Below are 571,736 nucleotides of genomic sequence, written 5' to 3'. Positions count from 1 at the left end.
CCTAAGCCATCTAATTCTTCAGCTAATGACTGCTGCTGTTTCTTTCAGATTACCTAATTATTCCCCACCTCTCTCTAGCTGTCTCTTCCTTTGTAGGTTTAAAGTTGGCTAAACACAAAGCAGTGCTGGTTTTACCCAGAGAGGGATTTTCACACTAAGGCAAATCAAAAACCCCACATCAATATCTCTGCATGAAGTAATTTACTTTTCCATTCATTTCCTGTACTCCCTCAGCCCCTTTGGTATTACTGCAGGTCTTTGGTGTTTGAATTAACTCTGCTCCTTCGCACCCGGATTTGTCTTTGGCTCAGGTCCCAAGCACTGGTGATGCTTGAGAGAGGGAATCCATGGACCTAAAGGACAGTTTCTGGCCAAGACCCAGGCAGAAGGGTAGTGTGTGTCCTACCAAAATGGTGAAACAATGTCAGTAGATGGATCAGGGAATAATAAAAGCTGATGCAGTTGATGTGGTCTCTGTCAGTCTCAAGTGACAAGAAAAACAAACAAACAAACAAACAACCCTAACACAATATTTCCAAAACAAAGCAAAAGAGAGAGAAATAATAATAATAAAAATTACAAGAAGACTCTGTCAAAAGCCCTAAAAATACCAGGTTAATGCTTTGCCAGCTACTGTCCACACCTCTTGTTTGTGCTTGTTTGGCATCTCATGGAAAACCCCAGGTGGCTGCATAGCACCTGTGTGAGTGGTGAGTGGTTTCACAGTGCCTTCAGCCTTGCAACCTCAAGCTGCACCTCTCAGCTCTCAGGTTTTGGGCAGAAATTACCACCACCCTGCCTCTCTCAGTCTGGGGCATGGCCTAAGAGCACGGTGACCCGAAATAACCATCCCAAAAGGCAGTGCCACAGGATCCTGACACTGCAGGTGGGCATAACACAGAAAGAAAAGGCTTAACCTTCACCAAGAATCATAGAATGCAATCACAGAATGCCTTGGGGTGCCTATAAAGGTCACCTTGTCCAAGTCCCCTGCAGTGAGCAGGGACATCCCCGACTAGCTCAGGCTGCTCAGAGCTCCATTTGACCTGACCTTGAGTGTTTCCTAAGATGGGACTTCTACCACCTCTCTGGGCAACCTGTGCCAGTGTTTCACCACACCCACAGTAAAAAGTGTCTGCCTTCTGTCTGGTCTAAGTCTCCGCTCTTTTAGTTTAAAGCCATCCCCTCTTGTTCTGTCACAACAGGCCCTGCTAAAAAGGCTCTTCCCATCTTTCTTAGAGGCTTCCTTTAAGAACTTATAAGGCTGCAGTAAGGTCTCCCTGGAGCCTGCTCTCCTCCAAGCTGAACAATCCCAACTCTCTCAGCTTTTCCTCACAGGAGAGGTGTTCCAGCCCTCTGATCAGAAATTTCCTACATGCTTACCTGGCACTTTACCAGCTTTGTGCCTGGAGGCACCCAGGCAACACAGTGCTCCCCTCCTTGCACTCTAGTCCCTGCCAGGAGTCCTTATCATCACCTCCTTGCCAGGGGCCCTCCTGTGATTTCCCTATCTTCAGAAATAAGGTGAGGAGCCAAGCCAGCTCTTGTGCTGGCCTCCAAAGACACCAAAGAGGAGTGTGGCAGGGCAGGAGTGTCTTGTCTTGCCTCTGTGCAGCCAGCCAGCCATGCCATGTTTTCCTTCCATTGAACATCTTTCCAGCAAGGAGAAGAACACACAGAGCATTAATCCAATGCTACTTCCCATCTACACCACTGCCATGCCGAGGAGTGCCATGCCAGATGGTCCTTTTCCCCGGGAACTGTGCCAATGCAGAGTGCAAAGAGAGTTCCTGTCCTCAAGTATGTTAGGCAGCAGCACTGAGATGAAAGGCTGTCAGTCCAGGCAGTGAGGAATCATCTTGGCAAGCCAGCAGGTTGGCTCTTGGCAGTTCCACACACGTTAGACATTTGTAGGCAGTGCAGAGGGAGATCTGCTTGCAGAGGGATTTGAAAGACATTGCTGCTCATGGCTTTTAGGTGGGGCAAAGACAAGTCAGTGGGTGCAATAGCAAAGATCATAGAATCATAGAATTGTTAGAGTTGGAAGGGACCTTAAGGCTTATCTACTTCCAACCCCCCTGCCATGGGCAGGGACACCTCATGCTAGAGCAGGTTGCACACAGCCATATCCAGCCTGGCCTTAAACACCTCCAGGGATGGGGCTTCCACCACCTCCCTGGGCAACCTGTTCCAGTGTCTCAGATGCTCCATGCTTGTTGTCCTTTAGCCAGGACATCTGGGAAACTTCAGATCTTGATACTCGAGACACTGAACTGATGGAGAGCTCTAAAATCAGCGGCGAGTCTTGTAATGAAACTCAGTAGACCAGAAGGAAGAGACTCTAGCAGCACACAATCCAACCCACAACCTGGACCTGTGTTTCTTTGGGTCCAACCACAGCTTCCAGTTTAAACTCTTGGCTGCAGTACCTCACTGCATTTTGTTGGGTCAAAAATTGCCACAACCTTTATGCCAATTCTTACATCCCTTGTGCTCTTAGGAGAGCTGATTTGTTGCATTAATGGAAAGAGTGTCACTTGCCACCAAAATCATGCCCTACAGCAAGAATGAAACAACTCCAGAGGGAGCCTCAGGGCAAAAATATCCAGCCTAATCATTAAATAAATACCCTACAGCTTCCATTCTTTCCCTCCAAAATAATTTCAATGCAGTGATGCCATGGTGCTGTGTTCAAACACAGCTGGCTGTGGATCACTGGAACAGGTTGTCCAGGGAAGTGGTTGAAGCTCCTTCCCTGGAGATACTCAAGATGAGGCTCGATGAGGCCCTGGGCAACCTGATCTAGTTGGGGATGTCCCTGCTGACTGCAGGGAGGTTGGACTGGATGACCTTTGGAGGTCCCTTCCAGCCTGCACCATTCTATGATTCCATGATAGGGACAAACCTATCGGGGCTCAGAGATAACCTTAAGAGTTGGCAAACTCTAGAAGATGTTCTTTCTTACTCGTTGCCTTCAGTTTCCTTTTTCTCTGCCAGGTTGTTTGTGAATGATTACAACAACTTAGTGTGAATGATTACAACCACTTGGAGGCATTCAGTTGTTTCATCAGCATTAAATTCCCCCCAGGGAGAAAGACAGCAGAACTCCAGCAAGGCTTAAGGATGTTGTGTGGGTGACCAGCAGCAGGCTGATCATGTCCCATGTGCACACTCTGACTTAAAATTCTGAAAGGGATTCTGATCAAAGCCTGAATTGTTGGTGCCTCTAAAGCTTGTCATTAACTCCTCACTTTTCATTTCCTGTGAAGTGGGAAAGTGTTGTCCTTTCAAATCTCTCTTGTTTTGTGCCAGAGAGTTCTACTAGACACAAATCTGCTCTGTTGATGTTTGCATTTGCATTCAGTCTGCAAACACCTAAAGCATTCCCCTCCCATGAATATTCCAGCTGTAAAAATTCAGACTCAATTTTTCCATTGCGGGCCAATAATTGCAATAATTTATTCTACCAGGAGAGCTGAAATAGACAGAGTTGAGCAAATATCTCTCTGTTTAGCTACTTGGAGAACTTCTTTAACTGCAAGCAAAACTGGTGAGCAATATTTTAGAGCATTGATTCTAGTGTGAGCTCCTCTCAGGACTGGCCAAAGTGAAATACAGCAGAAGACAGCAGACAGCAGATGGACAAACTATTAGAGACTCCACTTTCCCCTGAAAAGGAACCCAGGAATGCTGTGCTTGTGCTTCACATCTTACCAAAAACCCATGGGATTTGTAGCTAGGGATCAAAACCATGGAACAGTTGTGGCAAGGGACAGAGAGCTGAGCAAGCTTGCAGTGGTACACTACTGGGATCAGACAGGACTTCCAGTGTGGGGCAAGGGCAAGCTGATGGTACCTCCCAGGGCTTGGCTCCCAGGAAAGCACAGGTTGTGCTTCCAAAACCTCTGTGGGTGCTAAAGAAGAGCTCATTCATTGCAGGAGGGATCTTCACACTAACACTGCTGCAAGCATGCAGTCATCAGCTTCACCTTTCTGTGAGCACCACTGTCTGTGCTGTCAGATTTTGGAATCAGCTCTACTGGTGCCTGCAGTTAGGAAGTCCTGACTTGCTGCCACAGCTCAGCTCTGTGCCTGAGCTCTCACTTATAACCTTAGTTCGTGTTAACAACCCATGACTATCAGCAAAAGGTACCAAATACAGAGAGGATCAGAGAGTGGGGGTGGGTTGGAAGGGATCTTAAAGATAGAATCACAGACTGGGGGGGTTGGAAGGGATCTTAAAGATCCTCTAGTCCAACTCCTCTGCCACAGGCAGGGACACTTTCCTCTAGACCAGGTTGCTCAAAGCCCTGTCTAGCCACTTGCAGGGAAAGAACATCCACAATGTCTCTTGGCAGTCATCTTTAGTGCCTCAGCACCCTCACAGTAAAGAATTTCTTCCTAATATCTCATCTAAATCTACCTTTATTTAATTTTAAAACTGTTACTCTTTGTCCCATCACTGCACCCCCTGACAGAGTCCCTCCTCATCTTTCCTGTGTACTCTGGGAGGTCTCTGTAAGGTCTCCCTTGACCATCCTCAGGTATCATCACTCACTCTAATTTGACCAGGTGGATTTTGCCCCAGCTTAGCCAGCTGTCCAAAGCTTTCTGGAAGTCACCTGGAGCACTGGGAGCTGGTGTCCCCTGGCTGGAGCAAAAGTCAGAATGACATGCTGATAACACAGCTGACAAAGCAGAAGTCAATTGCAATTAGTATGCACCAGCAAAGGTGTTTCTAGGAGAGGTAGGAAATGTCAATGCCACTGCACAAGCAACGGCTGCTGCCTTACCTAGGCTACCATCCACATCCCTGGGCACTTTGGAATGTTGAAGAGAATTCAAACCAGCATGAAATGCACCTTACAACAAGTGGAGACATTTGTGGTGGGGATCTGAAAGATCTGGGCTGAAATGGCCTAGAGAAACAAAAACTGGGGAAAATCATCTTAGCTGCTCTCCAGATGGAGTCTGCCCAGCAAGAACAGCCTGGCACAGCTGCCTGCTGTACCAGTGGACAAGGCACTGCTGGGTCCCTTCCAGCCCTGTGTTCAAAGCATTGTGGATCTGGAGGCAGAAATAACGACCTCCTAAGAATGAGAAGATGAATGCTGACACTGAACCACGTTGGAAACTCTTTTCTTCTCCAAAGCTCAATCTTCTGCATGCAAAAGTCAGAGATTCCAAGGATGCTACAAAAGATGCCAGGGGGGAAAGGACTCCCCCGCTCCCCTCTGCCTGCCTGCATGGAGAGAAGCCCCAAGTACAAAATCACAGCAGGATGCATTATGCACATACAGGATGCAGCTTTGCTGGTAAACTTTCTAACATCAAAGGGCAATGTTAACCAGTAGGCTTCAAGCAAGTTGCTCTGACTACCCAGCATTTGTCTTCTAAGGCAAATGACTTAAGAATAAAGAAATGCAAAGTTGTTTTCCAGGGTGGACCAGTTTGTTCCCATTTTTTTTTGCAAACCCTACAGTGAATTCTAGCAGGACAGGGGAAGAACAAACAACAAGAAAAGGGAAACTTCTTCATTACCATTTGCAATGTCACTGTAGCAGAGGATTAAGACTCGTTCCTTGATTAGCAGAGGAGTCCACAGATATCAACTGTTTGCTCCTGATTCTGCCCTAGGTGTGTGCTCAGGGGAGATCTTATTGCCATCCACAGCTGTAGCTGTAGCCAGGTGGGGATTGGTCTCTTCTCCCAGGCACCCAGCACCAGAACAAGAGGACACAGTCTCAAGCTGTGCCAAGGGAGGTTTAGGCTGGATGTTAGGAAGAAATTCTTCCCAGAAAGAGAGATTTGCCATTGGAATGTGCTGCCCAGGCGGGTGGTGGGGTCACCATCCCTGGAAGTGTTTAAAATAAGCCTGAATGAGGCACTTAGTGCCATGGCTTAGTTGATGAGATTGTGCTGGGTGCTAGGTTGGACTAAATGATTTTGAAGGTTTTTTCCAACCTGGTTAATTCTGTGATTCTGTGAGGGCTCCAGACCTGTACACAGCACTCCAGGTGAGGTCTCACCAGAGCAGAGCAAAGTGGCAGAATCAGCTCTCTCCATCTCCTGGCAATGCTGCTTTTGATGAGGCCCAGGACGTGCTTTGCCTTCTGGGCTGCAAGCTCACACTGCCTGCTCATGTCCAGCTTCTCATCCATCAGCACCCCCAAGTCCTTTTCCACAGGGCTGCTTTCTAACACCTCATCCCCCAGTCTGTATTGACATGGCTATGTCATTAATGAGCCAGGGGATAAAGAAAGCTGCAGCAGCAAAAGTACAACTTAAATGGAAGTACTTCAACAACTGATTCATTTAGTGTAGCAGTCTCAACACACCTGATCTTCTTCTGTCAAGGAACTCATTTGTGATGTGAAAACATTTACTTCTCTAACCTGTCCTATGAAAAGACTGCTGGATGGCAGAATTCAGGGAAATAATAATAATAATAATAATAATAATAATAATAATAATAATAATAATGCAATCAGGAGCTGCTGAGTTAGGATTTTGTTTGACCCCCAAAATGCTGTCAAATGAAGTTAATGCCTCCACTCAAAATGAAGGTAATCTCTACTTGTAGCTCTGGTGCTAGCAGGCATTTCTGGATTGAGAGTAAAACGTCACTTACAGTTGGGTGTTAAAGGTTTGGTAAGGAAGTCTAGCATCTGCTCTACCCTACAAACTCATAGGTGCTTACTGGAGTGAGCTCTACACCCAGCCTGTGCTGTACCATGTGTACCTGGCCCCTTCTAATCAGAGCCCCATGCTCAACTCTTCTTTTAATGTGCATTTCCACGTTAAATCTAGAAAGGCAACCACTAACCTGCTGAGTGCAATCATACACCACCTTGTCCCATCCTGCTGCCATGGATCCCAGCAAATGACAGCACAAGGGGCAAAGGGTGGAAGTTGAGGCATAGGAAGTTCCATGGAAACAGGAGGAAGAATTATTTTACTGTGAGGGTGACAGAACCCTGGAAAAGGCTGCCCAGGGAGGTTGTGGAGTCTCCTCTCTGGAGATGCTCAAGACCTGCCTGGATGAGTCCCTGTGTGACCTGGTAAACGTCATCCTGCTTTGGCAGGGGGGTTGGACTGGATGATCTCTGGAGGTCCCTTCCAGCCCCTAACATTCTGTTATTCTGTGATTTTTGGATATGAGCAAACCAAACTTTAGGGAGAAAGCCCTTTACAGGCTCCACCACAAAACCTAGTTCCCCTTTACCCCAGTCCAATGCCTAATCTCAAACACTCCTGTTACTAGAACTGAAAACCAGTTGACAAAGCTGTGTAAGTCATGGTGCTGAGGGACATGGTTTGGTGCTGGGCTGGGCTGGGTTAAGAGGTGGACTCGATTTTACAGAGCTTTGCCAAACAATGATTTGATGATTCTGTGATTTCATGGTAAAACTGGTTTTAAAGATCCTGTCTCCATCTGAGCTAGGGATAGTGTGTGATAGAACCACAGAATCATAGAATCATAGCAGCTCTGTCACATTGCAAGCAGAAGTCTGCCATGTTTCAGCACTAAGATGCTCCTCCTCTCCCCCAGCCCTTCAGGCTAACAGTTGTCTTTCCTTTAGAGGTAACCTCCCCACATGCCCCTGATTTGAAGACATCACCAAGCATCTCTGCAGCCTGGCTGTGGGCTGCTCACCCTGCAGCAAACCTCCCATTGCTTGCCCACTGGCTCTGACATTTACTGCTGGGCTGGCTGGGGAGGGCATTTAGAATCAGAACTGTCAGGGTTGGAAGGGACCTCAAGGAGCATCCAGTTCCAACCCCCCTGCCATGGGCAGGGACACCTCACACCAGAGCAGGTTGCTCACAGCCACATCCAGCCTGGCCTTCAAAACCTCCAGGGATGAGGCTTCCACCACCTCCCTGGGCAACCTGTGCCAGTGTCTCACCACCCTCATGGGGAAGGACTTCTTCCTAACATCCAATCTGAATCTCCCCATTTCTAGTTTTGTTCCATCCCCCCTAGTTCTGTCACTACCTGACACCCTAAAAAGTCCCTCCCCAGCTTTCTTGTAGCCCCCTTCAGATCCTGGAAGGCCACAAAGAGGTCTCCTGGGAGCCTTCTCTTCTCCAGACTGAACAGCCCCAACTCTCTCAGTCTGTCTTCACAGGAGAGGAGCTCCAGCCCTCTGATCACCCTCACGGCCCTTCTCTGGACACCTTCCAGCACAGAGCAGGAGGCACTTCTGGGCTGACTGCTAGGTTTGGACTCAGCACAGCTGCTTCTGAAGGAATGCAAGGATCATGCCTGTGTCTGGGTAAAGGCTGCAAGCTTCAAGGGTTTTCGTGCAGTGCTGTTCACAGGCACTTAGGGAGGCAACAGCATCAGTATTTCCCTGCATCCTCTTGGCATGCTGCCCCTGCTGTAGCCAGCAAGGTCTGACCAGAGTTTGCCCTGTACGTGCTCCAGCTGTCCTCTACCTTTCAGCAATGCCCACATTGCTGCATCTTCCCTTTCCTGAGTCTCTGTGCCAGTTAAAAAGGACATCGGCTGAAAATTCCTGTAAGAGGGAGTGCCTGACTCACCGGTAGGCTGACAAACCTTGGCAGGCTTTTCTCTGGGGGGGAACCGAAATTCCTGGTTTAGTTTCCTGCCAATTGAAATGAATGCCAGCTCTAATTGCCCATGAGTCATTGACCCAGCTCCCTGTCGGTGGCCCCTTGGGTGTATTTGGGCTGTTTGAGCCATTTTGGTTTTCTTTTGTTAAATATCAAACAGCTTTTACATCGTTCAGCCCTGAGAAAGGCTCTGGAAGCCAGCAGCAGTAAGTGGCTGCAATCAAGGCTTAATGCTGACTTCTCTTTTCTGTTTTTTTTTTTTTTTCTAAACATCTGAGCTATTTTTGAGCTGAGCAGAGGGCTGAATGCTATAAAGCCTTCCTCCCTGTGAACACACCACTTATCTGATTACTGAATAGTGTCATAAATTATTCCCCCCCCCCAATCATTTCACACAGCCTGCTGGAGATGCAGCATAGGAAAGGGGCTGTGATTGCAACAGGAAGATTACAGCCACAAGAGTTTACCTACAAGACATTTTCCAAGCCTCTTTTATTTTGCACAAGTTGTTGTGTCTGAGTGGAACATTATTATCCTTACCTTAGTTTCATTATTTATTTTTAAGAGACTCAATAGCCATAGATAGATACTAGGCACAAGCCTCTGCAGATGGCTTGATCTTGTACCTTGTGCTATGACTGGAACTGAGTAGGGCAGAAAGGGAAATCAACTCAATCTGATCAGGCCTCAGCCAAAGTGTGCTCTCATCTTGGGCACAACCTGGGGTAGCTCATCTGGACCCCTCTTGTACTTCCCTGCTTTAATCTCAGACAATCACAGAATCATAACATTATTTCAACTGAAAAGACCTCTAAGATCATCAAATCCAAACACCAACCTAAGACCACCACGGCCATTAAACCATACCCCACAGTACCATGTCCAGTACATGCGTAGGCAGCAATCATAGAATCATGGAATGTTTTAGTTTGGAAGGGACTTTTAAAGGTCACAGAATCACAGAAACATTCAGGTTGGATAAGACCATCAGGATCACCAAGTCCAACCCAGAACCCTACTCTGCAAGGGTCACCCCTAAACCATAGCCCCAAGCACCACTTCCAAACCACCTTTAAACACATCCAGGGTTGGGGACTCCACCACCTCCCTGGGCAGCTCATTCCAATCCCTGACCACTCTTGAAGGGAAAATTTTCATCCTACTGTCCAGTCTAAACTTACCCAGTCGCAGCTTGAGGCCATTCCCTCTTGTTCTATCACTAATTACCTGTCAGAAGAGACCAGCAGCAGCCTCTCTACAACCTCCTTTCAGGTAGTTGTAGAGAGCAATGAGGTCTCCCCTCAGCCTCCTCTTCTCCAAACTAACCATCCCCAGCTCCTTCAGTTGCTCAGATTTATTCTCCAGGCCCTTCCCCAGCTTTGTTGCCCTCCTTTGCACTCAGTCCAGCTCTTCCACATCTCTCCTGTGTTGAGGTGCCAAATCCCCTAGCAGTGAGCAGAGACATCTTCAGCTAGATCAGGTTGCTCAGAGCCTTGTGTAACCTGACCTGGAATGTTTCCAGGGATGAGGCATCTACCACTACCAAGATGAAGATTACACTTGGTGGAATCAGCCAGTATGCTTTGCTCACAAGTGTGCCAATCCTTTGAAGCAAAATTCATCTAGTATCTGTGTCAACCAACTGCCCTTGTCATGAGGAATTCCATCTAGTAAGACAGCAAGCACTTCTTTCCCTTGGTTTCTCCTCCTGTGCTCTTGTAGCCCTCATCAGGGCTGCTCTGATTTTAGTTGCATGGGTTTGGGAGTTATGAGGAAAAGGAATTACAAACAATCTGTGGGGAGAAGGAGACAAAGCTGGGAACTGAAGTGTTCTGTCTCTGGAGGCTTGTAGCTCTTCCTGCTTTCTTGAACACAGGCTTGCTGTTTAGGACAGATTGCCTGCAGAGTACACACAATATGGGATTGATATGGTAGGTGCAAGCTCCTCAGGATATTGCTGGAGTTTTCTCTTGGAAATAGCATTTAAAACAGAAAAAAATCCCCATCAAATTGCTTCAGAAGCTGATTAAATGCAGATTGCACCAGAAAGGTGATGCAGGCTTGATTTTAAGTTTTGGCAGCTCCTGGTCTGTCAAAGTTAGAAAGGACCATCCTTTGCCTAGGCCTGCATATGGAATGATCCCCATTTTGCTCCCTAGAAGCCATACACTGAGATGCATGAGGTGCACCACTCCCAGCTGAGAAGCTGCTCCACAGCAAAGAGGTCCTGCTGGACCCCCAAGTCAGAAGCACTTCAGTGTGCAAGGTGGCACCATGCAGGCTCAGCACGAACCAAGTCTGCAAGGAATCCAACTGTGCTGACCTGCCATGGAGTTAGTGTCCCTTGACCATGGCTATGCAGTTCTGTGCCAGAGCTGCCTGGGTTGGTGTGGCACCCTCTGAACAAAGCAGCCTGAGGGTTCTCTGCACAAAAGGAGACAACGCCCCCAAAGACCCTGCACATGGTGGTACTATCACAAGAGAAGCAGAAGAGCAGCACAGATGTGAGTTTGAAGCTGTCCACCTTAAATCTGATGCAGAAATCATGATTTTTAAACAAGAAGTCACTGAAAGCCTTCAAACAGAGAAAAGGTCAACACCAGTGGAGAAATGGCTCCTCCAATCACTGCATCCATTATCCCCGTGGGATTCCTTTCTGAGACTTTTAGTGGTACTTAGAAACTTTCTCTTGTTCTGTGAGGTGAAAATGCCCTTTGTGTCTCTCTAAGTAATTACTGAGCATCTAAGAGAGCAGAAAAGCCCAGGCAAAAAAAAAAAAAAAAAAAAGCCCCAGGTGCTTGGAAAGTCCAACACTGAAGAGCACTGAAGAGCAAGAAAGAAATCAGATGAGTGCTGCCATTTATTGTTTGAATTATTGTGGGCTAATTCCACTCCATTCCATTAAAGGCCTTGCCTTCTGCTAGCAAGACATAACCTTGCCCATGCCTGTGAGCACCCAGACCAGGCTACAGAGACAGAGTGCAGGAGCATGAGAATAAATCTTATGAGGAGCGACTGAGGGAGCTGGGGATGGTTAGTTTGGAGAAGAGGAGGCTGAGGGAGACCTCATTGCTGTCTACAACTACCTGAAAGGAGATTGTAGAGAGGCTGCTGCTGGTCTCTTCTCCCAGGTAATTAGTGATAGAACAAGAGGGAATGGCCTCAAGCTGCCACTGGGAAGGTTTAGACTGGACATTAGGACAAAAACTTTCCCTTCAAGAGTGGTCAGGGATTGGAATGAGCTGCCCAGGGAGGTGGTGGAGTCCCCAAGCCTGGATGTGTTTAAGGGTCGTTTGGAAGTGGTGCTTGGGGCTATGGTTTAGGGGTGAACCTTGTAGAGTAGGGTTCTGTGTTGGACCTGGTGATACTGAAGGTCTTTTCCAACCTGAATGTTTCTGTGATTCTGTGAAATGTTAGTAGGTACTATGCAAAAAAGCCCAAAATAACAAACAAACAAACTAAAGTATGTTTTGAGTTCAGCTGCTTTCAGGAAAAGTTTAAGTCATAACCAGAAGAACGATCAAAGGATTTAAGTAATATAGGAGGAGAGGCAAAAGCAAATATATTGACCAATTATAATTCACTCTAATCAAAAAATAACTTGGTTGAAGGCAAATGGAGAAAAATCCTCCTAAACCTGATTCTCACAACTGTGTATTTCAGGGAGAGTTGGGGCATTTCTGCTTGCTCCACCAAGGCATAGAGTGTGCCTGCAGCAAGATTTCAGAGCCCTGCTGTCATGTTACAAGATGAGAAGCAGCCAAGAGAATTATGTCAAGCGAATTCCTGTCCATCTAAGTTACAAAGCAAAGCCCACAGCAGTATCTCTTCCATGATGGCAGGATGATCCTGTCTGCCAGAAAGAGACGTCACTGGCAGTGCTTATCTCTCAAAGCAGTTCTAGAGATCAATTTATATTTCAGGCACTATCTTGCAATTAAATTTCTAGGCTTAAACTGCCTGGTTTTCACTCCCTCCTCCCTTCCACTTCTGCGTCCTCCAAGATTAACAAAACCACCTCTGTGCCAGCAAATTAATCACACTGCAACACCAAACCCTTCATTAGAGCTGCAGCACACCACAACTGCCATTAAAAACTCAATATTCCTATTCTTTTTTCTTTTTTACTTTGGTCCTTAATGTTATGGTGCTGTTTGCAGCAGCCTCTCCTCTCAGCATAGCCAACACTGCAATGAATACAGCGAGAAGCCCTGACCCACCCAGGTGTCAGGAGCCTGCAGTGTGTTATGACACCAAAGCCCTTGTCCAGAGGCTTTTTTCCTGCAAATTCTCCTGTGCAATAGCTCATGCAGGATTTGCCAGCACCCTTCTGAAGTGTCCCATCAGCCCATGTTTGCTGCAGAGGATGAGCAGGGATGCACTGCTGGTTTCAGCAGTGACCTTGCCAGTGCCCTCTCACTGTACAGCTGCTCTTTTCTGCCCTTTCCTTCCCCCCCACCACCCGAAGAATTATTCATCTTTTTCCTTCCTCATCCTTTATCTCTGCCCTGCTGAGACCACAGCTGCAATACTCTGTCCAGTTTTGGGCTCCCCAGTTCAAGAGAGACAGAGACTTGCTGGAGAGAGTCCAAGGGAGAGCCAGAAGGATGCTTAGGGGACTTGAGCATCTCCCCTGGGAAGAGAGACTGAGAGCCCTGGGGCTGTTTAGTCTGGAGAAGAGAAGGCTGAGAGGGGATCTGATCAATGTCTATCAATAGCTGAGGAGCCAAGTGGAGGGGGCAAGGCTCTTTTCAGAGATTCACAGTGATAAGCCAAGGAACAATGGGTTCAAACTTGAACATAGAAGATTTCAGCTCAACCTGAGGAGAAGCTGAGGGTGACAGAGCCCTGGAACAGGCTGCCCAGGGGGGTTGTGGAGTCTCCTTCTCTGGAGAGCCTTCCTAAACCCACCTGGATGCATTCCTGTGCAGACTCCCCTAAGTGATCCTGCTCTGGCAGGGGGGTTGGACCTGATGATCTCTGGAGGTCCCTTCCAACTTCTAATGTACTGTGATACTGTGATACCTCTTTGGAGAGAACTGCCTGATTTAGTGTTATGCCAGTGACAAGGTGTGCAGGATCACCTCTGTCCTCTGCTCCAGGGTTCTGTAAAGGACTAGTGGCAAACTTGAGCATGAGAGGGCTGCCCTTCCTACCCTCCTAGTGTGGAGAGTTGATGACTTCAGCTCCTCAGAAGATTTCATGTTTTCATTTTAAATTTATAGAATCATAGAATGGGCTGGGTAGGAAGGGACCCCCAAAGGTTATCCAGTCCAACCCCCTGCAGTCAGCAGGGACATCCTCAACTAGATCAGGTTGCTCAGAGCCTCACCTTGAATATCTCCAGGGATGGGGCATCAACCACCTCCCTGGGCAACCTGTTCCAGTGCTCCACTACCCTCATGGTGCAGAATTTGTTCCTAACATCCAATCTAAATCTGCTCTTCTCTAGTTGAAAGCCACTGCTTCCCTGTTCTGTTGTTAGGGATAGATGGAATCTGGTACTTGTTCTGCAAAGGTGATGCTGGAGAGCAAGAGGCAGCCTGGCCTTTTGTATGAAGGCACCCTGGTGTCTCACAATGAACATCTGGCATCACTCTGGGCAATCAGGATAAAAATATGAACTGTCATAGCTTTGCTTCTCAATATCCCATCAATGCTTATCAATTTCCAAAGGGTTCTGAGGGTCAAGAGGATGGGGCCAGGCTGTTTTCAGTGGTGCCCAACCACAGGACAAGGAGCAATGGGCACAAACTGGAACACAGTAAGTCCTATCCGAATGGGCGGAAAAACTTCTTTGAGGGTGACAGAGCACTGGAGCAGGCTGCCCAGAGAGGTTGTGGAGTCTTCTTCTCTGGAGAGATCCAAAATCTACCTGGACACCATCCTGAACAGCCTGCTGTAGGCAAACCTGCTTTAGCAGGAGGGTTGGAGTAGATGATCTCCAGAGGTGCCTTCCAACCCCTGCCATTCTCTCACTCTGTGCTTCTGAGATCTGACTGCCTCTGTTAAACCAAAAGCTGAGCTCCTTCACCGTGGTGTGGAAACTGAAGTATGTTAGCAAGGTAGCCTGCTCCTAGACATCTCACTTAACATTCAGCAAAGGAACAAAGCCAGAAAGCAGAAATTCAGCCCTTAAACAAAACATGGACCCTGGCCCTCTGAAGGACTGGCCAGATGCCCTGGGAGTCTGCAGGACAAATCAGCAACCTCATCAAGAAATCTCCCCAAACCCTGCAGTTTGCCCAAGTCAGCTCTTGCATTAAACTCTGGAAGGAGCCCTCAGGCACCTCTGACTTGCAACTGAATTATGCATGATTTCAAACATGCAAAATGAACTCTGGCCTCCAAGTCTTGCTGCATTAGGAACCCCTTTACATATTTTCAGTAATAAGGTCTCAACCTGAGGGCAGTAGAGCTTCAAACTTAGCCCCTATAAAAGGCAGAAGGGATGGTGTAGGCTGCAGTCCTGGCTTAATGAAGACAAGCTTTGCTGCAGGACTCTCCACCATGGCCTGCTCTCTTCCCTGACACACAGAAGGCAGATCAAAGGCAGAATAGGAAGTACAGCCCTGGAGAGTCCTCTCTCTCTCCTTACAAGCTGTGGGAAATCATAGGAGTCACCTTTGCCCTAGGAAAAGCATCTGCCATGTCATTCCAAAGCACCTTCTCACCTTCCACCACTCATTACCTGAAGAGGAAGGCAACACAACAGCCAGTGGGGATTGCATTCCTACAGCACAAACATCCTCCACTTCTGCTAGCAAAACAGTTGTGTTAATCTTGTAGCATTCTTGCTCAAACAGTAGAGAATGGCAAATCAGCTCAAGCTTTCAGATGGGAAATGCAGTCTCCAGCACTCAACTGCTCTGATTAAAGATACACCAACAATCCTCACACACACTGCTAGCAACTTCAGCTGCTGAACCAAACATCCTTCCTTACACAGCCCTGGTGACCATATGTGACACTGTATGATGCCAGAGCTCTGTCTAGGAACCACAGTCTCCCCCTCTGAAGTTGTATGATGCCAGAGCTCTGTCTAGGAACCACAGTCCCCCCTTTGAAGTTGTATGATGCCAGAGCTCTGTCTAGGAACCACAGTCCCCCCTCTGAAGTTGTATGATGCCAGAGCTCTGTCTAGGAACCACAGTCCCCCCTTTGAAGTTGTATGATGCCAGAGCTCTGTATAGGAACCACAGTCATTCCCTTGGATTGCTCAGACCATTCCATATCAAAATTTACCCCAAACCACAAGGGCATTTCTTGTCATGTCCATAGGAATAGCAGCATATCTGATTAGATGATCTATTCAGCTCCCTGAGTGCTGTCAGACACTGGGACCTCCAGGGTCCTGCTCTGCTGCCTGTGCGAGCAACTGCAGCTGGAAACCAGAGCAGAACACTGGACACAATATTCCAGGTGTGGCCTCATCAGGGCAGAGTAGAGGGGGAGGAGATCCCCCCTGGATCTGCTGGCCACACTCCTCTGAATGCACCCCAGGACCCCATTGGCCTTCTTGGCCCCCAGGGCACATTGCTGTCCCATGCAGAACTTGCTGCCCACCAGCACTCCCAGGTCCTTCTCCTTGGGGCTGCTCTCCAGCAGATCCCCTCCCAGCCTGTCCTGCTGCAGTTCATTCTTCCTTCCCAGCTGCAGGACTCTGCACTTATCCTTGTTGAACTTCCCAAGGTTACTCTTTGCCCAGTTCTCAGTCTGTGCAAGTCTCACTGAATGGCCTCACAGCCTTCAGGCTTATCAGCCAAGTCTCCCAGTCTGGGATCATTTGTTGGTTTGAAACACCTCTCAAACAGATCATCAAAGCAACAGGGCTTTGTCCTAGCCTTCTCCTCCTCCTTTCTGTGTGGTTGTGCACCTGCGTGTATCTACAGTAAAGAAAATAGAAGCAAATGAGGTGACTGTTGTCTACAGTCCCTGTGCACAAGCATGGATTCCACACCTTCATGGACTGACCTTCTTCAGGCACCTGTACCACACAGAAAGAAGCCCTGGAGCCCAAACACCCTGCTCTTAGCACTGCCAGGTTAGCTAAACCAAGGAGCTAACAGCTGCACACTGCACCTCTTCAAAATGCATAGCCTGCCTTTAAAGCAGCTCTGGCCTATTGTGGGTGGCTGAAAGGTTAGAGCTTTCCTTATTTATTTTCATTGCTTCAAACTTCCCAGATTCCTTTCCACTCTTCCCTGGGGAGCTGCATTTTAAAGCTCTCTCTGTGTGCGGCGGCACTGGGCTCACTCTCCTTCAGCAAGGCAATCACTTCTGTCCTGACCCTGCTCTTCCTGCCTTCTCCCCACCACAATGGATCTCCAGGGCTGCTTTGATGTCTTGCTGTAGACATGGGGAAGCAAAGGCTGGGGCACCACAGCTCGAAACCTGAAGCTCTTTGCTGGCCACGGCAGGGATACCAAATGTTTAGGCTTCCCCAGAGCTCAGTCCCTCACTCCTTGCTCCCCTCCCACCCCCTGCAGGGCAGAAGGGGGTACACTGATTGTACCATGTCCACTGTCCTCTCAGACACTCACCATTCCCTCCTCTCCATGGATTTGGAGAAGCCAGGCTACACTGGTGAAACAAGGAGCACATCCTTCCCTCTCCTCCATGGCCCTGACAAGGTGGCATAGGATCAAGTCATGACCCTGTCTCTAAATCTCCTCTAAACCAGATTCCGTTCAGATTCTTTTACAACCCCAAATTTTCAAGGTGGCTTCTGGCTTTGGGCACTCAATTTAGAGCAGTTTCAAAGGGGCTGATTTTCAGAACAGGCTTAGTAGATACTTCCTTCTCAAAATCCTACTCTTAACAGTGCCTCTCAAGAGGAAAGGTATAAAACCAACCCAACCTGACCACCCTACAAAGAATTCCAACCTTGGTGCCTCTTCTGTCGCCAGCCAAGATGCTCAGAGACACAACAATTTCTGGGAGTCAACAAAGCTACCCCCCCCCCCTCCCAAATGTGCTGCTGCAGAAAACACTGAGTTCAGAGCCCTGGAGGTCAGAAACCAGGTAGCTCAGCTTTGGCAGCAGAAAGCTGTGTCACAAACCAGAGATATCGTAAACATGTTTCCCTCCAATCAGCACGAAATCAGCCTGTAAACTGATGAGCAGGTCTCCAGACACAGCTCCACAGATCAGCTGTGGGGCAGTGCTTTGCTCCTGATCTCTTAGCAGCTATGTAGCTTTCAGCCACGAAATACTGCTGCTCAGCATTCCTTCTTTCCATGAGCAAGGTGATTTGTTTCCTAGTAGGACGCTGTGCTTGCTTGCCTCGGCACTGTCTTCCATGTGTCTCCCAGCCAGGGAACCAATCAAGTGGAAGCTGGTTGAGAAAAAAATCCTGAGCATGAAAGCAGGAATCTATCTGATGATTTGGTGGCACCAAACTGAGTGGGGAAGTGGATGCTTTGGAAGGCAGAGCCAGCCTGCAGGCAGAACTCCATAGGTTCACAGAGTGGGACAACAACAACCACCTTAGGACATTCAGCAAGGACAAGTGTAAGGTCTTGCAACTGGGCAAACAATCCAGAAGTGCAGCATAGGCTGGGAATTACTTTTGTGGAAAGCCTCTCTGTGGAAAGGAACTTGGGAGTCCTGGTAGACAACAAGCTCAGCATGGGTGAAGAGTGTGCTGCAGTGGCAAAGAATGCCAAAGGGATGCTGGGTTGCATCAACAAGGACATCAGCAGCTGAGAGGAAGAAATTATCATTCTACTTTGCTCAGCACTTGGTCCCCACTATACAACATCAAGATGTGGACAGGCTGGAGAGAGTCCAGAGAAGGGCCACAAAGATGATGCAAGGACTGGGCAGTTGCCATGTGGGAGAAGGCTGAGAGAACTGAGTTTGTTCAGCCTTGAGGAAAGAAGGTTTAGGGCTGACTTTATCACCATGTTCTAGTATCTAAAGGGTGGCTACAAAGAAGCTGGAGACTCCCTTTTCACAAGGAGTCACACTGAGAAGGCACACTGGGATGGGTACAGGTCGCTGCTGGGGACATTCCACTTGGACACAAGAAGAAAATTTTTCCCATCAAGGCCAATCAGTCACTGGAATGACTTCCCTGGGGAAGTGGTGGAGTGCCCAGTACTGGACACTTGTAAGATTCAGCTGTACAGTGTGCTGGGCCAGCCTCACAGTCTCACACTATCACAGTCTCACAGTATGGCAGAGGTTGGAAGGGACCTCCAGAGATCATCAGGTCCAACCCCCCTGCCAGAGCAGCATCACTTGGGGCAGTCTGCACAGGAATGCATCCAGGTGGGGTTGGAAAGTCTCCAGAGAAGGAGACTCCACAACCCCCCTGGGCAGCCTGCTCCAGTGCTCTGTCACCCTCACTGTGAAGAAGTTTCTCCTCATGTTGAGGTGAAATCTTCTCTGTTCAAGTTTGAACCCATTGTTCCTTGTCTTATCACTGTGCACCACCCAAAAGAGCCTGGCCCCCTCCTCCTGACACCCACCCCTCAGCTATTGATAGACATTGATCAGATCCCTCTCAGTCTTCTCTTCTCCAGACTAAACAGCCCCAGGGCTCTCAGTCTCTCTTCACATGGGAGATGCTCAAGTCCCCTAAGCATCCTTCTGGCTCTCTGTTGGACTCTCTCCAGCAGGTCTCTGTCTCTCTTGAACTGGGGAGCCCCAAACTGGTCTTGTCTTGACTGCACTTTTGCCACCAAAGGTTGGACCAGATGATCCTTGAGGTCCTTTCCAACCTGCTATTCTATGAAATTTTCACCCAATCAGCAAGTTCTTGTTTATAATTGTACAGTTTTTGGTGACTTCTGGTCTTCATTTGAACCAACCCCTTGACCATGGCACACAGAACATTTTATCAGCATTACCTCCAGGTTATTCTTTCTGCATCCCAAAGGAAGTGCACCTGAGCTTTCAATGTGTTTTAAAGTTCAGCTGAGCTAAAAACAGTCAAGATCAACACTGAGACTGCAGAGAAATCCCTGAAAGCCTTCTTAGGGCTGCAGGTAATATTAAAAGCTGCTCTCCTTGTTTAAACTCTGCTGATGAACATCATTCAGCCTTTTCCCTGAAGGCAGAGCTTTGAGTCTCGTTGGTGTTGAGCACCATGGTACCTGTCTGGTCTGCTTTGTTTATGGAGGAGCCATTGGGGTTGCTGCTGGAAGGAAGAAATCTGCATGAGCAGTTCTGCAGAGGGACATCAACCTGTGCTCTAGTGCTCTAAGCTCTGCACCAGCAAGAAGTACCAGCCCAACCAGTGCCAAACTGGGGATGGTGTGGCTGTGTCAGCATGGCACCAAGCTCAAATGCTCATTTCATGAGGGTTTGACTTTCACAGCCTGTGGTTAGACAACTGCACATCATAGATTTGGAACTCAGCAGGGCCTCTGCCATTATTGTCTCCTATAGTCTCCTTATAACCAAACTGGTGTGGTGAGGAGAGGCTGAGGGAGCTGGGGGTGTTCAGCCTGGAGAAGAGGAGGCTCAGGGGAGACTTCATTGCTGTCTACAACTACCTGAAGGGAGGTTGTAGCCAGGAGGGGATTGGTCTCTTCTCCCAGGCACCCAGCACCAGAACAAGAGGACACAGTCTCAAGCTGTGCCAGGGGAGGTTTAGGCTGGATGTTAGGAAGAAATTCTTCCCAGAAAGAGAGATTGGCCTTTGGAATGGTCTGCCCGGGGAGGTGGTGGAGTCAATGTCCCTGGAAGTGTTTAAAATGAGCCCGGATGAGGCACTCAGTGCCATGGTTTAGTTGATTAGATGGAGTTGGGTGCTAGGTTGGACTAGATGATCTCAAGGGTCTTTTCCAACCTGCTTAATTCTGTGATCCTGTGGTATCAGCTGGATAACTGCAACAGGGGTGGATGGAATTTCGACTGCTCAAAGGGTTGTGACCAACAAAATCCACCTGGCAGGGCTCAGCCTGGATCTGGCCTCACAGACCACATCTGGAGGTGCCACTAGCCCTTCACACTGCCATCTGCAGCAGAGCTCATGGAGAGGTGAAATATGATGCAAGAAGCTGGGCTTTCCCCAGGCAGGCAAAGCTGATGGAGCAAAGGTTACTCCATAGAAGCTTGGGTAAATAGGGGCCTGGCTTCCTGCTCTCCCCTGGGAGAAGGACAGATACATGGGAGGAGGGCCAGAGAGGCTGTGGAGTCTTCTTCTCTGGAGAGATTCAAACCCCACCTGGATGTGAGCCTGCACAACCTGCTCTAGGTGCACCTGCTTTAGCAGAGGGGTTGGACCAAATGATCACAGTCTCACAGTCTCACAGTATGGCAGAGGTTGGAAGGGACCTCCAGAGATCATCAGGTCCAACCCCCCTGCCAGAGCAGCATCACTTAGGGGAGTCTGCACAGGAATGCATCCAGGTGGGGTTGGAAAGTCTCCAGAGAAGGAGACTCCACAACCCCCCTGGGGAGCCTGCTCCAGGGCTCTGTCACCCTCACTGGAAAGAAGTTTCTCCTCATGTTGAGGTGAAATCTTCTCTGTTCAAGTTTGACCCCATTGCTCCTTGGCTTATCACTGTGAGCCACCAAAAAGAGCCTGGCCCCCTCCACTTGACACCCACCCCTCAGAAATTTATCAGATCCCCTCTCAGCCTTCTCTTCTCCAGACTAAACAGCCCCAGGGCTCTCAGTCTCTCTTCACAGGGGAGATGCTCAAGTCCCCTAAGCATCCTCCTGGCTCTCCCTCGGATTCTCTCCAGCAGGTCTCTGTCTCTCTTGAACTGGGGAGCCCCAAACTGGACACAGTATTCCAGGTGTGGTCTCAGCAGGGCAGAGTAGAGAGGCAGAAGAACTTCCCTAGCCCTGCTGGACACCTTTCTTGACGCATCCCAGGATCCCATTGGCTCTCTTGGCCACCAGAGCACATTGTTGTTCCATGCAGAACTTGCTGCCCACCAGCACTCCAAGGTCTTTCTCTGTGGAGCTGCTTCCCAACAGGGCAGTCCCTAACCTGTCCTGGTGCTGTTCTTATTCCTCCCCAGATGTAGGACCCTGCACTTGTCCTTATTAAACTGATCTCCACAGCTTTCTTCAAACCCCCACCATTCCATGAGTCTGTGAGCGGAGGTGCTACAGCACTGCTGCCCATGTCCCTCTCACAGCCCCTGGCAGCCTCCCTGGATCAAGAGACAATTCTCTTCCTTGTCTAGAACAAGTCCACTGCTCCCTGACCCAGCCAAGGAGCCCTGATGCTGGGCAATCTGCAGCAGCACACAGAGATGTCTGTGCCTGCAACTGCAGGGAAGGCTCAAGTCTGCCACTATTTGATGCCCAGCCTGAGGACTCTGTCCTGCACCCTTTCACTTCACAGGGAAAGGCACAAGACTTCTCCTGTCATTTTGAGATGAGCAAAGCTGGTTCAGAGCCTCACAGGATGTGAGTAACCTGCTAGCAAAGACTTTCCTCTGAGGATGTGCAAGTGGACTAACAAACTTTTATGTGTTACCTTATGGCACATCCACTTTTCTCAGGCCAAAAAAAAAAACAACCAAATGAGCACTGACAGCACCCTCAAGTCTGCAACTCATCTCATATCCCATTTCTCATCTGAAAGATTTTGAGGTCACTCAAAATGCTCATTTTTTAATTCCATGGCTACATGGTCTCTCCTCTCCTCTCCTCTCCTCTCCTCTCCTCTCCTCTCCTCTCCTCTCCTCTCCTCTCCTCTCCTCTCCTCTCCTCTCCTCTCCTCTCCTCTCCTCTCCTCTCCTCTCCCCTCCTCTCTTCTCCTCTCCCCACCTGTTCCAATGCAGAGAATCAAGCAGTGGAGCATCCATCCCTCTGTTATTTACTGCTCTCAATTTAAAAGGCTTTTGTGCTGCTTCACAAAAGTTGTCTTTTACAAGCTCTTCCTCTAGCTCAACAGCAATTTGTTTGGCTCATTACTTAGGAGGCTGCTTGCCATGCCAAATAGACTTACTACAAAGCAGGGTTAAAATGCACTCAAAATGATATTGCTCTGTCATTACTAACACTAATATATATTGAGAGGAAATTAGATTACTCTGTTACTACTCACAATAACATCAACCAAGAGCTATGTGTACATAAGCAGCTGGATAAGGCCTACCCAGAGATGCTTTTGTACAGAAATCAGAACCTGGTGTGGAAAAAGACTGTTTTGCATGCAGGAGGAGTGAGTATTGGGCTGGAGATGAAATACACTTTGGGTTTGTAAGCAGAGCTCAGTAATTATCAGACTGAAATACACTTTGGGTTTGCAAGCAGAGCTTAGTAATTATCAGGCTTGCTCCTGGCAAGGCAGGAATACAAATCAATTGATATTTACTGCTGCTTTCCAGGGCATGGCAGCTCCTGCTCAAGGAAAGGAAGGAAGTTGCTTTTTGCATGAAGTGCTACAAATGCAGGCAGCTTCCCCTCAAGTGTGCAGTGGTGCTGCCTGACGCAGAACTCTGCTGAAACCTCCTCGCTTGGTTTTACAACAAACCTATTTTCATTTTCTGTCACCACTTCACTGCTTTGCCTTCTCTTCTCCTCCTCCACTTGTGTCTTCTCTCTCCCTGCCCCCTCCCCCCTTTACCTTCCAGAGCTGCAGCATCTGCAGCACTGCCCACCCCTGAGGTTCTTTCTCCCCAGCAGGCTCTGGAGGAGGTGCTGGGAGCCTGCAGCAAATCCCAAGTGTGCCGCGATTGCGTTGGTGCTGGCGTGCCGAAGCTGGAAGCCCACGGAAAGGTTCAGCAGAGATAAAAAGCTAATGAAATGCTGTGGTAGGAGGAGTAAAAAATAACTCCTGCAGGCACCAGCGATCCTTGGCACGCCAGGAACAGTGAGAAATGCAGCACTGGAGCATCTGTGCCTTCACACATCCCGTGCTGCCAAGCTCCCCACAGAGGAGAAGGTCGCTGCCTGATGTTATCATCACCACCCATGCTGCTGCACCACCTATGGGCTCTGGTGACAAGCAACAGCCTCCTGGTGCTGAGCAGGAAGCCCATCCTTGTCCCAAGCAGCTCACGACTACCTGGTGAGAGGTTATAGCCAGGTGGGGGTCAGTCTCTTCTCCCAAGTCACAAGTGACAGGACAAGAGGAAATGGCCTCAAGTTGTGCCAAGGCAGGTTTAGGTTCTCCTCCCCAGCCTGAACAACCCCAACTCACAGAACCACAGTACATTAGAGGTTGGAAGGGACCTCCAGAGATCATCAGGTCCAACCCCCCTGCCAGAGCAGCATCACTTAAGGGCAGTCTGCACAGGAATGCATCCAGGTGGGGTTGGAAAGTCTCCAGAGAAGGAGACTCCACAGCCCCCCTGGGCAGCCTGTTCCAGTGCTCTGTCACCCTCACTGTGAAGAAGTTTCTCCTCATGTTGAGCTGAAATCTTCTATGCTCAAGCTTGAACCTGTTGTTTCTCATCTTATTATTGTGTACCACTGAAAAGAACCTGGCCCCCTCCACTTGACACCCACCCCTCCGATACTGATAGACCTTGATGAGATCCCTCTCAGCCTTCTCTTCTCCAGACTAAACAGCCCCAGGGCTCTCAGTCTCTCTTCACAGGGGAGATGCTCAAGTCCCCTGACCACGCTCGTGGCTCTCCCTTGGATTCTCTCCAGCAGAGAGAATCAACTCCCTCAGCCTGTCCTCTCAGCAGAGATGTTCCAGGGAGGGCCTCCTCTGGACCTGCTCCAACAGATCCATGTCTTTCCTGTGCTGATGACTCCAGAGCTGGACAGAGAACTGCAGGGGGGGGGTCTCACCAGAGAAGAGCAGAGGGGCAGAATCCCCTTCCTTGACCTGCTGGCCCCCATTCCACAGCCATACAACTGTCATTGGGCACACCTCGGGTGCCTTGCAGTTTGTCACCTTCCCTGCACAGATGATGAAGGTTGATGAATTTTCCTGACTCATTATTCAGCTAAGGCTGTCTGTACCTCCAAAGAAAAACCCCCAATAAACCACAGAAGGGCCTCTTGTCATCTGCTGCAGCACTTTTAAGAGATGACAGCCCCTCTTTAATGGGAGGAAAGCACAACTTTGCATTTATCATCTGCAAGAGTAGTAATAGCAGCTACTGCCCTGGGACCACAACCTCAGGGAGAGGCAATGAAAATCTGAGCAGCCAAATATCACAGGCAAGCTAGAGGGATATGGAAACTGAGGGAAGGAAGGGAGGCTTTTGAAGGAGGTTTTTCTGAAGGGAAGTCACTGCACAATTCTGTACATTACACTGAATTAGGTGAACAGTTTTCACAGCTCCACCTTGTCACACTAATCCCAGGGAAAATATGATCTTAACCTTCCTGAAACTGTAAATCCACAGGTTTTCAAAAGCAGACCTTGAAACAGCAGGAAAATACCTGAGGAGAATAAATTACACATATAGGCAAGACTGGGTTAAAGAGCTTTGGCATGGCAGTAGATGAGGTGCTGAGGGACACACTTTGGTGGTGGACTTGGCAGTGCTGGGTCAAAAGCTGGACTCAATGATCTTAAAAGTCTCTTCCAACCCCAACAACTGTGTAATTCTGTGGCAGTGCATGGCACTGCATTCCATATTCCTAGATTGCAGTTTTGCTTGTCAATCCAGCTTCATTTGTTTTCAGCTGAGCTGGTCTGGCAGTTTTTTGTTGGAAGGAATTTCAACACCCCCCCCAAATGCTTACCCAACCACTGTTTGGATAAGTTCTGTGTGGCTAGGATGGAAAAGTACTGCTAGAAACAGGCTTGCTAGAACTGCTGCTAGGGGTATATAAGCTGGGTGTATTCTCACAGTAAAGGGATTCTGGTCATTCTCTGAGCTCTCCACAGTGTCATCAACTCTTCTTCCTAGATACCTGGGGGGTCCATGCCTTTAATGTGCCCCAGAAGAGCCCCACGCTGGCCTTTCTCAGCAGAATTGGCTTTGGGCTCCCTACCTCATTGCTACAAAACCAGGTGCTGCAGGACCATGAGTTTGTAGCCCCCATACAAAGCCTTCTACAGCCCTGCTACAGCTTCCCCACCCAAACAGAGGGTCTGAGAGATGCTCAGGTGGGCAGGGACATGATGCATGGCAAGATGGGGCATAGGGTGCCACCAGCTGCCCCTCTAAGTTGCAGGTCCCATAGCAGGTCTCTTCCTGGCCAGTATAAATGCAGCAGTGAAGTACCTGCTGTGGGCTACCCCTTTCTGGGGGTCTGCCCCCTGCCTTCAGCTTCAGATCACATGGAGTCAACATCCAAATCCAAGAGCCAGGGCTCTGCCGCAGCCTCATCCTCCCCAACACCCCTCTCTCATTTTTCTCTGAACATCTTGGCAGGCCTCCTGATGCTAATAAGGTAGCACTGGGCACCTGCCCAGCCAGCCACAGCCTCAGTATGAATTCAGATTTCAGCTAACCCATGCAGCATCTCTGGCTGTTTGCAGGGTGGGCAGCTTGCTAGACATACAAAACCTGGGTCTTGAGGACAAAAACAAAGCAGACAACACAGCCCTGCTTGAAGTCCTGCTTGATTTAATCCCTGTGATACCTTCAGCCCTGTGATGCCTCCAGCAGGCAGACATTTTAGATTCTAATCTCTGCCCTAAAAATAAAATCCCAAGAAGTCATCATCATAAACAAAATTAATGTTTTCAGGCAGAAGGCAAAGAGCAACATCTCTTGAAGTCTGCTAGAGAAGACTGAAACAAGTGGATTTTATGATCTTCATCTGTCACTCTGGCAGACTAAGTGATAAAAATGGTTTCATGCCTCTTAACAGCAAAATTGAACCTAGAAACATGTAGAAATAATTTCCTAATCACAGGCAAACCTGGTTTGCAGAAATAAGTTAAAGAGTGACAGTCTAAGTGGATTCAGGAAGTTCCCTGTCTTCCTTTGAACCATTATCAAATAAATGCAGCTTGGTCCCTCTGGAGCTCTAATGCAAATCCCATCAGAATTCAGTTTAGAGAATGCTGAGACACAGGACAAGCTCAAAGTGTTAAATTTATTGATTGCTGTTAAGCAATTACTGAGAGCAGCTCTGTCACGTTGCAAGGAGAAGTCTGCCATGTTTCAGCACTAAGATGCTCCTCCTCTCCCCCAGCCCTTCAGGCTAACAGCTGTCTTTCCTTTAGAGGTAACCTCCCCACATGCCCCTGATTTGAAGACATCACCAAGCATCTCTGCAGCCTGGCTGTGGGCTGCTCACCCTGCAGCAAACCTCCCATTGCTTGCCCACTGGCTCTGACATTTGCTGCTGGGATAGCTGGGGAGGGCATTTAGAATCATAGAACTGTCAGGGTTGGAAGGAACCTCAAGGAGCATCCAGTTCCAACCCCCCTGCCATGGGCAGGGACACCTCACACTACAGCAGGTTGCTCACAGCCACATCCAGCCTGGCCTTCAAAACCTCCAGGGATGAGGCTTCCACCACCTCCTTGGGCAACCTGTGCCAGTGTCTCACCACCCTCATGGGGAAGAACTTCTTCCTAACATCCAATCTGAATCTACCCATTTCTAGTTTTGCTCCATTCCTCCTATCCTATCACTACCTGACACCCAGCTCTCCCCACCTTCTATCCTGGAGAACCATGGAACAGTAGGCAAGGTTTGGAAGAGACCTCTGGAGTTCATTTAGTCCAACCCCAGGAGGCTCTGAGGCAGGACTGAGAGCATGTGAAGAACCAGCTGTAGTATGGTGGGTCTCAAGCCAGGGGACAGGCAGAGTGAAGCCATAAGATGCATCTGACTCCCTTCCTCAGCTAGCACAATTCTGGGATGTGCAACTTCTTCCCTCACTTCTTTTCCACCTGGGATTCAAGGTACCTGTTCCTCAGTTACAGCTGAACTGGAAAACTAAATAAAACCCAAGGCTTGGTCATGCAATAAAGTGCTGCAAAGACTCTGTTTGCTTTAAAATAAATACACAGATAGAAACTGTCCACTTGTGCCTTGCAAACCATAGAATCAGTCAGGGCTGGAATGGACCACAAGGATCAGCCAGTTCCAACCCCCTTGCCATGGGCAGGGACACCTCACACTGGATCAGGCTGGCCAGAGCCTCATCCAGCCTGGCTGCAAACACCTCCAGGGATGGAGCCTCAACCACCTCCCTGGACAACCCATTCCAGGCTCTCACCACTCTCATGGGGAAGAACTTCTTCCTCACATCCAGTCTGAATCTCCCCACTTCCAGCTTTGTTCCATTCCCCCCAGTCCTGTCACTACCTGACAGCCTAAAAAGTCCCTCCCCAGCCGAGGCTTTGAAACAAGAATTGCTTTTTTTTCTACCAAGGAAGGCTGGCAGTGAGCTGATGCTTCAGGCAGGGAGTCCATCAGTTGTAAGCACACCACAATATTCCTTGGACACCCTATTTTTGGTTACTTGTTCCTCTAGAAACCATTCTTTGACTGTATTTTGGGTGAGAATGTAATTATCTTGCTCTATCCACTGGGGGGGATAAAGGGGTTAATTATTTTTCAGGATAGAATTAACAACAAGCAGCATGAAACTAAAACATATTAGCCCCAGCAGGAAACAGGGTTTAATCCTGAATCTTAGGAAACAACCTACCTACCTTAATGCAAAAAAAAGACCCCCAAAAAGCATTAAATGATGCAAACTCTTACACCAGTTACATTTCTTTGGGGTGTTGTTTCATTCAAGCCTCTCTTCTAAACATCCCCCTGCTGATAGGAGAGGAATTTCTAAGCCAGGACTAACTGCAGCTAGCTGTTATTACATCAAAGGGTTCATCCTTCTCCTTCCTCAGTGCTTTTCACCCCAAAAGGCCTGCAGAGGATTTACAATCTGGGGCTGCAGTACAGTCCATAAAGATGCTGTGCTCCATCCATCACTGATGCAGAACCAGCTCAGGGCTTTAACTGCAACACCACGCCAGAGTTGAAGTCCAGAAGCTATTCAAACCCTGTCACTGCTCTTAGGGTGGGCAGAATGCCACTGGAGGGAAACTTTTCTGTTTTCTCCTGTGCTCAAAAAGCAAAGCAAAGCACTGAGAGAGAGCAGTACAAGGGGTCAAGAGCTCAATTAAAAGCTTAAACTGAGAATTGCAGACTTTAAAATCAAGTCGAATCATGTTGAGAGATGCAACCCATAGCAGCTGTGATATTTCTCAGCACTTCTGACTCTTTCCCATTCCCTTCACAGAGAGTGCTACCTGAGCTTGGGGAGGAGGTCAGGACTGGTTGCAAACTGCTTAGGAAGACAACAAAAATTTCCCTGAGCTTGGGGAGGAGGTCAGGACTGGTTGCAGAACGCTTAGGAAGACAACAAAAATTTCCCTGAGCTTGGGGAGGAGGTCAGGACTGGTTGCAAACTGCTTAGGAAGACAACAAAAATTTCCCTGAGCTTGGGGAGGAGGTCAGGACTGGTTGCAGAACACTTAGGAAGACAACAAAAGTTTCCCTGAGCTTGGGGAGGAGGTCAGGACTGGTTGCAGACCGCTGCCTCTGCACCCTGCTTTACTCAGATCACTTCCCTCGCTGGGCTGTTTGTGCTTTTGTGAATCCTCACCAGCACTCCTTGGTGCTTGTGTGGCATTTTTCAGAAGCAGAGCTTGGGAAAACAACCAAGTGCCCTGCCTGTCTCAGCAGAGTCCCTGTGGGACCTGTCAAGCCAAGCAGGACTGTGGAGGGATAAGGGAAGAAAAGCTCTGCTGCCGGAGACCAGAGCAACAGGACTGAGGATGCTAACGTGGAGAAGGTGGTGTCACAACTGCAGGGACCCCAGACAGCTATCAGGATTTCACAGACCTTTGTTGGTATCAACAACCTTTTGATCAGGCTTATAAAGATGCTGTTTCAAATCAGAAAACATAGGTTAAAAGCCAAACCTGTCTGAATCTGGCTTGCATGGACAGTTTTACAGCCAGATCCCATCCAGTGTTCCCCTTCTCCACTTGGATACACACAGAGCATCATGAATCTTTCCCATTTCCCTCACCCAACTGGGAATTGGATCCTGACCATGTGTGCAAAGCTCTACTAGCCCAATGCAAGTGATCTTTGGGCTGGTCAGCCAGGGTTTGTCATTTCCAGACAAGAACTGAGACATTCAGCTGCCTATTCAATGCCTCTCTCTTCCTCTCAAAGGTGTTAAGTACCAATAGTGCAAAGTGAAAACAAAGACCTCCCACAACTCAGACAAACAGATTCAAGGCCACTGAAAAGGGAAAATGTGCATTTGTGCCTGGTTTGCTTACTGCAGGCCAGAGAAAAGCCTTCAGGCTAGTGCTATATTAGTACTCCTCATGTGTTAAAAAAATGAAGGGCATCTTTAGGAGCTGTGAGCCACACTGCAGGCAGACCAGGCTCACAGGACTGACCCTGTCCTGTATCCCAGCCAACACAGGTTCTTGCTGTGCTCTGCCTCTCTCTGGTGTATCAGGATTCTGCCATTTTTATACTCTGGGTATGGTTTCTACTCCATTATGTCAATTTTAAGCCTGAGCATGACTTTGAGAAGTGGTGCCTTGGGCTAATCATCCCTCCATGTAAGCAGCAAAACAGAAGGGATTGGCACAGTGATGGGTTGCTGTCAAAACACCAAGACAGGGATGTGAGTACTTACAGGGACAAAACCTCTGTCCCTTACAGACAGATCTTGAGCATGACCAAAGCACAGTCAGTTTAAATGCTTGGATCAGGGCACAGCTGCAGGCAGCCTGTCCATTCCCAGAGAAAACACGAGGGATAAAGACCCAGCATAGGCTCACACACTGGGGCAGACAGCCTCCACATACCCTGGAGGTTGTTTCCCTCCCTGTACATTGCAGAGGGAGAGAAACTTTTGGTACCATGACAAAAGTGGTGTCACCCCCTGTGTAAGAGGTTGCATGAAGCATGATACCAGCTCCAGTGCTGTTCCTGACTAAGCCACTCCCTGCTCTTTGGCAAGGCAATGATTCCACTTACATCCTTGCCCACTCTGGCTGCAGGCTCAGAATCACAGAATCAGTTAGACTGGAAAAGATCTTTAAGATCATTGAGGCCAGCTGTTAACCCTGAACTGCCAAGTCAACACAGATCCCTCTCCCTCAGCACCACATCCACAGGGCTTGTAAATCCCTCCAGGAATAGTGATTCCACCACTTCTCTGGGCAGCCTGTTCCAGGGCTTGACAACACTTTCAGTAGAGAAGTTTTCCCTAATATTCAACTGAAACCTCCCCAGCACATCCTGAGGATGCTTCCTCCTGTCCTATTGCTTGTCACCAACCCCTGCCTCATTACAACCTTCTTTCATGTGGTTGTAGAGAGCTATGAGATCTTTCCTGAGCCTCCTTCTCTCCAGGCTAAAAAGTCTCAGATCCTCAGCTGCTCCTCCTAAGACCTGTTAGGGAAAGGGCTGTCTTCTCCTCTGCTCTGGTGAGACCCCACCTGGAGTACTGCATCCAGTTCTGGAGCCCCTATTACAACGAAGGATCTGGAGGTGCTGGAAGGTGTCCAGAGAAGGGCCATGAGGATGAGCAGAGGGCTGGAGCTGCTCTGCTATGGAGACAGACTGAGAGAGTTGGGACTGTTCAGTCTGGAGAAGAGAAGGCTCCGAGGTGACCTCCTGTGGCCTTCCAGGATCTGAAGGGGGCTACAAGAAAGCTGGGGAGGGACTTTTTAGGATATCAGGTAGTGACAGGACTGGGGGGAATGGAACAAAAGTAGAAGTGGGGAGATTCAGTTTGGATGTTAGGAAGAAGTTTTACACCATGAGGGTGGTGAGACACTGGCACAGGTTACCCTGGGAGGTGGTGGAAGCCTCCTCATCCCTGGAGGTTTTTAAGGCCAGGCTGGATGTGGCTGTGAGCAACCTGATCTAGTGTGAGGTGTCCCTGCCCATGGCAGGGGAGTTGGAACTGGATGATCCTTGAGGTCCCTCTGACCCTAACAGTTCTATGATTCTATGATTCTATCAGTGCTGTCTGACCTCAGTGTGCCCCAGACCTATGCTGACCTTGGCCTTCTTGCTACAGCCACAGAATCAGCCAGATTGGAAGAGACCTCCAAGATCATCAAGCCCAACTGATCACCCAACCCTAACTATGTGCCAGACCATGGCACTAAGTGCCTCATCCAGGCTTTCCTTAAACATCTCCAGGGACATCACCCCCACCCCCTCCCTGGGCAGCACATTCCAAGGGCAATCTTTCTTGCTGGGAAGAACTTCTTACTCTATTATGTCAATTTTAAGCCTGAACCTGAAGGGGGCTTTGATGGAGCATGGTTTGTTATTTTCACATTGAGACCATCTGCTGAGTGGTGAAGATGGCTCACACAGAACAGTGATCTGGGCTGCAAGGATCTTCCATGAGCATTTGACTTGGACACAGCTCCTGTTCCTGCTGCATCTGCAGTGAAGGCTTTGGGGAGCCTTCATTGATATCTCCTTTGTTCAGCAAGGCCAGGAACACAAATATACTTCAATGAATGCTGACTAGCTCAGGAATTTCTCTGCTGAGCAAATGACTCACTGGGATTTTTTTAGCCCTCAATGCCAAACTGAAATCTAATTAGAAAAGCTTAGAAAGCTTTTAAAAAAAAAAAAAAAAAAAGTTCATTTCACAGCAGAGAAAGACTTCTGGTTGCAAACAAAACGAATTAAAGAGTCTGTTTAGGTTGAACTATCTGTGGAGATGTCATTCATCAATTTATAATGCAGCTTATTCCTCTGCTATTTGCCAGTGACTCTCAAGAGCTTGGATAACAAGATCTGTACTGCCAGGCTCTGATTTTGTTTAAAGTTTGCCTGGTTAGTAAAGGGAACAAGAAGGCTTTGGCTTAGATTTCTAATTGGAGAAACCTTTCTAAGGGGGAATACAATGAGAGTGGTAAAATAATGCAACAGGTTGCCCAGGGATGTGGTTTGAGGCCCCATCCCTGAAGGCATTCAAGATCAGACTTGATGTGGCCCTGGGCAGCCTGTTCTAGTTGGAGGAGACCCTGCTGCCTGCAGTGGGGTTGGACAAGATGACCTTTGGGGAGGATTCCTTCCAACCCAATGCAACCTGTGAATCTGTGAAATTGGTGCTGTTGGATCTAGGAGGATGGAATGGTCACAAAGAGAATTTGCTTCATATTTCTTTCATTTTTCTCTTCTTGAAGAGCTGCATCAATACATTTCTTCAAGTATTTTATCCTCTGCATGCATCCTGAAACAAACAACTTTCTTAGCCCTGTAAGTACTCCATTGACAATGATCTTAGACAATAGTGTACCAAGATGCACGTCTGGCATAGGAGGGGCAGAGCTGACAAGCTGCTGTGTGTGAGGACTGTAGCTGCCTCTGGCTCTTTGCCTGTGCTTCTGCCCTGTTTAGAGCAGCCCACAAAAGCGACCTTGTGGGAGCTAGCCTGACCTCCCTTCCATGGGAGGCACAGCAAAGAGAAATGTAAAGGAGACAACTAAATGAGAACTCCCATTTTGGAGAGAAAGATAGGAATACAAGAAATAGAGTCATAGAATCATAGAATCAACTATGTTGGAAGAGACCTCCAAGATCATCCACTCCAACCCATCACCCAGCCCTAAGCTATCAACCAGACCATGGCACTAAGTGCCTCATCCAGGCTTCTCTTGAGCATCTCCAGGGATGGCAACTCCACCACCTCCCTGGGCAGCACATCCCAATGGGCAATCACCCTCTCTGTGAAGAACTTCCTCCTAACATCCAGCCTAAACCTCCCCTGGCACAGCTTGAGACTGTGTCCTCTTGTTCTGGTCCTGGTAGCCTGGGAGAAGAGACCAAACCCCTCCTGGCTACAACCTCCCTTCAGGGAGTTGTAGACAGCAATGAGGTCACCCCTGAGCCTCCTCTTCTCCAGGCTAAACACCCCCAGCTCCCTCAGCCTCTGCTCACAGGGCTGTGCTCCAGACCCCTCCCCAGCCTTGTTGCCCTTCAGCAGTTGCTGATAAATGGTCAGTGATGGAGCGAAGGCAGAGGGAACAGCCACAGCCTCCATGCTGCTGGCAAGCTTCTGAAACAGCCATGAAGCAAAATACTTAACTGCTTCAGGCCAAAGGGAAACATTTCCATGCTTACACAGGGCACACAGCACAGCTTGGCTGATGCTTCATCAGAAATGATCACAAGAGTAAGAGAAGAGAAACAAGCCCTAAGCAAAGGCAGCTTTCGGAGAAGGGCTTTGGAGCTATCTGAGTTGGGAGGTAGTGGCCTGTGGTACAAGGAGACTCTGACACCTCACCTCATCCCCACTGCAGAGTCAAACTCCAGCAGCAATGTGTGCCATCCACAGGAAGCCCTCCAGATGTATTCCTTGCACTGTATGGTGTCCCTTGGTAAAGATAGAAAGGACATTTTTGACATCTAGAGAGCGAACTGGAGGCAAGGAAAAGGAACAGAGAATTTGGAAGTTTGCTGTTTAAATGAGATTCCTTCTAGCAACATTTATGAGCTAAAAGTCCAGCCTTGTGCTTTGGAAATGTCTTCCTTTTGCTTTAAAGAACACTTTGATCCGTTGCATCAGTGGGTGGCAAGACTGTTATACTTCAGGGAGTCAGACTCTGGCCCCTTGGACTGTTTTGCTCAGGGGGGCTGCAGTTGCTGTGGCTTTTTACACCCTCTGCCTTTATTGACTATTTGCATTGCAGCAATGAGAGACCATGAGAATAAACTGGGGCACACATACCCTGCCTCTGCACATTCTACAACAAAAGAGAAAATGTTTCCTGTCCCTAAGACCTTGGCCTTTCCAAACCTATGCAGAGGGACTCCTGGCAATTGTGTTAAGAGGAGGGAGCCAGGCTCTGCTGGGTGATGCCTAATGACAGGACAAGGGGCAAAGGGTGGAAGTCGAGGCATAACAAGGTCCATGGAAACAGGAGGAAGAATTATTTCACTGTGAGGGTGACAGAACACTGGCACAGGGTGCCCAGGGGGTTTGTGGAGTCTCCCTCTCTGGAGATGTTCAAGACCTGCCTGGATGAGTTCCTGTGTGATCTGCTCTAGGTGATCCTGCTTTGGCAGGGGGATTGGACTAAATGATCTCTCCATGTCCCTTCCAGCCCCTGGCATTCTGTGAAAAGATGAGCCCTGCAGCAGCAGCAGTATCATACAGCTGCTGTAAAACCAGCAAGGCAGCAGCTCAGTAGCTGGCAGGGGCTGGCTGGGGCAGCCATGCCCCAGAGGCAGTCCCCCAGGACAGAGCCCTGCTCAGCTCAGCTCCCCTCTCTGTGCATTGCTTCAGAGGATGCAGAGACCTGCAGTAAGCCTGCAGCTGTAGGACAGGATGCCACTTGTGTCCCCACCCTGTATTTTTGGCCAAGAGTGGAATGTTATCCATTCAGCCCACCACAGGCATCCAGTGGCACAGGGAATTTCTTCCCAGTCCTCTAATCTATTTCAGAGGATAAAACTGCTCCTAAAAGGAGCCAGTTCAGCTGTGATAATGATTCCTGCATGGCTGAGTTTGGTATTTAATAGACATATCACCATCTGTTCTAGCTTTTAAACAATAAAATCCGCCACAACAGAACTAGCAGCTGCAGGGGGAGAAAAAGCAAAAAGGAAGGAACAAAGCAGAGATAGAGGAAGCAAGTGAGAAGGAATACATGCAGCAGACACACAGCAGATGATTGCAGTGGGAACCTTCTCCAGGTAACCTGCAAGAGAGAGCTTATTGCTCCTTTCCTTAAGCTGCACACAGCAGGAATCCTTCGTGGTTTTATGTTTTCAATGTAAAGCAGTGGGGGGAGAGGAAGGAACAGAGCTCTGCCCTGCACTGGTGAATCTTCATCAACATTGATTTCTTCTCATCAAGCAGAGACTCACAGCAAGACTGCCTTGATACTGGAGACATGATAAGGCTGAATGAAGTGGGGAAGGGAGGACCTTTCCCTGTCTTTGTACTAGATTTCAGCCATGGCACAGGGGGAATAGCCACACAGCACTTTTGCTCTTCAAATCTGTGTGTGCTGTGGTCATAGCTTATGATTCTATGATCATCTTTTGTGGGCAGGAGGGGTGACCTGGGCCACTCTTTACTACACCTGGTTACAAGCAAGGAGGCTCTACAACTCCCCGGAAGGAGCTTGGAGTGAGGTGGGGTTCTGTCTCTTCTCACTAGTGTAAGGTGATAGGATGAGAGGAAACGGTCTCAAATTGTGTGTTCAGGTTGGATATTAAAAAAAAAATTCTTTCTTGAAAGAGTGGTCAGCCATTGGAACAGGCTGCCCAGGGAGGTGGTGGAGTCACCATCCCTGGAGGTTTTCATGTGTGGACATGGCACTTCAGGACACAGTGGTGTTAGGCTAACAGTTGAACATGATGATCTTAGAGGTCTCTTTCAACTGAAACAATTCTGTGCTTCTGTGCTGCTGAGACAGGGAGGGCTGCCAGGAGAAAGTGCAGAAGGGCTTTGGAAAGAGAAAATCCTGAAGACAAATGCTGGAGAGCACCAAGTGAGTGAAATTCCAACTGAAACTGGGTGTGAGTTGGACCTGAGGATTATTTCCTGCTAAATCCTGCCTTTTCCACAAGGCATGCCTTTGCCAGCAGTGCAGGGATGTGACTGGAGTCAAGAGGAATACCTGGAGCAGGAGTGACTTACAGGGACAGACAATGCTCCTTCTCTCCAGCTCTTCCTAGACCACTGTGAGCTGAAACAGTAATCTGGCTGCTCTCAGCAATCCTGCTACAGACTGTCCCTAAGTCAAAACAGCTATAGCCTGGACTACAAACTTAGTTGTGTTTGAAAAGGTAAAATTGATTCACAACATTTTTCTGTGGAACATTTTGAAACCAAATAAAAATCAACCAAACAGATGGGGGGGGTGTGTGTGCAGGGGAATCTTTTTGAGTATCTCTAAGAACATGGGGGTACAAAAGTAGTCTGTAAGGACATGCAAGAGAAGAATTAAAATTTTGGATCTAAGCTTATATCATCTTTATACCTTACTGTCAGCACCTTACCCTGTCAAAATGAAGAATAACATCACTAGGGTTAGAAAAGTCAAACTGAGATGAAGGGAACACAGCTGGAATCAGGCTCAGTGTTAAGAAAGCTGAACTGAGATGAAAGGAACACAGCTGGAATCAGGCTCAGTGTTAGGAAAGTTAAACTGAGATGAAAGGAACACAGCTGGAATCAGGGTCAGTGTTAGGAAAGTCAAACTGAGATGAAAGGAACACAGCTGGAATCAGGCTCAGTGTTAGGAAAGTCAAACTGAGATGAAAGGAACACAGCTGGAATCAGGCTCAGTGTTAGGAAAGTTAAACTGAGATGAAAGGAACACAGCTGGAATCAGGGTCAGTGTTAGGAAAGTTAAACTGAGATGAAAGGAACACAGCTGGAATCAGGGTCAGTGTTAGGAAAGTCAAACTGAGATGAAGGGAACACAGCTGGAATCAGGGTCAGTGTTAGGAAAGTCAAACTGAGATGAAAGGAACACAGCTGGAATCAGGGTCAGTGTTAAGAAAGTCAAACTGAGATGAAAGAAACACAGCTGGAATCAGGGTCAGTGTTAGGAAAGTCAAACTGAGATGAAAGGAACACAGCTGGAATCAGGCTCAGTGTTAGGAAAGTCAAACTGAGATGGAATAAACACAGCTGGAATCAGGCTCAGTGTTAGGAAAGTTAAACTGATATTAAAGAAATACATCTGGAATCAGGCTCAGTGTCTTAATGTCTCCCACATTCAATACTCCTATTTAAAACCCCAAAAGCCCCACTGAGAGCTGAAAGCCTTGCTGAAGGCTGCAGAGGAACATCCTGAGGGGAATACTAGCACAAAGGATATCAAGATCTGCTCATGTCTCTATGAGATGATATGAAAGGAACACAGCTGGAATCAGGCTCAGTGTTAGGGAAGTTGAACTGAGATGAAATAAACAGAGCTGGAATCAGGCTCAATGTTAGGAAAGTTGATCATTCTGGCTGGGAAAAAAATGTTTCCTAATGTCCAGCCTCAACCTACCCAGCTGTAGCTTGAGGCCATTCCCTCTTGTTCTATCACTAATTACCTGGAAGAAGAGACCAGCAGCAGCCTCTCTACAATGTCCTTTCAGGTAATTGTAGACAGCCATGAGGTCACCCTTCAGCCTCCTCTTTTTCACACTAACCAGCCCCAGTTCCTTCGATCACTCTCCAGCAGATTTATTCTCCAGGCCCTTCCCAGCTTCCTTGCCCTCCTCTGCCCTGGCTCCAGCACCTCCACATCTCTCTTGGACTGAGGTGCCCAAAACTGGACACAACACTCCAGGTGTGGCCTCCCCAGAGCTCACAAGGGGACAATCCCCTCCCTGCCCCTGCTGGACACAGCATTTCTGATCCCAGCCAGGATGCCTTTGGCTTTCTTGGCCACCTGGGCACACTGCTGGCTCATATCCATGAGCTATGACTGCAGTACACACAGATTTGAAGACCAACAGAGCTGTGTGGCCATTGTCCCTGTGCCAGATGCCTAAATCAGATTCTGATCAGGCAAGTCCAGACATTTCTTTTACTTGCACATCAAACACTTTCTCAGAAGAGGTTGCATTTTTTTCACTGTTCTTATCTTGAAGCTTTTTCAAAGCTCTCTTCATTCAGTATGATTTGGAAACCCAGAAGGGAATCCTTCAGCTGGAATCTGCTTCAATAAGACATACTGGGGGACACTAACTGATAGAGTCAGGGGGAAAGAGCTGAGCAACCAAATTAGTTAGATTACAGTCTCACAGTATATCAGAGGTTGGAAGGGACCTCCAGAGATCATCAGGTCCAACCCCCCTGCCACAGCAGGATCACTTAGGGTACTCTGCACAGGAATGCATCCAGGTGGGGTTGGAAAGTCTCCAGAGAAGGAGACTCCACAACCCCCCTGGGCAGCCTGTTCCAGGGCTCTGTCACCCTCACTGGAAAGAAGTTTCTCCTCATGTTGAGCTCAAATCTTCTCTGTTCAAGTTTGAACCCATTGTTCCTTGTCTTATCACTGTGAACCACCAAAAAGAGCCTGGCCCCCTCCACTTGACACCCACCCCTCAGCTATTGATAGACATTGATCAGATCCCCTCTCAGCCTTCTCTGCTCCAGACTAAACAGCCCCAGGGCTCTCAGTCTCTCTCCACAGGGGAGATGCTCAAGTCCCCTAAGCATCCTCCTGGCTCTCTGTTGGACTCTCCCCAGCAGGTCTCTGTCTCTCTTGAACTGGGGAGCCCAAAACTGGACACAGTATTGCAGGTGTGGTCTCAGCAGGGCAGAGTAGAGAGGTAGAAGGAATTCCCTAGCCCTGCTGGATTCACCTTTCTTGATGCATCCCAGGATCCCACTGATGAGAAAGATCATGTTAAAAATTAACCACAGAATTGACCACAGAATCAACCAAGTTGGAAAAGACCTCCGAGATCATCAAGTCCAACCTATAAGCAAGTTAAGCTTGTGACTACTGGAAAACTACCCTTAAGGATGATAAACTTCAGAAGAATTAGCACCAAGTTAGAACAGCAACATCCAAGGTGGCAAAATCCAAGCTGGCCAGATTTATTTCATTGCCTTAACATAGCTTTTGTAGCTGCAATCCCCTTCCCCTGGGAAGAGCTTGTCTGTGATGGGAGCCAAGTTGAAACTTGGATAGCATAGTGCTGGTTTTGTTTGGACATCTGCTGCTCCTGCTCTTATTTACATGTTACTGGTGAATGTTTGACTTGTTTGCAGCAAACATGATTGTTCTGGAAGGATTGAAGCATATGTGCATGGCTGTGGAACCAAGCAGTGAGGAGCAGGCAGCTTGGTGGCTGCACTTTGAAGCAAGAAGTGAAATCAGCTGTTTCAATTCTGGATCTTGCCCAAAACCTTTGGTCTTAGTGAAATAAATTGTAGCCTTTTCAGGCTTCCCAGAAAATCACAGGATGTTAGGGGCTGGAAGGGACCTTGAGAAATCATCCAGTCCAAGCCCTCTGTCAGAGCAGGATCACCTAGAGTAGATCACACAGGAGCTCAACCAGGCAGGTTTTGAGTATCTTCAGAGAGGGAGACTCCACAACCCTCCTGGTTCCGTGGAACTCCCTGTGCCTCAGCTTCCACCACTGCCCCTTGTGCTGGCACTGGGCATCACCCAGCAGAGCCTGGCTCCAGCCTCTGGGCACTCACCCTGCACATCTCTATAAACAGGAATGAGGTCACCTCTCAGTCTCCTCTTCTCCAAGCTCAAGATCCCCAGCTCCCTCAGGCTCTCCTCACAGGGAAGATGTTCCACTCCCTTAATCATCTTTGTGGCTCTGTGCTGGACTCTTTCAAGCAGTTCCCTGAGGTCCTCCTTGAACTGAGGGGCTCAGAACCAGACACAACGTTCCAGATGTGGCCTCAGCAGGGCAGAGTAGAGAGAGAGGAGAGCCAAAACCTTTGGTCTTAGTGAAATAAATTGCAGCCTTTTCAGGCTCCAAGTATGAAAGAAGAGACAGTGTGTACAAAGCATTTTCCTTTTCTTGCTCCCCTTATGCAGTGTTAACAGGACAAACAGAAGCTTGCTCCCCCTTATGCACAGAGTTGACAGACAGAAGCTGATACTGATTGGCCAAGCTAAAAAAAAATTATGTCAATGGTTGGACTTGATGGTCTTTGAGGTCTTTTCCAGCCAAAACAATTCTATGATGTGCCCCTGAAGGCACTTGCTAGTCTGTCAGATGGGAAAGAAAAGCTGCTGCTGAAGCACATTTTCTTGCCAGGTGTTGTGGAATCATTAATAAAGTCTAGTCCTTAATGCTAAGTAGATTGAGGCAGTACATGTCCTAGAGCTGTGCCCTGGCTTGGGACAGCACTGACAGATGTGTGAAGACTGTGAGTGGTAGAGGTGAGACATCTCTACAGAGCCCCAGCCACTGAGGAGGTCCCACCCCATGCCATGGAGAGCTAGCAGAGCACAGCCAGCATCCCAGCTCAACCCCAGCAGGTGCCAGCATCAGCTCTTCTTTACCACAGCTGGCACCTGCCAGCTGCCTGCCCTCAGAAGCCACCTACAAGGACATGGGGAAGTGATGAGGAAGCATCACTGCTGCTTGAGAAGGGACTGTCCCCTCTCACCCAGGCTCCCATGCCCAGCACACACAACCAGCAGACAACCTGCTGCCTAGCTACTTGGGCTTGACCAGCAGAATCTCCTCCTCTGGAGACTTTCAAGCCCCATCTGGCTGTGTTCCTGTGTGACCTGTGCTGGATTCCATGGTCCTGCTCTGGCAGGGGGCTTGGACTCGATGGTCTTCAAAGGTCCCTTCCAACCCCTCACACCCCGTGAGCCTGTGATCCTATGACAGAGGTAGGTTAACAGTTGGACTCTATCATGATCTTACAGGACTTTTCCAACCTAAATGATGCTGGGATTCTATGCCTGGCTTAGCTAAACCACAAATATCATGGTTAGCCAAATCACAAGGTGTTCCATCTGCCTGGGAATATTCAGAAAGATTGGAAAGGCTAAGAATAACCTCAGGCTCCCTCCCTATCAGTCAGTGAAGGAAGAGGATTTCTTTATGGACCATGTCATGGCAAAATGAGGTGAGTGCCTTCTGCTGGCCATGGTTTCCAGAGATTTTCAAGGCACACCCTTTCCAGCAGTTAAAAAAACCCAAACACCTTTTCACAACCTTACCAAAGAAAAAAGGCAAACAAGGACTACACTTGATACAAAATCTCCACCACACTTCATCATGTGTCAATAAGCAGTAAATGCAGCATCTGCAATGCACGAGGAGTTACATCAATAATGAAAGAGAGATTAAATGCAATGAGCTCAGAAGTCAGTCCCAGTAAACTCTCTGTGGAGACCTGGGGTTGCCTGCAGAAGAGAAGCAATGCAGAAAGAGAGCAGCTTCACCTGGAGTGGGGCTGTTCTGCTCTTAGCTGTGCCATCCCAGCACACAGAAAGCAAACACATCTCTGTCTTGGTTGCTGGCAATCACTCTCATTCAGCTGCCCATACTCTGCCTCAATCTGGTGCTTCTGTCTTGTTGCTGTAAAATTTTCCCCATGACCTTGGTTTGGCTCTCTAATGTCAAGGCAATGGGGTCTGGAGGTCCATCTCTAAGACTCTGATAAATACCTCCCTTGAAACTGGAGCTGAACTCTGCTGCTGTGTGGAAGGGCTAAAGGCTGCCCTAAAATACATTGACTTGCCCTCTGAAGAATCCTCCTCTACTGTCTGGACTCTATCAAAGCCCAGAGAGGCTGAATTAACCTTTTGTAGGTAATCCCACACTAACTGTGTGAGGAGCAGCTGAAGTCTTCCTGTGCCTGCAGAGATGCTGCCAAGTCAATAAGCATCATGTGTCAGCTTGGGAGGACTCTGTGATGAACAGCCCTGCATTAACCTACTGATGGTGGAGACCATGATGCTGCCTGGGAGAGGTTTCATGGAAGTTTAGGCTTCAAATGCTGTTTTACAGATAACATTCAGGGCAGCATTGGTCTCTATAGTTTACACTTGCATTTGGTGGATGTCTACACCTAAGCAATCAGAGAATCATGGAATGGTCCAGGTGGGAAGAGACCTCCAAAGCTCATCCAGTCTGACTTCCCTGCAGTCAGCAGGGACATCCCTAATCAAATTAGGTTGCCCAGGGCCTCACCTTGAATATCTCCATATATGCATCTAAGGATATGCTTTCTGCTCAGCAATGAAAGCAAGAGACTCCAACTCCTAACCTCTGGTACAGCCAAGATGCCTGTCTGGTGGAGAGCTTGAGTCCTCTGAGGTACCTATCTCTCTCCACTGCTTGAACATGTCCAGAGAAGGGCAACAAAGCTGGGGAGAGGTCTGGAGCACAGCCCTGTGAGGAGAGGCTGAGGGAGCTGGGGGTGTTTAGCCTGGAGAAGAGGAGGCTCAGGAGAAACCTTATTGTTCTCTACAACTACCTGAAGGGAGGTTGTAGCCAGGTGGGGGTTGGGCTCTTCTCCCAGGCACCCAGCAGCAGAACAAGAGGACACAGTCTCAAGCTGTGGCAGGGGAGGTTTAGGCTGGATGTTAGAAAGAAATTCTTCCCAGAAAGAGAGATTGGCCATTGGGATGTGCTGCCCAGGGAGGTGGCGGAGTCACTGTCCATGGAGGTGTTTAAAGTAAGCCTGGATGAGGCACTTAGTGCCATACTTTAGTTGATGAGATGGTGTTGGGTGATATGTTGGACTTGATGATCTTGAAGGTCTTTTCCAACCTGGTTAATTCTGTGATTCTGTAACTAGAAATGGAGACAAAGACAACTAATCCAGCATGGGTAGCTAAACTCAGAGGAGGTAAACTATCCATAATGTCCTGCAACTGCCTTCATGACACTAGTCACCTGCTGAATCAAATTGTCTCACCAGAGGGGTGAGTTAACTAATTCCTAGCATGCAGAGGTTGGTTTAGAGCAGTAGGGGGGAAAAAAGCACAACTTCAGTGCCATATGAAGAATGTTTGCCTCATCAATTAGAGAATGTTGGCATTGGAAAGGTAGCTACTTTTTCTGAGCTCTTTGTCAGTGAAGGTCACAGAGCTGAACAAAATCCACAGGTACAGAAGGCTCTCGAGAAGCTGAGATTTCAAGGCATCAGTTTAGCAAGTGGGGGGAAAATTGAGAAGCCAGAGCTTACAGGTTCAATAAAGCCTTGTGTCTGCAGGCAAAAATGAAGGCACTGGAAAGCAAGGAGGAAGGTAATTTGGAGCTAATAAACTCATGATGAAAAACTGCAACGCAGATAAAGAGTGACTCTCCGAGACTAGCTCGGAGATACATCAAAAGGTGACCCTGAACAACATCCCAAATGCTTGTTTGCTCTCCTAAGGCATGATGGCAGGAGAAACAACCAAACCAAAATTAAATCTGTTAACATGGAAAGAGTCTTTAGGAACCTGGGAGGGAAAAAACAGCAACCTGTGAGGAGAAGTAAGAAGTGCAAAGTAAGGCTGATAGGACTGCACAGCCAAGCACAACCAAGAGCTGGTGAGAGGTTTCCTTGATGGGTAGCAGACATCTGCAGATGCATTGAGGTGAGCCTGACACCCTTCCACTTGTTAAGACAGACAAACACCCATCCGAAGACAGTAAGCAGCTGGCTCTTAGTGACTCCTTCTGGAAGAAGACCTTATTGCAGCCTTTCAGTGCTTCAAGGGGGCCTGGAAGAAAGATGGGGACAGACCCTGTTGCACTAGGACAAGGGGTGATGGTTTTAAACTAAAAGAGGGGAGATTCATAGAGGCAAGAAAGACATTTTTCACACTGAGAGCAGCAAAACACTGCCTCAGGTTGCCCAGAGAAGTGGTAGGTGCCCCATCCCTGGAAACATCCAAGGGCAGGTTGCACAGGGCTCTGAGCAATCTGATCTAGTTGATGTCCCTGCTCACTGCAGGAGGGATGGAAAAGATGCTCTTAGAAGTCCCTTCTACCCCAAACCATTCTGTGATGCTATGAAAAGAGTTTTACTTCTCTAATGGTCACAGAAGTTCAGCTGGATAAAACAAAGGCTCTGCAGCAAGTCAAGGGCAAACACTGGTCACAGCCATACCAGAAGAGAGGAGCAGATGCTCTCGAGTCAAGTGCAGCCATCTACCTCCCCCATTCCTGGGAAGGGGACCATGGGAATGCTGGAGGAATGCTGGAGGAATGCTGGAGCTGAAGTCACCTCCTGCAACCCCAGCCAAGCACTGGCAGTAATTGCCCAGTGGAAGGCCCACCCCTGCTCACCTGTGGATTCCCATCATCACTGCCTCATCCACACTCCAGACAAGAGCTGCTCTCTGGGAGGAAGAGTAACCTCTGCTGAGATTGTCAGTGCTCGACCAAGCAGGAGCACAAGAGGAGATGGCATTTCAATCAAGAGCTGTGCCTCCTGCTGGGACACAGGCAGGCAGGGAGCACACAGCCAGGCAGGGAGCACACAGCCAAGCAGGGAGCACACAGCCAGGCAGGGGGGACACAGCCAGGCAGGGAGCACACAGGCAGGCAGGGAGCACACAGCCAAGCAGGGAGCACACAGGCAGGCAGGGAGCACACAGGCAGGCAGGGGGGACACAGGCAGACAGGGGGGACACAGGCAGGCAGGGAGCACACAGGCAGGCAGGGGGGACACAGCCAGGCAGGGAGCACACAGGCAGGCAGGGAGCACACAGGCAAGTAGGGAGCACACAGCCAGGCAGGGGGGACACAGGCAGGCAGGGGGGACACAGGCAGGCAGGGAGCACACAGGCAAGTAGGGAGCACACAGCCAGGCAGGGAGCACACAGCCAGGCAGGGTGGACACAGGCAGGCAGGGAGCACAGAGCCAGGCAGCGGGGACACAGGCAGGCAGGGAGCACACAGCCAGGCAGGGGGGACACAGGCAGGCAGGGAGCACACAGGCAGGCAGGGAGCACACAGGCAGGCAGGGGGGACACAGCCAGGCAGGGAGCACACAGGCAGGCAGGGAGCACACAGCCAAGCAGGGAGCACACAGGCAGGCAGGGAGCACACAGGCAAGTAGGGAGCACACAGCCAGGCAGGGAGCACACAGCCAGGCAGGGGGGACACAGCCAGGCAGGGAGCACACAGCCAGGCAGGGAGCACACAGCCAGGCAGGGGGGACACAGCCAGGCAGGGAGCACACAGCCAGGCAGGGAGCACACAGCCAGGCAGGGAGGACACAGCCAGGCAGGGAGCACACAGCCAGGCAGGGAGCACACAGGCAGGGGACACAGCAGGCAGGGAGCACACAGCCAGGCAGGGAGCACACAGCCAGGCAGGGAGCACACAGGCAGGCAGGGGGGACACAGCCAGGCAGGGAGCACACAGGCAGGCAGGGAGCACACAGCCAAGCAGGGAGCACACAGGCAGGCAGGGGGGACACAGCCAGGCAGGGAGGACACAGGCAGGCAGGGGGGACACAGCCAGGCAGGGAGGACACAGGCAGGCAGGGAGCACACAGCCAAGCAGGGAGCACACAGGCAGGCAGGGGGGACACAGCCAGGCAGGGAGGACACAGGCAGGCAGGGAGCACACAGCCAGGCAGGGAGCACACAGCCAGGCAGCGGGGACACAGCCAGGCAGGGGGGACACAGGCAGGCAGGGAGCACACAGCCAAGCAGGGAGCACACAGGCAGGCAGGGGGGACACAGCCAGGCAGGGAGGACACAGGCAGGCAGGGAGCACACAGGCAGGCAGGGAGCACACAGCCAAGCAGGGAGCACACAGCCAGGCAGGGGGGACACAGGCAGGCAGGGAGCACACAGCCAGGCAGGGGGGACACAGCCAGGCAGGGAGCACACAGGCAGGCAGGGAGCACACAGCCAAGCAGGGAGCACACAGCCAGGCAGGGGGGACACAGGCAGGCAGGGAGCACACAGCCAAGCAGGGAGCACACAGGCAGGCAGGGAGCACACAGGCAAGCAGGGAGCACACAGCCAGGCAGGGGGGACACAGCCAGGCAGGGAGCACACAGGCAGGCAGGGAGCACACAGGCAGGCAGGGAGCACACAGCCAGGCAGGGGGGACACAGCCAGGCAGGGAGCACACAGCCAGGCAGGGAGCACACAGGCAGGCAGGGGGGACACAGCCAGGCAGGGAGCACACAGCCAGGCAGGGGGGACACAGCCAGGCAGGGAGCACACAGCCAGGCAGGGAGCACACAGGCAGGCAGGGGGGACACAGCCAGGCAGGGAGCACACAGCCAGGCAGGGAGCACACAGGCAGGCAGGGAGCACACAGCCAGGCAGGGAGCACACAGCCAAGCAGGGAGCACACAGGCAGGCAGGGAGCACACAGCCAGGCAGGGAGCACACAGCTAGGCAGGGAGCACACAGCCAGGCAGGGGGGACACAGCCAAGCAGGGAGCACACAGCCAGGCAGGGAGCACACAGCCAGGCAGGGAGCACACAGGCAGGGGGACACAGCCAGGCAGGGAGGACACAGGCAGGCAGGGAGCACACAGGCAGGCAGGGAGCACACAGGCAGGCAGGGAGCACACAGGCAGGCAGGGAGCACACAGCCAGGCAGGGAGCACACAGGCAGGCAGGGAGCACACAGCCAGGCAGGGAGCACACAGCCAGGCAGGGGGGACACAGCCAGGCAGGGGGGACACAGCCAAGCAGGGAGCACACAGGCAGGCAGGGAGCACACAGCCAGGCAGGGGGGACACAGCCAAGCAGGGAGCACACAGGCAGGCAGGGAGCACACAGCCAGGCAGGGAGCACACAGCCAGGCAGGGAGCACACAGCCAGGCAGGGAGGACACAGGCAGGCAGGGAGCACACAGGCAGGCAGGGAGCACACAGGCAGGCAGGGAGCACACAGGCAAGCAGGGAGCACACAGCCAAGCAGGGAGCACACAGGCAGGCAGGGAGCACACAGCCAGGCAGGGAGCACACAGCCAGGCAGGGGGGACACAGCCAGGCAGGGGGGACACAGCCAAGCAGGGAGCACACAGGCAGGCAGGGAGCACACAGCCAGGCAGGGGGGACACAGCCAGGCAGGGAGCACACAGGCAGGCAGGGAGCACACAGACAGGCAGGGAGCACACAGCCAGGCAGGGGGGACACAGCCAAGCAGGGAGCACACAGGCAGGCAGGGAGCACACAGGCAGGCAGGGAGCACACAGGCAGGCAGGGAGCACACAGGCAGGCAGGGAGCACACAGCCAGGCAGGGAGCACACAGGCAGGCAGGGAGCACACAGCCAGGCAGGGAGCACACAGCCAGGCAGGGGGACACAGCCAGGCAGGGGGACACAGCCAGCAGGGAGCACACAGGCAGGCAGGGAGCACACAGCCAGGCAGGGGGACACAGCCAGCAGGGAGCACACAGGCAGGCAGGGAGCACACAGGCAGGCAGGGAGCACACAGCCAGGCAGGGAGCACACAGGCAGGCAGGGAGCACACAGGCAAGTAGGGAGCACACAGCCAGGCAGGGAGCACACAGCCAGGCAGGGAGCACACAGCCAGGCAGGGGGACACAGGCAGGCAGGGGGACACAGCCAGGCAGGGAGCACACAGCCAGGCAGGGAGCACACAGCCAGGCAGGGAGCACACAGCCAGGCAGGGAGCACACAGCCAGGCAGGGGGGACACAGGCAGGCAGGGAGCACACAGCCAGGCAGGGAGCACACAGCCAGGCAGGGGGGACACAGCCAGGCAGGGAGCACACAGCCAGGCAGGGAGCACACAGGCAGGCAGGGAGCACACAGCCAGGCAGGGGGGACACAGGCAGGCAGGGAGCACACAGCCAGGCAGGGAGCACACAGCCAGGCAGGGAGCACACAGGCAGGCAGGGAGCACACAGCCAGGCAGGGGGACACAGGCAGGCAGGGAGCACACAGGCAGGCAGGGAGCACACAGCCAGGCAGGGGGACACAGGCAGGCAGGGAGCACACAGGCAGGCAGGGGGACACAGCCAGGCAGGGAGCACACAGCCAGGCAGGGAGCACACAGCCAGGCAGGGGGGACACAGCCAGGCAGGGAGCACACAGGCAGGCAGGGGGGACACAGCCAGGCAGGGAGCACACAGGCAGGCAGGGAGCACACAGCCAAGCAGGGAGCACACAGCCAGGCAGGGAGCACACAGCCAGGCAGGGGGGACACAGCCAGGCAGGGAGCACACAGCCAGGCAGGGGGGACACAGCCAGGCAGGGAGCACACAGGCAGGCAGGGGGGACACAGCCAGGCAGGGAGCACACAGCCAGGCAGGGAGCACACAGCCAAGCAGGGAGCACACAGCCAAGCAGGGAGCACACAGCCAGGCAGGGAGCACACAGCCAGGCAGGGGGGACACAGCCAGGCAGGGAGCACACAGCCAGGCAGGGGGGACACAGCCAGGCAGGGAGCACACAGGCAGGCAGGGGGGACACAGGCAGGCAGGGAGCACACAGCCAGGCAGGGAGCACACAGGCAGGCAGGGGGGACACAGGCAGGCAGGGAGCACACAGGCAGGCAGGGAGCACACAGGCAGGCAGGGAGCACACAGACAGGCAGGGGGGACACAGGCAGGCAGGGGGACACAGGCAGGCAGGGGGGACACAGGCAGGCAGGGAGCACACAGCCAGGCAGGGGGGACACAGGCAGGCAGAGGGCACACAGCCAGGCAGGGAGCACACAGGCAGGCAGGGAGCACACAGGCAGGCAGGGAGCACACAGGCAGGCAGGGAGCACACAGCCAGGCAGGGAGCACACAGCCAGGCAGGGGGGACACAGCCAGGCAGGGAGCACACAGGCAGGCAGGGGGGACACAGCCAGGCAGGGAGCACACAGCCAGGCAGGCATCAGCCTCACCTCTGCCAAGGTTGTGCAGCAAATCTGTCACAGGTGTGGGCTACATGTGGCAGACATCAGATGCAGACCCAAAATTAGGATTTAGGGTTACTTGATCTCCCTTTCCAGAAACTTCTATGTTGTCTGATTTATAAAAACAACGGGTTTTTTTTGTGCCAGAGTAAAAATACTCCTAAGAGAATTTGCAACCCAGAGGCCTCAGTTAGATCTGAACTGTTCAGTGCAATTTTCACTTCACCTGATTTTAATTGCCCAGGGAGGTGGTGGAAGCCTCATCCCTCGAACTTTTTAAGGCCAGGCTGGATGTAGCTGTGAGCAACCTGATGCAGTGTGAGGTGTCCCAGCCCATGGCAGTGGTTTGGAACTAGATGATCTTTGAGATCCCTTCCAACCCTAACAATTCTATGACTCTAATTGTCCATTATCAAATTTTCTTTTTTTTTTTTTTTCCCTAAAGTCATGTGCAGCAAATTTCATCCTCTGAAGAAAGGCAAAGTGGATATGGAACCAAATACCAGAAGTAATCAGTGATTCTGCATGCCTCAAATTTTCAGGTCCCAAAGTCTGAAACACCCTGAAAGGTAACTGAATGATTTTTTGAAAGCCAGATTTCAGTATATCCTTTTTAGGAATCAGATTTCTTCACAGGTTTTGAAAGTAAGAATTGAAAAATCATCTAAAGTCCTTTAAAAACCCCAATTTTAAAATGTCTCTCTGAAGAATGGTCAAAAGATCTCAATTAGCAGCTCTCTGAATCTGCAGTTTCAGCCCAAGCAGACCCCCCCCAAGAGCAAAAGTAACTTTTTGCTTTACGCTCTGCATGGTACCCAAGAGCCTTTGCAGACAGAGGGACTGGTCCTAGGGCTGTAACCCTGCTTGCATGCAGCTGCAGCAAACATGGAGAAGGTTTTCCCATGACTAAACTGCTGACAAACTCTTCCCTCACTGCTGGAAGTGAGGGTTCCCTGATCCCAACTCACAGATTTTTACAGACCACCAGGTGCCAAAATAATGGAGCTTTTGGCTGAAGCCCACAGGCAGCTTTGAGCTGGCAGCAAAGATTAGAGCTGGAATAGTGGGAAAGCAGAGTTACAGCAGCTACTGAAGTTTTCTGAACTGCTTCTAAAAAGCATCCAGGCAGAGATGCAATGCAAGCTGCCTTTGTGCAAGATTTCCTTTCAAGGGAACATGATGCTTCAAGCTTTACAGCACCCTGCAAGCCATTTCCAGCCAAGGGACAGCAGCTTTTATTTCAGAAGAGTCTAGAGGGGAAAAAAAAATAAATGCATTTCTCCTCATCCACTCTATGCATTGCATTTCCCCCACAGTGACTTCAAGAGGGGACATAAAGGCTCCAGCCTGTCCTTCCCTCCCAGAGCTAGAGCTGATCAGAGATAACAGGTTCAAACTAGAAGCTCCTCAACATGAGGAGAAACTTCTTTCCAGTGAGGGTGACAGAGCCCTGGAGCAGGCTGCCCAGGGGGGTTGTGGAGTCTCCTGCTCTGGAGACTTTCCAACCCCACCTGGATGCATTCCTGTGTAGACTACCCTAATTCATAGAATCATAGAATCAGTCAGGGTTGGAAGGGACCACAAGGATCATCCAGTTCCAATCCCCCTGCCGTGAGCAGGGACACCCCACACTAGATGAGGCTGGCCTTAAACACCTCCAGGGATGGAGCCTCAACCACCTCCCTGGACAACCCATTCCAGGCTCTCACCACTCTCATGGGAAGAACTTCTTCCTCACATCCAGCTCTGCCAGGCTGATCCTGCTCTGGCAGGGGGGTTGGATCTGATGATCTCTGGAGGTGCCTTCAACCTCTGATACACTGTGAGACTGTGATAAGGGCACTTACACTGGACTGAAGCAGATCATCTCTGTGTGGCATAAGGTACTCGGAATGCACATGGCACCAAAGATGCTGATTGTCAAGAGTAACCCCAAAGTAATGCTGCCTGAACTGAAATGAGAATGGGAAACAGGGCAGGAGCCAGCCTCTAGATGTGGCCCACGTGTCCCCCTCTGGCATTATTCAAGACCTGCCTGGATGCATCCCTGTGTGATCTGACCTAGGTGATCCTGCTCTGGCAGGGGGCTTGGACTAGATGATCTCTGGAGGTCCCTTCCAGCCCCTAACATTCTGTGCTTCTGTGTCTCATCCAGACCCCAGTGATCTAGGCTCTGCAGCCCAGGAGGATCAGAGTCCCATCAGTGCTTTATGCACAGGTTTAGGAAGGCAGGGTTAGCATAAGCTAAATTCTAGCAGTACACACAGAATCAGAGAATGGTAGGGATTTGAGGGGATCTCATCAAACCCAACCCTGCTACTAAAGCAAGTTCACCCAGAGCAAGCTGCACAGGACCATGTCCAGCTGAGTTTTGAATATCTCCAAAGAAGGAGACTCCACAACCTCTCTGGGCAGCCTGTTCCAGTGCTCTGTCATCCTCACAGGAAAGAAGTTTTGCCTTGTGGTCCCATGCAGAGGGTGCCAAGCTTGTGGAGCTGAGCAGAAGGCCAGGCATTTCAGAGGTATTAACATCACTGAGAGCAGCACAGAGCATTTTTTTCAGGCATTTGTAGCAATCAGCTGCCCCATTAGAAACCCTGCAGGTGGGACTTTTTGTCTTTGATGGTGGCAGCACTTTGCACACTGCAGTCACCACATCTAAATTTCCAAGTCAGGTGTGAAAATCACAGCTGCTTTCTTCCAAAGGCCTACCACAAATCTAGGTCAGGTCATCTGGGCAAGAGGAGAGGTTCAGCTGCAACCCAGAATTAAATAAATGCACAAAATTAACCTTCCAGGCCAAGATTCTAATGAATCAAAATACAATCACAGCAGCAAATTGCCCTAATCTGAGTCATCCAACAAGTCATCCCAGCCTCCAGTTAAAGTTATTGCCTCTCCAGAATCAGCATTGTGTTATTTCACAAATCCAGCAGCCTCAGGTTAGTTCAGCCACTGGTGTTACTTAGCTCCAGGAGCACTGCCAAGATGCTGTGACATTTTGGTGACTCATCACTCCTGACATGATTGATGCCAGCACTGATTTGCTCTTATTTCCTGTCCTTAACCTGAGAGGCTTGGCCCTGGAAGGTACCCTCTGATGCTTGCTATGGAAAACAATCAGCTCCAGGCAGTGCCTCACAATAATTTAAGCTGACATAATTGCCAGCTCACCAGAGTGACACACTCCTGCCAAGGAGCCAGAGTGCCTGCAAAGATCTGCAACAGGTTGCCCAGAGAGGTGGTAAAAGCTTTATCAATGGAAACATTCCAGGTCAGGTTGGATGGAGCTCAGAGCAACCTGATCTAGTTGAAGATGTCCCTGTTTATGCAGGGTGGTTGGACTAGATGACCTTTAAAGGTCCCCTCCAACCCAGACAGTTCTATCCTTCTGTGATCAAGCCTGGCTGCTGGGCTGGACATAATGGAGTTTGTTCTGTGCATGCTTCATCTCATAGATGAGCATTTGGATGTGAGAGCTGACAGGGAGCAGAAGTTACTGAGCCAAGAAGAGCTGATGCTATTTTAAGGTTGGCTTTGGCACATAATGAAGGGAGGATAAAAGAAAATAATCTGGGCTGGAAAAATCCTGAGCTGATTCTTTTCAAAGAACCGAAGAGATAAATGGGAGTCTCACAAAGAAAGGCACAGATGGAGAAATAAGGAAAACTTCTGGAAACACAACTCTGCTGGACTGAAAAGCTGGGTCTTTGAAATGCAAAAGACTTGGTATTTCCATATGTCTAAGAGAAAAAGAAGTCCTCTTTGGAGCTTCCACCTCAACTCAGGGGAGAAGCCTGTAGGAAAGGGCTCCCAGAGGGAAGGAGAACAGAGCATTTGGCCTGATAAAAGCAAGGATGAGGTTTAGAAGCTGAAAAGGTGAAGGGAAATTTGGATGCCATCCAAAATGCAAGTTGAGATGATTAGAGAGATGGTTGAGATCATGTTAAGGAGGCAAAGGCAGCACAGCTGACCTCCATCATGGAGGGCTGTGCAGCACCCCATGGAAGAGGAGCAAACAGTTACTCGTTTAAGAAAGAGAGGAAAAGAGCTCTGAGAACAATCTTGTGATCTAACAGCCTGGCCTCACCAGCATGCAAGCATTAAATGAAGCTGGGAAGAAGAGAGTCATTAAGGAGATAAAAGGGAACAACATTTAGCATATGTTTGCCCAATGACAGTTATGTCAGACTGGAATTTATCTTTCTTTGATGAATAACTTCACTTGCCAGACAAAGGGAAACGTGGTACACTGCATCTGTTGGAACTTCCTTCAACTACCATGGAGGGTTATTAGATGAAGGGAGAAATAATACAGGGATTGTCAAGTGCTTAAAGTGACTGCAACCAGCTGGGCTGAAGAAAAGTTTCACCAGGCCAGAGGAAAATTCTCAGCAGGGTTCATTACAGATCAATGTTTTCAATGTTTGTGCTCATTCATTACGTTGTGCTATCAGCACACCCTCTAGCAAGGTTTCAACGTGGGAACTCCTCGGTAGCAAAGAGGACATGAAGAAAACAAGTCTAAGAAAATGACCAGACAGCTCTGAAGAGAGGAACAAGGGGAATTTAATGAGAAAATGTGGCAGATCTTACACTTCAATGTTGTAGAGAATCAGCTACTTCTCAGCTGGATCCCAGGACAAGTAGGGAAGAAGGAGCTGCTGTAGAATTGCTAACTAAGAGCTTTGTTTGTTCCAGCTGCCAGGCAGGGCTGAGTGGACACACTCCCTGCAAAGAGAAGGGCAATAACCAATGGGCCAGAAGGACAGAGCTGCCCTTTATAGAAGAACTCAGGAGCAGAATCATAGAAGAGAATCAGACAATCATGTAGGTTGGAAGAGACCTTTAAAATCATCAAGTGCAGCCATTAACCCAGCACTGCCAGGTCAGCACCGAACCGTGGCCCTCAGCACCACACTTATGCATCTTTCATATCCCTCCAGGAATGGTGCCTCCCCCACTTGCCTGGGAAGCCTCTTCCAGTGCTGTTCCAAGTGAAGAAGTTTCTCATAGCATCTAACCTAAACCTCCTCTGGCACAAGGCCATTTCCTCTTGACCTGTTGCTTGAGAGAAGACAGCAACCCCCACCTCACTACAAGCTCCTTTCAGGTAGTTCTAGAGAGCACCAAGGTATCCCTAAAGCCTCATTTTCTCCTGATTAAACAAGCTCAGTTCCCTCAGCCTCTCCTCACAGGACTTGTGCTCTAGACCCTGCACCACCCTTGGTGCTCTTCTTTGGATGGACTCCAGTACAAAATGGCCAGGGGTAAATATAGATGGGGAATGAGAGCACTCAGGTTTGGAGGTAGCAACCAAAAGAAATGAGAGAGGCCAAATAATTTGAACTATCCCATTTTCAAATTCCTTTATATGATCTATAAATGTTCTGTGAATCAGCAGTGGGGAGGGTTGCAACCATACACAGCTCACCAGAGATGTCTCCAGCAGACTTCCCCTCTGCCTCCAAGTAGTTGATGTCTTCCTCTAGAAGCACTGTGTCCCCAAACGGCCTGCAGAGCACACTCTAATGAGGATCTAGATTCTCTGAGGGTGGGAATTACTCAGTGTGGTGGCTTGCAACGCTTGAGGCTTAAGCCTGCAGCTGTAGAAGGTCCTGGTTTACAGGCTGGCTAAACCTGTTAGCAGTTGTCCCCACAGCCCTAGGTCAGGGAGGACGTAGGAATGCCTGCACTGTGTGTGGGATCAAAGGTGACCCAGCTCCAAAGTGTGCCTGCTCCAAATAGTGCCCTAGACAGAGTGCAAGAAGAGGGCCAGTTCATGGAAATGCTTTCACACTAATGCTTACACACTTTCCCAGGGAGCAGGGACTGAGGCAGTCTATATAAGAGGTGAAAGATGAGGATGATGAGGCACTGGAAGAGGTTCCTCAATAGAGGCTGTGGATGTACCCTCCCTGAAAGTGTTCAAGTTCAGTTTGGATGTGGGCTTGAGCAACCTGTTCTGGCTGACCCATGGTGTGAGGGTTGGAACTAGATGGCCTTGGAGGTCCCTCCCAGGCCAGACCTTCCTATGATGCTATGACTATCACTTCATAGAGGGTGATAGTATCCTGCCCTGCCTTGTCTATCAGGCAGGCTGAAAAATCCCTTTGAGCACACTCTTTGTGTTACAATAAATGCATCTTGGAGTCACAGGGCACTGTGACTTCCCACATCATTTATTTCTCCTGTCCCCAAAGCTTTTTCTCACAGATGCCTGTAGTAGTAATCAGGGAACCTGCCCTTGACCTGTGCTACTGCATGGGATGTGGTCACCAGACCCCCTCTGTGTTGTATGAACAAGGTGACCTTCCTCACTGCATGCTATCAACCCTGCCTGCACCCTGATTTTACTCTACATGCCAAAGCAGGTCAGAGTTTAGACAGTCCTAAAGATAGAGCTGTGCTGGGGTTGTGTGGCAAGGTTTTGGTAGCAGGGGGATACAGGTGGCTTTTGTGAGAAGCTGACAGAAGCTTCCACTATGTCCAACAGAGCCAATGCCAGCTGGCTCATCCTGACCTGTCCTTATCTTGACAAGCTTTTTGTTGTATTTTCTCTCCTCTGTCCAGTTCATAGGATCAGAGGATGTTAGGGGTTGGAAGGGACCTTCGAAGATCAGCAAGTCCAACCCCCCCTGCCAGAGCAGGACCAGAGAATCCAGCACAGGGCACACAGGAACACAGCCAGATGGGGCTTGAAAGTCTCCAGAGAAGGAGACTCCACAACCTCTCTGGGCAGCCTGTTCCAGTGCTCTGGGAGCCTCACAGTGAAGAAGTTCCTCCTCATGTTGAGGTGGAACCTCCTGTGCTGGAGTTTCCATCCATTGCCCCTTGTCCTGAGGAGGGGAGTGATAGAGCATCTTTGGTGGGCACCTGGCATCCCCCCAGGGCCAAACCCCCAAACACCAGCAAAGTCATCTGGTCATGCATTAAGATCTCACACAGGCAGATGAAGTCATCAGCTCTCAGCAGCACTGACTCTGCTTCTGTTAAGACTGCAGTGGAGCAAACCACTGCAGAGTCTTCCTCAAATGCATCATTCCATTTCTTGGCTGGTAAATGCTGCAATATGCAAATCTGAAGCCTATCCAAGAAATATGCCATTGATCTACCAGGTATTGATATCATCTGTCAGAGCTCTTCTGTAATAAAGGGAATTATTCAAACTGCTGACTTCCCAGACCAGCACACCCTTAGTTTCCTTCACTGCCCTGCCCTGCTCTCTCATTAACTCTGCTCCCTGCAGAAACGTAGATGGGGAATTCTCTAATTTACAACAAAGTGCTGGCAAGCTTGATAGTGACTCCTCTCAGTAGCAGGGATACTAATCATCTTGATTTAGAGCCTATAATGCAGCTTTCCAGTGTGCAGGCATCAGAGGAAAAATCACAGCTGATGGTCCCCAGAAAAGGAAGCCTGCTCCTGCAAGTGGCTCCTTGCCAGCCAACAAAAGAAAGGCAAGGGGAGATCTGCAGTCAAATAAAGCACCAGGGAAACTGCAAGAGTGTTTCAGGCCCATATTCATCATCCACACAGTAAACAGGCTCAGTAAGAGGAATTTCTATGAATTTCAAGCAGGCAGAGAGGTTCAGCAGCGAGTGGCTGGAGCCACAGGGTTCATCCATCACAGCTCCAATGACTCCCTGTTATCCAGGGTGGGTATGGTGTAAGTGCCAGGTGGGCTCACTGCTTGCTCTGTGTCACACCTCTCTCTCTGTGTCACAAAGTTCTGTTTCTCTGGCAGAGGTGACAGCTTCTGGAACTGCTGAAAAAGGGGGGGGGGGGGGGGGGGGGGGGGGCAGGAAACGTGCCCCCAAGACCGAGGCTGAGGTCAGCACCTCCCCTGAGGAGGCTCCCAGAGAGCTGGAAGCAAGCACACCTCTGGAGGGAGCCAAACCCCAAAATCTCTTCTTGCTGGGAAAGTAAAGAAATCAGAAAAGGCATACTCATAGAATCCCTAGAATAGAATGGTTCAGACTGGAAGGGACCCTGAAGATCATCCAGTTCCAACTCCCCTGCCACAGACAGGGACACCTTCCACTAGCCCAGGTTGCTCAAGGTCTCATCCAACCTGGCCTTGAGCCCCTCCTGGGAGGGGGCACCCTCAACTTCCCTAGGCAACCTATTCCAGTGGCTCACCTCCTTCACTGTAAATAATTTCTTCCTAATATGTACTCTAAATCCACCCTCCTCAAGCCTCAAGCCATTGCCCCTTGTCCTATCACAACAAGCCCTTGTAAAGCCTGCAGTCCTCACCATGTCTTTCAAAAGAGGGGGAGGGAGGGATTTTTAACTCTCTCCACCCTGCCTTTCCTCCTTTCTGCACGCAGGAGACATCTCTCCTCATGGTGCTGAGGGACCCTAATACCCTGAAGGGGTTAAATGCAAAGGAATCATAGAATGGTGTGGGCTGGAAGGGACCTCCAGAGCTCATCTGGTTCAACCCCCCTGCAGTCAGCAGGGACATCCTCCACTAGATAAGGTTGCTCAGAGCCTTGTCCAGCCTGACCTTGAATATCTCCAGGGATGGGGCCTCCACTACCTGTTTCAGTGTTCCACCACCCTCATGGTACAGAACTTGTTCCTCACATCCAATCTCAATCTGCTCTTCTCTCATTTCAAGCCATTGTCCCTCGTCCTGTCCCTGCAGGCCTTTGCAAACAGTCCCTCTGCAGCCTTCTTGTAGCCTCCTTCAGGTACTGGCAGGCTGCTATTAGGTCTCCTTGGAGCCTTCTCTTCTCCAGGCTGAACACCCCCAGCTCCCTCAGCCTGTCGTCATAGCAGAGGTGCTCCAGCCCCCTGGTCATTTCTGTGGCCCTAGTTGAAGATGTTTACTGCAGGGCAGGTGGCCCTAGGTGCCCTTGAAACTCCTCTTCCAACCCAAATCATTCTGTGGGTCCCTGATTCATCAGTCTGCACTGGTGCAGGGATCAGATTGTGTCTCCTGGCTCTAATGGGACTTCAGACCTTCTTCAGACCTTCTTCAGATTCATCAATCTGCAGGGATCACTTTGTGTCTCCTGGCTCTAATGGGACTTCAGACCTTCTTCAGACCTTCTTCAGATTCATCAATCTGCAGGGATCACTTTGTGTCTCCTGGCTCTAATGGGACTTCAGACCTTCTTCAGGCTGTGTGCTGGTAATGTATAAACAAGGAAATTGTTCCCCTTTGGAAAAAATAAATAAAATCTACAATTTGAGAGTGCAAATGGCCCTTGTATGAGATACTGCAAGCTGGCAAACCCCTACAACAACAGCAGAATCAAGTTGGTCATGGTGGGAAGGCAGAGGAATCTGTTTTCTTGTTTATTCTCAGGCTGTTGATATATTTTGTAAACTGCAGAGATGAGAAAGATCTCTGGGACTCCCAGGTGTGAAAGATCAGCATTACTGAAAGTAGCTGAAGGAGGGAATGTTCACAAGCTGTATCCTGTCATCATTAAACAAATCCCATTGCTAGACACAAATATTTATGAACAGATCAGTGTAGTTATCTCTTCAAATACACAAAACAGATGCAGAAAATAAATGAATCAATTAAAGGCTTCCTCCCCATCCAAAAAAAAAAAATAATAATAAAGGTAATTGATGAGAAAATGATAACCTGGGATGTAACTGAGGAGTCACACCAGCAGCTTGAGTTTGCAAACAAGCAAGCCCAGCAGTTTGAAGCAGCAAGAATCACCTCTGCTCTTCCCAATGGGCTGTTAGCTTCATTGCCAGTCATGAGCCTCTGACCTGGGAACAGTGTGAACTGCTTCCCTGCTGACCACAGTACAGGATGGGGGGAAGAAAGAAAGGAAAATGCACAACATGCTTGGAGCACTGTTTTGGCACCACAGTGATCACAGAATCACAGAATCACAAAATCAACCAATCACAAAATCAAGCTTGGAAGACACCTCCAAGATCATCAAGTCCAACTGATCACCCAACCCTATCTCATCAACCAGACCATGGCACTAAGTGCCTCATCCAGGCTTTCCTTAAACACCTCCAGGGATGCTGACCCCACCACCTCCCTGGGCAGCACATTCCAATGGCAAATATCTCTTGCTGTGAAGAACTTCTTTCTAAGATCAAGACTAAACTTCCCTCTGCACAGCTTGAGACTGTGTCCTCTTGTTCTGGTGCTGGTTTCCTGGGAGAAGAGCCCAACCCCCACCTGGCTACAACCTCCCTTCAGGTAGTTGTAGACAGCAATGAGGTCTGCCCTGAGCCTCCTCTTCTCCAGGCTGAACACCCCCAGCTCCCTCAGCCTCTCCTCACAGGGCTGTGCTCCAGACCCCTCACCAGCTTTGTTGCCCTTCTCTGGACACATTCCAGCAACTCAGCATCTCTCTTGAACTGATGATGCAAAGGCAGTCCCCAGGACACAAGGGAGCTGTGCCCAGGAAGAGCCTGGCTCACCAGTTCCTAAAGAAATTGCTCCACAGGGAGGGATTCAAAATTAGAGGTAGTTACCATGACCCCCTGGGTCAAACTCAGCAGCCCCTATGCTCCTCACATTGTGATCAGCCTCCAGAGCCCTGATTATGATCAGTGATTATGATCAGTGATTATGATCAGTGCTCACAGTCTTGCTGCTCTTTTGGTTACCATTCCTGGGAGCAGGAGCTTTGCTCCCCTGAAATAAAGACAGTAGTTACAGGACTGGGTCTTCAGCATGGCAGGACAAAGCCTCCATCTATTTAAAGTAAGCTATGGCATTAATTAATCATCCCACAGAGCCCAAGCCAGGCAGCCAACAGTGCAGGGCATGCAGAGAGATTTTGTTTCCTTGCAGAATCCATCATATCCCCTCACACATGATGGGAAGGGCTCAAGCTCCAAACACACAGCAGAGGTTTTAGACAAGGATGGATTTTGCCATTCCAGTCAAACGTGGTTCCCATGGCAACGAGCCCATCACTCCCTACCTGTGGCATCACTTGCTCTCCTCACACAGGCTCTCCAGTGAAAGCAATAAACCTGTTCCACACAAACCCCTCAAGGAAGCACCCTGCTGTGCTGTTGCCTGGCTTCCCACTGAAAACCTCACTCCTTTTGCATCACCACAACCCGAGGACAGAGCTGTACCTCAGTTTGTTGTTCTTTCCCAGGTTAAGGAGAAGTGCAGAGTCCTGCATCTGGGAAGGAATAACAAACTGCACCAGAACAGGTCAGGAGGTGATCTGCTGGAGAGCAACCCTGTGGAGAAGGACCTGGGAGTCCTGGTGGACAAATTCTGCATGGGACAGCAATGTACCCTGGTGGCCACAAGGCCAATGGGATCCTGGGGTGCATTCAGAGGAGTGTGGCCAGCAGATCCAGGGAGGTTCTCCTCCCCCTCTGCTCTGCCCTGCTGAGACCTCACCTGGAATATTGCATCCAGTTCTGAGCTCCCCAGTTCAAGAGGGACAGGGGTCTGCTGGAAAGAGTCCAACACAGGGCTATGAGGACAGTGAAGGGACTGGAGAACTGCCTTCCAATCCAGGGCTGCCAGGATGCTGAAGGGACTGGAGCACAGCCTGATGAGGAAAGGCTGAGAGCCCTGGGGCTGGTTAGTCTGGAGAAGAAAAGACTGAGAGGGGATTTAATAAATGTTTATAAATATCTGAGGGCTGGGGGTCAAGAGGGAGGGGACAGACTCTGCTCACTTGCACCCTGGGATAGGAAAAGGGTCAATGGATAGAAACTCCAGCACAGGAGGTTCCACCTCAACATGAGGAGGAACTTCCTCACTGTGAGGCTCCCAGAGCACTGGAGCAGGCTGCCCAGAGAGGTTGTGGAGTCTCCTTCTCTGGAGACTTTCCAGACCCATCTGGATGTGTTCCTGTGTGACCTGTGCTGGATTCTATGGTCCTGCTGTGGCAGGGGGGTTGGACTGGATGATCTCTGGAGCTCCCTTCCAACCCCTGACATCCTGTGAGCCTGTGAGCCTTGGTTTGCCTTAATTGTGCCACATTAAACCTGGCATTGGTGGGAAGCAAATTTACCTTCAGCATTCACAGCACTTCCTCCTCTCTGTCTAATGCAAATGTGGGAGGTGATTTTCCCCTCTACTGTGCTCTAGTGAGCCCCACACCTGCAGTGCTGTGTCCAGCTCAGCAGCTTTCAGCACAAGAAGAACATGGACCTGTTGGAGCAGGTCCAGGGGAGGCCACAGAAATGATCAGGGGGCTGGAACCCCTCTGCTATGAGGACAGGCTGAGGGAGCTGGGGTCGTTCAGCCTGGAGAAGAGAAGACTCCAGGGAGACCTTCTTGCAGCCTTTCAGGACTTAAAGGGGGTCTCTAGGAAAGGTGGGGACAATCTGTTTAGCAGGGCCTGTGGTGACAGGACAAGGGGTGATGGTTTTAAAGTAAAAGAGGGGAGATTCAGAATAGATAGAATGGAAGAAATTTTTCATACTGAGGGTGGTGAAATACTGGCCCAGGTTTCCCAGAGAGGTGGTGGATGCCCCATGCCTGGAAACATTCCAGATCAGGTTGGATGGGGCTCTGAGCAACCTGATCTGGCTGAAGATGCTGCTGAGAATGTTGGACTAATTGACCTTTATAGTCTTGGGCTGCCTGTGTGAGCAGCATGCAGGATCCAGCCCATATTTCCAGGAGAATTTCCATGAGATTTGCAAGGCAGACCTCTCCATGGCTTTGGAGATCTGAGAGAAGCATGGTGTGCAGAACCCCAACCATCCATCCATGCTATGGGAAGTGAGGTAGCACTGCAAGAAGTGACAAGAGCCTGGGCAGGGGGATCTTGAACCAGAGGATCCTCAAATTGTTCCTCAAAAAGAAGAAGGAGGTGAAGATACTTTTTTGGGTATTTTTTTGGAAGATGATAGGGGAAATCATGGAGAGAGTTACAGCAAAGGAAATGAGACAAGCCTTGGCTTGGGAGAAGGTGTTAAAGCTGAAAAAGCATCAGCTAGGCTGAGGGGAAGAATAAATATTGAAAGCAACAGCAGGAGGAAACAGATCAATTGGAATAGCTGGAACTGAAAAGCTGTGAGCACATCAGAGACATTACAGCACAGAGCCTGCAGAGATGCAACAAAGATTGAGGAGATATTAAGAGATTATTTTTTTTCCTTAAATTTCAAAAATAGAAGTCTCTGAGAGATGCTGGATGTAGGAAAGAAGATGTGAGAAGTCAAATCTGTTCCAGGTCTGGGAGGCAAGGGGAGGAGAGCCAGGAGCAGGGCAAGGGTGTAAGGTGAGCTAAGGCAAAGCTGTGGCAGGAGTAGGCTGCTTTGCTGGGTCTAACAGGCTGGCAGTGCCCACAGCAAGGGGTCTCAACCAGCCCTAATTTATGCTGTCCCACACTAGGGGGAGAGGAGAAGTCAGTGTTGGGGAGCCCCTGAAGCTTAGCATGGTGTAGCTTTAGGGAACACAGCGAGCCCAAGCAAATCCAACCCTGGCAGCCCATCCAGAGTTACTACGCAGGTCTGTAGCTGTTCGTTGTGTGCAGGAGCTGTGTGTGGCTGGCCAGTCTGCTTGTACATGCAGAGAGGTGAGGCAGAACACCATACATGTGGAAACACGGGAAGAGAGGCAAACAGAAGCTTCTCTCCACTTCCTCAGCATGGATCTGCTGAGACACCACAGCTCAGGTGAAAGCTGGAGGGTTCAGTTTGTAACACCATGTTGCCTGAGTATGTTCAAAACTCATTTTAGATGCTTCCAAGCAAGGGTTTTCTTCAGCTCATCTCTTGCTGCTCATCTTTAGGTTCACAGGCTCAGAGGATGTTAGGGGTTGGAAGGGACCTTCGAAGATCAGCAAGTCCAACCCCCCTGCCACAGCAGGACCAGAAAATCCAGCACAGGTCACACAGGAACACAGCCAGATGGGGCTTGAAAGTCTCCAGAGAAGGAGACTGCACAACCTCTCTGGGCAGCCTGTTCCAGTGCTCTGTGACCCTCACAGTGAAGAAGTTCCTCCTCCAGTCCCTTGCTCATCCTGATAGCCCTCCCTTGGACTCTCTCCAGCAGATCCCTGTCCCTCTTGAACTGGGGAGCCCAGAACTGGATGCAATATTCCAGGTGAGGACTCACCAGGGCAGAGTAGAGGGGGAGGAGAACCTCCCTGGATCTGCTGGCCACACTCCTCTTAATGCACCCAGGATCCCATTGGCCTTGTGGCCACCAGGGCACATTGCTGTCCCATGAAGAACCTGGTGTCCACCAGGACTCCCAGGTCCTTCTCCACAGGGCTGCTCTCTAGCAGACCACTTCCTAACCTGTTCTGGTGCAGTTTTCCAGCTGGAAAGCCAGACTTTGGATGTCTCTTACTGCCTACTGTTCTTGTATGGGGTTGTTGCTGCCTGGATTTAAAAACAAGACAGGAGGGAAATAGAAGAAAGCTTGACTTTCAAAAAACCATAACCTACAGGAGGAGTTTTTTGTTTGTTTTTTCCATGCTGCTGCCCAGGTCTGTGAATTCCCACTCAATACCAGGGAACATCTATTTCACAGAGACAGTTGGTACAAGTGTTAGCAAGTGTGAAGCAAACCGAGGGATGGCAGAGGGTAGCCCCTGGAGCATACCAATCAGCTCACTAGGTCAGCAAATGAAGGCAAAACTTGTTTGCTGCTGTTGGCTTGCACTTCAGTCAGCTCATTTCCCTTGGCAGTCCTTCTAGGACATGAGAGAATGATCAGAAGTAAGATGGGAAAGATACTGTGATAGTGACTTAATCTCTTGTACATTATGTCTTCCATCATGCACTGCTTATTTCCTACCTGCTAGCAAAACTGCTTCTTTGTCCCCAAAGTATAGAAACTTCAGGTTCTTGCTATTTTGCTTTCTCTCCTCTTTCCAATTTTCCACTGATTTTCATGGTACTGAAGGCTTTGTATCCTATCTCAGGGTCAGCCCAGAAAAGGCATTAAAAAGGCAGGAGAAAATGATGTTCTGGTTCTAACAGCCAGATGCTTTCATAGGAATAATCATTTACTTTTTAATTATTTTTTTCCCAGTATTCATTTCTAGATCTGCACAGAAGGGCTAATAAATTCTCTGGGAATAACTCTAGGCACCAAGGTGCTCCATATGGAAAGGTTACCTTCTCAATCCCCATCAGAGCACAGTCATCTGCTGACTACTGTCATGGAAACAGCTGTGCAAGACAGAAACCCATTTGCAAGAGTGTTGTCATCAATTTGGTGCAGCCAATGCACAAATAACAGAAGGCTTCTCCCTGCAAATCTGATTGCTGCACTGTCCACAGCAGAAAAAGCTGTGGCATGAATTCTGCTTTTCACTTCACTGCTGAAGCAGGTTGGGATGCAATAGCAATAATGCCCTTGGAATTTCGTACCAGGCCACAGAAAACAACAGTAAGGCCTCTTCCTGATGTCCATTGCCTTATCTTTGCAGAACCAAGAAAGTTTCTTTTATGTTATTAAAACAAAAAGTTTAAAAAAAAATCCATATTTCATGATCACATCCATTAAGATAAAAGGAGGAAAAAAAAATCCAAAACATAGACTTTGCAGCTATTTAGTCTAAGGCTAGAGGGTGGGGATGGATGGCTCTTTTCCTGCAGACATTTTACTACTCTATGAATTAGTCATGATGGGCCAATTATCTTCAAATATGTAAAGCACAGCCTTTTAAGCAGACTAATTTGTGAGTTTGCTTCATGGCCTTTCTGCATCCATTTACCACTTAGCCCTAGATTAAAGGAGTGAGTTTGCCACGTTGCAGCGGTACTGAGGGCGTGAGAGCAGAGGGGTGTGAAAGCAGTGCTGGCCTCTTCCTCTTGCAAGACCCAGGAGCTCTTTTTGCATGTCACAGGTATCATAGAATCACAGAAATATTCTGGTTGGAACAGACCCTCAGGATCACCAAGTCCAACCCAGAACCCTACTCTACAAGGGGCAACCCTAAACCACAGCCCCAAGCACCACATCCAAACCACCTTTAAATACATCCAGGCCTGGGGACTCCACCACCTCCCTGGGCAGCTCATTCCAATCCCTGACCACTCTTGCAAGGAAAAATATGTTTCCTACTATCCAGCCTAAACCTACCCAGTCACAGCTTGAGGCCATTCCCTCTTGTTCTGTCACTAATTACCTGGGGGAAGAGACCAGCAGCAGCCTCTCTACAATCTCCTTTCAGGTAGTTGTAGACAGCCATGAGGTCACCCTCCAGCCTCCTCTTCTCCAAACTAACCCTCCCCAGCTCCTTCAGTTGCTCTTCATCAGATTTCTTCTCCAGGCCCTTCCCAGCTTCCTTGCCCTCCTCTGCCCTGGCTCCAGCACCTCCACATCTCTCTTGGACTGAGGTGCCCAAAACTGGACACAACACTCCAGGTGTGGCCTCCCCAGAGCTCACAAGGGGACAATCCCCTCCCTGCTCCTGCTGGACACAGCATTTCTGATCCCAGCCAGGATGCCTTTGGCTTTCTTGGCCACCTGGGCACACTGCTGGCTCCTATTCAGCTGCTTGTCCATCAGCACCCCCAGGTCCCTTTCTACCAGACAGCTTTCCAGCCACACTGCCCCAAGCCTGTAGCGTTGCTTGGGGTTGTTGTGACCCAAGTGCAGGACCTGGTGCTTGGCCTTGTTGAAGCTCCTCCTGTTAATGTTGGCCATGGATCCAATCTCTGACCCATTGATCAATCTATAGGTAAAGAAAGCTTCAGCACCTTTTCTATAGGCCAGGCTTAAAAAGAACTCCTGTATATGTCTCCTGTAGAATATGTACAGTATGGTTATATATCACATATACAGTATGATTATATATCACACACTGTGTAAACACTGTTTCCTTCATATATGTATCTCCTTATACAGAAAATAAGAAAGAGAGGGTATCATGACAGCAGGGGTATGAAATTTCAGTGTTTTGATCTCCTCCAAAGCCAACCTGGATGTGTTCCTGTGTGACCTGCCCTAGCTGATTCTGCTTTGACATGGGGGTTGGACCCAATGGTCTCTGGAGGTCCCTTCCACCCCCTAAAATTCTGTGGGTCTGTGATTCCCTGGGATGAATCCACTATTAAACAGTAGAATTTGGCCCAAAACGTTACTATCTTGTGGGGATGTTACACAAGTGGTCCAAACCCAAAGTGGGGATGAGCACCAGACCCCCTCCCCTTTCCAAAGGGTGCAGCCCTCCAGCCCAGCACAGGGCTCAGCGAGTCAGGGTGCATGTCAGAAACACACCAGGACCCCAATACTCCTGGGCCTCACCCTTGGCAACTTCACCCTGTCTCCCCCAGTGAGGGAGACCCTCCACACACATACTCAGTCTCAGACTCCCAAGGGGGCTAGCTGTATTTGTGTTGGAGTTGGCAGTTCAATGGCACTACAGGGCATCTCCCCAGCCAGGGCATCTCCCTAACCAGGGCATTTCCCCAACCTCCAGCCTGACCACAACCATTTCAGTTCACCCCCACTTCTGCCACTCCATCTCTGACCTCACCTGCAGGTACCTAACCAATTCCAGCAATGCCCTCTTCTTTTCTTGCTCTCTTTGGTCTACATACTACACATCTATTTTTGTCTGCTGTCATCAGCACTGCCCCCAAAAAAGCAAAGATCACAGTCTCCAGTATTTCTAGCAGGAAGGGGCAGGAAAACTCAGGCTGAGCTGGGCAACCATGACCAATTGCCAGGGAACTCAGCCTCAGCTGATCAAACTCCCTCCAACCCAAACCATTCTCTGATCCACTGTCTGCAGGGATATTTGATATTGCATTTCATAATTAAGAAACAGATTGCCATAAAGGTGCCACAATGTGTCCCCAGACAAATTAATAGATGCCCTCCTTGCTTTTTTTTCCTGAGTCTCCTGGGGCTGGAAACTTTGGACTTAACTGCTGGGAAAAGGCAGCTAACCATCACCTGATGCCAGATGTTCAAGAATTGAGTGGGATTCTCATGGAAGCATTCCCATGGAGGAGGATCAGCTCATAGCTGGGAGTGTGGCATGCTAGAGTCAGCAGCCTCCTCCTGAGACACAGAAATTGAAAGCAGTGGGGCAGAGAGGTGGAGGCTTCTGCTAACTGCAGAACAAAAGAAAGAAAACAAACCAAACCCAAACAACAACAAAAGAACCCACTGCAGGTAAAACCATCACTCCCTCCACACCATGACACAGAAGGAGGCAGCACAGAGTGCTGGTAGGAGAGACCAAAACGATTCTGTCCAACTGGAAGTTGGGAGAGCAGCCAAAAGAAGTGCTTCGTGTTTGCAGAACTTGTTTAACCCCATGAGTTTTCTTATCATTGAAAGCCCTGGGGATCTGCCCACCCCAGGCAGCTAATTAAATGACACAGCATGCTTTGTCAGCTAACAAGAAGCCTCTATCCTTTAGTGGGCCTATGAAAAGCCCCATGAAAGCTTGGCTATCAGAGGCAAGTGCTGTACACACAGCGCTGATGTGGCCACCACATGCTGCTGCGTAGCATCAAGCACACCAGTGCTTCTCTAAAGTGTTTCTAGGAGTTTACAGCTTTTTTTTCCTTTCTTACCCTCCTCCCTTCCTCCTCAGTTTCAGATGTTCCTTATTTTCCACTCAGCTGGCCAGTGGCAGGCACAGATGATACAAGGGGACACTGCCGCTCCATGAGGATTTAGGCATTAAGCAAGAGAATGGAATCATAGAATTGTCAGGGTTGGAAGGGACCTCAAGGATCAACCAGTTCTAACCCCCCTGCCATGGCCAGGGACACCTCACACTAGAGCAGGTTGCTCACAGCCACATCCAGCCTGGCCTTCAGAACCTTCAGGCATGAGGCTTCCACCACCTCCCTGGGCAACCTGTGCCAGTGTCTCACCACCCTCATGGGGAAGAATTTCTTCCAAACATCTAATCTGAATCTACCCATTTCTAGTTTTGTTCCATTCCCCCTAGTCTCATCATTACCTGACACCCTAAAAAGTAAAAGAATAATTCTGCATCTCATCTGCTTGAACCAGAAGAGGTATCCAAGAAATGATGCTCGCCCTGCACCTGCCACTGCTGAGGCTGCACCTCAAATACTGTGTTCAGGTTTGGGACCCTCACTGCAAGAAGGACATTGTCCAAAGCAGGTCACTGAAACTGGTGAAGGGTCTGGAGCACAAGTCTTAACCACATCAGAGGTTCAGTACCTGTCTACTGAGAATAAGGAAATGCCTCAGCAGGTGTGTGCTAGACAGCATATATTTTGAAATATGGGATATTGTCATTATTTCTATTCCCTTCCAAGAACACCACATCAATAGTCAAGCAGCAAACACTCCCTCCATGGTACACTGGAGAAAGAGCCAGAGAGCTTGTTTAAAATTCAACACCTCAGCCAGAAAAAGTGCAGCCAGAGAGAAAAGGCTCTGCATTTCTGCTAACCATCTCAAAAGAAGACAGGAGTCAGACACAGGCCACATCAGAGGTGACAGCGGTGACCCAGAGGGAATTTCAGCACAAGGAAGACATGGACCTGTTGGAGTGGATCCAGAGGAGGCCACAAAAATGATCAGAGGACTGGAACACCTCTGCTGTGAGGACAGGCTGAGAGAGAATGGGCTTTTCAGCCTGGAGAAGAGAAGGATCTAGGGAGACCTTATTGCAGCCTTCCAGGACTTAAAGGAGCTGTAAGAGAGATGGGGACAGACTTTTAGCATGGCCTGCTGCAACAGGAGGAGGGATTTTAATTTTTAAAATTAAAAAAGGGGAGATTCAGGGTAGATGAAAGAAATTTTTATACTGTAGAGGGTGAAACCCTGGCCCAGGTTTCCCAGGAGGTTGGTAGATGTCCCATCCCTGGAAACATTTCAGGTCAGACTGGACTGGGCTCTGAGCAACCTGACCTAGTAGAAGATGTCCCTGCTCACTGCAGGGGGTTAGTCTAGAAGACCTTTAATGGCTCCTTCCAACCCAAACCATTCTATGATTCTATGATCCTTTTGGCAAAGAGAAGGAGAGATACAGAACTCCAGCCCAAACTAAAGACTCAGACTTAGTTTAGATTAAATAGACCCCTCAAGGCCCTGCAGAACAGTCCCCATTAGCTCACAAGCACATGGTGTTTCTCAGTAATCATCAGATTGTTTAGGTGAAGGGACACCTCAGGATATCTCTAGCCCATGCCCTGCTCAAAACAAGGTCCAAGCCAAGTTTGGATTAGATTGGGTGGGATTTTGTCCACTTGGTCTTAATAAATAGAAGCAGGATCCTCTTTCTCTCCTTGCAATTGTGAAAGGATGTTACTGTTGGTTTAGAAGAGAGTCCTGCAGTGACAGCAACAACTACAGACCAGAAAGGAAGCTTATTAAGCCAGAAGTGTGACTGTGTAGTGACACCATCAATGAGCACTTGCTAACAAATTGCAGCAGGAACAGGTCACAGAATCACAGAATCAGCCAGCTTGGAAGAGACCTCCAAGATCATCAAGTCCAACTGATCACCCAACCCTATCTCATCAACCAGACCATGGCACTAAGTGCCTCATCCAGGCTTTTCTTAAACACCTCCAGGGATGCTGACCCCACCCCCTCCCTGGGCAGCACATTCCAAGGGCTAGTCTCTCTTGCTGTGAAGAATTTCTAAGCTCAAGCCTAAACTTCCCCCTGCACAGCTTGAGACTGTGTCCTCTTGTTCTGTTGCTGGTTGCCTTGTTGATGCAGTTAGAGGAAAAAGCAACAACCCAACCCCAAATCCAGCCTGCATTCCACACAGAAGGTGAATATTTTAATCAACACTACCTTGTCTTCCTGAAATAACTTTTCCATCTTTTGCATTTGGATCTTCATCACATGATGAAGCTCTCACTGTGCTGACCTCACTTTACCTGATCTCAAACACACTTGATAGTGGTTTAACAGATTCAGCTCCTGGAATAAAAGTTTCCAATCAAAGCAGCACCCATGGAACCGGGCCCGTGCTTGCGTACTTGATGACACTGGATAAATCAGGCTCAGTTTCACCCTGTTACACCATCACATGAGTCAAGTTTAACAGCAGGGGCTCGGCAATAACACCAGGGCTTAATCTGCTCACCGAACCTCACTATGCTGCTTAGGTGTTAGTCAGGAACACCTAACCCCAGGAACACCTAACCTCAGGCCAACCTAACCCCAGCCTGCTTCTTCTATTGGAAGATCCTGATTTATCCCAGGTGGTATCTCAGTCCAAGAGGATGGAAAAGGCTGCTTGGACACACCTGCTTTCAGTTTTTATTTGAAAGTTTCACCCCATAATAAATAAATCCAGTGTCATTGTGATACTGAAAAGCTCATCAATAGTAGCTCGGTTCTGTTTGTAACACTGGGGTTATCCAACTCAAAAAACAAATCTCCCAGGAGATGATGAATATTTAAGCCTACAGACCCTTCTTTTCACTTGTGTTCTGCTTTTTGAGGCTGTAGCTCCAATTCTACCTGAGAGGGCAGAATATGAAAGATTTCAGGTTTGGAACAACACAGGTGGACAAGAAATCTTAGAACCGTTTTTGGTTGGAAAAGACCTTGAAGACTACCAAGCCCAAACATTAACCTAAGTCCACCACTAACCCACATCCCTCAGCACCACGTCTACACGTGCACAGCACCCTCTGGGGGTGGTAAATCTGCTGAAAGGGAGATGCTCGCTGTGCGAGGAGGCTGCCACAAGAGGGAGGTCCCATTGCACCGCAGCTGGGCTTGCTCCCCTCAGCCGCATGGACCATCAGCATCCCTTCCTTACCCTTACCGTGAGAGCCTGCCAGCCATCCCTCACTCACTCTTCCCCTCTTGGTTCTCAAGCCCGGCTTGAACATGAAGGATGCCATCCCCCCGAAATGCTTTTCTCACAGGGTAAAAGACATTTTTACCTCTGACCTCAGCCAGATCTCAGCTATCTAGGAGGACAGAAGGAGTAAAAGAGGAAGCAGTTCCTGTGGCATGATATGATGCCCCTCAGACAAATTGGTTCTGTTCTGCCTCAGCTCACTCTCATCCTTTGTGAGTTTAAACCCATGATGCTGGGTTTAAACCTACCCAAAAAAAAAAACATTCCAAGCATTTCCTTATCATGGCTTTACATTTCCAACAATGACCATTTGGGTTTGGTTTTTTTCCCCCAATTTAAATCCACTGTGTATAGGGCCTGGAGATAGTTTTAAACAGATTCTAGTTCTGACTTCCAGTCTTCCTCTCACCTCTTCTGACACAGGGAGGGACCTGCACAGGCACCTTCTGACTCTGCAAGTGCTGTATGGGGAGATGCCTCAAAGTCCTGTGCGTGGAATCATAGAAGGTTTCAGGTTGGAAGGAACCTTTCAAGGTCATCTACTCCAAACCTCCTGCAGTCATCAGGGACATCTTCAACTGGAACAGGTTGCTCAAAGCCCTGTCCAGCCTGAAGCCATCTATGAACCTGTGATCCAGCAGAAGCTTTAGGGCTGTTTGGCACAAACCTGTGACTGGCTTAACTTGTCAGAGCCTTGTGGAATTCACTAAAGCTCAAGGGGCTTGTAGCAGCTGAGGGTCTGGCTCAAACAGCTGCAGGCAGAGCTCCTCTGGGAGCTTTGCACATTTTGGGAAGAGGTTAAAAGCATGCAAGACCCTCCTGCCATCACTGGATTGTCAGGTAACTTTATCTCTGCCTATCCATATTAGAAAAATCTTGGGATTCAGAAAAATAGATCCTAGAGCTGAATTCTTTAAAATATTTTTCCCCCCACAAAAGTCCTCTCAGAAAAAGAACAAAAGAGAGGAAAATTCAGCAGCAGCATCCTGTCTGCTTCTGGAGGGGCTGAACATGAGGCAGCAAAAAGAACTCATCTCCAGAGAAGGACATCCTTCTCCTGATCTTCCCATACTGTGCCTTCCATTCCTGGCCTTTCAGGCATCCCCTCCAAAGCTGAGGGGACCGTGCTGGAATTTCTCCTCCAACCCAGATCTAAGCAGGTGTGTAGGGCAGGAATGGAGCCCACCAAAATATTCCTCCCTAAGAAAATGTTCCTCTCCTACTCCAGAATTTGTGAAAAAAAAAAACCAAACCAAAACAAAACAAAACAAACCTGCTCTCCTCTTGGTTTTCCACACACATTCTCCTCTATTTTCTCTTCTTGTCCTTGGAAACTTCACAGCCTTCATTTGTGGACTCCATTAACTCTTCAGAGAGGGAGTAATTGGTTGGAAAAAAAAATGTTATGCAGTGTCCATTCACTACAAAGAGTGTGGAAGATGCAGAGAAGCTTCTGTCTGATGTTAGAAATCTAAATGGTTTTCCCAACATCACTTAACTACACAAAGGGTGCCAGGGCCACAGTGGATGATCAAGAGCCTGCTGCCCTCAAAGCCTGTCAAGGGCAATGATGAGGAGGGAAGACACAGGAGCAACAGCCACCATCTGACTGGCATCATCACAAAACCCCTCCATGCCATGCTTGGAGAGCACTGACAGGCTCAGGTGGATGCAGGGTGGCTCTAACCGTGTGCTTAGCCTGAGATGTGGAGTTGGTGAAGATGGCAGTGAGCTGGCAGATGTGGGCTTGTGCTTTGTCCTAGGCTTGGGGTCTTGATAACTGCAGTGGTTCCCTGAAGGCTGCTGCTCAAGGAGAGCTCTTTCCTCATACAGCTGGGCAATAGAAGCATCATCTTAAAAAAATTAATCCCCTGTGAAGAGAGACTGAGAGCTCTGGGGCTGTTTAGTCTGGAGAAGAGAAGGCTGAGAGGGATCTGATCAATGTCTATCAATAGCTGAGGGGTGGGGGTCAAGTGAGGGGGCCAGGCTCTTTTGGGTGGTTCACAGTGATAAGCCAAGGAACAATGGATACAGACTGGAACACAGAAGATTTGAGCTCAACATGAGGAGAAACTTCTTTCCAGTGAGGGTGACAGAGCCCTGGAACAGGCTCCCCAGGGGGGTTGTGGAGTCTCCTTCTCTGGAGACTTTCCAACCCCACCTGGATGCATTCCTGTGCAGACTGCCCCAAGTGATGCTGCTCTGGCAGGGGGGTTGGACCTGATGATCTCTGGAGGTCCCTTCCAACCTCTCATGTTCTGTGTGCTGTGATACTGTGCTAATACTGCCTTCCACATGCTAAGAAGCAGTGAAGACTGATGGGCTGTGTTCTGTGACTGATCTGACGTCCAGAGCTATTCCTCCAAGCTGACACAGCTCCAGGGGCTGCCAGTGCACATCCTTGCCTGGTTTGGGTTTAATTCTTCCTGACAGGCCACCCAAATTAGCAGCCCTCTGGCTGTAATTGTTCTGCAGCTCAAACATAGGCTAACAGCATGTACAGAGCTCCTTGCACTCCTTCCTGGGAGATTCCCAGCTGTGCCTTGAGGCATGAGGTGAGTGAAAGCCAGAGAGAGAGCAGTGTGAAATAACAACAGGGAAGGAATGAAAAAAGCAATATCTCTGCCTCCCAGGAGCTCATGGAATCATAGAACCACGCTGGTTGCAAGAGAACTTTAAGATCCTCAAGTCCAACCATTAAGCCAGCACTGCCAAGTCCAGCACTAAGCCGTGTGCCTCAGCACCACATCTCCACAGCTTTTAAGCACCTCCAGAACTGGTGACTCCACCACTTCCCTGGTCTGCCTGTCCCAGGACTTCACAACCTTTTGGGTGAAGAAATTTTCCCTAATGTCCAGCCTAAACCTTCCTTGGTGTAACCTGAAGCTGTTTCTTCTTTTCTTACCACTTGTTACTTGGGAGAAGAGACCACACCTGGAGTACTGCATCTACCTCTGGAGCCTTCAACACAGCAGGAAGGACATGGACCTGGTGGAGTGGGTCCAGAGGAGGGCCACAAAAATGATCAGAGGGCTGAAGCACCTCTCCTGTGAAGCTAGGCTGATAGAGTTGGGGGTATTCAGCCTGGAGAGAAGAAAGCACCTCAGAGCAGCCTTCCAGTACCTGGAGAGGACCTACAAGAAAGCTGAGGAGGGACAATTCACAAAAGTATGCAGCCCTAGGGACAAGGGGCAGTGGTTTGAAACTAGAGAAGGGTAGATTGAGATTGGATATTAGGAAGAAGTTCTTCCCTATGAGGGTGATGGAACAAACATTGCAACAGGTTGCCAAGCTGAGGCCCCATCCCTGGAGAACTTCAAGGTCAGGCTCGATGGGGCTCTGAGCAAGCTGATCTAGTTGGGGATGTCCTGCTTAGTGGAGCAGGGTTGGGCTGGATGGAGTCTAGAGGTCGCTTCCAACCCAGTGCATTTTATGATCATTCTATGATTAGGGAATGCTGCTGAGTCCAGGCCTTCTGATCATTTCCATGCTTCTCTGACAGAGGCCACTCCACACCCTTGTACAGACAAACATCACAGCATTGCAGAAGATTGCATGAGGGGGAGGAAGAACTCTGTGGACACAGATGCCCAGGTTAATGTGTAGCCCATGCTGGATTTCCATGGCTTAGTCAGAAACAGTTCTTTTGCAAAGGTAAACTGAGATTTTGGTCAAAAGCCAGGCTGGAACCCAGCTCAGCTGAGTCCAATTTTATGAAAGATCCTGAGAGAGCCTGGAAAACGTGCTTCTGCTGTTTTAAAACCCTGTAGTTTTCTGTACCAGACAGCCCAACAGAAGTGAGTCTGCTGGGAAGGGATCTCACATTTGTAATGCCTGTGTCAGACACAGCACTAAAGTCTGTTCTGGCAATGCACAAGTTTCACACCCCCACCAAAATATCCACAGGCAGGTCAGGTATTAGTGTTATTAGTGAAAAACCTTCTCAAGTAGAGATTACTTATAGATGAGATGAATATTGAACAAATGTAATCCATGGGCTAATTAGCTAAAGCCCTATGTTAATCAGAAAGCAAGAAAGGGAGAAACATTAGCTCATTAAGCATTTAGAAGCATGTTGTATGTGATTCCAGGATTCAGTTACCCCTCTCTCCACAACACAACTGCTTTTTATTTAACACTTGGAGGTGTGTGAGATGTCCAACATCCTCCTATGGTCAAACCCAAAACTGCCAAAGGAGACAGTGCTGGGCACCAACAGGAGGAGAAATAAACTAAACAGTGCAGGAGAGAAGAATGAGAGCTGAAACCCCATGGAGTGTTCATGCTCTGTGTACAAAGCCTGGCATTTACCTAGGCAATAGATGGATTACTGGCTGTGCATTACTTATTCATACCTTGCGTGGCATAACTCAGAGGGAAAAGACTAATCCCCCCCAAGATCCATATTCCTAAGAAATCATAAGCCCTGCAAGACACTTTATCCTCTTAGGAGAAGGAGGCTGAGGAGCTGGGGTGCTTGGTGCTGAAGGACAGCAGCATCTCCCCGCTGCAGGACCACGCAGCTGCTTGCCGGGCAGCCCCAAAAGGAGCTGTTCTGGCAGCTCACACCTCCTCGATGCACACACACAGAGGCACGGAGAGCCACCCAGCGTGACCTGTCCCACAGCACACAAGATGTCTCATGGCTGCACCCAGGCCTGGCAGCCTTGGAGCCTGCAGCAATGCTTTGGCATCTGTGCTTCCCTTCTTTGGTGTCTGTGTTTCCCCTCAAGAAGCAGCTTGGCAGTGCGATGTCCGCAGCTGGACTTGATGATCTTAACTTGACTTTTCCAAACCAAGTGATTCTGTGACTCTACTGCCAGACAGATGGCTGTCAGAAGGACATTTTTCTTACTTCAGATACAGCCTTTTGCAGAACATCCTACCTCAAGCTGTATCTTTCCAATGTTGCATATAAACAACTACAACCTTTTTTCTTCAAACTTCCTTTTTTTGTTTTTTTTGGACCAACACTCTTCAATATCCATGGACTCCAAGCACAGTATCACACAGGCAAAGCCAGCACAGAGATCATAGAATCATAGAATGGCTCAGGTTGGAAGGGACCTCAGAGATCATCCACTCCTATCTCCCCACCAAGAGCAGGGACACCTCTCAACTAGACTCAGCTGCTCAAGGCCTCATCCAACCCGGCACATTTTCTTGGTCTCAGCTTACACAACACCCTTTTTTTGCACTGAACCCCACTCCCCAGGCTCACCTGCCCAACTTGCCTTCTGCATCATACCCTCTGGCACTGCCTGTCCACCTCAACAGCGTTGGTGGCTGTGCCTCTCTCCCCCACGGACACGTGCCACAAGGCACAAAGACAGCAAGGTTTCCCACAGTGGTTCTGAGGCTGCATGCCAGCTGCAGGTGGACCATTTACCTCTGGAGGAAGAGACAGCATCACCTGGGATTCTTCCTTTTTCTTGAGGCTCTAAGAAGGAGCAGCAGACAGAATCATAGAATCGTTTTGCTTGGACTCAATGTGCCAGGACCAAAATTCAGCAAGCAAAAAAGCATCAGAGAGTCTCCCATTCAGGCTGGCACCTACTTTGGTGCAAGAATCACAGGTGGCAGCAGCCTCGAGCTGATCTCCACAACATCCCTCTTTTTTGGGGTTTTTTTGGAAGGGAAGGAGGGGAATTAAGACTCTCCCAGATTTCAGAGGCAGGGTGAAGCTTCAGAGAAGGTTTCCTCTTGGGAGACCATTCAACCCAGAATGCCTGCAGGAGGAACCCTGCACTAGGGACACACCAGCTCTCTGAGAAAGCTACAGCTAGGGCAGAAGCTGTGGGGTTTAGCCTGGAGGTTGCTCAGACAAACCTCTCCTTGGCCCATCAAAAAGCTGCAGGCTGCAGCATGCAACCCAATACTTTGCAGGACTAAAAGACCTTCTGAATGAGGGTCTCACATTAATTAATTAAGCCTCAGAGCACCTAGAAGGAAAATCTATCCTATTTTACCAGCAAGTGCAATGAGCATGTGGAGATCACCCAGCACAGAGGAACAAAGGAAAGAGAGATCTCTGTGTCCTGACTCCTGACTCCTTGCTGCATCTATTAACTCACGAGTCCCTTCCAAAGGACATGGATGGAGGGGAGAAGGTGACCCCACCACCACCAAGGGGCAGGGGCTGTCAGGTTTAATAAAGGTGCAGGAGAATAACTAACAGGGTTACCCAGATTGACACAGGTCAGGGAAGAAAATGGCATTAAGAAAATTGATCCTGCCCAGGCCTGGGGCCGTCTGCCCATGTCAGAACCAGCTGTGACTTATGTCTGCTTCATACGATATCACCAAGCATCCACCCAAGGGCTTTCCTTCATGGTTAAGTAATGAAAGGTAAGGTAATGCCAGCAGTTGCCTTTTTCACAGGGAGAAGGAAACAGGAGGCAAAGCCTTTGGGTGGGCTGAGGCAGAGCCTGGGTCTCCTCTGCCTCTCCCACCCCTTCCTGCCCACATGGCTCACAAGCAAGAGGTCAGTGCCGGCTGGACGTGCCTGCCTGACTACGATGCCAAGGAGACAAGTGGATGGGCACTGGCAGAGAGAGTGACCTGTGCATGATTCGGGTGTGCACACACAGCAGAGCAGCTACAGTGTCTGGGCAAGACAGGAGGCTGCCATGGGGAAGAAGAAGAAATGTGCTTTGCAGGTCATCATGGAAGATGGTTGGTATCATTTCAGTTTGGGGGTTACCCAATGCTGTCTCAGGGCTTTCCAAGCATGTAACTACTAAGAGCATCACTGTAGGACCAGGATAAGATGTATAATCCACAAGGGATGTTCTGCCAGGCTTAGGTGGCATGTAAGGGCTAGCTGTGTAAAGCATCCTGTGTGTAAATGCCAGCAACAAATACTCTTTGTTCGTTGTCTTGCAGCTGGAATAGAGATTGATGGACAAGTGGAAAGTGACGCAGAGAGTGAAGGTAATGTGGAGATTAAAATATGCAGTCTTGTTTGAAATGAAAGAGGTGATGCCTTTTCTCTTTTTTCTCTCTGGTTTGTGACTTCCTCATTTCATGACCTACTTGTAAGCAACCTGATTTCTCCCTTGAGGTTTGACTTATAATGGCAATATGTAAACCACCATGCCTAAGCAGCCTGTCCCCTTCCATCCAGGCTCCTAAAGCAGAAGGCTGTCAGAGCCCACATCCCTTGGCAGCCATCCCTAGAAAACCAGGCACTGCAGTAAAACACAATTCTGTGCAGGGCTGGGACTGCTTTGTACCACACCAAGTCCTCACTTGCCCTCCCTGTAATGCTTGCTCAGACCATAACACACTGGTATCTTCATTAATCACAGCCACAAGAAGATAAGACTAAAAATGGATAGCTGTGAGGAAAACCAGGGAGAGCCAATGACAGGATTAAACCCAGAGTTAACCCTGTGTGCATGGCACAGAAACAGCTGAGTGGTAGGGTTGTGAGACTAAAGAAAGAGAGATACAGAGAGCTAAGAGGTAAGATCACAATGTCACTGGATAGGTGATGTGAATGCAGACACTACTGCAAAAATGATTCACAACTGTGTCTGTGCAACCCATAAAATATGAGAAATTAATTAGCAAATGACTGGGATGGGAGGGGTTTTAATCATAACCACCTTTTCCATACAGGCAAACAAGGCACTAAGGGTAACAAATTAATGTTCCACATTTAACTTAATGCTTGGTAGGCTGCAAGTGAAAACCAGAAGAGCTTTCTGCTCAGAATGAACATATTGCCAAAGAGGGTAGGTGGTCCTAGATCACAAACTGAAATTCAGCTGAGATGGACCATTAGATACTGACTGAAACCTACCCAGTGCATTGCTCCTGAGAAATGAGTCCATAGCTCCTTCTTGTTCCCAATCCTACTAATCTCTTACCAAACCTATTTGTCATTAATTTCTAACTTCTCATCAAAGCAAAAAATCCAAATATCCTAATTCTTTTGGGTTCCATTTTCCTGGCCTTTTTAGGCTGCTCATTTTCCACTCTAGATCCAGTTCCAGCACGATTTTCACTTCCCATTTTCCTCCGAGATGGTAGCAAAATGACAAGCTGGTTTGTTTGTTTGTTTGTTTGTCTGAACACTTTCTTTTCAGCTGCCAGAAATTTTGGAAAGTCTGAAGCCAAAAAAAAAAAAAAAAACAACCACTAAACAAACAAACAAGCCAAACAAAACAAAACAAAACAAAAACCAACCCAAAACAACTCTGGAAAACTTACTACTCATTTTAATCTATTTGGTGGTAAAAGTGATGGGGGGGGCGGGGGAGGGGGCTTATGATTTTTTTCCCCCTATTTCCATAATATTCTGCAATTAAATCAAGCTCCATTCCAGTCCTTCCAACTAGAAGTACCCCTGACTTCTGGACAAAGGAGTTTGTGAAACATACATCAGAGACTGGGTGTTTTTCTTTTTTCTTCTCTGGATGTAGACCTTTCTATATAAAAGAAAACTCAGGGAAACAAAACTCTTTGTTGCCTCAGCTGTACCTTTTCTCTATGTAAACAGAAGCCCTTCATCTCCAGCCTTGAAAAAGAAATTCATTTCAAGGTCAGCACAGCAACAAGCAAACTATAGACTGCACTACTGCCTGCAGTTCCTCTTTTCACTGCTCTGGTGTGTTTCCAGGTTGAGAAGATCCTTGTCTGTGGCTTTCTGCACTTGTAACTAATTTCCAGTTTTCTTACGGCCACATGTAAGTCATTGATGTGCTAAAACAAGTCAGGGTGTCTTAAATGGGAGTTGTGTAACCAAAGAGTTGGAAGTGGGCATAAAGCAAAGCCCACTGAGGTCAACAAGCATCTGCTCATTGATTTGGCTAGAGTTTGCATCAGGTGTCCTGGCTGCCTGCCCTTCTCTCATGAGTCCTTGTTTTGCCAGCATGGGTTTCACAAAGCAGTTGGGTTTTATCCCTTGCAGAAGATGAAGTGAATAAGACACCTAAGAAACGGCCCCCTAGGGAATCCAGGAGAACAAGCAGGATTGAAAGGAAAAAACAAGACAAATACAAAGAAGAAGAAGAAGAGAGCAAAGAGGAAGACAGCTGTAGCCAACAAAATGAAGTTTCTAGGAGAAAAAACTACCAGAGAGAAAACAGAGATGGAAAAAAGGCAGGAGGAGGAGGAAGCCGACAGAGAGGAGACAAAGCTCCGACCAAAGATCAAAAAGAGTCAGAAAACAAAGAAAAGAAAACAAACAAGAAAGGAAAGGAAGGGGAAAACGAAGAGAAGACAGACAGGAAAAACAGGTAATGAAACTGTCCCTGAGTGTGATGCCTTGTGTCAGCCTGGCAGCAGTGACGACGTGCCAGGGGTGCCTGGGTCAGACCTGCAAAACCAAGAGGCTGTGACGGAGTGAGTGCTCCACCAGAAGAGATCCAAAGGTGGAGAGTGACAGGATGAGCTGCCACACAGCCACACTGCTGCCAAGGCCTTCTGCCCTTGTCATTGCTCAGCCAGGATCAGATCTGTGCATGTAGTGAGGTCCTAGTGCCTACAGCTGGGGGTAGCAAAGTTGCCTTCAAGAGGAGAGCTTCGGTGGCTCAGCTCTGGGCATGCTTTTTGCTTGATCTATGGAGACAGTCAGGTTAAAATGCATCTGTCACATTTTCAAGTCCCTTCCTCTTCCAAATCTTGCTTGTCCCAACCCTTTGCTTCTTCCCATATCTCCCATTTCCTTCTGAAGGTGTAAAACCCATTTCTCCAGAGCCAGCTGGATTGCTGGATTGCTCCAGGCAATGCTTCTGTAGCCAAAGCACAGTGCTGGGTGAGTTACAGTGGGGTGCAGCCATCTCTTTGCTATGCACACGCTGGAATCACTCTTAGGTGGGGGGCTGTGAGGCACTGTGCCCACCCCAAGCAAGACCTTCCCTCTAACTCCTGCAAGTTTTTCTCTTTTGTGCCCTTTGTTTTGTGTCCCTCCCAGTACTTCTTCTGACTCCTCCAGCGAGGAGTCACTGTCAGAGGAAGAGCTTGCAATGCTGATGGAGCAAGTGGAGCAAAAGAAAAAACTCATTTCCACCATGAGGAACAAGCCCTGGAGGATGGTGAAGAAGCTTTCAGTCCTCAGGTACCCATCATCCTGGGGGATTGCCTGACTGTCAGATGCTTCCTAGAAACTGCATCTTTGCTGCTCTACTGTGACACTCCAGGCTCAGCACAGGTGATGGGCAGAGCCTGACCAGCCAGTCTGGATTGAAATGATCAGAGTTAAAAAACGTGGAATTTGAGTTTCAGGCTGTGTAACCAAAACCCAGAGGAGGTGCAAATCTGTTCAGCTGATACCCAAGGGCCAGGTCATTCTAGCCTTGTGTTTAAAACCAAATGACTCGCTGCTGTCGGGTTGCTTGTTAAAGCAAACTCTCTGCCCTGGTTTGCTTTATTGGTGCCCATTGTCAGACAGAAATCAGAGCAGCAAAGTGCCCTGTTGATTCACACTCCTGAGACAGAGCTCCATGAAAGAAAAAAAAAAAAACCTGCATTATTTGCAGGGGTTTACTGAGCAAGGATAATCTTACACCCAGCCCACACTGAATGGGGAAACAACTCAGGTGGCTGCAGAGAAGCCTCAGTGCAGGGCAGGGGAATAAAAGCCCACCAGTCAACAGGGGTTTGCCAGGAGGTTGCTCAGAGGTGACTAGGCTGTGAAGGTTGGCACTCACCATGTGTCTGCATTTCTTCCTTTCCCCCTCCCAAAGGCCAAGACCTGCTCCATCTTCCATTCAAATCAGGAGCCTTGAACACTGCCAATTATTTTCTGAGACCTCGGCATAGATCTGTACAGGGCAGCTGCATGAAAGCAGCTTTGCTATCTCACAGGCATGCTACAAGCCTGAGCTCATTACAAATAAAATCTTATGACCCTAAAAGCCCAAAGTCCTGCAAGAAAAGAGAAAAAAACAACCATCAAGCACTGTTACTTTGGATAGATTTTTCCCTTTGCTGCAGGATCCTGGCTGAAATTCTGCCTAGGATCATGTTTGCTAACAGACCTCCATCCTTTCCTCTCATCCCTGAACCATGGCAATCATTCCCACCTGCTAACAAGCCCAAACAAAGCTGTTGGCTACATCTTTATCCCCCACAAACTCAAGATCATCCAACAGCATCTATCCCAGCTCTTTCCTCTCTATTTCCTTTAGAAAGCTAAAACTGATTTTAACTTGCAGCTTGATTTTGCTCCTGATTAGAGCAAACTTCTCTGACACTGAGATTATCTGTCTCTGATACTTGTGCAGGGTGGTCTTCATAAAGGTTTGTTTCACCAGACAATGTTATTTTTTTTTTCTTGATCAATGCACCAGGAGAGGAAGTTACAGCAGTCCTGCCAGGGTGAGAGGGCTCTGTAGCAAGAAGAACCTAGAGCACAAGGTCAAGAGCAACAACTCTTATGAGACACAGAGGAAGGAACTGGAGTTATTGATCTAGAAGCAAAGGAGGCTCAGGGGAGAGCTTTATTGCTCTCTGCAGCCACCTGAAAGGAGGTTGTACTGAGGTGGGGGTTGGTCTCTTCTCCCAGGTAACAAGCAATAGGACAAGAGAAAACAGCCTCATGTTGCACCAGGGGAGGTTTAGGTTGGATATTAGGAGAAATTCTTTCACTGAAAGGGTTGTCAAGCCCTGGCACAGGCTGCCTAGGGAAGTGGTGGTGGAGTCACCACCCCTGGAGGGATTTAAAAGCTGTGTAGATGTGGTGCTGAGGGCTGTGGCTAAGTGGTAGATTTGGCAGTGCTGGGTTAACTGTTGGACTTCAGGGTCTTAAAAGTCTTTTCTAACCTAAATGATTTTTTTATTCTATGAACAGGCTGACTTTTGGCCTGCAGCCAAGTAGGGCACATCTCTGCCTGAACAGGAGTGTTCTGGGGACCTGTTAGCCAGCCCAAGGTGGGTGCTCAAGCTCTGTGGGGCACAGCACCACCTTCAACAGGCAGCAGCCAGAACCCCAGATGTGGAGAGAGCCCAAACCCTCACCTTGCCATGAGCAGGGCTGCTTTCCCACCAGTGCAGGCAACAGGGAAAGCTAAAGACCCCTTTGCTGTTCCAATAACCTGCTTGTTTATTTCCCAATCAGGGAGGCTCAAGCTTTTGTAGAGAAGTTTGAAGGAGCTCTGGGAAAAGGGAAGGGCAAAAAGTTGTACGCCTATAAGATGATGATGGCAAAGGTAAGTGTGACAGTGACAGCAGGCAGAGGCTTGGGTGCCTGGCCATGCACTCAGCACCTCTTTGGGGGAGTTTAGTAACCTGTATTTGGAGAAATGGATAAATAAATACATACATAAATAAATAAACAAACAAACAAATAAATAAATAAAAAGAAGACAGCAGAAAATGAGGATAAAACTTCCTGCCCATATTTTAAAACATACCAACCAGTTTCAAATCTACAGCCCTCACAGAAAGAGCAGGAGGACATCTGCCCTGAGAAGAGGAGGGCAGGGGAGACCTTAGCACTCTCTACAGCTACCAGGTTGTAGGAGGTGGGGCTTGGTTTCTTTTTCCAAGTAACAAGCAACAGGACAAGAGGGAAACTGCCTCAAGTCACGCCAGGAGAGGTTTAGATTGGATATTAGGAAAAAAATTCCTCAGCAAAAGGGTTGTGAAGCCCTGGAACAGGCTGCCCAGGGGAGCAGTGGAGTCACCATCCCCAGAGGGATTTAAAAGCTGTGCAGATGTGGTGCTTAGTGCTGGGTTAACAGCTGGACTTGATGGTCTGAAAAGTCTCTTCCAGCCAGAACTATTCTACAAGTCTATGCCTGGGCTTGCATTGCAACCTTTCCTGAAGCACAGGAGTGGTTGCAGGAGCAAGGAACACCACAGCTTTCTGCTTGCAGTCACCAAAACTTTGATCTAAGAGACAAGGTACCCCTAGAAGGGAGAGAGGCCATGCCAGAAATCTGGCACTGCCTCGTGGACTCCTGCAAAATTCCATGTTCCCCAATAATGAGTAGATGAAACACAGCCAGCACTCTCCCTGTTAAGTTGGGAGCCAAGTTGCATGTTGTCATGGAGATTATACTGAGAAGGGAAAAAGGGAGGCAAGCCTGAGATGCTGAACTCAAGGGGAGTTCAGAAGCTGGTCTGATGAAGAAGGATTCAAGCTAATTAATTTTTGGTTTAGATAGAGCTGGTTCTGCATCAATCCTTCCAATCCAGAGCTAGGTCTGAAATTTTCACCCCTGGCAAACTGACATCACAGCTGCAGCTTTCCAAAGGCCTGGGAAGGTTAAAAGTCAGGTAACAAATATGAACTCTCTGGGGCTGGAGGCTTTGGGACTGAAGGTAGTTTCTGAGGTAGCCAAGAAGATCAGACCCAGACCAGAGTTTGGCTTTGTTCTTTACACTCACTCCTAGTGATGCTACCAACCCTTGACTTCAGAAGGCCCTGCAGAGGAAGCAGCCTCCCTCTTTGCACTTCTCTGCTCACCACCTTGTTGTTTTGTTTCAGAAATGGGTGAAATTTAAGAGGGACTTTGACAATTTTAAAACCCAGTGCATACCCTGGGAGATGAAGATAAAAGAAGTGGAGAGTAAGTGGAAGCCGCCATGCAGTAGCAATGAGATGCTTTACAAGACAGCTTTGCCTTCATCCAAACAATGCTTCAGCTCCCTTGTCCCCCTGGGTCCCTACACCTGCCCTGAAGACCAGTGGCAAACAAGGAGCACACCCCTCAGGCTTTGCTGTCTCCATCAGCAGTGGGGACTGTTGGGAGGGTCTTGGGCGGCACCTGGGGAAACCTGGGGGGTTGGAACTAGATGATCCTTGAGGTCCCTCCCAATCCTAACAATTCTATGATTCTGTGAAATGGGTGCAGGTCTTGCTAAGGACAGTTTAAGCCTCCTACACTCCTAACCATGAAGTGTCTTCTGCTTTAAGGCCACTTTGGCTCCTCAGTCGCTTCCTATTTCATATTCCTGCGGTGGATGTACGGAGTAAACCTGGTCCTGTTTGGGCTGATCTTTGGGCTGGTTATAATCCCAGAGGTAAGTGTTTCATCCTCCTTCCAGTCATCTCTCACCCACTGCTTAACCTGAACATGAAACTGCCAGCACAAACAGGCAGGGCTGTAGAGCACAGAAAGGTATAAGGACAACTGTTTACAAAGGACAGCTCACAAGGCTGTTAGTGGCACAGGAATGGAACCAGGAGATCTAAAATGCTATCAAGGATCCTGGCCACCCAGAAACTCAAACTGGACCTCAAACCCAAGTTCTGGGCCCCTCAGTTTAAGAAAGATGTTGAGCTGCTGGAACATGTCTAGAGAAGGGCAACAAAGCTGGGGAGGGGTCTGGAGCACAGCCCTGTGAGGAGAGGCTGAGGGAGCTGGGGGTGTTTAGCCTGGAGAAGAGGAGGCTCAGGGCAGACCTCATTGCTGTCTACAACTACCTGAAGGGAGGTTGTAGTCAGGTGGGGGTTGGGCTCTTCTCCCAGGCACCCAGCAGCAGAACAAGAGGACACAGTCTCAAGCTGTGCCAGGGGAAGTTTAGGCTGGATGTTAGGAAGAAATTCTTCCCAGAAAGAGACATTGACCATTGGAATGTGCTGCCCAGGGGGGTGGTGGAGTCACCATCCCTGGAGGTGTTTAAAATAAGCCTGGATGAGGCACTTAGTGCAATGGTTTAGTTGATGAGATGGTGCTGGGTGATAGGTTGGACTTGATGATCCTGGAGGTCTTTTCAAACCTGGTTAATTCTGTGATTTAAGGGTGAAAATTGTGACCTGTGAGTGCTAGGTACAAGCTCAGGTCCATAAGAGCCATAAGAAAAGGACTATGCTCCAAAAGTGACTAAGAAACTCTGACTTGGGACCCTCCCAGGGGCACAGCCCCACAGGAATTGTCCTGAAGGAAAAGCACAAAGAATTTCCCACTAACATTTCTTCAGGAAATATCCTTTCTCTGTGCTTCTAATTGAGATGATTCACAAGGCAGAGTTTTATTTTTAGTTTTTCTATTTCTTGCTGCTCTTGGAGAAGGAAAAAACTCTCTCATCACCAACTTTCTCTGATCCTTTATTGAAAATGTTTTCCACATGGCCATTAGAGCTCCTGCTAAATTGCTCAGCGTAGTCTTTACAGGCTGTGCAAGCTGTAGACACTGGCATCTGTTCTGTTCAATGAAGATTTTTATGGGGTAAAAATGCAGCACAGAGCCTCTCCTGAGCACCAGCATTTTTTTTTTTTCACTCTCCATAACGTGGTTGATCTCAAAAGCAAAAGCTCTGTTTCCTCCCAGGAGGAGACAACATTAACCCATTAGCACTGAACAATACAAATGGTTTGTGGCAGAAACTATGCATATGGCAGAGGAGGGAGCAGCTTTGTCTTTAAAAGATGTGTACTTGCTGCCTACTGAGCTGTTACGATGTGGAGAGTAGCTGGGCAATAAGCATTCCATCATAAATTCTTTTTAAATTAATTAGCCCTACAAAATTAGTGATCCATTAGAGGCCAGGGCCTTTGGAGGCTATGAATGCTAAGGAGATATTTTGGTACAGGCACCGGGGTCTGCTTGTAAATAAAGCATTAACTCTCCTTTGGCCTGGGCTGCATTAAGAGGAGTGTGGCCAGCAGATCCAGGGAGGTTCTCCTCCCCCTCCACTCTGCCCTGGTGAGACCTCACCTGGAATATTGCATCCAGCTCTGGGCTCCCCAGTTCAAGAGGGACAGGGATCTGCTGGACAGAGTCCAAGGGAGGGCTACCAGGATGCTGAGGACTGGAGCACTGCCCTATGGGGAGAGGCTGAGAGCCCTGGGGCTGTTCAGTCTGGAGAGGAGAAGGCTGAGAGGAGATCTAATAAATGTCTATAAATATCTGAGGGCTGGGGGTCAAGAGGGAGGGGACAGGCTCTGCTCACTTGCACCCTGGGATAGGACAAGGGGCAATGGATAGAAACTCCAGCACAGGAGGTCCCACCTCAACATGAGGAGGAACTTCCTCACTGTGAGGCTCCCAGAGCACTGGAACAGGCTACCCAGAGAGGTTGTGGAGTCTCCTTCTCTGGAGACTTTCCAGACCCATCTGGACGCATTCCTGTGTGCCCTGTGCTGGAATCTCTGGTCCTGCTCTGGCAGGGGGGTTGGACTGGGTGATGTTTGGCAGTCCCTTCCAATCCCTAACATCCTGTGAGCCTGTGATCATTAGCTGTCCACTGGCCTTGATGCTCTCTGCTTGGACTTCAGCAGCTGCTGGACTTGCTGCAAGTCTTCCTTAGTGTGGTGTCATCAGGAGAGGCTCTGCCATGAAAACTGTTCTTTTCCTCATTCTCTCACAGGGGGCTTGGTGAAACCTAACTGCCCTTCACCTCACATTGAGATCATTTTTCAGTTTTGTAATACAAAATAGACTACAAGCTCAACCCACTGCTCTTGACTTGTCTCAAAGGAGGAGGCCTGCATAAACAGATAAAGCTAATCCCTTTAGTGCCTTAGACCCATGAAGTTCAAGCAAGGAACTTCTTCCTAAACTAAGGACATTTAAACCAGAGCTGTTCATTGAGGGATACAGCTCCCTGGCAAAATACCTCCTGTCCCATGGATGCTACCAGAGCAAGGGAAGTCCTCTGGTTATTTGGGGGAAATTAAGTCTAAGTCTTTAAAACTGCTGAGACATAAAATCTGTATTAAAATCAACAGAAAGGAAAACCAACCAAAAGGGTCTCATTAAGAAAAATCTGAATCCAACTCCCCCTGCAGAGTGTGTTCTGCTACACATGCATCACTGTTCTGAACATTCCCCAGGTCCTGATGGGAATGCCATATGGGAGTATGCCAAGGAAAACTGTACCCCGGGCTGAGCAAGCAACAGCTATGGATTTTTCAGTTCTTTGGGACTTTGAGGTAAGCACAGGAATGCTAATCATAAGAGATCAGTTGAATACATCCTAAAAGCTCTCAATAAAAAAAACATCAGTTGGTTTTGTTTGGGAGACCATAAGCTATGCACTAGTCAGTGAGGCTCTTGGGTGGGGCTATACCTTGGCATGAAAGGCTGTGAGGAAGATTGCAGAGCTTGAACATCTCTCCTATGAGGAAGGGCTGAGGGGCTGCTTAGTCTGGAGAAAAGAAGGCTGAGAAGGGATCTGATCAATGTCTATCAATAGCTGAGGGGTGGGTGTCAGGATGAAGGTGCCAGGCTCTGTTTGGTGGTGCCCAGTGACAGGACAAGGAACAACAGCTACAAGCTGGAACACAGAAGGTTCCAACTCGGTATGAGGAGACACTTCTGTATGGTGAGGGTGACAGAGCCCTGGAGCAGGCTGCCCAGAGAGGTTGTGGAGTCTCCTTCTCTGGAGACTTCCAAAACCTGCCTGAATGTGTTCCTGAGTGACCTGCTCTGGCAGGGGGGTTGGATTCAATGATCTCTGGAGGTGCCTTCCAACCTCTAACATTCTGTGACTACCATGAACTGCCAGTGGCTTGGTACACAGATCTACATATCCTTGCTGTCACTGAGGGCTTGATCCTCTCAATCCCTCTACCATGTGGGTCCCCATCCCAAACCCACCCCTCTGCTGCTTCACACCAAGGAACAATCCCCAGCTATAGGGCAAGGATGTACACTATGCCCACTGCAGCAGAAGTTAAATTAAGCCCTTCACAGAGGCTTGCCCTTTAGAAAATGAATAGCTGCTTATTGCAACATGCTCCACAGGAGATGTGCAAGGGGGAAACATATCTCAGAGCAGGCATAAAGTGAAGAGTCAACACTGTGATCCTGAAAAATGCATTTCAAGAGAGAGGAGTCAGAGAAACATCTGCTCTGGCAGCAAGGAGGTCACATCATGGATTTCTAGAGGAGCAGAAAGGAATAAATCTCACTTGGACACCAGACACCATGTCTCTCATATCGAGTTTAAAGAACATACTGGATGATGTGAGCAGAAAAACTCATTTTTCAGTTCCCACCATTTGATGAATCAAAAAGACAAAGGTTTGGGATTACAGCCTGAGAAGAGAAAAAACTTCACCAGCATTTTGGAGGAACTTTATATTTGATGAGGCTTTTTGTCCATGACACCTCTCCAGCACACATTGTGCTACAAGCCTGAAGCAGCCAGGCTGTGGTGTGCCAGGCACCAGCTTGCTGCATTGTGCCAGGCTGCTCAGCCTGCTGACAGGCAGAGGTGTCCTGTACCTGTGGCACTGTGATGCGTGCAGGGCAAACCTGCAGCTCATGGGTGGAAAGCAAAGCTTTATACTAGGTTAGGAAAGAAAATCTGAAGACTTTTTGTGAGCTTAGCTAACTGATTAAACATTAGAAGAGAGGCCCAGAAAGGTTGTGGCTTAGAGATTTTCAAACCTCAGCTGGACATGCTGCTTGCATTTGGTTTCATTCTATTCTTTTCATCCACTTCTGAATTCCCAAGTTCAAGAGAGACAAGGAACTACTGGAGAGCACTCAGTAGAGGCTATGAAGATGAGGGGACAGGAGCATTATGAAGAAAGACCAAGAAGGATTTGAGGCTGAAAGAGTGGAAGGGGATCTTATCAATATCTAAAGGGTCAAGAGGATGGGGCCAGGCTCCTTTTAACACTCAACTTATGAGTTGAAAGAGAGCAAGCAAAGAAAGTGCAACATGCAACCATACACACAAACCTGGGTGAGGTATGACAGCTGGGAAGATCTGCACACTCACTGCATTCCCAACAGTTTGTACAGCAAGAGAAACATCTACCTGAAGTTGTTGGTGTTGTGCCTGAGCTCTGCTTTCCCCAGGAAAGTAATGCTTTGATTTTAGGCTTTAGTTATATTTGCTCTGCAGGTGGCAGCCAGTAAAAGGAACTAAATCTGCAGGGGACCATGCATCAGCTGCCTCTGAGTTGAAAGGCAAAGACTCCCATCACAGTGGGAGAACACTTTGCTACAGCATTCCTCCAGGGTCTGAGTGTTTAATACTGGCTTAGAGGAGCAGGTGGACTACAGCCACAAGGAGCAGAAAGGAGGTTTTTCTGGGAGGGTTGAAACAGTGAGGGACAAAAATCCTCCACCCTTTAGTTTTTAGCCAGCATCTTCTCACATGCCCTCCCTCTTCTTCCCTCTCTTAAGAGTTTAAGCTCTCAGGAGAACGGCTCTTAAACATGACAGGGCAACAAACAGAGGAGACTGAGAGGGTAAAAATGTTTCCACATTGATTTCCCTTGGTTTAAATCTTCAGTTTGCACCAGAAACATTGTTCCTGCCCTAGAAAAGCTGCACAGCTCACACAGAGGTTTGCTTTTCTTTTCCTGCAGGGCTACATCAAATACTCAGCACTCTTTTATGGCTACTACAACAACCAGAGGACAATTGGCTGGTTAAAATACAGGCTACCAATGGCCTACTTCATGGTTGGGATCAGTGTATTTGGCTACAGCCTGATGGTTGTGATCAGATCGTGAGTATGGCTGCTGCTGCCCTCTCCCCAAAGCCACCCAGGTGTGTCCCCTCCATGGGCTCCTCCTCACACCTCCTTCTCCAGCCCTCCTCCTCTCTGCATCACTTCAACCTTTCCTCAGCCCTCCACCACTGCTACAAGGCCATCAGACAGGTGGACTTTGTGCATGGAGGAGGATTTTGCTTACAGTAAATGTCAAAGGCTTCTTTTCCCATCCTTTCATTGCTAAAATAAATCATCATAGAGTCAGTCAGGGATCCTCAAGGATCATCTAGTTCCAACCCCCCTGCCATGGGCAGGGACACCTCACACTAGATCAGGCTGGCCAGAGCCTCATCCAGCCTGGCCTTAAACACCTCCAGGGATGGAGCCTCAACCACCTCCCTGGACAACCCATTCCAGGCTCTCACCACTCTCATGGGGAAGAACTTCTACCTCACATCCAATGCCTGAAAGCCAAGGCCCTGTTGATGCAGAGCAGAAAGAACCTCTTGAGCCTTTGGCTGGAGTGGGACATGGGGATTTGCTGTACACTGGCTATGAAACTGCAGCATCTATTTTCTTGCCTTCCTTGAGGGACTTGGTGTTAGGAACTCCAAAGAGAGCTACAGAAGGATTTCAGGGATCACATAATAGAGAGGGAAGAGCAGAGGCTGTGGCTGCTGCTATGGTGATTAACAAGAATAATCCTCTCTCCCTCCCTGCATGCCTTGGTGCAAGCTCTTTGGCTGCAGCACTGTGCAGCTGCTGAGGGCTCATTAAAACTTTGCACTGCAATGGCTGCATTGGGCCACACCAGGAGGGGTTGTGGAGATTTAACTAACTAAAGGTAGCCACCAGCACAGGTACCCTAGAGCCCAGAAGCACAACCAACATCCCTTCCTCTTGCAGTAGCTGAGGGAAGCACTCCTTAGCCTGGCAGCTTTTCCCCCCCATTGCTGTTTGCAGTACATGACCTCATTCGATGGTTCACTCCTCCTCAAACCCAGCGTTCGACGGCCCACGTTCAGACAGCCACACCTAAACCCCAGGAAGAGTCACCCTGCTCCTTCCTCCCCTAGCAGCAATGGCAAGCCCCAGCACTGCTTGCAGAGCTGGAGGAGAGGTGGTGGCCCTGTGGGAGCCCCTCTGAGCTCGTCACTGCACTCTCTCCTGCAGCATGGCACGCAACGCCAACGAGAGCACCGCCGACGGCGACGACGACAACTTCATCTTCAGCTGGAAGATGTTCACCAGCTGGGACTACCTCATTGGCAACCCAGAGACAGCAGACAATAAATTTGCATCCATCACCACCAGCTTCAAGGTAACCCCAACTGGCACATCTCTGTCTGCTTCAGCATTTAGATCTCACTTGGAATATTGTCTCCAGTTCTGGGCTCCCCAGTTCAAGAGGTACAAGGATCTGCTGGAGAGAGGCCAGAATGATGAAGGGACTGGAGAACTGCCTTAGGAGGAGAGGCTGAGAGCCTTGGGGCTGGTTAGTCTGGGGAAAAGAAGACTGAGAAGGGATCTGATCAATGTCTATAAATATCTGAGGGCTGGGGGTCAGGAGGGAGGGGACAGGCTCTGCTCAGCTGCACCCTGTGATAGGACAAGGGGTAATGGATAGAAACTCCAGCACAGGAGGTTCCACCTCAACATGAGGAGGAACTTCTTCACTGTGAGGCTCCCAGAGCACTGGAACAGGCTGCCCAGAGAGGTTGTGGAGTCTCCTTCTCTGGAGACTTTCCAGACCCATCTGGATGTGTTCCTGTGTGCCCTGTGCTGGATTCTCTGGTCCGGCTCTGCAGGGGGGTTGGACTGGATGAATTTTGGCAGTCCCTTCCAACCCCTGACATCCTGTGAGCTGTGATCTACCACAGCAGAGATTTGAGGGGCGATCTGTGCACCTTGTACAGCTCCTGTCCACAGGCACAGGGCATGGTACTGAACCACAGTAGCTCCAGCTTCTGTGCTCTCACTCATCCTAGCCCCATTTTTAGGATTGAAAGAGAAAAAAATAATCTGTTTTACTTCAGAGTACAATTCCCCCACCACATTCCTCTGGGACAGGACAGGCTCTTTGGCACTTGATGTCTTTCAGTCAAACAGGGATGCCTGCATGAAGCTTAGTCTGACCTTAGCACAAGTTCAGTTCAGCAAGAACAGCACAGGATTGCTGAGGAAAACCTCCTGCTGGTGCCTGAGACTGGGTGCTGTCTGACATGTGCTTGAATTCTGTGAGCACCCTTGGTTTTTTCAGGAGTCTATTGTGGATGAGCAAGAAAGCAACAAGGATGAGAACATCCACCTGAGGAGGTTCCTACGGGTTCTGGCCAATGTCCTCATCATATGCTGCTTGTGTGGCAGTGGCTACCTCATCTATTTCGTGGTCAAACGCTCCCAGACCTTTTCCAAAATGCAAAACGTTGGGTGGTATGAAAGAAATGAGGTAAGGGAACTTGGCTTCCATTTTTCTGCTCTGATAACTTGCCCTGCACCTCAGCAGAATTCATCACACAGCTTGAGGACAGTGCCCAGAGCAGTGAGTTTCCCCTGTCAGGGCCCAGAAGCCCCCTTCAGTACCTCTGTACTTGTTTTAGCCAGGAAGCACATTGGTCTCACTCAGGGTTTCCAGGGCAGATTAACAACTGCTGCAGAGAGGGGAAAACACTCTTAGAATCATAGAATCATTGAATCAGCCAGGTTGGAAGAGACCTCCAAGATCATCCAGTCCAACCAATCACCCAGCCCTAAGCAATCAACCAGACCATGGCACTAAGTGCCTCATCCAAGCTTCTCTTGAAGTAAGTCTTGCAGTAAGTCACAATAAAAGGCAGCTCTAAGAGTCAGTTCTAAAGCATCTACCTCACTTTACTTATTCATTATTACAAATGCTGCTGTAGCAGGAAGCTCTCAGGGTTTTGGAGATTGACCATGATCAGACAACAAAGCTAAAATCAAATCTTCTTCATCCCTCTTGAATTATGGGAAACAGATTTTAGCACTTCCAGAAAAATTTCAGTTATCAACATTTTTCCTTGTCTGCACTTTTGGAATGGAGAATTCAAACCCTTAAGCTCTTCACACACACTCACACAAAAAGAATTGTTTCAGCCTGTGCAAAGGTTTCATTTGATGATCTTGAAGGTCTCTTTCAGACAAAATGATTCTATTATTATTCTCTTACCATAGAATCACAGAATCAGTCAGGGTTGGAAGGGACCACAAGGATCAGCCAGTTTCAACCCCCCTGCCATGGGCAGGGACACCTCACACTAGATCAGGCTGGCCAGAGCCTCATCCAGCCTGGCTGCAAACACCTCCAGGGATGGAGCCTCAACCACCTCCCTGGACAACCCATTCCAGGCTCTCACCACTCTCATGGGGAAGAACTTCTGTGTTTATCTATCAAAGCCAAATGAAATCTGAAGCCATGCATTTTGACAAGTCCCTCAGGAAACACTGGCAAGACAGCACTTTCTCACACAAGTGCTTTGGTTTCATTCACTGAACTTTTCCCAAAGAGAAAAAAATGTTATTAAAATTTAAAAAAACCCAATAATTATGCCTGAGACTTTCCTGATGGTAAACTCCACCACACTGGAACAAGCTGCCCAGAGATGTTGTGGAGTCTCCCTCTCTGGAGATATTCAAGACCTGCCTGGATGTGTTCCTGTCTGATCTGCTCTGGGTGATCCTGTTCTGGCAGGGGGGTTGGACTGGATGAGCTTTTGAGCTTTTCCAGCCCCTAACATTCTGGGATTCTGTGAAATTGAAGGCTGTCTATATCCAGCTGTCGGTAGTGTTCCCTCTTCTGGAAAAGCAGAGCACTAAAAGGAGCCTTTGTGAGTCAGAGCCTGCCACCAGCTGTACAGACACAGCTCTCTGCAGCCTGATGGCCACTGTGAGGCTGTAAAAAAAGAGAGAGGCTTCAAGTTAGAGCTGAGATGACACTGAGTGGCCAATGACCTCACAGACCACAGCACAACTTAGCATCTTCCACCATGCAGAGGAACAAAACCACCCCTAGGACATGCTAAGAGAGATAATAATTTAAAGGCAGCCTTTAAAAAGCCAAACAACTGTTGGACTTGATGATCCTTAAGGTCTCTTCCAACAAAATTCTATGACTCTCTGTTTTCTTAAGCTGCAAACCCAAGCCCTTGATGTGCTGCCATTCAAGCCTGTAATCACCCATTGCAAAAGCAAAGGTGCTGAACGCGGAAAAGAAGCATTAGCAGCAGCTAATTATCTCCATGCACACAAGCCAAGCCTTGCGCTTCCTCTGAAACTAAAATAAGAGCCTGGGAGCTGAGGCAAGCAGTACTGCCAGGGACTGGAGCAGTGTAAATATTCATGAGCCTGGACTGAGAGGGAACAAATTCTTTGGAGCTCGTCCCTTTGAGATAACAGCAAAAGTGCTCCTGCAAGAGCAAGCCGTGCAGCCCAGCCCTGAAGTCTGATCTTGTGCTGCCTGCACGCTAAGCAAAGCCAGATGCTGAGCTCGCTTTGACTTCTTCTCCTTTAAAAATCCTTCAGAGATCTCCAACCACTTGCAGGCAGCCCCCACCCTGCTCCCGGTAAGACACTGCTACTGCTCGTGGTAACCTCGTTTTGCTCGTGTGGCAGGTTGAGATCGTGATGTCCTTGCTGGGCATGTTCTGCCCTCCGCTGTTCGAGACCATAGCTGCGCTCGAAAATTACCATCCCCGCATCGGGCTGAAGTGGCAGCTGGGGCGCATCTTTGCTCTCTTCCTTGGGAACCTCTACACGTTCCTCTTGGCCTTGATGGATGATGTCAACGAGAAAGTAAGAGCTGAGCCCAAAAAAGCCACCTTCACTAGCAGCTTCCAGAGCAGGGGGTGAGGCACAGCCCATCCCCCGCAGCCAGAGGGCATGATCATTCCCTTTGCATCTTCCCCCTATAGCCAACCCTCTTGAGCATTGTTCACAGCACTGCAGGGAGGCTCACCGAGCAGAGGAGTTTCCAAAGAGTCTCCTTCTTCTCCTTACAGCCCCGAAAAGAGTGGTTATTATCTCCTCTAATCATGACATGTTAATTTGACTTCACACCCCCCCATCTGACACCATTTGCTATTTCTATTACTGCAGACCCTGAGGATGGAGTTGATAATCCTCTTCCCCTCTTTCGCATTATCCTGGTAGCATGCTGCAGACAGATAACTGCAGGAAAGGATCAATGTCTAAATTAGCCACAGGAAAAAAAAAAAAGACGACTGTTTTTAGCTGAGGACTGGAGGAATCAGGGCACTTTGCACTGCCTTGAAAAATTATGGAGCAAGTGAGGAAAGAGGACTGGGTGGAGGCTTCCTCTGCACACAGTAGACATGAAGAAGGTCTGGCTCCCCCACAAGCAGGCTGCCAGCTCCCCAAAACTCACAGTGCCCCAATCTGCTTTCAGTCTGCAAGGGTTGCTGCTCCCCTGGCCTTGGCAACTGCCAGCACTGCAGGTGTAAGCAGATGCTTGGTAGAAGGGTGGTAGGGAGGAGGGGTGAACACAATGCCTTGGGCCTCTCCAGACACGGCCTGTGGAACCTCTGCTTCCTGCTAATTTTGGCTGGAGGCTGGGGGTCTCTTCATTGCAGCTAGCTGAAGAGGATGTGGTGAAGAACATCACATATTGGACACTGCTTGGCCACCACAACTCGTCCCTGAGGAATGGCAGCACTGCCACCCCACCTCCCCTTGATCCTGCAGATGTGCCCAGGGGACCCTGCTGGGAGACAACTGTTGGCATTGTGAGAAATCTGTTGTGCATTAAGTCTCTGGGATGGTTTGCAGGGCATTGGGTAGGGGGAGGGATGTTGGTTGGTGGTTTTAGCCTTTCCAGGCTTGACATTTTCCTTGCAAATGACATCTCCTTCCCCAGCTCTCACATAGCAGCACCACAGCAAAGCAAGTCCTTGGCCACAGTTCTCCAGCCATGATAGTGACATCCCCAATTGGAAGCTGATCTCCCGACACACCCCAACCTCTCACACATCATGAGGCCATGGGCAGAATTAGGCAAAATACCCCTGAAATACAAGCAGGATGGCCTTCAAGTCTTCCACATTTCACCCTATGAACTTTGACCTGCAACCTTCACCTTGCACCAAGAAGTTCTGCAGCCCAACCACACACAGCTTCACAAGCAACAGCAATTATTTGTTGGCTGATACAGACAGCTGGGCCTTACCAAACTACAAGGCCATGCACTGCTGTGTGCACCCACTGGGTCTGCACTAGCCAAGTGGTTTTTTAGCCCAGTGGGGAACCACCACCAGCTATCACTCCTTGGAAGGGGCTGATCCTCAGTGCAGCCAAGCTGTCATCCTCCAGATCCCCCCCTTCAGACTTTTAAACCTTTGTTCTTCCTTTTTGATCCTTGAAACACCAACTACCTCCATCCTACAAGTCTTTCCTTTCTTGTCTTGCACATCTCCCCTTCTCTACACTTTCTCACAGCTCATTTCAGCAGTTTCCTCATGGAGGCATAGGGAGGCTTGGCTGAGACACCTGAAGGCTGTGAGGCCATTCAGCAAGCCAGGCAGGAGAGCTGGGCAAAGAGGAACCTAATGAGGTTCAACAAGGATAAGTGCAGAGTCCTGCATCTGGGAAGGAAGAATAAACTGCAGCAGGACAGGTTAGGAGGTGATCTGCTGGAGAGCAGCCTTGTGGAAAGGGACCTGGGAGTGCTGGTGGACAAGTTCTGCATGGGCCAGCAGAGTGCCCTTGTGGCCAAGAGGCCCAATGGGATCCTGGGGTGCATTAAGAGGAGTGTGTCCAGCAGGTCTGAATGCACTACTGAAATTATAAATGCACCACTGAAATTGGAGCTGAGTGTTTGTTCCTTGTTTTAAACTGCAGGAGTTTGTAAGGCTGACAGTGTCTGACATCCTGGTGACCTACATAACCATCCTGGTTGGAGACTTCATCCGAGCTTGCTTCGTCAGATTCGTGAATTATTGTTGGTGCTGGGACCTAGAGGCTGGATTTGTAAGTCAGTGTAAGAGAAGGTAGAAGCAATTTAGAGCCATTGGGTCAAATACTACAGAAACAGATTGGGTCTGAACACTTCAGTGGTCCTATGGTCTTGTTTTAATTGGTGTAGGTATCTTCTGCATCGCTTCTCTGGATCTAACATCCCAGAAAGTTTTGTGTGCACAGGTGTAGGTATATGTAGAAGAAAGAGAAGCTTCAGCAGAGGCAAATCTACACTGTCTAGCCACTAGACTAGACCTGCCTCTTCTGGACTTGCCACCACTAGCACCCACACCAGACAAGTTGCTCCATATGAGCAGTAACTTAAACTAATGGCTAACACAGAGCAAAATGCCACCAGATACCCATCAGCTCCTATACTGCCTCATATTTCTCTCCCTTTGCCCTCTGTTTCTGTTCTTCAGCAGCCTGCTGCTGCAAGGTCTGGAGGTTTGGATATATCTGGTGCAGCATTTGCTCTCCAGCTCATCATTATGTCATGGCGTTAGGTCATAGGCTGGACCTGATGATCTCAGAGGTCTTTTCCAGCCTCAATAATTCTGTGATTATCACAGTTTAAACAGTCAGCATTTTACCTGAGTGGAGCTGCAAGTCCACAGCCAGACACCAGCCGGATTGTAAAACCTGTGCTCTGTACCACAGAGCTCCTTTGCTCACAGCTGGCTTTATATTAGCAAGGAGAGAGAAATGTGGAGCAACTAGAAGCACCTGCACAGGTCTTTCCAGTTTTCAGCAAGCCAAAAGAGAAGCAGCAGCCCACAGAAGGGTAGCTCCAGTTTTCCTTTCACCCCTCTGCTGCTGCAGAAATCTCCTGATGCCAGCTTTGGCTAAGCATCCTTGCAGAATCATAGAGACATTTTGATTGGAAGAGGCAACAGTGCCCAACAGTTAACACAGTGCTGCCAGGTCACTGCTAATCCATGTCCCTCAGCACCACAGCTACCCATCCTTATAGAGCACCAGGGCTAGGTGCTCCAACGTTTCCCTGGCCAGCCTGTCCCAGGGCTTGATAACCCTCTGGGGAAAACAATTTGGAAATGTTTCCAACCTAAACCTCCCCTGGGGTAACTTGAGGCTGTTTCTTCTTGTCCTGTCGTTGGTTACTTGGGACAAGAGACCAACCCCCACCATGCTACAACCTTCTTCCAGGTAGCTGTAGAGAATGAGACGGAATCCCCTGAGCCTCCCTTTCCGCAGGCTAAACAACCAACCCCCATTCCCCCATCAGATTTATCCTTATACCCAGTGGCAACCCACAGCAGGTACCTCTCCCAACACCACCTTCTGCTTTCTTTCCTCATGCAGCCATCCTATGCAGAGTTTGACATCAGTGGCAATGTTTTGGGTTTGGTCTTCAACCAAGGGATGATTTGGTAAGACGTTGTTGTGGTTTAGTTGCTTTCTGCATTATTTAGAAAACTTGCCAGAGGAGCTGGAAAGTTTGCAAGCCAGCCAGAGTAACATTTTGGTTTCTCTGATTGTTTGATTTTCTGTGCTCCCCTAGGAAAGTGGGAATTTAAAAATGCTGCCTTACTTATCCCAAAGATGCAGAAGTGGCACTCCTGAAAGAGATCAAGTGGCCAAATCCTGCCCCACTACTGCTTTTTCCAGTGCATTAAGATGGTCCATGTGCTGGGGGATGAGAGAGAAAGGGTTCTGAGGGCACCTTTCCATAGTGGAAAGGAAGGAGCCCTGCTGATGGCAGGGGGATGGACCTATATGATCTTTAAGGTCCCTTCCAGCCCACAGTGGACTGACACAAGTGAGGCTAGGGTGGGCAGAGAGCCAGCTAGAGGAGGCTGGGCAGGAAGGGCATGTCCCAAAAGTACCCCAAGAGAGAGCAAACAGGGGCTGCTCTGGTCTGTTGAGGCAGCACCAGAGGCAATAGACACCACCACAAAGCACCCTCAGCTCCTCAGGGAGCAAAGCTGCTTTTGTCTCTAATTGCTAATCTCTGCCCTACAACAAGAGCTCTGCAGGTTTAAGGGAGTCTCTCCCTGCTGGCTACATTCATAGAATCACAGAGTCATTTAGACTGGAAAAGACTTCTCAGATGATCAAGTCCAACCATTAACCCAGCACTGCCAAACCCACCACTGAACCCTGTCTCTCAGCACTACATTGATGCCTTTGGAATCCCTCCAGAGATGGCAATTCCACCACTTCCCTGGGCAGCCTCTTCGAGGGCTTGACAACCCTTTTGCTCATGAAATTTTTCCTAATGTCCAACCCAAACCTCCCCTTGCACAACTTGAGGCCATTTCCTCTTGTCCTATTGCTTGGGAGAAGAGACCAACAACCTCCACCTCACTCCAACCTCCTTTTGGGTAGTTGTAAAGAGTGAGAAGGTCTCCCCTGAACCTCCTCTTCTCCAGGCTAAACAACTCCAGTTCCCTCAGCCCCTCCTCAGCAGATCTGTTCTCCAGGCTCTTCCCCAGACTTTCTTGCTTTTGTTTGTACACACTCAATGACTTTGTTGAAGTGAGAGGACCAAAGCTGGACAGAGTATTCAACATTTTCCAAGCTGTCACCAAATGATTTTTGCCACAAACTGAAAAAAAAAAAAAAATCTCTCCTTGCAACCACTGAGAGGTCTCAGATCTCCCTCATCCTCAGTGCATGGTTACCATAGCCTACCATGGATGCAGCCTGCTTCTCCTCTGGGAGCACAGGGGCAGCACAGTATCACAGAACATGAGAGGTTGGAAGGGACCTCCAGAGACCATCAGGTCCAACCCCCCTGCCAGAGCAGGATCACTTAGGGCAGTCTGCACAGGAATGCATCCAGGTGGGGTTGGAAAGTCTCCAGAGAAGGAGACTCCACAACCCCCCTGGGCAGCCTGCTCCAGGGCTCTGTCACCCTCACTGGAAAGAAGTTTCTCCTCATGTTGAGCTCAAATCTTCTCTGTTCAAGTTTGAACCCATTGTTCCTTGGCTTATCACTGTGAACCACCAAAAAGAGCCTGGCCCCCTCCACTTGACACCCACCCCTCAGCTGTTGATAGACATTGATCAGATCCCCTCTCAGCCTTCTCTTCTCCAGACTAAACAGCCCCAGGGCTCTCAGTCTCTCTTCACAGGGGAGATGCTCAAGTCCCCTAAGCATCCTCATGGCTCTCTGTTGGATTCTCTCCAGCAGGTCTCTGTCTCTCTTGAACTGGGGAGCCCCAAACTGGACACAGGATTGCAGCTGTGGTCTCAGCAGGGCAGAATAGAGGGGGAGGAGAACCTCCCCAGCCCTCTGGACACACTTTTGCTGATGCATCCCAGGATAACCATTGGTCCCCTATAACTTGGCATGATCAAGACCCACAGGAGAAATTCAGGGCTTAAATTGGCTTTTACTGCTAAAGTTAACATCCTCCAAGCACAGAGAAAACTTTTGAACGTTATCTTTTCTGCAGCTGGTGGTTGTGTTGTAAATTTCCTTGGGTTTATTTTGCTTGGCAGGTTTCTGTGGTGGTTTGGGGTGTCATTGATTTAAAAAAAAAAACAAACAAAATTACAACAACAAACAACAAGTAGAAGAGTTCAAATGTGGAGCTTTCTATCATCTGTAGGGCCATGTGCTTTTCTGCTTTTTATTATTGATTACCCTAGTGCAGCCTCAGCAAGTTTGCTGATGACACCAAGCTGTGTGGTGCAGCAGACAGACTGGAGGGAAGGGATCCATCCAGAGGGACCTGGACAGGCTGCAGAGGTGAGCACAAGCCAACCTCAGGAGGTTCAACAAGACCAAGGGCAGGGTCCTGCAGCTGGGTCAGGGCAATCCCAAGCACAAATCCAGGCTGGGCAGGGACTGGCTGGAGAGCAGCCCTGAGGAGAGGGACTTGGGGGTGCTGGTGGATGAGAACCTCAACAAGAGATGTCAGTGTGCACTTGCAGCCCAGAAAGCCAAGCAGAGCCTGGGCTGCATCAGGAGAAGTGTGGCCAGCAGGGCAAGGGAGGTGATTCTCCCCCTCTGCTCAGCTCTGGTGAGACCCCACCTGGAGTACTGCATCCAGGTCTGGAGCCTCTGTTACAAGAGGGATCTGGACATGCTGGAAGGTGTCCAGAGAAGGGCCACCAGGATGAGCAGAGGGCTGGAGCACCTCTCCTATGAGGACAGACTGAAAGAGTTGGGGCTGTTCAGTCTGGAGAAGAGAAGGCCCTGAGGTGACCTTCTTGTGGCCTTCCAGGATCTGAAGGGGGCTACAAGAAAGCTGGGGAGGGACTTTTTAGGCTCTCAGGTAGTGATAGGACTGGGGGGAATGGAATAAAGCTGGAAGTGGGAAGACTCAGACTGGATGTGAGGAAGAAGTTCTTCCCCATGAGAGTGGTGAGAGCCTGGAATGGGTTGTCCAGGGAGGTGGTTGAGGCTCCATCCCTGGAGGTGTTTAAGGCCAGGCTGGATGAGGCTCTGGCCAGCCTGATCTAGTGTGAGGTGTCCCTGCCCATGGCAGGGGGGTTGGAACTGGCTGATCCTTCATTCTATGATTACAGACTAACACTCTTGTCATAAGGTCATTACCTGGTGCTCCTGTACAAGCTTGCCACCATATGAATCCCTCTTTCTTTCTTCTGAAAATAAAAAGCCTTCCAATGTGACCAAAAAACCCCCACAACCCAGCAGTTGTCCTTCTCCTTTGCTTTCCAGGATGGGCTCCTTCTATGCCCCAGGCCTCGTGGGCATCAACGTGCTGCGCTTGCTGACCTCCATGTACTTCCAGTGCTGGGCTGTGATGAGCAGCAATGTTCCTCATGAACGAGTCTTCAAAGCCTCCAAATCGAATAATTTCTACATGGGGCTCTTGCTGTTGATCCTCTTCCTCAGCCTCCTGCCTGTGGCTTACACCATCATGTCCTTGCCTCCCTCCTTTGACTGCGGACCCTTCAGGTACTACTGAAACCTGCCCCCCTGCTCTGCTCTGGTGAGACCTCACCTGGAGTGCTGTGTACAGCTCTGGAGCCCTCAACACAACAAAGACATGGACCTGATGGAGCAGGTCCAGAGGAGGGCCATGAAAATTATCAGGGAGCTGGAACACCTCTGCTACAGGCTGAGGGAGCTGGGGGTGTTCAGCCTGAAGACTCTGGGGAGACCTAAGAGCAGCCTGCCAGTACCTGAAGGGGGGGGTACAGGAAGGATGGAGAAAGACTGTTTGCAAGAGCCTGCAGGGACAGGATGAGGGACAATGGCTTCAAACTAGAGAAGGGCAGATTTAGATTGGATGTAAGGAACAAGCTCTTCACCATGAGGCTGGTGAAACACTGCAATAAGTTGCCCAGGGAGGTGGTTGAGGTCCCATCTGTGGAGATATTCAAGGTGAAGCTTGACAGGGCTCTGAGCAACCTGATCTAGTGGAGGATGTCCCTGCTGACTGCAGGGGGTTGGATTAGTTGACCTTGGGAGGTCCCTTCCAACCCAGACCATTCTGTGAACCACCAAAGAAGCCTTTTTTCTTCTCTGACACATGGGATTGCTTTCATGAAGTCAGAAGGCAAAGATGGCAAAATGCCTCCATCCTCCACCTGGGTAAATCCTTAGCCATGTGAGGCAATGGGCCATGCCCAGCTGTGGGGTACAGACTGGGAGAACTGGAATACAGAATCAGCCAGGTTGGAAGAGACCTCCAAGATCATCAAGTCCAACTGATCACCCAACCCTATCTCATCAACCAGACCATGGCACTAAGTGCCTCATCCAGGCTTTCCTTAAACACCTCCAGGGATGCTGACCCCACCCCCTCCCTGGGCAGCACATTCCAATGGCCAATCTCTCTTGCAGGGAAGAACTTCTAAGACCAAGCCGAAAGTTCCCCCTGCACAGCTTGAGGCTGCCTGCCATTGTCCAGCAGGCTCTGCAAACTCAGCTGGTTTGCCTCCTCCGCTGCATGATTTCTGGTGTTTTCCCAGCACACACTCATGAAAGCACTGGGGGGCAGCAGGAAGGGGGCAGCACCTTGTGAAAAGAAAAGCAGCAAGCAGTGGGAGCATCCCTAAAGCTCCCTGGAACACTGAGTGAAAAATGGGTCCAAAGTCTCATTCTAAGATCTATCCATAGAGCAAAGAACTCCCACAGCACAAAACACATCTATATGTGGAATTTTGTTGGAAAATAGCAGGAACTAGATAGGTCTCAGCCTGAGGAGTTGCAGCTTTTGTTTTGTTTTTATTTTAAAACATCTTTTTGGGATTTTTTTTAATTGGAACAGACTCAACCCTGCACAGAGCATCCAGTGGATCAGATTAAGGTGCCAATAAAGTCAGATTTGATTGAGTCAAGCCATTTCCTGGGCCTGCTGTGGGTGACTCAGCAAGGAGTCAGCTTGGAACAAATTGTTCTTGCAGATGCAGTGGTTTAGTCTTACTAATGGAGAACAACAGAAAGCTTAAACACTCAGGAGATCAAAACTCCCTCAGTTCTATACCAAGGAGAGGTGTCAATGAGCAATGTCAGGAGATGTGACAGGAAACTTGTTGCACTTACACTGTCATTTGGAGGTGAGTAACCTGCAAATTGAAAGAGCCACCTCAGTTCCCAATCAACCCTTTCAAAGCCACTCAGCCTGATTCAGACCCTTGGCACAAACTGAAAGCTCACCTCTCCTGGGCTTGAAGGAGTTGATGAAGTTGGGATACCCTTTAGCTAAGTGTCTTTATCGACTCTCAGCAGCATAGAGTCCTAGTGAGGAATTCTGAGCAGAATCTTGCAAGATCCTAGGAAGCAACAAGTCTAAAGTTGAGGAAGGGTTGAACTCACAGCCCCAGAGCTGCTGGGGAGTGAGGAAGGTCAGTTGCATAACCCAGCCTGGTCCAGATTTGTTCTCCTTTCATACAGAACGCTCTCATCTGCTCTATCAGTTAGGTTTGAAATGACTCTTTCACTGAGTTTCCTATTAGGCAATAATCACAGCTTGCTATTTTTGTCATTACTAAGCAGCTCTTCAAACTGGCTGATTATCTCAGAAAGCCACAATTTGCATGTGGGAAGTCATCTTGACCAGAAAAAGACCATCTTTAACAAGATCTTGATTGGAAACCTGGGGTTATTGTAGCCTCTGAGGGTTTAGACATTTCAGAAGGGCAAACAGGACTCACATGTGGAAATAAATCTATCAAGTCCAGGAGCAAGCAGGCCTAGCAAAGATTATTCTTAGCACCAATGGATGGACCAATAGGCACCTTTAAAATGAAGGTGTTTTGGTGGCCAACAGCAAGCTGCTGCTCACTGAAAGAAATGTGCTACCTAGAACCTTCAGGTTACAGAGTCACAGCATGGTAGGGGTTGGAAGCAACCTCAAAAGATCATCCAGGTGATGCTAAAGCAGGGTCATCCAGGGCAGGGCACACAGGAACACATCCAGGTGGGTTTGGAAAGTCTCCAAAGAAGGAGACTCCACAACTTCCCTGGGCAGCCTGCTTCAGGGCTCTGTCACCCTCACAGGGAAGTTTTTCCATATGTTGACATGGAGCATCCAGTGCTCCAGGTTAGGAGCTCTATTGTCCTCCAGCAAGTGCCCACACACCTTAACCAGCTGCTCATCTCCCCAGTGGGAAGAAAAGGATGTATGAAGTCATACAAGAGACCATCGAGCTGGATTTCCCACTCTTTGTTGCCAAGATCTTCAGCTACGTGGCAAACCCAGGGCTGATCATACCTGCAATTCTGCTCATGGTGTAAGTGCTCCTTGCAAAATTCCATGTCTGGATTGGGGGGGAGGCTGGGGAAAAAAAAACCCAAAACAAAACAACAACAACAAAGCCTTTGGGAAGTTAGCAAGGGCTTCTTGCAGCTTCTGCTGCAGTGACAGCCTGGATTGGGGAAACAAGAAACCAAACCCAAAGCCTGTGGGAAGTTAGCAAAGGCTTCATGCAGCTTCTGCTGCACTAATAGCCTGGATTAGGGCAAGCACCTACTCCCTAGCCCTCTCTCCTTTGCCCAACACAACTTCCTGAGACTTAATTACCTGACCCAATTAAACCCAACCTCATAGATGAAGCTTTGCTGGCCAAAACCTCATAGAAATCAACACTCTCACAGCTTCCATATGGAAAATTTTCAGGAGCCAGCAGGAAATAAATGGACAATCTCAGCCTGGTGCCTTTTGCAGAAAACAATTTGTGTCACAGATGGTGGTGGTGACAGCACTGCCAAGCCAGGGCATTCCAGAATCACACATTCCAGAAGTAGGGAAGAGGGTTGAGTTGTTGGGGGTTGGTTTGGTTGGGTTGGCTGAGGGTGTTTGGTTTGGGTTTTCTTGTTTTGTTTGGGGGTTTTTTATTTGTTTGGTTTGGACTGGGTTTTAGTTTGGTTTTGTTTGTTAGGGGGGGTTGTTTGTTTGGGGGTTTTTTCTTGTTTTCTTTTTCCAGATAATACCTCTGGGATTTGTTTCAGCACTGTCTGATCACTTCAGCTCTGTCTGATCATTTCATCTCTGTCTGATCACTTCAGCTCTGAAACAACACTTAAATCCCTTCACCAGCACTGGGACCAGGACAGTTCCCTTTTTTTCCCCCCTTTCTTTTAATTTCCCTTTTATAAAGAGATATTTTTGGCATTGTTATCAAGGTTTCCACAGCTAACAAAAACGAGTGGGAGAGCTGTGGCCAAGTTTTACAGGTGGTTCTGAGCTCCCCAGACTAAAGAGTGGGAGTCAGGTTGGGAAGTGTGTTCCATATGCTTGCCTGCTCTGACTCTTGTTTGGGCATGCAGACAGATTGCAGATGGGGGCTCTAGGGCACTGTGCTCCATCACTCTGAATGGGTTACACTGAAGAGAATGCCCTTAAATTAAAAATCAAACACAAGCTCCCATGTTAGAAAGCTTCTCTTAGAAACACCTTGAGCAACATCCCAATCCAACAGCACACCACCTGCCAGCCCTCTACCTGCCTCATACTACTCATTTTAACCTAAATAAGGATGATGAGAGGCTGTGACTTGTGCAGACAGATTCTATATCTATAGAAGCAGCAGATCAGAGACAGGCAGGAGACAAGAAGTCCCACACTGCATCCCTACTATGGCCAAGCATATCACTGAGTTTTTAGCTCTGTTCCTGTGGGCTTCACAGCAGCATTAGCAGATGCTACCACCAACACAAGAGGAGACTGCAGAACTAACCCACCCTAAATGAATGACCTTTACAAAAGGGCTGCAGGTCAAGCTTCTGGGGCTTTGGTGCAATCCCCCAGAAAGGTGGTAGGAGAGCAGTAGACCTCTGAATTTTTTCCCCCCCGGTAACAGTCTCCTGCTCTTTTCTCCACTGACAGCCAGGAAAGGGAACAGCACAGTGTATCTGGTGATGAGACATTTTGTCATCCCCTTCCCAGCCTGAGCTACTCCCATACCACATCCCTCCCACCTCTCCTCGAGACATCATTTTGTCTCTGCCCCAATCACCTTGGCAAACTGAGAGATACCCTACCTGCACATTACCCCCAACATCCCAGCATCACACTGCTTGTGTGGCCTGCAGAGGCTATCAGGCACGTGTGATTTCCAGTCAGTCAGCTCTCCAGAGAGTCACAGCCCTGAAAAAGTGTTGAGCAGAGCTGAGCTACTGGACCAGCCCAACCCATCTTCACTGACCATGCCACAAGGCAGCCTGAGTTTGAACTGAACCTTGAGCCTCTAAAGGAGGTTTGAAACAACTGGTGGGAAAAACAGGTGTTAAACGTTCCCTCCTAGGGAGACTTTCTCTCTGCCCTAAGAGAGAGACAAAACCAACCATGTTTGCTGTTGCAGCCTTGCCATCTACTACCTAAACGCTGTGGCCGAAGCCTACCAGCGCGCCAACACCGAGCTGAAGAAGAAGATGCAGATGGTAAGAACTGGCCTGGCAAGGCCACCTTTGAAACCCCTTCCACTTGGAGTTTGTTGTGCAGCCCAGGCTTTTAAACTGCAGTGGTGGCAGTGGCACAAGGGGAAGATGCATTCTGTGCCTGTTGAGTCCTCTCTGATGGCATTTAATGGCTAACTGCAAAGCGCAGTCACATCCCATAGCCAGTTGCTATTTCATGCATCCAAACTGCACTCAGTTTTCCCCAAAACTGTGCTTCCCTCCTACAACAAGGAAGTTACTTCAAAGTTCAAGTGGTGTCTTGGAGCCTGAGATTTCCCAGGGACAATGATAAGCCTATCAAAAGGATAGGCAGATCTTGTACAAGTTGAAGAGCCACAAATAACAACATGGCAACAACAACTCTTAGCAGTGCTCCTCCAAGCTCTTTGCAAAGGAGGCTGCTGTCTGCCTCTGCCATGCAGCTGGGCAAAGGCAGATGCAATGATCTGAATTAGCATGCTAGGATTTGGGCCTCATGATATGCAGAAATAGGAGAGGCTGCAACATGTAGAGGACCCTAATGCAGAGACCCCTGAACTAATATGAATTAGGCAGCCTGGAGTACCCTAGACCACATTAGCAGTGAGTGCTTTGCCCTAACAGGAGCAGAGCTGTTTCTTCCCAGGCTCTGGACCCTGCCTGGGATGTCTGTCTTTGTCTAAAACCCATGGTCTCCAAGGGTTCAGCACCTTGAACTCAGCAAAGAGGTTGCATTCACACCAAGAAACACTTAAGCCAGGCCAACAACTTCATGGGTCCTATCTGCAGCTCCAAACTAACCCTGATGGCTTATTGCAGCAACGTGAAGAGGAGAAAAACAAGAGAAATAACAAAGCCAGCACTAACCCTGTGCTGCAGGATATGGAGGATTTGCTTACATCAAATCCAAAGAGGGAAATTCACCCCAAACAAGCAGAAGGTAAAAAACTAAACAGCCTCCCCTCAATCCTCCTGCAAAGGCTCCTTTTGCCATCAAGATCATGGAAATCATGGACAGGACTGGGTTGGAAGGGACCTCCAAAGGTCATGTAGTCCAATCCTCCCCAACTGATCTAGCAGGGACAGCTTTGCCTGCACCAGGTTGCTCTGGGCCCATCCTACCTGGCCTTGGTTGGTCATATCCCAGGCATGGGACATCTGCCATCTCTCCAAGCAACTTATTTCAGTGATACACCACTCTCAATGTAAAAAGCCTTCCTTAGATGGAGTCTAAATTCCCCCTTTTTTGTTCCAAGCCAGACAGCAGCTTTTTACAGAGTTGAGTTGGTCTTAGGGCTAATGCATGCTGCAAGCTGTGCTAAGGGGGTCCGTGGCTGGCCAGAAAGATGGTGAAGGGGCACTCACAGTTGGACTCAATGATCTTAAAGGCCTTTTCCAGCCTAAATGATGCTATGATTGGCACCAGCACATCCAGGCACTCTCAAGGCAGACAGATCCTCCAGGCTTGGTCTGATCCAGCCATTTCCTGACCTCTGGTATTTAGATGGGCTGTTTCTTGGAGTGGCTGAGGGGAGCTGGAAAGTTCAGACCAACTCAGCACAGATTGCCCCCAGAGCAGACCCAGGGCATTCATTCATACAGAAATTGTGCTGGCAGCATTGAAAACAAAGGCTCAAATCAGCCATTACCCACAACCACCACTTGGCATAGCTGGTAGGGCTACCACATCTGATAAAGGCATCAGGAAGGACCTGCAAAGAGGACTTGGCCAGCAGACACACATCTTAGCTGCTGGCCAGGTGCTAATCATCTTGTTTGCAGTTTCTTCACCCAGATGTTCAAGCATAAACCCTCAGCTACTTGGATTATTGGATGTAGAAGGAAGAGCAGCCACTGGGGAGAGGCAGACAGTACCTGCTCTCCAGAAAATAACATTCCTGATCTTTATCCTAGACAAGAACACGGAGCCTCCTGGTAGAGCCAGCCCTGGTGGGAAACAAGGCAAACCAGCAGCCCTGGAAGGCAGCCCCAGGACTGGTGGGAGAGGAACAGCACTGTCCCCACCACCACAGATATTTGTGACACAGCCACCCATGCTGGGGGTCCGGGCACCCTACCTGGGCCAGCCGAGGCCCTGGGGGCAGCCGCTGGGAGCAGTCCCTGGAAGGGGCAGAGGGCAGCCATGGTACTCACAGCCTGCTCCATATGCCCCACGATGATCTTCCTGTTGATAGGGAGCTAGAGGTGCTGCATGAGCTACTGTGGCTTGAGTACCAAACAAATACCCTCTGTTGGTTACCCCCTCCTGGTGATCTGTATCTATCCCATACTGTCTAGAGCAGCTTTGTGCAGAAGCTCAGTGGTGCTTTGGGGCTGTAAGCCCCAGTGGCTGTGCTGATTTTTCTCTTGAAGGAAAGGGAAGGCAGTCAGGATGAAAATCAGCCTTGGCACTGCTGAGCTGCTCCATACAGGCTGCAGCCCTGTGGCCACAGGCAGCAGCCTGGTGAGCTCTCTGTGGTGTGAGTGCTTCTCAGTCCTTTCAAAGGCTCCTTCAGCTAATAACAGCAGTGTGAGCTTACCTCTCATTCCAGCTGTGCCTCTGCCTGAGGAATTAAAGTAATCTTTAAAATAAGTGACTGACTCTGTCCAGCTCCATGGCAGTTGCTGTTAAGGAGCAGAAGACTCCTACTAGAGCAGCAAAGAAGAGGTTTTGTCAGCTGCATGTGACAGCTTTCCTCCAGTCTGCCTGCTCCAAACCATCACCTTTTTGTTTCAGCTCCACTCTGTGTGTCTCCCCCTTCTCTGGATTCTCACTCTGCTCCTCTTAGCTCTGTCTGTTGACTGGAGATCCATCATTATTTCAACCCCTGGATGCAGCTCCTAACTCAGTAACACTGCCCAGCACGACTGAGGGCAAGAGCCATGGACAGGGGCCACAAGCTGCACCTGCCAAGAACTGCCCTGAGAAACCTTCACCAGCAAATGAGCACAAGGAAGACAATCAAAGGCCACTTCCCCATGGCCAGAGAAAATCCCTGGTGATGGAGACTGATATTTTTGCAGCTGATCCCACCCCATGAGGTGTGCTGCTCAGCATGCCCAGCTGGGCAGGGGCTCTGCCAGTGCCAGGAGCACCACAGTGGCTTCCACGCTGGTGGAGATGCACTAAGACTCAACCTAATATCCCATGGGCCTCTGACTTGGCCCCTGGAAGGCCTCTTGCATCCCAGCATGCTCAGACCCATCTCCATGAGCATATGGGGGGGCACCAGGGGCTTTTTCTGCCACTGCAGCAGGTCACCTGGGCACCTTTGAAGTCTGAGGCCACTGCACCTGTAAGCCAAGTTCTCTTCACAGCAGCAATGCTGCTCACCCAAAGGAAGTGCTCACCCAAAGGCTTCAAAGAGTGATCCCTCCACTTGGATCCATGCTGCATGCAATGTCACCAGCTCTCCAGCCTGACAGCCTGGATTTTTCTCTCCATCACACTTGTCCTGCCACTTGCCTAAGCCCTAAGGCAGCAGCTTGTCCTTTGGCAGGTGGCAGCCCAGTTTCATCTGCAGCCAAGGCTTTATCACTTGCAAATGCTCAGGCACAGTTTTTCCCTGGGGGAAAAGAGCAACTCTGGAAACTGTGGATTTCTAGGTGCCAGCCCATTGCTCACACAACATTGTCAGCACTGCTGAATCAGAACTCAGCCTCCTGTTTTCAATGGACTGCTGCAGCGAGCCAGCATGGGCAGGCTTCATCTCTCCTGCAGCTCTTCATAGAACAGTTTGGAAAGGACCTTAATAGGTCATCTAGACTACCCCCACTGCAGTGAGATGCTTCACTAGATCAGCTTGCTCAGAGCCCCATCCAACTTGATCCAGCATGGTTCCAGGCATGGGGCATCTACCACCTCCCTGAGCAACCTGGGACAGGGTTTCACCACCCTCAGTCTAAGAAATGTCCTTCTTCTATCCAGTCTGCATCTCCCCTCTGCCACCTTAACACCATCACCCCTTGTCCTGTCACAACAGGCCTGCTACAAAGACTGTCCTTAGCTTTGTTATAGACCCCCTTCAAGTACTGAAAGGCTGCAAGAAGGTCTCCCTGGAGCCTTCTCCTCTCCAGGCTGAACAACCCCAATTCTCACTCTGTCCTCTCAGCAGAGGTGTTCCAGTACGGAGCCTTCTCTGGACCTGCTCCAACAGGTCCATGTCTTTCCTGGGCAAACCATCAGTGATCAGGTGTGCAGATCAAGTTAGCATGAGGTGGAACCTTCCTAAAACTGAGTGTGCAACCCCATTGCAGGGAGTGAGTAACCCCACTGCAGCTGTGTCCTTTCTCTTTCTCCATTGTTCTTCCCTCAAAGCAAAGCTGTCCAGGGGAACCAAGGCTGCTTCAGCAAAAATCTGCAGCTCCAAACCATCCTCTAATTAAGCAACATTTCACCCATGTTGGACTGCCAGTGGTTTGTGGGTAGCAGCAGCAAATAATTCAGTGCCTAAGCAGGTGTTTGGGATCTCCAAATTATGAAGGTTACTATCAGATTTATTTAAACCAGGTGGAGAGGAGTGGAGAAACCTCCACCTTTGCACTGCCCCAAGCACCAACTGATAGACAGAGCTGCCTCATGCAGAAGTCACAGGAATTTGCTGTAATCCACCTCCAGGGACAGCCCAAGGCCAGGCACATGCCCTTTCAGCCACTTCTGACACCCCCCACCACTAGCACAGAGGGTAAATAGCTTTGAAGACCTTTCGCTGGCTCTGAAGAGCTAGTCTTTTTGTTCTGGAACAAGTCACCAGCTATGTATGCAATGCTACCATGGTGCCACCAAAGCCAGGGCTAAGCAGCATATCTGAGCTGCTTATCCACCAAAGAGCCAAAACCACCACTTCCTCAGAGGGCATGACCCAGACACATGCTGCTCACAGCACTCCTCCAACACAAAGTCCAGGATTAAAAACAAATATCCACCTAAAAATGTAAGGAGGGGGTGCACAGAGGTGGAATAGGGGAGTTAAGGCTGGGCTTTGGACTGGACAGCACTTAAAGTTTGCATCTCTTTGTTGCCGCTCCAACAAGAAATGCAGTAAGACATCATGGGTACAGCTCAAGCCTCTTCCTCCTTTTGGAGGTATTTAGAAGATGTGTAGATCACAGAATCACCCAGGCTGGAAGAGACCTCCAAGATCATCAAGTCCAACCAATCACCCAACCCCAACTAATCAGCTAGCCCACAGATGTGATGCTTCCAGCCATGGTTTAGTGGGAGACTGCTTGGCAGTGCTGGGTTAATGGTTGGACTCAATGATCTTAAAAGCCTCTTCCAACCTGAACAATGCCACAATCCTAGAACTAGAGAAAAGTAGTGGAGAAATGTAACCACTTGTCCCAAACCCACCCCTGGGAATCACACCCTGCTAGTAGACAGGGCAGCACCAAGACACACCTTAGCCAGCCTCCAGTAAGCCTCACCTAAGCAGGAAGATGCACCAGCCACACACTTGCCTTGGGGTCCCTATGGGACCAGCAACATGCTGCTCAGGCAGCTACCACAACTGCTAAGCTCACCTCAGCCCCTGCAAGGAAGGAGGCAGCTGGTCCCTGAGCTGGTCCACTCTGGCTTACATTGCCCCATGGCAGGCACTCATATTTACCTCCCTGGTTTATACTGCAATCCTCTTTTGCTAATAAGAGCCCCAAGATGTTAATCACAAAGTCACAGTCCCAGAAGAGAGCAGAGCCTTACAGCAGCCCTCACGTCCCAGGAGGTACCTGTGCATGCCAAGCCTTTCCCAGGCTGCTGCCACCTGAGGGCTGCTCTAACACAAGTGCCTACCAAACAGACACAATCCACTGTTCTTGCAGTGGGAGAAGGCTTCTCAAGGTTTAAAATCAGAATTAAATAAATGCAGAGGTTTGACGCTTACCTCAATGGAGCAACCTCCACCTCCTGGATCCCATAGGGACTGAGCCAGCACAGACCAACTTCACCACAAAGAATGGCTCCACAGCACTCATCCCACCTGGGCACTGTGCAGTGTTGACAACTTGCAGAATTTCTTATCTCAAGGCTCAAATTTGAAATTCTAATGAGGTTCCTGCTTCTATATGCAAGGTGTGATTCAAGAAATCCCAGCGCTCACTGGGAAACAAAAGCACAAACCTGCACCTGCACAGAAGGAAAATTAAATCTAAAAAAAAGAAAAAAGCAGGAACTGCCTAGAAGTCAAGGAGGAATCTAAGCCATACTTAGGCAAACAAAATTAAGACTTCAAACTCATCTCAAAACTTTTCAAAGGGTTGAACCCTTGAAATCAGAAAAAACAGTAGCTAGCCATGTCTGGGCTGCTGTAGGAGCTGACAGAGAGCTACTGGCTGCTCGCAGAGTTCAAACAAGAAGAAAAGCCAACAGCACGACCACTCCCACTCCAGACCAGTCCTTGTGAGCAAAGGGGAGGAGCTGCTCCAACTCCTGGCACCTGGGGCTCCTCAAAACTTACCCAGCTGGCAGCAGGCTTGAAGGAGCCTCCATCTAAAAATCCTGTGGAGAGGTGGTGGTGGCTTTCTGCTGGCTTGGGGGATTTTGGGGTGTTGGTTGGGTTTTTTTTGGGGGGAGGTGGGCTTGGGTTTTTTGTTTTGTTGGCCTCTTGAATTAGAGCTTTCAACAGCAAAATTACAAGTGAGGGAAAATGGCACAGGCTCTGATCCCCCCTCCACATGTGCTGCTTATTTTGCCCTGTTTAAGCAAAGCCAACAGGTGCAGTGAATTGAGCTCCAAGTGAGGGAAAATGGCACAGGCTCTGATCCCCCCTCCACCTGTGCTGCTTATTTTGCCCTGTTTAAGCAAAGCCAACAGGTGCAGTGAATTGTGAGCTATGGCAGTGGCAGGCAAAAGACTCTAGTAATGCTGGAACCAACAAGGCAAGCAGGACAGATGAGCTAGGAAGTGTTCAAGCCACCTTCAGCTATGAGTGCTATGTTTCTCTGCACTGGAAGCTAGCAGCATCCCACACTTGCTACCTTAGGGAAACCCAAAACAAGTTCAAGGTTTGCAACTGAACATGGAGGCAAAAAGTTTATAGCCATCAGACACAAGAAGAGTTTTCTGAGCCCTGTGAGAGGGCATCATCTGGCTACAGGGAAGTCAAAAACCCAAGGCAAGAGGCAGGGCAGGCTCTGCTCTGACTGCAAGAGATGGAGGCTGGCACTGAAGACATCTCCACTAGTTACAGAATCACTTAAACTGGAAAAGATCCAGCACTAACCCATGTCCCTTATCCCTCTCCCTCCCTGGGCAACCTGTTCCAGGGCTTGACAACCTTTTCAGTGAAAAAAGTTTTCCTGATGTTCAACCTAAACCTCTCCTAGAGCAGCCTGAAGACATTCCCTCTTGTCCTCTCTAGCCCCTATACCCAGGGGATTTGCAATGATTTTGTCTCTCCTCTCCTACACCACTGTACAGCAGAAGGGGTATTTAGGAGGAGCAGAAGATCTTTCACCACAGGGAGTCACCCTGAAAGGCCCAGGTGTGCTTACAAAGCAGCTTTTGACCATCCTGCCCTTGCCCAGTGCCTGCCCTGTCCCATTTCCTGGCCACACTGGAGCAGCAGGCAAAAGAAGGACAAACCAGGAGTAACAGCCCCATCTACTGGGATCCTGGAAATCACAGAATGGCTCAGGTTGGAAGGGACCTGAGATCATCTGCTCCAACCTCCCCACCATGGGCAGGGACACCTCTCAACTAGACTCAGCCACTCAAAGCTTCATCCAACCTGGCCTTCAACACCCCCAGGGAGAAGGCAGCCACAGCCTCCCTGGGCAGCCTATTCCAGAGTCTCCTCACCCTTGTACTGAAGAACTTCTTCCCAAGATCCAGTCTAACCCTGCTCTCCCTCAGTTTAAATGATCTGGACTTTGACATTTTGCAGCTGTGACCAGCACCATCAACCTCTGGTCAGCTGCCAGGCAGCAGCAATGCTCAGGGCTGTTCCCGTGCCCCAGAAAGCTACTTTTGTTGACATGTTTCCTTCTGAGAGTGCCAAAGGCTGGTCTGGTTGTGCTGACCTAGCTTCTTCTCACACTGAGCTCCCAGCTTTGCACAACCCCAAATCTAACCCTAACCGGCATGCACAGGCCCTGCTTCAGTCCATTTTCTCCCCCTGCTCTGGTGAGATACCACCTACAGTGCTGTCTCCAGCTCTGGACACCCCAGCACAAGGACATGGACCTGCTCGGGCAGGTCCAGGAGGCCACAAAAATGATCACAAGGCTGGAACACCTCTGCTGTGAGGACAGGCTGAGAGAGTTGGGGTTGTTCAGCCTGGAGAAGAGAAGGCTCCAGGAGACCTTATGGTAGCCTTGCAGTACTTCAAAGCAGCATGCAAGAAAGATGGGGACAGTCTTTTCAGCTGGGCCTGTGGTGACAGGACAAGGGGTCATGGTTTGAAACTAAAGAGTGATTCAGACAAAGTAAAAGTAAGAATTTTTTTCACACTTAGGGTGGTGAAATCCTAGGCCAGGTTGCCAGAGAGGTTGTAGATGCTCCAGGTGAGGTCAGACAGGGCTCTGAACCACCTGATGTAGCTGAAGATGTCCCTGCACACTGCAGGGCAGCTGGACTAGAAAGCCTTTCAAGGCCATTTCCACCTCAAAAGATTCTCTGATCCATCTCTGGCTCATACATGGCCTTTCTCTCCCAAGCTGCCTGCTGCTAAAATTCAAGCCCCCACACTAAGGGTGGCAGGCATGCAATGCTGCTCATGGGTGCTGTGGTACTCCTTGTTCCACCTCAGAGTCACCTACACAAGTGTGTACAAAAATGAGTTAGCTGCAGGACTCCACACAAGGAACCCTTCTGGGGTTTAGTGCAACAGCATTTGAAACGAACACAAAGATCTTGACCAAGACAGGTTTCTCTGACCTTCAAAGGAGAGTTAGGGAGCCATGCCTTCAAAGGATGCATCCCATGTCCTTTAGAGGACGTTTTATTCATACTTGAACAGTCCTACTAAAAACAAATTAGCAGGCAGTGAACCAAACAAAGACTGAGGACTGTGTCACATGAGCCACACTAGTTAAATCTCAGGCTTCAGGAGCTCTTTATAAACTGAGGTTTTAAGCTTTCAACTAGAGGTAACCAAAACAGCAAATCTTCATTGTGTGGTTTTACTCATCAGTGCCTACTGAATGTATAAAGGAATAGGTACAAATGACAGGCTTTGGAAGGTGGACAGTAGAAAAATCAGAGATAACCAAGGATATTCTTCATTGTCATTGATGCAAATACCTGTAACACTGTTCCACCTCTACCTGTCACTCAGACTCAAGGCAGGTGAGGTTCTCAAACTCCTGAGGCCAGAGGTAAGACATCTGAAAAGCTGGTCAGTCTCTCTGGAAGCTGCAGGGCAGTTTTAGAAATTACTTAGCAGCTTCTTGGTCCAGCAGCAAAAATGAGGCAGATCTGTAGGAAAACCTTCATCTGCTCTTGTATTCAGGATGACAGCATTCCTCTGTGCTGAGCTGGCTCACCACACTCACTCTGGAGTGTCAAAATTCACGGCAACTGCAGATTTACCACATGCTTTACTCTATCTGCACCAGGATACTGGCATTTTTAATGAGGACTGCCTAAGTGAGGAAGGAATCAGTAGCACAGATGCTCAGACTGATGTTCCACAAGGGAAGCAGCTTCCACTCAAAGGCTCTCATCCCCACACCATGCAGGCAGGTCACAACCTAACTTATGAGGCAGGGGCATGCAGTAAGTCCCAAGCAAGGCCAACTTCACCCATCTGAGGGGCTGCTGCTGGCAGGGCCAGAGCCCACAGCCCCCCAGTTCCAAACTGGATGAAACAGCAGTTTATAAAGCCTCCCACCCTAGGGGCCAAAGACTGACTGCCTCATGCCACTGACATGTTTCATCCACCACCAAGTTTAAAGAGCAGCACCAAGCAGAGTGTGTATTAAACCAGTCTTTATTTCTCTCACAGTACACTGGGACTGAAGTTAAGACCACTCTGTGGCAGTACCAACCCACTCGGTGGCCTGGGCCGTGGGAGCCGCTGACCAGTCCTCGGTGGCAGGCTGGGCACTCCAGTCCTCTGCAATCACAAACACAAGAACCCTGAGTGCAGCCCAGCTCTTCCCACTCACTACCACCACAGCCCCAACTTCCCACAGATATCCCCCCCCCCAAACTGACCTGTGGGGAACTGCTGGATGGGCACAGATGGGACCTGCACTCCCTCAGACCAATCTGCAACCTCAGGCTGAGGAGGAGCAGTGAACTCCGGGGCTGGGGCCGTCCATTCGGCCTGGAACTCCTCCTTCGTAACTGCCTTCTCCGCAGCAGCCTGCTCCTCCTTCTCAATCTGCAATGGAAGAGCACAGCCTAAGCCTCCCAGAAATGCCTCCCCACCTTCACTGTTGTGTACCAGACAATCCAATTAACCAACCACCCCTGCTAGGCATGAAATGTAACCATATGGGGGTTGGACTAGATGAGCTTTGGAGGTCCCCTCCAACCCAGACCATTCCATGATTCTATGTTGACAAGTCCTGACCTGACCAGCAGGCACACAGGACCACAGGGCAGGAGCACAAGCAAGACATCTCATGGAGATACCCTGGCTGCCCCAGCTCTACCTCCTCAGGATCCCTGTAGAAGTACAGGTCAGGCATGACTTCCCACGGGTGCTCCCGGGAGATGGTGCCACGCATACGCAGGACCTCCCGAGCCAGCATCCACCACATCAGCCCCACTGAGTGGGCTCCCTGCAAGACAGAAAGGTAAGGAAGACTGGCTGCAAAGGCTGCCCCTTTGAACACATCTCTGCCTTTCAAAGAGCAAACAACTGATTTCCACCCAACCCCAGGTTCCTGCGTGGCAAGACATCACTTGCTCAACCCCAGGCTTAAGTACTTGTACTCAAGAAAGGGAAACTTTTCAAGTTCCCAGTAACTTTTTCAGGGCTCTGCAGAAATCACTCAGTGCATTTCAGTCACCAGCATCTGAATTTTCTTTATTCAGCAGAACCTGAAGCAATTCTCCTGCTATGGGGTTTCATACTACTCACTACCCCATGTGAATCTTATCCAAAGAGAAGCATTCTGCTCAGGCTAGAATGAAGAAATAGAAAACTTGAGCAAATGAACAAATCTGACACACACACACACACTGCGACTTTGCTTACATTAGTTTCAGTGAATGACATCTAGAAATCAGAGATAGCTTCCTATCTCCCTAAACTTTACCTTAGAGATTATTTCTGGCAAGGTAACATTTCAGAGCAGTTTCTTCATCAGCTCACTTTATCTTTCATTTATACTCAAACTGTGGCAAGAACAATTATGAAACTCCACTCCCTGGGCCACAAAGACCCTCATGGTGTCAACAAAAGATTCTGCCAGGTTACTATAGCACACGTCCTACACTTGAGAGTTCCTCGGCCAGAACCTGGCCTCAGCTCCAAGCTCCAACTGTGTGCAGATCATCTCCTCCCTCCCCACCACCTGCTTGCTTGCAAGAAGCCTTTAAATTGGTTTGTCACCTTGGGAGATGTGCAAGATAGAAGCCAAGCCTGCCCTGCAGAACACATCCACCTTGCAAGCTGGGGCATGCTGTGGGAGCAGCAGCAGGGAGTGCCAGAGCAGGGCCCTTACCTTGTTGTTGCAGGGAATGGCAATGTCCACGTAGCGCAGCGGGGAGTCGGTGTTGCACAGGGCGATGGTGGGGATGTTGACGTAGGATGCCTCGGTCAGGGGCTGGTGGTCAGCCCGGGGGTCCGTGACGACCAGGAGCCGCGGCTCACGGAAAGCTGCTTGGATCTGGTTTGTGAAGGTACCAGGGGTGAAACGCCCGGCAATAGGAGTGGCCCCAGTGGCAGCAGCAAACTTCAGGACAGCACGCTGCGAAGTGCAGAACAGCAAAGGTGAGGCAGGAAAACAGCATTCCAGCCAAGTCACCCAGGGAACACCCGACAAAACTTAACCGGACTTTTTGTTTCAATTCCTGTGAAATTAGGGCTCACCAGCAGCTCTGCACTCAGAATGAGATGAAACAAAAATGTTTCTGGAAATAGCTACATCAGCATCAGGAGTTAAAAACATGATACCCACCAGCAAAGCAGGAAGTCAGGATATGAGGAAAAAACAATCCACTTTTTTTTTAACCCTGTAATTGTTTGCAAGCTCTATAGTCTCATAATCAAATTGCGAGAGGGGCATAAATCAAACAGCTTATGAAAAAAGCAAAGCAAACTTTCTTCCACCATTTCTACATCATTTCCTTATCCAGCAGTGTAACATCAGGAGCAGCTCAACAGTTAACACACACAAACTGTGTCTGTTCAGGTTACAGCTGACAGGTCTAAGCCACCTGCAACAGCTTTCAGCTGCTGGGGCATGTGGCGGGGCCTACTATCAAACTCCAGTCATAGAGGGAGCTCCTCTCCTGGTGTTAGCGAAAACCCTGCCCTGGTTGCTGTAGCACACTTCCGACACTTGAGAGCTCATCGGCCAGGAACTGGCCTCAGCATCAAGCTTTAATAGTGTGCAGAGGTCAAGTCTACAGGAACTTTCACTTTGTAAATCCACCCTTTTCCCAAAGCCTAAATCCCAAGCTTTTCCTTCACAGATCCACCCTGTGTGTCGCTCACAAGCTCCCTGAATGCTTGTGTCATCACCTCATTAGTTCAAAGAAAAGAACAACACAGATAAATTTCAGTGGCTAGTTGGGTTTTAATGTTTGTGTCCCCTTCTGTGAGATCTTTTTTTTTTTTGGCCAGAAATTTCGAGGCAAAGCTTAAAATATGCTAGTTATACTTTGCTCAGTAACGGAGCAAACGGAAACTTTTTTATCAGGCACCCAAAAACAGAGCAAATGACTCACAGAATTACTAGAGAGGGCACCAGGGGACTGACCACCAACATGCCAGAAAACCAACAGGATTTGAAATCCAAATCCAAAGGGTATGAAAGAAGAACAAGAAGTCATCAAATGCCTTGAAACTGCAGAAATGGGAACTGGGTTTCAACTGAGCTGTTCTACACTGCAAGAGTAACAATTCAAAAAACATCCATCCAAAGAAAAGTGTTCCTAGAGCCAAAATTTGTGTTACTCAAGCTGCCATTGGCAGGCAAGAGAGCCCAAGGCTGCAGGCCTCATGACCAACAAACTTTCATACCTGCCCAGTGTTTCTAGAGGAAATGACGCTCACATCAGCTGGGTTCTCAATGGCAACGATGGCACGGGCTGCCAGCAGCAGCTTTTCCCAGGTCCTCTTCAGGTTGATGATGTAAATACCTGTTGGTCACAAAAGGCTTTAGAGCAAACAGCAAATACAAGACCCTAAACCAGGACACTGATCTACAATCATTACATTTGTCACATGGCTATGCTTACTGCAAAATTCTGGTTAGTGGAAAGCTATTCCAAGGAAAATCCCCCCCATATGGTCTTCCTGTAGCACACTTCCATGAAGCAGGGCTTGCTATGGGATTCTTTCCATAGGTTGCAGCACAGATTTACGAGCAACGCAAGCAGCAGAAATCACTACTGAGACATTAAAACCCATTTTGTTACTGTAGTGAAGCACCAGCACAAGTGTCCAAATCCAACTGTGATTTACTGACTTCTGAAATCCAGATCTCATTATATGGCAATTCCAGACAGGCGCAAATTTGTGGCTTGTACAGGAAATAAAAATTAGAAGTGTGTGGGAATACAGTAAATTTAAAGCCATCAGAAACGTGAGAAAAACACATCTGCACTTAGTCTGACTTTCATCTTGACAGTGAAATGAACAAAGTGCAAAGCCTAGTACTGTCGATCGGAAGTGATAAAATAAGCAGCTTCCATTTTTTCCCCCTAATTTCATTTATGCCGTAACAAGACACAATTCGTAAAGGTACTTGCACTCGCCATGAATAAACTACTAGAGAGCTCAAGCATTAGCACTTCCCTGCCCTTTCTCTGCTGTGCGCACAAAATCCCCACTGCCCAACCCGAGCCACCCGCCCCAGGGGTTTACCATCGCTCTTCCTTTTGTATATATACTGTTCCATCTGGAAGTCAAGGTTGGTGCCTCCCAGGTGGGTCCCGGCAGCAAGGAATTTGAGGACATCCTCCTCCTTCATCTGCAGGACATCGAGACCTCCGGACATTGTAGGGGTTCCCTTTGGAAGCGACGACAGGGAACCTGCAGGTACGAGCACGGTGCTCAGCCAGGCGGACTCCCACCTCCCCTCGCCCCACGAGAGCCAGGGCCAGGGCCGGCAGCCCCGGCCGCCATCTTGGCCGCACCGGCCGCCTCACTCCCCCCTCATCCCTCAAGCCTTAGCCCTCCCCGCGGCTCGGCTAAGTTCGGCTCTGCCCGGCGAGAAGCACCGCGGCGAGGGGGTAGGCAGGGGCGCCGCCGTCACCCCCGCAGGCGCACACACGGCGGCGGCCCGGGCCCGGACTCACGCTGACAACGCCGTGTGGAGGTTCGGGCGGGCGCGGAACGAAAGGGAGGGCGGTTGCCGCGTGACGCCTATATAGCGCACCGCCAGCCAATGGGGAGCGGCGCTCCGCCGCTTGCGACGGAAGGAGGCCCCTGGCCGCCGGGGCCGGGCCGGAAGCGCCGTGTGCGCCGGGGCCGCGTCAGAGCGGGGCGGCCCGGGGATCCCCACACGGGGTTCCGCCTCTGCCCCACCCCTCTGCTCTGCAGGGTTCCGAAAGAATTTTCTTAGGTGGAAGTACCTTCCGATAGCTGGAGGTGTCTTCTGCTGCCAGGACCGGTCCGGTGATGAGCGCTTGAATGTTTGGGCGGTATCGTCCCCACCTAATGCGCCACTGGGTGTCATCCAAGAGATGCTGGGGCACCGCTAGAGCTGGGCCCTCCAGAAAGAGAAGAGGGGATCGGTCAACCTCAGGTGCAGCTGCACGATACCCTGCTTGCTTGTACCGTTCCATCTTGGCTTGTGTTTCAAAGGTTTGTCGTTATTTCTATGGTTTTTGAAAGCATGCTCAGCAGAATCTATCCCCTCCTTTCTAGTTCTACAAAGATAGAATCGCTCAACATCTGTTACAAGAGTCGTGGGCATTTTATTTTAACTAAACTCTTACTGGTTTGGGGGTTTTGACCGTTGTTTTTTTTTATTTCGATTAAAATCTCTCAAAGCATTTTATAGCGATAAAATCAGAAATTGAAGAACAGTACAGTGTGGAAAATCAGGTGGAGACTGGGAAAGCAGAAGCAATGCCATAAGGGATTCCTATTCAAGAGCTCCACATGGAGTTTGTAAATTTTCACCTACATGTCTGTCTGAGATGAGGAATACTTCCTGTTCAGTTCTGGTATCAGTGATCCTGCATGGCACATAATCTATTAAAAATTGTAAGTAAAAAAAAAAAGTGAAGTGCTTGCCTGGTTTTCAGGTGAAAATATTTATCATATTTATTATAAGGACAGTGCCTTTAAATTGTTTACCTTTCCCACCCTGCACTACTCAGGAGGCTTAGGGAGCTTGTCTGCTATCTCTTTGCACAGGTGGGCCAGCTGTCTGCAGCTCAAGCAGAAACACTTTGTACACCAGAGGTGGTTCTCAGAGCAGCAGGAGAGCTCTGGGGAGCCCTGCAAGAGTGCTGTCACCAGCCTGACTTGGTATCAGGTACCTGCAAAAGGCCCAAGCTTCAGGGGCAGCTGGCACAAGGCTGCACACCAGGACTGTTATGGATAACTCCATGAAAATTGTTCTGTGTAAGGTGTCATCCAGGCAACATCTGAAAAGAGGTGAGGTTTGGGATCTGTAGAAGATGCACATCTCAGTATCAACATCAATGTTTTGATTGCACAATCTGCCTGCTACGGAATCCTAAGACCATGCTGTGGCAAGCAAGAGGAGACTCCAGCAATCCATTGTGACCTTGTACCAAGAGAGGATTATGGCCCAGGCACAATGTCTGGTGCTTTGCAGAGATCAGACTGCCCGAGCAGCAAAGACTTGATGGGCAGATGAAAAACAGTTTCTCCCCAGAGTGCTCAAAGCCCTACTGTCCTAAAGACAGTCTTTCACCAGCCACTGTGGAGATTTCATTTCCACCAGTCTTTACACACAGCAGGCAGGCAGAGGAAGCCATGAAAAACACCAGATTCCCTATTGCTGTGTGGTTTCACCACTGAAGTAAAGCAGATGAGGTTGTACCAGCATAGCCTGTGTATATCATACCCCATGGAATAGGGAACATACATTGCTTTGTACAGGATCAGAGCTCAGCCAGTAGTCCTCCTCTCTTGGGAAACTTCTTTTTGCTTTCTTAAGCCTTTCCCATCCCATCCCTTGTGGGTTTGATTGGTTTGGGGTTTCCTTTTTTATAAAGAAACACTAAAGAAAACGTGGTTCACTTTGGCAACCAGTTTTTAATGGAAACACAAAATACATTTTCTCAATAAATACTACATATAGTCACATAAACACTCAAAGTACTCAAACTTGCAATATTCCAAAGCACCAGTTCTGCTTAAACAGCACAAGAAACAAACAAGGAAAAATTATGGGCACAGGAAGAACGGAAATGTGACATTTCTAAAAAATAAATAATCATATTTAATCATAAATTCTCTTGTGTATTTCATCATAAATTCTCTTCTGTCCTTACAACTCCCTTAAATACCAACTGCCTCAACATGTTAACCAGTTGTGCTCTTACACCTGAGCTGCAGGGCAAGCAGATAAAGCATCTTCACTAGTAGGGCATTGCCAGCAATTGAAATCATCCTGAGAGTGACCTAACCATAACCCTGCCATGTAAAGGGATCACACCACCTTCTCTGGAGTCCAAGAAAAGTGTTGAATTGCTGGCATGATCCAGGTAGGTGATTATTTGGTCTTTCATTTGATTGCTTTGCATTTAGGTTGTAAAGTGACCATTGTTGTTAATTAGAAGCAATATAACCTCAAGGGCAATGCATCTCAACTTCCAAGTCCACACACTTGTTTTTCTTGACTTGCCATAGCTATCGAGAGGAAATTTCAATCAATCACTTTAGAAACAGAATGTTTTGGAACAGGGGTAAAGGGTGAAGCATGCTTAAGGATGAGAGCTGAGAGATGGCCTTGTGCCTACCTATGTGATACAGCCTTCAGAAGACAGAACTTCAGCCTTCCCTCAAATGAGAGGCAGACAAAAGATATAATAAGAAAAGCAAACAACAAACTCGCACTGCAAAACTCACTCTCCCCAGCTCACATGTAGAGTTTTTGCATCTGCAGCACCTAGGGCTGATGGATCACAGTGTAGTTCAGAATTCACAACTCAAAAGCATATACTTTTTCACTGTGCTGCAACAACAAAGAGCCTCCTCACTCTCCACAAGTAAGGGGAATAGAAGAACCCTCCCAAAGGAAAAGCCAACACTGCTATGGGTCAGAATCCAGAATTTTTAAAGTAAGTAAATTTAAAATTAAATGGTAGACTTTAAAGTACTGGAATATATTCTCTCATTCTTCCTTTGTTACTTGACCAGGCAGGAGTATAGGGCATAAAAGCCACTGAACTGTTCCTGCGTTTTCAGGTGTCTAATCAGGACATTATTTGATTTGGGATTTATCACCTGGCGTTCTTTGCTCCCTCATTCTTAATATCCCAAGTTTTTTCTGCACAAGCTGCATGCTGCTTTGTCACTGCTACTTCAAGAAGTAAAATATTCAAAGTATCTTGCAGGTGACACTACACACAGCCCTTCACTGCCACAGCCTAGGATGATCAACAGATCCAACTCACACACCACATGAAGAAAGTCCCAAATAAACAATACAATATGTTGGTTTGATGCCCTGCACAAGGGAATAAAAGACAAAAGAGGTAACTGATGTCTCTGCCACCTTACTGTGACAGGTCAGCAAGCTTAGACTTGTTTACCCAGCTCTCTGTGCCAGTAGTGCTCAGGGGAACAGCAGGGAGTGCAGTCAGCACTGGTTCCTGTGCTTTCATGAGTTCAACCCATGAAGGTTGAAGGGTCAACAAAAGTTTTTCATGTTTAGTATTTGCTTAGCAAATGACGTGCCCACATGCCTGACACTGAGAGGCAGCACAGGGGATCTGACAGCTTGTCAGACACAACATGAAATGATTTGATCCAGTGCTCTATTACCAACACACTGATACATGCACACAGGACCCTCCACCACCGTTCTTGCAGACGCCAGCACTGTGCAGCACCAGTCACCCACCACAGATGGGCTGAGGCTAACCACAGGCAGCACCCTTGCAAGCCTCTAGCTCATCCCCTTACATTTTACTCAGACTTTCCTGTCAGTCATCAAACTTTCTTGGAACTGAAGATGTAAAGAACATCTTTTACAACCCACATCCCCTCTCCTCTTGTGCTCAGAAGGTTGCCATGGCAGGCAGTGACTGTACCAACTCCACTCTAAATGTCATGAGCAGGTAGATAGTGGTGGTTGCTCGTACCACTACGGCATCATGTCTCTGCATTTACAGGCATCTGCTGTTTCTGAAGTGAACTGTAAGATCCCTCCACATTTCAGAAACAAAAGCCAAAGGATCTTTTCTGCAAGGCACATTGCAGAACAGGATACACACTTCAAGCTTTGTGGCAATGCCAGCAGAGCCACAAGAGTCCTAACCCAGCCAGCTTGGACAGAGGCACAAGTGAAGAAGGGAGCAGGCTATACTCAGGTTAGGACAGCACACACTATGAGGTCTGTGTAACTGGGAATGAGGAAGAAGGCACAGAGGATGAAAACAGTATTTAACTCTTAAGTCTAAACCCAGGAATACTGAAATGTGGTAAGAGAAAATGATCAGCTGGGAAACTGCGAGGGGCCTGTGCAGAGCCCGAAGAGAATTAAAGCTCCTTACCAAACACTCACAGGTCTCCAACTTTGAAAGATGCTTACAGAAAAGAGCAGCCTTTTCTCTCCAAACCCCAAGAGTCTCCACATACAAGCAGCAGCAGCAGCTTTTATGGGAAATCTGAAGTGCATCTCTATCTGCTTCCATTATATATTTATGCAATGTGAGCTATGACACTAACAGGTACATCTAAGGACTAACTTGCACTGCAGGTGTTGATCAGGAACTGACAAGTGAGTAACAGGAAGCAAATAAGTCTCCAGTACAACAGGATTAATACTAATAATAATACTTGAGTGTTCCTGATAATAGGCCAGCAGGAAAAACATTTTTCAGGAAACAGGTAGAACTTTGGTAGCAATCAACTCTAAAGTGCCTTAAACTTAATTCCTGTGCAAATGCTGCTGTAGAGGCAGAAGTACATGTCAAGAGTGTGAAGATGCTCAATTACATAGTAACAGGATACAGCAAGGAGGTTCCAGTTACCTTCTCTGCTAACATGCCCAGTACAAATGTGATGACAGACACGGTGTTCCTAACTTCCCTTCAGCACTTCGTTTCTCTTCTGCCCACTCCTGCATTGGGAGACACATCCAGCCTCCCACCACAGTCTGCAACATTGCCCTGTGAGAACAAAACACAAGGAAGGAGGATCTACATCACAGTGGGGCATTGCATAGATCAGCAAGGAACAGCCAAGGTTCAGTAATCACTGTTTTCTCAAACACTTTTGTTCATCAGTGTCTCATTACCTAAAGTGGTGAGCACAGAGCTATTTTTAAAAGGGCTTTTCTCTCAGCACAGTTACCAGTCCATGGCAAGCCTGCCACTTGCTGCGGCAATCTGCAAGCACGGTTCTTGAATGCACTGAACAAATGATCCTTCTTTCCCCTATTTGCCCAAAGGCCTAAGCTGCCATTTCAGACGATCTTTCTGCCTCCTGGCCGAGCAAGGCTTTTTCCTCTGTGGAACTGGGAACTTCCTAGTGCCAGTTGATCACAGCAAGCAGGAGAAGGAGTGAAGCTGGACATTTCTTGTGCAACTCAGTCAAGATTTCAAGCCCATTTTTTCCATCATCTGCTCATACACCGTCCATGCCATTGCTGCCATCAGAGTCCGCCTGAGGGCACGGGGCACGCCCCCTCGGAAGAAGCCGACCAACCCAAAGTCCTGCCACAGGAGATAAAAAATGAGCAATCCATCACAATCTGCCTCCAGTGCTTTAATTTCTCGTCATCATTTCCTACATGGAGCAGCACAGGATGTGTTTCAGCTCAGACCCAGATCAGTTTCTCAGAGCCAGGTTTAAATGGCATTTACTGCTAAGGAAGAACTTATAGCACTGTGCTACTGCAGGGGTACCCAGGAAAGCAGGAAGAGCAATGAATGGACAAGGGAATGCCAGGATGGGAACAATGGGGAAAGCCACACCAAAGCCCAATAAAGAGAAGGTGAGGGTGTAAAAACATCAAGACATTCCAGGAAAATTACCTGTCTTGTTTTAGAGCTTCATATTTAAAGCAGTCACTTAACTATTCTGTAAAACCTGACATTTGTAAATACTGAAGTGAGAAACAACCTTCTGATAGGAGAAAATTGCACCATGCACAACAAATCCATGCATAAATAAACATATTCCTGTTTAAGAATAGAGTTCAATATGGAAACACAGCAAACCTGCCAAGATCCACCCTTCTGAAGGCAGGAAGGGAAAGGTGAGCTTTGAGTTCATCTCCATCCCACCCCTGGTTTACAGACTGGGGCAATTATTTCTCTTTTAGTGCCCAAAGGGCAAAGAATTCTTTTATAGCTTGATTTTATCTGAAACTAGCATTTCATGCTGCACACTAAAGAAACCCTCTACCCCAGTGCTGTAATCACAGATGTCCTACATCAATAAAGCAAAAGGTGGCAGCAGCTGTACTACAGCTCCTCCAAGCTTAAATACTAACCTAAGCAGAAATTAAGTTAAGATGAAGTAAACTAAGCCCTTTCCCTCACTCCCCGTGTAAGAAGCAATACATAACAGACAACTGAAGTGAAACCAGCCTGCAACATGAAGCAGGTCTGTGTACAGAGATGCTTGCTGGAATATGCCCACCCTTGTGCTCCAGCACTCTGAGCCTGCTCTCCAACTCCCCATCAGCTGTCATTTTGTGAAGACAGATGGAGGACTGATGAATGGCAAGAATCATCAGGGAGCAAGGTCACTGCCTTGTAATCCATTCAAGAGGGGCAAGAAATGGCTAAGCAGTGGCAACAGCCCTTCTAATGATAACAAAAAGCAAGGAACGGGCTGAAGCTCCCAGCTGCTATCAGACAACCAGAGCACTGTCCAGTCGTTAGTGCACACAAACCAGTGACAAGAGATTCAGCCTCACTCTTCCACAGCATGACCCACTTCAGCTTCTGAAAATGCTGACACTGACTGGCTGGCTGCAAGAGCCTACAAAGCAGTCACACTTTTTTTCACTTCCTTTAAAAGGCAAACACACAGCATAGCTGTGCTGCAGGCAGGGAGAGCACAAGTGAGGCTGTAATTGTGCATATCAAGAGGGCTTCAGCTCACCTTGTAGATGAAGGCAGCAGCTTGGCTTGTCCTGTGGTACTTGTTGGGGGACAGCTGCATGTGTGTTTTGATGACATCAGCAGGCTGCGTTGCCAGGGAGGCCAAGATTCCTGCAAAGATCCCACTGCCAAAATTCATCAAGGGCATGAGCACCGGATCCAGCTGGTCTGCAACAGAGCAAAGGGAATGAACTCGCGCACAAAACAGGCCAGGAACAAAGCATAAAGCTACTGAAAGATTAAATCAGCATCAGTCTGAGAGAAGTTAAAATCCATGCAAGGCAGAGAAAGCATTCAAGGGGAAAAGTGGTTACTAGTCCACAGTTAGCACTATCAAAGAGCCTCATTGGCTGGGGAACAGAATTTGAACTCAAAAAATGAAAGTCTGTGCAAGTGTTGGCCCAGCCACTTCTAACTTTAGAGAAGTCCCAGTTTAGTGGGCACTGATCAGACAACCAGCAGCAGAAAGCACTGCCAGAAACACCTACCTACTCTTTCAACTAACCCACCTTGTGCATCCATCTTCATAAAGGCAATCAATCAATTTGGGGCCAGTTTCTGACACTGACCTGAGCTATAGGTCTCCAGTTCTTCACAGGACAATATGAATGTCCCACCTAAAGCCATACAAGAGACTCATTTACCTACCGAGGCAGAGGGCACTAAGCAGGGCATGCAGGCAGTCAGCTGCAGAGAAAGGTGCCAGAAAAGAAACGTTTTCCCTTACAGCCCCCAATGTTCAGCCTTACCCTGAGGTGTGAGCTTTTTGGTCTGTGTGTAGAACATCAGGTAGATGCCAGAGAAGGGTGCATCCCGCAGCAGCGTGGCAGTGAGCCCACTGAACATGCCACGAGCCCCCTCTGTCTGATAGATATTCTTCAGCGCTCCATATACGCTCCCATAGCCAAATCTGCCACTCTGCAAGGGCAGACGACAGTTAGACATCCACATGTTAGGCACAAGTCAAGGAGCCCTACACACACCCTGAGGTCACAGGAAAGGGTTTCCCCTACCTGAGCCTTTAAAACAGTCTTTCAGGAAGGTAAAACATGGAAGGTGTTACACAAACATTGATACAACTGAAATGTTAAAGCATCAGGGTGAATTCTGTTTCATCTCGCACTTCTTGCCTGAACATCAGGAATGTATTTCCTGCACTATGTATGAACCAGGATGAAATCAAGACTACATTCCTGGCTCTAGTCAAGCAGTCACAGCCTCCTCTGGCTGGAATGCCTTTCCCATCAGAAGGAAGGTGTGGAACAGCACTAAGAGAGAACTCCCTACAAAGTCACACTCACCTCGTACCGGGTCTTCACTACAGTCACCGGCAGCATGCAGATCCCAGAAACTGCACGTGCAGTGGCACCCAGGAAGACAGACTCCAGGGCTGTGGGTGAACGGTCCACCAGAAGCTTTTGTTTCATCATGTACAAAGTGCTGAAGTAAATCCCAACCCCAGGAATACATCTTGCAAAGGACTTCAGAAGAAACAGAAGCAGATGAAGAAGAAAGAGCACACATCAAACAAAAAGTACTATAGAAAATCTCAGAGACTGTTAAACTTGACAGGAAGCTTTGTGGAAAACAACAATAAAATCACTAATGTTAACATGCTGAGGAGAGAAAACAGGGTAAAAATCATTTACAGCATTGGGAGCCAATTGGTTCAAACTATGCCAGGATTTAACATGTTCCTCAAAGGCAGTTTTCTACACTAAGATACCCCAAGACAAAACACAGTTGGTGCAGTTGCCACCCCACATTTGCAAAGTATTCAAGAGTTCAGCTGCTCAGGGTTGCAAAACCCCAGGGATGGCTATGACCAAATGAGCAGAATTCACCACATTAACTCCTCAGAATAGAACTGAAATCTAAATCACACAGCTTCACTCGTAATTGTACAAGAACTGGCTATTTACACTCAGACAGACAGAGCTAGCAGTAAACAGTAGGTTTATTTATCCACTGATCTCTAGAAGTCAGGGTTAAAAGAGCCACTTACTGGAGAGACACCTTTCCAGAGCCCCAGAAGACTCTCAGTACGAACAACCCTGAAGAGCAGCGTTACCATCCCAGCACGACCGGACCTGAATGGCAGACAAGACAGCAACTGCAGAGGTGACCTGCTTCTGCTCTGTACTCCGTTCACTCATGTCTCTGTGCATTACACAGAGCCTCCAAGAGGCTCTTTCTCAACTCGGTCACTCTTTCCAGGGCTTTCCCTTCACTTTCTGCTTTCCCACCATTTGTAACACACATTAAAGGCCTCTCTCATTAGCGTTTTATAGCTGGAGGCCTAGTCACGTTTGACTACACTGAGCTAGCTGGAGAAGCTGCACACATAGAAAGTTGTGACAGCTGCACAGAATTTTTCAGGCAGAGGACATGGCAGTCATTCCAGCAAACATCAGTTTCTGAGACAATTACAAATGCTAAGGCTACATTAGAGTAGCGTTCACAAGAGCAGCCATTCTCTCTCTCTTCTGCAGTGAGATATCAATCCTTCCCCATGCTATAAAAACACATCTCCTACATCAGAAAGGTTCTCAGCATCCAAATTACAACCCTGAACTCCAAGTCCCAGCCAGCAAATCAGGCAGAAGCCTATAGCAGAGCACCCCCATGTCCCCAGCTCTCTCACCCATTCACAGAAGGCTGCAGCGTTTGCAGGCGGGTTTTCAGCAGGTCAAGGGGTTGGAAGAGGAGCGTGGAGCAAGTCCCACTGATGGAGCCACACACAAAGGCCTTTAGGACTGGATGCATCTAGAGGAGAAAGAAGAGAACTTCAAATGGTCGTTTAATTAAGAATGGCTGAAGAGGAAATACAGCAGCTGGTATATTGTGTGTTGCAGGATAGGAAGATGAGTTGACTCCAGGCATTAAGGGCTGCTTCTCAGGCCACAGGAAGCTTTTTCAGAGCATGATCAATCTTTATTTCTGTTTTTTTGGTCTTTTTACTGGTCTTATTATTTAGTAATTTTACTTTTTGGTTTTGGGTGCCCCTTTACCACATCCTTAGTCCTAAATTCACCCACCTCTCTCAGCAGCCTGCTGGCAGTGCCTGCAGCCCTTCCTCCCCATCGCACAGCAAGGTCCTCCAGCGCTACAGGCACTAGTAGGGCTTTGGCCTTAAAAGTGCTGACCACCCAAACCCGGCTCAAAGGCACCCAAAGCACAGCACGACCTGCTCAGCCAAGCTCTGGCTTTCACAGAGTCAAGCAAGCTGGAAGAGACCTCCCAGATCAAGTCCTGCCCACACCGGCTGCCACCTCCAGGGTGATAAGGCTGGCGACACAACCCGCACAGCACGGTGGAGATTTTTATTCAACACATACAGCAGGTTTGTTCATGGAGAACGAGTTGCTCTGCCACCTGTCACAGAATCACGTTGAAGCAGCTTTTTATTGCACCCTGGTGGTTTCCAGAGGGGCACCTCCTAATCCACCAACGTGTCTTTCGCGCTGAGCTGCGCAGGGCTGCCTTCCACCGCCGACCCCTCTAAAAACCCCGTCACGACCCTCCAGCCCCGCCGCAAGGCCAGGGTAACGGCCGCCCGCCAAGGCCCGGACCCGCCCTTAGGGCTGCTCCGAGGACCGCGGGACACGACGAAGGAAGGAAAGGTGAGAGCAGCGAGCCCTCCCCGCTGGGCGCTGTCCTCTGGCTGCCGCCAGCAGAGCGAGCGAGGAGGGCCCGTAATCCCGCGGCCCCCCACAGCCCCGCTACGAGGCAGTACCTCAGCCTCTCTGCCGGGCATCCCAGCGCCCCGCCGTAGCCACTCAGCGCGGCAGTCTCGACTGACGCCCGCGGCGCTGCCCAATCCGAGCGGCCCAGCCGCGCTCGCGCCCGGCGCATGCGCCCGCCCGTAACCCTCTGCGTGCCGCATCCGTCGGCTGCGGCGTACCCGGGTACGGGCGGCGCGGAGGGGGAGGTTCATAATGGGGGCTGTCAGGGGCTGAGGTTGGGCTCGCCACTAAAGGAATGACAAAAAGTGTCTGTTAACTCCTCTTCCTTCCCAAAGGGGAAGAGAAACAAGAGAGAAACTTATGGGTAACAATAAATAAATATATACATAGGTAGGTGGATGGATGGATGGGTGGGTGGATGGGTGGACAGATGGACTGATAGATAGGGCACTGGGGTAGTCCCAGACTGGTCTTAGCAGAAGACAGGAAATAGATTCAGAAGCTGGATTCTGGAATGCATTGCTCAGGACCAAAGGCAGAACAGAATCCTCCTCAGATACCAGGCACTGAAGAAGATCTCGACCCTGATGATCCCTCAGCTTTATACTGCATATGATTGGGTCACCTGTCCTGTCTTTTCCTTCCTGCAAGTTCCACCTTTTACTGACCTTAGACCCCTTCGACTTGGTGCATTCCAGTATGGTTCACACAATTTACCTTGGTCTCCATAAGAGGAAGAGCCTTTCTGCATACTGATCCTTGATAGTAACTATAAACATCACTTCAAGAAACAGATACTGTCTGAAAAACTGTCACTAGCTTCAGAAAGTGCCATCACACAGAACAGACTTAAGTAAAATCCCTGAGCAGAGAATTGGTTCTGCTCTAGCTCAAACCAGGACAGCTGTCTTCACATCTTCCCACAACCCCACCACCAATCATCTTGTGGAGACCATGGTGTTCAAAACCACAACCTTCTCCCTGATGCTTTCTTACCATTGATGCTTCCACTTGGTCTTCTGCATCCTGGGCCTGAAGCAGAGGAAGGCTGAGCTTCCAAAACATTGGAGGAGCGAGGTGCTGAAAGGAGCTGCTTCTGGTTTTGACCCACATCAGCCCTGAGCCTGCCTGTGCTGCATCTGCAGAGCCAGCCATTTCTTATCAGTGAAGCATGAGGAGGCTGGGAGGAGCACCCAGAGGCTTCTACAAGCCGCTTTTCTGAGAATCTTTGCCTGCCAGCTTGCCATGGCCTGGCCAAGAAAGGGGTGGCACATCCAGACACATCACAGTCTAGCTCAATTCCTAGAAACACAATCCTGGGCGCAGCAGTAGCCACATGCACGAGCCACTTGCTATTGTTTGCATGCATTGCCACATGGCAGTCCCTTCAGAAACAGGGGATGCACTTCTCTGAGAAAATGTGACACAGGCTGGCAGAGGTTCTCCATTAGGGACTCTCTCTTCTCTTTTGGAGGCTCCTTTCTCGTTATGCAGTTCCCTCCTTGACTGTCTTACGTTTCCTTCACTTACTCTGCCTGCTAACTCATGGGGAAAGGGATCCTGGTGCCTCATTGCCTAGTACACCTCTTGCTCTACTGTGGACCTCCATGTGGGACAACTGCCTCATCATGGTCTTCACCACGAGCTGCAGGGGAACCTCTGCTTTGACACGCAGAGCATCTCCTCCCTCTCCTGCTTCTCTGACCTTGGTTTCTGTAGAGTCGGTTCTCTCACATATTCTTACTCCTCTCTCCTGTCTGCTGTTGCACTGTGTTTGTTATCTCTCTGACACTCTCTGATAATGTTATCACAGCTTTGACCAGCAGTGGGTCCATCTTGGTGCTTGCTGGAACTAGCTGCTTCCAACATGTGGGAAGCTACTTGCATCTTCTCACAGAAACCACCCCACTACCAAAACCTTTCCATATAAACCAAACACATCATCACGGATCATAAAAAGAAGCTGGCTGAGAGACAAATGTCCTTTTAGAAAAGCTCCTTCAGCTGGTTTCCCTTGGCATGTTTCTGCTGTGCTGGGTGGCACCAGGTAGGTACCCAAGCACCTATGGGGATGTCAAAGTCTCCTCGAAGAGAAGGCTCCGACAAGACCTTATTGTGGCCTTCCAATATCTGAAGGGGGCTATAAGAAAGCTGGGGAGGGACTTTTTAGGGTATCAGGTAGTGATAGGACTAGGGGGGATGGAGCAAAACTAGAAATGGGTAGATTCAGATTGGATGTTAGGAAGAAATTCTTCCCCAGGAGGGTGGGGAGACACTGGCACAGGTTGCCCAGGGAGGTGGTGGAAGCCTCATCCCTGGAGGTTTTTAAGGCCAGGCTGGATGTGGCTGTGAGCAACCTGCTCTAGTGTGAGGTGTTCCTGCCCATGGCAGGGGGATTGGAACTGGGTGATCCTTGAGGTCTCTTCTAACCCTAATAATTCTATGATTCTATGTTTTATTGCCAGAACTAATTCTGACGTTTACCATGGCAATTTGCATCTTGCTTTGCTTTGAAGACCGTAAAAACATGTTTAAATGATTGTTCACAGCAGTGAGCCTAATAACTCTTAACAGGGCTGACAAACACAAGGGATGTGCCTGAAATGTTTCTGCACAGAGCTGAGCTTTCTTATGGAGCTCAGGGTGGTGCAGCTGGACCCTCTCTCTCCATGGAGCTACAATGGACACTTTTTTTTTTTCCCAAGCAAAGTGAGAACTACAACAATAGTGGCCAAAGACCTCCTCCAGCATGACACCTTGGCAGGAGCAGCAGTCTCCAGGTTCTTGTCTTGCTGTGGACTTGGAGGAGTTTTGCTTGCTTAAAATAAGCCTGAAGATGAATGAGGAGGTGAAGCAGCACCACTAACCACACACGTTTCTGCAGGGATGATTTCCAAGTCTCACTCCGTGGGAAGACCCAGCAGAGGGAGCCTCATCCCTTCATGTCACTGTCACAGAGAGACTGAAGGAGACAACCCATCTCTGATGGCTTTCTAGCAACCAGAGGCTGGTGCTGGTTATTCTTCATTAAAAAGGTGGGGAGGCTAAAATTACCTGCACAGTCCAGGTGTAGACTAGTCCCTGCTCAGGTCTGGTTGCAGCTGGGGTGCCCAGGCACTGCTGGCTGTAAGTGTAGAATGATTCTGTGGGTGACCCATGGTTCTTTCTGCTCCTGTGCCTCATGCTGGGGTCTTATCATGGTCCCAGGTTTCCCAGTTGCTGCGAGACAAGAAAGTGAAAGGCAAGGTGGTACTCACTCTGCTGGAAGACACGAGTGTCTCTGCAGAGCCAAACGCTGTTCTGAGACACTGGAGTGCTGGTGGGAACCCTCCACCCTGGATCCTTCCCAGTGACAGCACTGGTCAGCAAGCCCACCCCCATGCCAGAGCCAATAGTGCACACCTCTCCACAGCAGGTCTGAACAGCAGTCTGAGGAGCATCACCTCAGAGTAACAACATCCCAGCTGATCTGCCTGTGACCAGGGCATGCATTGTGCCACAGGAGGATCCCACAGGGCTTGACAGGGATCCACAGGTCACCATGGCTGCCCAGCAGCAGCGACCAGCCCCACCAGCAAGTGATGGAACAGGATGTGGCTCATGGTGCACAGTGGTGTGGGCACACCAGAGCACAGGAACAAGGCAATGTCCTGATGTGTTAGGCAGATTAGCTGATGCCCTTGCAACTGCTGCAGAAAGGTGCTGCTGGTGAGCCCTGGGAGGCAGAGCTGGAGCTGTGGGTGCCTTCACACCCAGCACTACCCCTCTCTCTCCACTACTGCAGCCAAGTACACCTCAGGTGCTCAAAGTGTGAAATTTCTGGCTAAGAAAAGTATTTTCCAGCTCTAGACCTAAGCCAAAAGGATTCCCAGGATGATGCCTGCTGCCCTGCTGCAGACCAGGACCCTGCTGTCTCTGCAGTGCCTGCAGAATGTTTTCTGGTGGGGTTCTGTCCAGAAGAAAGAGTTTACAAACGTTTATCTCACATTTTCCCTCCACTGTAACACTATAAGTGCCCCTGTGAGGCCAAGGAGTGGGCAGGTGAGAATGGGGCATCTCCCAGGCCTGGGCCATGCTGCCAGCAGGAGGAGCACCAAAGCCCAGGCACTGTCCTGCCTGCAGACTGGCTCCCCAGCTCCAGCTGCAGCTCTCTCTGCAGCCTCTGGGCACCTGCCTCCTCCTTTTCCTGCCTCCTCCCACCAGGGCTGGTGGCCAGTCTGCTTTATTCCTGTGCTGCCCTCAGACAGGGTTTCCCAATGCCATGCAGGGCACGGCCATGATCACCCTGAAAGGAGTGTTTGGCTTTGTCACTCCCCAGTGCAGGAGGTGTCAGTGGCCTGTGCCACTGATGTCCATTGATGTCTCAGCTCTTCTGGACAGTGCTTCCCCCATAGGAGGAGCCTGGAGTGCAGCTCAGTGAGCTGCAGGCAGAGATGTCCTTTGGCATCCCCAGCTGGGAACAAAGCCCAGCCCCAGGAAGGGGGTGAAGCCACCTGTGCCATAGGTCCAGGGGACTCCAAGGGTGCTTTTTGCTGCTGTGTCAGCACCAGGCAGTACAGGCACCAGCCATAGGCTCTGCAGCAACGCCACAGGCAGCTCAAGCTCGTCCCCACAAGCAGGATGTCTGTGGTGTGAGCATCCCAGGTGTCACTCTCAGTCCCACCTACCATGTGGGGTGGCTTCTGAGCCTCCCACCCTGCTCCACTGGGAAATGCCTGGGCATTTCACAGCTGCCAGCAGCCTTGGTGCTAGCTAACCTTCTGGGATCTGCTTTGGGGGTTGGTTTTATGTTTCCTAACATGCTTCTGTATTTTTGCTGGTCAACAACCTCATGCTGCACCCAATTTCCTATATGCAGTGCCCCTGATGTGTGTTAGATACTACTTTGGTTCTGTCTGTTACCACTAAGCTCAGTTTTGCCATCTCCAGTCTGCATTTTTTTTTCACTGACCATCAACCTAGAGGGGGGGAGGTTCCCAGTTCCAGCCTGTACTCCATCTTTTCCCATCATGTACCTCTACACCACAGAACCAACCAGGTTGGAAGAGACCTCCAAGATCATCAAGTCCAACCCTATCTAACCAACCAGACCATGCCACTAAGTGCCTCATCCAGGCTTTTCTTAAACAGCTCCAGAATAGCAACCCCACCCCCTCCCTGGGCAGCCCATTCCAATGGGCAATCTCTCTTGCTGTGAAGAACTTCTTTCCAAGATCAAGCCTGTGCTTCTAAGATCACCTCTGTGCTTCATCCTGCATCCCCACCATCCAGGGCCCCAGGCTTGTATTTCTATCCACTGCATCACTGTGTTCCACTCAAAAAGGTCTCCTTCTGCACAGGCTAGGGAGAGCCAAGGGAGTGAGAGCTTTTACACACTGAGTGTGAGGCTTCTCAGGCACTTCTGCCTCGTGTGCAAGTCCTGTCCTCTGTAAGCACTTCTGCCCCTCTGAGTGACTGCCTTCGAGTTTCACAAGGCACCAGCAGGACCAGAGCAGAGCACATTAATACTTTCTCAGCTGAGCCTTGAAGCTCAGCCCAGGAAGCTGCCCTGCCATAGTTCACATTTCCTTGGGCAGGCATGAGCATTAGAGAAGAGGAAATATACATTGAAATCTAAACAGGCTCTGCTTGAAGAAAACATTGGGTTTCAAGGCAGCTATGAATTAAGGTAAGAGACAGTTTTATTATACCTATGATTTGACAGAGCGAGATGACCAGAAATGGTGACTCAGGAACTTAAGGAAACTCTTCACTGCTTAGTGCTTGGAATCTAAATTGCATTTGATTTGGATAGGGATGAGATGGGTAGTGTTTACAAGCTGTGAAAGTAGAAAGGGGAATGCTTTTATTAAGCAAAGTGGACCAAGGGCAGAGAAATTTCACTTGGTGGCCAATTATTTGTGGCACGTTGTGGTAAGAGAAATATTCACCCTGGATAGAAGTCCTCAAGGTTAAAGCCAAATGCAGATTGCTGACTAGTGTGCAGCACTAGCCCAAAAGCTGAGGTCAAGAATCAGGCAGCCCTTCTACCTCATTAGATGGTTGGAGTTTTTTTGATAGATATCTGCAGGGACTTCACAGTTCACCAGCATTGCTTGTTGTTAGTTTTGGTCAGTGAGCCAACACCTCAGGCATCACTGACATTACTAGACAGCCCAATACAGACGATCTGCGAAAGTAGCTGATGGGGACACACCAGCAAGAGAATGGCAGAAATTCAAAACACTTGAAAACTCAACATTCTGGCTGAACACATTACTGCATCTCTCCGTGACTCATCCTTCCAGAGCTAGGATGTTGCACAAAGACGTCTGCTGCTTTGGGTGAGACATTTGGGTAACGCAGTGGCAGCAACCACATTAAGTACTTGTGGGATACAAACACAGATCCAGAAACAGTGCTTCCAAAATCCTGCTTCTGCTGGGGGCAAACCCTGCGTGGAGGCAGTGAGCCAGGGGACAGGCTAAAAGACAGCAACTGCAATGAATTATGAGGGTTTGGGCAGCACAGGACGAGTCCAAAGGGAGAGGTTGAAGGCAAGGGAGAACACATAGTCAACAAAGAGAAAATCACATGGGAAATAAAGAGAAAATCACATGGGAAATAAAATCACATAGTAAATAAAGAGAAAACCACATAGTAAATGTGATCTTCCCAGGAAAGGGCTGGCAGCCCCAGAACTTAAATCTCATCTGGGTGCAGTCAAGAAGGGCTAATGTGTGCTGCTCTCTGAAATGATGGAGATGACAACCTCCCATTAACAGATCTCCCATGTCCAGAGAGCCTCCTCAGATTTCTTAAGGATGCCTCAGCAATGTGAGCTTCTTAATAACACAAATCAGGGCAGGAAGTAAAGAGGCACCACAATAGAGGTGGGGAGAGGATGTGCATAAGCAAGCACAAACAGTGCACCCAGTGGCAAACAATCCTCTGTTTTCACTGTCCCTTCAGCAGAAAATACCAAAGACATTTGAAGGCCACTCAAGAAGGAAAGGTCTGGGATAAAGAAATACTGAGGAGGAGCAGGTAAGAGAAAACACTAACAAAATGCTCAGCCGTGTATTTAAAACAAGATCAAGTGTCAGGAGCAGCTGTGCAAGCAGAAGAGACAAAGAAGGGCACTGCCAGGCTGAAGGAAATACTTGTGAAACAAAATTTCCAAGAAAATCCTGATCCTAGCAGTCACCATCCAGCCAGGTGACACCCCCAAACACCAGTGCTCTGTGGAGAGCTCTTGGGAGGGCACCTGGAAAGACAGAAATAAATACTGCTCTTTGACTCTCAGACTCTTTTCCCATCCCCTGGCCTGTCCCTGAGGGCAGGACACTGCTTGAAAACCATCTCAGCTTGCAGAGGCTCTGCAGAGGACTCTTGGATCTGGTCATAGGATCAAGATCTCAAACTCATGACCCTGAGAGTCGCAGGTGAATATTTCAGAGCTATTTCAGTGATGTTTTGAACCTCAGTTTTAAGATTCAGGGGAGACACAGGAGTCTGAACCATATTGTCAGGTCCCATTTCCTAAATGCATCATTTCTGACACAGATATTTAAGGCTCTGACCTCTTTAGGGCCAGATTTCTAAAGGTACTTTGACTACCAGAGGTTCAGACCAATGCCCTGTGGGATTTTTCAGAAGCCCCCCTGGTGCTTAGCTCCCATTCAGAAGAATGATTTGAATCAAGGGGAATGCTTGACATGACATCTCTCCTTGCACTTGCTCTGGGGTCTTCATGTGTCCCAAGACCTGAGCCTGTTCCCTGCTGCCCTAAGGAGCAGGTGGGACTCCCAGTGTGCGGCCACCAACTCTCTTGCATGGCCACCGTGTCAGCCTCAGAGGGACTTTGTCCACCCCAGCATCTAGGGAAGAAGCTGAAACCACTGAAAGCTTCATCTTACAGCTTTTGCTATAAATACAACCAGCCACCACAACAGCAACCACAGGGATGAGCTGCCAGGGCTTTGCCATGGGCCCCCAGCAAACCACACATGGCTGCGCTGCTGCTGTCCCTCCTGGACAGCTCACAGCAACTCTTCCTGGCAAGGTGACAAAACCAGCAACAAAGGCATGTGGCTAGGGTCAGGATTCACCCAGGACATCAGGGTTTAGTCCCCTGTGCCCACTTTGCTGCAAGAGTGGCACCACCAGCCTAAGTGAGGCCACTGGCTCAGCCAGATGCACTATGCACCAACAAGAGCAAGACCTTGTTCGAAGTAACACCTCTGTGGTCGCTCTGAAGCACAGGCACTGAAGCCCTGGCCACCAGCAGAGCCAGAATGAAGTCCATGGGTTTGTGTTTTCTCTATAAATCAGAGTACACCTAATTTTGATGCAATGGTTTAGGCTGAAACTTGTGCCCTGGTTACTTACTGCCCTGCAGTTTTCTCCAGGTGAGCATGGGGCACTTTTGAGAAAGCACTTTCCACTACTATAGGTGAAGGTGAGAGAGATCCTGGGCACTTTGGCCTCTGTACTATCCCCTCTTGCCCTCCATGATCCAAGCCTGATCTTTTTAAATGTTTGGGGTTTTTTTACCCCAAACTATTGGTTTAAGTTTTCAGATTTACATGCTGCTCAGCTCCAGCTTCTAACTTAGCCTCTAAGTGCCTGTTTCTGGCTGAATTTGTGAAGTTTGGTTCAGAGAAAAGGCATTTTTTAAAATCTCCTTGAGCAAAATGCCTTTGCAAAGGGACCACAGGCCTCTGCAATATTCAGGCTTTTATTTATCTCATTCAGCAGTGGTTTGATCAGCTTCCATTTCTGGGTCCTTTATTTAGAGAGCCTTCAATGCCCTAATTCTCAGCATCATGCTTTTGCACCTTCAACTCCCTCCTGGGATTTGGGCTAGCTGGTGCTGGAGAAGCACCTAGGGAGAGGACAGTGTGGCTTTTTCAGTTGTTTATTACCAAAACAGAGTCATGGTTGTTAAGATGAGCGTGCCCCAATTTCTCTGCCTCCCTGCTGATCAGGAACTGTAGAGTTTCACTCATTACTCCCCTGCTGAGCTCCACCACTGAGCTGCTCTGGCCTAAACCTGTTTCTCAGATGTGACAGAGAGACCTTCAGTCATGTCATGTTTCTGGCTTGAACTTCCATGCATTGGTTTATGGTGGGGCTGAATTAGGAAGATGAGTAACACAAGTAAGAGTGCAATCAAGTCTCTCCAAGTTTGCCCACAGCCCCACTGTCAAGCTCCTCCTTTGTTCCTTCCCACTGAGCACCTCTCTAAGTGCCCAGAGACTGCATTTTCTTCCTGGGATGTCTGGCTGGGAGCTGGGTGTCACGTTCTGCCTGTTTCAGCAGCCAGCTTTCCCAGCAGATGTGCCTTCACTCTTGAGACATGGTCTGTGTTATTTAACTCTCAAGCAGTCACTCTGGGTACATCAGAGCCATCATGAATCATCCAAGAAGCCCCAGATTACTCAGCTCTACCTGAATCAATGTCCTTTATCACTTCCCCTTGCCAGCTCTGACTCCCACATTGCTTGCAGACCAGTGATGAAAACATTGAAGAGATTTTGGCTTTCAGCTTGGCATTCCCACAGGCCTTTTACAAGCAGTATTCCTACTTTGGTGATGCTTCCTCCACAGCTGGCTGGCTTTTGAGGCCTGACAGCTACCTGGCCCAAATCCCACTGTAACGCTTTGCTGGGCTTTGTTGCTTTGGGCTGGAGATGTGTCAGTCACATACGCAGGCAGTGCAAGTCAAAACTCCAGCTCTCCTGTGCAGTGTCCTCTGTCAGCCTTGCAATTGCATCAGATGTCCAAACTAAAGCTTCTCTCCTCTAAAGCAGTAGCCTTTACTGTTTAAAGGTTATTTTGCCTAAGTTTAAGGTCATTTTTACAGCAGCTCTTTCACCCTACTTCCTGCTTTCCAAGGATGGCACTGTGCCAGCTGCTTTCAGCAGCTGTGAGACAGATTGGGGAGAGCATGTCCTCACTTCAGGCTTGAGTAAATGACTGATATCTAACATTTCAACTGCATCTGCTGGCCTGGGCTAGCTTTTGACCTCAGTTATCTAACACTGTCCCAAGCAACTCCAGGGAGCCACCTGCTCTGAAAGATAAGCTAAGTGCACACCAGTTGGGTGTAGGAATAGAAACTGGGCCCCATCTCTGGTCAGTGCATTGCCTGCAAGCCTAAGTTTTGTCTTGAGCATCATCCAAATCATGTTTAGAGGTGTCTGTAGCAGGCTGGTGATTGCATGGTAGCTGCCTGGCACCAGGCTGGTGAAGAGTTTCACCCAGAACACTATTGAGACTTGCATCTCTCCTGCTAGTTTTCACCCAATTCCCCTAAATCTCTCTTTTTCTTTGTGTGTCAGAAATGCCAGCAGCAGCTACAACCTTTCAAGTGGAGGTACCCAAGGCCATGCCTATGATCCTGCTGAGAATCATGGGTCAGCAAGAAGCAGATGGGTGTAGCTGCAAATGCAAAAAGCAGCAGTGTTTATATTTGGGCAGGGTGGTGGCAGCTGAGATCTGTAGGTGAGAAGGCACTCCCGAGCCCGTAGGTTTTCACAGGGGTTCCCACAAACCCTGCAGCTTCCCTGGGCAGCTGAATCTCCAGCGTGCAGCTCTGGCCTGCTCAGCATGGGCAGAAAATGTGAGAAGAATGTGTGAGGCAGCCTTGCCCAGAAATGATGACTCAGGTGTGAATATCTCCTGAGGCTTGAAGACTTCTATCAGGGTACTGTGCAAATCTGAAGCATGACCCTCTGACAGAGGGTTTGGTTCTTTTCACAGAATGGGCTGGCTCAGAAGAGACCTCCAAAGGTCATCCAGTCCAAACCCCCAGCAGTCAGCAGGGACATTCTCCACTAGATAGGTTGCTCAGAGCCCTGTCCAGCCTGATCTTGAATATCTCCAGGGAGGGGCCCCTCCCTGGGCAACCTGTTCCAGTGTTCCACCACCCTGATGGTGCAGAACTTGTTCCTGACATCCAATCTAAATCTACTCCTCTCGAGTTTGAAGCCATTGTCCCTCATCCTATCCCTACAGGCCTTCATAAACAGTCTCTCTCTATCCTTCTTTTAGCCCCCTTCAGGTACTGGCAGGCTGCTGTTAGGTCTCCTTGGAGCCTTCTCTTCTCCAGGCTGAACAACCCCAGCTCCCTCAGCTTGTAGCAGAGGTGCTCCAACCCCTAACTTCTTTTCATTTGGTAACCTCAGAGGCACCATAGAGAGGCAGTGCTCACAGAGCCCTTTGCTTGGCAGTAAAGCTTGTAATATGGCACTTGGCTGAAATGCCAACTGGAGAGACCAGATGCATAAGGATGCACTTGGCTCTTGTGTCACCCAGCCTGATGCCAGTGCTGTTTGAAGGCTGAAATGCAGCTTCTGTTGCTTAGAGGAGTTTGTGCACCTCTCATAATTTCACTTCCCTGTGTATCACATATAGCACATATGGTCATTGGGAATGGTTGAGTTGAGAAACAGTGGGTTTGGGCCTGCAGACTGCCCTTAACTTGAGAGAGTTATAAATGTGATTAAAAGCAGAAGTGTTTGTGGGGAGCAAAAACTGCTGGGGAAATCTGGACAGGGAGCAAAGGGGTTGAGCAGTTCCATGAGAAGCAGAAGTGAATCTACTATTTCCTTTGCTCAGCAAGGGAAAATGTCTGCTGAAGGGACCTTACAGCCCTGCTGCCCTTCTTCAGTGTCCTCTTCACTCTTCAGTTCATGTTGTCCCTGCAGTGAATGTTTATCATAAGCACAAGAGAGAGAATTGGGCTGGAGCTGCCAGTGAGAAGATTCAACCATGGTCTGTGGTGGACTTCCTGAGGCTGACAGAGGGTACCCGGCAGGCAAGGATGGAGGGGGGGCAGAGCTACGTTTCCTCGCTTCAGTGTGCAATAAAGTTTCATCACATTATGTTGTGGGCTGGGTTTTGGAAGCACTCTGGAGCTTACAGCCCACTTGTTGAGCAACATCAGCTTAAGCTGAGCAAAGTGGTATCAGAGAAGGTAAATATCCAAAAGGAACTGGTGGCACTGCATGTCCAGGACGAGTGGCACGGGGAGGATACGAGTGTGTGGCTGCTCACACACAAAATCCAGGAGCTAGGCAGTGAACAAGCCACAGCCTGTGCCACCAGTTTGGGATGGCAAAGTCATTTTGCTAAGTGCAGTTCTCACTTGCCCTTGGATGGGCTAGGCAGGATCTTGCCCTTCCTGTTGGCATAGATACCATAGGCTTTGCAACCACCCAGCCAGGAAATCATTTGCTGCGTATAAGTAAATAATTTCCACCAGTGAGCTAGAGAAGATTTCCTGACTGAAAAGTTACCTCAGGGAAAATCCCAACCCAAGGGATGCTCCTTTTTATTCCAGTAAAGCCAGGAGTTTATCTTGCACCTCTGTGCAGATGTTCTCCTGTGCCATTCCCGTGCCCAGCTTTTTCTCCAGGCTATGCCAGTGGGCTCAACTTGTGCTGAAGTCTGACAGACCTGAGGGCTACCCTCTGGTGGGAGCTCCATTTCCTTCCACATGTGAAATCCTCCTGTGCCCAAGAGGACAGCAGCTTGTACAGACACATGGAAACTCTCCAGAGGAACAAGGTGCCTTACTAGACACAAATTAAGGAAGAGACCATGGGCTACAAGCAGACATCAATTTTTCTTTCTGTGTATAATGAGATTTCTGCTTGGCCACATCAGGAAAGACCTGTCTGAAACAGGAGCTTACATGGCAGAGAAGCAGCTGAGGTACTTTGCAGAGGCATTGTGGCTTCTGTCTGGCTTTGTCGCAGTCATGAAGTTAGGATGGGACTTCCAGAGGTGTCTAAATCCATGCTCAGAGCAGGGCTGGCCAAGTTTTGAGTAGGTGACAAAGATCCCACAACCTCCCTGCTCCACTCTTTGAGCACCATCACATTCCCTGGAGTAAGTAATAATTTCCCATGGCCATTGCACCTTATGTCTCTGAGGAAAGCTGTCTGCCTCACCTTTACACCTTCTCACTAGATCCCACTCACTAGATCAAACCCAGTTCTCTGTCTTCTCATGCACCATACCAATCATCTTGGTAGCCCTCAGCTACCACACACCAGTGCATCCGTTATGAACCAGCTGTGGAGCACAGCAGCCCACAGCCCACCGGAGGCTCCGGTGATCTGCAGATGAGCTCGGTGGTGAGGAACTGTGTGGGCTGGTGTAGCAGCTCACATGAAACTTCACCTATCCCAACACCTCATTTTAAAGCCAGCTGCTGCATATTTTTAGCCTCAGAAGCTAAGAAAGAAAACATCAGGTTGGGAAGGCAGAACACGATGGGCTGCTGGGATGATGCACGATATCTCCTGCTCATTTCTGTATCTCTCAACAGGGTAGAAAAAGTATGTGACAGGATAGACACATGAAGGGATGAGGAACCTGTCACATCTCTCTGTAGGCAACTCCAGTCAGCCATTTCACCAGCAGAAAATCAGCATCATGTTTGCAACTGCTGTCAGCTTCTGCCCCAGCACCTAGGTACCCTCTATTCGTCACCTTTAATTCTGTTGGTGTCAGATACCATATCTCCAGAGGCTGGAGAATTAAACTCAGCTGCAAGCAAGGGGCTGGACAGATTTTGCAGGCAGACTCAGCTTTCAGTTCAAGTGGAAAGTCACTACAAGAGCTATTCAGCCCATGGGTGTGCCTGCCAGGGGCAAACAGCCTGCCCCATGCCATACCCATGCTCTGAAACTACCCACACCAAGATAGTCCTCATTCTAGCCCTCTGTTCCTGTGCAAAACCACACAGTTTGTTTTCTAATGACTGTGACCACTTCTCATTTAAATGTTTCAGGCACAAGTAGGCTTTGAACTTTCAGAATAAAAAGGTATTTTAAAATGGAGAGCCTGCATTTCAAACTAGCACACAAACACACACACCTGTCTGAGAAATGACTACAGCCTAAGAGGCCAGAACTTCATGGCCCACACCACAAATGACCATCTGGCAATGAGGCATTAGCAGAAAACATCAATGTGGTCACAGCAGCCACCAGTGGAGAAGTCTGGTGTAGTTACCATCATGGCATACGACATGGCTTGGGCGAGGACTGTCCCATACCTTGGGACATCTTTCTTCCATGCTTAGTCTTGCAAGGCTTAATTTAAACAAAGGCTACAAAAACTACTGCTAGGAGTGAAATGGGGACATGTAGGCTTAGATTCCAACCACTCAGTTATACAGCCCTGAGTAACGTGCCCATGCTCTTCTTATGGTCAGGAGCAGTCAGCAGTGTGGAGAGGAGCAGTCTGTCTTGTCTCAAAGCAGATCTGGCCTGACTTGTGTTGGATCAGATGCACTGCACTTCATTGGCTGTGTTGACTACATCTCCCACTGACAGGAGATGTAAGCACCTCTCACAGCAGATGTAAATACCTCTGCTAGAGACATCTCATGCTCACTGAACTGAGTCCCTTCTTTCCAGCCAACAGCAGGTCCTGTAAGAGATTGTGGTGCTGCGGCCAAGAGGTTGTTAGTTGTAGTTTTGTTGTCATTGACCTTTCCTTTCTCAGCTTTAACAGGCTGGTTTGGCCATCATGGCTTCTGCACAGCACATGACACTCAAATTTGCTTCATTTCCTACCATGAGAGCAAGTAATGGGTCCTCACAAGCTCTCTATCCCAAGAAGCAGAGCCCAGGTTCAGACTAAAGAGCTGTCGCACAGGGAGCAGACCAAACACCACAACATCTGCACACCTCTCGGGATTTTGGTTCCCTGCAAACAGAAATCTCTGCAAAGACTTGACCAGCACATCCCAAGGGAGTGCAGAAGAACTGATGAATGCCCTGAGTTATCAGATGTGCCATCCAGTGAGCCCAGAGATCACACACCTACACCTCAAAACTCTTCTTGGGTGCAGTCTCCAAGCTAGCAAGCCTCTAGCTACCTCATGGCCGAAGCAGGAGCAGTCATGAGGTGCTTCAGGGCTCAAGGAACAGGGTCAAGCAAGTTTCTCTTCTTTTGATCATGGTGATCATTATTGTGATTGTTATTTTTACCATCAAAGATATGCTTGCTCCCAAAGGTTGTCCCAGTGCACACTTTTCTCCCCCAGCATCAGCAAGCATTGTCTCAGACCTGGCCAATCTGCCTATCTTACCACAGTTCCTCTCTGGGGTTAATGTGTGGGGTGAGACTAGGCTCTAGGTGTGCTCAGAGGCACCAAATGCTGATCAGCAGCTAGTGTGGGGTATCATTTCCTGCCAAGCACTGCCCAACAGGCTAGGAGAGGCCCTGTGTTTCTCTCACTGCAATGTACTGCCTGCAGAGCTCAGTCAGACCTTGCTTTGCTTCTGCTGCTTTTCCACTTAGCAGGGCTTACTGGACAGCCTTTGAAATTCTCAGCTATTTCCTCTCGTCCTCAAGAGCTAACTTGCGGGGGAGCACATGGACCAGCAGCATCTGGGCTTTTGTTAGTAACTACCATCACCTCCTGTGGCAGTTTTAGGCTGATGCCTAGGAAATTTTCCACAGATCTTTGAGTAGAAAGTGGTAGAATGTAAATAAATTACTATTGGATGTAAAAGGGAAAATAATGACAAGATATAAATAATGGCATCGGGCTGATAAGTAACATAAAGTTAGTTGTATAAACTATTTCTCCCTCTCTCTGGGCTCTTCCCTCTAGCAGATATTAGCTGGTAGCTTTTGCTTGGCTGTTGCTGACCTTGGCTGTGTCTTTGTTGTGGCTAAGTGCTAACAAGCTGCTCTATGCTTTTCTCTTTCTCTTTTCCCTTGTACAAGGGGGAAGAGGGTGGAGAGGGGGAAGCTATTGGTAACCCCCTGGTTTTGTCCAGAGGGGGTTCTTGTGTTGTTTATAGATTGTCAAGATATATAAATATTGTATGTTTTGTACCTATTCATTGCATTTCATGTTTCTAGATTGTAGCAGTACTTGTAAATAGAGCTTCATTTGCTTCCACCTGAGCTGGTCTGGTAATTTTATTTTGGGGGGTGATTCTCTCAAATTAGTTGGGGGGGGGACACACACTGTGTAATTTCAACCCACCACACCTCCACACATAATCTAACTCTCACAAAATCCCAAAGCATGCAGGTGCTGAGGTCTCCCAGTACTGGATCTCCACCCTCTGACATGATTAACTTTCTTTCCTTTCCATGGTGCCTCTAGCCAGAGAATTCAGCATGACAGAAGCCCTGACAGAAACGACAGCCGAGTACACCTACGACGAGCACGCTTTGGCCTGCAATAAGACTGACATCCAGGGATTTGGCAAAATATTTCTGCCCATCTTTTACATTGCAGTCTTTGCTCTCGGCCTCACAGGCAATCTCCTAGTCATTTTGGCCATTGTGAAAGAAGGCAGTAAAAAAAGTATCACTGACATCTATCTCCTGAATTTAGCAATCTCAGACCTTCTCTTCGTCATCTCCTTACCCTTCTGGGCTTCCAACACGGTGCGTGGATGGACCCTTGGGACTACTGCATGCACAGCTGTTTCCTCTCTGTATTACATTGGCTTCTTTGGGGGCATGTTCTTTATCACTGTTATCAGTATTGACAGACACTTGGCCATCGTCCGGGCAACGTATTCCCTGAGGTCCCGAACAGTGAAACATGGCTTCCTTATAACCTGTGGAGTGTGGGCAACAGCACTTTTAGTTTCAGTGCCACATTTTGTGTTCTCCCAGCTGGTAGATGACGACTGCATTCCTGTATTCCCCCAGGAGCTGGAGAACATCTGGCCGGTGTTTTGCAACGTGGAGCTGAACACCGTCGGCTTTCTCATCCCAGTCTGTATCATAAGCTATTGCTACTGTGGGATCATCAAAACCCTGCTGGCCTGCAAAAACCAGAAAAAAACACGAGCCATAAAGCTGACCCTGGTTGTGGTCATCGTGTTTTTTCTCTTTTGGTCCCCCTACAACATCCTGATTTTTCTAGAGACTTTAAACCACTATGAGCTCTTCACGAACTGCAACCAGATCAGATCGCTGGACTACGCCATGCACCTGGCCGAGACCATTGCATTCAGTCACTGCTGTCTCAACCCTCTGATCTATGCCTTTGCTGGGGAAAAGTTCAGGAAATACCTCTATCGTGTCTGCTTGAAGTACTGCCCCTGCCTGTGCTTCTGTGGTCCCTGCAGCCGCTACCAGGTCACCTCTTCATCCAGCTACGCAGAAAGCATTGTGAACAGCAACATCACCCTGAACACCAGTGACCAGGACGGCTCTGTCTTCGTCTAAAAGGCTCTGTGAAGAAGAAATGGATGGGAAAATGTCTTCTGCAGGTCTAGCCACCCATGAGACATTGCCATTACAGAATCACAGAATCAATCAGGCTGGAAAGGACCTCAGAGATCATCAAGTCCAACATATTACCTGATATCTAACACTTCCTGACCATGGCTCCAAATGCCACATCCAGTCTTGTTTTGATCTCCAGGGACAGTGACTCCACCACCTCCCTGGGCAGCACATTCCAATGGCCAATTACTCTTTCTGTGAAGAACTTTCTCCTCACCTCAAGCCATGCCCCTGGCTCAGCTTGAGACTGTGTCCTCTTGTTGCTGGTTGCCTGGGAGAAGAGACCAACCCCCACCTGTCTACAACCTCCTTTCAGGTAGAGAGCAATAAGGTCTCCCCTGAGCCTCCTCTTCTCCAGGCTAAACAACCCCAGGTCCCTCAACCTATCCTCATAGGGCTGTGCTCCAGACCCCTTGAGCACAAGCCTACACATTACCTACACAAAGAGACTTAACAGCTGCCCTGTATCACTGGCATGCCTCTTGTTAAAGCATTAGCTATTCGAAACCAGTGAAGATTTCAAAACCAAAAGCAGTACAGTAAGTTGAGGTTGAATGTGGAATTGAATGGAGAGAGAGGGGGAGGGAAGGTTGAAGCCAAAGCAGCTCTCTGTGCTTGGAACAGCAGATGAAGAGTTTACGGCCAGGGAAGCTGTTAAAGAGTTCCATCACCAAAGCATGGGTCAGTGTGTGCACGTGAGGTACAAATGTACAGAGACCTAAAGTCATTCTGTAGGGAGTGGCAGCTGGCTGGCAGCAAAGGGGAATATTTTTGACATTAAAGGGCTATATTTTTGATGCTCTGTATCCATATAGAGGTGACTGGAGGGCTCTGGTTTGCATGAAATGTTTTACCTGTGCTTCTACACCTAATAAAATCCTACTGTTAAAAGAAGAGAGTTGCTTGTGAATACACATCGAGAGCCAGCACTGCACACAGTGTCTAGAGCACACAATAATCAGAGGGAGGATCTGGCACCTGACCTGGAGCTGATCCAAGCCAGCAGGCACACCTCCTGATTTCTATGGCTGTGGAAGAGCCACAAAAACAAGAGGCTGGTGAAACATCCCCAAGTGCTCTGCTGAGTGAAGGGCTGCCAGCTTGAGCAAAGGACACCAGGAGATGGAGTTTTGAGTTAGGGTATCATAGAACCAGAGACTCTTCCTTTAAGATCATGGTGTCCATGCCCATGGCAGGGGGGTTGGAACTAGATGATCCTTGAGGTCTCTTCCAACCCAAAGCATTCCATGAATCATATGGCACAGGCTAGCTGTGGTTTGTTTGCAGAGCATGGTAAGGATGCACTTCACACCCATGCTGTACTTGCCACACGCTGTGAACACCAACTGTGTCTGTGCCATCACAGACAGCAGCTTCTGGGACAAAACAACCACTAGCCAGTGCTGCTTACCATAACCTTCCTCAAAGGTTGTGGCCTCCCCCACCTCAGCTGATTTCCCCAGGTAACCTCCAGGTGTACCCAGGTTTCATGTGTCCCAGAGGACACATTTGCCATGTGCATTCCACAGCCTCCAAATATCCTTTTTGCTCTCATTGTGCCAAAGCACTGAGGGTGGAAAATGTCAGAGAGCTGAGAGTCCTTCCCCAGGGACCTCCCTGGGAAGCTCCTGCCATCATCTAGTGCAGAAGTAAAGATTTTTGTTGGCATTGTGGACTGCAGTTAGATGGATAGAAAAAGGACTGTGGCCATCTATGAAGCTGAGATCATCTTAAAAGGAAAAATCAAGGACCAGCCTTACAAAATGAGTCCATGTCAGTGGGACTCCATCTCTATACAATGCTGGAACTGGCAAATCTGAGGAAACTTTCCAACCAACACAGTCTAGAGTGTTGGTGGGAGAGGAGTAGGTGCTTTCTTTGAGGACCTTAGCACCACCTTCTTTGCAAGAAAGCTTGGAGAAGAACCTCTCCATGGAGCAATTTTCCACATGCAATAATTCAATATTTTATTGATATGGTTAACATTTAAACATATTAATATTATTCAAAATATTAATAGCAAGCAATTTATTTTCAAAATATTTAAATTCAAAAATTACTCCATTTTTTGCTACTGAAATCCAGCACACTCTACAGTCCCCCTTCATAAAATGCCTCTTTAATACAAGGTGTAAATATATTCTATATGCTCCACTTGTTAAATTTCAGCTCTAAGTGGACTTCCAGGCTCCAAACTCCCAAAGACCAGGTGTAGCATAAGTGTCACTTGAAATTAAACTACTTCTCATAATTCAGCCTGCCTGAGCAAGTGAGATAAAACAAGTCCCTATCCCACCCCCCCACTTCCCCCACTGGTATTTTTAAGAAGTGGTTATTTTTACAATAGTTTTGTTTGGGTTTGTTGGTTTGTTGTTTTTTTTTCTACGAAATGCCAAGATGTGCAGAAAGAAAGAGGAAGGTACTCTGAGACTAAACAAGAAGTCATGCAGCAGAACAGCCTGAAGAGGGTGGATTGCCAGGCTGAGCAGTGCAATCTCCCTCAGTGTAGTTACCCTAGTTACTGAGTGGGAAAAGTAACAGGCACCTTTCAATATGGTCCATGTGCTGTCTCCAGAATGGAAGGTGCAAGCCTAGAGCTTTCTGTCAGCTCTCTAGAAAAGAAGAACATTTTCCTGCCTACCCAGCTCCAGTACAGCACATCCTAGCACACACATAGAATCATAGAATTGTCAGGATTGGAAGGGACCTCAAAGGTCATCCGGTTCCAACCTCCCTGCCATGGGCAGGGACACCTCACACACACAAACCAGATCAGGTTTCTTGGAGCCACATCCAGCCTGGCTGCAAAAACCTCCAGGGATGAGGCTTCCACCACCTCCCTGGGCAACCTGTGCCAGTGTCTCACCACCCTCATGGGGAAAAACTTCTTCCTAACATCCAATCTGAATCTACCCACTTCTAGTTTTGCTCCACTCCCCCTAGTCCTACCACTACCCAACACTCTAAAAACTCTCTCTCCAGCTTTCTTGTAGCCCCCTGCAGATCCTGGAAGGCCACAATAAGGCGTCTTCAAAGCCTTCTCTTCTCCAGACTGAACAACCCCAACTCTCTCAGCCTGTCCTCATAGGAGAGGTGTTGCAGCCCTCTGCTCATTCTTATGGCCCTTCTCTGGACACACTCCAGCACCTCCCTTTAGCAGTGCAGACAGGCCTGGGATCTCTGCACACTGCAATGTGTGAAACTGCATCTGCAAAAACCCTTCACTTCCAAGCCAAGGGCCCCTCCAATAACCTGCACTTCTGTCTTGTCTTTTTTTCTTTGCCACATTGCAACAGAAGTCTTCCAAGAATTGGCAGCATAATATTACCCACTTTTTCTGCTGGGTATTTTGAAATCATTACATAGAATTTTCTATGTGCAAGGTTTATTGCTCAATATTTAAGCATTTGTATGACATGAAAAGCTTCAGGGAAGGTTTCTAGGCATTGAGCTCTTTGACAAATAGTTTGTGGAGATCTCTCCTCATAGCAGAAATGGTAAATCTTAGAAAATCCACTGAGACCAAACTCAACAGCTTCATTTTGACTGCATTAGCAGGAAGAGTTCTGCTGGAACTGTCCCCTAAAACCAACTGCAACTTCCACAAAACATACGAGGGTTCTGATGGCAACCAGTGAGACTCCAGCAGGGCTGGGTTGAGCTGAGGCAGGCTTTGCTGTACTGCACCATGCCAGCATCCACAGAGATTTATGACAGCTAACATAGTGTAGTTTCCTGGGTTTCTGCTCGTTTTACACATTGCACTCCTCCAGGTGGTCTTTGCACCACTCAAGTCTGACTGAAAGCCCACTGATGCCTCCTTAAGTAGCCTTTATTTAAAGATACTACTTCTCTTTCAAAGGCCCTGCAGCAGGAAGCTGATGCTTTCTAACTGCCCAGCTGGTTTACAATGTACAATTTGTCCACATAGAGCACTAATACTGTGTTTATCCTTAACACATCCCTAAGGACTACCGATAGCCAGTCCCAACCCATGCTCTCAGTGTGGGATAAAACTTTTCCATCTGCCACAAATTAAGAACAGACAGTTGTTTACTTTGCAGGTCACCATTTCCATGTGAAAATGCTCTCCCCCATACACACACACTTGTCATATCCATCCATTGAAGAGTATTTGGCTGTACAAAAAAAAAAAAAAGGAGGTCAGGAAATCTCTGCCCCTGGAGGATTGGGTTATTGGGCTTTGGGGACTTGTGGGGGGGGTGAGCTATCTTTGCATCTCATTTTTTCCATCGTGATCAACTCCTTTCCTGTTTGAGAATCACACTGACACTTAGCATAAATCTCTCCCCAGCTGGGTTACTGTTTGAGGAACTAATAAAACCCGAATCCCAACTTTCTCAAGCAGGTTCACAACTACACTTCATGTTCTACTTATAAATGGAAGGAACAAGATACATATTTAGCCAAACTGCTTGCAGTGAGATACATAGACAGCAGTATCTTTTTTTTTTCAGGTGCCACTGTAAATCCCTTTTGTTCACATCATAGAAAGGCTCAGGCTGGAACAGAACTCAGAGATCACCTACTCCAACCTCCCTGCCATGGGTATGGACACCTCTCAATAAGACTTGGCTGCTCAAGGCCTCATCCAGCCCCCAAATCATAGGATTTATGTTTCTTCACTTTTAAGCTGATCATGGCTGATTTGAATTCTTTTCATTGACCTCTTGGGGTTCTGAACTTGTACCAAAGCCTTGGAGATGCAATCAGTGAGAGCTTGACATTGACCCAGGAGATCGCTCCACAGTGAGCTGTCGTTTTCAACACCAGCACCAGGAGTTGCCACCCACACATTTCCTTTGGATTTAGAACTTGCTGGGAGAGGAGCTGAATTCCTGGGTCCAGGGCAGTCTGAAGTTTTTAAGCTGTATTTCACAGAGAAACTATTTACAAATGCATTAGTTATGGGTTAGGTTCTGTCATTTCCCTTTGGTCTCTTTCACCTTTGAGAGGTGCCTCACTTCTATGTAGCAGGTAGTACAAAACCACTGTCCTAGCAGGACACTCCATTGCCAGTGAGGGGACAAATCTCATCCATGCAAATCCCAAGTGCTGCTATCACTCAAAAACAAAGGAGAGTTTTCAAGATGAAAGCTCAGTTAGCAGCTTTATTCCTCCCAAATCTGTATCCTAGAAGCTGCACTATCTCTACCCAATACTGCTTTTGCAGCTCCTAGCTGCAGACACTTTTCCTCTAGTTACTGCCCAAGACAAAGGACATTTACACACCACTTCTACAATGGTCACCTTCTAGTTTGTTAAACATTATCTGTATTTGGGCTTATCCAGTCCTGCTCAAAGCTTTGCTGCTTGCCCTTCAGTTTCTTTACTCTCTTAGACACTCAGAACTCTAATGAGAGCCTGTGACTTCCAGAGCTGTCATTTTGAAATTCAAAACCCAGCATGCAAAGCTAAAACTGAGAACAATTTATCACCATTAATGGATGGCCTCTGGCTCTTGTCACATACAGAGAGTTTCTGCTGAAGTTGGTAATAATTCTGCTGTTTTTGTCAATAACAACTTCCTAATTCACTTGGGAACAACTGTGAGAGCTTGGATTTCAACATACACACAACCCAAACCCCAAGAGATGGGTTTTGCAGTGTCAGTCTTAACACATCATTTTCAGCATGGGAAAAAAAAACAACATCCACCAACTGCTCCTGCATGATTTTGTTTGCTGCACTGATATCCAACAGACAAATGGCAATGACTAACATATTGTACTGTAAAGGAGCTCTCAGGAGACATGGGAAGAAATAGTTTGCTTGTGGAGAAACAGTTTTCTTTTACCAAACTGCCAAACCCTTTGAGATCAGCAGGAAGCAGCACACTGACTTTATTTGGTGAATATAGAGAATTTAGTGAGATGTTGGGAAATACTGAGATACATTGAGATATATTTCAATATATTGAGATATATTCAATAAGATTATGTAAGCAAGGACTCTGACACAGCCTTTTCACTATACAGAGGATATTATCCACTTGCCAACTGCAGCTGCAAGGGGAACAATAGCCTGTTTTCCACCCCACTAAGATTTTAGGTCTCTTGTAATGTACATGCATTTATCACTGCTCCACATTGAGCTGCAGCCCAGCAGGTCTATACTCCAGGATGATGCAGACCACTGAAAGAAGCTGCCTTTCTCCCACACGAAGTTTGCATTTGACTCATAAACATTTTATACGTTAAAATGCAACCCAGCAGCTCAGTTTGCCATGGCCATGATTTGCAGGGTTCTCTAGAGGGCAGCCAGGAAGCTGAGGAAGCAGAGGAGTGGAGGGCTCCAGTGCTCCACACATCTGCTGGCAAAGAGTTCCCTCTAGCGTCACCCACGCACTGCTGCTTCTCTGGGCGTTGCTAGAACAGCACAGTTCCTTACCTGTAAGAACTGCTTGAACCTCTGAGCTGCAGCTTCAATTCTTTTTCCCGGCTCCAGCCAGGTAGGAGCAAACTCGAAGGCCGTGGTGTGTCTAAGGGGCACCTGGAGCAGGCTGCTGCACCAACTTTAGTCACAGGCGGTTGCTGAGAAACATAGATGCCAGCCTGGCCATACAAAGAGCACACAGCAGTGAGGAGCACTCCCCACTGGAAGGGCCTCAGGAAATAGTGCCTAAAACCACTCAGGGCTGGGGAATGGTGCAAGCAAGCAAGCACAGGAATCACTGGTTTTAGCACCTCCCAGGGACATTTTGCTACACCTTACAGTACACATGAAGGATCTTCACCAACACATTTTCTCTGCCCTGGAACTCTGCCCTGAGGCGTCTCAAAGCTGCTTTTGCCTGTTTAGTAAGTGGGAGTATTAGAGCAGACTGGAATTTGACCAGGTCCATACCTCTGAGTGACTTCAGAGTCCCTCTCCCCCATGGAGTCCTATCTTAGTAAATAGGTATTCCTGCATAGCTGTCAGCTGATATTTCCCAAGGGAGCCTTCATTTGAACCATTAAAGCTTACCATCACCTGGTCTCTTGCTTAGCTCCTTTTTCTTGGTCCTGCTGCTGGTCTCTGCTCTCCAGACCCTCCTGGCAGTTCAGGTTTTAGGAAGCTACAGCGCAGGGATGAACAAAACACAAGTAGACAACACTGAATGCACCAACCAGAGTTTGCAGATCAAGTTACATCCAGATAAGTCACCACTATCTCACTATCTGTAATCACTCTTGCTAGTGCCAAACCCTCTGCCCTGAGCTCTCTCCATCACTTATTCTCCCCTTTTTTCATGTCAATGCTTTCTTTCATTTGCACCAGAGGGTGGCATTATTAAACTGTCAGAAGTCATTCATGGTAGAGGCGGACACCCCAGTCACTGAGGAACAAGTACAGAGCATGAAAAATACATTCATGAAAAAAAGAAAAAAACAATCACAACAGTGCAGACAGTGACTGTCTCCAAAAGCAGGCAATTCATTCCCTTTCCTTATTTAGTTCTCAGGAAATCCGGAAAATTAGGAGAAAAAGAACTTCACAGTGGAAAGGTGGCACAAACACTTTGCTAATGAGCAAGGAGAGAACAATGTGCAAACTGCAATTCAAATTCTTTTCACCTGCAGAAGAACTGCATAAGGGCTGACCACGAAAGGAGGAGCTGGCCACGTGATGGAGAGAACAACTGAGAAAGATAATTGTTTGTACAGCTGTGACTTGGGCAGCCTGGATCTTGCTCTGATCCACACAATCAATCAATATATTGATTTTTGCAGCAATTAGCTATCTTTAGTCACCATCACAGAATCACAGAATTATTGAGGCTGGAATAGACCTCTGAGATCATCATGTCCTATGTCCTTGTTCCCTATGTCCATGTTCCCTATGTCCTAACACCACCACACTGACTAGACCATGTCACTAAATCATCTGCCTCTCTCCAGTGTCAGTCTCTTCTGTGTAAGGACTTCTCTAATACACACTTCTAAATCACTTATCCGTGGTCAACACTGATATCAGAGGGAACAGATGATACACTGGGGTATCAGTGGCTTAGCTAAATGTCTACCTGCAGTCCTTCCTTGGGTGGGACTTTTGGGCATCTTGTTAAAGACCAAGTGACCGACAAGAGTTTCCACAGAAAGTGAAAATAGGAGTGGCTGAAATCATCTTTTTGTGAGAAGCAAGGTTTTCATTGCTTGGGTTGTTCTGCTTTTATTAAGATCCCTTCTGTTGGTTTAACTCATAGAATCATGGAATCAACCAGGTTGGAAGAGACCTCCAAGATCATCCACTCCAACCCATCACCCAGCCCTATCCAATCAACCAGACCATGGCACCAAGAGCCTCATCCAGGCTTCTCTTGAACACTTCCAGAGAGGGGGTGACTCCACCACCTCCCTGAGCAGCACATCCCAATGGCAAATCTCTCTCTCTGTGAAGAACTTTCTCCTAACACCCATCCTAGACCTCCCCTGCACAGCTTGAGACTGTGTCCTCTTGTTCTGTTGCTGGTAGCCTGGGAGAAGAGACCAACCCCCACCTGACTACAACCTCCCTTCAGGTAGTTGTAGACAGCAATGAGGTCACCCCTGAGCCTCCTCTTCTCCAGTCTCTCAGCTCCCTCAGCCTCTCCTCACAGGGCTGTGCTCCAGACCCCTCCCCAGCTTTGTTGCCCTTCTCTGAACACCTTCCAGTACCTCAACATCTGTCTTGAATTGAGGGGCCCAGTACTGAACACAGCACTCAAGGTATGACCAGTGCTGAGTCCAGGGGAAGAATAACCTGCCATGTCCTGCTGGCCACACTATTCCTGATCCAGGCCAGGATACCATTGGCTCTCCTGGCTGCCAACGTGCCCCTCCTCCCCAGCCCAGATAAAAGGTTAATCTCCTCCCAGTGAAGCTAATCAGGTTTGGTTCACCTCTCTGCACTCTTGTGATTTGGTCAGTACCACACATCTGATAGCACCTAGTAAAGAGGTAAGATGACTTCTTTCCTCTCCCCTTCCCCTGCCAAGCCAATAGGTTACAGAAACATCCTCTACATCTCACTGAGACCACTTCCCCCTTTCCTCTTAACCTCACAGTCTCCAACCATCCCTCTTTTGTTAGTCTCTGCCAAGTTATTCTCCAAGGAGGAGCTGAAAAAACACAAGCTGCCATGTTAGGAGGAGACCTCAAAGCTCCCCGACTATCGACTACAGTAATAGCTGGTCCCTTTCACTCTCCTTTCTCTCCAGGCCATCGCAGGACCTTTACTCACAACAGCAGCTTTCACCCATTTTCTGCATCATCTCATTTGTTCAGAGATTTTTTTTTTTTTGTGTGGGGGGGTCCTATGTTTCCAAGAATTGGCAGATTTTTTAGATTTTTTTTTAGCTTCATTCACTGAGGTTCTCCACCCTATCCCAGCTGCACACACATGCCCTGACAAAGAGCCTTTGCTGCTCTACTTCTCTACTGGTAGCAGCAGAGCTTTCCAAAAACCAGCAGCCAGTCCCAGAGGATCATGAAGGCCTTTTCTCTTGGATCTTTTTTCTTACAGTGGAGGAAGCTGACTGAAACATCTCAGCTCTCTTCTTAGTGCAAAGAGTCTCCCTTGGGGGATTTTCCCAAACTACAGCTAATTGCCACAGAAGAGAAACAAAAAACATGCACTGGGGAGCTGACAGGATCATTAGTGGAACACTGGAACAGGTTACCCAGGAAGGTGGTTGGGACCCCATCCCTGGAGCTATTCAAGGTGAGGCTTGACAGGGCAGCCTGATCTAGTGGAGGATGTCCCTGCTGACTGCAGAGGGGCTTGGACTGGATGACCGTTGGAGGTCCCTTCCAACCTAAATCCAATGATTCTATGACTAGAACAGGCAAACTCCCGCATCCCATTTCCAACACCAACAGCCCTAAAAATCTCATCATACAGATTCCACTTGGTAAGATCCTGGGCATTATGAGAAGCTGCTACTCAGAGTGCATCCTGGAAATTCCTTCTGTATCTACACAAAATCCTCTTCCTTTTGCCAGAAGCCATCTAGTTTCTGGTTAAGCTGTCCCAGCAACTCATCTCTCAGCTGAGTTCAGGCATGATCTGCCTGGCAGATGGCAATTTCTTCACTGCATATAGTAATGGATATAGGAAGTCCTGAAGGAAGTTAGACTGTTCAGTCAGAATGTCTTTTCCCTCTCTCAGCAAAGTATACAAATGCTTCTCTAGATGTCTTGTAGCATAAACATCTAAATCACAATGCTGAGGAACCTGTAGAAGCCTTGCTGCTTTTTGTGCATCTGTTGAATACTTTGCCGAAGAGCTGAGGAGGCAGCATAATGAAGTGTGCAGTAGTTTGGGTGCAATCTTCCAATTGGATTTTCTTCTGTTTCACTGACAGAATTTATTTTGCTTTATCTCTGCCCAGTGGAGGATGATTTCCAGCTGCTTCTCTAACCATTGTGGGGATAACCTCAATGAGAGCACTGTCATGGGCATCACTTGGTGCTCCTCCATCTCCTTCAGCACTTTTTAATAGAAGAGTGGTTGTGCACTCCCATTCCTTCAGGAATTTGCCTGCCCAGCCCCACAAGCTATCTATGAGGTACTGCAATATGTTTGTGTAGCTTACTCTGCAGGAAGAAACACATGGATCTTGTCAACTGGACAGTACTCACCCCAAACTTCCCTCTTCCTTTGGGCTGAAGTTCTTCATCTCCTTCATGAATATGCAGCCTTTTAGTACAGAATTCCCCAGCTGCTCCTACAAGCAGAGGGTGTGGTATGAACAAACTGCTATAAAGTTTCAAAGTCTTGAGCTGGCAATACATCCTCACAGCTCTGAACCAAAAGCTTCGTGGTTTGAACTGCTTCTTCATGATCCTTGTCCAGAGGCATGGGCACAATTCAATCCTTCAATCTGCTAGGAAAGAAAATCCATTCTGGAAACAAGGTCTTTTCTGCTCCAAATTCCTTGCAGTCCCAGAACATGCTTCCCCCACACTTCAGCTTGCTTGTCATAAAATATCTTGGGTGGATGCTGCAAGGAGCTGTAACTTTTGAAAAAGCATCTGGGTGTGTTTAAATCCAGCTGCACATTTCTTCAGGGCAAGTTGCTCAGATCTTGGGGATCACATCATGGTAATGGTTTAGAAATGTCCCTTTGCAAATAGCGTTCGTCATGGTCTATACCTCTAGACACTTATGCTTGTGCTGCTTCCTTTTTCCCTCTGGCTGCTCAAGCCTGTAATTGGTCTTCTTGCCACTTATCCTCTTCTTCTCCACCTTATGTAATCTTTGAGCACTGTGCTTGCTGACATCAGGGTTCAGAGGTACACTTGTAACTGCTGTCAGTGGGTTCATTGCTGCCAAAGCGCTCGTGTGTCTGAATGCCCTGACCACAGAGTCCACCAAGGCTGTACACAGCAGGATGATAGCATCCACCAAGCAGCTACCACACAGATGCTGCACTGGCACTGCTGGACAAGCACTGCAAGAAATTCACAGAAATTAGCCTTCAACTTCTTCCAGTAGGGTCCTACTCTGATCAGCAACTAGTCTTCATTGTCCTTATCCTGGCCAAGTAACTATCAGGATCCAAGGATCTGCGCATTTCTTGTACTGCAGCCTGGTTTCCTTACCAGAGGTCTCTGTCATTTTTTGTGTGACATCCTTCTACTGCAAACTTGGAAACTCCTCTGCTGTTACCATGCCTTGACAGCCTGAGCACTGAATAAAGAAGTCGATCAGACCTAGAAGGGCCACGTTTCTGTCTTGCTGTCCTGGCATGCTAACCACTTCAAACAACATAACTGCCTCAACCACTTCTCCATTCTGCAACCAGCTCACTCTTCTGCTACTGGAAGAATTTTTCCTTCTGTTTTTGTACTGTTCTTGGATCTTGCATTTCTCCCTTGGTATTTTCAGGTTGCCATTTCTCACACAGTTGCCATTCAGACTCAGGTACAGCCTCATCATAGACAACATTCCCTTTTAGGCTGGGAAGGTTGCTAGCTGTGCTGGGCTCAGCTATTGTTTCCACTACCTTATCTCAGCAGCATGATAATGTGATCAGCACTGCTTCTGAAGAATCTTCACCAAGACTGGAACAGTTAGCAGCTTAACAAGGCAGCAAGCAGATATAAAAAGGCTGCTCAGGATGCATTTTCTACTTGAAAGTCTTCCAAGGAAAGACTAGGCAAAAGGCAATGTGCCAGACAGGTCTTTCCTATGGTCCTTCCTTTGGCTAGCACCACATGAAACTGGCAGCCATAAGGCTGCAGACTCAGGCCCTGCTAACATTATGATTGAAAGATTAGAAGCATATCTGAAGTGTGGCATGTGTGCTAAGGACAGGCCAACAGACCTGACAGGGCTGCTGATATGTGAAATCAGCCCTTAGACAAAAAGGGTTCATACAGGGTAGAAGAGAGATTGTTTCTGGATTCAGTTCTATTCACTGGGTAGAAGAGAGACTGTATCTGGATTCAGTTTTATCCGCTAGGTAGAAGAGAGACTGTATCTGGATTCAGTTCTGTTCACTGAGTAGAACAGAAACTGTATCTGGCTTCAGTTCTATTCACTGGGTAGAACAGAAACTGTATCTGGCTTCAGTTCTATTCACTGGGTAGAACAGAAACTGTATCTGGCTTCAGTTCTATTCACTGAGTAGAACAGAAACTGTATCTGACTTCAGTTCTATTCACTGGGTAGAACAGAAACTGTATCTGGCTTCAGTTCTATTCACTGAGTAGAACAGAAACTGTATCTGACTTCAGTTCTATTCACTGAGTAGAACAGAAACTGTATCTGACTTCAGTTCTATTCACTGAGTAGAACAGAAACTGTATCTGGCTTCAGTTCTATTCACTGGGTAGAACAGAAACTGTATCTGGATTCAGTTCTATTCACTGGGTAGAACAGAAACTGTATCTGGCTTCACTATTCTATTCATTACTCCATCTGGAAATCAAGAAAAACCACCAGTGATGAGGCTCGGAGGAGATAGTTTGATGGAGTAGAAAATAAGGAGCAGGACAAGGAAAGCATGCAGACACATGGTGATTAAAAAAAGCCTACAAAGAGGCAGCTTGTGAAAGGTGACTGAGAAGCTGCTTCACATACAATTGTTATACTCTGGCGAAACATGAAAGCAGTAGATGGCAATTCTCATGCTGTCTTCAGCTCAAGCTTTTATGGAAGAAACATTTCAGCCACCTGTAACTCATTGAGCAGAGTAACAATGGCAGAGGCATATGGGACAGCAGCAAACAGCATCAATGAACATTTGTGTCTGGAATAACACTAGAGGTTGAATGAGAAAACAGCTAACCTCTCCTGGACTGAGATCTAGGATTCTTCCTACTACCAATTTCTCCTGCTAACAAGCAAGCAGCCTCCCCTGTTGAGAACTGGCTTTTAGTTCTGCTTGGCTGGCCTTTTCCAGGACATAGAGGAGAGCAGCACTTGCCAGCTGCTAGCACAGCTGCTAGCACATCCTATTTCTCTAGCATATGTCCTCTGTGCTCTCTTCTCCTTTCCTAGGATCCCCCAAAAGACAGATAGGGCCCACTGCACTCTCAGGAGAAAGTCATAGGAGCTGCTAAGCTTCTTGCTGTGACAAGAACCACGGCAATCCTCAGCACCCTCTGCCCTCACACCACGCACACACCCCCATCCTGCTTCTTATTTGGTATTTTGACCACTATTACCATTTGTGCCAGGCCAGTGGTAGGAGGTAGATTTGCTGTATGTAAAACCCACTACAGGAGACCACAAGCAAAGAGGTAGCAGGAGTTAGCATGCCTTCATTTCTTTTCTGAGCAAGGTAAGTAGGAAGATCAAACAACTATGAATAAGAGGAGCCTTCCCCACACTAAATCTGTAGAAAAGCACAGCTGTACAATCACCAAGTGTAACTTTCAAAATCAGTTACCTCGCAGCCAGAGACTACAAACACATCTCCCACACACCCACCAAGTGCCTTCCTCCTCTTTGCTCACTACAGATGATCTCAAATTACTTTTTTTTTTTCTGAGCTCAAGATGCATTTTACAACCCATGAGACAGAACAAGGTTTCAGTTGAATGACAGCTGCTTAGTGACATCTATTTTAATGACTGTTGTGTAAGATGAAGCTGCTTTAACTGAGCTATCAGGCTCTCAGTGGAAACTTTGCATTTCCTCACACACTGTAAGAGGTTTAACTTTATTTCTGGGTTTCAGGGACCATCTCTGATGAACAGCGAGGAGAGAAGAAGCACTTGTGATAAAATCAGTAAGGAAGTACCAAGTTTCCGGTACAAGCCACAGCCCCCTGTGACATCTGCTTTTTGCAGCTGCTGGATAGCTCTGTGTAAGCAGCACCTCCCTGGCAGAGCTACCTGGAGACCAGCAAGTGATTCTGTACCCTCAGAGCAAAGGAGCCTTTCAACATCATCTGAGAAGAAAGGAGGAGAAAAGGTAAAACTCAAAATGCAATTGCTGGGGCAGTTGTGAATCCTCAGGTGTGTGAGTGCAAGGCTTTTGCATCTACCTTTTCTTGCTGCTCAGGTAATTTTAGAAGCTGTTTTAAGAAGCCCTGCATCACCAGAAGTGGGTGCATGTGTGTTCTAGGAGCACACGCTTTCAGTTTTAAATATCTAAGTACATGCTGAACCTAGACTGGATTTGTCTGGGTGCAGTTGTTGCAAAGCGGTCATCTCTAGACCACTGGTGTCAGATGCTTTTGTTCCTTTGACTTGCAATGCAGATTCAAATCCTCACTTTCCTTCTGCTTTCCATTCATAAAGACAAAGGGGGAGGATATAACTCAAGCTTAGAACAATTCTGGTATGTTAAGCTAAAAAAAAAAAAGAGACACTGGCTGCGATGTGAATAACACACAAGGTAAGACATAGTGATATCTGCACTGTGCCTCTTACCTTGAAGCAATATCACTTCAAATTCTGTCTCTGCCTACTAGACAAGAACATACACACTAAACAGGAAAAATTCCTGTTAGTCACTTAGCCACTGAAGACAGCACTTACTGAAAACTCATGCCAGCTCTTACAAAGTGTAATTTCACCAGAAAGAAGAGTCAGATGCATTATTATAATCTTCTCCTGGTGACCTTTGTCTGATTGGAAGGGTGGGTGAAATCCTGCCTGTTGTGAATAGTGGCTTTGCTTTTTCCATTATTTCACACAGGATTTCTCTCTCTGATTTGATATCTTGATCCATTTCTTTTCATTCCTATTTGCTTTCCTCCCTGACACACTGTTCTCTGTGTGCTTGACATCCAAGCTGCAGGGTTGCAAAAGGACCAAGCATGTGCATGCTAAGGATCCTACATTTTGCAAATGTGCTGGAGAAGTGTGCAGGAGTCACTCAGTGCCAGTGATCCTGGCTTGCAGAGTAACCACACCATCTTCACTCACTGAAAGCCTTTCTGTATTCTTTCCTTCTCAGGAACTGGGGAAAAAATCATGAGCTCTTCAATGACAGAGTCCCCTGAGGTCGAAACCTCCACTTTCTATGACTATTATGATAACTACAACGATGCCCCAAAACCATGCAGCAAGGAAAGCGTCAAGAGGTTTGCAGCCTCCTTCCTGCCTGTTCTCTACACCCTGGTATTCCTGGTTGGGCTCTTGGGAAACATTCTGGTCATGGTGGTCCTCTTCAAATACAAGCGGCTGAAGGGCATGACCGACGTCTACCTGCTGAACCTCGCCCTCTCAGATTTGCTCTTTGTTTTATCCTTGCCTTTCTGGTCTTATTTCACCATAGACCAATGGGTTTTTGGAACTCCCTGGTGTAAAATCGTTTCGTGGCTCTACCTGGTTGGGTTTTACAGTGGTATCTTCTTTATCATGCTGATGAGCATAGACAGATACCTGGCAATTGTTCGGGCAGTGTTTTCTTTGAAAGCAAGGACTGCCTTCCACGGCTTGATCACCAGCCTTGTGGTATGGCTGGTAGCTCTCTCAGCCTCAGCTCCAGAGCTTGTCTTTAGAGAATCTTTTAATGAACACAATTATACCACTTGCAAGCAGAGATATCCAGGCAATTTCACAGCATGGAAACTCTTCTCCACTTTGGAAATCAACATTTTAGGTCTCCTCATCCCTTCCATAGTGATGACATTTTGCTACTCTATGATCATTAAGACATTAGTTCACTGCCGAAATGAGAAAAAGAACAAGGCTGTGAGGATGATCTTTGCTGTCATGGTTGTGTTCTTCTTCTTTTGGACTCCTTACAACATTGTTCTTTTCTTACAATTGCTGGAGATGATGGGAGTCATCAGAGACTGTCAAGTGAGCAGGAATCTGGACTATGCTTTCCAGGTAACAGAAATCCTTGGCCTTTTTCACTGTTGCCTCAACCCAGTCATCTACTTCCTCATGGGGGAAAAATTTAAGAAGTACCTGAAGATGCTTTTTAAGAACTGGAGGTTACCTGGAGAAGTTTGCAAGTGGTGTGGTGCTCACATCACTTACCACACTGAATCTACCAGTTCATTCCACACACAGTCCACGGGGGATCAAGATGCCCTGTAACACATTTCAGCCCAGCCACTGAACTCACCAGCAAGCAATCTGACGAAAGCAGGACCTTTGCAAAGCTAAGCAAATGCATTTAACAATAAGCTACTGCCAGATAATTACTTCAGCTTTGATTTCTGCCTCTACAACCTCTGAACAGCAGGACAGAAGGTGTGTTAGATGTGACAGGTGAGAGGTGGACGTGCAGTTTTTCTGCTGAGGCTACAAATCACTGCTCAGAACTAACAGGAGCTCTCCACAAAGCACTGTGCCGCGCTGCTTCCTTCTCACCAGCGTCGAGACTTGGGCAGGTTTAGACTGGACATTAAGAAGAATTTTTTCTCCAGCAAGAGTGGTCAGGCATTGGAATGTGCTGTCCAGGGAGGGGGTTGAGTCACCAATTCTGGATGTGTTTAAAGGTGGTTTGGATGTGGCGCTTGGGGATATGGTTTAAGGGGTGAACTTTGTAGAGTAGGGTTCTGGGTTGGACTTGGTGATCCTGAGGGTCTTTTCCAACCTGAATGTTTCTGTGATTCTGAGATTCTGAGACAGAGGTTGGCCTGCATGGAGGGGCAGAGGAGAGAGAGATGCTTGTCATCAGCACCTGCATTTGGAAAACACGGTCATTTATTCCAGAAGGAGAGTTATTAGTGGAGTTTTTCTGTTCTGCAGCTGATCTGTGTAGGATTTGTTTGTTCTGACTCTTAGCAAGCTATTAAAAGTACCTGCTACTGCCAAGTGTTTCATCTCAGGGCCAGGATACATCCTCTGCCACTAGGAAAAAAGGACACAAAATCTATTCTTGTGTGCACAAAGACACAAAGCAGATGCATTACATTCTGTTCCAGACATGTTTTCTCTGCAGTATCCAAGCTGTCACCTATGCCTGCGTGCAGGTGTGTATAGATAGAAGCATTCTGAATTACTTTATCAGTGTAATTCAGGAGAGCAATTCTGTATTTTCATTGATAGAGAAAATGTAAATGTTTACAATATTTTTGAATAAAAGTGGGGTTTAAAAAAAAAAAAAAAGAAAGGCAACAACCAATTTTCCAGCATGTGTGAATAAATTTGAAGCATCTTGTTTAAAAGTGTATTTGAAGTGAATGATCTGTGTTCACAAAGCACTGAATGGCAAGACTCAGTTTTCATTCATTGGAGATATATCTGGCAAAACCAAAGAAAGTAAAACCAGAGATGGTGTGGAAAGAATCTGTCATAACTTAGAAACCACACAAAGAAACCTAAGCAGTTGATAACAGCAAGACACCAAGAGTGTGATGTTCCAATAGCTGCTCAGAGATCTGCATGATATTAATCAGAGATCCAGAACAGGAAAGAAACTCACATAGCAATGTTCAGATTTTGGCACAAAAATCATTTTTAAAGCTAAAAAAACAAATCAGTGCCAAAGAAAGAGCTGGAAAATGTGCACTAGAAGATATTTCTGGTGTGTCTTTTTGCTGGATGACAACCATTCAGCAGAAAGATTTTTATTTTCCTTAGGCTGCCAATACCAAAGTGCCTGCTCAGCATCCAGGCAGGGCTCTAAAGAGCAGGCAAGGCATTAAAATGCAGCAGGAAAGGGCTGGAGAAGAACTGAGGAAGTATTTTAGTGTCATTACTCTCATCACCCTAAACAGAGACATGCAAGTGGAAGCTCACCTCCATCCGACCTGTCTCACGATACACGACTGGAAATAAGCAGCAGCAGCACACTTAAATACTCCTGCACACAAATATCCACCAGAGTTAGTTTTGGGAATGCACTGATGCAACGATCTGGATTCAGTTCTATTCACTATGTAGAAAACACATTGTATCTGGATTCAATTCTATCCACTAGGTAGAAGAGAACATCATGAGAGCAGCTGTGGAAGACATTCCCTGCAGTAAGGAAGTGTCTTCCTTCCCAAGAAAACAGACCAGAAATTCTTCCTACTCCAAACAAACCTTACTGAGCAAATCAGTTGGGAACAACTGCTGCAAGGGATGGCTTAAGACATCCATTACCTAGGCTGGACTTGATGGTCTCAGAGGTCTTTTCCAGCCTCGATAATTCTGTGATTCTGAAAAGGAAGAGCAACACAAGTTGCAAGGGTCAGGTGCTTCAAGGCCTCACAGATGTCACTAAACCAAACAGCAGGTCACTCCCACTCTGGCATGGCACATTGTCCTCACAGATGTGATACTGATGACGCTGGCACTATGGGCTGTTGAGCTAGTCATCAGTCAAGGGAGCAGGCTAACCTGGAAGCCAACAGCACACCACAGTGATTTTTCTCTTGGCCCTACTCTCTGACCCTTCCAGCCAGCAAGAATAAATGAGTCCTTTTGAGACACTTTGCTTTCCAGACCAGAGGAAGGTCTGCCTGTGCTGGCCTGGCCAAAACGACAGTCAGCAAGCAAAATGGAAGCTGTAGGCTCTTAGTGACCGTGAGATAAAAGCAGTGTGCCCAGGCGGCTGGGAGAGCCACAGGCATCCTGGCCTGGTCAGGAATAGTGTGGCCAGCAGGACATGGAAGGTTATCTTTCCCCTGTACTCAGCACTGGTCAGGCCACACCTTGAGTGCTGTGTCCAGTTCTGGGCCCCTCAATTCAAGAGAGATGTTGAGGTACTGGAACGTGTCCAGAGAAGGGTGATAAGGCTGGTAAGAGGTCTCGAGTACAAGTCCTGTGAGGAGAGGCTGAGGGAGCTGGGGGTGCTTAGCCTGGAGAAGAGGAGGCTCAGGGGAGACCTCATTGCTGTCTACAACTACCTGAAGGGAGGTTGTAGCCAGGTGGGGGTTGGGCTCTTCTCCCAGGCACCCAGCAGCAGAACAAGAGGACAGTGTCTCAAGCTGTGCAGGGGAGGTCTAGGCTGGGTGTTAGGAGGAAGTTCTTCACAGAGAGAGTGGTTGGCCATTGGAATGGGCTGCTCAGGGAGGTGGTGGAGTCACCCTCCCTGGAGGTGTTCCAGAGAAGCCTGGATGAGGCACTTAGTGCCATGGTCTGGTTGATTGGATAGGGCTGGGTGTTAGGTTGGAGTGGATGATCTTGGAGGTCTCTTCCAACCTGCTTGATTCTATGATTCTATGATTTTATGTCCAGGGCTAAGAGTGGTGTTGCGAAATGACACTGAGCTGGTCAGCAGCTCATGGGCTGGCTCTTGAGCACACACCCCATGGTGGGAGACAACCAACTAATCTCATGTGTGGGATTAAGGGGCTGCACCTTAAGGTGCTGTGCAGTGCTGCCAGGAATGGGGCCAATGTAAAGCCCCTTTTGCACACAACCTCAGAGGTGCTTCACGCCCCTGCTCAGCTTTGTGTCCCACAGCCTGTGCATTTGTGCCTTTGGTCCACAGGGTGCCTGGTGCAGCCAGAGCTCCCTCTGGGTGAATGCTGCCCTTATTTCTCTGCCCAAATTACCTCTTCTAGTCCTCCCAGTAACAAAGCTACTTGGTGTGTGTGCTGGATGAGAAGCTCAGCTGAAAGCTGTGCTCTGAGCAGTTTTTCTGAATTAGGTGCAAGGAAGAGCTCACTTTTAAGCAAAGGGCTCAGGAATCCAGGTCCTGGAACTGGGGCTCATCAAACCTGGGTGGCTTCCTCCTCTGTCACCTGGAACAAACCCTCCTTCCCCATGCACCAAGCTACACTGAGTAACATCACTCCTTTTTTGAGAGAGGGCTTTGAAACATGCTGATGGGAAAGGACAAGACTATAGTATTAATATAGACCCAAAAGAAGCTGCAATTGTCAAAATGTCAGTTGACCAAAGGTGTCGTTTTAGCTGAGTAAGAGTTTCTAAGCAATGACTGATGGTGCATAGAGAGCTGCTGAAAGGTGAAAGAGAATGAATAGACATTTGAGTGAAGCAAAGTTGACTCATTCTTAAACCTGCCTTTTTACATCAGAGTTCCTCAGAAAGCCAGCTTGCATCCTCTCTTCAGTTGTGTAGAAAGGTAAGTGAGGGGAATTTAAGTATATTAAATACAAATAATGATCAAAAGGGAAAAGCCAAGTTGGTTGGTTTGTTTTCAGAGTCCTTAGGCCACCACCATCACTCCCTAAACATAAAGCTGAATTTCACACTTATCCTTTACCCTGGAAGACAGATTCATCCTGTTTGGTTGTGCAGAAGAGGCATCATGGTTGGCAGCCTCCTCCCAATCTGCTCCTCTTGGCCTGAGAGCCAGTGAGGAATTGCCAGGAATGTCTCTGTCTGGATCCAGGTTCTGTAAGGAGAACCATAGATTAATGTGAAGGGCACCTGGAGGTAAGTGGATGAGGATGGGCAGCAAATGCCACCATCCAATGAAAGAAGGGGTTTACTGGCACAAAGATGCTGTCAGTCCTAAAACAGTAGACAGCAAGAACTCCTCTTTGCAGGAAACAAAAACAGAAACAAGTATTTGTGGAGTCTGCCTCAATGGAGATATTCAAGACCTGCCTGGATGTGTTCCAGGGTGATCTGCTCTAGGTTATCCTGCTCTGGCAGGGGAGCTTGGACTGGATGATCTTCTGAAGACCCTTCCAGCCCCTAACATTCTGTGACTCTGTGTGATTCTACCCTCTGTGTAAAGCCAGCTCAAATACAGGACTGATCAATGTATCCCACTCCTTTACTTCTTGTGCTGTGTGGTTCGGTTTTTGGGTGTTTTTTTGTTGTGTTTTGGTTTTTGGGTTTTTTTTGTGTTTTTTTTTTAAATGTATTTCAAGTCATTTTGGAAGGGTTGATGTTTCTTTGGGTTCTAGTTTCTTGTTTCAAAGCAGCAGCATGCATTCAGCATACGTAGCTCAGCCACTGCACTCTGCAAGCTTGTTGTGATCTCAGCTGTTTGCTAAAGAGTGTTTTAAAATTCCAAGAAGAGGTTTGTTTCCTTGGGTTTGCTTTTAAAAACTGCAGCAAGGAATCAAAAACTTGATCTGCAAGAATCCGATCTGTTTCCACAGATAGGAAACCCTCACAAAAGGTACTCTCAGTGCTGCTAGACCTGTAAGACAACAAAGACTTGAAGATTGACATTACCAGGTACACTCTTCTGCTCCAAAGAGGCCAGTGGTATTTGATCAGCATTTTCTGAGAAGCCTCAACCTGTCATGATCAGGAAGACTTTTGTACCTGGAACTATGGGTGCACATCCCTGCATGAAAACCATTTTGCACAGGGGCTTTGCACTCCTTCAAGTACCTCTACAAAAGTATTGTGGTTTCGACAAGCAGATGGAAGAGAGGGTCTGACTTCTAACCTGTTGCCATCACACACTACTACTACCAGCTACTAGCAACACAAAAGTATCTTAATCCAAGTAAAGAAAGGCCACAAGAGGCCTCTGCACCATCTCTTAACTGGTGAACTGAAATTTGACCACATGTAAGACCACAGCCACAGACTGACTTACTTTTTCCACTACCAAGGTATGTGGAAAAGGTGTAAAAAGCCTGTCAAGACGAGAAGGATGTTTTTTCCCTGTTGCTTATACCCTTGTTCCTCATTTTAAAGCACCAGTAATGGGAAGAAAATGAGACAGGTTGATTGCAAGTATTCCACCTGGAGTACTGTGTCCAGTTCTGGAGCCCCTATTATAAGAGGGATCTGGACATGCTGGAAGGTGTCCAGAGAAGGGCCACCAGGATGAGCAGAGGGCTGGAGCACCTCTCCTATGGAAACAGACTGAGAGAGTTGGGGCTGTTCAGTCTGGAGAAGAGAAAGCTCCAAGGAGACCTCGTTGTGGCCTTCCAGGATCTGAAGGGGGCTACAAGAAAGCTGGGGAGGGACTTTTTAGGCTATCAGGTAGTGATAGGACTGGGGGGAATGGAACAAAGCTGGAAGTAGGGAGATTCAGACTGGATGTGAAGACGAAGTTCTTGCCCCTGAGAGTGGTGAGAGCCTGGAATGGGCTGTCCAGGGAGGTGGTTGAGGCCCCATCCCTGGAGGTGTTTAAGGCCAGGCTGGATGAGGCTCTGGCCACCCTGATCTAGTGTGAGGTGTCCCTGCCCATGGCAGGAGGGTTGGAACTAGATGATTCTTGTGGTCCCTTCCAACACTGACTATGATTCTAACAACATTGCTGGCTGGCCCTGCAGACAGCCAGCAATCAGAAGCTGCAGAGCACAGGTCTGCCCTTGCTAGCACAAATTTTGTTTGGGCTTTCTGGAAGAGTGAAACTCCTAGCACGAGGTGTTACACAAAACCCATCATGTTTTCTAGGCCTGAGACCACAAGATCCCACAAAGTTGCTGCTTTAGCAAAAGAAAAATGAAACACAAGAAAAATAAAACCAGGGAGATACTTCACAGTAAAGGCCACATCTGCCTGGTCATTGAAGGGCACAAGCTATAAGAGTGTACTCCAACAAGAGGAAGACCTGGTGGAGGACCTAGGGCATGGGACCTCACAGATCCTTTGTGCCAGCAAACACTGAGCAGCTCATGCAGCTGCAGGGCCTTGCACCAAAGCAGAATGTCCCTGCAGACAATGGTTGTGTTTAGATTAAAACCTCACATTTTACTACCTGCACCTCTCCAGGTGGCCCATTCTGGCTGCACTGGCTTTAGCATATTGGGCTGCAAACTTCAACTAGGCAGAAGTAGCTGTCAACTAGACACTGATCAGATATGATATGCCCCAAAGAGGCTATAGCAGCCTTATCTTCTTCTTTTTTCCCTGGAGAAAAAAAAAAAAAAAAAAAAGCAAGTGGTTTCCAAGGGTCTGCTTTCAGCTTCACCAGGGATCTCAGTCAGATCAACTCTTGCATCTGGTGCATAGGAGTCAAGACTCTGCTCTCCTTTGTAAAGCACGGCATTTTGCAGATGAAAGCTATGACAACAGACAAAAAGCTGTGTAGTCATTGTTAGGGTTTTTTTTTTTATCCCTTGTCTCAAGGCATTGAGAACTATGCACACTCTTTTACTTACAACCCAAGAAGTTTCAGCTCCTTCCACAGAAGATGAAAGCAACTTCCTAATGCATCAGTCTACAAAGAGCCTTTGTCTGTGAGAAATTTCTTGCTGCTGGTTTCTCAGATGATGGGTAATTGTTATACCCTGAATCATGAAAGTTTGCAGACAAAACCCTTACTCCTTTTAGACCTGCTTGCCTGGTTTACTTCACCCTCTGACATTTGTCATTTCAGCAGGGGGTTTCACCAATTTGCATGAACACACTAAAACAGGTATCAGGGAAAAAATGAAGCACTTCATAAGAACAGGAACATTCTTTCCAAGGTAAAGCAGCCTCACATTTTTGTATCAAGCAGCCCAATAACAAGTGAGTAATCCCCCAGGTCAAAATACGTCACAGAGCACAGTCCAAGGCTGTTAAAAGAGAGCTGATGCTTGGAAATAATCTCAGCTGCTGCACACCAGTTTGTAGTGCAGAGTGGGAGCTTTAGACTTCAGGGGTGGTTTACTGCAAACTGAGTCCCAGAATCATAGAATGGGCTGGAAGCGACCTCCAAAGGTCATTCAGTCCAACCCCCCTGCAGTCAGCAGGGACATCCTCCACTAGATCAGGTTGCTCAGAGCCTTGTCCAGCCTGACCTTGAATATCTCCAGGGATGGGGCCCCTACAACCTCCCTGGGCAACCTGTTCTGAGGCTTCACCTCGTGGTAAAAAATTTGTTCCTAAATGCTCATGGTGAGCAAGGTGCTGAATCAGCAGTCAAAGTTGAGGCTCTTCTACTGGAAAGAGTTTAAAAACACTGAAATTCCAGCTCAGCTTAGGAAAAGACACTTCACCTGAAAGTTTCAGGTGCTGAAACTTGGAGAGGAGCAAATATGCTCACCTTCAAAAGAGGATACAGCTGCTAGATGGACCTTAGTCAAACTCAGCACCACTACTCTTACCTGAAAAAAAAAATACCCTTTCATTAGACAAGAGAAACAAAGACAACACACAGTGGGAGCTGGCTCTGTATACTCTTGAAGCACTCAGCCTCTGAGACAAGAGCAGCATCAGTGGAGCAGACCCTTGACCAATTTATTTACACAGAGAATAAATGGTGGCAGTCCCTGAATGTTCTTGATATTGACAGTGAGACTGAGGCACCCTCAACAAGTCTGCAGATGGCACCAAGATGGTAAGTCTGAAGGATGGGATGGGTGCCATCCAGAGGGACCTGGACAGGCTGCAGAGGTGGGCTGAGGAGGATCTCATGACGTTCAATAAGGCAGAGTGTAAGGTCCTGCATCTAGGTCAGGGCAATCCTAGATATCAATCCAGGCTGGGGGGTGGTGAGATTGAATCACAGAATCAGTCAGGGTTGGAAGGGACCACAAGGATCATCCAGTTCCAACCCCCCTGCCATGGGCAGGGACACCTCACACTAGATCAGGCTGGCCAGAGCCTCATCCAGCCTGGCCTTAAACACCTCCAGGGATGGGGCCTCAACCACCATTGAGAGCAGCCCTGCAGAAAAGGACTTGGGAGTGCTGGGGGATGAGAAGCTGGACATGAGCCAACAGAAGGCCAATGACATCCTGGGCTGCATCAAAAGCAGCATGGCCAGAGATGGAGAGAGGAGATTCTGCCCCTCTGCTCTGCTGAGACCTCAGCTGGAGTGCTACATCCAGCTCTGGAGCTGGATGTACAGGAAGGACAGGACCTGATGGAGCAGGTCCAGATGAGGGCCACAAAGATGATCAGGGAGCTGGACCACCTCTGCTACAAGGCTGAGGGAGCTGGGGATGTTCAGCCTGGAGAAGAGAAGGCTCCAGGCAGACCTAATAGCAACATGCCAGTACCTGAAGAGGGCTACATGACTACAGAAAGACTGTTCACAAAGGCCTGTTGTAGGGATAGGATGAGGGGCAATGGTTTCAAATGAGAGAACAACAGATTTAGGCTGGACAGAAGGAGGACGTTCTTTACCACGACAGTGGTGGAACACTGGAACAGGTTGCCCAGGGAGGTGGTTGAGGCTCCATCCCTGGAGATATTCAAGGTGAGGCTCAACAATGCTCTGAGCAACCTGATCTAGCGGAGGATGTCCCTGCTGACTGCAGGGGGTTGGACCAGATGACCTTTGGAGGTCCCTTCCAGCCCACACCATTTTATGATTCTATGATCATCTAGCCTTATGATTTGAGCAGCAGGAAATACATGATGCACATCACAGACTGCTAGAAACAAACAGAGTTTGTACCTTGAACTGTAAGGCAAAAATGGAAGACAAAGCAATGCAAAGCAAAGCAGCTGAGGAGCAAGTACCAGTAGAACTACAGCTATTAAGAATCTTGAGATTAAGTGGATTTTTATTAGGATTTGGATATGTTTTCCCCAGCCTGCACAACTCATCAGGGAAACTGATTCCTGGCACCCCAGTTCACCTCCTTACTTTCATGTGCAACATTCCAGTTGTAGCTGTGAAAGCCTGAAAACTCCAAAGCTCAGCATCATTCACCTTTGCCAGTTCAGAGACATGCAAGGCCACAGCCTGTAGCTGGTTGACTATGGCTAGAGGCACCACAAGGGAAATTATTTTCTTTCTCCTCTCTACCACATAGGTCAGATCTGCTTGGGTCTGGGGAAAAAAAAAATCACCCCAAAAACAACAAACCCCCAAAAAACAACAAAACCAAACCAACACCAAAAACCCAAACCAAACCCCCAAAACAACTCACTATTTACCTGACACATTTGAATGCCTTCCCTTCTCATCTTTTGTAACACTGAACATTCTTGTTTGCTTCTATCTCCATAGTGTTTCAACACGCAATTTCAGGCCTTCTTACTGTAGCTACAGGAATAGGAGAAAAATTCCATGGAAGTCAAGTGTGCTACTACTGTAACCTCATTTCAGCCCCTTTGCACAGACTGTGCTCTCCAGAATTTAAAAAAACAGAACCAAACAAGACTTTGAGGTCACATTTTCAGCACATCTAGCTTCTATTCTTACATCTGAATTACTGGCACCTTCTCTCCAAGTTCTCTTTATCTTCCAGGATGAGCAAACAAGCTTAACATTGGGGTGGAGGGGTGGGGTCCACCTTTTTTTTTTTTTTTCCTAATAAAAGACATTAGGAGGAGTCCAAAATTTGCTACTACTAAAACACCAACTGTCTTGGCAGTAAAAATCAGAAAGCTTTGGCTGCTACTGAAACACCAACTCTGATATATCTCTGATATACTGTGATACTGTGAACTGTCTTGGCAGTAAAAATTAGAAAGCATCTGCAGAAGCTCTAGGTTTTCATCAACACCTCTGGAAGCCTTTATGTCAAAGCAAACAGACCTGAGAGGTTAGACTTGAGGAAGTAAAAAAACAAAACAAAAAACCAAAAGAGCTGCTGCAGCTCATACCAAGCTGCAGTAATTTTCTTCTATTTCAACACAAGCTAAAGGGACTCAGTTCTTTAAATAGTCACAGCTAGCAAATGTTTGTTTGGCTGTAATCAAAAGAATCACATTGGTTTAACTTCAGCTTTTGAAGTAAATACTGCTCTGGATCAAAGGACTAAGAGAGCAATAGAGGAAGACATGGCAGCAGAAGCCACAGGAGGAAATCATGCTAAGCCCTCATGAGTTCAGTACCACGTTCCTGGGTTCTGCAGCACACCGGATCTACCTGTTCATGATTAGTGCAAACCACATCCTAAAACTGAGGGGGGGGATAACAAAGAAAACCTGAAAGAAGGTATTCAGAGTGTGCATAGTACCCAAATCCAGCTCTCAGAGCCTGAAGTCTTCCAGGAAGCCTTGGTTGCAATATCCAGAAATAAAATCAGTAAATGATAAAATAAATAAAATCAAATAATTTGTAAACAGACAACTTGATTCACAGGATCAATAAGGTTGGAAAAGACCTTAAGGATCATCAAAGTCCAACCTCTCACTCAAGACCTCATGACCACTAAACCATGTCACCAAGCATCCCTGAGCTTCCTCTTCTCCAGGCTAAACAATCCCAGCTCCTTCAGCCTCTCCTTGTAGGGTTTGTGTTCTAAGTAGTCCCAGCTGTGTAGAAGCAGCAATGGTGTGGGCACAGTGACCCAGTGTGTGGCACAGGCAAGGTAAAACACTCTGCCACAGCACCTACAGCCACATCCTTGGGTAGAGCAAGTGGCAATGGGTTCTTCTTGGCTGTGCTGCAGTCTGAAGGCCCCATGTTGCAGATAGCTCCCTTCTGCATACTCAGATACCACACTGCCTGGCAGTTTTCATGTAGTTAGACCAGGATAAGGAATCAGGAGCCCAACATTCAGTACCCTTCTGTAGCCAAGAGATCACTTCACTTAAAGCAGTAAAGAAGCAGGTGTGTTAATAAAGTCATCTAGACCCTATACGAATAACCTGAAGCCCACTTCTCCCATGCTGTTAATCTTATTCTTACACCTAACCAGCTGCACGTTTGGAATCCTTGAAGCAAAGCCTTCTGCTTGTACCAGCACACAGATCACGGATTCCACTACGTTTTCACAAGGACAACATAAACCAAACTGAAGCTGGAATGAGAGCCAGGAGTTCCACTCCCCTCATAGCACTAACTGCAAGAAAAAGAGCAATACTCCTGGCTTTTAAAGCACTGAAGTGCTGTAGGAATAATACCTAACCAGTATTGTCACTCTGCGCACTTCAAGCCACAGAACCCACAACCGGTGTGAAACCAATTCTGTTCCATTCCTTATGTTCAAAGCCTGGCTTGGAGGCAATTAATACTTCATAATAAACTGCTTGCAGAGCATGTTCAGGGCTCTGCATAGGGATGGTGCCAAGGGAAAAAAAATTTAAAAGGTTAAAAATAAAAATATTTTTTAAAAAATTAAAAAATTAAAATTCATTAAAATAAAATCAAATTCAATCCAATCAAATTCAATCCAATCCAATCCAATCAAATCAAATCCAATCTAATTCAATCCAATCCAATTCAATTAAATCAAATCAAAATCTAGGGTCAGAGCAGATCACTTTAATCCAAAAAGGAAGCATGCCTGGTACTGAACACACAGCCCTCAGGGACCTCAAGGATCATCCACTTCCAACCCCCCTGCCATGGGCAGGGACACCTCACACCAGATCAGGTTGCTCACAGCCACATCCAGCCTGGCCTTCAAAACCTCCAGGCATGAGGCTTCCACCACCTCCCTGGGCAACCTGTGCCAGTGTCTCACCACCCTCATGGTGAAGAATTTCTTCCTAATATCCAACCTGAATCTACCTATTTCTATTTTTGTTCCATTTCCCCTAGTCCTATCATTATCTGACACCCTAAAAAAGTAGCACTTATATGGCTCAGGTGAACCACGTGTCTGGTTTGAAAGCCCATCCAACATGCCAAATACATAGTAGAGATGTAGCTGCTCCTTCTCACTCTCTCCTCTGATGACATTATCAGTCCTCATCAAATGAGAAGAAAGAGTCAAGTTTTTGCATTGGCCATCTCAGAAAGGGTAGCACATCCAGGGTCACACAGCCCATTGCAGCTGAATTGTTTTGCTTTACTTATAACACAGAAAACAAATGAAGATGTGTGCAAAGATACCAACAAGAATAACTCCTTGTCTGTAGAGACTTTACAACCTCATTTCTTCCTTAATGCTGTAACTGCTCATAACTCTTCCTCTTCCCCTTTCTTCCTCAAATACACACAAGAACTATTGCAGCTTCAAAGAACCGTTTTAACAGCGGCAGACAAAAACCAAAGGAAGAAATGACAGCTGATGAAAATACCTAATGCCATCACCTCCACCTTTTGTTGTTTAAATCTCACCAAGAAGTTTGCATGATTGACACCCAAACCATAGGCATCAGAAAGAAGATTCTATCTGCTGTAGAAAATCAGCTTTGCAAATAACAGGCACTTAAAAAGGTCAGGATTTTACTGCAACAAAACAAAAGATGCAAGTTAACGACTAAAAGAGAATTAAAATTCTTTAAGCTAAAGTATTCCACTTCCTATGAAAACCTCCAGGCCCATTAGAACAAAAAGGATCCATTAGAGGAAAAATGGCTCATTTTAAGTCTACATTCTGCAGGCAGGTTAATCAGAGGCTATGGTCCAACCAAAGCAGGCTACCTTTTATATATTATCTTGTACTTCCCAATTTACCTAAAGCTTTCAGAGATAGCAGAAGGGAAGCAGTAAATTTGCTTTCCAAGAGGCAACAGAGGCAGACCACAAGGCCCCTTCTCCATGTAACTGCTGTTTAGATCAGCTTTCACTTGAGTACCCTCTCACACAATTCTTCTCACTGCTTCCATAAGAAACCAATTTAATTTTCAAGGTCACTTGCATGGACATGAAAAGCCAATGAGGTTTGCTCAGCACTGGCATTGAGCCCATTCAGAGTAAAATGGTATTGATACTGATAGCTCTGACCTGCCAGTCCAACACAAGTAAACCCAACAAGCAAGTGGGACTGTGCACCCCTTTTATAGGCTCCCCTCCAGTTGGAAAACATGGTAAATAAAAGTGCTTACTGTAATGTCAGCAGCCTACAAGGACAGTTTTTACTAAACTGATGGAAAAGCTACCTTCCAGTTGAGTTCAATACCACAGTCCAAGACAAGTTGTAAGCTACAGCTTTTATTTTTCTAGAGAATTTCAGTATTTAACTCTGGAACATGAGAAAAACAAAACACAAAACAAAAACCAACAATAAAAACAAAGGTCTCTGAAGAATTTTAAAAGCTGCCTCACTTAAGCAACTTACTGATTAACAAGAAGTCCTCAGAATGGGGGTGGGGGGGTGAGGGAAGGGGAATCAAATGGGGGAGAAGACAAGGAAATCTTCCAGTTATTATAAAGGATTCAGCCACGTGTCTCTAACAAAGGGCTGAGGGGCACAGCTGCCATACTGTGTGGTTGCATTGATATTAGGCACATCCACAAACTCTATCTCACACTCCTGGGTGCTGCAAGGAGAACGCTCCAGCTCCAACACTGTTACGTTGTTTGGCATGGAAGAAACCAGGATATTCCCTGGAACAAAAAGGGTCAGCTGAGGGCCACGAGCTGGCCAGTAGCGACCAAGATTGAAGCCATTGATCCAAATTTGCCCCTGGTAAGAGAAAAAACATTTTTAATCATTTGACAGACACCAAGGGATGGAATAGCTTTAAGCATAATGCTCTTCAAATCACAACCAAATTGCTTCCACCTTTCAGTTTGATACAACACAAAGATAGAAAATATGTTCGAGAAAATATATTCAAGAAAATGCTAATGTCAGGCAAAATAATCTAAATTCCCTGATGAATTCAAGACATCATTAATATTTAAATAGAGAGTGGTAAATCATAGAATGGCTCAGGTTGGAAGGGACCTCAGAGATCATCTACTCTAACCTCCCCACCACGGGCAAGGACACCTCTCAACCAGACTCTGCTGCTCAAGGCCTCATCCAACCTGGCCTTCAACACAACTTCAAGCTCCCTGGGCAGCCTATTCCAGAGTCTCACCACCCTCCTACTGAAGAACTTCTTCCTAAGATCCAGTCTAACCTTGCTCTCCCTCAGCTTCAAACCATTCCCCCTTGCAGGAATTGCAAATATGACAACAGTTAAGAAAACAGCATTGCAGATTCCTGGAACTGAATTTTGCACCAAGTTTAAGGCCAAATGAAACCTGAGAACTGTATTTGCTTGAAGCTGATTGTTAAAAGCAAAAAAGAAAAAAAACAACACCAAAAAGCTCACAAAAAGCATTTTCTAACTCTGTTGTAGCTCTCTGTACAAATACAAGACTACACTACCTTGGCAGTCCCTCCCCATGGCATGACTGTGAGAAAAAGACCCAGCTTGTGTAGACATTTGGAATTCAGATGCCTGTTGGACTTGTGGTAACACAAGAACTTGTGAATTCACACTGCAAGACAGTGCTGTCTCCTGTTGTAGTTCCCTACAACCATTAAAACCCTTGTGATTAACTGGGCACACAAACTCTTTCAATTACTTTTTCATAGTGGAGGTAGCTAGAACTCCTAGTTCAGCACACTCTGCTAACATGACAAACACCTTAAGCTCAAAAGATAAACCAAAATTGGGCAAGGGGACAAAGAAAAATCTTGTAAACAGTCATTTATGCACCACAGAATAGAGAGAAAGTGACACAAACGTGTCACAGGTATCTGCATTTGTGTTTTCTCTCTCGCTTTGGTCTTTGGTAACCTGAACATGGAGGACAACTAAGTAACTCATGGCATTGATGCACACTGATGAAAAGAGTATAGAGGACAACTAAATAACTCATGGCATTGATGAAAAAAGTCTGAATCAGTGCAAAGGAGACTCTTCACTCCACTTGGTGACTTCTAAACTTGTCTAGGACTGCTGAAATCAGAACAACGCTTCTAAAGGATTTCCAGCAGCACAGCTGTAATATATTGAGTATGGCTTCCCAAGCTGTTTCAAAGGTGTTTTCCTGTCTTTCTCTTTTCCAGGTATTTCTGAAAACAAATGGTCTGAAGCCTGCAGTGGAAATGTTTGAAGGAGTTGGTAGATTTGCAAAGGCAGGTGAGTTATTTCAGCTCTGTGTTCATTTCCGTGCTCTAAGATCCTATCTTGCACCGTTCCAACAAGGTGCAAATACACTTTGACCTCAAAGTTTATTCAATTAACTTTATCTTGCTTTGTGGTTTGGTTTTGCTGTTTTATAAAAGTCAAGGGAAGAGCTAGTTAGTGAAGCTCACTCCTTGGGTTCTACAGTAGTTTTAGAAGAAAACATGGCACTAATGCAGCCTCCCCAGCCGTCAGATGAATCAGGCTCCCCACTAGACTGCAGCCTACCTCTGCAGCTCTGTAGGAAGCAGTTTACTGTAAGAATCAACTGCATTCGAGTCCTGGTGCAGGAGGTATGATCAGACAAGTCTCCTCTTTCTGATCTTAATCACTCTCTGGTTGTCACTCTTTTTTTTTTTTTAATTTCCAGTAAAGCTAAGCACTTCATTTCTCAATTGCAGACTGTCCTAACTCACACTGCAGTTTCTAAAGAGGAATTTGTATGCTCTGAAGTAGTAAATCATGATACTACACACACTACAAACATGCTCTAGACATAATGAATGAGAAGGGATTTCTATCTTCAATAATAAGTTTTCCTTCAGCAGGGTCAGCAACTCATGATTCCACAGAAATCAAGAACAGTCCTGACTCCAAATCCTCTCCTCTGTTGAAGCCTGCTGAATCTAAGCACACACTCAGGGGCACAGAGACTTAAGGACATTGTGCTTCCTTGAGTCAGGTAAGCCAAGAACTATTTTTGGATTTTATTCAGTGACTGTGTATGAGATGCACACAGACAAGGGATCAGGGACCAAGTCAGACTTCCTCAGCCTAACTCAGTGCCAGCAACACCAAATGCCTGCAACGAGTTGCAGTCTTCTGCCTACGGGGTAGTGCTTTAGCCACTACAATACTGTGGACAAATCACCAGCAACTCCTCTTCCTGCTCTATTTTTTTCCTGCACTAATTATTTCAAAAAGGAATAATTTTGCTACCTAACACTATCACAAGAGCTTCCCTGAAGCCTGCACTGAAATACTTAGGCCTCCAAGAGCAGTGACACTTCAGTGCCCACATTGGCCCACAACTAAATGCAAGATTTCTAAATAGCCTGACAGCTGATCTGTCTCACTGTGGGCTTTTGTGATGCTCTGCCTTCTACACCAATACCATGAATCTTTTGAATATGTTTCTCTTTTCTCAATGCTTTATCTCCAGATTTACTTAAAACAAGGAATCCATTTCCTAGTTGTTTACAGGATCACAGGATGTCAGGGGTTGGAAGGGACCTCTGGAAACCTTTGGGTCCAGCCCTGCTGCTAGAGCAGGGACATAGAATCCAGCACAGGTCACACAGGAACACACTCAGATGGGTCTTGAAAGTCTCCAGAGAAGGAGACTCCACAGCCTCTCTGGGGAGCCTGTTCCAGTGTTCTGCAACCCCCACAGTGAAAAAAATCCTCCTCATGTTGAGGTGGAACCTCCTCTGCCTCAGTTAACATCCATTGCTCCTTGATCTATCACAGGAGACAAGTGAGCAGGGGCTGTCCCCTCCTTCCTGACACCCAGCCTTCAGATATTTACAGACATTGATCAGATCCCCTCTCAGTCTTCCAGACTAAACAGCCCCAGGCCTCTCAGCCTCTTCTTACAAGCAGTGCTCCAGTCCCTGCATCATCCTTGTAGCCCTCTATTGAACTCTCTCAAGTAGATCCCTGTCCCTCTTGAACTGGGGAGCCCAGACCTGGATGCAATATTCCATGTGGGGCTTCACTAGGGCAGAGTAGAGGGGGAAGAGAAAACAGAGGCACCTCACTGCTACAACTAACTTCTACCCATCCAAGCGAGATGAACTTCCAGAGACCTTTCAGTAGCTTTGAGTTGACTTCAAATTTCTACAGCAAAAAGTTTTACCTTTGTCCAGCCAGGAAACTTGACATAGGTGTCTTGAGGTAAGTCTGGAATTCCTTCAGGAATTGCAAGTGTACCAGTATAAAAAGTAGGTGCTTCATAACTCAGTTGCTGGTCAACAGATCTCTTCAGTTGATCACGGTTGCCATTCATGTCACGCTTTACTGCTCCATCAATGTCTAGAGGGTAGATTTCCCATTCGACAAGTACATCTTCATCAAGAGTTAAATTGGAAACTAGCCCCTAGGAGAAGCATAAAAACAAACCCAAAATAACACAATTATGGTCATGTTGTTGAAGATACTGGGCTGCAACTAAAGCCAGGAACAAAAAACAAATTGAAGTGCTTGCAACAGCTGCCAATCTGTGCATGAAAAAACACCTGCCCTCCACCAAACTGTAAGCTTTGCTTGAGAACAAAGGGTTTCATTTATTGTCTGTGAAAGATCTGTTCCTCTTCAAAGATATGAGCTTTCACTGATGCCCCAGTTGGGTTTCCCTAACCTTTTCCCTCATAACTGTGCCAATTCCTCTTTTGCTTTACCATGGACTCGAGGAGTCCGCTAATAAAAAAAGCAGGAAAAACATTACAAAGCCTAACTCTGAGGTTTGGTACCACTGAGTCACTGACCCAAGGCATTAACCTGCACAATAGCAGAGAAAGCAGCATTCACTTCCTATCAACCTTCTGCAGATAACAGACAGTATCACAAAGCCAAGGCACATGTGCCATGACCCCGGTTCAGGGAAACACTTGAAGCTTACAGTCAGCTTCAAGCCCATGGAGTCTTTGTTTCACTTCTACAGAACCTCCTGTGCAGCACACCAGGCTACTCACACAGTGCATGCAAAAGCAAGGTAAGGTCATGATTTTAAGAATGAAAGGAACATCAGGTTACCCCTGCACTCCTCTCTTCACTGTGTTACAGTTAATTGTTTGTGAAGTGTTGTTTCAGTGCAGTGCAGGGAGAGCAAACCATTTTCTCACAAATCATTTTCACTGTGCTGGCATTATTAGATTTGCAAGAAGGTGCCCAGAAAAGGGGAAGGCAAGGGATGGGGAAAAACAACTGAAACCTTCTAAGAAGCTCTGCTGGCTGCCTCCTTCTCTCACAGGTGCTAAAGGTGGAAAAGCCAAAGGATAAGGAAAGAAAATCCCCCACAAAATTACCTCCAGCCATAACACAGTACCTGCAGCTTCTCTCTTAAGGGTTTAAAAAGGAAAAATTTGAGCTTTGAGCCCCTACATGACTAATACCACATCCCAAGCATCTGTGGAACTGCCCTCTTCACCTCCCTCCCCCAGCTACAGCCAGCATCACATTCTCTGAGCACTTTATTTCAGCTGCAGGCTTTCAAACCACTGCTCTTACATCCACAGAGCTGCTTGAACAGACCCTGCACAGAAGTTGCTTTTCAGTGCAGCTTCAGTTCTCTTGCAAACACCACATGGCAAACAGGAACAAGCAAAACCACATCTCCAGCTTGGAGGGCTGATAGTGCATCAGGTGTTTGTCTTGTCTAAGGAGCATTGCACTGACTTCACAAGCCTCAGCAGGAGCACTAATTGGTTTTCTCTACCCTTACTTATATGCCCACTTTATAGAATAGGAACTTCTTCTTGTTGCATCTAAATAAAATACCTGCACAGTTAAGTGGCAAAACTTTCTTTTATACAGCCCAGACTTTACTCTTTCTAGCAATCAGTTGAAGTAATGCAAAGCTATTTACCAGTCCTGTTTTAGAAAGCTGACTTCCAAGAAGTTGCCCAGAACACAACATGAGCCCAAACTTTCTAACCTGTCTCCCTAAGGCCATCTTTAGACACCATGAATGGTGTGGTTGTTTAAAATGAGGTTAAATGGCTACTAATTTGGATTGCAGAAGTAGTCTATGCAATAGTCCAGATACAGATACACATTTTCCAGGTTAAAACAAGGGTAGAGGTGGCAACCAGCATGTGAAAAAACACAGAAAAACCAACACAGAAATCATACTCTTCCTTGTATCCTTCAACAACAAAACCTAGATTGGCAGGATGTTTTAAATCCAAAATTCAGTTAAGATTTCTTCTCAAAAGCTAGATGCTTAGTTCCATTTCAAGCTCAAAAAAAACCCAAACAAACAAACAAACAAACAATAAAACACCAGCTAAACAGAACCTAGAATAACATCCTTATTTGCTTCAAAATGTGAGGCTGCACAAGGCAGGAACCCCTTCCCATGAAGTTATTTTTTAAAGTACAAAATATCTGAAGTCCAAGGTATAATTATCCCTACTCTTCAAAACCAACACAAAGCAGAGTGTGAGGAAGAGATTGTCTGGGAGGAAGGAACACATCTTCCAAAGCTACCTGAGAGAGGCTGCCTTTTGTATTTGGAAGGATCCTGCTTGTAGAGGGTTCTCACAATGCATCTGTCTACCAAACTTGTTTTCACTAAGCCCTTAAAAGGCTGCAACCCTGGCAAGTGTGAATTTCAGCCCAACCACAGCCAACACTGAGCACCTCCCTAATTCAATCTTTACCCTTCTATCCAGTTACCTAAATTTAGCACTAAGCACCTAGGTTTCCTTATCACCTGGCTTGTTATTAAAGAAAGAATGCAACATTTTTGCTGCCTCAAGGTGAAGGCAAAACACTGGGGAACCAGCTGCCCTCTCACACTCAGATAAAGGCAAGGTACCTGGAAAAGGCAGCATGAACAGTTTGCCATGACAGTCATTGGTGAGTCATCTCCTTGTCCTTATCTTGACCTACAAACCCTTCCTTCTATTTTCTCCTCCTCTTCTGTTGATGGAGAAAGGTCAACCCACCACAGACACTCATGCAGGGAGCTGATGATCCCAAAGTGTAGCATAGACCCAAAAGCATTCAGAAGCTTTCTGATAATTATCTCCAACACCTGATTAGTCCAAATCTGAAGTGGCCATTTTGCATGGTAAAGTGCTCACAAGACAGCCTTCAATGGCTACACTGAAAATACTGCAAGGGTGCACTGCTGACTAACATAATGGGGCACGGAGGGAGACAGAAAAGGCATAGCTGTATCTATGTACACATACACACACAAATACACCACCAGCATTCACCAGCCCTCAAGTACAGCCAAGATCTAGACCAATTTCCAACCCATTTTTTGATGTTATCCCAACAGCTTTGCACCTTTTTAAACATCAGCTACAGGTTCAACTCAGTCTGAAAATTTTGTGGGTGACAGTCTTCTGCATGACAACATAAGTGAACCAACAAACCCAAGGCCAACAACAAAGTCTGTCAGTTTTTAATTCCACATTGATTTTGGTGTCTGGAAAAAGTCAAATGAAAACTAGTGAGCAGTTACATTTTGAGGTAAAGTCACAGCTATGTAAATCTTGATCTTTCTGCTCGTTACCACCCACTACTTTCTTTTTAATGTGTGGAAAATAGGAAAAGCCACCACAATCCAGTAACTCAACTGATTTTACCTACCTTGAAGTCATTATTGTATTTACCAAAGTTGACTCGGCCCATATTCTCTACCAGGATGTCCAGATTTGCTCCAGCCTTCCCAGTTATATTTATCCTAAGTGATTTATCCCTTTCAAGAACACCTTGAGGAACCTATATGAATTACACCAAGAGGAAGAAAACAGTAACTCCAAACCATTCTATGAACAACCATTGAAAACTAACAAAACCCTGATATTCACTCTTCAACTTGCATGAAAGAAAAAAAGACAGAACAATGCATAAAAATACCCCAGACAGATATTTTCTTTTCCTGCTCTTGCATTCAAGCCAACACATAGACAAAAAGCTGCCATCCCAATATTCACATCTCAGTACAACAGATAGAAGTGCTCCTAGGCAGCAACTGTCTGACACCATCTCTTTCCTTAGCTGAGTTCAACTCACTCAGCTCTTAGAATCCTAGCACACTGTGATTCACCTGGTTGATGAAAAGCCAGTCCTCAAATTTAGCCTAGGGACTGAAAATATTCTGTAACTATCTGTGATTAAAAGCTGTTTCCTCTTCCAGTTAAAGTCACATCAATATTTAGTTTTACTTATTCCCATTTTCACAACATAAGGAAAGAGCAGTTTGACATGGACACCAAGATGATGAGAGTCAGCACAGGCCAAAGATTAACTAAAAAAAACAGCTATCAAAGTGTGTGAATTGGTATTACTTCTCATTAAACAGGAACAAAAGCCTGTTAAAGGAAGAAGGGTCACAATTGTATCCTGTACAATAAGCAAAATAGGGGGAAAAAAAGAATAATCAAAATGTAAAGCAATAAATCTATGGAAACAGTGTAGGAAACCACCAATCATATATATCTTTAATGTATTGAATAAACCTGAAAATAAACACTTCTAGGCTTTCCACAGAAGTCATGAATCTGTATCAACATCCAAATATCTCAAAAAGGGAAATAAATTTTCCTTACAAGGAACTGCTAAGTCATGTTTTCTGAAATACATGTGCCTTTAGTACAAATCAGCTGTATGCTTCCTTACTTACAGACTCACAGAATGGTTTGAGTTGGAAGGGACCTCCAGAGGTCATCCAGTCCAACCCCCCTACAGTCAGCAGGGACATCCTCCACTAGATCAGGCTGCCCAGAGCCCTGTCAAGCCTGACCTTGAGTATCTCCAAGGATGGGGCCTCAACCACCCCCCTGGGAACCCGTTACAATGTTTCACCAACCTCATGGTGCAGAACTTGCTCCTAACATCCAATCTAAAGCTGCTCTTCTCTAGTTTGAAGCCATTGCCCCTCACCCTGTCACTGCAAGCCTTTGGAAACAGTCTCCATCCTTCTTGCAGGCCCCCTTCAGGTACTAGAAGGTCGTTATTACTTCTCCCTTGGAGCCTTCTCTAATGACATAAGATTATCTAACAAAGTTGTTTTGGTAAGGTGGAGAAAGCATTCAAAGAAGGCAGCCTGTAGGCATGCTTTATGTGAAGGTCACTCATGGCAGACATCCATCCATTACCCCATCCACGGAGACGTAGGCACGGTCATGAACTCCATTTGACTGTGAGGAGAGCTGCGTTGGCTCCGTGCAGTTCTTAGGAAGTGCAGTTCTGTACAGGACAAACCCAAAGTACTAGGAAAAGAACAGAAAAAGAAAAAAAAAAAACAACAAAACAATCCCAAAGAGGTTAATGAGTCCAATAATTCAGTAGCTTCAGTTCAGGTCCCACATTCCTGCCTACATGCTCAGACTGAAGCATAAACTTTCATTCACTGCAGATAGCATCTGCCACAGATAGCAGCTTCAGATTAGAGTTCGCTCTGACCTTTAAGCAAGGGGTATAAATTCCACAGAGTTTCCATTTTTCAGTGTTTCATGGGCACATTTACGTAACTTTCAAAGATAAGGGTCTTGGCTAGGAAGCTATTTCCTCAACAAAACCCAAGCAGCTAACAACCTACACTATTATTTCCTCATTAAAGATAGCTGCAAACCCCCTTTCTAAACTGACTTTCAGTAATAAACTTGCAAGTGCCTGTAAATGGACACATTCATCAAGTGAATATTAGCTGGTTGTCAAACTACCTGCTTTACATCAGGCAGATCTCAGACTATTTCCCCCTAACATTCCCACGGGGAAAGCAAATGGTAAAAAAGTCAGAGTCATTAGTTCTCATCACAAAGCGAGGCACAAACGCAGTACAAGTCAAAAAATACAGCAGCTCTTCCACTCAGTGGCCACAAACCCATTTACCTTCTATTCTTGGATTAGAACATAACCCTGGCAGGAAGAAGGGAGAGCAAATCATTTCCATTGTGCTGGCATTCTTAGATTTGCAAGAAGGTGCCCAGAAAAGGGGAAGGCAAGGGATGGGGAAAAACAATTGAAACCTGCAAGAAGCTCTGCTGGCTGCCTCCTTCTCTCAAGGGTGCTAAAGGTAGAAAAGCCAAAGGATGAGGAAAACAAATCCCCCACAAAATTACCTCCAGCCATAACATACTACCTGCTGCTTCTCTCTTACGGGTTTAGAAAGGAAAAATTTGAGCTTTGAGCCCCTACTTGACTAATACCACATCCCAAGCATCTGTGGAACTGCCCTCTCCTTGTCTCTCCCCCAGCTACAATCAGCATCACATTCTCTGAGCACTTTATTTCAGCTGCAGGCAAGCAGCACCCATGCTCCAGTCTCTGCTGGATTCGACATGGAACTGATCAAGGCAGAGTCCCTCAGCAGCAAGTGATCAAAGATCTTTCACTGTTGAGGGAAGGCACAGAAAGGCACCAAAACTGACAGGCAAAGTGATGCAGAGACTGACAAAGAGGGAATATTGGCGAGCATGGGACCGCCTCAGCCACTGTGCTCACTCTGACAGGAGGCGGGGAGAGGAGAAGCAAAAACAGATTAGGGAAAATTAATAGAAAAGAAAAAGATTTAAAAGTCTCTGAAGAACCTGAAAATCAACACTTCAGAGAAGACAGAGATAAAGGTGTAAGCCTGGATAGCATAGAAATGGAAAGAGGAGAGTCTCAGGCACAAAACAGGAGCACTGCAGAACACAGGAAGGTCTCCAATGCAAAAATCCTGGACACCTTTGTATACTATTTCTTCTGTGCTCAGATAAGGTGCAAAACACTGGATATAAGAATAACATCACAGAGGGCTGGTCAAATAAACTTCACAAAACTACTGCAAAGGCCTACTGAAGGCATCCTCACCTGCTTTAGCTGAACAAAGGTTAATGGATAAGTGCTTTTCACTGGTCCACTAGGTGACAACTGGTGAAGAACCTCCACCATTGTGCCTACCTGCAGCACAGAAAAAGCAGATACAGGAAGGTCAGTAAATTTCAGCCCATAATATAACAGTTTGCATATCTGGCCACTTAGCCAGCTGTCCAGAAATAAATAAATAAATAAATAAATAAATAAATAAATAAATATATAAAATAGGCTTGACACTATCCTTACAGGCACATTAATACTAGAATACAGTACAGAGAACTGATGAACCCTGAAAGAAACATGCCCATGTGGAACCATGATTAAAAACCCAGATCTTCTAAACTTGTTATGCATTCATACAAATAAAAGTGCCCCTTTATTATTTAATGAGGACTGACCCAGAGTTCAGTTCTATAAACACGTTAGCTCAGTTTTGCTCAATTTTACTTACAATCTAGAGAAAAATGCCACTGATTTCCACTGAGTTACCTTGGAATCATTCTGGGCTAAAAAGGGATAGAATTTAGTTCCATCATGAGTTATCAAAGATGAATTCACCCTATTTAGTCTTAAATGATTTTAGAAACCACACAAGGTGCACTGGACCTGGTCCCAGCAGGAGCTAGAAGGCCCCATGGAGTTGGAAGGGTGGCTTTGGCTGGGACTGTGCAAACTCTGTGATGTGAGACCTGTCCTGTCCTGCAGAGTAATAAACTGCTGCTTTAAGGTTCATCAGTGGGTTCACAGAGCAAAAAGCAGCCTTCTTCCCAGAAAACAATCCTGGAGGCTTTCAGTGCAGACAGCAGTGCCTGTACAGGCAATGACAGCAACCTCACACCTAGCAACTGAAACGTGCCATCTGGATTCCTAAAACTGCTGAGTGGAGAGTGAAATACCTCCTCCCCACAAAGGCAGGAATTGTAGAAGGTGAGAAGGTGCAGGAACAAGGCTCCCAGTATGATGGCAGGGGTAAAGCTGCAGTATTTCAGCAACTTGAGTCATTTGGCTTCTCCTTTGTAAGCCAGGTGTCTGACTTTGGCCTCCTGCAGCATTCATTTCTTGAAGGCACAAAAGTTCATTGTTGTAGTGAAACTTGACAGCCCTATCTGAGAGCCATGAACCACGAGAAGATGGGAGAGTCACAATCTGATTGCTAGGCTATCAAATGCTGGCAATCTCTGCTAGCAGGAGTGGTGGGTGTACTGATAAGGATATGTAATTAATAACCACCAAATAAAACCAGTTCAGTGAAACCTCACAGGGCAGCCCCTGCACTAAAAGCTCTGAAGATACTCAAAGGACATTGAAAACGACATAGATATGTTTCAGCTTTGCTGGTGAATTGCTTTCCTCCAAAAAAAGTATTTCTGCCCACCCACCACTTGAGTGGGATGACTTGAAACAGTCTACAAAGCCTTATCTCTAGCAAAGTCTGCACTGCTTCAGCTGCAGTGCATAACAGATCAGATGCACTGCTGATTGCAACAGCAGCTGCCACATTCAGAGCACAAAATCAAAGCAGGAGGAGTTACAGCACTCAGGACACCAACAGCAGTAATCCTCCACCTCCAAACAGCTGAAGATAGAGCCTTGGGTGCACTGATTGATGAGAAGCTCACCAGGAGCTGGCAGTGCCCTCATGCAGCCCAGAAGGCAGCTGTGTGCTGGGCTGCATCCAGAGGAGTGTGGCCAGCAGGGCAGGAGAGGGGATTCTGCCCCTTGACTCTGCTCTACTGAGACCCCACCTCCAATACTGCCTCCAGTTCTGGTGTCCCCAGCACGAGAAGGACACAGAGCTGCTGGAGTGAGTCCAGGGGAGGCCACAAAGATGGAGCCAAGGGCTGGAGCACCTCTGCTATGAGGAGAGGCTGAGGGAGCTGGGGGTGTTCAGCCTGGAGAAGAGAAGACTCCAGGGGGACCATAGAGCTGCCTTCCAATAGCTGAAGGGATTCTGCAGGAGAGCTGGACAGGGACTTTTCATGAGGGTGTCTAGAGACAGGAAAAAGGGGAATGGTTTTAAGCTGAGGGAGTGTCGGGTTAGACTGGATCTTAGGTAGATGTTCCTGAGTACCAGGGTAGTGAGACTCTGAAACAGGCTGCCAAGGGAGGTTGTGGCTGCCTCCTCAATGGGGGTGTCAAAGGCCAGGTCGGATGAGACCTTGAGCAGCTGAGTCTAGTTGAGAGGTGTCTCTGCCCATGGCAGGGGACTTGGAGTAGATGATCTCCAAACTCCCTTTCAAGCTGAACCATTCTATGACTACGAATCACCACGAGGTTGATGGTTGGACTTGATGATCTTAGATGTTTTTTCCCACCAAAACAATTCCCTGAGTTATCTTACACAACTACGTTTCTGATGTGTTAATAATGTATTCATTTCAGGTTAGATAAACTTCAGGCATATGCTCCATATTGTAAACATTCTTCTTCTCTCCAGATAACACTTTCCTCTTTTCCATGTTGGGCATGATTCACAGGATCACAGGATGTTAGGGGTTGGAAGGGACCTCTGGAGATCATTCCCAACTCCCAAGCTCTGCTCACTCCTACCTGAAAATTTTCTTTCCATGGTTTCCTCTTTATTTGGTGTGGAATCTAGAGACTGCCAGGACATCCTCAGAAGCATTATATTTTTTAATCCAGAAACAAACCTGCAGCATTTCAGAAAGATCCACAGCATATTCCACATGTTCATTTACCTTCTGCAAGCGAAGCTTCCCATATGCAAACTTGGGTGTTGTTGGAGGGATAAGGCCTTCTGGTAACTCCTTGTACTAGACAGGAAAGAAGGAAAGAGCAAACCTATGAAGCTTAAACACAAACATGCTTTAAGTGAATTCTCATTTTCTACTTTGGAACTATGGCTAAAAGTAGATGATCTCCCTGTGCTAAAGGATTGCAGCTGTGTCCAGTCTGAGGTGGAGGAGGCTTTCAGAAAAGTCTGACTTGATCACATATGGTGAAGAACTTTAAATAACTCCTCAGCTAGAGGTTATGGCAGACAGTGTAGTGACTACATGAGCTGCCAAGGGTTCACAGTGTCCTTGGAGCCCTCCTGTGGCACGAGTTTGCATTACTGTCTTCTAGAGCCCTTCTGCATTGGTTACCACCAGTTCACAGAACTTGAGTTAACCTTTCCAAGGCTGTAGGGCAGTATTTCTACCTGACTCTTCCTTACCAGTACTTCCCTATGGGAATTATTAGAATGGTTTGGGTTGGAAAGGACCTCCAAAGGTCATCTAGTCCAAACTCCCTACAATCAGCAGGGACATCCTCCACTAGATCAGGTTGCCCAGAGCCCTGTTGAGCCTCACTTTGAATATATCCAGGGACGGAGCTTCAACTACCTCTCTGGGTAACCTGTTGCAGTGTTCCACTACCCTCGTGGTACAGAACTTGCTCCTAAATCAAATCTAAATCTACTCTTCTAATTTCAAATCATTGCCTCTTGTCCTATCCCTACAGCCCTTTGTAAACAGTTCTTCTCCAACTTTCTTGCAAGCCCCCTTCAGATATTGGAAGGCTGCTTTTAGCCTCTCGTGCCTTTCCTTTCAGTGTTACTGTGCTCCACCATCACCTGCTAACCATCACTGGGCTAGTTTGGGTGAGAAGCAGACATTGACACCACAACCTCCTCCACAGCTCCATGAACTCCTGAGCTCCCATCATTAGCTTCCCACTGGTCCTGCTCCAAACTGCCCAATCATAAGGATACACAACAAGGAAGCACTCTGTCAGAAGATCTCTGTTTACTTCTTGCCTTCTATCTCTGTGAAGAGCCACCTGAGATCAGCAGAGAGGAGTGAAAAATGTCCACCACTTCTTGGATGTATTTCAGGAGGGGCAAGCATAGGCAGTGGCTTTCTGCCCCACACCCTAGCCCCCTCCATTCTGAGCCTACAGCCTTCTTTTCTCCTGGCCATCATCTCCTTCTCCCTGTCCTGTCATTATTCATCTACTGCAATGTCCACTCTTCCCATCTGTTCTTTCATTTCCTGAACACAGCCCTGTGTGCACATTACAGAGCAAACACTTCTGCAGATCAGATGTGCTGAAGACACCTAAGCCTACATTTTAATACACACAAATGACTGCCTTCATGAAGTCTTAATCTGCATATTCAGTGACTTCTGGGCGCTTACTTGGGTAGCTCCTGGGGTTCTTTTGAAACAAACGTAGTGAGGGTCTGAAAGGTCTTTTTTCTGAAGAGATTTTACTTTGATTTCAGCTTTAAAGTTTCAGCACAAGGCATGATTTGCTGGGCTTACACATAAAATTCATACTTGAAATCTCACAACTGCACCAAGACAAGGTTTTATTGTTTTGTTTGGGGTTTTGGTTGGTTGCTTTTTGTCTTGTTTGTCAATTTTACTTTTTTTTTCCATCAGACCACATCAGCATAAATCCCAATGTTCTCCTGTTAAGTTTCAACTACAGACTGAGGAAAATCTGATTTATATTTCCAGTAACAAGTTCATTTTTTTCCTCTCTGCCTTTGAAAATAATAAGGTATGTAGGATTGAAGTAAAAAAACAACTGCATCCACCCTACGAAAGAAGTCAAAAGTAGAAGATTTCAGCCCAAATAGTAAAATTCAGAGAATGCTGTGAGCAATTGAAAGAAGCTGTAGACTGAAACCCTTCTTCTTTATTACATTTATTACTGCAAGTAACAGTAAAGGAATATTATAATGTGTCAGCCTTGCAGCACAACTAACACCTTGAAGGTGGTCATTAGCTAGAGGCAATGTAACCTTTTTTCAGCAGCTCCACCTCAAACTGCAACTGAGTAGACAAAGCTGTTACCAGTTTAGAACCCATAGCAGAGACAGGAAAACTTCACTGAGATCCTACGGATACAGGAGGTGAGACAAACAAACCACACCAAACCCAGCAGTACCATGACCCAAAACACCTTAGGTCATACTGAACGCTTGAGATCTTATCAAGGCTCTCTTACTGCATCAGAGCACTCCTTATAATTCAGATAAGGAGCTTGCCTTGAAGAAAACAATTTTGGGAATTTCTCTGGTGAGAAAAGCTGTATGGGTGCAATATATTCTCCTTGAGAGGCTATCAAAATTATTCCATGAATGGAAAGCTTAAGGATAATGGAGAAATTGAAGAAAATGATCCACAGCAGGACTTTCACAGGTATGGCTACAAAGCCTCACTCAACCCTAGATGAGGTGTAATGCACTTTTGGGAGATCCACTCTCATCAAAAATGTACCTTCTAGTGAACAGGAACGTGGCTGGCATGAACAGGACAGCAAGTACCAGCCTGAGCCTTGGGATCTCTATGGAAACTGTTTTCAAGCCTCATTCAAACAGTCTCCAATGCTCCAATATTCCAAACTCAGACACAGGTTCCATGTTTCACTTCAATTTCCAGTCTGTGGAGATACTGTGCATTTTCACTAGCCACAGTTTGTGGCATCACAAAACCAAGTTGTGTTCATTTGGAAAGGCCCAAAACCAAAGCATGAAGCTTGGGACACAGACCTGCACCTGTACGCCTGTGTTTGAAAGAAAGGAGTGAGCCGTGGGGCAAGAAGGGCAACATCATTGTAACAGCAAGCAGTTAGCTTGGCCTAACAGCCTTGCCCTGCTTCACTTCCCTTACCTGCAGAAAACAGTAAATTCAGAAGTAACTTATACCAAGAGAAGAGTGAGAGAGTTTGCAGCACAGCAGGGCTGTTTCTGTCCCTGGGACACTCACCATACCAATGACTTCCCTCAGGGCAAAGTACTTCTCTGTTAGATCCCCTGCTTCGCTCAGAGGAGCATCATAGTCATAGCTAGTGGGCTGTGGCAGGTAGGGCATATTAGCACCTGAAGGAGGAGAGAAGAGCAAAACAAAAACATCAGCAATGCAAAAAGTGCAACAGGTGGCTCTCTTCCAAAGCTATCAACTTCAGAATCCTCTCCAACCACAGCCAGGACTACTACATTTCTAGATTCAGTGTAGGCGTTTTGATTTGGAATAGAAAAATATTGTCGGTGGAGGACAACATCCTTCTGAGCTCACACTGCCCTGTCAGACCACCTCCGGCAATATTCCGAGGAGAACCAAATGTATCCATGTTTTAACTGTTTCACAGGACTCAGTGAAGCAAAAGTAGCTTTTGCAAAGATAAATACCATCTGTGTTTGCTACAACATGCTGGCAGCAGACAGTGAACTGCTAGTGCAGCCATCTGTAGGAAAGGACTTCGGGGTGTTGGTGGAAGAGAAGCTGAACGTGAGCCTGCAGATCAGAAGGCCAATGGCATCCTGGTCTGCATCAAACCAGTGTGGCCTGCAGATGGAGAGAGGGGATTCTGCCCCTCTGCTCAGGTGAGACCTCAGCTGGAATACTGCATCCAGCTCTGGAGCCCTCAACACAGGAAGGACATGGACCTGGTGGAGCAGGGCCAGAGAAGGGCCTCAGAAACAATCAGGGGGCTGAAGCACCCCTGCTACAAGGACAGGGTGAGGGAGCTGGGGTTGTTCAGCCTGGAGAAGAAAAGGCTCCAGGGAGACCTAATAGCAGCCTGCCAGTACCTGAAGGGGGCTACAAGAAGGCTGCAGAGGGACTGTTTGCAGAGGCCTACGGGGATAGGATGAGGGACAATGGTTAGAAATGAGAGAAGAGCAGATTGAGATTGGATGTTAGGGACAAGTCTGCACCATGAGGGTGGTGGAGCACTGCAACAGGTTGCCCGGGGAGGTGGTTGAGGCCCCATCCCTGGAGATATTCAAAGTCAGGCTCAACAGGGCTCTGAGCAACCTGATCAAGTGAAGGATGTCCCTGCTGACTGCAGGGGGGTTGGACTAGATGACCTTTGTAGGTCTTTTCCAACTCAAACCCCTCTCTGATTCTCAGGCACAGCTTTCATTCTTTCACAGAATACATTGCTGTCTACATTCACAAACAGCTCCCCTACATCAGCAATACAAATTAAATTAAATAATTTCTTACCATTCCAATAGGCAAAGTTAGTTCCACCTATAAACATGTACCTAAAAAGGAAAGAAAGCCAATCCATTTTAAAAATCAGGTTTTGCCGAATTGGGCAAAATAAAAATCCCCTCCCAGATAACCCCCTACTGAACAGATACTTACAGGTTAACATTAGCACCACGTGCCAGGATCTCATTGAGTGTTTTAGCTATGGTTTGTGTAGGCACAACAGAGTGACGGTGCCCCCAGTGATCCAACCACCCAGTGTAGAACTCGGAGTTAACCTGAAAGCAGGAAGTGCAAAAGAGGAAGGAAAAACATAAAGAGGGAACAAGAACAGAATTCAATGTGATTTAAGATTACTAACCACAAGAGGGAAGGAAAAAAAAGATACCTTGACTCATTTGAGCCATTTCTAGGCTGCTATAAATACAGCAAAGCCTACACCAAGTCAGAACTTTTCAGCAGATTACTGGTCAAAGAAATTAAAAGACTGTTTCGATAATTTCACAGTATCACAGTACCTTAGAGGTTGGAAGGGACCTCAAGAGATCATCAGGTCCAACCCCCCTGCCAAAGCAGGATCACTTAAGGCAGTCTGCACAAGAATGCATCCAGGTGAGTTTGGAAAGTCTCCAGAGAAGGAGACTCCACAACCCCCCTGGGCAGCCTGTTCCAGGGCTCTGTCACCCTCACTGGAAAGAAGTTTCTCCTCATGGTGAGGTGAAATCTTCTACAATCAAGCTTGAACCTGTTGTTTCTTGTCTTATTACTGCACACCACCAAAAAGAGCCTGGCCCCCTCCACTTGACACCCACCCCTCAGCTATTGATAGACATTGATCAGATCCCTCTCAGCCTTCTCCACACTAAACACCCCCAGGGCTCTCAGTCTCTCTTCACAGGGGAGATGCTCAAGTCCCCTAAGCATCTTCATATCAGAAAATAACTGCTTAAGTACCAATGAGCATGGATTTCCCTGAAACCTGCCCACATGAACATGTTGACTACCCTGGGTGATCCTGCTTTGGCAGGGGGTTTGGACTCAATCTCTGGAGGCCCCTTCCAACCTCTAATGTTCTGTGATTCTGTTTCAGATGCTTGGCATTCACATAAAAGCTGGAACCAATAAGTTCTCTGCACAATAGCATACATAGATTATATGTCATGAAAAAGAAGTCTTTCCAATATTCAAATTGTGTAACCCTGTACCCTCAGTGGGTCTTCTCTCTTGTCAAATGGCTTCCAGTGATCTCACATCCCATTATAGCTTGTGTAAAACCTCTAGGGTAGCTGAAAACAGGAAGCAACTTCTGCCCTTTTAATTTTCCTTTTAACTGCCACCCACACACATACTTCACCAACTCATCTAATCATAGCCACTGCTTCTGCTGTTCTGTAAACATTTGCCTTAGCCAGGAAAAAAATACTGAAGTAAAATCGATGCCTTTTGAGAATAAAATAGTATTTGCAGAGCAGCAGTTGATGTGGATTTGACAAACACACACTCCTCTCTCAGTTCAGTTTTTCTGACTGACTTGGAAACGATGTCCTTGTAAGCAGGTCCTGCAAACACTGTTGTCAGCTCCTCTCTTATTAACTACTGCAAGATTAGGACCAACACAAGAAATGTAAGTGAAAAGACATACCAAAGGCCCTGTGGGTTCACTGCTCCTTTGAGCTAAGAATGCTGCTGTGACGTTGCCACCTATAAGCACAGACAAAAAAAAACAACTGAGTTGCTACATCCATGACTTCTCCAGTCCTTCACTTTACTGGGATCTTCTCCAACACCAGGCAAAAATCTAGGCAAGAAAGTTACTTCAGAAAACACAGGAATCAATACTTTGGATTCCAGTGTTTAAGTTGCACAACTTACTTAAAATAGATATACATGCATGTACGTCCTTGCTCTTGAGATACTTTTCCTGAAAACTCTTTTTCTTCTCAGGAATTGCATCCTGGCACCCAAAAAATCTGAGATGGATCAGAATTGCTCCATATACACATAAGGGAGTTGAAAATTTCAATCTTCTTACAAGAAAACAGATTCTTGCTAAGTACACATCCTTGATTGTAGAGAGAAGAATGTACAACAGAGCTCGCATGAAAAACCATGGCAAGATCTTGGAGTTTGTTTCTTGTGCTCAAGCCTATTTTGCCAAGCCTGTGCAGCATATGAACATTTACATCACTAACTCTCCTATCAAAAGGGCACTTTCTCAACACACTATGGCAGGCCTGCATTACAGCAAATTGTGGCAGTGTGCACATTTCTAATACTGACCTTCAGCAGCCATATTTTTTTCCAGTCACTACTGGCTTACAAAGAAATGGATCATGAAGGCTGATTCTGGGACAGAGGACATTAATAAAAAAGAAAGAAAGAAACAAACAAACAAAAAAAAAACCCCTGAAACCAACCAACCAAACAAACAAAAAATCCCCAACAAACCACCAAAACCCACACCAACAAAGGTCGAATCAAACAACCAAAAACTTATATAAAATAATAAATCAATGGAATCACTGCCAACTATTACTGCTAAAATTTAGGAGGTATGTACTAAGAGCAGTATAAATTGTTTATTCTTGATTTCATGATGCAAAGGAAGTGATTTTGACTTTCTAACTGGGTACTTGTGGGCAGTTGTAGTAGATTCAAGAGTTCACCAAATGCCTGCTAAATGCTATTTAAACAAAGCAGACAGGTTTGTCAAGCAGTCAAGTCACTATGTCCTGCCACAAAAACACACAACCAATTTTGGGTTTTTTTGGTAACAAACAGCAGTCTCCAACCTGGGGCAAAGTCCACTGTTGCATAAAGACCCTGAAGAGCACCACATCTCAAGTGAAACTGGCTTGCACCATCAGTTGTGAAGAGCACCACCTCATCCCCAAGATGCTGGCGGAAGAGCTTCAGAAGGAAACGCAGATAGTCGTAGTCACAAGCAAAGTAGCTTCCATACTCATTCTCTACCTGCACAGAAGTAAAGCAGTCACCAATTTCAGTCTATATCAGATACCAGAAATGTAAAGCTCAAACCCAACTCCCCTCTTCTTTTGATGGTAATGCTGAAATGCCAGTTTTACTCCAGACCCAAGGAGTAAGAGAAGACAACACTTCCAGGCACTCCTTCCTCCCACTTGTGGGAGATAAGTCATTCTCCTACAAAATCATCCTCCACATAAAACTCTCTACTCTTACTACTTAGCAACAGTCATCAAAACAGTCTCTAATAAACATGCAGAGCTGACCCCACCTCTCAAGCAGAATAATAAAATCATAGAACAGGCTAGAACATGCAGCAAAGGTAGACTTTCAGAAACAAGGGCTCACATGAATAGCAAAGTACTCAAAGGACTTAAAGGACTGAAGGACAACCTGAGAGGTATGAATCTTGCCCCTTTCCCACAGGGATGGACTTTCCAGCCTCAGATCCAAAGCCACATAGACCTGAAGGTTATTCCTGCTGTAAGCATCTTATTTTTGCCAAGGGATAACTTGGCCTGATGCTTTTGCTCCATAGACAACAGACATTGGTCAAGAACAGTAGCCATGGGCAAAGGTCTCCTCTATTCTTTGACAATCAGGGAGTTTTAAAAAAAATTAAAACACAGCTTCTCTTATGGTCAAATAGTAAGAATATGGAACAAATTTGCAATACGCATCTAGAAGGAGTTTAAGAGAGAAGCTGCTAGCCATGAATGCACAACATTGTGTCCTGAAACAGTTACAGTTAAGTTAGGTGACAAGAACTAAAAAGCCTACATTTGAGGCTGCTTTTGTCACAAGTTTTAAGCTGACCCCATAAAGGTTTTGCCTTTATCTGCAGGTATCTTTATTCCCCTATTGTCTGTCAGAGCAACTGTAATGTATTTTGGCTTTATGTGAACACTGGCATGTAACTCAGCTCTAAAAAGCTCCACAACTTTCCTCTATTGCATTCTACAGTCAAGGGGAACAAGTCTGATAGATGAGTGCTCTCGGGTTTGGAAACAATGCATTAGGTTCAAAGGGATAAGGGATTTCATCAAAACCCTTCAGCTCCCTGAAACTGTTAAGGAACATCTTTGACACAGCTGTGCAACACCCATGGAGTGTCTGCAAGAAAAATGTAAGCATCTGTGCTGCTTGGGTTTGTTTGATTTGAAGGAAATTACCTGCACCATGATGACTGGACCTCCATTTTCATAGAGGTGAGGCCTCATCTTTGGCAAAAGGACACCCATCCATTTTTCTACTGCTGCCAGGTAATCTGTGATACACAAAACATCAATCTTTCACAACTTCCTTGCCTCTTAATGTTGTTTTTAATTACATAGGGATAGATTGGGTGAGTGGTTGGACTTGATGATTTTGAGGTCTCTTCCAACCTGGTGGATTCTGTGATTTTACCTAAATATGTAAAGTATAACAGAACAGCATTTAATGAACTGATGAGCTCTCACAAATTGTCCCCCAAATGTCAGCTTCCAGGAGTTTGCTATCAAGTAAAACATTTAAATACTGACAAACTGTGAAAACCATTAGAGAGGCTTCAATCTCTCTCACACAAGTTGTTCTAAGACATTTCAGCAGGAAAACAAATTGAAATGTTGCTACATGTACTACTTTTTCAAACAGGTAATTTGTCCCACAGTAAGAAAGAAGTCAGACAGGATACATGTCTGTCCCCTAACACACACTCCAGTAATCAGGTTGATCTCCTGTCTCATCTCATCCCTCCATGTCTGGTCCAGTATCAGGCAGCACATAAGAATCATAGAATGTTAAGGGTTGAAAGGGACCTCCAGAGATTGAGTCCAATCCTCCTGCCAAAGCAGGATCAGCCAGAGCAGGTCTCACAGGAACACATCCAGGCAGGTTTGGAAAGTCTCCAGAGAAGGAGACTCCACAACCTCTCTGGGCAGCCTGTTTCAGGGCTCCATCACCCTCACCATAAAGAAGTGTCTCCTCGTGTTAAGGTGGAACCTTCTGTATTTTATCTTGTTCTTTGTCCTATCACTGGGAACCACCAAAAAAAGCCTGGCACCTTCATCTTGACACCCACCCCTCAGATATTGATAGACATTGATCAAATCCCCTCTCAGCCTTCTCTTCTCTAGACTAAACAGCCCCAGGGCTTTCAGTCTTTCTTCATAGGAGAGATGTTCAAGTCCCTTCATCATCCTCATAGTTCTGCCTTGACCCTCTCAAGTAGATCCCTGTCTCTTGAATTGGGGAGCCCAAAACTGGACACAATATTCCAGGTGTGGTCTCACCAGGGCAGAGTAGGGGGGGCAGAGAACATCCCTAGACCTGCTGGGCACACTTTCCTCGATGCAGCCCAGGATACCATTGGCCCTGATATTTAAGAATGCTGTAACTATTTCTGAAATGACAAAAACATACTGACCAGCCAGGAAGGATACCCATGATGAGTGGCCAGTTGGCTACTGCAAAACTGAAAGCTGACTTGCCACCTGTTTTTTCCTTCAATGGCAACAATGATTTCTCCCTTGACATGAATTTTCATAGAACTGTTAGGGTTGGAAGGGACCTCGAGGTTCATCCAGTTCCAACCCCCCTGTCATGGGCAGGGACACCACACACAGGTTGCTCAGAGCCACATCCAGCCTGGCCTTTTTCATGAAACTTCATGAAACCTCATAAACTTTCTACCTTGCTTTGTTCTTTCTATACAGTTCTTGAATGCATACTTCTACAGCAAAAGCACTGAAGATGTTAATCACAGGGTAACTGAAACTGAAATATGAATTATCTAGTAATGGCCTAAAGTGTATTTTTGCCAGTCTTTTTTGATGTCTCTACCTGAATCAGAAGACCTGAGAACAATAGATTTCTTCTCCAGCAGCCATGCAGGAAGACCTCCCTGGGAGAAGAAAGGGATCACTTCAGTGACCATGTTTAGGAAATGCAAGAAGAATTTAGCCTGAAGATTGATTTTCTACAAGCAAGCAATAATTCCCAGTGAAAAAAAACAAATACAAAAGTAACCTTGCATAGCAAGAAGCCACTTAGGATGCATGGATTTTAATACACTAAACCAAGAGTCTACTCCAAGGTTACATCAGGTATTTTTGCCTACTTCAAGACAAAAACATTTTGCTTTGCAGTTACCCTAGAAATGAGGTAACTGTTACAAAAGGCTGTACCATGTCCCACTCTGCACAGATGTAAGGTCCAGCTCTGAGGATAACCAGCAAACCAGTGTCATTAGCAAGCTGCAGGAAATACTCCAGATCCCTGTCACCAGAAAAATCATACACGTCCGGCTGGGGTTCATGGTAGTTCCATGGCACGTACCTGTGAAGAGAGAAGACCTTCCATTATGGAACTGAGACTAAACCACAACTCTGAACAACAACAGTTTGCACAAGTCCCAGGTATCTGTGATGCTGAACTGGTCTTCAGATCAGTAAAACAGAAGAATAACTCTCAGGCTTTTCTTCTGTGAGGTACTCATAAGGTCAAAGGCGTTAATGCTCAAATCAGGCTTTTGCATCCTGTCTGCAGGAGCTCACAGTAATGCAAGAACAGGTTTTGATAGTGCCATGATGAACCATGCTGTCTGTCCCAAACTCTTAAGGAGTTACCAGTTTTGATGCTAGCAAGTCAGCTATCAGTTACATGGTGGTGGAAGGTTTGTGAAGAGGTGAATAATGTAAACTACACACACAGATTTCCCTCGTTTCTTGGTGCCCATAATTTAAAGAGAAGACTCCAGGGGGACCTTAGAGCTGGCTTCCAACAGCTGAAGGGATCCTACAGGAAGGCTGCAGAGGGACTTTTCATAAGGGTGTCCAGACACCGGTCAAATGGGGAATGGTTTGAAGCTGAGGGAGAGCAGGGTTAGACTGGATCTCAGGAAGTTCTTCAGTAGGAGGGTGGTGAGACTCTGGAACAGGCTGCCCAGGGAGGTTGTGGATGCCTCCTCCCCAGAGGTGTTCAAGTTCAGGTTGGATGAGGCCTTGAGTAGCTGAGTCTAGTTGAGGTGTCCCTGCCCACGGTGAGGAAATTGGAGCAGATGATCTCTGAGGTCTCTTCCAACCTGAGTCATTCTAGGATTCTAAGACCAAGCTTGCCCAAACAGCACAAGACCTTTGTGAATGGATCACCCAGCTTGCACAGGGAACAGCCATGGGGCTGACAGCTTCCTTGTAGTGGCTGCTGCCAGTACAAAGAACTCCAAAACATCTAAGCTTCAAATGATACTGCCTCTATATTCCAAAAGTTTCCATTGACCAGGAACAGTGCAGGCTCTGGAAAACCTGCATGGAAAGAATGGGCAGCTTGGAGAATGCTAAGGTGCCTGAGAGTCAGGACAAAGGAAAACTTTGTTTCAACCAAGTAATAAAGTTGCCAAACCAGCAAATAACCATTTGAGGGAATACCTATTACCTACTTCCAGGACTTAGGAAACCACAACCACAGCAAAGAATTAAAACAAAACAAAACAAAACACACACTTGGTTGCAAGGCAACGAAGCAACACATCATCTATCAACTATCGTGCAGTGTTACAGCTGGTATGCTTTACAACCGTGAGAGCTTGGGCCTGGGGTAGTATTTAATGGCAGCCACAGAACAGACAGACATTAAAGATTAAAGATTAGTGCACCTGAAGAAGGACTCAAGAGAACTAGAGAACTCATTCTCCATGCATTTACTTTTTCTGCTCATAGGTCTGTGCCCTCTGTGTAAGAACTGTTGTAAAACCCAAACTGTGCCTAGTCAAGCAAAGATCCTCTCAGGCAACACTTTTCTTGCTGTCTAAGTTTGTTTATATGTTTCAATTTTGTAAGAACTACACAGAAGGGAAAGTAAGTGCAAAAAAACATTGCTTTCAATATGTAAAACTTCCAGGACCCCTTACATGAGCACAACGCTGAAATGGCCACACTCAAACATGCATGCACATGAACTTCAAATGCAAAAATTAGAACCTTAAAACTATCTTCATCTACAGGAGAATTTTCACTATAATACCAGGCTGTGGTTTTTAACAGCATAAAATTAAACAGCTTGTACTGATTCCATAAATAATAGAGCCGCATTTTATATATACCTAGGAGTCTTTAGAAAATGGAAACTATGCTTATTTTTAATTAATAGATATTCTAAACAGCAGCTCTTTCCTAAAGGGAGTTTCTACAGCTTTACAGTTTTCTGCAGGTAGTAAAATAAACAAAATGCTCAGCACTCTTTAACTTTCTATGAGCCTGTAAGGTAACTGCTGAGTCCTCCAGGAGGCTTCTCCACTGATCTGTAAATTCTGTAAATATTTAGCCCCATCTGGTGGTCGTTTAATTCCTTCATACCAAAACCACACCCCAAACCATTAAGGTTCAGTCCTTTCCAGATGTCTTTGATGACATTCATTTCTAGTTGTCAGTTCAGGAACTCAAAACATGGACAGTTAACCTTGTGAGACCTGATGCTCCTGTGTGCTACCTGCTGAGGCAGGGATTGGAGCTCCTAGGCATGCCTCCATCACCTGCTGGGATGTCACACCAACCACAGTATCAAAAGTCAGCCTGCTACTTGGAAGGTTTAGGCCTTGATGTTTCAAGCTTTAGTTGAGGATCAAACTTCCTGTCACTTGTTTTCCCAATATCCTGTTGTTATTCCTCAAGATGCTTCCAGCAGCAGATGGTTAAACACGTAACACTGCCTCTGCTCATGCAAGAGCCCCAGAGGAGCTGTTCACTCCATCATTAGCTGGATGATGCATCAAGGCATTGCAAGCCTTTTGGAAATGAGGCTGCAGAGAACAGGAAGGAGAGCAGGTCTGGCTTGCTTCCACTACAAGGTATTTACAAGGACAATCCTGCAATGTGGTGGTTTGAAACTGTCTTTTTAATTTTTCCTTGCAAAGTTCAAAACAGAGAAAGTGAAAGAATGTAAATAAGTCACTATTGGGTGTAAGAAAGCAAAATAACGATTGTTCTAAACACTTCCATTGGACAGATAGAAATGTTTAAGAACTATTACCCAAAACAAAGTAGGCATTCTGCACATTCTGCGTTCGGCAGTGGGGGCAGTTGCTGAGCTGTCTGGCTGCTGTTTCTTCTTCTCTTCTGGCTGAAGATAACACACTGACCTTGGCAGCTAAGTTAACAGCTTTCTGCTTAACTAACTCTGCTTCTCTGTCCAGGGGGGTCTGGGGGGGAAGCTCCTGGGAGAGGGAGGCCCCTTTGGGAGGGTCCCCTTGGGGGGAAGCAAAGGGAGATCGGTTGTGCTTTTTCTGTTGATTGTATATATTTGTGAATGTTGTGAATTTTGTATATTTGTACATATTCATTGCATTTCATTGTAGATTTTAGACTCTGCTTGTAAATACAGCTTTTCATTTGCTTCCAGACTGGGCTAGCCTGGTTATTGTCGGTGGGGGGGGAATTTCAGCTCACACCGACACATGCAATAAAAGGATCCTGTTTCCCTTGAAGCAGTAAGCCTCACTGGGAGAGCCTTGATAAGAAGCAGAACCTTGATAAGAACCAGGAAGGCTCCCACCTTACAAATTATCTTCACTCCTTTCTGCACAGTGGAAAGACACCAGTACAACACAGAAAAGCAGAGAATAAGAGTTATCAACAAGTGGGGAAAAAAACAAACAAAACAAAACACCAAACCTAACTTTGTTAACAGGAGATTACAAAGGAAGAAGGAAGCAACAGGGAAGAAAAAAGAAAACAGCAACTTTGCCATTAATCAACAGTGATGGAGGAAATAGGTAAGGAAAATTCCTGTCTCAGAAGACAGGATGCAGCAGAACCATGAACAGGGAATTCCAAAGAAAAAAGGGATTGACTGAAAGAGCTGGAAATTAACAGAGGGCAATGAAGATGTACAGACAACGCGGGGAGGAGAAAATACATGAGGGAAATATGAGACATTATGGATCATAGGAGTCACCTGTCAGGAACCAGGGTGATCTTCATAAAACATCAAAAGCTACAATTTTCTGGTCCTTTTGAGATTACTTTTACTGCAGTAAAAATTATTACATGGGCAATTCCAGCAACTCTGACCTGATCAAGCATGTTACTGAATCCCATTGTTCTTGCACAACAGAAATGCCCTTGGCAGAGGCAGAGCACATTCAACTGTTTTACAGTTACCAATGCCCACAGTCCAACAATTTACTCCAGGTCATGTTTTCACCCCGGGTTGTGAAGCAAGAGGTGTTGCCTATCAGCAGGGAAATGGACTTTCAGCTGTAACGTGCCCAACTGTCCCAGTCTGTGCTGTTAGAGGTCACCCTGCACTACCCTTCACTTCTCTGGAGCTTTCTCACCTATTACTTAAAAATTAATCAACCAAGTTAACAATGCTAGTGACATAAGATCCACTTAACTATTCACAGTCTGCATCAAGAGCAGTGTGGCCAGCAGGGCAAGAGAGGGGATTTTTCCCCTTGACTCTTGTTCTGCTGAGACCCCACCTCAAATACTGTGTCTAGTTCTGGTGTCCCCAGCATAAGAAGGACATAGAACTGTTGGAGTAAGTCCAGAGGAGGCCACAAAGATGATCCAAGGACTGGAGCACCTCTGCTGTGAGGATAGGCTGAGAGAACTGGGGTTGTTCAGCCTAGAGAAGAGAAGACTCCAGGGGAACCTTAGAGCTGCACTCCAATACCCAAAAGGATCCTACAGGAAGGCTGCAGAGGGACTTTTCATAATGGTGTCTAGAGACAGGACAAGGGGGAATGGTTTGAAACTGAGAAGAGCAGGGTTAGGCTAGATCTTAGGAAGAAGTTCTTCAGCAGGAAAGTGGTGAGACTCTGGAATAGGCTGCCCAGGGAGGTTGTGGCTGCCTCCTCCCTGGGGGTGTTGAAGGCCAGGTTGGATGAGGCCTTGAGCAGCTGAGTCTAGTTGAGAGGTGTCCCTGCCCATGGCAGAGGGCTTCAAGTAGATTGTCTCTGAGCTCCCTTCCAACCTGAGCCATTCTATGATTCTCTGACTACGAATCACTTTGCAAGGCCAGAGCTACTTACGTCTGAATGGCATCCAGCCCTGCCATCTTCATCTTCAGGAGGCGGTCCTTCCAGTAATAGCTGGGCACCCGCGAGTAGTGAATGCTGCCCGAGATGTACCGGAAGGGTCTCCCATCCTTGACGAAGCAGCCGCAGTCATAATCAATCCCAAAACTCCTGGGTATGTTCTGTATGCAGAAAAAACCAAACCAAACAAACAAAAAAACAAACCAAACAAACAAAACCCAAAGAAACAAACAAACAAAAACACAAACCACAACAAGATATGAACCAAAACACAGACAAAGAAAAACACAACACAAAAACCCCACAATAAAATCTTTGGTTGCCTTGGAAGACACAGAGAGCAATCTGTGCAACAGCTGTGGGTTGGTCATGATGTTAGTGGCAGTGAGGGGTTAACAATTGGACTTGATGGTCTTAAAAGGTCTCTTCCAACCAAAATTACTCTATGGTGTTATGACTGTAAGGTACAGTGGTGTTAAAATGACTGATGGTAAATGACTCTCCACTAGCTTAACACACCCAAGGACTACAATCCATCTGCCAGCCTCTCAGCAGTGGCAGGATGCACTCCTACCCCAGTACCATGTGAACTCTCCACTCTTAACAAACTCCTAACACCACCTTTCTACAGGGATACATTCTGCAGTTCCTTACACCAGTGCAAATGTTGAGGAATTAATTTGAGAGACATGGGGTGAATGCTAACACTTTGCACTCAACGCTTCAGCTTAACTAAACTGATGAAAATCACAACCCTAACTCCAACTTCATGTCATGCCCAAGTCTAGAAGCAAAATCCAGCTGGGAGCTTTTGAGGAACGCGCACATTTGAAATGCTCCAGGGCAACAATACACAGATGTTTGAAACCTTAGTTTCCAGTAAGAATAAAACTGTTTGACAGATCACTATGAACCACATACACTAACATAAGTCACTAAAAATTAGTCATTTTTGGACAAAGTCCTGCTTCCAGTAGTTCTCCAGCTAAACACATGCAAAGCAGTGAAGTTGAAGAATTAACAATCTGCACTTCCTAGCCCTAAGAAAAAGCCTTTAACTTCACGAGCATGGAATTACGCCTGCATTCTTATTAAGATTTAATCAGTCTGGAGAAGAGAAGGCTCCAGGCAGAGCTACACAGCAGCCTTCCAGTACCTAAGGGGGCCTACAAGAAGGCTACAGAGGGACTGTTCACAAAGGCCTGTAGGGATAGGATGAGGGGCAGTGGTTTGAAATGAGAGAAGAGCAGATTTAGATTGGATGTTAGGAACAGGTTCTTTAGCAGGAGGGTGATAGAACACTGGAACAGGCTGCTCTGGGAGGTAGCTGAGGCCCCATTCTTGGAGATATTCAAGGTCAGGCTGGACAAAGCTCTGAGCAACCTCATCTACTGGAGGATGATCTGGCTGACTGCAGAGGGGTTGGACTAGATGGTGTTTGGAGGTCCCTTCCAACCCAAACCATTCTATAATTCTACTATGACTAACAGAAGCATTTCTTTTGTTAGCTAAAAGCAAGGAAAAACCAAAGACCTTTTTCTTAAGTGCCTAGTCCTGTGTATTTTTAATTTTTTTTTTTAACCAAAAGTTAACATCTCATATCTTACACCTGTTATGTATCCTTTGGCTTCCCTGTCAGCAGTACTACTTTAGTCCTCCACATATAACTAAACAGTCGGTTGCTTATGTTCTGTGACTTCGCATTTGCTTTTTATCAGACTCACTACTGAACACATTTTTTAAAACGCCTTCAAGTAAAAGATCAGGAGGGATTTGTGAAGTCATAAGTCAGTAAGAGCAATCAGTTAGTGCCCTACACATCCATCAGAAAATAAGGAGTTAAGCAAACAAGCCTCATGATTCACTGGATGTTATCCTAGTCCAAATTAAAAGCTGTTGATTAGGACACTGGCCTTGTTCTTCAAAAGCTGAGGCTTGCTCTGTCCCATACTGAGAATGGGGCACAGCAATTAGGAAATTGATTATGTGAAACCAAAGCGATGAAATCAGAAAGGCAAGAGATGATGGCCTCATTACATGAGAGCCATCCACCACCCAACACGGGTAAGTTAGGTAGGGCCCAACAGACCACACAGTTTTGAAGAGCCCTCCCAAGACACCATTTCTTCTTCTTAACTGGTGAACAATTTTGTTGCAATAGTGTGCACAACTACAAGAAAAAATAAAACCATGGGAAAAGTTCATGTGTAACCATAAAGGTCCAAGTACTGAAACTCCTGGACCCAAGTGCCAACCAAGAGCATATTCTTAGTACAAAAGAAGAGCAAAAATGAGCCAGTGCAATGTGTCGTGGGCCAAAAGAGCAAGAAAACAAACTGCTAAATAGAGCACACAATGGAAAAATAGGCCCTCCTAAAAAGTGGAGGGCAAAACTGCTGAGTAAACATGCTTGCACCTGTTATTAAATGGAGCAACTGAATGAGATAACCACAAAGGCTTGAAAACTACAAACTCCAAGGAAGAAGAAGCCTACAGTGCATTGCAACTGTGACAAAAGACCTTTCTTGAAAGAAAACCTAAAATAAAGTTATGTCTTACATGCACATAGCAATCCAAAACATTTTACCAACAGTGAACAAGTGAAATTGTCCATGTGGTGGTCATAACAACATGAGAAGATACAGCCCTGAGCTGGCAAGCAAACAAGAACTGCCAAGAGACTGCCAAGTATTGCATGGTGGAAGCTTTTTATGCTCTGATCCCACAAACACAGAGCCATTATTAACATTACTTAAAAGTGTTCCACGAAAGTTGAAATAAATCTTGACTCAAGGGTATGGATGTGGCAGGTCCCCACAAAATCAGGACCTTACAGAGCTGAGAAATACAAACCAACTACTCCAGAACAAATTCAACTCCACAAGTAACTCCAAAAGTTGTGATTCTTCCTGGAAAATTACCTTGTTGCAGTAACTTCAAGCTGTTAAGCCTCAAGTAAATTGTGCAGAGGATGCACAAGTGTGTACCATCTGCTTGCTTTCCTTTCAGTTCAAACATCTGTGCCTTCTTTTTTTGCTGATCTTTAATTTATAACCTGCATCTTGATTCCTGGGCATGCTGCACTAGGATGGAATTGCACTGTGCTTGTATCCCCAAAGGACACCAATCAACCTTACTAACACCCAGCAAATGTTTCACATCCTTCAGATGTTTTTCACTCTAGGGCACTATGGCAAGTTGCAGCACTAATGCAGAGCTGAGTGCTTCAAAATGATCATAACTAAATGAAACTCAGAACCCAGGTGTGCTGCAACAATTCTGTAACATTCTTTTTTTTTATTAAAAGTAAGCATTAGAAAAAAAGTGCATGGAAAGATGATTATCCCTGTGAATAAAGAAGTGTCAACATAAATTGCCCTTTCCCTCTCAGAGAGGATTTTAAAGCTGTGACCATAACTGAAATCACCTTCCCTACACATACACTTGCTGATATTCTGTTATTATTATGTGGGTGAGGAGAGGGAGGAAGCTGCCAGAGCACTTGCTCCAGCCCATGTTATCCACTGCCCTTTGTAAGCAACTTCCTTCCCTGCATGACCAATTACTCAACATTCTTTTATTGTCAGTGCATGACTCTGTTGACTGTTTTCAGAACAGAGCTTGCAACAAAACCATTCTGATAATGAATTTATGTCTGGGTCTGTCAATATCATCCACTCACAGTCATGAATATATAGCAGTAATTAATTCCTGGCATCCATCTACTAAATGGGGTAGCGGGTCTGCTAGCTTGGTAAGAAGATCCAACAGACAAAAACTAACTGCACACTATAGGATGCCAGCTCATTCAGATCACATATAAATGCCCAGCTGAAAATAAAAGCTCTTCCAACATTTTGCAATGTGTATGCCTCTCAACACAGGGAAAAAAATAATCAGAGCTTCAGCATACAAAGCTATTTAAAAATAGCTAGACACTCTCATTCTCCAAATTTACAAAACAGGGTTTTTCTTCTGACTCGGAAAGCAAACCAATGTGGCTACAAATCCTCAATGAACCCCTCCACCTGTGAAGATTTCTAATCTCTACCCTAAAGATCAAGTATCAAAGCTGAGAACCACAAACCACTCATTTTCTGCTGCTCCTTCCAAAACAAAAATCCTCTTACTACCTTTTCTCTGCCCTTGCAGTGGTCTTTTACTCTGCATCACACTTCATCTCTTCACTCTGCTCTTATTCGCCCTAGCAGGCATCAGGCAAATTCCAGTATCTGAAGGAGGCCTTCAGATACTGTCCTTTTCAGGATGTTGGGTAGTGGTAAAACCAGGGGGAATGGAGCAAAATTAGAAGTGGGTGGATTCAGATTGGATATTAGGAAGAACTTCACCATGAGGGTGGTGAGACACTGGCACAGGTTGCCCAGGGAGGTGGTGGAAGCCTCATCCCTGGAGGTTTTAAGGCCAGGCTGGATGTGGCTCTGAGCAACCTGATCTAGTGTGAGGTGTCCCTGTCCGTGGCAGAGGGGGTTGGAACTGGATGATCCTCGAGGTCCCTTCCAACCCTGACAATTCTAAGAATAGTGGCCTCATCTTTCCAAATTTTCACCATGCCTCAACTTAGCAGCATGGGTATAAGACTTTGAAAAACAAGGCAGCTATATTGCCAGTAGCTTTCTGTTGGTGACTAGAATTGGTGTGTTAAAACTATTCAGCAGGAACTGCTGCAAGAAATATTGGTACCAAATAAAAGGTCGTTAGAGGCATCTTTCTTGATAAAGCAAATAAAGTTTTATTAAATCCCAACATTTAAAGCATTTGTTATACCACAATTTACATATTTTCAGATCCACTCCATAGCAGTTATGTAATTTAATAAATATAACTCTCACAAAGTGATGATACTATCCTGGTATTATTCTGACAGTGATTAGCTCCTTCCCTAGTGAACTGGCCTTTTATAAAGAAGAAACATAAATTTGTTAAGTTCTTCAGATCAAATACATTCCACACACACACAAAAAAATAATAACTTTACAAAAGAAGTATTTTAGAAATTACAAAATAAGCAGCAGAGCATTTTTTTCCCATCTGGAATAATGAACATAGGTCTACATCATGCACATTCAAGTCAAGTTGGAAAAAAGTATAGAAAAAGCCTTAGTGGATAATTAGGGATTGCTGTCCAAGATTTTAGAACAGGTTAACTGCTCTTATTATCAAAAAGAAAGTTCAGTTAGGATACTTGCCATTCATACTTAAAAAAAACAAAACAGCAAAATAGAAAAAGGCTTTGAAGTGTTTTGGCACAGAAATAAAACATTGAGTGATAATTCATCATCAAGCAAACAGGCTTTCAGAGAGAGAGGCTTAAAGAAAAAAAAAATAACAAGAACTAAATAGCATTGGGAGAATTCAATACATTTATGAAATGATAATATGACCACTCCTAAAAGGATATGTATGTACATGGTCCTAAAAGGATACACAGAGATCTTCCTAGAAGGGCAGGTACAAAGTAATAAAGAAGTCATATATGCACCCCTGCAACAGAAGGACCACTTCAGGTGGGTTTTTGCAAACATTTGGACAGAATGAAGAAATAAAAGAGGGTAGGGGGAAAAATAATAATAATATAAAAATTAACTAGAGCTAGCTACTCTCTGGGAAACTAATACCACGTAAAACCAGTCCCACAAAAGCCTCCTGATAACCAATTGGTGAGCAAGTTTTGCATTTTCTTAACACAGCACAAATTAAAAGCTCTCCTGGACCAGTGGCCTAAAGGGTATACTCTGCACTGCTAAACACAGAACACTGCTTTTAACTGAGAGTGTGTTGATGAGTAAACAGAGGGTTCAAGACTCTCTTTACAGAAGACCATTTGACACTACACCACTGACGCAAAGAACCTCAGACAGACCCCATGCAGGTGGTGCTCAACACACATAGAAGAAACTTTAGGATACTTAGGCAGATACTGCACAAGGATTTAAAAAAAAAATTACAAAATTATAGTTGCTGTAAAATTGAAATTATGTAGTCCAGCAAGCAGAGGGCCTGGCTGGTCAGGTGTTCAGTTTTCAGACTAAAAGAGGACTGCAAGGGTTCCATCAGCCTTCCAGTGCACATGACACATCAACAGTATTTCTCAACATTCCAGTGATTGAAAATGCAAGAGGTTTGTACAGAGGAACAGGATACAAAGCCACCTTAGCAGCCAGAAACTCTGCTGAGGGGGTGAAAGGAGGGAATGGAGTCAGACTTGAGTATTTCATTTGCAGGAAAACCTAACTTCAAAGCCTATGGTAGCTCTGTAATACCTCTACGTCTGCAAAACAAGAACAGAAGCTGAAGAATAAAGCAGAAGGGTGTCTAGTTCAGGATCAGACAAGAAGGCAGGAAAAGACTGGACAGCCCAGTTCTGCTCTTGCCATCCCCACTCTCCTGTGTAAGCACTGATCTCTTTTGCCCCATGCTACAGAAGTCTGCTTGAGAGGAACCCAGAGGAACCCAGGTGCTGGTGAGCAGAAAGGCAGCGCTAGGGAAGGCCTGTGGCTACAGCTGCAGACTTCAGTCAGGATTTCCAGAATTGAATTGTTTGTGGCATTTCATACAGCAACAGTGAGTAAAACAGAAGTCAACTTTTATCAGCCTGGACAATCCATGCACTTTAAATTGCATTCTGGCTTTCTTACATGAACACAAAGATATGGAAGCAATAATGTTTTTATTACTCTTTTCTAATCTCTACAATTTCCCAGAGAGTATTAATTTGTGTTAAGTCCTTCTTGGAAAGGCAGGAAGAAATTCTCCATCCCTCATTATCCTGTAGCATTGACTCTGTTACATGCCTATCAGACAACCAGGACATTGACACACAAATATTTCTTAAAAGTCACCTGCCACGGAGTTTAGTGTTCTAAAAAGTACAATTTACTTCACTATAAATCAAGTTCAAGCATTAAACTATTGGCATTGTTTTCAAGCAGCATTCTCCTCACTCTTGTAAGGGGAAAAAAAAAATCACAGAAGAGAAATTAAGCATAAACAAAAGGTACAAAACGAAAAGAGACTACTTCAGTGCTGGATTTTGTGTTTGACATCAAGAGGTACTTTATGCTCAGATAGCAACAGAAGTTAAATTATGATTTTTTTTCCCATTTACTTTTACTAGAGCTATCTTCAGTAAGTAATTACTAGATGCCCAGTTATTTGGGGTAAAATTCCTGCAGAAAAACAGCCATTTTCACCCTTTCAATTCAGTCTCCCTACTTTCACCCTTTCATATCAGTCTTCCCAGCCTTTAACTGGAAAAAACTGCATTTCAAGAATTGATGCCTGGCAGTTTGCTGCCTGGTAAGCAGCACAGCTGTCTGCACTAGGGCTTCCAGTCCAGGAGGATAAAGACATCCAGCCTCAATAACAAGAAAACCCCAAACTATTCACTTCCTGCAATGTTTCTAGCACAAGGCTTCCAGAGTTCATACATCTGGTGCACAATCTGCAATCCCTTCTGCAATGTCACTGCAAGAGACCTGAACTTCACCTGTCTGAGACTTGATAAGGCAGCTGCCTGATGGGATAGCAACCAGTGGAGCATGAAGCAGCTGCAGGACAGAGATAATACGAACAAGCACAGGACACACATTACCTCTGTGGTATCAGCGTTATTGTTAAAAGCAGAACCTCAATCATCATGAACTCAGTGAATTAATTTCTGTAGTATTTTAACATGCCCCCAATTTGCTTCAGAAGCCCAAGATAACAATTAGTGCTTTCTGCTCAAATTTAACAGAACCTGCTCAAGTCCACCCCAATACATCTTCCCTGAAAAATGACTTGCATTCAGAGCAAAAGGATGGCAGAAGTCTGTGACATGGAAACCCCCTCAAGGAGCACGCAGAATTATCTCCGTTATCTCAGCTCTGCTGCCCAGCCTCATGGGTATTCCAAAGTACATCGTCCCTGGGCTGACATAGACAAAGGTGTTCTGCCCGACTTTGTACAAGCCAACAAAGAAGGGATTCAGAAAGTACGCGCCTGCATTTAAGGGGAACATCTGCCCTCCATGAGTATGGCCAGAGAGAATCAAATTTATGTCTGGTCTCTCCTGAAGGGCCCACTTTGCAGCAGTGGGCTGATGGGCTAAGAGCACAGTTGCATGCTCACTACTACAACCTCTGAGAGCTTTTTTTAAATCCATGCCATGTCCTGAGTAGCGCAACACATCTGCTTCAATATCATCGACACCAGCCAGGCAGAACCAGTCAGCAGCACTCTCTGGTGAGACAATCTTCACGTTCTCATTGTGGAGCGGCCGAATGTTAAATGATTTCAACAGCTCAAACCAGTTGCTAACATCTGAGGTGTAGTACTCATGGTTTCCCGTGACAAAGTAAGTTCCCATAGGGGAGTTAAGTTCTCCAAGAGGCTCAACAGCAGGTCGTATAATCTCTGCCTCAGAGTCAGTCAGGTCCCCAACGATCACAGTGATATCTGGCTTTAAAGCCTTAACCATTCTCACAATCATGGCAAGCTTGGTCTTCCCAACTGTAGGCCCCAGATGAATATCCGAAAGCAACACCACTTTCAGATTATTCATTGTAGAAGGCAGCTTGTGAACTGGAATCTCCACTGAATTCACAGTGGGAGGCTGGGAAGCATTTAACAGCCCAACAACAGTCAGCACAAGAGTCAGCATGACTGCTAAAACTGGTTTCATCACTGTTCTGTTCTTGCTGCCAGTGCCTACCTTCATGCCTCGCCCAGTGAAGAACTTGTAAGCCTGCTCTACAGAGCCTAGAGTGAAGAGGAAGAAGATAAGAATGATATAGGCCCCCAGGCAAGTGTAGGCAGCTAAGGAAAAGAAGTATGGCTCTTCTGCAACAAGAAATAACAATGTAAAGAAGCTTGAGTGAGCCAAAGCTAGAAACATGAACACAGCTATTTTCCATGGCATGAAGCAGAAGGAGCTGGCAGCTGAAGACCTGGAGAACGTGGTGACTGTACTTCTCCAAACATGAAGAGATCCTATCAACATGAGAGCGTTAACAAATAATGCCGTCTGCAGCCTTACAAGCCAACGCCGCATCCTGAGATCGAGTTTTTCTGCCAGATAACTCCGCGATAGCATCATGGAGAAGAAAACCACTCCTGCAGCCACTGCGGCCTTTGCTTCAAGGGGCAGTTGCTTGAAGGAGATCATCTTTGCTTCCTGTCTGTTCCCTGCTGCTCTGCAGAAGTCTCCAGTAGGCAATAATGTGGTTATGAAGGGATGCCTTGGGTCAACAAAGCCTGCAACCAGGAACCAGTATCAGCTGTTTTACAATATTAGACATATTCCCTTTTTCCCAGAGGACTTGTACTTTGCACACCCTGCCCAAGTCACTGGGCCATGCAGAATCACTATCACAAAGACAGGAAGGAGATTTCCTGATGTGGAATAAATCAGACACTGACAACACTGGATTCTGCCAGTCGCCTTCTAAGCTCCCACCCTGCAACCCTCAATGATTGCTACCCCTCCCCCCCCTTTTTTTTATATGCTCCTTCCTAATTAAGGCCTCCTTATAGTAGATGGCAATAGATCACAACAGTGATGCAATGAATCCCAGAAAAAAAATATTAAGAGTATTTGCAAACAATCATTAGAGTATTTGTAAACCCTGCACACGTTCTGGGACTAAGCTGCTTCTGCACTTCATACACATTTTCTTTTCTTCCTAAGCAGCTGGCTCAATCTCAAAAGCAGGTATCATCCTGTACCACTGTTACCAAATGCAAGAGGTTCTACACAAGCACATGATACAGAGGCAGGGAAGGCCCCACTGGAAGAGCTACCAAATTCAGCCATGGTTCCAGAACTTGCAGATGATGTATCAGCAGAGATCCTTTCCTCCAGCTCTGAATAAGACTTCCCCAAACCCCTCAAAATCAGTAGGGCCAGTGAATAAGCAATAAACAAGCAAACATCAGTCATGTGTGAATCATACCAGAACTCCATTTTCCTCTGTGTTTTTCTCAGAGTTCACAGCGTTTCTACTAATGTCCAGTGAGTACATTTCCATTTAAAACAAACCTACTGTCTCTCCATCCATACTTTGACTAGAGAAAAAGCAATCATTACAGCCAAAAATATCTCAGAACTAGGGCACAGAAGCTGCCTTGTACACCTCTGCAGTCAGCTTGAGCCCACAAGTCCACAAACCTGAGTTTGCCAGGTTGCTTATCTGCAGCATATACTTTCTCCAGCTAATTTAAAAGAACATTAGCACCTTCGTGATGACATACGATGACTCTTTTATATTTTGAGAACTAGACCAAGTTTTGAAAAGACTCCTTCCCTCACTGCTTGGTCAGAAAGCTGTAAAGACCTTGTGATTCCCAGCCTTAGTTCCTCAAGCCCTCTCAGCTATTACAAAACTATTCTGAAGCACAGAAAATAAACAAGGAAGACAAGAGAGTAAGAAATGCCCTACTGGTTCGAGTCCACAGTTCCTCTAGGCACTGGACTATATTCTGTCTGGACAACAGGAGTTAAGAAATGCTGTTTAAAGAAATAAGATGACCCTGACTGTACCTCTCATACCTCTCCATCTGACAAAGCTGCTCCATTAGGGATGTTAGGAGGCAAATCCTTGCCTAGTCATTTTTTGATGTTTTTTACGAAGTTGATTTATCTGAATTTGGCTAATCCTTTCTTTGGAATCAATTAAATGCTATCCAATTCTACAACTTCCTGTAGCAGCAAATGCCTGGAATTCATTAAGTATTTTTAACGTATTTTATTTGTTTACAACTCATCTACTAAATCCACCAAATGTCACTCTTCTAATAGTACCCAACTGGGCAAGTATTGGTTCTCTTACCTACCAGCTTCAGAACTGTTTCAGCTGTAAACCCGTCCCTCAGAGACCACACTTACTGACACACAGTTCTCTGGCAAAGTTTTCCTGTAAGGCTATACTGCTTTTCACATAGCTTTAACCACCCGTGCATCATTCAGTTAGCAACAACTAGCAAAACAATCCTGACACTCTGCTGCAAACTCCAGGCATAAGCAACAAGGCATGGATCCCACAGCATCTGTAAAGACTAAAGATCTACCCAAGCCCCTGGTTAGGCAATTAGCGTCCCACTGGACAAGGCAACAACAAGAGTCGATGCTGAAACCGGGGAAAACAGGAAAACTCCAATCCCTCCTCTCACATACCACAGGAAGAACAAGCTTTCCCGTGGGATCTGCTAGTGGAGTGTCGGTATCAGGTAACTGCAGCTTGATTCCCACCACCCCTTGCCTCGGGTTGTTTAAAGAGGCTTTGCAATACAGAGTTCCTCGGAGCAGAACCTGGGCTACGAAGGAGCACAGCCGGCAGGGCCGGCCCGGCAAGTCCCGCAGACCGCCAGCCCGGCGCTCATCCCCGGGAAGGCGCACGGCGTGCAAAGGCAGCCACCGCCAGCCTTCCCCCCAGACGAAGCCGGGCGAGAGCCCAGGCCTGCTCCGGAGACGGAGCCGCCTTCCCCGGGCCGCACCTGCTCCGACAGCTCCCTCTCGGCGTGGCCACAGGCCCTGAGCAGCAGAACTACAGATCGCTAATGACTTAGCAATAGACCTAAGTTCATCGTTTTCCGCCGGGGGCTAGAGGAGAGTCCCTACCAGCGGGGAACCAAGCCCACCAGGCGACACCCCGCGCCTCTCAGAGCTCGGGGCCGCCACCAACAGCCATGGGGACGCCTAGGGGGAGGGAGAGACGAGGGAACTCACCGCTGCCCGGAGGAACGAGGCCAAACCAGCGAGCAGGAGCAGGAGCAGGAGCCGCAGCATGACGGGCGGCAGCGGCCGGGCAGGAAGCGGCGGCGCAACGAGCGCTGCACGGCCCACCGACCCCCGGCACGGCGGCGTCAGCTGACTGCCCCGCCGGGCAGGCTCCGCCTCGCCCAATCGCGCCCCGCTCCCTCAAGCCCGCCCCGCTCCCTGCGCGGGAGCCGCCAGCACCGGCACAACTGCTGTCCCTCAGGTGGTGTTCTGGCCCGGTGTGTGCGGCGCCAACATACAGAGACGGGAAGGGCTGATTCTGTTGCCTATTGGCAAGTACAGGCATACAAGGTGATGATGATTCACCTACGCCAGCACCGGATCACACAACTGTGTCACTTAAATTCCTCGGGTTAGTAAATCCTTCCCGTTTAATACATATTCGTTAATATTCTATTCCTTTAGTGGTTAGTCCATTCCTTGCTTTGATTTAAAGATGGAGGATTCGAAAAACTCAAGGCACACACTTGAAGGGCTGTCTTCCTCAAGGAGGTGGCTAGCTTAGGAGGTCAGTCAGACGTTAATCGCATTCTAATGTGCACAACTCTCACAAAGTTCATCCATAGTTAGCCTCTAACAACTAAACCTGTTATTATGGTCTGTTTAGCGTGACAAATATTCATCCTCTTCCAAGGCTCTTCTTGTCTCCTTTCTCTAGACCTCTGGTCTTTCAGCAATTATTCATTCATTGTTTCTTAAGATCTTTGCGTGATCATCCATTCTTCCTTCCCTTGACACAGCCAGTCCTTGGCATGGCTGCTCTCACATCAGTGTCCATCCTGTCTGCCTGCCAGCCTCCTCCTGCCCTCACAGCAAGCCATCACCAGAAACACCTTCACAGCCAGCCTAATTTTACTTCTTTCAACCACAGTTGGCAAGATTTGTTTGCAGACTTTAACTGAGTCACTGTGGTGGAATGAAAGCACCTCCTTTTAATCCGTATGTGCTCTCAGCGGGTTTTACACTGTTTGGAGTACATGGGAATCAACTCTTCACCCTAGGAAGAGCCCATAGCCAAGATCATAGCAAGTCCTGTGTACTTGCCTGGAGTCATGACTATTTACTGCTAGGTTTTGTGCAATGCCTACAATGCCAGGGCGGCTTCATCTCCAGCCACCCGTTTGGTACCTGAGGCAAGAACTAGCCAGGGACAGCAATCATTGATGGACCCAAAATCTTCAGATTGAAAACCCTACCTTTAGGCCTCAAGTCCATTGACTTCTCCCCTCAGCCCTATGCAGCAGCCTGGAGGATGCCAGGCCCTCTTCTCACCCTTGCTTCTCTCTGCTGTTGTGTGGCAACAATGCTATTTGCAGGGAGCCAAACGGTTGGAGGATAATGGAGACTCCAGGAGCCTCCTGGGACACTTTGGCCACTGTTCCTAGGCCTAGCACAAGGAGGGGGCTGGATCCCCAGGGCATATATGGGCAGCTGGAGGGTAGTCCCAGTGCCCACGGGGCAGCCTTTCTTTCTGGCAAGCAAAATGGCCACCTGCAAATGGGCATACAAGCCCTCACTGGCCACTGTCCAAGCCACAGCAACTTCCCACTGAGATTTTTCCAACAGCTTCCACTTCCTAGCAGGTCTCACCTTCCTTTCTTATAAATACACAGAGGGTGAGCTGCGGAAAAAAAAAAAAAACACAACAAACACTCCAGAGATTATGTCAACCAGTTATATTTTTCTAGAACTAGTCCAATATTTTTATTGCCTTAGAGCAAAAGAAAATTCCAATCAGAAAAAAGGGGTCTAAAAATCTATTCAGAGAAGCAATAAGCCATCATTATCCATCAGTATCACTGAGGTGCCTCTAAAACACAAAATCCATAGCAGTTAAGAGTGATACCAGACTGCACTTTCCACGACAAACTTAGTATGAGTGTCAAACACTCCTATCTATCTCTCTGGGGATCTCACATCACTGCAGAAGATAATGGCCAGTATTCCATACCTTTTTATTTTTCAAAATGATACTAAATAGTAAGCTACACACTAAAACTAATATGAAATCATTCACCTGCCAGAGCTGGATTGTTCTGTGTAGCTTATCCTCTGTTCCCTAGGGTTTTTTTATATATAATGGCTTTTCTGTTGGAGATGAGTAACAATATGTAATTCCATGCTTTATTGTTATAATTCAGCCTCTGGGTACTGTTTTAGTAACGAGATCTTCTTTAAGCATTGTTTTTTTTTTGTTTTAATCGCTCCTTCAAAAAGAATTTTTTCCTCTGATTTCCACAGAGAATTTTAAGAGAACAATCTCTAACAAAATTATATTGATTTAAAGCCCCAGAATTAAATTAGAATATAGGTTAAAGAGGGAGCACAGTCCAAATGTCCTTGCTTTTGGACAAGTTTTTAAACTGCCTTTCTAGGATAGAATAGAATCACAGAATGGTTTCTGTTGGAGGGGACCTTTAAAAGTCATCTTGTCCAAGGAGCAGGGATCATACATCATGTATGATCAGCAGAAGAGTGCTAACAGAAAAAGCCTTAATTTGATTTTTCTCATTTTTAACCTTCAACAACCAACCTGACACACCTGGACTGAAACCATCCCAGACTTCATTTTGCACTGCCATTAATCTGCACGACTTCAAGACCGACGATGTGCCGTCTTCTGCCTTTCAGGGAGGCTTTGAGAGGAGATTTCTCAGGAAAGAACAGAAAGCGGCACCGCTGTCGCCCCTGCCGCGGCCCACCTGGACTGGCGGGAAGGCCTCAGCCCAGGCCGGGAGGGCTGCCCCGGTCCAGGAGGCTCCACTGCCCGGTCGCCATGTGTCTCCCTGGGATAAAACGAAGCTGCTCTGCCGTGGTGTCCTTTCCATAAAGGCAGCTTACCCGGAGCGCTCCCTGCAACGGTACCTGCCGAGGGGCCGAGGCGAAGCGAAGACCCGCCCGGGAGGCGGTGGCGTGGGCGGGATGCGCTGGAAGAGGGAGGTGCTGCCGGCAGCGTCCCGCCCTCCCCGGCCCAGCGCTGCGGAAGCGCTGGCGGCCGGGGCTGAGTCCCTGTCGGACCCTCGGCGGCAGGAGGCGGAGCGACAGCCTGGGCACGGCGGCATCCTCCAGAGCGGCCATCACTGGGGCTCCATGGAGAAGCGGGGCCCGGTGCTGCACATCGTGGTGGTGGGCTTCCACCACAAGAAGGGCTGCCAGGTGAGGGGGCGCGGGTGCCGCCCGCCTCCTCCCCCGTCATCGGGTTCTTCTCGTCTCCCGTCCCTCTCCTTCCTTCCTTCCCCAAGTCCCTTCCCCCGCGCTGAGCTGGCGCCTGCCCGGCTGCTGCCCTCAGCCTGCGGCGAGGCGGCCCGGCTGCGGCCCCGCGGGGAAGGCGCGGCTGGTGGGGTCGGAGGGCCGTTGCTTTAGCCGCAGGAAGCGGGCGCTTTGAAAGCGGCGCAGCGCGTTAGGGCCCCGGTTGGCTGAGGCCTCCAGTGGACGGGGCCGGGGGCTCGCTCAGCCGCGGGGCGGGGGCTGCCTGTCGGGGCCGTGACTCAGCCCGCTGTGGGCACTTCGTGTTTGCTGAGCTGCCTACGTGACCGCTCCCTGGCCAGCTCCGAGGTGAAGCCAGGGCCGGTGGGGTGAGCTCCCGGCCGTCCCCCCGGCATCGCCCTGTTCTGGGAGGCATCTCGAGTCGTGGCCCCCGCATCTACTGAGTCGTGCGTGCCGAGTGTGTTCAGACAGAGAATGAAGAGAAAAGCAAGGTGTTTTTTATCTAGTTTCTATTCCTGCTGGCCCAGCTGGGCAGCACCGCGTTCAACTCCCACAGATTCAACTTGTACACAACCGGCCTGGTGGCATTAGGTTATAAGTCCACCTTTGATTTAACTTTTCTTTGCATGGATCTTGCCTTCTTCCATAAATGCTCGACTGTTTCCTGTGCCTTCTAAGGTAGAAGAATTTTATGTTGTGTATTTTATAGGTCTTTTACATTCTGACTTTTTAGATTTTATTTTGTTTAGCCCTTGAAACAGGAGTTGCTGCTGCCCAGCTGGGCTGCACACAGTTATTCTGCAGTGACAAGAGCAGATAGGATGTAATGAGATAGATCTAGTGTTGGACTTGGAGTAAGTCTTTTTTCATGAAGTGTTTTTAGTCTTTACAAAAAATGCCCAAACAATAACGAATGTCGTGGTTGTGGCTACAGAAGAATTAGGCTGATGTGAATCCATTTCGTACAGGATACCAGAGGCTTAAGTTAATATTTGTTAATTCTTCAGGAAACAATGCAAGCACAGTATGGTAACATTTAAAACAATTCCTCATACCAACAGAGGCTGAAGTGGAAGTGCAGTAACTCATTGTAGAAGTGCTTCCATCCCTTTTTTGTGAAAGATCTGCATGGTTTTGTACGGCATCATCCTTTATCCTCAGGGTGTCTTGGGGCTCTTCCCATGTTCATAGGAACTCGATCATCTAGGGTGCAAAGTTCGTGCTATTTATTAGTCACTTTCTAGTCAGAGGCCATTAGGAGATGAGTGTTAATTGGTGGTTGTAGGAGGAAGAGTGTGTTTTTGTCTTCATCTTCTTGGCCTCTTGGAAAAGACAAGTCAGTAAAACATTTGTAGAAGTATATTTTCAAGTGCTATCAAAAACTGGGTCAGAATACATCTGAACCAAAGTCTTCTTTGGAAGCTGTCGCTGTCCATGGCAGGGGGCTTAGAACTAGATGATCTTTAAGGTCCCTTCCAACCTAAACAATTCTATCTCAAGAAATAAACAGAAGTTGGAGATGAAGGTGGGTAGGGAATGGGTAGCAAGGAAAAGAACTGCAGGATGACAGTTGATTGAACCACAAACAGCCAGGCTTTCTAAGAGAAGTCAAACCAGAAATCTAACTGTAAATACATCCTACATTTGACTTAGCAGATTTGTTACTGACTTACAGAAAATGTTTCCAAACAGAACTGGAGGCAGGGAGATGCACAGTTAGAGGCTAATGACTTTGACATCAGTAGTAGGGGTGGCTCTAGAGAGTTTGTGAAGGAAAGAATTAATTAACAAGATGGAACTAAGTAGACCGAGTCCTATGTGCATTCACTAAAAATAGATCATGCCTGCCTCACCTGCCTCTTTTGTCAGAGTAAACGATAAATTTACTGTCTCTGTAAAAGAAACACAGTAGCTCAAATCTGCCTGGAACTTGATAGCAGGTATCACAGCAGTGCTAAAAAAAAAAAAAAAATTAGGTGTGGACTGCTGTTATTTTAAGGTGGAGATAGTGGAGCATTAGTAGGAGAGCTGTCAGTAGGGTAAAGAACAGTGTGAAGGCGAGGAAGCAGCAACAGATTAAGTGTCTGAAGAGGGCCTGCTGGTCTGAAAGGTGTAATTGGGCCTAGATAGGTGGTGGTGGCATCATTTATGTAACTACAATAAGTAAAAACTTGGGTGTTAAAAGGATGATTGGAATGTTGTGTAAGAGCTGGATGATAGTAAAGTTGGAATAACAGAAATGGGGTGCATTACAAAGTCATGCAACAGGGATGAATACTAACAATATAGACTCAGGAACTGACATGTGGAAACCTTTGGAAGCAAAAAGAAGCTGCCTGTGGTCAAGGGTAGGTCACAAAAGTGGTGTGATTTAAGGGTGAGCATGGCAACAAATTATCCTATAGTGTAATTATGGTTTTGTTGATGTAGAAACATTCTGACCCACCTTTCAGAAAAAAGGATTTGGATTCTCTCTGTAACTTGCAGAATTGGATGAGGTAGTCCTTGGGCAGTCATGTTTTGAGCAGGATGTAGAAGAGCTTGGCTGGGTAGACTAGCAAAATGGATTTTGAGGCTGTATTCACATGAAGATTGTAAGCTGCCTCTGCAAATAGGGGAACATTCTCCACTTTGCTGCCTCTTCGCCACTAGAAAGCAGAGGTGGTTGTGTGCTAAGCTGAAATGGGGAAGTGAGGTGACTAAAAAGTAAACTTTATTTTGGTGGGCTGGTTTTGAGCTGATTTGTTCATGGGTTCTGTTTGCTGAACTGACATCTGTAAAATACAGCCACATGGGCACAGGTAGAAGGCCAACAAGGGGTGAAAAAGTCTTTTGACAGTGACAGCCTAGAACTTTTTGCTTGCTATCTTGGTTCAGAGTCTTTGGAGGATTCTTTTAATCACTGCATTACACACAGCCTGACACAGACATTGTCAGAAAGTGAGAAATACGGAGGAAAACCCAACCATTTAAAGACAATGTTGGTACAAGAACAAGTGGATGTGAACCATCTGCAGATGTGCTGCAGATTGCATATGAGAAACTGCTAACTGTAGTAAAGAAAAGTTCCAAAGCAGCTTTCAAATGGCAGTAATTCAGGGTAAATTTGGTGAGCTTCAGAGTGAGAGATCGTACAGTTAGCCTGCCTGTCCTAACAGGAATTTCATACCTGGTTTGTCCAAGAAGGCTCTTTTCAGGTTCTGTGTTTCCACCTTTGTTCTCTCTGTAGGCTTACTAGGAAATGCCATTGGAGTTAGATATGGTGAGAGATTTCCTGATGCTAGGTGTTTTCATTAGCTGACTTCCCCTCTGCAGCTTAGTCATTCGAAGGGTACAGCTCTTCAGTTCTTACCTATTTTATGGTAGAGATCTTCAGCAAAAATATAAACTGAACAGAGCTAGATTAACAGATGCAAACTGAGTGTTAAAAATGACAGAGACCTTCACTTTCTGATGAAGGTGGAAGGCTGAGTGTCATGAGTTCTCCGCTGGTGATGCTGTGTGCGGCAATCCTCGTTTGAGCTCTGTCTTCAAGCCCTATTTGCATTGGGAGGCAGAGAGGTAATATACCCTGAGGGTGTAGGAAGGCTTGAAATATCCTGAGTGCTCTAAAAATAATTCCTTTTGAAGGCAAGATTAAAATGAGATCTGATTTATTTGAAAAGGAGAAGGAAAGTTTCAGCAAAGCTGGAAATTCTTGTGGGCAATGGAGTTACACACAAGTGCCTGTAAGGCCCCTAATTGGCTGCTGAGGAAGCCGATGCTGCTTTTGGTGCTGTACTGCCTGACCTGGCACGAGAATCATCTTCTTGTGATGCTATGAGGCTTTGAGGCTGCTACATCTGAGTAAGCTCCAGCCCTTTGTTGTCACCAGTCAGGCCAGACACTATTGCCCTTGGGGTACGCTCCAGCTTTTCTGAGCTCTGTATCTTGAGCAGGTCTGCAGATCTCCTCTGTCCTTGTGCAGTGGGTGATCATCGTTTTGTGTATCCTCTCAGGGGCTTGAATGTATTCCAAATTGCTCTTGACTTTCTTAAACATCTACATTTCTAACTGCAGTGGAAAACAATTCAAGTGTGGGGGTAGTGAGGCAAGTGCTGTGTTTGTCAGGGACTGCTTACATAGCTGGTCACTTCTCTTTGCTTTAGATCCTTTTCTGTGAAATAACAGCAGCTGACCTTGGCCTACTTGTTGTTCTCCATTGGTGTACTGACATCTCAAACTTGGTGTCACAGACCTGGGAGTGGATTATTCTAAGTAGTGAAAGGTATATTCCTGTGGAATCTCAGAGTTTGTCCTGTGAATCTTCAAGGTACTTCACTTTTATAATGTGAATGTGATGGTTGATTTCTCCAAAGGAGTGTCTTGAGTTGCCCATCTCTGGGGGTATGTTTTTATGTGGAATGTGAAGACCAGTCCTCCTGTCTCACCTGACTGTAGATTTTCTTCCTGGCATGCAAAAGAAATATCAGGTCAGGAATTAAACAGCTGATACCTAAGTTTTAGAGAAGAGCCTGAATATGATCTTTGAGAGGGAAGAAAGCCCTTTAAGGCTTCTTCTCTTCCAGAGCTGTATATGTGCCTCTCCTCTCATTTGAGAACTTCAAGTGCCTGAGCTCCAGAAGGCCTGGGGAATCTCTGCACGTGGCCTTTTTCACTCGTGCCTAGGGAGTGTCTTCAAGCTGAACTGTTGGCAATTGAATCTTGACTTTGTTTGCAGAATTAATAGGCGTCTAAGGAAGGAGCAAGTCTAGTCTGGTCTTTTTATCAACTCTTTTGAGAACTGCTTGCCTTTCCAGGTCCCCTGCACCCCTGATTGTGACACTTGCTTCCAAGAGGGAAATACTGATGTCACTATGTTAAGTAGATTCCACAGGCAGTCTTTCTGAGGGCATCTTTTGTTAAGGAACACTTATAACCTGTTCTAGTCCCTTCTGTTTGCTGTTGTGTTTTTTTTTTTTTAAGACTCTGTTTTATTGGTGAATTACTTTTTTTGTCTCTTCTTGATCTTTGCCATCCCAGTAGTTGCTGAGATGCTATTCGGAGTGCTTGATGCTCTTAACACAATGTGAGTGAAGCGTATGCTTTGTTGTATTTTTCAAGTCTTTGTGTCTGTTTTGGGGGAGCACAGTAGGCAGGTGTTATGCAATAAGTAATTTTGTGATTAAACAAGATCTTGTTAAAGGAACAACAGAAACAAAACATAACTTGGAAATAGGCTGATACCAAGCCAAAGGGTTATGTTCCTAGCTCTGTTGAGGATAACCTGTAAAAGTTAGCACAATTCTTTTGGGTGTCTTCCCTGCTTGTGAGAACATCATTTAAGCACCATAAAGGACTGTAACAAGCATAAAATCTCTTCAAGTTATTCGTAGCATACATTGAGTAAAAAGACTAACCTGTTGTCTAAAAGTTGTGGATTTGCTTATGTTCAACAGGCTGATACTATGACAGAAGTCTTTAGCTTTTATTAGAAAGGCTGCTCAAATTAGCATGGGATGCTACTGGTTTTAAATAAATACTCAGTGCATTGCTGTGTACAAGTTTTGAGATTTTGGGGTAGAATTAGTGATGAGTTCCAGTCTTTGCATGCTATTGCTGGTTTTGTGTCATAGAATCATAGAGTGGTTTGGGTTGGAAGGGACCTCCAGAGGACATCTAGTCAAACTCTCCCCTGCAGTAAGCAGGGACATCCTTCACTAGATCAGGTTGCTCAGAGCCTTGTCCAACCTGACCTTGAATATCTCCAGGGATGGGGCCTCAAACCACCTGCTTGGGCAACCTGTTGCAGTGTTCCAGCACCCTCATGGTGCAGAACTTGTTCCTAACATCCAATCTAAATCTGCTCTTCTCTAGTTTGAAGCCATTGCCCCTCATCCTGTCACTGCAGGCCTTTGGAAACAGTCTCTCTCCATCCTCCTTGTAGGCCCCCTTCAGGTACTAGAAGGTCATTATTAGATCTCCCTGGAGCCTTCTCTTCTCCAGGCTGAACATCCCCAGCTCCCTCAGCCTGTCCTCATAGCAGAGGTGCTCCAGTCTCCCGATCATTTTCGTGGCCCTCCTCTGGACCTGTTCCATCATATGTAGTGTAGCTGCATGTCTCCATTAAAAGGCAATGGGTAGAGTGGGGTGTGTGGCTGAAAAAGGGGCTGCTGCTATCCCCAGTCTATACTGGTTGCTGTGTTGGGCGGACATCAGCTAGGAGTAAAGCTGAGGCTTGCCCTCTCTTGTTTCATTAAGGAAGCTGCCCTCTCTGGGACCTTGTGTCTTCTTAAGAGTTCATCCTGTGTGAATTCTAACTTGCTGTAAGACCACAAACCCTTGTTTTGAGGACACAGCAAGTCCCCTGGGCTGGAATGGTTGCAGTAGTATGTTCCTAATCTGGGAGGAGCATGGCAGAGAGGTTATTTACTTTATTTGAGGAGACTGGTATGAACAAAAGTTCCAAAGCACAGGATTTATGTCTGACTTGAACAGTATGACTGTGGAATAAAGTGTTAAGTAACTGGAAAGAGTGTCTAAAATGACTTTGAAAACAAAGTTTTTAGTGTTTCACGTTATTCCATCTGTTAAGGGCCAGAGAGTCAAAAGTTTGCTAACCTAGTCAGTATTTTTGCAGCAAACTTGAATGGTTATATCCATCTGCAGCATTGCAAATGGTGTCTTAGAACTTCTGCAAGTGGCCACTCTACAGCTTCAGCAATATGGGACTGTGAAGAACTTCAAGTTTTTGAGGAACTGGAAGGTAGAGGCTACACCCTGGCCCTTTAACTATGGGTTTCTTTGCTGTACTGTGTATGCAATTTAAAAATATCTGGTCAGAGCTCATTCTATTCCTGCACAGGCGTTAGTGTTACATGGATGGGCTCTTCAGTTTTTGTAGATCCTGATCTGTTTTTTCTGCCACACAACAATGGGAAAAGTTTGTCGTTTAGATCTGAATAAATTGTGCTTTAAATCAGAAATTGTACTCAGTACTGGAAGATTAACAGTGTTGTCAAACTTTCATTTGGCTGCATGCTGCAGGTGTTAGGGTGATGCAGATAAAATCATTGGGATGCTGGTTTTCTCTGCATCTGGCTATTTTTCTATTGCACGTTTCCTTTTTTTTTTCTTCCCCACCACCTTGTGTAATTATTTTTTGTGGTTTACTTCTCTTGAGCTCAGGATTTTGGTCTTTCATCAGACCTTTACTTTTGTTGTGGATGTTTTCAAGAGCTCTTCTCTCCCAGGTTGGCAACAGTTCTAGAAAGACTGACACCATGAAGAATTTCGCTTTTCTCCAGTTCTCTCATCCTTTACAGTGTTTTTATTTTATCCTCCATCAAATTTTAAGATTTTCTATGTGCTTACTTTGCCGTGCTTTTTTATTTCCATGGATACATTTTCCAGCTCACTAGTTTGTTGCTCAGTGTCCTTCAAGAGAAGTTGCAGTATCTTTAAACAGTTTCTTTTACTGATAAATTTGTATTTAGATTTTCTTCAGTAATTTAAGAAACTCATACCTGTGGGAAAAAAAAAGATGATGAAAGTGTCTGGAAACCCAGAGGGGTCTCCATGGGAAAAGAAGATGAAAAGATAGTACTGTGATGATAAAGATGATGAGTACATGTGGTGGACATGTACTGTAGTGTGAGGGATAGAAAAGTTATCCCTGTCACTGGGGAAAAAGAGGTAAATGGCAAATAAATGAAAGGTGAAACTTGAAAGGCAGAATTTCTTGGGGAAAGCAAAGGGAGGTACTTCAGATAAATGCACAGAACATTGCAGTCAAGGACATAGAACTATTCAAAAGCAGTATTTGGTTGTTAGTATAGTTTCTGAGCATATTCAACATTCAGTAGGATAAAATAGAGGCTTTCATGTGTTCAAAGGTTACCGAGTCATGAGAAGCCAAATTTGATTTGAGGATGTGTGTACCCCAGCAGTAAAACCTGCAGCAACTGCAGCTGCAGCAAAATGCTGCTGGCTATGTGTGCAGAAGGGAGAAGGTATTCAGCAGCTGGGGGATGTTTTCTGCTCAAAAGATCTGCTTCCTAAGGAAAAAGTACAAGGCTGGATAGATGCACTGTGGAAAACAAATTTGCCCAGGGCCTAAGAGTTAGACCACTCCAGAGGTCAGTCTTGTGGGTCCTTTGGAAGAAGAGACAAGGAATGCTAGTAGGAAGAAAAACTGTTTTGTACCATTGCTAAAGAAAAGGTGCTGGGCTGAATCACAGAGGCTTACTTGTCTGGTAACAGTAATGTGTTCTCTCTTTGCTTCCCCTCTGTTTTTACTTGTTTAGATTGAATTTTCCTATCCTCCCCTGAAGCCTGGAGAAGGACATGACAGCCAGAGTTTGCCAGAGGAGTGGAAATACTTGCCTTTTCTTGCCTTGCCGGATGGTGCTCACAACTATCAGGAAGGTAAAAGTGAGAGAGGAAGTTGTATGTTCTAATTCTACTGCAACCAGAAGGAAATTCCTAATATCTGAACAGTTGATCAGCAATTCTTTTCACTATTAGACTTCCTGTACTTTTTGTGTAAGTTACAAATTACATTGGCAATAATAGGTTGCTTCAGAGTTTGAAGTGAAAGGAGATCATAAAGGTGTACCTCCTACAGCCAGAGGAGTGTGGCCTGGCCTAGGTTTCCTGTGCAGCCTGCCCTAGGTGATCCTGCTTTGGCAGGGAGGTTGGACTGGGCTCTTGCTAGAGGTCCCTTCCAATCCCTAAGGTTCTGTGATGTCCATAAAAGCTTACTTGTGCATAGTCCCAGTGCAAAACTGGGCTACTGGCTTTCTCAGTTCTTTCAAGGGGAAGTAAACTCTTGAGTAGAACCTTTGAAGTCCCTCTGCAGTCTCCTCTTCTCAAGGCTGAACCACCCCAGCTCCCTCAGCCTGTCCTCATAAGCAGAGGTGCTCCAGCCCTCAGATCATCTTCTTGGCCCTCCTTTGGACTCAGTCCAGCAGCTCTGTGTCCTTCTTACAATGAATTTCTAATTTTGAAAGGCAAACAGTTGTAAGATTTTCTCCTTTGCTTAAGATTTAGCAGATTTTGTGCTGTTGCTGCACGTGTGTGTATATATTTGTGTGTGTGTATATCTCTCTATCTCAAGCCATAAAAACCTCTCTCTTCGCATATATTGTAGAGATTGTTGTTTTTCATGTCCCACTTGCACAGGGGCAATATTTTTTTGGTGTGAAACCAAGATTCACAAAGCTTTTTTGTTAGGGTAGTGGTGCTGGTGCATGGCTATCTACCTTGGCAGCAGCAGTAGCTACTCTAATCTTTCAACTGTGTATGTTCTCCTTGGTGTGTGTCTCAATTTTCCATGTGTTTACTGCATTTACCTTCTTAATGGCATCACACTCCTAACTATCCTCACCTCAGAGTGTCTTGCAGTCTTTGCTGCTCTGTACTGAATTGGGAAAGCAGCATGCCAGCAGGTCTTTGCTCTCAGGAGCTGCTTCTGAGAACCTGTCAAATGGGCTTCTGGGACCTTGGTTGAGCTAAACATGCAGCTGTTGTCAGGATGTCTGTATCAGCACAGCTGGAGATTTTTCCACAAAGCATATTGAGATTTGCAAACTCATTTGGGTGCAGGAATAGCTTTTAAGATGACTTTTTGTTTCTCCTTTTTGGTTTGTCTCAGGAACTAAGCATGCCAGTATTTTCATCAGCAAACCTTTTACAGATAAATGATGCTGAAAATAAAAATACTGAACTCTTCTTAGTGACTTTTGAAACATTTTTTTTTCTTTTTTTTTTTCCCCAGATACTGTGTTTTTCCATTTGCCACCAAGAAGTGGGGATCAAACCACAGTATATGGAGTCTCTTGCTACAGGCAGATTGAAGCCAAGGTAACTTTGCAAGTTGTGAGTTCTATTGATGCAGTAACAGCCTTGATGCACCAACAGTCAAGCTGTGTGGTGGGCTTACATTACAAATCTCTGAAAATGTGCACTGCAGAGACCACTTGGTCTGGTTGAGAATGTAGTTGATTCTGCAGATGATACCTCCTTTGTTTTATGGGTGGGTCAGAATAAATGCTCAAGTATAAAGCAAACCATTTCCAGGCAAGTAACTTTTCAATCTGGTCCATTTTCACAAGAATTTCACAAGGAATGACTGGTGTGTTGTGGCTTCTCTTCTGCTACATTATCCTGAGTTAAAATGCCATTGCCTATTCCAGGGCTATCTTGCTAGTGTCCTTTAAGCAGTCCTCTGCCTATCATCACAGCTGTGTTTGGAGTCTTGCTGTGCACAGTGAGATGAGGACACAACTCTGACACAATCAAGCAGTGTTATCACCATTTTTACTAGACGAGGGTGCACTGCTTGCTTAGATTGGATATTCCACCACTGCAAGCAGACAGTTTTAATGTTCTGTTTAAATAAGGAGGTGATGTGTAGCAACAAGACTCATGGAAGAATTCTTCTTGAAATTGTGTGTGGGTAAAAATGCTGTAATCCTTCTGTTGCCTAGGCACTAAAAGTACGGCAAGCAGACGTCACCCGAGAAACAGTGCAGAAAAGTGTCTGTGTTCTCAGTCAGCTGGTAAGCATGCTTGTTTGACTCTCAAAACACATTCAAATAGCATTCAAATGATCTGGTCTTCGTGTTCTTATTTGGAACTTTTGGCTCCCAACATCTCTCTTTAGATCAACAGAGAAGTTAACAAAATACTGAAGTAAAACTAATTGGAAGACTACAGCATTTGAGTGAGCTGCCTTGAACTGGTAGCTCCTTGAAAGAGTAATTATAGAAGTGTCTGCCTGTAGTGAGGAACTTTTAATTATTCTTAAGTGCTGCTAACTTCATAGAATCATCATAAAATCACAGAATGGCTCAGGTTGGAAGAGACCTCAGAGATCATCTCCTCCAACCTCCCCACCATGGGCAGGGACACCTCTCAACTAGACTCAGCTGCTCAAGTCTTCATCCAACCTGGCCTTCAACACCCCCAGGGAGGAGGCAGCCACAGCCTCCCTGGGCAGCCTGTTCCAGAGTCTCACCACCCTCCTACTGAAAACTACTTCCTAAGCTCCGGTCTAACCCTGCTCTCCCTCAGCTTCAAACCATTCCCCCTTGTCCTATTGCTAGACACCCTTATGAAAAGTCCCTCTGCAGCCTTCCTGTAGGATCCCTTCAGCTATTGGAAGGCAGCTCTAAGGTTCCCCCCAGCATCATCTCTTCTCCAGGCTGAACACCCCCAGCTCCCTCAGCCTTGATTTCATGTAGTAAGATCGAGGGGCTTGGCCATTATAGTAACTGGAGAGAGTGGCTATTGACAACTGTGAAAGATGGCCTAAGATTGTCACAGGTACAGCAGACTCTTGTGTTGAAGCATTTTGTATTTCTACCTTCCTACCAAAAGCTCCTGATCACCAGGCTGGGAATAGAAATTTTTTCTGTGCTTAAAGCTGAAGAAAGAACTGTTACTGGAGCTGCACAAACAGTGTTAAAACAGGAAAGTACTTGTCCAGAAAGATGTTCACTGATGAACAAATGGAAAGAAAATAAAATTGTCATCATTTGACATGAACACAGGAGAAAGGTGCTGTGAGTTAGCAACTAAGGACTGCTACTCCATGAACTCTCTGTGATAAATAATGGGTCTGTGTTGCAGGATAAGAATGGGAGAAGATGGAAGTTCAAAATGGGTTACTAAATAAGTTTTCTTACCTTGCTTTTGTGTCTGTTTTCTTTCCAAGCCTTTGTATGGCTTACTTCAGGTAAAGCTGCAACTCATTACACATGCGTATTTTGAAGAAAAAGACTTCTCACAGATTTCGATCCTAAAGGTAACTGAAGTGATAGCCACACAGGGCAAAGCTTTTGGTGTAATGATAGGGAATTTTAGTGTGTTTACTTAGCTCAAATATTGCATTTATGCAGATCATTCAGTTATTCATCCTTTGTAATAACTGAGCATGAAGTAAAATGAACCTCCCTAATCTGACAGAGGGTCACCGTTCTGGCTTGTAATGAAGCAGAATGAGCAGGATTCTCAGCCTGGCTCTCCACTGACTCCATTAATCAAATTTCACTTTCTTTCTGGAATAAAATGTTGAAACCTTTGAAAAAGTAAATTTTATTTATTGTGGATATTGTGGTGAGGTGTCACTTATGGCTTCTTGGGTTTTATTTCCTTTGTTCTAACTTCTGCAGGAACTTTATGATCACATGAATAGTTCCTTGGGCAGTACTTTGCTGGAGGGTTCACAGGTTTATCTTGGTAAGTGACTTCTTTTTTTGTACAAGGAGCAGAGGTAATGTCACACTAATCAACACATTCCTGTCCTAAGCTTATTTGTTTATATGCATTAACAGATGAAGCACCAGAGGTCTGTGTGCCTGCACAGTACTATGTTGTGCATTTTTTTTAATTAGTGAATTTAAATAAATGTAGTGGTATTTGGATAATGGGAATCAGTTGTAGGCTGAAAGCCCTGCTGCCTCTTGACCTAACAGCCTGAGGAGCAACTGCTTGGCTGCTTTTGGGAAACAGTGCCTTCTTCAATTTCAGATGGAACTATTTGATGGTGTGGGGAGCTCTGGTTTTCATTACCTGTGATTTGAGATGTGTCCCATTTGATTCTGACTCTTCCCTGTGTTTTCTGAATGCACAGCGTGATCCATAATGCTTTATGGCAGCCAACAGGAGTAACTGAGAGTGGCTATTCACACTGTTGTTGTCTCCATTGTAGATTTAACTCTTGCTCCAACTCAAAGGAAATCATATGCTCTGAGTTCTGCTGCTGAAATAGCCAGGTTTATGTAGAGTGCATAATGGGTGTCCCTTTCCCTCTGAAAATTGTAACAAGGAGTTAATGTCTCTCCTAGCTGTTCAACTGTAATGATTGCTCTCTATTTGGTATCTCAGGTCTGTCTCCTCGGGACCTTGTTCTTCACTTTAGACATAAGGTAGGCATTTTCTGCTAGACATATAAAGTACAGTGCTTATTTTGTGCAGTAAAAAGCTTTGTGAGCATAAACAAACATGTCTAGACATACCAGAGCTAGCAGTAAGAAGACTGTTTCCTAAGTGCTACTTGGTACACCTTCCTGATTCCCCTTCCTCCTACATGACTTAGTGAAGCCAATTAGAGACTGAGAAGTTTTGCCTGTCTGCTGGATTTCTTTAACACTGTCCCAGAGTCTGAGTGGTATTTCAGTTGTGGTCTTGTTTCTGTTTCCTGCTTCTTGTCAGATGAGTGTGGTAAAAGAATATTGCTAAAGTACATGCCGACAAAGCATGGAGCATTTTTTTCTGTAGCTTGTAATTTTTGCAACTTCTGCCATCACAGAACCTGAGGGTGCTTGCACTTTTTCTTGAAACTGAGTGTGTATCCTATAGTTCAGGTACCACTAGCATTTAGAATCTTCTATTAATTGAGAGACATCAAGGAAAAAGATTCAAGAATCTGGATTTCATGGTGCACTGACACCTGCTCAGTATTTTGGGGTGGAACTAATTTATGTTTAACTTCAGATGTCTGCCAGTCATGCCCTGGAAGCATCTGTGTTTTTCCTTTGAGCATAGAGAATCTGGCCAACCCCTTCTGTTCTAGGTTCCCCATCTGTAGATACTGAGAATTAGGTGATGTGAATGCTATTCTTGGTGTTTTGCAGAATTATATTCTATATTTCTGAGGGAGAAATTCTTATGCTTATGCCCTTGGCTGGTTTTTCATATCCTGCAGTTAGAAAGCATGCTCTTTCTGAGAAGCTTTGTACAATTCAGATGACATAATTCTTGTTTGTGCAGGTCTTAGTGCATCTCGTGCTATTTTGAAGCGAGTGCTCAAGTGGAGAGTATTGGGACACTGGTTTTCACTAGTCAAATCCATTTGATCATTTGTTGTGAGGTCATTAACATGAAATCTTGAATGAAGAGATTATGCTTGCACAGTGTTCTTGATCAATGACATTGGTTTATTCATCATGTTTTTCCTTTTTCTTTTTTTTTTCAGGTCTTGATCCTTTTTAAATTGATTCTGCTAGAGAAAAAGGTAATGTTTTGTAGGCAGAGGCAAGTAATTGAAATAGAAATTGGCTTTTTTCTTATGAAACTGTGTATACTACACTAGTGAAAACCAAATTGGTATCTGAAATCGTAACAAGAATTCTGCATCCATATATAAATTGGACAGTTATGCCAGAAGCAAGTGCTGTGTGTTGATCTATAAATGTGCCTTGACTTCTGTTCTGTCCATGCTCTGCCCTGTTTGTAACTGTCCCATCCAAAGTGGGTAAAATGTGATTAAATAGGAGTAAAGAAGTGTAACATGTTATAACAGACAGGGGAGGATGCACACAATGCAAATAGATAGCTGTGTGAAGAAACTGATAGGGAATGCTGGTACCTAAAAGGTACAGCTTTACAGGGATTCAGCAAGTAAAACTTCTGATTCAGGTTTTAAATAGGCTTATCAAAGGAAATGAGTGCTAGAGGTGTCCTTCAGACCTGCATTGCATGGACACCTGCAGGACACAACATGAAGAATTGTATCTGTTAGGTCAGGCTGAACTCAGATTATAAATTGTTAAAAACTACTGAATTCTAGGCTCAGTGTCAGGTGCTCTTTCAGGTGAGCTGCTTGCTCTTCTTACCGTGCTTTTTCTGTGGCTGTTGCAATTTGAATTCACTTATGTTGATCATAGAAAAAAGAAAAATTGTACTGGATAATGTACATAGTCTGCTTCTGAGGTACCATTAGACATAGAATCAGAGAATGGTTTGGGTTGGAAAAGATCTCCAAAGGTCATCTGGTCCAACCCCCTCCCTGTAGTCAGCAGGGACATCCTCCAGTAGATCAGGTTGCCCAGAGCCCTGTCAAGCCTGACCCTGAATATATCCAGAGATGGGGCCTCAGCCACCTCCCTGGGCAACCTGTTGCAGCGTTCCACCACCCTCATGGTGCAGAACTTGTTCCTAACATCCAACCTAAGTCTGCTCTTCTCTAGTTTGAAGCCATTGTCCCTCATCCTGTAGTGAATGCATGCTGCATTTGTCCTGTTGTTTCATTTATCTGCATTAGCTTTTAATAGATTTTCTTAGAAGAGATGTTTTTGCATAGGTTTTTGTCAGGATTCTGGAGTGCAGATTGTTTGCTCTTTCTGGTTTATAACAAAGATTTTAACATGCTAGAAATGAGTAAGAATTCACACGGCATGCCAGGAACAACCTTTTTCTGTCAGTCATTCAGTAACTGGATCAATTTTTGAGAAATATCAGACTGGCTGACGGAAGAATCTGAACGATTGACAAGTACATGTTATACATGTATGGATGTATTGCAAAATCTAAGGATACAAAAGACATTGAAATATTTACTTGGATCTGTTGGAAGAGGGTTTTTTTTTGATAAGCAGCCTTTCTAAAATAACATAAAAAGCAGTGTCTTGAATAGTTTGCATGTGTTCTGTTTATCATTGTCATGCCTAAGTGCAATTTTATTTCTCTCATTCTCTCCTCGCTAATTCCCCTCTCTTCTCTTGCATGTTCTCTTCCCACCACACCCCACCTTTCTGCCACCAGGTGCTGTTTTATATTTCTCCAGTAAATAGATTGGTTGGAGCTCTGATGACTGTCCTGTCACTATTTCCTGGTAAGAAGAGAAGTTTGGACATCTTTTTATATGCTTTCTGGTGATAAGTCAGATTGGCTGTACTGTTTCATTTGGAAAACCACTTGTGTGACAAGAGAGTTACTAAGAGTATGTTGCCTGGAGAATGGGTGACTTGTATGTGTACTCATGGACTATGTCCACATCAAACAGTTGCTTAAAAACATGAAAATTAAAAAAAAATACATATATATCCAATGTATATATCCTTCTGCTTAGGCTCTTCAAAAGAAAAAACAAACCAAAGCAAAACAATCACAAAAGCAAACCAACAGCAACAAAAAAAACAGACACAAAAAAAACCCAAAACCAACCAACCAACCAGAAAACCACCAAAAATAACCCCAAACAACAAGCAAAGCAAATCTAGACCTTCTAACCTTGCTAGTTCTTAGCTTCTAACCATCTTCCCAAAGCAACCAATTTGGGGCAGAATCTTTAGAAGAGAAAATGTGAGCTTTTATTTTGGTTGTTTTGTGTTGGGGCTTTTTTAACACGTTGTCCCCAAAGTAGTGTTTTAAAATATGTGATTCCCACCCTGCACACAAGAGCACTTGGTTCATTTTCTTCAACAAAAGTCACTCCAATTTCTGTTGAGTTGCTAATATTCATTTTCCAGGTATGATTGAACATGGTCTTACCGACTGCTCACAGTACAGACCAAGGAAGAGCATATCAGAGGATGCTGGCTCGCAGGAAAGCGCACCACGGTTAGATAACGATGTTTCTGTGTCTGCTGCTGATGCTTCAAATGCAAACTTGGGAGTGGGAAAGGGTGACAGGAAGGTGGCAGAAGACCATTCACTGGAAGGTCAGAAAGCAAATGTGCCTTTCTCCCAGTCAGAGAAGACGTGCAATGGAGCTCAGTCTTCCAACGGTACTGTGCAGCGCTTGAAAGTTCCTTCCCACGCTTCTCCAGCATCCTCGGAAAGTGACTGGGAGACCTTAGATACTAACCTTTTGGAGGAGTCTAATTTGAAGGAAGAGCATGAAAATGCAGCATCACAACAGGCTGAAACTCTTCCAAGCAAAGGCCTGAGCTCAGAAAGCCTTCCAATCACTGTGCAGCCCCAGGCAAATACGGGACACACAGTGCTTGTTCCAGGATTGATATCTGGGTTGGAAGAGGACCAGTATGGTATGCCCCTGGCCATTTTCACAAAGGTAAACATGCTCTTCATGATAGCTGCTAACTCAGAGACATCTCTCTTTCAGAAGTGGCCAATAATTTTGGTTACCCAAATCCACATGGACAATAGGGTTCTACAAAACATTTAAGTACAGTCTCTGGCAAGTGTCGCTGTTCCTAGGCAGGTGGGAAGTGTGAGTGTGTGTTTGAGAGGGATGTGCCCACACACACATGCACTTCACTTTTCTTTCCTTACATATCTCTGCATACTTACATACTCTCTGCAGTTCTCCTGGTGGTAACCTGCAACCCCACTGGGGTTAATAAATGGTGTATGTGTCAGTAACTGCTGTTTTATTTTACTCTGGAGAATGGATCTGACCTAGATGGGGCAAGATCTTAAACTTAAGAAGTGTTTCAATACCCTGATCATAGGATGTGAGGGGTTGGAAGGGACTTCCAAAGACCATCAACTCCAACCCCCCTGCCAGAGCAGGACCACAGAATCCAGCACAGGTCACACAGGAATGCATCCAGATGGGCCTTGAAAGTCTCCAGACAAGGAGACTCCACAACCTCTCTGGGCAGCCTGTTCCACTGCTATGTGAGCCTCATGGTGAAGAAGTTCCTCCTCATGTTGAGGTGGAACCTCCTGTGCTGTACCTTGTCCTATCACAGGGTGTAACTGAGCAGAGCCTGTCCCTTCCCTCTTGACCCCCAGCCTTCAGATATTTATAGTCATTTATTAAATCCCCTCTCAGTCTTCTCTTCTCCAGACTGAAAAGCCCCAGGGCTCTCAGCCTCTCCCCATAGGGCAGTGCTCCAGTCCCTAAATCATCCTGGTAGCTCTCCATTGGACTCTCTCCAGCAGATCCCTGTCCCTCTTGAACTGGGGAGCCCAAAACTGGACATAATATTCCAGGTGAAGTCTCACCAGGGCAGAGTAGAAGGGGAGGAGAACCTCCCTCAATTAATCTAAGCTGAGACTTAGAAAGCTCTGTCTTAGCTGACACTTCAGCCTATGTTTTCCTCTTAATTTATGTATAATGCATTTATATATAAATGCTTGAGACTTACTTTTTTAAAGCTTTCCATTTTAGGTTGCTAGTTCCTTTCCAAGCACCATTGTTCCTTTGACTCAGGCTGTTTGTTTTCAGTTGATAAGAGCTTGTCATCTGGAAAACCCTCCCTGTGTCTGATAAAACAAAAGGGAGTGGTTGTGCTCCTTTCTCCTGTGTTTCCAGTTGTCATGCACTGTGAATGAAGTGCATGTACTCTTGGTTTCTGCCCACTATGCCCTTAGCCCTCCTGAGCTTCTACTAGAGGATAAATTGCCTTGTGCAACTGAACATCTGGAGTTAGACTTCAGTGTGTTAGACCTCAGGGGTATGTTGATCCTCTATTTAAAAAGCCATTTCTGAGTAATCTCTCAATGACTTGCCTCAAAGCCTTTGTTAATTTAATTTTATTTTGTTTGAATTGGAATATAGGATACTAGATTGACTTCCAGGCATGCAGTGGCTAAAAAGCACAGTGGATTGCTTTCCGTCCTGCTCTTTAAGTGGACACTCATGTGCTTATGAGAAATTGATTGGAAGCCTGGAAGCCTCTACCTGCATAATGTGGATAAGAGTCTATAGCTGTCCTGCATTCTGTGCCTCAGGATCATGATATGCAAGTGGAGAGATGAATCTTTATTTCCATCGACTTCTTGTCTCTGAACTGATCTGAGACCTCGCTCTTGTGTTGTACTGCTTACTCTGTTGCCTTAGAAACACATTTGATTCCTGTCATTGGGGTTCTATTGCAGTTTTAGTCCTGAGACTGAAAGGCAACACAAAAAAATGAAAAACATTTTAATTCCTGTGGAATCTGGTTGCTTTGCTTTGCAGATAGAACAAAGCCAGAAGAGAATCACAGCCGAAATTTGAATAGCGAAGGTTCATTCTGGGTGCAATGTGCTGGCTTTTATTAGGGGAGAAAAAATCTGAATAGAGACAATTTTTATTTTATCTTTCCTAGTTTCTGGCCTTCTGTTAATTCTCTAAATATCTCTGTTACTTTAGGGGTACCTTTGTTTGCCATACATGGCCCTGCAGCAGCATCATCTCCTGTCAGATGTAACAGTCCGTGGCTTTGTTGCGGGAGCCACCAATATCCTGTTCCGGCAGCAGAAACATCTGAGTGATGCAATTGTGGAAGTATGGATCTTGGCATTTGAACTTCTTGACCTAGAGAGAGGGACTGGGGGGAAGCAGGGGTTGTGTTTGAAATACAGTTTCAAAGTTTCCCATTTGTGCCCAAATTTTGAACTACTTCCCTATGAAATAAGTTATTAAATGCAGAAGCTTATTAAATTTGTGATGTTTGTCAGGGCAGGATTAGATCAGCTGTGCAAATCTAACTCATGTTTTTCTCTGTATTCTTCTCTTCAATATTTGAATTTGTTGAGGTACTTTGAAAGTTTGTATCCTGTTGCTGCTGCAATTATACTTTTCATGTCATGGGGATTGTTTTCATGACTGTAATAAGGTCTTCAAAGATAATCAGTGCTTGGAGTCAAGAAGCAGGTAAAGTTGAACAATAAAGCACATTGCTATTGACTTGCTTCGGATTTAATCAAGAGGGTAAAGAAGAAAGTATTTAAGAAAGCACTGTGTCAGATTTAGCAGACATTTGGCAACCTAAGATAGTAACCTAAGGTAACCAAGTGAAGAAAGGGAATTGAATTGAATGAGAGAGCCTGCAAGAAGCTACATGTAGGCACCAAACTTCACCTGCCAAATGCTGTCAAGTGAGCAGCTTTTAGGATGTGCCAGGGAGTCGATCAGATTCTCATTGTGTCAGAGCAGTATCAGTCAGTTCATTCTTTCTTTCCTTCTTCCTGCTGCTATGGGAGACTGTGGGTGTGGGTTTAAGTAGCTAGCTATGGTAGTCCATACAAGCAGTTTTATTTAGATGAATGTTTACCCTTGGCATTATTTCAAACAGATAGAAGATGCTCAGGTCCAAATTCACGATCCAGAGCTCCGCAAGATCCTCAACCCAACAACTGCTGACCTGAGATTCGCAGATTACTTGGTGAAGCACGTAACTGAGAACAGAGATGATGTTTTCCTTGATGGCACTGGATGGGAAGGAGGAGATGAGTGGATCAGGGCTCAGTTCAGTGCTTATCTTCATGCACTGCTTGCTGCTGTGCTGCAACCAGGTAGAACAGATCTGTTGTGTAGGGGTTGGGTGGGTGCAGTAAGCATTTGCTCTGTTGAATTAAACATGGGCCTTATCACTGCAGATCCCTTTCCCTAATGTTTTATTTTAGGCTGCTTTTTTACTCTGTCCTTGGTATTCCTTGACAAGCTTATTACTAATTTTTACTTCACAGCCTTACAGACATTTTGACTGTCTCCTTCTCCTTGATTTAATTAAGCTTTCCTCCTATATATGATGAGACTTGTGCAATGTGGATGTCTTGCAGACTCTGAATTTAAAATCGGGGAACTAGTTGGATTCAAGGAGACATGAAGTTAAGTGGCTGTCTTCAAGAAGTTATACTAGGCTATTCCATCTCTTTTACTTTTCTGCCACGGTCTTAAGTAGGGATTCACCTAAGTGAAGAGTGTCTAGAGGCTACAGCCTCTGTGCTACTGCTTTCTGGACCTCACCCATTTTTTCTTTGGTCTTAACTAAGAAGGAATTCTTAACTCAGAGGGAATTCTTTATGTTCCAACCTTTTGTGCACAAATGTAACTAAGAGAATTGTTGTTATATTTGTGGAAAAAGTGCAGTTTGCCCAGCACTGACTTTGTTAATTCTTGTCATAATTATCGACAACAGTTAACTCGTTCTGAGGTGTTTGTGAGAAAACATGGAATTGTCAGCTTGCTTTTCAAAGTCCAGAAGATGCTAAGTTCTTTGGTAACATTGATATTTTAAAGTGCTTGCCTGGTCGATGGGAAGTGTTTTCAGGGAAATCATTACTTCACTGCCTGTTTTGGAGTGGATTTGGGATTTACTAAACTGAAGTGAATAACAGCACAGAAGCCTAGTGCATCTGACCAAAACCAATGCAAAGGATGTTTTTGTTCTTAGTTGCTATGTGCCCATTCTTTCCCCTTTTCTGCCTGTCCTGAAGTCAAGAGGCCTGTGTTTGAAAGAACTTTTTCCCCCAATTGACCTCTTAGAACTTTACAAATTAGTTAAAGTGGGGTTTAAGATACCTTTTTTTCCTTTTCTTCCTCTTGTCCTGGCATTATATATTTGAGGCACTTAAAAAATGTTTTGTTGTTCCATTTTTAAAGTACCCAGTTCCCAGTACAAGATTTTCACTTGTCTTTGATTTGATAAGAGCCTAAGAACATTTATAAGCAGCAAAGTAATTTGTCTTGTACTGCATCTCTGCTGAAAGTTCTCATCTTTATTTTATCAGACAATGAAAAGATTTTGTCGGACTTTGGAACGGCATTTGTAGCAGCCTGGAAAAATACCCACAACTACAGAGTATGGAACAGCAACAAGCATCCAGCTCTTGCAGAGGTAAATTCTAGGTAAGGACACCATTTTTTAAGCATTTAACATGGAGAGCTTCTAGATTTTGTGGTCAGGCACATGGTTCTGTGGAATCAGAGTGTTCCCCTTGTTCCTGCCGTGAAGCCCTGAGAGTTTTCACTTCTAAGTACAGAAACCCAAGTACTTAAAATCATAGAATCAGTCAGGGTTGGAAGGGACCACAAAGATCATCCAGTTCTAAGCCCCTGCCATGGGCAGGGACACCTCACACTACATCAGCCTGGCCAGAGCCTCATCCAGCCTGGCTGCAAACACCTCCAGGGATGGAGCCTCAACCACCTCCCTGGACAACCCATTCCAGGCTCTCACCACTCTCATGGTGAAGAACTTCTTCCTCACGTCCAGCCTGAATCTCCCCACTTCCAGTTTCATTCCATTCCCCCTGGTCCTATCACTACCTGATGTCCTAAAAAGTCCCTCCCCAGCTTTCTTATAGGCCCCCTTAAGATAGTGTTCTTCAATACCTTGCTCTAGTTCTGGGCTGTAGTTTTATGAAGAAAAAGACATCCAGAGTCAAGAGAAGTGAAACTGGTTCAAGTTGATCATTGGCTGTCCCTAGCTACTCAAAGTTTGTCATTCCTCAGGAATTGTCTTTAAATGGTTCTGCTTTTTATTAATTGCTTCCAAGCATCATCATAGAATGGCTCAGGTTGGAAGGGACCTCAGAGATCATCTCCAACTTCCCCACCATGGGTAGGGACACCTAGGGACGGTAGGGACAGCTAGTCTTGTGTAGACTTGTGATCAAGGTCTCAGCACCCCCAGGGAGGAGAAATCCACAGCCTCCCTAGGCATCCTACTGCAGAGTCGCACCACCCTCCTACTGAAGAACTTCTTCCTAAGCTCCAGTCTAACCCTGCTCTCCCTCAGCTTCAAACCATTCCCCCTTGTCCTGACTCTAGACATCCTTACGAAGAGTCCCTCTGCAGCCTTCCTGTAGGATCCTTTCAGGTATTGGAAGGCAGCTCTGAGGTGCCCCTGGAGCCTTCTCTTCTGCAGGCTGCACAACCCCAGCTCCCTCAGCCTGTCCTGATAGCAGAGGTGCTCCAGCCCTTGGATCTGTGCCTTGTCCAGGACTGTCATTGATGGGGATGAAGGGAAGCTGGCTGGTTTATGTTGCATCATTTTTCCTTTAGGTTGGTTTCTGTGTGTTTTTGCTGGAAGATGAGATGATGCCAGGCTTGGTAACCCTGCTGACTGTGCATGTGTTTTGTTTAGCATGGGTTATTACTGCACTGCAGGGAGTTTTGTGTGCTTTTGCTTTGTCAGCTGCTGTAGTCTGAAGAAGGTTTTTTCTTTAGACCTACAAAGCTCTTTTGGTGTACTTAAGGGATCTTTATTTCTTTTTTTTATTCGCTCTGTGTCTCTAGAAGGAGGTGCCTCTGCCTTGTGGTCTCTGAATAGAAAGCACCTTACAGTAGTCATAAGAAACTCAAGGTTGAGTGGTCACAGAATCACAGAATGGTCTAGGTTGGAAGGGACCTGTGAAGGCCATCCAGTCCAAGCCCCTCTGCAGTAAGCAGGGGCATCCTCAAGTAGATCAGGCTCTGGTCACTGAGCCATAGCCTTCTGTAAAGTGATATAGTAGGATATCTACAGGAGATTATTTTATTTATTTATTTGTAAGCCACAGAGAGAAGTACAACTAATAATTCTGTGTGGGAAAAAAAAAAAAACAAACTTAATATTTTCCTGGGTTTTTTCCTCCCCTTCTAGCCACCCATTCCAGGGACAGTACTCTGTATCAGATGTGAAGTTAAGATTGTCACAGTAAGTACTTGGATTTGTATTCTGTTATCTGTGGTCAGGTTTTAATCTCTTCATAACTGGCTGCTGTGATCAACTGAATGGAATAGTGATTTAAATTCACCATATATATGAAACTCAATGTTTTCCTGCAAAACATCACCACATCTAAAGATGGAATATTTCTCCCTGAAATGGGGAGAAGCAGTGCTAGTTTTGTATTTGACTTTACAAAGAGAGGCTTGATTTGGCATTGCAATTGTTAGGAGGTTTTTGTATAGTTATATTTAAATTGTAAACTGAAGCTGTTTAAAACTGTCCTCTCTATGTTGGCTTAAGGTCTCATTTTTAGAATAAACCACCTTTAAACAAACATTAGCTGGTTTTTGGTGAGCATTGTTCTGAAACTCTCAAGGCTTACCCTGTGTGTACTGAGACATGGTTTAGTTTCTTCAGTTTAGAAGTTTCAAATGAGTTTTACTGCAGGAGGCTCAACTGAACTCCATATTGGTCTCAGTTCTTACCTATAGTATTCAAGTATAAACCTCAGTGCTGTTTGTTATTCCCAGAGCTGTTCAGCCCTATCTGAAGCCAGAATTCAGTCTTGGAGTTGCAGTTGACTGTCCCTTCTTGCTTTGTGCACCAAGCAAAATAAATTTTGCTCACCATAAAACAATAGAGATTGGTTCTTTAGAGGGTGCATGCAAATGAGTAATGCTGCTGATTCTGCACCTCTCTGGACTGTGGACTTAGGACACTGTGAGCAGACCTACACCACAGGCTAACACAGAAGAACAGCTTGAGGAATAAAAAGGTTCAGACTTCAGCCTGCTGAATCTTTTTGTTGCTTTTGCTGACCAGTGGCAGATTAAATTCCCATGATGGTGATTGAGAATGCCAATGGTTCAAGAGCTGCCCCAAGGTAATTGCCCTCAATAAGGTGCATGCTGATAGCAGCTCTTACTCTTACTGGATGGGCTTTGTAGAAAGATGGAATTTGAAAGATGTGGAGGTGTCTCTAATCTTTTACTTGCCTTATTTATATGTTTGAAAGGGGAGATACTAACTCTTCTGAGTAGCCTGCAATCAGTGTAAGAAGTTCTTGCTGTGTCTCTAAGAGTGTTTGTTGTAACAGTACTTTTATTCTCCAGGCGTGACTTTGCTATCAGAGATTGGTCAGAATTCCTTGCTTTTGCAAACTAAGCCTCAACTTTTTCTTGGTGTACTCTTTTCTTTCTGCTTTTTTGCATCTACACTGAAGATTTTGAGAGTGGCAGAAGAGTGTGGCATCCTGTGTTTAAGTTTTACAGAAATGGATTTGCCAAGCCTGAAATACGGATTTTAATGTTCCAGCTTAAAACTACAGGAGATTATTTTTCAAGTGACCACGTTTGTGCAGCAGGCTTGGTTGCTTTTGTGCTTTGCTTTAACAAAAGGATGAGTGTAAACTGTACTTGGTCAAAAATTTCATCTTGAAGCAAGATACAAAGTAAAACTCTAGGAAAAAAAGAACAATGGCTGATCAGTAAAGTTCACTAGTTTGGTTGAAGCTCATGTGTAAGGGCTAAAACTTCTCCATACTGCTGCAAATCTTTGTGATTTACAACAGAAATGCATTTTGGTAAGCATTTAGGAGCAGTGCTAAGTGTGTTGTGTGAGAATGAACCACAGAATGATAGAATTATTTCGGTTGGAAAAGACCTCTCAGATGATCATCAAGTCCAGCCACCAACCGAAGACCACCATGGCCATTAAACCATGTGCTGATGTGCCATGGCCACACCTTTCTTGAGCACCTCCAGGGATGGTCACTTCCCTGGGTCAGCCTGTTCTAATCCCTGACCACTCTCAGTAAAGAAATTTTTCCTAATATGCAATCTAAACCTCCCCTGGCACAACTTTAGGCCATTTCTTCTTGTTCTGTCCCTTGATACTAGGGAGAAGAGACCAACTCCCACCTCACTACAACCTCCTTTCAGGTAGTTGTAGAGAGTAATGAGGTCTCCCCTCAGCTTCCCCTTCTCCAGACTAAACAACCCCAGTTCCCTCAGCTGCTCTTCAATAAGATTTGTTCTCTAGACCCTTAGGCCTTTTGATTCTTGTTTTGCTGACTGCATCTTTTCTTCCTCTGGGCAACTTCCCTAACTGATGTGTGTGCAAAAGATGCATGCAGGAATTATAGGCTTGCTTATATTCATATATATCTTTTATATATATATATGTATGTATGCTATGTAAATCTGTGTGTCGTCTTGTATGTTTTAATCCTGTGTTTTATTTACACCTGGAAGTAATAAGAAGCCAGTCAACAACAGTCTTCATCATCTCTCTTGTTTAGCTCTGTGCAAAACAGTGAACGTGGGAAGAAGATTGGAAATGTGATGGTTTCTACAAGCAGAAATGTTGTGCAGACAGGAAAGGCTGTAGGTAAGAAATTCACTTAAAACCAGCCTGCATCTAAGCCATCTCTTTGCCAGAAAAGCATCCTATATCTCAGCCAGATTCTGTTTGAATTCAGGTGTATTTATAAAATGCACACAAAACAGAGCAATGTTTTTGAGGGGTAAAGCTGCTGGTTGAGGCCATTTATAGTGTGTAAGAGTGGAAAGAAAAGCAGCTGGACAAGGAAATGGATGTCAAATCCTTTTCCAGTGTGGTCTGGAGAAGAACATGAGAAGAGTGATGTTCAGGTACAAGCTTTCATGTAATCTGCAAATGCTTTGGCCACAAAAGCACCTTCTGCATAGAATCACAGAACATTAGGGGTTGGAAGGGACCTCCAGAGGTCATCAGGTCCAACCCCCCAGCCAGAGCAGGATCACCTAGGGCAGGCCACACAGGAACATGTCCAGGTTGGCTTTGAAAGTCTCCAGAGAAGGAGACTCCATAACCTGTCTGGGCTGCCTGTTCCAGTGCTCCATCACTCTTGCAGTGAAGAAGTTTCTCCTCATATTGAGGTGGAACCTCCTGTGTTCTAGCTTATATCCATTGTTCCTTGTCCTGCTACCAGGTGCCACTGGAAAGAGCCTGTCCCCTTCCTCTTGATGGCCACCCTAGCTAATCTCATGTTTATGTCACTTGGATTGAAATTTTCCAGAGCTGGTTGAGATTAGGGCAAGACCTTGTGTCAGTTTCTGCAAGTTTTGCAGTAGGCAGATTTTCTGGAAAAGCACTTTCTGCACCTGCACAGGGGCAACATCCCATTGTCACCTTGCAGTGCTAGACAACGTCACTTCACCCACTGAAGAATCTGAGAGCTGTTCTGCCGCAGCTTTGCCAAAAATTGGTGCTTCCTCTTACTCCTATGAAGTCTTTCTACTCTCTTTGCTGCTGGACATGCTGGCAAGGAACAGCTTTCAGCCCAAAGGCTAGCAAGCTTTCCAGGGAAATGGCAACACAGGCTGCTTCTACTGACCTCCTGTGTTCAGGTTCTTTAAATATTGTCTGACACAGACTCTGGGCTTAAATTCGAAATCCCAAACTGGACAACAGTTTGTGAGATTTAGAAATATTCTGTCTGTGTAATAGCTTAGTCATGATAGCACACCACCATCGACCTCCTTCCTCTCTTTTGTTCTGTGACACAGGTCAGTCGGTTGGAGGAGCCTTCACGAGCGCAAAATCAGCTATGTCATCGTGGTTCTCCACTTTCACACAGTCAACCCAGAGCCTTGGGGACTAAGTGATGGCTTTTCACCATGCTGCTGAATATTTCAGGTGCAATGCTTTCTCTGAGCTGTAAAAAAGTCCACTCCAAAACATAGGAGTGGAGGTTAACTACCCAGGACCAAACCCAAGGCATCTGTTGCTTGCAAGCAGACTTGGAATGTTATCATTTGGTTTCACTTAGAAGTGTGGAAGAATGCTGAGTGTCTCCATACAATGGGAAGGCATTTGCAGCCTACTGGTGGTATTTAAAATTACTGCTTTTCTTCAAAACTGAGCCTTTATAAAGACACTGGCAAACAGGGCTTGTTACAAGCCAGATGTGTTTGACTTTAGATTTGTACATTTTCTTGGATGTTGAATATATTTATGGAAAGTAGTTATATTTTTCAAACCAAATAGCCACATGTTTGTGAATTCTTGTTAGAAATAAGCAGAGTTACAAATATTGATTCCTCTTTCAGGCTGGATTTGAGAGCATCTCTGGTGAAAGTGTGTGCTGGGAGCAAGGGGTTCCAAGCTAGGTGGAGCTTTCTTGCTATCACCTGCAAAGTGGAATTGGCAGGGTGCAGAGTAAGACTCTGGCTGTCTTGAGGGTCTTTTTCCTTTCTCCTCTGTAGCCATCTACAGTGGTTTCCATTTATTTTCCTCTAGCTCTCTTTGTGTCCCCCAATCTGTGTGACAGTTACAAAATCAGTATTTTCTTGACATTACACAGTAGGCCTTTGTAACTTGGCATATGTTTAGCCTGTGTTCAGACCCTGGTGTGTAAATGAGATGGATTCCAGTTGAGAGAGATCTTCAGGAAAAGTGTTACAAAACAACTCTCCCCAAGTGGGACTGGATCACAGATGGTTTTGTGAGGTCTTGCTTTATTAGGGTGTAATAGCACCATGGGTGTAGTTACCTCCATGTGAATACCAAGTACTAAAACTAGCACAGTAGCAAGCTCTGCCTGGCTTTTGGGGCTTTACCAGTGAACTTGGGCAGACTCTTCCAGACAAAAATCAGCTCTATCCATTTTCTGTGTTGACTCAGGGAATGTTCTGTTTGGATACTTTTTTTTCCATGAAGAAAGTGACACCGGAACTGAGAGGGTAACTGAGGTGGCTCAGTTGCTATCCTTGTGGGAAGAAATCCAACAGTTCATGTGAAAAGCTGAGGTGTAATGCTTTAGTCCATAGGTAACATGCATGCAGTGTCTTCTGTATGCAAATGTATTCTACTTCCTCAATTTCCTGCTTCTGAGAGAGATGATTTCCTCTCTCTGGCAATGTGTGTGCCTCTGTATCTATGCCTCCGACGTCCCCATGTGGTAGGTGTTAACATTTTCTACATTACCTTGTCAAGTGTTCCAAATTTCTTAGTTTCTCTCAGTATTTTGTTCTCTTCTGGGGCCAAGATTTCAAGTCATGATTATTTCTTTTATTCTTCCCCTAAAATAACAGCAGCTGTACAAGAGATTAAACAAGAAGGCTTGAATGTAATTTGGTTTAAGTAGTTAAGTTCTGGTTTGTTTAGGTGTGTTTTAAATGCTGATAGAAAAACCACAGCTGTGTCGTGTAGCTACTGTCCAACAACTTCAGCTTCCATTTCATTGCTGCAAACAATAATCCAAAAATACAAGATCTGGTTTAAAACCTTCATGAATGTTTTTTTTCCAGGACAAACGAGATCAAATGGCTGTGGAAAAGCTGAGGGTATACAGCTAGTTTGAAGTAGCTTCATTATTGAAGGGCAAAAAAGGCCCTTAAGAGCCTTTACCTCTCTGCTTCTGACATGCAAGTAAAATGTATAGAACTGCAACTGTTGCTCTTGGTCTGTGGCTCCATTTGTGTCTCCTAAATATTCTGATGCTCTTTTCTGTTTTATTCTACATCTCTGTAACAGATATCTTTATCTTTTCAAAGACTAAGGAATATTTCATATGCAGGAAGAGCTGTAGTGAAAGAAGACCAGTGTTGCATTTATTTGTGATGAGTCTAGAGCTTTCTGATTCAACATGGAGATAAGAAAAGAATAAAAAGTAATCACTTGTCAACTAGCTGCCTGGGATTTCAGTGGTCAGGCTTCATATTGTAGTGAAGGCTGAATAAAGATGCATGAAGGATTTAAACCCCTATAAAACTAACTTCAACTTGAGGTACACTAGGGAAAGTCAGGCTTAGGCGTTCACAGTGGTGCGTTCTAGGAGCCAGGCAAGTGGCTGGGATTTCTCTGTACAGAGTACAGAAACAGGACCTTCAAGGATGCCTTTTTGATATCCTTGTCTTAATCCTCTCCTCACCTGAGCAGTTTCTGTGCAGTTCTCCTGTGCCCTGCATTTAGAGCTGAGTTGTGAGCTCTCTGCATTCCTCTTAATCTCAAAGCTCCCTCACTGGCCCAGGCTTATTAGAAAGCTGACTCCTTTGGATTTGGGGGTGGTTTTGGTAGCTTGATCTGAGGAAAGGCAGAATGAGGTGTCCTCTGCAATACTGAGGTGATGCATGGCTGCTTGTTGTTTTGTGTGGGGACTTTGTTAGTGCTGCTTCACAGCATTTCTCTTAGGGGCAGGAGGACCAGGCAGATCTTTCTCTGTAGTCTCACTGTCCCAGCTGTCTTTGTTGTGGAGCCAGCATGCAACTCTTGTATTTTCCTTTCTTTACACATGATAGAATAAAACTTGTATACATTTTCCATCTTTTTATGAACAGGCATCCTGCTAGCAAGTTGGACTGGGATTTAAACTCATCCAGTGATTAAAACTCTTAGTGTGGGTGGAGTTATGAAGCTCTCTTCATAAAGTGTGGCCTTCATTAACACCTATATTTGTTCTTTGATATTTGCTTAAATCTACTTCTGGGCTGTAGGAATGCATGCAGCCACTGAAGTTCATCTAAGCTCAAGTAGTCCTCATCTTGATTCAATGGTTGTAACCTCTTTAGTTAAATCCAGTGCAAATCTAAATGCTAATTTATTTTCCTCCCCTCCCTCTTAAAATGTCCAGTGCAAGGATTATGACTTACTCAGAAAGACAAGCAATCATTTCCCATGTCCATGACCCTGACATCCATTCCTGCACTGCAAGAAACACCCAAGGCCCAGATGCATTTGGGATAGTGCCTCTAAGGAGGGAGCTGTGAAGCTGTTGTTGCAGCTCTGCCATGCTGTGTGTTGCAGAGATATTTCTGGCTGTTGCTGTGCAGCATGAACCGACTTACAGGTAACACAGCAGCACACTTCTCCATCAACCTCTGCTTTTAGTATGGGCCAGCATTTGAGGAACTGCCCATTGAGCACAGATAAGAGACACAAGTTCCCAAAGCCCCACGAGACTAAGTATTGATGACCTGGTATTTCATTTGACTCAAAACATTCAGCATTTTCCATCAATCCTTTTGAAGGCCTGACACCTTTCCTTAAACATCACAACACAGTTCTCATCTTTAGATCACTGCTCTGGTACATTGCACTTGTTTGATCTTGTACATGTTTTATACACCTTTGGCTTTTGCCTGAACAAGCTTCTGATTCCCATAGACATTATTACTAAGCAGAGAACCCAACGTGGCAGTGTTTCATTCTGAAAGTGAAGGCATGAATGAAGTTTTTAAACACAGAGACTGTTCCTTGATAATTGAACATACAACTGATTTATTGGGTTGTTGGTTTGTAATTTTGGGGGGTTTTTTGGTTTTTGTTTTTTTAAATCTTGTGCTGCTTGAAAAATAGATCCAGCCTGTTTCAAATTCTGCCTGCTCAAAAAGCTGTGTTATTTAAAGACACTCATTCCAGCAGAAGACACTTACAAGCCTTGGGGTTTCATAGACTGGTAGCTGCTCATCATACACTGGCAGGTTTCTTGCCATTTGTCTTCCATTTCAGCTGGTTACAGGTGTTGCTTTCTGCAGATTTAGGACAAGAGGATCCTCTAGTGTTTTTTGTTTTGGTTTGTTTTTTTTTTTTTTACTCCCTACTGGGTGCTGTTCATTGTGAACTGATTGAAATCTTAGCAGGTCACAGACCTCTCTTACATGGGTAAGAGCTGTAGGTATGAAGTGTAAAATGTTGATGTAGATTTAGCTCTAAATAGTAAATGGTTCATGTGGATTTATGGCATCTACTCAAACCCAGAATGCTGAGTGAACTGATTGCTGCACATCCAGGTCTCTGCCAGAGTGAGCTATTTGGAAACTTCTGCTGTCACTGCCACTGTACCTAGCTGAGAATGATTTGGTAAATTGCAGTTTCCACTAGGAGGGAGCTAACTGCCTTGAGGAGCATTCAGCTGTGAGTTAGATGAAGCTTGTGTCTAGAATATGGTTGCAATTCTCTAAAATGTTAAATCTTTATCCAACCCTATGCAGGTAGTTGTGCAAACCCACTGAAAGATAAATTTACATCATGTTGTTCATGAAGTGTAAATTTACTCTCTTGCAGGTATTTAGTTTTCATTAAAAAGGGCAACACAGAGTATTCATGAAAGGCAGAAACACTACATCATTGTGCTGTGATTAAAGACGTGTGACAAACTGCTTCGTGGCGTTTCGAGTCTTTAATACTAGAGCAGAGGAGAGACTGACTTTCAAAAGCAGGCACAGGGCTCTAGTTCTGCAATGGCTTTGGTCTTGACCCCAATTTTTGTCAAGCATTAGAAGTAGTTTGGATTCATAGAAAGAAAAAAAACCACAGAAATGGATCATTTCTGTCAGTTAAATAATGGACCTTACTCAAGTTACTTGATTCCCCTTCTTCCTCTGCTGTGAGGACAGGCTCAGGGAGCTGGGATTGTTCAGCCTGGAGAAGACTCAGGGGTGACCTTAGAGCTGTCTTCCAGTACCTGAAGGGATCCTACAGGAAGGCTGCAGAGGGATTTTTCATAAGGGTGTCTTGCAGTAGGACAAGGGGGAATGGTTTGAAGCTGAGGGAGAGAGCAGGGTTAGACTGGAGCTTAGAAGGAAGTTCTTCAGTAGGGGGGCAGTGAGACTCTGGAATAGGCTGCCCAGGTTGGTTGTGGATACTTCCTCCCTCTGGGTGTTGAAGGCCGTGCTGGATGAGGCCTTGAGCAGCCAAGTCTGGTTGAGAGGTGTCCCTGAGGCCCTGTCCTTGGAGACACACAAGGCTGGGCCTGACAAGACTCTGAGCAACCAGATCTAGTGGAGGATGTCCCTGCTTGCTGCAGGGCAGTTGGACTAGATGACCATAGGAGGTCCCTTCCAACCCAAACCATTCTATGATTCACCACCCTACATCTGACTGGTTCTCTTGGAACAAAACTCAAACTTGCAGTTAGGTATTGAAAGAAGTGTGAGAATGAGTGGAGGCATTGCAAAAGAGCAGAAGCCAGATGGCTTCTTTTTATTACTTCAGATAGGGGGACGTAGAACTACATAGGACCAATTTAAAGTAGCTCTACCAAGAAAGAAGCAAAGTTTTTACAAATACAGCAAAGCTGGAGGATGTGTAAAGTTGGTACATTGAAACTTGAATGTAAATGCAGTTCAAAGCCAAGTACAGGTTAATAGGCTGGTATTAGGCTGGAGCTTTGTAGCAAGATTCCAGTTCAGAACTGTGAGGGCTTTAACCATACCTGTTCTGTTTATGAAATGAGATGCATTTAGTTGTTGTCTTTGTTCCCACAGAAGTCTTTCTCTAATTCAGCTGCTAGTGGACATTTCCAGGTACACACCAACAGCTTGCCTCCAGTTTCCCCTCTCAAATTATGCAAGGAAAGAATGCAGACTTGTGAATTGCATTTGCCAGCCATTTCCTTTGGACTCAATACTGACTGCAGCACCTAGTTGTGTAAGTGAACAAATAGTATGTCTTGAACAGTCACTGGAAGTCTTAAGAACTATGTCATTTATAGGAAATTAATTTTAAAAAAGGGACTACATCATCTTGGACCACATAGATGCAGATAGGATCTAGCAACAATACAAAAAAATGCAGAGTAGCAGCAAGTTATGGAGGCAGTGTTTTAAACCCTAAATGGATTACAGCAAGGGCAGTTTCTCCAGGCTGTGTGAAGCAACTCTAACTTGCACCCACTGCACTCTAGGCCCCTATCTCCTCTTCAGATTTACCTTTTTTCCTTTTCTCCCCCTTTGGTAAGAAACCAGAGATAAGATTTTAAACTCAGGTTGCAAGTGCTCAGTATCAGAGCAAATCCACTCTGCACAGCCTTGTCCTAAAGCAGACTCCAAAGGGCATTATGAAGCACTGTCACGGTTTTAGGGCATACTTCCTTAAACGGCCTTGCAACGAGCTGTCCCAGACTCCATGAAGGCAATATAAACACACCTAGCAGCAGGATCCCCTGAGTCACTTCTCCCCTCTCACCTAAGCCCTTCAGGTGTTTAAAAAACCCCACACTGACGTAATGCTAAATGCAAACATCCTGGGGCACCTCCAGGGAAAAAAACAGTGGCTTGCCTCTCAGCGTGGGCACTATCACTATTCTGGGTCCTATAAATCCCTACATGGTACAAAATTTCAAAACATTAGGGAGAACTTTACTTTCTTGTAAAGTCTCCTTTGCAGTCAAACCCTTTTACTAAGTGTACAAAGACAGAGCTTTGTAAATCCACTTGAGACTTAGCCACAAAAATGGATAGGTGTCATCTTTGTGAAAGCTGCAGTTCTATTTACTGGCATAAGAAAGAGAATTAAGGAGAAGCCAGTGGCAGTCTACATGATGGAATAAATCAATCTGCTCTCCATAATGAAGACTGAAAATAGGTCCCTCATCTTCTGAGCTGCTGAAAAGAACTCCTCATTACCTCTTTAGCACCCCTTGGTTTTCAGTTTCAGTAGCTCAGGCTGTGTCTCATGACTGGAGAAGTGCTGATTTATGAAGGCTGTGGTGGGGGATTCAAGGTGCACACACTCCTCAGCTCGACTTGAAGGCCCAGTTTACAGCTTTCACTGACCAGTAAGCACTATCAGCTAAGATGCCTGGCTCCAGGCTTTTCACAGCTCAGCTCTTTCAAGTCACCTTCACCAAACTCCTTGGTGGAAGCATGCGTGTGTGTGTGTGTGTGTGTGACATAAGTGTAGAAAGCACAGCCAAACTCTGTCGGATTCAGTCTTTTTTAATAAATTAATGTCATTCAAAATACAGTGCCAGAACATGATGCAGCTGAACATGCTAGTAAGGTTTGTCATGAAGCACCTGTGTTTAGGTTAGGTTGGCGGCGCCCCGCTACTGCTAGTGGTTCCTGGGATTAATGCCAGAGCAGCACTAAAGTCATCTGCTCCCCTGCACACACAGCACAGGATATTCCTGAACAGTTTGCTCCCCCTCCCTCCCCGCTCCTCCCCCCAAGTAAAAAACCTGATAGCTAAGGGATATCTATACACAATCACACTACAGTAATGCTTGTTATTAAATTAACAGAAAATAAAGACCTGGTTAATCCACACTAAAACTTTTTTTTGTTTTACAATGGAAAAATACATCAGCAGCAGGAAGGAATATACATGAGCCAAGGTTACTGTAATACAGAACGTGGAGGCATTTACTGAGGAAAGCTCCACAGAGACCCGCACTATGAGGGCTGACAATTCCTATTGCAAGCCCAGCAACTTAAGTCCACACCTGGTAAACTACCAGCTGCTTGGAAGACCTGTTTTCTAATCAGACAGGTATAAGTTAGTGAAAATAGAATACATGCACCTAAGAGTACAGCTTGACTGAACCTGCAGTCATCTTGCCCTGCATGTTACCATACAATGGAAGATCTACCCTTCCTACCACAGGTAGATCCATGGGATTTGTTTCTTTTTCTTTTCATGGCATTACTATACCAATGTGGATATTAGGAAGTGCAGCACAGTCCCTTAATTAGGCCACACTGACAGTTACAGAACTAGCACTTAAGTAGACCATCCAGAAGTAGTTCAAATATAACTGGAAGATACTTTTGAAAGAGCTGTGACATCATCCTAGAAACAGTAACTACTTCCCCCCCCCCCTTTTTTTCTGAAGCTAATTTGCCTGAACCAAGATTTCATAGAGCTAGAAATTCTTTAGATGAGTCAGATGCTTAAGCTCATGATATAGATACATGTTTCTCAATTATCAGGTAATAGTATTTTAGGTTATGGAAGCAGATCTGCTCATTCCACTGATTCGTACTGAATGGCGGCGAGTGATAGGTAGGGCATAAAAAATACAACTCGGGAAAGACAGGTTTGACGTTGCTGCTTCCGGCCCTCTGCTTTCACAACTATTTATTTAGTGATAACTGAGCACAGAAGCAGTTGTGCAGTCTAATTTGGGAGCTATACAGGTGGTAAAGTAACCATCTCCCCATCCAGCTCGAATTCATCAGCTCCATCTGGTGAGAAGAGATACGTTGGAGGTTTCCATGGGGACTCTTCGAGGCAGGATGGATACAGCTTTCCTACAGTGCACCGGAAGTCTTTCCCCAAGTCCCACAGCACACGTTCAGATATGTGCTGCCTCAGAAACCAGCGGTCCAGTTCCAGGTCGTATTGGTAGGTGGCATACTTGGCTCTCTCGTTCATGTGGGTTTCTCGTATGAAGACACACAAAGCGTTGGAGATGACAACAGCTCTGACGCAGGGGTCGGAATAGCGCTTGGCAGGGATGTTGGCTGCCATCCTCCACTCATTTTTATTGACGTCATAGATTTCCACAGTTACGGAAGACCCGTCTACAGTACTGCTGGGCAGCCTTATCCCAGAGTTGCTGGCGATGTGCAGTCCTCCGATGTAGAAGATTTTATCACCGAAAGCGGCGGCCGAAGCAAAACATCGACTTGTCTGTCGCATAGCCATCTCCACCCAGGCGTCCGACCTGGGGAAATAGCAGTACATCAGGTTGTGTGCCATGACATAGATGCAGTTGTGAACAGCCACCGCCGTGCTCCACTGCCAGGCGCAAGGCAAGGGGCTGACCATGGTCCACTCGTCCTTCTCGGTGTCATATCTCTCCACAGTTCTCCTGTTGAGCTCTCCCCCAACGCTGTCTCCTCCGATTGCATAGATGTAGCCTTCACAGCAGACCAGGGATGGCTTTATACGAACGAACAGCATCGGCGTCTTTGGAAACCACATGTTCTGCTGGGCATCGAACCAGTAAAAGCAGTTCACAGTTCTGAAGGCAGCCTGGAGTTTGCTGCTTTTACTGTGATTAGTTTTGGTGTTTTTCAGAGGAACCTGCCCACCTGCTATGTAGATGTCATTATCAGGAGTTACCAGCGTCCCAACCTTATGTAAGTCAGCAGGAGGGTTGCAGAGTTTGTAAACTTTTTCTGCCTGGGGGCTGTAACAGACAGAAGAATAAAGACTTCCAGGAGTTTCAGCAGCAGCTTCGATGAATATCATCATCTCCTCTTTCGTCATACCCAGCCTAGGCTTGAAAAACTTGGGCATGGATTTGTAAAGCCCTTGCACCACCACCGATTTGTCGTTGGGTGGCAAGCCTTGAAACCAGGCTCTCTGTGTGACCTCGGAAAGCGCATCGATGCGGATTTGGCTGAGGACGGAGGACAGGTACTGCGATCGCGACTCCGTGTTGTACTCCAGCCACAGCATCGCAGCTTCGCGGACCGTCTCCTCCTTCTCCACGTTTAAGTTGTCACTGCTTAAAATATCTATCAGTAGGTCATGGGACAGTTGCATGAAAGCCTCCTGGTGGTACACAGCTGTGAACTTGTGCTCTACCATTCTTTTAGCACTCTGCTTTAACTCTTCACAGCTGAAGAGGTCAGCAAAACTTAAGAGCCGCACACAGTTCTCGGCGTTGATTTTTTTGATTAAGTATTCTCTGCACCGTTGTAACACGTCGTCTACCTGGAAGGCAATGAAGAAACACACTTCAGGATGGCTGCATGCAATCTGCTCCTTCACCTACCAGCAGCAGGTAAAAATACCTGCATTTAGTATGGATCAACAGGTTGGGCCTGGAATATATGCTCAAGTACAGCAGCGACTTACTCAGCTGCTTCACAGAAATCAAGTAGAGCAATGAGGCTGGTGAAGGGTTTGGAGTGCATACAGGGAGTGGCTGAAGGAGCTGGGGTTGTTTAGTCTGGAGAAGAGAAGGCTGAGGGGAGATCTTATTGCTCTCTACAGCTGCCTGAAAGGAGGTTGTATTGGGTTGGTGTCTTCTCCCAAGTAACTAGCAACAGCACAAGAGGAAACAGCTTTAAGTTGTACCAGAGGTTTAGATTGGACATTAGGAAAAATACTGAGAGAGTGGTGAGGAGTTGGAACAGGCTACCCAGTGAGGTGGTGGAGTCACTATCCCTGGAGGTGTTCAAGAAGCTGTAGATGTGGCATTTCAGAGTATAGTTTAGTGGTCATGGTAGTTGGGTTATGGTTGGACTCGAAGATCTTAAAGGTCTTTTCCAACTTTAATGATTCTATGATTATGTCTGCTGGAGGAACTAGTTGTCTAAATGTTAGAAGTGCCCTCTTTGACTTCCACCTTCAATAGAGAATGGAAAGCAAGGAGGGATGAGTGCCTGAAACATCTGGCAAATAACTGCTGTCTATACTGAGGAACAGAACAGAAGTATTTTGGAAATGCTGAACAGAGAAACCTATTTAACAAGATAAAGGGGAAAAAAACGGTGTGGAGATTAGAAGCAGTTCTTTCACCCTTGAAATCAAACACTCCTACCTGTAAGAAGCAGGCAGTTTCATAAAGCTGTTCCACTGTGCTGTCACTTAACGCCAAGTTCCCCGTGTAGGCGTAGGTGATGATGATCTGCAGGGTGGCTGCGTCCACGTTCCTCAGGTGTACGTGTGTTTGTTTGCTTTCACTCAGCCCGCTCATGAACATGGCTCTGAGGAGAAACAGACAAGACAAGGATCAGCAGTAAGTACAGTGATCTTTAATAGTCACCTCTACGTCTTCGGTGATGACACTCCACAAGGTGAACAGTCTTTCCAGATGCCTCTTTACAAGTGTTTAGTATTTGCCTTAGGCTACCATCTAGTATTTAAGCTAAAGCATTTGTACAGAGCATTCAAAAGGTACTCTGAATGCCTTATATAGAAATACATTTATGCAAACTCTTTTGTGTTAATCAGCAGAGAACTCTAATGAATTCAGAGATGTAATGATGAAATTTAATACTTTTCCTCTGTTGGGTGATAAGAAGGAAGAAATATCCCCCAGGAAACTGCTGAAACATACATAGCTAGATTTTAGAGTCCAAAACAGAAGCAGTAGATTTATGCAATGGACTGAGCTAAGTCATATGAAAAAGCATAACCCTCTGGGAGAAGGAGAAAGTTAGCTCAGAAAAATGGAGCAAGGACTAGCACTCCTTGAAGAATTTCTTATAAACCATTCATCATAATGTGCAGAAAAGCAAGCCTGTATGACTTAAAAACCAATCAGACTTGGTCTGAACAACAACAAAAGCACAAATATTTCCATTACATCTTCTTGAAAAAAAAAACAGAAAGGCAATTAAAAAAAAAAAAAGTTAGTTTCCATAATGGTTTTTATACATCTTGCCCATTCTGGCTTTATAATTGCAGCACAGCTAAGAACTAAAAAGATTCTAGAACTGTAAGCCAGGTACTTGTCCCCTTTATTAAAATGGGGATATTGATTTTTAAGAGCATTTGCTATTTCAGGTTGCATTGAAAATTCAGCTCAAGACTCTTTATATTTATTTGGGAATACTCAGGAAACCAGAGATGAGAGAAGGCTGAAGAGAGGGTTGGTGCACCCTACAGTCCTGCCTCCAGCTGCAGAGGTGAAGGGGACATGGAGATAGTCTCCCTAAGCAAAGCCATTCTAGGAAGCATCTGATATAAAGACAGTGCTCCACCTCTGTTATCCTCTAAGCTCCTTAACTCAAGCCAACTTGCCTTTGAGGAGAGATCACGGACTGGCCAAGTCAGCATCAACTTGCCATGCAGCTTTTTGAGAAAGGCAAGGCAGTATGAGTGCCAGCAGACTCCTCTTCCTAGACAGGGAGAGGCAGCTGTTGCAAAGAGTCTGGCTCCAGTGCATGCTCTCACACTGCTGAGCAGCCTATGCCTGAGCTGTGCTGCCTCAGCTCAGCATTCAAGCACAAAGATGGAAGGTGAGCTGGCTGCACTCATACACAAAGGCAGGGATCACGCCAAGAGATGCTTCCTATTCATCCCCCTCTCCACGCAGCCTCCTAAGGGCTATCAATTTTTTATAATAAAGCTAAATTTAGGAAGATGAGTTTTTTTTTTTTTTGTAAACCAGAGAAGAAAAACAGAACATGACAAAACCACAAGCCTGATGCTTCTTTCAACCAGCGCCAAAACCTCATTCCATAAATAATAAACAAACACGTATGAATAAGAGATCTGACTGCATATTCTAGCACAGCACACTGCATGGACTCCTGACAGCTTTCCAACCTTATGATTAGCCACCCACATTAAATCTGGCCACATTTCCAGTGCTTGTTACTTTATGGGCTGTTGGAACTATGTCACCTGCACGAGGCCGCCAGCAGTGTCTGTACCTAGTGATCACACAATGTTTGTTTCAACCCAGATGAAAAAAGTTAACACAAAACCCAGCAGCAACAAAACCTCCTGTGAAAGTTACAAATTAATCCTCAAATAGTTCAATGCAAGAAAGCAGACAAAATACAGAAAGTATTTTAGAAGCATTCTGTGTAGCAAGCCCATCTCAACATGAGAATGGAATGTGCAAACCTTCCCTTGATTAAACAGGAAAAGAAGTTAGAATCCTTTCAGAATGCATCAGGGGGGTAAAATGTGCATGGATGTCACTAAGGCTGGGTTCCTGCTTCAAAATTCCTTCCAGACAGGCACATTAATTACACTGTGTTGGCAACAACAAATAAAAAAAAGTCTAATTGCTGCAGAAAAATCATGGTGCCTCATGAAAGTATCTGCAAAAGGTAGTAGCACTCTACATCTTATTAATAAAAACTTTGGAGAAGACAAAAAACAGGCCATCTGGGAAGCAGGAGCTACTGAATTAACTGCAACAGCATCTCAGTGGAGGGAAAAAACACCCAAACCAAAAAAACATACACACACAAAAAGAAAAACAAACCAACATTGCACTGCAGCAAGACTCTCAGGAAAGAGGAGAGTTTTTGGCTTCTTTGCTGATGACTGGGAAGAGGAAGCCATGAACTTGCACAGCAATTCCTGCTCCCAACAGAGACTTCTGCTAAGAAACTACAGCTAATAAACATGGCAATGGAACTGCAGCTAATAAGCATGAGAATGGAATTTGCATAGCCAAGTCTCAATCTCCTTACCTCACCTTGGGGAATTAAAAAAAAAAAAAAATCAAACAGTTAAGTATTAAATATGAATATTAAGAAATGTACTAATTATTCAGACCTGGTGAACTCCCTGAAGAAAATGAACCAGCATAAGTGTGTTGTTTTTTTTTTTACTTACTGTAAAAACTACAGTGCCTATCCAGAGTAAGCGATGGAAATTTGATTTTACTCTTTTAGTAACTGCAAATAACAGTATTTAGGTTTTTTACTTACTTCACTGATCTGAAAAACTCTCTGCAACACATCAGTTTGTCAAGCAATTAAGTAATATTGCGCTCAAAAGCAGGTCTCACGGATTTTCTACAATTAACAGATCCTAGTTTGAATACTTACCTGAAATATGAGCTGCACGTGGCAAGGACCATCTTATGGCAGGGAAATTCAGTGCCCTCAACGATCAACACTATGTCAGTGAGCAACTGCTGTTCATAAAAGAACTTCAACTGCTCCAGCAAGGATACAGCGTACTCCGTGTTGATCTGCCTCTCGTCCTGGGTAGACATGACTGCATTCCATTAATAGTTCCAGGACCAGAGAGAAAAGTCAGGATCTTTTCACCAGGGAAAGGTCAGTTGAATGTTTCTGAAGTAAGCAGGGACAAACCAGCAGAGAGTCCTTCAGAAGTGATACTGAAAAAAAAGGCAGTTCTATCTTGGACTGCTGAATCGCTGTTTCAGCCTTGGACGTAGTCTTAGGTCATCATGCTTTGACTTGATGTCACAAGCTGTTCAAGACTTTCAAGAGTGTCTGCAGGGCTCCTGTTGAGAGCTATGACACAGCCAACGAATGAGCAAAAGCAAAGTCTGAGGTAGATGCCGTGGTAACATCTCGTGAACAGTGGCTGCGCTTGAGTGACTGAAAGCAGGAAAATAAGATTAACTTACACATTGGCACTTAAAAAAAGATAATCTTTCATAATTACCCCTTAAAATAACTGTCTAGCAAAACTTACTTCTACATGGGTAATAATTACTTGCACTAAAACTCCTGTAGAGAGAAAAAACAAACAAAAAGCCAAAGAGAACTGAAAAGCAGAAGACTCTGCATGCATTCGCATCAAGACTTACACTCATCCACTAAGATTATTTATTTCATCAACACAGATTCTAAGACTGGAAAGTTAAAAAGAGGTTCAGTAAGACTATATTCCTCTTCCAAAAATTACCCAGCTTTCCCACTGAGTGCATTTCCTTCAATCACTGATACAACAGCCACATTCCTCTCATTTCCATATTAAACAGCTACTTTTTCTACTTTGTGGTTTTGTCTACTTAAAGCTTATCAGTACCAGGCTGCTAGAATATAAATGCATCTTCTTCACCGTTCCATCATTTTCCAGCTAAACTCAACATCGTCAGCAACCCCTTCATTTTACCTCTACCATTCTACCAGAGAACAAGCAGAGCCAGAGCTAAAGATGAAAAAAGCCTAGTCACCTAATTCCCAACGCTTACTCATCTTCTCTCTTCAGAAGGGCTTCACCTATTAACATTTCACATTCCATTTTTCCCTGGAGTCATTCCCATAGGTGAGCACAATTGCTATAGACAGGAGGAAAGTAAGGAGATGATCTGAGCAAAGGGATGCTGGAACACTTGGGGGTGGTTATAAAGCAATGACTACAGGCTACCACAGTCTTGTTTTCTTGTTTGAATGTTTCTCCTCCTCTTAAAAATGGGGTCAGAATTTATTTTCCATGTGAACACAGAATCGTAGAAACATAATTAAGGATGAGATAGTTGTGACAGTAAAATCACAAAGCATACCAGAGTACCACATCTATCAAATACCTCCAGATTTAATCTTGCACTGTTCTTTCATATTCCAAAAATCAAGGAATAACCGGGAACTTTGTCTAAAGTCCAAGACATCACTATCACTATAGTTCATGATGAATAGTGACTGCAGAAATGCTTTCCTTGAAACAACATCCTTGAAATTCCATACAGAAATATATGCTTTAGTGCAAGATGAAGGCTGAAGAAATACCTGCCAGCCCTATCAAAGATCTGCTATTTCAACATAGCCCTACCTGTAATACAATTCAAAGACAGCTCGAAACAGATATGTTTAATTAATACCACTTTAATTACTCCTAATTTAGTGTCACCATTCTCTTTCAGTGAAGAAACATAGACAAAAAAGGAATATCACAGTCAAAATAGTCTAACCCAGTGTTCAGTGTTGGTTCAACTGAAGCCAGTTAGTTAAGAACAGAAAAGGTGTTAATATTTGGAGGAGAAGGAGGAAGGAGAGATTACTGCCTGCTGCAGTTAACAGATATTAGCACAAAACTTGACTTCAGACCTTCAAGTTTCAGGGGCTTAAGCACTCCAGTCACTAAACCACCAGTATATCAAAGTTACACAAAGATACTGCTCACCTAAAGCAGTGACCTGCTTCAAGTCACAGCTTCTTTCCACCAAATTAGTATGCATCCTGTCTGCATCACTGACCAGTATCCTGGTTATCTGATAACAGCTTAACATGCAACCTAATCCACTGACAGATTTTGCACTGAACTTTAAATGGCTACAGAGACAAGCAGACTTCCTAAGTGTGTTAGGCCCCCAGAAATAAATAGCTCGTGGCTCTCCTGGTATCCCAGGTCTCTCCACAGCTTTGTTGTTCTGTATTAGGAATAAAGTTTAAAGAACAATACCAGGCAGTGGATTAAGCTCCAGCACTATTAAGTTTTAGCGAAAGAAGTCATTGATACTACAACTTCCCATTCTGATGCAATTTTAAATGTAAGTCTTCAGAAACAGGTTAAAAGAAAAGAGCAAAACTGAAATGGACTGGGTTAGGCATCAGTAACAGAACCAGCTGAAGATGCCAGGGAGAAATTGATAAACACCTGCTAGTAAGATTAAAGACGCTCCTGGCAGCATGCGGCTGACAGTAACTGAAAAAGCAGACCTGTTCAGCAGAAGACAAGTTGAAACTGTGACATTAGTTACTATCAATAGCTAGAACATCTGAGTATGACCCCCAGTAGCAGGCAAGATTGAGGAGATGACAGGAGTCTTGTTGCAGAACATGAATGTGATGTCAACCACCTCTGTACTGTCCATTCACAAAGCTGGAGTCCTTGGTTTACAGCTGCTCTGAAACCAACTTATCTTCATGATGTGCTCCAAGGAGGTGGCACATGATAGGAACATGGTACATGCGTGATTCCTGTTCTCCACATCCATACTATGTTTTGCTGCCAGTGAGAACTATTTGCTGCAGAACTAAAATTTGTATCACAAAGTCAGCAGTCACATCCCATTCCCTTGTAATGGAATCACACGAAATAGTCCTCAGGAGAGGAATACATACTCTAAGACTCCCTGAATTTCTGGTCTAAAATTACCATCACTTATTTGCCCAAGAGAAGTGGATCTGTTCAAAACATTAGGGTAAGTGGAGCAGGAACATATTTTTTTGCCTGGAAAGTCATCAGAGGTAGACTACTTACCTCTCTCACAGCTCTCTGAAGAGTTCAAGACAATTTTAAAGCAGATACTTTCCTCAATTTTGAGGCTGAAAAACTGAGGCACTGAAATAAGAATCAGCTTGTTCAGGGCCAGATATTTGCCAAATGAGAGCTGTAAGAGGCTCAGTTCTCTTCAGCCCCAACCTAGCATCTGTCACCATGCCACACTTGGTTAGCATGCAGCTCTTAGACCTCAGCTAACTGAAAATCCACCAACTTGAAGAGATGTCTACACAGATGCACTGCAGTCTCCTGTAGAGCTCACAGTGGTGAACACTGCTGATTTATGGATGAAAATATCGATGGCTGAAGTTAGCTTAATATCCTGAACTGAAATTCTAATAGAATAAAAAGAATCCTTGAATACAAGTTGTGTGAGTAAGACTTTCCTCTTCAGTCGTGCTACTGGAATGACCATTCGTTCTGGGCAACTTCTTGGAAGTCAGCTTTCTAAAACAGGACTGGTAGGTAGCTGCTGGAAGGTCACAGCAGTACTGAATTGCAAACAAAGTTATTACAGAGTGATGGAAAGTAACTCCCTATCTAGCTGGAGAGAATCATTAAGTAGCAGGTTAATAAGAGGGTTTGTTATGAAGTAATTGCTTTTAGCTTAAGTCATTTCAGTGCTGAGGCTTTTAACACTTGTTCGTGGACTTCAAATCAGAATGAAACCTTTCCAAAAATTAGTCATCAAATGCTAATGAGTTATGGGACAGGCTGTTAATTGCCTTCCTTGAGTCTGTTTATCTTCTGAGGTCAGGCAAAGATTGATAAACACAGATACTGTACTACACACATGGAAGTGTTAACACTGTACCTCCATGTGTAACATGCAATAGAGACACTGACTATTTCCAACTGAATTAGTGGGGAAAGGTCTAATGTTCTTGAAATAAAATTTGGTTTATTTTTTTTCCAAATTGGGAAAAAACAGATACATAGACATGCAAATTTTTGTTGTTGAGTTTTAGACAATTTGATACTAGAAAAAGAAGTTCTTCTGAAAATGCCATTAAGATGCCTAACTTCCAATGAAATACATAGGAAATAAAGATCTATGAAAGGATGCAGGTTCCTATCCACATCTTCAGCCATCTAAATATTTCTCATTCTAACTTCACTAACTACAATTCACATTTAATAAACCTCTATGTTTGGAAAAAAGGGGAAAAAAAAATCATCCAAAACTTATTTCCCTGGCCATTACGTTTATTTAACCTAGTCTGAATTAAAAAAAGCTTTAAATACAACTTTTGTGCACTTTTAATCAAATTCCCATTTCCATCCAAGGGCAGCTTCATACAACTCACAAGTAAAAACACGTTTAAAGTAGTGAGTCATTCACTATATTTAACATAATAAAATGTCAGAATTAAGAACTCAACAAGGGTAAGCCAAACTACACAAGCATTCCTGTGAGGAGAGATAGTAATCCTCTCAGCTTGCAGTGAAACCACCAAGCTCAGGCACTTCAATACTTAAGTTACTGTTAAGGATATGCCGAGTTACAAATCACCCTTTCCAAATTATTGTATCAACTAAAAGCAAAAGGGGGAATGCAAGTACTAAAAACGATTAAAATCAGTGATGTAAATCAATACACCTTGCCAAGAGATCTCAAGGATAGGAAAGAAAGAAGAAAAAGCAGTTGAAAGCTGTAGATTCTTGAGGACTGTATCAAATTTGCATCCTTGGCAGCAAAAAAGAAATAGGTAATTGATGAAGCAGTTCCAGACTTGGAAGTTTTCCTCTCTTCAAAAGCCATCAAAGGTGTCTTTGATAGCACTACAGGCCAGAAACCCGAGGACATCAAGGAGATTCTAATAAGGCAACAGCATGAAATTTCACAAAAAAATAAGGACCAGTTTATTCCTACAACATTATCATCTTGAAAATTACTATTCACTTGGAAACCACTACTATTTTCCATACACATTACACTTGGGAGGCGAGTTACAACTCAGAGGCAGGTGAGCTTTCTGAAATGATGCAGAAGCTAGAGACCAGAAACGTCAGGCTCCACGCTAACAACACGTTTGGTCACAATGCAGTCTTCATTACCAGCTTCTTTCCTGTTTTTCTGCTCCTAAAGGAAGCAATACACTAAAGGAAATACCTGTTCAGAAATGAAATTAGCACAAGATAAACCAACAGCTTAACCTGGCAACTGGCCTTCTACAGGGAGCACAGGTAGTTTCCATCCCCCAGGGCATTTCTGTTTTGTGGGAAGACCTGACCTGTTTTGGAAAAATCAGTCTTTGAAAGAAAGTAGGCCAGGGATGTCAGCACTAAGATCCAGCCATGCACATCAAGTATGTACAGGAAAGAGGGGTTGTTTTTTCCCTTTGAATAATGAAGGTAATCTGGTTTATTTAACAACTTAAATTCCAGTTCACAGGTATACATCACTCCCTTAAATATTCACTTGGAGGTATGATGCTCAACTAAAAATTCAAGCATTTCCACATTAAGAAACTAGATTAATAATTAATGCAGCTTTACTAACCATAAGTTAGTTTCTGAAAGGCTGAGTGTTTTATAATGGATATCTTATTCATGCGTATAAAATTTATTCTCCAAATGCAACAGCCACTAAATTAATGAAGAGAAATTTTAGAACTTGCACCACTTCCCCTTAGTTTCCTACTCACATGACCAAAACAAAACAGCCTGCCTGAAAAACTCCCCCCAACTGGTTGTCCAAAATGCAGCCAAAAAAATAGTAAATAAGCAGCAACATCCTTTCTTCCACTTGAGCCTGCTCCTGCAAGATGCTAGTTACACAACACTGAGTATAACAGGACCCTTTTACTCCACACACACAAATCATTTGGAAAGAGGTGTGACACATATACCCAGGGCATGAGGCCATGTGACTTACACACCTAAGCATACTAAATACTAAAAACTACCTCTTTCTCCTGATGCATCTATAAGAAACTGAACTAAGTTGATTGTGTATTTTAACGACCTCCTTAAATGCATCTTAACACAATTCAGGCAGATACAGCCCTAGGACAGCCCTCAACAGCACACCCACATTCAGGTCCCCTGTGTAACACTGAAAGCCAAGCTGTGGCTTTGCAAGGAAACCTCTAAAAATGCAGGTGTTAGCTACAACACAAATCCATTCCTAAACTGTAATGCATTTCAAAAGCAGCAAGTATCTATCCCGGTCAGGACAGAAATAGTAGTAAATACCAGAAAAAAAATAGGTATGCAGATGGCTAGCTTCAAAGCTACACTATGCATGCATTTAGAGTTTACACGCTCACCAGGAATTATTTGGCTCTTCAAATCCACATATAAGCCCTGTAGCCTGCCCTCAGTCGCTGTAAGCACGGACACTACGTACACTCACACAACTAGATGTACTGACAAGGAAAAGTGGGCAAACCCAAGAAAGGGCAATGTCATCGCTGTGCTGTTCTAGATTTCATCGTGTCTGTCCCTTCAAGCACCTCTAAGGAAAAACGCACCGAGGTCGTAAACATCCCAACGTACTCCACTGAAGAGAGGCACTGAAAGTTGGAAGCCAAACTGCTCTGCCCATTACAGACAAGAGTTTACGATCCCCTCCTGCTTACGGGACTAGAGAGGAAACAATATTTCTTTCCTCTGCCGGACATCCAGGTGAGCCGTCTCCTTCCACCGCTGCTTTATTTCCTTCCTGCTTCCCTCAGAAAACCCCCACTAGCCGTAAGAAAGAAGGGCACCTTCCCGCTCCGCGAATACCGGCACACTCCGGGGGGTCAGGGGCGGCCCCGCCGGCCGCAGGGCTGAGCCCGCCGCGGTTCCCTCTCCTCTGCTCCTCCCGACTCTCCCGAGCTCCGCCGCGCCAGGAGCCGGCCCCGGCCAAGGGCGTGGAGGCAGGCCAGCAGCCACCTCGCCTTCTTCCTCGGGCTGCCTCCGCCACAGTTCTCTGCTGGTGTCCAACGGGCCCAGGAGCCGCAGCTGCCGGGCGGGAGCGGCAGCAGGTCGCGGAAGGGGCAGGCGGGAGCCGCACCCAGGCTGGCGGGGAGCGATAGGATGCCGCAGAGCTCCCCGCGGGCCTTCCCGCCGCGGGAGCGCCGCCGAAGTCAAGGATCCTTCGCGATGCCGGCCCACCCCTGCTCCGGCCCCGCAGGCCGCCGCCGGCCAGGAGACGGGAAACGGGACCCCACGGCCGCGCCAGACGAGGGCGGCAGCCGCCGCACGGCGCGGCGGGACGCGAGCTCGGGAGAGCCACTGCCGCCTCCCTCCCCGCCCAGTCACCACAGACAAACCTCCGACCGCCGCTTCCTCTTCTACCTAGCGTCCCGAACACGGGCAGCCAGGGGTGAGGGGGCCAGGGAAGCGGAGGAGGAGGTGAGGATCCGATCGCACCCAGCCTGCGGAGGCAGCGGCCCCTAGGCGCGCAGGCGCGCTGCCCTCCGCCTCCTCATCCTCCAGAGCACGGCCGCCGCGCCTGGCCACCTCCACTGCGCATGCACGGAGCCCAGCGCGCCAGGCCGGGCACCACGGCCCGCCCCCGCTTCCTCTTCCGCTTCCTCTGCCTACGCCAGCGCCCGCGCGCCCAGGCAACGGAGGCCGCGCCCGCGCTTCCGGCGGCGCAGGCGGCGGCTGCAGCGCTCCCCCTGCTGGGAGGAGCCGCTCACTGCAGCCTGGAGGTCCTGTGGCCTTAACGGTTGATTCCGGAACGGTGGAGGTTGGAAGGGACTTCTGGGGATCATCTACATCCAACTGTCTTGTTAAAGCAGCTTCATCCCGGGCAGGCTGCACAAGATCGTGACCAGGTGGGGTCTGAATCTCTCCAGAGGAGACTCCACAGCCTCTCTGGGCAGCCTGTTCCAGTCCTCTGTCATCCGCATGGGTGAGGCATTTTACAGTTTGTGTTCCAGTGCCACAGATAAGTTTAATGTGAACATTATCGAAAGAAAACACCCAGACGTGACAGGAATTTCCCAACCTAGAAAGGTCCGTAGTGTCTAAGCGTCCACACCCCTTCGTATTTCCTCTGGTCACTCATCTCCTTGCAGAGTGCATTCATTCTCTCGCCATCACTCCCAGCATCAGAGCCCTGTCATCCAGAGACATGAAGGTGCCAAGTGGCCACCCAGATTCTCATCTCCCTTAAAGACCCCTGGCAGAGCTGAGTTACAGTCTCACATTTCATAACTCTTATGTGTGGCAGAATAAATACATTTCCCTTGTTCACATGCGAAGAACATCACGTTTGTCAGCCCACCATGTTGTGAGGGAAGGGCATCGCTCCCTTTACTCTGTACTGAACAACAGGTGAACTTCAGAAACAAATGCAAGCTTTGCTGTATCTGATTAATTGTTTTTCTCCCCGGCAAAAAGTGTCTTTAACAGCGATTTTAGGCAGAAGATTGGTAATATTTCTGTCTGCTTTTCCTTTTAATTCAAGTTCTAAAACAACAAAAGTGAAACATTGGATTCACTTCAGGGTGCAGCTTAAAAGTCTGCAAGACTGCAAGCTTTTGATACAGCAGCTGCAGGCTTTTACTTTCATTCTTGTGCTTTGTTTCTCCCTCCCATACACTGATGGAAAAGGGTTCCTAGGTCATTGTCAAATGAGCCCCAGGTGGAAGGGGGAGTGGACAAGCAGCAGCTGCCTGCCATAAAGAGGGTGAGCCCAAAGCTTGGTTAGTTTCTTGCTGGGCTGTAAGCAGCAAGCATGGACTCTAGTTTTGAGGGGCTCTAAGGGGGTAGGAGTAGTGTAGTTTTTTGAGGACTTGGTTTGTTTTGTTTATGGTTTGTTTGTTTGTTTTTTTCTGTTCTATCACGCTCTCGAAGTCAAGATCATTCTGGGAGCTTTGGATAAGGAGAGTGAGGGGCATCTGTAGGCTTCTGATGCTTACAAGAACTGGACAGGCCTTTTTAGATGGAAACTGAAGAGGGCTCCAGCGTTCCTGAAAGCTTTCTGAGACTCTAGGCTGAACTGTGTGCTAGTTTGAAACAGGTCCTTGAACTCTGTTTTATTTTCTGTAACGTTGAAGTGCTTATGTTCTTGTAAGAATTAAGCTTCTATTTTGTTGTTTGTGTAGTCACTGAGCCTTCTGTGATTTCTCTTTGCTCATAAGATGGATGTATCACTGGTATGGGTGGGACTGGACTGAGCTTAGTGTGTTAACTGGGGACACAGAAGTGTGGGAGGAAGTTGTCCTGTGAATTTTGTATGGCTTTGAACAAGAACTTATGCCTTTTGTTTGTTTGGGGTTTTTTGTTACTAATCGATTAATTTAAGCACAGGAAGCATAGTGTCACTGAAATATTTTGTTTGCCATGTTAGCTATCGCTGTTCCTAAGTATATTGTCAAGTGCTAATCCTGAATGAGTAGAGGTCTTGTGGTTTCAGACACAACATACCTGTTAGCACCAAGAAGTGTTGTTTTCATGAAGCACCAGATTTCTGATTAGGTGAAGGCTATTGTTTGGGGGTTATGTTTGTTTAGTTTTCAGGCCTTTTGTTTGGGGGCTAATTGTTTTGGAGCACTCTTTATATCCATGTGTGTATAAAGTTACTGGTCCTGTGGCTTTGGATTATAAATCCTAATACTGAGAGCTGCATGTAAAAGGTTCCTCAGCAAGGGAAGTGCATGGACCTGATAGAGCAAGTTCAGAGGAAGGCCACGAAAATGATCAGGGGGTTGGAGCACCTCTGCTATGAGGACAGGCTGAGGGAGCTGGGGGTGTTCAGCCTGGAGAAGAGAAGGCTCCAGGGGGACCTAACAGCAGCCTTCTTACAGCCATAAGAAGGCTGCAGAGGCAGTGTTTGCAAAGGCCTGGAGTGACAGGATGAGGGGCAATGGTTTGAAATTAGAGAAGAGCAGATTGAGAGTGGATGTTAGGAACAAGTTCTGTACCATGAGGGTGGTGGAACATGGCAACAGGTTGCCCAGGGAGGTGGTTGAGGCCCCATCCCTGGAGATAGTCAAGGTCAGGCTTGACAAGCCTCTGAGCAACCTGATCTAGTGGAGGATGTCCCTGCTGACTGTAGGGGGGTTGGACCAGATGACCTTTGGAGGTCCCTTCCAGCCCAAACCATTTTATGAACCTGTGAAAGAAGTAAAATCTTTGACGTTGACTGTGATACCAGTTTTCTGCTTTCTCTTTGAAGGCAGTCCTTGTCTTCTGGAAAGATCAGGTTTTATTGGGCAGGAAGAGGAGCATTTGTATTCTGACAGAGCATAACAATGACTAGGTTAAAGTTTTTAAAAATGGTTAATCCTGCTCATTTCTCTCTTTTAGTGTTTGAAAATCATTAGAAATGAATACTGCCTCATCTTCAGAAAGTGGATCTTACTCCACAAACCATACAAGACCCTTTTTTTATGCACAGCCAACAGCACAACAACCTTTTCCAAATCCATGGTACCTCAGTCATGCATACAGCCCCTACTGTGTACCTGCTCCAGGTGAGCTAAAGGAGAGCTGCCTATGGTAGCTCTGCATAGTAAGTTACTAAGAAGAAACAAATGTCTATCTCTGTTAACAAGCTTCTTGTGAATTTAGGGTAGAATTAATTTATTATTAGTTTTTAACTGTTAGCTGAATGTTTAGCTTGTATGCTGGAAAGCAAGCACTTGTTTCTAGAGACTAAAAGCTAAGTCAATTATTAAGGAATGGTTATGGTACAGATAGAAAGCTCCAGAATGTGCCTAATGTTCAATGTGCGTATTTGAGGTCCATATATCCATGAGAATACTATAGGTATGGATAAATAGAAACTTCCACACAAACTATATAGTTAGATACATTCTGTAAATGCTATACCTGTGTTCACTTGCTGTCTTCTTCAGAGACAATCCTATTGCATAGTCACTAAAACACCAAAACAGTACAGAAAGCTCTTTGTTTTATGTTCCAAGGAACAAAATCAAGCTCTGGTTGAAATTTTGTTATGGAACAGCTTATCTGGACAAACTCTACAAGCTACAAACTCTATTTCCACACCAGATTTGTTTCTAAGCATTAACAGATGGAGGGTTTTACTTACCTATGTGTCTGATCTTGCAGCTGTCCCTATTTATACAAGCAAATGTTCATCAAAATGATTTGGATGAAGAAGAAATATTCATCTTTACTTGTTTTTTTATCCCCAATGCCCAGGCTACCGAAGTGGAAACCCATATTTCCCCTTTTATTCTGTTGCGCTCCACGAGTACCCTGGATATTTTGTTCCACAGCATCCAGTGCATGCAAGAGTTAACAGAAGGCCTTATTTTAATGGTCCCCCACCTTCCCCTGTGTTTTATCATGCAACGAGATTTAGACACTATAGTACCTCTGGGAAAAAGATGGAGACAAAAGAAACACAGACTGATCCTAGACAGCCTGAAAGCAAGCCAAAAAGGCACCAAGATGTCCTAGGTACAGAAACGAAAGGCTGTGATGCAGGAAATATGGCCTGTGCTTCTTCTGGGATAGGTACAGAGACTGAAAGTGCTTCAACAAATCAGGATTCGTCTGGATCTTCCATTGTGGTAGACAGAGAGCTTCATAACAAGAGCCTTTCCAGGTCTACCCAGTATAGAAATCTTCCTACTGGCAGCTATGCCTTTGAGAAGGAAGAAGTGAGAATAGAATATGGAAATGGCTCTCCTGCTATTCAGCTATGGAAGTCCTTTAAAGAAACTATCCCCTTGTATGATGTGGCAAGTGGCAAACCAGTCCCAGAGAACATAGTGCAGCGTGACTTATTTTCTGTTAGCTCATGTGAAGGAATGCTCTACGGCCCTCATGAAGGGGAGAAAATGGTGCCAGGAGCTTCCTTAGATGAGAGAAAAACTGCTCTCCCCTCCAAACAGGCTGTTGAAGCCACACAAGGAAGTGAGGTCCAAACTCATGGAGTGAAGCTGGATGCAGAGAAGCAGATGATTACAAGTCAACAGGCAAAAACCCTCTCAGATGACACCATGGCAGTGCAAGTGACAGAGCTGGTGAGATCTGCTAGCACAGAGCAGCCAGTAGTCAGGCAGGATGTGGTAGCAGCTAAGAAACCTAGCTCAAAAAAATCCACAGCTTCCAAAACTCCTCAAGATGAGCCCAGCTTGGTTCAACCAGCAGGACTACTTCCACCCAGTATGGAGGTAATGGATGACTTGAGCTGCCAGCAGAAAAAGCTGAATCTAAGCCATGGTGCAGCCAATGACAGTCCAAGAGATGGCAGCGTGTGGTGCGACGAATCCATGAGGTATGTTCCCTCTGACAGCTGGCTGGCTTGTTTGGACAGTATGGACACTAACTATGACTATGGCCTTTGTTTGCCACAAAGGAAACCTCCAAGTGTGCTCAGTCTGTCTTCTGATGATATGTCTTCTAGAGAGGAAAGCTCATCCATTGATAATGCTCCAGTGTCTTATTTTGCCCCTGACTATGTGCTTCAGAAAAGCATGTACACTTTCCAGAAAGGTACAGAGGGCTTGAAGAGAGAGAAGATTACAAGTGGTGGGTCCCTTAATGAAGATGAAGTGGTAGGAAAGGAGCAGATGAACAGCTTGAATGACAAAGACTCCAAAAACTCTTCAACTGTGAAGACTAAGGAGGCTTCTAGTAAAGGCAGAAAGCTGGGAGACCTTCCTAGATCTTCTAGTCAGAAAAAAACCCATTCTCTCAAGAACAAAGCACCTAAGAGTTTGCCAGAAGTTGAGGACTCTGAAGAATATTCTGTGAGGGAAGAAGAGGAGGAGCAAGATGAAGAGGAGGAGGAGGAAGATGATGATGACATGGATGAAATTGAGTATTTCTTTCAAGAAGCCACTCCATATGGAATCCTGACACCTAGTAAAGGTAGTTTCTACCCAGTTGGCCAGAGAGTGCTTTGGAAACCACCCAAAAATGCTATACCAGCTCAGTTTATCGGCTGGCCTGTTCAAGAGAAAATAAATAGGATTGGGCTTGGTGAAAACATTGGTGTACTTTACAAACCAAAGGAGAAAGTACAAGATGAAGTTGCATACAGTGACTATGGGTGTTATGGAAGGAAGAGGCCCACTGCAAGGAGAGAAGGTCCTGAACACCAGCGGGCGCTATGGAAGCTCTTGGGAGGTAAGCAAATGGCTGAGAACACACCTACAAAACCCCTGCAGTTGCAAATTGTAGTTTCAACCAGTGGGAAGATTAGAGATTGCTGCAGCTCAGGGCTTGATTAGGAGCCAGAAGTACTGCAGAATCTTTTTTTCTTTGTTTCGAGGCAGAGGAGGTTTGCTGCAATTTTTTACCTCTCGCATGGGGCTGCTGCATCTTCACAGCCAGCAGAGGATTTGGTAGAAAGTCTCCTCTTGAGTCAGATTTTTATATACTTGCTGTTCTCCCATTAGTGAAAAAATTCAGGAAATTTACCATTGCTCAATAATAACAACTTGGAAACTCAGCATTTTAAGTTTAGACCAACAGCCTGACCCTCCCACCACAGACCCCTGTTAGCTGGGTCAAATGGGCTTAAGTTCATTGTGGCCATACCCTGTTGAACTTCTCCCTTCCTGGAGAACAGGAATCAAATCATCATGTGTTGCTTGTTTGTTTTGTGGTTTGTTTGTTGTTTTTTTTTTTTTCCAATTGCTGCTGCTCTTAGCAACAAAACCTTTGCTATATTTTCATATAAGCAGTGTGAAGTGGGATTAAATCTGATCTGGAGAACATTTTGTTTTCATAAAGGTTGATATTGGTAGAAACTGGATTCATCTGAACTGGGAATAAGCAGAGCTAGCAGCCAGGGTTCTTAACTGGTTGCATGGGTGCTCTAGTAAGTGGCTGCTGTTTAGTGCAGCCTTGTATTATGAAAAGCATCTGTAACAGGGTGATCTAATAACAGGCTTAGTGTTCTTCACCTTCCTTTATACAAAATCTGTGGATTTAAAGCACTTTGTAATTTAAGTGTGGTCTCCACAAACCTGGGTTTACTTTAATGGGCTCTTACCATTAGATGCAGCAGGTAGCTTTGCATTCTGACTTGTCAATCAAACAGTGTATTAACATTTAGCAAAAGTAAACTCTGACCTTAAATCAACTTTTTATTTATTAGGAAGGCTGTTGAGGGAGAACATGGGGATATGGCCTGAAGAGTATTGGATTAGAAGTGGTGCTAAACCCAAATTTACCAGCCAAGTACCTAGTAGTGTCTCGCCTCCAGCCAAGAGCAAAGAACAAGGTAGAACTCATTTCCTCTGTTTCAGTTCTTAGGGAGCATTCAAAAAGGCATGACACAAGCAGCAAGCACCTATTGGGATAACTATCATTGCTCTGATACTGCTGAAATGATGCTGCAGTGCACTGAGGCTGTTTGGCCTTTTTGTTACCCCTAGCTTTCTCTTCCTCTTTTTCCAGCCTATGTAGTTCATAAGAGGCCACCACATTCAGTATGAGCAAGCAAGAACTGGTTTATTGAGTGCTGTTCATGACAGTGGATGTCTCAGAAGTGCTAGCAGAATTATGTCCTTTTTAAAATGGTTTATCTTAGGACTGATTTCTTCAAATTACATTTAAGGGGGTTTGACTAAACCAGATCTGTTGCTTTAGCAGTAATATCATATGTTAAATTTGACTTCCTGAGCTGTATACCTGTGGTGTATAACTTAACAGGTCTGAGGAGCTGAAATTGTTTTTAATTTATTTTTAAGGCAATGGGTGAGTTGGTTCACTTGGAGAGCATCAATTAATCTTCAACAGTTGAAAAGTGAACTCAAGCAGAATTATCCAGCTCTCACTAGCTTGGGTTTTGGCCATGTTAACACCTGTGCAAGTTATGACCCAAATACAGTGCATCCAGAATTATGGTTAGGCAGTGACTAGACAAGAGAAGGTCTCTTGATACCTGTAGTGTCAATTTCATCTGCCACTAAATTTGGTATGTAAAAGGATGGGAAAAGAGGAATACTACAGGCCAGTTAGGCAAAGCCAACCTTAAATTGACTTTAAGACTATGCTTTGCAGAAATTACACCAGTTATATCTTGATTTTTTTTTTTTTTTTTTTCCAGGGTGCCCACCTTTGGTTAAACTAAAGAAGAAAAGAATAGGCAAACCACTTTCAAAATGCAGAGACACAAGACATGAAGTGGAGGAAGAAGTGTGGGAGATGCCTAGAAGTGTACACAAAGGTTGGTGTACATTGACAGCTACAAAACAAAAATCACTGCTGCAAGCATTTTTTCACTGCTCTCTTGGAATTGTTGTTCTTGGTTTTAGCTGCAAGGATATTAGCTTGTGAAATGATAGCAAATGAAAGCAGACAAGATGAGAAAGAAGCAAGCCAGACTTCAAACTGTTACTCACTTTGCTATGAATACTGCTGTAGTCTTGAGCGGGTTACATTCCTTCTCCTTATGCAAAGAAGAAGGGAATGAACCAAAACAGAAATCCACCAAATGGATTATTTGAGTCTAGTTGCTCTTCAAACTGTTCTAGCTTTTTAAAAGTATTGGCTAATGTATCACTTTGCTTGAAGAAAAAAAGCTATACAGCAACAGCCATAATACTGTTACTTGATACAACACAACTGCATATAGATAATTCACAGAATCACAAATATTCAGGTTGGAGAAGACCCTCAGGATCACTATGTCCAATCAATAACCCTACTCTACAAGGGTCACCCTAAACTATCTCCCCAAGCACAACATCCAAAAGACCTTTAAACACATCCAGGGTTGATGACTCAACCACTTCCCTGGGCAGCACATTCCAATGCCTGACCTCTCTTGCTGAGAAAAAAAATTTTCCCAATGTCCAGTCTAAACCTACCCAGTCACAGCTTGAGGCCATTCCCTTTTATTCTATCACTAACTACCTGTGAGAAGAGACCAGCAGCAGCCTCTCTACAATGTCCTTTTTTCACAACTTCAGCTCTATGGAATAGGAACTTCATGCTACAATGGAGGGGGAAATCCTATGCTTTTGAGCACTGGTAGAGAGTCTGAAAAGGTTATACCTTGAAAAAGGTCAGTACATAGAAGAAACTATCTGAAAGATCAAAGTTCCCTCTAGAAAAGAACAATTTGAATATTCTGAATATTCTCTCAGTTAAATAAAGACACTCTCTTACTTGTACATTACACTGAATTGTAATCCTCTGTTTATTTGCAAGGTAGGAAACAAACTTAAGACTAAAGCATCTTACTAGTTAAAATTGGTGTCAGGCCTTGAGTCAGATTGTTTGAACACCAGTGTTAAACCTTTAATTGCTGCTCCTTTTTAGTACAAGCTTCCAGGAAACTTGCATAATCCCCAACTACTTCTTACATTTACCCCTTAAAGAGTTGGTGTTTCTTGCATGCATTCAAGCATGTAGTTGCAATAGCCCATTGAAAATGTTCTGAGCTTCTTATGGAACTCTGTTATACTAGGATATTCTGAAGTCCAACAACATTCCTGCAGGATTTGTTCTTCCTGGGAGGCTGAGTATAAAGTTCTAACAACCACCAGTATCTTGTCTTGCCACAGGAAAAGGCAATCATTGATGCCTCTTTTCAGAAGTAAATTGATATACATTATTTGGAAGGAGAATGCTTGCTTTAATCTTTCTTTTTTTTTTTTTTTCTTTAGGGCATGGAACAAGAAAGTCTCTCTATAAGAGAAGATAACTGCAAATATTGGGGCAGGAGGGGGAAAAATGTCTTGGAGGTTTGCATAAATCCAGAACTCAGCAGTTATTCTCTTCTGTGTTTTGCATGTTGCTGTGTACTCTTCAAGGGTAAGAAGTAGCACTGTATGGACTGAGGACACTGTTAGGATGGAATTAAGTATTTAACACTGAAGTCACCTTTTTTACAGCTAGCACATCCACTATTTAAATAATAAATCTAATAGAATTGCACTTTGGGACTTCTTTGTATCCATCTGTATTTCCCAGCACTTGTGTGTGACTTTGGGATCACACACAGCCAGTTCTGCTGACAGGCTTGGCTGCCTTGTAAGCTCACAGTGAAAAGGTACTCTTTTGAGGGAGGGTGGTGGGAATGGGCAATATTTCACAGGTACTCCCAAGACCATACCACTCATCCTTTCCCAGGTCTTGCACTAGTTGGTGTTCTTTCTGCCCAATTTAGGGCCTCCTGAGGCTAGCTCCCAAGGTGATGTGAGGGAGCAGCAGTAGGACTGTTTAGACAGCCCTTTGTCTGAATACAAATACTACTTTAAACTAATTTCTGAACAACCTTGCTTAACCCATGCTAGGGATCCACACCAGTTCCTGAAGTACTGTGTATGACTGTTGCAGTGCTTCAGAGACTCCATGTAGTAGACTCTAACAGTACAAGTCCTGTGACCTGAAAAGTAAATTTCTGCTTGGCTTTTTCTTCACTCAGCAGCATGGATGATCTGTAGACTGCATCTTCAGGCACCTGGCTTACAACTGTATGGAGTGTTCCAGTGGGTAAAAAGACCACACTTCAGAAAGCTTAGGGATTTTTAAAGGCTGTAAATTTGAAGTCCAGGCTCTTCTTACTCAGCCAGGTAACTAGGCACAGTGATATTTGAGATTTACCTTGTTACAGAAGCATATACGTGTCAGCTTTGGTTACCACTGAAGTTAGATTGCCCAGTGATGAGTAACTGCAGTGCTGGCACTCTTGTGGAGTTGTCACTCCACTGCCTTGGAAGTTTTCACATGCTTCCTGCAGTATCTACTGAAGAGCAGCTGAAGAAGCTATTTGCTGCTTGGCACACCAGTAACAAGTCTTAGACTGCTATGCTGGGAGCTTTGTTTTGGACAGACTGACTGTCTGCAGCTGAATGTCTAAAGCATTATTTGTTGCTAAAACATCTGTTTCAAAATGGCTGTGGTATAATCACTGAGGTAGAGCCTTGCCAGGTTTTAGTTCTGTAATTTAAATTTTGATAGAACCTGCATAGCATAAAGATTTCCCTTTTCCAATGTCCTGATGTCTGCCTTATGTTGGGAAAGATCAGTTACAGATATTTCCATTGAAGCAGAACAATGGAATAGAGGAGTTCATGGCAAAATCCCCACCCATTGCAGGCTAACTGTAGGTGTACCAAGGGAAAAGAAATTGACTCTTAATTCTTAAGAGTTTTCAGATTCCCCTGACTAACTCCCTGTCACCAGTCACCTCAGTCAACAAGACTGTAAACCCCAAGAAATAAGACAACTGTCAGTATTTTTTTTTTCTCTGAAAAAGGCTTTAAGAATGGTTTAGAGCATTAAGATAATAGCATATAGTATCTGATGACCTGTGAAGCTGTATTTCACATTTATTTAGCATCCAAGAGGCCTTGAGCAGCCAAGTTGAGCTGAAAGGTGTTCCTACCATCCAGTCTAAATCTCTTCTAATGTCAAACCATTGCCCCTTGTCCTCTCCTTACAGGTCTTTGCAAACAGTCCCTCCAGCTTTCTTGTAGGCCCCCTTCAGATACTGGAAGGCTGTTAAGTCTCTCTGGAGCCTTCTCTTCAGGCTGAACAACCCCAGTTCCCTCAGCCTGTCCTCTTAGGAGAGATGTTCCAGCCCCCTGATAATTTTTGTGGCACTCCTCTTGACCCACTTTACCAGGTCCAGAGCTGGATGTAGCACTCCAGCTGAGGTCTGAGCAGAGTGGCAGAATCCCCTCTCTCCATCTCTGGCCTTGCTGCTTTTGATGCAACCCAGGATGCCATTGGCCTTCTGGACTGAAAATGCACACTTTTGGCTGATGTCCAGCTTCTCATCCCCTAGCACCCCCAAGTCCTTTCTGCAGGGCTGTTCTTAATCTCATCACCCCGCAGCCTGGATTCATACCTAGGTGCAGGACCTTGCACTCTGCCTTATTGAGCTTCATGAAGATTCTCTTCAGCCACCTCTCCAGCCTGTCCAGGTTCCTCCAGATGGCATCCATTTCAGCCTTAGCAGCCACACCACTCAGCTTGGTGTCATCCTTAAACTTGCTAAATGATGAAATGAATGAATCATTCCTGCTTCTCAGCCCTCTAGCACTGGCTGTCAGTCAGCACTAGAAGAAATCCTCCTCTATTGAAACTGTGAGCTTTAACTTTGAACCAAGAATAATGCCACTGGTGTTTGCCCTGCTCTGTTGCACGAACACCTGGAAAAAGTCACTGGTATAAATAAAGCTTCACTCTGGCACAGAGCAGTGATTTGATATCTCAAAATTCTAACATCAAGCACTTTAGATATGGTCTTATGGTATTGCTCAGGATAAACCCTGGGAGGTAACCTAGGAAGGACCCCTTAATAGGGAAGGGGTTGACAAGTCTAAGGAGAAAAACACCTGAAGCTGTTTTTATTAAACTAAACTTCAGAAGCATCTGGCAAAAGCTGAAGTAACTGAAGAGATCTTTAGGTCAGTTTTGCTCTGGAAAAACTTCAGTAAGAATTGTCTTGCAATGCATCAGGCAAATACTAGCTGTGGCTTCCAGCATCTGTCCAGCAATCACCAATGCTGTACCTGCATGGACTTTCTCAGCACCAAATACTGCAATATATAGAACTCTCCTCATGCTGCTTCAGCTGATAAATCTTTCTGTTGAAAGAGTCAGCAGCTTTCAGTGTGCTGCTGCTCCTACAGGGAAGTAGCAAGAGTCACCTGTAAATCTCATCTACAGATTCACTAGAGAACACTGGAGGATAAAATAACTTCCCATGAAAGCTGTGGGAATAGGATAAAGACTCTTTGCAACTAGGCCTTGACTATCTTGTTTTTTCCCCAGAACATACTGTGAGGGGCAAGGAATGAGGGTTTATTTTTACTAAATGACTCTTACACCATGTAGGAGGAAGAAAACACATTTTAATGTACACTTCACACTGTTTTCCAAAGCTCTCAGGAGAAAAAAAAAAACTGCAGTCATTTTAATCATTCTTTGATTTCACTTCTAATGTTAGAGCTTTTCTTTTTTTGTTGTTGTTTGTTTTCCTCAGAATAAGCACAGAAGCTAAGTTCTGTGTAAGTCTTTAAGTCTTTTCAAAGCAAATCTATTTTTGCAGAGTCCAAATACACACCATCTGGGTCCTCAGATCACAGATTTGTACCACTGTACCTCAAGGTTTCAAAAAGATGCTTTGCAGAGCTAAGTGTGGTCACTCCAAAAGGCCAATTAAGTATGTAACTACTCCTTGCTTACAAATTCTTTACTCCTCCTCCGTGGCTTGCATGCATATTGAAATACCATTCTGAAAGTCTTACATGTTCATGTACTTGAGGGATGATTCACAAAATAATACCGCATCAAATAATTCTAGAAAACAAAAACTAAGTTGGAATTTATTTCCTTTTTAAAAGGAAAAACCTCTCAACTGTATCAAAACAACTGATACTGAAGTGTATGTAGAAATCAATGTTTTTCACTTCTACCATGAAAACCTCCTTTTTTTTTTAAATTAAACCCACTACTTCTTTACAGTGAAGTTGAACATCTGCCACTTGGCTCCCATTCCTATGGACTGGAACATGCTTTAGGTGTTGCAGAACAGTGCAGATGAATGGTGGTGGTGTGAGATTTTGCTACACAAAATAAACCCCAAGTCTTGCTGACACTGAAATTTTGTCTGAAGGTAAAGACCTTGATTAACTTTTTCCTTCTTCAGCAGTGCTCTTTTATTTCCCTAGCTGCCAGCACTAAGGCAAGGAGACTGAGCTTCAGCATGTAGGCAGCATGCAGAGAAAACACAACCTGCTCTTTAGAAGCAGTAAGCAAACTCCCAGTGCTCTGCATGGTGCAAATTGCTGTTCCCTTACAACGAGGCTTTGTATAGAATGAAATAACTTCAAGGAGAAAAGACACTTCAATAGACAGTCTGCCAATGCTGCAGCCTGGCTGGCAATCCCTTGGTGGTCAGGGTTTCTGCTGAGAGTCACACCTGGCAATGCAGCAAGGCCTGAAATGATCATGAGGGAAGAGCCTTAGTACAGGTCTCACAGTGTCAAGATCTGGTTCATGCAGCACTCTTCCTGGCTGCAGCACTGCAGGGGGGCAAAGAGGCCAGCCAGGGTGGGATGCTGTAGTATCCATCTGGATAGCTGGAGTTTAATAAAGCCCTTTCTTGGTGGTTTCTTTCTGTTCTTTGGATCTCTCCTTGCAGTTTACAAGCAGGGGGTCAAAGAGCATCCAGCAGGTGACTTCTGTCAGTCAGAGTCTGACTTCTCGTTAGATTTAGAGGATTTGTGCTTTCTCTTTTTCTTCTTCTTCTTTTCTTTTTTTTTCTTTTCCTTCTTTCTCTTCTTCTTTTTGTGTTTATCTCTACATTCTGAGGAGGTGGAGCTGCTATCATCATCATCCTCCTCCTCATCACTGCTATCATCATCGTCTGAGGTAGAGTCCTCCAGGAGCTGTTTCAGCTGCTGTATCCTGAGGTTAAAAAATGTAAATGAGAACTTTTCTAGCACTCTTCTAGGTGTAATAATTCCTTCTAGCTTTCATCTGTTTCCTCCCTAGCTTGAAGCACAGAAGCTGCATGTAAGGAGAAGGGGAACACTTCCTTTTTTGCTGAATTTCATCCCTGTTACAGTTTTCACTGGAAAAAGTAACCTCTTTTGAGGCAAGCAGGAGTTCTGTTCTCAGGAGACTTTCCATCCCAAAGGCAGATCAGCTTGTTGGCCAGTATTTGTGTGTGAAAAATGAGGCAACAGCTCTCACCAGATGACCACAACAAGTTTTATGCTTATCCACACCAAGATGTTGGTATGAGGATATTAAGAAATTCATTGCCCTGCTGATATAGGGCAGCTGAGAGAGTAAACTCTAGTTTAGATAGGCAATCTTTCTTCAAACTTCCATGGATTATTGGCAAATGGGGACTTGACTGCTTCCTTGTTTTATTGTTGTCTTCAGTATCCTCTCCAAGGATGTGCCTTCTTTTTCTTCATTTTTTCCCCCTTTTTTTTTTTGTAATGAATCATGGAATAGCTCAGATTGGAAGGGACCTCAGAGATCATCTACTCCAATCTCAGTGGATTGGAGGGATGCCTCTCAACTAGACTCAGCTGCTCAAGGCCTCATCCAACCTGGCCTTCAACACCCCCAGGGTGGAGGCATCCATAATTTTCCTGGGCAGCCTAGTTCCAGAGTCTCAGCATCCTCCTACTGAAGAACTTCTAAGATCCAGTCTAAACCTACTCTCCCTCAGTTTCAAACCTTTCACCCTTGTCCTATTGCTAGACAGCCTTAGGAAAAGTCCCTCTGCAGCCTTCCTGTAGGCTCCTTTCAGATAGCAGAAGGCAACTCTACCATTCCCCCAGAGTCTTCTCCAGGCTGAAAAACCCCAGCTCCCTCAGCCTATCCTCATAGCAAAGGTGTTCCAGCCCTTGGATCATCTTTGTGGCCTTCCTCTAGACTCACTCCAACAGCTCTTTCTCAATCTACTCCTTCAATCTGCTGAAGGCACTTGGATGTAGCAAAAATCCCTTAGTGAAGTCAAAGAAAAGAAAAACAAAACAAACCCGTTTTTCTAGGTCTAAAACAACTAAACCCAAGTCCCTGAATATTATGGCATAAATGAATGACTCCTCTTTAAACTCTGTTTTGGGACAAAACCAAATGATCTTTCGAGGTCCCTTCCAACCTCTAACATTCTGGGTGATAAGGTAATAGTATTGAAAGGGTAGGAAATACTGTTGAGAAAGTAGAAACGCCAACACCAAGAAACTGCCATTAAAGAGATATTCTGAGTTGGTAAGGGTAGCTTCTAGCAAAATTTCACCCATCATGTTATCAAAACAAACACCAAACTGAGAATGAAGCTTACAACAGCCACACTTACCTCATTTCCTTTTCATGACGTTTGTTTTCCCTGATGATATCATACATTGGATCTTCATGTGCCTTTGAAAGGGGAAAAAATGGAAAGCCCAATCTTGTTAAATCAAAAGATTTATCACTGTTGTATTTCCTAACAAAGCAAACCAATCAAACGTCAGAGGCTTTCAACAAAAGATGGAATGAGGACTTTAACAAGCTTCTCTTAATTCAAAAGTATACTCTGAGAGTTAACATTGTTCAGCTGAGCTGGGGTTTTGTTTTAACATTAGGAAAAGCCTACCTAGTTATCCCAGGGGGACAGGGGTCCCTCCTTAGGGCATGCTAAATCTCTCCCTCTCCAACCACAGATAACTAAGAGAACCCCATACCATAGCAATATCCAGACATAGATGCAATACTGAAGTTGAAAACAACAAGCTGTGCCCTCATAGCATATGTTAAAAACTTGGATGCAAACACACAAGGAACGTAAGACAAACAGATAAGGAAGTTGTAGCTGCCCTTGCATGCTACACACAACCATTACTGGTTCTTAAATCACTTTTTTTTAAACTAAAGAGGAACTGCAGGCAAAGTTGTGAAGGGACTTAGTTGATGTTTAAGGTGAGTTCATGCCATGCACAACATGCAAAGAAGATGGGGTGATTATTTCTGCTGGAAGATTAAGCAAACAGAGAGGAGGTATCAGATGCTGACCAGAAGTAGGAATTAAAAAGTCAGTAGCAAATGAAAGGTGTTAAGAATGCACCATGACAGGCCTTGGACATAGAGCAAGAGTTTGATGCAACAGAGAAGAAGCCTGAGGGAAAATGAAGAATAGAGGCAATCTGGTCATGGGAGAGGGCTAAAAATACTCTGACAGTAGCACACAATCAGAACGCGTCCAGAATCTGCTAAAATGAGTCCAGATGACACTTTTCAAGGACAGAAATGAGGGCATAAGACACAAAGCAATGAGAGCCTGAAATACAGATTCATAATGCAGGGCAAGAGGAAAACTCAAAGAGGTCATGCAGAAAGAAGCTGTGGCCTCATGGAGCAAGAGATCAGACTTGTGGACAACTGGATTACAGACCCAAACAAGAGGCTTCACAATGTGGTTGTTCACAGGGAGAGCAGAAGGCTTGAAGCAGCTCTAACTAGGGCAGCTCAAGCTTGACTAAACGTTTTTTGTTATGCTGACATTTTAATTGCCAAACCTGAACAAAATGCTTGAAACAGGTTCTGCAAGATTTCCAATTGAAATGTACAAATCAGTAATTTTTCTCTCTAAAAATGCAAAGCAGTCAAACATCCAACCACATCTGTAGCTTTTTTTACCTTAGGAGACTTTCAGCATCTGTATTATACTAGAGACAGAGGAAAAGTCCTTAATGAGGCATCATCTAACAGCCTTCTCTTCGCTTGACAGATTATGAATCATCAGTATTAAAAAGCACAAGGAATAATGCTACAGTATTGGTACTCACTACTCTAAATTGCTCCAACTTCTGATTGCCTTTAATAAAGAATGGGCATTCTTTGTCTCCTGTTCTGTGTCCATAACGTTTGCATCTCCAACCTTTAAAAGAAGCAGCAGTGAATTGCACCTCTGAGCCATACCAGAAGAAGAAGAGCAAACCACCCCACATATTTATGCAACAGATTTTCAAGGGATGCAAGTCCTGTGTTGATACATACAGAAAGACTACTACAGCCTTCAGGATACTGACTGCTTTTATATCACTGTGATGCCAATATCACTGTGATCCACCTGGCCCTTGGCATCTTCCCACCAGACATTCTGCCCTCCCCTAGAGTAAACACATGGCTGTAAGAAGATCCAGTGACACCTGGAATACTTTCAGCCTTACACTGCATGACTTTGACTTCTTTTCCCAAAGGCATCCACAGCCCTTTGGTTGGGGCATGTGCCAGGAATTCTCGTGCACTTTCATTGCCTGGGACATCAGGTATGCAGTCTTCTGGTTTTGCTTCATTCTCCTATGGAAAAAGATAGGGACAACAAAATCACTTTTTTTTTTAAATTTTATAACAATTAAGACTCCAGGTTGGCAGGCCATCGCCTATTTCCCCTGCAATTCATTTTTCTTGTAATGTATACAGGATACAAAACACCTGAGCCTTTTAATAGCATTAAATAATTTACTTTTCCCCCCAGCCTTGAATTTTCCAGTCTGAATTTTATTGCCATACTGATTTCATTCCTTCCCATTTATTTTAGTCCTTTACTTAAATAAAGAATATAAACAAGAACCAAACAGACAAGCAGAGACTTCTTGTTCCTCTTCCTGATAATTAAAAACAGTCTTTACAACACAGAACAGGGTTTTTTTTTAGGTTAAAAGTGCTAAATCGTGGCTCAGGTATGTAAATTTGGCAAAAGCAATGATCATTATGGAAGTATTTTAACACAAATATTTGAGCATAAGCAATGGAGAAGAATCCTGAAAAGATGTCAAAGTGAAAATCTGCTTCACCACAAACAATTCTATTAATGCTATTTAACTGTGCATTAAATGTGTGCTTTAAGAGGTGATGAAAGAATTAGTCTGACTCTGGACATTTCACTCTGGATTCACCAGCTCAAAAAGATCAGCTTCTCACTGAGGAGCTCTGAGTTTCCCCTTTGAAGCACCTACTTCTCTCTTCAATTTACATAGATAATGTAGATGCTGAAGATAAAAGGCTAACTGACCAGCTGCATGAAAATCCCTCATAATGCTGAAAATTTACTGCAGTTATGTTTACCCACCTTAATTAACCCTGGGGGAGGTTTCTCATAGCTGAAAAGCAATAGAAACACTGTTACTCTGCAGTTTAGGTCAGACAAATAGAGAAAATATTAGTGGTACAGAGTTAAACCTTCACCTCACACTTTCTCTTAAATTTTACTCAATCGATAATCACCAACAACTACAGCAGAATGGATACCTGTATGCAAACAGACTGAGACAGTGCTTATTGTATCACCAAGCATGCCCTCAGCTCCAAATTCTTGTGAGAGAACTAGTTTCATCTCACTGCTTTACAGGGAGGTGTGGTCCATTTAACGTTGGACTGGATCATCCTTGAGGTCCCTTGAATTTACCAAACCCATTTACCTTCAGTAACCACAAATGCACAATTCCCTCCTCTTTTTCTGGAGCACCTCTCCTTCAAGATCACACTGATACAAATTTCTTTACTCCAGCACTGCTAAATTGTAGGCATGCTGAGCTGAAAACGTTGTTATATGGTTGCTTTGACCTAGCTTTGCCAGCCAAACCTAGTGGATAATAATCACTTCATCTTTTGTGTATTAAACCCGAAGACAGAACCTCAGTGACCAAAGGATAATGGATATAAGATTTAGAGAAAGAAAAAAACCCAAATAGCAAGCAGGTGCTACACAGAGCACAGCAACTGAGAAAGTACTTGTACTTAGGAGTTAAATACCAAGACATTATGAAACGGTCTGTTCAGCATTAACTTTTTGAATGCTTCTTTAGTGCAGCTCATAACAGATGGATTTTTACTCCCACTAAGGCAAAACTCAGGTTCCTGTGAGCCTTCTGATCTGTTTATTCCATTAAATCCCTTTCAATGAAACAGCATACACCTTTATTAGGAGTACCGATGGAGTCATTAGGTACTCTTCAACCTTTTTTGTTGTTGTTGAGTTGCTTCTATGCTGCAAATCCCAGACTTCCAGGAGCCTGGGAAAGACCTATTTTTCCAAGGCATTGTTACAGGCACTGACCAGCTTCGCAGGCGGCCCCGCAGAAGCGCGGCGCGGCGGGCCGGAAGCACAAATGCGATTACAGTCAGACATGGGCTGTGGTTTTAAAAGGTGATGGAGCTAGAGCAGCCGCTGCGGCAAGGGAACGGGCCCCTGTCTTTCCTGGGGCCGGGGAAAATACAACCAAGTCAGCCGGAAAAGGACTTCAAAAGCGGGCGCGGGCAGGCTCAGGACAGAGCGGGGCCTCGGCGCCCTCCGGCAGCCCTGACAGAGGCGGGAGCCCCCGGCCAGCCTCCCCTCCTCCGCTCCTTACAAGGACTCCAGGTGCTGAAGCTTCTGGAGCTGCTGCGCCTCCTGCCTCTTCCGTTTCCTCTCATGCCGGTCAAGAATCCTACCGCCGCTGGCCGCGGACTCCGCATGGCTTTTAGGTCGCGCCCGGCTGCCTCTCGCCGCTCCCTCCTCCTCCTCGTCCTCCTCCTGCCCCCTTCGCGCCCTGTAGGACATCGGCGCGGCGGGCAGAGGCGAGGCGATAGGCGCGGCGAGCGGTGAGGCCACGGCGACGCCTTCTTCCCGCCCTCCCCGCTGCGCATTTCGGTTTCACTTCCCCTCCCGGGCGGAGCCTGCCCTCGGCGTGGCCTGGCGGGTGGCACCGCCTTCGCCCGCCGCCACGTCCCCTCTGCCCGCCGCCTCCAGGCTTCCGCAGGTTCGGCCCGGCCCGGCGTGGCAGGAAGGGCATTCCCGCTCAGCCCTGAGGCGGCCGGCCGGCCCCGTCAAGCTTCCCGCCTTTCGCGCCCCACTCCGCGGCAGCTTTCCTTCTTGGGCACTGAAAACGGCGTGCACAGTGGTGTGCCTCCGAAACACCTGTGTTAAAAAATAAACCCACCGCAGTGCCACCACCATTTACGCACCCGGGCTGGGGAGCTGTGGCCAGCTCCGGAGTTCCCAGGACGGGAAAGACAGGGAAGTGTGGAGTGGCTTCAGAGGAGGCCACAGAATTGAGCAGAACCCATAGCAGTGCTGCTGTGAGGACAGGCTGGGAGATCTGGGGCTGTTCAGCCCGGAGAAGGCTCCAAGGAGATCTTACTGTGGCCTTTCCGTACTTAGAGGGGTACTATAAGAAAGTCTGTTTAGCAGGGCCTGTTGTGACAGGACAAGGGGTGATGACTTTAAACTCAAAGATGAGAGATTTAGACTAGATAGAAGGAATTTTTTTGTTGTTTGGTTTTGTGCTTGATGACAGTGAAACTCTGTCCCAGGTTTCCCAGAGAAGCAGTAGAAGTCCCATGCCAGAAGAGGTTGGATGTGGCTCAGAGCAGTGTGATCTAGGGGAGGATGTCCCTGCTCACTGCAGGGGGTTGGACTAGATAACCTTAGAAGTCCCTTCCAACCCAAGCCATGCTGTGAATCTAGGGCCAGGCCCAGAGGAATACAGTTACAGTAGTAGGCTGGCCAAGAAGTGTCAAAAATTTCCTCTTCCTTTTCCCTCTTTGCCTATATCCCCCTAGCACCGACATACCTGTACATAACCTATTTGCCTCATTGCCTTACATTAACAGAGACAATCTGTTGAATGTATGTACCACATTCACTTGCATGTGATTTGGAATACTGTCTTTGAACCACGTTTCTGTTTTCCTGGAGTAAATAATTTAGTGATTCCTGGGACAATTGCACTACCTGTACTAAAACCATCCCAGTAATGTAGTAATTTCACCTGCAGATGACAGTGCTAGAACACGAGCTCTAAATGGTTGCAGGTCCAATGGTTCATTATCTCCTGCTGTACCTGTGGCTGTTGTATTAGGTTATTGTCCTAGTCTAGGAGGGACAGAATCCTAGACCAGCTGTGGTCTGCAGGGTGTTAGCAGTTTGAAGTCAGCCAGGACAGCTGATCCAAGTTAGCTACAGGTGTATCCCAGACCATAAAGTCATGCTCAGTATAAAGGGGGGAGTTGGCTAAGGATGGGACCCTTTCCACTTCTCCTTTCTTCTCTCTGTTCTTCAAGGGTCTTATTTACCATTTTGGTCTCAAGGACTATTTTTTTTTTTTTTGTGACTGCTGTACATTTGCTGGGGTGAGTATAGCTTTGTGTGTTTTATGGTGACATCAATTTCAGGTTTGCTGTTTCATTAAATCTGTGTTCATCTCAACCCAAGGGAAGCTTTGTGCTTTCCCTGATTTTCTGTTCTCAGCTGGTGGGGTTCACTGGCTGATAGAGCAACTGCTGTAGCTTATCCCATTATGAACTAAGCGTAGACAGTTATTAATTGCACTGCTCATGTGAAATCATCAACTTGCTGCATTTAAGAGTCTATATATCTATCTCAGGACCATTCATTGCCCCTAAACCCATCAAAAAAGTTGCTCTTTTGCAGCTCATGGCCATGCTTCAATTAATCCTCAGACCTTTCTATTCATGAGACATTTGAAGGCTATATATCAACATCTTATCTGTGGTTGTAACATTTGAATAGCCTTAGCACTTTTGATTCTCTTTTGGTTTTGGGAGGCTTCTTCAGGCCTGCCCTGAGGTGATTACAAGCTAAGACTGGAGCATACAATGTGTTGCAGCCAAGTTTTGGTCCTCAAGAGTTACTGGTGTATGGAGCATTACTAAACACTGATGCACTTTGTCTTCCTTCTGGTTGAGGTGTGGAGCAGGCTGAGAGGGGCACCTTCCTCACTGAAGCCTGGGGGGGATGGTTGGGATACAGCTGAGGGGCATCTTGGGTTAGGGAGAACACCCAGGGTTTATTTAACAATGTAATATTCTTCAACAAGTACTACTTGAATATTATTTTAGCTGCTGCTTGGTAAAATCTTACTTATTTGGGATGAAAGGTCATGTGGCTTGTTTCTTACTTGCATTCAGCTGTGTGGCTGCCATTGGAATTTCAGATCCCAGGAGACTATTTTTTCCGGGTAATTGTGTCATAATCTTTTGCAAGGGTTTGGTACTTATTCTAAGATGAAGAAAGAAAAAAGAGTTTTTGCTTTTGTATGTCATGCTACTGACAGATAATATTGATCATGATCTTTATTTTGTGCACCAAATTTCGCAGGTTTATTAGCACTGGAAAGAAGGCAGCAGCTGTTCTACCATAGAACAATGCTCAGCAGCAAAGAGACCTCATCTTGCAGATTTGCTTCTCTGAAACACCCGGCTTCTGCTCTTCATAAATTATTTCAAGCACATATATCTGGCTGAGATGGTGCATAAGTTGTGAGGTAACTTTTTTTGTTTATTCCTCCCATGGGCCTCTGTTTAGCTTGTGTGTTTTGCTTAGAAGTGGGCCTTTTGGGAACTTTATTAAGAACCTTTCTTTGGGCCTAATCTGAGAAGAGGCTGAGTTGCAGCCCTGTCTTGGAATGGCAGAACACAGCTGTTGACCTGAGGTGCAAAACACAACGATGACCTCGTGTCTAAAGGTTCAGAAGCAAAATCTGTTTCTTTGTTGGTCTGAGTTCAATACCTGTGTGCCTACACAGAGCATAAGGTAGATGCAAGGCAATGTGGTTTAAGGTAATCCACTATGGAACACTTTAAGCAGATGTCTTGATGCTTGCTGGAGGCTGAAAGATTTGCTGCTGTGACACTGCTAGCATGTGGCAGCACTTCAAATCACAATCAGTCCCTTACATGGTCATGTATCCTCCAAGCAATGAGGGAGGCAGGGAAAATGTTTTTAGGTGTTGCAATTGCACTTAATGTCTGAAATAACTTAGATGAGATACAGCATCCATTTTTTATTCCATTTAGAGAAATGGAGTAATCAGGTGGCCTGGTGCCTGCTACATAGAGACTTTATTTTGGAAGTAAAATGCCAGTGATGTCATGGAGGGGTTTGGCTCCCCTTTCATTTCAGTGTTAATTTGCTATTTTTGAGTGCTTTCAGCTTCATGTTTTCAAATCAATGGAGCAGTTGGTCTCTGGAGCAGCTTTCTAACATGTTAGGACAGTGAGGGGAAAAGCTTTCAGTTCATGAATGATATTCTTTGGGAGTGGTTTATGCAATAGCAACAGAAATATAGGGGTTCTCCAGAAACCCCGTCAGTCTCACTTTCAAGTTATGACTGAAGTAAGAGGAGTTCTGCCAGTTTGGAGCAGGTAAGAACCTGGCCTCAATGACCTCAGATTCAATGGCTGTAGCCTTGATAGAATAATGACAGAAATTCAGAAACCAAGTCTCAACAGAGGTGTGGGATTGCAAGTGGAGGCAGAGGGACAGACTGTAGTGTTTTACCTTCTTCCTGTGAAGTCAATGAAAGATTGGATGTGTTTTTGGCATCCTGATGGATTGCACACCCAAGTCCTCAGTTCTGAGCAGATCAGGGCATTTGTGTAATACTCTTTCACCACAGTAAATTAATGAAACACACAGAAAGTAGAGTTAGGTAGGTCCATAAATCTGCTCAGCCCCAGTGGTTTAAATCTGTTCTTTCTTTGGTTTGATACAAATAATTTTCTATTGCATTTCCTCATCTGAACTGAGATGATCTTTATCACTTTATTACCCAGCTCAGAGGTACCTAGCTGAGAGATCAGGCCTTTTGTACCCCCATTTCTAATAGGAGGAGGTTATTTAAATCTGTAGATAGCTCCTTTGCTGGGAAAAGCCCTGGATTCTTGGGGTTGTTGCAAACTTACCTAATGACATTACTTCCATATCGGTCCTTGGGAAAGCTCAGAACAAAATTAATTGTGAAGAAGCAGGGAGGTTAAAAAAAAAAAAAAAGAGAGTAATTTTAATTTCAGTTCTATTTATTCTGAAGCAAAGATCCTCAATACCTGTGAATTGCTTAAATCTGTTCTGAAGGGTTTCTATTAGCTGAAAATTTGATTCCTTGTACTTAGCAGAACATTTATTTGAAGCCCTTTTTGTTTTTCCTTTATTTGCATGTAGTGCTTTAGACATTTCAAGAGGTTAATTTTGGAGGAAATGTTGTCTTGCTCTAAGAGCTGACTGTCACAGTGCAGTAATTGCAGCTTTCCCAAAACATCTAAGCAGAAACATGAACTGCTGTCACAACATGAGGTATCTGAAAAGCCCATATGGTTCAGAACAGCCACTACAACTTTGTTAGAAACAGCTGAATGTTGCAGCTATGGTGCTGCTTCAAGTGGTAATAATGGGGCTGAATTAATTTACATAAATGTCATCCCATGGGCATCAGTAGACTCTGGCAGGATGTCAACCAATCTGCTTTTCTCCATTTTTGGCTGGCTAGAGCTCTGGGACAGGATCTGTTTCTGATCATGTGTCAGATATTACACACAGGAGAGGAATCCAGAACCCATGCTGGGCTCCATGGAAAGTTAAACACCTTCTAACGGGATCCAGAAGCAGCAGCAGGCTGAACAGTGCACAGCTTCAATCCAGCATGGCCAGCCCACAGCTGAAGCTAGCTGGTAGGAGACATTCAGAATAGAGTCTAATATGTGGACCATATCTGACCTCAGGGAAAGCTACTTTAGAACAGTGGTGGCACTTTAAAACTGTTTGAGGAGCATCTCAGCTGGCAAGAGAGGTACTGAAAACCTTTCTAACACAGAAGTTAACACTTTTTATTTGAATTGGAAGTGCTAGCAATTTGTTCATGCACTAGCTTAATTAGAAAATGACAGACTTGGATTCGCTTCCCTCCTTGGTATTCAGTGATGGTGGCCCCTGTGTCACTGGGTTAGGGTATATGTTGGTGGGGATCACCTGCCATTCATATTCCACTCGTCAGATGCAGTAGAAAAAAGCATTTGAGATTGATGCTGTCAGAACAACAGTTGTGTTCCAACTTTACTGTAAGTGAAGTGAGGGAAACCTATTTTCCTGAGAGACTGGAAGCTGTATTTTCTTTGAGAGACACAAATTCAATGCTGCAAGCAGGGGCCACAGCCCAGCTCTCCCTTGATTAGCACCGTTGCACCAGGTGACAATATCATCCTCCCACTACCTACTGCTCAGATCAATCTCATGTGTGCAGGGGCACTGCCCAGCAGTGCAAAGTGTTCATACACACCTGAACCTTTCTTGTGGTGTTTACTGCCAGGCATTATTGCATAGAGTCAGCACAAATGTGATGCCATAGCTGCATTTTGAACAGACCCAATCCTGTCAGTGTTCAAGACTCTGCAAAGGTCTTCAGGGCCAAGACTTTTAAGAAGACTGGGCAGAAGAACATCAACATTTTGGATCCCAACCAAGCACAGGTGTGAACTAAGCATTGGATTATTTGTGTAAAGGCTAGGTTACCACCTAGGGTATTCTAAGACATAAACTTGTAGGAAAGCTTCATAACTAATCAAGGAAGCATCTTTGGAAATTAGAGTTGGACAGCAGCTGAGCAAAGCTGTTTGAACTGCAGCTGTAGTTTGAAGTAATTTTGTAAGGCTGCATTGATTTTCTTTTTTTTTTTTTTTAAGGCAGTCAGATCTTTTTATTGGCAAGTCTGATAAGCTGGTACTTACAAGAGGAACTATTGTCTTCCTTTTATGTAAATGTTGTCCTCCAAGCCTCTAGTAGTTGCTTGCAGGCATGAACCCTCTCCATCCTTCTGTGGAGATCCTGCTTTATCAATCACTTGGAGTTTCTAGTGGTAAAGTGAGCTGTCCATCAGAAGTGTAATGCTCACTGTCTCTTCAAGCCACCCCTCAGTGAAAATAATCTGTCTTTGATTTTTTTCTTTATTATTTTAACTCACTTAAGAGTTTAGAGACCTGAAATCACTGAATAACTTGTTTGTCATGAGTTCCTGCCCTTTGCTTTCTGGTCTTTATAAATAAATGCAAATCTGTCTGTACTCCCAGATATGCTTCATTGTGCCACTGACACTTTTTCACAAAGGAGGCTGTATTTGGTGGGTGTGTATTTGTGCTCTTGACAGACCATTGTATCTCAGGGCATGCACTTGACATGGTGTTTCCTCTCTTCATGGAAGGCTCCAAGAGGCAAAGCTTCATGTAGCTTTCAGGGGACTTTGCCTGAGTAAAGGCTGAGTATATGCGGGAACTGTGAGTAGCAGGAGCCCTCAGATGCTAACAGCAGGTTATATAAGAACAGTAGGGAAGGGAGACTTTTGGCTGACAACCCTTGGACAGTCTCCCAAGGTCTCACAAAATGTACTGTTCTCTGGGGGATCACTTCTGCCCAAGCTGAGTGAGCAGGGCTGTTGTTTCATAAGGAACAGCCAGATGCAATGAAATCTGTATTTATTTGTTTTTGACAGATGAGAGGTTGAGTCAGGACTGCTGCAATTTGAACCTTCTATTACAGGGACGATAATTATTCCAGATTCAATGTTCCTTGTGTATGAAATCTATATATATACTGCTGCTTAACCCCTAATGGTTGCAGTCCTACTGTCATCTAAGCTGGCAGGAGTTTTGCTGCTGACACAGTGGGGACCAAGACTAGATTTTTTTCTTTTCTTTGACTGGCAGCCAGGCCTTTTTTTTTTTTTTTTTTTTTTCTTTTTTTTTTTTTCTTCTCCATAGCTGCAGGAAATTCCTCCTCCTGAGCTTTGGCTATATTCTTCAATCAGAGATCAATTTGCAAAAACTTTCCCCTTGCAAAAGCAAATTCCTTTCCTGAATTTTTGCCTCCACAATATAGTGACTGATAAAACAGCTCCCATTTAAATGATGCCCAGTGTATCAAGTGAAATAGACAAATTCATTTTCAGTGCTAGCATCTGCTATTGGTATGTCCCCTCTGAGCTGCCAACTTTCCAGTGGAGCACTGGTTGAGTTGCCTACAAAGGCTCCAGTATTTATTAATGGGTCACAGAAAGAAAGTGATTAAAAAAATACAATCTAAAAAGTCTAAGGCCAAGATTCTTGGTTCTGCTGGCCACCTCTCTTCAACAGGAAGACTCTTTTGTTCAAATAGCTGCTCTGTTAGTTCCATGCTAAACAGCTGTTCCCACTCAACTGTAGTTTTAGTCAAAACTATGCAAAGTTTGCAGCTCTTCAAGGTTAACATACTTCCCATGTGTCCAGTTACTAACAGCTTCTGTCTAGGTAACTGGAAAGCAATGAATGGAAACTCAGTTTTAGACCTTCTTCTTTCCCTGCCCATCTCAAGAGGGTCATGTAGAAAGAGTAGCATAGCAGTGGTACAGTAATGAAGCAAGCTGACCCAGGAGTGGCTCTGATAGGAATGAGAAAGGAATTTTTATACTGGACTGTTGAAACTCAAGCCCAAGCACACAAAAAGGATGTGTTCCAGTGGTGGGACAGCAGCTTGAATCTTTGTATTGCATTATGCTAGTTTGGCTACTGAATGACATTCAGGAACACTCCCTCATAGTTGCTTTTGCTTGAAAGTTACTCTTTTCCACACTTATATAGCTATGGAAATGGAAGGATAAATATTATCACTGTAGATAGACAAAACACATTCCTGCTGAGTCCAATCTGCATCTAGGCAACTATGTGCATGGCTTGTGCCCCTATATGTCACTCCTGGAGTGTGTAACCAAAACAACCCTCAGACAACAACAAACAAAACCCAACCAAAATACAAACACAACTCCCAGACAAAACCACCACAGAAGGCACCCAAACAAACAAAACTCCCCAAAACCCAACAAAACAAACCTGGAGAAGTTCTATACAACCACCACCAAAAAACCCCACCACTCCCTGCAACAAAACCAAACCAAGCAAAGCAAACAAACAAACAAAACCCCTCCAAACCCCCTCCTACATCAGTTTAGCATCTTCTACAAGGGTCTGTCCTGCCAGCCTTATTTGGTGTTTTTTGTTCATGCTTGAATCAACTAAGAAATGAGGTGTTCTGTGGACTTGCAAAGTAATTTTGGTAATGTGCCCATGATCCTGCCAAAACAAGCAGATGCTGGCTACAGGTGGTTAGACTGTGTTAATGAAACATTAGTTAAGTTATCTGGAAACCACAGCTCGAAGGCTGGGGGGTGAAAAATAGGCTGTTGTGGGCCTCCTAATGCACAAGATAACAGTGAAGGCCTTGAAAATTCAAATACTTAACTGCATACTAACTAGGGGAGAATATTGCAGTGATCTTCTTGCACTGGATCACTGACAAGCTCCTGCTTCAATGCTTATGTACACAGAGCTGTTGGTGAGAGTCCAGAGGAGGACCACAAAGATGATCCAAGAGCTGCAACACCTCTGCTGTGAGGATATAGGATGAGGGACCTGGGATTGTTCAGCCTGGAGAAGAAAAGGCTCTGGGAGGACTTTAGAGCTGCCTTCCAATAGCTGAAGGGAGCCTACAGGAAAGCTGCAGATGGACGTTTCATAAGGGTGTCTAGCAATAGGAAAAAGGGGGAGTGGTTTCAAGCTGAGGGAGAGGAAGGTTGGACTGGATCTTGGGAAGAAGCTCTTCAGTAAGAGGGTGGTGAGACTGGTACAGATTGCTGGGAGAGGCTGTGAATGTTACCTCCCTGGGGGTGTTGAAGGCCAGGTTGGATGAGGGAGGCCTTGAGCAACAGAGTCTAGTTGAGAGGTGTCCCTGCCCATGGCAGGGAGGTTGGAGTGGATGATCTCTAAGATCCCTTCCAACCTGAGCCATTCCAGTAAGAGCCATGATTCTAGTAAGAACCAGTGAGCACTGTTCTGTAACACTTTTGCATTTTGGGCAGTTCCCAAGGGATTTGTGTATGAATATGAATGAAGGAGGGGAAAAATAACAAGGTCTCCTGTTTCCAGCCTGCTTAGGCAGTTGCCACTGGCAGCTACAGTGCTGGTCTGCAGAGCAGTGACTGGTGTGGTTACTTCTTTTCCAATCACCTCTGCAAATCAGCCTTTTACCCAAGACAGGCAAAGTGAGTTTGTGGTGTGCTTATTTCAAAGCGTAGCTGGGTTTTACCTCTGGGAGAACAGACACCCTTAAATTTCATGGAAGTTTATGTAGTTCATTTTGTGCCAAGTTTGTAGAGGAACCATTTCTTCTCCTCTTCCCAGCACAGACAGCTTCCAGAAGGCATTTCATGGGCAAAATGCCATAGGCAGGGGATGGGTGGATGTGGGGGTGCAGGGTAGACTGGAGCTTGGATAAAAGGGTTCTGTCTTTCTGGGTGGGAGTCACAGTCCACACCTAATTTACAAACCAACTTCATTGAGGCAGCTTTGTTTAAAAGAATGTTGGAACAAAATGTCTTTATTTTTAATTCTAGAGCCCTAGCAGTTCTACAGACAGAGCACAGATCGGGTGTGATAAAACTGAGGCGTGATGAATTAGTTACCCAGTTCTGACCATTGGCTTGTCAGACCTTATGGTGCTTCTTGAGAACCTTTTTTTTTTCTTTGTAGTCTTGAAAGAAATACATAATGCTTTTGCCCTCCCTGTTGGGTCAGTGAAGACCCTTTATAATAGGCAAACTATAAGGCTCAGTAACAGTTTGATTGCTTTTAATGCAGTTTAGCAGACCAGTGTGATTCTTCTTGCCAGCACTGTTCTTTTCTGCAGTTTGAGCAACACAGTTCTGACATTGTGCATGCAGCACGTGAAAGCTCAGTGGGACTCACTGTTTTACAAACTTTGTATGGCAGAAGGTTGAAGTTTCCCTTACTGGTTTTCTGCTTTTTGATTTTTCTTTTGCTGTGCAGTCTCCTACATCATTGCCATCACAGATGCAAACTTCTCTTCCTTGGGAATTCAGGGCACTCCTTACCATTTGTGCAGGATACTATAGATCCATAGACCAAAACACTGTGGCTTCACCATGTGTATCCTTTGTTTTATTTATTTATTTATTTCAAGAAGGCTGGAAGAGACCTCAAAGATCATCGAGTCCAACCTGTCACCCTACACCTCATGCCTATCTAAACCATGGCACCAAGTGCCACGTCCAATCCCCTCTTGAACACCTCCAGGGATGGCGACTCCACCACCTCCCTGGGCAGCACATTCCAATGGCCAACCACTCTCTCTGTGAAGAACTTTCTCCTCACCTCCAGCCTAAACCTCCCCTGGCACAGCTTGAGACTGTGTCCTCTTGTTCTGGTGCTGGTTGCCTGGGAGAAGAGACCAAACCCCTCCTGGCTACAACCTCCCTTCAGGTAGTTGTAGACAGCAATGAGGTCTCCCCTGAGCCTTCTCTTCTCCAGGCTAAACACCCCAGCTCCCTCAGCCTCTCCTCACAGGGCTGTGCTCAAGGCCTCTCCCCAGCCTCGTTGCCCTTCTCTGGACATGCTCCAGCAATTCAACATCTTTCCTAAACTGAGGGGCCCAGAACTGGACACAGTACTCAAGGTGTGGCCTAACCAGTGCTGTGTACAGGAGTACAATGACCTCCCTGCTCCTGCTGGCCACACTATGCCTGATGCAGGCCAGGATGCCATTGGCTCTCTTGGCCACCTGGGCACACTGCTGGCTCATGTTCAGGTGGCTGTCAACCAGTACCCTCAGGTCCCTTTCCACCTGGCTGCTCTCCAGCCACTCTGACCCCAGCCTGTAGCTCTGCATGGGGTTGTTGTGGCTGAAGTGCAGCACCCGGCACTTGGACTTGTTGAATGCCATCCTGTTGGACTCTGCCCATCTGTCCAGCCTGGCAAGGTCCCTCTGCAGAGCCCTTCTACCTTCTAACAGATCAACACCTGCTCCCAGCTTGGTGTCATCTGCAAATTTACTGATGATGGACTCAATCCCCTCATCCAGATCATCAATAAAGATATTGAACAGGATGGGGCCCAGCACTGATCCCTGGGGGACACCACTAGTGACAGGCTGCCAGCTGGATGTGGCACCATTCACCACCACTCTCCAGCCAGTTCCTAACCCAGTGCAGAGTGCTGCTGTCCAAGCCATGGGCTGACAGCTTGGCCAGGAGTTTGCTGTGGGGGACAGTGTCAAAGGCCTTGCTGAAGTCCAGGTAGACTACATCCACAGCCTTTCCCACGTCCACCAGGCGGGTCACCTGATCATAGAAGGAGATCAGGTTGGTGAGGCAGGACCTGCCCTTCCTAAATCCATGTTGGCTGGGCCTGATTCCTTGGCTATCCTTCAGGTATGCAGTGATTGCCCCCAAGACAATCTGCTCCATGATTTTCCCTGGCGCTGAGGTCAGGCTGACAGGCCTGTAGTTCCCAGGTTCTTCTGTCTGTCCCTTCTTGTGGATGGGTGTCACATTGGCCAGTTTCCAGTCTTCTGGGACCTCTCCAGTGAGCCAGGACTGGTGGAAAGTGATGGACAGAGGCTTGGCCAGCTCATCTGCCAGCTCTTTCAGCACCCTAGGATGAATCCCATCAGGTCCCATGGACTTGTGAATATCCAAGTGACTCAACAAGTCTCGAACTAATTCCACATGGATTTCAGGAGTACAACACTGCGCCTTGACCCCATCAACCAGCTCAGGAGGCCAGTTATCCTGAAGTCCTCCTGCCTTACTGTTGAAAATGGAGGCAAAGAAGGTATTTAGAATCTCAGCCTTCTCCTCATCCTTAGTTACAATGTTACCCTTCACGTCCAATAAAGAGTGGAGGCTCCTCTTGCCCCTCTTTTTAGCATTAATATATTTATAAAAATGCTTTTTGTTGTCTTTCACAGAAGCGGCCAGTTTAATTTCTAACTGTGCTTTTGCCTCTCTAATTTTTCTTCTACATGATCTAACAACATCCTTAAACATATCACTAGTTGCCTCCCCCCCTTTCCAAAGGCGATAAACCCTCTTTTTTTCCCTTAAATCCTTCAGGAGCTCCTTGCTCATCCAGGCCGGTCGTCTTCCCCGCCGGCTCGTCTTACGGCATGTGGGAACTGCCAGTTCCTGTGCCTTTAGGAGCTCCTGTTTGAAGTAGGTCCAACCATCCTGGACCCCTTTCTTCTTAAGGGCTGTTACCCAGGGAACTTTCCAAATAAGTTGCCTGAACAACCATTCTCTCTCCTTTTGATGGGGTGCATGCCCCATCCCTGGAAACACTCAAGGTGAGGTTGAATATGGCTTTAAGCAACCTGATCTGGCTTGAAGATGTTCCTGTTTATTGCAGGGGGGTTGGACTAGATGATCTTTCCAACCCAAACCATTCTATGATTCTATAATTTTTTTTGTGTGGTGGGTTGAAGTTTACTTATCTAAGCTTTATGGAAGATATCTGTCCAATGGGATTTGTTTAGAACTTATCATTATTTTCCTTTTTACACCCAATAGTAATTTATTTACATTCTACTACTCTCTGTTCAAGATCTGTGGAAAATTTTAAAGGTACAGCCTGAAACTACCACAATTTGTTTGACTTTCGCTAGACCGCCTACAGTGGCTGTAGAGATAAACTGAAGAAGTGGAGTAAGTGAAATGTACAATGAGCAATTTCAAGTCTTATGCTCTGTGCACTTTTGTGTTTACTGCTAAACCAGTCCCAGAAATGAATCAGAATAAAATCTGCATTTAAAATAGCCTGTGAAAATGGTTGAGCAGTCCAGCATGACTCTCTGAAGAGTACAGAACTCTATGTCATATTATTTCTTACGGGCCACCTAGAAGCCCATGTCACCTGGCTCACTTTGGTCACCAAAAGCATTTAGGGTCGTGTCAGTCCCTCATGAGTCACACCTTTGACAGTAATTACACAGAATTAATTTATGTGTAACTGAGAAAATTTATATGAAAATATTTTGTGTGCAAAGAGGTTCCAGGTGCTCTGAATTTATCATGTGGCTGCCTAAACCAGAACTAGTATTTGCTCAAAATGCTGTTTATTAAACCCCATACTGACTGAGAATGTTTTCTGGGTATAGTTTAGCCATCTTTAGTACTTAAACCCCCTGTTGATACACTGTGCTTCTGTGGTTATTTCAAAGAATCTGGAGATCTCCATGAACTTTACAGACCTTTAGATGGAAAAATTAGCTTGAATCGATAATTGAGGGGTTTGTTTTCCTCACTTTCAGCAGAGAAAGCAGCATGGTTCTTCCACATTATTTGTAACCCCAAACTATTCTCTAAAGAGCTTCTGAGAAGTTTGAAAGGGAGCCCACACCAAAGTGAACAGCTGTGGAAAACTGCAGAAGATAAAAATAATTCAAGGTCCTTTCACACAATCCCCCTGTAGATTACATGACCAAACCCAGCATTACACTGTGTTCTTCTGAATATTACCTACAGTGTAAAAGCAAATTGGTATTTTTTTAAACTGGATTTTCTATCAGTTTAAGCTGTGTTTTCCATGGTTCTCACTTTTTTTTTATTTCCAGTATCTGAGTTCTGTCTAAATTTGCCTGCCATAATTTCAAGGTATCTGCAAGCTCTGCAGCATTTGACATATTCTTTCTAGGGGGAAAAAAAAAAAAAGGACTACCTCTCACCTATAATTTTCCTCATCTATAATTGATAGAGTGTTTAGAAAGCATTGCAAATCCACTCTATATTTTTTTTTTTACTCTCTCAGCACACTATCCTTTTAGAAAACCTCCATATCAAAGCACAATACATTCTTTAGGCATCTAGGGACTGAATCTGGTTATATGATGGGTAATTGAGAACAGTTAGTGGTTAAGTACTGGCTAAGTCCAACAGATGCTCAGCAGAATATTTCACGAGTCCCAAGCTCTCCTATGTTTATGTGATTGGATGTGTTGCAAACATTTGGATTTGCATTAGGCCTCCCATCTCATCACTTCCTGCCTGGCCTGGCTTCAAGCACATTGCAAGGAGCAGAACAGCATTTCAGGTTTACACACCAGTAGTATGTTGCCTACCTCAGACTCAAGATGAGGCTTTATTTCCTTTTCTCATGCTACCATAAGTTAATCTTTATGTGAAATGACTCATCAGCATGCTCCTCAGCTTTCTTCAGTGCTTCTGAGACTGATTTGTACCAGCAGGGTATGAAGGAATTTTCATATCTACCTTCTTGGCACTTGGTCTTTTGAGGAGATCCAATAGTAATACTGCTGGGATACACAGAGAATGAGAGCTGGCATTTTAGTTCCATCAAAAGGTTTGGGAACAGCATCAAACCCTTGAGATCTATTTTAGTTTGATACAGAGTAGCTCAAAGCTGCAGCCCCCTGAATGTTACATGAGTCACATAACATCCTCCAAAAGGAAATGCAAAGACATGAATCCCAGTGCTTTAATCCTCATTTAATGCCTGACCTGTGAATTCCTGAGACCTAAGTTTTCAAAGAGGGAATGAACCTTTGCTGTACTGTGTTTTCAAGTCTCATCCCTCCAGCACCAGCTTCTCCAGGAGCTTTAGGCATGCCTATGCTTATCCCTCTGTTCAGGGTGTATTAGTCATTGCTGGTTTGGGGCTGACTGAAGAACAGGGGATCGTGATAGTGATCAGCACTCCCAAAATGCTTCTGGAGAGCCTGGGTTAGTGTTCAAACATACAGACACACAAGTGAGAATGTGGTCTATGTGTGTGTGCCATAAAAATAGCAAAAATGTTTTAAATCCCTTTTCTAAGGAAGATATTGGACAGCTTTTGTGTTCTGCTGCCTTTGTGCTCCCTGAAGAAAACTGATGACAGAAAGCAACTGCGTCTCCCTGGCTGACAGTGATCTTGAGCTCAGTGCGTGCTCATGGAGAGCCACGTGCTGTATCAGCTACAGGGTGAATGGAGTGGAAGTATGCAGCAGGCAGGTTTTGGTAACACTGAACAGACAGGAGGCTCTTTTAGGAGTTAATAAAGCAGGTAACACTTATAGCAGTCTTGAGGCAATGGTAATTGCATGAGAAGCAGAGAACTGTTATTGACAGAGGCAATGAGTAATGAGGACAAAACTGCATAAATAGTAAAGAGTCCAAGGAATAGTTTTGAAAACACAGAAATTCTTAAATAAATAGGAATAAATAAAGGCTGTGCCATTGCCTGGCAAAACAAAGTGCCAAGTGCAGGGTAAGCTTTATCTTTATGTTGGTTGTATCAACACACTTCAGTGATGAACTACAGGTTCTTCTTCTGAAAATATAGTGTGTCCATACAAGCCAACACCACAATGTGCTATTTAAATCTTAGGCAATCACCAGACAATTTACACAGCTTGTTTAAAGGATGCATTGCAGGGCTGATTTGGAATGTGCAGTGTGACTGTTGTTGGACGTAGGATGTAATTTGTAACCACAAATCTGGTTATATTTCAATAGCTGCCTGAGATGCTAACTTTTTTTTCACTGGTTAGGTCATTGGGCAGCAGCCATTTCCTAGCAATCTGTCAATATTACACAAAAGCATTTTTGAAAGCACTTTAAAAACATTTTGTCTGGCTGCATCCTCTCTGTTGCTGGGGTAATATAGCTGGGTGGTGGATGCACAAAGAACAAGGAGCTGGGCCTGTGAGCCATCGTCCCACCACCTTCCCTGCTTTTAGTAGTTTCTTTTCAGAAGTCCACCTGAGAGTGAATTGTGCTTGCCTAGTTAATTTATCAATAACAAAATCTTCTCATTGTTGTTTTTAAAATCAATGCTATCCCTAGGTATGTCTGCATTTCCAACCAGTTGCCCCAAACCTGCAGTCATACAATTCACTGCTTTTCAAAAATATTGTAGTATTTAACTTCATCTTGCTTAGGGTTTCACATGCAGATCCTTGCTTCTCTACTGCAATTATTCCTTCTTGCCAGTTTATGCACAAAGAGGTAGGAAGGGATAGCTGTTTGTCTGGGATGCTGATTCCTCTGGGATGCTGGAGTCTTATTGGGTGCTTGTCAGGTAATTTTTTTTTCCTGTCATTTGTGAAGTTTTCCCTGACAGGGTGTTGCAGATGCCTGTGACAGCACAGGTCTATGTCAAGTTGTAGATGCCAGCACAAACTTGCATCTTTGGAGTTTTGATATAAAATGGAACATTTACAGTGGGGTTTTGTCTTCAAATAGTTGTTCTATCACTCAATGACCACCTCCACCTCTGGGAACTGGAAAAGGAGAATTGTGGGCTGAAATGGAAACAAATTTAATCAAATAAAAATCCTGCTATTAATACTAGTAGGAAATACACCTGGTTATAGTCAGCCAAGGTAGTGATGGTGTGCTGTGCATTCCCATTGTGAGCACTACGTCTGCAGTGAAAGCACGATGGTCACAAAGAGGAGAGCAGGCCTTGGGAGCAGGATGATGAGCAAGACCCTCCTGGGCTGGCAGCCGTCAGGAGGAGAGCTTGCCCACAGCAAGCTTACCAATTTATAGTGGACGTGAGGTTTATGACACGAATTACTTCTGCTGGGTCAGCTGCTCTGGCTTTTTGCTCCTCCTGGTTTTGGCACCTGGTTAACTCGAGGCTGCTAAAGCCCTTGGTCACTCAGTAAGACCATGTATCGTCGCGGGGGGAGGCTGGGAGGGCGCCCCGAGGCATCGCCACGTCGCAGAGCTGCCAGCCCGCGGCCGGGGAGGGGACGGACGGGAGGGGATGGCGGTGGCAGCGCTGCTCCCCGGCTTGGGACTGCGCAGCCCCGCTGGCGGGGGGGGGGAGCTGGCGCCGGGACTCCTCCTTCCCCCGTCCCGGCTGCGAGCGCTTCATCCACGTTTGCAAGTTTGCAGCGGCGGGAGGAGGAGCGGCAGGGCCGGGCGGCTTCCTTTCCTTCTCCGTCCCTCCCCTCGCCAGCCGAACGCGCCCTGCGGCTGTTCCGCACCCGTCCCTCCATGGCGGGGCCGGCGGCCGTGCGGCGGCGGGGCCCGGGCCCCGGCCCCGGCGCGGTGCTGCTGCTCCCGGCGCTCTTGGTGAGCTGGGCGGCGTGCCAGGCGCCGCCGGTGCCCGCCGCCGAGTTCCCCGGGGACGGCACCGAGCTCAGCATCGAGCAGCTCTTCGTGCCCGAGAGCTGCCCGCGGGCCGTGCGGCCCGGGGACTTCGTGCGGTACCACTACCTCGGCGCCTTCCCCGACGGCACCCGCTTCGACTCCAGGTCTGGTTTGCGAGCGCCTCGGGCTTGGCGAGCAGTGCCGCTCCCGGGGTGCAGCCCCCTCGGCGCTTGGCTGGTGTGAGGGTGCGCTCTGGAAGGAGGAGAGGAGTGAGCGGTGCTGTACCCACGAGAGTTCGGAGGTGGTAGTGCCCCCGCAAGGGCTTGACGGGGATGTTCAGGGATGGGACTGAGCTTCGGTCCATGTCCCATTACGCTTCCCAGATGTGTCCTGCGAGCACTGTTGGGGTGACCAGTTGGAAGCAGATCGGTAGCAAGCTGGGCAGCGTTTTACAAGTGCGAAGTCAGGATGTACATGGCTACTGTGGGAGCAAGCGCCTGAAAGGGCAGAGAGCTAGGCTGTGACTGCTGGAGACTAGGGTGAGACCTCTGTGGTGAACGAGTCCAGTTCGCTGTAGTTTGCATGCCGTGATGGATCCTCACTGCTTTCTTCCAGCTGTTTTTCCAAGGTGCTGACCAGGAGCTTTCTGCTCCAGGAGAGAAGACCGTCAGGCTGCTCGGCTAGCCTGGTAAACAGGAGCCTGTGTGGTGTCCCAGCCTTTCATAGCATTCAGTGATTTCTGGCCCACTTCTTTCTCTGTTTGCTCTGTCTTCTCTAGGCTCAAACCTACTCGAATATGGACATTTCTGAATCATTATCTTTGCCAGGAGCACAGGAGTTATCAGGCTGTGCTTACACAGAAATGTTTGGATCAGTTACCCATGAATAGATGGTGACCTATGTACAGTGAAAGGCCTGGCTGCTTTCCTGCTGTTTTTTTGAGATCAGGAAGCCTAAATAGTGGGATCAGGAGCCTGTGAAGGATGCTGATGCTGCTGACAGCTTGTTTGTTTTTTCTTGCTTCATTCATTGCCACTGATCAAAGTATTACTCAGAAAGAAAAACCCAAATGTATTTTCAGTAATCCCAGTAATCTCCCTTGTGTTTCAAGGAAAATCTACAGCCTTAGGGCAATAACTGTCCTTCAGAGTCAGCTCAGCACTTCTGGAGCTGACTGTACTCCAGTATGCCAGCAATGCCACTTCACCAGCACCTTTCTGGAAAAAGTGTGGCTTGCTATTGGACTTTCAGCTTGCATTGGTGCAGCCTCAGTGGAGAGGCACAGCAAGGGCAGTGAATTCGTTGGGAAGTGACAGTTTTGGAGAAGAAGCCTTAGCTGCAGGTGTGAGGATACACAAAGGCAGCGTCCTCACGGCTGGCTTTACCAAGCTGTGACAATTGGCAAGCCAGCCACGTGCTCAGCAATGTGCTTCTGATTCCTCCAGACACACGCTGAGGCTTGCTTGTGTGCTTGAGTTGTGCCAGCAAATTTCTGCACTGTGGCAGGGCACCTGGAAGGGCTTCCCAGGGGCTGGCTCTCGTTTAATTCCAACTTCTTCATGATTTGGCTCAGAATTTATTTGGGAGAGGAACAGGCTGTTAGGGCAGTACAGCACTGGTGTCATTGAGTCCTCTCAATTTCAATATATATAGACTGTCATCATTACTATTTAGCTTGAGTATTTGTATGGCTGCCTTCATTTCAAAGAGGTGCAGAAATCAGGGCTGTTCAGCCTGGTTGCTTTTTTTTTCTAGGTGGCAGCTCATCTTGGTGAACATTTGTTATTAACTAACCATGTTCTTTATTTAAGATTGATGACAGTGGTCTATCTTGTTAAGATGATGGAAAATTAAGAGGGTTTTATGTTCTGTAGCTTGATGGAATAAATATTTTAGAGTATTTGTTATAAGATCTTCATATTTTTTGTCCCTGCATCCAAGTCAAAGATAATAATTTTATGCTAAAATTGTCCTACTAGTCCATTTTTTCTGCCCATTTCAGCTGCTACCTATTTGGGGCCTTTTAAAGTTTATGGAAGTATTTCCCAGCATCAGTTTTCAGTCAAACATAACTATGAACTGAGTCTAGAAAATATTCTGGGTGCTGAACTGAGGGCAGTTTCACTTTGGAATAGGCTGCCCGGAGAGGTTGTGGATGCTTCCTCCCTGGGGGTGTTCAAGGTGAGATTGGATGAGGCCTTGAGCAAGAAGAGTCTAGTTGAGAGGTGTCCCTGCCCATGGTCGGGAGGTTGGAGATGATCCCTGAGGTCCCTTCCAGCCTGAGCCGTTCTATGACTTTATGATTCAGGTGCTGGGAATGTTCTTGAGGTTTAAAAGACTGCTTCTGTGTTTCCTAGCAGAAGGTGGTGATACTGCCCTTCTTAACAGGCTGTTGACAAAGCCTTAGTACTCATGACCATGTCACAGAAATTAACTAATGTGCCTTCTGTTTCTTCCATTCCCTCCTCCCCACCCCCCCCCATTGGTATTTGGATTTTTATTTCTGTGGCCATAAAAAAATTTGCATTTTAAAGCTTGAATTTAACTGCATAGTCATCTGCTGTTAATTTGGTAAATTCCAGTAATCAAAACTACTTTTGCTTAGTTCTAAGGAATCTGCACAGTCAGTCCTGCAAAGCTGCATGAGCTGTGCCTTGCTTTGTCCAGTCCTTTCCCTAATATCAGTGTTTTCTTAATTGCAAGCTGATTTTTGTCAAGGAGAAAAAAAACCCTTTGTGGTTTGGAGTCCATCCCAGCTGTATTGCCAAGCTTTGTCAATTGCTAAAAAATACCATTTGGGGGGGGGGAGAGGGGATTTCTTAGCACCTGTTATTAGTCTTAACATCTTAATTATGTTTTTGTGTGGATAATAGAATTTTTCAGGAGCTAATTTGAATGTTTTCCATCCCTGCCTGGGAGCAGGAATATTTGTGCAATGAAAGTGAATGCTCTGTATAGAGAGCTGTTTCTTTTAGGGGAACGTTTGCCAGGATGGGAGAAAAAAAATAAACCAGAAGATGGAGCAAACAGAGATCGCTCAGTAAAGTATTTGAGGGATTTGAGGCTCTGGGACTGTTAGGAGGCTCAGTATGTTGTGGAAGTGATGTCTACAGCCTTTGAAGGAAAGTTTGACATCATTTCCCTAGTGATATCTAGTTCCTGGCTGCTTTCCAGAATATTTCAGCAGGCAGAGGCACAAGCCTTTTTTTTTATACTTACTTTTTTTATAGGGCTGCCTTTTATCTGTGAAAAATAATAAGAGTCCTTTGAATTGGAAAAGCAATTTGAGAAAATGGGAAGCAGTAAAAGCTTAAAAATAGGCATAAAGCTTTGGAAATGCTTCCTGCTCCGTCTTTGTCCATTGCTTCAAAAAATTAAAAGGGCAGTAATTCAGGCACAGCAGCATGGGGTCACTGTGCAGATGTAAGGTGGTCAGACTAACCACATGAGCTACTGTTAGTGTTCTGCTGGAGTAACACTGCTGTTCTCCAGCCTCTCTGCAAAAGTGGAAATCGTCTAAGGTGCATTTCTTTTACCTTTCATGTGATCACAGTGCGAGATCGTTTAGCTGAAGAAGTTGATTCTTGATCTGGCAAACTCACTGTTTGGTGCATGTGCCTGGCTTCTGCAGTTCCAGTCTTAGTGACATGGGAGTTGGGGATGTGGAGGAGAAAATAAGTAACCAGCTGGAGAAAATAAATAACCAACCGGCAAGTCTCACCCCAGTTACTCAAAAAAGGCATCTTTTCCCCTTTCCTCTTCTCCCACAGAGGGTTCCCAGCCATCATGTATCATTTTGTAAAGCTTACTGAGTTTGTGTAATATTTATTTGGCTTTTTTCATCAAAATCAAATTGCTGACCTCCTGCTGTGGGAGCAGCCATCCTTTTATCTCTTCTAATAGTGTTCATTTTTTTCTTCTTTATCCATAATTTTCCAGTCCTTACGTGTGTCAGTGTGTAAATAATCCATTTGTAGTTACAGGCTTTGGGTGCCTGTAGTGTAGATCACACACTCTTAGAATTCTAGCAGCTCACTATCTAGCAGGTTTCAGCTAGATAGTCAGCAGTGAACAGGAGAGCTGGGGTGAAACCTCTGAAGCGCTTAGATTTGTCCCCTTCCCTTAGCAACTGTCTCATGATAAAATTGCACTGGTGGGGCAAGAGGGGGGGCAAATTACACAATCACAGAATCACAGAAACATTCAGGTTGGAAAGACCCTCAGGATCACCAAGTCCAACCCAGAACCCTACTCTGCAAGGTTCACCTCTAAACCATATCCCCAAGCACCACATCCAAACCACCTTTAAACACATCCAGGGTTGGTGACTCCACCACCTCCCTGGGCAGCTCATTCCAATCCCTGACCATTCTTGCTGGGAAAAATTTTTTTCTAATGTCCAGTCTAAACCTAGCCAGTTGTAGCTTAAGGCCATTCCTTCTTGTCCTATCAGTACCTGTGAGAAGAGACCAGCAGCAGCCTCCCTACAATGTCCTTTCAGGTAGTTGTAGAGAGCAATGAGGTCTCCCCTCAGCCTCCTCTTTGCCAAACATAATTACGGTTAAGCTCTCCAAATCCCAGTGGAGCAGTGGGTAGATGAACTGCTGACCTTTTTTACCTGCTTTATCCCCTTTAGCTATGACAGGGGATCCACGTTCAACGTGTTTGTGGGAAAAGGGCAGCTGATTGCTGGGATGGACAAGGCCCTGGTCGGGATGTGCGTGAACGAGCGGCGCTTCGTCAGGATTCCCCCCAAGCTCGCCTATGGCACCGAGGGCGTCTGTAAGTGCGGCGTGGGGCCAGCCAGGAGCTGCTCTGCAAGGGTTCTGCAGGACCCAGGGGAAGTGGACGCATGGAAGACAAGGGTAGAGATTGCAAAGCTATGTGTCCAAGGACACAGAGCTGTTGGAGCGAGGTCAGAGGAGGGCTGCAAAGAGGGCTGGAGCACCTCTGCTATGAGGACAGGCTGAAGGAGCTGGGGTTGTTCAGCCTGGAGAAGACTCAGTGGGGAGGGGATGCCTTAGAGCTGCCTTCCAGTCCCTGAAGGGAGCCTACAGGAAGGCTGCAGAGGGACTTTTCATAAGGGTGTCTAGCAATAGGACAGGGGAGAATGGTTTGAAGCTGAGGGAGAGCAGGGTTAGACTGGAGCTTAGAAAGAAGTTCTTCAGAAGGAGGGTGGTGAGACTCTGGAGTAGGCTGCCCAAGGAGGCTGCCCTGGAGGTGTTCAAGGCCAGGATGAATGAGGCCTTGAGCAGCTGAGTCTAGTTGAGAGGTGTCCTCTGCCCACGGCAGGGTGGCTGGAGTAGATGATCTCTGAGGTCCCTTCCAACCTGAGCCATTCTAGGATTCTATGAATTTCTGAGAGGTTCCACCCTGCTCAGGAGTGTCTATTAAACCTACAGCTCATGGCTCCAGGCTGCCTCTGCATACAAAAGGAAGAACTGCTGATTGTAGAGGACATTAAGCAAAGAAGCTTTGCTACTGAAGTTAGTTATTGATGTTTACTTCACTGTTAAATACTTACTGTGTCTTGGCGTAGCAGTGCTGCACTAGGTATGGCAGTGCCAAAAGCAGCTTTGCTCTGCAGGCTCAGAGGCAGCAGTTTGCCTGAGGGATACAGTTAATAGCAGTTCATGTTGCCAGATTTCCCCTAGTTTTGTAGCTGCAAGGGGTCGGGGGGGAATACAGACAGGAGTAAGTCATACATTGTGGATTTTCTTTAGGGAATGTGTAGTTGGTTCCCTGTTTTCTGATGTCCTGTAGAAAATGTAAATAAGCTTGTGGTGGTTTGTTTTTGCAGCTGGTGTGATACCTCCAAATGCTGTGCTCCATTTCGATGTGCTTCTGATTGATCTCTGGAACTCAGAGGACCAGGTGCAGGTTCAGACTTACTTCAGACCTGAGAAATGCCCTCGGACAGTCCAGGTGTCTGACTTTGTCCGGTACCATTACAACGGGACCTTCCTAGATGGGACCCTCTTTGATTCAAGGTATGCAGCTGTTGTGTCTCTTTGTCTGTTTTATTAGATATTCAATGTCCCTCGAAACCATCACTTCCTCCCCTGCATTGGTATATTCCAGTGTAACAATTAATGCTAATTGCCCAGGAAGACAAGAAATGAGAGACAGCATCATGTGAGTGTCAGGAATTTATTCAGGGATTATGGGACAGCAGTACTGACTCAAACCAATGAGACAGGACATTATTTCTGGCTAAGCATTACCAGCCCAGACCCTTTCTTGTTCCAAAATGTCATTCCCTGTGTCTGTATTGCTCTTTACTGCAGTCAGCTAATAGTTCCTACCACCACTGCAGCATAGCTGTTCATCTTGGATACAAGCAGAGGTTGGGATGAAGTTCAGCTGCTAACACCTCCAGACTGAGATTTGAAGTTTACAGCCTGGGTGCTTCATTAAAGTTTGCTGGAAAATGATGCATTAATACTAGCTGCCATTCTCTGTGTGAGCTACTTTTCAAACCCTCTGTTAGGGGCCTGAAATAGCTGAGCATTCAGAGAAACACTGCCCAGCCAGCCCCTGGTAAATCAAGGAGTGCTAGTTCTGGAGCAGCAAGCAGCATATTGTGCACGTGGCTTTCACAGATAATGTTCTCTCCTCTGGCTGGCTGATGTTTCGCTGTGTTCTCATCTTCTCTATTTCCTTTTAAGTGTCTTTTTTTTTCTTCTTTTTTATCTTTTGCCCTCTTTGCCCTTTGCCTGCTTTCTTTCTTTGCCCCTTGCCTGCCTGCCTACCTTCTTTCTTTGCCCCCTGCTTGCCTTCTTTCTTTGCCCCTGCCTGCTTGCCTTCTTTCTTTGCCCCTTGCCTGCCTGCCTACCTTCTTTCTTTGCCCCTGCTTGCCTTCTTTCTTTGCCCCTGCCTGCTTGCCTTCTTTCTTTGCCCCTGCCTGCTTGCCTTCTTTTTTGCCCCTGCCTGCCTGCCTTCTTTTTTGCCCCTGCCTGCCTGCCTTCTTTTTTTGCCCCTGCCTGCCTGCCTCCTTTCTTTGCCCCCTGCCTGCCTTCTTTTTTTGCCCCTGCCTGCCTGCCTTCTTTCTTTGCCCCCTGCTTGCCTTCTTTCTTTGCGCCCTGCTTGCCTGCCTGCCTCCTTCTTTGCCCCCTGCCTACCTTGGTTTTCTGTGAAATTATTTTATTTGGTTTTTTTTTTCTGTATTTTTAAAAATTCTTTGTTTCTTTGTTTTGTTTTTTTTTTTTTTTTTTTTTTTTTTTTCTGTTTTGTTTTTTATTTTTGTTGTTTGTAGCCATAACCGGATGCGAACTTACGATACCTATGTGGGAATTGGATGGCTGATTCCTGGTATGGACCAGGGTCTCCTGGGAATGTGTGTAGGAGAGAAGCGCATCATCACAATTCCACCTTTCCTGGCGTATGGAGAAGAAGGAGATGGTAAAAATGATTCTCTGGGGTGGGTGTGTGGGGGGAAACCAAACCCAACTATTCAAATAATTTGTATTTTCAAGGAAATCTGTACTTTGTGTATTTGAAATGAATGGGCAGCACTAACACCTGTTTCAGACAGGTGGAACAAAGTGATGGAAAGAGAGCTTCAACATATGTTATGTCCAGGATTGGATTGATTAGAAAGTATAAGATTAAAAAGAGGAAAGTTTCTTAACAGACATGTTTTTGACACAAGTTTCAATCAGAGAATGTAATCTGTGATTAGTATCTAGTGACTCCAAATACTTGAAGTCCAATGACAGCATAATTCTTTCTGGCCTAATATTTAAGGCTGTCTTTGTGGTGTGCAAGGTTTCATATTCCTTCCATGGCTTCATGTCCGTGAACTGTGGTAGCCTTCTCGATGGGTAACAAAACTTTTTGAGGCTGTGTTCTAAAATTTTGCCAAGATCTTGAACTCAGTGGTTCTCAGTCAAAGCAACTCACACTGTGTTGGAGTACTGTGTCTAGTTCTGGTGTCCCCAGCATAAGAAGGACACAGAGCTGTTGGAGTGAGTCCAGAGGAGGCCACAAACATGATATTGTTGGGCTGCCCAGGGAGGTGGTGGAGTCACCAACCCTGGCTGTGTTTCAAGGTGGTTTGGATTGGTGCTTGGGGATGATATGGTTTAGGGGTGAACCTTGTAGAGTAGGGTTCTGGGTTGGACTTGGTGGTCCTGAGGGTCTTTTCCAACCTGAATGTTTCTGTGATTCTGCTGATTCTGTAATTTTCTACTGTAACACTTCTGTAGGTAAGGATATCCCTGGCCAAGCTTCCCTGGTCTTTGATGTGGCTTTGCTAGACCTCCATAACCCCAAAGATGGGATTGCAATTGAGAACCAGCACGTGCCTGAATCTTGTGAGCGGAGAAGCCAGGCGGGAGACTTTGTCCGCTACCATTACAACGGCACGCTGCTGGATGGCACTCTCTTTGATTCCAGGTAACCAACCCGTGCAGCCCCACAGATCCCATGTCCAGCTTGACTTCTCCATAATAGATCTAAAGAGAATTCTTTGTGTTTCCTTCCTTTTTGAAATGTTTGTGTGGAGTTGGAGTATTTTCTTCTTAAAACAAACAAACAAACCAACCAACCACCTCACAAAAACCTTTTCAATATGGGAAGGAAGCCAAAGACTTCTTTTGTATGATGACAGTACCACAGATGCCATCTAGGGGTGGTGATCCACCTGGTGAAGCTATGTGTGCTTTAGACCTGTGTCTGAAGTCTTTTTGTGCCATAGAGTTTGTCTGCCAGATACGTGGTACTGCTGAAGAGAGAGAGAATAAACATGATTCCCATTTTGTGTCTTGAGAATTGTGAGTCAGCCTGCTAGTGGCTAGTGTGAAATTAACCTCAACCAGTCTTTCCATCAGTACTTGAAAACAGTGCATTTTGAAGGCTTATGTCTTTCAGGACTGAATTCTGCAACAGGGTTTCTGTGAAGAGGGATTCACGACCCTCACATGCAGATTGATATGATGAGTAATACCTTTGTAGCTTCCTGTCACTTTTGTTTGCACTTCATTGAGTGATGCTTTACTTTTTTCCACTCCAGTTTTTAGAACAGCTGGCACAAGTAGCTAAAAAGAGTTGAAAACCAGCCACTGTGAAGTGTTTTATGAAATAAACTCATGGAAAAATGTCTAGTACCGCTACAGGAGCTGTAAGCTGAAGCTGAGGATCAGTTTGTCAACAAAAGCTGCATAGTGTGCTGTGTGTGCTGCTTCCCATGAGGAGGAGTCAGGGAGTTGTATATCTCATGTAAAGGAATTGAGGTGGGGTAAGGTTCAGAATAAGCCTTGACCTCCCCATTCAGCTGCCTGGCTTGGAGGGAGGATGGAAAGCCAGAGACCAGATCAGCAGCTATCACTGCAGACCTCAACTGACAGCTTATGAGAACTACTAAGTGAAGAACTTTAAGCTTATCCATAGGCTATCTGCCCAGAACCTCTCTTTGTGGATGTAGGGATGTAAATGGATATGGTCTGTAGTAATTAGACAGTTTTTGAAAACGGCTGTGGTGTTTGTGTTAGGGTTGTTGTTAATAACTAGTAGTAAAGGCTTTGTAGACAGCAGCCTCTACAGCATTCTGAAGTGCTGACAGTTGTTAGAGGACTTCTTTCTTAGAGGGTCACATCCTGGCTTCCAGCAGAATCAACAAGAAGGGCCAATATCTAACAAGTAATCTATGAAGAAATAGGTCAGCTAACAACAATTACTGAAAGCCTTGGAGTTGTCCAGGGAAAAGAGGCTCACAGGGGACATGCCAAAAGCACTGATTGTCTGGGGTCAAGATCTTTAATGATCTTTTCCTCAATTTTTTTCCCCTTGCAATGTTCAGCTGCAGAACTGCCCCTGGGCAGGGCTTTCTGGACTTAGAGCAGTTGACTAAACCTCTGAATTGTATCAGGGCCTGTACTGGTCTTGCTCTTTGCCAGAGTTGCCTTGTAAAGATGAAATCAAACGTTTGTGCCTTTGTGTAGCATGCCTTGAAGAAAGGCAGAAGGTAGACACCTCCTTGTAATAAACACAGTTGGTTGCTGTAGGCTTCTTTTATTGCATTGCTGAAGCAGATCCTGCAGCCCACGTACAACTGATTTGTCTGGTTTGGCAGGGAGGGAGAATATTGACACTCTTTTGTTGTCAGGACTCATTTGAATGCTGTGCAGCCCAGGAGAACCTATAGGTCTCAGCTCCTCCTTGTAGTCATTGAACTACATAGCTGTGGCTGTGAAATGTCTGGATGGTGTCTCATGAATGTAAACCATATCCAGCTGATAAACAGATATTGAAGTAGAGTCAGAATGAGGAAAACGTAAAGCAGAAACCATTTTTTTCCTAGTTGTTTATCAAACCATGTTCTCTGTTTAATCTAAAATACATAGGTGAGCTTTTTCTTTCAAAGTACAGAAGAAATGGATTTGCAAATAAGCTGTTCCCTAGCCAGGATCCCAGTGCTGGTGAATAAATGATGCGTGCTGATGAAACGTTGGTGGCCTAGATTCATTGAACATGGTGATTGCCTCGTGCCTCTCTGGGGCTAGTTAATGGCTGTGTGTTTGCTGCTGACTGGTGTAAGGGTTGTGCTGCAGAGCTCCTGCAAGGCTCTGTGTTTTCTGCACTACTCCTGATGTTGCTAAAATGCAGATGTTCCCCACAGCTACTCACGGAACCGGACCTATGACACCTATGTGGGCAAAGGTTATGTCATTGCTGGAATGGATGAAGGCCTGCTAGGTGTATGCACTGGGGAGAAAAGAAGGATAATAATTCCCCCTCATCTTGGATATGGAGAAGAAGGAAGAGGTGAGCTTGACTTCTTGTTCAAGTCTTCCATAATGACTGGAACAGGCTGCCCAGAGGGGTTGTGAAGTCTCCCTCTCTGGAGATACTCAGAACCTGCCTGGATATGCTCCTGTGTGATCTGCTCTAGGTGATCCTGCTTTGACAGGGGGATTGGATTAGATGATCTTTTGAGGTGCCTTCCAACACCTAACATTCTGTGATTCTGTAGTGCACTATTGTTTAGTGCCTCTGTGCCTAGTTTCATTTTGGGGGGCATTTGAAAGGCTTGTGGATTAGTTCATTATTTTATGAGCATGCAGATGACAGGATTACACCCAGAAGTTGCAAAATTATTTTAATTAGCTAAATAGGTGGTACAAGAAGAACTCAGACCAATGTCATATGTAATCAGTGGCCTGAAATTATTTGGATAATTAGTGTTTCAGGCAGACTGCTGCTTGGTGACCTGAACTCATTTGGATAATCACTGTTTCAGACAGACTGGTAGCTGGATGCCAGGAGCTCTGGCAGTGTTAGATCTTCCTTCCTGTGTGTCTAACCAGCTCTATATGCTAAAGGAATTAATCATGTTAAGTTTTCTGTCCTGTTCTTTCCACAGCCACAGGTTTTGTGGACTCCTAAGCTGCCTGTGTAAGCAGTGGATGCATGTAACAGCACACTGTCTGTGTATGTATAACATACAATTAACATTCCTTTGGGAAAGCTCATTAGCACCTGAAAAGATTGCTGTGAGGGGCTGAATATGAGAACCCTTCTAGCTGATCACACTTTCATGGTTACAGTTTCAAAAGGTACCTCCTGGCTCCTTATTTGGCAAAAGAGACTTGGAAGAAAAGCCTCTCTTCTAGGAATGCAAATTGTCTGCTGTGGATTTGGGAATTAGACTGTCAACTAATCCCATTCCTGGATCTGGATGTGTCTGTCATTCCTGGTAATGCAGTTGCACATTATGCTGAGGTGAGGAAGAAGTTGCTAACAGGATGTTTTAAGGAAATGTAACCTTTTAGACACAATGGCATTCCTTGAGCCTGAGAGGTCCTACAAGAATTCTGACGGTCAGTGATGAAGTGGTACATGAAACACAGATCAGCTATTTAGGGTGGTCACAGGAAATCTATGGTTATTGCTTCCCTGTTGCATCATTCTCAGTAGTGCAAACTTTCCCCTTCACTGTTGGATTGAGTGCAAGTTGAGTGCCTTTCCACTGCTTCTCTTTCCTACATACAATGCAGCTTGCATCTGCTGAATACAGAGGAGGTGTAATCCTTTAATTCTGAGTGAGAAGAGCAAAATGACTCAGTAGCAGACACAGTGGCAATCCCTACTCCTAGAGGGTGCAGTACGTGGTCATCACAAACCTGCCTGGGTTCTCTCTTCACTTGCCCAATTTGCTTCCTTTTTAGGGAAGATTCCAGGATCTGCAGTGCTGGTCTTTGACATCCATGTGGTTGACTTCCACAACCCCTCAGATTCAGTCAGCATTACTGTTAACTACAAACCTTCCAACTGCACTGTGCTGAGTAAGAAGGGAGATTACCTGAAGTACCACTACAACGCCTCGCTCCTGGATGGTACCTTGCTGGACTCGACGTAAGTACATCTCCTGCTAAACACCCAGAGAATGGTTTGGGTTGGAAGGGGCCTCCAGAGGTCAGCTAGTCCAACCCCCTGCAGTCAGCAGGGACATCCTTCACCAGATGAGGTTGCTCAGAGCATTTTCCAACAAGAAAATATCCCTAGCAGCTGTGAGAGCAGAAAGGAATTCCTGCAAAGTGGGCAGGCAGTGAATAAAGGATTTGGAAGTGAAAATGTGGCTATTTCTGTAAAATGGATTTATTTTTCTTTTTATATCTGCCTGCCTAAGGTATATAGGGGGAGGAAAAGAAAAAGGCAATCTGCTGGAGCATGGTGAGGGAACTGGGAACAAGGAGGATGTAGGAGTGTGTTGGAGAAGAACATAAACACTATAGGGGAGGGATGGAACAGGCTGTGTGCATGGCAGTGTTTGAGTGGGCTAAGTCAGGTGTCTGGCCAGTCATGCTGGAATGACACAGGGCTCAGCATGCCCACCTCCAATACTGCACCCAGGCCTGGTGTCCCCAGCATAAGAAGGACACAGAGCTGCTGGAGTGAGTCCAGAGGAGGCCCACAAATATGATCCAAGGGCTTGGAACATCTCTGCTGTGAGGATAGGCTGGGGGAGCTGGGGGTGTTCAGCCTGGGAAAGAGAAGACTCCAGGGGGACCTTAGAGCTGCCTTCCAATAGCTGAAGGGATCCTACAGGAAGGCTGCAGAGAGACTTTGCATAAGGGTGTCTAGAGACAGGACAAGGGGGAATGGTTTGAAGCTGAGGGAGAGCAGGGTTAGACTGGAGCTGAGGAAGAAGTTCTTCAGTAGGAGGGTGGTGAGACTCTGGACTAGGTTGTCCAGGGAGGTTGTGGCTGCCTCACAGAATCACAGAAATCATCTGGTTGGAAGAGACCTCAAAGCTCATCCAGCCCAACCTTTGACTCAGCACTGAAGGGTCAATACTAAACCATGTCCCTAAGCACCAGGTCCACATCCTGCTTAAACACCTCCAGGGATGGTGACTCTACCTCCTTCCTGGGGGTGTTGAAGGCCAGGCTGGATGAGGCCTTTTGAGCAGCTGAGTCTAGTTGAGAGGTGTCCCTGCCCATGGTGGGGAGTTTGGAGTAGATCATCTCTGAGGTCTCTTCCATCCTGAGCCATTCTATGAAGCTGATTCAGTTTCTTGCGCAGGGTTTGCACTTGGTGCTGATTGAGTACTCCTGAGAGAGCCCTGCTGGAGTCCTGTCAAAGGTGCTTTGAGTGTGGTTTGTAGTAAGTGGTCACCACACATGGGTTCTGGTTTTCCTGTATTGTGGTGCTGCAGCAAGTGCTGATCAGCATTCAGAAACATCAGAGGGCTTGATATGACTGTGATGATGATGTTTGTGTTCCTCTTCCTGCTGACAGCATGTTTGGGGGAAGCAGGAGATTGCTCCAGTCTGGCACATTGAGAAGTGTTTGCTGCTAGCTTTTTTTGCTGCCTTCTTTTTTGGGACAGCACAAGTCATCTAAATAATGTTTTATTTTTGGAGGGGAAGAGGGAAAAGCTATTTTCAGTCAGGTTCTACTTAACATAAGCAGCAGCTCCTAGCTTTCCCAGTGTACACAATAGCTTGCAGAGCTGCCAAGCTGCTTTACATTGGAGCACATGGCAGGACGCTGTAGGCAAGGATGCATGCAAGGTAACATGTGTTTGGATTCTACACACCTCTTACATGGCAGGAATGTTCCATTCCTAGTCTGGAGCAGAGAGCAAGGGATGTTGAGACTCTCCTACTCAGAGCAGTTTGTAGAGAATCAAAGATGATGAAACATGGGATCCTGATTTGAAGGCTGACCTCCTAGCCACTGAATTGTTTTCTTTCCAAATAATGAATCTACAAGCGTGTCCTGTGGTGGTAGAGCCAAGCCAAAGAACCAAAGAAAGGAGACCAGCAGAAGAAAGGGTCCTGCTGCTGTGACACAAACTGAGGGAAAAGTCATTTAGCACTGCACTAACCACATGCTGTTTGACTTCTGGGCTTTAAACTCCTGATAACTTCTCAATTTAGACCTGAGCCACCAGCAGCAAGGTATAATGTGGTTAAGTAGCAATGGTATTCCCAAGCTGTCTTGATTAAGTGGCTCCCACATTGTAGTGCTTGATTGCATGAAAGGGATGGCTGATCCCTGGGAATGCACCCAGATCTTCAGAGGTTGGTAGTTCTGGGCCAAAGGGATGGCTGATCCATGGGAATGCACCCAGATCTTCAGAGGTTGGTAGTTCTGGGACAAGTGTCTATCTGAACTGTTTACATCTGCTAAAAAGCCCAACTTCATGAGTTAAAAGTATGTCAAAGGTAAAAGCCCTGATCTTGAGATAAGATACTTTGGGGGTTTAATTGAGAGGATTAATGTTTTTAATTGAATTTTGTTTGAGAAGCCTGCAACCTTAGTACCAGAGGTCTTGTCAACAGTAGGAACGCTTCTGTTTGGTGTTGGCTGTATCTTGCTGCCTTGAGAAGAGCCTCAGGTGACACTGCATTGGACATGCCAACAGGACACTAACCAGAAAATGCTATTTCTGTGGTAATTTTGAGCAACAGAAATTCTCTGTTGTGTGGTTGAGGGGTTTTGTAAGTGTTTCTCTCCTTTCTCTCCAGACACAGCCTTGGCAAGACCTACAACATTGTGCTGGGATTTGGGCAGGTGGTGGTGGGGATGGACATGGGCCTTCAAGACATGTGTGTGGGGGAACGCCGGACAGTTGTTATTCCACCTCACCTTGGTTATGGAGAAGATGGAGTTGGTGAGTGAGTGAAACCTATTGCACATCCACTGAGCATCTCTGGAGTAGCTGAAGCACAAGTCTGCCTGCTTGGTGTTTGCTGTGCATCAGGACATAGGATGTCTCTTAGCTGCTTGAATGCACTGAAAGGAACTTCTTGTCTGTGTTGCATTTTAAGCCACGCTGTTCCTGTGGCCAATACAAAGGCAATCCCAGGACAAAGGGGAACAGAGGCCCCTGGTAGCCTTGCTTTGTCAAAAGGGAAAGCTCCAGGCCCTCTGGTGTTGCAGAGGGGTGTAAACACTGTCCTCTGGGATAGGGAACTGGGTACTCAGGCTTGGACATGCGACATGTTATTCAGGAAACAAAAGTGAATGTGACTGTTCAGCACTGAGAGGTTAGAAAAGGGAGAGAAAACTTCAACATTCGAAAACTGAGAGATTAGAAAAGGGAAAGAAAACTCCACATTCAGAAGCTACAGGTTAGAAAAGGGAAAGAAAACTCCACATTCAGAAGCTACAGGTTAGAAAAGGGAAAGAAAACTCCACATTCAGAAGCTACAGGTTAGAAAAGGGAAAGAAAACTCCACATTCAGAAGCTACAGGTTAGAAAAGGGAAAGAAAACTTCAACATGCAGAAACTACAGGTTAGAAAAGGGAAAGAAAACTCCACACTCAGAAGCTACAGGTTAGAAAAGGGAAAGAAAACTCCACATGCAGAAGCTGCAGGCTAGAAAAGGGAAAGAAAACTCCACACGCAGAAGCTACAGGCTAGAAAAGTGATGGTCTGAAACACTGCAAACACTGACCAATCACTGGTGTTTGGTATGCACCCAGGTACCTTTCTAAGTGAAAAATGGGTGCAGTGTTGTTGCGAAGCTTCATTTGTGTTTGGATTACTCTGTCGAAGTGAACAGGAAGATGTGGTGGAGGTGGGGTCCTGAGGAATCACAGCAGTGATGCAGCTGTTGGAGCAGGGAGAGAACTGTGATTATGGATTGAAAGGGAACATACCCTTCAGTGAAGTGAGGAGAAATGTCCCTCTTTGCCCTTTGTTGTGACAGAAGGAGAAGTGCCTGGCAGCGCTGTGTTAGTTTTCGACATTGAACTGCTGGAGCTGGTGTCTGGCTTGCCTGAAGGGTACATGTTTGTGTGGAATGGGGAGGTCTCTCCCAATCTCTTTGAAGAAATAGACCAGAATCATGATGGAGAGGTTCTTCTGGAGGAGGTAAGCTGAAACAATGAAAAGACTTGCAGTGGTTTTCTCCTACCACTGTCAATGCATCCCCTTCTCCCCCTCCCTCTTCCTCCCTCCCTTCTCCCCCTCTCTCTTCCTCCCTCCCTTCTCCCCCTCTCTCTTCCTCCCTCCCTTCTCCCCCAGTGGTCTTTGTTATCAGGGAAACAGGAGGGTAGCATGTAATTTAAAACATTGTTACTGACTTTTAGAGATTAAAAAAAAAAGAAATAGAAGAATGGCCAAACTGCTTGAGATCATTTCCTGTTGTGGTCTCCCTGGTCAACAACAGCTACTTAGGGCACAAGTGTGAGAGGCAGAATTAGTGTTGAATTCAGGCTTCTCACTGTCTGCTCGCTGTAAGGTTATGGTGAGGTCTTGAGCCATTGCTGAGCCAGCAGCAGTCCACCCAGGAACTGAATAACCACTTCTGGACTTCTACACACAGTTAAGTTGTAAAATGTTGAACAGTCAGTCACAAATGAATGCTCTTTTGGAAATACTCCTTGGGTTTAAGTGTCTGCTTTATCATGAGCTGTTTTCTTCTCGGTTTAGTTTTCAGAGTACATTCAAGCTCAAGTTGATTCTGGCAAAGGAAAACTAGCTCCTGGGTTTGATTTTGAAAAGATTGTCAAAAATATGTTCACCAATCAAGACCGAGATGGAAATGGTAAAGTTACTGCTGAAGAATTCAAGCTGAAGGACCAGGAGGCCAAAGAGGAACACGATGAACTGTAAAGATAAGAGCAGAATCCTGAGCTGACCTACTGTCTGAAGGCGTGTATTGAAAGGGGTTTGGCAAGCATGTTTCTGAGAGCTTAGCACTTGGGCAGCCAGCCCTTGTCTGCATGTGCCTGCATGCTGGTAAGCTGGTGAAATGGGCAGAGGTTTTCAGTTGGAATTGCTGGGTCTGTTTGATCACCACAAGTGGTAAGGGCCTCCAGGCAGGGGGTGTGATGGACAGAGTGTGCTGCTGTGCCTGCTGTGAGAACCACGCCTCTGGTTCTGGGCTAAGCAAGTTCTCTTTGAACAGTGCAGCTTCACCTGGAGGGATGGATGGATGTGTAGTAGGGAGAAAACTCAGCAAGTACCTTTCAAAATGTAAAACAAACTCTTTTGTATTCAAAATATTTGTGAGAAGGAAACAGAAAATATTCCCCATGAAAAGAACCTGTAGAAATTGTTAGGTGTGGAGGCCAGGTCCTCTCAGAACACTCCTGAGCAAAGTGATAGCAGTTTGCCAGCAGCACATGCAGAGGACAGCCATGCCATTGCAGAATTTCCATAAGCTGTGAATGAAATTAACCAGGCCTGGATTTGCAGCCATGGATGTCTTGGGTTTTGACTTCAGGAAAAAGAAAGTTTTGCTCCCAGCTGCCTTGTGTTTAACTAACCATCTTTGACTTCTGCTGGCCTCTTGAAACAGTGTTTCAATCCCTCCTTCCCAAACCTTTCTGGTTGCAACCTTATTTATAAACTTCTTGTTAGACTTTAAATATTAGCATTGCTGGGTCCAAATACTGTCATAACTCCTGGATGCAGCTGATTTTGTGTTGGGTTTCTGTCTCCTATTTTGGGACTTGTTAGACTGAGGAGTAAATAACTTAGCACTTGTGCAGCAGAGCAGGCTGAGGTGGCGAACAAACAAGAGAGCGATGGAAGCAAGGGCTAGACTCATCTGGTGTGTCTGCAAATGTTTTAGCCTGTCCCTGAGTGCAAAATCAGCCCTAGGAGTGCTGTTCAGATTGTGAACTCCAGAGACAGTCACCCCTTAGATCTGGGTCACAGAAACCAGACCAAACAGGCCCCCCTCAGTACACTACACAGAAGGAACACAAACACCTGGAGTAAGACACTGCCACAGGCAAGTAGAAAGAAAGGGAGTCGTGATTTCTTTTATGCTTTGTGCCTAGTTTCTTGCTTCTCTTGATCTGTACATGTGGGTTGTAAGCTCCCTGAGATGCTCTTCATGAGAACTGGTATATTTCAGTTGGATGGAAACATTTTGCAGGGGATTCTCATACAGTTGTGGTAGGAAGTGCAGTGAGATACTTTTTTTTTCTTTTTTTTTTCTTTTTTTTTGAGTTTGATACCATTAAAAGTTTGAAACTGATCTTTTTGTTAAATAAAGTGTTGATCAACTATTACTGTTAAAGGTGTTTGTTTTATATTTCTGGTAGTTTGATACGTTGAGAACTTGAATTGAAGCAAATGTTTTTTTCCTAAGGGTGTCTAGCAAGAGGACAAGGGGGAATGGTTTGAAGCTGAGGGAGAGCAGGGTTAGACTGGATCTGAGAAAGAAGCTCTTCAGTAGGAGGGTGGTGAGACTCTGGAACAGGCTGCTCAGGGAGGTTGTGGCTGCCTCCTCCCTGGGGATGTTGAAGGCCAGGCTGGATGAGGCCTTGAGCAGCTGAGTCTAGTTGAGAGGTGTCCCTGCCCATGGTGGGGAGGTTGGAGGAGATGATCTCTGAAGTCCCTTCCAACCTGAGCCATTCTGTGATTCCTTAAATTACCCATCCCACTGTGCCATCAGCTGTGACAGTTGGGAGGGTGATGGTTCTCTGGGCTGGTGGCTCCAAGTCTCACTGAATGAAATTGTCTTACCTAAGAATCACAGAATGGCTCAGGTTGGAAGGGACATCTAAAGGTCATCTAGTCCAACTCCCCTGCAGTGAGCAGACATTTTCAACTAGAGCAGGTTGTTCAGACCTCTGTCCAGCCTGTCCTGGAATGGTTCCAGGGATGGGGCATCCACCACCTCTCTGGGCAACCTGGGCCAGCTTTCCCAGAAGACTTGCACCACATTTCTTCCTCCCTTGTGCTTGGAAGCAGGTTGCTCACTTGTTGCTGCGGTTCGGATGCATTGCTCTGCACACTTAGAGAGCTGAGATAAGGAGTGGTGGGATGCAAGTTGTGATGGGAGTGCTGCCAGCTGCAGGCTTCAGTGTGGAAACAACTCCTTCCTCTGTACCCCCAAACCCCAGCTCTGTCTTCTGGATATTCCAAATGGTTTTATCTGAGAAAATCTCAGTGAGTGACTCTGTGTGGAGGATTGTTCCAGATGATTCCCAGGAGGTGGCCTGAAGAGTTCCTAGTAAACCAGGACAGCAAAGTTGTCTTCCAGGGCAGATGCAGGACAAGGAGCAGCCCTGTGCACCACCTGCACTCAGATGGATTTCTTTTGGAAGTGTTTTTCTGTTAAGAAGGAAGCTTTTGTTGCCTACTCACCTTATCCCCCCGTGTCTTGAGGCTGCCATTTTGGCAGCTTTGAGGGTGCAGCTGTGGGGGAAAGCAGACAGTAACTGGAAAAACTTGGTGCAATCACTGTGTTCATATCGAGCATTTTCTTGCCTAAAGGCAACAGAAGCCAAAACTGCATAAAATCCAGAATGTTTGGTTACTGACACAGACTCTGTCAGTTCCTTTTCTTTCTGTTGGCAGCCATCAGCTCCTCCCTCCTAGGAAGGCTCAGGGTCAGCTTCCTTCTCAGAGCTGTGCTTATGGTGACTCCTCTCCCCACTGCTTCTCACCCTGTGTGGCAGCCTGCTGAAAGCAAGGGCAGTCTGCCTGCCAACCAAACCACAGCCTCTAGGCTAGGGGAGCTGGCTGGGAAGTGAAATTGTGCTGGCACGGACTGGCAGAGCTCAGCACAGCCCCTGCACCTCCAGCAGTAAATAAATCCCTCTACAAGGCAGTGATGGCTTGCTTCATGCAGGGCTGGGTGAGGCTGAGCAGTATTTCTGGACAGAGGACCAGTGAGTTTGTGAACTCCTGAGGCCAGTTGGATGAGAAGCACCAGTCCTGCCTCTCAGAAACACTACCCAGAGAGAGCAGAATTGCCCTCACCTGTTCACCAGTGCTGGTGTGGCCAGGGAAGCGTGTAGTGGCTTAGCCAGAGAGTGAACAGCTGCCATACCTCCTGCTGTGGCTGTCGGCCACGTTCCACATGTTCCCAGTTTTAACTCTTATCTGCATTCCAAAGGTAACCTGCCTGTAAATGGAAAATTTTGTCCCAGTGTAAACTTTGGGAGTAATGCCTGGTAATTAGTCTCTTGCAACTGGGGCCTGGTTGAGTAAGCAGTACATCCAAACACCTTGGTGTTTTTCACAGGGCCTTTTGGACTTTCATTTGGCACCTCTGACAAAAGAGCCAGCCTGATGGCTTGCATGAGAAAACCACCAGCACCAACTCTGCCCTCTCTCAAACCTTGATGTTAGCTCAGCTAACCCAAGCTCCCCTTCAGCCCCCTCCGTGCAGTGCTTCCCACTCTGCCAGTCTTTGCTCCCATCAGTCACACAACAACTGTGACATTTCCATGGATGCTATCACGCAAGTCACGCAAGCACCCAGCTTGGTTTTGTGTGTGTGTGGATGAGAGGGTGGACAGCAGCTCTCTTGATGCTGCTGACTCAGCAGCTGTTGCTGCTGCTTTTGAGCTCTCTCCATCTTCTGGCTTTGGCTGACAGGCTCTTGGCAGGCCAGGGCTGAGGCAGCTGCTGCTCCTGTCTCCTCCTGTCACTGACACTGCCAGGGTGCTTTCAGTTCCTGCAGGCTGCTGCTGCCTGAGTCATGGCTGGCAGACAGGGAGCAGCCAAAAACCTTATCATCTTCTGAGTCATCTTGTGGCTTAAAGGGTTTCTTGTGCCACTGGACAGCTTCTAGAGCTCCTGTAGGTTGTATATAAGGAGGACATCACCCCTCAAACAGTCTTTGCCTGTTAAGCTGCAGGCTGGAATTTCTGCAGGCTCCCCGCACTCAGCTGTTCCCCGCTGGAAGAGCACAGTGCAATGTGCTGGTGAGGGGATGCTCACCTGCCTCAGGCTGTGCATCCAGAACACAGGATGGGTCATTGCAGATGGGCAAGGGAACTACTCCCATCCTGCCTTCTTGGGAGAGTTCCACCAGTTGTGGTAACAGATGTAAACACTTGGAGAAAACAGTGCCATGAGTCAGAATTTAGATAGCAGACCCCAGGCTGGATGGAAAGAGGCCATTTGTCCTACTTGCATTACAGTTCCAGAGTGCTTCTGAGGCATGGGGCTGGTAGCAAGAAAAGATTTTGCCAGGTGGCACAGTAAGCTTTGAAATTCAAGAGCAAGATCTAGCTTTGTTTTGGTTTTCTGCAGCCAGAGCAGCTCACTGAGCATTCCAAGAGCAATTCTTTTAGACAAGGCATTGCTAGCTTTGCCATGAAGCAGCAGGCTAGAAGTGCAGTAGTAGTACACAAAATCACACCTGAAAAGGGGCTGAAGTTATGGCAGTGTACTATTATAGAAGGGGCAATGGATAGAAACTCCAGCACAGGAGGAACTCCAACGTGAGGAGGAACTTCTTCACTGTGAGGCTCACAGAGCACTGGAACAGGCTGCCCAGAGAGGTTGTGGAGTCTTCTTCTCTGGAGACTTTCAAGCCCCATCTGGATGTGTTCCTCTGTGACCTGTGCTGGATTCTATGGTCCTGCTTTGGCAGGGGGTTGGACTCCAAGATCTCTGGGGGTCCCTCCCAGCCCCTAACATCCTGTGAGCCTGTGCTTAGCTTGTGAAACTATCTGTTGTTACAAAGATGAAAACCTTTACCTCAGGTGTAGTAGCTTAAAATGTTCTTCCCCTTCCACAGAGGATAAATAACAGCAAGGACATGGAATATTTTGCAGTGCTACAAAAGTCAGTTAAGAAGCAACACTTTGCCTGAATTTGGGTGAAGAAAACATTTTTACTGAAGAAAAATAGATGTATGAAAACCTCCCGTGCAAGTCTCTAGCAGATGAGAAAGATCCCTCAAAGTCCAGCTGAGACTGAAGCATCTTCTTTGAGAGAAGAAAAGGCAACACAAAGGTGCATGCTGCTTATTCACAGAACCTTTACATCTTCTGGGTTACAGAACACCCATGGGTTTGGAACTGCTCCTCTGAAATGTCTGATGACCAGACAGTGAACCACAGTATAGCAGCAGCAGAAGGTTCTCACGTTTACAAATCCAATTTAAACCTAGTTAACAGCAGGAGTGTGAGACAATAAAGAGGAGCAGAAGAACAACAAAAGGAGCTTCTAGCTGACAATGGATCCCATATGGATTTGAAAATACCAAAATGAAGGTAAAATATTTAAATTAAGTTATAAACAGTCCTGTCAATGAGTAATGAACACATCTAAGATAGCAAACGTGTGCTCTGCTGTCCAGTTGCCTCCTGGAAGGAATGGAGTGACTCAAGGCTGCAATTCACAGGATTTTCTGGAGGATGGAGTTGGCTACTTCCAGGGATTCATCTTTCACCAAGACAATATCATAAGAGTCCATGTACTTTTCCAAAAGCTCATCCACCTAATTGGAGGAGGGATAAACAGAAAGACCAACTGAGTTACAGAATTAATTGCTGAAAGACTTTTTGTGATTAAAATATTGCCCAGGCTATACACCACATTCAAGGAATGAGCCACGCAAGTAGGGATCTCTGCTAGGAGATGGCAGAGTGGCAGTGGCCTGACAGAACTCTGAGTGCATTTCAGGATGCACCTCATGTGTACTCCAGGAGCTTGCACATTTAGATACTGAAGGAAAAAACACTTCCTCAGCTTCCCAAAAGGCAAAGAGAAGTAGAATACTGAAGTTTTCTTTCTCCTGAATGCAAATGATGTGCATTGTAAGTTAGCCAACAACCAGTTCTGTGTTGCCTCAAACAATTTGTTTTTTGAAGGACTAATTTTGCTCCATTACCACTCCACTACTGAAAGGAGTAGGAGGAGCCACAGGAATTTCAGAGAGTAAATTTTTCTAGTTTCTGAACTTCTCAACAAGATCCCTTTTTGAATGTAGTTCAGTATGAAAACCAAAGCAACTTGGAGGTGGAGGAGGGCCATGAAAATCATCACAGGGCTGGAACACTTCTGCTATGAGGACAGGCTGAGGGAGCTGGAGGTGTTCAGCCTGGAGAAGAGAAGGCTCTGGGGAGACCTAATAGAGGCCTTCTGGTACCTGAAGTGGGCTACAAGAAGGCTGCAGAGGGACTGTTTGCAAAGGCCTGCAGGGATGGGATGAGGGGCAATGGTTTGAATTTAGAGAAGAAGAGATTTAAATTGGGTGTTAGGAACAAATTCTGCACCATGAGGGTGGTGGAGATTGCCCAGGGAGGTGGTTGAGGCCCCATCCCTGGAGATATTCAAGGTCAGGCTTGACAAGGCTCTGGGCAAAGTGATCTAGTAGAGGATGTCCCTGCTGACTGCAGGGGGTTGGGCTGGGTGACCGCTGGAGGTCCCTTCCAACACAAACCATTCCATGAATCTCCATTTGTGGTTTTGTAGCTTATGGGTTTGAGAAAGACTCGAGGTGAGAAATCCATGAGAAACATTTGAAATCTCAAAGCAAATACAGGGCCAAACACTTGGTGTGTTATCTGGAGCTTATTCTGATGGACCTGGCCATAACTCTCAATGTTTGACTCCCAAGTTCACAGATTACATGGAGCTCCTTTACCTTGTCATTGAGATAGCCAATCTTCAGAATGTGCTCAACGTTTGCTACTCCATCTGCCATGCTCAGGTCTCCTTGAGAGTCACCCAGCAGGATGATATTGCTGTTATCCTTCAGCTGTTTGAAGTACTCTGTGTTCTTCAAGGCACCATCATGTTTGTTGTAAACATGAATCAATTCTCCTTTAAATCCTTTCAATATTCCCTGTTAGGAGAAAAAAAACAAACCACTGCAGTTATTTCTAGTACCATCCAAGCTTTATAACAGTTCAAGACAGAGGCTGGAATGCTCTAGGTGATGTTACTGTTGAACTAACACTGACCTCAGACATCTCTGATGATGCACAAGAGAACTGACTGTTACATAATGAGATGACTACACCAGCATTGCTACAACTAGGCAGTGATTCCTCCTGCCTTGGACAGCAGTAGTGATGTACTGGGCTGAGTCTGAGGTGGAGATATTCAAGATCAAACTCCACATGGCCCTGGGCAGCCTGATCTAGTTGGAGGTGTCCCTGCTGACTCTGTGTGCGGGTTGGACAAGGTGACCTTTGAGGGTCCCTTCCAACCCAATGCAATCTGAAACTGCATTGTCTCTTAGTCCCAGCATGGCAGCAGTGTTTGAGCTGTTAGCCTCTGCTTGGTTTTTGCCTGAGAGAGTGCTGAGTATGCAGTTCTAGTTTTCAGGATGGCAGGGTTGGGTGGCTGTATCTGTTGCATGGAACTGCTCAGCTTGGATATCAATAGCTACTCAATACCACAACCAGTCATGTCTGGCAAGGCTCTGTTATTTCATACATACGTTTTCATCAAAATCCATGAAATTGGAAACCACTTTGACATTAGAATGGTAGACTCCAGCCTGGTGGATAACTTCCTCAAGAATGTCTCCAATTCCAGCAGAAAATATGAACACAGGAATATTGTGTTCACTGAGCTTATCAAAGAAATTCTCATATCCTTCTCTGCAACACAGAAAGAAAGTACAAATCAAGTCTCAGGGGAAGAAAGTCAAGAGAAATCCCAGTTTCAGAAGACATCCAAATCACCTTTAGAAAAGATTTTTCCCTGAGCATTTCACTGTATTTCTTTTCCCTCACCTTTTCAGGTTAGCAAGAAGATCACCAACCCAACCCAAGGCATGTAGTTTTAGCAGGAAACTGCTGCACCAAGCTATTTGCTCTTGGTTTGTGCATTTCCACCCTCCCCTCCCCCCCTAAAAAGTCTAAATGTATTTTAAAGATTTAAAACCACTTCCCTCTCCCAGAACAAGTAAGCAACTAGTAGAGCTCTAGCTACTACCAGGCTGCACATCTCCTTTTGATCTTCCTTGCTTAAAGATTTGACTTTTTATAGGGTTTGTGGGAGGGCCACAAAGATGATCCAAGGGCTGGAACACCTCTGCTGTGAGGATAGGCTGAGGGAGCTGGGGAGAAGAGAAGATCCAGGGGGACCTTAGAGCTGCCTTCCAATAGCTGAAGGGATCCTACAGGAAGGCTGCAGAGGGACTTTCCATAAGGGTGTCTAGAGATGGGACAAGGGGAATGGTTTGAAGCTGAGGGAGAGCAGAGTTAGACTGGAGCTTAGGAAGAAGTTGTTCAGTAGGAGGGTGGTGAGACTCTGGAATAGGCTGCCCAGGGAGGCTGTGGCTGCCTCCTCCCCGGGGATGTTCAAGGACAGGTTGGACGAGACTTTGAGCAGCTGAGTCTAGTTAGAGGTGTCCCTGCCCATGGTGGGGAGGTTGGAGCAGATGATCTCTTGGGTCATTCTATGATTATTACCATAAAACAAAGTTTGTGGGAGCATGAAGAGCTCACTATGTTCCAAGCTTCAAGTGTCACAGTCTCAGAAATGTGGGGAGTTGTTTTTTTTTTCTTCTCCCACCATCTGCAACAACCAGCAAGATCCTGTAGAAACCACTCTGAACCAGGCTCATTCACATCCAAAGGAACTTACTTCAGCATGACATCAGATTCCCTCACAATTTCTGCAAACTTCTCCTTTTGTAAGCCTTGCTCAATGAGCAGTGCATGAGATTTATTGTACCTGGAATATAAACAAACAAACATACAGGCTCAAAACTGACTTGTTCACCTTTCCTGAAATCTGAAAGCAGCCTGGATGGTTAACTTGTGCTTGTTTTAACTTAGCAGCAAAGCAAAACTAGTTGTTGTACAACCTTCTAAGAGATTAATTCAGTTAATGCTTTAGTTAGAAGCTCATTACTGCAATTACTTTGCTTTAAAAACCTTATTACATCTCCTCTTAGTACAATTAGAAGATGGGAGGTGGCTCTTACCATTCTACCATGTATGGGTATTTTTCTTCAATAGTGAGAGCTGGATCAATTTCAATAGCATAATAGGTTTCTTTCAGCTGCAATAACTGAAGGGAAGAAAAACAAAACCCCACAGATGTTGAATGTGTTTTTTTTTAAAGAACATTCAGTATTTGACCTAACTAATCAACATGACTTTTTTTCTTCTGATGACATTATTTAGATAAAATGGAATTTGAAATGCTCTTTGAACAAAGGGTTAGCTTCTAAATTTATCTATGGAGAAAAAAAGTGGATGATGTTAAAGTGAACTATGTGCTAACCTCAAAACTACAAATATATCTCTTCCCTCCCAGTGATGGGATATCTTGCAGTCAATGAGAAAGCTCAGAGAGCTTTAAGGGTTGGAAAGTGTCCCTTGCTGTGCTGCCTGATTCAACAGACAGTGCAGGCAGGGAACAGTAAGAGTTGTCAGCACAATACCACAACATTTAGGAGGTTTTCTCTTTACCTTTTTTCGACATTCCTCTGTGATGAGCTTGGAGTTATCAATGATGTCTGGGGGTGAAAACAAAAAAAAAAAGTGTTAAAATGGTATCTTTCTTTTACTTTGCTCTACAAGACTGTCAGTGGCATAGATGATGATGATGATGATGATTATTACATACCACTTTCCTTGCCAGCAACCAGTAAAAGGCACATTTTTCTTCATAAGGATGAAGATGCCCTTCCCCTCACCTCTGAATTAAAAGGTCAGTTACAAGCTTTCTTATCTGTTTCTGGAGTTTTAAGTGTTTCATGAAGTATCTGTGTGTTTGAGGATACCCAGTTAATTAGTAAATGGATTCTTTTTGTTTGTTTTAAATGGTTCCAGGATAAAAATGTCAAGAATTCTGAGGAGTTTATCATCTGGTTCTTGCAGGCATTGGGATTATTACGGGCTCTTAACAAATAAAAAGTCAACTCTACCATATCAGAATCACAGAATGTTAGGGGTTGGAAGATTGGAGATTATCCAGTCCAAATCCCCTGCCAGAGCAGGATTACCTAGGGCAGGTCACACAGGAATGCATCCAGGTGAGTTTTGAAAGCCTCCAGAGAAGGAGACTCCACAACCTCTCTAGCTCTATAACATCTTATATTTCAGAACTTAAATGCTTTATTTGTGAATGACAGCTTGTCTGATTTGAATTGTTAATACATAAAACCACATACAGTCACTAGAATTAACTTCATTAGGATTGCCAGGTTAGGTAAGAAGTCAGTATAAAATCTCATATGTTAGGGAATAAATTGGATAGAAAATACAGAAAATGAAAATCTAGGAAAAACTGAAAGGAGTGAACAAAGAAATCCATATTAACAAGAAGAAGAAAAACAAACAAAAAAGTACTCACTATGACAAGTTGGACATCTTTTTCCATTGTAGGAAAATCTACTTAATGTCATATCAAAATCTGTAATAATCTATTTAAGGAAAGAAAAAGCAAAGCTGTCTTACAACACGGAGGGACAAAATAAAGACTGGCTAGAAATTCTGAATGATCACCAAGAGCTGCAGCTGAGTAGCAAGTGCCACTGCAATCATCTCCCTGTTCTATCCAACCATTGCAATGCCAGCTTACAATATCCCACAAGAATAACCTTTTGTTTTCTCACTCTGTTGGTCAGAATATTTCCTGGAATTATTAACTTTTTGTGTTTTATTTAACTCCTGTCTGGCTGAATTACAGTTGAATCAACAAGGGCTGTTAAAAGAGGTTAACAGATGTCTAAGTTCTGCAGGTTTCTTGAAGGCTGACTTGTGTAACATACAAACACACACTTGACATGTTTTGGTTTAGAGCAACAGGCACCTGATCGATTTCACTCCAAACTGGTTACACCTTCTGCGGTCTTTACCTGAAGTTTGGCAGCTCCACCTTTGATGAGGCCACAAATAATCTCCTCTACTCTCCCTGGGTCCTTAATATGGACAGTCTTCTTCTGAAATTCTGGCATCTATGGAGAGCAGAAGAACAAAGACAGAAATATGCTTACAGTGGAAAACATACCAGGTAATACTTCTTCTGTCCATCAGAGTGGAAGCTCTGCATCTATAACCAGTTTCATGTGACATCAAGATGTGGTGAGGACAGGAAGGCAATTTAAGGAGAAGAAGAAAACAATTTGGATATATTAACTAATGACTCATAGAGTTCTGTTTGCCTTCCACATCTGCTTTCATTTCCTTTCCTAATATCAGTGTTCATTTATCTGACACGCACAGAAAATTGCATCTGCAGGAAATAAGGGAGGGAGATATATAGAAGTGGGATGTCAGGGATTGCCTTGTGCTACAAGTATGTTACTGGGAGCAATCTGTGCAACTAACAGGTCCTTAGAGTTTCAGCATAGATAAAGAAGAGAGGCTGATTTTAGACACCACTTGTTTTGTTGAGAATGCTGCACATACCAACTGAGTACTCCACTACAAGGCTGTGTGGTCATTCCTGCTCCCTAGCCTGTCCATCAATCATTTTCCATCACTCCCTTTCCTGCATGCTTTTGCAATGACACATGCTATCACACCACATATTCCTTTGGAATGAAAAATACTTCTGGAATATTATGCTAAATGCTGAATTTGGTAAAGGAAAAAACAACAATGAAATTTGCAAACCCTCCACCCCCCACCACCCAACACCCTTCCCACCCTTGCAGCAATGTTACAAGAACTATTTATTGACAGAATCTCCCTGTTTAGCCTTTATTTCCTTCCTTTATAATCAGGTAGGGAGTATTTCTAAAGGAAAAGCATTGGGTGTTTGCAATCTGTCTATGCTGGCATTTATGAGGAGTAAATATTGTGTATACAGAACTCAAGAGATGATGAAATAAGTCTTCTCCCAGCTTTACCTGAAGCTTGAGTACAGCTAGTAGAAATACATCTGATCATTCAGCTTTCCTTTTCTTATACCTAACATACAATCTTTGCTGCAATGAGCTGATTAAAATAAATAAAAAGCTGCTTCTATTTCCAGCCACCTGTCTGGAAGCAGAGTTCTTCCATCACCAACTGTTAGTAGGACACAAAAAACTCTTTCTTCCTACTCAGTGCTACTGAGCCTTTTATTTGTTAGGGGCAACCAACCTGCAGTGAAATGGCAATGAAGTTATCACTGAAGAAAAAGATGGTATTTAAAAAGCCTTTCAAACATGTCTTTGTAATAGAAAGGACACTTCTGCATCAGGGACAAGGAGGAACTGGAGTAAGCTTTAAATATTGGTGCTAGTCAGTGATAGGAGAAGGAACAGTAGGTACAAGCTGGAACACAGGAGCTTCCACTTCCACAAGGAGACACTTCCTAGTGAGGGTGATCGAGCACTGGAGCAGGCTGCCCGGAGAAGCTGTGGAGTCTCCTTCTCTGTAGACTTTCAAAACCTCCCTGGATGTGTTCCTGTGTGACCTGCCCTAGGTGATCCTGCTTTGGCAGGGGGTTGGACTGGATGATCTCTGGAGGTCCCTTCCAAGCCTTAATATTCTGTGATTCTGTGTTTCATGATTTTTCTGCTGTATGCCATGCAGTACTGGTAAATAAAAGTAACCCTAGCACTTGTTTGGTGGGTATACAGCATTTCTTCTCTAGAGTGAAAGAGAGCATTTGGACTCTGTTTTGAAAAATGTAAATTAACTAATTCTTTTGTCTTTTGGGAGGCAAATGATATTTAGAGTTTTAGACCTAGAATGCAAAACTAAAGTGAAATCCAAATGCATGCTGTTGTGAGGAGCAGTGAAAACATTATTTGGTTCACTTGGATACTAAGCAACAGACTCTAACATAAGTGAATTAAACAGAACAAATGGTGGGGGAGATGGAGACATCAGAGGGAATGAATGTATGAAGAAACTTGAATTGCTAGCCACTGTTTTATTTCTGACTGAGGCCTTTTGTAAGTTTCTGAAAGAAAAACCTCCTTAATAAACACTTCAGTAGATGATGTTAAACAAGATATTGCTTAAGATTTGAAGTATGATGAAAGCTTCCTGCTTGGATGTTGTAAACTGATACTCCTATTGAAGATCAGGTTTTAAGGTTCATTTGTTTCTGATGCATCTTTCATTTGTAAACAAGAACCGAAGCCAGTTGGAGAGCATAACCCAGACAATTTTGCTTCCACAGATACTTTCATAGGCAAGACCAACTCTTCATTGCAGATACAGCATCTGATAAAGCCTCAGACAAATAAGGTCAGTCAAAACAATCTCTGCACCAATCACAAGCAAATGAGGTAGCAATTAATTTATTTAGGCTTTATCACTGTTATCTTAGAAGCAAATAACAGTCTAATAAGCAGTCATCCATCAGTTCTCTGGCAAACTCTTTCAGTGTCTCATGCTTCTGTCCAGTCTAGCTGTTAGGTTTTATTTTGTAGCTTATTTGCCACTTCAGAGTTGAAAGAGACAAGCAGGTTCAAGTTGGAAAGAACTGGAAAGACAGGTGAGAGAACAAAGAGTGAAGAACTGCTGATAAGAAAAATCCTGTCCATTTAAGAACATTTGTTTCTATTAATAGTTTAAGAAAGCTCTAGGAGTAAAACCAGGAAACACAGAAGGCCCAGATGACTGTGAAGGAAATAGAGAAACAGCCAAACACTTGACAAAGGCAAGAAAGCTTTTCAGAGCAAGGAACTTCAACATACAGAACTAAAAGTAAGCAGAGGGAAAGGTATTCATGTTTGATTGGGACAGCTGAAAGTACAGCATAGTGGCTCACTTTAGTGCCCCTCTTTATTCTGTTGCTTTATACAAGTGCAAGGAGAGTTTTGCTTTCTTACCAAGGGTTGAAGTAACTCAGAGACTGGTATCTTTCTTAAGATATATGTTGAAAGATGACTCTTAAAAGTTAAAAAGTAACTCCCAAAGTTACTTGTGCTTGGCATTTACACTGGCCACAAACACATTTAAGTTTCTAGTCTCTGACATATTTAAGAAGCCTTCAAAGAGAATCAAGAAAACAAAACTGAAGAAGATTATTTTGGAGGTTGTGCTTAAGGGGATTTATGAAAAGGAAAAAACAACAAGATGTGCTTGTTTGTGATAGCAGGTAACTGGAATAAGGAAATTCCTTTGTAGCTAACAGTGTTACAGTCATACCTTGATGAATGACCAGTAATGGATTCACGCAGCTTTGGAAATCCCCCAGGCCTACAAACCACAGAATGGGTCACTTACAACAGGGATAGTTCTGAAAATTACAAATACATGAGACATGCATCTGTGTAGCTGGGTTAAAAAAAAAAAAAAGAAGAGGAAAAGAAGTATTTACTGCAAGAATCACATTGAATTCTAGTTTGCAGATAAAGGTTCTTATATGCAGTTGGATAGCAGGAGTGCAAACAGAGCTGGTCTTATGTTGTGGCTGGGTGCTGCTGATACCTATTTTTAGTATTTGAGGCAGTGTATATTTAAGTGCATGCTCTATCAGTTCAGTTATAAAAGAAGAGTTGGTGGAAATGACTGAAATGAAGGACAGGCATCTAAGTGAACTGACAGCTGCTGAAATAGGGTTTTCCAATCAGGTATCCTAGGAAATTAATAACTGATTGTGTACACAAGGTGTGAGGTCATCTTCTGCATTTGAGAATCTACTAAACTTCTGGGTCTGCTGTGTGCTGAGGTAGAGCAGCTTCTTCCCTAGCCAGTAAAACAACAATCTAAGTCACTGTAATTTAACAAACAAAAAAATCCAGTGCAAAAGGGAATTTGATATAAAGGACAACAACTGTGGGGCCTTCTGTTGTTTTCATTATCTGTAACTTTAAGATGGGAAGCATGAGCTGATGAATGATTTGCTATCTTAACTACAAGGAGATATGGATCATTTCACAATCAAATCTAGACACCAGTAATAACTAAATATATAAGAGGTTATCATCAGAAGTCTGTTAAGTAATGCTTTGACCTAGGACATAAAAAATGGGGCAAAGTATTTTTACACTTTTGCCTTGTACACCTCCACTACTTGGCAAATCCAAACTATTCTTATCTTCCAAAGCCCAGTCTAACATGGATTGCCTCCCAAAAATCACTGCTAAGAAAACACCCTGCATTATGGAGGGATAAAATTTTCAAAGGAACTTGTCTGTAATCCTTGATGGTTGATAAGGTACTTTGGTAGGTGTCAGGAGTAACAACAACAACAACTGTTCTCACACTTACAAGTGCCCACAAAATTTCAGCTGACTCTAATGTGATAAAAGTGATAAGCCAATGAATAAGAACTAGCTGCAGCAGTATTGACAGGATGTGAATTGCAGTTATTGCACAACTGCTTCTTTTAATTTCTTTTTTTTTTTTTGCCTTAGCCTAGACTAGGTTCCAAACCTATTAACTTCTGGTACAGAGGACACACAAGGAGAGAGGAAATGTTATTTCTGAACAAGGAAAATACAAATTGAAGTGATCAAATTAAAGGAATCAATGACTTGTAAATTTTGTTTCTAGTCTAGGGCCACAGCTTCCAAGTAAAGGAGTCTAAACTGAGAATAAGTTACATTTATTTTGTCAAGTGCAGCTTTCCAGTTCCAAAGCCTGTGGCCAGCTATCACATACTTACTTGTGGACATGTACCAAAAAAGGCAAGACATGGCATCAGTGATCACTGTGAAATGTGATATCCTGGCAAGCTGCAGAAAATTGGTTGAGTGTTTTGGTGGCAGAAGGTAATCAGCCCCTGGGTGAAATGATAAAGGAAAGGGGCAGGTTCCCTATTTGGCATTTACATATTCTGTTCCACTCCCTTTTTCTTGTTGGTGCCACAGAACATTACTGTCACCTACTTGCTCTAGAAAAGAAAACCTAGCAGAAACCTTCTGAAAAGCAAGCAAACTTCATGTAACTTCTGCTGTTTGCTAGCTAAGAGTTAAGCCAGGGAGCCGTGACACAAACCACAGAACAGGAGTGTGTGTGCCTATCTTCTCCTCCATCTGTACATACTACAGAGAGGTACAAGTGCTCATATATATATATATATAAAGCAAGCTTGGCTTTCCTTCAGACAAGTTAAGTTTTGGCCCATGAGTGCAAGAGAGGCTTCTCCTAGCAGCCCCAGCTGTTAGTAGGCTCATGTTGGAGAGAGGAACATGACCAGCTGCTGGCTGTGAGCGCGGTCACACCGGACACTCCGTTCTGTGCAGCTCGTTACAACTGTGGCAGTGCAGCCTGCTAGCACAACCCCAGCTCAGGGCAGATCTATTTACCTTTATAATTAGCAAAACAATCCCTTTCAGTTTGATATACATAGGATGGAAGCTCAAATATGGTAAGAAATCCTTAGTAACTAGTAATAACTGAATTACTCTCGGTATTTTCACCAAAAAAGAGCCTTAGGAGTACGTAGCTGGCAAGTAAACAGGCAAATGTTTTTATGGAAATGAAACAGCAGGGCACTGAGTATCTGCACAGCTGCTTGCTAACATGCTGCAGAACTAGAGAGCCAGCACAGCTTATATTAAACAACTGCAAGCAGCTTCACTACCTATTTTAAGAAATGGAATAGGGTATGTGCTAAAAATAATTTTCCCTGTTTTGTTTCATTATTTACGTCTTTCTACACTTAATGTGCTGGATTCTGGTACTTAGTTGGGGGGAAAAAAACCAACAACCCACAACCATATTACAAAAAAAAAGTGGAGAGAGAGCTTTCAGAGCAAACATGACAACAGCTTTCCTCTTGTGCTTTTAAAGGAGAGTACCTGTGTGTTGAGCTTAGGGCACTCCTGATTCTTCTGTCCTTGATTTTGTCCTACTGCAACAGCATAGGTGGCAAGCAGAGTCCAGAGATGCAGGGCTTGCATACAGGCTGCCAACAAAAACCAACCAAATCCTTTTAAGAATTGGTCTGCTACATTATGTGAACTTTGCTTTCCCTGCTGCACAGAAATAGAAGCAGACATGCATGGTACATAACTATGCCACTCTGAAAATACCCACACCTCAGGCTACTCTGCTAGATATTGAAAAGTGGAGGAACATTTAAGCAGAATTAACCTATTCCACAGAATCTAGTAAATATATTTATTCTCTCAAAGGTGCTGCCAATTCTGTGCCGTCAGCTTATTATTTTAAAAGCACATTTTTGTCACACAACTGTCAGTAACTCCTCGGCTCATAACCTTGGCAGGAGGCAGAGTCAGTACTGTTGACAGAAGCCGCGCACACTTACCAGAGGGTTTTGCAGGAGCAGCTGCAGCAGCAAAAGAAAATTCCTCTTGCTTGAGAAACACTAATATAGCAGCAGAAGGTGCAGCTGAGGGCGTTTCCAAATGCAGCCTGACTAATCCCCGTGCAAAACCCCAGGCTCCTGTGACGCAGGGCAGCAGTGCGCAGCCGTTTGTTGTGCTCAGCAGTACAGCCTGACCGGCTTACAGACCATCAGCTGCTGTACCAACAACAAAACCTTTGACCTTCACTGAATGAACAGCTTTTCATGGATGCAGCAAGCAAACGTGGGCTGCTGGGGCAGGGGAAGGCAGTTGTTTTTCAAAGCAGAAGTTGACTACTTTGTTACTTTTTAACCCTTTTACAAAAACCTTCCCAAGCGCTTCAGGATTTCCTGTTGCCGAGTGCCACAAATTTCTTGCAGCTCACTGGTGTGGTCTCATCAGTGCGCACAGGGGAGAACACCTTTATTTGTTTAGAAGCAGCGATTAATTACTTCAATGAGTCTTTGCTTTGACTTTAATTATCTATGTGATACCGTAACAGGAACTCCAGGAGGCTTGTTTGTCAGGATTTTTGAGAGACAAGGCAACTCGAGGTGCTTTCCAAAGTTTGCCATCAGGCACATTGGGTGATCAAAAACAGTGCCTAGGTGACACACAAGACTTACTTGGAAGGAATCTTTTTTACTGTGAGAAACTGAAGGAAGTACTGTCTAATCACATTTATACTCTGCAGTTCTGGAAGTATCACATGAGGTCACCTCTGGCTATAGGTTCCCTATGCTGTCCTATTATCCCCACTCAACCTTAGGTTTCTGATCACTATTTTGGACTGCCAGAAAATACCACAAACATCAGCCCAATTCATATGTTGTCATGAACATGGCCAGGGCAGTCATCAGAACTGAAGCAATGCAAAGTTAGTGGTGTAGCTTATATAAACCCCCTAATGCCATAAACTCCATCCACCCCCAGCTCCCCTCTGCCCCTTATTACCAGGACTCTAGAAATTAATTAGGTATCAAAATTTCCTTTTAAGGAAGATATGCTTTAAAAAAAAAACAACAAACCAACAAACAACCAAAAAACAAGTAGCTTTTCTTTGACTAGGACAGTAGATTCGTATGTTTTGTGTCTGCATTCCATCTGTAGTCTGTCAGCATTGCTCAGACTCTCACCTACACAAGTATTTTCTTTTTTCTTCATTTGTGCTGTGTTTGACAAAGTGAAGCACCTACGGAGTACTTCACCTGATACAAACCAAGCAACTTCCCTCAACACTCATCCTCTTAGAACTGAGAGATGTCCCCCAAACCATGCAAGTTGAGGTCTGCTGTATCCTGAAGCAACAAAGTTGTTTGAAAGGTCTGTTTGAAACGTAATATAATCCTTGCAAAGCCTGGCATTGGTATTTGCCAGGATACATAGCTCCTGTTTATCTACTTCTTATAGCATTTGTACAGTTGTAATAGGTAACACACAGGAAAGAGGAACTTTTCTATTATTTTAATAGGGTTAGCAGGCTGTTGTTTAATAGTGTCTCCACAGTAATGTCTGGGAAAGCTACGTATGCTGCAGGATCATGAATAACCATGAATTATTTTCACACCTAAAAGATGTCAGAGCTGGATTTCCAGATTTAAGAAGCCTTCTGAAGAATGAAGTAAAAGATGCTTGCTAGGTGAATGCATGAATCATGCATTTCAAGGAAAGGCATCACTTTATACATTCCATTTGCAAAGTACCCATCTCTGAGCCTTTATGTATTTCAAAGGTGCGTTGTGAACCTCTTAAGTAAAGCTTGGGATGTGGTGGGGCTGGCCTGTTGATATTCTGGTACTTCTCAGATGGGATTCAGTGAGAAAATTAATTCTAAGGCTATCAAGAATTTAAAGAAAGTTAGCTTGCTCTTTATGAAAGTTAGGAAACAAGAACACCACCACCACAAAGTTGTGTTGTGGGCTTTGTTTTGGGGTTTATTTATTGACTTTCTAATTAATTAATTAATTAAAAATTCACACACCATTTAAGATTGAGAAGTTGCAGAAATGAAGTCCAGCTGTTACAGGATGATTTTTGGTACACCAGATCAGAAAGCATTTGAAGTGAATGATTAGAGTGCTTGTTGGTAAAAGAGCTAGAAAATGACGTGGGCAAAAGTTCTGTAAACATTACCACAGGCACCACCTATTTCTTAGAAAAACATCTCCTGTATCTCTATCAACAAGGCACTTTCACTTTAATGAAAATGTTGTGTATTAAGCTCCTCATCTGCAGAACAAGATGTCTTTGCAGCTCTAAAACCTGTGTGTCAAAACATGTCAGTTGCAATGGCTACTGCTGCCCAAGTTCTGTTACTGCTGACTGGAGTCAGTTGAGCATTTTCTTCCTCGTGTTTAACTTCTGAGAAGAGAGGATTTGAAATTGCCACTTCTTTTTTAATGACACAAAGTCCAGCACAGGATTTCTACTCTCACAATACCAGAGGTCATTTAAATGTATTTTAAGAAGCACTAACTAAAGAGGTAAAGCTAGTTCAACAGATAGGTTCTATTTAAACCATTTCTCTTTGGCTGAGGGCCATATCTTGTCTGCAGGGCCATATCCTGACTGCAAAATACTCTACACAGAAAAAAAAGGGAGGGAAAAATCATTAGATGATTCTTCAACCATTAGATGATTCACAAAAGACTACGAAAAGGTTCAACTTTATATGCTGGTGTGTTAGATGAACTTGTTTTGTAAAGATTCAGGATGCTCTTGACAGAGTATGAAGCACTGGAATTTTCAGTTTGAAGCAAAGAAAAACTGGTTCTGCTGGTCCTTGCACACCTCTGCCCTAAGCTGCATTTATCTATGGAAAGATGAACACAGCAGAGAGAAGCTACATAAGCAAGCAAGCTGAGCTTTTCTCTTTTGCTAAGTTAGAAGATGAATACTTCAACTAAACTGGCAGCAGCTTTAGAGATCCAGAAAGAGGTCATATTTAAGAGTATTTTCTGTTCATTACAATTAGAATACTTGCTACAAACAATAGAATCATAGAATGGTCTGGGTTGGAAGGGACCTCCCATGGTCATCTGGTCCAACCCCCTCTGCAGTCAGCAGGGACATCCTCCACTTGATCAGGTTGCCCAGCGCCTTATGGAGCCTCACTTTGAATATCTCCAGGGATGGGCCCTCAACCATCTCCCTGGGCAACCTGTTCCAGTGTTCCACTACCCTTGTGTTAATAACTTGTTCCTAACATCCAATCTAAATCTCCTCTTCTCTAGTTTGAAGCCATTGCCCCTTATCCTATCTCTGCAGGTCTTTGGAAACAGTCTTGCTCCATCCTTCACCCTCCTTCTGAGAGAATATATGGGGTACAAACTATACAGACCTAGTTCTGGGATTGAATGAATACAGCTCAGTGCAGGCAGGTTTTCTGTGTGTTAGGGGAATTGCCTATCTGTGCTTTGCTCCCACTCTCTTACTTTGGGGACAGCTAACCTTTGATACTGAGTATGTGGAAATGACTGAGGAGCCAGAATTTCATCTGAGGTTTTTTTCTTAACCATTCCTCTTCTCATCAAAGAACATAAAAATATTCTAAATACAAGCAAGCTCAGACCAATACTAAGAAGTTATTCTATTATGCTTAGATTTTACAAATAGTTTGTAAAGCACTAGAATTGAAAGAAGAAATCAAAGTTGTGTCACTCAGTGCAGGGCAGAAGAAAGCTGAGCCTTTTTCCTTGGCCTTCATACTTAGATTTCACTGGTAGCTATTCTTGCCAATGCTTTCTGGATAACCCTCTTATAAATACATTACACACTTGCAACGTAAACCCCAAATGCAGTTCTGCTTTCACTACCTTACAGTGGATACAGCAGAACTGGAAAAAGCCCTGAGAAGGGCACTAAGGATGAGGCATAAATATGAAAAGCTTCCACAGAATGAACAACTGAGTATAATACAGTTCTTCAGCCTGGAAAAGAAATGAGAGGATGGCATAGAAAAGCTTAATTGGGAAAGATTGTTCACTATCTCTTTCAGTGCAAGGAGTAGAGATCATTGACTAAAATTAACAGGAGGCAAATTCAAACCAAATGCAAGGAGTCAGCTACAGGTCACACAGTTAAGGAAGTAGTAGGATGTGGAATTCCTTTCTGGTGATCATGTAAGTTTACACAGCCTTAGGAAGGTACTGGATAACAACATGAAAAACCTCAAATTATAGACACTGCCTCTGAAATACAAGTTCCTGGAGGCTGGAAAATCATCCTGGGAAAAACTTCATGATAACTTGCCTTATTCTTATGCTTTCCCTGGGCCTCTGCTAGAGTGATGATACTATCTGTATCAGGCAAGACCTTGCATGGAAGATGTCAGCACTCCCTGTTACTAACACAGGGAAAATCATTTACTCTTCATGATAATGCTTCAATTTAATTTCAAGTATCTTATTTTTTTACCCCATCCTTCTTTTTCCCACTGGATCTTCTTCAGAGAGCACAGGTACAGAAAATTAATTTTTGTCAAATCAGGATTTTTGCCTTTGAGTGGTGCTCTTATTTTCCTTTAATACTGCTCTGGTGACAGGGTAGTAGATGTTGGAGTCTGGCTAGCTGACAGATCCACTTCCCTCTCAGGTTACAAAGAATCTCATGCTTACTGAAAGAGTGCTCACAGGTGAGGCTGTTAGTACAACTAATCCTTCTTCAAAATATCCAGGCAAACAAGAGAGAACTCTGGGAAGTGGCAGCATGTAGATACTGTGGTATAGTGATAAATTCTTAATGAGCTGTCAGGTGTGCAAAAGCTCACCTTGCATAATAATGTAATTTTGATGATCTACACTACTTTCCCCCAAACTGTCCATTTGCATGGATACCTTTTAGAATGAAATGTCCTCCATGTATCTAGATGCACATGCTTTGAAAGATCTTAAAACAAATGCTGGTTTCCCAAGAAGCTTCCCTTGTAACACTATCCAGAACGGAATTTGCATTAAGCCCAAGGCCTGGACTGAAGTAGTTGCTGCTGATTCTCTTCTTCTCTTATCTGCTTCTAAGAAAAAACCCCACCTGCTAGATTTTTTCTCACTAAGCCTAAGAATGCTGTATCTAGATCAAATAAACTCTGACCCTTGAGTAGGGGTTGCAGGACCCTGTTTGAAAGCAAAGTCAGCAGGACAAAGTTTAATCTGCAAGGTGTTACCAGACACCACAACTCTGATGGAAGAATCTAGTCGCAGTGTAATATTCCAATTAAAGTTACACATTGGGACTAATTAAGGTTTTATGTATTAGGATCTCTTTGAGTACAGACCTGTCTTTAAACTTCTTGAGAAAATGATCTGTGAAGTCTAAAGAAGAAACACAGCCACCATACACTCATTTTAAAGGTAAGGGGGGAGGCATGAAGGGGTTTTGCCTCTGGGTCTCACCCTTTTATGGGTGTTTCTCACTGCTTCATCTCATTCAAAGATGCAGCTGGATGCTCCTTTTTTCTTGTATCTCTGTATATTCATCTTCTGGAAGTGACACAGGACATGTTCAAAGCCAGTTTGGTTCTGTAACACTACTATTCATTGTACTATACTACTACTACTGTAGCAATAGTGCTACAGCTCCATACTAATTGAGTGTACTAAGGTGCACCTCTCAGCTGCACATAAAACCATTTCATGGTAACATGCAGACCAGATGCAGTCCAAGATAGTAAATGCTGCATTAACAACTGCGAAGTGATAACTAATATGTTTCCACCAAAGAGGGAAAGCTTTAAAGGAGCAGAGTTAATACTCCAGTTCTATTCATTCTGTCAGCATTAAGGTGGAGTAAACTCAACTCTTAGGTAAAAACCAGAGGCTCTGATAAACTTGGATTATTTTGGTGATCCAATCTGCAAAGCTGGCAAACAGTTCTTTATGTAAGAGTGCAGGAAGGAAGCTACAGCTAATGAGTAAGGAAATAAATAATAGCAAGTACATCTGAACAGGAATCTTTCTTGGTGGCAAAACCAGCTCAAAAAAAATCTGAAATTCTATATTCAGACAAAATTCTGAAATTCAGACACTTGACCAATCTTCAGTGTCAAGCCTGGGCCTTGCCCCACCCCTTTAAGGAAAGAAATAGTTACAAATTATATATATATACAATAATTATATATATATAATCTTTTAAAAAAGATTGGTATATATGAAAGCAGAAGCCACATTTCCTTCTATCGACAGACATTATTTACATAATTCACAGAACTGTTATTAAAAATATTTTTGCAACTGTTGTCTGAACCAAGTCTGTGCAGTTCTGTATTTGTGACAATTTTTTTTTAAACATTCAAGTAAAACACTCTACTAAGAATTAACCAAAAAAAAAACAACCCAGGACTTTTAATGAGCCCTCCAAACAAATAACCTCAGGTAGAGGTGGCCAACACAACAGCCACAGATTCCAACTTAATGGCACAGTGCTAGTCAAGCTGCTGCATCATTGACATGGGACTGAAAATCTGCCTACTGCAGTCACTGTGACTTCTGAGGTTGTACAGTAGCTGACCACTGGTGATTGATCACTTTTGGGTAGCAGGAAGAGGCTGACACCGAGCAACTGTTCAACATAACTGCTGCATGAAGATCTCTGCCCCAGGGAGAAATAGTGGCTGCAGTTCAAGTGCTGCACGATGCTGTGACTGCAAGAAGGCCACAGGTGAAGTTAGACTTTGTGTCCTAACTTTTCCACATGCTCCAAGACAGTGGATTTATCCAACTCTCTTGCCTGCTCTTTGCTGGCTTTCTCTCTCTTTGCACACTGGTAAGAAAAGGTGGCCAGGAAGAATAGTTGAGAGCTGTTCCTGCCTATCAGCTGCACTTTGCATGGGATGGGATCAGGCAAATTTCAGTGGTGAGCATGACAGGCAGCAGAGACATGGCTGCTAGTGTAGGTCCTCTGCACACAGGAGCAGTTCAGTTGCATGTGCCTGACCTGGAGTCAGGTAGTGGCCAAGAAATGCCTGTCACTGTGGGCCAAGATTTCTCTAAATGCCAGGTTACTTACAAAAACCAGGGCAAATCCATCCTTAGAGATGATCTGTGCAAAACCAGTGCCACCTGCTGCTCCTCACTGTCTGCTGCAGCTCAGCCAGCTAAAATCTGAAACTTGGAAATTAATTACCATGGGCAAATGCAGCAAGTGAGAGCAATCCAGTCTAACAGTCTGCTTCTCTTCTGGTCTTTTCCTTAAACTCTCTCCCAGAGTTACTCTTCAAAGTAAGTGAAGAGTGGGCTGCAGTGTTCTTGCACTGAGTATGTGTCTGTATGCACACATGGAAGGAAGCAAGGTGGGTGACAGCTTGAAAGCTATTAATGTAAATTGGAACTAGCCAAAACAGAAAACAAATATGTATTTATGTGTTTTGCATGATGCAATTAATTCAAGTGAAAAGAAAAGGTAAGAGGCAGCTATTCTATAATTTTTCTTTTTTGAATGAAAGAACTTCAAAAGTTCATGTATCTCAAAGAAGTTTCCAGACATTTTTACATTTAGGTACATTTACAATTGCTGTTGAATTTAAAGCTACTATTCTCCTGCCTATAAATGCATGGCTGCATACCCTGGATCTCTTGTCTTCAAAGCCTATATTGATCAGTTTAGATATTTGGTATTAAAGTTGATAACTCTTGTTAAGGCTGTTAAAATTCTACACAACTTTAAGTCATAACAGGGAGAAATTTGCAATGATTTGTGTATTCAAATAAAAAATACTTTCTTACAGCTTACATTGTTTGATAGCTAAAGGCAACATGTTTAATACTTGCAGTATCTGCCATTGGCTTTAATCTGTAAAGAGTTTATGAGAATAGGTATCACTAGAGCTCAACCAATAATCAAGAGTTACTATAAGGAGGAGGAAAAAAACCTTACAAATATGACTTAATCCATCTGAAGCATTTACAAAAAGGTAAACATACTCCAGAGCAGAATGATTTATTGAAAGACTATTTTTCTGTCTTGGAGAAAAATTTTATACCAAGGAGGGAGCCAATAAGCTCTTCTGAGCTCATACCTACACTATCTAGAATATCCCAACATTTACTTCCATTTACTACTTGGAGTTCAATTTTCAGGCGTGGCTTGTCATAAAATATATGATAAAGGATGATAAAATGAAGGGATAAATTTAGGATAAATGAGTTCTAGAGATATTAGTGCAGTGTTAAAAGATTTAGTCATCTTTCCACACCCACTCCTTGGAAGCGTGTTTCAAGACTTACTGAATTGAACCAAACAAATGAAAAAAGGCAGCAGCAATTGCAGAAAATGAAAACTTAGTTCTGCAATAGAATGTTAAATGGTAGGATCAGCTTATTACACTATACAAAATAAAATATTAGTATGTCCATAATCTGTATAGCAAACTACCCTTTGATTCTTCACAGTGTTAGAACAAAACCACTCAAACTGAGCCAGTTTTTCTTCTCCTAGGATCCCATTTTTTCAGACTTCCCAGCTGAATTATTTTTGCAGTGAGAATAAAAAAAAAAACTATTACTGGTATCTAAGTTGTATCAACAGGAACTATGCTTCCAGTGTTTTTGTTTTTTCTGGGTTGTGTAAACCTGCTTTACAAAGCACATTCTAGGTTATTACATATGCTAATTATCTGTGCAACATGGCTGTGGGCATCACAAGGCTGTTTTGGGAATGCTGGTGTTTATCACTCTGTCCATGTGATTCTTCTATTGAGGAATACAAGTGAAACAAATCCCAAGTTTTCTAGAAATAGTTATATGACATCTCCAGTGCTCATATTGGTTTTAAAAGTTTTAACAGTATTGCAAAAACTAGAATAATATTCTAATACTTCAGCTGTTAGTAACGTGAAGGCTTGCAGTCACATGGCAATAGGTAGGAGCATTATTCGGTGTCAGGAGTTGTTTCACCATTTAGGTTTACACAGTGGCAGCACTCCTTTGGATCAGTGTTATTCCCTACATGGATCACACCAGCAGAGAGCTCTCAAGGTCACAGCACTTTAAATATTATCACTGCACTACCCAGGAAGTGCTAGTGTCCTGCAGTGGTATCATTAGATACAGCCAATGTTCCTTCCATTCCCCTTTGACTGATTCCAATTTGCTCAGGCTCAGACTTGTCTTTGCAAAGGAAAATGTCTGCATGAAGGAGGTTCACATACCAGCTGCTGATATTCCTGCATATGTATGCTACTTATGACAAACTCCTTTATTTGCTTCTCTACTTGGAGGTCATCTCATCAGTGTCTCCTGCCAGAGGAACGTCACAGTTACTATGACAATGAGTTAGGAGCAACAAGAAGAAAGAAGTGGAGTGGTATGTGATTGCTGCCAGCTCTAAAGGTCTGGATCCTTTATCTGTGGCACAAATGCTCATGATGTCCCATGAGCAAGAAGCCAGTCTCACTAGAGACTGGCATGTAAAATAAATATCTCCCTGCACAAAGCCTATGTCAGCACACTGACAGAGTATGTTCTGTTTTTCTTAGGGAAGGAGATAAACAGCAGTTACCTCACTTATTTGTTTGCTTATTTCTTTCCAGCTAAATTCTAATACTGAAAAAAAAAAATCCATGTATTCCTTTTCCTCCTCTGACATATGAGAAAGGCACCTGGCCAGAGATATTTAACAGTGGCTGGCTGAAAAGTTTCCTGTAAAATGAGAAAGTGTGTTTAAAATTGATTTTTAATTTGCTGCTGTTGAAATTTCATAGAAAGTCTTTCAGGTAATTGGATCCTCTCACTTCAGGGACAGAATGGAGAAATAGACCAATTGTAACTAAGCCTTTGCCCAGTTTTGTGGAAAACAAACCTGAGAGATGAAGTCTCAGTTTAAGGCATTCGGCTCTTCTGTTTCCAACCAGTTCTATTATATTTCTCATCCTTATAAAATGAATGTAACAAAACCCTCCAAAACTAAAGAGTGAGGAACAAGCTACTGGAAAAGACAAGAAAAAATCCTGTTACTCCATTAAGCAGCTTTTCTTACATTAACCCCCTATTTTAGTTAGCATGGGCCTATTCCCTACGGATGAGCGCTTGCAAAAGACTTAGGCAACATTTTCCACACAACTTTGTGAGCTTTGCAAAGAGGAAGCAAGAATCTGAAGTCTACTACCAGTAGAATTGATTTGTAAGGATCCACAACTTCATTGAAAACTTGTCTGGGGCCTGAAAAATCCAAAAGATTTGAGTGTTAGTGTAAGGTTTCCTCTCCTCTTTTTTTTTTTTAAGGTAGCTATTAAACATTATCTATTAAGTTACTTGAAAAATCTAATTAATTATCAACCTCCTCTTTAAATTAAAGTAAGCAAACTTGTGGCTAACTTTTCCCTTCACCTGACTGTAGGAATTCTTTACAGTTTGACAGCAATGGCAGTTTGGCAGTGCAAAGTAATACAGAAGGCTTTGGGAGGTGTTTCTCAACACACAGACTGGCTACCTATCTACTATTAATGCCTCTGCTGCTTCAGGAGTGGAGCTGAACTCAACTGTCACTGTCTACATGTGTCTGTGCCCAAAGGAAACTCCCTATTTGCAAACTTCAGATGGTCAGTGAAGGCACAATATTAGTACTTTAATCCCAAACTTCTGCTTCCAAATCAGATGCAGTAATTTTATGGTGCTTCTATAAAGCTTACATTTCAGCACCAGCCTAATTACTTTGCTAAAGGATGAATCTACTGAAATGTAAGACACATTTAAGAATTTGATGTTTATTATTCAACAAGGAAACACGGTCAGCCTTGTGTTTTCTACAGTGCTTGTGAAACCTTCCTACTTTTCTTCACATTGAATATCCCTGGCACCAAAATCCCTGATACTAACTTGTCTTACAGATATTCTATTTGATTTGTAACCATCACTGTCTTTCTGCATTTAAACACTGCTCTAAGTTAGCTTTTTAATTATATTTGTCTAATAACTATCTAATTTTAACTAAGAAAAAAAAAAGAATTATTGCTGTAGTTAATTATAATGAAAGAACAATCCTGTCATTTTAATCTAACCCAGAAGACCTGGGATAGTATTAAAAAAACCTACATTACCATTCCCCACTGCCCCTCTAACTTAACCTATAGCACCTGCTCCTCCAAGGAAGGTTTCTCTCATGAGAAACATAGATGACAAACATTGAGTCAAATCTACACTGGTGAGTAAACTATTTCAGCAAAGTTCTCCAAAATGCAGCCTATTCAAAGAAACCAAACACATTTAACATTGTCCTTCCTTCACAAACTAAGCTCCCTGGTGTGAAGTTTACATAACTGTTTTGCTTATTTCAAAGAAATTTCACAGCCTGGTTACATGTCCACTACAAATACTCCTCGAGGAAGAAAGGAGACTGTCAACTGATGAACTACAGCTGCTTGTTATCTGAGGAAGTTGTCAGCTTGAATACTGTTAGAAATGCTATGTGAGGAGAGAGCATTAATCTGTTGCATTTGACTGGTAAAAAATGTGGGGGTTTTTTGTATGAGAAAGCTGACATGCTTTGAACAAGCTTTATTTTTCCCTTGCAATTTAAAGCTGAGAAAAGCTCTGATCATAAAAACAGAATTTTTGGAAGCATCTATGTAGGATCACAGATTTGCATCCAAGAACACAGCTCTGAAAATGTTATGTGGAGCACATGCTTAAGAAATTCACATATCAGAAATCAATTTAACACTGGGTACGATTTTTTTTCCCCCCACCAAGGGCAAAATCTTTGCAACAAAGATAAAAGTCTTCCCTAGCAAACCCACCATCTCAACACTGTACTGAAAGTTAATACTAATAGAGCTTTAGCAATTATTAGGCACTTTTTGAACTACAGCTCCAATGGGATACTGTGATGGTGAAACTCTTGGGTCTACCCACTGAATGTTTGTGTGATCAGGCTTTCAAATGTCATTTTATTGTCCACATTGAACTAAGTTCTAGTACTAGAATTCGAAAAGAATATAACTGACCAGTGTTATGCCACTGCAAGTTTTCAAATGAGTTTTGTAAAATCCTACTATGGACTCCAGAGTCCTTCATTAGAAACAGATGTAAACCCTCTCTAAAGTAGTAAAGCAAACTTTCTCTTCTGCCACAAGCTGTTGTTTCAGTGGGCTCTCTGAAAGTAAAAAGCAAGGCTCTCCCCTCCAAACTGTTGAATGATGTGACTGATGGCTAGAAACAGCATTCAAACTTTTAAAAAACTCTAAGCGTGATGCTTCTAGGATTAGTAAAAATGCACAGCAGAATTCTTTTCCAGGCCCACACTATCACAAACTGCATTGTATGACTTCCACTGGCAAGCTGTACAGAACATGACTAAGGGTGCAGTTAGATAGCTTACAGAATTTTAGCTCTTAGCAAAATATCTGTTTCCATGTGTAATTTAAAAAAAAACCCAACCAACCAAAAAAAAATGTTTTGCAAGGGAGATCACAAAATATCCATTGGCTAACATCAAATAGGTTGCTGATTTCAATTCAGCTCTGAATTCAGCACAGTGGTGTCCAAGTTGTAAAACTTGAATTCTGGAGGATTTCAAGGTCGTGAGCATATTGTCCGAACGATTTTACAGGTAGGCAGGTATTTAAATAACACCCTAAATAACAAGTTTAACAAGGGCAGGGGAGAGACAGCTCCATCTTCCTTTTATAGTAACTGTGAAGAGCCACTGCTTCCCGGTTTCCACAGATGGCTGAACACGTGTGCCCCCCTCCCCCCTTTTCTTTTAAACATGTTACAAGCAGGCATTTAGCAGGCACCAAGACCTATAGGTACACATGGGTCAGGCAGGACAGGACGGAGCTGACATTTCTAGTGCTACTGGATCATGCTGTGGTGGAACAGCTGCGTCTGTCCTTATGATCGGGAACTGGGCTCAACATACCTGCTCTGCCCCTTCGCCTCAAGGGGTGGACACCAGACACCCCCCACCCCCATCTGAAGAAGATCTTAACTTCCGTGGAACAGAATCGGTTTGGTTGGAACAGACCTTTACGATCAAGTCCAACACTTCGGTCTGAGCTACCTGACGAGCCTTCTACAGCAGGATCTGCAGAGCACGTCTGAAAGAGAAAGGACTACCGGGATCCGAGGGCAAGGGGCTGGCATTTGAGGGCGGCGTGTGAGGGACCGCCCATGGGTTGCCGAGGTGGGGTGGGAATATACCCCAGGGTGGGAATATACCCCCGCGGACACAGGGGCGGCCGGGGGGCAGCCGGCACACCGGGGAGGCGCCGGCCTCCTCTGCGTCGCCCCGCTCCAGGGCTGCGGCCTCTTACCACGTACCATCTCGATGATCTTGGTTTTCCTACCCGTCTTCTTCTTCATGGTGAAGATGTACTGGGCCAGCACCACCCCGCCGACCAGGGCGCACACGCTGGCGCTGGCCACCGCTCCCATCTTCGCCACGGCGGTCCTGTCCATGGTAGCTCTCCAGGGGCACGCCAAGACACCGAGAGCCGTTGCAGGGAGGCGAGGCCGGCCTCTAGTAGCCGAAGGACGGGGGTGGGGTGGGGTGGGGGTGCGTGCGCCCCTCGGCGCCGGCCCGAGTGGGTCCCCACCGACGCCGGACCCGACGAGTCGGCAACGACGGCCGCCGCGCGCCGCCCGCCCCCGAGAGCACGCGCCCCGCCGCCGCCGCCTGGGCTCTGGCTCCTCGAGACACGTCACGTGCGCGCGTCCCGCCGGCCGAACCACAACCGAGGGGGTAAGGGAGGAGGGAAGGAGCGCGGCCGGCGGAGAGGCTCCAACTCCCGCGGCCAGGCACGGTGTGAGGGCTCGGAGACGGAAAAGCGGCGGCGCGGAAGTCAGCTTCGTGCCCCAGGAAACGCGAAGGCCTGCCTCGCTGCCCGCCCCCCTCCCGCAACGCCAGGAATGCGACAGTCCGGCGGCGGGCCGTGCGGATTCCCAAACTACATTGCCCAGCGTGGGCGGGAAGCACGGGCGGGGGCCGGGCGGGGCTAGGGCCAGGCGGCGCTGGCTCTCACCGCGCGGGGAGGAGGACGCTGGCGATGGCGGCGACAATGGGGAGGGGGCTGTAACTTCTTCTGTGGCTTCTCCTCGGGCTGCGCCTGAGCGAGGAGCTCCCACCAGCAAGGGAGGGAGGCTGCCGCCCCGCAGCAGCTCGGCCCACGCCGCGTCCCGCCCGGGAGGTGCCGTCTGCTGTCCAGGGAAGCCGCCGCCCGTCTCTGTGTCCCTTCTCTCGCTCCAGGGTGGGCGTGGATGTGTCCCGGCGCGGCTCTTTAGGTGCAGGGCTCGGGTGAAGGTACCGTGGGTGCTGCCCAAGGGGTTCCGCGGGGGAGAGGGTGCGTGGGGAGGGCTGTCTGCGCTCGCCTGCAGCAGGTTGCCTAGCTGGCGTAGCGACGGTAACGGCCTGAGGTGAAAAAATAAATGTTTGGATTTGCTGGACGTGATTTCTCTTAAAGAGGAAAGGTGCGGGCTTGCAGGCTGCCTTTGCGCCGAAGGAAAACGAAGGATGAGCACGTTATTTTTCCTTCTTCCCAGGAAGAACCATCGGAGCTGGCGCTGCCCCGATGTCCCTCAGCTCCCTCGTGGGCTGTGGGACAGAGTGCGTTCAGCTTCGGCTCCTTAGGGCAGAGTATAGGCACGGCGCTGTGGGTTTTGAACTAGGATGATATTACTGTCAAGATGCCTGCGAAAGGATTAGTCCCCTAGTCCCGTCCTCCCCCCCGCCCTTTTCTTAAAATAGCAGCAGGTAGGGAGCAGAAAAGCTGATTTGTGCCCTATCTGACCGAGTTCTTTAGTCCTGTCACTCGGGGCATCTTCAAGGCGACTATTCAGTGGAGGTTTTGATGTTGCAATATGCCTTCATTTACTTTTCTAAAAGCAATTTATCTTCTGTAATACTTGCATCAGAATCCTCTTGTTTTACTGATGCTTTTTGGTAAGAGAGTTAAAACCACAGTTCTGTAATTTTGAAAACTACATTACTTCCTTAATGCTTATTATAGAAGGCTTTTAAGAGGTTTTTCTTTACAAAACAAGTGGCTATTTTTTTGCTCTTTTCCTCATAGAACTTGCAGTGTCTCTCACAACTACTTTGTGAACTAACAACCAGAAGTTTTCTAAGGTTGTTTTCTGAGCTACACAACCAGAAACCCAAGAGGTGAAATTGACATTGACTCGGCTCACACTAGAGCTATGTGAAACTGAGAGATGGAATACACTTCATAAAAGCTGTTACTAACAAAGAAGGTTGTTTATATAACCATTTGTGTGTATGTGTTAGTATACACTTTAACAAACAATGGTTTGTTTCCTTTTCAGTAAAGAAGAATGTCGTTGTTTAAAGCTAGAGACTGGTGGTCCACCATACTTGGAGAAAATGAAGAATTTGACCAGGGCTGTCTGTGTGTTGCTGATGTTGATAATAGTGGCAGTGGGCAAGGTAAATTCAGAATTACTTAGCTGCAAGTTGGCTTTGACCAATGCGTATTGAGAGCTTATAAGCCAAGCTAGTCGGTTAGTTAAAGTCCACTACCTTTAATGTGTCCTTGGAGGCTTAAGACCAATTTGATGCCATTTGTCTTTGTATATTGGTAGATTTCAAAACATCTTAATTCTTGCTTGTGTTCAGCAGTAATTGTTCTCCTGTCCTATTCCCTTAGTTGTAGTTACCTTTAAAATAGAACATTTTCAGATAGGCATGGGACGGAAGTTGCAAAAATTTAAGGGAAACCCAAGAAAGGTGAGACCTAATAAGATAAGAATTTAGAAAAACATACTTTTCTGCCTGAAAAATAAGGGGCTATTGAATTAAGCCACTGTGCTTGAATAAACCCTACTTTGCTGTGACATTAATAATGTGCAGTGATCTCTGCTGTCAGGAAGAGTTGTGTTCTGCTGACTTGTGGACAAGCTTTATTGGGTTTGATTTTGATCTGCATTGATATGATGACCTCTAGCTAGAGGAAAAAAGAACTAGCAGCCAGCTCGAGTTGTTGGTTGTGAGCACAGCAGGTACCATTTTAGGATGTTTTCATGAATCATTTTTTGGTTTTTACTAACAACCAAATGACTACTTGCTTAAAGTGCTGATTCTGAAACAACCCTGATGGAACTATTGCAGTCCTCTTGGAGATAATGAATGACTCAAAAGCAGGTGATCTCAAGGCCTGGCTTTGTTGCCTTGATGTAGTAAATTATCTGGCTTTAGCTAACATTTGCTCTCAGTTTTAAAATTGTACATTTCTGCTAGTGTGAGATGTGTGTGCACAAATCTAAAACGTAGGAGTCGAAAGATTGAACTACTCAAGACAAATATGGGATGGCACAAATCCAGGCTGGGTGCAGAGTGGGTTGAGAGCAGCTCTGAAGAAAGAGCCTTGAGTGCACTGATTGATGAGAAGCTCAGCATGAGCCAGCAGTGCCCTCATGGAGCCCAGCAGGCAGCTGTGTGCTGGGCTGCATCCAGAGGAGTGTGGGCAGCAGGGCAAGAGAGGGGATTCTGCCCCTTGACTCTGCTGAGACCCCACCTCCAATACTGCCTCCAGTTCTGGTGTTCCCAGCAGAAGGACAACACAGAGCTGCTGGAGTGAGCCCAGAGGAGGCCACAAAGATGATCCAAGGGCTGGAGCACCTCTGCTATGAGGATAGGCTGAGGGAGCTGGGGGTGTTCAGCCTGGAGAAGAGAAGACTCCAGAGGGACCTCAGAGCTGCCTTCCAGCACCTGAAGGGATCCTACAGGAAGGCTGTAGAGGGACTTTTCATAAAGGTGTCTGGCAGTGGGGCAAGGGGAAATGGTTTGAGGCTGAGGGAGAGTAGGCTTAGACAGTAAGAGGGTGGTGAGACTTTGGAATAGGCTGCCCAGGGAGGCTGAGGCTGCCTCCTCCCTGGGGGTGTTGAAGGCCAGGTTGGATGAGGCCTTGAGCAGCCAAGTCTAGTGGAGAGGCGACCCTGCCCATGGCAGGGAGGTTGGAGGAGATGATCTCTGAGGTCCCTTCCAACCTGAGCCATTCTGTGATAGAAGAGTAATGATGATTAGTGCCACCATGATGATAACTGCCATGTTGAACCTTTTGCTCATAGATTTTCATAGATCTGCAAAAAGCTGCTTGCTCATCTTTATCTAGAAGACAAAGTGTCAGCAAATTTAATCATGTAAATATATCTTTGTAGGGTATTCTTTGAAACACTTCTGCAGCAGATTGAATTCTACATGTGGTGGTGTATTCTGAAGTCTCTTTTGTTTGTTTGTTTGTTTGTTTTAAGATAAAATCATTGTGGGCAGTTACATGGGATATCTCCGAATCTTCAGTCCACATCCTGTGAAGCCTGGAGATGGAGCCCAACCTGAAGACCTGCTCTTGGAAGTGCAGTTAAAAGAACCAATATTGCAGGTGGAAGTGGGAAAGTTTGTTTCGTAAGTCCACAGCAGGTTCTGTTGCTGTTCATTCAAGGCTTATGTGGCATTCCCTTTCTTTGTTTTGGGGGCTGAATTCTCAGATGGAAGACTCTTAAGCACATCTGTGAATACTGGGGGATGGATTTGGTCTGCTTCTTGAAGCATCTAGATAGGAGAGAATTTTTCGTTCATTTGTATGTGGAGGGTAATCTTCCTGATAATTGCATGATGTCTTTTTAGAAGGATTATATTGATTGTATTGAAAGTGGTTTGTTTTTTTTTTTTAAGGTGGTAAGCAAATTTGAGTAGCTAGTGATGTGATATTGGCCATTTGCTTTGAGTTTGGTAGAGGGTTGGAGATCTTTAGTTCTGATGAATTTAGGGGAAATAAGCGGCCAGGTGGCAGAGAGATTCTTTGTATTTAATTTGCTGTAAGAGTATCTGCCTCATGAGACAAACCCTTCTCTACTGGCCACAGGAAATTTTTCTGTTCTGAGACCACAGTCCACAAACTGAAAGGCCTACATCAGTTGGAAACTGTTCTTCTATTCAGATACTCACAGAGTGACCTCGTGCAGGAATTCTAATGCCTCACCTTGTGAAATGACCTAAAACATTTTCTGCAGTTGCAGCACAAGAACTTCCTCTGCAGGAATTACGTAGGGTTGAGGGAGGAAGAATGTGAATGCAAGATTCTAACTTTGACTTCTGCCTTAGAACTTAGTTAATTGAGGGGCCAAGCAGATAGTACAGAAGTGAATTTAGAAAGAGGTGATCTGTGTGATTGCTGAATCCTTGTTTGGAGAGGTGAAAGCTGGGGAGGGACTTTTTAGGGTGTCAGGTAGTGATAGGACTGGGGGGAATGGAACAAAACTAGAAGTGGGGAGATTCAGATTGGATGTTAGGAAGAAATTCTTCCCCATGAGGGTGGTGAGAGACTGGCACAGGTTGCCCAGGGAGGTGGTGGAAGCCTCATGCCTGGAGGTTTCTGCAGACAGGCTGGATGTGGCTGTGAGCAACCTGCTGTAGTGTGAGGTGTCCCTGCCCATGGCAGGGGGGTTGGAACTGGATGATCTTTAAGGTCCCTTCCAACCCTGACAATTCTATAAGGTGATCCCCATGTCTGTTTAGTTTTTGAAAGAATTGACACCACCTCATTTGAACTGAATTTCAAGCTGAACTGTGAAAATGGTTCACTTCCTCTTCATACTTAAATCTGAAAATATCTCCTTAAAGGATGCATTTTAATTATGAACTTCAAATACTGCAGCGTGAATTTTGGAAGATTGGTACTTTTGCATTTTTGTGTTAGCATCTCTCCCCCAAACCTCTGGGTTTGGTCTGTACCTGAAAGTACTTTCAACATGCCAGTTGCATTTTATTCTGTGTGCATTTTACTTGGAAATGAGCTGAAAACAGTGCTTTTTATTTCCCCCCCCACAGTGGTACTGAAGGACTTCACCTGGCTGTGCTGCATTGCCGAAAACTCTGTGTGTATGCTGTTTCAGGTCAGTTTACAAATGCAAGCTTTCCAGTCATCTTTTAAGTTTGGATTAGGTTAATGCTAAACTTGAGCTGTACAGTGTTTGCTTCTCATTCCTGAAGAGCTGCAGTTGTCTTCTCTCACTCAGACTCATGTATGGAGAACTGTTACTAGTTGGCTTTAGGTGTTTCCCAACAGATAACAAGAGATTCATAGAATACCAGGTTGGAAGGGAGCTCAAGGATCATCTAGTCCAACCTTTCAGGGTAAGAATATAGTTTAAATGAGGTGGCCTAGCACCCTGTCAAGTTGGGCCTTGAAGCTGTCTAATGTAGGGTTGCTAACAGACCTCAATTTCTCATGAGTTGGAACTACTGTTACCAATATTTAGATGCTTAACTTGTATGTAGGAAGCTTGGCTTGGATTTTACAAGTGCTGAGTTCCTCCAGCACCCACTGAGGTTACTGATCTGCTCAGTGCTTGAGGTGCTGTGATGTGTGTGGTGGTCTGTGGCTGGTAGTGCGTGTGAACAGCTACTTCTCATGACAGTTTTAGCAGTGGCTGTAGGAGTGGGGCAATGGTTTGGCACTGGAGCAGGGTAGATTTAGGTTGGACAGAAGGAAGTTCTTCTGACCAGCCTCATCTAGTGTGAGGTGTCCCTGCCCAGACAGGGGGGTTGGAACTAGATGATCCTTGTGGTCCCTTCCAACCCTGACTGATTCTATGATTCACAGAGTAGTGAAACATGAACAAGTTGCCTAGGGATGTGGTTTAGGACCTGTCCCTGGAGATATTTGTGATCAGACTTGGTGTGGCCCTGGGCAGCCTGATCTAGTTGGAGGTGTCCCTGCTGACTTCAGATGACCTTTGAGGGTCCCTTCCAACCCAGTGCAAGCTGTGACTCTGTGAACTGTTCAGCATGCTAATGCAAAAATACTTGTTTAATTACAGCTTGCTTAGCTCTTTCAAATTGAAGCATTTACAATTCTTTCTGAACTCAAAAACCCAGGTGATGTTTTACAAGACCTGAGTGTTGGTAATGTAGCCCAAGAAATGTCAGGAAGTTAATACTGGTGAGAAAGTGAAACTCCTGTGGTTTGTTTTTTTTTTTTTTTTCCCTTTAAATCCTCTTTCTCACACTGCCTTTTTCTGGAGTTTCTAAATGCTTTGTTCTCTGTGGATGCAAAGAGGCAAGTCACAAAATACCTGTAGGGATATGTGTACACTGAATTCCTTAACATGCTTAAAGCAAAGCACAGAGGTTGTTGATTGTACCCTCATCTTCAAAATCAAATAGTTATGCATTGTTCATTTTCTGTGCATGGACAGCTGTGTCTCCTCTCACTGTAAGAGCTTGGTGCTCCTGTAGGAGCAGCTTGATTCCTGTTCACAGCCTTGGAGGCAGATAAGTTGCAAACACTCTCCAGGTTCTATTTGTCTTCTGGTTACCTTATTTGGAGACATCTGCAAAATTGATCTTTGAGGGTGTCCTGAAGGGTCATGCCCCAGCCCAGACAATGGCTAAGCACCTGCAAATGTGCTAACCTGGACAGTTCCTGGGGTCCAGACGGGCAAGGCAAATCTATAGCAGATGCGGTTAACATTGTAAGCATCCCTGAATGTGCAAACCTGGACACTTCCTGGGGTGCAGATAAACATGTACCATGTGAAATTAACTTTGTAACACAGCTGTGAACTGTGTGTGCCCCTGGTCAGTTTGGGTGTGCCCCATCCCACAGGTCCAGCTATCAGGGTTCTGTGTTCCCAAAGGGCATTAATTGTTTTGGGACAGCACTTAAACCAGCCAAGAAGTGAGGCAACTTGCCTTGTGCTCACCCAGACAGCAACTAGAGACAAATGCTGTCTGAGTAGCAGCTGAGGGCCTGCTTACCACAAAGAGATAAGAGCCAAGTGCTGCCCAAGTAGCAGCTGAAGAACCTGCTCTAGCAGACCAACATCTTCACCCAGGCCTTGCACCTGGACCAAGGCAGAAAGCAGAAAAGCTCCAAGGGAATTGAATCCCAGAAGAGGCTACAGCCCAGGGACTGGGCTCCCTAGCCCTCTCTGAGCCAAGGACTGCTCAAATCATAGCCACAGCATCTGGGAAGGTACCAGACAGAGGAGCAGGTTGTGAGTCCCTGGCTAATCTGCCACAGAATCCCATTTGTGGGAAACCCACAGATCACAGCACCTGTATTTCCAGTTTGAATTGCTGTGTTGGAAATGTTAGATCTGTGCTTAAATCATTTAGCTGTCTTTAGATGTGGAGTGTGAAACCCACAACTGAATAATTGAACCTGGGAATATGTTTTGTAAATAAGTGATGGTCGTGTTTGAAGATACCACTGCCAGGAAATATTCATTATAAAAGATATTAAAATATACATTTTTTTCGTTACAGAGGGGTGATACTTTGAGATGTACTGGAGTTTTCATACTTTCCCTTCTCTGTAATACATCTTATGGCTTAGGAGTGTAGCCTACCAGTACAGTTTCTATTAAAACAATTCATTCTAAAATTTGCATTAACATCATAGAACAATCTGTCAGCCTAAAATTCTTTTCCAGTTATAATTTGCTCTACATGGCTTAAGCATTTAGGTAATAATAAAAGTAAAGTTTTACAGCAATAATAGGCACTTCATGTTAAATTATGGTGTCATAAAGTGGGATCCTCACTTGCTTTATACAAGTTGCCATCTCTGTTATTCTTAATAAAATAACCACATTGCTTGTCTTCAACAAATGAAAGCATCCTTCAGGGCTGACTGAAGCATGGCCTGGATGTTGTATTACAGTCAGTGTAAAAAGTCTGACTTAAATATGGCCTGGATATTTATCCTGGTCTTGCTGAGACAGAATCCCAGGCCAGCAGTGGTCTGCAGACCATTAGCAGTTTTGGAATCAGCTAGGGCAGCTAACCCAGGTTGGCTGCAGGTGTATCCCAGACCATAAATGTCATGCTCAGTGTAAAGGGGGAAGCTTGCTGACAATGGTGAGTCTCCTGCTCGGGTTTCTGCTGACTCTTCCTTCTCCAGAGGCCTGCCTTCCTGTTTGTTGTCACCACTGTACATTTGCTGGGCTGAGTATAACTTTGTATACTTTGTATTGGCATTAGTTTGTCTGCTTTGTGTAATCCTTTTTCATTTCAGCACACAGCTCTTCTTTCCTTCTCCTGATTCCCCTCTGCTGGGGATGGGTCACTGGGTGATAGAGCAACTGCTAGAGTGCATCCCCAGATATGGGCTAAATGCAGACAATACTCTGTTACAGGCAGCATGCACAGACTGAATATTTACTCACTTTTTCCTCTGATATTCCTATTAGCTAGGTGCTTATCCAGCCAGGGCTTTTTTTACCTCATGTCTGTTACATTACTTGCCCTAATGTGGGCCTGCTTGAGGGGTAATTGCTTTGATTTCAGTTGGAGAAATTGCCACAAATCTTTCATAGCCTGTTGTTTAAGATGGTGTTGGAATAATTTTTGTACACCCAAAGCTGTGGTAGGATTTAGCTTTGTTTTACTTCAGTCCCTCAAAGATGTGGGTTTTGGGTTTTTTTTTTTTTTTTTTTTGGTTTGCTAATAATAGTTAAATGCTACTCTGTGATGAAGAACTTTGTTTTCTTCATGGGGTGCAAGGAAGGCTTTCAATTGAAAGGGAAGCTTTAACTTCAGTTGCTTTAGAAACACTTTGAATTTCTGCTGGCTCCCTGAAGGAGTCAAGGCATTAAAGTTCATGCAGACCTTCTCAGAGAACCTGATGCATATCATAAAACTGGTTTTGTGACCATCTTTGACTCTTACCTTTGCATTGTTTGTCACTGCACTGAATTTCAGGCAAAGTAAAGGCAAGTGATAAATGTGCCCTAAGCAGAGTTTTGTCAAGTCATAGCTAATGACTAACTGCAGCTTAATTCAAGACAGACTGTTAGAGCCAGGGCTTGTTGTTGTAATCTATAACTGGAGAATCATGAGAACTTCCCTTGGAGCAGGCTTTTTTTTTTTTTTTTCTGAATCAATATACATTTCAGTAATAAAATCTCAGCCTCTGGCTAAATCTTCATACCATAATGAGTACAATGAGACCTTATTTCTGGTTCTGGCCTTCAGGAATTTTGTAGCTTGGTGATTTCTTTTAAAGGATGGATCAATGTGAGCCTTTGTAATCTCAAAGTCACTAGAAGCAGGCTAGGGGTTTTTTATCAGGTTGTTCATACTGGTGCTCCTTTACTTCTTCCATATGGCATGGATAAAAGAACATATACCATTTTTTTGTGTGTGTGTGTAGGAACTCTGGGAAATGTGGAACATGGGAACCAGTATCAGATTAAACTGATGTATGAGCACAATCTTCAGCGAACTGCCTGTAACATGACTTATGGTCCTTTTGGTGGTGTCAAAGGTAAGCAACTGGTTGAATGTTCTTTATTATCAGTTAAAAAAGTAGCATTAATTAAAAGAAGCAAGGCCAGCAGGTTGAGAGAGGTGATTCTGCCACTCTGCTCTGGTGAGGTGCCACTTGCAGTGCTGTGTCCAGCTTTGGAGTCCTGAATACAGGAAGGACATGGACCTGCTGGAGTGGGTCCAGAGAAGGGCCACAAAGATCAGAGGGCTGGAACACCTCTCCTACAAAGACAGGCTTGAGAGCATGGGGCTTGCTCAGCCTGGACAAGAGAGGGTTTCAGGGAAACCTTATAGCAGCATTTCAGTGTCAGAAAGGGACCTGTAAGAAGGCTGGGGAGGAACTTGGGATGATAGGACAAGGGGCAATGGTTTGAAACTAGATCAGAGGAGCTTTAGTTTGGCTAGTAAGTGGAAGCTGACCTATAAGAAGGCTGGGGAGGAACTTGGGATGATAGGACAAGGGGCAGTGGTTTGAAACTAGATCAGAGGAGCTTTAGTTTGGCTAGTAAGTGGAAGCTGACCTATAAGAAGGCTGGGGAGGAACTTGGGATGATAGGACAAGGGGCAGTGGTTTGAAACTAGATCAGAGGAGCTTTAGTTTGGCTAGTAAGTGGAAGCTCTTTACAATGAGAGTGGGGAAATATTGGAACAGTGTGGTGGTTTGAAACTGTCTTTTTAATTTTTCCTTGCAAAGTTCAGAACAGAGAAAGTGAAAGAATGTAAATAAGTCACTATTGGGTGTAAGAAAGCAAAATACTGATTGTTCTAAACACTTCCATTGGATAGATAGAAATGTTTAAGAACTATTACCCAAAACAAAGTAGGCATTCTGCACATTCTGCGTTCGGCAGTGGGGGCAGTTGCTGGGCTGTCTGGCTGCTGTTTCTTCTTCTCTTCTGGCTGAAGATAACACGTACTGACCTTGGCAGCTAAGTTAACAACTGCTCTAACTAAACTCTGCTTCTCTGTCCAGGGGGGTCTGGGGAGGAAGCTCCTGGGAGAGGGAGGCCCCTTTGGGAGGGTCCCCTTGGGGGGAAGCAAAGGGAGATCGGTTGTGCTTTTCTGTTGATTGTATATATTTGTGAATGTTGTGAATTTTGTATATTTGTACATATTCATTGCATTTCATCTGCTTGTAAATACAGCTTTTCATTTGCTTCCAGACTGGGCTAGCCTGGTTATTGTTGGTGGGGGGGGAATTTCAGCTCACACCGACACAAACAGGTTCCTCAGGGAGGTGGTGGAGGCCCTGTCCCTGAAGATATTCAAGGTCAGACTTGATGGGGCCCTAACAACTTGGTGTAGTTACAGATGTCCCTTCTTGCTGCAGTGGTTAGACAAGATGACCTCTGAGGATCCCTTCCAACCTGATGCATTCTCTGATTCTAGTTGTTTAACTCTGACCAGTTGAGGATTAACTGAAACTTTGAGAGGCAATGTGGTATTGCTGTCTAGAGGAAACCTTCTTTCTGTAAATGATGGTCCCTTTTATCTGATGCATATAGAAAATAACTGAAGTTAAAATGAGGCAAACAATAGAACAAGCAGAATAGTTTTGTCTTGTTTTGTGTTGTTTTTTTTTTTTTCCCCTTGTATCTGGAACCAGATGAATTTGGAAGAATAATAATGATTTTAGAAAACAATACAAAACCCCTGACTCTTTCTTTGTAAAATATCTTAACATCTAAAATAATTGAGTTCTTCTATAATTGCTTTCTTCTATACTTTAATTCTGTTTTGCTTTTCTGCAGCTTGCTTATCCTGGACAAAGAAAAACCATTCTCTGAACTTAAATTATCAGCTGTCTTTAAAGATATATAATGCAGACTTAAAAAAATAATATACATATTTGACTGGAAAAACATAAGAGTGGAAAATAATATTTATGGTGTGTTTGTAGTTTTGAATGAGTTTAATAGATAGCAGACTTTTTTGAACTTGACAGAATTATGACTGTTTTTTTATGTTCCAGTCTGGAAGCATTTAGGTTTGCTTTACATGATAGTTTTTTCTCTTCAGAAGTAAAGCTGACCTAATAATTTTGGGGTGTGGTGGTCATCTAATGAGTAGTGTCCTTAAACTGCTGGTAGAGTTAGCACATTACCAAGGCAGAAAGTCTTCTGAGTCAGTATGTGTTGAGAGGAAATTAAGCTGAGAGTTGTGAATGTCTGGAATGGCTTGGGAAGAATAAAGCAAATACCCAGGTACCACCACACAGTTCTGTGGAGTAAACTCTGCCTTGTTGACGTGGATGTTTGTTTACCATGGAGATCCAAGCAGAGGTCTGACCACCAGCTCAGTCTCTTACACACCTTATCCTGGGCTGTGGTAGATGCAAGTAATGTAATGGAGCTTGGGAGACAGAAAGGAATCATAGAATGGCTCAGGTTGGAAGGGACCTCAGAGATCATCTGCTCCAACCTCCCCACCATGGGAAGGGACACCACCTCTCAACTAGACTAGGTTGCTCAAGGCCTCATCCAACCTGGTCTTCAAATCCCCTAGGAAAAAGGCAGCCACAACCACCCTGGGCAACCCATTCCAGAGTCTCACCACCCTCCTACAGCAGAACTTCTTCCTAAGCTCCATTCTAAACCCCTCAGCTTCAAACCCTCCCTCAGCTTCAAACCATTCCCTCTTGTCCTATTGCTAGACACCCTCATGAAAAGTCCCTCTGCAGCCTTCCTGCAGGATCCCTTCAGGGACTGGAAGGCAGCTCTAAGGTCCCCTTGGAGTCTTCTCTAGGCTGAACAGCCCAAGCTTCCTCAGCCTTTCCTCACAGCAGAGGCGTTCCAGCCCTTGGATCATCTTTGATGATCCTATTGATATAGATGTGTTGGTGCACGACCAGATGAACAAAATCAAAGTAATTTATTTAGTCTCCTCGTAGAAGGTTGAAATATAAGTTAGAGAGACGATCAAAGCTGTGGAATAACGCCAAAAAGGCTGAGCAGCTGTCCGGTGGCTTGCGTTGGGGTTTGAGATGGCAGGGTGTGCGTTGTGGTGGTCGCCACTAGATGGTGCTCTCATCACGGTTATTGGCGTGGAGGCTGCGGCTCTGAAGCTGCTTTAGCCCCTGGTGGTGCCACAGGCGTGTTCACTGCAAGACTTCATGAAGCCTACACAACACAAAAGCACTTTTGGAATACCTGGATAGCTAAAAGTGTTTTAGCGATTTCTGCAACCAACCGAGTACAGTTTGCTTCGTTTCAGCAAAAAGGCAAAATGAACTTGACCCTTAGCAAAACTTAGGGGGCCAGGGATGTGAGAAATGAGAAGGAAACACCTCATATGTTTACCTACAATCCTAAACAAAGCTAGTGGGAAAGTTTGAAAAAACAGTACGTGGAAAATACCTGCAAAGATTGAAAATCTAAAGCAAGTATAGCAGAGTTAGTTGTGATTTAGAGCTTGAAACAGCTGTGGCAAAGGGAAGGATTGTATTACAGAGCTTAGCAGTCCTCTGCTGCTTTACCTTTACATTTGTTCCTCGCTCTCTCTGAACACTGGTGCCAAAATGAAAACATGAAGCTATCAAGAAATGGCATAAAATCAACTAATTATTTAATATTAAAAACGAATCTGTTAGCCCAGACTTTTGAAAACTGAGCTTAATTTTTCACTCCTCACCTTGATATAGAGTGCATATAACTGCTTTTCAGATTTCTGAACCTGGCCTTGTGATCTGTAAGTTGGGCTTGTCCTGCAATCCTCTGATTCTATCATATTGGTCTTTCTAGATAGCATGATCCATTATTAAACAGTGAGTTACTCCTGAACACTGTTTTTCAGTCAAGTGAATGCTTAACCTAACCACAAAATGTCACAGCCCTTAAGCAGCCAGCAGGTTGCACAATCTCCATGTTTTACTTCAGATATAAAATTTGAAGAACTTAAGGTGACTTAAGTGATGTGCAGTGATAGGACAAGGGGCAGTGGGTGCAAGCTGGAGCAGAGGAGGCTCTACATGAACATAAGGAGAAACTTTGTCACTGTGAGGGTTGCCAGAGCCCTGGAGGAGGCTGCCCAGAGAGGTTGTGGAGTCTCCTTCTCTGGAGACACTGAAAACCCACCTGGATGTGTTCCTGTGTGACCTGCCCTGGGTGATCCTGCTCCGGCAGGTGGGTTGGAGTAGATGACCTTTAGAGGTCCCTTCTGACCTCTAACATTCTGTGATTACTAAAAGCAGCTTAGATTTGTTTTAATGTAATTATACCACCATGGATTGCTGTGTTTCACCTTTCATTATATGAAGTGATAAGAAGTTTGCTGATAGCTTACAGATCTTGGAAAGTGTTTTGTCCTCACATCTGTAGTGTGTCCTTCTGGGCCCATGTAAGATAGCTTTGAGTCAAATATCAAGTTGTTGGATAAGATTGTTAAAGAGCCTGATCAGTTTGTAACAGCCCAGAGAGAGTTTGCATAGCACTGGTTTATATTTTTGTTTGGGAGAGAAGTGAGAAAGTTTTTGAGTGTCTTAGGCTTATTTAGAGTTTTTAATCACCCAAAACTTTTCCCTTATATCCAAGATCTGACTTTCTCTGATGTGAGTGAGGACGTACTCAGGCTTCTGTGGTTGCTGTGTGGTACAGAGGCAGGTGTGCTAGTTTCAAAACTAGGTGTAGCCTGAGATGTGCTGGTTTAGAACTCTAGTTTGTGTCCTGGACAGCATCTCTCAAGTGCTTTCTGTGAAGTGCCTAGGGTTTTGAAGACAGGTAAATAAAACAGTTCAAAATGTTGTACTGGGCTGGTAACCTCTTAAGTGATGGAACTTCGTTTGACTGATTGAAAGTCACTGCTGATAGAAAGCTTCTGAAAAATGAGCTGCATGCACTGACATTGTTAAAAGGATGGACTAGAGGAAACAAGTGAAGTGTTTTAGTGAAGAGCTCATTTTCTTCTTTTTGAGCAGCAGTGTATACCTCCTGTTCTGTTTTTCAGTTATAAATCTGATATTAATCTAGAAATAGTCAAGTCCTATTAAGCAATATTTTACATATTGTTTAGTCTTAAAGTTAAAACAATGCTGAATGAAAAACAGAAGATTTTTTTTTTCATTAGCTATGTAGTGATTAGATTTGGAGCCAATATTAAAGTTTGTGATTGACATAATTAGATCATTATAGTCCATTCTGAAATTTTATTTACAGTTCCACCAAAATCATGTTAGTCTAGTTCTTTCCATTGAAATAATGCTGAACTGGAATCTGCTCTAGCTGTGCAGGAGTTTTGGTTAATTAATTCACCAGCATTGGCTTCAATTATATGAAACAATCACTGAATGTTAGGGGTTGAATCCAACCCCCCTGCCAGAGCAGGATCACCTTGGGCAGGTCGCACAGGAACCCATCCAGGTGGGTTTCCTTCCAGAGAAGGAGATTCCATAACCTTTCTGGACAGCCTGTTCCAGTGATCCATCACCCTCACCATACAGAAGTGTCTCCTTGTGTTGAGGTGGAACCTTCTGTGTTCCAGCTTGTGCCTGTTGATCCTTGTCCTATCACTGGGCACCACCAAACAGAGCCTGGCACCTTCATCCTGACCCCCACCCCTCAGCTAGTGATAGACATTGATCAGATCCCTTCTCAGTCTTCTCTTCTCCAGACTAAACAGCCCCAGGGCTCTCAGTCTCTCTTCATAGGAGAGATGTTCCAAGTCCATCATCCTTCTAGCTCTCTGTTGGACTCTGCCCAGCAGATCCCTGTCTCTCTTGAACTGGGGAGCCCAAAATTGGACACAGTGTGCCAGGTGTGGTCTCAGCAAGGCAGAGTGCAGGGGGAGGAGAACCTCCCTAGGCCACACTTTTCTTAATGCACCCCAGAATACCATTGTCCCTCTTGGCCACCAGGGCACATTGCTGTCCCATGGAGAGCTTGCTGTCCACTAGGACTCCAAGGTTAGTTTTTCCATAACAGTGAACTATCCTCTTGTAATATTAAAACTTCTTTTAGATGAGGAATCACTCAGGAGATAAGATGATTACCACCTGCCTCCTTAGTCTCACGAATCTGCACGTTGTTTACAGTGCAAGACTGGCAGGAAATTGGCATTAAGCAGAAGTCGTTTTTTGACTCAGAAGAAATAAATTCATGTTACACCATAATTTTTACAGCAGTTTTTCTAATCTGATGTACTGAAGTGATCTTAATTTTTATACCAACATGTAGAAAAAACTCTGTCCTGTGCCTTGGCTTTGTCTTTTTCAGATGGAGGGTTTCTAGATGTGGTGTGTTGTCCTTCCCTTAGAGAAATCTGAGAGAGAGAGAGACACTAAGTTGGGAGCTCACTCTTCATTGCCAGCTTCTGTTGAAGGGATTACAACTCAGGCAGTTTATAGCACTTGAGACTGAGTCCTCTCTATTGAGAGGCTCAATATACTGCTTGGCCTGACTGTTCTTAAAGAGAGATTTACTGACATGTAGCCTGCTTATAAGAAATGATGGTATTATGCTCCTATGTAGTAAAAGTGCCCTTACTACTGCTTTGAAAAATGTGCAGATCAGGCCATAAATTCTTTCTTTGCCTTGTTTGCCTTGAGTCAGATGTGATTTATGTTTGAGGAAAGCATATGCCATCAATTTCTGCTGAAATGATGTAAAGAACGGCCAAGTGCTCTAAAGGAAAAAACAAAGCCACTGTTCCTTGAAGCTTAGGTAGCTTTGGAGATTAGCACATAAATTTCCTGTAGTCAGTTGTGCATCAGGCTGAATGGCAGGCAGGAGAGCAGCTCACACATGAACAAACAGCAAATAAGCAGGGAATACTAAAATTCAGTGCTTCAGGCACTGGTGTATGAAGTGTAGGTTTCCTGAAGGGCTTAGGGAGTGTGTGAATATAACAGGAGGATGTCCTTTCCCAAGTGAGGGTTGAGTTCTGTGATTGTTCTGCAGGGCATGAATGGTACCTTGAGGTGAGTGTGTGAACATTCTCAACACTCCCAGTATTCTTTTTCAATATGTGTTAAGATTTTTTTTGCCTTCTCCTTCAAAACTGATTGTTTGGCAGTGGGACACACAGGGTTGCTCATGGGCAGAGCACTGGTTTTATTTAGTGACAGAGAAAGCTTAGCTGAATTACTCTGTTCTGGAATTCTCTTGAATAATGTTTAATTTTTGCTGCAAACCCATGGTTAATATTTTGTGCAATTCTGTAAAATACACTAGCATTATCTCGTACTTAACAACAGTTAAATACTTGAGTTCATCCTGTTGTTACAAAAACCTCTTCAAACGGGTTGATAAATGATTTAGGATTGGATCCTGATCATAATATACAGGTTTTGAATTTCTTTTTCAATCTAAGATCTTAATATCTTAAGTTGGCTTCTAGAATAGTTGAGATTTATTTGAATCTGTTCAATGGATATTGTACCAATAAAAGGGAATAATAAAACAATAGTAAAGGGAAGAAAGAAGGAAAAAAAAAAGAAATTCCAGCTTTGACATGAAAAAGTTACAAGCAAAGAAAGTGTGAAAATACTTTGGACCTATCTTTTTCTCAGCAAATGGCCTCGAATTAATTTTACTTTTATTATAGCCCTGGCCTAGAGGCAAAGTGTGTTGGAGTGCTACAACAAAGAGGGTGCTATATGGAGAAATTCTTTTAATAATGAAATAGTACATATGTGTAAACCATGCAGCCTGGTAACAGGAAACTTTGTAAGAAGGGTAGACTGTGCTTAGATTTTCCACAATTCTGCAAGAATGAATTTTATTAGGTGCTAGTCAGAAAAAAAAAAAATTATCAGCTGAGTTTTATACTGTAAGGTTAAATGATTCTTATGGCTGTGTTTAAGTACAAGAGCAGTAGAAATTGGGGCTTTGATTTATTGGGTAGTTCTGTTAAGCAGCAGAATGTTTAACTGTTGCCTTCCTGTTAAATTGCTTCTGGATAAGGAAGGATTGTTTGGGAGGCTTGGTCTTCATGGGTTTTCATGTTATAGATCTGCTGATGACTAAATGGTTTCTTTTACAACTTTGGAAACCTGTTTGATTGTTTTAAGTAACAGAGTTAGGACCTCTTTGAATTGAACATGTGACTGAAAAAATCAAGGAAGATGTTCTCTGAATCTCTTACCACCCATTTTCTTCCACCTTCCTCAATTTCTCTTAACAGTAATGGGTAAGATTGTGACTTACCTGAAGGCAAAGCTCCCATTGCCTTCGGTGTGCCAGAGCTTTGTTCATTTACAAATTGCTAGGAATGCCACTTCATCTGCATCTTGTTGATAGCACTGTAATTAAAAGGTTAGACCAGTTGCAGAAACCCCTCAGTCTGGGAGCAGCTGTCCATGCAAGTGAAAGACTTACTTTTCAAAAGTTGGATGGGTTTTTACAGGATGCTTTTGCTAATTCCTTTTGTGGAAATATGGCACCCAAATGCGTGCAGCCCTTGTGCACTGGTAGTATGAAATGTTTTGTCTTGCATGTGGGGTTATGGCTTCTGCAGCACTCCTGCCAAGAATCAGTGAGTGCCAAGCAGAACAATAATGACCTCATATGTTTTTAATAGCGCATGTATATTAATAATCACCCAAGCTTGCATTTGTCTTTTTGGTGACATATTGTTGACTCATATTTAATTCATCATCCTACTCTGATCCCCAGATTCTTGGTGCTCTTGCCTGCCATTCCCTGGTTTCCTGTGAGACAGTTGTCTGAGATCATCTCAGATGTTTTACTGAAGTTTAGAGATACTGTCTCTAAAGTTTAGAAATACAGCAGATTATTATTACCCTGCCTAAGAAATAGTTTGGCATGATGAATTTTCTGGTACTTCAAACCTCTGTCCAGCTTGATTCTTTACATGTGTAGTTTCATATTGAATATCCCAGCATTTCGTGTGGCTGCATCTGCCTGTCAGATTTGTTTGCTGCCCCACGTTTTTCCATCCAAAAGAATGGAGTTTTAGCTTCTAACCTCTTTTGTCTTCTCTCCAAAGCCTTGTTAGTTCCTTTCTCTAGTACCTTTCTACTAATTGTGCTGTGGGTTATTGTGTTTGGTGCAAATCGTTCCTCTTGGTAAACCACTCTACTACATCATGTGAAGGACACAGAGCTGCTGGAGCGAGTCCAGAGGAGGCCACAAAGATGAGCCAAGGGCTGGAGCACCTCTGCTGTGAGGATACCCTGAGGGAGCTGGGGGTGTTCAGCCTGGAGAAGAGAAGACTCCAGAGGGACCTCAGAGCTGCCTTCCAATAGCTGAAGGGATCCTACAGGAAGGCTGCAGAGGGACTTTTCACGAGGGTGTCCAGAGACAGGACAAGGGGGAATGGTTTGAAGCTGAGGGAGAGCAGGGTTAGACTGGAGCTGAGGAGGAAGCTCTTCAGCAGGAGGGTGGTGAGACTCTGGAATAGGCTGCTCAGGGAGGTTGTGGCTGCCTCCTCCCTGGGGGTGTTGAAGGCCAAGTTGAGAGGTGTCCCTGGGCATGGTGGGAAGGTTGGAGTAGATGATCTCTGAAGTCCCATCCAACCTGAGCCATTCTAGGATCCAAGAGAGATTTTCTTGGAGATTTTATGTAGTTGTGAGTAGGTTTAAGTGTATGCTCCAGTCACAGACAAGTCCAACAGAGCTACGAGGATGATTGCAGGACTTGAACATCTCTCCTATGAAGAAAGACTGAGAGACCTGGGGCTGTTTAGTCTGGAGAGAGGGCTATAAACATCTGAGGAATGGGTGTCAGGATGAAGGTGCCAGGCTGTTTTTGGTGGTGCCCTGTGATAGGACAAGGAACAGCAGTTACAAGCTGGAACACAGGAGGTTCCACCTCAACACGAGGAGACACTTCTGTATGGTGAGGGTGATGGAGCCCTGGAACTGGCTGCCCGGAGAGGTTGTGGAGTCTCCTTCTCTGAAGACTTTCAAAACCTCTCTAGATGTGTTCCTGTGTGACCTGCCCTAGGTGATTCTGCTTTGGCAGAGGGGTCGGACTTCATTTTTGGAGGTCCCATCCAGTCCTTAGATGCTGTAATTCTGTGATAAGGCACAAAGGAAATACTTTAAGGTAAAAATCTCTACCATTTCTTCAGGAGTCATTATTGTTCAGGCTGCATCTTTGCATATAGCCATTCTGCCTTGCATGGGTAGTGGTTGGTTGGTTGTTTTCCACGACTGACTGTATTTCTGCTGTCTGTGATTAATCGTCTGTATTGAAAAAAACAACTTTGTGATACTACTTTCACAGCTGCCTGAACATTTTTCGCTCTAGACTTTTTCTTGCAATAAATAGAAACATCCACTTTTGAATGTGGGAAAAATCCTCCACTTGATATGAAGGTTGGAATAACGAAATGTTAGTTCTGTAATCCGTTGAGAGGCTTCACCTCTCGTGTCTGCACAGTGCCAGGTTTCCTTCAGTAGGAAGTTTTTTGTGCTGGGTGTTGCAGCTCTGTCATTTTCAGATCTCTATACTGAAAGTCAGTCTTTTATTGTCCTTTTGAAGCAGCTAGATCAAGAGGCATATTGCAGGCCTGTAAAGGATTTTATGAGAGGGCTGATTTGGCCTTTGCAGATAATACTTCAACATTGCTGTTCCATCTACAATCCTCATTGTGCTTTCCAAGCATGCAGAAATCAGCAAGAGGTTAGGTAGAGAGAATTCAGTATGATGGCTGAGAGAGGCAAAAAGATGCTTTTTTCTCATGGCATCCCTAACTGCATGCTTCACTGCATCTGGACCAGGGAGGCTTCTTCCAGAGTGGGCTGTTGCAGAGAGCCCTAAACCCATCTCTTGTGTTGGGATTTGTGACCATGTTCTACTGCAATACCACAGGGTCTGGAAGGGATTAGAAAATAATTAAAGCTGACATCAGTATAATATGGATTTAGTGTTTTCCTTGAACGCTTTCCTTAGTTTCTGTTAAACTCCTGTCTGCTTCTCTTTTTATTTCCTTCCTGTTGGAGTGACAGCTTCAGTTCCAGCAGAAAAGCACTTAGTCATTCTCAGCTGGGACATGTGCATGCTTGGTGTGTTGTTTGGCTGGATACATGCAGTAGTAGCACTGCGTGATGCAGGGCTTTATTTTCTCTTCCTCTTCATGCATGTTCTGGGTGTTGCACTGCCTTGGCAGCACTGTCAGGTCCTCTGGCCTAGAATGAATGGCTGCAGCTTGAAGTCCTGAGCTTTGATGCATTACTACAGAAGGGATCAATGAGCAGCTCCCAGACCACCAAGCTAGTCAGTTCAGAGTTCTTTATGAATGCACACTGACATGTGCTTCCTGCTTTGGGTTGGGAAAGTAACCTAAGCCTTGCCTTTTACTGGGCATACATTGTTTTAAGAAGTGCCTTGACATACTTTTCAAATGTTTTTTCCATTAGTCAGAAGTGATTCCTGAAGTGCTTTTCTCACAGTTGACCCAGATCTGTTTTGCTTCAGGAGCTACACTCAGTAGCAGGTTGAATTCTCCAAAATGGATTTGAACTGCAGGAGACTTCCCCCCCTGTAGACTGGGAGAAATTTCTGGGGGCAAATTTCATGAAGGAAAACACAGCAAACATTCTTGCTTGTTTCAAGTCAGGACAGTAACTTGTGTTCCAGTGTGTGGGAATACAGTTTCTGGTCATTCCTTCACTGGTCAGTGCACTGTGGATTTAGCTTTCATCATGGTAGGAGAACATTTTGCCACCTATCATTAAAGGGCTTTTAGGTTGCTGGGTATCTTGTAAATGCCAGTTTTTCTTTTCACTTCATTTCATTGACACTTCCTTCCACGTGAGGCATTTGGCTGGAGCTTTTGATGACCACTGAAAGTAAAATAATCCCTGTAAAGTTATCACTGTTTTTTCCCTAAAATCTGTAGCTTGATGAAGCTTTTTCTCATTTCTCCCATTTGATACTGCATGATTTCACATGTGATTACATAATGCACTCCCTATGAAAATGATCTGGTGATAGAGGGGAGGCTTGGAGGAAATCATTAGCATGCTAAGAAAAAAAATTGAGCTCCAAACTAGCTTTAATTAGAAGCTTATTTCAAAGAGCTACCACCTGTCTCTCATTTTGGCTTTACATTAGCTCTAAAAATACCTTGTGGTCTGAGTGTGATGTAAATGTATTCCTCATAGCACGCTAGAATAGCAAAACTACAAAACAACAGTAGCTGGACTTGTGCTTAGAAGTAACACTTTCTAGCTGAGGGACATTCCTCTGGAGACACAAGCTGCTGAAGCTATGTAGAGTACACTAAGTGATTCCATCTGATCTGCAGAAAACACTAAAGGTTGTATTTTTCACTTTATAAATATGTCACTGGCAAAGCCAACTAGATGCAAAAAGCTTTTTTTTTTTTTTTTTTTTTACTTTTTTTTCCCCTCTAATGGACATTCCTGGTTGAGTTTTTGGAAGACAGCATTTCTTAAAGTGAAACAAAAGCAAAAAGTTCATTCAGTGGCTACACAATAATAAAAAAAAAAAAGGCCAAAAGAAATAAGTTGACCTATAAAAATCTGGGGGAAAAAAATGAATACACAATTGAATTTGAATTATGCTTTCCATATAACTTGGATCTTGGAGGGGGGAGTAGGTGAGCCAATACTACAGGCTAGTTAAAAGCCAACGTTGAGAATAGGTGAGAAGGAACTGAGCAACACAAATATGATGAAAATAGTGGCAGGTACATTAAGAAGTGATGCTGTGTGCTTAAAGGCAAAAGAAGTGATTGCTCATCCAGTCTTAGGTGCCTTGTGATTTATTGTTTTCAGCCAGGCTGCTTCAGTGCTGCCATGTGCTTGGAGATGACTGGAGTGCTCTAAGGCAGTTGTCATATGTCCTGTTATTCAACAGTATCACTACTGACAAAGCAGGAAATATTTTGACAATAATCTGTGTGTGATTAGGGATGATGAGTGGTAAAGATGAACACTTCTGTGCCTGGTAGGGCATCTGTGACATGGAGGCATTTTGTAGAAGGTGCTATAGTTTTTCTATGTGTCATTGTCATGATATAATGAAATTAATAAGATTGATACTCATACTATACATGAGAGCAGAAGCTATCACTACTTGTTCCTTCAGCAGCAACACATGGACACTTTTACTGACCTTTACTTTATTCTGTTATTTTGATTTTAATATATCTGCTAGATTACCCCTGCATCAGCTCTGTCTGCTAGAGGGCATCTTTAAAGACCATCAGAAGGAAAGAAATCAACAAGTAAATTGTGTGTTAGACAAGCTAAACCCTAAGGTTGTGGCTACAGGCTGGCTAGGAGATAGCTTTCTCACTACTGTCAGCACAACCAGAAGTACCTGAGATTTAATTCTATTAGAAAATACGTAGGATTTCTGTGTTAGTGAGGGCATTCACTTCACAACTAAATGTCTTTAAATCCTATGTATCAAGCAATAGATACAACTTCCCAAAACAATAGCAACATGGCATTCCTAATTTAAAGTGGCTCTTACTGAGTTGGCAAGCCTGGAACAGCTGTCCAGCTTCAGAGGCTGATGTGGCTGTAACAAACAGCTTTGCTGTGACTACCTCCTGTGCAACCAACTGTTGACCCACAGGATACATCCAGTCTCCCTCATGCCTTTCCCATTCCTCAACAGAATCAAGGGTGAAAGCTGCCATGGCTCTCATGCCCTGTAACCATCACCTCCAGAACCATATCATACTTCATACAATCATAGAATAGCTTAGGTTGGAAGGGACCTCAGGGATCACCTACCCCAAGTTCCCCTCAATGGGCAGGGACACCTCTCAGTTAGATTCAGCTGCTCAGGGCCTCATCCAACCTAGAATCATAGAATTGTTAGGATTGGAAGGGACCTTAAGGATCATCCAGTTCTCACCCCCCTGCGATGGGGAGGAACACCTTCCACTAGATCAGATTGCTCAGAGCCACGTCCAGTCTGGCCTTCATAATCTCCAGGCATGAGGCTTCCACCACCTCCCTGGGCAACCTGTTCCAGTGTCTCACCACCCCCATGGTGTAAAACTTCTTAACATCCAATCTGAATCTCCCCACTTCTAGTTTTGTTCCATTCCCCCCAGTCCTGTCACTACCTGACATCCTAGAAAGTCCCTCCCCAGCTTTCTTGTAGCCCCCTTCAGATACTGGAAGGCTACAATAAGGTCTCCTCAGAGCCTTCTCTTCTCCATACTGAACAGCCCTAACTCTTTCAACCTGGCCTTGAACACCCTCAGGGAGGAGGCATCCACAACTTCTTCCTCAGATCCAGTCTCAGCTTCAAACCATTCCCCCTTGTCCTGTTGCTAGACACACTGATGAAAAGTCCCTCTGCAGCCTTCCTCTAGAATCCCTTCCTCTGGCAGTTGCTAAGCTTGTGTGGAGTTACTTGTGTGGGATGACAATTCACTTATCTGAAAGAGTTTAAAAAAATAAATTGCAAATGTAGGATGGTATCCTTCTATCAGTTTAAAAGCCATCAGGTAAGTAGCAGAACTGGTTTGGGATTGGGTAAGAACTATGTGACCTGAGCAAGGGAAGCTGCAAGCCCTGAGGGAAGGAGGTGAGCAGGACTGCTCCTGCCAGCAGTAGCAAAGCATTGAATTGGTTTCACTCATTTGTGTACTCACAGACTTAGTGTGATTCCAATTATACTCTTTGAACTTGTCTAGTTGCTACAATTCTTTTATGGATACTTTTCAAATATATTCTAGTAATAGTTACTGGTGTTGACTGTTAGTGATGAAAAGCAGGACACTGAGAGCTGTAGGAACCTTAATATTATATAACTTCTGAGTTAACATGTGTCTTGCTTTATTTTTTTAGTTGAAACATGAGGAATTTATAGCTCATTCTCAGTAATTTCTGAATTGTATGCTAGTTAAGTCACTGCAGTGTTCTTGGCTGGTATGTCAGAGACAGTACAAGCACCAAAGCAAATGTTTGTTTTGACTCTGATCAGTAGTTGTTGTAACCTCTTGAATGTTTCAGGTGCAGAAAGTCAGCTACAGACTTCAAATGATGTAAATAAACTTGCTTTGTTTCTTTTGCTTTCTGCAGGGCGAGATTTGATCTGCATCCAGTCCATGGATGGGATGCTGATGTTGTTTGAGCAGGAGAGTTATGCTTTTGGCCGTTTTTTACCTGGTTTTCTCCTGCCTGGACCCTTGACTTACAGCTCTCGGACAGATTCTTTCATTACAGTGTCTTCTTGCCAACAGGTCGAGAGTTACAAGTATGTGTTCAGTAATTACAGCATGTTTTGGTGCTGTCATTTAGTGTGTAAACAAATTCAAGGTAATCATGTCTGACTTTTGTTGCCTTTGCAAATATTGTGTCCTAAAGCAGGTGATAGGTAGCTGCAGGAAAGAAGTAAAATGTGTACACTGAGTGATTACTGTCTCTGGACACTCAAGGCTGTGCATCTGGAGGACTTCATGGCCCTGTTTTATTTGTAGACATGTGCTAGGTTTACTGGCTTAGCAAGGCACACCATCTTGTCCTGCAAGGGCCAAGTTTTGCCTTGCTTCAGTCCTGTCAAATTTGTGCTTTCAGTGTTGTCTGCAAGCAGTGTTGCACTGCTTGAGCCAAGATGTTCCTTGCAGTAGTTTCCACAGGAGTGTTATATTGGTGCAGGTAAGTGTTAGTCTGATGCATCTGAGTTTTCAGAAGATATTTGAGACAGGGCTTTAGCTTTTTTTGATCATAGGATTCTCTAAAAGCAATAAGGGCTGGTGGGGAGAGGTGGAATCTACCTGACAAAGCAGCAGAAGCAGCTTGTTAACCGCCTTGGTTACGAGTTAGGTGCTAAATCCATCATGTAAGTGATGGTATGGCATATAAGGGTTGACTCCACAAAGGGGAATCCTTTCATAATGCTGAATTAGGTGCATTAGGTAAAACTTCTATGCCAGTGCTAGACAGCCTGGCTAGGAAAAATGCTTCGCTGAATTCACAACTTGAAAGGAAATGTTTGGAGAAGTAACAGTCAGCATCTGCCACTGGGTGTTGCAGACATTAGCTGCAGTGACCTTGAGATGATACAGATTAAGATCCTAAGAGATGTGAGGAAGCTAAGAAGTAGACTAAAGACTGTACATTTCAAGAGAACAGACTTGGGCTTGTTCAAGGAGCTGGTGTCAGGATCCCATGAGAGACTGCCCTGAAACTGCAATCTCTCAGAAGCAAGCAGCACAGTACCTACATGCATCTGAAATGTGAGGGCTGTCAGTGGCATCATTTTAAATCTGTAACTTTGACATTATACAGAAATCCCTTCTTTGATCTACTGGATAAGCTTTTTTTGGTTGTGGTTTTTTGTTGTTTTTGTTGTTGTTGTTGTAGTTTGTCTTACTTTTGCACAAAACTTCACTATTTTACCTAATGTGGGAAACAAGAAGTTAGGACAGCAGCATGAATTTGGGAAAGAAATTTTTAAAGAAGAATTACTTAGTTTAATGTCTGTGCTTGATGGTGTGTCTATGATGATCCAAGGACTGCAACACCTCTGCTATGAGGATAGGCTGAGGGAGCTGCAGTTGTTCAGCCTGGAGAAGAAAAGACTTTGGGGGGACCTCAAAGCTGCCTTCCAATAGCTGAAGGGATCCTACAGGAAGGCTGCGGAGAGACTTTTCCTAAGGATGTCTAGAGACAGGACAAGGGGGAATGGTTTGAAGCTGAGGGAGAGCAGGGTTAGACTGGATGTGAGGAAGAAGCTCTTCAGTAAGAGGGTGGTGAGACTCTGGAATAGGCTGCCCAGGGTGGCTGTGGCTGCCTCCTCCCTGGGGTTGTTGAAGGTGAGGTTGGATGAGGCCTTGTGTAGCTCAGTCTAGTTGAGAGGTGTCCCTGGGCATGGTGGGGAGGTTGGAGCAGATGGTCTCCGAGATCCCTTCCAATCTAAGTTGTTCCATGACTCTATTACATATAGGAGACCATATTTCAGAGTAGTTCAGGAGGTTAGGTTGGTTTTGTTTTTTTTTTAAGCTTAGTAAAAGCAAAACAGTTTGGTGTTTTATTTTGAAAAATCTTTTGATTTCTTGCTTCTGTCTTCAGTCTCAATTTCTATCCTCCAATACGTTTAGCTGTTGAACTTATTTTAACACCAGATAAAAATCTGAATGGAAATGTTTGGTTTAATATCTGCCTTTACACTTAGCTGTTATCCTGCAGTGATATTTATCTGAACATCTTTGATGATAGATGTGTTGCAGTTGGCTTCCTAGCAGTCCTTGCAAGCGGTGCTTTTACTGTGCATTCATACTCAGATGATGATGATAAAGATATTTGATTCTTTACTCAGTGTATTAACTACAAAGGTACATTCTATTTTTTTTTTTTTTGTCTTCTTTTTAAACTTCCCATAACAGATACCAAGTGCTGGCGTTTGCGACAGATGCTGATGAAAGACAAGAAACAGAACAGCAAAAACTTAGCTCTGGGAAAAGGCTTGTGGTAAAACCTGTTTATTTTACATAACCTGTGTGGTACACACTGCATCCACATTGAAAAGACCAATGCAAAGTAACAAATGGAAACACTCTCTGCTGACAAAGGACCTCATCCAATTGCCATTAAAGGCAATGGAAAGACTCCAGTTGATTTCTGTTAAAATTAGACCCAGTTGTAGTTGCCCAGAGCCACATCCAGCCTGGCCTTAAAAACTCCAGGGATGGGACTTCCAAATTTTCCTGAACAGGCTGAACAGTGTTTCCTCCCATAGTACTATGGCAGATTAATAATGTTCTTTCTCCCAGTTCTTCTCTTTTCAAAAAAATATGCAAAGAGGCAACAAAAATGCATTTAGGTAACAAAAGGAAATGAAAGAGGTGTTTTAATGTATCCAGATAACACAGGCTTTGGTAAATAATTATTCCTACAAGTTTTTACATGAATCCTCTAATAACAGCATTAGAGAAATGCAGCCTCCATTTCTCCTCCACCAAAAAAAATCACTCTGAACACAAAACCCGTTAAGGTTTTAATACATGTAAAAAGAAAATACATTTTAGATTAAAAAGTTTGATGAGCCAAGCCTATTCCACTTCTGGAATACTGGAGGTATTGAAGGTGAGGCTCCACAGAGCTCTGGGTAACCTGATCTAGTTGAGGGTGCCCCTGCTGACTGCAGACGGGGTTGGACTAGATGACCTTTGGAGGTCCCTTCCAACCCAGACCATTCTATGATTCTTTGGGCCTCTGTTGTTTAAGGATGGGCCTCAGAGCTCACCACTGTTCTAAGGAGGAATAAAAAGAATTATACTGAAAATAACTACTTCTAAGGAGGTCTTAAGTACAGATCCTAAACTGTTGTACAGTAGATACACTTGAAATATTGCTCACATTTTAATTTTAAGTCTGTTTGTGACTTTGTATTGGACTTAGAAAATTAACCTCATTCTACTTGGGGAATCCTTGGTACTCAGAGAAAATGTTTCCATAAATAGGCAGTATGCTGGACTCTCTTTGTCAAAAGCCTGTGGATTCAATGGTCTTCAGGAGCTCCCTGTGACCATGTTGCTTAATATTTGATCTGCTTCCTCTTAAAAGGAAGAAAATTTATTTCTCTGTAGTTCCAGTACCTGAAGGAGCCTGGGCAACCTATCCCAGTATTTACCACTCTCATTGTAACAAACTTCTTGCTGATGTCCAACCTAGATCTGCCCTGCTCCAGTTTCAGACCATTGCCCCTCGTCCTATCACTACAAGCCTTTCTGAGCAGTCCTTCCCCAGCCTTCTTGTAGGTCCCCTTCAGATACTGAAATGTAGCCATAAGGTGTCCTTGGAGCCTTCTCCTCTCCAGGTTGGACAGCCCCAATTCTTTCAGCCTGTCTTCATACTTCAAATTGAAGGCTGTATGTAAGTGACTGCAAGCATAAATATTGCACTTACACACTGAAACTTTATCTGTTTTTCCATTTACATAGATTGGTAGAGTAAGTTACCACCTTCTCACTCTCTAACCTTGTCCTTAATATCTTAAGGACATGTGCAGCGTACATTTAAATAACTTCAATACTCTGTTCCTTGATTTGGTAATTCAGGTATTCAAGTACTTTAATTTTGAATGGGATGTGTGGTTTAAAATTCAAACATACTTAAGTGAGCTGTACAGGCATCAACTCATGACCATTTCATAAACTGGATCTTATTGCTGCTTTACTCACCAGAAGGAAAGTCTCACAGTATATCAGAGGTTGGAAGGGACCTCAAGAGATCATCAGGTCCAACCCCCCTGCCAGAGCAGCATCACTTAGGGTACTCTGCACAGGAATGCATCCAGGTGGGGTTGGAAAGTCTCCAGAGAAGGAGACTCCACAACCCCCCTGGGCAGCCTGCTCCAGGGCTCTGTCACCCTCACTGGAAAGAAGTTTCTCCTCATGTTGAGATGAAATCTTCTCTGTTCAAGTTTGAACCCATTGCTCCTTGTCTTATCACTGTGAACCAACTGCCCTCAAAATCAGAGGATGACTCTCCTTCAAAGTAGCTCTTGGTTTTCTATCTGTTAGGGATATCCATGTGACTGGAGTTCTGAGTTTTCTCTAAGTTTTGTCTTTGATATGCAGCTGTCAGCTGATCTCTGGAGCATGTTGGTTTTTTGTTTTGTTTTTCTTTTGAAGGTGGACTGGGTTTTAAACATCGGGGAGCAAGCCCTGGATATTTGTGTTGGCTCCTTTAATCAGGCAGTTTCCTCTGTTTTTGTCCTTGGTGAGAGAAACTTCTTTTGCCTGAAGGATAATGGGCAAATTCGATTCATGAAGAAGCTTGATTACAGTCCAAGTTGCTTCATTCCTTACTGTTCAGGTTTGTAAAGGGAATATTCAGCTTCACTTTAACTTGGTTACTTTTACAGCTAAAACTTATTTTTTTTCCTGATGAATAAATATATTTTCCTGAATAAGCTGTTGATGTGTAGAAAATCTGTAGAACCCGAGCTCTCTTGGTAGTTCAAACAAGCCTATTTTCAAGTGTTATATAGTGGGAAGTGTCATAATTTGTAGAATCTAAATAGATACTTGTCTAGCGTTTGAGTAACTTTGCCCAAGCTACCAAAGCAACTAACACAGATGAAGGAGAGATTTTGGAAGAATTAAACTGGTGTTTGAGGACCTTCTGTCATTACCAATAGTTTAAAAAAAAAAAAAAAAAAGATTTGTAGAATGATTTGGGCTGGAACAGACCTTAAATGCTGCAAGCTGTGCTGTAGGACAAGAAAAACAAGGTAGAAACAGGATCCAAGTTCATACGAAGGTGCAAGTATTTGGAAGAGGCAAACAAAGAAGAGGAGCACACATGAGGGTATGCATCCTCTGGATATCCCCTCTCTGGAGGTGGGATGAGGCCTTCAGCAAGCTGGCCTAGTGGAAGGTGCCCCTGCCCATTACAGGGGCTTGGAACCAGATGATCTTTACTGCTAGGAGATGAAACTGACTTATTCTGTTATGTGGAAGCAATTTGGTTGGATGCTGCTATAGAACTGCAGATCTTTAGTACCCTCTTCTGTGTTGATGTTTCAAAACCTATCTGCTGAATTTGTGACACTGTCTTTTTCTAGATTTGAAGTACCATTTTTAGACTTTATAGATAGGATCTTAGTGGTCTTTGTATTTTCTATTATTCACATTGTGCTGTAAGTAAATGAATTATTATATTATTCATTTATAATGGCTTACATGGAAAAGAAAAAAAGAATTCATTACACTAAGCCTCAAAGAAAAGTACTGGCTGTAGAAAATCTCTTCTCCTAAAACTGGTTTTGTATCTTTAACAGTGAAGGAAGGAACAATCAACACTCTGATTGGAAACCACAGTAAGATCTTGAATGTTTACCAGGATGTTACACTGAAATGGGCCTCTCAGCTTCCCCACGTTCCTGTATCAGTAAAAGTAGCAAATTTACAGTAAGTAACTTTTTTTTCAGATGAATTCCCACTTGTGAAACTTTAGATCTGAACATACTAGGTAACAAATAAGGTGACTTGTAAAAGGAGCATTCAAAGTGTTCCTTCCTTCGTTTTGTAAATTGTTAATATCATTAATGGGCACACTGTTGTTTTCTAGAAAAAATTGCTGTCTTGTTCTTTAGACTTTCTGTTGGTCTTGAGTGAAGGTAGAACCTGAGGTCTCCTACCTCCACTGGAGTAGTTTCTTCTTTGCAAAGCTTCACTTCTCATTCTTTTAATCTGGCAAGATCCTTCCCTGAAACAGGAGAAAAAAAAAAAAAAGGCATCTCACTAAAAATCTGTTCTTCATTAAGCATTTAGCTTAAGCTTAAGCATTTAAGATCATATGAATTCCAGAGATAATTTGTTGGGCCAGATTATTAAACTCCAATTTTAAACTGTGGAAATTAAGGAACTGTTTAAATTGCTGCACTCCAAGAGAACAAAACTTTTTGTAAAATAAATGTTAAGCCGAGTCAGGGGAAAACTGTTTGGGCAGGAGAGTAGTGAGTGTAGAGAAATGATGGCATGTCTTTTGCTGATCCTCTCACTGAAATAAAAAGGCTACATAAAGGTTAGTGACTTTCCTGTACTGCGTGCTCCCAGAGCTGTGCTGGGTGCTGGGTGTCCAGTGCCTGTGACCAAATCCAGGCTGGGTGCAGAGTGGGTTGAGAGCAGCTCTGAAGAAAGAGCCTTGGGTGCACTGATTGATGAGAAGCTCACCAGGAGCTGGCAGTGCCCTCATGCAGCACAAGAAGGCAAACCATGTGCTGGGCTGCATCCAGAGGAGTGTGGGCAGCAGGGCAAGAGAGGGAATTCTGCCCCTTGACTCTGCTGAGACCCCACCTCAAATGCTGTATCCAGTTCTGGTGTCCCCAGCGTAAGAAGGACACAGAGCTGTTGGAGTGAGTCCAGGGGAAGCCACAAAGATGATCCAAGGGCTGGAGCACCTCTGCTATGAGGATAGGCTGAGGGAGCTGGGGGTGTTCAGCCTGGAGAAGAGAAGACTCCAGGGGGACCTTAGAGCTGCCTTCCAATAGCTGAAGGGATCCTACAGGAAGGCTGGAGACAGACTTTTCGTAAGGGTGTCCAGAGAGAGGGCAAGGGGGAATGGTTTGAAGCTGAGGGAGAGCAGGGTTAGACTGGAGCTGAGGAAGAAGTTCTTCAGTAGGAGGGTGGTGAGACTCTGGAACAGGCTGCCCAGGGTGGCTGTGGCTGCCTCCTCCCTGGGGGTGTTGATGCTCAGGTTGGATGAGGCCTTGAGCAGCTGAGTCTAGTTGAGAGGTGTCCCTGGGCATGGTGTAGAGGTTGGAGTAGATGATCTCTGAGGTCCCTTCCAGCCATTCTATGATATATGCATTCACTAGGACTGTCCTTGTCAGATTCCTTCTGATCCCCAGCAGGCTTGTGGCTGCTCTGCCAACAGACACTGGATTGTTGAATACTTGATTGTAAGTCATGTGTTTTATCTCATAACAAATGACAGTACAACATCTAACCAGCTTTAGTGCCTTGTGCAGAGGGATCAGAGGGATGTTTGTTTTGTTTGGTACTTATGGTTATCAATTTTTTTTTTTAATTAATTTTTTTTTTTTAGACTCTCGACAGAGTTGTGGTGGCTTTCATCTAACAGATCTCACAAGTAAAATACAATGAATAGTCTCAGTGGGCCAGTTAATATAAACCAAAAGTTAATTATGCAGGGTACAACAGTATAGCTTTTGAAGTTTGGAAAAAAAATCTTTCTGTCAGGAAAAGAAAAAAAAAAAAAGGAAAAAAGGCACTTACTTTTACAAGAGCGGATTGCACTAACATTTATATATACAATTATTTGTTTGGAAACTCTTATTATGGAGCCATCTGTTTCAATAGTGCCTCTAAGAATTTTATGCAGATTCTGCTTCCTCCGTGTGAACTTTAACACTCAGTTTGGTCTTACTAAGAATTTGAGAGTCTGCTAATTTGTCCCAGATCGTTTTGCTAGTAACAATCAGAATTCCCAGACCTACTAATGCCATGGTTTTCACCGAATCACAGGGTGTTAGGGGTTGGAAGGGACTTCCAGAGATCAAGCCCCCTGCCAAAGCAGGATCACCCAGGGCAGGCTGCACAGGAACGCATCCAGGTGGATTTTGAAAGTCTCCAGAGGAGATTCCACAACCCCCCTGGGCAGCCTGTTCCAGTGCTCTCTCACCCTCACCGGATGGAAGTGTCTCCTCATGTTGAGGTGGAACCTTCTGTGTTCCAGCTTGTACCTATTGTTCCTTGTTCTATCACAGGGCACCACCAAACAGGGCCTGGCCCCTTCATCTTCACACCAAGACCCCCTCTCAGCCTTCTCTTCTCCAGACTATACAGCCCCAGGTCTTTCAACCTTTCATCATAGGGGATGTAAATAATGACAAGAACACATTACCACCTTTGGGATTAAATTCCAGCATAAACTGCCTGATTCCCATCACATCACAGAAACATGAGAATCAGAGTTAAATGGTTCCTTGTAAGGTTTTAGTAAGGTGTCTCCTCACTCCAGCAGTGATGTATTTCTTAGTCATTGAACTACACTTTTGCCTTCCGTTCAGACCTGAACGTTCCCTGTCAGGCAACTGAACATTTCCTACAAAAGCTGGTAGTCAGAAAATTGCAATTACAGGTAAAAATTTGAGTTGATCTTTATTCGGAGTTGTACCTCAAGGTCTGCTATAACTACAATCACTGAGCTGGAAACAGTTCTGGTGTGTCCCTTATTTTGTTTGAAGTTTATATTCTGCTTCTGTTAATGTGTAGTAGTTACTAAGTGTTTATGACATAAAAACTGTGTCAAGGGGACCCCTACATGCTTAGCACTGCTTGCATTGCTTCAGAGGTATAACCACTCACATGGACAAGTTGGATTAGTTTAAACTGCTTAGGACTTTCTCAGCACAAATTCGTCTTCCCATTGATAAGCCTGCTTGGACAGTTGTTTTTCCATGCTCTGTGTTGTCATCCTTAAAGCTAGGGCTGTGCAAAAGTGTTCTCACTGGAGCTGAAACTCTTCAAGAAAATGGTTGAGGTGTTCTGAATGAGTTGAATTAAACTCCAGACAAACCTCCAGAAAAACCCTATTCTAGACTGGCTTGGAGAGAAGCCATCCATATGCTGCAGTTAGAATACCTGAAATCTGGGAAGTTCCTCAAAGGAAATAGAGGAATTTCTACTTCTTTCTTATTTTCAGTGGTGAAATGGTAATTGTGAGCAGCAGTGTTTGCCTGGTATCCAGCATAATTACGTAAATATCTTAGCATTTGACTTCAAGGTTCATTCCCTTTTTTCCTTGCCCTTTGATTTTCATTTTTCTGTTTTATCAGAGACCTCTTTTGTAAGACCTTGTGCCCTCCACGTTTCCTTAGCAAAGGAAATTTCATGAACTACCTCTCATATTTCTAGATTATCCGTTCTATGAACTTGTCATTTTTGAGATGTGCTTGAGATGTGGTACATTTCTTGTTCTCTCTCTCCCTCCCCTCATCGTTTGGGTACAAGTGTGGGGAGCAAATCCATAGGAATGTGATTCCTGCATTGGGTTCCTGTTAATTAAAGCATTTGTGGGTTGTGCATTTTTTTTTCTGCTGGCAGGGAATTGAGCCTGTAAAGGCAAGTGACTTAACTCCCCTTTTTGGTGGGGGAACATTATGTCTGTCTGAATCATCTGGAACTACTTGATGAGAAAGTAGCAGAAAGTAACTTTGTAAGGGCCTATCACAAGTTGCATTTGGTTTTCTGTGCTTGAGTTATCCTGTCTTCATATGCTTGACCATAATAGGTCTGTGGCGTAGAGATGAAAAGATGTGGATAACTGCTGCTCTATTTGTTTGACACTGGCTCACTTGGCAAAGCTGCTCCTAAGTGTGCTATGTTTTAATGGCTGATTGATTGCACTGAGTACTGCTCTGACCTAGCTGGCCTGAAACTAGAACATTATGTTAAGGTGCCTTCAGTCTGAAGCAGAACAGATAGTGTTGCTGCCCTCAGGGGGGCTTCCATCACAAACATCTGAAATGCCCCTGTGGCTTGACTTAAAACCACATAGATAGAGCATTACAGACTGGATGTAGTCTCAGGAAAGGGATTTCTGTTCTGATCACTTCCAAGATCCAAATCTGTTTTTGCGGTAGGAAAGCATGAAGCCTTTAAATCAGGGACTTCAGTTCTTCTGAACACTTCTGAAGTTCACTAGTCTCAATTTTACTACTTCTGTTTGTTTGTATATAGTCTTTGAGTTACATCTGATAAACCTGTGAATGTTAAAAGGTAGCCTGACATTTCTTTTTTTATTTGACATGGAAGTAGACTGCAAACTTCTTCGGAGATCTGTTTTTCAACTTGACATTTCTGATGACCTTAATTTTGGATCATTGTGCTTTTGACTATCCATGAAGGTATAGTCTGGTATTAAATATTTGGCAAAAAAAAAGTGCATTTCATTTGGAGTTTATTAGCAGGCACAGTTCTAACAGTAGCCCAGCTTTCTACCAGGGTTTTAGGGATGTTATTACTTCCCTCTCTGTTTAATCTCTTGTGGAATCTTACTGCCTTAGGCACTACATTGTCAGTGAACTTCAGGTTTAAATGAAGTTCAATATGAGCCACCAGTGTGCACGTGCAACCTCGAAAGCCAATCACATCCTGGCCTGCATTAAGAGAAGGCACAGCCAGTAGGTCCAGGGAGGTGATTCTTCCCCACTACTCCACTCTGCTGAGACCCCACCTGGAGTACTGTGTCCAGTTCTGGAGCCCCTATTACAGGAAAAATCTGGAGGTGTTGGAATGTGTTCAGAGAAGGGCCACAAGGATGAGCAGAGGGCTGGAGCTCCTCTCCTATGAGGACAGACTGAAAGAGTTGGGGTTGTTCAGTCTGGAGAAGAGAAGGCTCTGAGGTGACCTCCTGTGGCCTTCCAGGATCTGAAGGTGGCTCCAAGAAAGCTGGGGAGGGACTTTCTAGGGTGTCAGGGAGTGATAGGACTGGGGGGAATGGAATGAAGCCGGAAGTGGGGAGATTCAGATTTGATGTTAGGAAGAAATTTTTCCCTGTGAGGGTGATGAGACACTGGAACAGGTTGCCCGGGGAGGTGGTGGAAGCCTCATCCCTGGAGGTTTTTGCAGCCAGGATGGATGTGGCTGTGAGCAACCTGCTCTAGTGTGAGGTGTCCTTGCCCATGGCAGGGGTGTTGGAACTTGGGTGATCTTTGAGGTCCCTTCCAACACTGACAATTCTATGATTCTGTGATATTTCTACTTTCAGCCAGATGAAATTAGAAACAATCAAAAGAAAAAACTTCAGGACCCTGTGTAGGTGCCTGGCTGTAGGTAAAGGAATGCTTTGTGTGTGTGGTGCCTTTTGCTTTTAGGAACTACATCTGGGAATTAGAATACTGGAGCCACCTTTCTTTTTGTGAGCATTTATTTATGTGTGTTCCTACCTCTGTATGCAGAAGGACTGTTCCTCGTGGAAGAAAGATTCTTGAAGCAAATAACCCACAAAATGACATGTCTGGTTTGTAAAATGTGCAGCTCCTTTTTATTAAAAGGAGTTGACAGGTTTGGACAAGTTGGTGAAAGTTACTAGAATATTTGCTTTCACTTTCATTTGTTTGACAGATAAATGTAATTTTACTTGGTAATGGAATAGCATGTCTTTTGAAGAGGATATATGAAGCAGTCTGGAAAGATTTTATTATATGTTATGCACAAGTCATTTGCCACCTTTCAAAGAAGAAAAAGCTCAGAGTTTCTTAAAATATTAAATTTCCAGAACCTGGCCCTTTTAGCTTCAGTTAAGCTGGTGTCCTGGGTTAACACAGCCTGCTCTCACAAACCCCCCTCTCTGCCCACACAAACAGGAGGGAAAGTTACACAGAAATAAAACAAGTCTGGGATGAGATAAGGAATTTACTGGGGGTGATCCTTAGCTTATTAGCAGAATATTTGCTGCTGCTCCTGCATTATGCTGCAAAGCCAGCACCCTCCCCACCCCCTGATCTGCAGTGCATGCAGCAGAAGTGACCCACACCCCAAACCTGGAAACCAAAGCCAGCAACTGGAACAGGAAGCCTCTCATGTTACCCATCTGAACTTCAAGCCCCCTGGTACTTTGCTCCAACCAGCATTTTCGTTTTGAAGCTGATGTGACAGCAGCATGGTATTGAATACACACAGCAGCAGGTTCAGCTCAACCCATGACAGCTAGCAAATAGATGCTCCTTGTTTGAGATGGGCAAAAAACAGTTGTCTGGCTTTAAACAAAAGTGACTGTTGCAAAGCCAAGAGGTAAAGGTAAAGGTAAAGATGTCTTATGTTGAAGGAGGCAGTCATGGCCACTTAGCTTTATCCACACTTCAGCTCTTTGTGAATTTCAAGTCAGTCTAGATTTATATTGAGGAATAATCCCATAAATGGATCAGTGATTCTGTTTTGCTCAGTTTGGAAGGGAAAAATATTTCTGCTAATTGCTAAGGCTACAAGGGACTCTGGTGTTCGAAATTTGTGTAGGTAATTTTTTGTTTGTTGTTACTGCTTCCCCCAAGTATGATCACTGCAAGCTTGACTGTAAGGGTTGTGCCTGAACTCCTAACATGGGTGTTGTAAACCACCAACACATGAAGCTTTGCTCCTTTGAGACCCTACCTTGAATACTGCATCCAGTTCTGGTGTCCCAATCATAAAGATACAGAGCTGTTGGAGTGAGTCCAGGGGAGGCCAATTGGTGCAGCTGAGGGCTGCAACACCTCTGCTATGAGGATAGGCTGAGGGAGCTTGGGTTGTTCAGCCTGGAGAAGACTTGACGGGGAGGGACCTTAGAGCTGCCTTCCAATCCCTGAAGGGGTCCTACAGGAAGGCTGCAGAGGAACTTTTCATAAGGCTGTCTAGAGACAGGACAAGGGGGAATGGTTTGAAGCTGAGGGAGAGCAGGGTTAGACTGGGATTTAGGAAGAAGTTCTTCAGCAGGAGGGTGGTGAGACTCTGGAATAGGCTGCCCACGGAGGTTGTGGCTGCCTCCTCCCTGGGAGTGTTGATTCCCAGGTTGGATGAAGCCATGAGCAGCTGAGTCTAGTTGAGAGGTGTCCCTGGGCATGGTGGGGAGGTTGGAGGAGATGATCTCTAGAGTTCCTTCTAATATAAGTCAGTCTATGATGTTTTGAAGCCAGCTACCCATTAGCTATTGGTGTTTGTATTTTGTCTTAGGCTCTTACATAGTTGGTGGAGTCACCATCCCTGGAGATGTTCAAGAAAAGCCTGGTGAGGCACTTAGTGCTGTGATCTAGTTGATTGGATAGGGCTGGGTGATAGGTTGGACTTAAGTGATCTTGGAGGTCTCTTCCAAGTTGATGGTTGATTGTATGATTATGGATTATACAGGATTAGATATTTAATAAACTTAAGTTGCATCATGTAGTCCAAGACTCAGGAAGTACTGCATTGTGTATGAAGTCTGAGTCAGCAGCCTGTCACCATAAATGAGAGCACCTAAGTCAGTGTTTAAATTCTTTGGGTTGACGCAGGAATAATTTCCAGATTTGAGCTCATCTGTACCCCACAGACTGATCAGTTTAGTTTGCATGAGGTGTGTGAATCAAAAACTGAAGACTTCAGAATTCTGGTGTGTAGCCATTGGTTGAAAATCTGCTTTATTGAGTTGCAGCTTCCAAAAAGAAAATTAAAATCTGTGATCAGTCTGCTAGTGAGAAAATACTTGCCCAGTCCAAATATGAGCTTGAAATTACAGGTTGCTCTCTGGCACAGAGGTGTCATGCATTGGGTGGCTAGATTGCTGTGTCTAACTATGCTCTCCATGTAGTAGAAAGGCAACAGGAACTGGAGTTTAACTGGAGAAAATATAAAGGAAATATTGTAGTTCAATTATGTATATAAGGGATAGAAGGGCAGTCACATAGAGGGTAATAGTATATGAAATCAAAATAAAACCCCTCTCACTGAATTCTTTTAGGCTGTCCAGATGCTTGAAAATGCTTTGTTCTTCGTTCCAGCTCATCTGTTATTCCTTATTATTACTGACATCACTGCAGCTAGAACAGCTGTTTAAGAGTCACCATATAAAAATGGCAAAACTTCCATATAAGCCCAGCAAAACTTAGCACTTATTACATGGGCTTATGGAAAGAAAATTGCAGAAATGAAATTTTATGGATTGTTGAAAGGTTTTTACTTTCTTTCTGTGTAGTAGGAATATAATAAAATTGATGCCAGTTATGACCACACTATGAACTGTTCAGTTTTGTGTCTGTACACAGAGGAACAAGTTCTTAACCATGAGGGTGGTGGAGCACTGGAACAGGTTGCCTAGGGAGGTAGCTGGGGCCCTATCCTTGGACATATTCAAAATCAGGCTTTACAAGGCTCTGAGCAACCTGATCTAGTGGAGGATGTCTCTGCTGACTGCAGGGTGGTTGCACTAGATCACTTCTGGAGGTCCATTCCAACCCAAACCATTCTATGATTCTATAAATGTTTATTTGAGTGTTGGGTAAGGTTGTTGTCTGATCTGAGCAGTTAAATGCAGAGAATTTGACACTTTTTCTACTTAAATATGACTGCACTTCAAAGAAATGTTTCTAAGGAAACCATGGAAATTGCATTGGTTGTTATCACTGAATTGCCACTGGGTTGGTGAGATGGCAGTAGAATCATAGAATCAGTCAGGGTTGGAAGGGACCACAAGGATCAGCCAGTTCCAACCCCCCTGCCATGGGCAGGGACACCTCACACTACAGCAGCCTGGCCAGAGCCTCATCCAGCCTGGCCTTAAACACCTCCAGGGATGGAGCCTCAACCACCTCCCTGGACAACCCATTCCAGGCTCTCACCACTCTCATGGGGAAGAACTTCTTCCTCACATCCAGTCTGAGTCTTCCCACTTCCAGCTTTATTCCATTCCCCCCAGTCCCATCACTACCTGATGTCCTAAAAAGTCCCTCTCCAGCTTGCTTGTACAAAATTAATAACTTCTTCAGAGGTCTTTTGAAGAGGGATTTTTTTTTAATGTGTGTAGTTTATAACCACATTCCCATTTTGTGACTGTTGCTTTTACCTTAGTAGGATTCTGATCCTGCAGAAGACAGATGTACCAAATGCTATGTCCAGCCTACACCATGCTGTGTGGCTGAGCTTCCTAGCAAGTTGGTTTCAAATGGTGTTTGCTCTATCATCTTAAGCACACTCCCATATTTCCAGTCCATCTCATTTTATTGCATGTCCCTTCCTTGTTTTTTTTTTTTTTTTCCTAAAAGGCTTCTTTTTACAGTCATATGGTTTTGTAGGGGTTTCAACTTCACAATGACATTTAAAACATTCCCTACCTTCATGGTTCTGGAAAAAGCTTTAGAAGTGGGAATTCCAACTGCAGGAATGAAGGCAAGCAGTTCCCCCTCTGCTATTTAAAAATAATATTAAATGACTAGCATGGGCTAGTCCAACCCCCCAGGCAGAGCAGGATCATCTAGGGCAGGTCACACAGGAACACATCCAGGTGCATTCTGAATGCCTCCAGAGAAGGAGAACTCCATAACCTCTCTGGGCAGCCTGCTCCAGGCCTCCAGTACTCTCACAGTGAAGAAGTTTCTCCATATGTTCCCATGGCACCTCCTCTGCTCTGGTTTGCACCCACTGCTCCTTGTCCTATCATTGGACTTCCCTGAGCAGAGCCTGGCTCTGTTCTCCTGACACTGTCCTGCACATCTTTATCAACAGGAATGAGGTCACCCCTCAGGCTCCTCTGCTGCAAGCTGCAGAGCCCCAGCTCCCTCAGCCTGTCCTCACAGGGAGATGTTCCATTGCCTTTTTGGCTCTGTGCTAGACTCTTTCAAGCAGTTCCCTGAGGTCCTTCTTGAGCTGAGGGGCCCAGAACTGGATGCAGTACTCCAGATGTGGTTTCACCAGAGCAGTCAAATGATCAATTTGTTACTATCTAACTGGAAACAAGCAAAACATCTTAATTTCTTCAAGAATTATGTTGTGAGCAATTTCTTTTAAGAGAAGACCTACACAAAGCATATGCCAATATTATTACCCAGAATCCAATAAAATACAGCTTTTCAAATTACTCCCATATGTGTGTAGGAACTGCTTTGTCCTGTAAAGCTATTTTAGATACCAGAATAATTTGTTTCATACTTTGACTTCCTCACTGCTGAAGTGTCTTCTTAGATTTGGTATTACTTTGACTATTGAATGATAGTAAAAACTACAGTTTACAATAAAAGAAATTTAACAAGTAATTGAAATTCCGGATTCTGTGCCAAATGAAGTAACAGTGTTTGCAGGGATATTGTGTGAGTGCAGTAGCTGTGGAGGAGCTGCTATAAAACTCTTAAATGTGCTCCTCCCTCCCCCTGCTCTCTTTTAACCATTGTTAAAAAAGCTTGAGAAAATAAAGCAATCTTGAGTGGCTGGCAAATGTTCAAACTGAGAAATGAAAATGTTAGAAATTAGATATTAACACAGAATCATCAGTGTTGGAAGGGACCTCAAAGATCACCCAGTTCCAACCCCCCTGCCACAGGCAGGGACACCTCACACTAGATCAGGTTGCTCAGAACCACATCCAGCCTGGCCTTACAAATTTCCAGGGATGAGGCTTCCACCACCTCCTTGGGCAACCTGTTCCAGTGTCTCACCACCTTTATGGTGTAGAACTTCTTCCTAATGTCTAATCTAAATCTCCCCTCCTCTAGCTTGGATCCATTCCCCCCAGTCCTGTCACTACCTGATACCCTAAAAAGTCCCTCCCCAGCTTTCCTTTAGGCCCCGTTCAGACACTGGAAGACCACAATAAAGTCTTCTGGGAGCCTCCTCTTGTCCAATTTGAACAACCCACTGCCTGGACAGCTCTCTCAGCCTGTCCTCATAGCAGAGGAGCTCCAGCCCTCTGATCATCCTCGAGGCTCTTCTCTGGACACGTTCCAGCACATCCACATCTTTCTTGTAATGGGGGGCAGTCATATGACTGGTTAGTCAGGTTTTGGTTTTGGTTTTGGTTTTGGTTTTTCTGTTGGTATACAAATTAATGAAGTCCTTCAAGGAGGAAAGATTACTGTAAAAGACATTTAAAAGCTTTGTGTAGGTTTCATGTTGAACAATCTTCCTAGAACCCAGTGGAACAGTGACTGCAGCAAGGGAGCAGTGTCAGTGGTAACAATTCTTTCTTGAAGCAGTGCTTTTGTCTCTGAGCTAATGCAATGACTAGCAGGAAAGTTGGGTGAAAGGTGTTGATTTTAAGGTGGAGTTTTGGAATGTGCATTCTGTAACACTGACAAACTCAGGAGTTAAGTTTAATTTATACAGGGAAAGTCACATAATTTGATTTGATTTCATTTGATACATTACCTGCACATAACTGCCAACTTAAATGTACATGGGAAGGACAAATTACAACCCCCTGTTGAATTCATTATACTTCAGCAGTATATCACAAAAGATTTATTGCCAACAGTGTGGCTGTATTTCTTCTGCTGTTTTGATTTACATTCAGATGCCTTCATGGATCTTTCCTCCTTAGTTTAACAGATTTATAACCTTAGGAAAGAAATGGTAAGATGATCCAAAGAGTTTTAGAAATTGTCTTGTGGTCAGGTGTCAGTGTTCTTTCTCCAGTTGTGGAGGAAAGAAATGTTAAGATGGTCCAGAGAGTTTTAGCAATTGTCTTGTGGTGAGGTGTCAGTTTTCTTTCTCCAGTTGTTGAACAAGCTCACCATGCACTTTCACTGAGAAAGTTTGTTTTAGGAACTTCATTGTTTGCTGTAACCAAGTAGCAGAGCATGGGGCAGTGTGTTTGGAGCATGGTAGCATTTCCTTCAATAATATCCCTTTTTTAAAAGGCTTTCCTTTGCCTGTCACCAGTATGACAAAGTTCATTTATCAAGCACTAAGCAAAGCCCTATGTATTAGGCATGGCAACCTAAATATTCATACTTGAATTAAGTAACACTTTATTCATGGGAAAATTTATAACCACGCTGTCTACTCAGCTTGTTCTGATCCTTTCCTCTACTTGTCTTGATATATGGATTTTGAGATAGTGGCAGTTGTTTCACTCATCTGTCTAGCACAGATTGGTTCTTAGGTGGTGTTGCAATTAAGTGGGAGTAACATTAATAAGCACATCTGAATTGAAGATTAAATATTGTTCTTTTCTTTTGGCCAGTGAATCCCATTAAAAACAGAAAGTTCTGCTATTTGTAGATTGAATTTGTGCTGCTTCTGCTGTTGTTGCTTCTGTGATTCTTCTCAGTTCCTTTCTGATCTTTATTTTTGGTGATGCAGAGACCTGAAGGGTGTTATAGTCACTCTGAGTGATGATGGGCATCTTCAGTGTTCCTACCTTGGAACTGATCCTTCGATCTTCCAGGCTCCTAAGGTTGATTCTAGGGAAATAAACTATGAAGAATATGATGCTGAAATGAAAGAGCTTCAGAAAATCATCAAGGAAGCCACAACAGCACGAGGTGTGCCTCTACCTTTCCTATAGTTGTACATACTCCTCACCACCTGATTTTCCTTTCAGCACTTGAAAATATTTTATTTTCAAACTTCAGCTATAATGTAGTATTTAATAAAGTTTAGATTTTAATAAAAAGAAGTACAAAAAAAAAAATCCTAGGCTGTAAAGCCCCTGGACACAGAGTTTTTCCTTTGTGTTTACATCATGCCTGTAGGAACTTTCAAGGTAAACTGCTGACTCATATTCAGACTCACAGAATGGTCTGGGTTGGGAAGGACCTCCAAAAATCATCCAGTCCAACCCCCTCTCCAGTAGGCAGAGGCATCCTCAACTAGATCAGGTTGCCCAGAGCCCTGTCCAGCCTGATCTTGAGTACCTCCAGGGATGGGGCCCCAGTTACCTCTCTGGGCAACCTGTTCCTGTGGTCCACTAACCTCATGGTAAAGAACTTGTTCCTCATGTCCCTCTCCAAGTTGTAGCTTTCCAACCACACGTCCCCAAGTTAGTTTGTAGCATTCTTTGCCTTGTATGCTAACAGAGCTGGAGATCATTGGGTAATGTGTTGTAACCAAGCCCCACCTAATATTTACATTAAACCTTTTAGATCTTCTTCTGCAGAGGAATTTCTAATGTCTGGTTTAATTTTTCACTATTAGGCACAGAATCTTTGTGTCTCACTTATTCATTATCAAATTATTTCAAGTGCCATGAGATGAGTGGTGTGTATTTTGGAGATAGTTGTTTGTTGTAGGTGTATTAGTGTATGCCTGGATAGTAGGTGTAAAATCTTAATTCCATTTCATACATAAATCAGAGATCCAGAATGAGATCCAGGCTTAGGTTATCTGTGTAAATATTGTAAAACTGGGAGGTTTCTTTGGTCAGAAAAATGACATACATTTAGAAATGTAGCTGCTTTTTTGGTGAAGGAGAGCTGATTTATTTGTCTTTTTATTTCAGATATTTTGCCCCAATCTGAAAAACACAAAGATGTAATTGTCACAGCAGAAGTTTCACCTGATTTGGATGCAGAATCAGTAAGTACCTGTATGAAAAAGAAGTTCTTCTGGAAAGACTGGCTTTGTCCAGGAGTTAATAGTGATTAATCATAGGTAGTGATTACTCTGTATTTATGTTTGTATAACTGAGATTGAAGTGTTTCCTCAAAATAAAATAGTTTAAACAGACAGAAACACTTCCTAAACTGTAGGAACTGAGCTGTTGCAAGATAAAATCTAAACATACAATATAATAGTAGATATTTTGTCATCAAGAGGAGTGTGGCCAGCAGGTTGAGAGGTGATTCTGCCCCCTTGCTCTTGTGAGACCCCACCTTTAATACTGTGTCCAGTTCTGGTGTCCCCAGTATAAGGACACAGAGCTGCTGGAGTGAATCCAGAGGAGGCCCACAAAGATGAACCAAGGGCTGCAACATCTCTGCTATGAGGATAGGCTGAGGGAGCTGGGGGTGTTCAGCCTGGAGAAGAGAAGACTCCAGGGGGACCATAGAGCTGCCTTCCAATAGCTGAAGGGATCCTTCAGGAAGAGTGCAGAGGGACTTTTCCTAAGGGTGTCTAGCAATAGGACAAGAGGGGATGGTTTGAAGCTGAGGGAGAGCAGGGTTAGACTGGAGCTGAGGAAGAAGTTCTTCAGCAGGAGGGTGGTGAGACTCTGGAACAGGCTGCCCAGGGAGGCTGTGGCTGCCTCCTCCCTGGGGGTGTTCAAGGTCAGGCTGGATGAGGCCTTGAGCAGCTGAGTCTAGTTGAGAGGTGTCCCTGCCCCTGGTAGGGACTTTGGAGTAGATGTTATCTAATGATGTCCCATTCAGCCTGAGCTGTTCTATGATGATGAGGTCAAGATGAATTTTGTATTAAATGAATGAATTGAAATAGAAATTAGCAGGAACAACAACGTAGCTGCTACAAGTTTCTTTTGAAGTTCAGTATGTATTTCTGATTTTAAGATAGTATGTGATGATTTTATAGTCCATAATGTGTGGTGTGTATATAATATTTTGGCAGATTGGAAGTCACTTTTCCCTACTGAATTAGAGAAGGTATTTCCAGAATGTAAATAAATAGACAGTGGAAAGTAGTGTGCCAAAGAAAAGAGTTTCAAATATTTATATATACATCAGAGTCTATTAGTTTCTTATATATGCAACCTTCATGACCTTTTACTGGCTTTTTTGCAGTCAGTTTCAAACAGAGGCTTTCCATTTTCAGAAGGAACTCAGTACTGTGTTTTGTGTATTTCGATCTGTCACAGGAATGATAAATCCTTTACCAATAACTCCCTGTTTACCAAGCTGATGGTAGGAAAGTAGTATTGCATTCATTGTGCTCACTCATTCGTGTGTAATACTGAATTTACTCTGCTTTCATCTTTTTCTTCACAGCAAGCCGTTGACAGTGAGGTGAAAGCAGAGGCAGTGCCATCGGTCACAGTAAAGGTACTGTGCCTGACTTCAACAGCAGTGTGCAGATGGTGGTGGCAAGTTTTAACTGTCACTTCCTCTGCATTTCACTTAGGTGATGAAAATGAGTAGAATTTGAAATGCAATATATGCTTAAGTCTTTTTCTCCTTGGTGTAATCAGGTGTCATTCTAGCAAGCCTTCTGCTGAAGTCAGAAAGCAACTGGAGTTTTTATTTTGATACTAAAAGCATTGTTAAGATTGCATTAAGTCATAGGAATCATTTTCCCAATACTTTTTAAGTGAGTAAATGTTTGGTTACATGAATGTAAAGTTTATATTCAGCTGCCTTTTTAGTAGCCAATAAACAAAACCAGAGTTTCTTTTGTAAAAAAAAAAAATAATAAAAAAAAATTAATCCCCACAAACCTACTTTTGTAGCTTTTACTTGTGGGGGGGAAAAAAGCTGGGAAAATCTAACCTGAAAATTGATGTCATTGAAATCATCCTTGATAGTTGCTGCCTGGAACTGGTCTGAAGGAAGTGTGAGTGAGGAAGAAGTCCATCAGCACTACTGATAACTACTAGTATGCCCCTGAACTGATTTAACCTGGCTGTAGTGAGCAAATGGGTAGACCAACAACATAAACCAGGCAATAATAGTAACACAGAGACACTGTGTATGTCCAGACCACGTTCAGATCTCAGTCAACACTATCATTTTAGGTCTGAACTTCTTAGTTCTTTAGATCTGAGAACATATGAGGACATTTTCTTATCCATTGGTTTTGCAGTAAAAGATCTGCCTACAGTAGAAGCAGCCAGGGCCACTCAGGTTTATGGTTAGGTCAGCTCTCATAATCAAGTCTGGGAGTTGTGATACCCATAGCCTCTACATTTAGTTTTAGAATTTGCTTGCAGTAAAAAAACCAAACAGCTCTTGGCTCTGAAGTTACTCATAAGACTATGAATTGCTCCTTACAGATAAATAATTTCTGATTTACCTTGGTTTTCTTTTTCATTTTGCTTTTTACTTCAGTCATCGGAGAACATTTTGTTTATGGTTTACATTAAGATTAATGCACATGACACTTGTGAAATGTTTTGATCCTTACTTCAGCAATAGTTTATCTTGGCTTGAAATTACAAAGAACATGAGAAATCTCAGTTTATTGTAGCTTTTCAAGTTCTAGCATCCCATTATTGGCTGTAAGTAATGACAATTGTCAGAGGAAAATACTGGGATTGAAGTTGAAATATAAAGTTCTTAAGCATTGTTGCTGAAGTGGTCTTTTTGATACCATTTTGCTGGTTGTGTTTGTTTTCTGCTATACAGAGATGAATTTGTTGCTTTCTTCTAATGCTTCTTTGTGTCACTTGATTTAGATAACAATCCAGAGCAGAGTGACTGCACAGAAACCAAACCTGACAGTTTGTGTACAAGCTCCATTAGCAGTGACCTGTGACCAGTTCATCTTGGATGATTTAGGTAAATTATTGTAGTGCCATTACAGCTCCTGTACCATTATTTTTTGGTGAGGATTTTTGAAAAGTGTGGTCCAGCCTCTCTTGAGTGTGTTGCAGATATACTACACTTAAAGCAATTAACTCTGCAGCTTCAAAATCCTGCTTGGTGGAGGAAGGCAAGTAGGAAAAAATGGAGTTACTTCCTTGATTATGGTGTGGTGCTTGGCAGGGCTGGAGATGCGGAGTGGCAGCTTCATGATTGAGGGGACAAAAATAACTTAGTTACTCTGTGATTGTTTTGCTGTCAATGTAGAAATAGCAGTGCTGAACTAGAAGCAGGAACAGAAAGCCTGTTTAGCTGTGGGCAGGCTAACATATATTCCCAACTTAGCATCAGCTGTTTGGTGATTCTAGCCTTTTACCAGCTCTATTGATAAGATTCAGGTGGCCTTGAAGACTATGTGGAGATGAAGACCAGAGAAGAGTGTTGTGTTTTGATAGTCTTTGTGGTCAGTGTGCTGTGTTGTTTTACTGGTTGTGCTTCAGGTTAGTTACAAGTTGGAGGGAGTAGTTTGCCTTTAACAAATGACACATTTTAAAAGAAGCATGTCCGGTGATTTGATAAAGGGGAACTAATGGAAACAACTGCAATAATTTAGTAGAAGATTTCCCAAAGGGCTAGAAAATAAATATGCTCCCATTACTTGATTGAATTCTGTATTGTTTTTAGAACAAGATTCATCTGAAACCGTGGTGGTGTCTGTCTTTTTGAAGGGGAATTGTTCTCCATCAGAACTAGAAGGAAATTGTCTGGTTTCATATAATATACCCACAGGTAAGCCACTGGAAATTTCAAGATGATTTGCCTTTTAATAAGTTCTTTCTCTTTACAGATTTCTTACAGATGTTCTTTGGAATATGCTGAAGGCAGTAGTAATTAAAGGGATGATGTGTATACAGTCTAGTCTTCTGCTTTAGTTGATATTTTACGTAGTAGCATCATTAAGTTATGATCTTACAGAGGTAAAATCAGATGCTTATGTCTTGGGAAGCAGCTGTACAAGCTTTCCTATTAATTTGCTTCTGTTCTGCTCTTTATGGGACCACATCTTGGAGTGGGAAATAAATTACATCTTGATGACTATTCAGCCTTCTGGGCTGCCAACCAGTGTGATAGTAACTACCTCTACAGAGGAGGAGATTTGAAGGACAAGTGCAGGGTCCTGCATCTGGGGAGAAATAACAACATGCACCAGGACAGGTTAGAGGCTGCCCTGCTGGAGAGCAGCTCCACAGAGAAAGACCTTGGAATGCTGGTGGGCAGCAAGTTCTGCATGGGACAACAATGTGCTCTGGTGGCCAAGAGAGCCAATGGGATCCTGGGATGCATCAAGAAAGGTGTCCAGCAGGACTAGGGAAGTTCTTCTACCTCTCTACTCTGCCCTGGTGACACCACACCTGGAATACTGTGTCCAGTTTTGGGCTCCCCAGTTCAAGAGAGACAGAGACCTGCTGGAGAGAGTCCAACAGAGAGCCAGAAGGATGCTTAGGGGACTTGAGCATCTCCCATATGAAGAGAGACTGAGAGCCCTGGGGCTGTTTAGTCTGGAGAAGAGAAGACTGAGAGGGATCTGATCAATGTCTATCAATAGCTGAGGGGTGGGTGTCAAGTGGAGGGGGCCAGGCTCTTTTGGGTGGTGCACAGTGATAAGAAAAGGAACAATGGGTTCAAACTTGAACAGAGAAGATTTCAGCTCACCATGAGGAGAAACTTCTTTCCAGTGAGGGTGACAGAGCCCTTGAGCAGGCTGCCCAGGGAGGTTGTGGAGTCTCCTTCTCTGGAGACTTTCCAACCCCACCTGGATGCATTCCTGTGCAGACTGCCCTAAGTGATGCTGCTCTGGCAGGGGAGTTGGACCTGATGATCTCTGGAGGTCCCTTCCAACCTCTGATATATAAAAGAATAAAAATGAAGTACTTCTGTTTTATAAGGCCCTTAGTCACCCTAGAGATGCAATATGTAAATGTACCCAGCTGTCTCTGGACTGATTAACTGTCTACACACAGCCTGTGAATATGTTAGGCTGCTAAGAAACTATTTAGGCAGGGCTTGCCTGTTAAATTAAATGCAGCATAAAGCAGTCTTAAGCTGTCTCTTCTTCACTTCTGCTTGGCTTTGCTCCTGCACCTCCTCCCATCTTGTGCTCACACAATCAACAGCCATTTCTGAGCCAGATCTGCTGCTTTGGTTCACTGTGCAAGCAGAGTGTTGTGCCAGCACAAATGGAAGGGTGAAGTGGAGTAAAATGACATCCAAAAAATGCATCTCCCTTGCTCTCTGATAGGACAAGGAGCAATGGCTGTAAGCTGCAGCACAGGAGGTTCCACCTCAACACAAGGGGGGAAATTCTTTACTCTAAGGCTCACAGAGCACTGGAACAGGCTGCCCAGAGAGGTTGTGGAGTCTCCTCTCTGGAGGCTTTCAAAGCCTGTCTGGATGTGTTCCTGTGTGCCCTGTGCTGGATTCTCTGGTCCTGCTCTGGCAGGGGGGTTGGACTGGGTGATCTTTGGAGGTCCCTTCCAACCCCTAACATCCTGTGAGCCTGTGATGTGGAATTAGACCTTCTGTGAAGGGTGGTGGTCTCTAGGACCTTATCTTATGTAGACAGTTTTGTTTAAGCAGTGACTTCACATCACTTCTCACTTGAAACATTGTGTTTATCGTAGTCTAGACTGTCTGATGATTGAAATGGTTGAGACAAAACTGAAACTCAGGGCTTTAAAGACTTGATATTTAGACAAGACTTGCAGATAATGTGCAGAGGGTGAGAGACAGAAAAGGATGCTCCTCCCTTTTTGTGGAGAGCCTTCATGAATAGCTTGGACAAGGTCTGTCCCTCTCCATTGTGACTCTGACTTCTTATTCCTTGTGAATGAGGTGTGCCCAACATTGTGCTGTGACTTTGGGCAGGTCTTGTGGTATGGCTCTATAGGTGGTGCATTTGAATATCTTGGATCCTCTGATTTGGAAAGCTTGGGTTTTGCCTTGCTGGTCTGGCTGCTGTGGTTTTCCTCTGCAAGACCAGAGTATCAAACTTAGAGGGGAATGGTTTGAAGCTGAGGGAGAGTAGGGTTAGACTGGATCTTAGGAAGAACTTCTTCAGTACAAAGGTGGTGAGAACTGGCATAGGCTGCCCAGTGAGGATTGTCTCCTTCCTAGAGGTGTTGAAGGTCAGGCTGGATGAAGCCTTGAGCAACCCGAGTCTAGCTGAGATGTGTCCCTGCCCATGGTGGGGAGGTTGGAGCAGGTTATCTCTGAGGTCCCTTCCAACCTAAGCCATTTTAGGATTCTGTGAAGTTTGTCACTGGGAAATTAAGGTAATATTTTTTTTTCAGGTGATATTAATTAAGCTTATGTTTCTATTTTAGATATTAAATTTGGTTCTGACAGCCTTTTGGTTAGGGAAATAAAATCTTAAATCTTCAGGATGTTTGAGTTTCTATGCAAATCCCCACAAGGTATGACATAAAACAAAATCAGGGAGCTGCAGAGATTTTTAAACATCCCTTCAGTGGTAGAATTTGGAAGACTTCTATATAAAGGAGAATAATTACAGTCTTGCTCAATGTTTGGATAGCTGTTTAAATTATTAAGCTGGGATAATTCTACTCAGTTGCATACCGATACTGTAGAAGACAACGAAATTAAGTGTAAGACATTAGTAAACAGAAATTAAGTCCATTTGTGATTTTATTTTATCCAAATAGAGACTTTTGCCTCTTGTTTTTCAAGTTGTTCAGATTTGTGGCCAAATCAATCTCCACTGTATGTCTGTGGGATTCATGCAGCTGAACCTTAATGAGTCACTCAGCTGGATGGGATTCTGTGGTCTCATGTCTGGTTTTTGGCTAGTGCTGTGTCTTTATTATAGTCTCCTTAACAAATGTGCCTTGACTTCTTTAAAACCTCTTACTACATCTCCTTTTCATTTTTAAGCAGCATCTTAAGTAATCTTTAGTAATATTTTTTTTTCTTTCTCTTTTGCCCTGTTGCTGCCTCTCTGGTAGAGCTCAATCCTGAAGGTGAGTGAAAGAAAAAAAAAGAAAGGTAAAGTCTGAATGGTTTCATGAGTGACAGCATGTGGAGTAAAGCAGATTTGGGAGGGAGTTATTATTTTATCTATTAATTAGAGACTTCAGTTTTGCAGAAGCTGTAAATGCAGATGTGTGCATAGCTGAGTCTTGGTTTTCAATACTTATGCTCTTATGAACCCAGTAAGTAAAAAAACCCAAAGCAGGTAACTCTGGTAATGGCTCCCTTCCTTTTCTGGATATTTCAGGGAACCTTGAGGTGCTTGAACCACCTCATTAAATACTCTTCCTTGTGAGAATAACTAGCACCATGTGGCAAATTTCTGCTACACAAAGTAATTAAAAAAATGATTCAAGTAGTAAAAACTATGTGAAGATAATGTCTGTAATTTATGAAGGTAACATCCTGAAGATATAATGCATATTATTTGATAAGGTAACCTCCTGAAAATGAAGATTTAGATTTTAAGAAATTTCTAGTCGAGGTGAAAGCCTAAATGCTGAAGTGAATTTTGTGTTCACCAAGAATAAACTTTGTAGGATTGTGTGGTCCAAAATGTATTTAGGTTACAGCACTAACAGAAACCCCAAAATTCTCTGAATATTTTATATCCTAAATCACAGAGCTGATGTTTTGAGTCACATACATCAATGCTCTATTTCAAATACAACGAAGATTGGTGAATAATTGGTTTGTAATTGTATGTACAGTGCATGGCACTGTTTTGTCTTATCAGGTGAGTGCATAGTATACCTTTAAATAGTATTAACTGCTGAGATAATATTACAAAATTTCTCTTGTGCTTCAGATTTGAAAGAATCTGAATCAGATTTGAAGAGAATCTGATTTTTTCCCACTTGCTTTTCTTTAATACAGTGCTAAAATTTTACATTGTGCAACGGATCACAGCTCTAGATCAAGTGAGAGGTGTATTACTGAACACAACACCAAAGGATTGAAGGAGTTCTGTTACTCTTCTGTTTTTCTTTACTACCATTTAGCATTCTGAAAGCATTTCCCAGCAAGAATTTTTTTTTTTATGTAGTGATAAATGTTGTTGAAGTTTTTTGGTTTGGTTTTCTTATGTATAGCTCTTTTGGAATCATCAGCTGAAAATCTCCCCGGTCTGCTCCCTAAGCCAGACGTTATTTGGTTTAGTTTTTATTTAGCCTTTGAAATATTGAAAAAATGACATTCATGATGAGGCAGCCTGAGAGAAGACTATCTAGGAAAAGCTGGCTTGAAACAAGGAAAACCTCTTGTTTTAAATATAAAAATAGTTCCAAGTCTTTTTGGCTGGTTTTGTCACTGTTTTTTTTCCTGTTGATAAGTCTCCATATCTAAGTTCAATAGGAAGACATTTGTCTTATCATCAAGAATAGATTTCAGTTTTCCCACTGGATGATGAAGGCAACACAGTTGAGTGAATCATTCTGAAAGGTCATGGGCTTATTGTCCAGTAGGATTTCTGGAGTTTTCCTTGGAACCCAGGGATATCCTAGTTCTGAGGACCTGTCTTAAGCTTTTAATGCTCCTTTTACACTGATTTGCTTTTTTTACAAGCTGCTGGAGAAGAGTTTCTTGGAGACATTATCAGCCAGCCACAAGAGCTGCTGCACTGACAAGCAGAGGGATGAATTTGAACCTTGTAGGAATGTTTTCCCCCCAGATGAGTCTTAGAAATAATTTTTCATTGTGAGAGATCAGCGAAGCAGCAAACAATTTTTAGCAGAATGGTTTGCTAGGATGACTGTTAAATGGTTTGGCTCCATTTTAGTACTAAACCTGCTAAGATTCCTTGAGTGATAACCTGTGTGTAGCTGTCAGTTTCATGACTTTTCTGTCTTCATATGAGCCATGACATATGGATGTGGAAGGTGAGTTTGTGTTCTTTCATTTTAGGAGTACCAAAAGTTGCACAGTGTAACTTCAAGCTGCCTCTGCGCTTAATTTGCTCTCCAGCTCAGCCTTCAAAAGCAGCAAACCACAAGCTGACCATTGATACCAATAAACCTCCCATCAGTTTTCTCACCATTTTCCCAGGTATGCTGTTAAATATGGCTGTAATAGAAAACGTGTGAGGAGCTCCAACAGGGATTGCTTCTGTGAAGTAATGAGGTGATGAACAAAGCTAAGGTTAAGCATAGAATCAGAGAATGGCTCAGGTTGGAAGGGACCTGAGAGATCATCTGCTCCAACCTCCCCAACATAGGCAGGAACCCCTCACAACTAGACTCAGCTGCTCAAGGCCTTCAACACCCCCAGGGAGGAGGCAGCCACAACCTCCCTGGGCAGCCTATTCCAGGGTCTCACCACCCTCCTGCTGAAAAACTTCTTCCTAAGCTTCAGTCTAAGACTGCTCTCCCTCAGCTTCAAACCATTCCCCCATGTCCTATTGCTAGACACCCTCATGAAAAGTCCCTCTGCAGTCTTCCTTTAGGATCCCTTCAGGGATTGAAAGGCAGCTCTTAAGGTCCACCTTGGAGTTTTTTCTTTTCTAATCCAATTTTAAAGAAATGGTGACATAATATTTGGAATGGAATAAAACTGGAAGTGGGGAGATTCAGACTGGACATGAGGAGGAAGTTCTTCCCCATGAGAGTGGTGAGAGCCTGGAATGGGTTGTCCAGGGAGGTGGTTGAGGTCCCATCCCTGGAGGTGTTTAAGGCCAGGCTGGATGAGGCTCTGGCCAGCCTGCTGTAGTGTGAGGTGTCCCTGGGCATGGCAGGGGGGTTGGAACTGGCTGATCCTTGTGATCCCTTCCAACCCTGACTGATTCTATGATTCTATGATTCTATGAATATTTCAATAATAATCTGTCTGGGCTGATTACTCTCTGGTAAAACTGTTTCTCTACGCAGTGGGCATGATACAGGTCTCATTTTTATGTATCTAGAGAATACTGTAATTCATCAGTTGTGTTGTAATGGAGTAAACATGGTCATTCATTAAAAAAATAAGCAGGGCAATTCAAAAGTGATAACTGTATGTAAAGGGCACACTTGACTTGGAGGAAGATTTGTGAAGTTCTTGAGCTGATTGTATGTAGTAATTCCATTAGTCTTCTTGCACCAAAAAAAGCCATGATATTAGTGATACTTTCTGAGCTGTAAACCTGAGCAAGGTTTGATAATCAGAATATTAAAATAATATCAAGGAGGAATTAGGTGCCATTTAGGACTAGAAAAACAAGAGTGAAAGTGAGCACTCTGAAGTGTCATTCTATAAATATTTCTACTGTAATTATGTGCTCATAGTTTGGAAGAGATAAAGGAGATAAAGGAAATCTCTGTGGTACAATATAATGCAAACAAATGAGAACTGAGGAGGCATTAGACAAAATGTTTCCATCCAGCAAACCAGTATCATGTTACTGTCCACTGGCACACAGAGTGCTGGTTGTTGATATTAAATAAAAATTAATGCAAATTCAAAAGTGTAGAAGAAGGCTATGAACATTACCTAGGGATTTGGAGAGGAGAATTGAAAGTGACTCATTTAGCTTCATCACAGGCAAAAAAAAAAAACCCAAACCAACAAAAAAAGGGAATAAATATTTTGTGGCTGTATCATGAATCTAGATGATCACATTAACACAAGAAGATATGAATAAACAAGGCTTACAAAGTGATGTCAGTAAGTTCAGTCTGGCAGAGATTAAGTTTCTGAACTTCAAAGGACTAAGATTCTGGAACAGTTTCCTGAGAACTGTATGGGCCAACAACTTGAATGTGATGTTTTTGAGGTGGAGATTAATCTGTTTGAACCATTTCCATAGTACATTTGTCCGAGAGCAGTGGAGTAGGCACAGTTGGGTTTTCTGGTAATTTGCTTCCCTTTGAGGAGAAATATCCCTTCTCTTTGAAATGAGTGTGCTGTGTAATACTGGGACCAGAGGAACTCTATTTCAGAGCTCTGCATTTTGGGCTTTTAATCAGAAACTTCTAGTGTGGTTAAGCAATAATAATGCTTTCAAAATAGAGCATTATGTTTTATTTTCAGCTTAGGGATACATTGTTGAAAATACAACACCAAGCAGAAGCCAAATGTGTTCCAAAAGGTGCTAAAATCTTGCTGATTTCTGTTCATCCCATTTTCAGTGACAGGGAAGTTAAAAAAGGTGCATACTGCTCATGGTCCGTTGAACTAACTTTGGGTTCTTGGTGTGTTCAATAAAAATTGTGTCTCTTCTACTACCTGTTTGCCTTATTTTTAGGGGAAAGTTGGGAGGAGTGACATGGAGTAGCTTTGAAATGAGTGATCTCTAAAACTGAGCCTTTTAACCTGGTCTGATCCACTAAGTAGAATGAAAAGGAAGGTGGTCATGCATGGACTTCAGAGTAGACAGTTTGTGTTTGTTGTGCTCTGTCCTGAAAGATGGAAAGACATCGTGCTTAAAACTTTGTCATGATAATTTCCTCTCAATTTTTGCATAAGTATCTAAATTAAAGCTGACCTTGCAGCCAGTAAAATGGGATAGTCTTTGGGTTGTACAACAATCACAATTCTTTGTAGGTAATGAAGAGTGAACCTCTGAGAAATCTACCTTTTGTTTCCAGGCTGGGGAAGAATGTGTGGCTCAGCTTGAGCCTGTGAATGAAGGCAGGGCATAGCAAGCCACTAGTGTTGCTCCTTGCTTCTGAGGCCTCAGAAGGGGAGCAGTCTCATTCAAGTTGCCTTCCCTAAATTGCTCATGCAGAGGTTGATGTGGTCCTGGCTATGGCTTGGTGTTTGTTGGCTATCAGTGTCAGGTTGTAGAAAACTGTGTTTAACTTCCTCTTGCAGACTTTGTTGATCCATCTGATGATGACCAGGCAAATGTTCTGGGATTTCAGTTTTTAGCTGGTTCAAAGACCACTCTTCTTGCTTCAAAGACATCACGTAAGTGCTATTGATATTAAAGAGGCCTAATCACCACCACTTCATGCATCTATGGTTTCCCTCTAGGTTTTAGCAGTTTATTTTTTAAATGAAATAATGCTGGCATTGTAATAATGCAAGACGCCCCATTTTCCTCAAGGATTTCAACACCTGTCTTTGGAAGCAGTCATCTACTGGAATATTGGAAAGGAATTAAAAAGAAGTTTTCTGTCTACTAAATTTCAGTATCTTTGACCTTAATTTGGAATCAGATTACATTTATTTGCTTCTGTACATTTAAGTAAATGCCTGTCTCTGGTTTATGATGCCTGTACATCTTTGTAAGTATAGACTTGTAGATACAATGTCCTTCCTAGTATATTTACAGAATCATAGAATGGCTTAGGTTGGAAGGGACCTCAGAGATCATCTCCTCCAACTTCCCCAACGTAGGCAGGGACACCTCCCAGCTAGACTCAGCTGCTCAAGGCCTCCCTCATCCAACCTGGCCTTCAACACCCCCAGGGAGGTAACATTCACAGCCTCCCTGGGCAACATACTTCAAAGTCTCACCATCCTCCTACTGAAGAACTTCTTCCTCAGATCCAGTCTAAACCTACTCTACCTCAGCTTTTAAACCATTCCCCTTCGTCCTACTGCTAGGCACCCTTAGGAAAAGTCCCTCTGCAGCCTTCCTGTAGGATCCCTTCAGCTATTGGAAGGCAACTCTAAGGTCCCCCTGGAGTCTTCTCCAGGCTGAACACCCCCAGCTCCCTCAGGCTATTCTCACAGCAGAGGTGTTCCAGCCCTTGGATCATCTTTGTGGGCCTCCTCTGGACTCACTCCAACAGTTCTGTGTCCTTCTTGTGATGGGGACCACCAGTATTGGAGGTGGGGTCTCAGCTGAATAGAGTAAAGGGGCAAAATTCCCTCTCTTGCCCTGCTTGCCACACTCCTCTGGATGCAGCCTATATGCAGTAGGTCTGCTGTTACCTGTTCCAGTGTCTCTTGTGTAGGGCAGTGATTTAAGTAGCCATGCTCCAACCACCAGTGAGTTTGGGCTCTGAAAATGACAGTTTCTTTTCATGTTGGAGAGTTTGTGGTCCTGCCCTGTACAACTACTCAACTCACTCTTTCTTGCCATGTACATTGGAACCAAGTTAGTCCAGTTGTGTTTTGGCATTTGCCATGCCAGCAGAGCACAAAGTCTTCATTTAACAGAGCAAACCAACACCTGGGGAAGCTGGAATGCCCTATTGCACATTGCAGAGAGCTCAGATGGAACACTCTGTGAATGCTTTGACAACTGTTTAGAGTGAGGAGTTGGGATCTGGTTTGTTGATGGGATATTCTTTTGACACACAAATAATCTGCCTCACTGTTTTAGAAAATCAGTATTGGTGATGGGTTGTGTAAATACTGCTGGTGTCAGCTCTGAGATAATACTAAATACCTTCTCTTTGATGCAATCAAATGTGTTAAACCCAGAAACTATCTGGGAGAGACACTTTCATTGTACCAGCAATCACTTGATATCGATTTGTGCATGCATTGTTTGCATGCTGGCTTATTGTTTGGTTTTAATATTTGTTTAAATAGAGGAACATGAACAATTTTTAGCTAAACATGCCCTGACAGGCTGTATTAAACCCTTCCAATCCCTTAGATTTTAAATAACATTATTTTTCTGGGCTACAGTTGAAATCTTTCACTTTGTTTTGCATAGATGCTAAATGTGATGCTGGTCAAGAGACAGTTTTGTATCTATATAATAAATACATTATAGTTTCTAGTGAGGCTATAAACTTTCAATTCCCCCACCCCAAGCCCTCAAGCTTCTCCTCTCAGGTTTGTTTATTCACCAGCTAGGAATGACACTTGCAGCCTTACTCTAAACTTTCCCACGCTGCTTTCCTTGTGAAGTTCACTTCACAAAGGAGATTCAACATATCTGTTTCTCTTGGTGTGAACACTCATTTCTTGTCTGGGAATTATTGCCTCATAAAACAGACGAGTTTTGTGATGCCACCTGTGTTAGCAGCCTGTTTCCACCATCCATTTCATGTGTTGGATTGGTGTGGCTAAGCAAACCAACCTCCCCCTGCCCTGTTTAAGTAAAACGTTTTTTGTTTTTAAAAATGCAAAAGGTTTGGTAAGAATAGTTCAGGATATTTTTAGGAACAGTGACCATCCCTAAGTAAAAGAAAATTTTGTGGTAGAATTTCATATAGCTAAAATGGTTGTGCTTGACTGGACAGCTCTTCTGTGGAGCTAATACAGGCAGATGAAGTAATGGATTGTTTGGGAGGCCCTTATTCTGCTATGTAACTTTAAACTGAGCTTGTACTGTATAAAAGTGCTTGGGCAGCATTATCATTCTGGGGTAATGAAGTGGTATGGCTAGAGAAATTGTGGCTAGAAGTGTTAGAAGAACTAGAAGTTTCAGGAAAGTAAAGCTTGTTAGGACTGCTCAGTCCTCATTTCTGGTTTTCCATGAAAAGTTAATCTTGGGACAATAGAAGAAGACCTCCTTTTCCATAGCCTTTATCAAACAGACCTTACGTTCTGAATGGGGAGATCTCCATGTAGCAGGGAAAGGCTGCAGCTTCAGTTGGGTTTCACTACTGCTGAAGCTGCAAACATGGAAGACATTGGTGTTCACCTTTGTTTTAACTGTTTTAGCAGAGCTGTTTTGATCAGTGCAGTAATTTAGTATGTTAGTTCAGCCTGTCAACAGGACTCCTGCAAAGAAACCCAGCCAGAAACTCATTTTGGCAGTTAGTACATATTGAAAAGAAGCATACCCCATGTGGATTAAAGTTTTAAGGTGTTTCTTTTTTCTGATTTTTTTTAGAACTGTCTTTTAATCAAAATGTAAAGAAGGCTTGATTGCTAATTGGGGCTGCGATTTTTTTCTGCTGATGTGAACTTTCTAGCTGGAAGTGAACTGAATCTTCTAGAACTTCCTCTTCTGAAGAAGTTCTAGAATGGGCAACCATTCTTAATGTAGGTTGTGCTGGTTGGACCACTCATTGTTTTGTTAAAACCCTTTGTAACCTGTATGTAACAGAATCACAGAATGTATCTGGTTGGAAGAGACCTCCAAGGTCCTCCAGTGCAACCCTCAACCCATCACTGAAGAGTCAACACTAAACCATGTCCCAGCCAGGTCCACATGCTGCCTAAACACCCCCAGGGATGGTGACTCTACCACTGCCCTGGGCAGACCATTCCAATGTTTGAGAACGCTTTCAGTGAAGAAATGTTTCCTAACATCCAGCCTGAACCCCAGCTCCCTCAAATGCTCCTCAAAGCCAGGGTGCTTCAGGCCCTTCTCCAGCCTCATTGCCCTTTTCTGAACACTCTCCAGCCCCTCAATGTCCTTCCTATAGAGAAGAACCCAGAACTGCACACAAATCTCAAGGTGTGTCCTCAGCAGTGCTGAGCACAGGGGGATGATCACCTGCCTGTCCCTGCTGCCCACCCTGTTTCTAGTCCAAGCCAGGAGGCCATTGGCTTTCTTGGTCACCTGGGCACTGCTGACTCATGTGCAGGTGACTGTCAACCAATACCCCCAGGTCCCTCCCCAAGGAGCAGCTTTCCAACCACACATCCACATGTCTGTAACTTACCGTGGGATAACCTAACTCAGTCTTCTGCTTTTCTGTTTGAGATTTAAAAAAAAAAAAAAAATCTATTGTCATAATGGTAGCAGAGCTTATTGTAACAAAAAGTTAACCCAAGTTGGTTAACTGCTCTAAAAGCAGAAGATGAGCAGAAGCACAGCTATTTATTTAGGGTTTTTTTTCATAGCATTTCTGTTAAGTTGTACTAAACACTCTAAAGATTCTCAGTTTCTTAACAAGTTCTGAATCTAATTCATCTTTTTTGAGAGCTGGAAGATCATGGAAAGCAAATGCCTGCAATGCTCTCAGGCCATGGTAAAATTAGATTGTGTTTGTATTGACCAACAAACAATGTATGGAAACCAAATATGCATTTTGGAGGAAATTAGTCCTACCCATTCTAAGCCATTAATGTATTAGATACGTCAGTTATAAATGGAATGACTGTTGATTTGGCCTGAAAACATCTGAGCTAATTTCCCTCAAGGAAAAAATCACTTAAGGCAAAGTATGATGATACATCCAAGTCCAGCCATTACATTGTGAGTGTTTTAAAAATGGATATTAGGTTGAATGTTATCTTTAGCAGATGGTGTGCTTTTCTTTAACAGGCATGTTTTTAAATAAAACTTGCTTCTTTCCTGTTACACTGTAAACAAAATTTGTCATTCTCTAGTCAGTGAAATACATATCCTGGGAATGATGCCAGCTGTAATGTCAAACAATCTTGAATTACTAACGTTGAGGAAAATTTGAAATAAGTGCATTCAAGTTCCAAAGAATTCTGGTTAATCTGATTTACTGTGAACCTTCTCAACAAGGGCAAGAAAAAGAGAACTATTTGTGTCAAGTCCCTGCAACTCTTTTTTTGCGTAGCTGCATTTCTGTGTCTCCTTTTGAATAGGATGTTGATGGATGAGCAATGAAAAGAAATAAGTAATTGTTGTTTGAAAGTGATTATTTGGAAAAAAAAACAATTAAAACAAAACTGCTGCTATGATCATAGAATCCTAGAATGGCTCAGGTTGGAAGGGAGCTCAGAGACCATCTACTCCAACCTCCCCACCATGGGCAGGGACACCTCTCAACTAGACTCAGCTGCTCAAGGCCTCACCCAACCTGGCCTTCAACACCCTCAGGGAGGAGGCAGCCACAACCTCCCTGGGCAGCCTATTCCAGAGTCTCACCACTCTCCTACTGAAGAACTTCTTCCTCAGCTCCAGTCTAACCCTGCTTTCCTCAGCTTCAAACCATTCCCCCTTGTCCTGTCTCCAGACACCCTTATGCAAAGTCCCTCTGCAGCCTTCCTGTAGGACTTTTCAGGTACTGGAAGACAGCTTTAAGGTCCCCCTGGAGTCTTTTCTTCTCCAGGCTGCACACCCCCCAGTTCCCTCAGCCTATCCTCATAGCAGAGGTATTCTAGCCCTTGGATCTTCTTTGTGGCCTCCTCTGGACTCACTCCAACAGCTCTGTGTTCAGATTTTCCACAATGTTTTCCTCTCAAGATCCAGTTAATTCTGATTTCCTGGACACTGAAGAGAAGATTGTACAAATGTGGACTGGGAACAACAGAAATAAAATCTCATCCCACTAACTTGGCAGTTTGAAATTTACTGAGATCTCTTAAATGACTTTCTTGGGACAGATAACACTGCCCAACAGGATTTGTGGTTTCAGTCACTTTCATTTTCACACTAAGCCATTTTTACAAAGCCATAGTGCATGGAGGGGTAAAAGTCACCTTCTAATATTAGCTGTGCCTAGGCTGAGGCATAGCAATATCTAAGCAAAGTTGTTGTCTGACTTTTCCTACTAGAAGATTGTCCTGGAAGTGGAGTTGTAATAAAAACTATATTGTGAGTGTTATCTGATAACTCTGTTTCCAAAAGACATTCAAGATTTTAGGTGGATTGGAGTCGGTTTGTTGCCACTGTTATCAGATATTTAGGGTGCTGGGTTCCTGCCATGGTGAAGTGAATTGAGCCTGGTTCTGCTTCCAGCCCTCAGCAAAGCTCACTAGGGTTGTGTTATGGCAGAGAATTGCAGGCAGCCTGCTATGACTTCTTACCCAGTAATTCTCTTGTTTCCTTGTTATGGTAGATCTCTTGTTTCCTTGTTATGGTAGATCTTCAGAGCTGCTTTGGTTCTTCATGAACAGGCCCACACTCTGGAGTAAGCAGTCATGTTTACTGGTTTTATTTTGTGCTTCCAAATTGCCTGTTGAATACTCTCTTTTAGCCTAACTTATCAATATCTGAGTGCTGGGGGTCAAGAGGGAGGGGACAGGCTCTGCTCAGTTATGTCCTGTGATAGGACAAGGGGCAATGGATAGAAAGTCCAGCACAGGAGGTTCCACCTCAATGTGAGGAGGAACTTCTTCACTGTGAGGGTCACAGAGCACTGGAACAGGCTGCCCAGAGAGGTTGTGGAGTCTCCTTGTCTGGAGACTTTCAAGCCCCATCTGGATGTGTTCCTGTGTGACCTGTGCTGGATTCTCTGGTCCTGCTGTGGCAGGGGAGTTGGACTCGATGATCTTTGGAGGTCCCTTCCAACCCCTAACATCCTGTGAGCCTGTGAACTTTAGGAGTGACCCCAATAATGTACCAGTATTCCTTTAACACTAGCAAGTGTGTCTCCCTCACAGAAATCTTGTAGACTTTGGATCCAGTGAGCAAGTTGAATTGTTGTGTTCTCCAACCTATGTTGTACAGTGAATGCCTGTGGGTTGGACACACATTTATTAGTCTGGTACTTGTTCTTGTCTTCTAAGAGCGATACAGGATCCAGAGTGATCACTTAGAAGACCTTTGGCTGATAACAAAAGAGCTCACCCTTCGACTGGAAGAACATTTCAAGAAGCAAAACTGCAAAGACTTTGCCTGTACCTTTTCTGGCTCAATTCCCCTGCAAGAATATTTTGAACTGATTGATCAACATTTTGAGGTATGTTAAGAAGTAGCTAAATGGTTAACGTTCTGCTAGTTTAAAAATTGGTTGTGTGTTAGAGTGCTGATTAGTAAGACTGTAGCTATAATCACAGGCATTTGGCTTTCAGAAAATAGGAAGATGCACCTCCAGAAGTTCAGCTAGCTGGTAGAAATAGTGAATAAAAATCTGTGCACTCCTTACCGCCCAACATTTCCTATTAAGGAAGATAATAGCTACTTGAAAATTTCTATTAAACTGATGTCATGGGCAAAAGCAGCACCATATGCAACAGTGAGAAATACTATTGGATATTCTTCCATGCTGCTCAGTTTTCTGTGAGGTTGAGTTTTGATTTCAGTGGCAAATGGTAATTATTGGAAACGTTAATGAGCTTCCCAAGGAGTGCAAAACATTCAACTGGTGTCCGTGGCATTGTTTTGTTTGAATAATGCACACTCACCCAAAAATGTTGCTACCATTCTCCAAATTAATTTGGAATGTGCACACATAATGTATCACAGAAGCAGCCAGGTTGGAAGAGACCTCCAAGATCATCAAGTCCAACTGATCACCCAACCCTATCTTATCACCCAGACCATGGCACTAAGTGCTTCATCCAGCCTCTTCTTGAACACCTCCAGGGATGCTGACCCCACCACTCCCTGGGCAGCACATTCGAAGGGCCAGTCTCTCTTTCTGTGACAAACTTCTTTCTAAGATCAAGCCTAAACTTCCCTCTGCACAGCTTGAGACTGTGTCCTCTTGTTCTGGTGCTGGTTGTCTGGGAGAAGAGACCAACCCCCATCTGGTTGCAACCTCCCTTCAGGTAGTTGTAGAGAGCAATGAGGTCTCCCCTGAGCCTCCTCTTCTCCAGGCTAAGCACCCCGAGCTCCTTCAGCTGCTCCTCATAGGGCTTGTGCTTCAGACCCCTCCCCAGCTTTGTTGCCCTTTTCTGGACATGTTTGTGCAACTCAATATCTGGGACCCTTCACCTGAATTGTTGAATCCCCTCGAACTGCAGCTACGGCTGAATGCTGAGAAGTTTCAGGAGCTGCTGTCTGAAAGGGCTGTGCAGTTTCGAGCTATCGAGCGGCGATTGCTGACACGATTCAAAGACAAAACTCCTGCTCCTCTTCAACATCTGGATACCTTGCTGGAAGGGACGTTCAGAGAGGTCAGTGCAACTTGGTTATCAGCCTAAGCTTTCTTTCTGTTGTTGGTAAAACTCAGCTTAAAGCACGTAAGCCGTGTTTTCCTGGTTCCATTTACCATCCGAGAGACCAGGAAGCGGTAATTTGTTTAACCTAATACCGCCTGCAGCTTTCCAGATGATTTGCAACAGTTTTATTTAATCTGCGACCACAAAATCTTTCCTCTTGGGTCACACCAGCTTTGACAGCACATCATTCTTTCCTAACTGATGTTGATATTGTAAATATTTTATACTTCATGTGAAAATATTTTATAGTTCATAGCTTGTGTAAATATTTTATGGGACACTGTAAACTGATGGAATGGTTCACAACAAAAGGTTCTGAGGCTGACCATGTCCTTCCTTGTGGGGATTTTATGTTCTAATCTTTCTCGGAATATGATAGCTGCAGAAGAACAGTGTTGAAAAGAGTTCATTCCTTAACCAGCCCCATAGTGGAAGTACACAAGCACTAAAAGAATTTTCTGTGTTTTTTTTTTTTCCTGCTATAGCCCTCTACTGCTTTAGCACAACCCTTCTTTCATGGTGCTAAGAAGTCACTGTGTGTGTTTTGTGCTTTTTGGTTTGGATGATCTGATTTTACTTTCTTAGTGGCAGTACACAAGCAATAAAAGAAGTTTCTGTCCTTTTTTTTTTCCTGTCCTTTTATTCTGCCTCCTATAGCCCTCTATTGCTTTAGCATAATTCTTCTTTCATGGTGCTAAGAAGTCTCATTTTGTGTGTTTTGTGCTTTTTTTTTGTTTGAAGGATTTGATTTTACTTCTTTATACCGTGTTAGAGAAGCTGAGTCACAATTAGATTGCTTGCTGGAAAAAAGACTTAACCTTTATGTGCTGTTGTATATCACAGCAATTAAAGAGAGAACATGTAAGGACATTTTTTTCCTTACTGTTAGCTCTGAATTGGAGAAAACTGCCTTTCCTTGTGTGATGATGTACGAGTCAGATTTGCCTTCATTTCAGTCTTTACTGTGAATGAGTTAACCATGAGCTAAGCTTGCAAGTTTGAGAGTGGGGCTTTCTGGTTACTTTGAGGAATGCTAGATACCCTTGTGATAGATGGGAGAATCTGGTGTGACTAAGTAAGCACTAAAGATAACCAGAAGCCTGCTTTTGCTGTGTAGAATTGCTGCCTTTAGACTTAAAAGCATCTGGGATGTGCTTGGCAGTTTTCTTACACAGCTGAATTGAAAGATGAGTTCTGAGAGTATGACAGAAGAAGGTAGCTGAAATAGATGCATCTTGCAGAAGCTTATTGTAGTCCTTCAAACCAAATTTGGCAGGGAGCTTTTCTTAACAATTACTGTTGTAAGCTTTGGTAATTAGAATTAGTGTAGTTGAAAGGAGAATGAGGAAAAAGATTCCTTTCCAGAGGACAAATGCTTACTTTTTTTTTCCCCCACATTTGTCAAAATTTTGTTTTAGGGAAGCTCACTTGGGTTTTTTTGGGTGGTGGATTTCCATTGTCATTTTCTTTGTTGCAAGGGGATTCATTCACATGAATGTTGCTGTTAGTACAAACACAAGTGTGGTAAACCAATAATTACCATAAAGAGCCCCACTGCTACTTATGTTGCTTTGCAAGTGAGAGCTGTGTTAGGATTTAATATTGTCCCTTTGCTTTGTGGGTAAAATGGAAGTACTTGATGGTGCATTTCCTATATTAGAAAAGACCTTGTTTTATTTAATTCACTATCATCTTCTGTCTTTATTTGTGTTAGTATATCTAATGCAAATAGCTGAAGGATTCAAATTATGGTACATGTGCTCTCAGTAAAGGAATATCAACAGTCTCACTCTGAAAATCCATTTAAGAATGTAGCCTTTATGACACTGGAATGCATGCAGTTGTGTTTTTGAGAGTAGTGCTTTTCAGAAGAGTTCTTCAAACAAGGTGTGTCCATTTTTGGAAAGCTGTCTGTTTTGAGCACAGGGGTTGTGCTCAATAATATTCCTAATGCAGAATGCATTCCATGGAGAATAATGATCCATACCCCAGGGACTCCAAGTGGAATGAGTTATTTGCTTCAGTGGTCTTTGGACTGAACTCTGAAGAAGGGATGTAGAAGTTTGAGGGGTGTTGTAATAAAATAGGTATGATGAATACCTATGATGAATACCTGTGATGAATACAATAGTTAGAAAATAAATTGGTTTTTATTCTCTTACCATTGTGTGAGAATCTCCTGTCCTCTATAATGTTAACTATAATCGAAAAAGAAAACGTTTCCTTTGTTTAATCTCTTCATTTTCCACCAAAGTAATCATTGTGGTGATGTTTTAACTTTTCTTTCTTTAAGGTACTTTAGAAATTTGTGAGCGTCTTGCCAGGACCTAACACACCTATCTAAACAGAACTACTAGAACTAGTTGATGCTACACGTTTATTCACTTTATTTTCTCTCAATTCAGCTGTTCTGCTATGGCCACCTTATGAATATTACTACTGAATAACTTGTCTGTCAGAAATACTTGGCTGTGAGCAGCAATCAAGTGGCTTTCAAAGTAATTTTCAGATCTTGCTCTTTAAACAACTGGAAGCTGTCCAATTCATTCTGCTGCCTTTAGTACATGGGTTTTATTTATCTTGGCTGGTCTTGGTCTTGCATCTTGATTTCTGCATATGAACTGCAGCTTGAAGAGGTTCATGTGCATAAGATTTTTTCACTTAAACTCTGCTTGAAACAAGGGGAAAAGTATTCAAGTGGTCTTTCAGATTCCAAGAGGTGCTCAGAGGTTACTGTTAACAAGGAAAGCGAACAAACACAATTCCTGCAGATTTCTTTCAGTGTAATCTCCCCTTAGCTACTCTCCCTTCAGCATTCCTAGATTGTTGATCTTGTTCCTACAGCTCTCAGGACTGGAAAGGAAGTGTAGCATTTCACCATCAGTTTATTAGTGGTGGTCACCAAGCACAATTGCTTCTCATTTAAAATGAAGAAAGCAATTCCATCAGGAAGATCCATTTTGATTCTCTGCATGGCAGTAAGCTGTGTGAGAATTTGTTCTCAGTTACAGGAAAAGCTTTATCTGAGTGTGAGGGTAGCTCTGAGGTCTGCAATCTCATGTCCCTCACATATGTTAGTTGAGGATCTTGAGCATTCAGTTGGAGACTTCTAGAGAAAGAGTGGAATTTTGCAAAGGATTTGGAAGTCAAATGTCTCTAAATGAATCCACTAATTCTTTTAATTAATAACGTCCCAGGAGTTGCCCTTCCTCTTTCATATGATGGTTTTGAAGAAAGATGCATCTAATATTCTGAGAACTTTATGTACTTCATTACACAACTGTTTCTTTATAGCGTAATTTAAAGAGCATTTTCAACTATTTCATGGTTTTGAGATGGAATTTAGGCAATTGTGCTGTGAATTGATGCCAGCTGCTAAAACTTAGGACCGGACCACAGCTTTATGCCACAGCACCAGCTTGGTATTTAGATGTCCTTATGTTCTTTGTTTATGGATAACTTTTCTTACAACTGGTTTGATCCTTTTGGAGCCCTTCAAGCCTGTGTTATTTTCAGTGACACTGAGTAGCTGCACTACCCAACAGGATCTATTCTAGCCTTGGAAACTTGCATTTAAATGAAATCTAAAGCAAACTTTGTAGCATTCTTTTTCACAAAGAAAGAAAAAAGAATGATTTAGAGGAACACCTGATTAAATCACATAGGATCTTTATTGAAGTGTACTCTAAGATACACACAAAGGATTTTCAGCTCATGTTAAAATGTTGACTAAATGGTTTTCTGAGAAAAGCATTCCCAAAGAGAAAGCTATGATACAATAAACTTTCAGAGTTACATGGTGAAAAACCAAAGCTTTTGTCTCCCCAGACATAATTTAGGAGGCCAGGAGAAGTGCACTGAACTTTGATGTTTCTTGATGCTTCAGGAGAATGTGTAATTAATTGGGATGTTGGAAAAAACTTAAAAGAGCTTAGTTAGAATCCCTTGGAGTACATCTCACTTAACAGACAGTTGGGAGAGATTTTCACTCTAGTGCTGCTGATGTTACATCTCTCTTTGTTTCTGGTCTGTGACCAAGCAAGAGTGTTGAAACTTTGGCAAGCAGTGCTTTAAGTATTAGAGGACTGCGTGCCAGGACTTTTCCATTCCGTGGTAAAAAACAAGAAGTAAGGATGTAAATCCTTATCATGATTAAGATTACCAGTTGGTTCTGAATTGTATCTCCTGAATCATACCATTTCCTCTCTGAAATTCTGGCACTTCAAATGAAAGGCAGTGTTTAACACTTGGCAAATACCTAAATGCAAGCGCATTTTTTTCCCCTTCTTGTCTAACACTTTTGATTTCTTTTCAGAATAGATCCTTTGCTGATTTAAGCCACCATTGCTCTAGGGAACTTGGTTGGAAGAAATGGGGTTGTGGCCCAAGGGAGGTTCAGGCTGGATGTTAGCAAATAGTTCTTCACTGAAAGGGTTCTCAAGCATTGGAATGGTCTGCCCAGGGCAGTGGTGGAGTCACCATCCCTGGGGGTGTTGAAGCAGCCTGTGGAGCTGGTGTCTGGGGACTTGGTTAAGTGTTGACCCTTCAGAGCTGCATGATCTTGGAGGTCTCTTCCAGACATATATTCTGTGATTCTGTGATGCCAGCAAGTCCAGTACCTAACAGATTAGAGAAAAAAATATCTTTGAATTTCTCTCCTTAGCTATGAATTTAGGAAGCTAGGCTCTTTACTTCTGTAACCTACTACATGGGTGTGATATGAAGGTATGGACATCACAATTTTTAAAGGAAGCATAAATTTCTTATCTTCTGTTTCTTCCTTGCAGTATTTTAATACTTGCAATGTGTGGAGCACTTCGATCGTTGGTGGTTTGTGGTCAGTGGCAAATAAAACTCATTCTGTTCTATTCACTAAAACACGTGGAATGTCATTAAAGGTCCATTAAATCTTTGTTCAAGCCCTTTAACTCCTCTGTTTGCTTATTAATCTGTTGATAAAAATCTCAAAAGTTATCATTAATGATTGAGTATTCCCTCTGGAGTCACACTTCTGACACACTTGGCCTCAGGAACTTGACATTTTGGGAATGATTCATGACTTGATTAGTAAGGACTTTTACCTCAAAGCAGAACCATTAGGGTTTATCATGCATGACTCAAAGGCTATATATCACACCCGCTCCTGTAAGAGTCATTTTCCCCAGATAAAGTCAGTGAGAACTACACCCATAGCATAAATTAGCTCTTTTTGACTTGAATAAATATGCTGTTCTTTGGAGGAGTTATATTTAACTTCTCTTGTTTTATTGCTGTTTCTGCTGAATGTAGTTTTTTTTCATAGCCACTAAAAGTAGCTTATTGGCTATCACATGTAATTAAAATTCTGTATTTTACTAGTGTTCCAATAGTGTTATATTTCTGTTTCCTTAAGACTTATTTAGCTTTAACAGTGGAATACTTACAATGTCATCAAAGCCCCCTTTTTTCCCCTTTATTAGAAGATGGATTCCAAAAATGTCTGAAGCAGTTAGCTGTGCTTGGGAAGTCTGTGTTAGGACTACTGGCACAACTCCTCCTGCATTTTGGTCTTTTGGTCTGTGGTAGCAATTAGTTGCTGTAGTGTGGGACAGTCTTCACTTCAGGAGAGCCAGGTTCTGGCAGAAGTCATATCTCCAGTAAGTGCTTTTTTTTTTTTTTTTTTTTAGTTAGAAGTAAAATGTCCCTGTGTGTGTAGATGCAGGACAAAGCACCTTGGCTGAGGTCTGCTGGACTGAATTCTGACTGCTCTGTGCTGTATCATACAACCCTACCTACTGAATTACTCCCCTCCAGCCTGTGAACAGCCAGGTTTGAACACCTACAGCTCTATTCACATCCATAAAGCACCAGAGGTGTGATTTTATTATTCCCCTTTCCCCCTCCCCCCAGTCCTAACTGTGATTCTTGCTTTAGAGCTGTTGCACCAACAGAGTATTCCTCAAACTATGAATCAGCCCTTGGGGATGTGGCTGTTTTACCCTCTGGTGTATAAAGGCAATGCTAGGCAGTGATTTGTGCCACTCCTGTGATGTAGAAGTGCTTTGGCACTTCTTGTTTCATTAGATGGGGGGGAAATTCTTGTGTAGGGGTAGATCTTGTGTCCTCAGCCTGACATGAGCTCTGCAGGCTGTGTATTGAGGGCTCCCTGTAGGAAGTGAAAGAACCTGTGTGCAGGTTCTTTAGTAAGGCAGGAAAATTCTTGTGTAGGGGTAGATCTTGTGTCCTCAGCCTGACAAGCTCTCCAGGCTGTATATTGAGGGCTCCCTGTGGGAACTGAAAAGAACCTGTGTGCATTTGAATGAATGAAAATGGAAGCACCCCTGCTTTGCTCTCTATACCTACTGCTGCTTATGCATTCATTGCATGATCCAGATCAGCTGAGTTAGGATTTGCTTGGTGTTACTGTCTAGCACAGGATAACAGTAGACTATGGATTCCTCCTGAAGAAAATAGTAATTAAAAAAAAGTAGTGTAGACATTTTACTAAAAATCTGTTTCTTTGTGTCTGTTCCTTGCAGTCAGCTCGGAGCTGCTGTTCTAGCCAACACCCCTCTGAGGAAAAATGTGACTTGTGTGGTCATTCTCCCAATTTAGATCTTTTTAATGAAAGGTCCAGTTGATGTTGGAGCTAAACTCTTGGTTAAATCTGTAAACTGACAAAAACAAAAGGGAAAAGAACTGTTTTTTGTCTACCTCTTCTTGCCAGTTGGCATCTCAACAGGTCTGTTTTATGTTTTGGTTGTGTAACTCCGAACTTCCACACAGTAGGTATTCCTGTGTTGTGAAACCTTTAATTGCTCTGCTGTGGATAATGTAAACCACTAGGAAAAAGAAAAAAAAAGGTGATCAGTGTAGAAGAAGCTGGTGTAATGAGTTGAAGGGGTCAGAAGTCAGGAAGGAAGGAAGTAATGATGAGTATCATAGGTGCAGAGGTATTTTGTATTAAATAAAAGGTTCTGCCCATCGTGCTTACCTTGAGTATTTTGACAAAGTTCTGCTGTTGGCAGCTTGTTGTTTTAGTATTGCAATTTCTTGTAGTTACAGACATGGTATTATTTAAAAATCATAGAATGGCTTAGGTTGGGAGGAACCTTAGAGATCACCTGCTCCAGCATCCCCATTATGGGCAGGGACACCTCTCAACTAGACTCAGCTGCTCAAGACCTCATCCAACCTGACCTTCAACACCTCCAAGGAGGAGGCAGCCACAACCTCCTGGGGCAGCCTATTCCAGAGTCTCACCATCCTCATACTGAAGAACATTTTCCTAAGAGCCATCTAAACCTCTTCTCCCTCAGCTTCAAACTATTCCCCCTTTTTTCTTATTGCTAGACATCCTTATGAAAAGTCCCTTTGCAGCTTTCCTGTAGGATCCCTTCAGCTATTGGAAGGCAGCTCTAAGGTCCCCCCAGCGTCTTCTCTTCTCCAGGCTGAACACCCCCAGCTCCCTCTTGTAGCAGAGGTGCTCCAGCCCTTGGATCATCTTTGTGGCCCTCCCTTGGACTCACTCCAACAGCTCTGTGTCCTTCTTATGCTGGGGACACCAGAACTGGAGGCAGTGTTGGAGGTGGGCTCTCAGCAGAGCAGAGTCAAGGGGCAGAATCCCCTCTCTTGCCCTCACTCCTCTGGATGCAGCCTAGGGGACTGTGGCTGGTAGGTCAAGAGAAGTATTACAATTCTTTGCTTGAGTGCCCTGTGGAAGAGCAACCAAGACACTGAAATGCTGAGATGTCAGCTTTTCACTCTAACTTACTTTTCCAAGAAGCCTTTTGGTCCATACAGCAAACATCACACGTGGGTGCTGAAGCCTGTAGTTGCCAGGCTAAACTCCCGTAACGTGGGCAGGAGAAGTGGAGAAAAAAAAAATTTATATCACAGGAACTGGCTTCCTTTAACTGGCATTCTTAAAAGGAATAATTCAATTTCCCTTTAGGAAATTTGGAAGGGTTTGGTATGGATAACATGATTTTTGATCTTGTTCATTGTACATGCTCTTAAAGGCAATCTACTTGGGAAAAGCAACACCTATTAAAGGCCTTTGAATCAGAGTCTTTCATGTTACAATGTGTCTGTTTACTGCTGTCAGTGGGCTTGTAATATATTTAGCTTGTAGAGGTTAACGAGCATACCTTGGAGTGTTGGGTTTATTTTCTGGTCTGTGACACGTAGCAAAATCCCATTAGACAATTGAGGAGTATTATAATGTTAAAATGTTAATTTGTTCTGCATTCCATTAAAATTGGATTTTTTTTCCCCCCCTTGTGCATTGGCCCATGCTTTTTGTATAAAACCTATAATTTAAACACTACACCGTAGAAGTGCCCTAAATTAGTAACCTTTTGCCTTTGTTGCCTTAATTACGTCTCATTATTTAGTACTTAAAGACCAACCTCTAGCTATTGGTTAAATATTTGCTAGCTAATTAGATTTGTCATGTTAAAGAAAACAGTAGCCCTTGCCTCTGTTCTAATTTGAATGGAGTTTCAGGGGGTTGAGAAAATTCCATGCATTACCTCAGCAAAAGTGGACTTTTTGGTCTTTTCCTTATTTTTTTTTTTAATTCCTCCTAATGAGAATTTCATCATGTATTAGGTGTCTGGTTACATTGCCATAGGCAAGTGCAAGTCTGTCTCAAAGCAAGGATTTTAGAAATGATTGTGTTTCGGTATCTTTTGTGTTTTCTGCCTACCTCTACTCCTTTTAGCTTTTAGTAGTGTCTGATACCTCAGTTCCTTTTCTCTTTTCATTGTGAAAGCAGATTACTTGTTAGCTACCAAGAGCTATCTTTCAGACTTGTAATCTCCTTTTGGGAACAAGTCTGTGTTGTTTGATCAGCATCACAAGATTCTGATTCCAAATTCATTAAATTCACCCAGGTTGATTAAGCAGCTGTTGAATTGTCCTTGACAAACTTAAAGATCACTTCTCCTGATTGGATTTTACTTGTATGCAGAATTTACCAACCGCTGAAGTTATGACTGAGTTCCACAGTAGTGGAACCTTGTCTACCCCCAGTGCTTTTTTTCTGTCTGGCTTGATACCTGCCCAGTTCTTAACTGCTGCTTTCCTTACCTGAGGTTTTAAATTGTCACCTGTGTTATCCATGTGCTCTTGGAAGCCAATCGTGTCCAAAAGGTTCCTTCACCTTTTCTTCCCGTATCTTTTGGTACATTAGGAATGAAAAATTGCAGACTGCCATGGTTACAGTTTGAAGTGCAGCTCTCCATTTATGTTTATTGTTGTGGAATTACTGGCCTTTTATTTCTAACATAGCTGGAGAAAGACATGTTGATACAAGTCTTCAGCTTGCTCATGTGGTTTTACTTCTGTGGAAACCCCATCTATGAAACAGAAACATTTGGCCTCTAGTGTAAAGCCTTGTTCCTGTGAAGGGCAGTTTTAATTTCTGAAATGTATTTTATTAGGCTTTTTGGAGGGTAGTGGTGATGGGAATACCAGCAGTGCATTTTACAGAGAAACTGATTGGCATGTCCAATTTTAGGCTGTCAGCCTCTGAAGTAGATACTTCCTCTGAAAGCTTCATGTCACTGGTTATAGATTCATATCTGTAAGCTCTGAAAGCATTGCTTCAATATTCATGTGAAGCATTGAGTGATTTCTTGATTGTTGTGAGTATTTATTCTTGATTTTCACTTCAGGAAGACAACCATAGAATAGAATCATAGAGTTCAGCCTGGGAGGAACCTTTCAAAGGCCAACCACCCTTGCAGTGAGCAGGGACATCTTTACCCAGAGCATTTAGTAAAGGCAATGTGTGGTGCTTCTTGTTCTTTGGCACACACAAAGAAAAAGTTCTGTGGAAACCTATTCCCAAGAAGAAGTTTTGAGATTTTTCTGTGAGGTACAAAGCTCAGAGGGTCATTTCTGGAGAGCAGCCAGGCAGAAAGGGACCTGGGGGTACTGGATGATAGCTGGCTGACCATGAGCCAGCAGTGTGCCCAGGTGGCCAAGAAGGCCAATGGCATCCTGGCCTGCATCAGGAACAGTGTGGGCAGCAGGAGCAGGGAAGTCATTCTGCCCTGTACTCAGGGCACTCAGGGTACTCAGACCACACCTAGAGTCCGGTGTCCAGTTCTGGGCTCTTCAGTTCAAGAAAGATGTTGAGATGCTGGAATGTGTCCAGAGAAGGGCAACAAAGCTGGGGAGGGGTCTGGAGCACAGCCCTGTGAGGAGAGGCAGAGGGAGCTGGGGGTGTTTAGCCTGGAGAAGAGGAGGCTCAGGGGAGACCTTATTGCTGTTTACAACTACTTGAAGGGAAGCTGTAGCCAGGTGGGGGTTGGTCTCTTCTCCCAGGCAACCAGCAGCAGAACAAGAGGACGCAGTCTCAAGCTGTGCAGGGGAGGTTTAGGCTGGATGTTAGAAAGAAATTCTTCCCAGAAAGAGACATTGGCCATTGGAAGGGGCTGCCCAGGGAGGTGGTGGAGTCACCATCCCTGGAGGTGTTTAAAATAAGCCTGGATGAGGCACTTAATGCCATGGTTTAGTTGATTTAGATGGTGTTGGGTGATAGGTTGGACTTGATGATCTTGAAGGTCTTTTCCAGCCTTGTTAATTCTGTGATTCTGTGATTTTGTTAAATTTTCTTTCTGAGCACATTCAGCAAATGTAGCAGTTATTAGTGTAGTAGTAGTATTTCCTAGGACTGGTACCAGCGTCTGTATTTGCGCGTCTCAAGACAGGTCTCAGAGTGAAAGCTTTTCCTTATTGCCTTGAAGCCTGCTAGAACAAGCCTGTGGCATTTCTGTTCTGTTGCATCCATGTTATTTACTTCCCCTTCAAAATGTATTGGGGGGGGGGGGGGTGGGGGTTGGTTTTTTTTTTTTTGAAGTTTATGGTCACTGCACAGGAGTGAGAGAAAAGGAATGAAAAAAGTCTTACCTCTTTGTTTCTATTCCAGGTGCATTTTTCTAGTGGGAGCTCACATTTAATTTGTGTAGCATCTTTGGGTGATTCTGCAGCAGATCCTCAGCCAGACTGAATTCTTGTGGGATTTAATATCTGGCTTTTAACACATGCTGAGGTCTGTTCTGTAGCCCAGGTACATTTCTTCTTCCTTTTTTTTTTTTTTTTTTTGTTTAAATGAAACAAATGGAACTTTAAATCTTAAGATTTCCCATGATGTCCAGTAAATTAATTTTTTTGAAGAGATTCAAAGTCTTGTCTCTGTAAATGTTATAAAAACCTTTGTTGCCTCTTAATTTTTTTCATCAGGAGGGGGTTAGGTTTCTGTGCATATTTTGTCTTTTCTTTTTCTTTCTTTTTTTTTTTTTTTATAGTGTGTTTATCAGGTTAAAGATAATTAAAATGATGCATGCAAGCCCAGACTCTTCCAAGCTGTGTTTCAAGAGACTTTTCAGTGCCTTATTGGTTTTGTTGTAGTTTTATTCCAAGCAGTGGGAAGCCCTCTATAATCCTGTTCCTCCCTAGGACTGTTTCAGGTCATCTTTCTTGGAAAACAGGCAGCTTTTAAAGAATGGATTTAAAGGTCTAAATTCTAGTTTGAATAATACATGTTTCAAAAGAGTCTGTTTTATAAGAAATAAGAGTCCAGGAGTTTTGGTCTCCTGCTTTGTTAATGTTTGCATTGCACACAGACCAGTGTTGCTTTCAATTGAAAAATAGATTGTTCCAGCAGAGTGCAGCAAAAGACAAATATTGTAAATATGTTAAGCTTTGCTGTCAAGAGTTGGCACACTGTTAAAAAAAAATAAAAAGGAAGAACTTGGATAAAGAGCTCTGGATTCCTAAAACACTGAGTAAATTATGGAGGAACTGTATAAGAAGATTGCAGGTTAGTTAAGTTCTTCCTGCAGGTTTTTCCTTCTGCAACTCTGAGACAGTAGTAGAATTTACTAGGAAAATAATCCTTAAAGAATCAATAAAGAATAATGATTATTCAGTAATTTTTAGTGAATAATCCAAGCCTAAGATCTCTCAAGCATTAGTGGTGAATAGAAACAGAACTTTGAATTGTCTGTAGCTAAATGCTCCTGGTCAGTGATTTGTCTGAGGCTGGGCTTGCAAGCTGCTAGAAGAGTTGAGATTACAACTGGGAATTTTTTCCCTTCTTTCCCATGCTTAAGCTATGAGACTCCCCTGCTTTGTATACTTTTAGCTGCTATTTTTTAAATTTGGTTTGGGTTTTGTTGTTGTTGTTTGTTTGGGTTTGTGTGTGTGTAGTGCTTTGGGTTTTTTGCCCCCCTGTTTGATTGCTTAGACGTTTTGGCCTTTATTTCACCATAAGACAGAAACATTTTCTTTAGCCTTTTGAAGCCTTGCTTTAAGTGACATCATTAGGTAAAGACTGTGTAGTTACCTTGACCCTCCAATAAGAGTAGTGTGCAAATACTACTTTCTAGATAATTTGAGTCATTCTAGTTTAGTCTTGGAAACAATTCTGAGTGAAGGAAAAGGATTCCTTGTGTCTGCATACCTAAGCTTACTTTAAGATATTTTTTTTCTTCATGTAGGCATAGTTTTGCTGGATATTAGCAATATAAAAGAATAGTGAGGAAACCACCTGGAATTAGTTGTTTGTTTGTTTGAGTTTTTTTATAACACTATAATTAGGAGTAGTTTTCAGAAGCTGAAAAGAGGAGCTGTAATCTTAAAATGTATTAATGAATGCAAGAGCTATACATTTAGCTAAGAAAAAAAAAAGGAATATAAGCTTATTCAGATACTGAAAACTGAAGTGGATATCTCTAATGTTGTTCAAGAGATCTCAGAGGAATGTAGTCTTCCTTTCCCCATCTGTTAAAATGTCTATAATTGAAATCAAGCAATACATTTTTACTAATCGCTTCTAGTTTTGTTCCCATGTCAGAATGTGGATTTAGAGCCCTAAGCAGGCATATGTTTTCACTGTTTGGGTTGCAGCCTGATCCTCTGGTCCTCCTGATCCTGGGTTTCCAAATGCCTTGCTCTGCCAAAGTTAAAGTGGGAAATGTTCCCAGACGAGTTTGTTCTCAGCTCATTAATCAACATGAACAGGTCAAATGAGAGACTGAGGATGGGAGAGAGTCTGGGATCCCCAACCAGTCGTTTGTGGGCAATGGAGAGCCATCATCCAAGCAGTATGGCCTCCTACCCTTCAGTGGGTGCCCTTTTGTTGCCATCAGTGGCCCTTTCCTGACACCTTTGCCCAGTAGAAGTGTGGGATATTGCTTGCTGCACTAGTCCCTTCCTCTTCCTCCTCGCTGGTCACATGAGGACAGTTCCTCTGGGCTCAGCCAGGGAAGTAATCAATGAAGCAATTAATGTTGCCATGCTGAAGGAGAAGAGATGTTTGAAAAGGTATCAGAGCAGGATTGTAGGAGACTATCCCTGCATTCCAGTCTGCTGCAACCAACAGATCCCAAGTTTTCCCATGTCCTCTGGCTCTTGCAGCTAGTCGTAACAACCTCTGACAATTTTCTTCTGCTGTGACCTTAAATCTCTCAAATGGCAGTAAAGTGAAGTTTTTGTTTAAGATGAAAGTGCCTGGGTTTGGTTCTGATCAGGATCTTTAATGCAGTGTGAAGTAAATAAATTTCTGGAGTACCTATAGAGTCCACTTAAGGCACCCAGTGTATTGGATGCTGTGCAGGCACAGAATAAAGTTTCCCTCTTTATTTGTCTCTAGAAATCTTGCCATTTCAGTACACCAAATCCTAGCCAAGTTTTGAACTTTAACAAATTGAACATCCTCATTTAAGGATGAAGGTCAGGTATTTAGGAAAGCTGTTACACAATAAGATGATTCTGGATCCATTTGTTTGCTTTTCTAATCCTGCTTTTTGTTTAAATTTTTTGGATCTGTCTCAGTCTGTATTCTGAAGGGAATTACTTACTGACCTTTCCCATACCAGAAAATATTAACAGAGCAGGAATGGTGTGAAGCTCATCTAGGATTTTTCTTGCCTCAGCTTTGTTTAAAAGACTTCCTTTACAAGAAGGAATATAGTTAATAATCACTCACTAATGAGGAAATGTCATTGTTGGAATGCCATTATTCTTGAGAAAGTGATGCTTCATTTTACAGAGAACATTGTTAGCCTTTAAACTAAAGAAAAAGGCAGTAAGTACAGGTTGGAGGGATCATGGAGCAAAGTTTAACATTCTCTCTGAATAGTGTGGAACTTGTGGCAATGACTAATTTTAGGGCTGCCTTACAGTATTCTTTATTTTCACATTTCTTTTGTGGTAGCACAGTGTGGCCACACTCCTTGGAACCCTTCTCTGCAGGCAGTCCAAACTCAAAATACCAATCATTGCCTCAAATATTGTGCAATTTCATACAGTATTTCTCTATTCTTTTTTTAACATAATGGATACTTTCACACTAACTTTATATATATAGATACAGATGCTGATTTTATAATTTATTTTTGTGTGCTGTTTGGAAGTTGGCAACAAGGAGAGAGAGAAAACAAAGTGCTTGAAACACAGACAAGTAATTTCTCATTCTTTTACAATAGCATTGCTTTAGTAATATAAAAACAGATATTTTAAACTGGCACTAACAGCAGTCAGGAGCTGGCCTCTGACTTTACCTTCTAGCTGTATAGCTGCCAGCTCAGTGGCATTTCTCTGTAGGTAGTTTTTAGCTCTATATTGAATTGCCAGTTGCTTCATGGATTCTGCTAGGAAGACCATGAGTAGGTCTGAAATCACAATATGAGAAGCTTGCAGGGCTTCCAGCTGGCTGGGGTAGAAGTGTCAGTGCAAAGATTTAATAATATTAATAACTGAAGTTGCAGCAAGTCATAAAGGCTCTTTGGATTGAGGAGACTTGGGGATGAGAATTACACCTTGATAATTATCATAATGGCAATCGATAGACTGGTTGTGAAATTAATATATGAAGTCATTAGCCTGACAGCCACTTTGTGTGAGCAGCAGAGTGAAGATTTCAAAAACTCAGCAAGTGGGCAGAGTGGTCAGAAAGCAGCTACAATGAGCATGCTTGCTGAGCTTTCTTCAGAGGAGAAAAGAGAAGGCGAAATGATAACTTGAAGAGAATATGATGTGCCTATGATTTTTTGATTCAGCAGTGATACAAACTGTATGTCGTGGGATATGGACTGACTGTAGCACATGAGCTGCATACAGAGCAAGAGGAGAGCTTGAGGGCCCTGGAATACAGAGCTGTCTTTGTTACCCTGAGACCAGACCCTTTGCAGTCTTCGTTTGGACTTTTCCTAGCGGGGGGTATTTATGATCTGCACAGAGCCTGCCTGTTCATGGAGGCTGTGGGGCAGTAGGGAAGGAGATCTGAACCTTGGGTGGATTTGTGAAGCCTAGAAGAGACAGATGGGTGCAGACTGTTTTGAAGTGAGGTTTTGTGTAGGAAAGCAGTCTAGTGCTGGTGGGACTAAGAGGTCAGTCCTAGCTCACGGGAGAGTACGTGTGTGTGAATGGCTGTTGCTGTTGGGTAAGGAAATAAGAGTTTAGGAAAGACTGGGACCTGGAGGAATGTAGTGGAGCTTTTGCATGGAAGAAAAGATGGGTAAGATGAAACACTGAAGAGAGGAAGAGCATCTGGAAGTTTCAGACAAAGTGAGACCATTTTATCACATGTACTACTGTGCCTTAGTTTTTAAATCCAAATAATCGATTTATAGAGGCCTAGAAAGGATTTAAACCAGGAATTGGATGTTTAGATTTTGTGTCTCCTGATTGGGAGGGAAAAGAGGGTGAAGGAAGGGGAAGAAAACCCAGCAAGTACAGAAGCTAGCCACGCTTCAAAGCAATAATAAATATTTGGTACAGATAAAGCAACATTTATGCTGCTTTTATGCTTTTGTCACTGTTGACTCTTTTCATCTAGCAAAGATAATAAATGAATAATCATAAAATATTTGTGTTTGAGAGTTCCTCCTTGGTTTTCCACGAAGAGTATTTATTTTCCATCAGCCCATTACAGTGTAACATTGATTGGTGCATGTAATGTATTATTCATACTCTTCCAGTTTCATCCCATTAGCAATGCCAACATCACAGTGAATTCTGCGGTGGTAATCTTGTGTGAAGAGCCTTTGTACAGCGACTTGTGCTGCGGTTCAGATCCCCTTTCACATTCAGTGACAAGACAGAGGGAACAACAGCACCTTATTGATACTGCTCAGACTTTGTTCCCCCTTTCTCCCCCTCCTCCAGTGCAGTGAGAATCATAAATGTACTGTAGACCTATAAACAAAACTGTGAAAGGCAGAGCGTGTCTCAGAACTGGTTTATTTTGAGTTCTTGTATTCTATCTTTGCTTTCCTGATAGCTAATGTGTTTAGAAGAGGCAAATAACTAAAGCCATCACGTTACCAAAATAACAGGAACAGAATGAAAACCAGCCTGCAGATAGAACAGTCTGGCATTTTGGCTCCCATGTATGATCCTAGGGGTATAATTTTGATCTTGTAAACTGTTGTGTGTGTAGGATTGATTGAAATATGTTCTGAAGCAAACTATTCAGTGTGCTTAAGGTAACTGAAGGTTTATCTCATGCTGGTGGTACAAAAAGCCTTTTTGATTTCAATCTCCAGCATTTGCTTCTTTAACCTTTAGCACAGGGATTTATTTTCATGTGCAGCATGCCCAGCCCAATGTCCATCAAATTCAAGGATCTGAATGATTTGGGCCTGGTCTGGTTGTGTGAACACCTAGGGTTTCTTTCTTGCTGCTTTTTTTTTTTTTAATGTGGAAAATAGATTTCTCCATCCACTATTCTGAGAATCCAGGCCATAAAACCTGAAAATCTCCTCAGAAAGATTCTCATAGATTCGTTCTGTGAGATGAATGAAGAATAAGCTAAAAAATCTTGTTGTTTCCAAAGACTTTGGATGTGGAATTGCAAGGAAAAAAACTTAAAAGTTTGAAGAATTTTTTTTTGCCATGTATTTTCATTTTTTTAAAGCAGCTGTGTAAACAAAGAATGCTTACAAAAAATCCCATGCTCTAAGGTGAATATGTCATGAAGGAGAAATGGTTAACATCTGTGAAACTATTTCTTTAGATTTTTATCTTTGGAGACAGGGAGAGATGTCTGAAAAATCAGAAGCTTGTAGATCAACCAAGCAGACTCCTATGGTTGTGAAAAAATAGAGAAGTGGGGTGGCAAAGTCTCGAGATTTTAAGGGACAAATAATATGGAACAAGGGAAGCAGCTTGAGGTACAAAGGGAAAAGAGTCAGTAGCCAAGGAAGAGTATACCAAATCCAGGCTGGGTGCAGAGTGGGTTGAGAGCAGCTCTGAAGAAAGAGCCTTGGGTGCATTGGTTGATGAGAAGTTCCTCATGAGCCAGCAGTGCCCTCCTGCAGCCCAGCAGGCAGCTGTGTGCTGGGCTGCATCCAGAGGAGTGTGGGCAGCAGGGCAAGAGAGGGGATTCTGCCCCTTGACTCTGCTGAGACCCCACCTCCAATCCTGCCTCCAGTTCTGGTGTCCCCAGCATGAGAAGGACTCAGAGCTGCTGGAGTGAGTCCGAAGAGGGCCACAAAAATAATCCAAGGGCTGGAGCACCTCTGCTGTGAGGATAGACTGAGGGAGCTGGGGGTGTTCAGATTGGAGAAGACTCTGGGGGAACCTCAGAGCTGCCTTCCAAGACCTGAAGGAATCCTCCAGGAAGGCTGGAGACAGACTTTTTGTACAGGTGTCTAGAGACAGGACAAGGGGGAATGGTTTGAAGCTGAGGGAGAGTAGGTTTAGACTGGATCTTAGGAAGAAGTTCTTCAGTAGGGAGGTGGTGAGATTCTAGAAGAGCCTGCTTGGGGAATTTGTGGCTGCCTCCTCCTGGGGGGTGTTGAAGGCCAGATTGGATGAGGCATTGAGCAGCCAAGTCTAGTGGAGAGGTGTCCCTGGTTGGAGTAGATGATCTCTGAAGTCTCTTCCATTCTGTGAATAGGAATCATAAATTAAAAAACAAAAAGCCAACCATGGTGGCAAGGGCAGGTTAAGTATTTTTGGTTGAATGTGTGTTGCTTATTCCAGAAAACACAGTTGTACTTAGATCTGTGTTGAGGTTGGGGAAAAGGTTTGCTCAGCCTTTTGGAGGATCAGCAGGCTAACGTTTTTTTAACAGGCTCTGGATATTCTGAAAGGTTCTTGTCTTGTGTATATGCAGATTTTCCTTCTGTTTCTCTGACAAGGAAATATGCATGCTGGAGCTTTATGTCAATATAGCACTCACCTTTCAGAGCTTAAATAAAAATGGAGTAGAGAAAACACTGATTTTTTTTTTTTGGTAGAAATTTAGTGTGGTGTTGAATAGATTTTAGTACAGCAAATTTGGGTAAGTTGCAATTTTCAGTGAGCCCTTACATATATTCAGGCTCTCTTACATTTTACATTAGTTTTTACAGAATAGACTTTGATTCATTGCCTCATATGCTTATGCCAGTTTTTCAGAAACACTTTAAGTACTCAGTACTCAAGCATTTCATCTTCATTAATTGCAGCATGCACATATAATGTCAGGCAATTATAACAATTAGTTTTAGAAGAACTTATTAAAATCCTAATTAAAACAGTATGGGATGAAAGTCTGTGCAAAAAAACAAAGGAAGAGTCTTCAACCAGATGGTTCAAAAATTGGTGAAACCACTCCCTGCTCTATTCCTCCCCCCACTTTCACCTGATAGTCATTCTGGACATTACTCCAGTGTTTGAGGAAAAAAGATTTGTACAATATCTTGTGTGGTGTTTGACCTTCATAAGAGTAGTTACATCTGAATGTATTCCAGTGCATGCAGTGGGGAAAGAATTTCATCTGGCCAGTGTAGAACTAGCCACAGCCAAACAGCTCAGTGAATTATTTCTTCTCACTGGCTTGCAGTTTGTATTCTTTATTTTTGTCATTAAACATTTTGCATTCCCTACTTCATTTGGGTTCAGCTTTGGAGGGTCTTGTCCTAGGGCATTTTTATCCTGATGCATAGAAAGCTTAGTAGGAATTAAGGAGGGCTGAGACCTTGTTTCACACTTGCTATGCACTTGCTGTAAGTAACCTTTGGGTAAAAGGTCCTGGGTAAAGACAGGCAGCTTCAGTTAGATACCTTCCTGGTTCTGGCTTTCTGCATCTTTACTAGGTAACAGGAGCTACTGTGGAGTACCCAAACTGCCATGGGCTTGCCAGCTGCAGTGTGATAAGCTAGCAGCAGCATCAGAGAGTATAGGCAGGAGATGTTCAGCACTGGAAGCTGCCAGCCAGTTAGGATCCCAGTAAGAAAGGCACTCAAACTCTGCAAGGTATCACTCACAATGCTGGTTTTTGGAGCAAAACACTTTAAGAAGCATAGGTGATCTATGTGCCTTTAGGTGCTGGAAACATAAGTGATAAATGCTATTTGCCAATGATAGTGTAGTAAGAGGTTTGAAGACTTTGATCGTAATCTTTAAGCATATTGAATAAAATGAAGAACTTTTGTCTTAGGAAATTATTTTTTGAATTACTTTTCTTTCTAAATTTTTCAACTGCGTGTTTCCATTAAAGCATTTTTGTGTAAGTTTTGTGAACTGTGTTCTACATAAATACTGGAAATACTCATTTTCAGTGCCTTGCTGCTGTTTTGTATTGCTCAGGGCAGGGGGAGCAGATCAGCAAGTTAATCATTTGAACCCATCCTCTAGATGTAAAAGCTTGATTTGCCATTATTACAATGTTTTGCTTGTGAGATGCTCTCTTCCAGCAGCGTGGAGTATTCCTTCAAATGGAGCTTGAGATCAACTTGTGACTCCTGCTTCCTCACCCATTTAAACTGCTGGATGATTTTAGTGGTGAAGTTGTAAGCCTGTAAGCATAAAACACTGAAGTTTTCTGTCTTGACAAATTTTGCATTACAGTCTTGGGGGATATAGAAGTAGTGTGAGGAAGACAGATGAGGAAGGATGCTCAATTCAGCCCAAGCATCAGTTTGCCAATGTGGCTCTCTAGTCCACTCAAAAAAATCTTTGAGGAGTGTTAACATGCGATGAGAAAACAGTAGAGGACTGCTAGAAGAATTGAACTAAGGTGGCCCATGAAAGGATTTGGGGGACTTGAGCTTCATTGAGGGTTTGTTATGCTTTGTTTGTGTGGTTATTTTCTTGAAGCAAAAGGCAAGTGCACTGAAACCATGCATTAGAGCCCCATAGGTGAGATAGTAGGAGAAACTGTACCCTGCAACTGGTGTTTTGAAAGCTATTGCTACTACTGCATTGGATGTTTTCTTCCAGGTCAAGATTATTGTTCTAGTGGAGGCATATGTAAGGATATTTTTTCAGTGCTGCCATAGTGTGGGTTGTCATCTGAATAGTCATTAAAATATTTGGAGCCTGAATTGGAAGTAATTAATTGTATCTTCTTCTATAACGTTATTTTAATTCAATGCCTTTTAACACCTACAAACCTGGATGTGCAGGAGCTGCTTGCTTCTGGCATCCTGTGTCTACTGTAGCTATGTCTCTTTGCTTGCTCTCACTTTTTCTGTATTCTTTTCTTCTGCTACATTTCTGTAGTCTTTTGCATGATTTATGTTTTCCCTGCACATAGATTGTTGTTAATTTTTCTGAAGTTCCTGTTTCTTCCCTGGTGCTACAGAGGGGTGTTTTTTGTTGTTTGGTTGGGGGTTTTTTGTTTGGTTTTTTTGTTTGTTTTGTTTGTATTTTAATTTTTTTTTACTAAGTATATTTTCATGTCAAAAGTGCTGAGTCACTGAAATGAGCCTGTCAACTAATGTTAGTTCCTGGGTTTTCAGACTTGTAGTCCTTAGAAAGTTCTATTCAAACATTTTCTCTAGGGTGCATATGTAAACATTTCTTGTTGGTGTTGAAATGTAAATTGATTTGTATTTCTTAAGGCTAAAAGAGATAATTGGGAAGGTAACATTTTCCAACTAAGCTACAGGAATGTTTCACTTGAATTCTCATTTTCCACTCTTTATCTTTTTATTGCAATGATTTTGTATTGTGCATTGGACAATACAGGAGGTGACTAGGGCTCCAGGGGAGGTGGTTGGGGCTTCAGGGGAGGTGGTTGGGTCCCCATCCCTGGAGATACTCAAAGAGAGGCTGGACAGGGCTCTGGGCAACCTGATCTAGTTGAGGATGTCCCTGCTGACTGCAGAAGGGGTTGGACTGGATGACCTTTGGAGGTCCCTTCCAACCCAGACCATTCTATGAATCAATGATTGTGTGATTTGATAGCATGACCAATCTCAAACCCTACAAAATGAAAAGGGCTCAAAAATGGAATTGTTCTGAAAATTCTGCTGGGAAGTTTTAATACTTGGTGTTTGTGTTGAGATTTTAAAATTGCCAAATATTCTACAGAATGAGCATGTTAACATTTGCACCTCTCTGGTAATTGCCTTTTCCAAGTTGTTATGTAGGTATGGTTTTATGTCATTAGAGGTACAGAAGCTAAGTAACAATTTCATGCATTAGAAAAGCCTGAATCCTTGTTCCCAGTCTGCTGCTCTCAAGGTTGCATTCCCTTCCCAGCTAAATTCTAAAGGGAATCATCCAGATATTTATTTAAATATTCGTAACACAACTGCAGTTAGAGCTGGGAGGATCGTAGATACCTGTGTTCATTTCACACTACATTCATCTTCTAGTTAAAAATGTCATATTCATTGCAGTGCTAGCAGATGAGCCCCTTTGACAGGAAAATGCCTTTTTCCCCCTCCCCCTTTCCCTCCTCTACAAGTAGGGCTTTATGGAAAGGAGGCAGTAGAGCTGTCTCAGAAAACGTAATCTATTGAGTATTGACCCCAGCTCCACAGAAGAAGCCTTGTGTACTGTATTTAAATATTGTATTCCAGAAGAATTCAGAATTTATTTGCATTTGCCTTAGCACTAGCCATATCTAGAAAGGGCATAAAACATTTTAAGGAGCCACTTGTGTCTTTGCAATTAAGGTGGAGCTGTATTACCCATTTAAGGTGGGAATTTTATTGAATTGCTTGTGGAAAAGACAGAGTTTACCATCTTACCTGGCAGTCAGTGCAGCAAGGAGGAGAAATGAGACTTGCCAAATCTTTATTAATTTATAAGCTATCTGAACAATATTATTTATCTTACAAAATCTGCTGACAAACTCTCCTAACAATCAGATCAAAATCTTCCATTTAAAGCATGTTACCTGATAAAAGTGATGAAATCCCAGTCTTCGTAACAATGTTTGAATGAAGCCTGCTTTATCCCTTCAGCTATTTGTCTGTGTAAATGCTGAAGGCGATAGTGGTGCTTTGCACATATATTAATTCTGGAGTGCAAGGGAATGTGTGCAGTGAAAGGAAAGTTATGCAGGGAAGCGTGAAAGCCATCAGGCAGGGAATTTGGAGTATGTGTATAGAAAGTCATGGGAAGATGCAAGCAGCAGTGGGAATCTGTAAGGTGGAAGGGAGCAAGGAAATGTGCTTCCCAGCTATTCTGAGGAAATGAAGCATCTGTGAACCTTTCCAAACTGGTGCAGCATGCTTCTGCTTTCCTTCTTAGTACTGAAAATGAGGTAAAGTCCCAGTGAGTCTGGCCTTAAAAGCTTTAAAGAAAAAGTAGGGGACTATAACTGATAGTCTGAAATATAGCACAATTTATACTCAACAAAGATTATGTAGATTATTCTAGCAAATTGCTGAGGTCTTGCCACCGCTCCATTCTTATTTAAAGGTGTCCTCATATACATTTTCACTAGAAATGTTAATAAAGAGCATATTTAAGCATCTAAAATGGGAATTCTTAGCAAACGAGAGCATTAGGTCAAAGTAACAAGCAGAGTGGGCATGTTGCTTAGGGGAATGTATGGAACATCTCCTGTGGAAGATTAGGTACAAATGGTACTTGTGGTTTTTCTGAAGCTGTTTTCTTACATCTTTCCATACATTCCTTTTCCAATATGGTGTCTATCTGGGTGTCACTATTAGCAGTTGTGATTTTCCATCCAGATTGAGATGATGATGAATGATAAAGCATGTTTTCGCTCTCAGCTCATAGCAGTGACTTTTACAAGCACTGTAATACTGCATTTTATCAGTCTAAGTCGCTTTTTGAGTGTCCAGCTTTATCTGGCAGACAAGTAATTCCTATAGGCAAGCAGTGTGTGCCATTCTTGTCTGAAAGAGCTAGACAGATACTTGAAAATGCTAATTTTTCCTTCCTTTTAAACCACTGGGAAAATATGAAAATGTGCACAGGGTTTGCTAGTTTGAGTTTACCAGAGTGAATGACATGCAGTAGGGCTGGACTGTGAATGAACAGAAATGAGGGCTTTAAATGCTGTCTCAGGTATAGGATTCATGGGCATAGAAAAAGTTTGCTCCTGTCGGGTTACACCATTGGAGAAGAAGAGACCCTTGGGATCAAGCAAGCCCAGGAGGCTGTGCAGCTCAGCAGCTGCAGTGCTGCATTTTGCATGGTTCCAAGCTTGCTTTTCTTGCTTCCTGCTCTGAACAATGATAATGGGAAGTACTGGTCAGTAGGAATAAATACTGAATCAATCTTTGGGCTTCCTGCCATGTTTTCTGATGCTTGGTCCCTGTTATTTATAAACCCAGGAGAGTTTAATAATTATCAGAAGAAAGTGTAATTAATTTATAGATTTCTAGGTTTGGGTTGTTTGGCTTTTTTTTTCTTTTTCTGTGCTGAGTACTGTCATTGAAAACACAATGAAGCCTTTAAGTAACGTCCCGTCACTGTATAAAGCTGTCTTGTGGCTGCTAAACTTTCACATTATCCTGCAGTTGGATATAAACACTCCTTTTATAACTTGCATGTCACTGAAGCACGCAGATGTCTTGGCTCTGAAAGCACATTTATGAAATGAGTGCAGTGCTGGAGTTATGCCAGGGTTGAGACTCAGTAGTTTGAAGAGGAGTCCTAATACCTCTCAGGATGGGAGGTCAGCTGAGTAAGTGGGCCTCCCTTGTTCTGGCAGCAGAATGCTAGTCCTGAGAGAATGTGCTTGATGCATATTAGTTGCATTATGCTACAGTTCTCTTCTGAAGAATGTGCATTGTAGCACTGCTGCAAAGGGCCACTTCTGCTTACTGTAGGCTGTGTGCTCTGCTCAGTAGGAACACCAGAAAGAAACAAAAGCAAGCAAAGTGTATTCATTTGTGACTTAGTTTCGTGACCATTTTGTGTAAGTGCATGGGAAATGCATAGCTGCTGCATGCTTATTTTATAGAGCTGATGTGTGGATGTGTGCTTCTGTTTCTGTGGTGTGTAGTACACTGTACACAGTGTGTGCAAATACATCTTTGTGTCTGTGTATCTGTAAACACAGTGGTGATAAAGATGACTGCAGAGCACTTGGAGCAGCAGCTATTCAGTTTGATTTCTAGAGTGTTTCAGCTGTTTTACACGTGAATGAAGTGTCTGTAATTAAGCAGGTGGGACAACCATGTCTCCATGGCCAGATGCAGACATGGCTGTACAGCATCCAAGTTGGATATTGCACTTCCTTGTGTTTAGACCTAATGCATTCTATACATTGGGAGCAATGTGGGGGAACAGAGTTGGTTTGGGGGATAATTTACAATTTGATCTGTTCCTTGAGACTGAGGTGAAACTTGATTCTAGTTGTTCAGCACATGAGGAATTGATGGCAGAGAACTGAAGCACTTGGTTTTCACCACCAAGCCACTTTTTCCCTTTAGTAACAAAGATGAGATGTGAGCTAAAATTAAGACTGCAATCATTTGTGTTTTACATTTCAATGTGACATCTGGTGGGCAAGATCCTTGGCTCTGCTACAACAGTGATCCTGTGAGAATTCTGTTCTTGGTAAGTTGTGTCTACACATTTCTTGCAGGCAGATGAAAATTCGTTCAGGCTGTGCTGCAGTTCTCAGGTTGTGTTGTGAGGTGCTGTGCCCAGCCTTGGTTAATTCAGGCTGTGCTGTAAGTCTCAAGTTGTGTTGTGAGGTGCTGTGCCCAGCCTTGGTTAATTCAGGCTGTGCTGTAAGTCTCAAGTTGTGTTGTGAGGTGCTGTGCCCAGCCTTGGTTAATTCAGGCTGTGCTGTAAGTCTCAAGTTGTGTTGTGAGGTGCTGTGCCCAGCCTTGGTTAATTCAGGCTGTGCTGTAAGTCTCAAGTTGTGTTGTGAGGTGCTGTGCCCAGCCTTGGTTAATTCAGGCTGAGCTGTAAGTCTCAAGTTGTGTTGTGAGGTGCTGTGCCGAGGCTTGGTTAATTCAGGCTGTGCTGCAGTTCTCAGGTTGTGTTGTGAGGTGCTGTGCCGAGGCTTGGTTAATTCAGGCTGTGCTGCAGTTCTCAAGTTGTGTTGTGAGATGCTGTGCCCAGCCTTGGTTAATTCAGGCTGTGCTGTAAGTCTCAAGTTGTGTTGTGAGGTGCTGTGCCCAGCCTTGGTTAATTCAGGCTGTGCTGTAAGTCTCAAGTTGTGTTGTGAGGTGCTGTGCCCAGCCTTGGTTAATTCAGGCTGTTCTGTAAGTCTCAAGTTGTGTTGTGAGGTGCAGTGCCCAGCCTTGGTTAATTCAGGCTGTGCTGTAAGTCTCAAGTTGTGTTGTGAGGTGCTGTGCCCAGCCTTGGTTAATTCAGGCTGTGCTGTAAGTCTCAAGTTGTGTTGTGAGGTGCAGTGCCCAGCCTTGGTTAATTCAGGCTGTGCTGCAGTTCTCAAGTTGTGTTGTGAGGTGCTGTGCCGAGGCTTGGTTAATTCAGGCTGTGCTGCAGTTCTCAAGTTGTGTTGTGAGATGCTGTGCCCAGGCTTGGTTAATTCAGGCTGAGCTGTAAGTCTCAAGTTGTGTTGTGAGGTGCTGTGCCGAGGCTTGGTTAATTCAGGCTGTGCTGCAGTTCTCAAGTTGTGTTGTGAGATGCTGTGCCCAGCCTTGGTTAATTCAGGCTGAGCTGTAAGTCTCAAGTTGTGTTGTGAGGTGCTGTGCCCAGGCTTGGTTAATTCAGGCTGTGCTGTAAGTCTCAAGTTGTGTTGTGAGGTGCAGTGCCCAGGCTTGGTTAATTCAGGCTGAGCTGTAAGTCTCAAGTTGTGTTGTGAGGTGCTGTGCCGAGGCTTGGTTAATTCAGGCTGTGCTGCAGTTCTCAAGTTGTGTTGTGAGATGCTGTGCCCAGGCTTACTGGGTTAGCAGAGTGCTGGAAGCACCTCAGTGAAATTACTGAACTAGAGCTGACTTGCACCCGACTGACTTATTCATGTAGCTGCTAGAGAGTCCTGTGTCACCTGTCTTTACCTTCTCAGTATTGTATTTTTCAGGTCCTTCTTGGAGAATATAGAAATGGCAATTACTCGTGAGAACCCTGTAAAGGATCATACTTGAGTACCCCTCAATTCTTTCAGAATTATTTGAATATTTAATGCTTAGGCATGCCCTCATGATGTGGTGGTTTGTGGTGGTGTCTGGGTATAGATTTATTTGTTGTTCTTCCATGCTGCAGGTGACTAATGAAGATGTGAAATGCAGACTTAATTGCTTACTTCTGGGCTAAGCCTATGAAATAGAAACCTCTGCAAAGAATGGGCATACCTGAATTTGGTAAAAGTGCTGTTGCTGACAGCACTTTTCTTAGTCCTTGGAGTTATTTGCATAGTAGAATATTTTCTTTGCTGCACTGCCGCATTTGTGTATCCTTTGGTGTTTAAGAAAGGTTCCTCTGTGCTTCTGTGTGGCATCATCAAGGAATAAAGGAGAAGCACTGCACACTTGGGAGTTAATTCCCCCAGGTTTCCAGGGTGTGTTTGTGTTAACTAACCTAATGGCACCGCCTTTTTTTTTTTTTTTTTTAAGGTGGAAAAATCTGCAAGCTCTTTCTTTCCCCATCTCCAAGCACCATTTTAAACACCTTATCTAAGTAGTCAGGCTGAGGATTGCAATTAATTGTCCAGAAACATGGGAATGGAATGCTGGTCTGGCATAACCCAAATGAGTTGCACTGAATTTGGCATGGAGCATAAAAGAAGGTGAAGTCACTTTTAATGATATGTCCCAATTCGTAAACAGGTGTTTGCCCAAGGGGAACACACCAGTGTGTTGCTTTGTGAGCATTATGGCAGAGTGATTCACTGGAATATGTGAACATTTCTAACCCTTCCCTCCCCCCAAATATATTCTGTCAATCCTTTTAGCAATTCGTGTGCAGTGAGGTATTGCTTGCAGCAGTGAAAGGGATTGGATTCCAGAAATTGTGGCACTCTTTCTATCTATTAACCCATCTAATGAATGGTGTTTTCAAATTTGATTGGCAGCTTCTTTTCCTCTCTTAATTAAATTGCTCCTTCACCTCAGCGTCTTTGAAGGACAAAGCCTTTGTTAAAGATGTCAAGTTAGTCTTTTATTGTTTGTTTCCAAGGGGAGCAGAGCTTGTTGACAAGATGAAGGTGGGAAATCAAAAATATACTTGTTAAAGTAGTCATTGAAGAGGTCTTGTTGGTACTAACTAGGACAAAGAGGGAAAATGTGCCTGTGTGGTGTTCTCCAACTGAGGTGCAACGAGCTTGTAACATCTCTGCTAAATCAAATCTTTAGCTAAGATAAAAAGAAGGTAGTAAGGCTTGTTCTGAAATCATGAAGGCAGCAAAGTGCACAGAGAAAAGGACTTAATCCCAAATGTTCTGTTTCTTTGGTAGTAGAGGGGCAGCCCTTGCTTAGTTTCTGTTGAAGGGAAAATACAAAATCAACACAGTAGAAAATTGATAGAGATGTTAAAGGGAAAAAATACTGATGGGGATAACGTTTGATAGTCTGTTTATGAAAATATTTGTTTTAAAATTAAGTGAAGATTAAAAGCAAATTATTTTAAGGTCACCAATTATGAGTTATTGGCCTAATCTCCTGCAATTTGCATTTTAATATGCAGCGGTAGAAATTGCTTTCTGGAAGAGTTTCAAGGCTCTGTTTGAGTGTCCATTTGACTCAGAGGTCAGAGTGCACCATGTGCTATTTGAAGTTCAGCCACGATTCTCACATGGATGTATCCCTGTTTGTCAGAACCACAGATGGCTGTGAAACGTTTGTCAGTGTAGCAAGAGGGAATTTTTCCCTGGCTCGAAGACATAGAAACCCAATCAGAAACAGTAAAGGTCATCTTATGATGTCAGGTGTGTTAACTCTGCAGGCCTGGAGGACCATTGCTTGTCAAATTGTCCTTCATGATCACAACTTTTTCTGAGAAGTTACACAGGTTCTGAGCTTTTTGCAGAAAAAAAAAATGGTCTTTGATGCACACTTAATCTGCTGAAGAATTGTGGCTTGCTATGTAGCCCACAGTGATGTACATTTTGTGCTTTAGACTGCATGCCTGTTTTACATTTGCATCTCATTTCAGCTCATTACTCGTTTGCCATCATGTTTTAATTAAGCTTGAATGCAAAATTGTTGATAAGGAGTGCTGATACCACTGATGCAATGTATTCATAAACCTATCCTTAAGTCTTAGTGCTATAATATAAATGATAATTAAGTGAACTCAAGCAAAATGGAATGATGCCCTTGCTTAACAGAAAGCTCCTATGTAAGGCTTAGAAAATATAACAAACCAGAATAAGAATTACCCAGATGAATGATTCAAATTAAAGATTACTCAATTGGTGCATTCTAAAGCAACTGCAAATTATGTTAGAATGAGGAAGAAGTTCAGGAGCTACAATGCTGTGGTGGTGATGCAAAACAGCATGGTGAAAGTTTACTGATCTTGATTTTTCTATTAGTTCTGGAACTAAACTACTATTTTATGGAATAAGATTGTTGGTTTTTTTGGTTTGGTTTTTTTTTTAATTGGGCATTTCTCCATTAACTCCATGGGCTGCCTAGTGGAAGGAAAGTGGTGAAGACCTTCTGTAAACATACTGTCCACACAGCACCCATGGCACCCTGGGTTAGTGTAGTAGCCTTTCAACCACAGGGATCTTATTTGGGTGGTATGTGGGATGTATTTGTTTTGACAGATAGATTGCTGCCTATTTCCAATCACCAATCACCTGAACATCAGTAAAAGTAGTTGTAAAGGGGTGTAGGGAAAAGCTCTTTACTTGTTTGATTCCTAGAAGTTGCTAGTAAAAGAATCAGAGAAGGCCTGAGAATTGCCTGACAATTAGTTCAGATGAAATGCTAATTGCTTTCTGGAGAAAATAGTTTTCATCAGTGAAGATGTGTGCCTTAAAAGATCCTTTACTAGATTTAGAATATATGTATTTTCTATATGTAGAAAGAATCTCAGTATTTTAGGGGTTGGAAGGGACCTCCAGAGATCATCCAGTCCAACCCACCCGCCAGAGCAGGTTCACCTAGGGCAAGCCTCACAGGAGCACATCCAGGCAGGTTTTGAAAGTCCTCAGAGAAAGAGACTCCACAACACCTCTGGACAGCCTGTTCCAGGGCTCTGTCACCCTCACCATACAGAAGTGTCTCCTCGTGTCGAGGTGGAACCTTCTGTGTTCCAGCTTGTGCCTGTTGATCCTTGTCCTGTCACTGGGCACCATTCAAAAGAGCCTGGCACCTTCATCCTGACACCCAGCCCTCAGCTATTGATAGACATTGATCAGATCCCCTCTCAGCCTTCTTTTCTCCAGACTAAACAGCCCCAGGGCTCTCAGTCTTTCTTCATAGCAGAGATATTCCAATCCCTTCATCATCCTTGTAGCTCTCTGTTGGTCTCTGTCCAGCAGATCCCTGTCTGTCTTGGACTGGGGAGCTGCAAACTGGACAAAATACTCCAGGTGTGGTCTCACCAGAGCAGAACTGAGGGGAAGGAGAACCTCCCTAGACCTGCTGGCCACACTTTTCTTAATGCACCCCAGGATGCTGTTGGCCCTCTTGGCCACCAGGGCACATTGCTGTCCCATGCAGAACTTTCCACTAGGACTCCAAGGTCTTTTTTCCTGCAGCTGCTTCCCAGCAGGATGACCCCTAGTCTGTACCGAGAATATCCAAATTCTCTTTCCCTTAGAGCATGTTATTCTATAAATACCCTATCCAGTATTCTCTCTGGCTGTGGAGAGTGGAACCCAGGATTCCTGCAACATAGTTGCCTGCCTGCTTTCAGTTTACGTGAAGCTTTTGTAGTATACTTGGAAGCTTGAATGCTGTAAAATATAGTGGAAAAGTTGATTGCAGCTACCCAGGACCTCCTTTGATAGTGTCATCATCTCACAGGAAGTTGACAGGCACATCAGTGTTACAGTCATGCCACTGATGCTTTCCAATACATTTCATGATGTGTTTGCATGCTAAAAAAATCTGTATGTGCACTGAAATAGTTCTTTCATAGTATGACATCTAAGAACCCACTGCTATTAAAATCTCCATTTTCTGTTTATGTCAAGGGAACTCTTTAAAAATGAGTTGTAAATGCCTTTATTGGGTTAACTTAAAGCAAATGGGCTGTTTTGCTTGATGAATTTGTGGCAGCAGATATTCTCCAAGCAGAGAGGAATGGAAGGAAACAGAAATTGTAAAATTAGCAGCTCTTTCAGTTTTGTAATGACCTGTGTGACACAGATCAAAGGAAAACCTCGAAGAACAAACTTAGTGCAGGTGTGGGGTTTCTTTCCTGTGGAGATATTCCTGTCTCAAACCAGTATCAGGAAGACTGAGAGCAGCAGAGAGGGATAAAAGACCACAACACAAGAGGGAAGAGACTTGCTTGATCCCTTGCCTATTTCAGTTAATTAGTTAATAGAATCTTTTTCCTCCAGCTTTCCTCAGATGGATTTTGAAATGCATGCATAAAGATCAGTGTGAGGGGACTGGTCCACAGCAAGGGTGTTAGAATATTATTTTGCATTTAAATCTTTGAGAATCTGAAAAGTTCTGAGGCTAGTGCGTTTTCATTAGACACCATTTTTTTCTGTTAGAAATGTTGCTTTAAGGTCTTTTGTTGTTCTTTTTTTTCCCCAGCTGTGATGTGACTTAGTAACTTAGGAAGCAGATACATATTCTTCACTGATCTAAAGGGAAACCTGTTCTAATCAAATGCTGTAAAAGTTCCCAGTAGTCACTAAGGAGAAAATTAAATATTGCTATAAATATTTTAAGATCCTCATTTTAGCTCATATTTAAGAATTTAAAAGGCTTGGACAAAATTTCCCTGTATGTGTAAGGATAGTAAGTGACAAGGGAGGGCAGTTCCAGAGAACTGGGTGAAGCTGCTGTTTAAATGAATTAAAGGAAGACTGAGGGAAGTGCAAAGATGTTGGCCTGACATTAATTTTAGGTTAAATAATGGAATGGCTGAAATGGAGCTGTGTTGAAAAGTTATGTAGGAGTGTAACATAATCAGTGATAATTGTTTTATGGAAAGATATGATAGGGTTTTATTTCTATTCCTGTAATTGTGTTTTCAGTTTGGATTATTAAAAAAAATCAAAAACTCTTCACTTCTGCTTCTGGAATATTGTGTCCAGTTCTAAGCCCCTCAGTTCAAGAAAGGAAAGGAAGGAAGTGTCCAGCACAGAGCCACAAAGATGCTGCAGGGAGTGCAACATCTCCCTGCTGAGGACAGGCTGAGGGAGCTGAGGCTCTGTAGCTTGGGAGAGGGGAGCCTGAAGGCTGCCCCCAGTCATGTGGATAAAGATGTGCAGGGCAGTGCCAGGCTCTGCTCAGGGGTGTTCAATGACAGGACAAGGGGCAATGGGTGCAAGCTGGAGCAGAGGAGGTGCCATGGGAACATAAGGAAAAAGTTTTTCACTGTGAAGGTGACAGAGCCCTGGAGCAGGCTGCCCAGAGAGGTTGTGGAGTCTCCTTCTCTGGAGACTTTCCAAACCCACCTGGATGTGTTCCTGTGCGACCTGCTCTAGGTGATCCTGCTCTGGCAGTGTGGTTGGACTGGATGATCTTTGGATGTCCCTTCCAACCCCTGACATTCTGCGATTCTGAGATTATATGCTATTGAATTTTATTTTGCAGTGGTTAACATACAAAAGCTGTATGTTCAGGATTCTGTTCTGTAACCACCGTTGTTATTTCAGCATAGTTTGTCTCCCACTTTTACAGCTTTTCATGGCTTTCTTTTGCAAAATCACCTCAAAAGGGGGTAGGGAAGATGAGGGGTACCTTGGGATAAAGGAAAGAGGCTAAAACTATACTGCTTTTGAAAGATCTATAGGTGGATTACAGATTCATACATCATCTGTGAGTCATCCTCATCCAAGCTGAAAGAAAAGAGTATCTTGATGTTCTATGTATCTTCCTAACTTGTCTACCAGTAGAAGTTATATCAAGTGACCAAAAAGCCAAAAATCTTTGAGATATTTTCATTGATAATGAAGAAATAAATTGAGAAATACTTAATTGAAATGTTGAAAATGGGAAGGTATCTGAAAAAAAAAAACAAACCAACAACCAAGTGATTATGAAGGGGTAAGACAAATGAAGCAGGAGGTGAATCGAGAGAGGTAGTGGCTGATATCACATGGAAAAACAGATAAGAGGAGCACTCACTAGACAGGAATAAATGAAAGAGGGCAGTTTCCAATTAGCAGGGATAATTACTAGCAGAAGTGCCCCCTTGTTATTTTGAAAGGGATTTCGTCTGTCAGTGCTCTGATAATAACTCCTGATAATGGTAGTGATCTTTGAATGTTGAAAATACTAAATGGTAACTTTGGGGGAAATAACCTTCTTTTTTTTTTTTTTCATATGGAGCTACTTTTTATCAAGTGAATTATTACATTGGATAAGTCTTTGCCAAAGTTCAGGGCAGTTTGAGGTTTTTCTGCTTCTGGGAATGTTATGAGTGATAGAAGCTGAATATGTTTTATCCACAGAGAAAACTACTGTTCAAGGGTAGAAGTATATATTAAGAAAATATATTTTGTATAGCTGTATTATATGGTTCAGAATTATGATTATTTAGTGGAGTAAATTTTATTTTGCCAGCTTGTTTATTTACATTTTACATTGGATTTTTTTTCCCTCAAGTAACAATTCAGTTATGGTGAAGTCAGTGACAAAGCCATCTTTAATGTAAGGAAAATTTCTGGCTGTGATAATGTAAAGTCAATTTTAGTATTTGTAATTGGTCAGTGTTTAATTTTTTAGGTGTTTACTGTAGAACAACTATGGAGCTAAAATCACTGGTTTCAGATTTGAAACAACCAAGCCATGAGTCTAGCTGAGAGGCACTGAGTGGCAGGGAGGTTGGGATGGATGATCTCTAAGGTCCCTTCTAACCTAAGCTATTCTCTGATTCTATGAGGTTTGATCTACATATATTATATTTAAGAAATTGTCTGAAAATTGCCTTTACAGTGCTCAGGACTAGAAAAGGTTCAATTATTGTTATTTTTTTTTTACCATCCCTCCTTTGTGGTTCATTTTGCCCTGGTGTTGATCCCATCAGGGAGGCTTTCTGAAGCAAGAACTTTGTAACGAACATATAAACCTTTTTGTCTCTAACTTGGCACATAAGCAGTGTGAGCTTCAGTTACCAGAGGCATGTGAGACGTGCATTAAAATGCAGGTTTTGTCTTCCTGGCTAATCCTTTTGTTTGCTGCAGCACAGATGCACATTATAGTTGACTCTACAGCATATTCTGTTTCAAAACGTGCTTGCCACGTGAAGTCACTGCACTGTTGCCTGTGGTAAAACTCGAGGCTCAAACAAAGAATAGCTGTTTTTACAGCATCCCACAACCCATCACAAGTTGCTGTTTACCTGTAGCTTTGTTAATACTAGGAATATGTCTTATCTGTGGCACAAAAAAAAAAAGAAAACCAGCTTAAAACAACTTTAATGCGGTCTGATGTTTACATGCTGTCCTTGTCATCTTATGCAGGGTAATTTTTTTTTCCTGTGGATGGGCCCCCAGGGATCCAAACAATAACTCTCACATGGACCCTTTCCTTAACACGATACTTTAATTACCTGAGCCCCAAATGAATGCTGTTTGTTTGCTGTGGGGTTATGCTGATCGTTTTCAAAGTGCATGTGGTGTACAGTCTTAGGTTGCAATGGCTTGTTTCAGTGGGGAAAGAAATATTCTATCTAGATAAAGCTTTAGTTTACTTAGAGCTGGAATTATTTAACTTCTGAGCTGTATAGATCATGAATCAAACCTAAGTGTACTAAAGTTTTGTTCCTAAGGGAACTGAAATGTCTGTGGTTAATTTGTCTGTGGACCACTTTCTTGGCTACTTTTGCACATTTAAAACATAAAACTGTGTGCAGTAAGGGTAAGTCTTGGGAATTTTGTGTCTTTAATAGTATGCTACTATGTGGGAGAAAGTTGTGTGTAACACAAGTGTATAACAGGCTTTGAAGTGTTCACTTATTCCTGTTCTTCTTTTTCTGTCTTCTCTGGATATTACACTTTTGCTGTCAGGTGAAGACCTGGCTCTGAGAATTCCTGCCTTGATGTGTGTGCACCTCAAGGCACTTATTGTCCATCAAGGGTATACTGAAGTAGATAAAGGTTAAACTTTTGTAGTTATTTACAGGAGACTGATTGTCCCAGTGGAATAGGAGTTGTGGAAGATGGAACCTAAATATATAATGGATAGTTTTGTATTTGATCAGCAGGAACTACCTGAAGTGTGTTTGTGATGTCCAGAAAGAGGAGGGCTGGTAAGTGGTGTGATGTAGTCATTGCTCTACGCTCAAGAGTTTGTTACAGGCTTAGAGTAGTACCAAGTGACCTGGCAGTCTTGGAGTAGCCTTGTTTTTTACTTACAGAATAAAGCAACAACAGCTGCTTTCTGGCTACATACTTTTAAGGAGTGAGATTTTTTGGAAATACATCACTTAGGGATGCAGGTTCACCTACTGTGGCTCCTTATGTGGGCAGTTGTCATTCTACTGAGATGAGGAATACAAATCAAGTAAGTGATGAGCAGACTGTAGCATACAGTTGCTGTAAAGTGTAGTTAAAGCTTTGTCAGCTGAGTTTGTAGAGGGAGCTGAACTGCTAGCTTGAGGAACCTCACTCAGTGTGTGAAGAGTATCCTTGTCTGCAGTCTGAGAAAGAACCTGAACAGCCTCCCTCTGAAGTAATGGGAATAGCTCCAAATGGTAGTAAAAAGGCTGGAAATGCTCACAATGTACAATTAACAGTGTGTGTCTGTGTAGGAAATGACCAATATCCAAACTGCAGAATTGATTATTGTGCTTTGTTAATTTGGGAACATAAAAAACCCTCCAACGGTCCTTGAATGCTCTGTGCAAAATGGTCCCTTGAATTCAGTACTTCAGTTGTAATGGAAATCTGACAAATCATTCTGATTGCATGAAACTGGGTGTTCTCTCTGTTCTACATGTCTTGAAGTATTGGGAACACTGGGAAAATGCCATTTTCTCTATAGTCAGTGGAGAGGAAGAAGAGTCTTATGGAATTAAAGACCTTGAAATTTATGGGCCTTCAACAATAGAGGAAACAAAGGGAAACTCAGCCACCTCATCTTAGAATTTATCTTTATGGATCTCACTGTTTTAAACAGCTAGGTTCTTGTATTTGCTCCAAAAGGCAGCAAGGCTTCATATCTTCTTGCTTCTTCAGTTTCTTTGCTCCATGAGGGTAGCAGACACTCCTTCTCCCAGTTCCTTTAATGGTAAGCTTTGCAATGAAGTTCTTCTTTTGGGAACTGATTTTTCTTTTCTGTCTTCCCCTAGGAATTTTCCATTTAAAAAAGAACATAATGTTTGGTTCAGATTCTCATTGCACAGCAGGTTTGCTTTAGTACTTCTTCCCACAGGAATGGTGCTCAGTAATTCTCTCCAGTCCTATCATTTCACAACATACCAGCTGTCTGCTTTCTTCCATGATCGATGGAGCTCATGAAGTTCTACACCTGATAGGAGGTTTTATCTATTTCCATATAGCTTCATCCTTAATTTTTTGACAGGCATCTTGGGGGAATTGCTTATGTGGAATCTGTTGAGATAGAGTTCTGTCTTATCCACCTGCAATGTGAGTCTCAAATGCCATCCTGCTCAGGGGGCTCCTAAGCAGAATCCAGGACATTTTTGTTAACAGTGGAGACAAGCAGTGGATATGGTCTTGACAAGGTATGAATATGAGTGAAAGTAGACAAACAGTTTTCTTTTAGTTTCTCCCATTTTTTCAATGTTAAATTCTGCCATCATTTATAATGAATATTGGTTTGTTGGTTTTGTTTGTTTTGTTTTGTTTTGTTTTCCCCAGCAGATGCTACAGAAAGATGGTTGCTACTCTTTCAGGGGATGTAACTGTATAATTTAGGTCATGTTTCTGAGCTCCACCGACTAGAAAGATCAAAGTGAATTTGTTCTGATATGTTGCCAACTTCTTTAGTCATTCCTCTAGACAAAACGTTTATCTGGATTTGGGGTCTGCAGTGTGGCTAGAATGTAGGCTGCCCAGATGTGTTTTCCTAACTTTGATGCAATAGAATAAAGCAAACATAAATACCCTTTTGAATACATCTTGTTATGACCAGTAATGGTTGAAACTAAGTTAAAGCTATTAGATTTGACTGATCCAGGCCATGAACTTCAGATGTATTATGTCAGGGGAACAAGACAAGTGTTTAAATTGAGGGGTTTTTGGGTTTTGCTTTGTTTTTTTTTTTTTTTTTAAGGAAAATCTTTTCTTATCAGAAAGCCTATCTCAGCCAAAATCAGAGCAAGCATTTGTTACTAATTTAGTGGGGTGTGTTGGAGTGTAGTTCTGTATTAGTGCTGAAAAATGAGCTCTTTCCTGCTCTACGTAATTGAGGGCACTATTTGGTAATCCAAATACTATGCAGTAGATCTCTCCATAAACTTCTCAGACAGCGAGAAGATGTTTCTAGATTTAAGCCAGTGAAAGTTCCAAGGTTAATTATCACATTTCAGACACTAAACTGTACCTGCCATATGCGATCCCTTTCTTCTGCTCCCCTACTTCTGGCAGCCTTGGTGCCAATCTTAGTTTATGCCAGCAGAACTTAAAGGCCTTACTCATCTTGCCCCATCTCCTCCATAGACTCAGTTGCTGCTAGAATCATAGAATTACCCAGATTGGAAAAGGACCTCTAAAGGTCATCTAGTGAACCCCACTGCAGTCAGCCCCACAGGGACATCCTCAAGTAGATCAGGTCACCCAGAGCCCCATCGAGCCTGACCTTGACTGTGTCCAGGGATGGGATCTCAAGCACCTCTCTGGGCAATCTGTTCCAATGCTCACCCCACCTCGTTGTAAAGAATAAAGCAGAAATGGAGAAATGAGATGTGTGCATAGAAAGCTGCAATATAAACAATGTTAATTCTTATGCATTGGGTGGTGCTGCTTAGCACTTTGGTCCTTCCTGGCAAAGAAATGGGTGTCGTCTAGGAAGTAGAGGTGAATTGGCATTTGAATCTTTTTGAGTGTGCCTCCAAAGCCTGCCTGGCACAGAAGATGAACGTTGGATAAAGAAGGATGCAGCTCAGGTTTTTAGCAGTTATTTGCTAGATATTGCAGCGGAGCAGCATTATTGTGGTCTCTGCTGTGCTTCATCTACAGAGGAGTGCAAGGCTCTACTTTGTTTGAAATTTCCTGGTTTGGCACCTTGCATGCACAATAAATTTTTCGCTTTACTAAATGACTCTTTTTTGCTAGTAAATGCAGGAAAACCTAAGGAACTCCAATCTCTTCTGAGTTCCAAGTGTTGTACAGACTGTGTTTTTGACTGAGTTTTATAAAACCTGCATTTCATCATGAAGTTCCTTTGTTCTGAAGTAGTTATGTCCCTTTCAGAACAAAAAAAAAAAAATAAATAGAAGAAACGATGGGAAACTTGTAATTCAAAGGCAAGGTATTCAAGCAAGGGATTTATGTGTTTTGCAACCTTTGCACTTTGCCTTCAGAGGCCCATTTAATTTCCAAAAGTATTGGCATGTGTTCTGAGAGTGAAATGCAATAAAGTGTCTTAAAATAGAAAAATAATTTTAAGAGAGATGTCCTAAAATGAGTGCTGCAGTTCAGTTTCAGCTTCTAATTAGCCTGCCACACATTTCCTTTGATTGCTATGTTTAGAGTTTGCATTCAGAGTGCGTTTTAATTGAGTAAGAGATGTGTTTTACTGTGCACTTTCTGGGAAGCAAGGATTTATGGATTTATTCTAGGCTTCTAAAACTACACTCATCACCTGATACCTAACATGCTGCAGTTGCTTTTTTCCACTAAGTGCATATGAGTGATCATGCAGAGTGGTGGTCTGTACCAGGCTGAAATCCTTCCTTTATGGAATCAGTGCAATGGTTCCCACAGGAGTTGGCAAATCCTTCATTTTTACCCATTGAACTTCCCTGTACATAAATGTGTGCAGAAGCAGAATCTAAATGATCTCTTGATTTCCTGGCCATCCATAGATCTCCTTGGACTGAAAAAAAAACAAGTAGAAGAGGGGCTCTGTTAGTCTTTTAAAAAACTGTTACTTAAGGTTCACAACTTGTTTCATTTTTCACTGTTTGAAGTTTGTTCCTTTGTTGTAAAATGATTTTGGTCATCTCATTACATAACGCCATATATTTGGTGATCGAAACTGAACTTTCCACCTCTCTGTGTCCATTTAGCTATTCATAGAATGGTTTGGGTTGGAAGGGACCTCCAAAGGTCATTTAGTGCAACTCCCTCTGCAGTCAGCAGGGACATCCTCCACTAGATCAGGTTGCTCAGAGCCTTGTCCAACCTCACCTTGAATATCTCCAGGGATGGGGCCTTCACTACCTGCCTGGGCAACCTGTTGCAGTGTTCCACCACCCTCATGGTGCAGAACTTGTTCCTCACATCCAATCTAAATCTGCTCCTCTGTCATTTCAAACCACTGCCCCTCGTCCTATCCCTACAGGCCTTTGCAAACAGTCCCTCCACAGCCTTCTTCCAGCCCCTAGAAGGCTGCTATTAGGTCCCCCTGGAGCCTTCTCTTCTCCAGGCTGAACACCCCCAGCTCCCTCAGCCTGTCCTCGTAGGATGTATTTTTGTATACATTGCAGCCAATTCAACCACAACTTGACACCGAAACTCTGTCTTCAATATTCATTGACTAGCAGATTCTGTGACATATCTGTGTCATTTAGCACATCCTTAGGCTTAAATGGTGCTTTTGTTTCAAAGGGCTAACCAAATGGTTCATTGTAGCTCCCTTGCTTCTTGGGTTTGTGTAATTTGTAACAGATGTTGTTTCACTCAGATAAGCTATTAATTTTATGACTCCACTTTTACATTTGGATGTTTTAAAGTAGAACTCGCTTCTAAATGTATTGGATTGGAAGGGGGCCTACAAGAAGGCTGCAGAGGGACTGTTTCCAAAGGCCTGTAGGGTAGGACAGGGGGCAGTGGTTTGAAATTAGAGAAGAGCAGATTTAGATTGGATGTTAGGAGCAAGTTCTTTAGCACGAGGGTGGTGGAACACTGCGTCAGGTTGCCAAGGGAGGTATTTGAGGCCTTATCCTGGAGATATTCAAGGTGAGGCTTGACAAGGCTCTGGGCAACCTGATCTAGTGGAGGATGTCCCTCATGACTGCAGGGCTATTGAACTAGATGACCTTTGGAGATCCCTTCCAAGCCAAACCATTCTATGTATTTTGGCATATGGAGGGGCATTAGCGATAATTCCGTCGTGGAAATAACACAGAAGAAAACAAACCCACAAAACCGCACAACATTGATTGAGGTGCTGGAGTATATCCAAAGAAGGGCAGTGAAGCTGATGAAGGGTCTAGAGAACAAATCTTGTGAGGGGCAGCTAAGGCAACTGGAGTTGTTTAGCCTGGAGAAAAGGAGGCTCAGGGGAGACCTTCTCACTCTCTACACCTACCTGAAAGGAGGTTGTAGCCAGGTGGGGCTTAGTCTCTTTTCCCAAATAGTAAGTGACAGGACAAGAGGAACTAGGCTCAAGTTGCATCAAAGGAGGTTTAGATTGGATATTGGGAAAAATTTTCTTCATTGAAAGGATTGCAAAGCCCTGGATTGCTGCCTGGGGAAGTGGTGGAGTCACCATCCCTGGAGGGATTTAAAAGACAAGTAAATATGGTGCTGAGGGACGGGGTTACCGGTGACCTGGTAGTGCTGGGAAACAGTTGGACTTTATCATCCTAAAGGTCTTTTCCAACCTGAATGATTCCATGATTCTAACTTCTCTTGCAACCTTGAGTATTTCCTAGTGGTGAACTTGGTAGAGTAGGGTTAGTGGTTGGACCTGATGACCTCAAGGGTCTTTTCCAACCTGAATGATTCTATGAGTCTATGAATCTGGCTGTTCTTAGTTTCCAGACACACAGGTTGCTATAGTAATTACTTGTGATGATGAATAATTTAATGTTCAAGCGATGCAGTAAAATTTCAGGAGGTAGCTGGGTGCATGGAGATCAGATATGGGTTGTCATGGTGCAATGTCTTTTATCTCTGCTGCCTTCTCAGATGGAGGTGATGCTGAGCTTCACTTGAAAGCCAAGCCTTTGGCATCCAGTGAATCGATGCTTTGTCATCCTGGCAGACCTGTGCCGCGGTTTGAAGCGCTGCGGTCATGGTCCGCGCTAGCCGAGGCATTCTTCGAAGGGTCAGATAATTGTGGCCTGAGGTACTTTATCCCAGCCTGTGCTCTCACATCCCCATGGCAGTGCAGTGGGAACAGCAGCGTTTGCAGAGTGCTCCTGGTAGTAACGACAGAGTTATTCTTTCTGGGGAGGGAGGGCTTGATAAGGATCTCGCTCTGGCACGGCTATCTCTGCCCGCATTCCATCCAGCTTCAGTCACCTGTCAGAGGCTGTGTGCACAATGCTTGCTGAGTGAGATGGCCTGCACAGGGAATCAGGCTGCTAATCACTGTTGTGTTACTTTGGAAACTGCTTTGAAAATTGCCTGTGCATAAAAAAGAAAAAAGAAAAAGAACCAACAAGAAGTTCACTCTCAGAATAAGAGCTAGGCAGGGGTTTAGTTATTAGATGGATCATATTGCTTAGGTCGTCTTACCTGGCTTGCAGTTTTGCTTTGCTGGTCTCTTAGCTTTTGGAATGTGGCTGCATGCTATGTGTGCAAGGTAAACAAAGGGGCTCATAAGGGACAAGAAATTGGTTTTAAGTGCTAGAACTAGAATATGGGATAGTGGCTTCCTAAAACAACAAAAAGTATTCTGCTTGGATATTGTTTAGTATCTGAGGTGTATTTCCTTCTCAAAAATGGGTGAATGTGTGAAAGGGTGAAATAGGGATCTGGAGCAGAGGAGAGGCTGAGGGAGCTGGGGGTGTTTAGCCTGGAGAAGAGGAGGCTCTTACTGCCATCTACAACTGCCTGAAGGGAGACGGTAGCCAGGTGGGGGTTGGTCTCTTCTCCCAGGCAACCAGCAGCAGATGAAGACGACAGAGTCTCAAGCTGCACCAGAGGAGGTTTAGGCTGATGTTAGGAAGAAATTCTTCACAGAAAGAGAGGTTGGCCATTGGAATGTGCTGCCTAGGGAGATGGTGGAGTCACTGTGCCTGGAAGTGTTTAAAATAAGATTGTATGAGGCACTTAGTGCCATGGCTTAGTTGATTAGATGGTGTTGGGTGATTGGTTGGACTTGATGATCTCTGAAGTCTTTTCCAACTTGGTTAATTCTGTGATTCTGTAAATGTCCTGTCATAAAAGGAGTGAAAAACAGTAAGTAGCATTTCTCAGTTCTGTGTTTTGTTGTTTTTATTGTTTTTTCCCCCCCCTCCCCTACTTTACATGCATTGAAATTCAGCTTTTTGAGGATCTAATTTTATTTTAAAATAGTTGAAAGGGGTTGGATCAATTACCTACCTCATTCCAGAGGAATAATACCAGAAGAGACCTTTGAGCTTGTGGTCTCCAGTTTTGCTTGTGGAACTGTGTCCAGAGTGTGTCTTTTCAAACCAGGTATAAAGACTTTGATTATGGATTAATTTACTGTGGAATGCATCATAGTCTTGGTAAGTCATCATCCTCCTGCCCATTTCAGAATAATTACATTTCTGGTGTTATTTTGAACATTTTAACACATTTTGCATAGAAGACTTGCTCCTAAATGCCATGGCTGAAGTGTGAAGAGACAGGAAAACCTCATGCTCTCTTCACACTTGATTTCTGCTAAAAATGAAGGTACTTGAAACATGCCACAAACTGAACTCAGCATGGTAGAACTAGATGAGAATAAGAGTAGCTGGCTCAGGTTTCACCAGTGGTGGACACTTATGTTTTTCTTGGCTGTTTTAAGAACAAAAAAAAAAAAGGCAAAGCAAATATCAGTCCCATTTCCTGTTCTCCATGTTAGAATATGGCATAAACCCCCATGAGTATCTTCAGTGATAAGATTCCAAAAATTTTGCTACCAACTCAACAGAAAATACCTTGGAGCTTCATACTCATTTCTTGCCCTTTCCCAATGTTTTGTTCAAATTCCTAGCCAGCTAATAAGAAAGCATTTTGTATTTCTGGAATTGTATTTATGTTTCAATATTTTGGGGGTGAGTGATGTTCATAATTGCCCCCAGGATCTTGTTTGACTATCCCAGAGTGGGAATGCTGCAAGCTTTTTTCAAGAGCAATTAGTAATCTTAAAGTTACTGCTGGATGTTAAACACTGCCTTAAAAAAATCTTTAAGAGTTAATAACAGAGAAATCTTGGTTTGCTTTTAAAACTTGAATCACCAGGAGTTTACAATTTTCAAATGCTTGACATCTTACAAGGGTTTACGTAGCAATTTAAATGCTGAGCTGAGAGCCTATGATTCTATTATTCTGTGAGAGTAGCTCTGAAGAAAGAGCCTTGGGTGCATTGATTAATGAGAAGCTCACCATGAGCCAGCAGTGCCCAGAAGGCAAATTGTGTGCTGGGCTGCAGCAAGAGGAGCAGTTCCAGCAGGATGGGAGAGGGGATTCTGCCCCTTGACTTGGCTCTTGTGACACCCCACCTCAAATACTGCATCCAGTTCTGGTGTCCCCAGCACAAGAAGGACACAGAGTTGTGAGTCCAGAGGAGGGACACAAAGATGATCCAAGGGCTGGAGCACCTCTGCGGTGGAGATAGGCTGAGGGAGCTGGGGGTGTTCAGCACAGAGAAGACCTTGAGCAGCCAGTCTAGTGGAGAGGTTTGCCTGCCCATAGTGGGGAGGTTGGCGTAGGTGCTCTCTAAGGCCTCTTCCAACATAAGCCATTCTGTGAAATAAAAATGGAGAGAAATGTTTTTGATTGAATACTTAAGGCTGAAAACATGAAAAATGCTTTGTGCTTGAAGATGGTTGCACTCAAATCCTGCTAATAGTGTTGAGGGGGGACATTTTCATGATTATTAAAGTGCTTCTGGATTCCAGCTCTACATTTGCAAGTCTGAGTATTAAATTTAGTAAAAATCTCAAATGGTCTTAACTTAGGGAATAGTTAGTTCTTTCTTTTCTTTTTACAGCATGCCTTAATTTATAACTTAACTGGCTTGTACTTTGTGTATTGGAACAGAGAAGGAATTTGCTCAGAAAAAATTTAAACAAAAGCTGTAAATGAAAAACAAGTTTTGGTCAGTTGTAAAAACGTGTATTCAGTACTGTACAATTTCTTGCATCAGCCACTTTCCTCTCTTCCATTGCTTTCAGAAAGCTTGGAAAATTTGTTTTTCATTCTATTTTTAAAGCTTTGTGATAGTAAAGAAGGAGTAAAAAAATCAAATTTGCAATAATAGGCTGTATGGAATATAAAAGGAGTTTTTGCTTGGGAGCTTCCAGTTGGTGTAAAATCTGTGCATTAAAGCTGCACTCAGGACTGCCAATTGCAATACATTTTTCCACCTACCCTTTGAAAGCATGAGATGAGGAGAGACTTACCTTTTTTAAAAAAAAAAAATATATCTGTGTAGAAAGATGATAAAATCTTACCTAAGAGCAGATTGAACAACTACTGTGAGAGTTGAATCTGTAGTTGGGAACCTGTGGAGAAACCGTGACTGAAAGTAGGATCTCAGTTTGCCAAGGGTATGGATTCTTTATTTCCTTCAGTTATTATGCAATACATTAGAGGTAATGTTCAGGTAAAAATAAGATAACTTTAAAAAGGTGAATGTCATGGTTTTAGGACTCATTCATCCTTAAATTCTGCAGAGCCCCAAAAATACATTTGGTACCTGCTGTCCTCTCAGATGTTTAGATTAATTTTCCTCTGTGAGGAAAGGTTGCTTTTTTTGCCCCCTCTCATATTATTTACTGTGGAACCCATGTATTGTCAAAGCTATCTTTAGTCTCTTCCAGCTGCTTTCTGTGTGACTTTCAGTTCTTAGCATATCTCAGAGGGCTTTGGCAGCCTTTTTTTCTGCCTGTGATACAGGCTTTTTGAAAACTGTGACTGCATGTGCCTGCATTATTGTAGAGTAATTATTACTGTGTTATCCTGGGTAGTCTAGATCTCAGAAAGTCACTGAGCTATACTAAGTCGCTTCTTCATCTGTTAGTAGAATTAGTGCTCAGAAATGTATTTTTTTCCCCCTCTTTATTTCTTTTCTGCAAATGTAACCTGAAATTTAAATATGAGCAGTCAAGTAAAGATTTAATTGCTGTATTTGGTGCCTGCCACACTCCAAGGGTGCCCTTTAGGAACTTATTCCTGTCACTGGCAGAATATTTGTCGTCTATTATTATTCTTCTAGAACTGTAAAATTGCATACCAAAGACAAACTTTAACAGTGAAGTTTTATGAAGCTTTTTTTTTTCTTCCTCTTTCCCAAAATAGAGACTAGACTTTGTGTGTTAGGTATCATTCAGGACTACTGGCATCCTTTTTTTACATCTACAGCCTGTTAAAGGGTGAGCATCTCCTTAGTCCATGAGTATAAAATGGAAAAAAAACCAATTCTGAGTCGAAGGACCCTTAAGGTAAAGGCCATGGCATTTACTGCTTATGGGATCTGTGCTTCTGAGCTATATAGCACAGTGTGAGCTGCAATATAGCAGAGAGGAAGAGACCACCTAGAAATTCAGTAATGACTGTCCAGGAGGTGTCCTTTGCCTTTGTGTGACAAGACCTGAATCCTTTACACAATAAGTGCAACTCTCTCTGCCTGTTTCTTCAGCAAAATTGCTATTAGCTGAGCATTATACAGCTAGCTTGCCCTTTTTCCTAATTCCATGAATTCTGAATTTATCCGTTGCACTGCCCCATCCAGTAGTGGTATTGTAGGAAGCATCCTGATGGCTGTCATCTGTATGTTTAAATTAATCTTAGCATATTTTTTGTCCTGTAATTCTCAGATGAATATTGGGCAGGAAAGTTGATTAGATACTTGAAGGCCCCTGTCAGACTGAGAAGAACTTGTCTGCTGTTGTTGCTTGTCTCGTCAGAAAGATGGAGCTGTTATAGTGCATGCAATGACTGGTTGCAGTGGTCAGCTGTTGGGTGCTATGTAGTGTTTTGTTTGTCATGTAGCTTCATCACCCATAACTCTGCTGATGAAAAGGAACTGCTCTATGGAATTCCACCTGGTGCAGAACATAGGGCACGAAGAACACCAGGGCTTTGGCCTGAGCAAACTGAAAGTGGGCAGAGTTACATCAAGTGACATGTCTGGTACTGTTACTCTCCTCCAACCAAAGTGTATTGTGTTGTTTTTCACTCTTCGGGATTCATTTCTGGCTTCTCCTTCCCATGATTTAGCAGAACTTTTTTGTTTTGTTCCTTGGCCCTGCTTCCTGCAGCCTTTGGACTCCTCAGCGTCCTGTGGGCTTTCCATTGGATTTGGGAACGTTAGCATTTTAAAATCTCAAACAAAAGCTATCAACGCTTTTCATTTGAAATGTTTCATATTTATAGTTCCCTAAACCTCTGTTTTCTTTATCTTCCCAGTCACATGGGAGCTCGGAGGGAACACACACACACATCACTGATGCCAGTGTTGCAGATTAAAAATAGTTTTTCTCCAGCAAATGCTAACAGCTGGCTGGCTTTGTTTCCCAGCTGAAGATGCATGGTACAGTATTTTCATTTTCCTGCTGCTGCCAAATGTTAATGGCTCCAGCTCTGCAAGTTTTACTTCGTGAATTCTGTTGTAATGCTAATTACACTTGAACTGCATTTCTGTGTGGCTTTCCCCTGCTCCCCTCAAGCACCTATTACCCACTCACAAAGCCAAGCCATTGAGGGAGCTGCTTTGTGTCGATTTAAACGACAAGACAATCATCACTGCAGTAAGCCAGGTATTACTGGGGCAATGTGAAGATGTAGAGAGAACCGAGTTGTGCTCCCCCAGGATAAACCCCTAACCTTTGTTCCCATCTTTTGGTTGAAGTATATCAGTGGGAACATCTCTTTGTGGTCTTAGTGAAATGATAGCAATTGTATATTGAAACTGCTGTCATCTTCACTTTTCACCCGTGGTGGGAAATATCTAAATATTGTATTTCAGGAAATGTGGCATTTTTTAAACAGTATTTTTCAAAATATCAATGTTTGTAATGCTGTGAGTGGACAATATCGTATACAGTGTCAAGTTAACTGCTGAACTGGGTAGAAAACAGTATCATAGCTCTTCTGGTTTTCCCTGTCTTGAAGGACACAGCAAAACTGTCTTCCCCTCTTAAAAGTGAGCCTGCTCTTTTGTTATTTCTTTTGATATTTGGCAGTTAAAGTGATCCTGCCTTCATAGAGATAGAATCATAGAATTGTTCAGATCCAACCATTAACCCTGCTTACCAAGTTCCCCACTAAATCATATGGCTGAGGGCCACATCTAAACGACCTTTAAACACATCCAGGGATGGTGACTCCACCACCTCCCCAGGCAGCTTGTTTCAATGTTTATATTCCAAAAGTCCTGGCAGTCTGGGGAAGTCCCCACAGACTGGAAGAGGGGAAACATTACTCCCATTTGCAAAAAGGGTAAGAAGGAAGAACCAGGGAACTACAGGCCAGGCAGTCTCACCTCTGTGCCTGGTAAGATCATGGAGCAGATCCTCCTGGAGGCACTGCTGAGACAGAAGAATAGTGAAGAGGTGATTGGGTACAGTCAGCATGGCTTCACCAAGGGCAAATCCTGCCTGACAAACCTGGTGGCCTTCTATGAACAGCTGACAACATTAATAGATGAGGGGAGAGCAACTGATGGCATTGACCTGGAGCTGAGCAAAGCCTTCCACACTGTCCCACACCACATCCTGGTCTCCAAACTGGTGACACAGGGGTTTGATGGGTGGACCACAAGATGGATAAAGAACTGGCTTGATGGCAGCACCCAAAGAGTGGCTGTCAATGGCTCCATGTCCCAGTGGAGGCCAGGGACAAGTGGAATCCTTCAGGGCTCAGTCCTGGGACCAGACTTTTTCAACATCTTTGTTGGTGCCATGGACAGAGGCATTGAGTGCACCCTCAGCAAGTTTGCTGATGACACCAAGCTGTGTGGTGCAGCAGACAGGCTGGAGGGAAGGGATCCATCCAGAGGGACCTGGACAGGCTGGAGAGGTGGGCACAAGCCAACCTCATGAGGTTCAACAAGACCAAGTGCAGGGTCCTGCATCTGGGTCGAGGCAATCCCAAGCACAAATCCAGGCTGTGCAGGGACTGGCTGGAGAGCAGCCCTGAGGAGAGGGACTTGGGGGTGCTGGGGGATGAGAAGCTCAACAGGAGCTGTCAGTGTGCACTTGCAGCCCAGAAAGCCAAGCAGAGCCTGGGCTGCATCAGGAGAAGTGTGGCCAGCAGGGCAAGGGAGGTGATTCTCCCCCTCTGCTCAGCACTGGTGAGACCCCACCTGGAGTACTGCATCCAGTTCTGGAGCCTCTATTACAAGAGGGCTCTGGACATGCTGGAAGGTGTCCAGAGAAGGGCCACCAGGATGAGCAGAGGGCTGGAGCTCCTCTTCTATGAGGAGAGACTGAGAGAGTTGGGGCTGTTCAGTCTGGAGAAGAGAAGGCTCTGAGGTGACCTTCTTGTGGCCTTCCAGGATCTGAAGGGGACTACAAGAAAGCTGGGGAGGGACTTTTTAGGGTATCAGGGAGTGACAGGACTGGGGGGGAATGGAACAAAGCTGGAAGTGGGGAGATTCAGGCTGGATGTAAGGAAGAAGTTCTTCCCCATAAGAGTGGTGAGAGCCTGGAATGGGTTGTCCAGGGAGGTGGTTGAGGCTCCATCCCTGGAGGTGTTTGCAGCCAGGCTGGATGAGGCTCTGGCCAGCCTGATGTAGTGTGAGGTGTCCCTGGCCATGGCAGGGGGGTTGGAACTGGCTGATCCTTGTGGTCCCTTCCAACCCTGACTGATTCTATGATTCTATGAATGCTTGACCACTCTTGCAGTGAAAAAATGTTTCCTGAAGTCCAGCCTAAACCTACCCTGGTGCAGCTTGAGGCTGTTCCCTTTTGCTCCATCACTTAATTACCTGTGAGAAGAGACCAGCACCTACCTGTCTATATTGTCCTTTCAAGTAGTTGTAGAGGTGATAAGGTCTCCCCTCAGCCTCAAAGTAAACAGTCCTAGTGTGATCCATGCATATTTTGGCATAAAAGCTGAAGCAACTGGTGTGAAACCTGGAGAGACCTGAGAGTTAATAACGTAACAGATGGCACTTGTGTTCATCTGGAAATAATCAGGTACTGCATTTTTAATGGCATAAAATCAGTGAATTTTTGATCAGTACAGTAGGCTTGCTGTGCATACAGGGATTAATGTCTTGTGTGGTATGAACCTGAAAGGGAGTTTGTTATGTATGAAGTGATGTGATTGGGATCAATTTCAGCAGTGCCTTAAGAACATGCTCTAAACAGGATCCTTTTTACACCGATGGTACTAGATTAATCCTGCTGCCATCTGGGCATGAAATCTTCCTGGGTATGCAAAAGAAGAGTCTAGATCAATGATTACTCATTTAATACTCTGTGGTTTGTGTTTATGGAAAACAGAATCCATCAGGCTCTTCTGAAGGAAAACAAGAGCATGCCAAAGGTAATTTCAGCGTTGAGTGTTCACGGAGGGTAAAATTATACTTAACAGATGTTTGTAATTTTTGCAGGTAATAGCTCTAGCAGATGCAGCAGAAGCAAACCAAGCCAACATGTTCCAGGCATTCACAAAGTTGAAAAGTGCCACCCATCTGGTGATTATGCTGCTTAGTCTGTGGCAGAAGCTCAGCACAGACCAAGTCGCTATTCTGGAAGCTACATTTTTGCCATTAGCAGAAGATACACAGGAGCTGGTAAGCATCTTGAAGAGCTGCTGGAAACAGGCCTTCAGACATTTAAATTTACATGTTTCTCCATCTACTTTGTGTTTGAAGTGATTTAGTAGCTTTATTAAGTAGGTATTTGATGCAAGTGACATTGTTTTCACAGAAAAGTGAAAGGAGTAGATTAGAGACTATTTCATTAAAGGATGTAGCTCATAACAGTTAGTTTCCACTTAATCCTTCCTTATCAAGCCAAGCAGGAGAGTTTCACATGAGTTTAGCTGGTTTTAGCTTCTGTCCAGTTTTCAGCACAACCAGAATAGCCCAATTTTTTTTGGAGACTCTCATGTAACTTCTCTATAATCTACATAGATGTGTACTCACAGGCACACATCCCAACAGCACCATAAAATAGAGACATGGACACAGAGGAGTTGAGTTAAAGAATCTAATCAACTTTACAATGAGGATCAATCTTGAGTTAATTTCAAGTTCAGCCTTTTTCCTTGATTCAGAATAAAGTACTGAAAGCTAGCATGCCACAGTTAGGAGAGAAATAACCTGACTTTAGTATGTACAACGAAGCCAGATTTTGGTACATACCCAGAATACTTAGAATAGTTTGTGGCCATTTAGAAAGCTTGTGTTGGGTTGCAAGTGAACCTAGGATCATTTGCAATCTCTGCCCACAGAGAGGGGGGAAGTGTTTTGGCATTTTGCATCGTATTGACCTGCAGCAAGCAAAGCAAAAGAGTTTTGTTGAGATTTATTTTGGATTTTGTCCTCATTTAAACTTGGAAAGTCAGGCTGCACAATGGAGTGTGCATTCCTTTTGAATGGAATTGAAAGGCATTTCATACTGATCTTAGGAAAACCTAAACAACCACTTTATTTTTCCATCACTGGCTTTTCTTTTGCCATCAGGAATTGCACTGCTTTTGCCTGTTTTGAGAAAACATGGTGAAATCTGTTGTATAGCCTATGTTACAGGGGATAACACCTCAGTATCTATCTGGATATATCCCTTGAAAGGGATCTGGACAGGCTGGATCCTTGGGCCAAGGTCAATTGTGTGAGATATATCAAAGCCAAGTGCTGGGTCTTGCACTTGGGTCACAACTCCATGCAGTGCTCCAGGCTCGGGGCAGAATTGCTGGAAACTGCCCAGCAGAAAAGGACTGGGGAGTGCTGTTTGGCAGCTGTCTGAATGTGAGCCAGTGTGTGCCCAGGTGGCCTAAAGGTCACCAGCATCCTGGCCTGGATTAGAAACGGTGTGGCCAGCAGGAGCAGGGAAGTGCTCAACCTCCTGGACTCAGTGCTGGTGAGGCCACACCTTGAGTGCAGTTCGGGGCCTCTCACTGCAGGAGGGACATTGAGGTGCTGGGCTGGGTCCAGAGAAGGGCTGCAGGGCCAGTGAAGGGTCTGGAGAACAGGTCTGGTGAAGAGCAGCTGAGGGAAATGGGGTTGTTTGCTCTGGAGGGGGAGGAGGCTGAGGGGAGAGCTCTCTATGGCTTCCTGAGGGGAGGCTGAAGCCTGGTGGGGTCTCTTCTCCCTTGTGTTGGGTGGTGGAAGGAGAGGAAATGGCCTGAGGTTGTGCTGGGGATGGTTTGGGTTGAATATTGGGACGGGTTTCTTTGCTGCAGGAGTGGTCAGGTGTTGGAACAGGCTGCCTGGGGAAGTGGTGGAGTCACCATCCCTGGAGGTGTTCAGGAAGTGTGAGGATCTGGCACTTTGAGACATGGTTTGATGGCCATGGGAGTGTTGGGTTGACAGGTGGACTCCATGATCTTAGAGGTCTTTTCCAGCTGAAACGATCCTGTGGTTCTGATGTAGTAGTTAAGGGCATTCCATGTTCAAGACCTCACACAAACATTGTAAGGATGTACATCCCGCGGTGCAGCAGGGTGGAAAGTGTAAACCAACAATAACCAGAGGTGGAAACAGAAAGGAAATCTTCCCAAAATACTGTAATGGGTGTGAAATTGTCATAGGACCAGTGAAATCTGAATCCAATTGGAGGAGGAGCTGAGGCAGGGAAGTGGGGCATGTTCTGACATACCAAGGATGTTTACAGCCAGAAGCTCCGAGCTAGCGTTCAGGTTTCCTTGCAAGCAGTCGAGTGGAACACTGGTGAAAGAAAGTGGCCTGAAGAATTTTTCTGCCACTCTTCAATCAATTCTGCACAATGGCTTGGATTTTCATTTGGAGGAAATGTGTTAGAAGACAGTTTGGGTGCAGTCTGCATCTCCAGAACACTTTCTGCCTTTTTATTTTTATTTTTGTTATTTTTTTTAATAGAAGGGAAATGTTTAGCATATCCTGTTGCCATAGAAAGAAATGCTTCTCTGACCATAACATCAACATCACCTTCATCCATACCATTCCATTTCACACACATTGCATCTTCTTTTCTAGACCTGGCACTCATTTCACTTAGCAAATACAGAAGCAGTGTTTTGTGTTCCCATTGTCACCAATTTTTTTTCTCAGCCTGCCAAATGATTCCTGTTGCTGCCAACTTTTGCCTAAGAACACATGAAGCTTGTTTTTTTTTCTTTTCTGCAAAGTAATGTTGCAAACTTCCATATTTTCTAGGAATGGCAGATATTTTGCATCATTTTAAAAGGTTGCTTTTGATGAATATTGGAAATAGGAGGTCATTCCCCCGTGTCAGTGATTCTTTCGAGAATTCTGGGCAGTCTTAGAAGTGTAACACTAATAATTGAATGAGGTCTCTCAAGTCTCTGCTTTTGACTAGGGGGCTAAACGTCCTCATCCTTCTGCTAATAAAATCATTAAGAAAGTGATGCCAAAACTGAATAAAAAGTAATCTTACTCACAGAGAAGTCAGGTGCAGTTTTGTCCAATGTATTTTGTTTCTGTGACACTAAAATTTAACCCATATTCCAAATACAGAAGTATGTGTTGTTGAGTACTTCAGAGCACAGCCTTACACCTCCAGGCTCACTACATTTTGAAATGGACACTGCTTTTCAGGCCTGTGCTTTGCTGTCTCTTGAAATACGTGGTATAAAACTGTGACAGAGTGCTTTTGGAATCAAAAGGAATCCGTGATTGCATTAATATTAAAGGTGTATCAAAGATTTTATTATGCAATTCACTTTTTCAATGAGAATTGGTGGCTGTCTGTGAAACTAGGATATTTGTTATTAGCTTATAGCAGGGGCTGACAGCTGCTTAAAGTACTTTTGAGGTACTGTGAAGTCTGAAAAATGCAAAAAAAGGAAGAAACAAACAAACAAAACCAAACCCCAAACCAAAACCAATGTAAGTGCAAAAAACCAAACCAAACCAACCCCCAAAACTACAAAAACAACAAAAAACCCACCTTAAACTAAAAACAAAACCAACCAACCAAACACCCCCCCCCCCCCAAAATAAACCAAAACCAAACCAAACCCCAAAACATTCAAACCCAAACCAATCCAGGGGATGATTTGCAGTGATTAAACTTTACCAAGCTGAGTTATCTGGATGGAAAAAGCTGTTTGAAAAATGCTGACTTTGTGCTAAGGCATATGTTTACAACAGGAAATCCTTTTGGGAAAAGGAGGGAATTTGTCCAGGCTGGTTTGAAGGGTTCAAAGGGTTGGTTCCACACAGGGGAGTTTTGATAGAATGGTTGCATGGCGTCAGGATTGACTGCTGGCTCATATGTCTGATAATTAAGCTATTAATGCTTTCTTTGTTTAGGGTATTACAAAGGGGAATAATGTCTGTCAATACTAACATTCTGACTTCAAGACTGATGGAGGGTCCTCAGCAGTAGAGCCATCAAGAGGAACTTTACTGAAGAATAAATATTTTCATAGTTCTCATAACGTTAGCAAATAATGACATGCAGGTGCTTCATGGCTCAGAATCATCCCTTTGTTGTTGTAGTCACGTTTAGGATGCTAGAGTTAAGAGTAAGAGCTCTAAGCTGGCATTGAGGAAGTATATTTTCATCTCCTTTTATGTCTGGAATTGTACCAACCAAATAAATGTCTGCATTTGATTTTGATTTCTTACTGAAGTTGTAATTGGGAAGAAAGAAAAAGAAATGGCGGGGAGTGAAATGTGTATTTTTAAGTGGCTCCATGATCTAGTGTAATTAACTTAAGTTACTGACTATAAATTCACTACTGCACAGTGTCGATTAGATAAAGTAGAAAAATACACTTTAAGGCAGTGATGAAAAAGAGGTGGTGTCAGAAGAGAATAATTAAGTGCCTAGTGAGAGGCATAGGGGCTGCTATCAGAAGTGTCTCTGCTTTCTGTAAGTGATCATCTGAGTGTAAATCACCAGCAGAAAAACCCAAAAAAGATCAGGGGGGAAAAAGATCACTTGGGAAAGTCTAGAGAGCCTGCTGGGTTTTATGCATGAGAGCAGATGGGGTTTGCTGTAGAGTTCTTCAGGGAAGTAAAAAATACCCTTTTGTGACAAGAATGCTGTAGTGAGTGAAAAAGTTCTCCGTTGCTTCTGTAATTCCAGGAGGCTGAATCCTGTCAAGACTAACAGGAAGCAATTCTAAAATTTACCATTAATTTTTAGTAGTTTGAAGCTTTGAGCTAATAAATACATCTTTGGTCAAAGTAATTTTTGAGCTCTGGTTCTTAGAATTTATTGGAAATTTTCACTTTTCATGAATTCTTAGAGTTACTGAGAATAGAATGCAATTTAGGCCTTCATCACAGTAAAATACATCTGGACTTATCATTATTCTCCCTCTTCTTTCTAGAAATGAGATAGATGAGACAACTGAAAACAAGTAGTTTTAGAGAGAAAAAACATATGCAATTTGCTGCCTTTTTTCCTATTGGGAAAAAAGTACTTCCACTTTTGGTTTTTTTGTGTTTTCTCTTTTCCCCTTTCTTTTTCAACTAAAGAGATCTTCTCCCATTTGAATCAATGCCATGCAACAGAACCATTCACAAAGACTTTTATGGTACAGTCAAGCATCTAAGTTCAGTAGAGGTTGAAAAAAAACCACCTAGTAAGCTTTAAACTTTTAACCACTGAATCAGAAGTAAAGAACTTCAAGCTTTTCCTGGTAAACCCCATCATCTTTCAGTAAGAAAGGGTCTGCCTCAGTGTGAAGTTTAATTTTCGTTTGGAGTGACATAAAATGGTCAAAGGAGGAAAAAATGAAGGTGAAGGAATGAGATTCCCACTCCTTCCTGGGCAGGGGAACTCCAGTATGAGGTAAAGAGGTTAAAACTGGAGTAGAGATGCCTGGGTCCTGTCAGTGTCCTTTGCTCAGGCATCCAAATGTGACCCAACTGGAGGATAAGAGAGGAGCATGCCTCAGGTACCAGCCTTTGCTTTTTATCTTTTGTTGTGGAAGCTACACTGTCGTGCTCAGCACTCTGCTCATTTTCCTCACCTGGGTACTTTGAGGGACTAGAAATCCCACAGTTTGGAGCAACAGATCTGAGTTTCAAATTAGTGCTCTCCAAGACCTAAGGGACTATGAGGATTTAAATAGGAAACAAACTTTTTGTCAAATTGTGTTCTTTAGCAAGGCTGAAATATTTGAGCAGGGCTGGTTCCATATTACACAGCTTTTGGACACACTGACACACTTGTCAGGCTTTCATAGTATCTGATACTGGTAACCTTACTGTAGTGAGAGAATGAAAGTTCCTCCCCAGGCATATCGCTGATATCAAAAGAAAATATGGGCTGAGATGCAGTAGAGACATCTCAAGAAGCAGCTTGTTGTGGTGTATGCTATCTCTACCTTTTTCTCCAGATCAGGAATGACAAGGTCTGATTCCTCTTCCTTGTATTAAACATTGTCTTGCTGAACTTCATGACATTGTGGACCTCGTGCATGGCAGACCTACTGTTGAGTGTATAGCATTCGGTAGCAAGATCACAGAACCACAGAATGGTTTGGGTTGGAAGGGACCTCCAAAGGTCATCCAGGCCAACCCCTTCTGCAGTCAGCAGGGACATCCTCCACTAGATCAGGTTGCCCAGAGCCCTGTTAAGCCTCACCTTGAATATGTCCAAGAATGGGGCCTCAGCTACCTCCCTGGGCAACCTGTTGCAGTGTTCCTACTACCCTCAAGGTAAAGAACTTGTTCCTAACATCCAATCTGAATCTGCTCTTCTCTAATTTGAAGCCATTGCCCCTTGTCCTATCCCTGCAGGCCATTGTAAACAGTCCCTCTGAAGCCTTCTTGTACTCCCTTCAGCTACTGGAAGGCTGCTCTTAGGTCTCCCTGGAGCCTTCTCTTCTCCAGACTGAACACCCCCAGCTCCCTCAGCCTGTGCTCATAGCAGAGGTGTTCCAGCCCCCTGACCATTTTTGTGGCCCTCTTCTGGACCTTGCTCCATCAGGTCCGTGTCCTTCCTGTGTTAAGAGATCCAGAGCTGGCTGCAGTACTCCAGGTGAGGTCTCACCAGAGCAGAGTAAAGTAGCAGAATCAGGACTCCTGCTGTGTTTGTGTGCTTGCAGACAGCTTTGGCAGCATCTGCAAAACCCAAACAGCCCCTCAGTTTTTCTCTCTAATTGGTGAAAAGTTCTTTCCCTCAAAGAAAGATGAAGTGTTAGATGATTTCAGTGCTAAAAAGCAAAACAAGAGATCTCTGAAGCTGGCAACAAAGGCAGCAAATCGTTCCATTCATGCAGTGCATACAGGAGTTTCTCTCATCAGTTCCCAGAAAAGGTTCAATCATAGAATCATAGAATCAGTCAGGGTTGGAAGGGACCACAAGGATCAGCCAGTTCCAACCCCCCTGCCATGGGCAGGGACACCTCACACTAGATCAGCCTGGCCAAAGCCTCATCCAGCCTGGGATGATTCTTAAAATGGTTGTAAGAAGAATGGTTGTAATATTTTAGCAATAGTTTTTCAGGAACACTCACAAGGAAAGTTTGTCAGCTCCACTTCTGGCAGAATAGGCGAATTTTGCTTGCCATCTTTGTGGCTGCTGGGGCTATTGCCTCCTCTTTGAGACAATTCAGGTCAGTTAGAAATAGAGAATGCACTTGGATGTGGGTTAGGATGAGTGATAGCACAGTGACGTCCTGACAAAGTGTGCTGTTGGTTTGTGGCTACCAGTTTGGTAGGCCTGGCTTGGTGGATTACCAGTTTGTATATGGAACAATAATTTTTTAATTAAAAAATCAAAGCAAAAGCAAAGTGTTGAGAGACCCATGGCAGGTGTTTCTTGTGAAATTACAGCCCTTGCCGATAGGGAAACCTCTTCTTTGGTGGTTTGGAAATGCATCAATGCCAAGATTGTTATTCAATAAGGTGAGTTTCCAAATATTTCAGTGTTTTTGAGAGCTGATGAAATCATTATTGTGACTAAAATCACGAAATAAGATATAGACAGGCAAATTCCTGAGTTAACAGCTGGAAGAATCCCCTTAATTTGGCACGCTCCACTTTTGCATAGTTTGTGCAGAATGCTTCACATTGCATTTGAATTCTTTCTGAAGTGTCTTGGCTAAGCCTCCAGCATGAATTACTTCATAGGCAGTTTGAGAAATGGCTGTTGCCTTAGGAATAACATTTATTGATAAAGGCTTTCAAAGCAGATTGAGGCTTTTTAAGAGAGACTTCTGAAGATACAAATACCTGTCTGGCTCATGAACACAGCTTAGGAACAATCAAGTTTGACTGATGTGCTATTTGGATGATTTCTTTACACTTAAGACAAATAGTATTCATTTGTACCTCTCAAACTAAAGTTTCCACAATCCCTAAGAGTAAATTCTATAAGCAGTTGTTTTTCTCAGACTTACCTCCCAACAGTCATTTTTTGCTCCCTCTCTATGCTGTCCAGCCCCTCCTTTCCCTGGAATGTTTAGTATTTTAATAAGCCCTTACAGGAACCTCAAATATCACAGAATCACAGATGTTAGGAACTTGAAGGGACCCAGAAAGATCACCCAGTCCAACCCCTCTGCCAGAGCAGGACCACCCAGAGCAGGTCACACAGGGACACATCCTGGCAGGTTTTGGATGCCTCTAGAGAATGAGACTCCACAACCTCTCTGGGCAGCCTGCTCCAGGGCTCTGTCACCCTCACAGTGAAGTCTTTCCCCCATGTTTATGTGGAACCTCCTATGCTCCAGCTTGCAGAACACTACGTAGTGACTATTAGAGCTGTGACTGTAGAATCGTTTGTCAGTGTGGGCTCTAGACCAGAACATTTTCAATGTCAAAGGCTTGAAGAATTTGCTTGTTCCTTCAGTTCTCTCCTTGCACCAATGAAAATTGCTGATAAACAGAGTATTCTTTGTGGCCATTGATGGCTTAGCTGTAAAAACCACATCAACAGATTTGCATCAAGGGTTTTTTGTTTGCTTGTTTGTTTTTTTCTTTCTTTTCATGTAGAGGTAGCTTTTCTGTACTCTTTCACTAAAATCTACTTTGAATTCAACTGGACGTGCTGGGAAAACAGTCCTTGAGTTGGAGAAGAGACTTTCATGGTCTACTGAGAAACCAGTCTTACAGGGAAATTAAAGACAAGAACAAGGGTTGGCAAATGTTAAGTCTGTGGAACAAAGTTAAACGTACCTGTGTGAGCCAAGGACAGGGTGCTGGCCATTTTTAATTTCCTGACTTCTGTTAGCATTTAAATGAGGTGACAAGTACAAGCTTCTTTTGCCTGCATTTTTACATCTTATTTGGAGGGCCAGCTTCTCAGCTACTGTGTGCTGACACCAGTTCATCACCTGTTTGTTTATCTTTTAGTGAAACTCAGCTTCTTCTGTCGCCTTATTTTTCATGATTTGTAGTGTAATTAGGAGTGTCTGGCTTGACTGTTTTTGATGCTTGGTACATATTAAGTTTCACTGCCCGGTGTGTGGGAATGTAGGCAGCGTTTACCAGCTCATTAACCTCTTCAAATTGACTGTGGAATGGATTATTTCCTGTCACCATCCACAGGTCAGTGGCTGGATTACACTCCAATGAAATTTTTCTGGAATATTTGAAAAACGCTAAGCTATCGCAGCACTGATTGACTGGCATGATTTTTCCAATTTACATTTAGATATGACAGTAGGTTAATGTTGTCATTGTTCTGAGGTCAGGAAAGGCAAACCTTGACTAAGGAAACTCCTGTAGCTGATGTTTTTCCTCTGCCAAATGGAAATGTTTTATACACCTATAGCATGTTTCCAGGGCTCTATTAAGAACAGTGTATGAAGTGCCTCTAACTGTGTTCTTGCTGACCTACTTGATCACTAGTAAACATCTGTCCTGATCATGTTCTTAGAAAGTAAAAAGGTCAGGAAGGGTGGCTTTGCTTCTCCATGTAGGACCTAGCCTTCACAGAAGCCATATTTGTATTTACAACCCAGTTCTCTTCTTAATTTTATGTCATATCCAGGAACTTCTAGTTTTCAGTTTTTAATACAACTACAGAATGTATCTGTTAAGTCACACACTGTCTGTATATTGTTGAAATTATATCTCTCTGTTAATATTGGGGCAAGTTTGGGTTTTTTTAGGCTGTCTTGGGAAATTTTTGCTTGTACAAGGTAAAGAACTCAGTGTTCCTGACACTCATTAATAGCCAAACTATCACAGAATCACAGAATCAGTCAGGGTTGGAAGGGACCACAAGGATCAGCCAGTTCCAACCCCCCTGCCATGGGCAGGGACACCTCACACCAGATCAGGCTGGCCAGAGCCTCATCCAGCCTGGCTGCAAACACCTCCAGGGATGGAGCCTCAACCACCTCCCTGGACAACCCATTCCAGGCTCTCACCACTCTCATGGGGAAGAACTTCTTCCTCACATCCAGTCTGAATCTCCCCACTTCCAGCTTTATTCCATTCCCCCCAGTCCCATCACTACCTGAGATCCTAAAAAGTCCTTCCCCAGCTTTCTTGTAGCCCCCTTCAGATCCTGGAAGGCCACAAGAAGGTCACATTGGAGCCTTCTCTTCTCCAGACTGAACAGCCCCAACTCTTTCAGTCTGTCCTCATAGGAGAGGTGCTCCAGCCCTCTGCTCATCCTCATGGCCCAGCTATGTTTTATCCACTGGTTTATTTTGAAAATTCTTAGTCCTTGATTTTTTTCACTTGATTTTTTTTATATACTATATCACATTACAGCTCACCTAATTTTATTTCATTTCCTTTTCATTAATTCAGGGTTGGGAAGAGACTGTGGATGCTGCCATTTCTTACCTGTTAAGAACTTGTTTGTCTAAGAGCTCTAAGGAACAGGCTCTGACTGTCAGCAGCCAGTTGTGCATGCCCAAAGATACAAGCAGACTGAAGAAAAACATCACCCTCTTTTGTGACAGATTGGCCAAAGGTGGTCGCCTCTCCTTGAATACAGACTCAGCCACTCAGCAAGCTGCTGTCTTGCCAGGTAAGACATGAAGCATTTGTTCATAATTCATAGTAACTATTTGTATATTAAAAAAATATTTGTATATTAGAATTCAAAGTGATGCGCATTTGATCGTGTTACAAGCTTATTTTTTCTGTGGCTGTGGAAATGAAACCCTGGTTGTGTTGCTGAGTTAGGTCTGACATCATTTATCAACCTGCAGCTGGGTCGAGGCAATCCCAAGCACAAATCCAGGCTGGGCAGGGACCAGCTGGAGAGCAGCCCTGAAGAGAAGGACTTGGAGGTGCTGGGGGATGAGAAGCTCACCAGGAGCTGTCAGTGTGCACTTGCAGCCCAGAAAGCCAACCAGAGCCTGGGCTGCATCAGGAGAAGTGTGGCCAGCAGGGCAAGGGAGGTGATTCTCCCCCTCTGCTCTGCTCTGGTGAGACCCCACCTGAAGTACTGCATCCAGGTCTGGAGCCTCTATTACAAGAGGGATCTGGAGGTGCTGGAAGGTGTCCAGAGAAGGGCCACCAGGATGATCAGAGGGCTGGAGCACCTCTCCTATGAGGAGAGACTGAAAGAGTTGGGGCTGTTCAGTCTGGAGAAGAGAAGGCTCTGAGGTGACCTTCTTGTGGCCTTCCAGGATCTGAAGGGGGCTCCAAGAAAGCTGGGGAGGGACTTTTTAGGATATCAGGGAGTGACAGGACTGGGGGGGAATGGAACAAAGCTGGAAGTGGGGAGATTCAGACTGGACATGAGGAAGAAGTTCTTCCCCATGAGAGTGGTGAGAGCCTGGAATGGGTTGTCCAGGGAGGTGGTTGAGGTCCCATCCCTGGAGGTGTTTGCAGCCAGGCTGGAAGAGGCTCTGGCCAGGCTGATCTAGTGTGAGGTGTCCCTGGCCATGGCAGGGGGGTTGGAACTGGCTGATCCTTGTGGTCCCTTCCAACCCTGACTGATTCTATGATTCTAAGTTTTATCTCAGTTTGATCACTTAAAGCAGCTCTTGAAGCATATGCACAGTAATGCAGCAAATGCAGCCCAGAGGGTTACCTTATCAGTATGGGTTGGGAACTGACCTGTTGGAGAGCACTCAAGGGGAAAGGTTGACCATGAGCCAGCAATGTGCTGGCCACGAAGGCCAAGGGCATCCTGGAGTGTATTTGAAGGGCTGTGGTGAGTAGGTTGAGAGAGGTTCTCCTCCCCCTCTACTCTGTCCTGCTGAGGCCACATCTGGAATATTGTGTCCAGTTCTGGGCCCCTCAGTTCAAGAAGGATCTCAGAGAACTGCATGAAAGAATCTAGCACAGAGCCACAAAGGTGCTGGAGGGAGTGGAACATCTTCCTTATGAGGAGAGGTCCCTTTCAACCCCTAACATTCTGTGGTTCTGTGCTCTTTGTGCTCTAAAAGCCTTAGCACTTACTACTTTGCACTTTCAGTGTATACTTGTGTGCATTTGTAACGTGGGATGGAGAAGTGAGGAGTCAGAAGTCCTGCTTTCTTGATAGGGAGATGACTGTGGCTGCGTCCCTGGCTTTATGGTATATGCATCTGAGCAGTTCTGAAGTGGTGATAACACTGAACAACAACCACCACAACAATCTGCAGCTGTAGAAAGTACTGACTGGGTGAAACCTCACAGAAAATAGGCAACTGAAGGTAAAACTCATTTAAGGAGGTGTTGAAGAATACTTCTGGTCTGGATCAGGAATGTAGAGGAGATTTCAGAGCATCATGCAGTGTTTTAAATGAATTACTGCTTTGTAAAGAAATTTGAGGGTTTTGTCCTTTTCTGTCTTCCTACTGTGTGTAGTAGGAAGATGGGGAGCAAGGCCACACCTTTTCTCTGTCTCTGAAGTCTGCTAGCTTTGTACTGTTGAAAGACATTTTCTTCCTGCCTTTTTTCGTTCTTTAGTGAGACCTCTTTTCAAAATCCTGTGGTGATATCTTTGAGTGAATATTGCCCAGTTCCAAGCTGTGTTCTTAAGTGGAAAGCTGGGATGCAACAGAATGTGTCATATTCCTTAAGGAACTCCCTGTTTCCATGCTACTAAGCTTGAAGGGATGTCAGGACTAATTGGAAAAACATGGAGATCAGAGTTCCTGGAAGAGCAATGTTTTTATTTACTTATTTATATATAGATATGGCCCAAACATTGCTGCAAAGTGTGCTGTAAGAAAAATTGGCAGTAGTTTGTTCCCCCTGAAAGAGGAGAATTTTTGTTGTAGCAAATTCCTCTCTTCCATTGTTCATTAGCAGATCCTCACTGGTCGTTAGGGGAAAGGAAGAAGCTGTGTAACTCTGGTGGTGTCAAACTTCACAGCCTGGACTTCTAGCACACAATGCCTTGCAAAATGCAGTGCCTGCCATTTGCACTCACACAGATCCTCCATACTTCACAGATGAGAGATCTGCTGTCCCTGGAAGTATTTTAAAGAGTTGTAGATGTGGTACTGAGGGGCATGGCTTAGGAGTGACCTGGCAGTGCTGAGTTCATGGTTGGACTTGATGATCTCAAAGGTCTCCTCCAACCAAAATGATTCTGTGATTCTGATTCTGTGATTCCTGTCTGTCATGGGAATGTTATCTCAGTAGCAACTACAGTGATTTTTTCGCTTGGAGTTAGAATCATGTAGTTTAAATTTATTTAAAAGCAATTTAGGGACCTGAAGAGGGCACAGATTCAGCACCAAGGCTCAGCACCAAGGCCCAGAGAATGCTTTTAAACTACCAGAGATATTCTCAAAATCCCAGGAGGCTGATGGATCTGGGTTTGAAATCTTTTCCTGTAGCATAAGTACTGTGAGCCTGAGATCACTGTCAGCTTTGTATAGTTCCTCCATGCTCATTCAGAGCTATGAAAACTGCTGATTTCTTTTTTTTCCCTTCTCATAGATAGAAGTTTAGTGTTTATTACCACAAGACTCTGGTCCATTTGGAGGTGTCAGTCTCACTTAAGATATTTTCTATATGTTTTCTGTAGCAATAGAATGCTAAAGTAATTTTCCCTCTAAGTAACTCTTAAAATAATGCTTCCAGATATGTTTTTCGTATTTTACTTTACTTATATTGGATATTCCTAAAACTTCTTGACAATGCTTGTTAAATCTCTGTGAGGAAAAGTGAAAGTTAAGTTTTATTCACAAAGCTTGCTGCAAGTACTCAGGAGGATTTTGTGCACCTGAAGACTGGTCAGTACAGACTGGTGGAGCTGGTAGTCCTCTGAGGTCAGTGGAAAAGGCCTTGACCAAATGAGATTCAACATTTTACCTATCTTATCATAGTGCTCCTCACCTGTCTCCAGTATTTCACGAGACACTGTCCTTTACAGCAGTGTCTAGAGGCTGTTGGTAAGTGTCTGTCATCTCAGGGATTTAGACCTTAATGAAAGTGCCTTTTGCTCATTGAAAGTCAGTTTGCTGAGACTTTTTTTTTTCCCTTAAATTGTACCCAGAGGCTTTTAAAGCACATTTAGAAACCCCTGCATGCCAATTCCTTCCTATGGATTTATTGGCTCAGGCCCTTAAATGTGAAGTTGATGTTAACTCATTTTAACTGTTGTAATGAAAACTAAATAGTCTTTTCTAGCTTCCTTAAAGTCCTACAGGTTGATCAATAAAGTACCTTGAAAGACTGATTCCCCCAGGAAGTGCCAGGAAGCTTAGGAAGCTTGGAGTGGAAAAGTATTATTTAATGTATGAGATGATTTGAAAATCTGTCTTCTCTTTCTGTTTAAATGCAGAGTTAAGGTTTTTCTTATGGTTGCTGAATTAACCAGCATGGCTTCACCAAGGGCAATTCCTGCCTGATGAACTTGGTGGTATCAGTGGGTAAGGGTCTGATGTCATCCACCTGGACTTGGGTAAAGTGTTTGATATTGTCCCACATGACATCCTGGTCACCAAATTGGAAAAGTATGGACTTGAAAGGTGGACCACTGCCTGGAGAAGGAACTGGCTCCATGGTCACACGTGGAGAGTTGTGATCAACAGCTCAGTGTCCAAATGGAGACCAGAGATGAGTGTTGTCCCTCAGGGGCTGGTACTCAGACCCGTTTAACATCTTTGTCAGTGACATGGGCAGTGTGATTGAGGCACTCTCAGCAAGTCTGTGGGTGACACCTGGGGTTGGAGTGGCTGGAGTGCAGCCAGACTAAGAGGGACCTGAGGCCACTGGTTGACAGCAGCTGAACAGCAGCCAGCAGTGTGCCCAGGTGGCCAAGAGAGCCAATGGCATCCTGGCCTGCATCAGGAATAGCGTGGCCAGCAGGAGCAGGGAAGTCATTCTGCCCTGTGCTCAGCACTGGTTAGGCCACACCTTGAGTGCTGTGTCCAGTTCTGGGCTCCTCAATTTAAGAAGGACGTTGAGAGACTTGAACATGTCCAGAGAAGGGCAACGAGGCTGGGGAGGGGTCTGGGGCACAGCCCTGTGAGGAGAGGCTGAGGGAGCTGGGGATGTTTAGCCTGGAGAAGAGGAGGCTCAGGGCAGACCTCATTGCTGTCTACAACTACCTGAAGGGAGGTTGTAGCCAGGAGGGGGTTGGTCTCTTCTCCCAGGCAACCAGCACCAGAACAAGAGGACACAGTCTCAAGCTGCGCCAGGGGGAAGTTTAGGCTGGAGGTGAGGAGAAAGTTCTTTATAGAAAGAGTAATTTGCCATTGGAATGTGCTGCCCAGGGAGGTGGTGGAGTCACCATCCCTGGAGGTGTTCAAAAAAAGCTTGGATGTGGCACTTGGAGCCATGGCTTAGTTGTCAGGAGGTGTTGGGTATTAGGTACAGGTTGGACTTGATGATCTCTGAGGTCTTTTCCAACCTGGTTGATTCTGTGATTCTGTGTAACACCAAGCTGTGTGGTGTGGTTGACACACTGGAGGGAAGTGATCTGTCCAGAGTGGCTTGGACATGCTTGAGATGTGGACCCAAGCCAACCTCATGAAGTTCAACAAGGCCAAGTGCAAGGTCCTACACCTGGATGGGGGCAATCCCAAGCACAAATATAGGCTGGGTGAGGAGTGGCTCAAGATCTGGCTCTAGGAGAAGGGCTTGGGGGTGTCAGCTGATGAAAACTCAACACTAGCTGGCCAGAAGGCAGCATTGTGCTGGGCTGCATCTGAAGAAGTATGACCAGCAGGACTCTGCTCTGGTGAGACCCCATCTGGAGCACTGCATCTGGTGCTGGTGCCCCCAGCATTCAAAAATGTGTAGATGTAGCACTGAAGGATGTGGTTTAGTGGTGACCTGGCAGTGTTGGGACTTGCTCTTAAAAGTCTTTTCCACCCAAATTGATTCTATGATTCTATCTAAGGGCCCATGATAGCATGCTGCATCTTTAATCTGACTTCTAGTTCTCCACATGTAAGATGTTCTTGCATGGTGAACAGTTCTGGCTTAATAGAAAAGCCTAGAAATAAGGATGTAGTAATATAATCAAACAGTTTAAACTTCATGATTTGGGTTCTGGTTTTTTTGTTTGTTTGTTTGTTTTTTTAAGATTAAAGTATGTCCCTTGCCCCATAAAGCTGATTTGGTGGAAGGGGAGTGGCAAATCATTAGGGAGAATTTTGAGTGCTTTATAGCAGCAAGATTTTCTGGTTGCTTAAGAAAAGTCTAATAGCAGCTTGATGCAGCCAGAAACATTGATTAGTTGGCTCTCTGATGTGAATATCTTTACAACTTATTTCCATTGTGACTTTCTTTACTCTTTAAAGGTTTGTTTTTTTTTTTTTTTCTATTGTTTTAAGAATTCTGGGAATTTATTTCTCTGGAAAGGAAAGGAAATGGAGCTATACAGAAATGAAGGCTCACACCATGAGCCAATCACACCTGTGTATAAATAGAATTCATATCTGCCTTGCAGTCTTGTGTCATAGCTCCTTGGTTTTAGATGTTTTACTCTTAAATGCAGGTTACAGATGAACAGATTGTGGTGAGCCAGCTTGCCTTGTGGCCTCTTATTACATCATTCTGCGTGGTTCAGGTGAGCACATTTAAAAAAAGGAAATCTGAATATCAGACATGTGAAGGGAGTGAGGGATAATGTCTGAGGTGGTCTTTAGTTCTAATGAACTCCAGCAGATATCTTTATCCCAGAATCACAGAATATTAGGGGTTGGAAGGGACCTCCAGAGATCCATCAGTCCAACCCCCCCTGCCTGAGCAGGATCACCTAGGGCAGGTCACACAGGAACACATCCAAATAGGTTTTGAAATTAAATCTACAGAGAAGGAGACTCCACAACCTCTCTGGGCAGCCTGGTCCAGGGCTCCATCACCCTCACCATACAGAAGTATCTCCTCATGTTGAGGTGGAACCTCCTGTGTTCCAGCTTGTACCTGTTATTCCTTGTCCTGTCACTGGGCACCACTGAAAAGAGCCTGGCATCTTCATCCTGTCACCAACCCCTCAGCTATTGATAGACATTGATCAGATCCCCTCTCAGCCTTCTCTTCTCCAGACTGAACAGCCCCAGGGCTCTCAGTCTTTCTTCATAGCAGAGATATTCCAATCCCTTCATCATCCTTGTAGCTCTCTGTGACTCTGTCCAGAGCTGAATTGGGGAGCCCAAAACTGGACACAGTATTCCAGATGTGATCTCACCTAGACTCAAATGGTAGTTCTCCAAGTGGTTAATTCTCAGGGATTACATAGAAAATGGTAAAGTATTGGCATTGCTTTTTTTAATTGGTAAGAAGGCAGTCATAGAATTATAGAATCAGTCAGGGTTGGAAGGGACCACAAGGATCAGCCAGTTCCAACCCCCTTGCCATGGGCAGGGACACCTCACACTAGATCAGCCTGGCCAGAGCCTCATCCAGCCTGGCTGCAAACACCTCCAGGGATGGGACCTCAACCACCTCCCTGGACAACCCATTCCAGGCTCTCACCACTCTCATGGTGAAGAATTTCTTCCTCATGTCCAGTCTGAATCTCCCCACTTCCAGCTTTGTTCCATTCCCCCTAGTCCTGTCACTCCCTGATATCCTAAAAAGTCCCTCCCCAGCTTTCTTGGAGCCCCCTTCAGATCCTGGAAGGCCACAAGAAGGTCACTTCAGAGCCTTCTCTTCTCCAGACTGAACAGCCCCAACTCTTTCAGGCTGTCCTTATAGAAGAGGTGTTCCAGCCCTCTGCTCATCCTGGTGGCCCTTCTCTGGACACCTTCCAGCATGTCCAGATCCCTCTTGTAATAGAGGCTCCAGACCTGGATGCAGTACTCCAGGTGGGGTCTCACCAGAGCTGAGCAGAGGGGGAGAATCACCTCCCTTGCCCTGCTGGCCACACTTCTCCTGATGCAGCCCAGGCTCTGGTTGGCTTTCTGGGCTGCAAGTGCACACTGACATCTCTTGTTGAGCTTCTCATCCACCAGTGATAAAAACAATAACTTGGTTTTCTTTGACATTTTGAGATTTCAGTATTGTGAAAAGGGGCAAAATAAGATGAAATCATGGGAAGACACATTCGTGTGCAAGGTTGTGAAAAGGTTTTTACAATGTTTTTTAGAAAGTCTCCCTTCCTCAGTTGATATCCACAGCTGGCAGAAACCACAGAGGGAAGGGGTACAAAGGTTAAGAAGGCTAAAGCAATAACATTTAAAAGAAAAAAATGGAATAACTTGACAAGGCAAATGTCATCAGTAATGAATCAGAAAGAAACCTCACTTGAGATGTGGGATTCATTCATTTGTTGTACTCTGAGGTTCAGTTGGCAGCGCTGCAGTTCCAACTTGCTTTGTCTAAGTGTGGTTAGGATCAACACATTAGTGCTTGGTGTGCACAATCCTGCTGCTGGCTCTTTGCACTGAAATCCATTAAATTTTAATATGTCCTGCTTAAGTGGCCACAAATGATTCGTAATGTTGAAGTAAGACTGGGGAAAGAGGTTCCCTTAATGATCATGCTTGTCACTGGGCTTTATTTTTTATATTGCTTTGAGTCCTTGAGAGACCCCAAGCAGAAACAAGCCTCTAAAGTTTGGTCTGATAAGCTAATTGTCCAGAACTATGAAAAAAATATTACTAAAGGGAAAAGTGTACAGCTTGTGACCTTTTGTTTCAGAAGACTCAATAATAGCAAATAAAAAAAAGTTCAAGTTAAACCCAGACAGTTATTTTAAGAGGCTGTAACGAATGATGTAATCTGTTTTTAAATAAAGCCAAATGCCAGGAATTTAGCATAATCCTTTTATTAAAGGTATGCTGTTAATGGGGAGTCAGTCTTGTATGGCCATTCATACTTTGGGTTTCCACACAATGGGTTTGCTTCTGTTCTATTTTAAGTTCTCATTTCCTGAACAGTCTGAATTTTGGAGTGCATTGTATTCATACATGAGCTTTACCCATGATTAGCTCTGCAGTTTAGATGTTACTTTGCCTTTCCAGTCCATACCCAGACACAACCACCACAAAATTACAGTGATTGTCTACTTTTCCTCAGTACTACCACAGAATCTTAGAATGGCTCAGGTTGGAAGGCACCTCAGAGATCACCTCCTCCAACCTCCCCACCATGGGCAGGGACACCTCTCAACCAGACTTGTCTGATCAATGCCTCATCCAACCTGGCCTTCAACACCCCCAGGGAGGAGGCAGCCACAGCCTCCCTAGGCAGCCTATTCCAGAGTCTCACCACCCTCCTACCAAAGAACTTCTTCCTCAGATCCAGTCTAAATCTACTCTCCCTCCACTTCAAACCATTCCCCCATGCCCTATCCCTAGACACCATCATGAAAAGTCCTTCCTGCAGCCTTCCTGTAGGCTCCCTTCAGGTACTGGAAGGCAGCTCTAAGGTCCCCCTGGAGTCCTCTTTTCTCCAGGTTGAACACCCCCAGCTCCCTCAGCCTATCCTCACAGCAGAGGTGCTCCAGCCCTTTTTCATGGCCTTCCTCTGGACTCTCTCCAACAGCTCTGTGTCCTTCTTATGCTGGGAACACCAAAACTGAACACGGTACTTGAGGTGGGTTCTCACCAGAGCAGAGTAAAAGGGAAGAGTTGCTGTGGCAAGGAACATTCATTCACAAAAAGGTATTAAAGGAGAGACATTACAGAGGGATGAAGGGGAGGACTGCATATGAAAAATAATTCTGAGGTCACTCCTCCTCTTTTAAAATGATGAAATCAGGCTCTTTGGGAGCCTTTCTTTTTTATATGTATATGCAACATTTCTCTTGATTATTTCTTTACTCAAGCCAGAATGTGTCAAGGTTAATGGCTTATTCAGTTTCTTCTGAATAGAAGTAGCATACTTCAGCCAACAGAGATGCAACTGTTTACACAGGAGGAGATGTCAGGCCATTTTACCAGGTACCACAACCCATTTGCTCTTCATTTGTTACTTTTTTCTTTTTCTGGCACATTTCACTTGAGTGGATATGACTCTTCTCATCCACTGCCATAAATCAGATGTAATTTAGATGAAACTGATCAGAAGGCTGGAGCACCTTTCCTATGAAGACAGATTGAGAGAGTTAGGGCTATTTAGTCTGGAGGAGGGAAGGCTCTGAGGAGACCTTATTGTGGCCTTCCAGTATCTGAAGGGAGCTACAGAAAAGCTGGGGAGGGACTTTTTAGGGTGTCTTGGTAGTGATAGGACTAGGAGGAATGGAGCAAAACTAGAAATGGGTAGATTCAGATTGGATGTTAGGAAGAAATTCTTCCCCAGGAGGGTGGTGAGACACTGGCACAGGTTGCCCAGGGAGGTGGTGGAAGCCTCATCCCTGGAGGTTTTCAGGGCCAGGCTGGATGAGGCTCTGAGCAACCTGACCTAGTGTGAGGTGTCCCTGCCCATGGCAGGGAGGTTGGAACTGGCTGATCCTTGAGGTTCCTTCCAACCCTAACAGTTCTATGATTCTAAACTGTTCTGAGCAACTGAGATAATTCTTTGGATGTTTTTTTCTGTTATTGCTGAATTTGGCATACAGATTTTGAGGGGAAACTCCTACTTAATTTCTTTCGTTTGGTCCTCAATTTAAAAAATAATAAGAAACCCCCCCTTGAGCTTTGGCAGTATCACATTTATTTTTTTTTCTTGATATTTAAGACTTTTTTTTTTTTTAATGAAGTAAAGGTGTTTAGGTATGTGGGACAGATTTCATCACTTTTACTATGTGGGCAGTGCAACATGTATGAGCCTGTGCCATTCTATGATGAACTATCAATGCAAAACTCTATGCCCACCACTAACACTGCTTGTAATGCATTTGCTCTTCCACATTACCATAAAGGAGTCAAATAAATCTAAACCTAGTGAAAATTTCATATTTTGTACATGCAAAACTGATTTTTCAATTTCTTCAGTTTTTTTTTTTAGAGCCTAATCCAAATCCTGATGAAATGTATGGGAGTTTTTCCATAGATTTCAGTAAGCTTTGGCTCAGGGCTTTGCTTTACAATTTTTCAAATAGATTTGCCAAAAAATCTGCAGAGAGCCAGGCCCTTGGAAAGTTTTTTACTTGCAGAGTGCAGCTGGTTTTGAATTGCATGCAGAAAAGTTCCCAATGCTTTTTTGAAACAAACAAATAAAAAACAGTTTTAAAGATGTTAGAAGTTTAGTAGGTAAAAGAGTGCTTCAGCACTGGAAGCAGAAATTGCTTGGGGTCTATGTCTAAGCACGACAAATTCTTTTTAAAAAGTCTAACTATAGGATAACAAAGCTTAGAATTACAATCTCATTATAACTTTGCTAAAATTTTCCTGGGTTATGACTTTCAGAGCACCAGGGATGTCTGTCCTAATAAATGATTGATTTTTTTGTTTTGTTTTGTGCTGCAAGGGAAAATTGTGTTGCAGTTAAAGAGTAATTCCCTCTGGTTAATTACACTAATTTAAGAGAGAGATCTTGAACTTCAGGGGACATACTCATAGATTCATGGAATACCAGGTTGGAAGTGACCTCAAAGATCATCTAGTCCAACCTTCCAGGGTAAGAATATAGCTTAAATGAGATGTCCCTCTGCACTCAGATCCATCTGGTGACACAGAGTGGTTTTCACTGCCACTGGGTGGCTGGATGACTGGATATGGAGGTAGATGTGGTTGGGCAGGCTGAGTTTTAGAGAGCATGGGGCACAGCCTGTGCCTCAGCAAGCAGAGCTCCTACCCTTGCCTACCAGCCTAAGATTAAAAGAGTGGCATTTTAGGAGAGTGTCTTGGCTTATAGATGGCAATCAATGAGGTGCAGAATCTCTCTTCATTTTCCCTTTTTACATTTTTTTTTTGGGTTTTGAGTGATCACCTCCAGCATGGATAAGATGCAGATCTAGCTGCAGTGAAGCTCCTCAGTAGCTCTGTTGTGAATTCACAGGATGGTAGGGGTTGGAAGGGACCTCTGGAGATCGTCTAGACCAACCCCCCTGCTAAAGCAGGTTTGCCTATATCAGGATTGCACAGGATTGCTTCCAGGCAGGTTGTGAAAGTCTCCAGAGGAGGAGACTCCACAACCTCTCTGGGCAGCCTAATCTGGTGCTCTGTCACCCTCACACTACAGAAGTTTCTCCTTATGTTTAGGTGGTAATTTCTGTGTTCCAGTTTGTGCCTCGTTCTCCTTGTCCTGTTGTTGGGCACCACTGAAAAGAGTCTGTCCCTATTATCTCAATCCCACTCTTAAGATATGAGTAAGCACTGAGAAGATCCCTTCTCAGTCTGCTCTTCTGCAGGCTAACCAGTCCCAGGTCTCCTAGCCTTTCCTCACATGAGAGATGTTCCTGTCCCCTCATCATCTTTGTAGCACCCTACCATGACCTCTATGGCTTTTTCCTTTGGAGGCAAAGGGTGATGCCTTCCTGAATCAGAATGCCTGACTTGGGTACAAAGTTGTACAGCATCAGTATTGAACTTTTAGGGTGTTTTCTTAATTCTTAAAGAGTGAGATCATTTTGGAAGAACAGTGGTATGTGTGGCTGTTCCACTTTTTGTGCTGTTAGTCTACTCATGAAGCTGCTGTCAAGGTTTCAGCTGATTTTCGTATGGTAAATGAAGGTCTATAAATTAATGTTCCCCTTGCCCCTGGTTTTGTTCTGATTCACTCATCTCTAATACTTCGATCTGAAAGTACCTGGAATATCTGAGCTGGAAAATGTAGTGAAATCAAACGTGAAGTGCTGTATCACAGTCTCACAGTATATCAGAGGTTGGAAGGGACCTCAAGAGATCATCAGGTCCAACCCCCCCTGCCAGAGCAGGATCACTTAGGGTAGTCTGCACAGGAATGCATCCAGGTGGGTTTTGAAAGTCTCCAGAGAAGGAAACTCCACAACCCTCCTGGGCAGCCTTTATGACACTGACAGATTTGGAAATGCTTTAAAATAGTTTTGATTTTTTCAATTGTGTCACTGGCTGAACCACCATCAGTGGTGATAAAAGGGGCAAGCAGCAGTGAAAAGCTACAGAAACTCCGTTCTTTAAAGTTTTGTTTTGATTCAGTTACACTGTGGCAAAGGTTTAGCTGGCCTTCTGCTAATTAGAATGTTGGTAAAGCACTAGAAAATAATGTGTAGTTGACTGACTAAATGATGCTGAAGTGCTCTCTAGTCGGATTGGCAAACCTTCAGCAAGCTGAAGCCCCCAGGCTTGCTGCCTTTCATGTGATTAACGTGGCAGGCTGCGTGTCTGCTGAGGGTTTGCTCTGTATTAGAAGTGCAAATACCACAGCAGGGTGCACTGCCAGTAGCTCTCTGTCTTTTGATGAAAGATGTACTTTATTAACTCTGACCCTAACCAAAGCTTGGCTGTTATTCCACTTAAATAAAACTAGTTAACTGTAAATTAGGGATCACCAAAAGGAGTATTACTTCAAAGTTGGGATATGATTAGGGGGATGTTCCACTGTATTAATCGAGTTTCAATTTTAATGACCCACTGTCTTCTATGTAACAATAAGCAGCTGTGCCACACTGTGTGTTTCAAAGAACATTTACTCAGCCTTTAAATTTACCATTAGAGATCAAAGAGAAGGTCTGATGTGTATGGATGATGAAGGATGCCTCAGTTGGAATGGCTGGCTGAACAGAAGTAGTGCAACTGGAGGGTAATAAATATTGTGAGCACCCCTTTTTAATCTCAGTTATGTGGTGCTGAACTATGCTAAATTTTATAGCTGCACTGAGAAATCTTTCACAATTATCTTAAAACTCTATCAGCACTGATAAGCCTGTGTTTCTTCTAGCACTTTTTTTTTCCTTCCCCCACCCCCCAATATGATTTTCAGTCAAACCAGAGTTTTAAAAGTAAACATAATTGCTGGTGACATTCTTGAAAGCAGCTTAGGAATCAATGGATGCTTGAATTACATACAGGAAGTTTTGGAGGGCATTGCAGAGTAGAGTCTGGCTGAATGATCAGGCTTCTCCCTTCCAATCTTGAAATTTAGTTAAATAGATATGAATTAGTAATTATTTGATACTATCTTCTGTAAAATCGAGAGTTTCTTGTAACCAGAGTAGTCATTAGGGGTATTAAGTTGCTGATCAGAGTTATTTCAATGAATTTCTAAACTGACATTGATGACAATTTGAATCAGGTCGTTGAGAAATCAGGCAACAGTGTGACAGGAGTTACACAAGAGATTAAAGTTAGGGAAATAAACTGTTAGATATCCAGGGTCTTGATTACATTCTACCATAAATTGTTGAGAAGGATATTCTGTGCAGTAATATAAAGTAGACTCCAGCCAGGTCTGATGAAGTAATTGAAGAGGTTAAGATCTATCAAGGAGCATATTGCCTGTTCTAGGTAGGATATTCCAGTGCTCCTGGGATTGTGTTCTAAAAATCTTTCTGAAAGTCAGACAGGTTCTTATGCTGCCTATGGCAGTGACCAGCTGCTGTGTTTCCCTACAAAGGCACTGTACAGGCAGAATTAATCACCTGCAATACTTCCCCAGTCTGAGGAGAACAATTTTAACTGCTTCTCTGTGTTTCATTTAATTGGTTATCAAGGGAAAAATGGCTTTTGTGCAGTCTTACAGCAGAGTTCTCAGGTATTTCCAAATAAAACATACAGGTATCTGCGTCAAAAATGAGCCTTTCTTTTTGGTCATACTTACAGCACATTAAAACCAGAGTTGTTGTGGGTTTTTTTTTTTTTCTGGTTTAATGTAAAATTGACACGGATAAGGTGATTCTCTCTGGCTATTGAATTGCATATCCATGAGATCACTTTGCTTAGTGTAGTTCCAGTGTATATTGTAAACCCTGTGAAGAAATACAAGAGATGTTCAGTTATGCTGTTCATGTTTAGTCTACACTCAGTTTGGGACTATGCTATGCAGAAGATATTCCTTCAAGTGTGTACTTTGTGATTCATTGAAAAATAGGAAGCTTTCTGCAACGTGACATTGCCAAACCAAGAAAGCATTTCATTTCTTGGTTCAAACTGTCCCATTTTTATGCAGGTTTGCCACTTCAGTAGGCATGAACATCAGTGGCTGGTAATGGGTGTTGAGGGAGCAATAATTATTCATTTGCAGGTTTTGCTAAGGAGGGCTTTGGTACATCTGGCTCGTGGAGATGAAAGAAAGATCTTTGTTGTGGATGCTGTTTGATTATGTTGTAATATTTTTGGCAAGTCAACAGTTTACCTTGGTAGAATCAAAAAGGAATAGTTACAGGGTATATACAATTAACACTCACCATGGTAGGTTGCATTAAGAAATTTTTGGCAGGCACAGCAGTCTGGTCCTTCTGAACAGTGCAATAATTGTTTTGATCAACAAGATAAGGGTGAAGTTCTGGCCCTGCTGAAGTCCCTGGGAGTTTTGCCATGGAGTTAATGTACTCAGGATTTCTCCTGTTGACTCAACAGTACTGTATGGTACTGTTTGACTTCTGCTCCTGCAGTGCTTGCTAGCCTGACTTAAGAGTGCAGCAGAGTGAAGGCTGAAGCTGGCTTCTTTTACGAGTACATCGAGAGATCGAACTCACTCCGGGTGGGTCTCCCTTCAGTGGTTTTCGACAAAAAGGAAGTTATAGAAGATGTTTGTCAGCTTATTGTAGATTTAATGTTAGGAGGCAGGAGAGCACAAATACCCAACTATGTTCAGTGAGGAGAGGGGGTGAGAACTGAGGACTGTAAAAGCCTCATTTTTTCCTGTGACTTTGGTGCAGTGATGGCAATATCATCCTTTTGTCTTCATGACAAGTATAGAGATAACAACATGAAGTAGGGGGCCTACAAGGAGGGTGGAGAGAGACTGTTTGCAAAGGCCTCCAACTATGCTCAGTGAGGAGAAGGGGTGAGAACTGAGGACTGTAAAAGCCTCTTTTTTTTTTCTGTGACTTTGGTGCAATGATGGCAATATGATCCTTTTGTCTCCATGACAAGCATAGAGACAACAGTATGAAGTAGGGAGACAACAAAGAGGATGGAGAGAGACTGTTTACAAAGGCCTGTGGTGATAGGACAAGGGGCAATGGCTTCAAACTAGAGAAGAGCAGATTAAATTGGATGTTAGGAGCAAGTTCTTCACCATGAGGGTGGTGGAACGCTGGAACAGGTTGCCCAGGGAGGTGTTTGAGGCCTTGAGATGTTCAAGGTGAGGTTCAATAAGGCTCTGGGCAACCTGATCTAGTTGAGGATGCCCCTGCTTACTGCAGAGGGGGTTGGACTAGATGACCTTTGGAGGTCCTTTCCAACCCAGACCATTCTATGAAAATTACATTGGCCTATTTCTCTTGATTCCTACTGAGCATCGAGTAGGAAACACTCAGCATGTTGTATAAATAGTTTTTGCAAAAGCTGACTTTAGCAGCTGTTACAAAATGTGAACTTGAAATGTTATATTTCACCTTGTCTGCTTTATTTATTTCAGCCTTCAAATGAGGAGAAGCTAAGGATCTCTGGGGAAAGCCGAGGAATACAAAGTGTTTGAATGATTGCTGGGGAAAGCCGAGGAATACAAAGTGTTTGAATGTACCTCCTTAATGCCAAGTGCAGTTGCACATTCCAAGTGATGCAACTCACATAGAAGGAATCCAGTGATATATTGTTGCTCACACCATAGGCTGTGAGGGAGAGGCCCTGCTGTCTAATGGGTGCTTAGCAAATTCATCCACTTCAGCTGGTGCACAAAAAACTACCACAAGCGTTAGAGAGTTCACAGACTGAAATGAACAACCTGCTGTAAGGAGCATTCGTGTCAGGGCAAATGCAGCTGCAGCTGCAAGATGTATTATTTCCAGAATCAGTGATGGATAACAAGAGTTGTTTAACAGTCCATAACCTGATGTGTGCACTTAAGCCAGGGGCAGATCGATAAGAAAGCATTAAGCCTGGTGCCAGCTCCATGATATTGTACCTGTAGGCATTTTGACTGCGTAATGGAAGCCAGGTCTGGATTGCTGTAACTCTATTTAGGCAAATCATTATCTAGACAAGGGCTGCTCTGATTTCTCTTCTTGCTCTGGGTCATTTGGAAAGGGAAAGCCTATGCTCAGTCTATGGAGCTTCTTGGTTAGTGCTTCTAACAAGTTCTCCTCTATGTGGAGGAAGTGTAGCTAGTGTCTGAGGACACTGGTCAGGCCAGTTCCAGGCTGGGTGCAGAGGGGGTTGAGAGTAGCTCTGAAGAAAGAGACTGTCTAACTCCTGCTCCTCCAAGGCTGCCTCAACCTTCCAAAAGACCCTGTATTTCTGTCTGTATCTTCTATTTCATTCACAACTGGGACAAAAATCCCATTTTCATTAACCTGCATTTCTGAGCTTCCTCTCGTTGTGAAGAGCTTATGAACAGCATTTTGCTTAGGTCAATATACCTCTGTCTCCTTGAACAGCTGTCTGCTCCTCTCAGCCAGTCCAGGAATACTCACTTAGAAAGTCATGCACTATGGTCGTCTGACAGAATGCTTTTGTAGCTCACAGGTTACAAAACTGCAGACCATGCCATAGACATTTACTCTCTTCAGCTTCTCACTGCATGCAATGAAGACTTGCCCCTTCTTTTGTCACTGCCAAGTCTGAACTGTGTGTGTGTGTGCATAGACATACTAATATGTGGTGTCTGTGTGTGTCTCTGCATGCTTGTGTCTTCAGCTTGAAGAATGCTTCACATATGTGCTCCAGGAAATGGAAGTGTTTTAAATGGGAAGAGGAGCAAACCATTTCTCTGAACTTTTTAGAGTGATGAATACCAGGAGGGTTTGGTATCAAGGTTACAGCAGTTGGTTTTAGTCTGTCTCCTTTCAATGTACACTGAAGAGAGGTTAGAGACTGCAGAAAGACAATATTGTGCAAGATTTTTAGACATGCCTGTTCTGGAGTTCCCAGCTGCTCTGAACACTGACCTTCAGGTGTTATTTTGGGGTGTGTTGGCAGATAGAAAACAGAACTGACAATAGAGATTCATTTGACTACACTGTAGAAAAAGTAACTCAGGAAAGTGTTTATCAAAGGGAACATCATCACCTGCTGAATTTTCTGATGTAAATTAACAAAGTCTAAAGATCTAGGAGCCTCCTTACCACTCTATGACTGAAACAGTGCAATAAATACAAACTCTCCAGAGCTGGAAGAATGTCTTACTGTAAAAATAATAATATTTGGTATAAAATTCCTCAGATATTTCATCTATATATCCTAATACATGTGTGTGTGTTTATATGTGCACAAAATGAATTTATATATGGAAATCAAAATGAATAGTGAGAAAACCTTTGCCATGTTCCTCTTGCTGCCCAAAAGGGTAGCACTTAATTGAGTTTGTTAGAGTGAAGAATGCTGTCCTGAAAATACATTGCTGACAGTGTATTCTATCACTTCTGCTGCTGCTATATTTAAGCATTTTGGAGGAAACCTTTTCTAATTATGCTAAATGAAAGCTACACTTAATGGTACACTGAATGTGGGGAACATGATGATGGGAGACCCAGTCCTAAAAAATCCCACTAGGTGTTATGTGAGGAAGTGTACTGTGAAAACCACAATGCTAGCTGTTGTATGGTGTTTGTCAATAGTTGATATTCCCCTTGAAAAGTTCTTATTATAAGGTGATTATTATTTTTTCCCCTGCTGTTACGTAAAGGCAGGTGGAAGTCTTCCAAGCACTACAATGCTCAGTAACAATTACCTCTCCCAACACATACCAGAACACAGAGCATGTTTTTCAGCCAGCCTGTGCTCACCAGGTGACTAGGCTATTGGTGCACTTAGGTGTTTGAAGCACAACTCTTATCATTCATCCTTTTTTTTCCATACTGAGTAACAAATTACTTTTGGTAGCTATTAAATGGCATTATAGAGTTTAATGTTATTGCATTTTCAGTCCTGCACTAGTAAGGGTACTACTGGATGTTGCTTCTGATTGTGTTCTTGGCTGGATGTCCAATAATGCTTCTTTAATGGAAACAGCTGTTGGATCTTTTCATAGCAAAGTATTTCCCAACGCCATTTGTCTGACTTGCAGAGCACATGCGCTGAACCCTGTCCTGGAAGAATGGCCAGGACAATCTGACAGTTTAAAGCAGCAGAGTTGCTCCCACAAAGAGCATTAGGTCAAGGTTTTATGAATTCAGAGGTGTTAAAATATTAGAATGCACTCCAAGCTCCAACAGAAGCCACACCATTGGTGCAAATTGTCTCTGTGTGGCTCTCAACGCAGATAGTGGCAGCTGGTTATGGGACAAGCTGTGGAATTTATCAACTGGAAATTATGTTCAGGAGCAAGAATAAAGCAGCACAGCAGTCTGGTATGTCTCTGCAATCCCATTGAAAATATGTTTTGGTGACCTTCACTGACCTTGGACTGCATCCTCACTGGATTTGTTTTTTCATTAATGTATTATTCTAACGGAATGCAACACAGCAATGCTTTCCGTCCTCATCCAATCTGGACATGGCAAATCGTGCACAAAACCACTGAACTTTGTGACTGCACAGTCGTGGCCACACTGCTGATTTAAATGCTGTTCTCAAATCTGTAACTGATTCATTAGCCACTCTACATTTTACCAAGGAATTACTGAACTAAATGTGGACTGTTTTCTACTCCAGATTGTAACTGTGTTCATTAGCAGACACTCATTTAGGGGAAAAAAAAGCACATCCTGCTTTCTCTTTGCTTTTTCTTTCTTTTTCTTTGCCTTTTCTTTCTCTTTGCTTTTTCTTTCTTTTTCTTTGCCTTTTCTTTCTCTTTGCTTTTTCTTTCTTTCTTTTTCTTTCCTTTTTCTTTCTCTTTCCTTTTTTTCTTTTTCTTTGCTTTTTCTTTCTCTTTGCTTTATCTTTCTTTCTCTTTGCTTCTTCTTTCTCTTTGCCTTTTCTTTCTCTTCACTTTTTCTTTCCCTTCACTTTTTCTTTTTTCCCTTCACCTTTTCTTTCCCTTTGCTTTTTCTTCACTTTTTCTTCCTCTGCTTTTTCTTCCTCTTTTCCTTTTCTTCCTCTTTGCTTTTCCTTCCTCTTTGTTCTTTCTTCCTCTCAGCTATTTTCTTCCTCTTTACTTTTTCTTTCCTTTTGCTTTTTCTTTCCCTTTTTCATTCCCTTTTTCCTTTCTCTTTGCTTTTTCTCTTCCTTACATTCTGCAATGCAATATGCTTGCATTCCTGGAATGTGTCTATTCAAATAAAACCCCTAATCCAGACCCAATGTGTGAGTAAATCTCTGGACCTCATCACACACTCCAATATATATTTTTCTTCTGTAGATGTCATTGTTTTATCTTCCTTTGAGAATGCAGCAATAGCACTATCCATCTACCAACCCTGCATGCAATGTTGATTTCAACAGGCAGGATGCTTGCTGATGGACAGCATAGATTCATAGAACACCAGGTTGGAAGGGACCTCAGGGATCATCTAGTCTGACCTTAAAATTTACAAGACTTGAATAAATGTGGCTAGCAGATTCAATAGAAGTAACTCATTAACTCGATTGTAGAGAGAATATTCTCTGACAGCTTAAACTGTACTTTTAGTATACACTTCCCTAAAATTATGGACAGCACAGGAAGCCCAACTGTCTATGGTTTTGGAATCTCTATGAAATGATTGTGTTGTTTAGATTATCATCCTTGTGTAATGGTATACACATGGATGACAAAACCCACTACTGAGAGAGCCTCCCGCTCACATTTTGCCTCTTCTTTTTGCCAAAGACTGCTCAGGAAGCTTTTTTCCCCCCTCCCTTCTTCTTTTTGTAGACTCCTGTATGAGTTAATTTCAGAGGAAAATGGAAAGTTTATGCTTAGTTTAGATTGTGATTGAGTGGAAGAGAATGAGGAAACCCAAACAGTCTTTCCCTCAAAGTGCCTTTTCATTTTTCAGATGTATACTACTTTTGTTTTCCTGTTTTTCAACTTTGAGAGCTGTGTAAAAACATGGTGATAGGAACCTGTAGGAAAACTGTCAGTACTTAATTTTTGTTCAGTGTGTATTTTATGTTTATGTTTCCTTTGGGTGTGGGTGTCTTTTTCCAGCTTAAGAACCAAATGTAGCTACAAAAACATATGTAGTGAAAATAAACAAGAGAAATCTCATTTCCTCTGGTGAACAAAGTTCACAATTAGCTCGAGTGTAGTTTTAGGTGTGTTGTCCCTTGTCAAACACTTCTGCTGGCCAAAGCTTGCTTGCTTGGATTTAGCACAACTGATAAAGGATCTGTGATGTCAGGCAAGGGGGAAAGAGTGGGTCAAATGTAATAATGTATTCTAGAAGTCATTCCTGCCAGCAATTAATGGGGAAATTCGTTTTATGAAACACTATGTACAGACTGACATCTGGAGAACTTCTCAACTTTGGATCATTTCCAGTGGGTAGATTTATATACTATTCCTGCCTCTTTTCCCACTTTTTCCCCTTAAATATTTCACTTTTCTCATCTGTATTATTCACTTAATTATCAGTGAATGTGAATTGTTCTTCTGCTGTGATTTCTTTTAGGATCCCAGGTGCATATGTTATTAAAGGCATGCTAAAATGGACATTCAGTGGATACTTATTGACACTTATACAAAGATATACAAGAATTCAAGGAGGTTTTCTTACTTGAAGTCAAAATTCTGTTAGTCTCTGACCAGTTTACCTTCTCATCCTTGATCTGCCTAGAGACAGTGCCAAGGATAAGTTGCTCCTTCACCTTTCCAAGGTTGGAGGTGAGGCTGACTGGTCTATAGTTACTAAGGTTCTCCTTCTTGCCCTTTCTGAAGGCTGGAGTGACATTTGCTTTCCTCCAGTCCTCAGGGACCTCTCCCGTTCCCCATGACTCAGCAAAGATGATGGAGAGTGGCCTAGCAATGACTTCTGCCAGCTCTCTCAGCACCCATGGGTGCATCCCATCAGGACTCGTGGATTTATGGATATCCAGATTGCTTATTTGATCCTTAACCTATTCCTCATCAACAAAGGCAAACACCTCCTTCATTCTGACTTGCTCTGGGGCCTCAGGGGCCTGGGGCTGCTGAGGACTGTCTCCAGCAGTATAGACAGAGACAAAGAAGGCATTCAGTAGCCTTGCCTTCTTTTTATCCTCTGTCACCAGGGCACCCACCTCATTCAGCAGTGGGCTTACATTGCCTCTAGTGTTAGTTTTGTCTGCAGTGTATTTGAAGAAGCCCTTTCTGTTGAAAGGCCCACAGTAAGATCTCCCTGGAGCCTTCTCCAGGCTGAACAAGCCCAACTCTCTCAGGCTGTTCTCATAGCAGAAGTGTTCCAGCCCTCGTTTGGTGTGGCAGGAGAGGACAGCCTCTGCTTCTGCAGATCCATGGGTTATGAGGCCTGGAGTAAAACGCTCATTTTCAAAATAGAACACCTCAGACATAAAGGTGAAAAGTCTTTCCTCTCCTCTGGGAGTTGATATGCTGTTTATAAACACATGCGTTCAGAACACGATAAGTACATGGCTTTGCTTGCTTGCTAGTTGTGTTCCTGAGCCTCTGAGTAGGAGATGCAGCTCAGCTGTGGGGCGTGCTGTTGGCAATGCACTGATTGTAAAACCCTGGTTTTGCTGTGGAATAGTGGCATGTCCTCCACAGCCCTGCTCACAGCTGTTTGGAATTAGTTTACATCAACCTCCTCCACTGCAAGCTCCTGCAGGTGATGCTACTACTAGATTGACCCTCTCTTCATCTTTTAAACATAAGCCTTTAAAAATGTTTGAAGGAGACAGCTTTGAGTCCCTGTGTTCTCTACTGAGCTACTCAGGGAGCAGTACTGCAAAACAGGAAGGATCTGTTATGCTATACACCCCAAGATCAGTTATGATAAGGCATTGCCCATGCAGTGTGTTACCAGACAGTGGCCCTTTGTTTTCATATCTCTAGCAGTGAGGAATAAAAATACTGTATTTATTAGTCCATCCAAAAACATCACTCAATGCCATTGTGCAAGCTAACCATCTACATAAGGTTTGTTGACTTGGTGAAGTTACTTCATTCACACTTAATTACTTTTATTACAAAACTAGCTCCCAGCAATCTGATCTTTAACACAAGTCACGTTATTTCTAGCTTCTATGTGACACCAGTTTGGGATATTCTGTCATCTTCAGACATTCAAACCAGCAGTAAATAGCAGAGAAGTTATTAAGCCATAACCAGCCTTCTAGACAACAGTAATCATTTTCTTCAGCACACATTTATGTGAAGTGAGAGTAAAGGCTGCTTCAGTTTTATATGCTCCTGCCAGCTAATTTATCACCTGTGTTCCTTAATGATGCACTGGTGAATTTGTTTGGTTACATAAACACCACATTAAGGCTCTTCCGTTTTCAACTAGGTGGCTGTGCTCCCATTCCCGAGTCTGACCTGGAGGAGAGGACGGTTGTACCTGGCTCCACAGCAGTGGGTCCCACTCACAGACAGACTGCAAAACAGAAATCCAAGCCTGGTAAGAGGAGGAGAATTATGTTGTTTTACTTAGAGGTGCACAGTTCATCTTTTCAGAAGGCTTGTGGATGTATGAAACAAGTGATGTACATTTGAGGCTTTGTTCACATCATGTTCAGGGTTTGGTTGGTTTTTTTGGTGGTAATAGTTACTGTCTACAACTACCTGAAGGGAGATTGTAGCCAGGAGGGGGTTGGTCTCTTCTCTCAGGCACCCAGCAGCAGAACAAGAGGACACAGTCTCAAGCTGCACCAGGGGAGGTTTAGGCTGGAGGTGAGGAGAAAGTTCTTCATGGAGAGAGTTGTTAGCCGTTGGAATGTGCTGCCCAGGGAGGTGGTGGAGTCACCATCCCTGGAGGTGTTCAAGAGGGGATTGGACATGGCACTTGGTGATATGGTTTAGTAGTCATGAGGTCTTGGGTGACAGGTTGGACTTTGATGATCCTTGAGGTCTTTTCCAACCTTATTCATTCTGTGATTCTGTAATAATACAATGTGTTGGATTCTCAGTTTATTCGACTTCTTTCTAGAATAGTTAAGCTGTAGAGATCAGCCTTGGAATGAAATAGCTTCACAGATGAAAGCTTTTGTGCTACTCAATACTTGAACGAGATTCTCATAGGTTTTATTCACAACCTCTTCCACTGAGGACACTTTGGTGTAATAAAGGCTTGCTATTTTTTTTTTAATCCCCCCTCTATGGTGGTTAGACCTTGTGCCAGCTGATGAAAACATCATCATTACTTATCTTTTGTGGGGAGACCTCCTAGAATTTCTGAAAAAAAAATTAAAAAGGAATATTATTAGCTATAATAAAATGAAATTATACTGGCTGTAAAATATGCTGCATAAAGTGATGGCACATTTTCTGGAAAGGCTTCACGCTGCTGGGAACTCTGATACACTGCTAACATATTTTAAAATAAGCTCTGTAAAGGAGTGCCTTGCAGTTTAATAAAGTGACTGGGAAGCTCTCAGGCTTTTTTTATTTCCTACTTTATTAAGTTGTACCTTCACTCCTCTTCCCCCTCTTGTTGTCTTTATTATTGTTTCTGTTTGTTTGGGGTTTTTTGTTTGGTTGTTTTTTTTTTTCCCTGGAAGTTTTTAAGGCCAGGCTGGATGTGGCTCTGAGCAAGCTGCTCTAGTTGTGAGGTGTCCCTGCCCATGGCAGGGGGGTCGGAACTGGATGATCTTTGAGGTCCTTTCCAACCCTGAGGATTCTGTGATTTCATTTCATATTTCAATGTTGTCTGTAAATCAGATGTGCTCTTTTTGCATGAGTGTTGTTAGCAAGAGCAGCTTAGAGGTTGCAACCAATAGCAGCCAGAAATAAGCAGAAGGTGCTTATACATCTGTAAAAAAGTGAAAATCATTTAGTTGGGTGTTTCAAATGCATTCAGCTGCTTGTTTGCCTGGCTAACTGTTGCAGAGATAGGCAGGGTGTTTGTGTGTATAGGGAAATGCAGCAGCAGAATTTACCTTGCCAAAGTTTGGATAATATGAAGGGAATCACAGAATGGTTTTGGTTGGGAAAGACCTTTAAGGTTGAGTCCAACCATTAACACAGCACTGGTAGGTCACTACTAAACCATGTACCTCAGCATCACATCTTTTCAGTCCCTCCTATGAGTCCACCACTTGCCTGGGCAGCCTGTTCACCTTTTTGGTGAAGAAATTTTTCCTAATGGCCAACCAAAGAATTAGAATATTTACTGTAGCAATGTGTAATAATGCCACAGTTTAACCTCAAACTCCAAAACTAATATCTGCTCACAAAACCCCCAAACACCTGACAAATCCACTGAAGGTCTAAAGCTCTGACTTCATTAGAGTGCTAATTACCTGCAGCCCTTGTGGCCTTCAGGTCATGAAGAGGGAGATTGTTAAAGCTGACATATCTAGAGTTCAGCCTTTGTCTCTGGATATATTAAGTGCCCTCTATATAATCTCTCTATTGTAGAATACAATCCTGGTAACATTCCAACTTCAGGCAATTAGAGCAATAAATGAAGAACATCTCACAGGTCATCCCTCTTTGTCTGCTGCTCCATTCTTATCAAGCACATATTTGTTCTTCAGTAGTTAATGTTAGGCTGTGTTTAAGTAAACCTGATTGCTGAAAAGAGTAGCATGAGACGAAAAGTGTAGAAATATATTCATGAGATCCAGAAACAGAAGCATGAAGACCTGCAAATCCTCCTGAAAATCTTAGCTCATGATAAAAACTGAGACTGGCATCACATAACTGGTTGCTGTTGTTGCTTTGTAACTATAAAAAAGGCAGCATGAGAACTCTGGAAGCTTTAAAAAAGTCTTTAGGTTTGCAGCCATGTGTTATGCCATTGAATCTAACTCCTTCATGGTAGGAACTGACTGCCATTTACTGGTTAGTGCAGAGATGTAGAGAACACCTAGGATATCTAGCACTAAGCTGTCTGGAAATTCTCTTTGCTACAAGTGTAAGAGCCAAGGGAGCGACTTAAAGCAGAAGGTAACACTAGGCATGAAATCACAGCATTGCAATGTTTTTCTGGACGTGATATTTTTGGCCTGAGATCTTGCTTCAGACATCAGAGACTGCAGAAAGACCATGGTGATTACAATCAGCCCTCAAAGGATATCTGTTTTGTCTTAGGTATCTTTTTTTTTTAATGAGATTGCAGTTAATTTAGCTATGTCCAATAAGAGAAAAAAGGGAAAAGTGGAGTAAATTTTTTTTTCCTGATACATCTTCCTTCATTTTGCTTATAAGTTGAGAGGTGTTGTTTCCTTCTTGTAGATGGCTTTTTGTTATTCCTGTCTCTTGCTATAGAGGTAGTTTAATGGCAATGCAAAATTATACTGGCTTTAGAGAGATTTCTGCTTGTGGCTAATATTATTTTCATTGCATTGGGCTGTATCAGCTAAAATGATAGACTATTCCTGAGCTGTGTCATGTTATTTACCAAAAACTCTCCACAGTTTAATGACAGAGATTTAAATAGATACAAGTAGTTTGAGGTTACAACACCAAACAGCTCAGAAATGAAGAAAAAACCCACAATCTCTTCAGCTGTGGTTGAACAGAAACACAGTGGCTGATATCCCTGTGCTGGAAACATGGAGGGAAATCTCTCTAGTAACAGACCACATTCACAGAGGAAGATGGAAATCAAAAGAATGAAATGAGCTGATGAAGTTAGAATATTCCAAAGGATTCTGCAGGTGGTGAGAGAACTTTAGCTGGATGCAGTGGGCTACCATCCATTGAAACAGAGTGAGAAGTACAGTGTTATACTTGCTCCATCTGGTGCCAGTCCAAATCCTAGCAAGAGGATTTTTTGCAGGTTGAATTTTATTAGTAGTTATACACAAGGTAATGCAAAAAACCTTCAAAGAAGTGATGAAGTTGCCTTGGTGGGAGCATTTGTGTTTGTATGTCAGAACAAAGAGGAAGCTCTGGTTTCTCTCACTGATACAATGTGCAAAACTCAAGCAGTTCTTCAAAGTATAATCACAGGGGTGAAAAACCAAAGCAGAACAAATTGACTTCTCTACTGAAAAGAAGGTCTTAGCAGGAGGCAGTGGGAGTGCCTGAGAAAGGCAGAAACAAGTCCTCTCCAAGGTGTGCTGTACTTGGACACACTTGCTTCTAGATTGCTTGTGCATAGAAATCTGCTGAAGAGAAGGTTGGAACACGATGAGCAAGTGGAGACCTGAGTTCTGTGCCAGTCTCCAAGCTCCCTATGAGTGTGTCTACACAATTGTTGCATTGATTGCTGCTTGCAGAGATGGTGTTCAGTTAGTCTTGAGCTAGCTAACTGTAATAGTTGTCTCCCTGTGACAGTGTGGCATTGAAGCCTGGCTGTATAATTTACCATCATGCACTGGAAAAAATACTCAACAGTTAATTCACATGAAACTCTTGCTGCTAATAAAATATCTGACCTTTCTAATCTCTTGCTGGTAAGGTGTAGTATGTAGTGTATGGAGATGACTGCCAGTCACTCCATTGTATGCCACTGTGCTCTCCAGACACACTGAGAGTTTCTAAACACCTTTGGAGTTTCATGAGTTGATGTAGGAAAGAGGTCATTGCCTTAAATCTGTTGCAGGAGTGATGCAAAGAACTGTGAGCGAAGTGAGGAATTTGGATCTGAAAGACTGTGCTGTACTACGTGACATTATGCTGTAGGGTAGCAGCTTGCCATAGGCTTGTAAGTTAACTCACAGAAGATATTACATTGACATGTTCCAGGCAGCTGCTAAGTATGTCAGTGAGACTTTTGGCTTTATTTAGAATGGTTACTTAGGACAGCAGAAAATGACAGGTCTGTGCAAGGAGAAGAGGAATAACTCTGGCCCAATCATGAGGTCTGTTTGGAAGGGGAATAAATGGCTCTGTGATGTTCTGTTTTTATTATGGAAATCACAGAATCATAGAATGCTTTAGGTTGGAAGGGACCTGAGAGATCATTCACACTGTTTTTTTTTTTTTTCCAATGTGTTTTTTTCCTAATCCAATATGTTGTGATTCTACAATAAAGAATAGGATCAGGTGCATAACATTTGGAAGGATATGTTGTACTTGTAGAGGGATCTTCTTGCCGGTGGCTTTTGCTTTGAGTGGGTACAAAAGTACTCTCTTGAACATTCTTTGTCCCAGTAACTGGCAAATAATTCTTCTTGCTTACTTGCTTAAGGCACTGAGTGTGTGTGTATATTGCATTTGGAGAAGAAATGTTAGCATGATAAATCTATCCTTGCTAACTCGTTGGTCTTGGTGTTTTGGTTAGAGTGAGGACAGAGCAGCACAGATTTCATTGGGGGCTTCACAAGCCTGGTGGAGAGCTTGAATATAATTTGAAGTTGAGTCCATTTGGAAGCCTCTATTATTACATCATTATTTTTCCCTTGAGCTTACAGCTACAATACCACTGCAGTTACACTGATGGCTGCTGCAGTCACAAGTACAAATGCAGTGATTGTAGATTCATGTAGGTCCTATGGACTTCCTCTCTCTTTTCCATTTCCTTCTTTACAAGTTATGAATTTCTTACTAGACTTGCAGTCTACTGGAGTGAGTAGTTTGTTTTCAAGGAGAACTTTCCATATGTTCTAGAAGGTAAAGAGTGTTGAAGATCTGCAGAACTGAAATTCTCCCTTGTACTTAAAATATTTCTGATTAAATGAGTTGAAAATGTGGTTTGTAGCAAAAAAAAAGCATAGGGAAATTCTTGTACATGCTGATTTTTTTTTTTTTTTTTTTTAGAGGCATCTCTGAGGGATATGGTGAAAAGCTTTAAAACAATTGCTCTCTGAGCAATTAAACTGTGCTGGAGATGAGCTTTAGGATGAGATAGCAACATAAGCCTTTATCAGGATATAGCCCTTGAAGTAAGCATTCTGTATTCCTCATACACTGCTGCTACATCCTACTTACTGTGAAGGAGAATGTCTTAAAATGTGTTTTTTCTAAATAGTCTCCCTGCTGAAAATGTTAGAATCTGGTTGCTCTTATATAAACAGAGTGTTTTATGCTGGTAAATGATGAGTAACTTCACTAAGGTGATGGAAAACCAAGTTACTATGCATGAAAGAATAACTGGGCTGAAAAATTTATCTTTGGTTTTTTGGTTGTTAGTTTTATTCTCTTGTTTCTGTTTTAGTGGAATGCTGCTGGTGGTTGCTTTGTAGTTTGCTTAGTGTTTCAGGATTTTTTCCAACACTGGGAGTCAGGTTTGTCAAGCATCTGTTGGAATTTTTGCAACTTGTAAGACTTGATTTTCCTGGTAGAGTTTCTCATGAAAGATCTTGCTGTAAATGATCAATCTAAACAGGGAGAGAAAAAAAAAAAAGTCTTAAAGATTTAAGGGAAATGTTTGCCAGGCTTTGCCATGATAATTCAGAATAATCACTGTCTTTTCCTGAGAGCACAACAGAGAAAAGAGTATTTACATTTATTGGTTACATACAAACAATTCAGAGAAGCTGTTGTGAGGCTAAAGGTTTGGCATTTGCACTCACTACTGTGCTGCCACTGGTTTTGAGTTAGATTCTTTGTATGCTGCTGTCATGCAAACATTTAGATGACTTAAAGATGAAATTTCAAAGTTCTCATGTCGTATGATTGTGTTGAGTAAAGGAAATAAACTTTCATAGTTTAATATTCACAGCATCTAAGAAGGAGAACTGTCTCAGCATTTATATTTATGTATTGAAATAGATTTTTTTTTTCACTGTCTTTAATTTGAAGCATCTGGCTTATTACTTTTGATTAAACACACAGGCAGCTCTACATAAATGACTGTGAGGCTGAGCTATAAACTCCAATGAAACAAGACATTCTGAGCCAAATATTCAAGGCACCCCCTGACATTGCACCCAGACGTTGTACAGCTGCACATCTTTTCCTACATGCTTTGCTTAGTGTACTTTACAGAATCACAGAATGTTAGGGGTTGGAGGGGACCTTGAAAACTCATCCAGTCCAACCCCCCTGCCAGAGCAGGATCAGTTAGAGCAGGTCTCAACACATCCAGGTGGGTTTTGAATATCTCCAGAAAGGGAGACTCCACACCCCCCTGGGCAGCCTGTTCTAATGTTCCCTCACCCTCCCAGTGAAAAAGTTTTCCTCCTGTTTCCATGGAACATCCTATGCCTCAACTTCCACCTATTGTGCCTAGTCCTGTCATTGAGCATCACTGAGCAGAGCCTGGCTCTATTCTCTTGGCATTCACCCTTTACAGCTTTATAAACATGAATGAGGTCAACCCTTAGTCTCCTCACCAAGCTCAAGAGCCCCAGCTCCCTCAGGCTCTCCTTGTGAGGAAGATGTTCCACTCCCTCCAGCATCTTTGTGGCTCTGTGCTGAACTCTTTCAAGCAGTTCTCTGAGATCCTTCTTGAACTGAGGCGTCCAGAACTGAACACAATATTCCAGATGTGGCCTCACCATGGCAGAGTATAGGGGGAGGAGAACCTCTCTCAACCTACTCACCACACTCCTTCAGATACACCCTAGGATGGCAATGGCCTTCTTCATTTGTTTGGTATTTTATCTAAAGCATTGCATGACAATGTTCATGTGGATGATACGGGTATGGTTCAGGAGGATCTTTCAGTTTTACCCTTCTCATCAAATATTGCTGTCCTTACTATGCCCAGACAATTTTAGGAGCCATCACAGAATGATGGGGCTGGAAAGGACCTCTGGGGATTGAGTCCAAACCCCTTGCTAATGCAGGTTCACTTAGAGCAGGCTGCACAGGATCATGTCCAGGTGGGTTTTGAAAGTCTCCGAAGGAGGAGACTCCACAACCTCTCTGAGCAGCCTGTTCCAGTGCTTGGTCAGCCTCACAGAAGTTTTTCCTTAGGTTTAGGTGTAACTTGCTGTGTTCTAACACATGATTTCAGCCCACAAAGATGCTTAGCTGCTTAACCCTGTGTAAACAACTCTTGTTAGCAAAGAAGGTTGTATTTTTTCTTTAGAACCCAGTGACACGTTGAAATTTAGCTATGTCCTTATTTTTGCTTATGAATCATAATTTGCATGAATATACACCTGTGTGAAGCTCATCTGTAAAGCTGCTCATCACAAAGTGATGTCATGTAAGTCTTCCTGATACTATCCCATGTATTTGATTTTGAGAAAGGAGTTTTCTTAAGCACTTGAATTTGTACAAACAGATGGTAAAGAGCTTTTGGCTATAAACTGTTGCCAGCTATCCACTGAGTCTTTATTTTTGCACCATACTATCCTTACTGTTAGTTTTCACCCACCCAAATAAGCAGACACACCTCTTTGAATTTGTTTGGAGGTGTGTTTAAATGTGCTGTAAAAACTCTTAACACAGGTCTAGGAAAGATTCCTGGTTATTTATGTATTGCACTGAATTTTCAACACACACCAGGAAGATGATCAGAGGGCTGGAGCAACTCTCCTATGAGGACAGACTGAGAGAGTTGGGGCTGTTCAGTCTGGAGAAGAGAAGGCTCTGAGGTGACCTTCTTGTGGCCTTCCAGGATCTGAAGGGGGCTACAAGAAAGCTGGGGAGGGACTTTTTCGGATATCAGGGAGTGACAGGACTGGGGGGAATGGAACAAAGCTGGAAGTGGGGAGATTCAGACTGGAAGTGAGGAAGAAGTTCTTCCCCATGAGAGTGGTGAGAGTCTGGAATGGGTTGTCCAGGGAGGTGGTTGAGGCTCCATCCCGGGAGGTGGTTGAGGCCCCATCCCTGGAGGTGTTTAAGGCCAGGCTGGATGAGGCTCTGGCCAGCCTGATCTAGTGTGAGGTGTCCCTGCCCATGGCAGGGGGGTTGGAACTGGGTGATCCTTGTGGTCCCTTCCAACCCTGACTGATTCTATGATTCTAAGGTACAGGTGGCCTTACTGCTGTTATTGTCATTATCATTGTTTGCTGCACTGGTAATCATTTGGATATTCATATTCTTGCCAGTTACAGGAAAAGTATTTTCAAAGTACGTAGCCAAGCAATTAACTTTTTCAGGTTGGACAGAATAATAGTACAGAAAGCAGTCCTAATGCTCACTGCATTGTACAGGAGATGAAATAAAAAGGAAATGTATAAATTAAGCTACCTAAAAGAGGATTTCATGCCCACAATGAGTTTTCAAAGCAGTCAGCTGAACAATTCAGTTTGTTGGTGTGGCAGTTTGGGGCTGATGCCTGGGGAGTTTTCCACAACTCTTGAGTAGAAAGTGGTAGAATGTAAATAAATTACCATTGGATGTAAAGGGGAAAATGATGATTAGGATCTAAATAATCCCATCGGGATGATAGTTTATACAATTAACTTCATGTTAGCTATTTCTCTCTCTTTCTGGGCTGTTTGCTCTATCTGATACTAGCTGGGAGCTTTTGCTTGGCTGTTGCTGACCTTGGCTGTGTCCTTGTGGTTAACACTAACAACCTACTCTCTGCTTTTCTCTTCTCCCTTGTGCTGGGGGTAAGCTACTGGTAGCCCCCTGGTTTTGTCCATGTGTTGTTTATGAATTGTGAATACCTGTAAATATTGCATATTTTGCACATATTCATTGCATTTCATATTCCTGCATTTTAGTTTGCTTGTAGATGTAGCTTCATTTGCTTCCATCAACTGAGATGGTCTGGCAATTGTATTTTGGGGGGTGTTTTCTCCAAAGTAGCTGTGGGGTAATCTCAACCCACCACAGCTGGCAACACAGGCTTTTAAGCTGTTCATGATCAGAGTTTTGAACTTCATCTTCTGCATGAAGTTTGGTTGCTACACCCATGAGAGAAGAAAGAATGACTTCAGACTTTCTGTTTGAAAATCATTGTGGGACCAATTAACAGGGCAATTTAACTGGCAGCTGGAGTTCAGTTTCAAGCTTTTTGGTGAGCTGCAACACAGTATTTTGTCCCTGAGCTGAAGAAGAGCCTTCAATTAGAAACAAATCTGACAAAAATGCTGAAACCTGTGGTGGCCCCAGGTAAATGAAAGCTCCTTCAAGACCTAAACTTATTAGTAGCTCACTTAGGTTTTTCCTGGTGATGTATTGTAGCACTACAGACTAGATCCTTGTTTCTTTCTGTATGGACATAGCTGTATAATAGGAAAGATACCAGGAGCCTGCAGCTGTGCCCACCTAATACCTCAAAATTGCTAAGCTAATTGTTTCCACCAGAGAAGGTGCAAAGAAAGTGGCTGGGCTACAAAAAGCCTATTTTTCTGGAGAGAGCTGAAGAGATTTATGGAGGTTTTCTTTTCCACAGAGTCTGTTTTTCTAAAGAGCAGTTCAGCTTAAGAGATTAATGTGAGAATTCCTTCATTAAGTCAATACAGAATAAAGTCCAGTCTCTCTTTTAGTAGGGGCTTGTATATACATCTCCTGTGGAATGTAATATAACACAGGAGAACGTAGCAAGTCTTATTTGTGTTCTAATGGTTGCAGATTCAAGTGTATTATGAGGTGTATTATCCACTGCCATGGTTTGAGAGATCAGTCTCTGCCACACTCCAATGGTTCTGGCAGAGTTTTACAAAATGTCTCCTTTTGAAGGCTAAAAGTCTCTTGCTGGTTCCAGTTTGGTTCATGACTGTCAAGGAAACAAAGAAGCCAAGGAGTACCTTGCACTCTGCTTTGTGGGTTGTCTCAAAAATGGGTATGAGATCACATTAAAAAAAAAAATATGAGATGTACAGTCATGGTAGAGAGCCTGAACCTCTTCTTTCGAATTCAGTGACTTCAGTGGTTTGAGAATTCAAAGATACTCTTAAAATTATTAGCAAAATGCTGCTGTGGTTGCAGTTAAGGCAGCAGCAAAGAGTTGTTACAAGGGACATAACCTCCTCATGGCCGTGGAAAAGCCTTTCCTTATTTTTATCAGTTCCTGAACATGAGAACTGCTGATGGATCACTGGCTATCCAGAGCCCATGAAAGACTGGTTGAGCAGGGGCTTGTTGTCTGAGGAGCAAAATTAAAATCAAAGCTAAACACGTTCTGAAGAGGTCTCGTATGCAAGAAAGGGGAACTATAGTGCAGTGCAAGGAATCAAAAAGAGAAGTTTAAAACCTTTTTATCTGACTAAATGTTGTTTTTCATATTTCCTTGGCAGTTGTCTTGCATAACTATGAGCTTAAGAGTAGTAGATCATTGTCTGTTACTAGCATTCATTCACTTGCTTGTCCTCTGCCAGTAAAGATGGGCAGGACAGAAACTACTTTGACTTTGCTGTTATTTGCTATTGCTTACTTTTCTTCTGTGATTGTGAAAGTTAATGCTCTGTTTTCCTTGCTAGTTTCCTCACACCATTTTTGGGTTTTTTTGCCATCATATCAAGTGTTACCATCTAAATATGCCCAGCACTTTGTTTCTGGTCAATGTGAACTACTGGCTATTATTCTGACTCTGTGGAAAATGTTTTCACCATCTGTTCCCCCCTCCCCCTAATGCTTTACTGACTCTCCAGTTCTTCTACACAAATTTTTTATACTGTTCTGTTTAACTGGGAAATAACAATTTTGTTCAGAGCAGGGATAGCTTTCCATGTGTGGTTTGGATTAACCTATTAATCTTGGCTTCACCCCCTTTTGTCAGATCTTTTTTGGATACTGAGGTAGTACACAGATTTATGTGCTACTTTCTTGACATTATGGAAGTGTCTATTAATTTACTTCCACAATTTGCTTTCCACTCTTGATTCTTCTGATCTACTCTGCTTGGCACTGGAGGGGTTGTACCTCAAATACTGGGTTCAGTTTTGGATCCCTCACTGCAAGAAGAGTGTCCAAAGAAGGGCAGTGAAGCTGTTGAAGGGTCTGGAGAATGGGCCTGCTGAGGAGTGGCTGAGGGTACTGGGGTGGTTTATCCTGGAGAAAAGGAGGCTCATGGGAGACCTTCTCAGTCTCACAGTGCATCAGAGGTTGGAAGGGACCTCAAGAGATCATCAGGTCCAACCCCCCCTGCCAGAGCAGGATCACTTAGGGTAGTCCACACAGGAATACATCCCAGTGGGTTTTGGAAGTCTCCAGTCTCTTTCTGTAACTATCTGAAAGGAGGTTGAGAAGTAACAGCAAGACAAGAGGAAACAGCCTCAAGTTGCACCAGAGGAGGTTTTTAACTATTAGTAAGAATTTCTATACTGAGAGGGCTCCCAAGCCCTGGAACAGGCTGCCTAGGGAAGTGGAGTCACAATCCCTTGGAGGTATTTAAAAGACATGTTGGTGTGGTTCTGAGGGACATGGTTTAGTGGTGGACTTGGCAGTGCTAGGTTAATGATTGACTTGATCTTAAATGTCTCTTCCAACCTAAACAACTCCATGATTCTATGTGCATTTGTGTCAGTTGTTATTGATTGAATCTTGGTCAGCTGCTTGTGGCCCTGGACATCAAGGTTGCCAGGCAGAGGAGAATGCAAAGACTTTTGGCTTTTGGTGTCCATCTTTACCTTAAAGAGGTAATGACAAGGAAGATGTCCAGTAGCACAAGAGAAAGCCAAGCACTCAAGTTTAAGACCATCTCTATTGCTGATAACCAGTACTGCAAGTTGTAGCAAATCCCCAGAACTCACTGAAGGCTCCAAGGAGCTGGAATTGTATAGCTGAAGCTTCCTATAAACTCAAATTACCTATAATAAAGGTCACTTCTGCCTCAAACTGTTTCACTAACTGTCTCAGCATTTAAAGTTCAATAGTAAGGTAATTGTTTGATATATCAGATGAGTATTAGTTAACTCCAGGATGAGGTTGTAAAATGGTTTTCCAGGTCTATTTCCCGGTTCCACAAAATGCCAAGACTCACTTTATAGCTTGTAAACATTGGCCACCAAAGGGAGATTAGCTCTAGGTCTTTAGGAACTGTTTACTGGGGAAAAAAAAAAAAAAAGACATTGTGGAGGTGTTAGAGGTTATTTTCCATAATACCTTCTTTTAGAAGTAATTTTAGCATCTTATGCCCCTTTCTCCCCTCCCAGTTCCAGAAGGCAGCCATCCATATTATGAGCTAATGGCTTAAACTGTCTTTAGAAAGAAAGACTGGCTTTGAGATACAAGATAGCATGGAAGCACCTGAACCCTCAGCACTCTCTCCCTGAGGACTGACTCGGCAACCCCTTGAAAAATAAGGGATTGGAATGGAAACTTTGACTCCTAGTTCGAGATCTGCTGACATGCCTGAAAGGAGGGAGTGGATTCCCACATGCTCCTTGTTGGAAAGTGTTACTGGAATTGTAAATAGGTTTTCCATGTCGTTTGGTGGAAATTATCAGTGCCATTAGAAGCCCCTTTGGAGCGCTGCTAGAACATGGAACTGCCAAAGAATGGTCCTTGTTGGTAATATGGATGATGCATAATAGCAGAGAACGTGATTTTAAACACTATTGTGAGTAGTAGTTAAAGAGTTGTTTGGTACCTTGGATCTCAACAGTGTTGTACTTCAGGAAGCCTTCCACAAAAGGGACAAGCAAGAACAGGGAAGTAGCCCTCGTTATGAAAATCTTAAAATCATGGAAGGGACCTTTAAAGGTCATCTAGTCCAACTCCCCTGCAGTGAGCAGGGACATCAAGTAGATCAGGTTGCTCTGAGTCCCATCAAACTTGACCTTTTCAAGGACTGGGGCATCTACCATCTCTCTGGGCAGCTCATGCCAGTGTTTCACCACTCTATTTCTTCTTCCTATCTAGTCTGTCTCACCTTTTGTAGCTTAAAGCCATCACCCCTTGCCCAGCTATAAAAGACTATTCTCATCTGCTCAACCACAGCTATGGATTAGCACCCTGGAGAATACTACTTTAAAAATTAGAACCTGAGCTTTTCTTTTTTTTTTTTTTTTTCCTCAAATGTAGCCTTAGCAAAGTGTTCTAACTTGGATTTTGATGGCAGTCTCTGATCCCATTCAAGAAAAACTTAAAGATGAGTTAGGAGTTAAAAGTACCAAAATTGTATGCAGTTAGAGTTAGAGCTCTCCTGTGGGTCTGTTTATCAAGCAAATGTTGTCATTTTGTGGCTTTGTTCTGATGTATTTAATATTCCAGCACCTGTCAGATGTGTTTTAAGTTGTTTTTTCGTTTGCATGACAAATTGTCACTCTGAGATTTGGCAACTGCTATTATTGCAGGTGGGACAGAGGTGGGGGGGGGAAGGCAAGGTAAGAACAGAGGATGGAAGAGCAGAGCACAGTAGAAAATGGGAGAAAAAAGAAAGCACAGTAAATGCTCCATATCAAGTGGGTATTAGTTCTCTCCCCTGTAGTCATAATCCAGCAAAGTTTTTAATTGTGAAGAGCTTGATTTAAAACACATGCAGGCTTTCATCTGGCCTGCATTGCTGGCAACATTAAGCAAGCATTCACCGTGGCCGTTCCTTGGTGCACATTGTAAAATGTGCCTGGAAAGATAACTTTTGCATAGTCAGGCTGCTAGCAGTCGCTGGGTTAGCTGACTTAAAACTGCATTGCATGTATCCCAGTGAGCTGTGGCCTGAAGCAGGGCAGTAGGCATGGCTGTATCTCCCTCCCAGCCACCCAGCGTTTCTTGATCTGACCAGACTCTGACTGGAACCTTGCTCCAAATGTGGCTAAAGCTGCTTCTTTATCTCAGTCTTTATCCATTATAGTTAGACCATCAAAAGGAAAGGGTACTGTAATCATAGAATGCTCTGGGTTGGAAGGGACCTCTGAAGGTCATCCAGTCCAACCCCCTCTGCAGTCAGCAGGGGCATCCTCAACTAGCTCAGGTTGCAGAGAGCCCTGTTGAGCCTCACTCCGAATATCTGCAGGGATGGGGCCTCAACCACCTCCCTAGGCAACCTGTTCCAGTGTTCCTCATAGGGCACCCTAATAGTGCAGAACTTGTTCTCAACATCCAATCTAAATCTGCTCTGCTCCAGTTTGAACCCATAGCCCCTTGTCCTATTGCTACAGGCCTTTGGAAAGAGTCTCTCTCCATCCTTCTTGTAGCCCCTTTCAGGTACTGGAAGGCTGCTATTAGGTCTCCCCAGAACCTCCTCTTCTCCATGCTGAACAACCCCAGCTCCCTCAGCCTGTCCTCATAGCAGAGGTGTTCGAACCCCCTGAGCATTTTTGTGGCCCTCCTCTGGACCTGCTCCACCAGGTGCATGTCCAGGTCCACAGAGCCAGTTAGCTGCAATGGAGTCTGCAGGTACAAAGCTGCTAGTTTTGCAGTGGAGGAGATTGGTGTGTGCATCACAATGCATGGAGGAGAACGTGGCTATCTGTTTGACAGTGGGCCACACATATATCAAATGAAGTAGTGCATGAAATTGTCCTAACTTCTGACTCCATCAGCTCTGAATTGTCCAGCATTTAATTGCAGGAGCATGAGTGCTAGTTCAAGGAGTGAGGGAGGCCACAACTGCCCCAGTTTACTGTAGCTTAAGCTGCCATGCAACTTGCAGCCACAGTAGCTGAAGCACATGCAGACCCTTATAATATGACCACTGAGAAGTGAACCCAGAACACTATTAGGGTTTTTTTTTTTTTATATATGCCATATGAAGTGGAACTGTAAAGTTGTTCTGAGTTCTGTTACCTAATGAAGCAGTGCTCGAAATACCAGGCTATTTTTGTGCTGTGGAAGAAGGTGGTTTGTGTACAATAGGGAGCCTCTTCCTTCTTGTGTCCACAATCCATTGTGCCAGAACTCATTTAGGCTTTTTCCTGGCAATTTTCTCACAGCTTTAAAATTGTGGACACAGGACCCAATCCAACAAATTTCTGCAAAGAATTTTGTACATATACACTGCTAAGTGTATGTAGTCTCACCACACTCACAAGAGAGTATAGTGGGCAAAGTGAAAATGCCCTCTGGTCTTTCTGTCTCAGCTGTATTTGGTCTGTCTTGGAGTAAAATTGGTTTTAAGCCTGAAAGAAATGTCATATTAGGACAGCTGCTTCTCCTATCCTCCTTAGCTTTTTGTTGGTTTCATCAAATGGAGAATAGGTCAAGACTCCATCAGGAACATGAAGCTAAGCCAACACATAAATACCCTTGAGCAGCAGTTTTAACATTTTGGAATATTTATAGCTAACAGCGAAAGTTTAGGATAATAAACTGTTCATGGGCTGTGTTAGTTCATTTTCTCTAAAATACAGTTTCTCTTCTGGCTGAACTCCAGACATCTGAGCATGGACTAGAAATCAATCTGGAATGGTCTAAAATTAAATTACCATTCTTTCTTTTCTTTTCCCTTTGTGAAAAGGACTTTTCAGAGAAGCTGTCTGATACACAGAGTGTAATAACATAAATGTGAGTTAAAAAGGCAACAGAAGAACCTTTGTTAAATTTAATTTGGTTTCTGGAGTACTGTTCTGACACTTCTGCACTGACTTAATGTGTCACATCCTGTATTCCCCTGCTTCTTTTCTGGATCCTCAGTAGTTATAGTCTTGTAATACATTGGGACCTATGCTGTGTACTTTAATGCAAAAGCAACCTAGCAAACAAAGACTGTTTAGCCAAAACCTGATTTTTTTTTTTTTTCCCCCAAGTAACTGCATCACCCTCTCCTGTGGTCACCCTGAAGATCTGTACTTAAGATCTGATTTGTTTGTTTTGGTTTGTTTTCCCCCCTGCCTTGATCAGCTTTGATTTTGAGTGATTCCCCTTCTCCTTTCATTCTCCAACTTTGGGATCTTTTTTCTTCTTGGAGAATAATGGATTGTTTTCAGTGCTTAGTTTATAGCATTCGGTAGAGATGCAGAAGGTGTTAATGGTTACTGGTAGCTACGAAGCAAAGGTGATCAGGTCTGCAGGATGTCCTGTCCAGGTGCCATGGCTTCTCTGCATATTAATTTGTCTTTTTGTAGTCTGAATTCCCCTAAGAAGAATTAAATAACTGTTTCTCAGAACAATCCTAGGCAGCACTTAGAAGTTGATGTATTACATGTAGAGGAAATGAATGCAAGATGTCATTAATTTTGTCCATGATTCGAGTATGTTTTCTCTGAACTGATTTTTCCCTTATCTCTATACACTGCTCATTATTTTCCTCTGTTGAATTCAAGATCATTTCTACAATGGTTTAGGTAAATGGCTACCAAGGTTTCCATTCCCTCCAGAACTGAACATTGCCTCCCAGTTCCTCAGACCTAAATGACAGTCTTCTGCTGAGTTATGTCCCTCAACTTGTTCACCAGAAGAGCAAATGAAAGCTATGTTCATACAAGCCAGAATTTACAGCAGGGCAGCCACAAATAAGGCAACAGAGACATCAGCTAAAACTGTCCTAGAAGCACACCTCCAAAGTTTGGTGTGTGAAGCTGATTTTATTTTTTCCTAAAATCAGATTCTCAGGGATTTACAGAATCACAGAATGGAGAAGATAGTAATGTTTAATGCAATTGTTAATAAACAACCAAAAAGTGGACAACTGAAATATTAAGTGTGCAGCTCAGCCTAGAGAAATCAGAGTGTGTTTGCAGGTTTAGTTCTGCAAACCAGAGGGAATACACTTGTGGAAATGATAATGCTTAAAGTTCATACAGGAGTTTAAAAACTCATGGGAGGATAAATTCTTAATTCTCAAAATGTCTTCCACTTAAATCACCGTTTCAAACACTCATTTATTTATTTTTGCCGTCAGTTATTTGGTCTCTGAATTATCTCTGGTTTCAACACTTCTCAAAGGAGTCACCTTTAGTGGTTTTCCTGCTAAGTGCCCTGTAGCTGTGGGAGTTCCCCCCCAATGCTTTGATTCATGTAGTATCTGTTTTGTTTCTTTATGTAAAAAGCAACCTGAGTGCTAATGTTTGCAATCTCTGCTGTGTGTGCTTTGAGGAGTATTTGATTCTTAGTGTCACAAAAGCTCCCCTCCTACGTTCTAGTCCTTAAATTCCGGATGGTAAAATATTCTGCTCTCTGAAAGAATGTGTTTCAAGCATGCTTTGCTCACCATTGTCTGCTACCACAGAAAAACAGGAGCTGGGTTGGAGTTCTTTAAAGCCATTTTAGATCTGAGGGCTATGATTTTGCTAGATGTGTATTGGTCCTCATTGCAGAGCCATGGCAATGTGCTTCATTTCCAAATACCCCAGAGAAAAGTCTGTTTTCGCAGCTAATGGGATGGGTTTTAAAGTCTGCAATGTACATTATGTGATGCACACTGCCTGATTTTGTCATAAGTAACAGTTTCAGGGGAGACTATTCTTGGCAGGCACTTTTTGAAGTAGAATTAACAGCCTCACGGTGAGAGAGATCTCAAGAGACCTGCAGTCTTTGTATGGCTGTGTAAAATAACCCACAAAACTTTCCACAGGAGTCTCTGGGTAGACAAGGTGCATTCCCTTGTTTTGTGCATCTCCTTTCTCCCAGAAAAATACCTCCCTCTCCCTTTTATCTGTTCAGATCCATTTCTTCTCTGATAGGACCCCTCTTTCCACCTGCCATTCCGCTAGAAACAGGAGTCAGTATTTTTGAGTCGTTCTGGCAAGAGGCAATTTGTCTCATACTGAGAGACATTTGAGAAGTTTGTAAAAGTTCTGCTTTGGTTTCCATTACAGATTTATAACCAATAGAAAAGGGAATGCCTTGGTATTTTATTCACCTTATTTAGGGAAGGGAATTCTGATAGTGGAGCAGTGATAAGCAAACATTTGTCAGGTCTCTTGCTGATAGAAGCATTGCAACTAGAAAGGTAGTTGTGCCATAGGTTCATATCCTTTCTCTTGCTCACTTTATTGTGTGCATATTAGTTTCATTTACTGGTAATATCAGTTCAGATGAGAAGCCTTAATGTAGATCAACCTGCTGATTAACAATTCTTAAATTTGATCTGATCATTACTTTATGCAGATAAAATACACAGAGCATTTAGGAAATCCAGTTGGCTAAAGTTTGAATGAACTCTGAATCCATTTTCAGTATGATTGATCCTTGCCCTATGTAGCTTTGGTCTACCTTAGGTCAGTGAGGGATTAATAACCTTGTAAGGAAATATATTTTAAAACATTAAAGATAAATTAAATTAAAAATTGAAGTAACAAAATGCAGAAAATGAGCTTCAAGTGCCTGCTTTCTCCCTCTCCCATACAGTGATGTCTGTTAAGACAGAGCTACATTACAAACTTGGTATTCTGCTCTTTATTCCTTCCATGCTGTCTCAAATAATTTCTGTGCTTTTAGATGGTGTGTTTAAAACTTAGGTATTTAATAGAGAGGAGGGGAAAAAAAGTAACTGGGTACCAGCAGAGAGGTTTGACAGAGGTGGAAATTTAAGACCACTGAGCCCAGCCACGCAATAACAAACAAGCAGCACAGTTTTGTTTGAGTATAACTGATTAGATTGATCCAAGAGAAAAATGGTGTGAATAGGAGAGTGGGAGCTTTGCTCTTTTTTTTTTTTTTTTTTCCACCTTTGGAGAATTTTCAGAGCTCCATAGTATGCTTAAGTGATGCATTTGGAACCTGAAACTGTTTAGCCAAGTGCATTACTAAGTATAATAAAGAAAACAATGTTAACCCTATATGCAAGACACTCCCCATGCTGATGTGACTGCAAACACACTTCCTCCCATCTGCTGGATTCTCCTGAGCTCACAGCAGTGGAATGAGACAAAGCTGCCAGTGTCTTCCATTTCATTTATTAAAACTTTAAACAAAAATGTCTTATTAAATGATGAACATTTTCAGCCTCTTCTGGAATGAGCTTTGGAGTTACTTGAGATAGAATTTATTATCTGACAGCTTGTGTCTGTGTAGCTTTGAATTCTGCATCTGGCTCTGTATAAGACTTGCATGGAACTTCTGATATTTCATTGGAATGTTTATTCAGATATCCCAGTTACTGACTAAATCTATTAGAATTGGACAGGAGCAGACTTTTACCTTTCCCAAAGGTCAGTCCTACCAGATCCTTAGAATTTTAAAAGGAGAAAAAGGGGGGGAACCATTTTCTACTGTCTCCAGTGAATCCAGAGGTCAGAGTTTTGTTCAGCTGACCTCACTGCAGAGAAAGCAAATGGCATAATATTTTCTTACAGTAACAAATAGTAATATTCAAAATAATGTATTAAATTGTATATAGATGTAAACCCAGCAGAGTCAAGATACTACTGATAGGCTTTCTTTTGAATGAAATGCACTTTGCATCAAGCATCAAGAACTGTGTCCAGTTTGGGGCTCCCCAGTTCAAGAGAGACAGAGAACTGCTGGAGAGAATCCAACAGAGAGCCATGAGGATGCTTAGGGGACTTGAGCATCTCCCCTGTGAAGAGAGACTGAGAGCCCTGGGGCTGTTTAGTCTGGAGAAGAGAAGGCTGAGAGGGGATCTGATCAATGTCTATCAATAGCTGAGGGGTGGGTGTCAAGTGGAGGGGGCCAGGCTCTTTTTGGTGGTTCACAGTGATAAGCCAAGGAACAATGGGTTCAAACTTGAACAGAGAAGATTTCAGCTCACCATGAGGAGAAACTTCTTTCCAGTGAGGGTGACAGAGCCCTGGAGCAGGCTGCCCAGGGGGGTTGTGGAGTCTCCTTCTTTGGAGACTTTCCAAACCCACCTGGATGCATTCCTGTGCAGACTACCCTAAGTGATCCTGCTCTGGCAGAGGAGTTGGACCTGATGATCTCTTGAGGTCCCTTCCAACCTCTGATATACTGTGAGACTGTGTTTTGCCTGCTTATTTGAGGCCCCTTAACAAAATGTTTGTTTCAGGCTTGGCAGTTGTTCCACCTGCGTTAACAGACTCGTCTTCTGGATAGTTACTGAAGAAAGTTTCCTCTGGAAAATTAACTGAAGTAGTAGTAGTGAAGATACCCATGTCTTTCTACACTTTGTCCTGGGTCTTATCCTGATGGCTACGCTGTGCAGGGAGCCACATGCTGTTGAGGGAAGCTGTTAGGTTCAGTCACTCATTGCTGAAGGTGTTTTTGCTTCAAGACTTGATCTATAACCATTAGAACAGGCTGCCTGGTGAAGTGGTAGAGTCTCCATCCCTGGAGAGATTAAAAAGATGTGGTGCTGAGGAGCATGTGTCAGTGGTGACTTGGTAGTGCTGGGTTAGCAGCTGGACTTGATCTTAAAGGTCTTTTTCAACCTAAATGATTCTATGATAATTCTGCTGTATTCATGCTGTGCTTGCACACTGCGTGACTTTCAGCTCAGGCAGTTCTCTTGTGTTTCTCTGCACACCTACAGAAATGTTTGGGCTAGTCTTGGGTAGTTAAAAGCTGAGGGTTGGGAGGATGCAGTTGCCTATTTCAGAATCATTATTGCGTATCCTCTTTTACTGGGTTTGAAAAAATGTAGCACCCCAGCAGGTTCTCTCTGTCTACTGGAGGCTGTGAAGGCTAAAGACTCTGAAGCTCAGATGCCCAGGAGCAGGGATAAGCAACTGCTCATCCAGTTTACTCTGCAGTACTTAAATGGAAGCATAGATGACAGTAGGCATATTTTGTGGTCTAAATAGTGATTGTAATGGCCATGCTAGATAGTGCAGGGCAAAACCCCCCAACATTTGTGGAAGGAAAGAGTTCATGTGGAAAGCCTGATGTTCACACTGTCTGTATTTCAGAGTGTTGCACTTCCGACTCTCTCTGATCTGGTCCAACGGACTCCATTAGTGGTTGAAACACATTTTCTAGTGTTGCTCCAGCTAAAAGGAGGCTCATCTGTATTCCTTGAGACCTATCCAAAGATAGATGAACCAAGGTAAAGAAAATGTTCCAGTGTTGCTCAGCTAAAAGGAGGCTCATCTGTATTCTTTGGGATGTTCCATGATAGACGAACCAAGGTAAATAAAGTGAGGATGAACTCAAAAGCTCACTTCTGTTCCAAACTGTAATGTAGATACACCCAGTATGTGTCACTGATAGTGGGAACAGAATTAACTAAACACAGTGTTCAATTTTTACTCCTATTTGTGCAAAGCATTTCAGTAATTGGTTTCAGCTTATTAAAATATTCCAATTCTGCCTATGCTGTTTCAGCTTTAAATTAAGCATATTCTCATGGCAATTACAGTTGGTTTGATTTAGAATATTTTGTCCTCCAGTTCTGGTTACAGGTCATTAAAGTATGGATTCTAATTAGTGTGCTCCCACGTTCAAGTAAAAGTTAAAAAGTGTATTTCAATCTCTAACATCACTGATTTTTTTATTTTACCTACATGACACCCCACAGCTGGGATAGGAAACGATGATGCATGGTGATACTTTTCTTTAAGGGATATTTTCTTAATGCATCTCTGGGTGCCAAGTGGGTTCCTCAATATTTGCCATGTGTCTTAGAATATTAATGGAGTGTTGCAAAATGTTTTTGTGTGCTTTGGATTTTTCGAGGGGTCTGATTATCAAATGCAGTTTCATTCACATTAGATTGTTTCATAGGGAGATGGGTTTTCTGACCAGCTCAAACTTTGATCTGACTTGATCCTCATCGATCAGCATTTGCAGGAAAGCTTCCCCTGCCTGAGTTCCATTTATTGGCCTTTTGGAGCCCTTCTCTCCTAGGAGGCCAAGGAGTGAGATTTGTGAGACCCCTGCCTAGCTGTGCAGGCATAGGTACAACATCTATCCACCTGCACTTAATTTAACACCATCGGGGGAGGCTTTCTCATGGCCTGTCAGTAGTTCAAAGGGGCTTATAAGAAAGAAGGGGACAGTCCTTTTAGCAGGTCCTGAGGTGAAAGGACAAGGGGTGATGGTTTGAAACTAAAAGAGGGAAGGTATAAACTAAATAGAAGGAAGAGATTTTGTACAATGAGGGTGGTGAAACACAGGAAGAGCTTGCCCAGAGAGGTGGTAGATGCCCTATCCTGGAAAACATTCAAGGTGAAGCTGGACAGTGCCTTGATCTAGTTGAAGATGTCCCTGCTGACTGCAGGGGGGTTGGACTAGATGACCTTGAAAGATCCCTTCCAACCCAAACCATTCTATGATCTGCAAAGCAATCCTCAGCATTCAGGTAGGGATGCCATTGAGCATGCTGCTTATCTGGGGCAGTTAAATTGCACTGACCTTCTTCACTCTTTAATCCCAAGTTTTAGCTGTGGGCTCTTCAGGCATGTGGTATTCCATCAATGTGAGTAACCACTGAGGAAGTTACTCAGCTGTTGTTTGAGTAACATCTACCTGATCTTTTTTTTTAATAATTATTTTTTATAGTGTGTGTGTATATATATATTTATATGTAAAGGAGACGGTCACTCTAAAAATTTAGTGTTTGCCATAACCGCTTTTTTGTTTCTTTCATTTCTGCCTCCTCAGACTACTAATTGTTGTTTTCTCAATCTGATTGGAGAAGGGATCATCTGGGTTTCATTAGGTTTATGCATCTAAACCCCAATGATTCAAACACATTTTCTTCTCTCTAAACAGAAATTATCTTGGAAGAAGTGCTTCTTCAAAGGGCACTCTCCCTTAGACATCTGTCTGATAAGCAAAGCCTTTTCTCAAAGGAGTAATGGCTCATCAGCTTGAGGGCTGAATATCTTTTAATTCACTTTTCTTCTCTCTGAATTGAAATTTTCTTTAGCTTTCTATTCTGTCAGCTTGCCCTGCAGGATAAAAAAAAAAAGCAGCATATTTAAAACAAATCCCTAAACACCAGACCAAAAAGCATTGAGGATTCACCGTATAATCACTTAGGATCAATAATTAATCTGTAGCCACTTCTAGTTCAACCATTTCAAGATATGTTTGTAATGTTACAAACAGGATGCTCAAACACTGTAGGAAAATGACATGCTTATTTTGGGTCCACACAACTATGACAATAAGTTAGTGTATAAGCAGTGGTGCTATTTATAGGCAGGTGGCTTGCAGAACTGAGGCCTGTGCTAGTTCTGATCTTTTAGTTTGTCCAGTAAATATTTATTCTCTGCTTTCTCGTTTTAGTACTTGTAGAAGTATTTTTAAGCCAAAGCACTTCATTACTGCTAGAGACCTGTGTGACTGAGCTATGGTTGTTTGAATCATTTTAAACTGCAGCATTCATAGTTGTTCTTCTGCAGTGTAACATGAATTTCTGGTTCTCTGTTTGGAAGTATATGGAGCCATTTTTTATTAAATGAAAAGGTAGGGAAAAACCTGCTTGTTTTGGTTGTGTTTCTTTTTTTTTTTTTCTTCTTTTTGAGTTTATGGATTGAAGAGAATCTCATGAGGTTCGATAAGGCAGAGTGCAAGGTCCTGCAATCCTAGATATCAATCCAGGCTGGGGGATAGGAGATTGAGAGCAGCCCTGCAGAAAAGGACTTGGGGGTACTGGGGGGTGAGAAGCTAAATATGAGCCAACAGTGTGGGCTGCAGCAGCCTGGGCTGCATCAAAAGCAGCATGGCCAGAGATGGAGAGAGGGGATTCTGCCACTCTGCTCTGCTGAGACCTCACCTGGAGTGCTGTGTCCAGCTCTGGAGCCCTCAGCACAGGAAGGACATGGACCTGGTGGAGCAGGTTCAGAGGAGGGCCAAGAAAATGATTAGGGATCTGGAGGACCTCTGCTATAAGGACAGGCCTAGGGGTGTTCAGCCTGGAGAAGAAAAGGCTCCAGGGAGACCCAGCAGTAGCCTTCCAGTATCTGAAGAGGGCTACAAGAAGGGTGCAGGGATAGGACATAGGGCAATGGTTTGAAATTAGAGAAGAGTAGATTTAGACTGGATGTTAGGAACAAGTGGTGGTGGAACACTGCAACAGATTGTCCAGGGAGGTAGATGAGGCCCCATCCCTGGAGATACTCAAGATCAGGCTGAACAAGGCTCTGAGCAATCTGACCTAGTGGAGGATGTCCCTGCTGACTGCGGGGGGGTTGGACTAGATGACCTTTGAAGGTCCTTTCCAACCCAACCCATTCTGTGATTAATTTTGGCTCACTTGTATCATTTCTAACTTTAAAGCTATATGGCAAATTAAAGTGAAAAAAAAAAGTATCCCTGCTACTACTGCACAAGTCCTTTTTGATTGAGATTGTGTTTGTTCCAAATTTTATTCTGACAGAATAGCCTTTTGGTGGTGGAGCACAGGGATTTACGACTTTGGAGGTCTTAGAGAAAAGATAAGGAACTCTCTCTAATTTTTTTTTCCAATCCTTTTTCCCCTAAGGGTTTGCTTTTGAAAGATGACTTACGATTTCATAAGGACAAATTGATGTCTGCTGTCCAACTGCACAGCCATATTTTGGGGTTTAGTTACCTTGCCTCTTGATTGCACCTGCCCACCAGGTAGTCAGATGACTAAACCCCTCAATTTGATTCTGCAGTCAATTGCAACAAGAACTCTATTAGACTGAAATGGCCTAGAGTGAAATAAAAATAAAACATGGCACTGATATTTCTCTCCCAGCTTTTTCCTACAGCCCAGTGTCAGGTTGTTTACCAAGGTTTTATTGCTGTCTCCTCTGGCTTGAGCCTTGATGAAATTTGATTTTTATTAGTAGATTTCAGTGACGTTGGTTTTTTGACATTTTGTTTTTTTGGCTGATAATGTTGCCTGCAAAGGTCTCTGTGTGTGGTACATTTAACTGTGGTAGGATTTCACTTTCCATTTGCATTCCCATTTTTGTTTGCTGCCATCCAAGTGGTACGTTCAAGTGGAAGAAATGGCTGCAGTGATATTTTCAACGTTTGCAGTCACTGTTTTGCTGGTGTATTTAATATGTGTTAGAAAGACATCTTTTTCTTTTAAAAAGAGGATGGCTTCTTGTCTTCAGTGCTCCTGATTCATAACCCATTATGTCCTGCATTAAACACAGCATTGCTCATTTACGCTGATCCCCTTCCAGGAATGTGTTGTGTAACAGCTGGCAGTGAGCAACCAGAGGCATAATCCCGAGTGTCTGCAAATTATTTCAGCAGAAGCTGTAGCCTTAGTGCCTTGTGTGCAGTGTTTGGCACTTCCCAACATACAGCACCTCCTGACTCTTTTTCATACCCTGGCACTTTTATGTCACCCAGAAGCGCAGCGCCAAGCTCCAATATCGCAGCGATTCCTGTTCTTGTTGTTATTTGCTCCTGTCTGTTGCTGTTATTTCAGTAGGCAGGAAAAGAATTTTCTCCTGGGGTGTAGATGTGGGTTGCCAACAACAAACCCTGTGTCTTCAGCTTCCTGCTGCAGTTACTTTTCTTCTGTCTTCTTCAGTTTTCTTCCCTTCTAAAACCGCACACCAGGTTATCGTTCCTCAGGCTGCAACGTTGCTAATTGCTGCCTGGTCTTACGTAGGCAATGCCAGAAATAGTCAAGGTGGGGACTGCAGTTAGAGGTAAACCTGAGTCAAGATACCACAGAGAATTTCTTGCTGAGGAAAAGTGATGTTTCCTCTCGGTTTGTGTTTTGGGGTTTCTTTGTCTGAACCTTTTTATTTGTGCAGTCTGTACTCTCCAACGATGCAACCATTAAGTTTTATTAGAAAAAGATCATAAACTTGGGTTTCTTTCATAATTGGGTCTTTCTATCTTTGAAAAATAAAACCATGATACATTTGACAATTATTTGTCAAGAGCAGCTTGGATCTTTATTTTTAAGTGAAGATACACAGGAGTTTATCTGTTTATTAGATCACATAGTTCTCCTGATGGTGCACTGGGCTCAGATTGCTTTCACAGTGTCTCTTTTCTAAAGGCAAGATTTGAAACACCTGTTTTGGTGTTTAAAGTGGAACTTAGGTGTGGACAAAAATCATGAGAAAACAATAGTGAGCTCATGCTCTCATTTAGCCTTAGAAATGTCTTGAATGCAGTAAGGGTTTCCATTAGACTAATGGTTCCCCTCCCTTTCACGAAGTGGGGAGTGCACCCACACCAGCTGTTTCCCAGCAAAACTCAGGCACGACAGTTACAAATCTTCAAAAACACAAGGGAGCTTTACAGAGAAATAACCTTGTGTGTTAAGGAACCTCTCTTCAGTAGAGACTTCTGCCCTTGATCCACTCCAACTGGAGATGCTCAGTAGAGCATCATACTTTTTGGTGGAAGAAGAGAGATGAAATTCCAACACACATAAAGTGTACAATATTCTCTACTGGCTGTCCTTAGGGGCTCTACACACAGATGTTTTCAGGGTTTTGGACTCTTTACTTTGAAGATACTTTGCTGTTTCCATAGGTGATAGAGGCAAGTGACCAGCCCTGTATGCTAGAAACAGACATTCATCTCTTGGGTGTTCCAACCCTTAAGTTAGAGACTCCTTGGAGAAGGCATTTTGAGATCTCTCCTCAAATTGCAGTTAAGCTTTTAACACATTGGACATTTAATCTGCAGCATCAAATGTAAAATAAGTTTAACTATGTTGTTATCTGTCACTTTTCCAGCCTGATCTTTTAGATCCAGGTTTATGAGTACATTTAGGGACCTGGATTTGAGTTGGTCCTGCATGTATGCATGGATGTACGTGTCTGTGGAGTTTTGTTGAAGAAAATTTGTTGGAGGAAAGAACTTTGGGGAAGGATCTGAATGATGAGCAGGTGGCTAATTAGCTGTAAGAAAGGGAAGGAGACTAGAAACTCTTAAGCCTCTACTGAAGGTGGCAGGAATATGAGAAAGGGAAGGGAATGCAGATTGGGGCACAAAAGAGAGCAGAGGGCAGCAGGATTTGTCTGGGGGAATAAAAAAATGTGAAAAGACAAAGCCCATATGGATTTCTTTTAGCTTCTTTTCCATTGCTGAGCTCTTGTTTTGGTTTATAATGATTTTCCAAGTACAACACACTCTAAAATAAATCAGTGTTCTCATCAGAGTTTATGCACTTGCAGTCCTGATTCTGTTATTAAAATGCAGCTGTTGAGAATCGCTCAAGATAGCTTACATTTCTTTGTGGTTTCCCTGATAAGTTATAGTTAGCCTTTTTTAAATTTTTCTTTTTTGCCAGCTAGCTCACACACAACTTCAGAATTAGACTTGTAAAAACTATTAAAATGCAGTTGACAAGCAGGAGGAATAATTCTTGTGGTTTTGAACTTGTCTTTTTTAATTTGGGACTGTCTTCAAACTCGATTTGAAGACTGATCTGCTCTCTGAAAAGCAGCCCTATGAACTTAGACATGAGGTATTAAAAGACTCTGTAGTCATATACAACATTAGTCTGTGGAAAAAAACCCCAGCTATACTGGAGGATAAACAACAAAAAAATCCATTGTGAGAACACAGAACTATGTTTTAATAACTGCTTCCAAAGCAGCATGAATTAGCTTGAAGGCAGTGGTTCTGCTCATGTGTAACTCCCTTGAAGGGCTTGCTTGAATTTTTGTAGCCTTTGGAACTCTATGCTTTCAATATGCTGAGCACAAAATAACTGTTCTATAGCTCTGGATGGTGTCACTTTCTGTCACCCTCTACCTTTAATGCATCTGTGATGTGTTACTGACTATATGCTCTAAGTGTTAAAATGAAAAAAAATCACAGAATGTTAGAAGTTGAAAGGGACCTTCAGAGATCGAGTCCAGCCCCCTTGCCAAGAGCAGGGATGTCAATACACATAGATCAGATCCTCTCTCAGTCTTCTCTCCTCAGCCCCAGGGCTCTCAGTCTCTCTCCCTAAAGGAGATGCTCAAGTCACTTAATCATCCTTGAGACTCTCTGTTGGACTTTCTCCAGCAGGTCTCTCTCTTGAATTGGGGAGCCCAAAACTGGACACAGTGTTCCAGGTGTGGTCTCACCAAGGCAGAGCAGAGGGGGAGAAGAACCTCCCTAGACCTGCTGGCATGCCAGGATCCCATTGGCTCTCTTGGCCACAAGGGCACATTGCTGTCCCATGCAGAACTTACTGTGCATCAGCACTCCAAGGTCTTTCTCCATGGAGCTGCTCTCCAGCAGGGCAGCCTCTAACCTGTACTGCTGTTATTCCTCCCCAGGTGCAGGACCCTGCACTTGTCCTTGTTGAACTTCATGAGGTTTGCCTTCACCCATCATCTACTTTGATTTGTTCCTAACCCACACCATTATCAACATTATATATTTTCATATTTGTAGCTTTATATCAGTATAAAATCTGTGTTTACATTCATTGAGGAAATGCTACATAATCAAAACGTTTCTTGACACACAGCCTTTTGCAGGAAGAGAACAAATAGCTTTACACTAGCTCACAGTTCTGAGAAAATCCTATTTTGTAGTGTAATATTTATTATACCAATGAATGGGGATCAGATTGTTCAATTCTCTCCTCATAATTCTATTTAAAACATCGAAGGTATTGGGATACCTTCTGAGGAACTGGGGACCTATTTTCATGTGATAATTGTGATATCTAGGCCACCAGTGCTGAGTACAGAGGGACAATCACTGCCCTGCTCCTGCTGGTCACACCCTTGGTGATCCAAGCCAGGATGCCATTGGCTTTCTTTGCCACCTGGGCACACTGCTGGCTCACATTCATCCACCTGTCTATCAGACCCCTCAGCTCCCTTTGTGCCAGACAACTTTCCCAAGCCTTTAGCATTGCCTGGGGTTGTTGCGACCTGTTCAAGCCTGTTTGCCTGGTGATGTATTTTTATTTTTTTTTCTTTTTGTGTCTGTGTGTTACTTTTGTCAACTTTCATTGGAAGAGTACTTAAAGCAGTGTCCTGGATTGATTTAGAGCAGAACTGGTTGTGTTCAGTGATGTTATTTGTCAGCTCGGTCTCTTCTAAGGGATGGCACTTTCTGAAGTGAAAGGCTTGTTTTTGCAGGCAGTGTTTGGTTCCAGAAATGATAACAGCCAATGTTTAAAGTTACTGTCAAGGATTGGGATGCAGAAAGGCTCTTGCTTCTACTTGCTCCTATGGAGATCAAGGTTGCTGCTGAATCCTGTGTGCCATGCTGGGGGTGCAGAAAGTAAGAATTGGCACCTGTTGAGACAAGTGCACAGGACAGGGGACCCTAAACTGACCAGCAAGGGATTCCACTCCATGTATGCCATATTCTGCGTACAGCTGAGACATCAGGAGGGTCAAACCTCCTCTTCAATGGCCACCATCTGAGGAGGACTCTCTTTTCTGCCTCTGTTCCTGAGCCATGTGTTCCTCGATCCAGCTCCTGAACCTGGTTGTCATTTGCCCCTGAGTTCAGTCAAAGATTGCTGTAGTGCCTGCCCAGAGCATCAGTGGTGACATTGCAGTAATTGCCGTCAGGGGAGTTGGATTCAGTATTGGTTTTATACATATTTCATGTTATTATTTCATTCAAGCTATTGTAGTTTTCAAATCTGTAGTTCTCTTCCCCTTACTCCCTTTCTCTCCTGTTGTAGGAAGGGAGAGAGAGGTCAATAAAGAGCATCTGTCATTGACCTAGTGGCTGGCCCAGCCTTAGCCCTTGCCAAGCAGGGAAGTCCTTTGGTGAAAATTTAACCTGAATCGTGCTGTTGATGCCAATGGTCTCTTCAAATGTACTGAGTAAGGGATTCCAGGGTTTGCACTAGCTGTTGCTGTTCACTCAATGGTCAAAATAGAACTGGTTCAAGAAGAAGGGTAGCAGAAAAAGCAATTAAGCCTCCTGCTAAAGCCATTGGCTGAACTGATGAGACTTGTGAGGTAGCTTCTCAGAATTCACCACATACTTTCATAAATAATACTGTGTTGACATTCGGGTTCTCAGAAATTCCAGGAGTTCCTTGGCTTTGCTTTAGGACTGCAGAACTTTAAAAGCTTTCCACAGGGACTGTGTATATCTACAGTTTATTCACATCCTTCGGAGATTGTCAGCTCCATGCATATACTTCTACCACACTGCAAACTGTTTCTATTGTAAGGCTATTTTTGCATCCTCTCCTCTCTTTTTCTGGCTCTTGGGGTACAGTTCCAGACTGATAGCACAGTGCTAGCCATAGCAAATGTCTGCATTTTGAGGGAAAAGATGTGTGTGTTTAGAGAACAGCTCCATCCAGTTATGTTATGAAACTTGTAACTGTTTCAAAAGGCCAACACGTTTCTTGGGGGAGGAAAAATAATTGCTTCATTCTTTAGAATTTTTTTTCCCCCAGTGTTGAATTATGAGCAACCCAATGCTCTTGTCATTAAGTGTTTGTATCCATCCGTACAGAATAGATCACACAGTAAAGATGATCAAAGGTCATCTGCTTGATAAACAGCAAATTTAAGGTAAAGGTAACTTTTCTGCCAAGTAGTTCAGAGAGAAGGAAAAACTTAGAGCAACATAATATTGTAGGAAAAGGGGATCACGGTGATCTCATTTGTACCCACTGAGCTCCCAGGAAGGAGGGGGATGATAGAGGCTGTGAAGGTCTTGCAGATAATTTATTGATTATTTGGTTGTGTGAGTCCCTTACTAAGTAAAGGGGAATTGTTCTTTACAATTTCTTGCAAATTCTGTGTTTCTTGCTTTGTTTAAACACTGAAGCTCTTGAAACACTGAACTTGAGCAGCTAGGGACTTACTGCAGGCAGCAAAAGTGTGTTGTAGATCTCTGGATGCTGAACTATGAGCCTCTGATTCGTTGGAAAGGTAACAAATACCTGTGCTCAGAAAATGTATTGCAGGGCAAGGAAGAAAGTGGAGCATAAGAGAAAGCTGAAAGCAGCCAGCTCCAGTGGTGGGACTTGTAATAACTTACTGGGAGAGGCAGCAGGGGGTTTAACTTAGCTGCCTGTGACATCCACTGCATCCAAACACCCGCAGCAAGGTGCAGGATACTGTGATAGAGTGAATTAAAACCTGTCAGTGTCTGTGATTTCAGGCTAGGCCTGGGTTTTGAAGCAGTGATTTCTGCTGCCTGTCTTCTTGCGTATGGCCAGATGCTATGCTTGACAGTGCCAATCTCTAAAGAAAGCAGGTTCTGATGATTCCAAAGTATAATATAGAGTAAAAGAAATGCCTCCAACAGCTCTACTGTACCTTACAGCAGTTAAAAAACCCCAATAAACCCCCCAAAAATGCTGCTGTTCTACAACAACTGCTATAGAATATTGCAGATATTTGGGGGTTATTTTTATTTGTGTGAGGTTTTTTTTTCTTTGTTGTGTGGGGTTTATTTATTTGTTTTGCTTTCTAATTGGGAATCATCTACAGATTTGATAATTGGCAAGTGGAAAGGTGCTACACTTGGGTTGTTTTCTGTTAAAATTCCACTGCCTTGGCAACTGCCTTTTGCCATTCTTATGTCTCTTGAGTTCCTGGGGTTTGACAGTATTTAATCTTCAATATGTAGCTGGTTACTGTTGGTAAGACATTTTTGTGGTGAGGGATGAAGAAAGGTTACTTGTGTGCATTCTTCCTTGGTCATGATTTACTGGCGTGTTAAAAAAGCTCTGTTTGTGTTGGGAATGCAACACTTTGCTCCTCTCATATTGTGACAGTCTGCTTATTTCAGACAATTTTCCCTTCTGCTCCTGCAACATTTTTAACTCAACAAGCACCTGTTCTTGCAGAGTTTTTCTCTCCTGGTCTAATCCTGAACTTTAGCAAGGGATCTGGTGTTTCAGCCTTAGCAGATTGCCGCTTCATCGTTAAATATATCAACTCTTGGATAAATATAACCTACTCCAGGTAGATTCTTGCATTCTAGCTGAGTATCTTCCTTTTTTATTACTTCTTGCCAGAGTAAAATTGTAACAGTGTGAGAGCTGAAATCCCCCACACTGACAATAACCAGGCTAGCTGAGTCTGGAAGCAAATGAGAGCTGTATTTGCAAGCAAATCTGCAATCTACTTGTTGTGTTGGAAATTTGAAACTGTGTTTGCAGTGAGTTGGGAACATCTAAATGTGAGGAAGAGGGAACTGATCAGTGCAGTAACCTTTGAGTAGCTCATAAACTAAAGCTGAGAGCACCTCAGCACTGGCATACCACAGAAATTAAGATGGGCTAATGTAAGTGTAGCCACTTAAGACTGCTAGAAACAGCTAGAAACTGCTCAAGTGGGGGTGCATTAGGATAAATAGATGAAATTACACAAGCCATTACTTAAGATGGCTGATTGGTCAGGCACAAGCATGTTTATATTGCTTTTATATTTCTGACAGAGGTGCTGTGGTCACTAATCAATAATTGCCTTGTGAGATTTAAAGGTAAAGAGTAACCCTAACACCATTAAGTGAAGGGCTGTGGTAGAAGCCTCCTTTAATAAATAACAAGATTTTGCACTTACCTTGCAAAAATGCCTTTCATCTAAACAGGGTAAAGATTTATAGAGGTAGGTAGGGTAACACTGCATTCATTTTAGTATAGGAGGAACTGAAGTACATTGAGTTGAAGATTCACCCAAGGTCATGCAGAAAATCAGGGTCAGAATTATGTGTTAGAATCCCAAATTATTTTCTTAAATCATAGAATGGTCTGGGTTGGAAGGGACCTCTGAAGGTCATCCAGTCCAACCCCGCTGCAGTCAGCAGGACATCCTCCGCTAGATCAGGTTGCCCAGAGCCCTGTTGAGCCTCACCTTGAGTATCTCCAGGGATGGTGCCTCAACTACTTTCCTGAGCAACCTGTTCCAGTGTTCCACCACCTTCGTGGTAAAGAACTTGTTCTTAACATCTGTTATCTTTATTTACATGTGCACACAAGATATTCTTTTTTTTCAGGCAGAATTTGAGCTATAAGCTTAAACCAAACCAATAAAAGAATCTCTGAAGAGCTCTGAGAGAGTTTGATCTCTCTTCATGAAAAACTTGATCCTGTGTAATTTTAGCTAGGAAGGGCTTTGCCTTCTATTATTAACATGAGTAAGATAGGATCAGTGGTCAAATATTTTTTTTTCCATACCTGCTTTTGCCTATCTTGAGGCACTACTTCTCTTCAGCACTATTCCATACACTGTCATAGACTATCAAGCTACTTGCATGGTTTTGCTTTAGGTTAGTTGCATAATTCCACTGTTATCCATGTGCTTGTGGAAGCAGCTTTAAGTGTGCACACGGAAATTAGTTCCTCACTAATAAAGCACCAGCATAGATGGGGCCTTTCTATTAACTTACATTACTTGCAGAGATTCTGCTACAAAAGAAAGTTTAAAAGCCCTGTAGGAATCTATAGGCAAGAGAGGATAGGAATTAAAAGTGTGTTTTGGAGCAGTGCTTCCCTTGGGAGTAAGACCAAGGTCCAATCTCGTTGCTTTACACTGGGGATTGATATGACCTACTGTCTTGGATGTTAAAAAACTGGGGACAAACTCATTTCTTTGGTGTCTGCTTTGAAGAAGAAAAAGTCTGTGAGGGTGAGACAGCAAGTTTGCAGATCAGCAGAGAGTCTGTGGATGTACTTCTGAAACAGTGTGTTGACAGAGCATTGAATTTCTGGTCCTTTTCTGTGCATGAAAGCAGTGCATATTTATAATTACTTTTTCTTCAGGTGCATGTCTCTAGGTTCTACAAAACGAAACATGTTTCAAAATGCATAGGATTAAGACAGAAGTAGGATTTTAAGCAAGCAGAGTTATCTAACATTGAAGTCAGCAGCACTGGCCAGGTTTCTGAGGAGGAGTGAGGCAGTTGGGACAGGCAAGGGAAAACTTCCCTGAAACTGGAAAATTGCTGTGTTGCTGGGGCAAAGCTGTGCTGATAAATGGTTACTGAAACTGCCCCCTTGGTGACAGTGAAAATCCTTGTGAAGTTTGCTTGTTGATCTGTAACCTTCCTGCCTTTGCAGACAGCTTGCATGTGCCTTGTGAAATCTTCAACAACAGACATTGTAAAACAATTACATAATGCTGCAGTGTTTTCTTTCAGGAGGAAAAAAGAGACTGGGGTTGTAAATAGTTGAGCTCTTGGTAATTTTCTACTACTTAGGCCTGTGATGGACACAGTGACAGCTTAATTAGGATCAAATGGGAGAGGCAGAAAGCAAGACCTTGCTGATTATAAAGTGAAAAATGTTTCTCTTTGTGTCATGTCTACATTCAGTCTTAAATATCTTGTCCAAAACTAGTCTCCCCTGTAGACCTTTTCAATAAATAGAAGATCAGGTCAGCAGAGATGTGGTGTTTTGAGTTCTCATTGTGTAAACTTGAAGTTTTGCAGGAAATCTTTGTACTAAATTCTCCTGTGTGCTAGCAGGCAACCTGGGAAGAAGGTTTTATAGGAAGATTTGGATTGATTGTATGGGTTGTGTTTCTCTCTGGTAAAAAAAGTCAAAATGAGGAAAGTAGTTAACTGGAAACAGGCTTCCTAAGGTTACTTGTTTGTGTTTGGGTGGTTTTCTTTCAATGAAATGCTGCTTTGCTGCACGATTAAGATGGCAAAATGGGAAGGAAGTTAATATAAAGCATTTTTTCTTTTTCCCTTATTTTCCCCCTCTCCCCCCCCTTTTTTTTTCTTTTTCCCCTTTTTTTCTTTCTTTTTTCCCTCTTTTTTTCCCTCTTTTTTCCCCTCTTTTTTCCTCTTTTTTCCTCTTTTTTCCTCTTTTTTCCTCTTTTTTCCTCTTTTTTCCTCTTTTTTCCTCTTTTTTCCTCTTGTTTTTCCTCTTGTTTTTCCTCTTGTTTTTCCTCTTGTTTTTCCTCTTGTTTTTCCTCTTGTTTTCCCTCTTGTTTTCCCTCTTGTTTTTCCTCTTGTTTTTCCTCTTGTTTTTCCTCTTGTTTTTCCTCTTGTTTTCCCTCTTGTTTTCCCTCTTGTTTTCCCTCTTGTTTTCCCTCTTGTTTTCCCTCTTGTTTCCCTCTTGTTTTCCCTCTTGTTTTCCCTCTTGTTTTCCCTCTTGTTTTCCCTCTTGTTTTCCCTCTTGTTTTCCCTCTTGTTTTCCCTCTTGTTTTCCCTCTTGTTTTCCCTCTTCTAAACCAGTAGATAATGACAAATCCTGAATAAGAAGGCTTAAATAAACTCTGTCCTCAAAAAAAAAAAAATATCTTAGGAGTTCACAACAGTATCAGGATGCAGACCATAAGGTCTTATATCCTTCCTGGTAGTCCATTATATTAATATTTTTGCTTATGGCTGTATTAGATTAGTTCAAATAATTAGGCAAAAATATTGTTACATTAAAATAACAACCAACCAAAGAATATAAACACCACATAACTCCCCCCTGCACATTGGCAATATGGTGTCCAGTTTGGGTCCATTCCAGTACCAGAAAGACGTTGATAAAACTCTGCTGAGTTCAGCAAAGGACTCTGAAGTTATGATCTGGAGCACTTCTGCCATGATGAGAAGCTGAGGGAATGGGACTTGTTCACCCTGGAGGAGAGGATTTTTGGAGTGGACATGCAGCCCTCAGCTGGACTCTCTTCAGTAGTTTCCTTTCTCTCTTGAACTGAGGAGCCCAGAGCTGGACACTATTCCAGGTGTGGCCTTACTAGAGCAGAGCAGAGTAGAGGGAGAGGAGAACCTCCCATGACCAGCTGGCCACACTCTCCTTTAATGCTCTTCCAATGCATTGGAGCCCTACAGCATGCTAAGGCACATGGAATTAATATATAAATATATATATGAAAATATAAAATATCAGTTAATTGATTTTCTTTTTCAAAAGCTGTGGCTAGGAGTGTGCAGGCATTCCAATGCATCTTCCCCACATTCATTATGGAGGCCAATGGGGCCACTAGTTCTGTGTAAATCTAAAGCTGCTTTGTTTGAGACTTTTCAAATGTAAGGCTGGCTGAGAGGTGAAACCCAAAGGAGGCACAGGTAACCTGCACAGGTAACCTACACAGGTCTCTCATCAGCTTATTCCCAAACTAGTTTTATGTGAGGCTGAGCTGGGTACAAGGAGCCTTGCACCAGTTCACTATGTCTCAGCACAAGACCTATCTAGAGAGGATTAGAGGTGTTGCCTGGTTGGTTTCACACGTTGGAAAGTGGTCAGAGCATAGTAAGTGTGAAAGCTGGCAAGTGATAGTCCTACCAAGTGTCAGACAGAAGAAATACCCTCGTGTTCTGGAATCTCAAGGCTGGGAAAGGGGCGTTACTGGGTCAGGAGTCAAATGCAATGCATGCGCTGCATGTTGCAACAGCTGGCTGTGCTTATTGACCTTTTCCAGTTTTCTTCTAAGTAGCTGATGCCCTGTGAACTGGATAAAATGTGAAGAGCTGAATGACAGTGTCCTTAAGAAATCCCCCAGATTCCATAGAAGATGATAAATGAATGGAACAGAGTGATACATTCAGCCTGTGTGTTGTTGAAGTCTCTGCAGTATTGGGAAATAGCGTTTGGCAGGGCCACAGTCCCATCCTAACAGGAGTAAATCAAAATCTTTCTGCAGCACAAACCACTGAATTACATTCACAACTGATGGGAACTGGTGTGACTCTGCTGCCTACCTATTGATCTAAACTGCCTGAATCTGATAAAAAAGTTGGCCTGCATTACGTTGCAAGCCTGTTCTCACCCCACCACCTGCAGTTTGTAACCAAACCTTCGTTCCTCAGAGGCTGGTTGTAGCTTTTAAAGTAGCTTCAAAGAAGTGAGGCAAGCAGCCAGGGGAAATATTTGGCATTATTTGGAAAAAGAGGAGCTAAAATATAGCTAGATCATAAGGTGAGTGTTCTGCCTGTGGTGCTGCTTTGTAACCAGAACCTTCAGAAAGTACTAAAGAAAAACTGCTTTGTGGCAGCTCTCATAGTGGGAAAGTTAAGGAACTGTTCCAGTACAAACAGTGTTGGTGTTGCCTTAATTATGGTTATTATTGATAACTTTTTATGTTCCATAATATCATGATTATGAGTAAAGCTCTGATCAGTAAAACCCTGTAGAACATCAGGCTTTCCCCAGGGGTTTACAGGAGTTTTGTCTACAAATCTGTTTCTTGACTGCAGTGTCCTCTTTCTCTCTCTCTCTAAATATATATATACACACAGATGTATATATTTTAATGTATTTTAATTTAACCTTCTGGTGAGAAGCATGAGAGTGAAACTTACAAATGCCAAACAGTTACTTGTTATGTGTGTTCCTAGAACACTTTTAACTGCAAACACTCAGGCAGAATACTATGGCTGCACTTTTATTTCCCTGCTAAAAACGTTCACTTGAATGGACCCATTTCACATGTCTAATCCATGGCAGCTGTAATGGTCAGTGGAACTATTTCTGTAAACCACTTCTGTTGGCGTTCTGAGCTTCCTTTAGCATTGATTTAATTTTAGTCAACCACTCCAAGTCTAAGCAGAGTAAGCTGGTGCCAGATTGTGCCTCTCTGACATATGTATCCTGTATTCCTGGGAAGCCCAGCACAATTGCAGATTTCACTTGCCTCTACAACCACTTTGTAACTAATTAGACTAGACATGGCACTAAAGAGAAACCACCAACACAGCAGTATGCCCTCACAGATATTAATGCAGTCCAGTCTCTTAACAAAGTGAACAACTGCCCAAATAATTATTTCCTGCCCTGGGCTTTTTATGCTTTGTTTGTTAAATCCTATTTTCCTTCCTACTTTCCTGTTGACTCCAGCAGAACTGAGTTTTATTCAAGCTGACGCACACTGGCTCAGCACAAGTCTTCACCTTGGTGGAAGAGAGTTAACTCATTGCAGGCTGTCTGATGTTGAACAGGTCTTGTTCAACATCACTGAGCTCCCACCCACAACCAAAGGGAAGGGGTTAATGGTGCTTTGTGAGCTGTAGGAGAAGTGAGGCTGAGATACAGATTTGCTAATGTGTTTAAAGCAAAGCCAGGGTTCACTGGACCATGGTTTGTTTTGTCTGCATATTGTGACTGTTCATTCTTTTCTTTTCTTAGTATTTGCTCATTCCCTTAGAGATACAGCAAAATATTTTGAATATAACATTAACAGTGATTACTAGCAAAAAAAAAAAAACCATTAAGGTGTAGTGGAAATTAATTCTGTGGAATATCATGTCACTAAAGAGAATGGCAACATCTTCTCTGCATATTCACTGAGCTGCTAGCATGGGGATACTGGAAGTAAGGTAATTTACAGCATAATGTATAGAAAGGAATCTCTAGAGAGGTTTATCTAATGATTGATCTGGCAGTATTGGGGTTAATGCTTGGACTTGATCATCTTGAAGGTCTCTTTCAACCAAAAGGACTCTATGATTCTATAGAGAAGGTAAATAATTTTACTGATGTTCTGCTGTTTCTGTGGAGGGTAATTGCATGCAGACTGCAAGTGCATGTAGCATTGACTCTGCTGCTTGCTACCTTTGGAGTTGGAAAAACAAGCAGTCCAGTGGTCTTTAGGAAATATTTTGTGTGGAATAACATTCTTGCAAGTCCAGGAAAAGGGGAAAGGTCAGAGGGGTACTTTTTTTGATCAAGAAGGCTTCATCAAATCTTGATAACTTCTGATGACCTCCCTCTTTCATAATGAAAACCATGGGTCATTGTTTTTTGTTGTTCCTAATAAACTGATAAGTGTCATACAACTTGCTGGTCAGTTTAATACTCTGAAAATATTTGGCCCACAGGTGATGCTAATTGTCAGAATTAATCAGCAGTAGATAAATCATAAAGCAGCATATTCTTTTTATATTGGTATTTTCTTATGTGTTTTGCATGCTGTAAAACAGGTTGTGTGGATTATACTATTAAACAATTGGAGAGTAAAGATTCCATACTAGTACTTTAAACTCTTAATGGCTACAAAGGATTGTAATTAAAAAAAAAAAAATCAGTATTTTATCAGGGTGGGAAATTGTCACTGCGGTAGATAGAAAATACTACAGTGAACAAATATTGGAAGCTGTGTTTTCTTTGGAAGAAGTAGTTTCATATTGTGGCTTTCTGTGATGTTAAAACCTGCCCAAAACATCTGAATTGCATTCATGATTTCCCCATTTTTGCTGTCTTTTTTTTCCCAGCCCTTTCATCTGCTCAGGTAATATTGCTTGGATGCTGAGCCTTCTGATATCAAAAAAAGGTTTGAGGCACACAATAAAGGAAAGGTCCTTGATTATGTAGGAGAAGAAAGTCTAAAGCTAAGCCTCCCAAAATTGCTTTCAATGGAGTGATTGTTGCAGAAGTCATTGAACTGTCAGTTGCACCTTTCCTGTATCCTTCAGAGCCCTTTGATTGGTGCCAGGACATGCAGCCACTTAGTTTTGAATTCTTGGGTAAGAAGTACTCCTAGTTGCACAAACCAAAAGAATTTTGGATTTGGTCCATCTCTTAAATTGAGAAAAGAGTGTGGGGGAAGCCCCCAAAAGTTTGTAACTGTCTTTGAGGAGATCTGCTAAGCCTATTTTGATATCTCTGATGCTTGGTGCAGGTGTCCAAAGCAGGTCCTATTCTGTTGCAATCAGTCTTTTTAGAGGAGACTCTGAATCAGTTTCTGCCTTCTTTCCACTCTAACTTGTGCTACAGAAATGGTGCACAGATTGATGAAGAAAACTACTTGGGGAATCCTAACTCTGATGCATTTTCTGTAATGGATGTGGATGTGCCAGGCAGTTGTTTGTTTCTCTGCCTGACTTCCTGTCACAGAAATAATCCTAAATCCTTCACACAATGTCTTTATCAAAATTTGAAGGCATTTTGCAGGAGGCAGCTGTGTAAATTAGGATAGTAAGGGAGTGGTAAGAGGGGTTGGATTAGATGACCTTGCATGTATAGGAAAGGGGGAAAGGTCAGAGGGGTACTTTTTTTGATCAAGAAGACTTAAGCAAATCCTGATAACTTCTGATGACCTTTGGAAGTCCCCTCCAAACCATACCATTCTGTGATGATAGTTACAGCTATCTTCATGAGGCTTTTGCATGATCCTTCTGCTGCTCTGTCCTCAGTAGCTGGTAAACCGTAGAGGATTGCTCTGGCAGGGGGATTGGACCTGATGATCTCTTGAGGTCCCTTCCAACCTCTGATATACTGTGAGACTGTGATTTATTTCCAGCATAAAATGTCTGACTCACTCCTGTTTTGGTTTTTGTATGGTTTTTTAATACACTGAGCTTTGTGAGATGGAACATAATGTTTTGAATGCCATTCTGGTCTGGCAGTGACACCCTAAATGGCCCTCACTGCCTGTTTTGTTACACTTGTTGGATGTCCATGTGAACTTATGCTTCTGTTACCTTTCTGAGAAAATAGCTTTTGCCACAAAGAAACAAGAGGGAATTTTCCTAAGGGTGTCTAGGAATAGGACAAGGGGGAATAGTTTGAAGCTGAGGGAAAGATCTTAGACAGAAGTTCTTCAGCAGGAGGGTGGTGAGACTCTGAAATAGGTTGCCCAGGAAGGTTGTGGATGCCTCCTCTCTGGGGATATTCAAGGCCAGGTTGGATGAAGCCTTGAGAAGCTGAGTCTAGTTGAGAGCTGTCCCTGCCCATGGTGGGGAGGTTGGAGTAGATGATCTCCGAGGTGCCTTCCAACCTGAGCCCCATTCTATGAATCTCAGCCGCAGGTAGGACTCAGATATTTTAATATCCAAGTTCATCAGTATCTCCCTGGCATACATTGACACAGTTTTGCTCTCTTGACAACATTCAAACCCCAAAAGCAGCCTTGGAAGGTTTGGTGATCCGTAGAGAGGCCATGAGTGAAGCAAATTACTTGAGACACATCTGGCCTGTATCCACAATGAACAGGATCAAAGCAACTCTTTTTCCCTATGTGGATGCTGAAAAAGTGTATTAAAATTGCACAAATATTCTTTCCTTTTAAATATGGTCAAATTCATGATTCCACATTTCTGAATTCCTATTTTGTAGCTGTACTGTTTCTTTGGTGGAAGAGGATAAGTGCAGTATAAATTATCTTTGAACATGGCAGAAATGTTTGAAGTGGGAAACTGGGACTTGCTCCTTAACTTACTTGTGCCAAGTAGGCAAGAAGACCCGATTCTCAAATTTCATTATCTATAATGGAAATATGGTTATCTTTTTTTTTTTTTTTTTTTTTTCCCTTTGATCATTAAAAGGATGTTGGAGAGGCTTGTGTGTGACTCTGAAGCTCTTCTATTTCCCTTTCTGTTGGGGAACCGTTATTGTTCCCTGCTGCCCTTGCAAATCAGACAAGTTCAGCGGTCAGCAGACATGTGCAGCCTGATGGCTGAAGAATGAAAAACAATCCTTCACCTTCATTTTCTTTACCCTTGGCCTTTTCTTTCTGTCACACAGCAACACAGATAAACCATTTTGATGGAAGCCTCTCTGCTACTGTGTGCCAACAATTTTGGCATAACAAACCTTTTGGAATGACTTTAACTTGAGTTTTGGAAGTTTGGGGAGCAATGAGGGCTGAGCATATTTTACAGTTGAACAGGGAACTAAGGTTCAGAGATTCCTCTTGAAAGTCTTGCTGCTGACATTGCTGTTCCTATTGGTGGTGTGAGAAGAACATTTACCACAGGACCTGGGATTATTGGTTAGTAGCCAGCTGAATAGGAGCCAGCAATGGGCCTGAGTGGCCAAGAAGGCCAACAGCATGCTGGCCTGTGTCAGGAACAGTGTGGCTAGCAGGGCTAGGGAAGTGAACATCCCCTGTGTACACTGCACTGATGAGGCTGCACCTACAATACTATGTTCAGGTTTGGGCTCCCTGCTTCAAGAAAGACCTTGAGGTGCTGGAGGTCAGTAAAGGGTCTGGAGAACAAATCTTCTGAGGAGTCACTGAGGGAACTAGGATTGTTCTGGATGGAGAAAAGCAGGCTCAGGGGAGACCTCCTCGTTCTCTACAGCTGTATGAGAGGAGGTTGTAGTGAGGTGGGGGTTAGATTCTTTTCCCAAGTAACAAGTGATAGGATAAGAGGAATGGTCTTCACCTTGTGCCAGGGGAGGTTTAGGTTGGACATTAGAAAAAAAAATTCTTCACTGCAAGGGTTGTCAAGCACTGAAACAGGCTGCCCAGGGAAGTGGTGGAGTCACTATCCCTGGCAATATTTAAAAGACATGTAGATGTGGTGCTGAGGGACATGGTGTAGTGATGGACTTGGATTGATGGTTGGCTGGATTGATGGTTGGACTCAATCTTAAAGGTTTCTTCCAACCAAAACTGTTCTGTGATTTTGTTGTTGTGTTGCTATCAGGTTAAAAAAAGCACTGAACAAGATCTAAGTAGCATTTACACCTAGGTAGAGGTCAGTTCTTCTCCTGAAGTGCAGTGTGGTTCAAAACTGACCAAGCACAACCAGAACAGGAATTTAGCAAATGAGAAGGCAGTACAGATTATGCATTTTTGGAGGATTTTCTGTGGCATTTACATGCAACTTTCCTGGCAAGCAATGAGTTGGTTACATCTCACTTGTCTGGACCTGTTTCTTTAGGTTGTCTGACAAGAAGTTACTTCCTTGCCTGATATTTCCCTGACCTGTTCCAAGTAAACCTTTGCAGAATAAACTTGTGCTGGAAAGAATTCCAGTATTTCAGCAATTATAAGTGACCACAGAGGACAGGCTTATTTTTGTTGTTTCCCTTTCCTAATGGGGAGCTAGAATTGTGAAGGCAGTTTATGCCGGCAACAAAGACCATCAACCCCAGGTTATTTATTTTCTGTTCTCTTTCACTGGGGGATTATTTTGTAGCTGGAATTTCCACGTTTCTATTCACCTACTGAATTAAAGGCACCACAGTAACCTGCCTGTGACACTTAGAGATGAAAGCATTTTGTGCCAGCAGCAACCAGGCATGATGGCTGCAGCGATCCAGTTTATTAAACTGGTGTTTGAGTCCAGCTGGCAGAGCGAACGATGACTCAACTTCTCCCCGTGGCAAGCACATCAGTGCACACTTGCTGCCTGCCACCTTCACTGGCTCAGGCAGTCAAAGAAAACTTCTTGTCCTGGGCCAGGTCTGAGACCTGTAGCACGTTTTAAGAGGCTGACAGAAGGCAGGAGCAGCTCGGTGTGTCTGGCACTGGTACTTAGGCACCAGGGGCTGGAGCGCCACATTGGTGTGGCTTAGTTCGGAATGAGCTGCCTGGCTTAGCCCGACTAAAAGACATTAGAAGTGTGATCCTGGTTTGAATGTATCTGCTCTATACAATTCTTGGCCTCTACTAGCTATTAATTTTCCATCTTCTATTCTGACTTTCCCAGCAAGGCCTTTCCAAGTTACTTTATGGGCATCTTCCAGCTCCACCCCGTACTCTGTCTTTTGCCAGGGTGACCAGGTGGAGCTGGTGTGCAACCCTCATCCTCCAGAAGCACTCGGTGATTGTGAGCATTCATGCCCATTGATGCTACACTCTTTACTTGCTGTGGGTCTGCTGCTTGATAGTTTTGGTTGACATTGGAAGTTGAGTTTGGAAAAAAGGGCTGGAGGAATTGGATGTAGGCCGAATGAAAGAGGGACATCACCCCATTGCTTGATGGTACAGCAGGCAGCTGAAACCAACTGATCCTCTTTTCTATATGGAGCTTTGTTACTTTCTGAGCTGCCTTTGAACTTTGAGAGATCTCACTCCCATACTATTTGTTTTTGCAGGCTAATCAAGCTTGGCTGATGGATATGAAAGAGTTTCTTGGGGTCCCTGTGTATGGTTCTGACAAATTCTTAATAGATTGGTTAGGAAGAGCAGTTAATATGTAATGCTGTGTCACCACAGCTAACCCTATTCTGTTACCTCCTTCAGTCAGATGATGCCTAAACGTGCAGCTGCTTGAACTGATCACTGATCTCTAGCATCATATGGGGAACCCAAACTCTTCTGAAATTGTGGGGTTTGCGATTAAGAAGTGCAAGCATATTGTTGGGTAGATGACATGAGCTATTTTTTTTTTCTTTCGTGGCCTGATACCTTGTTCCTTGCATAAAAATAATTGTCACCGGATATATAAAAGTTTCTTTCAAGATTTCCATAAAGGTAGTGGTGGGAATATAGCTAAAACAACGCAGTACACATTTCTGAGTCCTGTTTTTAAAAGATCTAGGAATGATTATAGATAACAATAATTAAAATTATATGTGGTAATTATTAAGATCAGGCTCCAGAAGGCTCTGAACAACCTGATGTAGTTGAGGATGTCCCTGCTCAGTGCAGGGTGGCTGTAATAGATGACATTTGGAGATCTCTTCCAACCCAAACCGTTCTATGATGCTATGAAGGCTGTGTATTTGAGGTTATTGTATCCCTTGGTTTTTCTGGCAGTAGAATCCAGCCTCTATGTTGATGAAAAAGTCATAAAGCCACTTTTATGCCTGCCTATAGTCTGGGCTGAAAGAGATGTGTCCTACAAATAATATTCCCCCCCATGCATGATTTTTTACAGTACATGTAATTACTCTATAAAAATAGGCTGAAGATATGATTGGTTGTAGTAGTTGTTATAAGGATGTATAATGAAAGAAACACTAAGAGAGGGTTTTTAAAGTGCTCCTGCTTTGCTGTGTGTTCTGTTCTTGTACTCACTTGTGTAGCTGTGGAACTGGATGTGTCAGCAAGAGCTCATGGTAGACATCAGCTCTCATAATGAGAGAAAATGAAAAGGAGGTGGAAGTTCCCTGCTGCTGCAGCAAACTAGGAGTCTGGTTCTGGTGTGCTCTTGCTGTCAGCATTGTTTATGCTAAAACACAGGGCAGGAGTCTCTGCTTATCAGGAAATTCCAGCGGCTTTCACAGTTGGCCGTTTCCCATGGGGGTGGCAAGGAAACTTCTTAAATTCTTTGTGTCTGGAACAAGTCACAGCAACCAGCTACTGCTGGGAAAAGTCTTCTAAATGCCAGTGAAGTCCTGTACACTCCATCCATTTGTCTCACGCTTGAAACATAGCGGATGGCTTTGGCAGTAGGAGTGCAGATGAAGTTGTAACCTTTCCCAGTCCCACTCTCCCATCCAGGTAGGACTACCTACAGGTATGTGCAGTGTGAAGGTACAACAAAGGAGTTCACTGACTCTACCTGCATCCAGCTCTAATGAGTACTTTTCCCACAGGACTGAGGCTTGAGGTACAAATGCAGATTGAGTCATACCCCTGCAGCTGGAGTGTTTATGGAGGGCTGAGCTTGATGTGGATGAAGGTCTAAAATCATTACTCTCATCCTGTTGCAACAAGCATGCTAAATCAGCTACCAACCACCTAATTAATTGTAAGAGAAGCTGCTTAAGAAGCAGTTGGAAATCATACATCATCAAAATATACTGTTGCTTTGACAGGCCTGTTGGTATTGGTTGTTTGTGGCATTGTGCCATAAAATGCCAAACATGTTGTGGAGGTACAGCCTGATTTGGCTCAGTCAAAAAGAGGAGCTCGCAAGTGATGTGTCCTCCAGACTGGCATTGCAGAATTTGCCTTTCTCAGTTATCTGTGCTGCCTGACTCCTAGTAGGCAATAGTGTACTAGCTGCTATCACAAGCTTCTGTTTATTATGTAAATATAATTTCCTTTTCCTAATTACATTGTGGAGAAACCTGACTTCATCACCTCAATAGAGGCTGATTTACTTAAGTCTCTTTTGATGGACCAGTACCAAATACAGGTAAACCTAAATTCCACCTAACACCTCTGCACCTTGTGTTTTATGTTTAGGTGCTTCTGAAGGTTTGTGCCACAGGTTGTGGTGCAGGAACAGAGGTGGCACTGAGGCTGTCTGATATAATGTAGAATGGTATAATACCTAAGGTAGATGTTTGAGCCTTGCCTGTAAGCCTCACACATTAGGGACCTGTAAAGTTTGGTTTTCCCACTGGAGAGTGGAAATACAGAAGCTCTCTAAGAAGCTCCTGGTGGTCTCTTTCTAGTAAAGCTGTGCTAAGATAGTGGTGCCTTTTGAGGTACTGATGGAGGCAGGATGGCTGGGATTAGTGAAATGGCAGTAAGTGTTGTTTCACTCTATGGACTGTCTAAAGGCTATCTTCAAATGTACCTTTTGTGCTCAGTGTGATAGTGAAGGACAGCTCCTGCCCTTTATTGCAAAATACTGTTGTGTCATGCATCGGAACAGCTAACAAATCAACTGGATATGGTGAGGATTTTGTTCTTTAAGTAAGTCATCTTTTCTCATGCTTTTTTACGCAAATAACTTCCTCTTTTGCATTTTCATTCAGAGCAGTGATTTATATCTTTGGCACCCTGTTCTGATGCTGCAGGAGCTTCAAGATGTTCATTGTTAGGCTCAAAGCATGGTGATAATTCCATTGCTTTCTGTCTCTGGGTGTAATTCTCAGTCAAAAATTTACAGCCATGCACCCTATGGATCTTCAAACTGTCTCATTTGCAAAAGCAGATAGAAATTTGTCCCTTGGCTATGTCTTCATAGTTCTGATGCTATTACTGCAGTCTGCATATGGCCAAGCACACAAGAATGCTCACTCCTCTTGATGTCAGAGCCAAGTCAAGTTATTGCCACTGTCTGGAGATGGCCTTTCTGTACGGTGTTTTTCAAAGGTAACATTATCCTTATTTCATCTTGTCCTTTAAACTGTGTTAGAAAGCCATGAGAAGCAGATAGGAGATCTTTGTTGTAGGATCCTTTGCAGAGAGTGCTCAGGTGTGTCCTGTCAGAGAACCAACATATTTCTCAAAGACACTTGATCTGATGAAATTTTGTTGGTGTGGTGTTTTTTTTTTTTTTTTTTTTTTTTTTTTTTTTTTTTTTTTTTTTATGGTCAACTTCCATAGTTAATATATGTTGGCCATTGACTGTGAACAAATTGTGTTTTGAAACTACACATAGGGAGTCAGTCATTAAAAGTTTAAATTTAAATCTGTTTCCTTGGGGGTAGATTTTTGTGCCATGGAATAAAATAATACTGCTGTTTGTAGCTTCTAGGCATATTTATTGGAAGTTTCTAAGTAAAACTATAAAATGGGTTTGATTTCATAACATTCAGTTCTGCAAACTTCAGACTGTTCTACAAAATTCAGGTTAGGTTCTTACAGGCTCAGGAGGCATCCATGCAGAACCCACAGCTTGAGCTGGTTGTTTTTATTCTTCCTTATTGATAGTGTTCTTGCTTAGCTCTTTTGAAGATGATGTGTATATCTGGATTTTTGTTTGTCTAGAAAATAAGCAGATACAGAATGGGAAAGATGCAAGATGTAAGAGGAGCAAGACCATAGTGCATGGAACAAAGTATTTTTTTCCTTCTTCTCTTGCCCAAGCTATAACAAATTAAATAGAGAGAACTTTTATTTTTATTATTTATTTTAAATTTTGAAAGCTTTCATGAAATTTAAAATTTCTCTTTTTCCAATTCGTGTCATTATGCAAAACCATCAATTTCCTGCTTTCTCCACCTTAATGTAGAATTCTCTGTGCATTAGTAGGTGTTTTTCTGTGCACATCACCTATGATTTGAATATATTTTAGATGGTTGGCCAGCCTGATCTGGTGTGAGGTATCCCTGCCCCTGGCAGAGGGGTTGGAACTAGATGATCCTTGTGGTCCCTTCCGACCCTGACTGATTCTATGATTCTATGGTTTCAAGGCCCAGCTTGACGGGGCCATCTCATTTCAACTAGATTCTTACCCTGGAAGTTTGGACTTGGGTGATCCTTGAGGTCTCTTCCAACCTGGTATTCTATGAATCTGTATTGGGTTTTGGCTGAGATATGAGACAGGTTTCTCTAGCCACTTGTGATGGTTTGAATGGGGGAATTTCAGCTCACACTGACACACCACTGTCTTTCCAGAATGCCGACCACAATACCTACAATTTTTTTTTTTAATCCAGTATTCACTTATTCCTTCACACCATCTTTGTAGCCCTTCAGCTCCTTCTTGATCATGTTATTGGACAGGAAAAGAGAAGCCCACATACAGCACTGACTGTAACTTTAGTGTGACTCCATAAAAGGTTGTGTGTCCAGTCTGAGGTGGTCAGCATTGGCCTACAAATTAAATCTTGAAGGGGAAGTGCCTGCTTTTTTTATTACTTTTTTTTTTTTAATCGCTGAGCATATTGGAAGTGGAACAACAGTTTGATATTTGAAAAAGCTGAGTTGGAAGTGTTTGGTGAATTGAATCACTGCTGGAGAGGTGTTCACAGTTCTGCAAATGTTTTATTTTATGTATGGTAACAGGGTGAGGGAGCTGCAGCTCTTTGTCCCAGGGAGGAGAAGACTCCAGGGGGGACCTTAGGGCTGCCTTCCACTACCTGGAGGGATCCTATAGGAAGGCTGCAGAGGGACTTTTCTTAAGGGTGTCTAGAGACAGCACAAGAGGGGGAATGGTTTGAAGCTGAGGGAGAGCAGGGTTAGACTGGAGCTTGGGAAGAAGTTCTTCAGTAGGAGGGTGGTGAGACTCTGGAATAGGCTGTCCAGGGAGGTTGTGGCTGCCTCCTCCCTGGGGGTGTTGAAGGCCAGCTGAGATGAGACTCTGAGCAGCAGAGTCTGCTTGAGAGGTGTCCCTGCCTGTGCTGGGGAGGTTGGAGTAGATGATCTCTGAGATCCCTTCCAACCTAAGTCATTCTGTGATTCTCCATGTTGGTTTTGAGGCATCATCCACTGGTGCTTCCCAGACTCATGAGAACAGGAAAGTTGTTTTCCTACTGAGTAATTTTTTTGCTTGCTCTTTGCTGTTCTCGTGTCCTTATAAAAATAAGCTGTTGTTATTGCCTTGAATTATTATCTGAGCCATGGACAAGTACATAGTAATTCTTAATTAGTGGTATAAACTCAGTGGCTTTGGGTTCTTCAGTCTAGCAAATGTACTTAGTCTTACCACCCCTTTGCAGTTACTTTGCAGGGTCAGCCATGCATCACAAGCTGCCTTCAGTTCTCTGTAAAAGCCTCTCTTATGTCCTTTTGGGAAAGTGAACTGCTCTGCGTTGCTTCACTTCAAACCTTTGTGTCCCATGTGCATACAAAACAAACAAGGTGAGGAGAAGGCCAGACACCAAGGAGTCACTGTATGTATATTGGAGTTTTTGCCTTTGCCTGCCTAAAAAGATAAGTAGCTGAGAGAGAGTCAAGTGTTGTTCCTCTATAAATCGTGTGCCAGCAGGTTTATCATTAAATGCTGTAGGTTATGTTGAGTGGAATAATCAAGAGGAAGAAAGGGAGGCTAAAATAATAGAGTGGTAGGACTATTTTGACTCCACAATCAAACCCTCCTTGACTTTTGCCCTTTGGGTGGAAAGTGCTTGTGTTAGAAAACAATCTGAGGTCAGCCTCTAGGTTCTGCCCTTAAGTTTCTTTCTTGCTGAGCTGTGCTGAGGGAGTCGTTGCCTCCACTATTTGTGTTCTTTGCTTTTTGTGTTGAATATTACATGCTCTCACTGTTTGGGTGGTAAGAACAGCAGCCTCTGTTCCTACAGAGTATTGGAAGAATTGCCTGACTGAAGAGTGAGAATTGTCTGGGTGGCACTGAAAAGCCCCATCTAGAGAGACAGCCTGATAACAGGAGGGCATTCTCCTTTTGACTATCCCCTTCCCTCCAAGACAGTGTTGAGTCTCTTTTTGCAGTTATAAACTCAGTACATATATATATAAAATTGGTTTGGGTGCACCCAGATTATTTGCTAGCAGTCTATGACAGTTCTCCAGGGTTCTTCTGACCAGAGAAATCATAGCTGATCTAATCTTCAGCTTTTTTATCAGCTCAGCGACAGCTGCTTGGTTAGTGATCCAGTGAGAGACCCATGGTGTAGAAGAGGTGTGGGAGCCCGAGTGCATTATTTAAGGGCTGCAGTAGAGTGGAGGAGGCCCCTGTCAGGAAGCAATAAAGTAGGTAGTGACTGTGCAGGCAGCATATATAAGGTGAAACTGATCTATGTAAATCACTGACTTGAAGATGCCGAAGTTGCCTCTTGGCACCCATCTTTTTTTTACACAAATGGGGATCAAATAGTTACTGTTTTGATAAATGGCATGTAGCTAACCAACATTAAAGACCTTGAGGGAGTTGAGCTCTTAAATTCCTTTGAAATGTAATGGAATTTGGGCACTGAGTGCTGTTTCGTTCCTTTTTTTTAAACAAAAAAAGGGTCACTGGCTCATTTGGTTTTATTAAATTGTTTTTGAAAATGGTGTGCAAAGACTTGGATGCATTGTGTTGTGGGATGAAAGCAGCACAGGCACAAGGTACACATGGAAGCAAGCACATCTGACTTCCAATGTCTGTGTGTATGTGTGTGTGTGTGCAAACCACTGAGGATGAACTTCTGATGGCTCTCTGATGTTGTGTGGTGGGGCCAATCCCAGGCACAGATCCAGGCTGGCTGCAGAGTGGGTTGAGAGTAGCTCCAAAAAAAGAGACTTGGGTGCGTTGATGGGTGAGAAGCTCACTGTGAGCCAGAGGTGCCCTCATGCAGCCCAGAAGGCAAATCATGTCCTGGGCTGTAGCAAGAGGAGTGTGGCCAGCAGGGCAAGAGAGGGGATTCTGCCTCTTTGCTCTGCTGAGACCCCACCTCGGATATTGCCTCCAGATCTTGTGTCCCCAGCATAAGAAAGACACAGAGCTGTTGGAGTGAGTCCAGAGGAGGGTTATAAAGATGATCTGAAGGTTGGAACATCTCTGCTCTGAGGATAGGCTGAGGGAGCTGGGGGTGTTTAGCCTGGAGAAGAGAAGACTCCAGGGGGACCTCAGAGCTGCCTTCCAATAGCTGAAGGGAGCCTACAGGAAGGTTGCAGAGGGACTTTTCATGAGGGTGTCTAGAGACAGGACAAGGGGGAATGGTTTGAAGCTGAGGGAGAGCAGGGTTAGACTGGATCTTAGGAAGAAGTTCTTTAGTAGGAGGGTGGTGAGACTCTGGAATAGGCTGCCTGGGAAGATTGTGGCTGCCTCTTCCCTGGGGGTGTTGAAGGTCAGGCTGGATGAGGCTTTGAGCAGCTGAGTCTAGTTGAGAGGTGTCCCTGCCCATGGTGGGGAGGTTGGAGCAGATGATTTCTGAGGTCACTTCCAACCTGAGCCATTCTAGGAGTCTATAATGATAATGCTCATTGCAGTTTTTGGAGGTCCCTGTAAAGGCTATTTGGGATCATCTGAAGAGAAATACGACATGTTGGCCTTGTTTGGTGTCCATACATTTTTCCTTAAAATAGTATCTTTTAAAAGTGGAAAGAAATGGTGAGAATCGAATGTGCTGTGATTACAGACTGGAACTGATGCTATGAAAATTGTGCTTGGAAACTGTGCAGCATTGCTGCAACAAGTGAGTGAAAAGCAAACCAGTTTCAATCTGTTATTCCAGATACCTAGGATTAGGTTTCTGCACATGCTTGCTGTTAACCTTAGGTACTCAGCTACCTGAATGGGTGATCAGCAGGAGAAGGGACTTGGTTTGGTTTGGGAAGGAAGGTGCAATAAATGCACAGTAGACATTTGAAGGAAATGTCATTTTAAAAAGAATGGGGTGGGTGTCAGGAGGAGGGGTCCAGGCTCTTTTCAGTGGCAAACAGTGAGAAGCCAAGGAACAATGAGTTCAAACTTGAACACAGAAGAGTTCACCTCAACGTGAGGAGAAACTTCTTTCCAGTGAGGGTGACAGAGCCCTCGAGCAGGCTGCCCAGGGGGGTTGTGGAGTCTCCTTCTCTGGAGCCTTTCCAAACCCACCTGGATGCATTCCTGGATGGCAGGGGGGTTGGACCTGATGATCTCTGGAGGTCCCTTCCAACCTTTGATACACTGTGAGAGTGTGAAAAGAAGCAGAAATGAGATGAGCCTGACCCAGCTGGGAGTGCAGACTTTGCCAGTTGAGTTCCAGGTTCACAGATCAATCTGAGAGCCTGGCTGTAGACTTAAAGCAGGGCAAGGGCCTGCATCAGACTCACACAAAGCTGTATAATCAGCATGGAAATATTTTTGGACTGCCACATGTGATATATCACTGCTTTGCTGTATAAACACAATTAAAGAGCACCTTGGGGACTCCCTCAACAAGGGATTAAACAGGCAAACAAGGCCAGCAATTCTAACACTTCGTGTCTGATGACTTAACCAATCTGGACAGGCTTTCACTCCCCAAGGTTTGTGTGCTCTGAAACAGGGCAGGGTAAGAATTCACCATGCAATTGTCTAATGCTTTAAGTCACAGATACCCAGGCTTGCATATTCTATTTGTTAGTAAAAGAAATAATCTGCAACCTTCCCACAGTCAGACAGTTTTCCTCTCCCTCTTCCCTCTTCCTTTTTTTTTTTTTTCTTTCTTTCCTCTCTGTTAGATATTAACAAGTCAGACTTGTGAGTGGGGCTAAGTGATGAATGGCATCTAAACTGCTTCAGACAAAATGGCCTTGCTTAGCAAAACCTGCTATTGAAATTCTGCTGTTAACCTCATTTGTTTTGTCTGGAATAGGTTAAGGAAGCAAATTACAGGCTTCCTTTATGGGAAGGTGGGCATTGCTGGTGTGAGGAGAGTGGAGGTGAGTAGCTGCAAGGGCTTCAGAGAGCATCACCTTCCTTTACTGCAGTAGTGACTTGCAGAGCATGGAGAAAATAAACCACACAGACCTTGAAAGCAGTGTCTTAACTCAGGGGATTGCTTATAAATCTTTAGGTGATTCCTTCTTACACAATCTGATCCCAACTACAGCTAGACTTGCTAGCTTTGGATCACAAACCTCTGTTTTTTGGTGCTTTTAAAAATGTTGTTATGGAATGCTGCAGGAAACTTTGGGTTACTGGAATTTACTAGAGAGAACTCCAGAACTTGCAAAAAAAACCCCCAATTTTCAAAATATATTGCTTTTGATAGCATTCAACAGAATAAAAACATGTTGAATTAGTTGAGAGTGATCTCTTATGTGATGCTGGGAAATCCATTGTGTAATTTCAGTAATAATTTGCAGCCATTATTAGTTGTAAATAGCTTAGTATATGTATTGTGTGCTCTGAACTTTAATTTTCTCTTATTAAAGCACAACAAATTCAGCTCTAAATCTGAAAGGCAGTGTTGGCAGTCTCTTGAAGGAAAAGTGCTGTTTGGTTAACTTCTTAAATTTTGATGCGGAAGATATGTTTTGGGTTATAGAATTCTTTCTCAAAAATTCCAGATTAAAATGATTTTGAGAAGAAACCTTTCTTTTTGGCTTGAATTATTTTAATTGTCATTCATATATCAAGGAAAAATGTGGGTTTTTTGGGAAAAAATAATAATTCCATTCACATGCCTAATACTAGAATACATCCAGCAGCATAGTGTTCAAAGTCAGTGTCAGTATGTTGGGTTGGAATCAGTCTTACTGTGGACAGAAGGAAGACCTCATCTCCTGAACAAGTTGTTTGGGTTTCCAAAATGAATCCTACCTTTGTCTGGTCTTGTTTCTAATTTTGAGAAGGGCTGATCTATGACACTGCAATAGTTGATGAGATTCGCATGTTGTGCAAAAATAGAGATGCTTCTGTATTTATATGTCTTTTTGTATCTGTTGTGTGCATACAATAGGCCTTGCCCTCTTCCAGTCATTACAGTGGTCATATGCAGCTATTCTTGAAGAGCTTTCTCAGCTCTTACTTCCCTGACTCCCTTACTTCATGTCCAGGCAACTGGAAACAAGTTTTCAGAATACTCTAAGTTACATGTCCTACCCAACCTGATAAATAGATTGTGGGAGCTGTCTACAGCTCTTGGCTGAGCATTCAAGAGCTCTACTGCTCTATACTCATCTTTTTTTCCTTCTCCATGCTGCACAGTGATTCTGTAAAGAAGGTTTTATTAACAATTCAATTGTCCTTCTGCTATCCAGGGTTTTCCTTTAAAGCAAATGAAGTTGTTCAGCTTGGAGAAGCTAAGGTTCCAAGGAGACCTTATTGTGGCTTTAAAGTACTTAAAGGGGGCTTGTGAAAAAGATGGGCACAGTCTTTTTATCAGGGCCTCTTGTGACAGGACAAGGGCTGGTGGCTGTAAGCTGAAAGAGGGGAGATTTAGACTGGATAGAAGGAAGAGATTTTTTTACACTGAGGATAGTGAAGCACTGGCCCAGGCTTCCCAGAGAGGTAGTAGAAGCCCCATCCCTGGAAACGTTCCAGGTCAGTTTGGATGGAGCTCTGAGCAAGGTGATCTAGTTGAAGATGTTAAAGAGTTGGAGGAGATGACCTTTAAAGGTCCCTTCCAACCCAAACCTTCAGTGATTGAATAAAATTCCTAGTGGCCTAATCCAAATGATTACCTAATTAGTCAGTTGTGAACATTACTTAGTTTCAGAACTGGAGTTTGCACATTTTATAAGCTCCATCCATATGAAAAGTATTTGCTTTTTAATCATAGGCTCATAAGACTGAAATCTCTTGAGTAGAGAGCAAGAAGTATGAGTGGTGACATGAACAGCCTGTTCTTTCACTGTCCCTCAGTGCAGATGGCAGAAACTGGTGAGTTGAAACTAAGGCATTGACCTAAAATGAGAGTTTGAAAAGAAAAATACACAGATGTGGTGTGTATTTACTTCATTCCAGAAAAGTAACTTTAATTCAGAAATATTGTCCTGTTAATATCTGAAGCCTTCAACAGTGCTGCAAAGTGATGAAATGTTTAAGATTTTTGCTAACTGTCCAGGAATATTCAGTAGCTAAAAAATAAATAGCAAATGGTATGGGAAGGAAATGGATTTTTAAGCCCCATTTAAAATTAAACCTTGTGTTTATTAGTATCAATCCATAATAGTAATACTTGTGCTTGAATATACTGTTACCAACAGGGAACATTTGGTCTATTTGGACATGCTGTGAGATCCAGGCAGCTGCTGTAGCTTAGCCATTTTAAAATACTTAATAAACTGGCACTCCTAAACCTGACTTCTTTATTACTGTGGACATAAAATAGCACAAAAGAAAGCCAGATGTTTAGGGAAAACAGTTTGGTTTCAGGATTTTTTTTTTTTAAGCTCTGTAACATGCTTTTCATTATAAGATTTCCTCTTCCCAGTGTCTGTATTTTGTTATATCTTTTGATAAGGCTAACAAAAATTCTTGCAGTCCACCTATTCCCCATATAAATGAGTTGAGTGGAAATTTTAAGGAATAAAATGTGTGGCTTAAATCCTTGCTTGGAGAGTAATGTGAGTTTTGGGGGGTTTTATCCAGAAAGAACAGTGTTGCTTTTAAGTGCTTCTGGAAGTCTTGCTCAGATCAAATCCCAGAAAGCAAGCTTGTGAAGTTTGTCTGCAGAACACTGCCACAAATCATCTGCCCTGTACCAAATTCTCTTCCATGTGATTGAGCTACCTCATTCTTCTTGTTAGCTGTCCAACGTTACACTTTTTTCAGTCCATGATAAATACCCCCAACTTCAATTTGTTTGTGTTGCTCTTTCAGCCATAGCATCCTCTCTCCACAGTGCTTTTTATGATGAAAGGTTCTTTTCATTTCAACTGATCCTTTTTGGGTTTAGATAAAAATTTGAGTCCAAAACCAGGAAACGGGGGGGAAAAAAACAAACAATCCAACAACAAACCAAACCCCAATACAATATTGTTTCTCTAGTTAATATAAATCTATATTGCACATAGATTTCTGTTGTAGGTTTATAACCTAGTTTTATGGAGTTAAAAGTGTTTCTTATAGGTAGATGTATAGGTGGCAAACATACCAGTCTGTAACATCAGTTTTACTACAGGTATCCCTCACGGAATTTGACCCTTTGTGCCACAGATGCCTGTTGATTTAAAAAGGACATAAGCCACAAATGCTTTCCTGTGTTCTACAATCACACCTACTATTACACCTCCCAGCCTTAATCAGAGGGAGTTTTCTGATCTACAGGCTCTGGTTGGAGCAGGTGTAAATGGAAAGCAGATTTTTGGAGCTGTGAGCCCAGCAGCTAACAACTTCCTGCTGTAGTTGCTCGTGCATTCCCTATAGGGTCATAGAAGCATTCAGTGCTTTGGGTTGGAAGGGACCTTTAAAGGTCATCTAGTTCAGCCTCCCTGCAGGGAGCAGGGGGACATATTCTATCAGATCAGGTTGCTCTCAGTGCCCTGTCCAACTTGAGCTTCTATCACCTGTCTGGGCAATCTGAGCCAGGGTTTTCCCCACTCTCATTGTAAAAAATTTATTCCTTCTATCTGGTCTACATCTTTTTTTGTTTGTTTGTTTTAAACCATCACCCTTTCTTCTGCAACAACAGACCATGCAGGAAAGATTAAGACCACGATAAGGTCTCCCTAGAGCCTTCTCTCCTCCAGGCTGACCAACATCAAGTCTCTCAGCCTGTTCTCATAGCAGAGGGATTCAAGCCCTCTGATCGTTTTTATGGCCTCCTCTGGATGTGTTCCAACAGGAACTATAGGACTTGTAGGTTCTTAAATGCATTTATTGGTGGTAGAGCTGGGTAAGGACAGATCCTGAGGTGATGAAGTGAATTGTGTGTTGTACTGAGATTCCTCACTGATTCCTAGCAGTGTGTAACTGATGGCTATGCTCTCTGCAAGGCTGGCATGATTTCTAGGGGCAAAAATAAATGCAAGATGAGACATTGATATAGTGTCAGAACTATGTAAATGTGAATTGCTTTCAGAGGCATGATTAAAAACATCCAAAGTTTAATCAGGTGTAAAAAGTTTGCATTTGATTTCAGGAGGTAAGAGAAGCACCTTGACAAGCCTGAGTGTAGGCTCTTTAAAACCACCTCCTAATGAGGACAGAAAGAGGCCTCCATATACCTCCATGTGCAAATCACATTGCATCTACAAGCACATTACCACTTTCACTGAAAACAGAGATTGTTTACAGGCACAGATTACCCCTTTGAGTTGCTTTATGGGCATAGAGGTTTCTGTACCTTGCAAGGTCTTTGCTATGTGATAGCTTTTTTCCTTCGAGCTTCCCTGTTTAGACATAGCCTAGTTGCTTTCAGACAGGTTTTGAATGTTGCCAGGCACAACAAAAATCAGAAACTGTGATTTGGATTAGATTGTTTAACTAGGGAGGGTAAAATGTCTAACACTTTGGACTGAAGATGAGCCCTGCAGTATTACAGGATCCTGATTTTGTTTGGATCTATCATCTCAGCTTTGATGTTCAGAAATGTTCAGATGGCACATGCATGGGAATGGCGTTTATGGAGAGGTCACCTGCAAGTCAATCTGGATCCAAAGCCAGAAGTGACTGACAATCAAAATACAGTGTAAATTTCATGCAGATCAATATGTTTTGAAAGTAGTTGTATGGTACAAAGCTATTTTGTGGTCTGCATTAAAAAGTAGAGAAAAGGGCTTGCAAACCTTAGATTAATGTGCTTTTCACCAGGATATCAATAAAACTCTAATGCCAGCCTTGTCTGTGAATAAAATACCTATAAACACAGTATATAACACGTTTTTACATAGTTGACCTGTTGAACATGCCCACATGGTTTTCATTTGTCAGGAATTGTTCTCCTCACTAGACCCCATTCAATTTTTTAAAAATTTTTTTTTTTCAAAGAACTTGATTTAAGTAGAACAGACACTTGAAATATCTTTAAAAAAGCAGAGCTGACCTTTTTTTTGGTGGAACTCTCCTGAAAGGTTTGTCTGCAGCTGCTGTTCCCTCCTGATAAGGTAAAGCAATCCGCAGAAGAGTTTGTACAAGCAGAACGTAGAAGTTAGGCACAGGGGAAAACATTGGCAGTGGTCAGAGAGGTGTAAGCAGTGAGTATCATTTCCCAGCAGTTGCAGTGCAGTGGTGTGCACAGTACAGTGGTTAAGTGGTCATGGGAAGCCATTGTTTTCTTTGCAGATCAGAGCCATGGACTCCTGGCAGGTCTTATGAACACCTGCACAATGTAATAACTTCAGCATCTGTGGCTGTTGTAAGGCAGGTGTGAAACGAGGAGATTCAAGTTGAAAGGGCCTGCAGCTAGCTTTAGAGTCAAGAGGAAGGCCAGGAGGATGACAACAGAAACAGTTTAGGAGGTTGCTTTTATTCTGTTCTGTGAAAAATACATCCAGTCAATTCCTCATCTTTTTCTGAATTTTTTTTTTTCTTTAACAATCTGGTCTCTATGGGGGAAGAAAAGCAAGCTACCTTTTGATAAGTTTTTAGTGCTGCTCTTGTTTTTCTTCAGCTGTGAAAATACTTTAGGTTTTCAAGTTGCACTCCATGCCTGCCTTTCAAACAAGGTAGAACTTTGCCTGCTTGACCTTAAACTGTACCATTCCTGAGACAGATAAAGAGAATTCCTACTTAAAGTTTTAAGAGCACATTCATTCCTGTTATTGTTTAGGGGCTAAAATACTTGAGAATATTCTTCATGTTGCATGATATTGATATGTTATTGCTTAGTTCTAGCTGCTGGAAGGGCCAGCTCTCACTCTGATGACAATCTGTGCTCTAAATAATCTCAGTCATTTCAAGGTGTACATTCATTTCCTTTTGGTAATGAGACAAACTTTCTCTGGCTCATAAACTCCCAAGCAGCTTTAATATGAAAGTAAAACTGAGCAGTGATTTTAGCCATATTATGGTCTTGGGTTTGGATTTTGTTCCCTCCTTGTTGCTAAGAACTTTGAGAACAACAGATGTTTTAAATGTACAACAGGAGATTTTAAATGTGACCTAAACCCAGTGGAGAAATCACAAGGTTCAGGGCTCTGTGCGCTTCCTCTGTACAATCACTGTAGTATAAAACTGTCTGGAGTGTAAAATATTTGTCTGTAGATTGTTTGTGGTTTAAAATCCTTAATTTGTGGATCACAGTAACTTGCAGAAGCAGTAGTTTGGGTACATGGAGGGTTTTTTGGGGTAGTTTTTTATTTATTTATTAGCTTACTAAGATTTCTTGTAAGTAGAAATGAGGGCTGATGCTTGCAAACTTCATGTAGAAAGGACTCCATCCACAAAATCCTGGACAGTTAGAAGGGAAAGAACATTTTATTCTGCTATTAAAACTAACATATTTCTATTCACAGAGCAGATCTGTGGAATAAAATGTTTAAATTATTTATTTATTTTAAAAGGCACCCCTCAAATGTCTGCCTGTGTCAGAGAAAGGAGACCCAAACCATTTCCCAGTTGCAAAATCAAGGACTTGCAGCTCAGAGTCTTCCCGCTTCCTGCATACTTGTTTGTGAGTTAGCAACAGAATGGCTCTGGGGCATATTCTTCATCTTCCCAGCTGTTAGCAGCAGTAGGGGTAAGCATAAAGGCTCACACCTATCTTTTTTTTTTTTTTTTTTTTTTTGTCTTTAAAACAGGGTCTTATTGTGGCTGTAACTGGCAAATGGTGTGTGAGGCCTTGGTGCAAAGGAAATCAGTCGAAAGTTTGCCATTGACTGCAAGAGCCTTTGGATCAGGCCCTGAGCTTTCAAGTCTGTAACTGTCATGGAAAATAAATACTGCACTTCAAGGAGCAAGCTCCAGGGTCTCCTAAAAGTAGCTTAAATAGCTCAGAGAGGAGCAGTATAATAACTCCAGCTTTCATATGGTAGGTTCTCACTAGTTTTAACATCCCAGGGATACTGCTGGGACTCCCAAATCACTGGTCAACAGTGTAATGATACATGGCAAATTACCTAGGTAATGGCAGTTGGATAAATCACCTCCAGCCAATGCTGGTTAGCCAAGGGAGGGGTGTGCTATGTATTAACTGGAATCAGTTCCCCAAAGACCAAATCAAAGGAAAAATGGGCTTGAGATTTTTTTTTTTCACCCAATACGATGATTAGTGGTCATTAGTTAAGATGATTTATTTTTCCTATGGAAAGGCTAGTGAGTGACTTTAGAAAAGCAATTGTGAATGTTTTGCTTTTTACAGACATTGCTGGGAAGGATTAGAGATTTCACAGCAGAGCTGGTCACCTTCAAGAGAGAATTTCTCTTTGTAGTCTTCAAATAAAGCAAAACAAGAAGATAGAAAAAAAAAATCAGGAAGGTCTTGATAACATCCAGGGCAGTAAACCAGAGGTGATGACTTGACATTATCTTTTCATGAGAAAGAAAGAAAGGAAACAAACAGCTTCTCCCAAATCTCCTGAAATGTTTTGCTGGGGGGTGATATGAATTTGAAGATCAAAGTGCTGTCAACTTGATAGGAATTCAAGGTGCTGATATTGTCATAGGATGCTGGCAAAAGAAAGTACTATGACACATCTTAACCAGAGCACAAATCTTTTTGGGAACCAAACCAGAAAGCCAGTTCAAGTCAGAGAGAAGTATTGTAGATTTCATATCACTCTCCAAAGTCAGAGAGAATTATTGTAGATTTCATATCACTCTCCAAAGTCAGAGAGAAGTATTGTAGATTTCATATCACTCTCCAAAGTCAGAGAGAAGTATTGTAGATTTCATATCACTCTCCAAAGTCAGCTGTATTACAGATTTCATATAATTCTCCAAAGTCAGATGTTTTATAGCAGATTTCATATCACTGTCCAAAGTCAGAAGTATTATAGTAGATTTCATATCACTCTCCAAAGTCAGCAGTATTATAGATTTCGTATCACTGTCCAAAGTCAGAAGTATTACAGATTTCATATCACTCTCCAAAGTCAGAAGTATTATGGTAGATTTCATATCACTCTCCAGAAATGTAGGACTGATGCTCACAGTTCTCTGTGGCAGAAGTGAATGCAGTTTAGGCTGATGCCAATTCTAATAGTAATTGCAGTCCTCTTAGAACATTTCCAAGTGTTTCTCTGACACTAATGAATCGTGTGCTAGGAAACTGAGCAGTTAAAGGAAGGTGTTGATGGAAGGTAGGGTACAGTGACAAGCAAAAAAGCACATCCTGTGTTAGGCAGTGATGTATGAGCCCATGGTGGTATTTTTGGGACTTCCTTTTGCAGGACATTGCTGAGTGCTGGAATTATCACCTCTTTATGAAGGCAGAGGCAGGGATGGATGACTTACCCATCTCTGTTGCAGAGTTGGACTGGTGACTGCACTATTTTCCATCTGGACATGTGGAGACAAGCCTGTAGACTCCTGTCTTGTGTTATTGGTCGCATTGCTGGTTTTAAGCTGTTGTGACTTTGGTGCATAGAAGGAAGTGCATCTGTGCAAGCTTTTACAGTAGTTTGAATTGAATAATGATGGTGCTGGGTGCCATCTGTGGTTTACAGTGATACAACAGTCAAAGCCTTCTGACTTAGAACTGATGTTTCTGTTTTCTCACATCAGCTTGTTTGTCTAACATGACCTTCCCGTCTCTGGCTTTCCTGTAAAGTTTCTGACACAAAAATCCAGGACACCTATTCTCGAAATGCTGTGGTCTGCACTCTTGGCTAAGCTTTTTTCCTCAGTAACCTGGATGCAGTGGGGTAAGAGAGGACCAAATATGATTCATCGTCTGCTGTAAATTGCAGCCAAATGATACATAAGCTCTAAAACCAAACAGAGGTTGGATGATGGAAGATGAGACCGAAACAATTCACAGAATATTCACCTTAACTGCAGAGTGCAAAGAACCTACCCTGATTCTTTGATCAAAAAAGATCTCTTTCAACAGCTTTACACAGAAGAGTAATCCCATTGATGAATCTTAATCTTCACATAGTTTTCAATATTTAGATTGCAGAGAGAGAAATACGAAAGTGTAAATTCTGTGAAACTCCTCCTGTTGTGGCAGTGAATGCCGTAAGATGAAGGGAGTAGTAGAGCTCATTGTAATGAATTTCTACTTGTTGGCTAAATACTGTCCAAAGGCTGCAGAGGGTTGGGTGTGGGTAGAATACAAAGAATAATGGTAGCAATTGAACCTTTTTTCCTTCTTAGCTGATGTTTCAAAAGGTTTTGAGTGCTTCAGGGTACTTTATTTATCCTGGGATGTCAGCTTGTTCCTGACAGCCAGAGCTGGATTGTAAGTCTGTTCTTTAAAGCATCTGTAATTTCTTCCTCTACTGAAAAATAAGATTACCTGGAGGAGCTGGAGTTTTCTCTTCTGTGGGCTCCAGAGCTGGATGCAGTACTCCAGGTGGTTTTAGTTTCAAAATAATTGTAATGGGGGAAATAAATTTAAATTGTGCTGGTGGGTGTGTTTTAATAATTGATATTTGTGCTCTGATCTAAGCAGAGACTGTGGCTCTCTTAAGACACAGATGACTGTGTTTGTACCAGCAGGTACAGTGGTAATTGTGGAATTCTTGAGTTTTTGGTAACTCCTGTTGGAATCCTTTTCCTTTAAAGGCATTAAGTATTAGTGAGAGGGAAAGAGTACAGTAAAGAGTTGTTCCATTGAGTTCTCTTAAGAGGTGGAGATTTTTGACTTCACACCCTTGCTTCAGTGGAGAAAGGCTCCGAGGAGCCACTGAGGTGTAAGCTCTTCAGGCTCCGAGGAGCCACTGAGGTGTAAGCTCTTCAGGCTCCGAGGAGCCAAGAAGACTGATAGGTAGGGAACGCCTGGGTATCTGAGAAAGAGATCATCTCTCTTTCCAACTGAATATTCAACCTGGAGGCATTTTTGTCGTCCTCTTTTCCCATTTTTGAGCCTGGCAAATTTCCACTTTCCAGTTTAAAAAGACTATTGAAAGCGTCTCAATGAATTCCAACCTTCGTTTGAATCTATAACATAAGATCTGAGATTTTTTTTTAATGTCTTTCCTTGGCTTTGTGTCTTTTATCTGCTGCTGTGGGCATTTTCCTTTCTAAGTAGTTTCACAAAAAGATCTCTGAAATTTTCTGGATTTAGAATGTGGGTTTTTATGGTTCTGTTTTTTTATTTTATATATGAAGTGAGACTTTCTTCTGCAAGGCTAGCAGCTAGTGTAAGGTGGAACAGTGTCCTTGCCAATTCCAGAATGTTTGTTAACAATGTTTATTATCATAATGCTCAAAGTATGTTATTACAAGCTCTGGATGAATAATATTTTTGTGCAAGTCACAGCACACAACAAGGTGTGCATTATAAACCAGCATGTCTTTGACTCAATGACCTAAGTGACTTGAAAAGTGGGATATTTTCTTTTTTCCTGTTCATGGACACAAATATATTCATACCTTCAAAAGTTTTCAAAATTAATTTCTTTTGAACGATGAGAGAGCTTAAGAAGGGAAAGCTAATTCCATGTGATCTTGTTCTGGTGGGGAAAGAACTTCAAGCTGGATTATGATTTATAATCCCTTCCCATTTTATTTTTTTTTTTCAAGGCAGCTATATATTTTGAGCATATTGTAATTTAAGATGGAAACAGTACTGCTTTGTGATCTTCAAGGGACTTATCTTCAGTGATGTGATGAAAAACGTTAGTGCCGCACATCCTGTCTATTTTCAACTGCTACAGTTCCATGTAGTTAAAGAAAAAAGTAGGCTATTGATCCATGCTAGTTTGTCCATAATGTAGCAAAGAATCAGCTTCTGCCTCCATTCTGCACTGTGATTAATTTGTCTTTCAGCTCCAGGTAAGCTGCAGCAGAGTATGAAATAGCTAAATCAACAACTTTTCACCATTAGGATTTCAAAGCTGGATGTGGGATCAGTGCTAGATGCTTAGGGTTTAGAGTATGCAGAAAAGTAGGACAGGATGAAACATCATCCTGCTCTTAAGATGGATGTCTTACATAAAGCAATGGATTACTCTCTGCTTGTGAATTCCTTTCTCCATTATCTGTCCAAGAATCTATTTTTTTATGTCAAAGGGGATGCCTGGATTTTGCACTGTTGCCATTAGGTGAGATAAATTCTAATTACAACCCCCTGTGTAATGAGGTCAATTCTACATAAAAGTGAAGCTGGTAACAAATGAACCATTCCCACTATCAGTGTGCTGTGTGTTATAGTGGTGTCATGCTCTGAAGGAAATATTGTCTGTAGAAAAAAGCCAGAAACTCAGTGCATGTAAAATCAGTGCCAGTCTACTGAAGGCAATGGACTTGTGCTGCTTTCACATGAGCTGAAATGTGGCCTCTGTTTTGAAGCTAGTGTGGGGAACTTCTGATGTTTACCTTTTACTTGGTCACTGTCTCAAACCCACACTCTACTGCCATATCTTTGTGTCAGTCACTTTTTAGAATTGCCATTTATTAATTGCTCACGAAGCATGTAAAAGATTTGATAGCTGCTTGTTTGACCCAGAAGTAACTAAAAGAAAATACGAAGCAGTTTTTGCCATCTGAGTGCTGGCAGAAAACCAAAACCTTAAGCTCTAATACATACCTCAAATAAAACTTGACATAGGACTATGAAATGTATGGAGAGGGCCCTTTTTCTAATATTGTATTGGCATAGCAGAGGGCAAAGTTCTGCTCTCCATTAAATGGAATTCAGTTTCCTGCTGTCATTAAAGTGAAAGGAGAATTGGACCTCCATCTTCAGCCACTCTGCCTTTATTATTGATAAGCTACTGGTTGTCTTAGTCTGCTCTCCTGGTCTGCACTTGAGGCTTGAGACTGAAGCTTTCATAGCATCAGTGTAGTAGGTCAATCCACATTTACTACCATCAGAAGATATGATGGATTGCAGCAAAATGAAACCATCAGGTTCCTAAACACAGTGATTCCTTTCTTGAATTCAAGGGGAAAAAAAAAGTTTAAACCACTGGATGAAATTATGTGCCAATTATGTATAAACTTCTTTAGCACTAGAATAAAGGAAGCCATAATTCTGCAGACTTAGGTTTTATTGAGTTCATCTGTTTTCATTTATAAATAGAATGTAAGAGAAAAAGATATCTGTGTTGGTGGACAGTGAAATAATGTGGCTTCTATGCACTTGCAGTGAAAAGAACAAGAAGCCGTGGTTTCTTTCTTTGACAGGTTGAAAGAAGACTGAGCAAAGGCAAATCTCCTCTAAGAATGTCAGGCTTGAGTAATGGAGTTGTTAATGTTGATCTTGAATGCTGCTAGAGTTAATCATGAGCCTGCTGATTTTTAACAGCATATTCAAGCCTATTCTGGAAAGAGGAAATTTGGAAGGAAGACAATTATTTTAACAATCCTTTAGAGAAGTGTTTAGACCAAGCCTATAAAACTCCATATTTGGGGAATAGTTTTTTTTTTAATTGTCTCTGAAATTCCTAAGGATCTAGTTTCATTATTTGGTATGTTTAAGCTTGTCCTTTTGTGTGGAGCCTTTTAAAGTTAAACACAACTTCAATCTAAAAACCAGGGAGACATGGAGTATTTCCTACATAGAAAAATACTTAAGCTGGGACAATAAAGCAAGAAATCCCCAAAGTACCATGGGTATAATAATGCTGTTGCATCTAGCTTGGACATTTTCTGGCTTGAAAAGGAGAATATATTTTTATTTAAGCTAGGCAGAATTGTTGGCATTAACTTATTAAGAATGATAAATATATATCCTGTTAAATCTCACTTCTATTTGCTACTCCACAGTCATCTTACATTACATACAAGTCTTAAAATTAATCTCTGGCATAAATCATAATTAAGGTAGCAACTAGTACAAACAGGAATATGAAGTATTTAGTGTACCTGTCACTAATGAAGAATTAATTTCTCTAAAGTATATTCATCTCACTATGAACATATAGCTTTCTAAGTGAGCTTATGGAGTCCAGGATGAATATAGCCTAAAATTAATTTCTCTAAAGTATATTCATCTCAGTATGACCATATAGCTTTCTAATTGACCTTATGGAGTTGTGATGGATGAATATAGCCTAAAGTGTGTCCCCTTACATCCCTTTAGTAGTAATTAGAACTGTAAGGACAGCCTTGTGGTGATTTTCATTGCATTGTTAACATGAAATGATTAGTTAATTAGTCTTCTTTCCTATTTCCATGATCCAAATATTGCTATGTGTATCTGGCAAAATATGTTACTGATACTAAACATCAAAACCAAACAGCATCAATTACCAAATCAGATGTATGGCATCTGTCACACTCCCCCTAGAAATTCCCCAAACATCCTCCCTGAGAGGTCTAGATCTCAGTAAATGTCACTGAAATCACAGTATTTGGCTGGCAGCTAAAAACTGCTGCAATTATTTTCAGTTTTTTTTATTGTGTGAGAGTCTGGGATTCAGAGAATTTCTCCAAGGATGGAAAGCATCCCCCAGAGTTGTGCTGCTCTCTGTGGTAGTTTCAGACTGAACTGTGGGTGTCCTCTTATTGACTGCAAGTGCTGTAGTTGGCAGCTCTGTGGTGCAGAGTTGTGATGGTTTAGCACAAGGGCTAAACTTCCTGCTCCCCCAACACAGAAGTAAGGGGATAAAGTAACACACAAAACTCAGGGTTGAGATAAAGAGGTGAGTTTAGTAAGGTATGAATAGCAGCAGCAGGTTCAACTCAATCCATGAATGGTCCACTTCCATTTTTTGTGGATCTAGGTGTCCAATTTTATTTTTTGTGAATCTAGGATAATTATGTTCCTCTTCATTGTGCCCCCAAACCTGTTTGCTTATAACGGCTCCTCAACAATGTTTACTCTGAATTCAATCAAAAACTTTAACCCACCACTTTGTTGTTGTTTTGTTTTGGTTGGGGTTTGGTGGTGGTGGTTTGTTTTTTGTTTTTTTGGTTTTTTTTTTTACACCACTATTACTTAGCTATTTGAGACTTTACAGAGTGAGAAGCAGTAAAACTTGTGTGGAATCAGCTGGAGCCACTTAAATGTTAACTCTCAGCAAAACAATGTGTGGATTGAGGAGTAAGGTTCCTGAGTATTGTTTGCATGCAAGGAAATGAATGGGACTTCAGCACAGAAAGCTTTGTGCTGGTGGCATCCACAGTGGCAATGAGGAGGCACAAGCCAGCAGCCCCAAAGAGCACTGCACACCCTGGACAGGCTTGTAGGTTGTCAGTGGTGCTGCATCTTCACAGAGGTGCCCATCAGAACTACTGCTCAACCTTCCCTGTTTCCGTGGAAATATATGAAAGACAAACACAAAATCACAGAATGTTAGGGGTTGGAAGGGACCTTAAAACATCAGGATCACCTAGGGTAGGTCACACACAGGAATGCACCCAGCTGGGTTTTGAATGTCTCCAGAGAAGGAGACTCCAAAACCTTTCTGGGCAGCCTGTTCCAGGGCTCTGGCACCCTCACAGTGAAAAAGTTTCTTCTTAGGATCACAAGGAACCTTCTATGCTCCAGTTTGCACCCAGTGCCCCTTGTCCTATCATTGGACATCACTGAGCAGAGCATCCTTCATATCTTTATCAACAGGAATGAGGTCACCCCTCAGTCTTCTCCAGGCTGCAGAGCCCCAGCTCCCTCAGCCTGTCCTCAGCAGGGAGATGTTCCACTGCCTTTAGCATCTTTGTGGCTCTATGCTGGGCTCTTTTCAAGCAGTTCCTGAGCCTGCAGACAATTGCAGCCTAAGAAGAAAGGAAAGGGTGAGCAAAGATCAGGCACAATCCAGAGCAAAAGGCAAATAACTTTGTGGTGAAAAGTCACTTCAGAGGAACATGAGAGTAGAAATACCTTAAGGATGTTAAATTTTGGCTTCCCACTCAGGCTGAAAAGCAATACTGCTACTCAGGCAAACCTCCCCAAAGATGTGTCTGATAAAGATGTATTACTTTCTTGGATTGCCTTTCACTGACTTCACAAAGGTTTAGATGACCTATCATAAGCAGCACAGGTCTGTTTGCTTCTCCACAGTGTTCAAAATGTGTTCTTCTAACAGCTGTCAAAAATGACATGTACCTGTTCTGTGCCCAAAAGGCTGTCTGATGGCAAGAGCCTGGGCTGAGTTAGGGTCATTCCACTCATTTCCGGGGATCATAGACTGGGTTGAGTGGGAAGGGATCTTTAAATGTCACCTAGTCCAGCTCCCCTGCAGTGAGCAGGGACAGCTTCAAGTAGATAGGTTGCTGAAAACCATGTCCAAACTGACCTTGAATGTTTCCAAGGATGGGGCTTTTACCAACTCTCTGGGCAACCCATGCCACTTTCTCAGCACCTCAACTATAACAACTGTATTTTTACCTAGTCTAAATCTCTACCTAGTCTAAATCTCTTCTAGTTTAAAGCCATTATTCCTTGGCTTGTAACAACAAGCCCTGCTAAAAGCCAGCCCTCCTCATCCTTACAGGCCCCCTTTAAGTATAGAAAGGCCACTGTAAGCTCTCCCTGGAGCTTTCCCTTCTGCAGGCTGAACAACCCCAACTCTCTCAGCCTCTTTCTCCTTTTTCCTTACCTTGTGACCAGCAGGTGGGACATAAGGAAATACAGGAGTCATTATCTGTGCCCTTGAGCACCTGAGAGCTCCTTTGCAAAGGTGAGCCATCTGTTTACTACAGAAAATAATTTTTAATGGTTGTTTTTCAGCACCAGGTTACCAAGGAACAGCTTTTCAAAGGTCAGAATGGCTGCCTGTATTTCATTGCCATGAGAAATCCATCAGGCAGTAATTTAACCTGTGTGCCCCTACACACACATGTGCAAGTTCCATATTGTGTTACAAATCTGTCATCCACTTTGTATTTCCCCAAACAGTCTTTTTAACTCCTAAACTGTGTTTTCCTTAAAGCTGTGGCCTGCAGACTTCTCCGTGGAGCCAGCAGAAAGGCAAAGCATTGCAGTGAATTGTTTCCAGAGTGCTTGTGTACAGAGGGATGCTCAAGGCAGTGAGAGGAGAATTTATTTAAAGACTGAGAAATAAAAGCACACAAGCCAGAACTGGATGGATGTTCTTGTGGAGGGTCTCCTTCTGGAGTTAAGATGATGGTAGAGTGTGCCACCAGGAGGCTAAAAATGCTCCCCTCACAAAGTGTAGCAAATTTGCTTTCATGCCTTCATCTTTGAACATTTTCACTTAATCATCTTCCTTTTTCCTGAATGGACCCAGATGCATGTGGCCCATCCAGTCAGTGGATCACTGCTCCACTTCTGTGGTGGTAATGTGAGGTTTGTTTGAGGCTTAAGTTCATCCTGTGGCCAGAGTAGGAAGATTTCTTTCCTAATTTTATTTTAATGAAAAAAACAAACAACCCCTTATGAAGGCAGTTACACTACTGCCATAGCACCTGTGGTAAATATACCACCCTGGTAAATATACCTGGTGCTCTGTAGCATCATGTGGATCTACTAGCTCAGCCTTCTGTGATCTCAGCATCCTTCAGAGAGTGGTGGTGAATGGTGCCACTTCCAGTTGGCAGCCAGTCACTGGTGGTGTCCCCCAGGCATCAGTGTTGGGCCCAATCCTGTTCAATCTCTTTACTGATGATCTGGATGAGGAGATAGAGTCCACCATTAGTAAGTTTGCAGATGACACCAAGCTGGGAGCAGGTGTTGATCTGTTGGAGGGTAGGAGGGCTCTGCAGAGGGACCTTGACAGGCTGGACAGATGGCCAGATCCAACAGGATGGCATTCAACAAGTCCAAGTGCCAGGTTCTGCACTTTGGCCACAACAACCCCAGGCAGTGCTACAGGCTGGGATCGAAGTGGCTGGAGAACTGCCAGGCTGAGAGGGACCTGGGGTTGCTGGTTGACAGCAGCTGAACAGCAGCCAGCAGGGTGCCCAGGTGGCCAAGAAGGCCAATGGCATCCTGGCCTGCATCAGGAATAGCGTGGCCAGCAGGAGCAGGGAAGTCATTCTGCCCTGTACTCAGCACTGGTTAGACCACACCTTGAGTGCTGTGTCCAGTTCTGGGCTCCTCAGTTTAAGAAGGACGTTGAGAGACTTGAACATGTCCAGAGAAGGGCAACGAGGCTGGGGAGGGGTCTGGAGCACAGCCCTGGGAGGAGAGGCTGAGGGAGCTGGGGGTGTTTAGCCTGGAGAAGAGGAGGCTCAGGGGAGACCTCATTGCTGTCTACAACTACCTGGAGGGAGGTTGTAGCCAGGAGGGGGTTGGGCTCTTCTCCCAGGCACCCAGCAGCAGAACAAGAGGACACAGTCTCAAGCTGCACCAGAGGAAGTTTAAGCTCAAGGTGAGGAGAAAGTTCTTTATAGAAAGAGTAATTTGCCATTGGAATGTGCTGCCCAGGGAGGTGATGGAGTCACCATCCCTGGAGGGGTTCAAAAAAAGCTTGGATGTGGCACTTGGAGCCATGGCTTAGTTGTCAGGAGGGGTTAGGTATTAGGTAACAGGTTGGACTTGATCTCTGAGGTCTTTTCCAACCTGGTTGATTCTGTGATTCACATCATGCACTGTGAAACTACTGTGAGAAAGTTTGGTGTCTTACTAAATGAGAAGCTGCCCTAGGAAACATGAAATGGCATTATATATTTTTTTTCTTCAAATATTACTGAATCAATAACAGTAGAGGGACAGGGAACTACTGCAGGGAGTCCAGTGGAGGACTACAAATAATGCCTAAGGGACTGCAGCATCTGTCCTCTGAGGAAAGGCTGAGAGACCTGGGGCTGCCTGGAGAGGACTCGGAATGGATTTTGCCAGTGCTTATCAGTATCTAAATGGTGGGAGTCAAGAGGATGAGGCCAGACTCTTTTCAGGGGTGCCTAGTGACAGGACGAGGGATGATGGGCACAAATAAGAACACAAAGAGTTCCACCTAAAAATAAGGAAAACTTATTTCCTATGAGGGTGACAGAGCACTGGAGCAGGCTGCCCAGAGAGGCTGTGGAATCTCCTTCTCTAGAACTTTCAAAAGCCACCTGGCCATGATCCTGTGCAGCCTGCTCCAGGTGGATCTGCTTTAGCAGGGCTGTTTGACTAGGTGACCCCAGAGGTCCCTGCTGACCACTACCATCCTGGGATTCTCTGCTGTGGCAGAGAATGTGACTACTCTATTGTGACTGCCCACCTTTAAAGGATATGTTACTGATTTGCTCGGGTTTTTTTGTTGTTTGATTGGTTGTTTCGGTGTTGGTTTTGTTTGTTTTTTTTTTTGGGGGGGGGGTGTCTTTGTTTATTTGTTTGTTTGATTTTTTTAAATTGCTATCCTATTTTTAATTGATGAAAAAATAGTTCTACCAAAAAAAAATATGAACTACAGAAAAATATTCTTCATGTTCTGAAGCAGAACCAGCAAGGCTGCACAGAAAGCATGAAAGTTAGTTGCTGGTTGTTAAAATACACAAGAAAATGAAATTTTCATAATTTTTTTCTTTATGCTTCTTCATCCATACTGTATTTTTTTTTACCCCTGATCCAGATCAGCCAAAACTGTATGAAAGCTCAGACTCCTTCAAGTTTTTGGGAAGTAGAAAAGTTGTAGTATAGGAGAATTAGAAATTAACAATGGGTAAATGAAAATATTGTATATTTGGGATTTTTTTTTTCCCCTGGTCATCTCTTGCTTATTCTGATGTTTTTTTTAAACAGCAGCTCTAAAATCTTATCATAAAGTGTGTTATTTAGGTCTGTGTGTTAAAGCTTGAGTCACAGATA

The 571,736-nt window shown here is 44.4% G+C and overlaps 14 protein-coding genes, 2 non-coding genes and 1 pseudogene across 24 annotated transcripts; 7 read left to right on the top strand and 10 right to left on the bottom strand.

Moving 5' to 3' along the window:
- The first annotated feature begins 77,053 nt into the window (after positions 1-77,053).
- TMC2 (transmembrane channel like 2) lies at positions 77,054-108,767 on the top strand. Its single transcript, XM_054385116.1, has 20 exons — positions 77,054-77,099; positions 77,310-77,357; positions 79,342-79,669; positions 80,347-80,490; positions 82,492-82,582; positions 83,866-83,947; positions 84,295-84,401; positions 87,157-87,255; positions 89,650-89,792; positions 90,951-91,098; positions 92,038-92,226; positions 94,407-94,586; positions 95,384-95,536; positions 96,648-96,776; positions 98,088-98,155; positions 101,419-101,658; positions 104,316-104,441; positions 106,512-106,590; positions 107,407-107,527; positions 108,502-108,767. The coding sequence occupies exons 1-20, from the start codon at positions 77,054-77,056 to the stop codon at positions 108,765-108,767; spliced, it is 2,787 nt and encodes a 928-aa protein (XP_054241091.1).
- A 7,741-nt stretch (positions 108,768-116,508) lies between these two features.
- RPSA (ribosomal protein SA) lies at positions 116,509-121,035 on the bottom strand. 2 transcript variants are annotated; one of them, XM_054384791.1, is made up of 7 exons: positions 121,007-121,035; positions 120,573-120,740; positions 119,727-119,845; positions 118,204-118,449; positions 117,187-117,315; positions 116,744-116,912; positions 116,509-116,642 (listed from the first exon to the last, which is right to left on the bottom strand). In XM_054384791.1, exons 2-7 carry the CDS (start codon positions 120,703-120,705, stop codon positions 116,548-116,550), a joined length of 891 nt encoding a protein of 296 aa, XP_054240766.1. In that variant the 5' UTR covers positions 120,706-120,740; positions 121,007-121,035; the 3' UTR covers positions 116,509-116,547. The 2 variants fall into 2 exon arrangements, with proteins under 2 accessions (XP_054240766.1, XP_054240765.1); XM_054384790.1 differs by lacking the exon at positions 121,007-121,035 and having other exon boundaries at positions 118,204-118,463; positions 119,726-119,845; positions 120,573-120,737.
- On the bottom strand, positions 117,873-118,031 carry LOC128970158 (small nucleolar RNA SNORA62/SNORA6 family). The gene has a single exon (XR_008489187.1). It is a non-coding gene; the product is annotated as a small nucleolar RNA SNORA62/SNORA6 family (small nucleolar RNA).
- Positions 118,943-119,099, bottom strand: LOC128970157 (small nucleolar RNA SNORA62/SNORA6 family). The gene has a single exon (XR_008489186.1). It is a non-coding gene; the product is annotated as a small nucleolar RNA SNORA62/SNORA6 family (small nucleolar RNA).
- A 5,413-nt stretch (positions 121,036-126,448) lies between the features above and the next one.
- SLC25A38 (solute carrier family 25 member 38) lies at positions 126,449-132,750 on the bottom strand. 2 transcript variants are annotated; one of them, XM_054384766.1, is made up of 7 exons: positions 132,652-132,750; positions 130,614-130,735; positions 129,975-130,059; positions 129,271-129,450; positions 128,719-128,887; positions 127,971-128,137; positions 126,449-126,571 (listed from the first exon to the last, which is right to left on the bottom strand). In XM_054384766.1, the coding sequence occupies exons 1-7, from the start codon at positions 132,718-132,720 to the stop codon at positions 126,449-126,451; spliced, it is 915 nt and encodes a 304-aa protein (XP_054240741.1). In that variant the 5' UTR covers positions 132,721-132,750. The 2 variants fall into 2 exon arrangements, with proteins under 2 accessions (XP_054240741.1, XP_054240742.1); XM_054384767.1 differs by lacking the exon at positions 132,652-132,750 and adding an exon at positions 131,706-131,726.
- A 15,045-nt stretch (positions 132,751-147,795) lies between these two features.
- Positions 147,796-148,860, top strand: CX3CR1 (C-X3-C motif chemokine receptor 1). Its single transcript, XM_054385052.1, has one exon. It carries the CDS (start codon positions 147,796-147,798, stop codon positions 148,858-148,860), a length of 1,065 nt encoding a protein of 354 aa, XP_054241027.1.
- A 9,476-nt stretch (positions 148,861-158,336) lies between these two features.
- LOC128970095 (cohesin subunit SA-2-like) lies at positions 158,337-162,037 on the bottom strand (annotated as a pseudogene).
- Positions 162,038-164,333: 2,296 nt separating this feature from the next.
- On the top strand, positions 164,334-165,410 carry CCR4 (C-C motif chemokine receptor 4). Its single transcript, XM_054384913.1, has one exon. It carries the CDS (start codon positions 164,334-164,336, stop codon positions 165,408-165,410), a length of 1,077 nt encoding a protein of 358 aa, XP_054240888.1.
- Positions 165,411-179,116: 13,706 nt separating this feature from the next.
- GLB1 (galactosidase beta 1) lies at positions 179,117-209,317 on the bottom strand. Its single transcript, XM_054385114.1, has 16 exons — positions 209,282-209,317; positions 207,363-207,529; positions 202,519-202,669; positions 202,175-202,235; positions 200,524-200,618; positions 199,159-199,339; positions 198,009-198,067; positions 196,523-196,644; positions 196,379-196,419; positions 195,137-195,249; positions 192,116-192,190; positions 189,411-189,500; positions 187,712-187,825; positions 186,201-186,332; positions 182,734-182,973; positions 179,117-179,377 (listed from the first exon to the last, which is right to left on the bottom strand). Exons 1-16 carry the CDS (start codon positions 209,315-209,317, stop codon positions 179,117-179,119), a joined length of 1,938 nt encoding a protein of 645 aa, XP_054241089.1.
- A 5,900-nt stretch (positions 209,318-215,217) lies between these two features.
- TMPPE (transmembrane protein with metallophosphoesterase domain) lies at positions 215,218-219,106 on the bottom strand. The gene is made up of 2 exons (XM_054385092.1): positions 219,094-219,106; positions 215,218-216,623 (listed from the first exon to the last, which is right to left on the bottom strand). The coding sequence occupies exon 2, from the start codon at positions 216,532-216,534 to the stop codon at positions 215,218-215,220; it is 1,317 nt and encodes a 438-aa protein (XP_054241067.1). The 5' UTR covers positions 216,535-216,623; positions 219,094-219,106.
- A 3,128-nt stretch (positions 219,107-222,234) lies between these two features.
- AVL9 (AVL9 cell migration associated) lies at positions 222,235-249,093 on the top strand. The gene is made up of 16 exons (XM_054385005.1): positions 222,235-222,300; positions 230,637-230,757; positions 232,109-232,194; positions 232,821-232,892; positions 234,050-234,139; positions 234,507-234,573; positions 235,222-235,262; positions 236,312-236,350; positions 237,880-237,949; positions 238,587-239,131; positions 241,163-241,297; positions 242,088-242,307; positions 243,526-243,643; positions 245,382-245,435; positions 247,750-247,838; positions 248,999-249,093. Exons 1-16 carry the CDS (start codon positions 222,235-222,237, stop codon positions 249,091-249,093), a joined length of 1,908 nt encoding a protein of 635 aa, XP_054240980.1.
- An 8,007-nt stretch (positions 249,094-257,100) lies between these two features.
- On the bottom strand, positions 257,101-263,198 carry KBTBD2 (kelch repeat and BTB domain containing 2). The gene is made up of 3 exons (XM_054384848.1): positions 262,685-263,198; positions 259,711-259,876; positions 257,101-258,878 (listed from the first exon to the last, which is right to left on the bottom strand). The coding sequence occupies exons 1-3, from the start codon at positions 262,852-262,854 to the stop codon at positions 257,343-257,345; spliced, it is 1,872 nt and encodes a 623-aa protein (XP_054240823.1). The 5' UTR covers positions 262,855-263,198; the 3' UTR covers positions 257,101-257,342.
- A 9,907-nt stretch (positions 263,199-273,105) lies between these two features.
- Positions 273,106-279,058, top strand: LOC128970093 (uncharacterized). The gene is made up of 4 exons (XM_054385113.1): positions 273,106-273,253; positions 273,948-275,885; positions 277,816-277,935; positions 279,033-279,058. The coding sequence occupies exons 1-4, from the start codon at positions 273,106-273,108 to the stop codon at positions 279,056-279,058; spliced, it is 2,232 nt and encodes a 743-aa protein (XP_054241088.1).
- A 4,626-nt stretch (positions 279,059-283,684) lies between these two features.
- RP9 (RP9 pre-mRNA splicing factor) lies at positions 283,685-289,770 on the bottom strand. Its single transcript, XM_054385035.1, has 6 exons — positions 289,580-289,770; positions 288,301-288,331; positions 287,399-287,528; positions 287,015-287,106; positions 285,547-285,608; positions 283,685-284,135 (listed from the first exon to the last, which is right to left on the bottom strand). The coding sequence occupies exons 1-6, from the start codon at positions 289,768-289,770 to the stop codon at positions 283,913-283,915; spliced, it is 729 nt and encodes a 242-aa protein (XP_054241010.1). The 3' UTR covers positions 283,685-283,912.
- A 17,053-nt stretch (positions 289,771-306,823) lies between these two features.
- FKBP9 (FKBP prolyl isomerase 9) lies at positions 306,824-324,069 on the top strand. Its single transcript, XM_054384876.1, has 10 exons — positions 306,824-307,083; positions 311,556-311,701; positions 312,720-312,909; positions 314,175-314,320; positions 315,127-315,316; positions 317,538-317,683; positions 319,087-319,273; positions 321,895-322,040; positions 323,083-323,246; positions 323,808-324,069. The coding sequence occupies exons 1-10, from the start codon at positions 306,824-306,826 to the stop codon at positions 323,988-323,990; spliced, it is 1,758 nt and encodes a 585-aa protein (XP_054240851.1). The 3' UTR covers positions 323,991-324,069.
- A 4,877-nt stretch (positions 324,070-328,946) lies between these two features.
- Positions 328,947-354,638, bottom strand: NT5C3A (5'-nucleotidase, cytosolic IIIA). 7 transcript variants are annotated; one of them, XM_054384780.1, is made up of 10 exons: positions 354,527-354,638; positions 340,738-340,844; positions 334,903-335,001; positions 334,398-334,467; positions 333,512-333,558; positions 333,022-333,107; positions 332,679-332,768; positions 331,525-331,687; positions 330,724-330,924; positions 328,947-329,574 (listed from the first exon to the last, which is right to left on the bottom strand). In XM_054384780.1, the coding sequence occupies exons 1-10, from the start codon at positions 354,636-354,638 to the stop codon at positions 329,473-329,475; spliced, it is 1,077 nt and encodes a 358-aa protein (XP_054240755.1). In that variant the 3' UTR covers positions 328,947-329,472. The 7 variants fall into 7 exon arrangements, with proteins under 7 accessions (XP_054240755.1, XP_054240757.1, XP_054240760.1 ...); XM_054384782.1 differs by lacking the exon at positions 354,527-354,638 and adding an exon at positions 341,208-341,290; XM_054384785.1 differs by lacking the exon at positions 354,527-354,638 and adding an exon at positions 338,138-338,188 and having other exon boundaries at positions 340,738-340,772.
- A 1,872-nt stretch (positions 354,639-356,510) lies between these two features.
- Positions 356,511-523,417, top strand: BBS9 (Bardet-Biedl syndrome 9). The gene is made up of 23 exons (XM_054385111.1): positions 356,511-356,622; positions 358,446-358,596; positions 360,022-360,086; positions 364,352-364,465; positions 379,439-379,613; positions 381,745-381,829; positions 383,995-384,178; positions 385,146-385,275; positions 397,636-397,817; positions 398,774-398,850; positions 400,212-400,265; positions 401,615-401,717; positions 402,426-402,530; positions 405,764-405,778; positions 407,691-407,831; positions 410,574-410,669; positions 417,045-417,217; positions 418,224-418,376; positions 467,264-467,446; positions 477,545-477,767; positions 500,415-500,525; positions 515,779-515,795; positions 523,331-523,417. Exons 1-23 carry the CDS (start codon positions 356,511-356,513, stop codon positions 523,415-523,417), a joined length of 2,736 nt encoding a protein of 911 aa, XP_054241086.1.
- Positions 523,418-571,736: the final 48,319 nt, after the last annotated feature.

The sequence above is a fragment of the Indicator indicator genome, chromosome 11, assembly GCF_027791375.1.
Source record: "Indicator indicator isolate 239-I01 chromosome 11, UM_Iind_1.1, whole genome shotgun sequence".
NCBI lineage: Eukaryota > Metazoa > Chordata > Aves > Piciformes > Indicatoridae > Indicator > Indicator indicator.
Note: the sequence above shows the minus strand (reverse complement) of the source record. Positions and strands in the feature narration are given on the sequence as shown.

What these genes read in the sequence shown, in the direction of transcription:
- BBS9 (XM_054385111.1), top strand. Translation starts at nt 356,511, where the DNA reads ATGTCGTTGTTTAAAGCTAGAGACTGGTGGTCCACCATACTTGGAGAA. An exon ending in GCTCTGGGAAAAGGCTTGTG is followed by an intron (nt 381,830 to 383,994) that starts GTAAAACCTGTT and finishes TTTCTTTTGAAG; the next exon opens with GTGGACTGGGTTTTAAACAT. An exon ending in CAGAAGATACACAGGAGCTG is followed by an intron (nt 467,447 to 477,544) that starts GTAAGCATCTTG and finishes TCATTAATTCAG; the next exon opens with GGTTGGGAAGAGACTGTGGA.
- FKBP9 (XM_054384876.1), top strand. Translation starts at nt 306,824, where the DNA reads ATGGCGGGGCCGGCGGCCGTGCGGCGGCGGGGCCCGGGCCCCGGCCCC. An exon ending in GGCACTCTCTTTGATTCCAG is followed by an intron (nt 315,317 to 317,537) that starts GTAACCAACCCG and finishes TGTTCCCCACAG; the next exon opens with CTACTCACGGAACCGGACCT. An exon ending in GGTACCTTGCTGGACTCGAC is followed by an intron (nt 319,274 to 321,894) that starts GTAAGTACATCT and finishes CTTTCTCTCCAG; the next exon opens with ACACAGCCTTGGCAAGACCT.
- GLB1 (XM_054385114.1), bottom strand. Translation starts at nt 209,317, where the DNA reads ATGGGACAGAGCAAGCCTCAGCTTTTGAAGAACAAG. An exon ending in CGTGGTGCTAATGTTAACCT is followed by an intron (nt 196,420 to 196,522) that starts GTAAGTATCTGT and finishes TTTCCTTTTTAG; the next exon opens with GTACATGTTTATAGGTGGAA. An exon ending in GGAAGCTTCGCTTGCAGAAG is followed by an intron (nt 189,501 to 192,115) that starts GTAAATGAACAT and finishes TCTGTGCTGCAG; the next exon opens with GTAGGCACAATGGTGGAGGT.
- TMC2 (XM_054385116.1), top strand. Translation starts at nt 77,054, where the DNA reads ATGGGGAAGAAGAAGAAATGTGCTTTGCAGGTCATCATGGAAGATG. An exon ending in AAGACAGACAGGAAAAACAG is followed by an intron (nt 79,670 to 80,346) that starts GTAATGAAACTG and finishes TGTCCCTCCCAG; the next exon opens with TACTTCTTCTGACTCCTCCA. An exon ending in CCATCACCACCAGCTTCAAG is followed by an intron (nt 91,099 to 92,037) that starts GTAACCCCAACT and finishes TGGTTTTTTCAG; the next exon opens with GAGTCTATTGTGGATGAGCA.
- NT5C3A (XM_054384780.1), bottom strand. Translation starts at nt 354,638, where the DNA reads ATGGACAGGACCGCCGTGGCGAAGATGGGAGCGGTGGCCAGCGCCAGC. An exon ending in GAATCTGATGTCATGCTGAA is followed by an intron (nt 331,688 to 332,678) that starts GTAAGTTCCTTT and finishes TCTGTGTTGCAG; the next exon opens with AGAAGGATATGAGAATTTCT. An exon ending in TCATGGATTTTGATGAAAAC is followed by an intron (nt 330,925 to 331,524) that starts GTATGTATGAAA and finishes TTCTCCTAACAG; the next exon opens with GGAATATTGAAAGGATTTAA.
- LOC128970093 (XM_054385113.1), top strand. Translation starts at nt 273,106, where the DNA reads ATGAATACTGCCTCATCTTCAGAAAGTGGATCTTACTCCACAAACCAT. An exon ending in CTACTGTGTACCTGCTCCAG is followed by an intron (nt 273,254 to 273,947) that starts GTGAGCTAAAGG and finishes CCCAATGCCCAG; the next exon opens with GCTACCGAAGTGGAAACCCA. An exon ending in GCCTAGAAGTGTACACAAAG is followed by an intron (nt 277,936 to 279,032) that starts GTTGGTGTACAT and finishes GCTCCTTTTTAG; the next exon opens with TACAAGCTTCCAGGAAACTT.
- TMPPE (XM_054385092.1), bottom strand. Translation starts at nt 216,534, where the DNA reads ATGATCTCCTTCAAGCAACTGCCCCTTGAAGCAAAGGCCGCAGTGGCT.
- RP9 (XM_054385035.1), bottom strand. Translation starts at nt 289,770, where the DNA reads ATGTCCTACAGGGCGCGAAGGGGGCAGGAGGAGGACGAGGAGGAGGAG. An exon ending in AGAAGTCAAAGTCATGCAGT is followed by an intron (nt 287,107 to 287,398) that starts GTAAGGCTGAAA and finishes CTTCTTTTAAAG; the next exon opens with GTTGGAGATGCAAACGTTAT. An exon ending in AGTTGGAGCAATTTAGAGTA is followed by an intron (nt 285,609 to 287,014) that starts GTGAGTACCAAT and finishes CCCCTTTCAAAG; the next exon opens with GCACATGAAGATCCAATGTA.
- SLC25A38 (XM_054384766.1), bottom strand. Translation starts at nt 132,720, where the DNA reads ATGTTTTGGAAGCTCAGCCTTCCTCTGCTTCAGGCCCAGGATGCAGAA. An exon ending in TCTGGAAAGGTGTCTCTCCA is followed by an intron (nt 129,451 to 129,974) that starts GTAAGTGGCTCT and finishes TTTCTTCTGAAG; the next exon opens with TCCTTTGCAAGATGTATTCC. An exon ending in TAGTGAAGACCCGGTACGAG is followed by an intron (nt 128,888 to 129,270) that starts GTGAGTGTGACT and finishes CTGCCCTTGCAG; the next exon opens with AGTGGCAGATTTGGCTATGG.
- KBTBD2 (XM_054384848.1), bottom strand. Translation starts at nt 262,854, where the DNA reads ATGTCTACCCAGGACGAGAGGCAGATCAACACGGAGTACGCTGTATCC. An exon ending in ACGTGCAGCTCATATTTCAG is followed by an intron (nt 259,877 to 262,684) that starts GTAAGTATTCAA and finishes GTTTCTCCTCAG; the next exon opens with AGCCATGTTCATGAGCGGGC. An exon ending in AAACTGCCTGCTTCTTACAG is followed by an intron (nt 258,879 to 259,710) that starts GTAGGAGTGTTT and finishes ATTGCCTTCCAG; the next exon opens with GTAGACGACGTGTTACAACG.
- AVL9 (XM_054385005.1), top strand. Translation starts at nt 222,235, where the DNA reads ATGGAGAAGCGGGGCCCGGTGCTGCACATCGTGGTGGTGGGCTTCCAC. An exon ending in ACAGGCAGATTGAAGCCAAG is followed by an intron (nt 232,195 to 232,820) that starts GTAACTTTGCAA and finishes TCTGTTGCCTAG; the next exon opens with GCACTAAAAGTACGGCAAGC. An exon ending in GCAGACAGGAAAGGCTGTAG is followed by an intron (nt 247,839 to 248,998) that starts GTAAGAAATTCA and finishes TCTGTGACACAG; the next exon opens with GTCAGTCGGTTGGAGGAGCC.
- CX3CR1 (XM_054385052.1), top strand. Translation starts at nt 147,796, where the DNA reads ATGACAGAAGCCCTGACAGAAACGACAGCCGAGTACACCTACGACGAG.
- CCR4 (XM_054384913.1), top strand. Translation starts at nt 164,334, where the DNA reads ATGAGCTCTTCAATGACAGAGTCCCCTGAGGTCGAAACCTCCACTTTC.
- RPSA (XM_054384790.1), bottom strand. Translation starts at nt 120,705, where the DNA reads ATGTCCGGAGGTCTCGATGTCCTGCAGATGAAGGAGGAGGATGTCCTC. An exon ending in CCATTCCCTGCAACAACAAG is followed by an intron (nt 117,316 to 118,203) that starts GTAAGGGCCCTG and finishes TCTGTCTTGCAG; the next exon opens with GGAGCCCACTCAGTGGGGCT. An exon ending in TCTACAGGGATCCTGAGGAG is followed by an intron (nt 116,913 to 117,186) that starts GTAGAGCTGGGG and finishes CTTCCATTGCAG; the next exon opens with ATTGAGAAGGAGGAGCAGGC.